The following is a 441,586-nucleotide window of genomic DNA, read 5'->3' as shown; positions in this document are numbered from 1 at the left end:
ATGAAATTGTACAAAAATCGTAGTTTTGGATAATTTCCAAGATTAATGAGCACAAAAAACACCAAAGTACGCCACACCAAGAAAATAAATTGCAAATGGTTGAATTCGGATATTGCTGCTGCACATGCGAGGTCATTCGACCTAAATATCTGTTTTCATTGGCTAGTCGTTGGAACGCTGGAACGTCGAACATAAAAATTGGGGCGAGCTTGGTGCGAACTTAAATGCGAGCGAGAGCGTTTGTGTTTATGTATTCAAAATGAACTAGTTACCAAAAAATTGCACTCGGGGCTACTAGTCAGGTGAGGAATTCTTGAATCATAAGACAAAATATTAGTAAGTGGATCAAGATGAACAAAAATCTTTTTCCAGTTGTTTCGTATCACTAATTCTTCCTTTTAAGTGAATGAGTCAGAAGTAGCTAGTGACTAATACGTGTTATTATAGAAAAAGCTACACAAGAAAATTTACTCAAGATATTTATACCCAAAAATGATTGGATTTGTGGTTATAACCAATATATTGTTTTCCTTGCTTACTTTTTGGTGGTAATAAAGCTTGGACGGTAATTAGAGTCACCGAGCTAGAGCACTTGAGGTGGAAGATAAAAAAAACAGAAGTTTCAGAAAACCATTTTCATAATTGCATAAGATATGCGTTATTAGAATCAATTAACATTAAGGCTCAATTAAATTCTTCTTTATGGTTACATATACAGATGGACAACTAAAATATGCCGAAAAATACGTTTATATTGTTAAAAATTATTATTTGTATTAAATTTAGTAAACAATTTCTCAACATAATTGAGTTACAGGACCTGTTAAGTCTGTTTCTAGTTCAGGACATTTTGAAAATCGAAATATTGGTAACAGATGTAAAGTGAAGTAAAGATCTTAATAAAAACGTGAAACCAATGCTTGGAGATTTATATTTTTCTTGCGTTGTAAACATTCCAACTATTCATAATTTTTGCATGGAATTTGACGAAGAAATTTCTACAAGGTACAATTTTTTTGGAGCATTTTAGATCACTTCAAATTGTTTCTAATTCGATTCTTTTTCGACCATGAACATGAACAAAATATCATTGTAGGGATTAAAACCTTTTACTCATATCAAAAATATTACCTTGCTCCTTCACAATTGCTTTATTAACAAAAAATTATTACAATTTGTAGACAAAAGCTTGTAAAAACTCAAAAACAAACATAATACTAACTAAATAAAGATACAAATAAAATAAAATTTCAATATACAAAAAAAACCACCATGAATAACAAAATTATAGGTGATTTAAATCCATAGCAAAATTAAACCATTATGCAACATGTTCGGAACTAAATGTTATTGTTAGAATAGAAGTTATTTACACAATAGAATGCACTTTCCAGTAAATATACCCTCAAATTATTGCGGAATGAGGGAAAAATGGTATCGATTTGATTTCAATTGGCAAGTGATTGTGCATTTTTTGCATTGTAAAATATTGAGCCCTTAACTAATTCAGAAAGTAGGTAAAGCGCGTTACCAAGTGTATAGCCGTGCAACGAAATTGGAGAAGCGTGCTAACGGATTCAAAGATAAATAAGGAAGGAAGAGTCAAAATTTTTAATCTTTTAAAGAAATCCCTGCAGTTTAGTCCAAGCAAATATCTAGCATCTCTCTTTTGTAGTTTGAAGATTCGCTCAAATCGAGTCGCACCACACGTACCCCAGAAGGGAAGGGCATATCGGAGATGCGACCCAATAAGGGCAAAGCAGGAGGCACTTAATTTTTCAGATAAGGCGGCAATATGTAACTCCAATTTGAAGGAATTGTCCACCACAAATTCGACTTAATTGTGGTGTTATTTAATAAAAAATGGAGTAATGTATTTTTATATGATAAAGCTTTGGTTTCAGAAACGTTGGGACTGGGATTATTCGAATCGCACCATGATTTAAGGGCGGTTAGGTCACTAGATATGGTTCTATGAAGTGCCGTGAGATCAGGGTTGCTCCAAGAGAAACTAGTCTCTTTTGCAAATAGACATATTTCTTTAGAAACATTACGAGAACTGACAAGTCTCCTATTCTAATAAATACTTTTGGTAGCTTTTATTTTCTTATGATAAATTTTTGACGTAATTTTTTAAAGACACTATCCGAGAATTTCCTTAAGTGAGACAAAGATCGCATGTTTTTTGCAGATATACGTAAAACTTTAGTGTACCAGGGTTTATTTTGCTTATTTTTAATACGCCTGAGAGGAAAATTGAATTGGTTGCCAGACCATTACTTTAAAACGTCTATAAATCAAAATTTCTTTTAATTTACTTGAAGTTTCGATATATATTTCACAGAAGTAGCATTTGCAATAACTATTAAAAATGTTATAATATAATATTCACAAAATAATACCAATGTTAAGAATTAATAGTTCAGTACACTATCATTATTTAGATATATTCTTCGAAGTTCAATACAAATTTTGCGGATATATTTAAAAGGTTTGAAAGTCTTAAAATTTTATTCAAAATAACCAAAAACTTATTTTAACATACTGTTACGTCCATAACATGGGACGTGAAGCCGGTCCTATCCGGTTATAATGGAATTTTAAAATTTGGCAAAGCAGCGGCGATTTATTTATTTTTTTTAGAACTAATTTGTCTATTTGTTTGTTTCTTTACTTTCTAGGATTCTGGAAATATCGTTTCTGATATAAAATAGAGCATGTTTAGGGTCATAATGAACGAAACGAAATAGAAAATTAATGGAGAATTTAAATAAATCGAAATAGTTAATTATTATGTACGTTAGTTGATTATGTGTTTAAATAAATTAAATAAGTAAAAGACAGTATTTATTAATTCACCCCACCGACAGAAATAGTATAAATACATAAGAAAAACATTACAATTTATACTTTCAATTTACTCTAAGATATAAAAACTCGCGAAAAAAAACGTTCTTTTTGATAGCATCAACGTCCCTCTGACAATATGACACTTTAATCGAAATGATGAAAGCTTCAGTTAAAAATAGGAGAAATTCGACACGAATGGACACTTATTTACACCATGTCATTTCCGTCGCTACAATTTTAGCATCGGTTTTCTCTTCACAAGCTGTCAATATCATGTTTCAGATATTTCATTCTGTAGTAAATTGCTTTTTGGTAGAAATGCGAAGAAAGAAATATTGTAGCGGTTAGCAATCAATTCCGATTGTCCGTATTGTACATTAAAAATTCAATGGGATGAAATTACACTAGTTGAAAAGGTGTTTTAATGGAAAACATCACAGTGGAAAGAAGAATCATTCAATAGAAAAGATGCGCTTAATGAAACCACTCCTGTTTCGATAAATTATTTCATCTTATAGTTGAAAAAGATACCCCCGTTTATCGCGAAAATTAATTACATTTTTTATAGAAAAAAGAAACGCTTAATTAATTGAAGCAAACTCCGGAAATCTACCAAAAGTTATTCAGGGATTTACTAAATTTGATATCGTTAGATTTGAAAAAAATTTGTCTTCAGACTTGGTTTCATATTATGTATTAATCAGTAGTTTACGATGAAGAGTATTAATCAAGTGTCTTAATATTGTTTTCTCACTAATTTCTTTACATTTTAGCGTTGAGGTTGTCATTAGAAATACGAGGATAGTACCAGACCTGACCTAGAGATAGTGGTGCTTGCTTGAAAAATAACACTGTATTAGAAAGCATATTTTTCAAGTTTGAAGTCGCTACGTTGTTCAGTGGCCATCAACAATAAACGTTTTTAGTGAATTTGTAAGGCATTAGTCCAACGTATATAGAAGCTGAACTGGATTCTACCCTGGGTGACACTGCTCCTTCGTTATCAATAGTAAAATATTGAGTAGCAGAATTTAAACGAGGCCGTACGATCTGCGAAAACCAGCATCTCAGTAGTCGACTCCAAAAATGTTGAAGAAAATCCACAAAACGGTACTGGACGATCGTCGATTGAAAATTAGCGAGCTAGCATACATAATTGGTATTCCAAAAAGTGCGGTATATCGCATATTAGCTGAAAATTTGGACATGAGACAGCTGTACGCAAGATGGCAATGTTTCACAGAAATAAAGCTGAATTAATGCGCCGTTTCATAACCATGGATGACACTTGTGACCATCACTTCACAACCGAAACAACCGAATAATCAAAACAATGGACTGAAGAGGAGAACCGGCTCCAGAGAAGTCAAAGACCGTTTCATTTGCAGGTAAGGTAATAGCGTCGATTTTTTGGGAAGCCCGGATAATTTTCATTGACTATCTTGAAAAGAAAAAATGGTATTATGCCAACTTATTATGTTTGAGCGAAGAAATCAAGCAAAAATGGTCGCATTTGGTTAAGAAGAAAGTGTAAGGTCGGAACAATACTTAAAAATGTCCCTAGTTTTCACATTCTTCTTCTGCTTCTATCTTTTCTATAGGCAATTCTGCCTGTTTCTTTCTTTTGTTGTGCTTTTAAATTATATTATCGCTCCATCTTTTCCGAGGTCGCCCGACTCTTCTCCTCCCGGCCGGCGATTTGTCTCTTGCGATCTTTACTACCCAATCATCTGTCATTCAACTTATATGGTTGTTCCATTCTCTTTTCTGTTCAATAACCACTCGTTAATCTTCTCCACATTACATATTGTTCTAATGTAGTCGCTACTTACTCGATCTCTCAGTGTGTTCCCCGTGATTCTCCTCAGCATTCTTATCTCAGCTGTTTCCAGCATTCTTTGTATTTTGGACGTGTCCGGTCGCGTTTCTGATGTGTATGTCATTATTGGTCTTATAACAAATTTATAAATTCTAGTCTTAGTTTCCCTTCGCAAGGAGACGCATAGGCTCGTCAGAATGACTAAAAATAAGCACTGGGAACGCTTCTCAAAAGATCTAGAACATGACTTCTACGGATTACAAAAGGAAATGTGGAGCTTTATAAGAGGATAGAGGCAAGAAATGAAAGAAATAGTAGAAGTAAAACATATAGGAATAAAAACCTGGATAGACTACCTAAAAAGATTGTACTCACAACAGAAGAACCGGAGACACCAGAAATCACAACTGATGAAGAGAACAAAATAAGTACAAAGGAAGTGGAGGAAGCTCGGAGAAAACTAAAAAGCCGAAAGGCTACGGGCAGTGATGGAATAGCAAATGAACTTTTAAAAAATTTTGGGAAAGCAATGACCGAGCAATTGGCACTGTTCATTAACAAAATCTTAAAATAAAAAAAAGTACCTGAAGAATGGAAAACAAGTTTAAAAAGGTGACAGAAATGAACCGGAAAACCATAAAGGAATCAATCTTTTAAGCACTACTCTAAAAATGACAAATTTTAACCCAACTAATAAATCAAAGAATATCTTTTGAGGACGAACAACAAAATTTTAGAAGTGGGAGATCATGTACAGACGCAGTATTTGTAACTAGACAAATCACAGAGAATGCTCTAGATTATAATCGACCGGCGTACATTTGCTTAATAGACTTGACAAAAGCTTTTGACAGAGCTAGATTAAAAAACGTAGTTCACCTTTTATACAATAGACAAATACCATTAGACATCATCAAAACAATCGAAGACCTATATAAGGACAACAAAATACATGCCAGAATAGAAGGTTAACATACAGAAGAAATAAACATAGGCACAGGTATAAGACAGAGAGATTCTTTAAGCCCCCTACTTTTTAATCTCATAATGGATGGAATAATAAAGGCAGTGAAAAGGGGGAAAGGTTATAAGATGGGAAATAGAGATATAAAAATTTTGTGCTATGTAGATGATGCTATCATCATAGCAGAAGGTGAAGACGACCTACAAAGATTGGTCCACAAGTTTAACATAGTAGCAAAGAAGCTAAACGTGGTAATTTCATTCCAAAAAACAAAAACACTGGTCGTTAGCAAAGAACCGATTAGATGTAAGATAGAAATTGACGGTACCAGCATTGAACAGATTATGGAAATTAACCACTTAGACATCACACTATCAAGCTATGGAGATGCAGAATCATAAGTTAAAAAAAACAAATACAGAAAGCCAATAGAGCAGCAGGTTGCCTCAATAATACAATTTTCACATTCTGTTGATTATTTATTACATATTAATTTAAATTTTGATGTATTCAAACCCTGAAACTTTTTGAAAATTGAGGTACTTTTTGTTTCTAATATCCTATTTTCAATAATCATATTTTCGGCACAAGTATATACTTTTTGAGAGTCGATTTCAAGACTGTTACATATTTGGCACTTAATAAATCATATGTTGAGAATCAATTTCACTTAGATACCTCTCTTTTCCAGTAAATTTAAGTAATTTTCTTTTGAACACGAAAAAAATATTTCACAATAAACAATAATAATAGCATACATTGAATCTTGTTTATGTCTGTCGAAAATACTGTCAGTTTTTGTTATAATTTCAAATATTTCCTGGTCGTTATTAATTTTAACTTTGGTTTTAAGTGAACAAAAATCAAGCCCATCGTTTTTGTTTCGTGCAAGCCCGGAACTCTTGTGCAACCAACATTGAAAACTAGATGCTTCGACAAGCGTCATAAACGAAACATACTGATTATTTTCATATAGAATGCGAAACTTAATTGTATGTAATCGCATACTTATCACCTGATATTAAAATAGTTTGTACGATCTCTATGTTTAATAATATATAATCATCAATAAATTTTCTAACAATGTAAAAGACAAATGTTATTTATTCAATTGTTGTATTAAAAGAAAAGAATGTTTTAAAATTTATTTCTTTCCTTTTTTTCTTATAGAAATAAAAAATACGGTATCTATGAATAACAGTAAAATTTTTTATTATATTCAACAGCTTCTACATACAGAGAATCATTAATTTAGTACGTAGTAGTAGGGCATTTCTATAAACATTATTAACTCATATAGGGTGTTCAAATCTATAGCTATGGCGTCAACTTCGATTTTTTTAGAAGACAACACTGTGTTAAGTTGTACATTTCTAAATTATATCATTTTTTCTATTCCTTATCAATTACGACAAAGTTATGGAAGTAATCCAATAATTTAATTGAATTATTTCAATTAAGAACATGCCCATGGGGTTACTCAACAGAAATCGACTGTTCTCAAAATCCGACGTATTTGAAACTGCAGCAAAATTGTTTAATGTACAGATTGTTAGTTTTTCATAAAATGATGATAAATATAAGTTCATTTATCAAGAAATAAAATTTTCATATTTACATACAACTTAAAAAAACCATTAATAAAAGATAACGATATCTCCAAATTGTAACACTAATATTTATTCGATCTCAATCAAAACCATTTAGTTTCTCCAATACATTTGTTTTTTGTCTTTTGTAAAAATAGTTTTTTAACATAACCTCAAAGATCAAAAGTTTATTCGAGCTATATTTCTAAAAGGTCAATGATTTTTGAATAGCTCACTATTATTGTAAATATTCATAAAAATTTGTGAACTGAAAGATGAATCTGCTTGATTAAATCACAAAAATATTAATTTCATACAAAATATTTTACATTTCATCTTCGTGCTTTTGATTTTCTATGTCTGCTATCTCCAGCTCTGTGTGAATTAATACATTTAGCGAAATATCGTGAGTGTAAGGTTGATAGCTTCTCGTATTTCACTATACAAATTATTTACAGAATAAGAAATAACTATAAACATTTATTTCGACAATAACTGCTACAAAACGTGTAGCATTATTGTAATAGTTAGAGCAGAACATCCGTTCATCATTTTGTACAGTCCTTTGTATTCTGCTTTACAAATTTGCTGTAAGTTTACTCCATCCTGGAAATTTAGTAATTACCAATTTAAATCAGTAACTAGTCACAGTCCAGAGGTATTTGCATCTGGTTCAACTCCCCTTTCAAAAGTTTAACCCTTCTCTCTTAACAGCGTCGGGGTATCAGCGAGAAACGAAAAGGATAATTAAAAATCATTCCTAGACTTTTTCAAATAAACATATGCTAGAATCTGTCAAAATATATTTAATTTTAATAAGAAATTTGACTTAGTAATTTCCTTTTTATTGTACATCTAGTATAAAAGAAGTTGTATGGCAATAACATATTAGTTAGGATTTGCACCTGCATAAATAATAGACAAACTTATGTCATGCCATCTACGTTTATTCCTGCGAAATTTCATATCTTTTTTCATCCTTATGGAGGATACTTTCCCCAAAAAATATACTTTTTTATCTTAAAAATTCTTAAACTAATGTTTGCAAAACCTATACCATTGGAATTATATCATCGAGTTCTTAATAATTTCATTTGGCGTTAAAAAGTACCTAATTTTTCTAGATGATTTATCAAAATTTTGACATTTAGTATAAAATTATCTCCCTAGTGTTCAAAGGACACACCACTGTCTCTTGATGGCTAATTTACATTGAGCAATGAACTTTTCTGATAAACTCTTCAGCGCAGTGCTTCTCCTTTGAATTTTGTGTAGTCAACTCCATTGAAGCTTAATTTTCTCCTTTGATAACTCGAGTGAAAAAGTGTCGCGTAAAAGAGATTGCGGCTAACATGCAGGTTGATGGAAAAAAATTTTAGATAACTTCGTCGACTTTTATCTACCTTGCTTAATAAAATGAGTCCTAATTTAGCTAATTATGATTACCTCAATTAAAATTAAACCAACAAACATTGTTAATGACATTTCAACAATACGAGGTGCAATCGCTAATAACATTCGCTTCTTTTGTTGAAATTCTGCTTGACTTTTGACGTTTTTTACAAACTAACTGACATTCAAAACTCCAAACTGTTCAGTTTATGCTAAACCCTAGAAAATGCCAGTTATTCCAAAACTGAAGGAGTGCTCTTACACATCCAAAGAGGACAAGAAAGAGGACTGGTTAGGTTAGTCAGTAAAGCTCTCTCGAAAGTTCCTTATTTGGACTGACCATACAGCACTTAAATGGTTAATGCAGTTCAGGAATCCTGAGGACCAGATCGTTAGATGGATCGAATATTTTCAAGAGTACAATTTTCATATCCAACATCGAGTCTGTATCAGCCACTGAAATGCTGACTCTCTGTCTAGACGACCGTACACAGCAGACTATTCCCATTGTAATGAAGCTGAATCTAAGGAAGCTGTAGTTTCAAGAACTATAGTGCTCAACGAAGAATGGTCACCCACAAGGATCAAAGAAGATCAAGATAATGAGATAATGGAATGGAAAAAAGAAAAACGGCGACCTATCTGGCAAGAAGTGTAAAGATTTTCACCGACACTGAAGTCATATTGGGCTCAGTGGAATTCCCTTATCCTGGAAAAGGGCATTTTAAAAAGAATCCTTGTGAACGATGACGATTCCGAGAAAAGAAGAAAGCTAGTCATTCCAAAAACAAGAGTGTTTGGGAATAATGTTCAGTAACATAATTTCTCACTGTTTTCTATAATAATTTTTATATGCATATACCTAAGTGCTAATAGATCTTAATATACAGTATAGTGCAAATTAAAGGAATAAATTCGTTACTTTTGAAACCGGCTACTTTAAGGAATTATCCTGAAACCCGTCGATTTTTAATTTTAAACAGGCTATTCGTGAGGATTTTTGTCATCATCTACTTGAGCGTGATGATGTCATCGCTAAAACTTTCAAGTTTAATATAAAGAAATCTAAGTTAAGTGGTCGAATTGTTTACATTTAGCTAAAACACAATGAGGAAGACTTGCAACGAACTCTTGTCCAACCTTCTCTATAACTTCCGGAGCTATTTGTGCAATCACAATACGTATTCTTTCTGTGGGGTCAAATCAGGTGACCTAGACGGAGATTCTATTGTTCATCGAACGGATTTGGAAAGACATTGTTCAAGAAGTAGCGTACCAATACACCATAGTGTGGAGGAACACCATCTTGCTGCAGCCATAAATCATTTCTCTTTGGAAACAGCAGGTTCAATTCGGGAAGCAAAATTTGAATGAATTCCAAATATCGAATGTTAACCTGCCAAAGGCTTCTTGTTTCTTGTGTTGTGTTCTGAGATCTAAACAACCTAAGCCTGTTTTGTGATTACACTAAACGCTTAGTTCAAGTTTCGTCCAGCTCTAAAATGAATTGTTGAATGTCTCACGCCGAAGGCTCGCTCAAGTTACCGAAATCGTCGCTTCGGGAAATAGAAACCCATCCTTGGCTGAAAGACTTCGTGACTTCTCACTTTGCTGAAGTTCTTCTCACAAAGGATGAGCTGAAGACTTTCAATGAAGCCACTCAGTCAGAATCTACCAAAAAGCTCTCACTGAAAATCCAGAATTTCAATTTCGTATCAAGCATATTCAGCGAAAGTATTTTTTAATTCGAGAACGAATCAAGATAGGAATTTTAGCCGTGAAATACATTGGGACCAAGTACCAACTTGCATACATTCTTACGAAGACCATACCTCGTCCGCGACTTCAAGTTCCTCAAGAAAGTTTGGGTCTACTTCGTGACAGCTTCGTCTATGCAAATAAGGGAAAGTGTTGAAGAATCTCCACTCCACAGTTATTTTTGTAGCAGCTGTCTGCGGAAACTGCGAAACTGAGTGGTTGGCAGCCCTGCTTGGGACATTTTAGTGCTGTCATCTTGACTTTTATTTTATTTCCTGTATTTCAGTTCGCTTGTATTCTAAATTTATTTTGTCGAGTAATTAAAAACTCTGTAAAACCGTATAGGTCTGAGTTTGTTCAGATTATAACATGAAAATCACATCAGTATAAGCACTGATAATTGCGAACATCGTATAATGCAGGCACGCATCATTCCGACTGTTTTTTAATAACTGCTACATATTTAACGTATATTTTGCAATTTTGCTTAATGCTCAATTCAAAAATATAATATTGGAGCATAAGACTGTTACTTATTGTGGTCTATTACTTATTTCGTGCGGTTTTTCTTTCAAAATTTGAACGTTTATTTAAGAAAAACATGTACAATAGTATTATTCAAAGTATTGCCCATCTGAAGCTATGACCTTTTCCCATCTTTCTCGCAATTTGTGGATCCCATCCCAAAAGAAATGCGTCGGCTTGGCAGCCAGGAATGATTCAAGTCAATTTTTGATATCTTGCTCTGATGAGAACCGTATGCCAGTGAGAGCGTTCTGCATCGACCGGAACAAATGGTAGTCAGAAACGGCAAGGTCTGGGCTATAAGGCGTATGAGGTAAAACATCCACTGTTTTCCAAATAGTTCTTATTCTGAATAGCAACGTGGGGCCGAGCATTGTCATGATGGAAAATTATTGCCTCATGTCCTGTCGCAAATTACGGGCATTTTTTGGCTACTGCTCTCTTCAAACGGATTAATTGTATTCGGTTATTGTGTTCTCCATTGATGGTTTCACCCGGATTTAACAGCTCATAAGACAGCACACACTTCTGATCCTACCAAATAGAAAGCATTACCACCGCGCCATGGATATTCGGCTATACCGTTGAATTGGCTGGTTGGCCGGATTTCACATATGATTTTTTGTGCTTGGGGTTGTCGCAATGGATCCATTTTCATCACCAGTAACAATCCGATGCAAAAATGACTTCCTTCCGTGGAGCAAAGCCGCCTTTCGACGTCTCTCGGCTTGAGTTCATGTGGAACCCAATTTTCCTGCTTTTGAATATATCCCGCTGCTTTTAAACGTTTTGAAATGGCTGCTTGAGTGACACCCAAAGATTCTGCGGGCTCTTCTTGTGTTTGGCAGCAATCTTCATCGAGTAATGCTTCCAGTTCTTCATCTTCAAATTTTTTTGACTGCCCAGGACGTTCATCGTCTTCCAAGCCAAAATCACCACTTTTAAATCGTGTAAATCACTTTTGGCGCATTCGCTCAGCTAGAGCATGTTCACCATAAACTTCGACCAAAATACGATTACTTTTGGCAGCATTTTTCTTCATATTTTCATATTAAAGTAATGATGAAGAACTCCCCACAAAAACACTTTTTCAGGAACAACAAAGTTCGACTTATTTGAGTGAAAAGAAATTATTGTTGTTAATGCTTCAAATGTTCAATTCAAATATACTGAAAAGACGTACAATAACAGTAGCTATTCAACGCAGATTCGGAATATTGGAACGTTACGCCATCTCTTATCAAACCGCACGAATTAAATTTTTTTGAAAATATAAGTGTGATTATTTTTACGTCAATCAATAGTTAATTTTCAAAAGCTTTTTATATTTTGTTACTTTCCTCTATTAATATGATATTACAATCTTCAAAATCATATTTCCACATGAAAACCATATGTTTCATATATACCCAGTATGAATATGCAATTTCCAAATATCTATGATATATCATCAATGTTATACCCCCATGGACAATACCCCTCAATAAATGAAAAACACCAACAAACGTAATAAAACAAAAATTCTTTAAGTAAATACGACAACTTTTATATAGTATGCACAGATGCTTCATAAAATCAAACTGGAACCGCCTTCTACTCCGAAAACCTATCGAAATCCTTTATCCTATTACATCTAATCACAGTGCTGAACTGTTTGCCATTCTAGAAGCACTCGAGGAATTTCAGAAAATTGGATCCAAGAATATTCTTACAATAACAGTTGAACTAACGGCAATCTGCCAACAATATCCCAACCATCCTATTGCCATGCATACTAAGGAGGTACTCACTTGCAGAAACAAAAAAATAAACGTTAATTTCATGTTGGTTCCATTCCCACCAGAATAGAGGGAAATGGGATCAACAAAGCATGCATACAACAACGAGCAATCAGATAAGAGTAACTATATAGTACATACCGATTTCAAAGCTTTTTGAAGAAAGAAATTCAAGAAAAATGGCAAGGAGAAGCAAATTAGAACCAACATGAAACCGTTAAAAATTATCTCGGCTGTAACTCTAACATCACAAGTAGAATGGAACAAGTGATCCTCTCCTTTCCAATTACACAATTTGAGCACCCAATCGAGCATTCCTCAAAAAGCAGATAAATGTGTAGGCCCCGTGAGCCTCAAAATTGTTCATTAAATACAAACTGTAGAATTCAAGTTCTGTGTGCATGTATTTCAAATTCATTTCAATTTGTTTAGGTTTACATTTTCGTTTGCTTAAAACAAACCTTTCTCATATTATTGGATTCAGAGGCTAAGTGATCTTTTTATTCCTTCTTCCTTCTTCCTTCTTCCTTCTTCCTTCTTCCTTCTTCCTTCTTCCTTCTTCCTTCTTCCTTCTTCCTTCTTCCTTCTTCCTTCTTCCTTCTTCCTTCTTCCTTCTTCCTTCTTCCTTCTTCCTTCTTCCTTCTTCCTTCTTCCTTCTTCCTTCTTCCTTCTTCCTTCTTCCTTCTTCCTTCTTCCTTCTTCCTTCTTCCTTCTTCCTTCTTCCTTCTTCCTTCTTCCTTCTTCCTTCTTCCTTCTTCTTCCTTCTTCCTTCTTCCTTCTTCCTTCTTCCTTCTTCCTTCTTCCTTCTTCCTTCTTCCTTCTTCCTTCTTCCTTCTTCCTTCTTCCTTCTTCCTTCTTCCTTCTTCCTTCTTCCTTCTTCCTTCTTCCTTCTTCCTTCTTCCTTCTTCCTTCTTCCTTCTTCCTTCTTCCTTCTTCCTTCTTCCTTCTTCCTTCTTCCTTCTTCCTTCTTCCTTCTTCCTTCTTCCTTCTTCCTTCTTCCTTCTTCCTTCTTCCTTCTTCCTTCTTCCTTCTTCCTTCTTCCTTCTTCCTTCTTCCTTCTTCCTTCTTCCTTCTTCCTTCTTCCTTCTTCCTTCTTCCTTCTTCCTTCTTGTATGATAGGTTTACAACCTGTTTCTTCTTAAGTTTCAGCCTCCTGGATTCAGATTGTCACACCATCTCTCTCTCGATCGACCAATACTTCCTCTGCTTGTTAGCGATTTATCCCTTGAGATACGCACTAGTCTTCTGCTCTTGTTTTCGTTTTAGTACCCAGTCAATTACATTTTCTACCTTGCACGTATTTCTTATGTTTTCACTTCTTTCTCCGTCTAAAAGTGTTTTCCCTGCTATTTTCTTGAGTATTTTAATTTCCGTTGTCTCTAGTAGTCTTTTGCCTTGTTGTATCGCGTCTTGTCTCTGCTGTGTGTGTCATTAGAGGTCTAATTGTTGTTTTATATATTTTGCTTTTGTTTTTGTGAGATATTTATTTTTCCAAATAGTAGTGCTATTTTGTTTGTTTTGACGACCTGCTGTCGCACCTCATTCTCGACATCTCCATAGCTCGTTATTTCTATTCCTAAATATCTAAACTTTAGTACGTTTACATGACTATCAATTTCTATTTTGCAGCGTATAGGCTCCTTAGACGTTGTTATGCATTTTGTTTTCTCAGCTGAAATTATAATATTGTATTGTTTACCTAATGCTTTGAAGATGTGTACTAGTCTTTGGAGATCGTCCTCGGGTTCAGCAAACAGTACGGCATCATCGGCGTAGCAAAGTATTTTAAGTTGTTTGTTACCCATCTGGTACCCTTTGCCCTGACGTACTTTTTTTATAACTTCGTCCATTTTACAGCTATTTGCAGGTACAGCATTTATCAACTTGTTATTAATTCTGGCTTGGACTTGGTTACGGGAATAGATGTGCTCGATGGTCTGAACTATATTTATCGGGATGTCTCTGTTATATAGCAGATTTATATAACATCTTCAAGTTGAATGCGACAAATTGATAATATACATTATTACTTAATGAAAAAAAAACAGCTCAAAAGGTATATATGGTAAAAAATATAGTTTCAAAGAAGTGCTTCCATATTATTCGTATTTTATGTTTAATTAATCAAGTATCTTGTATTTCGGATACACCAACAAATAAGTAATTAATTTGTGACATCTTTTCAAATTTGACACTTGACACAAAACTTACCGAAGTTTGTTCCAATTGATTCATGTGTGTTAAGGTCATGGGTTTCGTGCTCAAAGTGCTCAATCAATTGGAAAGAAACCAGTACCTATTAAAGGGAAATCACAATCGTGAATTAACAGTGAAACACCTATTAATTAACTGTTTAAAATACGACAATGAACGAAAAATGAATCAATTACCACATTCACTGGAAAAGCTACTTCAAGAAGACCCAAAGAAACTTATGAACTACCTGAAAATCTGCAAACTAAGTAGTAAAATCTAGATATATAACGATCGAATGTATCAAAACTCAATTACTCGCTAATAACTCTGCATGATTGATGCGTAAAAAATACAAAAGAATCATCTGCTTATAGTTTTTTACCTACTATACTTTAACTCTAATTATTTGTACTGAGGTTAAGATTTTTAATTTTAAAGTATCATTTAACATTCCTACATAGGTATTGTTTGTGTAAATTAATGTAAACAGTAATACGAAAGTTTTCAAACAACAATAATTTTACATACATATTATTTTAGTCCGGTACTGAATACTTAAATTGTAAATATGTATATTATATCACCCTTTATCGATCTGTTTCCAGCGGCAGTAGACATTGAATGGAAGTTTCTAGCACGTTTTGCAATTGTTAAATAGAAATATGTATCTCCATTGTTTCTATCCACGGATACCATTGTTTGCTAAATTCATATCTGGAGCTCGCTAAAATGAAATGTTATTTTCGAAATATCAATATCACATCACGTTGAAATTGTCAAATGCTCGTACCAAACAATCAACACCGTAATATTGTTAATAGGAAAATATAATTGAGTTGTTATCTGATTTAATTCAAATATGCAATACACGAAAACTAATACATGATGACAATCCCATTGAAAAATGATTATTATTATATTCGAATTCATTGAATTGAATTTATGTTTCACGCACGGATCTGTCTATAAATGGAACAAAAAACTCCCACAAAGTAAGAAGTGATCTTCGTATTTCCTGCAAGATGCATTACCGAAAACTGTTTTCACTAAAATACCATAAACCTCTCGATGGTGTCGTAAAACACCATACGCATAATAAACATTACACACAACTGTAAACTGTTTTAGTTTCGTGTGATGAATTACCTTCAATATTTATTTTAAAGAATAACAATAAATCTTAGACGAATCGAACTGAAGTATATTTTTAATTAATTCATGTGGTATTCGTAAAATTAACATATTCGATAGATTTGTAGTTTCTACTTTCATTGATTGAATTATAGCATGAAATTTTCGATTTACATATGGTAGTGTTATAGTTCTTCCAATATCAATTGCAGATTATAAAAATCCTTATAAATACTTTTAAAAATATGTTTATCTTATGCGAGAAAGTATTTGTTAAAAGATTATCGAATCATTAAAAATTGGACGGCATTAAATGCAGACAGATGCACTTGTAGTCCTACTTGGAACTTTGCAAAAAATCATTATTATACCTCGTTAACTTGCTACAACTGATTATTAAATTACAAAACGTAAATAGACGAGTAGAATGTACCTGCTTGTAAGGGAGTTTGGTTTAAACAGGGTTCCAGACGTGACTGGGCCCTTTTTGTACTTCATTCGTCGAAAAACGAAAGTTCAAAGCAAAAACCATAAAGGAAAATAAATTCTTTACAAATAAAACCTGTCATATCATTATGATAATTAGCTGCACAGTTTTTAATTTTTTGAGCAGATATTAATAAAGCATTAGGCACGGAATTGTCTTTGCTTCCAGCGTGTACTGTTATAATGCGTTTCCCTTTAGAAAATGGCCCATTCAAACAGCAATTTTTACTATTGTTAACCTAACCGAAATTTACAACATCGTGACTGTCAAAACATGTTTCATCTAGATAAATTATGTGTCTATTAAAACTTCGGTGGTATTGAACTATCCTTTACGATTCTGTTATTGCCATCCGTTTATTCAGTTTTTTGTGTTTAAAACCATGTTTTTTGGTTCTGTGGATGCTCCACAGCAACCCCTTTTGTGACTATTCGATAAATAGAAAATGTATTTACTCTAGTTAATTCAGCAATTCTTATTATGATTGCATTATCGAATTGGTGAATATTTTCCTTTTTTAAACATTCGAATATATTTAAAATAGTTTTCTGTGTTTGTACATCTAATGGTCTAAAGAACGCCATATTTCTATTTATTTAAAGAAATTAATGAATTAAATAAATCTCACCCCGCGACGCCACTGCAAGAATATTTCGAAAAATTTGTGTACATACGCCTTCCGACAGCTTCGTCCAATAGAAATGCATTTATGTTTACGATTTGATATTTTCATTGGTAAACAATGGAGATGATGAGTCCACGTGGACTGACGATTTGTTAGATGTTTATCGAATTTTATGCGGGGAGTAAACATTATTTTACAATTCTTAATTTGGTATGAGTACCGTGCTTATTCATGAAATATTGATTGTTCCTCGCATAACTGTCTTCTGATATTGATATTGGAAGAACAATACGAGGCAGAGAAATCACAATAACCTTAAAATATTTCTGACAGAAATTCTGAAAGAAATTTGCATACCGGTGTATGTGTATCGTGGTATAATTTTTATTGATAATTTAGATAAAGGGAAATGTCATTATTTTGCTGATTTGCTGACACGTTTTGTTGCTGAAGTTAATTAATAACAAACAAAAACAGCAAAAAATTTTGTTCCATTCCGATGATGCGCCAACCAGTTGTCTATGAATGTTGCAGAGAAATTAGACAATTTGCGTTATAATTTATTGCTTAATCCTCTATATTTATATAATATATTTTTATCAATATCGTTTTTAAATTATTACAAAATAAAAATTAATTCTATAGAAATTCAACTTTTGTATTTACCTATCATTTTATAACGACTTTTATAATAATCTACCTGAAAAAAAAATCTGTCGAAGTTATATAATAATAAACATAAGCTGTTCCATCCTTCTTACTTCATCATTGTGACTCATTCGTCGTTGTTGAAATACGATTTGGCAACGCGGTCTTTGCGAGGGCAGTAAACCTGAGGAATGCCGGTTTGAAGAAAATGAGACTTGTTTTGATTCAAACAGAACCAGCTAGTATAGCATCACAACTAAATTCACAAAACCAGTTGACGAATTATTTTGAACAATATTTTTCTGGCCAACTGAAATCTGTTGAGCAAAACAAATATTTTACCTTTACGATGTACCTGACCAGTGAGGTAAAGATTAAAATTGTAGCAGCCAGCATCCAAATCCATCATCTCAAATAGAAAAATAGACAGTTTTAAGTTATTGTGACAACAAGTAGCGTTTCAATTTAACGGATATACCTAATTGTTTGGAATGTGTGGTAATATCATGTGCTGAATGGTAAGTATTTTCATTATGTATTTAAAGCTTGTATTAACCTCTGCATACAAATTATAGTCAGAGATGTTATCTGTGTTTTTATGATAGATTATGACATGCACATTATTTGTAGTCACAATAAATACAATTAAAAAACATTACACTCAGAAAAATTCATATAGATTTATTTCAATTTTTCGTTTAAAAATTAATAGATCGACTATTTAATTTGACAGAATTTGTGTTTATATATTTTTAATATGAAATCAAAGAAAAAAAAACGTTAATTCAATGAGAGATATAGTAAAAATTTTTTGTAAGAACGACTAAAATAAATACTGTAACATCTCCATATTAAGAAGTAGCTGGCAACATTGGTAAAAAAGTACAGAAAGAAATTCGGAGAAAGGTAAGGACAATAAGATTTTGAATAGATCACTTCATATCGCAATATTTGTCTTTGAATAGTTTAGGAATCACAATTTTTCGAATTTTTCATTGAAAATCAACCTCTACGAGGTGTAGCTTTCAAATAACGAGACTGGTGATATATAAGTCAGGCAACGGTCTCGAATTGGACAGGTATCCATGGATAGGCAGACGAGGTTTCGTTGAATGATTTCTTTCTATGGGGCCTTCTCAAGGACCGCGTTTTTACAAGAGGACCAGGACCCTTCCCGACCTTCGAACTGCAATTGAAGAAGAATTTGAAACTCTTCGCCGACAGCTTGACATGCCTCGCATCAATTTGAACACTTACAGTACCCATATCGAATTTTACGACGGGCCCAGTATAGATCCAGACTTGGGCCAAGTATGTACAACTCCGGCCCTAGCTTGGAAACCATTATTAGCTCAGATTTGGTGGGACTCTGGGTCTGCAAGCCTGGACCAAGCCTTGTTGCCTAGATAAACCCAAGACTGGTCTGCAACCCTGGGCCAGGCTGGTTGCTTGTAAAAATAGATTTTTAATATATTGTTAATAAAATTTATACGCAGATGATGCAACGATCATAGCAAATGGACAGAGGGAATTAAAAAAATCGATCAACAAATTAGAAGAAGGAGCAAGGAATTACGGACTGGGAATAAATGCAGAAAAAACAAAATATATGAAAATAGGAGGAAAACCAGAACAGAGAGCAAATCAACTGAAAACTAGCAAATACAATTTTGAAACAGTATCGACCTTTAACTATCTAGGAATAACGTTGGGATAAGTAACCAGAGAGAGAGAGAGGATAAAAGATAGGATAGAAAAGGGCTATCACACCTATGGAAGAAACAAAAACGTACTAAAAGACAAAAACATAAGCAAACAATAAGACTATTAATCACATATGCGATGGAAATAACAGTAATAAACAAAAGAGAAGAAGAAGAACTTAAAAGAACCGAAAGAAAGATAATGAGAACTATAACAGGCCCAAACATAACACAGGAAAGAGAAAGAAGAGCAAAGAATAACGAAGAAATAGAGAGAGAACTGGAGAAGGAGAATATAGTGAGATACATAAAAGCACAAAGACTCAACTGGGCTGGGCATATAATGAGAAGAAAACCAACTGAAATGATCAAAAGAATAACACAATGGATCCCATTGTGGCCAAGGAGAAAGGGCAGGCCGAGAAAAACTTGGAGAAACGAAATAGAGGACATAAGAGCACTCGATATAGAAACCTGGAGAGCAAAATGCCGAAACCGAAAAGAATGGAAAATAATAACAAAAACAGCCAAAACAAACGACAAACTATAAAGAAAATAACAATTAGAAAACTAGGAGTAATCCACCTCAAAAAAAAAAGGTTTTAAAGCACCAAAAGCGATGATGATGATGATGATGTTAATAAAATTATAGTTTTATGACAAATTTCTATTAATGCACTCTACTTATTAATGTACATAGAAATATTGGTTAGATAATTAAACATAATAAGAAATGATACTATTTTTATTGTCTTTTATGCGTAAAAGAATTTTATTCATAGGAAATTATTACTTTTAATGTTAAGAAATATATTATGGATATTGGAACAAAACTTTATATTGTTATTCAGAGTTCTGCCTAGCTTGTCTGACTATAGGATGGCCGGAGCCTAAGTTACCCAGACTTCAACCAGGTTTGGGCCATTATTGGTTTGCCAAGGTCAATTTCCCAGCCTTGGCCCGAGCTAAGCCCCGTCGTTCAAGTCTGGGGGCTCCTACATGGGTAACCTTTTTTCAATCCCTTTTGTAATTTCTTTGAATAAATTCATTTCGACGGTGCATTTTCTTCTCTTAATACAAACTTGTTACCTGAAGTATGCCGACCTCTGTATATTTATTTACTATCACCTTCAATAAACTCCTCCTATCTAATCTTTTTCTATCAGTCCCTTCGAGACGAGCTCCGCTTTTTCGTTCATACCTTCAACAGACTCAAATCTTGTTCCTTTAAATGCAGATTTGATTCGTTGTACTTGTTGTTCAAATGTGAGGTTTTTATGTACAAGCTTTGCACACACTTTTCGCATATTAAAATTTTCATGTAAAATTTCCTGCATGCATTCTTTATCAATTCGGCAATGGCACTAATACTTAACCAGTGGTCATATTTTCATCCGTTTTTTATTTGGAAGGGCGACCTGCACGTGAATAATCTTCAACATCTTCTTGGCCATGTTGAAAACGCTTGAACCATTTAAAAACACGTGGACGCCACAATAATTGATTGCCATACACTTTCTTCGATAAATGATAAGCTTCATTTGCAGTTTTCCAGTTTTCCAGTAAAATTTCATAACAATCCGTTGCCTAATTTTCACCTCGACTATTTGTACGAACTCAAGCACTAGAAACCACTGTAATGACATAAAGTGTCAGTATGGGCAGCAATCTGAGGCAAAGGAATAATTGATCCTTATTTTTCTTTAAGAAGAGAGCAAAAAGTCATTGTTAATATCGAACGCCATATTGCGATGCTGGAAAGTTTCTTCGACTTGAAACTTCAAGAATAGTGAATTCTAGGACTTGGTTTCAACAAGGCGGAGCTACCAGTCAAACGTTAAATCATTTAATGATGTTTCCGAAACAGATATTCCCAGACAGACTGATTTCGAAAAGAAAAGATACCCGATGACCCCCTTGTAGTTCATTATTGACGCCTATTGACTTTTTTGGTTGGAATACCTCAAACACAAAGTCTACATTAATAACCCTAGAAACATCGATCAACTCAATAATTTCCGTTCACGGTTAGATGAGTTTCGTATTAGAAAGTATGATTATTAGAAACAAAAACAAATTTTTTAAATATGCACGTTCTATTAATGTTAATGTTAATGTTAATGTTTGTGTTAATGCAGTTTTCTTGTCGTATTGGTGGTTCTTTCATCTAGTTTATAAATAGTGAGATGTCTGTCCAACGTCACAATTGTTACAAGGAAGTTGTTGAGAATGTCTTTGTACATATAGTGAGGAAAAATCTTCTACATTTTGATGTATGATCTGTTTTGTTGTAAGGTTGAAGAGATTTTATTTTAACCTACATTAGTTCGAAAGTATTGTCTATTAAAAAATCAATTATGAATTAAAAGAGACCTTAAATATTATATCCTTATATTTAGTTTCAGATAGTGATCATTATAAATATAAAATGGGTTCAAGAATAGGTGGTTTAAGTACTGTGCTACCAGCAGACAAAGCACTTGCAGGAGTTCCTCGTCTTCTTGATGATCTCCGAAGATTATCGGAAGATACCGATTCCGCAGATATTGTTTTCATTCTTGGAAGGGAAGAAGAAAGGGTATTGGCTCATAGAGTTATATTGATGGCAAGGTATTAATCCTCACAACGTATTTAGAAAAAAGTTTTACTTATACTACCCTAATTTTCAAACTGAACATATTTTAGGGTTTGTTCGGTTACTAAATTTACATAGGGAGTAACAGAAAAATGAACTACACACATTGATATTCAAAAATATATTAAAACAATATAAATATTTTCTCCGCGAAATTAAAGTTCGATATTCAAAATTATCTTGTTGAATATGTTGCTATACAAACAATAATTTTTGATACTTTCAATGATACAATAAAATGTATCTAAATATCTGCAGATTCAGCGACTGAAATGTAGATTTCAGTGGAAATAAATTTCATTCCTCTGATATTGCTTCTGATTTGAAGCGCTCGTTTCCGGCCCGAATTGTTGAATCCCGCCATCATCAGGAAATGAATCTTTTCATTACTCGCAATTATTGACACTTCGAATATTCTCAGTTCTCTGTCTGTTTCATGATAAACTAGAATTTTGTAATAATGTTTATTGCCAAAATAAGTATACGTTTCACTGAAGCTTTTATTAAAATAAAAATAAACTAATACGTGACATATATAGCCTATGGATGGTAGCGAAAACAAAGTTGATAAAGTGTCCAGCTGTATATGATAAGTAACAGTTCAAAAACCTTCCAGAACGGCGCTAGTGTAGACAAAGAGTATGGTATGCAAAAACTTCAATATCATTTTTATCTCAAGTAATTCATTATTGAAATTTTCATTGACTTGCGTTATACGAAATATAACCTAAAATAAATTTACCCGGCTGCTAATGTGACGTCACTGATATTTAAGAAATTTTCACAGATTTTTCTCCCTCTCTCTCCCTTCCATACTATAAACGAATAACTGAAAAGTAAACTACAATAGACTATTTAAACTACGTTGATTACTTACTAGTATATAGTTCACGGTAACTATGAGGAAAAAGAAGATTTTTATAAATTTGACAATTGTCAAAATAAGCTTATGCTCATTGAAAAATGGCCGCTGTGGGGTAAACAAATGCTCTTGTCGTAAACTTCTGTGTACAAATTTATTTGTGATGTTATTTGTTGTATTTTAGACCTCATTATTTTCATTTAAACTGCGGAAGGTCTTCTTAAGTGGTTGCTACTTAAAGAAGTGCGAAACTTCCTCCCGAAAAAGTCGTTTGGTGATTGGTTATTTTTCGACTATGCAATGTTGTGATTAACCTAGAAAAGTGGTTCGTTCGATACAAATATTTGTGGTATAAAACACGTATAACTTCAAAAATTCAGAATGCACCTTCACGTTTCCACCTTCTTTGTCTTCTCTTTATAATGAAATACCTTTTTTTAGATATTTTGGGGAAAATATTTTCAGACGTCAAAAGATTTCTATCTTTTACTGTGTAGAAAACTATAGTTCTACTTGTAATCAAAAAGGTGAAGATGAAATTTTATTAGATTATATTGTTTACCCCACGGCCGCTATTTTGAAGTAGATAAGCTGTTTTCTTAAATTGCCTAATTGTTTCCAGTCTAGAGTATAGGCACAAAATGAATTTTCATGATGTAATATTTCACTAAAATATAAAAGAGCATAGACCGAGGACACTTCCACAAAGAATAGAACGGTCTCCCTAGCCAAATCTGTTCATGTTGAAATATTAACTGGACTCAATTATAGCGTTCTTTTTGCATGAAATCCCAGATAATTTGAACTCATTTAATTTTACATCCCATTCAAACTTACTCAAATCAAAATAATTGAGATAACCACCCCTTACCGATTCAGCATTAACCGTTGTTTTACGTAAATAACTCAAATCAGCATATTATTTTTTTTTTGTATTGACAAGTGAATTTTAGGTTAGAATACAATGAGCTGAATGAATGTCTCAGTTTGTCTTTCAAATCAGATAATTTGCAAAAGAAAAGTTGTTTTCTCGAACCCATTCGTACAACAGACACTTTAGCTTTACACCTACAAACACCATAAAAGTTGCAGTCAAGGAACAAACTCAGCAATGGTTTGCTTTTTAATCTGGTAAGTAGATAAAAAGTAATGCTGAGAGACAACATTCGTTTTTGGCTAAAGTATTTTTCGTTGTTGAAATAAGTCGATTCGACTGAGGCATTAAGTAATGGGGCTTGTTTCGTTGGATTAGTGACATTCTTAACTGCTAGATAGTCTTCAAAACGCTGAATATAACAAGAAATTTTCAAACGAGGTTTATAGCCTTACTTCCCCGGCAGGAGATTCTTCCTCAGAAAGTGGTATTAATAATGAATAATTAATATTAAATTGGACGCCACCAACTCTTTAACGAACGACGTTAGAAATTAATAAAAAAGGCGGAAAATCTGGAAACACCTTATGAATTGAATTAAAAATGAAAATTAAACAAACTATCCCCAGATACGATTATCCAAAATAATATTTATTGCTAAGAACAATAAAAAAGTTTCAGCAATAACTAGGTTTTATTGAAAAAAATAGTAAATTCGCATTAACTTCATAAAACACAACGAACAAAAGAAGATTTGTGTATATATTAGATAAGGCTGGGACTTATTTGGGATGGTGGCAGCCCTCAACTGTTTCCCAGATGTTGGAGTGACTTAAATTCATAGTCTGGCGGTTGGATCCTTGGTTAGGTTAGGAAAAATGAAATGAGGAAGGAAAAGGAAACACAGATGGAACTTATGGAAGAAGGAACAAGAAGAAAGAACAGATTTGAGCAAAAGGACCTTATACTCTAACATATAAAAAAAACCGAATTTATATTTTTTAAATTATAACCGAACAGGAATCTGTTCTATTCTATTCGTTCTATTTCCCAAATAAACAGAATTTATATGAAAACTATCATAAAAAATTGCTTGGAACAAAAGGAAATCCATAAGATAACTGAAAATTTAGTGGGCACAATAAAAGAACCAAAGAAAAATTTACCAGCGAATATAAAAAAAATCAGATAGTTGATAGATAAACAATTGAATTATTTAATTTTATTGAATTTCTTAAATAGAGTGGGAAGTTGATAACAAATTAATTTTTCAAAAACTCGAAAGTTAGAATAAATAAATCCGAAGTGACTACTGTACCGCAATACGTGAACAAAAGAATATTCAAAAATGTTTTAAGAAAAACGGAACAAGCCGAATGGCATGTTACAGTTTATTGAATATTGGGTTTATATGGTAACCATAAGACCTTTGAGAGAGCTCACGAATTCGAGAAACTGTTTCTAATTCATTGTGGTAGACATGCGATCAATAAAATGAAGTAAACTGGTTTGGTTAATAATGAAATGGCTCTGAAAACTTCACAAGACACACGAAAATGCTCAGTCGGTTTTTCTTGATCCTCGTCACCAATTTGTTATAGAAAAATAAGTTTGAAAAGGCGCTGGTTATGTGAACGGCTTGTATTTATTGAAAATAGATCGAATAATAATAATAATGTGACATAATTGATAAGCTTGATTAGAATCAGGAGATCCACAATAACTGTAGATACAACTGGATGGTTGTAAAGTTGGATTGTGTGAATTTAATGAAAATAGAGCTTCCTATTCCTTGTAGAAGAGTCCTTTAGTTAGTGCTCATCCTATTTTATTAAATATATCGTGAACAGTGCCACGGTACATTAAAAGTAGATATATTTATAGGTTTTTATATAAATATTTTTTTCATTATTCATAACCCACGGCCGGACCACCCTATATACCCTCTTGCATATGAGAACAGAAGATCAAAGTGTAATTGTCCAAAGAAGACATCTTCAAACATAATTCTAAACAAGAGCCATTAAAAAATAGAAGAGTCTTATCATTAGCGTCATTACCATGAATTTCTAAAGGTGCGTAATAGACTTAAAGACAATGTCTCATAAAACCCCAGTCATGAATTACTTTGATGTCGTAATCAAAGATGAGCTGCTAGGGAGAATTGAGTGAAATCTATTGTTTGTTACTTCTCTTGTATAAATCACTTTTTCAATTACTTGAAGAACGTCTCGTATGTGGAGGAGAAAGAACGGTTCGATAAAACCAGTAGAGGATGATACTTGTAACCGGTTAATTCAAAGGTATACAATGCGATGAAAAATACTCGTAGAACGTAATTAGTTACTTTTTTAAACAGCTTTTATTTAGCCCTTCTTGTCATATTCAATTTTGAATCAAAACAGATTAAAGCAAAGTTAATATTAAAAAAAAATAATAATAGAAAAACCCAAAAGCATGAAGAAAATCTAAAATTGCAGTAGAAGAATGTAAAAAATTTTAAAGATTCATCGACTTATCTTCTTATTTTTCCTCTTATAACCGTTAAGTTCAGTTATATCCTCAATCAAATTATTTACTTTTTTGTATCTTTGAATATTTAGTTGGAAATTAAAGGAACGACATACCAGGAAATGAAAATAATGCTTCAATTCCTTGGACCCTTAGTGTATGCAAACAAGATTTCAGAAATAATCTTGGCAGGTGTGGAAGCTTATACAAACTGCATTAGAGCGAACAAACAACAAAAATGCTGCTTATCGCATAGGGCGCTCAAATCCTACAGCCGAAAATCGTATAAACTTTGTTATTTCGAGAAATATCTGCAAGCAAACTTCTCAATTGCCCAAATGGATCAAAATCTTCCTGGAGATTATGGGTCAGTCGCAGTGACCACAAAAGAGAAAACGGACTTTTTGGAGCGCACGTTTGCTTCAAATTCAACTCTTGATTCGCGGGGAAAACTACAACCCAGCCCGTCTAGAGTTGGTACATCTATGCCAGAGATAGAATTTCAACACCGAGATGTGGCAAAACCTCTTAAAGACTAGAACATCAATAGAGGGACTGACCCAAATGTAATACCACCAAACGTATTGAAAAATTGCGCAGCTGAACAAACAAATCCGCTATACAAACTTTATTCTCAATTATATGAAAAAGGTCTTTTCCCTGCAGATTGAAAAGCTTCTCGGGTTGAACCAATACTAATAAAATGAAAAAAGACGGTTCCCAATAACTACCGTCCGATTGCTTTAGTCCCAACCATTGCCAAGGTCATGGAGAAAGTCGTTAACCAGCAAATCTTGATATATATTGAGTCTACTAACATCACCAGCGACCATCAATACGCCTTCCGACTAATAGGCGATCCAGAGTTGACCAGAAACTTGGATAGTTTAGAACATAGAAGAAAGGTCATCGTTCTGACTCTGTTTTACCGATACTACCACGGCAAATTCTCTTCCTGTCTAACATAATCCCGTCTAAAGCAGTTTTTGCAAGACCTACTCGGCAGGCAGACGAACACCAAGTTCGCCTGCAGACGCCCAGAACTTCAATTTATCGGAACTCATTTCTTTGGAGGAGTGCAAGTCTATAGAATCAGCTATCATGGTACGTCCTTTCCGATATATACTCAATCAAATTATTCACTTTAAATGGGAAGTTGATCAAACGACATACCAGAAAATGGAAATAATCAACCGGCATATATCTGCATACGTGTTTTTATAAATAAATCAAGTTTCAACATATTTATATTCCAATTACCAAGGTGACAATCCATTGTTTTCCATTTCATAAGTAAATGTCAAAGTTATGCATTTTGGATTGAGTTCCGAGATGAAATCATCTGCATTTGCTTTTTTTATATCAAAAATAACCGCAAATATGTACCGCACCCTGAAAAAATGCTAAAATTCTTTACTAATCTACTTTTAAAAGCGATTTTCTCCACTTTTATACATGAGTAATATAATTGGTAAGTTCCAATCTTCTAGTATGTTTTCCTGATTCATTCTCTCGTTTAATAATTCTTTTAGTACTTCATGTATTCCATAATTTCAGCATTTATATTGTCTCTTTCTAGTGCTTTTTATAGCTTTAATATTTTAATTGCTTCTACCATTTCTTCTTTCATTCTCGCAATCTGTAGTATTCCTTATTTCTGTCATCTTCTCCTCAACTTTTGAACTCATCAGCTCCTCATAGTATCCCCTTCATTACTTTAACTTTTTTCGTTCCCAATTGTTTTAATCTTCTATACAATAATTTTTTATTTTCTCTACAGTTTTCTAGCTTTCTATGTAGGAAATTTGTGACTTATTTTACACAACTTTTATCTTATTGTTTTATAGTTTTTATAATCGTCTTTAGATGTCTTATCATACTCATCCACACATAAGTATATAGATCAACGATGAACGTTGATGGACAATTTTGTCCAATGATTTTCCTTCATTTTGATTCTATTTTGTTTTGCTACCATAATTAGTTTTACTATCAGGAATTCTGTTAAAAAATTATTAGAGTTCAATCAGTTTTCGGGATATCCCAAGGTCTGCAGAAAAGGTACACTTGGAAATAATTAGCTGGTATTTCGGTATTGAACTTTCCTCATCTTTAATTTCTATTTTCTTTACTCTCATGATAAAGATAAAGAATTTTCAACTGAAAAACTACTTGGTTTGAAACCATTTCCAAATATTCTATCTACGTGTATCAATTGCTCAAACAGTAGGTCCCATTGTCTTCCCAAATTTGTAAGAACTATCAAAACACCTTTTTGTGAATTCAAACTTGTTAGCTTTAGAATGGGTAAGACCAAGAAACTAGTTGAAACTCGTGCCTTAATCTGCATAATCTAGGCAAATGCAATCGTACCATTGCAACCAACAGCAGCTTTAGCGATAGAAAACATTGAGAGCTGCCTCGAAAAAGTATAACCGCTAGAGATAAACGTTTTATATTGATCATTAAACGTGATTAACGTTTCCTGGCCCATAGATAGCAGCTCAGATCAATTAATTTAGAGAGAGTTTTGTTGAGTGATGAGTTAATGTTTGAAGTTGTTGTGAAGAGATTTTAGATCAATGTGTAATCCTGACTGTAAAACACGACGAAGGACGAATGCTTTGGAGGAAAGGCGAACGGAGAACTGGTCGAAATTGAAGGGATTTTGAAAAAACAAGGCTATAAAAAAATATAGGAGAATGTAGTATATTCTGGCCAAAACCTGATCGACACAAAATTTATTTTTCAGTATGACAACAATCCCAAATATTTTTCGAAGCTGTACAAAGTATTTGAAATAATTGGAAAGGAAGAATGTATTGAATGTAATGATTTTGCCGTCACAGTCTTCCGACTTCAACCCGATTGAGTCGTTATGGAACAACAAGTCGAAAACCAGTTTCTTACTACCACTTCACATCTTTGGAATATCCTGAAAAACAAATAGACGACGATTATTTTTCGAAATTGTTACGGAGAATGCCAAAATTGTGCACCGAAATAATAAAAGTAAAAGGTGCTTACATCGACAAACAAAAAATTTAAATATATAATTACAGACTGTAGTTTAATTATTACTATATTCGTATCTTTATATCCTCTTTAAAATATGTTCAGTATGAATTATTTCGACGATTCAAAAAATTCAATCTTCGAGAAAATGGTGAACCACTGCTGGAAACTAATTAACAAACTTAAAATAGAAATTTAAGTCTCCTAATTATGAATAAAATTACTTTAACAGAAATTATTTCCAAAATATCTTGAGAATAAGCGTTTTGTATCAAAACTTACTGAATGAATTATAAGACTGGTTTTTACTTAAAGTATTCAAAGGTTTCGAAATGCAGGATTTCTACTATTCACCTCTGAAATCATTTCGGAATTCAATATTTCGAAAATAAATTCTGCCGCTCTTCAAAGGAGAAAACAATTACTTTCCTGGCTAATGCCTCGACGAATATTGAATTACAACTCCTCCGAAGAGCGTGATGTCAATCGACCTTTTTTTCGATATAAACATCCCCAATGGCTAGCAATTACAAGGAGAGGTTATAACTACTGACTAGTTTCGACGTCATTACGTCTCATCAGAACAGTTTAACATCCGTCGTTCGGGCTTGAGACCCTGGTGATGGCAATCCCCAATAATCCGATGATAAATGAGGTGTGTAAAATGTATAAAAATAATTATTTACCATCGGAATCTATATTACCGACGACTACGCTACACTAGATTTCTACCTGACCAGTGGTTCGCAGTTGGAAGTGAGGATGGCGCCACTTAACGTTCGCTGGAGAATATTTAACTATATATTCCAAATAGCGACGCTCTTCCACGTTGTTTTCAGTTTGGGTTCCAATCCCGAACAATGATTGTTAAAATGCTATTATGAGACGTAATAACGTTGACTCTAGTCAGTAGTTACAACCTCTCCTTGCATTTGCTAGATTTTGGAGATGTTAATATCGACAACAGGGTTGATTGACATCACGGTCCTCGGAGGAGTTGTAAATCAATTTTCATCGAGGATTAAGCCAAGAAAGTAGTTTTTTTCTCTTTTGAAAAACGGTAGAATATATTTGTTTATTTTGATATATTTCAAAAGAAATGTAGTTATTGGATTTTAATCCCTCTTATATTCAAATTGACTATGAAACCTTGGACTATACAAAAAATGTATTATTAGGTTAGCCTATGTAATCAAACACTGTTATACGTATTTATTATTTGAGTGTTCCAAAATATTAATCTTTCTTTTGAGAAACACCTGATACATTCATGATATACACTTTTGTCCATATTCAAACTTTTTAATTTCAAAAACGCTGAAAGATTTCGTCTTTTTTGTTACATTCCAAGCAAAAACTTTGCCATCATATTCATAAGCATTAATTTAAAATGTATGTATCATTAGAAAAATTATTGATGGTTATTTAAGAGCAAATAAATTCCCAAACTTGTATAAATTATAGGACACTAAACAGTTGAATTATATATAATAATCATTTGATTAAAAAAATTTCATCTTATTTTCTCAACAAATCACTTTAATCTTATGTTTTAGATGTAGAAGTTTCCAAACTGCAAAAAGAGGTGAAATTTGCAGAATACCTGGGTGTACAGTATCACCTGCAGCTCCTGGTACCCCAACTCCTATTCGACTACCACAAACTGCTCCAGAAACATTTAAACAGTTCCTACTTTACATTTACACTGGAAAGGTAAATATTCTAAACATTAAACAGTGCTTTGAGAATATATAAATGTACAGAAACAGAAGAACTGAGGTTCCATTAAAATCGACAGGATGAATTCCAAAAGCAAAGTCATTTATAGAGTTATTTAAAGGAAAAGAATATCAAAAGAAAACTATTAACTTTGAAGTATAGTCCAATTATATCCCTCAATCCACGCAATAATAATATTTTTTACAGATACTCCTTCAAGATAATGGTATATTTGAAATGATGGCGTTAGCTCAAGAATTGGGAGTTGACGAACTCAGAAATGCTTGCGAAGATCATGTTACTTCTACACTCTCGGTGCCATCTGCTTGCACATTTTTATCTGCAGCTATGGATATTCATGATAAATCTCCTGGTATGTAATTTCATTTCATATTACTCATTTATATTCTATTTTCAGATCATATAGACACTAATAAATAAAATCTGCTTATTACCACGGGCTTTTATAATGATGATCTATATTTAAAATCACTAAATTGAAAAATGGAAAAATTAAAAACGCCATTCTAAATTTATTGTAAAGTATTAATAAAAATACACTAAAATGCAACCCTAATTGTCCTATACAAACCCTTTGTATACTTAATATTAGAATAATATCTCAACTATTTTCCTCTCTACGTAATATTTTGCAGTTATCCAAAAAGTATACATTTTATTTACTCTCCTTGTCATTACAATTGTTTTTATTTCCAAACGTCCTCTACCTATTAAGGTAAGGAGTATGGCTTGATATCCGATCAAGTAGAGGCCAAAATTGTTCGTCTTAGAAGAATGACTTGTTTAACCGTTGGTATTGAAATTGACAGTGACCAGTGACAAACGTTTTGTTAGCGCTTGTTTTATAAAGTAAGGTTATTCATAACTAAGAGATACTTATAGTACTTTTAAGTAAAAAAACAACTACAAAAATGTCTTTCAAGCCGCAAAAAATACAAAAAGTGATGGTTCAACCCATCAACTTGATATTCCGATTTCTGCAGAATCGTTCCCGAGTACAAGTTTGGTTATATGAAAATATAAACTTGCGTATTGAGGGTCACATCATTGGCTTCGACGAATATATGAATCTCGTATTAGATGACGCTGAAGAAGTTCATATGAAAACCAAAAACAGAAGACAACTTGGAAAATTAATGCTGAAAGGAGATAATATAACAGTGATCCAGGATACAGCACCACCGAGTTAAACGATAAAATAAACAGTTTTAAGTGTAATATAAGTTAACGTATTTTCAAATCGTAATATAAACTCTTTTGTAATTTGCCTATTATTGCCGAAACCCTTTCAAGTAGATTTAGTCATTTACCAATATGTTTACTTATAAATAAAAAAAATTTATATGTACAGAAAACTCAGCAGTTTGAAATTGAATGTTTTGTATTGATATATTATATAAATATAATTAAATTTTAGGTGGAAAAGCTGCATCTGGTTTTGTTGAAAGATGTGTTAGTTTTATTGGTGAAAATGCTACCGAATGTGTCCGAACTAATTCATTCTTGAATCTTCCGAAAGAAGCTGTGATTAAGATTATATCCTCTGATTATGTAAGTTCTGATTTTTAGGAATTAATTTGTATATCATCATAATTACTATTTTAATTTGTAGTTATGTTTAGAGGAAGAGGATGTTTGGAGAGCTGCTCTAGGATGGGCAAAATATCAAGCGGGAGTTACACAGCCTACACATCATTGGACTGAAGAGGAAAGAGCCAGAGTTTGTCAATATTTATCTTTAGTTATAAATCATGTTCGTCTGTTGCTCATAGGTAACTTATAATACAAATTGGTATACAGTAGTGACTTAATGTTTTCTTAAATATTTTTACAGATAGCAGAGTGTTTGCCGAAGAAGTTGAACCTACTGGTGCTGTACCAATGGAATTGAGCTTGGAGAGATACCGTCATGCAGCTTTACCAAGTAAATACCCAGAAGCCTCTGAAGATCAACGTCTCAAACCTAGAATATCTCCACATATGTTTCCAGGATCCTCAATTTTGGGTCAAGACAAAAGCCATTTCCAGAGAATATTGAATGCTTGGTACGGAAATAGCAAACAAAATTGGAGGCTGGTTTATAGGGCCAGTAGTCATGGATATGCCGCATCTTCTTTTCACAGGCATTGTGATGGAGTTTCACCAACATATGTCATAGTATTAGTAAGTGGTACATTTAAAAACATTTAATGACTAGTTCTGAGTTGTAAATAGTAATGTATAACTTTGAAACAATTTATTAATCTATTTTTTGATTGATCATTGCTTAAATAATTTTTTTGTACTATCATCATTAATATTAATTAGGTGTGTTGCTCAAGGCAAGGATGACCAAATCTCTCTGAAGCGAAGTGGAAGAAAACACCAGATATCTTCTATTTTCTCTTAGAATAATTCAACCACATACACATGTTTGTGTTTTTACCACAATTTGTACCAGTAGCATTGATGAATAAAATTTGAATATTTATATCGATATATGATTTTGATTCAGCATTTATCTACGTTTGAGAAATTACGTCTAAACCTATTTGTTATATTGATGTAATAATTACATTCAATTCAACCTTATTCAAGTCATTTGTTGAACTTTTGTTTGGTCGATTTCAGGGTAAAAGAGGAGAAATCTGCGGAGGATTTAGTGATGCTGCATGGGGAAGACCTCCAGGAAAAAGCCACTACGTCCATTCAGACAGAGCATTTATTTTCACTCTATACAATCATCAAGATGTCCCTCCTACTCAATTTCATCTTGTAAAGAAACCGTTTGCAATATGTTATCATCCTGAGTGAGTGAACAGATTAATTTTTATTTACAATTCACCTTAGAGTATAAATAAAATCAGAATTTTCGATAAATTTAATGTAAACTATTAAAAATAACTGGAAATCACTAGGGGGGGTGTATAATTTGCGATTTATTTCAGTTCTGGTCCGATATTTGGAGCTGGCGCTGATCTTCTAATTTCAAGCAATTGCAATACTAACATGGACAGCTATTCAAATTTGCCACATACTTATGATGGAGAAGGAGCTTCGCCATCTGTTTTAATGGGAGATTACAACTTTATGGTGGCCGATTATGAAGTATTCACACCTGTAATCTCAAATTCGAAAATAAATAAAACTGAAAGATACCAATAAGAACGTTAATAAAGAATATTTTAGTAAGTTTGTAATTGTGTAATTTTCATGAATATACACCAAGGGCGGCTAGTGTATAAATGTTTTCAAAAAATTTAAGAACTAATGAAATGATTATTACATAATTTAAATAATACCCATCTATATATTTTCTTTCACTTATCCAAAAGAAAAATTTTAATACTTATAAGTCGCCTTTAAATACCTTTATAAACAGATGAAATGATGGTGTCAGCTAAAGTGGACTGGTTATAGTATTATTATTCATCTGGAATACCCGAGCATGTTCTGCGCGCTCTTTTTATGACGTACATTATAGACCTGTCGTTCTACATCAGTGGGTGCTAAACTGGTGAAGTTCGCTGCTTTCAGTCCAGTGCGATACGGTAGGTTCATGTCGAGTAAATATTTTTTTTTTCGCGAATTTCCGAATTGTCTAGTTCTTTGGGAAGATTCGAACTGAATAACAACATACTATAATAGAGTGTGATCTTGTATAGTATTGAAGTTGTTATTGCTCGATAGATTCTGCTTATTACTTAAATCTATAGAGCCATAAATAAAAATGTGTCGGCACCTTTTAGTGAGTTTCGATGCATACATCAGTTAAATGAACAATCTCTCAACATAATCAAGTTACTGGAAGTGTTAAATCTCTTTTAAGTTGTTGATGGCATTTTTGATTATTGAATTTTCTTGAAGGATAATCAAAGTAAAGTGCTAGGTGATTCCAATAATAGGCAGCCGATAAATCAATGTAAATTTAACAAATAATCATTAGATATAAATTGATAAATATGATTTTTTTGTTTCTAATAAAAGCTTGTTCTTGACCCACTACGCTGTGATCATATATACAGACAATTTCTGTAAGTGGAAGCTGTTCTGACTAAGGAAGACAGAATGATAATGCTTTCTCTATCCTCCGAGGTTCCAGCTCGGTTCTGCGCATTCTCAATCATGTGCAGTATAGATAAAGTGTCTGGAACTAGAGAGAAAATAGTATATTGTCGGCACCTTAATAGTGGGACATTCCTTCCTGTTTAAACTGTCTATATAGAAGTATTGGCTGTGATAGATAACATTTAACCTCTTCGTTTATTATAATGATTTTAAATTTCCCATTTTTAATAATAAAAGAAATTGTCATATATTTTTGAAATAGTTGAAAAAGTTCGTACAAAAATTTTTATGATATTGTTCAATGAGAATAAAATATCGATGCAAAAATTTCGTATTTAGAGGTTATATTTTTGACGTTTGCATGTCAAGATTCTTTTGGTGAAAATCAGATAATGCCCATTTCTTGGACAATTTTATTATTCCCTTTTTTATTACCAAATGGCTTCTTAAAGAGTTACAACTTGAAGAAGTGCTGAATTTCTTGTCGGAAACGTGGCTTTGTTAGTTTTTTTTCGACTGTGCAGTGTTGAGTTTAGTGTAGGTAAGCGATAAATATAGTCAGAAGAAAGTATATTGGAAACTAACCAGGATCCTGACTAAAGCTCTTTTCATAAAGATGAAAAGGGGTCAACTTCATCTAAAACTTTAAGTTTGTCCTTGTACCTTCCAGTGACCAATGGGTTATCACTATATAGCCCTAAACAGTACTCACTCAAGTTTGAAAAACTTGAACGTAACAGTCGAAATTAATCTGTAAAAAAACTAAGTGTTCTAAATTTTGTGAATTGTTTGAAATTGCAAACTAACTAAAAAAATGTAGAAATACTCAGTTTCAGCCAAATTATTTTCACTGGAACAGATTTAAAAACTAGCTATGTCGAAGTCCGCTTAACATCATATATTAATAATACTAAATAACCTAACTTTTTTTATTTAGTTACTTAAGCTTGTTCGTTATATTATAAACTATGTTCAGAACAAAAGTAAAGGAAAACTTGAAAAATATGAAAACGCTGCCGAAATGCAATCATTTCCGTCTAACAGGAAGTTATCGGAAGTTAAAAAACTTGAATAAAATAAAACTCCTTCATTCAAATGAAATAGTCAACTGATTTTTTTATGCACATTTTTATACATTTTACTATCGTTTCACTAATTGTAATTTAGATAAACATATAAAATTCCAAAAACCATGTAATAGTTTATTCAAATACAAAAAACAAGGAGTGGTAATTACAAATAATTGAATCTTATCACTAGTAAAAGTTGTTAAATATAAACGTAATTAGGATACGCAGTGACGTCATGAACATAACCTATCATTGCAACATATTTCAGCATTAATTTAGAAGTCATGAATTAGTTGATTCTTATATTCCAGCATTTAACAAAATTTAGCCATAGCCAACTTCCTGTATTTTTTCTTCAGTTAACTTAACAATGATAAAGAATAGATAATTCAATAAGCATTAGCACTTTCATACTTCCGTTTGAAAGGCACCCATAGCAGAAAAAAATGACTGATGTAACATAGAACAAGGTAACAAAAAATTCCCGAAATTTTTTCATTATTCAAAAATGTTATTTAAGACTATTACTTTTATTTAGGAGTGTTCATTCTAAAGTTACATTAAAAATTATTTTCTTTGTGGTAGATAATTTTTTATCATATCATACCGGACATTAAATAGATACGCATACTGACTCTTCGATCCTTTATTATTATTGAACTCATCTATTATGATTTACATAATTGTTTAAAATATAGTAGTCCAGCTAAAGCTTCTCGTTCATATGAATAATATTCGATTCAATTATTGTTCTGACTAACTGTACGAATCGATACCGGACCGAACTGGTTCAAAAGAACCAAAATAGCTGTTTGTATTGTCATGAAAAACAAAATAAATAGGAAATCATTACCAGTTTGTTGTTTTAGGGTAATAAACACTATTTTTGGATTGAAAGTTAATTTTGTGAATAAATAATTGAAATGAAAATAAGGGAGGTGATAAAATCCTTTAAAATTAGAAGAAACCGTCAAATATCCTCTACAAACTTGGTTTCTTTTGAAGCATTTTACAACGATCGTAAAAATAAGTTTTCTAATATTAAGGAACCATGTACAAAGACTAATTCATTTCCGTCCCAGGTAAATAAAGTGTATATTGAATTGTAAATATTCATAAAAATCTATGATTTATCTCCAATACACACTTTGTATATATGTCGCATACACTTATTAATTAATTGGTTTGTTATAAAATCAACTTATCATAATCTTCGTAGTACTATTAATAGTATTCTATTAACGTCATATGTTTATAAATACTTTAGTATTTACTAATCATCTTTATTCAATAGAGAACAATGACTTTTTAAAGAATCTATACATTTTTTCAATTATTAGTATTCAGTTTTTTAAATTATCAAAGTTTACTTTAAAAATGAGTATTTTTAAATCGTGTTGTTTTCAGAATGAGGAATATGCTGGTGGATATATACGTTTTAAAGAAACAAGTGAAGAAAAACCAGTGATCCGTCCTAGTCTACCTATAGTTCTAGTAATTTTCATACTTACGTCTGTATTTATTGTACTTCCAATAATATACTTAATCAATTGTTTTAAATTTTCGTTCGATAATCAAGAATTCTATCATCGGATGACTCCAGCTGTAAGTACACTTTGTACTATCTTTCGTTGTTTGATTGTTTATGTAAAAATAAACTTATAGAGTGTAGGGAACGGGGAAACATATTAAAAAAATGAAAATAGTTCCAATATGAATTGAAAAAAATTTTTTGTCAAGAATTTAAACTATAACGTAAACTATTGGATTACCTGAAATTGTGCTTTATTTATATATTATTTTTATATTCTGAAATTTCATATCAACTAACCAATTTCTACTCTACATTTGGAAAATAAATAAGAATCAAATTGGAATTTCTGGAGCCATTGGTAATATTCATACTGTTTATTACCAATAGACCAACACTCACAATTACACTGCTTAATCTTTTGAGTCTTCCATAGTCTCTGATTCTAGGAACCAGAATTGTGTGTTAGTGTAGTTTTAGTAAACATTGTGTTAAGCATAAAATTACACTTGATCTAGTTTTTTAGCAATGCAACAAAAGAATACGACACTAAGAAACCCCAAAAATTTCATGATTTACCATTTCCTCCTAATCCAGATTACAATCAATGTAAACTCCTAAAAGACATTGATAAATATGACTGTTTCCCTGAAGATGATGTTGATGCTGAAAAATGTGAAGCAAGAGGCTGTTGTTGGATACCGAAACCAAAAAATAAACCTGATCAACCAATTGACGTGCCATACTGTTTCTACCCGCCAAATTACAATACTTATAAAATCATTAATATCACTGAAACTAGTTTTGGATTGATAGCATTTTGGAAGAGGCAATATAGAACAGCTTATCCTGATGATGTAGAAGTTTTGAAAATGATTGTTAAATATGAAACAGAGACCAGATTAAGAGTGAAGGTAACCTCAAGTCGATGGTTATTGAAAACCCAATTGATTTTGATAATTTTTTTTAGATTGTAGATCCAAATAATTTCAGATTTGAATCGCCATATCCAGAAGTTCCTATTGTTGATAAAGCTTCAATTTCCTTAACGTACATCTTCGAAATTAATATATTTAAGTCTGGTTTTAAAGTTATGAGAAAAAGTGACAATACTACTATGTAAGTCGTAAAGTTCTTAAAATGCTTATAAATATCTGTATTTTCTCACTTTTTAATTGTTGATCTTTAAATACTTCTTATAAACTCAGCTACTTGGTTGATTAAAATTCATACATCTCATGGTGATTTATTGTATAGTTAATTTTTTCTTATTTACTATAAGATCTTATGGAATTCTTTAAATTGTTAATTTTTACCAACTAGCTACTGTCGATTAATAGATAGTTGAAAAAAATACTAAAGAAACTGATTTAATCTTGACTTATTGTGTTATAGGAAGATCTATTATATAGAACTTTGATAGAGAAAAGATAATAATTACTGCAGTAATTATGTTTTCATATTTTTTGATAAAAATTGTTTTTTTTGTATCATGTAAACATTATATTTCAGATTTGATTCTAATAATTTCTTGAACTTAATCTATTCGAATCAGTTGCTACAAATTAGTTCAAAACTTCCCTCAAAATTCATTTATGGAATTGGAGAGCATAGATCTAATTTACTACTGTCTACAGAATGGTCCAGGTTCACTTTATTTAACCATGACGAAATTCCCACAAATAATGTAAGTTCATTGTATTTGGAATTTAAATTATACAATATTCTAGAAGGTTCTTAAATGTTCTAGAGCTATTTTGAACATCTTTTGAGACTATTCTAGTGCCTTAAAATTGCTATATTCACCCTATCCGATAACCAAGCAGTCTTCAGAGCTCTAAGCTCAAATATCATAAAATCCAAATTAGTTTAGTGAGTGTCTGGATAAGTTAAACAAGCTAGGCAAGGAAAATAAAATTACCCTGCAATGCATTCTGAGATACACCAAAATAGCTGACAAACATGCTAAAATAGGAGCAGACAAACCCCCTCTGAGGTATCAACTACAAAACTTAGAAAAATCATTTGAATAGAAAGTAGATAGGGGACAATCTACAGGGGATAAGACAGGCACAGACTTTCCTGGAAATCTATGACCAGAGAATGTATCAGCTCAAGTAAGAACCTGTTGAAGTTCCGTCGCTTCAATGGACACCTGAAGGTGCTAGACTTAGCAGATAATGCTGGAGAAACCTCTATACTGTTCTACGGTACTCCAGAGCACTACACCTGGAAGCATATGTAATAAAATACAAAGATATTTGCTACAGCCAATTTCCATTTTGAAATTTCTAAAAGGAGTGCTATTAACAGATCAGCTGTAAACAATGAGTTCCCCAGTATTGCAGCAAGAAAGGGGGACACAATAGTATACATAGATACAGATGGCTATATAACAAGAGAAATGTGGGACAAGGGTTTTAAAAAAATCAAAATATTTAATAGAAAGTTATACTTTTATTTTCTATATTAAATAGTTGAAACCTTGGTATGTTGTAGTATCTGTATAATATAGTAAAGGCTTTTGGCACAAAAAAATATTTTCAACTATCATAAATTTGTATATATGTAAACAAATGTAACTTTAAAGAACTAAAAATCATTCCCAAACTATTTAGTTTCTTAAGATCTGCATTTAATACTAAAAGCAATTTATTGCAATTTTCATTATTTACTTTTTAGAAAAATTTATATGGGAGCCACCCATTTTATTTAGTTATGGAAAACTCTACCAAAAGCCATGGAGTATTTTTATTAAATAGTAATGCAATGGGCAAGTATTTACATATTTTCCAATAATCATAGTTATTTAACATTTGATAATTAATATTAATATTTTTTATCATATAGATGTTATTTTACAACCCACACCAGCTATCACATTTAGAACCATTGGCGGAATTTTGGATTTCTATTTCTTTTTGGGACCATCACCGTCTGAAGTCATTAACCAATATACCGATCTGATTGGTAGACCTTATATGCCTCCATATTGGAGTCTGGGATTCCATTTATGCAGGTTTGGATATAAAACTTTAAATGAAACCAAAAAAGTGATGCAAAGGAATATTGATGCTGGAATTCCATTGGTGAGTAGATTTGAATATTCTACAAAACATCCACATTTTCAGATTACAATTTTATTTCTTAGGATACCCAATGGAATGACTTGGATTATATGAATGTTAGCAATGATTTCACATATGATCACAACAATTTTAAGGAATTACCAAGTTTTGTAAATGAATTGCATTTGAAGGGTATGCACTACATTCCCCTAATTGATCCGGGCATTAGTGCCAGTGAAACTCCGGGATCTTATCCACCATACGATGTAGGAATGGAAATGGATATATTTGTTAAAAATTCCACTGGATTACCTTTTATAGGAAAGGTGTGAAATATAAAATATCCCAAACTGAAAGAATTAATGTGCTCTTGCATGCTTACAGGTGTGGAATAGAGTGTCTACTGTATGGCCGGATTTTACTAATCCAAATGCTGTAGATTATTGGACGTTAATGTTAAAAAATATGCACAAAACAATCCAATTCGACGGAGCTTGGATCGATATGAATGAACCATCAAATTTTTATTCGGGTGCAAATAATGGCTGTTCAAATTCCACTTTTGACAATCCACCCTATCTTCCATATGTCGACGGAGGAATTATTTACTATAAGACGTTGTGTATGGCTGCTAAGCATTATGCGGGGCTGCATTACAACGTTCATAACTTGTATGGACTCACAGAGGCCATAGTTACCAGCTTGTATGTATTTTAAATATTCATGTCTTTAGTTCTAGTAATGCTTATAATATTAACTAATTAACCTTCAAAAAATTTATCCAGTTGAAAGTTATACATAATGTTTAGTTACATTGTATATTTATTTCAGTGCTCTTGCAGAAATAAGAGGTAAAAGACCGATGGTTATATCACGGTCGTCATTCTCTGGTTTGGGACATTATGCGGGGCACTGGAGTGGAGATGTTTGGTCTTCTTGGGATGATATGAAGTTTTCAATTCCAGGTAATTATTAAATGTGTAGAGGTGTTAATATAATCTCAATCTTATACTGTTATTTTATATTTATTTTGTTTTTCTTCATAGTATATGACATATATAACTTGTTCTCTTGAATTTATTGTTCCTTTTGATGGTTTTTCTTTCATTACTCTACTTGATTAGTCGTTTCTTGATAATTGTTTGGACCATTCTTGTTTCCAACTATTATTACTACTCAACAATTTTTGTCTTTTTCATTTAGTCACAGAATTTCTTTATAGAACTTGCTCCTGTAAGAAACTAAGTCAATTTAGTGATTTAATTTTCATTTTTATTAGTAGAATCCAATTTCTATTCTTTTATTTAATACTTATTTTAATTTTTTCAATCTTCGTAAAATTTTTACTAATTCAGTTGAGGTTATTGCTCCTTTTAATCATATTTTCATCATTTTTATTGTTAACTACTTCCACTATTCAATAATTTCCATTTAATCACAGACTTTTTTTATGGATTTTGGTTTTACTAGAAACTGAGTCAATTTAATAATTTAATTTTCATTTTTGTTGCTGTAATATCCAACCTGTATTCATTTATTCAATACTTATTTTGCTTATCTCAATCTTTGTAAAAGGAAAAACCTTCCGTACAACTTTTTACAATTCCTAAAATCCTACCTGCAAAACAGACACTTTCATGTCAAAATCCAAGATTACATCACCACTCTATACTACACCAATTATGTCAGGAGTTCCACAGGGAAGTGCACTTGGCCCGATCCTCTATTTTATGTACACAGCTGATATTCCCACACACAACAAATTAACTACCACAACATATGCAGACGCCATTTCCTTGTGACTAAAAACATAGAGAATAAAAGTTAATGAAAATAAATATGTTCATGTTACCTACTTATATATTTTGCTTTGAACCATTTGCTCATTGTAAATTTTACAGATTGAAAATAAAAAAAGGGGTTAAAAAATCTTTGTAACATTTTAGACTAATTCAGGCATAGATTTTTCTTATATATCATATTCTTGTTAGAATCTGAGTCACTTCCAATGATTTCTTTTTGATTTGTTTCATTTATTACCGTTAATTAATATATTTTTTAACTTAGTACTATCTTGAATAGAACATTTTTAATTCTTATCTTCTTTCAAATAAATTATAAATATATTTTTTAGGAATTCTATCATTCAGCCTATACGGTATTCCTTTAATGGGAGCTGATATATGTGGTTTCAACGGAAATACAACAGCTCCATTATGTAATAGATGGATGCAGCTAGGAGCATTTTATCCTTTTTCTAGAAACCATAACACCGATGATGGTATTGTAAGTACAACAAAATTCATTTAACAGAAATAAAGTATTTTGTGTTTTAATTGCATAGGATGTAAAAACTATTTTCACCTTTGTAAACTGTATTGGTTTATTTTATTTTAGGATCAAGACCCTGTAGCTCTAGGAAAGCAAGTGATCGCATCATCTGTAAAGGCTCTAACAGCTAGATATTATCTATTACCTTATCTGTATACATTATTTCACAAAGCGCATGTAAATGGTGAAACTGTAGCAAGGCCATTATTCTTTGAGTGAGTATTGGAATTTTAGAACAGAAATTGAGAAATATAAACAATTCATAGTATTAATTTTTATATTTTTGTTGTATTTTAGATTTCCGGAAGATGTGAATACGTATGGAATAGATACTCAATTTTTGTGGGGTTCTGCATTAATGATAATCCCTGTTTTACAGGTAAAAACAGTGGATATAATGAATTTTTTATTAGAGTGAAAAAACGTCATTTTCAGGATTCTGATGTTACAGTTACTGCTTATATACCAAAAGGTACTTGGTATGATTTTTACAACCTCGAAGGATCATATAGTAAAGGAGAAAAATTTACTCTGGATGCACCATTAGATACGATTCCATTATTAATTAGAGGTGGTTGTATAGTACCATTACAAGCACCAAAAAATACTACTACCGAATCCAGAAAATCGAAAATTGAACTTTTAGTAGCTAGTGATGAAAAGAAATATGCTATTGGTGATTTGTATTGGGATGACGGTGATTCACTCAGTAAGTATTTAGTAAAAATTGATTTATTTCAAGTTTTATTTATTTTAATGATGATTTTATCTATTTAAAGAAATTTTGTGCTTGAAACAAGTCACTTCAATCTAAGGATTCAGCTATACCAGAAAAAGACACAATTGATCGATTGACTAGTACATTTGAATGGAACAGGATGTGGAAAATTGTCCAAGAAAAACAACAAAAAGTGAGGGAATTGAAACAACACTGCACAACCAAATCACACATTACATACTAAAATATTAGATAATCTACTTGAGATAATAGAGCTTTTAAATCGAAAAGACAAACTAATGATAATAAATAAGAAACTTGGTAGAAAGAATAATAAAGAAACGCGAGGGATTTTCCTGAGTATTTATTGATTTGAAATCAGCCTTTGATGTGATACTTATGGAAGAAATAAGTATAATAATAGAGAAAATGAAAATACCTAGATAGCTATTACAACCTATGGAAGAATACGAATTGCAGAGCAAACATCAGAAGAGTTTATAAAATCAGAACATAAAAAGATAAAAAGCTAAAAAACTATGGATATTTATGTGAAAATTGAAATGTATAATGTGGTAGTAGCACCAATTGTAACATGTGCGACAAAAAATTAAACAACAAAGGGATAAAATTGAACACAATGGAAATAAAATACCTGAGAACAGAATATTGGGAAAATGTGTGGGATGAGAGAAAAAAAAACTTTGTTTGAGGTCAGTGAGGACATTAGTCTTTGTTAAATTAATATCTAATGGAATTTAAAAGCCAACGCACTTGAAATTAAAACAGAGACTTAACATTTTGCTGCTCAAATCTTCTTCAAGTGAGTTTTAACCAACTTTGAGGAAGATAGGGGCTAGTGAGGGCATTATTAGTCAATTCAAAACTTCTGTCTCGGTTAAATCGATATCTAATGAAATTTGAAAGCCAACGTAACTGAAATGCTTGATAGAAAAACAGAGACTGAACATTTTGTAGCTCAAATTTTCTCCAAGGGATCTTTAATCGACTTTGAAGAAGATAGGGATCAGTGAGTGCATTATTAGTTAATACAAAACATCTGTCTCGGTTAAATTGATATCAAATGACATTTAAAACCTAACACACGCGACATACTTGAAATAAGAATAAACACTGCACATTTTGCAGCTCAAATCTCCTATAAGTGACGTTTATTAACTTGGAGGGAAACAGAGGTCAGTGGGGGCGTTCTTGGTCAATACAGAACTTGTATGTCTCGCTTAAATCGACTTAAAATGAAACTTGGTGCACAACACTTGCAACATTATTGAAATAAAAACAAACGCTGCACATTATGCAGCACAAATCTCCTATAAGTGACGTAAATTCAACTTTTAGACAAACGAGTAAAATGGTGAACAGCCGAGGGGTTCCTAGTCGATACAAAACGTTTAAATAGACATCAAATGACCCTTTGAACGTAATCTCCTATAAGTCACGAATGTTTAACTTTTAGAGCAGGAAGCAGCGGGGACGTTCTTAATCAATACAAACGATACTAAAAACACTTCACACGTGACGTGCTTGAAATAAGATCAAATGCTGTATATTTTGCATTTTAAATCTACCAATAGTGAGTTATAGTTAATGTCTAGGCAATCTGTTGTCAATGGACCTTGATTTTTTATATTTTGATAAAATAATTTAATGACCTAGTTATAAATTTTATTTTGCATATAGAATAATATTATGTCAACTTTATTCTACTTTAATAACAGAATTGTTGTCTTTACCAATTAATAACTGGGACGATGACAAGGTGAAAATAACAACATATATTTTCGAAAAATTTATCGATTTTTTAGTGCTGCGCCACATTTTAATAAAAATCAATAATAGAAAAATAAAAAAAGAAAACAGCTGAATTGGTATTGACATATTATAAGATATATAAAAAGAAAAGATAAGGGGGAGACCAAGATAGAAATAGATAAACCAAGTAAAAAAAATTAGAGCCATTGAGGAATATGGCAATTAAAGACATTAGTTGAACAGGAATCAGAATCCTCATCTGATATTTGAAAAATAAGTGAGGTTAAAGGAAAATGAGAAAAAAATTACACTGAATTATATAGTTAAATCATTATCTTGGCTTCGTGTTGATGAATTTTAATTATATTCTTTGCATACATTCACCAATTTTTTCAATTCCATTTGTGTTATTACTTTTATAATATTTTTTATTTATTCATGAACAGACAAAACTCGATTATTTCCTTTAAAAATTCCATTTTAACAAAAGATGTAGTTTGATTTAAGAGTTTTTAAAGTGTGTTGAAAATATAATTCTTCTTTTAACACCTCTGTATATTTGAATTATATTTATAATTTTGATATCTTTTCCAAGTCCAGTTTAGATCATTTCACATGATACATAATACACATTGTGAGGTTGCAATATTTCGGTACTATTTACAATTTTGACAAGTGACTAAGTTGTATTGTGATATTTGTCTATTTTAGATTCGTTTGAAGAAAAACAATATTCCTCAATTACTTTCGAGTTGGAAGAAAACACATTAAGATCATACGCTACGTTTATAGGATCCGATATACCACCGAATTTAGACAGAGTTGCTGTTTTGGGTATCGATGATATCATTAAGGAAGTATCAGTTAATGGATTTATGCACAAGAATTTCGACTATAACTCCAAATTTAAGGTAAAATCATCTCTGTTCCAACATGATTCCATCAGATAACATCTCTTCGTCCTCCACTTCCATTAAATGATGCTTCCCTCGTTGGGGGTAAACTGCTTCTGGTGTACAGTTCACCCTGGGCCTCATGGGCATAGGCATAAATCCATCACAGTTTATGTTTCTATTAAAACTAATATAAAAAAATCTAGTAACACTCCCTGTATATATTCAATTTGATAAAATCTCGTTGAAAACGACAGAAACTTTCATTTTGTCAACAGATATCTCTCTAGACAAGAACTTTTATGTACAATATATATAAAGGACTGAAAATAAAAATACAAATGAAAATATAAAAAATCATTTGATTCATATATATTTTGATAATTTTACCTTGAAAATTTGAAATTTCGTATTTCCTTACTATTTCTACGGATTTTATTGCGTACACATGAAAAACTTTCTCGGTGTACTTTTCACTTAGCTTTAGTTAGTAGCTCTCTGCTGCTACATACTCCAATCTTTCATTTTGATTAGTGATAATCATTTACCATATTCATAAAAATTAGTCACATTCATAGCTTTCCTTTTGTAAATTACCTGTTTTTTTTTCCAAATTGAGCTGATAATATCATCTCACCTGTTCTTACTTTTATATGAGGGTCGAATAGAATGACAAACCTAGACCTTCATTCAGTTCATTGTATTCTAATCCAAAATTCACTTGTCAATACAAAAATGAAATAAAAATAAATATTCGCAAATCATCTGATTTAAGTAAAGTTAAATAGAATGTAGAATTGAAAGAGCTACACTTGAATGAGTTCAAATTATTTGAGATTTCATGCAAAAGGAACGTTACTATTAATAGTACCTATATCGATACTTTCATAATTAGTAATAAATGTTTCGTTAATATACTAATATGTTTAATTAATTTTTTTTTTCAGTATTTGAACATTGAAAAATTGGACATCTCTCTACAAGCACCTCTGGTTATTTCTTGGAAGTAAACCAAGTTTATTTATTAACACGCACACTTAATAATCAAACTTTTTTAAGTATTATTCTAAATGTCATTTAGACACTTCGCTTCTAAGCTCAACATTTATATTTGTATGGAATTATTAATATTTTAAAAAGCCATGTTTGAAAATTTTATATATAGAGAGCTAATATCTATGTTTAAACATTTATATGGTAATGGAATTCGAAAACCAATGAGAAGGATATTTTGGAGTTTAAAAAAAAATAGAGTATTATAGTGACATTTATGTATGATCAACTTCATCGCTTAATTTTTCAGACTAGACAATTGACAATTTTTTTAAGGTATATCGAAAATATTATTTCTGATGAGAAAAAAAATGTTAGATCCATCGAGGTAAATGAAATTCACTGGGTGGCATTTTTTCAAGAGAATTTAATGGTCTACAAAAAAAGAGTGATTGAATTTTTTTGTCAGATGAACCGTTTTCTCATAACCACGACTTAAAAATTGGTATGATTACAGAATTTGATTTTTTAACTTTGGAATATTGTAATTACTTAAAAATTAGTATCCTTATTAATTCAATGAAGATTCTTGAAGAGAATTTAATTTCCTAAAAACTTCTCTTGACATTTTTAGTTAAAGTCACTCCTTTGAAAGTTATTCAAAGTTCAAGTCAGAATGAAATTCTCGATTTTTTCGCTGTAGATTTAATTTTTTTGAGCCCATTGAAAACTTCATTCTTCGTTTATTCCACCAACAAAGGTGATTGATTGAAAATGTAATTTTCTGAAGAAGTTAACTTTTCTATAAATAAAAATTATTACCTATAAAAAGGTCAAATTTTTCAGTGTGCTCAAAAAAATTGAATTTATAGTGAAAAAAACAAGAAATTTATTTTGACTTCAACTTTGAATAACTTTCAAAGGAGTGAATTTAACTAAAAATCTTAAGAGAAGTTTTTTGTAGAAAATTAACTTCCCTTCTAGAATCTATTGAATTTTTTCCGGATACTAATTTTTAATTTAATTCCAAACTTTAAAAAAGTTCAAAAATCAACTAAGTCGAAAGTTCTGGAACCGTTGGTGTATTCATACTGAACACACTGTTTATACCACCACTACACCAACACTCTCAATTACACTGTCTGGCGCGCGTTTCGATAATCAAATTATAGTCTTCAGAGACTGAAGGTAAATGAAACGAAATGCGCGTCGGACAGTGCAATTGTTGGTGTAATGGTGGTGTAAACAGTGTATTCAATTTTAAAAAATCAAATTTTAAAATCATACCAATTTTCAAGCCGTGTCAGTTCAAGTTTCAAGTTTGTCAGTCTTTTTTTTGACCATTAAATTCTTTTAAAAAAGCACCTCCGAGTCAATTTCATTTACTTCGATGGTTGAGGAGTTATGAGACAAAAAAACCCTCTCAGGAAAAAATCAAAAGTTTCTATGATAGACCTCTTAATATCAATATTAATGGGTCAAATTCTAACATTTTTTTTGTCATATGAAATATTTTCGATATACTTCAAAAACAAATAGATGACTTTTTTTGACCCAAACTATTGTACACTATAACACGATATTTTAATGTGAATTATTTTTTATTTTGAGCCTCAGATATTTATAATGTTTATAAAACAATTGTGGAATGACTAATTTCTATTTCTATAGATTTTTACCCTTTTTTACCTTTTTTTAAGATCCTTATTGTTATTTTTATTGTCTTTAATTTGGGTTTTTAATATTTGATTTCATATTTCATCTTCACTTTTTTTATAGTATATATTTCTTTTCTCTTTACTTTATTTATCTAGATTATTGTTCTATTTGTTTATTTTTCTTGTGTTTTGTAGCTGACGTGCATATACTTTCTCTAACCATATTTTCTCATACATATGAAAGTCATTTTATCTTACCAATTTATTTTTTCATCACTATTTATGATTTTCAGCGTTTTACCTCAAAAATATTTCTACTAGCAAACCTTTACTTTTTATAGCAGCCGGTGTCAATCAAATTGAAATTATTTCCGTCCAAATTAAATTCATGTAGTCGAAGTATCTTTCAGTTAGATCAGTATGGCTCTCAAAATATCTATAATTTAAGAATTACTTTAGAGATTATTTGTTATTTGAAAATATTTTCAATTTATCGTCTATATTAGTTAATTTAGGATTTTTAGGTGATTTAGTTCAAGACTCTGTACACAATAGGTGTTGAGAGATTCGTTAAAACATTTTTTGGAAAGTAGAAAAATTTGAATGAATTCCGTTCCTAAATGAAGTCTGTGTAAATATTCCAAAATTTTAAATGGTACCGTAGATTTCTTCCTTATACCAGATTAAACCAGTGGTTCTTTTAAATCTCAGGTTCAGGCAATTTGTGGCAAAAACTACTCAATATTCGATAACTTAGCACTCTAGGTTGCTGAGCAACTAATTGGTAGACTTTCGTAGTACCTTTCAGCGGCTTAATTTCACTTGGAATTTCCATTAAAATGTGGACAATGTCATCTTTGCCAATAAGAAAAAGCTTCATCTTACTGCGGTCTTTAAGTGCTTCATGAAATTGTAAAGCCTTAATAATTTGTACACTGGTGACGATATGGTCTGCTAATGAAGTCGGTGTAAATATCACAAAATTTTGAATGGTACCGTAGATCTTTTCATTAAACCAATGAGAATATTCCAGAACCGATTTTTATCAATACTAAGAGTGATATAATCGAAATGTATATCATTCTGTATGATATTAACTCAAAACTGTTCACATGGACTACATTTAATGCTATATATGAATTTTTCCACGTAGTCAATTATTTAAAATTGATATATTTGTGGAAAGTCTCCGTTTCATAATCATATGTCTGTGTTATACCAAAGTTTAAGTAAGTTATTTACTATTAGATGTGTCAAATTTTACAGAAAACAAAAATCTTATTAAATGTTACCTGATAGATAGTAAATTAGATGTAGAATTAAAAATAAGAAGAATCTATTGTGATTTAATTGCTCAATGACTTGTTTAATTTGAACTATTTTAATTTCATATACTACTCAACAGCAAAAAAACAGATAGTTTTGTTCAAAATATTAATCTGTTGGTTAATTTATAAGTTATTGACACAAAATCTGTCACAAATCAATAATTCTAATTGATTATGAACATAAAAATTCAGAATAAAGAGAGAGAGAAAAACACATTTTATTAGAACCTTGAGATATGGAAGAAATTAAATTTTGGACGTAATCCACAAATTCTCTATGGACATCATATCGAGAGATTGTGCAGGCCAGTCTAGAATATAATCATTTCTTCCATGTACTGGGTAACGAATCTGGCGGTATGTGGACGAGCATTATCCTCCATCAAAATTAATTCATCACCAATAAATGGAGCAAATGGGATCACAACCTCTAGCAGCAGTCATAGCCTTATTATCGTTAAAAATCAGTGAAACGTTGAAATTAATTCCACCCCAAACTATAACTGATCTTTCAAAAGGTCATTATTTGTTCCCCTAAAAGTCTCTATCGTATAGACCAAATCGAGAGTGGTTAACAAACAATCACCTTTCTCTTTAATGCCTTTCCAGGAGTTGGAGTCCTGTCAAACTCCACTGTAATGTGTGTGAGCCACTTCAAGTCTGTCCCGAACCTTAGAAGCTATTAGATATTGAAATCTGAGTTTTATATAATGGTCTACTAATCCCTTCGGGATTAGTTCGATGGACTCTGACTCTACATTCTCTATTATAATCAGATTACCCACAAAAACAAATACATTAGCTTTTAGTTTGAAAAATATGAAGTGTCCGATTTTTTTGCTGTTGAGTTTATTTAGAACTGATATTCTAAATTCATCCTAAAACTTCAAACATAAGTACAGTAAAATCTTTCTTAACCGAAATGGGAGTTGAGGGTGGTTTCAGGTAACATAAATTAAAAAGGATTATTTTAAGTATATTGTTACACATATATGCAACTAGCAACGTTGTTTTTTTAAAATCTTTATTTGTTTTGGTATCGTTTTCTGGTAGCAATATCTCTCTAACTGTTACATCAATAATGATCTTTTCCAATCTTTCCCCAACATAAAAAGCAACCTAAACATAACAGTATAAGGAATCTAAAGTGAATGTGATTTAATACTTATATGAAGTCTTAATCATAGTTTGCATAAAAATTTACCTTCATGGGATTGAAGATCTCATCAACTCTGTCATCGCTACTATCTGTCTCAACTTCGTCATCTGATTCGTTGTGGCTATCTTCATTTGACAATATCTTGACCCATCTATTTATATCAGAGGTATATGGTTGTTGATTGCCTTCCAGTTTCACTCCCTTCTATGGCGTTTTGTCTCAATGACTGATTTATTGTGTTTTTATTTTATTTTTTCGACGTCGCTTCGGTTAAGAGAGCTTTTATTGTATAGTATTTTTAAAGTCAATGTGAAAAGAGATATTTTTAATTCCACTGAATTATAAAATCGAAAATTTTGCAATATAGGAGGACATTAAAAGCAGAATAAATACTTTAGGAAGGGAAGGCTACAGGAATAGACAATAGGGGTGCTACAAAGCTGCGCCAATTGGTCTACCAACACCAATGTCAGTAATATTTAGTGTCAAATCATTTGACTGCAGACAAATAAAAATATTTCAGTGATAGGTCAATCAGAATTAACTTTCAAATGTTATCCAAAAGGACATTTAATATTTGTACAACTTATTCGTCGTTTGGTGTAGATGGATTGTGATAATGTAAAATATTTAATTAGACCGCGTTGTTTTTTTTGCTGGTGAATTCCAACTTTTAGAATTGTTTTAACCCTCTACTGCATTAATTATGAAAAAAGTATTTGATGGTTGTTTAGGCTTTATTTAGGGATAAAATTTACTAAAAAAAAAAGAAAATTAAAAAAATTTGCTTACATAAATTGAGAAAAAAACAAAGGTCGTATATGGGTTCGTATGCATCCCAACAAATTTTAATAAAAAAATAGTACAGCCATATATGGGTTCGTATGAAGGATAAAGAAACAAATATAAATTTAAGTGTTTAGTATAAAATAAAAATTACAGTAATTTTAATAATAAAATGCCGAAAAACAGTTTCGTTTGTTGTAACATTTTCTGTAAGTTTTTTGTCCACAAAATTGACATTTTTCTCCGTTTTCATCCATTCATATATGGTCTATTCCATGAGTCCTCACGGAGTTTAAAGGTACATCTTGATGTCTGACAGGAACACTCCTCATTTTCTTCAGTATAGTTGGTGTGCCTGGATTGGATGGAGCAAGACTTCCTTGCCAAGAAATTGGTGTTCCATCTCTAATGTGATTTACAGGAAGCCCGAAGTGTTCTGAAACAGCGTGCTTAAAATCAAATAGAGACATGTAAACGTCTGAATTGTTCCTGTCTATCACATGAAAAAATATTCGTTTATACCATTTCTTGGATCTCAAATGAATTCTATACAACCAAGCATAAAGTCTCATTAATCAACACCCCCCATATGTCGGTTATATACTTCAACTGCTTGAGGACAATTAATGGTTTTGTACAGTGTTTCCTTTCTAAAGGACTTTCGTTTTGTAGTCATTGGTTCACTACCTACATAAATTGAAAGGATATTAACCAGTTTATTATTAAACCAAGTAACAGCATCAATAGTGAAAAATTCACGTTCTTGTTTCTTCAACTCTTTTTTTCTGGCGGTATATCTATATTAGGAATTCTGTTCAGGCACACTGTACCTAGAGGCAAAAGTCCAATCTTCGTAAAATGTACCTGAAGTCACGACATTGGCGCTAACACCCAAATCTTGTGTACCTTCAGGTCGTTTATTACTTTGATCACCAGCAAAAAAATCAAAACCATAACTAAATCCTAAGACTAAGTCCACAAGAACTTGATTCCTATATCCCCTATATCGCAGAATTGTATTGTTCCAGGTCATGATGAACTTTTGTAGGGATTATCCGTGCATCAACTGCCAGATATTCCTCTTTCGGTACTACTAAAAGTTGCTGCTTAGTATCATCTGAAAGTGGACGCACTTTTAATAACTTATAATTGCGTGGCTTCAATAATTTAAAAATTATTTTCATCATTTTTTGGATTCCCATTTTATTGTAGTGGGTTTATGATTTTGTCTGTGTGGCCGGTGGAGGTTATCATCAGAGCAATCACTACCTGCTTCAGTTATAACAAGAGATCGTCTATGACGTTGAAATTGTCTAGGGGTAACATATTCACTTTTAGAATCGGAGGCTAATTCATCATCACCAAGCGAGCTCCAGGTTAGAATGAATACGAAACCATTATGATTTCATCAACAAAGCACTCTAATATGATAGAAACATGCGTAAAATTAAAGGTTAAATAATATATTTATAAAATAGTACAATAACAGCACCATGTTTTCTTTTTTTACCACTTTTTTCATGTAGAAAATATCTTTTGAAAAACGTGTTTACAGATACTGAGTTGAACTTCACACAAGCGCTAGAAAAGTGAGGTTATAACCAAAATGACTTGACTATAGGTAACAAAAAATATTTTCGTATTGCCAACGTAACAATTAAAATGTCCACCATGCGTATAGTTATTGCTAGATTTTTAAGAATGTCAAGAATTAACAATTTACTGAAAAAAGGAGAACAATTTTATAAGAATATATCTGACAATCTCATTTTAATCAATGTCTTCACGTTGACTTTAGATATACTATACTTAATATTTTTACTCTATATAAATATTGTAATATTTATTGTAAGAGACAGGGATCGGTTTCAAAATTTATTGTGATAAATTGTGTCACTATATATTAAATCGTAAATTTTTTGGATAAAACGGCGAATCATTCCAATTGTGGTGTCCGTGTGCATCGTTTTTTGGGTTAGTTAGATCTTTGAGTGATTCTTTATATTATTTGAAACAATTAAGTCACAAAATTTGAAATAAGAACTAAAAAATATTGAGAAAGTTAATAAAACTCAAATTATAAATTTTTCACCCATAAAAAATTAGGAAAATTTCAATTTGACCAACATTTGAGGTCTCAATCTTGCTTCTGTGATCTTAACATCAAATTTTTTGCTTTTCTATTGTTCTTTCGTGGTCAGACTCTTTAGCTTGTTTCTTACGATGGGTTAAGATAGTGGTTGATTCATTGTTTGGTATATTTTATTATCTGATAATTCGCCATGCGAAAGATCATCTTCCAGCAGGAAAAAAGAAGATGGTTGATATGAACTACTATGTTTTCTTTCCGTCAAAGTTATTTTCCATGAATACAAAGCACATATTATATATATTTAACATTGAGTTCTTCTTCTTGTACAAAATTCTCTTTCTTCGGTGATCTTATCATCACATTTTTTGCTTTTTTATTGTTTTATCGTTGTCAGAATCTGTAGCTTGTTTCTTACGATGGGTTGAAGTAGTGGGGGATTCATTGTTTTGTATATTCCATATCTTATAATTCGCCATGTGGAAGATTATCTTTCAGCTGGAAAAAAAGATGGTCCACGTAAACTACCATTTTTTGCTTTTCATAAACACAACGCACATATTATATATATTTAAAAATAACCTCTATGACTATTGAATTCTTCTTCTTGTATTATCTAATAAGATATTAAGTATTGTTAACGTCATCTTTTGGCTCATTCTACTTTAGAGTCATCTGTGATTTATTATTGTGCTTTGAGCCAACACTATCAACAGTATGTCGGCTCCAAAAACAAATTCATAATTTTACTTTTCTTGAGTAGTTATGAAATCATTGTTGCATCTTTTGTGAAAACAAATATCGTAAATTTTACAGGTCTAGTGTTTATATTGAATTGTAGTGGTGTAAATCTGTTTTATTTTAGCAAACAGTGCCCAATAGCTGGTTTTTTATCAGCTAATCGGACATTAGTGAAATATATGTCATTTGTAATATTTCTTCTAGCTCTATGATGTTATTGAAAAAATTCTGAAACAACACGGTTGGTTTTCTTCTTATTTCGTACCAGAGACTTTTCTAGTATAAACTTTCATTATACAAATATGCCGTTTTCATATCTGCAACTTTCCAAATTTTCATACCTTATCAACAACCTTGATATTAACAAACCCAACAAATATTCTAGAAGATTGATACCTATATATTTTTGGATATTTTCAAAAATAGTTTAATCAAAATACTCTTCATATATGTCATCAGTTCTTTAAGTTTATAGAATGTAGAAACAATATTGTGGTACATTTCGTATAGGTTTAATGCACTATAAAAATTTTCTAATTCTGAAATTTGATTTGTAAAATATTAAATTCAAAATTGTAACTCAACTTTCAACTTGACTAATTATTTAAGTACCAAAAACCGCCATTCTTGTCTCTAACAAGGTTTTTAACATTCAATCTTACTTTACTTTTTGAAATAACTGTATACATATCATCTAAAGATGAAATAAATTCTGTTTTAATCTAAATTAACGTTTTTTCTTCTAATTTATCAAAAACCTTTGATTTTAAAAATCACTAGAAAAATTTCAAGCCGGATTTACGCAACACAGCACGTAGTTCTGTAATCTGCAGAATTGAACACATCAACGCAGCGCGACCTGATACGACACGCTCGACCTCACAGACGTGTACCTCCGTAGTTCAGACACAGTTTGCTGTGCCACACGTGTAGATGACTAGCAAGACTTTCCTTATTTTTTTTACGAAAAAATGACAGAAGAAAAGTTAATAGGGAACACAGAGAGCTTTACGATACAAAAAATGGTGATTATATATTTTGGCGATTCTTAGATTATCCGTGATTTAAGCATGTTGGGTTGCCTTTCATCGTTTTCTTTCGAAAATCTAGAAAATAAGGACCATCACTTTTTTTAACCTTATTCCAATTCCGTCATACAATAGCGAAGAGATTGAACGAGTAACAAATTTAACTATTTGGTAACTTGGTTACGTAAAGAATGGTCATTAGACGAAGAGATCAAGTGCTAATGTATGGTATGGAAAGCTGGACACTGAAAGTTAACACCATGAACTGATTGGAGGCATTTAAAATGTGGATTTCCATGGACAAGAAAAACCAACGAGGTAATTCTGAGGAGAAGAGGAAGACAACGATAAAACGTAAGGACATGTGATACGGAGCTGGAGGTACCATTTGCTTCAACTCTTGATAGAAAAAAAGATTGAGAGTAGAAGGGGATTGGGCAGAAAAAGGAAGTCGTGGCTCCACAATGTCAAAAATTGGACAGAGGAGAATTAATTCGTACCACCAGAGATTAGATAAAAATGGTCAAACGTGATCGTAAACATCCATTAATGAATAGCAGAAGAAGTTTAAAATCCTATACGTGGGTGTGAATTTGTCGATCCAATCGATTCTTCCCATATGAAATGGAGCAATTCGCATAGATTCTTTTTGAAATACCGATTCGCAGATTTTGGGAACCTAGTATACAATTTATTAAAACTGTAACAACATTATTTTCATTTTATCATATTCAATTTTCCATCAGAAATCTTTTGACATTTACGCCATACTTCTTAAGAAAATTAATGTTTATTTTACCTTAATTTCCCTATTTCTACAAAAGTTTATTTGAGTTATATCAAAAATATAATTTTTGTCATATATTTTTAGTTTTTCTTGAAAAAAAAAAGTAACAATTTCAGTTGCATCAAAATTTGAACATTTTTTCTAATTCCAGGTTTTAAAGATAACAAAAGAAATGTTGGAGCTACCTACCTCTTACTTGGTCGAGCACAAGACAACAACAATGGACTTACCGCTTGAATATTGATTTCACGGAAACGTTTCTGTGAGCATGAGCATGAGCACGTAAGGATCATTTGATTTCAAGGCTTCTATTGAGAAACTGGAGGAGTAAAGCAACTGGTAGCGTTGGAAAAGACTGAAGCATCAAAAGGTTTTGGATGTCGTAAATGATGAGTTGACATTGCCCTGCTGACGGTTCCAATAAGGATGAATTCGAAACCAAGGACTCGCTAGCTCAGCTCTTTTTGGTGAATACGCTGAATGCTACCAATGAGGAACTCTTGTAAAACGGCCAAGGATATTTGGGCCAATTTTCATATGGAATCATGAATGCTCATGATGGAATTGATCACATTGCGCGCCTTCAGCGTCATTTCAATGAGCTCAATTTTGAACTGAAGAGGCTGCAGCAGGCTGAGTTGTCTGAATTAATATTGATGGGGCGGATCATGTCAACTCTCCCTTCCTCTTACTTTGAATTTAACCGAAGAAGAAATTATTCATCGCGTTCCTTTTTCCGCAATGAAGTCGAGCAAGTTACTGGCAAACAAAGATTTACCCAAAACAAACTCCCTCTTCACTATGAGTCTTATGATATTATCAACTAAAATACATGTTCATTTTTTTACCTTCACTTATTTAGCATTAAAAGTTTCTCTAAAAACTGAAATTTTTTTATTCCTAGAAAATTCTGGATTGTCATGCAACCTTAGTTGCAGTTGGTCACTAATGGGTTAATCAACTGTTTACAGTAAGTAGAAAAAAGGTAAAAGTGGAATAAAAAAACAAAATTTAGATCGATAAAGTTTAATATCTAAAAAAAAACATAAACAATATTTTTAGAAATAAAAAAATGGCACTAAAAAAGTCAATGTAGCACTCTAAACAGTGTAAAAGCTTTCTATCCGCTGGAATATAAAATCTAAAATTGGGAATTCGACTGTATTAAATAAATTTATAGAGTAACCCCTTTTAAATATATTCAACTTAAGCTAATATTTTTTATTATTTGGTTTAATTTCTAAAACAGTCTATATTTTGTAACTTTCAATATATTTGTACAACCAGAGGTTATTTTATGCATTGAACTACTACTAAGACATACATTATCATACTTAAAAACATGGATACTATATTTGATTCAATATTTTAATAGGAAGACAAACTTAAAAGCTATCAAAAATGCATGGAATTGAACTAATATTTGAAGACTTGAAGAATTATAAACCAAAACCTAATCGAAAACTACATGCCATTTAATATAAACGGTAAATAAGTCGAACAAAAACTGCTGATTGGTTAACACAAAATTGAAGCAACTAATTTCCGTTTCTAGAATTGAATTATACGAGGCACTATCAGAATGTACTATCTGCTGAGAGATAAATGAGTTTGTTATAATTTCCATCACTTACAAAACCAATTTCTTTCATTTTACATGGTCCTGCGTTTGAAAAGTTTGCTCAGGTTTGACATAATAATTTTATTTTAAACATTGCATGAATCTAGGAAATATAAGATGATAATACTACATAAGGAGGCAAAACTATGGTTACCACAATTCTAGAGACTAATAATAGTTATTATTCACTCATATTTTTGGAAATGTGTCCACAATTCATAGTATGGTAATAAACTTATTATTTATTGAAACTCAAACCCAAACTAAACATAAATTTTGTCAAGAAAATTATATATTTCTAGAGTCTTCTTACATTAACCAATGACACATCCAAATTCTTCAAGTTTCCATGTAAAAACCCTACTTCCAAAGAATTTTGGAAATTAATGGTTCAATTTTGAGTCACTATTGTTGAAAATTTTTGTACAAAAATTTATATGATTAGTTTAGATGAAGTTGATGTTATTCTCATTACATGAATTATGTCGTTACCCAACATAGGATCCCATAAGAAAAAGCTGACGGGCACGCATCCCACAGACGATTTCCCTGAAGCAGCCAGCCTTTACAGAAACTCCAGCAATATTGCCGGTGTTCACAAGAGCAATAATATAATAATTTAATTGTAATTGTTTTCATATTTTTTACTAATTGAGCTACTTCGTGATATCAAATTTATTTTTGGCGCAGTCAGTAGGATATGCGGGTAATCGCGTATCGAACGTGGTAATTTCGTTTTAACGATTAACTGGATATATTTTCTATCTAAAAAATTTCAGTTAGTTTAATAATAATATACAATACTGTACCGACAGCCAGAAACATTTATCGTGAAATATGAAATATTCCTATTATAATTTTAATAAACATTCCATTAGTTGTTAATTTAAAAAAAATAAGACACTCTTTCAATAGAAATTCAAAAAAACTTTGAATGCCTGTCATATTATCTTTAATATATCTTTGGTAACGACTTTGTTTCAAATCTAAAAATTATAGTCACATATCTCTTATTTTTATGATTAGGTGATACGTTTATAAACAAATACTTTCACTGATAAGAAGATTAATAGATTTCAAACCCGCTCTTCCCAACTTCAAAGTACACAATATAAATCAATCAAAGATATTTGGGGAGAATAAGCTTAGACGAATGCGCATCCAAACTTCAAGAGACCGCCATTTTGATCTTTGCATTAGTTGAAACGTTGTAAACTGTCCGTTATATAGGTATAGCGCAGATTTATGAAAATTATCAAATTTTCATAAAAATTATGTTATAATAAGTATTTTGTTGTTGTTATCATAAAGTAATGCTAAAATAAATATTTAATGTTTATAAATTTAGGCTGAAATGGTGATTATGCGTCAACTGTGTTTGTTGTTACAGCTAATTCGGTACATTCGGCGTTGAAGATTATTTTCTGAAGCAACAACGTGCTCGTCTATCTATAATTTTGGTCACATATTAGTTTATAAGTATCAGTGAACACTATAGTTGTTATTTTCGTTTTTTATTGGGGACGATGTCTTGTGCGGTGAAAACGTCTTAAAATATTAAACGATTTTCTTCACATGTAAGTACATGTATGCAAATTCACTTATTTCCTCAATTTTAAAGTAATACTTATGTTTATAGTGATATTATGTGTTCCAAAATATCACAAGTTCAAAAGTAACGTCTAAAGTCTATAGATACCGTATTTTCAAATTTGCCGCCGAAGATAAGATCAAAATGGCAGCTTACGTCATTAGTACGTTCGCGCCTGTTGAGGCTTATTCTCCAATCCATATCTTTAATATATAAATTATATTCGTTTGCATTATACATCTATACATAAAAATCAAAACTCACAGAACTTTAATAACATAATATATGAATAGAATGAAGTTATATGCACTTTAAAAATAAAACTAAAGATTCAATGCACATTTCAGTCAGATTATTGAGCAATCTAACAAATGGTCGCAGTGGGAGTAACAAATTATAGTGAATTGTGAAATGGCTTCTTAAAAAAATTCAAACGATGAAAGGTTAGGTTAGGTTAAGTTCTATAATCTACAAAATCCTTCGTTGTCTATTACTTTTATCGTTTTTCAGTTTTATAATAGATTCTAGATGTTTGATAAATGTTATTGACTGAATTACCAACATTTTTCACTACAGTTTAATACCAATTTTGTTGAAATAATAAAAACTATAAAAACAGCAAGCCTCAAATATAAGGGTATAAGGGAAATTGATAATTTATAAAGTTGAGAAAAACATAAACAACCCGTGAGCTGATCGTATTTACCCGATTAACTCGAACAGTCAACCCGATCAGGGTTAGTTACCGAACATTAAGATCGTGATCGATCAACCCCATCATAGTTACCAACAAGTCCTTTTGGTTTATTGGAAACGCCTCTTTATTTTCACACCATTAATCGTTACAAAAGAAAAATGATGAGGATGTAACAACAATCATGTTAGTGAAGAAAAGCTGACACGTGAAGGTGCAATTTCATATTGACATTCGCAAGCTTAAAGCGTCAAATGAGGTCACGTGGTATAATTTCGACTAGAGCGCCATCTTAAATTAATACAGCATCTAAACACTATCTCTGTCAACAGATAATTTATTCAATAATTGCTTGATTAAATTCTTAACTTAACTGTTAAATCGTTAACGTTATCAATAAAATATTTACCTCGTAGTTCATTGCACTTTTCAGAACTCTAGTAAATAGCTGATACTATAGGTTAAGATTTTTTGCTATAATAACCTATTTAAAAGCTGATTCCCAGCCAAGGGGAAATCAAGAGGGAAAAAGTGTGGGATGGGATGTTTTTAGGGTTATTATATTTTTATAACTTCAAATATTTATGTTTTTAATTCGATTTAAGGAAAATAAAGGACCTTGAGAAATTATTTAATGTCAATATGTATGATTTAAAAAAACCGGAATCTGAAGAAAATGATTTGTTACTTGAAGTTTTCGATAATTTATGAGAAAAGAATTTTAAAAAATGTTGCTGAATGAAATTATTTATTAATTTTTCGAAATCGTTTAATGGTATTTTATTATTTTTAATGTAATATTTATTTAAAAATATTTAATTATTTATTTTACGAGCCATAACATTTTTTTAGGAGAAATCCCTAGTAATTATGGGAATTTTAGTGATTTTGGATTGCAGCTTTAACAAAATACATTTTTGACAGTTGGAACAATGTTTAGTTTTGACGCTGCATCAATGTAAGAAGAAGCTCCAGTCAAAATTGTGCCACGTGACCTCATTTGACGTTCTAAGCCAGCGTCGAGCGTCAACATGCACCTGCACCTGCACCTGAATAGTTTTAAGCATAGGGAACAGAATGTTGATTATATAAAAAATATATGAGGCAGCATAATTATATAGATATGTTTAGTACCTCTGTATGCTAAATATTGATTGTAAAAACAAAAAAAATTACTGATTAGGATTTTAAAAGTATGTACCACTTTATCATAAAGTAAATATTGAAGTAGTTTGGTATATTTAATGGCTATGTATATACATATTGCTCAACGTAGGTAAATGTAAAGCATTGTTGATCTTCAGGAAACTATATCAAAACAAAAATATATTTATGTTTCTAAATCGTCTTGATTTTAGGTCTGATCAGTTTTGAAATCAGTTATTTTTATAATTTTTGAAAAATAGATAAAACTTTTACGTTTCGACTACTTACAATTTGCGAATATTTTATCTGTCTTTCAAAAATTATAGAAAAAACTAATTTTAAAACAGAAGGGACCTAAAATCAAGTCGATTTAGAAACATAAACATATAAAAAAGGTATAAAAAATAAAAAATTGAACAAAAATATATTCTAATAATATAATTAAATGGAAAGAAGTTGTAGTTGAATCTTGAAAAAAATTATCTTCAACAATTACGCGAAAAAAAAAGAAGGTAATTTTATACTTTCGCGGTCCCCTCGTTTTTTGACTCTAGAAAATCGAAAAATCATCCTATTTCAATGTTTTTACAGCGGATTTACGAAAAATATTATGAGAATAAAAAAACAGAAAACTTATATTGGTTTCAGGGCTTGTTCATGAAAATGCACTCATTCACGTGTAATTGTTGATAAATTTTTTCCAAATAATCAAATGAAGTTGTTTTATTTTTTTTTCATAATCTACACAAAAAAACGAACAAATTGAAAAAAAATTTATATAAAAATATTAATTTATCATGTTTTAACAATTAAAAATATTAACAATTTCTCTTAAAATTGACCTTATTGCAATCAAGTGTACAATATTAAAAGTTAACTTTGAAAAATTGAAAATTTCCACCATTAAAAAATGGTATCTTACTAAAGTTGACTGTTAAAGAGAAAATGGGGGGTTGTTTGAAAAGCAGACCAAATTTGGACGTTCGTTCTGAATTTTTAGCCCACCCCCCCTAACCTTATTTTTTTATTCCCATAATTTTTTTCGTAAATCCGCCGTAAAAACTAAGATTTACAAAAAAAATTCATCACAATCGGATGATTTTTCGATTTTCTAGAACCAAAAAAACGAGGGGACTGCGAGTATAAAATTATAAAAAGAATAAAAAATAGTAAAAACAAATTAAAAACGACAACTTGCTGCATATAACAAGATAAAAAATTATGAACTCGGAAAGTTTCCTAAAAACCAACAAAAAATTAAGGCTATAAATAAAAACAATATTCTACTTGATGACGATGTAAATGTGTATAAATAAATTTTTTTCAGCCTCTAACACCAATAAAAAGTATGTTTTTTATAAAGTAAATAAAAATAAAATAATTCCAAAGACGGAAAACCTTCCAAATTTATTTAACTGTACTTTTGGATCATTATATAATCAATAATCGAAATAACTAAAAGAATTTTAGAGGTTATAAATTGCTGATGACAATATGGCGTATTATAAATCATAGTCCAAACCAGGGTTGCCAACTTCCGGCCAAATAATCCGGGACACGCAACATTTATCAAGCCCTTATCTTGTTTAAAATAAGACAAAAAATCAGTGCAATCATCTCTAAATTTTAAAGTTATGAGAACTTCGGTTCTTATCAAATCCATGCAGTGGTTTCTGGTACTTTGACACTAGCAAAAATCCGACCCCTTTTCTCCTGAACCGTCAAAGTTGAAGGCTTGCCAACAGAAAAAACTGGTATTACAATAGACCTCTAGGTTAGGCTACCGAGAAGAAAGACATTTCGATTGTTTTAGCAGCAAAACCTGTTACATTTTTACTGCTTAACTCTGAAAAATCCGTGTCCCGGGAGCAGACAACACGGGACTAGCGAATAGAAATCGGGACCGTCCCGAGAAATCCGGAACGGTTGGCAACCGTGGTCCAAACGTTTTGGTTTGATAAGTTTTTTGTATTTAATCAATTCAGTAATAGTAAAATATATTGTTTATATTATAAAAAATTAATTTTCACATCACTTACTGACATCGTGTTCGAAAATAATCCCAATTTGATCAAAATTTAAATAAACAAAACTTATAACCTCAAAATACCGATATAATTTATAAATAACTTTATGGAATATCTGTAAAAACCACATAGGTAGACCTACATGAATTATTTTCCGTTTTTGTAATTAAAAACATACTCTACAGCGAGTTTCAATCACATTTTGTAAAAATAAAATATAAATAAACAGTTTTTCTCTAAAATAAACAGGTACAGTCAGATTTATACCCCATAAAATTAAAATAGTATATGGCAAGATATTTCTATTGAAAAAAGTATTTGGTATTTGAAAATATATATATATAAAAAATAATAATAAAAAAAACAAGTAATTTATGTCGTTTGGTTGCAAAACCGGTCAACTCATCTACGTCTGACGACGGTGTTATTTAAATCTTTTATGGATAACAGAAAGTTCTGAATAAAGGACAAGCGCGATTAAACTCAGATACAGAAGTTAGATTCCACGGTCGAAGAGGACGACCCGCCAAAATCATGGGTAGAAATAGCAAGAAATACCTCACAAAGTGTTCAAGGATTCAAATCTAGAAATAAAAAACAAAAATGGATGACCGATGAAATTTTGCTGTTAATGGATGAGAGTAGAAAACTAAAGGACATAAATAAGTACAGAGACTCAAAAAGATCAAAAATTAAAGTTGCAAAAAATGAACGGCTTAAAAACGAGTGCAACGAAATAGAACAACTGCAACGAAGATACGCGATGATTTCAACCTCCATAAAAGATTAAAGGAAGCCGCTGGTATATTAAAAAAACGAAATCTAGGTATAATAACCAACCAGGACAACCAAATAGTTATGGAAGATCATGAGAAATGCAGGATATAAGAAGACTATGTAGAAAAACTTTTTGACGACAATAGACCAGACCAGAGAACTCGATGCAGAAGAATGTCTATCTGAACCTTCTATTACCAAAGAAGAGGTAGAAAAGGCTGTACTAGTCGCTAAAAACAATAAAGCAGCTGGTCCAGATGAAATACCATCAGAAATACTGAAACTACTGGACGAAAGGGGCATTAGAGTGCTTTTATTCCTATCCAAAAAAAATCGAACGCAAGAAAGTGTGAAGATCATAGGCTAATTAGCCTTATGAGCCACTCCCTAAAAATATTCCTAAGAATAATACATCAGTGATTATATAGGAAATGTGATAATCATATAAGCTTCTCGCAATTTGGATTTAGACAGGGGTTAGGTGCAAGAGAGGCAATAGTCGCAACACAGGTCCTTGTATAGAACTGCTAAGACCAAAGAAAAAATGTTTGTCAATGCTTCATAGACTACGAAAAGGCTTTCGATAAAGTTCAACATCACAAACTTATGCAGCTCCTTAAAAAATTGGATTTGGACGAAAAGGACATTCGATGTATCGAAAATCTGTACTGGCACCAAAAAGAGCAAGTCAAAGTAAATCATGATCTAACTGAGCAAGTTCGGATTCGCAGAGGAGTACGTCAAGGTTGTATATTGTCGCCGCTCCTGTTTAATATATACTCTGAAGCCATCTTTCGAGAGTCACTTGAAGATAGAGACATTGGGATCAAAGTCAATGGAGTCTGGGTCAATTAATATAGTAGGCGGACATAGCCAAAACGTGGGATTAAACATCAACATCAAAAAAACTAAATTCATGATTATCACTAGGGAAGCGAATACGTTTAGAAAATCTAGAGTAACATATAATGGAAAACCTATAGAACGGATAGAAAAATTTAAATATCTAGGAACATGGCTCTATGAAGAATGGTCGTCGGACGGTGAAATAAAATGCTGAATTGAACAAGCTCGAAGTTGTGCGGTGCTATATTTGGTCAGTACTTCTTTACGGGATGGAGAGTTGGACCCTTAAGGTGAAAAACATCAACAAATTAGAGGCATTCGAAATGTGGGTATATCGTAGAATTCTGAAGATACCATGGACTGCCAAAGTGAGGAATGAGGATATTCTCAGGCGTATCAATAAAGACCGTGAACTCTTTAACATCGTGAAGAAACGAAAGATTGCATACCTTGGTCATATAATGCGAGGCCATAAATATCAATTCTTTCAGCTGATAGTCGAGGGCAAGATTGAAGGTAAGAGAGGATTGGGACGGAAGAGGATGTCATGGTTACGGAACGTGAGGCAGTGGAGGGGTGTAAAAGATATTCAGACATTGATCCATACCGCTAGAGATAGAGAAGCCATGAAAAATGTGGTCGGTCGCGAACATCCATTAATGGATAAGCATTAAAAGAAGAAGAAGATGATTTTAGCTTAAAGAAATGAAGATATTCGTTGATATAATGCCAGCAAATCAAACCAAGAAGAAGCAGAGGAATCCAATCACAAGTAAAAGAAACCAGGAGAATGTTTTGTAAGTATGAACACTACTATATTCACTCGTATTGCCTTTTTGATCTCCATTTAAGTTCTGCTAGGTTACTATCATCTGATTATCATGATTTTCTACGGTTTTACAAGTTTATTGATACAAATATTATCACATTGGGAACCCGAAGCAGCCCTTATGGGAGCTATCATCTAAAGCTCTCTGAAGCGAAGTAAAAAAAAAATATTTTTCCATTCCTGGGCATTAATTTAACTCCTACTGATAGGGTTTTCGCTCAAATTGAAAAGAGGTTGAGGAGTATGGATACTTGCTGATCCTGCAGCTCATGAAAGCCTTCCAGTGGAAGTGATTACACCAACCGTAATTGGAAGAAGGTCATCAAACTACTTGGCCCTAAGTTGGAATTTCAGTCTTTGAAGATATCTTTGTTATCAAAATAGGCGTCAGATGGTGTAATTGTCAGTGTTGTGGTAGTGTAAACAGCCACGACGAAAAGACACCGATAGTGCAAGGGGAGGTCTTTTAGAATCAGAAAGTCGATATTGGAAATTAAAAGGGATATTAAGTTTGGTCTCAAAGCTATAAGTACTGAAAAGTCTCTAAAGCATCGTGATTTGAAGAAAATATTGACATAAAGGACTAGATTCTCTTATGGTGTTTCAAAAACCAATATTCTAAAGACACAGTAACAACGAGAGTTTCGGTACATATTAATTTCCCAAGCGCGGCTGAGAAACGGCTCTACTGGAAAAATTTCTGTTATGAAGATGACCGATTTTTTCCAACCAGACCAAAGCTTGTGGGAACTGTAGGTAATTATTATGATTCACTGGTAACTAAGAATTTTAATAAATGGTAATATTTTCTACTTCAACATATCTTACAAATTTCCAGAAATATTTCAATTGTAATCTCAATTTTTTAAAAATTTGTACACTGTAATTTAGGAAATTGTAATAACGATACAATGATGTATAAATGTTACCAAATTTTTATTGCAAGAAACACAAATATAAAGACAGACACAAAGACAAAAATTCAAATATAAATACGAATGTTCCCAGACTCAGGAACAACTATGATTGGTGTTTAAAATTTTATTTAATCTTATTTTAAGGACTTTATGTCTGACGCTTTGTACTTATTATCAAAGGTTTCATTTTATACCGATACCCAGTGTAAGCTAATAATTTCCAACTAAAAGATAAAATAATTGTCTACAGTTTTTATAAATATTGAAATTCTTTGGTATTTTAAAAGGAAATTAAATTTCTACAATACACAAAATTTAATTCTGTAGGAACTTTTGAGAAGAAATTAAATTTGTAATTATTGGATGCCTTATAACTTCTTTCATTATTTAAATGGCTAATAGTCCAGTCATTATCGACATACCCAGTATATTACCACGTGAAAACTTGACAACTATTCTCAAAATTAACATATAATTGGATGGTCGCAAGGTTTCCGGGCAAAAATTCGTAAGTAAGTAGTTGACGTGAAAATAATACTGTGAAATTTTTCACGACTTGTCGTTTCTGAGTTATAGGCCTTAAAATTTACGAAATCAAAACTTATTTTTAAGTATATTTTCTAAATTACACATTCGAACATTGTGAGTTTTTAATTGATGAATACGTATGTCCATGTACTGTGTTTGAGGGCATAAATAATTCTACACTACTATCTGAAGGCCAGAGGCGGCTCATGCCCAATGATTAACAAACCATAACTCTTACAGGATAACCTGGACAAACAAAAATCGATTTTTCAATCAATTTTTTAACAATTAACAGCAATTTGAAAACTTGCATCTGAATCCAAATATTGTTTTTTGAAATATATTTGGCTTCCGGTCTGTGTGAGCTTTGATGATTTTTTTGTGAAAGAAATTTATTCTAAAGAAATGGAAAATACTAATACCAAGCAACGAAGTAGCAATTTTACTCTCGAAGACAGATATTTACTGTTAAAACTTGCTAACAAACAGAATATCATTGAAAATAAAGGAACTGATAAATAAATAGAAATGAGTTGAGTGTTTGACTAAATAAGTAATTCTACACTACTATCTGAAGTTCAAGGAAGGCTCATGCCCAATAGTTAACAAAAAATAACTTTTACAGAAGCAATCTGTACAATTTTCAATTTTCAATCGATTTTTTAACAAAAACGTACTCTTTGTTTAATTAGATAAAATTTATGCTTTGGGAGATATGTAGATTTTTAGACCGTTGTACATGCCAACAAATCCGTTCGCCATAAAGAGACATTCTGAAGAAAATTACCATAAATTGTAATTATTTATTGAAAATACTCATAGGGAATATTAAAATACCATCAAACATTTCTACAAAATGATTTCCCACCCATGTTACGTGATGTTCCTTTAAAAATTCGCAGAGACATGTGATTCACGCGCGATGGAGCCCTTCCCCACTTCCTTAATGATGTAAAATATCATTTTTCTTAAAGGTGGAATAGTCGTGGAGGTCCTTTTGTATGGTCACCACGTTCCACTGAATTAAATACAATGGATTCATTTTTTTGGGGATATCTTAAAAGCTTGGTATATGTAACACCGATAAACACAAAGAACGAAATGATCGATAGAATAAACTTCCATTGTGACGCTATGAGACAGAATGCTTTTCCAAGTTCAAAGAAATATCCTCCGTAGACTCCGGAAGGTACCCACTTCGAACATTCATTCTAGTTTTTTTTTTTATTTTATTTAATAAATTGTAGGCTAACCAACTAAATTATTTGTGTAAGTAAAACGATGTTTTATTGTGTTTTAATACTTCCTGTAAGTATTTTTAATAAATAATTCCTTGGCATGAACAACGATCTAAAAATCCCTGTCCCTGTAATAGTTACGGATTGTTAACCATTGGGTATGAGCCGTCCCTGTCCCTCAGATACATACTACATGGACATACGTAATCATGCATTAAAAATTCATAATGTTCGAATGTACAAATTAGAAAATATACTTAAATATAAATTCTGATTTTGCAACTTCGAAGGCCTATAAATCAGAAACGAGGGGTCGTATCAGAATTTATTTTTATGTCAAGGCATTATTTTCATTTCAGAATTTTTTACATCAAGTTCCTGAACACCCTGTACATGATATAGAATTGAAAGCACAACTGGTTTGATCCCTGTGTCGTTTAGAGACTTCCCTGGCATCATTTATATTTGTGAGTTTGAGATTGAACAGTTTATATGTGGTATAAATTAAATAAAATTCAGATTTTTAAAAAAATTTCAAGAAATCTTGAACATTTTCACAAATTTTGAATATATTATGTATAAAATTTTTATTTTTTGTATTGAAATTAATAAAACTATATATAAAAAAGCGAATAGCAAAAATAGGAATTGTTTCTACAAGTACAACTTGGAATAAAAAAAATAAATGTTTTTGATTGTTGCTACAGAATTAAAAATGTATGGAAATAATCAATAATCGACAATGTTATTGCCAAAAAAGTCTTTATAAGCAACTATACTTAAAACTTTTGCTTTAATAAAAATATATAGTACAAAATTATATAAAAGATTTTCTTTAGATATATTTGTATCTTCGTTTTATATAAAATATATGTTTCAAATAGGATAAAATATGTTTATTTATTTAATTAGTTAAATAACTAGTACACTGCCCTCTTAAATATGAAAATGAGGTATTTTAGTAATCCTCCCTTATCAAAGAAATCTTTCAAAAAGAATTTTTTATGGAAATCAAACATCACTCGAATCACTTTTTTAAAAGTGTTCATATAAATTCTTCTCATCACCAATCTACTAATAATGAATAAACAAATGATTATCAAACAAAGAAGATAGAAAAAAACATTAAGAAAATAAGCACCCAAAGAAAGTTGGAGACGTCTGGAAATAACCAAACGATTTGTGAAGACCTGTAAAGCTTAGTTTATGCAGCCAAAATTGAAACTAATTTAAAATCAACATTAAACTAAACTTTCTAAATTTAGAAATTTTTTTGGTTTATAGAGTAACTTAAGAATAATTATAATTTACTGGTAAACCAATAGAAATTGTATGTATGGTTCCTTTTTGTCATACAAATGTGGAAAGCTTCTGACACTATCTATCAGTATTGCAAGACATTACTGACTTTCAGACATTGCTTCTTCTTATTATTTTTTGAAAAATAACCAAAGACAAGGATTTTGTGAACAAAACAATAGGCATTTTCAAACAGCTGTCACTTGAAAACAAATATGGCTGATGAACGACACACCTATCTAACTTTGTGTGGAAGTAGATCTGAAAGGTATGCTGTCAATTTTTAATAACCAGCTGACCAAGGAACGTAGAAAACGATGACTAGATGCTATAAAAAGAGTAGATTTAAAAGAAGAGCAACCTAGGAAAAGTATATTTCAGCCTATGCTTCTTTTATCTCATGAAAACCAGTACATCTGGAGGATACATTAAACCCTTGTTGTCGCTGTGTTGGTGTTGGTGCCGTGAGTGTTTTCAGAGGAGTAAAAGGCCAACCGGAAAGCGAGCTTTTCATAATTCTCTTGGCCCCACCAGACTTTTTTCTATTCCCGAGAATAAAATCGACGCTCAAGCGGAAACATTATGGCTCGATTGAGGCGGTCCAATAGGTCGTGATGCAGGAGCTGAACTGCTTTTCTAGAAGTCTACTAAAACAGTTTAAACATGGGCTATAAAACAGGTAAAACCTTCATCCATACAAAAAATACGAATCTTAGAGTATATCAGATTTGTAGTTCATAGAGTAAGAATCTTCGTACAATAATTAATTCTGTTATTGTGAAAGGTTGCCGGGGAAGATCCTTGATGAAGCCAACTTCTTATCTATCCGTAGTCTCAGCTCTAATTTGGCATATTTTTATTGAATATTATCTTTTTATAAAAGAATAACTTTAGTATTTACTAGAAGAGATTGAAACAAGTGCAGAAAATGTTCCAGGAGAATTTCCATACGAATGTACTCAAGAAGTGCAGACAGATTTATCATTTGAACATTTGAACCTTTTATTAAATTAGCTCGTAACAGTATATTACGACCCACCCTTTATAGCGAAACTTTAAGAAAAAAACTGAATATTATACAAGCTTAAATAACTACACAGTTTTTGAAATTACTGTACGTTTACTGGAGTCATACATAGTAATTCATTCTTAGAGGCAAAAAAACAATAATAAAGTAACGTTTAAATCTGGATTACCAGAATTGGGGATATAGATTTGGAATATAAGCACAACACGTTATAACGAATGTCTTTTGAAAATAAATCTTAGGCAATGCAAGGCAACAGAACGACCAATTACACTGAAGCGTTAAACATGTTGTATGTCGCCCAGCGACCATATTAATGTTGCGTAGGTCATGGTTCTGGATTGCCATATACCACCAATACAGACTGATCTGACGTATTCTACGATCATAACCTCACAAAATTAAGAAATTAAACTAAGAAGTTAAAAGTTGGCGAAATCTCAGTTTAATTTCAATTTAAATTTACTGTTAATTTTCTGCATGAACCACAAGTACCATTTCAGTGTTTTTCAATTAGTAATTTTAATTTGTTAATTTAATTTTGATTTTTTTAGGCAGCATAAACCAAGCTTAAAATAAGATTTAGTAAACTATAAGGCTCGGGCGTAGCCAAAGGGAGGGTTTTGGGGGTATAATATTACCTTATGTTAATATTACCACCTTTCGACGAGAGGCAGACGCAGTTGCAGCCGAACTAGTGGACGTTGCGCACAGTAACGCCGTCTCTAGTCGAGTAGCCGAACTATTTTGCATTGTATGGAAACTTTGCGTTGTTTCCCTAGATCGGGTATTTTTGAGTGGCATAAGCTATTCCGAAGAGGAAGGGAAAGAATAGAAGACGACGATTGCTCCAAACATCCTTCGACTTGTAGGACCAACGAAAATATATCGCGAGTAAAAATTTATTGATCAGAGATCGTAGGATTAATATCAGAATGATTGCTGATGAGTTGAGTATTCTTAAAACCGAAGTTTTTGATATCGTGACATAAAACTTAGCTATGAGGTGTCTACGGTGGTGCTGTCAAAGCTAGATCGGGTATTTTTGAGTGGCATAAGCTGTTCCGAGGAGGTAGGGAAAGAATAGAAGACGACGATTGCTCCAAACATCCTTCGACTTGTAGGACCAACGAAAATATATCGCGAGTAAAAATTTATTGATCAGAGATCGTAGGATTAATATCAGAATGATTGCTGATGAGTTGAACATTCCTAAAACCGAAGTTTTTGATATCGTGACATAAAACTTAGCTATGAGGTGTCTACGGTGGTGCTGTCAAAGCTAGATCGGGTATTTTTGAGTGGCATAAGCTGTTCCAAGAGGTGGGGAAAGCATAGAAGACGACGACTGCTCCGGACGTCCTTCGACCTGTAGGACCAACGAAAATATAAGTGTTGGTGGCGCGAGTGTTGTCAGAGGAGTAAAAGGCCAACCGTTATAATTCTCTTGGCCCCACCAAACTTTTTTCTATTCCCGAAAATAAAATCGACGCTCAAGAGGAAACATTATGGCTCGATCTAGCGGTCCAATAGGCCGTAATGCAGGAGTTGAACTGCTTTTCTAGAAGCCTACGAAAACTGGAAAACAGCAGATGTGAATGTGGAACGGTGCGATTTTGAAAAATTCCAATCGGTTTTATAATTTTTACAAATATTTTTTAGAACAAGAATCAGAAGACAAAATATATAAAAGTTAAGTTGATACAAATTGTTTAATTATCACTCAGAAAATAAAAATTGAAATCAAATATTCCTTTAAATAAAAAAGGACAGGTGGTACTTCAAATAATATAAAGATTCGATTGACTAAAACAATTTTATCCTTTTCAAAACAAAATTTCAATAAAACACAGCAAGTCTGGTAATTATGAAGTCAATTCTTTCAAAAGTTCCTCAGTGGATATCCGATCCTGTTTAAATTTGTCCATAAACGCTTTGGGAACAGTCCAGTCTAATAAAATTTGTACGTTTTGTTTCAACTTTTCAGCGGGAGGTAAGGTCATGTCTTTGCAAGGTTCGCGACCAGAATTTTCGATTGAATCTATAAGAATCTCGTCTATTAATCTTTTATTAAAACCCAAGGCTTTCAAACGATCCGGAGAAGATATTTTTTTTAGTAAAATGGCAAGTAAATACCTCATTTTTTCGAGAGGCATTATGGAATCAACGCTGATTTTTGCGGTTTTTGATTCTTGTAATTTGGGATTGTTTATTAATATCACGCATTTTAAATAGTGGTTCTCTAAATCGATTTTAGTTTTATGGAAGGTTTTACAATGGCAACAACCGTACGGTTTGTTAGTTTTATGAATAGTTGACATATGTTTCTTTAAATGAGGCAATTGACTGAAGGACGCGTTGCACAAGATACAACAAAACGGTTTCTCACCGGTATGCCGTCGTGTATGTAGTCGTAGAGCGGTAGAATGTGCAAAAGCTTTCCAACAAATTTGACATCTGTAAGGTCTCTCGCCGCTGTGGGTTCTTTGATGTACAGTTAATTGAGATCTTTGAGTAAACCGAGCTCCACAATGAGCACAACCGTGAGGTTTATCTTGTCGATGAATCCTCATATGTTGCGGCAAATGCCCTTTGAGATTCTTCTTACATATGTGACAATGGAAAGCTTTAACGTTATTATGGTAACAATTCACGTGTTTCTTCAAAGCGTCTCTTCTGAAAAAACTCTTTCCACAAATATCACATACAAAATTCCTAATTTCCATGTGTCTATTCATATGAAATTTGAGATTAGCTGAACACGTAAATGATGATTGACATATCAGGCACGTGTAAGGTTTATAACCTGTATGCGTTAACATGTGTTGACTAAGTTGACTTCCTCTCGCAAACCGCTTCTTGCATCTATCACATTCATAAGGTTTGTCACCAGTATGTGTTCTAAGATGTAATTTCAATCTATCTTTTAAAGGGAAAACTTTTTTACAAAAATGGCAGATGAATATTGTCTTGCTTTGCAATCCCGGCGAATGTTTACAAGCAATGTGATTTTTTAAAGAACCGGCTTGTCGAAATGCTTGTCCACATTCGTTGCAAGAATAAGGTCGTTCATCAGTATGAATTCGAATGTGTTTTCGCAAATCATTACAACTGAAAAATTTCTTATTGCAAATTCCGCATTCGAATCTGCGCGTCTGTTTTTGGGCGTTGGTCATTTTATGAAAGCTATATGACTAGAGTGGTTACAAACATGCAATACCTTAACCATGTGCTAGAAATATTATTTGTTTAAATTATAAATTAGCCCAACCACCATAGAAAGGTGTCAATTAGTTCATTAAAGTGATAAGTGAAGATCCATCGTAGTATGTGAGTGAGACTAGTAGCAGATATCTTTACCATCACCTCTCACCTGGAACAATGAATACCTCAACCTCTAAACTACATTTTACCAAAATATGGAGAGGAAAAATTAATTACATAATCATAACTGCAGTTAAAATTTCAAGAAAATGCAATACTTGAAATTCTTTAGAAATAATTCGACTGCATGGAAAAAAGTTTACCGTACAACATCGTAAATCCGAAATCGCTGGAAAAGGATTTAGATTTTTCCGTATTTTAGATCATACGAACATTTAAATGCATTTATGGTGCCGCCATCTATCGCGCTAAGGAGAAATCATATCGCATTACATAATAATGTAAACAGAGGGAGAGGTATGCATAAAATATAATAAAATCGCTTTTAATACTGTACAAAAACATATTTATAAAATAATAATAATAACAAAAAGATTACAAATAAATAAAATTAATAAAAATATGGTGCCAACATTTAGTGTCAAATACAGAAGAAGAAGAATACGATACGAACGAATCAGTCCGGATTTTAGATATTCCGCGTTTTAGAAGTCCGGATTTACGATGTTCAATTATATAATGATTGTATACTATGAATATTTCACAATGGAGCTTTCTGACTTTTATAAATAAGAACTTTTTGCTCAATAACCAAAAAAAAAAATATTTTTTAATCACAACCAACAACCTACTCTCAATAAATGCAATTCCTATTTGAACCTGAATAATTTTAACTATAAACGTGAGCAAAAAATCGACTCAGACGAAACCCCTGCAATCTCAAGTCACTGAACACGAAATTGTTTTTTTCTTAATAACATTTAAAAGCTAATGGCATTAGGTTAAAAATGATTTAAATTCTTCTAATGTTTCTTGCTCTCACAGTCCAACAATATGTAATGGTCAGTAACCACCCTTTTTATGCTTGTTTACAATAATGCTAATTATAATATAATACCCTTATAGAAGGTTATCTACCTGACCCACCACTATAGAATGGGATAGCATAGAACAAGTTCAAGAATCTTATTCGATCCATGAAAAAGCGAATTGAAACTGTTATTAGAGCCAGGGGAAGGAACACTAAATATTGACAAGTTTATTTCAAATAAATTATTATTTTGACGAATTTAAGCTTATATTTTCTTTAATAATTATAACCCTTTTTTATTGTTTAAGATGCCTTTTTGCTTGATATTGTTTCTTTACCAAAAGAAAAACTCAATAACAACATAGACCACTCATTATAAAGCTAAACTTATGGATTTGTGATGCTACAATTAGAAAGAAGATGGAAGCTACAGATTTTTTGCTAGTGACTTTTGATCATGCGATGTGAGTAGATTTTTTCACTCACGAGTGTATTATTTTATTTTATAATCTCCTTAATTTATTATTACCTTTTTTTTCAACTGCTTTATATCAAATATTTCCATTACATAAATGTAATTCTAACCACTTCCTGTATTACTAATAAACTGAAGAATCATTTTATATACTTTGATATATTATACTCCATGATCCAACACTCATAGGTATTGAATCTTAACAGTTGAAATTTATATTTTTCATAAAAAAATAAAACTGTAGGGGTATTAATTTAAGATATTTTACATTTGGCACAAAAATTTTTCAGATTAATTGAGTTATAAATGTAAAGCAATCAAATAGCTAATGATTTGTATAATATTTGAAATTTAAATTACTTGCTTCCAGAAAAAAATTATATATTACAGAATTATGAACATATATGAATGTGCAAGTGTAGTACGATGTTATTAAATAAAGAATGAATATTATATATGATAATCGATAGCTCGAGATGACACGAATAAGATACAACCTCATTATAAATACTCCTGATAATGTATTATAAATGGTAACTAATAGTACTACTAAAAATATGTATACTCAATATTCTCAATTAAATTGACTACTCCAATATACCTACTAAATTACAAATAAAATAAACATACCTTTCTACTTCTGACATTTGAAGTTATTTTCATAGTTGTGCGTAAGAACTAAATTTATTTACTAACTCAATATATAATTTTACTCACCTTCTTAAAAACGCAGTCATTTTATTTGAAAAACGTGTAGATATATTTATTTTGAAGGCAATCATTCAGCTGTATCAAATTGTTCCACTATGTATTTTGCCTTATTAGAAAATCAAATTTTAATAATCTAATATCACATATTAACTTTATTTATATTTCAGCTAGATTCTTCATTAGATGATTAAATCTGATCATCTCAGCGCTTAATATGACAATTGACAACAAATTGCGTGTGTTTTAATAAAGATCCAATTAGATGAATCCTTTGTCGGTGTAGAGAATTTATTATAAAAAATCTTAATTTGTATGCATCAATAATTGAGATATTTTTGTAAAATTTTAAATATATAAATAATGCCGTATATAATCGTATATCGTAAATTTAGGGGCGTGCAAAGATTAAAAATATATTTTCATTGCATTCCACTAAGCGTTTCCAGGGCTTAAAATACTCGTTTAGGCGTTCCACAATCGACTACAATCACCGCAGAAGATATTTTGATTTTACTTCATTGTAAATCAGTGGAGCATTCCACTAAAAAATTCAATAGCTTACAAATTACACTCCACTCTTACTTACTTACTCTTACACTTATAGCCACTCCACTTATGGAACGGGTCGTGGTCGTGAACGTGATTGTCGTGAATGCTTAGTGGAATGCACCCTTTGAAGTACAATGCATAAAAACGAAGTTGGTATTACTATTACTAACAAAAAAATTGAAATGTCAATTGTCAAATTTCCACATGCTTAGCATCATCAAGTCTATAATTGAGAAGCCAATTAAATTATTATATTAGTGAAGTAAGTTTTTAAAAATGTGAAGTTTTACCATTAAAGCTTTTATATGTTATATATAAGAACCCAAATGTCTAATGTACAAACAGAACAATTGAAAAAGTTTGTGTTTTCCTCTAAGTGTATCGTTAATGGTGAACCCTTTGAAGAAAAATTAGAAGTTATCATTCCAGAGGTATATCTTGTAAATTTGATACTGCTAAAAATTACATCGTTAATATCTCTGAAATGAAAATTTAATTGGTCACTAATTATTAAGTAGTTTATATTGTTTCAGTTACTACAAGGAAGTTATTCATTCTATACTTGGCCTTCAGCACCAGTGCTTGCCTGGTTTATTTGGGAAAATCGTCAAGAGTTTTATGGTAAAAAAGTGGTAGAATTGGGATCCGGTACTGCTCTTCCAGGAATAGTTGCTGCAAAGTGTGGTGCCAACGTAATATTGACTGAATCAGCTTCTTTGACTAAATCATTGTCACATACTAGAAGAAGCTGTCAAGTGAACAATCTAGTTATCAATAAACATATTCAAGTTATAGGGCTAACTTGGGGATTGTTTTTGAGTAATTTGGACTATCTTGGACCCCTCGATTATATTTTAGGATCTGATTGTTTTTTTGAACCTTCTACATTTGAAGATATATTAGTAACTGTTTCTTATTTGCTTGATATTAATACAAACGCAAAGTTTTTCTGTACTTATCAAGAAAGAAGTTCTGATTGGTCTATTGAACATTTGTTGTCAAAGTGGGAATTGGAGTGCATAGTACATAACACCAATAACTTGGGTAACAGTATAGGGCTGAATATACACGATTTAATTGGTGATCACAGCATTCATTTGCTTGAAATTTTTAGAAAAGCTTGAATTATGGCTTCAAATGGTGCTCGACAACTCTATAAGATATATGTGAGTAACATACCTTGGACTGTAAGTCACAGAGAATTGAAAACGTATTTTAGTAAATTTGGACACATACAACAAGCTTCAGTAGTATTTGATAAAAAAACAGGCTTATCAAAGAATTACGGGTTTGTAACTTTTAGTACTCGTGAAGGATTAGAAACTGCAACCAAAAGTAGTTTACACAAGTTAGAGGGAAATACAATAAAATTGCAACCATTGAATAGTTCAAACCAATAAAAATGGCAGAATCAGTAGATAACTTTAGTGATTTACAAGAATTAGGAATAGATATAAGTGATACTGATACCTTAACTCTTTCATTTAACAAGGCTGCCCGTCAAGTGCAAAAATTAGTAACTACTTTGGATAATCAAATATTGCTCACTCTTTACGGCTATTACAAACAAGGCACAGAAGGTACTTGTAAAATACCTAGACCTAGTTGGTATGATCTTCGTGCAAAGTCAAAATGGGAAGCTTGGAATAAATTGGGAAATCTCTCTCAAGAAGATGCTAAAAAGAAGTATATAGAAACTGTCAAAACTGTAGATCCTACTTTTGATGAAGATATTCAAGAAGCACCATCTCAACAGTGGATTAAAGTTTCTTCAATGATTGTTGACAATGATATACCACAATCAGACTTGACAATTATTGATCACATCAGAAAAAATGATATAAAACAAGTAAAAACTTATCTTGAAACAAACAATCCAGATTTTGTCAGTGAAGGGTTATACTTAATTCACTGGGCAGCTGATGCGGGTAGTATTGATATGCTGAAAACCATTATTGATGCAGGAGCTGATATAAACATCAAAGATAGTGATGGACAAACTGCTCTCCATTATGCTGCAAGCTGCGGTCACATTGAATGTGTAAAATATTTATTGCAGAGTGGGGCTAATAAAGAAGCGAAAGATCATGATAACAGTACTCCATCAGATGTTGCTTTTAATATTGCAATTAAAGAATTGTTGAGTTAAACAGTAACAATATTGTTCATATCTTGTTTATAAATTTTAATCAGTAGTACTGTGATTTATTTCCCCGTACCCTCATACTGATTAAAAAGAAAAGGTTCTCTGGAATTTAAAGCTTCTGAAAAAAATTACGATAGTAGGGGGTTAACACATCTTGGATGTTATTAGTCTTACTACTAATTAAAACTTATTTCAGGTTACTGTATTTTTTTGTTTAAAAAGTAGGCACAAGAGGGGAGATGCCCGTGGATATTGATAAGGGTCCAGAAAAGACCAAATTCTGAGCCTTCTTTATAAAAACTGGCCCAAATATTAACACAATATGCTGCAGTCTACTCTGAATACCATCATTTTCCCCTTTCCTGTTATGAGAAGGAAAAAATAAAAAATATCTAAATTGAAACACACTTTTAATGACATTCAATATTAAAATACATATAAAAAATCAATATAAAAGTTAGAGGACAGATTTGATAAAAACACAGGCAGGTATAAAAAGAATACTGAAAAAAAATGACAATTAATATTAAATACTTCTTCGTTTCGCTCGTCGCCCTTTCCTGTAACCCTTCCCAAACCATCCAGCTTGAGCCCTAATTTTAACGGTATCTTTCTCACTTGTTACATTATCTACTTCTTCCTCGTCTGTGGAATAGTCACAGCATAAACACACATTGGGTTTCTTCTTTTTCTCAAGTTTACTAAACCTGTTGATTACATTTAAAAATACTGGTTCTGTCTTTATGTAAAATAAACATGTTGTCGATGTGAAGTATTTGAAACAATAATTACAAGCAGGTTCAATTTTCCCTACTTCCGCTTCTTTTGAGTAAAAGTCTTCTTCAAACGTAGGAACGGGATTTATAATGCTATGTAATCCTGAATAAAGGAAACTCGTTTCGTAGGGATAGAGAAATAAATCTGAATAGTTATTTAAGTCTTTAAAAAAATTACTATTGAGAAAAGAGTCGTCTGAACTGAAAAAATATTTCGTATCTGTTTGTGGCAAAGATACAGTTTGAATATTTTTAGTCCCTATTATACTACAAATAGGAAAATTAATCGAAGAATCATTTTCCTGCTTAGGAAGAATGTCTGTCTTATTGCTACTATCACAGGTTATTGAAGTTTCATTTTCACTGAGATCAGGCATTTTATTGGCTACACAGTCTTTATTATACAACATATCTTTTTGTACTGATTCGTCTAATTTTAAAATAGTTTGAGTTGTTGTATGGAGTTCTAAGGGATGCATGTCAGTTGCATGACTATACATGGGATCCCTCAATTTTTCATATTTCGGTACTAAAATTCCTAATAAATTCATGATTTTTTTCATAACAATATCGCATTTTCCGTTTACTTTTACATTAGCAAATTCATCTTTGGGTGTCCACTGCAAATTTATTATGTATAAATTTGCTCTTTTTTTAACCGGTTTTTCCATCTGCCACAACCACGGATACTTTTTTAAAACCTTCAAACTAGAACCTAAACAAATTACAGTAGTCGCTTTACTAGCATTCTTACAAGCTCCTGCCCAGTTGAGGGGCCATTGCAAGTCTCCACGCTCTCCAAAATGTACTATGGTATCTGTTAAAGGACCGTTACAAACATAGCATCTTCTATACGTTTTATGGGAGAATCTCGCTGTGTTTTCCGTAACATCAAAATACCGCCAGTATTCTCTCACCGGTTTGCATTGTTTACAAACTTCAATATACATATTACCGTGCAATTCTGATAGAGCAGTCCTAGGTAGACCTGATCGCAAATGGAGACCATCACAATTTTGGGAAACTACATGTTTCAATATATTTTTGCGGTAGAGCTCAGCTAATGCCATGTGTGTGTACGTAGGCTCTGCTACAGAGAGATCATAATTCCTGAAAAATAAATAAATAATAATACTTCATTCAAAACTTAGGACCTAAAATATATTTATTCAACTCTTGTTCATGTATAAGCAGGTGGACAGTTTGTATGACAATGTATGTATGTGATTTATGTTTTAATATCCACATATTTATCTTTATTAGTATTATTTTTATAGTTGAGTTGTATTACCACTATTGAGAGAGAGAAATGCTTTTATTGTCAAAAAAAATTGTTACAATTTGTAGACAAAAGCTTGTAAAAACTTGAAAATAACTAAATAAAGATACAAATAAAATATTATTTCAATACACAAAAGAAAACCACAATGAATAACAAAATTATAGGTAATAATTAATATACGGAAGGAGCGCACCAAACTCTAGGAGTGTATTACACACGTAAAAATAATGTAAAAAAACTCACCTTATCCGATTTTCATTTGTTTTCAAGTTATAGCATATTAATAAATAAACAAATTATCACATAAAAATTTTCTTAATCATAGCGTTCTTTTAATAAATATTCAAAAATACCGCCATTGACTAAACTAAACATTTTCTGCTTCGTCTACGAAGAGCGTTTGTTGTTCTCTCAATTTATTAATTTCTTCTTTAATATGAGCTGCAGTATTCTCAATTCGTCTAACTAGTGTATCCAGTGTGTCCACTTTTATTTTGTAGACTTCATTTCTCATCCAGCTCCAAAAACAAAAATCTAGTGGTGTGGGGTCTGGAGAACTTGCAGGCCAATTAATGGGACACAGCATTTATTTCAATATAAAATAGAAATTGTTGTAAATACTATTTTACTAAATTTTGTTATTCATTCAAGTAGTTGAATTTTGTTAATTCAATAGTTGAAATTCATTGAGTTCATTCAAAATTTGTAAAACTATAACTTGTTTTTTTTTCTGGTGAATAAAGTTTCCAATTGAAATTTATAATTGGGAACAAATAAATATTTATTAATAGAAACCTTGAAAACTGTATAATAAATATGACCTTTTAGTTTCATGTTAACATATATATTGAGGCTAATGAGAGCTACTGTTTCTATGCTCACCAGTTAGCGCCCCCGACAAGTGAGATGTCGAAGAAAAATTTATTACTATACGTACAAAAAAGTCAAATTTGAATTATATTGAAAAGAAAGTAAGAAAATGAACTTCCTGAAGATAAATATTCCTTGAAGCAGTGGTTAATAAAGATTTACAAAACTACACCCCTTCTAAACATTAGCATGCTTGTAAGAAATATTTGCACCACAACAATGGGCATTGCAAAATATTCAGAATAATAGTTTTTCATTGAATAAACCCACCTTTCAACTTCTAAACAAAATATTTTTTTAAAATATTAATCTGAGTTAGGTTTTAGAAAAATTCAATCATCTCAGGAGCGCCATTTTAATTGTCGTATGGTTGGTATTGCTTTGCAAATATAATCTGGACATGTAGTATCACATACTGTGATGCTTCATGCTTCATTACGATAGGATCGTTTTTTCCAGTCCCATCAACATCAGCTTACTATTTAATATATTAAGTTGCTATACGTACTTTAAAAGGGCTTTTTGTTGAGTTCAGAACCAAGTAAATTCCTCTCTTCCATGTAATGTTAAAATTGTGCAGTGGAGTGGTGTTTAAGCTATTTACATATAAGTTTGTTTCCATTTACATAAAAACTCAAATTATTCTCACTTGCGATATCATGACTTAATTCAATGCACGTTCCTTTTCAGTCTCACAAGTGAGACCTAACTGAGTTTTTACCAGCAATTGGCACAAACTTGAGACACACGGTTTTGTGAACTCAGAATATAAGTGAGGTTGAGGACATCAAATTGTCAGGTTTTGTCATAAAAATGAGCAAATAAGTACATAATACTAAATTATTGATGTAAATAAATAGTATAATTTTAGTTATGTCGTTTCTTTCGCTGCGAGTAACAAATTGCTACATAACCAATGGTAAATTTTATATGGTTATTAAGAATATTAAGTCACTTCGCACTTTTATTTACTGTGCAGTGAAGTAATTATCTTAGTATAAGATACTCATATAACTTCTTCTAATGGTAAATTCAAAAGTAGTAGCCCTCATTATTGATACTTTGAGTCCTTTTTCAGAATAATACACTTTAGTCAAATTCACTTATATATTTCAAGGAAATTATATTTGTGAAGATATTAAAACTTAAAATTTTAGATCATTGAAAGTTTAGATTATATTGATAAAACTCATTATTTACCCAATATCTTTGCCTTGTTGTAGCCTCGTCCATATCCCATTTGTACCTCTGTAGTCTGGTATTTCAGCAGCAGTGCTTATACCTGCTCCTGTGTAAGCTACTAAATATTGTGATTGGGCAATGGCTTGAGCGAGAATATGACATTTATTGTTTAAAATATCCTCCGGGTCTTCCAATTCTTCCAATCTCCTTTTTGCCTCATTCCTTTTTTTCCATTTATTGTGAATTTCTTCAACTATATCTTGACTTTCAGCTAAAAGTTCCTTATCTTTAAGAGTTCTATCGCTTTCAATTTTTTGTAGTATATAAGAAACCTAAAAATACTTCTTTATAATCAAATCTTAAGATTTTTAATAAAAAATACTGAATACTTTTAATATCAGTTTATATTATACAACTAATTAATGACTAAATGGAATTTTATTATTAACATGACTCAGAGCATATTAATATTACACAAATTCGTCGTGAATCCAATGTTTTGTTACATTATTTACAAATTTTTGAAATCCAGCACTGTATACATGACCAACTTTCTAATATTATAAATGGTCATACTTTTTTGACGGTTGCGATTCTTTCTTCTTTGGCACACAGTTTTTTTGTGGATTCTATCGTAGATTTCCTTGGTAATCTAAATCTTTTAGGGCACGATTCTTTCGCTTCAACATCCGTTTCTGAAATTGCATTTTCAGTTATGTCCTCATCCATGATTTGAAAATATTGCTCTCAATTATCATTGTCATTATTTAATTAAAGAGAGAATAAACATCTTCATTTTAAATGTTTAAGAGACTGATTGTTTACTAATAATACTTTTATTGAACAATAATTCAAACATCCATCTTCAAACCCAAACAAAAATATGCGACACACACAACACCTCACGCCGTCGAACAGCTGCACCGCTATAGCTTATTAGTTATTGGCGACGCCGCTATTATGATATAAAAAAGTAGAGTTGCCAGTACGCCAACTAAATTTATTTTAATTTTTATACAATTAGCTCATACTAATTCGCATAATATTTGAAATATTTTATAATTATGAGTATTTTAGATAGGCAGTATTAGCAAATTCACCAATAATAGTTAAGGGTGGTTAATTTTAAAATTTCTTCTATACCATAAGTTTAATTTGGGTAATTTTAATTTTGCTAGGTTGGTAGCAGTTATTGTCACGATGACAATTTAAAAAATAAATATTCATTCTTTTCATAAAATAGTCATTTCAATTTGGTAACGATGGCCAATATTATTTTAGGAATTTGGGGAAGTCAAAATTCCCCTCAACGAATTAAAATAAATAATGTAGATCTAGAAAACAAAGTGCAAGTGTTCAAGAAACACGCTCTTAACGCGTTGAATAATGTTCCGCACAATTTAGGTAAATTTTTGTATTGAATAAAACAAAGAAAATTATTTTTTTTATTTTTAGAATTATCTTATTGTGGTTTGATATTGGAAGACGAGAACACACTTTCTTCTTATGGAATTACAGATGGAGTTACAATTCATGTAATAGATAAACCAACAATAAAACCTTCAGAAACCATACATACACAAATGGGGCCCAAAGATTTAATTAATGCGTTTAGTACTCTCGTTATTTTCCCAAATTATAGATTAGCGCTACAAGTAACAAAATATGTAATTTTCTCAAACAATTATTATTGAATACTATTTTTTTAGAGGTTAACCAGAACTGATGTTATAAATAAAATTATAGAAGCTTGTCCTAAACTTTTGGAAGATCCCGCAGCAGTAGCACTTATTCAAGATCCAGAATTAATATTTTATCTTTCAATTCCCGAAAATGGAGCGGAAATGATAGAGAAACATCCAGTATTATTAGAAGCGGGGAGTCACATTTTGGCTCATGTGCATGAAGAACAAGCTTCTCTAAATACCAACCAACCAAGTACTAGCACAGGATATTCTTATTCTTTGGAAGCTCTATCTGATGATGATGAAGAAATGGATTCCAGTTCTGACACTAGTTTTTCTCAGAACCCTTTAAGTAGAAACACATCTTTCAATGCAATTACTGCTGCACAACTTGCAGCTGCCATTGCAAATGCAACAAATACACAATTCAATACAAATAGTGCTGGCATACCTACCCAAAATTCTGGTTCATCAAATATTATCACTAACGAGATGTTTTCTAATGCCATCCAACAAGCTATCAATTTTGGAGGTTCCAATAGAGGTCCTAATACAACTAATAATAGTAACCAAGAAGAAGAACAAAGTTTTGAAAATTTGAACAAGCAGTGGGAAGCACAGTTGAAGCAAATGCATGAGATGGGTTTGCTTGATGATACAGTCAATATACGAGCTTTGAAAGCTGTAAATGGGGATGTTAATGCTGCTATTGAGTTAGTTCTAAGTTTAAACGAAATGGAATAATCTACATTCTTAGAATCTATAAACAAGTTTTTTTTATGCTATGTTAATAATTGTTTTCAAACACTAATCTGACATATGTATATTTTAATGATACAGAGAGCATTTGCCAAAAGTTGCGAAAATAAGACAACTACTACATTAACAGGTCTATATTTACTTAAATAAATGTCAAATAGTTAAATTATTTATTAAAAAAAGATGCAATAAAATTTTTAAAATATGTAACATTAATATTAATTACCTCCGCAGACTTCAAGTAATCCTAGAAAAAAAAGGTAATTATATATAGGGTGCGGATAGCAAACCTTCACATAGTTTTTCAACTTCTCAAGTTTCAGAAAAAGAAAAATATTCTATACATCATAGTTTAGCTTTGTATTTCTTCATTATTTAATGATGACATCATGTCACACCTCTTCGCAAAAAACAATCTATTGAGTAATAATAGTTGGAAATTATTCTAACGTAGATTTTTCACTTTTCAAATTATAAATCAAAAATTGACAATCGTGATCAATTAATAAATTATTTAATTAATTGCTAAGTGATAAGAAGTGAAATTATTGTGAACGTGGTTAGATGATTTTACTAAATAGTGAAACGTTTAAGTTTCACTGTACTTATATTATATGTAAATATTTCAGTGCTAAGCGAAAACAGAAGAAAAAAAAGTGTGGTGCAATTGGACAATAAGTGCATTAAATGGCACTTAGTTTAATCAAATTCGAATAGATATACAAACTGTATGTAGAATCATTACTCATTTTATTTATTGTCTACCACTCATCAAGAAAAACTCATGAAAGAGTTTTCTATAACAGCAACCACTGCTTGAGATTGGATTCCTTTTTGTATTTTTCTATTTTATACTTTTTTGGAAGTAAAGTATAATTTTCATTTCATTTGGGTAAATAATCATCCTCAACGCATTGGTAAACGCAATCATACAGTGCTTGGTATCGAGCCTGTTCCATCAAGATCTGCACATATTGTTGGCGAGGATATAATAATTCATGTCGAGAACAAAGGATTCGTTCAACTGTTATAATTTCGTAGATCCAGAAACCAAAGCACACATTCAAAGCATAGAGAGGCTCTTTAGAGATTTGTGTGATATTAACCTGCATTATGGCTGATCTCGTCATTATTATAAGCAATATATGGCTGAATTTTTATTTAAGAGAGATACTTTAGCTATACACAAAGAATTGATGAGTTTTTTCATCAAAGGTCTCGGATGTATCCTTTCGAAATTGATGATTATTTAAAATAATAAATCGATACCAAAGTTTTCACATATTATTCGAATCTTTTTACCCCTCCTTACTATCGATTTTTATGAAACCATAGACAAAATCATTGAATTGGACTATATGATTAATTAAAAATGGTTGAAAGAAGTGTAAGGGTTGTATTTCTTTTACGATTAATTCAAATATTACAATCACTGAAAAATTAATACGACTATTTGATTCTTCAAACAAAAAAAGTAAATGAAGGGATGGTACCCGCGCCCTATATATATTTTTGTTCAGCATGATTTTCTCTATAACATACAAAAGTTTTAACAAAATCAGAGGGATTTGATTATTTTCTTGCCAGCTTAACAACCAAAACAACAAATTCTAGTATTCAATATTATTCCAAGTAGGAGTACTTTTAAAACATTATTCAGTTAGTAGATTTCTTAGCCTTATTCAGAAGCACAAGTATTAATGTTCCTCAGTTTTCAAACAAGTTATATAAAAGAAAAAAAACTGTTAATGGTTAACAAAGCTGTATAAAAAAGAGCTCTCTGAAGTGTGAGTGATCTGCATAAAATTTGAGGTATTTTTTTATATTCATAGCTAATTTGGCATCTTATCAAGTAAAACCTGATTTCAAACATATTTTGGCTTAAGCTTAACTCTCCTCATAGGAACTATCTTACCAAAGATTCATATTACAGGATCATATACAATGTAGATTTGATGAATAAAGGGAAAACTATGGCAATTGAATAAAAAAAGCCTTGTTCATTACACCTTACTTTGAATCAATTATTAAATATCTTATAGTAATAATTAAACTGTTATTTTGGCAGTCTTAAACTTACGTTTAACTATATCATGAGAGGCTTTTAAAGCAGGTGAATCCGCTAGCTCTGTAACAAAATCTTTACCCTCATCACAACACCTTGCTATTCTAGGGTCTAAAGGCAAACTTCCAAGAAAAGGAACTTTCATTTCTTCACACATTTTCTTTGCACCTCCCGTTGAAGCAGGAAATATATCTGATGATTTCTACAGAAAATTATACGTACATCATTATGATAAAAATAAAATAGGAAACTTACTTCACATTTTGGACAAACAAAACTAGACATATTTTCTATAACCCCTAAAATATTTATGTTCACTTTGAAACAAAAATCAATCTCTTTTCTAACGTCTAATAATGCTACTTCTTGTGGTGTGGTAATTATAACTGCTCCAGATAAATCAGCTTTTGATAAATAAGTTACTGCAGATAAGTGTTCATCAGAGGTACCTAAAATGATCAATCATAGATCAGTTTGAATTTATTTATTAAAATTATATATTTTTATCTAACTATACTATCTTCAGTAATTCATGGGAAATATTTTAGTGCTTACCTGGGGGTGTATCTATAAATAAATAGTCCAGATTTCCCCAATCTACTTCGCTCAGAAACTGTCGAATCATACCATTTTTCTTTGGTCCTCTCCAAATAACAGCATCATCAGGTGATCCCAATAGAAAACCAATTGACATAACTGACAAGTTATCTTCAACATACTAAAAACATGCTTGCAATAAAAAGAGGAATAATTTTATTGTAGATTGACTTACAACAGGAGACCATCCTGAACCTGACTGATGAACTTGTTCATCTTGAACTCCCAACACTCTAGGTTGAGAAGGTCCACATATATCTATGTCCAAAACAGCAACCTGAATTCAAATATTGTACAGTACATCAATATAAATTGGACAAGTTGTACCTTAGAAAACTACAGATTGTATTTCTCTCATAAAGATTCAAATTGAAATTACTTGAATTTTTTTTTAGATATATTTAAAAATTTAGGAAAAATCTTACATATAATTTGATTTTGACCTATAAATTTTCATATTTATATATTTATTGACCAAAAATATCTATATAGGACAGTTTCTTCTTAAACAATATGAATTGGGTCATCGTATCTGGTACAGACTGTTACAGATCAATTACAATTTGCTATTTATTCCAAAAGATCATTGTTACTATCAATATAATACTAAAGTTCCAAGTATAATATAAAAAATATATAAATAGTACAAATGATGATTTTTGGACAGGAAAAGGAAAGAAGAAGTCGTTATAATAGGGTAAGTGAAATTATTTGTAACCATTACTTTCAATAAAATTCCCAATCAAAACAGAACTTGAAATGATTAAGGTAATTCGCGCTTCCTTTATGGTAGATACTTACATTTTTTTCATTATCCAGATTTGCTATAGTCCTACTCAATAAAGCCGTTACAGTACTTTTACCAACACCACCTTTTCCAGAAAGAATCAAAATTTTTTTTTGTACTTGAGATAATCTCTCCTTTACTAATTGAATACCTGGATCGGGCTTTTTTGTATCTGAGCTAGCACAAATTTTTTGATTTGGACAACCAGCGCATGCATCGACTTTTCCTGCATTTTCACTTTCAACACCAGGACAGTCTATAATGGAATGAATAAGAATAAAGTTCTAATTTACTTACATTATTTATTACGTTCTGGTACAGTAGAAGACATTTTGTAACGTATTTATGAATTTTGATTTTTCACTTAATTACTAATTAAAAGTAAAAACAACCGAGTAAAGTGTGTGAAGTTATATGTAGGTTTGATTTGCTGATAATTAAAATAATTTAGTTAATTCTAATTGTTATTAATGAAATTCACAATCTAACCTAAAAATAAAGAAACATCTTCTTTTCCATTGAACGTACTGGTTTATAAAACAATTTACTCTATGTATACTCTTCGTTTTTAAAGACCGTAGCGTTCAACTGAACTACTTACCGTATATATCTTCTTCGTTTTAATTAAGCACATTCCACTTTATTTTTTCAATTACTTAAAAACAGTGGCATTACAAATTATATTGTTGGAAGGGTCCAGAATTTTTTTAAATATATATTCACATATAGATTATTAAATTGTGTTGTATCCCATATCAATTTACTTTTTAACTACATCCACATAGACAACTCGTATTTGTGCATTTTCTGGCCAATCAAAAAATTAAAATTGATAAAGGAAAACAGTTAATCTATACTTCATATACATATATCTGTATCAGTTATGTTACATATTATGTTGAAATTTGAACGTTTCGAAATTGACATTTAGAATTTTTTCAATATCAAAATGCCAGATAACGAGACGGTATTATATACGGTAAATTTCAAGAAACACCGCGCAGATTTAAAAATACTACAGACTAATATTTTTTCAGCAACTGCAACCATGGAGTACAGTGGCTGCTACACCATGCATGGAACAAGTAGCTGGTACTCCAGTACCTACCAGAATAGGAAATTACTACCAGACGCCCCTACCTCATCCATGGAGACCCACCATCGGATATGAGCTCGTAGAAGCAATGCCCTTGTAAGTTTTAGTAAAATAATTGTTCAAATAATGTATTTAACGTATAATATCGAAGTTTTTCTTAATTTATATTCAGATTAAATTAATATTTAAACAACATATCTGAATATTACTTCGCAAAATTAAATCCGCAATCTCTTACATGTAATAATAATTTGTATGTTGAGTTGGTATTTCTGGAACCGTTGATGATGTTCATACTTAACACTGTTTACTGCTACCAACTTTTGGTCTCTGAAGACGACAACTCGGTTATCGAAACGCGCGCGTAATTTTGAGTGTTGGAGTAGTGATATCAGTAAACAATGTGTTCAGTAAAACTTTTATGAAATGAGAACACAAAACGTAAATCATTTTTTCTTTTTTTTTAATCATCTTCTGGATTTCATTATTCATCTAGGCCCCGCAGGTACGGTAACGTTTTTACTTTATTCCAATTAGTATAACTGAATCTACATTTTGATATAATTTGCTTTTGTTCCATATTCATTCAAATCATATAAATAACAGAATATTATGTGTTTTTAGACCCAATCAACATGCAACTAACGCTATAGTCGATCCTTGTTACACACCATATGGTATGGCAACTGAACCGTTAAAATTTCCGAATTTAGTCACTGGTTTCGAACGAAATCCAGCGCATGCTGCCAGAGCAGCTCTATATACTAGATATACTCCCCTAGAATGGACACAGAGTAACTTGAAACTTTTTAACGAAGCTGATACTAATAGAAACTATTCCGAAAGATTAAGAGGCGATTTTATTAGGGTCATGAGGTAACTATATAAGATTACAATGTATAGAAAATTATGAATGGAATTTTTTTAGAGAAACGGATGAGAAAACAGCCCAGGGTCAAAGAGAATCCGGCAGACGTTTGGGAGAACGGATTACAGACACTACCTTTTGGAGGAATGAAGTTAGAACTGAATTGGAACGGTTGATTTCTGAAGCAGATCAAATGCAAGGTGTGAAAAGAAAAGTACAAAAAGCTTTGGATGATATCGAGGGACCTTTACACATTGCACAAGAATGTTTATATCACAGAGAAACAAGAGAAGGTGAGCTTATTCTCTCCAGATGTTTTTCCTTAATTTTTGTCCTACCCTTTATGTTCATTAACTGAATCAGGTATTAACTGAAAATCATTCTAGTTGTTTTGAATATACTCTTGAAGAAGAAAATTATGAAAGCATCAAATAGTTGATGACTTTGGTTAAAAAAAATTCCTAATCAACGATTTAAGATTACAGAATTGCTCAACATAAAAGTTTACATTCAAGTTTTTATTTTCAAAAAAATAAAATAAAAACTTGATTGGTACAATATGTTCAAAAATATGGGTTTACAACTACTACAGTTATGTCCAAGTTTTAGCGCATTTGGCAACATTCTGGACCCGATGATTTGATCTAGCTTGTTGATTTTTCATCTTGTTAACTATCAAGCTACAAGAAATAAAAAATCTAAAAAGCTTCAAGAGCATTAAAAATTATTAAATTAGTTAAAATACTTTAACGTTGATAATGCCTCGCCAACCCACCAGCCAGGTCCTCAATTTTGTATTTAAACACTGTTAGAAAAAACTTACACAAAGTTTCATGTTGTCTTAAGAATCTACACAAATTTGTCTACCAGATCTTCGACTATAACTCGTATTTTCATAAATTTGATATGTGTTTATAACGGTTACAGTAGAGCCTCGGTCATCCGACCCACTGGGGCAATGTCATGTACAGTACAATAACATGAAGGAGCCCCTTCAATCACACCTGACTGTACGGGCGCAGCAGTGCCCCGAGCGACCCATCCCCTTTCCTTTTCCTTACTGTACGCATTGTATTCGCGTGCAAGGCGACAGATCGGAGACCGGACTTTATTTTTGTTTCTAAGCGCTGCATTCCACCCTGCCGTCAATCCCATCACATTCGCTAGCTACCTGACATTAGTTCTCACTCTCACTGCTTCTTTCACCAAGAAGTCGTGTTGTAGATTGTTTCTTTTGTGTTGTTTGTTAGACTGTTGGTTGTGTTTTAATTTTTTTGACTCTAAAAGTTGTGGTGATGGCTTCAAAACGTAAGAAGGTGGTTGTATCAATGGAAGAGAAACTTAAAATCTTGAAGAAATTGGACAATGGCGAAACTTTATTAAAAGTGGCGCAAGATTACAACGTAGGAAAGTCAACGGTGGGGGACTGGAAGAGGAATGTTTCCGAAAATGCTTTACCAATGAAATATTATAATAGAAAAAATTTTTCAAGAATTTGTGCCACAAACCGATCATTTTTTGAACCCCAAAACTTACCAAGGAAAGCAATACTGCTTCTTGACAATGCTACATGCCATCCTAATGAAGAACTTGAAGATTAGGATATAAAGGCAATCTATGAAATAGTGGACATTAGAGACAATGAAGAGGATTTATCGAAGGAACTTGCTTTCTTCTTTACATGACGCGATAGACCAGTGAGAAGATGTGGTGAACAAATTGCGTCATCTTAATTTCAAAGACGTTGCTTATACTACGTGGTTCAGTCATGGGAAAGTGTTGGAGCAGACACCATTTCTAAATCTTTGAAAGTTTTGCTCCAAGGACATCAAGAATCTTCAGGTGGAGAAAATTTGCAGAAGACTGAATCCGTCAACACCAGCCTACTTTCATTGTTACAACAAGTGTTGCGCGGACGTAACAGAAGATAATGTGAACGAGTGATTATTCCAAGATGAACAGTATGAAGTGAAAGATGAAGAAATTGTAAATATAGTAAACGGAAGAGGACGTTAAAGAGGATATGGTGTTAGAGGACAGTGCCCAGAAAGTTTCACACAGCGAAGGTCACAAAGCTCTACAAATAGCATTAAAGTATGCAGAGCAGCTGGATGAAACATTTTCTACGGAACTTTTACTTCTGAGGAGGTTGCGAGATTTGGCGGCCAGAAAACGACAAATAGCGGGCAAACAAAAGAATATAACGAACTTTTTTACCATGTTATTATTTTTCTGTTAGATCTTTTAGTTTGTTGAATGTTTTAGATCAGCTATATATTTGGAAAGTTCCCAATGTTTAAATGAAATTAACTAATTTTCAACGTCGTTTTTACCATTTTCCGTGTTATCCGACTTTGGTGCGGCAGGTTTAGATCGGATAATTGAGACTCTACATTACTTACAACTTTGTTGACTTATTTTTTTTGATAATTTCAATTTTCAGGTATCGATTTAGTCCACGATGTAGCTGAACAAGCCTTGCTTAAAGAAATTGAAACTTACAGGAATAAACAAGAGCAATTGAGAACGTTGTTTTCCAAAGTGTCCGATCAGATGCGAAATAACAGAGCTGCTCAAGCAGAATTAGAAAAAGACGTTCAAAGCAAAGACTCCGCGCTAGGAATCGATAATATGTGTCATCAATTAAATAATTTTTCAAAAGGAATCAACTACTATGGAGGAATAGAAAAATTCGATCCAACGTACGTTTAAACAATCTTATACAGGGTGTCCCTAAATTCGACTGCCAACGCTCTAGAAGAAATTCCTTGAGTCAAATTATGCCAATCGAAACACAGGGTGTTAAAGTTTTAAAGATAAAATGATTTTTTGTCGATAAATTTCAAATTGTGTGATCGATTGTTATTGAAACTTTTTGACGATTATTAGGTTGATAAACTAAAACACTTTTTCAAAGAAAACGTATAGTTTAACGAACAAATATCATTTTGTAGGTAGGACACTATTAACTTATCGATGTAAGTTGATTAGGAAAAAACTTGTATTTTTTTAAATAATCACAAGTGTAGGCAAATTTTTTTATTAAGGAATGATAAGAAAACTCAGAAATAAAAAAAAAATAAAATTTTATCCAGTGACGGAGAATTCAGGGTTGAAGAATGGATCCTTAACCCCAGCTGCACGCGTCTTGAACAAACTAGAAATCCTCTATCCATGTTAGAACAAGTAGTTTATCAACCTGATAATCATCAAAAGGTTTCAATAACATTCGATAACATCATTTGAAATTTATCGACAAAAAATTGTTTTATTTTTAAAACTTTAGCACCCCGTATCTTGGAAAGGATGCGTTTGCAGTCAGTTCCCTATCCCGATAGGCATAATTTGACCCGAGAAATTGCCCTTAAAGCGTTGGCTGTCGAATTTAGGGACATCCTGTATATTGTTCTGTGTAGTGAGAATGTTTGTTTCCAGTACGAGCAACACAGTTACTTGGGCAGAAAACAGTAATAGAATTGTACAGAGATCACAGTCTGAAAGAGGGAAATCAGCGCAAATGAGATCGGATATTGATAATCTTATAAATTCATGTGCTCAAGAAGTTTGGGATGCTTGGAGTAATACTAATAATGCTCTAGCTCGTAGAGCAGCAGAAACATTGGAAATTAAGAGTAAATTACAAATGCAATTGCACAAGGTCAGTAAAGATATAATCATTAAATCATCAATATGCCTTTCAATCTCTTCTGCGCCTAAAAATCCCTTTATTGGGTTGGTTTACTCCCCTTGTTCGTTTTGTTATAGTTTTTTGTCGCTCCTGGCCTCGTATGTCTGTTTTCTCCATTCTTTTCTGTTTCTGCATTTTGTTTTCCACTCTACTTTTTCTAGGATTCTGGTATCTTCTTCAATGTGGTTTCTCCTGGCATTTCTTGGTCTGCCTATTGGCCATCAAGGTATCCATAGTGTTATCATCTTCTTATAGGTTATATTCTCATGATGCGTCCTGCCCAATTTAGTCTTCGTGCTTTTGCATACCTTGTTAAATTTTCTCCTCCCAGTTCTTCTCTTATTTCGTTAATCTTCTATCTACATGTCCTATAATACTTGTTCCGATTTTAGTTCCTAGTATTTTTCTCTCGATTATCTTCTTCTTTTTTATTTATGACTATTGTTGCTTTTAAGTTACTTTTTATTTTCTCCAAATGTTCGATATCCTTTTTATAATCTCTCTCTTATTCCATATTTAGACGTACGTCCTAGATAATTGAACGAGGATACAGTTTCCATATTTGTGAAACTTCTATATGGACAAATAGTATACATAGAGATATTTCAGGTTGGTAATATTTCTATGATAGTATATCGTTCTATCTCTCCTCCAAGCGCTTCAGTTAGTTCTGCGCATCTTTTGCGCGCATGAAGCATGCGCAGTATAGTGTCTCGAACTAGACAAAATGAATATTGTCGGTGCTATAAAGTAGAAACGTTTTTTTCCCATACCAACTCTCCATATATGACAGTTTCAAATACGTATTTCTGTGTTCATTCCTCTTTAGTCTTGTCTTGCTATCTTCATGACGTCTTGGTATTTTCGCCAAATTCGGGAAGTTACGCGCATGCGTAGCAAACGTATGATTTTTCTTAGGCGTGTATATTATAAACATTTAAAAAAAGTTGTCGAATCGAACTGCTTATGAAGTTCTACTGGTCAAGTAAGTGCATAATTTTATTATTTTTCTTACCTAACCTAACCGCCTCTAAATGCAACAACAAAGACAGCCAAAAGACTCTAAAGAATGTAGTTGCATTAATTCAACACTTCACCTCGAAAGATGTTAAAAATGTAGTTCATGATAACAGTGTGGCAGTGCAAGACACTGACTTGAAGGGTCACTGTAACTCCCAGAATTTTGCGAAAATACCGGCTCTGATCTTCACCTTTTTCTTCTAGGTTTATTTCTAGACCTACTTCTCTTTCTTCTATTTCCAGTTTGTTGGTTGCCTTTACTAGTTCTTCTCTGCGTTTGCGTATGTTACAGCTTATATTTGATTTCTTATCATATTTTTCTTATTTAATTTGGCTCTTCTCATTACATTTTCTGAAATAGTATTATACAGGGTTGGTAGAGATCTCCTTGTTTGACTCCTTTGTTTATTTCTATTTTTTCCCAGATATCTGTCTTTGGCTTTTGGGTTTTGTAATATGATTTCTATTATCTTTAATTTTCTGGTCACCTTTAGTGTTTCTAAATTCCCTATTATTTTTGTCTATTTATTGAGTCAAACGCGCTTTTAAAATCTATAAAGATTATTGGAGCTCTCTATTTGCTCTATTATGTGGATTGTGTTGATTATGAATCAGTCTGGTCTTCCACTCCTCTGGAATCATGTTTTGTTTCCAAATTTAACATTTCATCTTCTCCAGGAGCTTTTTCATTAAGCAGTCTTTATTTATTCTTCTTACACCACAGTTTTCGTTGGGCATTTTACTTCTTCATTTCTGAATTATCCTCTGTTATGTTATTTCCATTTCCATATAATTTATTGTCATAGTACGCCTTCTATTTTCCCAATTATTTTAGGATATAATAATTTCAAAAATTCAATCAGGAATGGCTAATTAATTTTAGGTTCAACAAGAGCTTTTCGACTTGGAAAAAAATATCGAGCTATTGAAAAAGGCTATACTGGATAAGAGTAATCCTATGAAAGTAGCCCATACGAGATTAGAAGCAAGAACTCACAGAAAAGAGATAGAATTATGTAGAGATACTGCTCAGGATAGGTAAATTAATTACTAAAATTTATAACTATTCTTTAACAATACTGAAAGCATAAAATAATCTAAATATAACATGGATTTATTGTAGATTAGTGTATGAAGTAAAAGAGCTCCAAGACAACATTGAAGTATTACACAGAAAGCTGCAAGAAGCTGAAGCCCAGCATCAACAGTTACTTAAAACTAGATCAAATTTAGAAACTGATTTACACAATAAAGTGAATTCTCTTTTCATTGATCGTGAAAAGTGCATGGGTTTAAGAAGATCATTTCCGATAACAGCAACTATTAAGTATTAATACTGGTAGTGATTGAAATAAAAATTTGATTATGCAATATTTGGCCGGGTCTCGAGTACAAAATTGTTAATTAGATCAAATAAATGAATTTTCAAAATTATTTATATCAAGTTTTAATTCCTGAATGAAGTTTATGAGATAAATGGGAATAACCACAATTTCAATTTGAATTCAAAAATATTGTAATGCGTTTGAGTAAAAAAACGGCTTCACATAATTAAAATAATGAACCGAATCCAAAAAAATATTGAAAAAGTCCATTGTATGAACCCCAGACTTCAATTACAACTTGATATCACTCAGGAAGGTTCAAACAATTAATCTAAGAATGTGTTGAGGATTAAATAAACTCTTAACATTGTTGTAAAAAATGGTCTAGATTTGCGTTAACATCCAAGGCCATAACTTCTTTTATTTCTTCCTGTCTCTTGGAATCTTCTTGAAAGAAGACTTCTCCAATTAAAAGCTACAGTACACCCTTAAGGCTATATTGATTAATGTTGCCCAATATTTTTAAATTTATTCAAATGCAAACCCTTAAATATCTCAATATATGAATAAATAGACTTATACCACAGAAACTTATATCAAGAAACAAGCTCATATCAACCAGTACTTCGAAAAAAACTGCAATGAATAGCAGGTGTTTACTTTTACAAGAAATTTTGTCCACATTTAACAATGGTACTCTGACAATATTTCAAATATAATACTTACATAATAAAAAAATTCCATTGTAATTAAAGATTATTATTGTCCATTAACCTTCCTTGAAAACATTTCCAAAACTTCAAATAATCAAAAATGGGCTATAATTCAACAATTTTTTTATTGAATATAACATTATTTAACAAACGTTGGAAGTGGTAGTTGTAGGCCTTCTTTAGCTTCAAAGAAAGTGTATGAAAGAGTTATTTCATTAACAAATTCCATATATGGATCTTCAGTTATTTCTGGATCTATATAAAAGAATACAGGCATATCCACCTGCGAAAGATTCTATTTTCTTACAGTACTTTTCAAATAAAATTACGTACCTGTTCATGTGGGTTAAGCATTTGTTCTTCAAAACAAAAACATTGAATCTTATTAAAATACTGTCCTGCTTCAAATGGTACGACATTGTATGTACTTATACCTATAACTGGCTTATCTGTGGGATTCATTGCAGTATAAAAGGCTAAAGCTGTTTCCCCTGGAAATACCTAAAAACATTTTTGAAAATTCAACTCGAAGAGTATGTATTATAAGGTATACCATGATTTCTGTTTGTTGTGGTTTGAAGTTCCATCTCATACTAGCAGCAGTATCAGCATTAAATTTGATTTTTATAAGTTTGTTTTTCACTGCTGACATATTTTCAACTTTGTTAGCATCATGTCCTAAGGCTACAGTTCCTCCATAACTGTAGGCTTGACAAAACAATCTGTATAAAGGTACAGCGGCATAGCTTAATCCCACTGTTACAATACCAGCTGCTGTCACGTAATACAAGGTGGACCGAATACTTCGTTTTCTATTTTCATTGTTATTATGATTACTACAAAGTCTTTTGATCAAATTAGTATTAATTGTATTTTTAGATAACGCGTTAGTTCTACAAGTTAAGTTCCTTACTAAATTTGATAAAAGATTCATAGTACACTAAAGGCTTGATTTACAATTTAAATTATTAACCATCATCATTACTTCTAAACACGATAGTAAATGCAAATAATTTTATAATAAGCTAGGTTAGAATGTTCTTTTATTACGTAACCTCACTTTTCAATCTATCAAATTTAAATCAATGGAATGAAGCTAGCAACTAGTTGAATTGTTATTTCTAAAAACAAAGAAAAAATTTAAATTCTTATTAAAACAATAAAAAAACTGTGTAAGAACAAATAATTCATATTAATCTCGTTATTTTTACTAACTTCATAATAATATTTTTGTATTATTTTGTGAACTGAAAAAAGTATTCTAATTTAGGATTCACATAATTAAAAAGAAGAGTTGAGGTTATGTGTATATTCACATATTAAAATAATGTTTAACACAGCAATAAGAGTTTGTTGTACTCGTTTGGTAATAAGTAGAACCGTCTGTACACAACAAAGAATTGTGATTACAGATAATGGCAGTACTTTAATAGCATGGCATCCCAAAGAAGACTTTCCTTATGAATGTACAAGACCGTTGCCAGAAGAGGAACCCTGCGAAACTTCCACCGTATTGAAAACAACACTGACTCCTGAATTACTAAGCATATTTAATAAAAAGACTCCAGAACAAGCTAGACAGGAACTTATGAATATAACTTTTACAACAAAGCATAGATGGTTCCCTAGAAGTAGAGATAAACGAGCTAAGAAAACTCCTATGGACCGAGAGTATTTGTAAATTAAGTCATATTTTCAGTGTAGTGAAGATTATTAAATAAAGATTTTAATATTTATCCCTTTAACTGTTTTGTGGGGGTGCTGACTGTGCCCTGGCCTCTCCCACCTAAACTCACCTTTTGTGCTATTTCTATACGCCTCTATTTCGTCGGAACTGTTATGTTTAGGTTTTCATTCAACTACTGCTTCTACTAACATTTATTATGAATAATTATATTCAGCATAAATTCAATTAAATATGGATTGAATTAAATAGAGACGTCCAAAATCAGACAATAAAAATGTTAAAACTAAAGTGATTTGCGACTTAGGGAGGATTTCTAAAATTATTAAAGGGTTGACTCCCAAAAAAATCTATTATAATGCATTTATGGGCATATTTTAGTGAGTTAACAGCAGTTAAATTTTGAAAATATAGTTCATTAGGGGTGGTCCGTGCCACGGAACATCTATACTAAAGTGGGGTGCAGCACACCGGAAAAGCCTTACTAGTTCGACTATAGGAGGGCGTCTCAGTGAATAGGCTCAAATAGTGCATTTTATAACTATTATTTTTTTTAAATATCCTATCTATGTGGCTTAAAACACTGCAACTAATTATCTTGTCTGTGCTATCGCTAATTGTTAGCACTTGGTTCCGTCTTGGCAGACTTTTCTTACTAAACTTTCCTGTTGGAGGGAAGAGGAGGAAAGGCCTTGCCTTGTTATATTTTAATTTTTATCCTTCTTTATATTGTGATGTGTAAGCACACATATATATTTTTTGAGTCGCTTGAGAAATTTAATTATTTTAGTCATTTACCATATCTCGCAATAGCATTCCCATGACGGAATTTTTAGAGGTTTTCGCTTTCCTCTAACCTAGTTCTGCCAGGTGTATTACTAGTCTTGTGACATCCTTAAGTTGAAAACAAAATTTCGGAAGTGTGTCGACTATGGGAGGGCGTCTCAGTGAATAGGTTAAAATAGTGCATTTTCTAACTATTAAAGAAACATTTGAATCAAAGTTTTTTAAATGTTGGTACGTTTGGAACCTCTACAATAGGACATTTCTTGGACTATGAGTCTGAAGATCTACCTCGTTAACTTGACACAATTGAATATAAAATTATAAAATGTATAAAGACGAGTAAATGTACCTGCCTGTAAAGAAGTTTGGTTTAAACAGGGTACCAGGCGTGAACTGAGCCCTTTTTCTACCCTATTCGTCTTCGGTAGTCTTTTATCTGACGCAAGTAATCTTGTTGCCATCGAACTAACCTTAACGATTCGGTTATTGCCATCCATTTATTCAGTTTTTTGTCTTTAAAACCACATGCTGACAAAACTTGACGCAATGTTTCTAAACTTGTATAATTATATTCTAGATAATCTGCTACCTTTTCCTGTATTACTTCTAATGTCACAACTCTGTTCATAAACTATAAATAATTGTTCTACGTATAAAATTTTGAGTAGCTTCGTAAACTGATTTCAGTTTTTCTTTACATATTTTCCTTTTTTAACATTTGAATATATTTAAAATGATTTGCTGTGTTTGTATATCTAAATCTTTATTATTAAATTCATACCTGTCTTCATTCTAACTACACTGTGCAATTTTATTGTCTTTATTCGCCCATGGTCTAAAGAACGCCATATTTCTATTTATTTTAAGAAACTAAAAATTAAATAAATCTCACCTAACCACGCCACTGCTTATCGCAAACTGTCTAGCAGGAATATTTCAAAGAAATTTAGTACATACGCCTTCCGACAGCTTCGACCAATAGAAATGCATTTATGTATCTTTTTTTTTCACAACATCGACTCAAATAGAAACTTTCTTCACAAAATCTGTGATATTTCTTTTTCGTTTTTTTTCTGGCATAAACACCACAAATTTAACAAAAAAAATATTACAGTAATTATACTTACTTCGTGACGAACTTATGCTTTGAAATAGAAGATAAATGATAAATATAATAGACTGAAAATTTGGTAAATGTTCACCACTGACTGTAATATCTATCAAATTAAAGGGCGAGGCGAGGGCAGTTTTTTTTAACCTCCGATAGGATATAAATAATAAATAATTCCATGTTTCAAAGGAAACATCATCAGTTTTCCAAAAATTTTGTTCATAATTATATCAAATTAGCCTCAAAGTCATAAAAACCTAAATAGAAAGTATTATACCATTTTTAATAATAAAATGAAGAGTAAAAAAGAAACAAATTAGGAGTGGCATTGCAAAACTCATTATATTCATATTTTTTCAATATCAAGGTGGATTTTGAGTCTATGCAAGTTCCTCACAAAAACTGCAGTGTGTTAACGTTACAAAAATGATTTTATTCCTATTAAATTCACACGAGAAAAATTGGTGTCGCTCCAAAACTCATGATATTTTACTGCAGCGACGCTGGTACTAACTATATCCACTGAGCCAATGAGATCGCTCAAAAAGATTCCCGTGACGTATAATGGTATGTAGCGCCCTCTCTACCGCTATGGATAATGATAATTTTGTTGTTGATCTGTTCAAAAAGCTGAAAGGTAAGACAGACATTTGTCAAGTACTCCTCAAGGTTTGCAAACAGAAATCTAAACCTCCACGTCAGAATAGGATTCATGGAATGTGATGTATGGTCAGTACTGATATACGGAGTGGAAACTTGGACCTTGAACGATCAAATGATAAAAAAACTTGAGGCATTTGAGATGTGGCTCTATAGACGCATCTTGGAGATACCTTGGACTGACAGAATCACTAACGACGAAGTACTAAGACGCAAGAAAGCTGTTGACAATTATTAAGTTAAGAAAAACATCTTACGCAACGACAAACAGCTACTGCTACAGAACATAATGCAGGGCAGAGTAAAGCGAAAGAAAGGTATCGGCAGGAAAAAGAAATCCTGGCTCGGTAACATGAAAGAATGGACAAATCTCATCGTCGGAGAATTGTTTCATGTCGCGATGGGCAGTGACGCATTTAAAAACGTGGCCATTCAATGAAAAGATGGCATGAGAAGAAGAAGACAGTGGAAAACACAGTGTATAATATAATGATGATATTTCTTCACAGATATTCTCAAGATTTGTTATTTTCATTATTTTAGGCATACTCCAAAAAGTCTACCTGATTTTCCTACATGTGATCATCGTTTAACCAAAAAGAAAAACACGTCAACATTTATGTGTATGACTTTGACGATGAACAACATCAAAGAATTTCATAAACAGTTTTACTCCCATAGGGACAAAATCCATCAGGATAATTTTATTTTGAAATATATTTTTATCAAAAACGGCGAATACCCAATACTTTGTTAGAAAAGCTGGAACTCAAAAATTCCTGATTCGTTTTTGTCAATCTACGATTGTCAAGAGTCAAACTCTTTTCAAAAAAATTTTTGCTGTCTGGAACTTCACAGGTGGAGCGGAGAGGAGGACCTAGATTAAAAGAGGTCTATTTAATAAAAAGAGCATCAGTCGATCCAAAGACATTACGTCTCAGGTGACTTAAATCTGCTCAAGCTTTGGCGTATGTACAATAATAAGTAGCTTGTTAAAACTGAAAGCCAAGAGAACGTTTTTCAAAAATATTTTTGACCAGGAATACAACAAAGGGTTCAGTTCACCAATAACTGATACATGTTCCAAATGCATCGAGCTGAAAGGGAAAATAAAGAGGGAACCAGAAACAAATAAGTTGATTATCGATTAATCACAAAGCGAGGTATAGAGCTTTTCATTAGAAGCTAAAAGACGAACCAAGCAACCTACTTATTGTGTCATTTGACTGTCAAAAAAATTTGGTTTACCAAAGATTCAAGTGCATAGTACAGCAGACAATTGTATATTTACAATATCACCATTGTGATGGGATCTTCTAAAGGCCCCATGATGGTGGAACTGTGCTGAAGTGGAGGACAGAACCGAAATTCGATAATGACAGCTATGTTAACATATTTTTCTTGCAATGCGTCACCAATCAACATAAAGTCGATTGAACTGGTGTTCAGACTGGAAGAAATTGAAGTGTACGATTGGAGAAGTTTCAATGCAGGCTTGCTAGTTGGTATTTCCAATTTAACGAAGCAAAACGCTTTTTATTCAAGAAATCTTCTTCTTCTTATATAACTAATATATCGGTGTGATGGAGAGCCTTTCTTTAACTCAGATGTAGACCAAGTCAAGTTTGTTTCTAAGAAGGGTATCAACCTTTCAAAAGTTAAACTACCTGAAATAATCCCACAAGAAAATCCTGTGAAACCAGCAAAGATCGATGACATATTCGACGATTATTAATCAATGTGGAGGATAATGCAGTAAAAGTTTAAAACTTTCATCAATATTTAGATGTGATGGATGAGTTTGGAAAAGCTTATTTGTTGCCGATTAACAGTTTTTCTGAATTCTAAAAATTTTCGAAAGATGGATACAGTGAGTCTTGCAATTCGACGCCTAGCTCGAATATACTAACACCTAATTTTATTTGTGTATAATTTAACAAAGGTCTGAATGTATTGACAGCATGAAATTTGAACAAATCAAGACGTTGTTTATATTAACAAAAAAAATTTATATATGACACAATCATGTCTTCATAAATACAACTATTTAGTAACTATATGCTTCAATACAGGAATCATCTAAATATTTCCAGCGAAAGTTCCCTCTTCCCTTTGGTCATCCCATTTTTCTATCCAGCTGTTAGGACATACAGAATGGAAAACTTTGGAAAAATATTCGCATGGTTTATAGTCGGCTCCGCGGACTTTCTGGCACCTGTGGTAATCAATATAACTTTGGTAACAGTAACGAGTTTGATTGGTGTTTGGAAAACGAGGGTCGAATGGCGCGGTTTTAAAGATTTCTTCTTCGGCAATTTGAGCTGGCATGATTACTGAAATTAAAATATCAAAATTAGTTTCAACTGAACATCAGCGAAACTCGCCGATTTGTAAAATGAATTGGAGTATACAGTATGGGAGCATACAGAGTGAGCCCTTTAGAACCGTCCAACCGATCTGCCATTATATAGATGCTTGTTGGTTACTACAGGACTACTGAACAAAATGTTAGCCTTTACTTACTTAACCGTTTTTCAAAAATGTCACTAACCCTCCAAATATTGTTTATTATATTATTCCATATGGCATTCCACTCTCCACGAATTTTACACAGAAATGTTCTTTATACAGAGTGAGTTTTATGTATGGAACGCCTCAATTATCTCGGAAACGTTTAACGAAACTGGTTCAGTCATTATCTCGGAAACAGCCCGTACGATTTTTATGAATTTTTGTGCGCAAGGGTCTTGTGATACGCCCGGTATTATGGTGGTATCTACATTGTTTTCAGATCTTTCCTTTTTCCGGAAAAATAATGAACTTTGTTTTAATAATATAATATCTTTAATAATCTATATCCTAACTGAAAACCCATAACAATCTACTGTCAGTAAATTAGTAAAAAAGTTCAAACAGGTTCAGTGAAAGATGTTTGTGTCCTGTTTGAAGACGTTCCACACTTGAGTACTAGACAAATATCCAGGTAATATCAAACAAACATCCACAATGAAAATTTTACGTGATAATACATTCCATCCATACAAAGTAAGGTTAGTTCAAGGGTTCTCAGATGACGATTTTGATAGACGTGAAGAGTTTGCAGACCTAATGATGGAAAAATGGAGGCAATACCTAAATAATTTGTTTTCCAGAATATGGTTTGAAAGGCGGGGTTTTATCGAATGATTACAATTAAAAAACATCGTTTATAAAACAAAACCTACCAATATTCAGGAATCAAAAGATAGGATTACCACAGAGATAAGAAGAATTGAGCAGTCGAGGATGTTGCAAAGTTTTAAAAATCGCATGGCTTGTTGTATTGAAATGGACATTTTGAGCATCTGCGGTAATCGCCTTTAATGTAGAAGATTTGTCTTCAGTTGTTGTAGATTTTCTCCGCCATGATTTGGTTAAATATTTTATTTACTGCACCAGTTTCGTTAAACTACTAACTTACTGATAATAGACCTTGTTACGAGATTTTTATTAGCACATAAATTAGCCATTTAAATGTATAATAATTATTGTAACCTTGGTGGAGATTATGGCATTTATGTATAGGAAACATTAGATGAAAAATAATCAGTAATTCTTAAAGATTTCTAAAAACACAGAATATAGAGGGTAATCCATTTGAAAGAACAAAGTTCATTATCTTAAAGGAAAAAGGAAAGATCTGACAACAATGTAGATACCATCATAATACCGGCCGTATCACCAGACCCTTGTACACAAAAATTTATAAAAATCGTACGGGTTGTTTCCGAGATAATTGAAGAGTTTTTACATAAAACTCCCTCTGTATTTTGTGAAACATAGCTAATGTAAAAACAAACTTACTTACAATCTACCAGAGTAAATTTACGTGGTGATAAAATATATTTGAAGGGGTGAGAACCAAAAGAGTCTTAGTGACAATTTAATAAAAAACGAGTTAAATGCAAATTTCGACAGTCAAAACTTAAAATTGCTAGCAAAACGATCTAAGTAATTTTCTAACGTTTAACGCCATTTTTTGGAGTCTGAAAAAAATAGGTTAACGTATCCGCGTATTTAGTTAGTGACAAAACGATCCAAGAGCACTTAGATCAGTCATGTCAAAGATACGGCCCGCGGGCCGTATCAATAAGGCCCGCGATCGCATTGTGTCACAGAAAGAAGAATCATGTTTTTTAAAGCTTTTAGACTTCATTCAATTCCTCTACGGATGTTTTAAATACTTCTACTCTCAAGTCTACAGATGTACCTGTTAATGCTGTTAAATCCGACAATGATGGTGTACCTTCTACTAGTGGTATATTATTTGGATATTATAACAAAAAAAATATGGCAAATGTATCAATAGATAATATGGGTCGCTTTTTATTAGTTACCCCAAAAAGAACCAGAAAACGGAACAAAAACATAGATGGATGAAAGAGGCAAAAAAGAAAGTAGGCTAGGATAAGTGGTAATGAATATGAAACTGCTAAAGGAAAAAAGGGCAAAAAAGGGGAATTGAAACCGTATCGTTTCCGTTATGAGTGTAACAAAATATCTGAAGAACAAACAATGATCCTATTTACGAAGTTTTATGAAATAAAAACGTACCATTTGCAAACGACTTTTTTTGGCATCTTGTGTAAGCAAAATTAATGTAAAGCGAGATAATAAGCAGGCAGTTTCACAGAAACATTTTGCAACAGTATTACGTCTTAAGAATTCCAGAGTCTGTAAGGAGTATTTTCTTAAAACCTTACCAATAGAACGCTGCGAATTATTTGACAGAAAAAACCTTTTTAAGGTTTTACTGAGCCTGAAAAACGAGGATCACATACTCCTGCAATGATACAATAAGCCAGTCATGTCAAAGATACGGCCCGCATTCGGCCCCTGGGCCGTGTCAATAAGACCCGCAGAGTGTACAGAGTTTAATATAAAACTTCTCAAGCCCTACTCTGATAAATGCGACCATTTAAATACCTTAATAAAAAAATAACTGATGTGAAAATTAAAACTAAAAGCCAAAGTGAATTAGACCTCCACCAAATAAAACTCGAAAGTGTTCATAATGTCGAGAAATTAGACATAGAATATGGAAAACAGAATCCCGAAAAAGTTTTGACTTGCAAAAAACGCTTCCAACTCCTCTACTTACAACAAATAAAGTATAAGGCAGTTATGGACGTACAACTTCTGTGTCCATGACCTCATCAGTGGAAGATCTTTCGTGTATGTATGGAATGAAACCATAGGTCAGCGAGGATCACAGGAAATTGGTTTGTGTCTCATTAAGGTAGAGATACAACTTGATATCATTATCCTAGTACCAGTATCTAAATTTTTTTTTGTTTGTTCATAAAAAATTTGGTACCAACTGTCGAAGAACTAATTTGTTACAGTGACCAATGCGGTAGGCAAAACAAAAATAAAAACATTGCCAAATTGTTAATGTTTTTGGTTGAATCTACTATTTTTAAGTCACAGGCATTAAGCATTTTTATTCCAGAACGTTGGAAGGACTTGATAAAGAAAAGTTCCAAAAACTTTGAGGTATATAACATGGAACAAAATGACTTTGATTACCTTCGTGAGGTCATGTGTGATCTAAAAAAAGACAATGAAAAACAACGTTTAAAATGGCGAGACATTGTGTGGTTTGAGTACAAACGTGAACTTTTATTCTTCATTTTCCATATAACGAGAAATCCAAATTTTCCTGCTTTATATTCTGACTTCCGAGACGTGTTCTTCACTTATAGCAGGTAGACCAAATGAATCTCTGGATAATTTATAAACGAACGTCTTTATGCAGCCCCCTTGAAAATAGCATACGCAAATTGGAAGAATCTTATTCAGCTCTTGCCTTTTATTTCACGGAGACATCACACCTTTCATCAAAACCTTGCCCATCAAAAAATATGAACCATATAAACACGGGTGGAAGAAAATGTTCAAGATGAAGAATTTGAACTGTACTCCGACTATGAGGATTAAGAATGCCGTATAATTTGTTGTCTATTCAAATAAAGTTAATTTGATGATAGAAATTTGTATTTTTGTAAGACAAATTTTGAACCAAAGGGGTCCAAGTGACAATTTTTTGAAAAAATACAGAATTTAACAAAGAGTATCGAAAACTGTACGTGCCGTCAGATAAAAATACTATACGAAATGTTTGCACAGATTTTACAATAATCAAGTAGCTTTTGGTTCTTACCCCTTCAATTGCTCCACTAGATTCCCACTCCACTTTACGTGTGTAGTGAGATTTATTTTTAATTCTCTGTTGTTTCTCTATTAGCAGAGAGGGAAATAAACCGTATTGATGTAATTGCATCAAGAGGCTTCCGAATAATGTTTCATTTATGTTCATTTTATTTAATACTCTCTGCAAAGTATTGAAAACTAATTTATTAACTTTAAGCACATCTGAAATTATTATAATGTGAACAGCTTTTAAATAATTGTTTGGAACAGTTAATATTGCTTTAAGCGCTGTTTTTTAAGGAGATGCGGAACCCAAGTAACGGATTCCACCAGCTGATGGATATGTGGGAGACACCTGGTTGGTGGGTCTGTCCGTGTATGATGTCCCATTTGTTAAGTTTCTATGATATCGTCATACCAGGCAGCCGTCTACATTCTTTTGCCTAAGAATTTTCTCTGTATAGTTAGTCACCAGTTGACAACATTCTACCTTGTGCAGCATCACCAGAATTTATGCTGCCGACAGTTTCCTCTACTTCCTTTCTCAAACCCCTCCAGTTGTTACGCACGAAGAACGTGCGTTCTGCATGATTTGAGTCGTTTCCACAATACGTACACTCAGTTGTTTATACTTTCTTCATTTTCTGAAGATACTTTCAGAAGTAGCAGTGTCCCTCGAACTCCTCCAGTGGTTACACACGAAAAACGTATGTTCGGCATGATTTGAGTCGTTTCTACCATACGTACACGCAGGTGTTTGTACTTTCCTCATTTTGTGAAGATACTTTCGGAAGTAGCAGTGTCCTTCAAAATCCTCCAGTGGTTACACACGAAGAACGTGCTTTCGGCATCATCTGAGTCGTTTCCACAATACGTACACTCAGGAGTTTGTACTCTCTTCATTTTCTGAAGATACTTTCAGAAGTAACAGTTTCCCTCGAACTCCTTTAGTGGTTACACACGTAGAATCATCTGAGTCGTTTCCACAATACGTACACTCAGGAGTTTGTACTCTCTTCATTTTCTGAAGATACTTTCAGAAGTAACAGTTTCCCTCGAACTCCTTTAGTGGTTACACACGTAGAATCATCCGAGTCGTTTCTACCATACGTACACGCAGGTGTTTATACCTTCGGAAATAGCCGTGTCCTGTCGAAAGCTGGGTAATGTAGAAGTTCACATTTTCAAACTTCCTTTCAGTCCACCGTCTAAGGTCTTTTATTATTCGTCGCGTCCATTCGCCCGATTTCTCTTCTGTCCATCGTTGTTGCCATTTATAACTCTGTGTTGCCACAGTTAGCTCTATAATTGTGGTTTCAATATCTATGCAATTCTGTACTATTATTTTTTAAATAGTCTTAAAACAAATAATGTTTACAAATTCTTGGGTCATCATTGCTATTCGGTGAATTTTTATTTATTACCTTCCACACTTGGTCTAAAAACGTATATTTTCTGAATACTGAGGACTTACCTTCATTTCCGCTTTCTAAAGATTCCTTGATATAATTTTAAAGTTGGATAGTTGAGCTATGTACTTCGAGCAGCTCCTATATTGTTGGAAATGATCCAATCAAGTCATTAATGCTACAATGAACGAACAGACTTAACTTATTTAGTTACTTAGAGTCTTACTATAGACAATTATTGCAGGCTGAAAATAAATTACATTTATTCCAAAACAAATTAGATTTAGTAATTCATTTGGACGAAGATGTGTTTTACCTTGATTTAAACAGAACAGAGCAGCTCTCGTTAAAGTTATAATTTCATTTTATAATTTAGATAATTTCATCTAGACACGGTACATTCATTTTTTTTACTGAAACACCGAACAACCGATACATAAATATTTTGTTACTAATAAAATGCACTTACCTTGAAAATAATGTTGATAAAATAAAACAAATATTCATTTTACATTATTATAACCCATTTGTTCATTATTTTATGTTTCGGCATAATATTTACCAACCAAACGTGTCTTTATACATTATAATTCTGGTTTTGGAAAATATATTAAGGCATAATGCATTATAACGTGCAAGAAATTGCATGAAAGTCTCTAAGCAGTAAAAGTAAACAAATTCCTAACCTCAAATTTTTACTAATATTTTGTACAGTTTAACAATGAAAATAACGGAGCTAAGTTTTACGTCGGTCAGCTGATCTGGTTGCTTTTGATCAAGAAATATTGCGTCTTGCATTGCATTACACGTTGTACTGCATCATGTTAAGCGGCCTTTAAACTGATCTAAATTACTCATATTAAGAAAATCCAGCTCTGATATTTAGGGGAACAATTGTTTGATAGTGTGGAATATCCTGTAGGAAAGTGACTAAGAATATATTTGAACTAGTTCCGTTACTTAGAGGAAACAGGGAAAAAGTAGGACCCAGAAGAGCCTCCTTAGATGTGAAAGCTGTAAGAAGTAAGAGAAAACCGAAAAACAAACAACCCATATCTGTAAGGGTAGAGTAAGTAAACTTATTAAACTCAAAATAATTTTTCCTGCAGTAATTTAATAATAAATTACTTCCAGCAAAAACGTGATTTCCATTAAAAGTGAGAAAGTTAAGTTATAATTTCTTTTCTGCACTCATATAATGTTTTTTTATTTTATAATTTATTTTCAATAGTAAAATTTTTTGAAGGTAAGCATCATACCAGAAAAGCTGCCAGGACAGCTCATATTCCCAAGGATAGAAACGTCGCACTGGGATTTTTGAGGTCTCTGCTATACAAACACATTTTTTGGAATTTTTCTAATGAGTTTTGATTTTCAATTGAATATTTAGCTAAATTCAAGGCAGACGGTTAAATACTTTTGAAATCTAATATTCATGATGACATGCATATCTTGTATTCAAATGAGATTTATTTTCATAACACCATAAACAAATTTTAAAATAATTCATTTATCTCATATCTAAAGCTTTGGATTATTTGCATAGTAGATCCAATAGATATTGAATGTATACTCCCTCTTCAAGCCAAAAGTTCTAAAAAAATTGGACTTTCCACAAGAGAGAAGTATATTTTCATTTAATTGGTGTTTAAAATTTTCTGAGATATTCAAACCTCTAATTGTGTTTGTTTTTTGGTATGATGAAGATTAAAATAGAATAGTATTTACTAGTGTTGAAACTTGGAAGCATTCCACGATTAAAGAATAAAATCAAATTATTGATAAAACAAATTGTACAATTTACATTTGTTTAAACAAAAAGCAAAATGAAATCATAAATATTTTATAAGATTTAATAACATCTTTTTACTTGAAATTGTCATAAATGCTGAAACCCTTATTATTATAATGTAAATGGGGTTGCAGAAAAAATTTAGTGTTTCACTTTTTCCATACAGTTCTTTGGTTGCAAAAAATATTACTTTCGTCACTTGTAATAAAACATTATATGTAGAACATTAATTTGTTTAAATTTATAATTTATTTGTTATAATTCATTTCAAGTAGGTCTACTAAAAACCCAAATATTTAAACTTAATACTTTAATCCAAAATAGAATAATAGCACTTTACAAACATATAACCTCATGTGCTTTAAAGAAATCTACACAAACATGTATACCTACAAATCGAATTATTCTTTTATTAAAATAATCTTAACCCAAATTATTAATTATATTCTAATTTAAAGCAAGGTAGAAACGACAATATGAAAATTAGTAATTATTCATTTAACGAGAGGCCTAGTTTTTGAATCATCATCACAACAGGCTTCTTTATATTTTCTAACCTCTTTCATATACACTGACCAAGCATCTTGAGAAGTAGTTTCTTCTTCATTTTGAGGTTTTGCTTTTTGAACTAAACCAGTTTTTAAAACTTTACCACCACGTCTTTTACCGAAAACAGGTAGTACTTTCTTGGAAGTTTCCGGAACAGGAGCAGTTTCCTCTACTTTCTTTTGCTGTTCTTGCATTTTTTTAAACATCTCTAGAAAAGTTCCGTCATTTTTGAAAACATTATCTTTGGTCACCTCTTCTTCTTCTTCGTCAAGTTTCATATCAACTTCATTTGTATCTGCATCTGGTATAGGCTTTTCGTCTTCTTCTTCACTGTATGATTTTCTCAGTGGAGATTTTTTATCCTTACGACTTCTAGATCTATGAGACTTTGGTGGTGATTTTGACACACTTTTTGATCTACTTCGACTTATAGATCTTGACCTAGACCTTCTTCTTCTACTATATTTATAACGACGATATGATGGAGAAGGTGAACGGCTTCTGGATGAACTGTATCTCCTCCTCCTTCGTCGAGAACGGGACCTAGATCGACGATATCTATCTCTAGATCTTGACCTTGAGTACCTTCTTTTGTGACGTCTTTCTCTTGAGTAGCTCCGGGACCTATTTCTATACCTACGCTCTAAATGTTTCCTTTCATATTCAACATATTCAGGATTTTTTAAATATGGATTAATTCGGTCTATAGGACGTTCCTTTGGTTTATAAACGTCCATGTCTTTCTTAGTATCTGTATCTTTTTCAATAGCTTCCAATTTTACCTCCAATTTCTCTCCCTCTGGTGGTTTGGCAGGTTTGTCCAAAGGTCCTAACTCGATGTCTTCTGTTCCGGGAGGAGGAGGCAGATCCAATATTCTCGAAGTGGAATTCATCTATGAGGTGGGAAGTATGATGTCTGACCTACAAGAGAACTTGCAGGTATAGTTATATGCTAAATTAAAAAAATACTTCGTTCTTTCTGTCAATGTTTGTAAAGTGCTATTTTTTAGAAAATTATGTTGCATAAATTAATATCTAAACTTTGCAGAGAGGTATTAGATAATCAATGAACATCCTCCTTGTTGACATGCTTAGTTCAAAATCTATTAATAAGGAAAAGTGAGGGAATGAAAATAATAATAATAATAATAAAAATAACGTTCTTGTGATAATTTTACCCTAAAAATAGCAGTACCTGAATTAAATCTTGCTAAGTTATTTCCTCAAATTTGTTTCCAGAATATGTCTGCCACAAGTCGAACAAGACACTACGAGTTGCTACGATCAAAAACGAAATGATATCGACACAATTGACAGCTTCTGTTTTCAATCGAAGTACGTTCCCGATTTACTTATTTTTATAATAATAAATAGAGTTTTATTTAAATATTTATTCAATGATTCTATCTATAATACACTTGATAATCATTGAACATATGTTAAAGAACGATAAATATATAATTAAAGCAAATAATGTTTACATAGATATATTGATAATTTGAACGTCCTCGAAAACTGTCATTTGTCGTTTTGATAGTATGGTACCTAATAAAAATTTTTAATTAAAAATTACTATTTAGTTAAAAATTTAATAATGGCAGACGAACAATCAGTAAATGGTAATGCGGAAGAATTACCAGAAAAAAATCAAAAGAAAGTAGCCAAATATGACAGTGGTGCCGCTGATTTGGAGAAAGTTACAGATTATGCCGAAGAAAAAGAAATATCTACCCAAGATGTAGCTAATGCAATTTCAGCTATAGGTGATAGAAGAAATAAAGACGCTTTGGAAAAACAAGAAAGAGAAAAAGAATTGTTAAAAGTGTCTGTGAAAAAGGAAGATGTCGATTTGATTGTTCGGGAAATGGAAATATCTCGAAACCTAGCAGAAAAAACACTTAGAGAATATCATGGAAACGTTGTAAATGCCCTCATAGCTCTTACTAATTGAGTTAAAATAATTACATTCTCTTATCAGTGAAAACGTGTGTTCAGTAGGACATAAAATTGATCAATTATTGTCAAACATACAGGTTCATCAACAACTAATGATTAAACATCTATGTAAATTTATTTAATATGTAAAAAATCAATATAACAATTTCTTATATACATTTTTAATTATCCTGGAGGCCAACCTAATTGTCGTCCTCCTAAAATGTGAATGTGTAAATGATATACAGATTGACAACCATCTTTTCCATTATTTATAACTAATCTATAACCATTAGGAAGTTTCTTTTGAGCCAGTGTTTTTGCTATATGTATAATGTGACCTAGAATCTATAAAATTCAATTTACTAACTATATTGAACAGAAAAAATCAAAAGAATACCTCTTTATCATCTTCAGTCGAATCATCTAATTTTGGAATTCTTTTCTTGGGTATAACAAGGAAATGTACAGGAGCTTGTGGATTGATATCATTAAATGCTAAACAGTTCTCGTCTTCAAAAATAATATCTGCTGGAATTTTTTTGGATATTATTTTATCAAAAATTGTTCCTTTTGATTGATCATATTTTGCATTTAATGAGCGTTCGACCTCTGAACACATCTATAAAAATATGTCGTACTTTAATAAAATTCAATAAATTTAATTGATTTTATACCTACTTCTCTGATACCAAAAATGTGATGACGATTGACTAATTTATTATAAGTTGTTAGGTTTCTAAGTAATTTTTTTAAGATTATCATTATCAATATTTAGTATTTAAAAATTTTTAAGAAACAATATTCTTATATGTATTAAACACAAATTCACCTATCATAGTGGGAAATTTTATTGGTCGTAATAGTAGACGATATTGTTAATCCTGCCAATGAAATATTAGGTGATAAATTATACGTTCAGTGCGTCGAATTATGGAAACAGAGCTTTAACTAAAACGGAAAAGGAAGATCGAATCATTAATACCTTTCAATTGTCATTTTAAAAGTAGTCGTACCATACCGTAAACGTACGAGAACAAATCGATTAAGTTTTGGCATAAAATTCTCAAACTTGGCAGCATTTGTTAGCAGCCCTGTTTCTAGACGAAAATAAAGTGTTTCCCTAAACTATCTACAAAATTTGAAAGGTAAAATCTAAAATAACTAGCAGTTTAGTAATTTTAAAATGAAATATATAAATTGCGAGGTTGACGTGAGAGCTTTAGGTAGGACTATTTAATTACGTCAACGGCTTAAGCTTCTACAAATTATAATTTTAATATTTTCAGTTACAACTCCCGGATGATATATTTACATTAATAACTTCTACAATGTCTTCCAACGGCGAAGCTTGTATAATATGTAATGTAGCATGGGTTCCAGATACAGATTACATCGAAATATTCGGTGCTGATGTAAGTAAATACAGCTTTGATTTTTTTATATATTTGAATAATCGTGATTTTAGTCCAATAGAGAATCAGATCTTCACGTAGCATCACTAGTTTTCAAATTACTGGACAAAGAAATAAAAGAGGAACCAAACGGTCCACAACTAATATGTAAAAAATGTTTTTCACTTATTTCTGAACTTGATGAATTGCACACAAGGGTAACGGAAATCAAAAGTGAAATATTTGATAGCAACAAAATAAAAGAAGAAAATGATTCACAAGAAACTCAATCGGAATGCGGGACTGAAAATTTTCCCCAAAAAATGTTATTTATACCATCATCTGATGAAGATTCAACACAGGTAATTTAATTTTAAACAGGGTTGGAAAAGATCTGATTAAAAAAATATTTTTATATAAAAATCAAAAAACCATGATTTATTTTATTTATTCTCAAATTTATATTATTAAAATATAATGTTTTGTTATTTATTATTTCCGAGTTCATATAATTTGTTCAAACAAATTATTTGTTTTTTTAACTGTAAATTTTAAAATAGTGTAATATTACATTATTTCCCCCTTATTGAATATTTCCATTTTTGGCGTTTTATTCTCGCATATTGTACAATCCTGTTTTTTTGGGGCATGATGTAAGTTTTAACTCATTCGGGTATGAACAGTATTTGTGCTATATTTACCATAAAGTTGTTGAAATAGTTCTAAATTTGAATTTAAATCTGAAATAATGGCTGGAAGAAAAGAGGGTAACATTTGGAAATATTTTTGAAAAGAAAACATATCCAAATAAAACTGGCTGCAAGCAGTCTGTAAAAGTTGCAGTAAGAAAATCCAAGGATTAGTTGAAACATTAGAAATAGCATTATTTGAAGATCTACAGTTATCCTATGAAACAATACACATTTTTTGGCAGTGATATGAGTAAGCATATCATTTTGTTACTTAAATGAGAGTCATATATTTAGTAGAGAACCAGAGAAGCATGCCTCGAAACGATTGAGGAAATGTATGAACAAAGTGGGCTGCTAACTTTAACCATAAGGTTTAATTCCCAATTGGAGCCGTTTCTTAAAATAATGTTTACTCAGGAAATAACATCAGAACTCTCTGGCATTGACGGGCGGAAAGCACTGAAAGATAAACCTGAAATTGGAAAACATCTACATAGCATAAAACAGTTTTTAAGTCCAATCACATCTTCAGCTTCTGTTGATTGTGTTTTTTGCACATTTGGTCTTGAGCAATCAAAATTAAGGAACCAACTAGGAATATAAAATGCTTCAGAATTAGTATTTTTATAGTTCTTTAATGAAAATTGAAAATAATTTGTTGTTATAAAAAGGTAACTTTGATTTAAATCAACCCTACCCTGATTTCGAGTCAATTTTAAACTTGCACTGCTTTATTTAAAATTTATTATAAATTCATACTTTAGGTTTCCACAGAAAAAAATTGTTTTGAAAATATCCAATTGGAATTTGTTAAAATGCATGGTATTGATTTAGAAACAGGTATAGAACAACCAAGAGAAAATACTGATATGGAAATTGATACAAACATAGAATATCAACAATTTTCAGCAGACGAAGGCGAGATTTTAGATGCAGGGGCAATGGAGAATTCTTCAGATTCTGATTATGAACCATCAAATATCTCTTCCTCACTTATACAGTCTTCTCTGATGGGAGTTGATAAAGGTATTTTTGATATTTCAGAAATAAGTATAATTCAGTTCATGATTCCAAACATTGGTTCAATAAACCTTTAAATTAGACAACTTTAGGTTCCTCATTTGGGTCTCAACAAGATATTTTTCAACTTTTTGATTATTAAAAAAAAACAAAAGTTCATGTCAATACTATTTCAGAGATAACATTAAAGTTAGAGGATTCTGATGTAACAATGAAAACATCAGGCAATTCAGATAAGAAACCAATTATATTAAGAAAGAAAATGTCAACGATGCCTTTAGAAATAAAGCTCGAAGAAAAAAAATCAGAAACAACGATTGCTCTACCAGTAGTATCTAAAGATGGCGACTTATATACTTGTCTATTATGCCAAGGAGATCAGACAGTAGCTGGAGAATCCAAAGCCATTGTAATACACGTTAAAGAAGCACATGGTGTTCGTTTGTACATATGTGACGTTTGCGGTCAAGATTTTTCAAAAAGAAACGAACTCTCTGCACATTTCGACGAACATGTCGCTTCCGAAGAAGGAGATTTCCAATGTGAAATTTGTAACAGAATTTTCAGTAATTTGAGATTGTTTCGCATCCATAAAAGAATGCACTATCCGCAAACAAAAGCTTGGGTATGCGAGACATGTGGGAAAAAGTATAGCAGCAAAAATCTCCTAGAAGAACATGTCAATACACATTTAGGTACATATCTATATTCTAAATAAAAAATTTATTTATACTCTGTTTCCTCATTCATACACTGACTTCATCTTTTCGAGGTTTTACAGTGAAATAATTAATTTTTCTCTCACATTAGGAAACAGAGTAAAGAATTCTTGCAATTTTTCATGATTTAATATAAAAACAAAAAAATATATCAAAATATATCTTTAGGTGTCCGTCCTTACATATGCGAAGTATGCGGTAAGGATTTTGCTAGCAAATACACTTACAAAGCTCATGAAAAAACCCATGAATTTAGACCACGACCTTATAAATGTTCTCAGTGTGACAAATCCTTTCTTAGTCAACAAAATCTCACACAACATGAACGAACTCATCTTGGAATGAAGGAATATGCATGTCAATTATGTGGTAAACAATTTGGTTCATCCCATAATCTAGAAGTACATTCCATAGTTCATACAGGATATAAACCATTCGTTTGTGGTTTATGCGGAAAGGCGTTTGCAAGGAAAGCGGAAATAAGAGATCATGAAAGGACTCACACTGGTAAGCAATAGAATATTTATTTGCTGATGCAGTATATACACATATATTCAAGGTTCTCACTTTTCATTTTACCTTGACAAGTATCAAATGAGGGATCCAGTTCCTCTTATACCTATTTCTTCTACTACTTTCTCTTTTTTCTCCCCATTTTAACCCTAGTTCCTTTGTATGGATTTTGGGGTAATCTTATATACTGAAACCCCAAGGATCTATTGTGTCCCCCATCCCTAATTTCCTTATATGGTCTAGCCATTTCTTCTTAGTCTCCCCCTTTGGTTTTCAATGATCCCAACCTTCGCTATTCTTCTCCTAATCTATTTCTTATGCTATTTCTCCTTTTCAAATATTTCGTACATAATTTTTCCATATTTGTATATATTTTACAGGTGAAAGACCTTACCAATGTGAATTTTGTGGTGCGACTTTTAGTCAAAGATCAAATTTACAATCTCATAAAAGAGCAACTCATTACGATGATAAAAGATATCAATGTACAATTTGCAGTAAAGGATTTAAAAGGAGACGACTTTTAGATTACCATATCAAAGCAGCTCACACAGGTAAAGTATTTTCCCATTTAATAAATCGAGATCTTCACCTTTTGGTGTGTATTTACAGGAGAAAGACCATTTAAATGCGAAATTTGTGAAGCAACTTTTGTTTATCCAGAACATTTTAAAAAACATCGTAGAATTCATACAGGGGAAAAGCCTTTCCTTTGTGAAGTGTGCGGTAAAGCGTTCAATAGCAGAGACAATCGCAATGCTCACAGGTTCATTCATTCAGATAAAAAACCATATGAATGTTTGGTATGTGGTGCTGGATTTATGAGGAAACCGTTACTGTATCAGGTAAAGACAATTTCAGATAAAATAATTTCTTATTTTCTGTATTTGTATTTTTTTTACAGCATATGCAGAATCAAGGACACTTGAATGATACAATTGTAGTTAATCAACCTAGACTCACAACTGAAGATGATCAATTAGTAACTGTGAACTCAGCAGGAGAAATGGAAATTTTGGACACTGCTACCGATGGAAAATTGTACATCCAAGACCAAGACGGTACTGAGCATATAATAATAGACGGACAACAAATTAGTTTTGCTGAAGTTGGTAGTGAAGGAGATAACGAAGAAGCCATAGAGCAAATCGAACATGTAAGATAAAGTTATAGTTTTTATATTTGGAGTAATTTTTCTTTTCTAGGTAATTGCTGATCAAACTGATGATGATTGTGAAGAAATAATCTCAAGCGACGCATTAGCTAGTGGGGAAACCCAAATCATCGAGACTCCAGATGGTCCTATCCAATTAGTTAAAGTAAGAATTCCCAATGAAAATGGAGAAGAGGAAGAGGCATGGATTAAAATAGTTCCCGAATAGATAGTAGGCATTATGATATTAATTAATATTTTTTTTTTAGTTAATATTGAAAATGTTTGAATAAACATGTTGTACAGTAAATAAATTGATTTATTAAAAACCTAAATATAATTATTTACATATCTTCCGTACTCCACATCAAAGCTTCATCTTGCATCGCTTTTTTAGAGTTTTGTGTTTGGAACCACTTTGTTTCATAACCATTGGATCGATCTACTCCATCCCACCTATACCCAGGGGGAATTCCAAACCGATTTGGCATAAAGTCTCCCATATACATTGGTTTTTCTATAAAAAAATATATATAATTGAATAAATGTGTATTCTAAAATTCAGTAAATATATACCTGAAATACCTTGTTCGACAGCAACTTTCTTTTTCTTTTTTCTTATATATGCCAGCATTGGATCACCTTCTCTTTCTTGCTCCTTCAAATATCTTTCTAAATCTTCATCATCTGCATACCTAGCCAACGGTTTGTTCATTTCTTTTAACTGATCTTCATACTTTGCAGTTTCATCTTGAACTTGCTTCAAACCTTTACCCCACACTGAATATTTCTCTTTCATCTCTTTTTCTCTCGCTTCTTTTTCTGGATCTCTCACCTCTTCTTGTTTCTTTTTTCTTATGACAGTGGCTGCGTTAACTCCAGATACTTCTGCAGACATTGTTTTAAAAATTTCCTCTTCCTGTTTTTGTAACCTAGCCATGTCTTCTATTAAATTCTGCGCCCTTTGTAATCCCGATTTTTTACCACTCAAAGTAGTTTCAGGTTTAGAAAGATCATCTTTTTCCCATCTAGATGGTTTTTTGATTGGGGGATTGGGTAAATCATCTTTTCTTCTAAAGTGAAAACAAAATTAGATTATAAAACCACAAGAAATTGTAATTTGGACTGTTTTATGAACCAGATCGCTTTTGAATTGAAAACAATGATTTTATACGTTTAAGAACCAGAGGTGGATTTGAAGATTTGCCGCCCCTGGGCTATCCACAATTTGTCCCTCTCCCCAAGACAACCATGTAGGTTTACCTTAGTACCAAGGTGGGTCGATGGCAGCAAGGAGGCCACACAAAGTTTGTAATAGTAAAACTAAAATCAAATGGATTAAATTGTTAACCTCAAAGTTATAGTTTCAATTGAAGAATGAATAAAAAAAGTGATAAAATTCATGTTTCATTACGAATAATCAAATTCAAGAAGATATATTGAGGAATTACAATACAATAACTTGATTCTGATTTTAGTCATGATTAAGATTTAGGATTTGGGTCATTTTAAATTTATAATTTTGTAATTTGCACATATTTAAAAAAAATAAGCAATGACAGAATTTGATAATGAATATGCTAATTGTTGGAATAATTTGTTAATTTTTTTACCTTTTACCAAAATGTATGGCCCCTTGAATTCTGTCATCCTGAGCTATAGCCTATTCAGCCCATATGTAAATCCAGCCCTTTTAAGAACTATCCATATCAAGTACAAAATATAAATTACAACTTACTTGACTCCTGAAGTTTTTGTAGGAGGCGGTGAATCTTTTCTTAAAGAACACTCATCATCATTAGAATATTTTTCCTTCCTTAAGAGAGAATCTTTGCTTTTTTTCCTTTCAGGGGAGTGGCCCTTTTCTACAGCAGAAGAATTTTTTCTATCCTTCCTTCTCTTTGGAGAATAATCTCTATCTTTTCTTCTTTGTGGAGAATAATCTTTATCTTTTCTTCTAGATGGAGAGTAATCTTCATTTTTTCTTCTAGATTTAGAGTGATCTTTATCAGTTTTTTTGGGTGAAGAATAATCTTCATCTCTTCTCCTTGATGGAGAGTAATCTTTATATTTTTTTCTAAGTGGTGATTGATTTTTATCTGGTCTTCTTAATGGAGAATAATCTTCACCTGATCTCTTAGACGCGGAATCTTTATTTGTATCTTTTCTTCTAGGCGGAGAGTAATCTTCATCTTTTCTTCTAGGTGGAGAGTAATCTTCATCTTTTCTTCTAGGTGGAGAGTAATCTTCATTTTTTCTTCTAGGGGGAGAGTAATCTTCATCTTTTCTTCTAGATGGAGAATAATCTTCATCTTTTCTTCTAGGTGGAGAGTAATCTTCATCTTTTCTTCTTTGTGGAGAGTAATCTTCACCTTGCCTACTAGGTGGAAAGAAATTATTATCCCTAGGTGGAGATGTATTGTATTTTCTTCTAGAAGTTTGTTCATTTCTATTTTTTGAAGAGTAGTCATCTAGATTTTTAGATTTATTTTCTATCAGAGGCAAATTATTATGTAATTTACTTTTACTTGATTTTTTTGGTTCATCATTTTTATGTAAATTTATTTTGCCTATTTTGAAATTTTTAGACTCATTTGAAGTTATATTTGATTCTCCTATAGGTTGCCATAAATTATTTTTAGTTTTTTCATCTACTCGCATAGAAGGTGGTCTATCATCAATTACTGCCACAATCTGAGGAGCATCTTCATTTGCTGCATCTATGTCGTCTTGTATTTCTTGTGATAAGTTAGTGTATACATCATCATCAATAATTTTTAGTCTAAAAATGAAAATAAGAATAGAATAAGCTATGAAACAATTATTTTCTATCCTAACTTGTAAGAGATGAAATCCAATAATTTACCCTTTTCCAAGTAGTTTATTAGATTGCTTCTTTTTTTTCTTTTCCTTTGTTTGTTTCCCAATTTTTAAGTATTTTTTCAAATAATCCTTTTGATTAATTACACTCATTTTACTTATGTTTATAAAAACGTATTATCCATAACCTATTTCAACGTTTCGTCTTCTTTTTCGACTATGAAATTTGATCAATAAGGCCTTTCTACTTAAAATCTTTATCCTTGAATCAAACTCACTGTATAGATCAAAAAATGAGATAAAGTTGGTATTCTCTTAAGGGCTTTAGAGTAATCTAATTTTTATTGTAATTTTAAATGAAAAAATAACAAAGAATTAGGTAGTTGATAAGCTAAAATGTCTTAGACCATGCACTGTCATTGTTGAGTTGACATTGACAAAAAACACTATTGTTAGGAAAGGTAGATTTTTGTTAAGAATACAGAATTATGAGTTGAAGTTTATATTTTGAATATGTGTGAGGTGCAGTTTGATGTTCTGGCCGAATTTTCATTAAAAAATCAAGAGGATACATTTAATGTTAGTTTCATTAGCAGCAGAACATTTATACGGTAAGTCAATTAAATCTGTCATTTGTCATTATTAATAACAGGAATACGTTATTTTTTAAGTTTTAAAAAACATTTCTAACAAGTAAGTTTGTGAAATTGTTTATTTCATTTAATCGATAACATGAACAATCAAAATATCGAAGAAGCAGCTCCTGATATTAGTGAAGAAAATAAAGGTACCAAACCACCCGAAATTAATGATTTCGTTATTATAAAACCGATAAGTCGTGGAGCATTTGGAAAGGTTTTCTTAGGATATAAGAAAAACAATATAGATGTTATGTATGCAATTAAAGTGATGAAGAAAACAGAAATGGTCAACAAAAACATGGTAACTCAAGTCGTGAATGAAAGGAATGCGTTGGCTCTTACAAAAAGCCCATTTTGTGTGCAACTCTTCTATTCCCTACAAACAGCGTCCTCAATATATTTAGTGATGGAATATATGGTTGGAGGAGATTTGAAGTCACTTCTTAGTGTATATGGTTTTTTCGATGAATCAATGGCAATTTTCTATACAGCTGAAGTTTGCTTAGCACTACAATATTTACATAAACATAATATTATTCATAGGGATATTAAACCCGATAATATGCTGTTGTCTAAAGAAGGACATGTTAAGTTAACTGATTTCGGTTTATCCAAAGTTCATATTCACAGAGACTTGGAGATATCAGATTTTGAAAATTTTACACCAAATATATGTAAAAGAACTCCTGGGCAATTGTTAAGTTTGACTTCTCATCTAAGTTTTGGGTCAGGAAATTCTAAATATATAAATAGTAATGCTATTGACTCCATTTCAGAAATACATTGTGAAAGTGCTGTTAGTAGACATGACTCGTCAAATTTTAAAGAAAATATTTCAAATAATGCCATACATAATTCTTCAGTTTTATCTGGCATTACTTATCTTTCTACAGACTATAATACTCCTTCTCGATTATCAGATACTTCTTATGATACTTGTCGAAGTAGTCAAGAAGAAAATACAGGAAATTCATGTGATAGTTCTCCAATAAGTAGAAAAATATGTGGTTGCAGTAGTTACAAGATACGAGAAGTAAGGGAGAGAAAAAGGAAATATAGATCACCTTCACCAAAAACCACAAGAAAAACTTTTGTCAAAACTGGCTTAACAGGTGAAATGGAAATTATGAGAGTTGAATCTCCAAAAGGTGTTACTTTTTCAACACCTGTTTCTGCTCAGAAGAACAAACCAAAATCTACTAGATTTGAATTGCCTAAAAAATCTATTGATGAAAGTGTAAAACCTATAAATGGTAGTAGTCATATAATGAGTCCTATATCAAGTGAGGCGACTACCCCAAAAACTCCCAGAACTCCTTTTCGTACACCCAAATCTGTCAGAAGAGGCCAATGGAATTCAGATCAGAGAATATTAGGAACTCCTGATTACCTTGCTCCAGAATTGCTTTTAAGGAAAGGCCATAATCACGCTGTGGATTGGTGGGCTCTAGGATGTTGTTTATATGAATTTGTAACCGGCATTCCTCCATTCAGTGATGCTACACCTCAGTTGGTTTTTAAAAATATTCTTGAGCATAATATAGAGTGGCCTACTGATGATGAAGCTTTGTCACCTGTGGTTGTTCAAGGTATAGAGGCTCTTTTAAATGAAAATCCAGAAGTAAGGGCCAATGCAGATGATATCATGAAAATGGAAGCTTTTAGTCAGATTGATTGGACTAATCTATTATCAATTACACCTCCATTTGTACCTGAACCATATGATTTGACTGATACTGGATATTTTCAAGCAAGAAATGAGCTATTGAATTTTAATATATCAAATTTTGATTTATAGTGTATTAATATTTTATCATACAGAATATCTACGTGATTTTCTCGGTTTAATATATGTGATTTTACTAAAATATATTTTAAAGACAAATAAAATTGTGTGTAAAATACACTGCTGCTAAAAATATATATCTACAAAAGAAAAGGTTTCAGTTTGAATAAATAAAATACGTTTATCGTAGTTTAAACAATAGTATTATTCAATTTTTGAAGCTCGTGTATGTATTTGCATTAAACTTATTGAGAGCTTCCAAATAACCGATTTTTTCAAATTTATTAAAGTTTCCTAAGATGTTTATTAAGTTTCAGATCTGTAATGATGATGCATGATTTTTAATACTCGCTTGTATTCTCTTTAATTTTAAAAATTCTTTTAACTTTGATACGTGTTTAGAATCATTGCCTTGCTAAAATGTCTAAACAGTTGAATAAACTCCGTAAGGCACTACACTATTCCCCCATATGTTTTTATAATCTCTTTAAAATTCCTTCCACTCTCAACGGATACAAAGTACAACATATTTTTAAAGATGTCATGTTTGAAATAGAAAAAAAACATAACGTATGACAAAAATTATGAATCCTTTTGATATTTTCTTATAAAAAAGAAGATCCTAACCTCAATTTTATTGAAATAGCGCGAAAGAGTAAATCATTCTTTGTTATTGTAACAGTTTAGTTCAAATAGTAAATTTTGTTATAATAATGGATATAAAAACGATAACTCCATTTTATTGGCGTGAAAATGAAGAAAACTGTTCGAACTTGTTGAAAGATCAATCGTTAATAGACACAATTCCATTACTGAATGTTAATAAGTTGGAACAATTAGGCAACTCAAAACTGGTTAGATTCATTGGGATGATTCAAGATATGCATACTCCTGAGTATTATTTAGAAAAATTTGAGGTAGTAAATAAAATTACAAATGAAAACTCTTGGTTACATAGTAAATACGAAGAAAGCGTTGCAGTGAATGATAATGAATACATTAATTTTGATAATATTTCTAATGTTACTTCTGAGCGACAAACTTTTGTTGTTATATCAGTACCAGCAGTGAATACATGGGTTAATGTGTATGAAGAAAAATCGAAAGTTATTCCAGAAAATTGTGCACCGATGTTATCAAGTAAAAAAAGAGTTCTAGAGGAAACTATGGATGTAGAAGATCCTTGCTGTGCTTCAAATAGTAACATACAAAACAAGAAAATTTGCAACAATAATTTTAATCGAACAGAATCAAAATTTATACCTAACCGTCCAAATGATATTTTTCCACTTCCTACAGATACTAATCAAGTATATCATGTTAAGTTGTATGGCGACCAGGAGGTGTTGAAAATTAATGATGTGTGTGAATTTATTGGTTTTTTGGATATGGATCCATCAGTAAATGCTAATAGAGATGACAATGACATGGATACAGATGGAGCGACATGTTTCATACCCAAAATTCATTGTACATGCTTTCGAAAGATAGTACATGGTAATCCTTTGCTGAATAATGAAATTGATAAATATGATAAAGATAAATTCAGCTTGATTCGTAAAGATCTAATGATTTTGTTGACACAATTACTTTTAGGCGATACTTTGGCCGCTGAATATTTACTGCTGCATCTAATATCAAGAGTGTATTTACGTCGTGAAGGCCTAGCATTAGGCAAGTTATCATTAAATATCTCGAAAATTCCAGAACTTGCTAATTATCCAAATGAATTGTATAAATTCATTGAAAAAATTGTTCCAAAAAGTGTCTATTTGCCAATGACCTTAGAAAACCTAAATGATTTAACATTTATTCCAAAAAAAGATTATGAATTGAATTATTTATCATCTGGTGTACTTCAGTTAAGTGAAAATACCCACTTTGTCTTGGATGAAACCAAATTAACTCCTGGAAAATTAAATTCGGCAGGTATAAGCAACATTAAAGCTATATCTGATGTAATCAAAAACCAATCTATAGCTTACGACTTTAAATACTACCCACTGGAATTTAATTGTGACATTCCTTTTTTGATATTATCTGAAGGAAAATCGATGATCAACAGTGATGTTCATGTTACTTTAGAACCGGATCCAATGTGTACAAACACCTTTAAAGAAATAATTGAAGCAGCAGAACATTTCTTGAAACCAGATTTATTAAATGATGTAAGAAAATATTTGACAATCTCGAGAATGTCTGATTATTCAATCACTGAACAGAACGAAGAGTTCATCCAAAATGAATTTGTCAAGATGCGTCAAATCAGAAGTAATGTCACTGCAGATGATTTACATAGTATGCTTATTATATCCAGACTGGTATCAATCTCTGAAGGAAAAGGGTGTTTTGATAAAGAATCATGGGAAAAGGCTTTCAAAATGGAAGAAGAAAGAAATATTAGAATTAAGAATTTGAGAAAATAAAATCTAATAAATGTTTTTATATGTTTTTATGTGTTTCATTTATTTACATAAATGAAATATGCAGGGCATATCCCATAAGAATCAACACAGAGCAGAGGCGTGTAGGGAGCCCTGAATATAAACATTGGGGGCAATTTACCTCTTACACTAAGTTGCATCCATGAGGAGTTATGGAAGAAATTTTAAGATGAGGTCACTTCAAAATAGTACGATCGTTTTCTACTTATCATTACTTAATACGCTTAACAGTCTTGTGTACCAAACTTGGTATTTTTAAGTTGAAGAGGTTGAAAAAAAATCAATTTTTTCTAAATTTTGGGTCCTACTTTGATGCCCCATACCTCGTTAGGAATGCAATTTTGTATAGTGGTAAATTGCCCCAATAGTCATATTTAGGGCTCCCCTATACGTCTGTACTCTGTGTCGAAAAAACTTGAACGAAAAGTTTAAACGAAAGAAGTTTAAATGTTCATTATAATGAGAGGAGTGGAACTCTTTTTGGTCATCAAGTATTTTCTTGAAGTTTGGAGAATATGTTGTAGCCGTCAATCTGATGCAGTTGTTCAAATGTTCATCAGTGAGTCTGTTTCTATTTTTGTTTTTCATGAATTTCATGCTTGAAAAACATGCTTCACACAAGTATGTAGAACAGAACATAGCTTTCAATTTCAATGCAACTTGAACCACAATTGGATACTTTTCTTTGGGGACTAGAGGCCAGAAATTATCAGTGGTAGAGAGAGATTTTAGATACAGGTCATTCTGAAAATCAACAAATTCTATTGCTACGTCAGCCTGATCTCCACCAAAATGTTCTACAACACAAGCTGAAAAATCTTATGCATCGATCTCTCCAAAGGGAGAGTTGACGAAATGTGACACAATCAATATGCTTTTAAAATCTTGGAATTGTTGTCTTAAGTCTAAAAGAATTTCCACGTATTTTTGTTTATTGCTGGGGTGTTGTTGAGGATTTTGTTTGTCAACAATTAGCTTCAGATTAGGAAAGTGATTGTATTCAAACTGGGTTATATTCTTTTCTCACAGCTCGAGCTTTTTTGAAAATGATGTTAAATCTGAAATCATTCCACAGATGTTCCTATCTTTGCCTCTAAGCTGCAAGTTTAAGCTATTCAACTTTTCAGTTATATCAGTAAGAAAGGATAAATCTTGCAGGCATGTGAGATCTTCCAGTGCAGGTAGCATCTCTTTGAAATGTTGCATAACTCTGCCTCAACTAAGCCAAGTAAATTCTGAATGAAGCAACAGATCACCATACTGGAATTATAACTCTTGAATTAGTTCTCTGAACAGTCGTTTTTGAAGTGCATGTGCTCTAATTTTATTTACTATTTTGACAACTGTTTTCATGACATTGTTCATACTTAGGAACTTTCCACACAGTGACTGCTTGTGTATGATGCAATGATAAGATAAAAATTTTGGTACGTCATTGTCTTTACGACACAAGGCAATAAATCGCCTACCATTGCAGAAGCTTTATCTGTAGCTAGGTCCATCAACTTCTTCACAGGAATGTTTTCAGATTAAATGAGCTTTTCAAATGCTAAAAATATATCATTTCCAGTTGTATGCCCAGTAAGCGGCACGGCCTCTATCAGTTCTTCTTTTGTTTCAAAATCTTCAAATACCATCTTTACAAAAATTACCAAAGCTGTATCAACTACATCAGTTGATTCGTCAAATTGTAAGGAAAAATAACTACAACGATCAAAATCAATTTTAAGCTGTGAAACTAAATTAGAACTCATAGCCTCAACTCTTCGCATCACTGTATTAGCAGAAAGCTGATCAGATTTATTAACAGACGTGATCTCAGTTTAGTTTTTGAAGTTATCAAATAATGTATCTGCAGCCTGTAAAAATGCAGTTTTTATCAACTCACCATCTTCGTACAGTTTCATATATTGAGCGATGAACTTCGAAACCCGGAATGACGCCTCGGTAGCTGCCTTGCTCTTCTTTAGTGTCTTAAAAAAAGTTGACTGTTGTGCATTTAGCTGAGACAAAGCAGTAATGGTGAATCTGCGGTTTTCTTTAACCATTCTGTCAACTCGTTGAATCAGGTCATCTGAAACGACAGATTAGCGTCCTTGGCCCCTTCATCATGCACATCATTACTGCCATCTTTAAACTTTCGACACCATTCACACCCAACATCATCCCTCATGAAGTTTTCCTCATACACCCGACTCATTCTCCGATGGATTTCTGCAGCACTATGGCCTTCAGCCTGTAGAAAACGAATCACACTTGGCGGGAGTATCAATAATAACGGACATCTTTACGTGGCTGTAGTACAACGCCGACTGACTCCTGAATGGCGGAGTGTGTAGTGCAAGAGGTAGTAATATTTAATGTGTTGAAGTCTTAAGTCTAAACTGCATCTTAAAATTATAACTGGCGTTAATTACCTACTAGATACGTAGATCTAATGAAAGTATGCGAGAATAATTGGTGATTTCTTTTTCAAATACAAATATAAATCCTTTGATCTTAAAAAACAATATAGTTTTCACTATGGCCACGACCCGATACCGTTGTCCGTTGATAAAACATTTTTTTGAAGTAACTTTCTACAGCTGTTGTGTTTTTCCAATTCAGAAATATTTGTTATATAATCTAATTTTTTTGCACCACGGTTTTTTTAGAACAAAAATTTCTAAACAATTTGTATCGGCTGAACAGAGTGCTTCTGAAGAAGATAATCAATTAGATGAAGAGTTTTATAAAATATATGAAGATTTGTCCATACAAAACGTACAAACTAAATCAGAAGTAAGTAAAATTGACAATAATCAATTTAATTTGAAATATCTAGTAATGAATATATTTATTATGATTTATCATTAATCAGAGTTCAAGTATTTGTACAGTTTGTGGTATTTTGGCATGATGAGGATAATCTCAGACTCCACATCAAGTCAATTGGTCTTTTTCTTTATTCTCTTTCATCAGTAGGGATTGGTTTTTGTTGGTAGCTATTAACTGGTTTGTTAGTATTACCAGCAAGTTTAGAATTTGAGATGAGAAAACTTATTCATTATTTTTTCATTATAGACTGAACAAGAAGTCGTAAGTTGTTACTGTAGCGCGTCTCACACTGATAATCTTTCAACTGATGAACACGAAAGTTTAAGAGAGATACATACTGTTCCAAAAACTATTCAACAAAGTGATAGTGGTACAGATCTTAACGAACAGTTTATACATGATATCGAATCAGATTGGAACAAATTTTGGTCTCTAAACGGTGAAAAATTGATATGGGAATCTTGGATAGATAAATATAGTCAATACATCAATCCAGATTACATTTCACAGAAAAAATTGGGGGAAGAATATAATTTACTTGGTAAGATTTACCATAACGGTTTAGATCGCTTCGATTGAACAATTTTTTTGTATTTTCATGGGTTTAAAATATATTCTCAATAAATTTCAGCTGAAAGTTCTATAGAAGATAATTATACATCACACAATCCAAAGAAGTTTACTTTTAACGAAAAGGACGTTCATGCTTTCACTACAGATCTTCAACAGGCTTGTTTGAAACAAATCGATAAAAACCAAGGAATAAAAAAGGAGAGCAGTTCAAGAAATCAAATTCTTTTAAGAACTTTATCAGGTAGCGACGAAAAGATATCTACAGAAATCTCAGAAGGTATATAGTATTTTTTTTATATATATAACTTTAATTCTAATGGTATATCTTAGGTTGGAATCCTCTATCTCCTTCAAGCATAGACGAAGAAACGGAAGCTGAAAGATTACTAACTTCTAGGTGCTGCTCTCGCACAAGTAGTAGTTTGAAAACGATAGATTCCATTACAAATGTCACTCGAATGACAGTTTCTTCTATAGATTTAAGCAATAGCACAACCAGTTCGGATAGTTTTTCTTCTGTCAGTTCGGTACATAGTTCGGTCAGTTCGGAGGATTCTGAAGAAGATTATCAGCATCAGTGGAATGCTTTATGGAAAAAACATTACGAAGATCAATATTTAGAGCATTACAATAAGTTCATTCAATCTGTTAGTGGAATCGTGGCTTTAGGTAAAGTAACTGTGTGTCTTTGATGATTATTTCTCGACACTGTCATCTATTTTCAGATAAAAGTAAAGAAATGAGTGTCAGCGATCAATCAATAAAAACAGCTATCCACGATAACGAAGAATCTACATTATTAGAGAACGAATCTACACATCTTGAAACTGATGAACAAGTACCTAGTATTTCACACAGCAATAGCACAAGCGATGAAGAAAGCGAAGAAGAAAATACGATTTATAAAGAAATGATCGCTATGGGTCTACCTACTACATTCGGATCTAACAAAATATATAAATCACAAAATTTTGATAAAACCGAATGTATTAAAAGGTATTGGTACTTTATATAAAAAAATTAAACCTCATTAGATTTAATAGGGTTGGAATTATAGCATCTTACAAGCATTTTCGCCCCTTTCCCTTACTTCACAATTAATTTGACATATTCTTACCTTAAGGCTACTTGAAATGGTTACAAGGTCAGAATATTACATATTTTGATGAATATTACACGTTCAGACAAAAAAATGTGTACTGCTAAATGGATGAATAACATCAGATATGCAGATGACACCATTGTATTTGCTGATATAAAAGATTTACAAATTCTGAAGGATGGTATCACCCCTCACAGTCAGCAATGTCAAAAAGACAAAACCCTGGATACAGGAAAGAAGGGCATGCATCTAAAAAGCAAGATCCACCTTTAACCGAATAAGTACCATTATTCAAGAATCATAATCTCTCTTGAAATAAAAATAAGAATGCAGAGATGTCACGTTTTCTCCGTTCTGTTTTATGAGGTTGAGTCCTGGATCTTGAACGAAGATATGAGCAAAAAAATCGAAATTTGGCTTCATAGACTAATTCCCTTGATCCCCCGGGTAACAAACGAACAAATTACAGTATTTCGACTAAGTAACGCGAAACGAAACCAAATATGTATTGCTCCAAATCATTCTGCATCGCAAACTATTTGGAAAAATAGATCCGGAAAGAAGACGAACATCCTGGCTTGAAAATCTTAGAACATAATTCAATATGCTGCCGATAGGATAAAGATTGCCACCACAAGGAGATTACATGTGTAAAGTTCTTCTCATTGCATACTGGCTGTCACTTACCAAAACTATTTTTTTTCTACTGCAAGGATGCCAACCCTAAAATTATCATTTAAGAAATAACTAATCAACAAGGTTAGATTTACCAGAGAAGACAAAAAACTAGACATAGTAATACTAGACTGTAAATTCGAGGAAATTCATCTTATGGTATAGTTATTTCTTGTATCGTGCCTGTTTCCTTTCTTTTTATTTCTCTATTCCTTTGCCTAATTTCACCAATTACCTCTTAGTGGAACAAAGGTAGCTCTACCTGACGCTAGAGGAAGTTTATTTCTAAAGTTAACAAAACTGCTTAGTCTAGTGCTACTAAATCTATGGTTTTACGAAAGTGCTTCCATAGACATAGTAATACTAGACTGCGCATCCGATAAAATCATTTTATGGTATAGATATTTCTTGTATCTTACTCCTTCCTCCGTTTTATCTCTATTCCTTTGTCTCATTTCACCAATCACCGCATAGTGGAACAAAGATAGCTCTACCTGACGCTAGAGGATGTTATTTCTAAAGTTAACACAATTGCTCAGTCTAGTGTTACTAAATCTGTGGTTTTACAAAAGTGTTTAGACATAGACATAGTAATACTAGACTGCGCATTCGATTAAATTAGTTTTCCAATATTAGAACGAGATACAAAGTTACGGTATAATTGTCTCTGTCAAATATTAGAGGTGTTCGATCTAATTTCTTGTATAGGTACTCGTTTCACCATTCTATTTCTTTTATCCCTTATCTCGTTTCACCAATTACCGCACATTGTAACGAATATAGCTCTACCTAGCTACATTCCAATATAGAAAGTAAATGAATCGCGCAGTCTAGTTTTACGAAGTTTATGAGTGCTTCACTTGAACAGCTGATCTAACTTGACATTTGGCTGGTTGTTAATCGAAACGTAACTGGATACAAAGATGTAGGTGCTAAATCTTTACTGAATGAATGAGTTGAGTTTCATCTGCGCAAGCCTTCGATTGTCCACCATCAAGATGAATAGATTTATCACAGAAGAAGAAAAAATTAGTTTTTCAAAAGCGCTTCATTCGATCAGCTGACTTGACTGACATTTTGTCGGTTGTTAATTGAGAAGTAACTAGATTTCTCCCTGGAAATGTGATTTGTATGGAATAAAAAAGATGGAGGTATGAGTTGAGATTCGTCTGCGCATGCTTCTTATCATCCACCAACTTGATGAATAGATATATCACAGAAAAAGAAACAAGCGCAAAAGACAAAAGCGCTTCATTCGATCAGCTGATTTGACTGACATTTTGTCGGTTGTTAATCGAGAAGTAACTAGATTTCTCCCTAGAATTGCAACTTGTATGCAATACAAAGATGCAGGTGTGGAACCAGCTGAGATTGATTTGCGCATTACAAGCGATTTCTAACTACTGAACTACTTTTAAAATGTGTTGGATATCAAAAGATGTATCATAAAAATTAATTTTTTCTTGAAAGGTACTTTTTGGCTACCAAAGTTACTTTGTATTATAAAACAATTTATGCTGTGATAGTCTCACTATATGCCGAAGAAGATACAAAAAAAATTAGTTTTATAGACTTTCTAAAAAAGCGATTTTTTATAAAAAAATAATGCCGTGGATATTGACAATCATTTTTATCATCAAATAAACAAGAATTTGATACCATTTTTTTAATTAAAAACTCCAAAATGCTTCTCTTGATTTTTGAATTGATTTTTATACCTCTACTCCGGTATGTATTCTAAGCACTTTCTTTTTTTATGAAATAAAGTAACAGAGCAAACTTAGATGGCCAAAAATAACTAAGAAAACCTAAATTTTTTGGATACTTTTTTTAACAATTTTCCCTAACCTCACCTAACTTTTTTAACATTATTCTTCTTTTATATATTTTTAGGTTACGTACTTATATTTCTTCTTCACTACTAATAGTTGTCATTCTTAAATATTTTCAAATCTTGAAAGAAATTTTTGACTTTTTTATTTACCCAATCTGTTTTTTGCTTTATTATTCATCCTTCTATTGGATTTTTAATTTAACTTGAACTAGTTTAATCTTGTCCTTTTATCTATCTTAATATTAAACGGATTCAGGGTATTTCGAACAAATTTTCATTATTTCCTTTAAATGAGCTTTGAAATTCAATTTTCTTTTATTATTTTTTAGATTACATATATCTATTTCTTCTTATATATATTATTCATAAAATAGTCCTTCCTCTGTCTTCATCTTCTTCTAATGCTTCCTCTAAATACACAGTCTGTTCACAAATTCCAAGTTTCCTTATATTACATCTTGTTGATGATTGTTGTCGTGCTGAGATATTTTTTTACTTTCCAATATTTTTAAAAACGTGTTCTTAGACTACTCTTAGTTTGATTTATTTATATTTACATATTTTTTTGCCTTATTATTCATCACTATTTTTTAGCATTTTAATTTTAACTTGAACCAACTTTATCATTTCCTTTTACTTAATAATTTTAGCCCAAAAGGAAAGCGTGACTTCAACTCTAACAGGAGTAGAGTGAAAGCAGCATTCAATTTAATAGGAATAGAATTCCAGGAAACTTCAAAGGAATTATTATCAGGAGAAGTAAATTATAAGATGAAACATATCAGACAACAAAATAGACATCTCAAACTACGACCCGAGGCAAAAAAACCAAAACATTTTATATTCGATGACGAAGGAAACGCATTTCCAAAACAGGAAGTAAGTATAACTACTTTTTACATATAAAATCAGTATTAATTTTTATCGTATTTGCAGACAATCGATCACAATATATTTTCCGAAAGCTCTGACAATGAGCTTAGTTCTTGCGAAGAAGAAGCTATTACCGGTGATGCACCTGTATCACCGACTGTGGAAGAAAAAATTGAAGAGGTTCAAACAACAAAAAGGAAACGGAGGAAAAGAAAACAACCTCAATATCCACCAGAAATTAAAAATAATTCCAAGTTGAGGAAATATTGGCAGAAGAGGTTCAGTTTATTTAGCAAATTTGATATGGGAATTAAACTGGATGAAGGTAATATTATAATTGTATATTACATTCAAAGCGGATACTAAACTGCTTTGACATATTGCTGAAGTTAAAGGAGCATATTGGTTTTGGAGAGAGAGAGTTATCAAAGACATTTATTCTCAACTCAAGAAGCTATTGATAGCAGAACTCCTCTGACAACTATTGCCATAGATATGCAAGAAAAAGTAGAACTTTAGAATCTCAGGTCTTGACACTGGGAAGAATACTGTATAGGATAGCAAGACTTACCTAAACTGAAATTGGTGGATTCTTAAAAGTTCTTAAAGGATCAGGAATAAATGAAATATTAGTTTCTGTAATACCTTATTGAATATCATCATATTTTTTTAAATACCCCTGGGGGGATATTATTCCAAAAGGCATTCTGAAAAATTTGTATCTATATCTGTAGGTCAGAGATAAAACATCATAAATGCATTTTTTTCACTTTTGAGATTTTTGATGGATCTTTATTGAGGAAAACAATCCTACATGCAAAATAATATACGGCTATATTTCACCTACCATCTTTTTTTGCATGTAGGATAATTTTCCTCGATGAAAATCAATCAAAAATTAGACACTTGAGGTAAAAATCTCAAACGTGAAAAAAATGCACTTATGATGGTTTACCCTCACGCAAGTCTAATACAGTAAAATATTATATTGAACACACTGTTTATACTAACACTCATAATTACACTGTCTGACAGGCGTTTCGAGAACCAAGTTACCGTCTTCAGAGACTGTTTACTTCAGTCAGATAGTGTAATCGTGAGTGTTGGTGTAAACAGTGTGTTCAGTATGAATATCACTAACGGTACCAGAAATTCCAACTTAATAGTAAAATATTGTTAAGGCAGGCAAGTTTGTCGATATTTCTTTTACAGTTTCTATTAGAAATGTTCATTGACTCATATGAATGTTTGGGGTTTAAACAAGCAACAATGGTAACTGAGCCCTAGCAGGTGTCAGGATGTTAATTCGTAACTGTTTCAAAGCCCTTCGATTTTTATTTTGTTTTAAATAAATTAAAAAAAAAATATTTGTAGATAAAACTGGTAATATGGGATTGTATATATCAAATAATTTCTAACTTTCTCATATATCTCTTGATATTTTTATACATAATATAACGAAATTTCATCGTGTTTGATATTGTTCTTGGTTGTTTGTACTTAACGATTCAAAAGCGAACGTGAACCAAAAACAAATCGTGATTAAAACATTCCCACTACATTCTAGTGAACGGGAATCCAATGGAACAATTTCGAAATTCTATTGAAAATTAAAACTGGTCAGTTTTATACTGAATACATTGTTTACGCGCGTTTCGATAAACAAGTTATCGTCTTCAGAGACTGAAGGTTTAGTCAGACAGTGTAGTTGTGAATATCACCAACGGTTTCAGAAATTCCAACTTAACTGGTCAGATTCGATTATATTAGTTGGAGATTTTACATTGGATCTCTCTGAAATTTTTTCCAATACTGTAAATTGCAATGTATTAAATTTGTTTTAGAAAGTTGGTATTCTGTGACACCAGAGCAAGTAGCAAAACACACTGCAGAGAGGTGTAGGTGTGATGTTATCATAGATGCTTTTTGTGGAGCAGGTGGAAATTCAATTCAGTTTGCGCTTAATTGCAAAAAAGGTAAGACACAGCAGAAATTGAATAATTGACATTTTCTTAAGCACCTTCTATTTTTTTGGACACATTTTTTCTTTGAGGTAAATCGAAAGATATATCACCATTTAGATCTATTTTTTTTTGTAACCGAGTAATAAATATAATTGTCATTAATTACTTCCAACAATTAATGGTCACTTGCGCCGAAAGGTTAACAATTTAACACTGGTTTAATTCTGTGTTTCTGGATTGCACGGTGTGTTAAACAAAGTCTTTAAACTATCATTAAAATAAACCCCCGAAATCGGGGCTTAAACTGTTTTAATCTTTGGTTAAACAGTTTCCAACTTATAATTAAGGCAATTTTGTGTTGAAGAACACAGCCAAAATTATTATTGCTATAGGTATTACACAATATTATTGTCTCTGCTCTCCTAAGTAACATGATATTCTTTTGGTTGGGAGAATTCAAACAACGGCAACAGTAAAAGGTGCACAAGACATATATGAAGATGATCTTGTTTTTCTGGAGATTGTAGATATGGGATTTCTCAAGAGAGTGTATAACAGACAAATATAGATAATTTTATCTTTTTTATAAGGTTCAGGCCTTAAAATCCAACAGTTACTAACATATTGGAACAAACTGAGGAATAGTAACATATCAATGTCACTTCTTCTTCTTCAAGTAACCATAGATTAACTTTCTTATTATATTTTAATATAATCTTGCAGTAATATCCTATGATCCTTGGTGGAGTTCAAAATGGCAAGAAAATAACTTGTGCGTATTGGGATTTTATCGATTTTCCATTATTTAAGAGGTCTATTGTTCCTTGATTCAAAGTTCCCATATTCTTTACGATGAGATAATAGGAAACTGACGGGGTCAAAATACATACAAAAGAGCTGTATTTATGCCAAAACTTACTGGTCGTTGATCCGTACATAGATTTAGTATATAGAATAGGGACTCATTCCAAGAAAATAACTAGATAATTTCATCGAATTGTACAGAACTCCACTACAACTTTTTCATGTTAAATTTGAATTCATAACGTTATTCTGGCTTTATTCTATTAATTCTCATCGTTAAAGTTTAAAAAAAACTCTCCTATATGTCATGATTTTCGAGGAATTATCATTGCCTTGTTTACCATAATTGGATAACTTTCTATAGATATTACCCAAGAATGTCATTCCATTTTGCACTTTTTTGCTGATGTAACCATATACAATGACGGGACAAAAAAATTAAAAAAGTCTTAAGCAATTATTATATGAAATAACCATTGAAAAATGTATGAGTATTTCTGCAATTTTTGAGCAAATCAAATAATCTATCATTAAGTAGTTTCAATCATTTCCTTTTAATCTATACATTTATTAAAAACGAGGTCTGGCTATTAGATAACTAGAGTGGTTACGAAAAAGGGTTTTATTATAAAAATTATTCTACATTCGAATGCTCCCCTTCCCTCACCACAGACCTTTCCATAGTTTTTTTTCCATTGATCGAAGTAGTGCTGGAAGTCTTCTTTGGTGATGACCTTAGGAGCTCTGTCGTTTTTTGCTTTACCGCTTCCATCGACTCAAATCGGATCCCTTCCAAACCAGATCTTTTTCTAACCTTTCAAGGTAATATGAGCAGATCAGTGACGCAAGAGATTTTGGTCAGAGTCAGATTTTTTGGTACCAACTTTGCAAAGACTTTTGTCATGGGCGCCCTCTAGGCGCGCAGTCTCGTTATTTAATAGCCAAACCTCGTAGTCTACTTCTTCGTTTCTGGTTACTTGACTGTAAGATTGAATGGCTCATAAATGTGTATTGGATATATGTATAGTAAAAACATGTTTTAGGCTAGGCTAGACTAGACAACTTTCCATAGACTTAACTATTGCCTCGAAATCAATGGGTGGCAACGACCAAATTCATCAGGTCTTCTTTGGTTATAGTTTCCCGGAAGAGTCTTTGCCTATCTCAGCCCTTGTATATTGTCCCAATAATTGGTTTTGCTCCTATCTACCTTCTTTTCCAGTGCTTTTTCCACTGTTTTGTAGCTGATACTACAGAAGGGTTCGGGTCCTATAAATGGCTTGTCTGCACTCGCTTTAGCGAACTTATTATTTTCCTTCGCTCCAGTGTGTCCCGGAATCCATTGTAGGGTAATTTTATTTTTCTTGCCTTGCTTGTTTAATTTTTTTTAGGCAATCCCAAACGACTTTGGATTTTATGATATTGGAGCTTAGAGCTCTAATGGCTGCTGAAAAATGCTTGGTGCACTGATCAGTCTTTTAGAGTGTTTGGTCCTGAGCCCGTACACTCCTATTACAGTTCCATCTGCTGCTTTTGATCCATCCTTATATCATTTAATGGTATTTCTGTTCATTTCTTGTATGGTGTTTTCATCCCACTTGCTTTTGTCGTTTATTATTGAGGTGAAGTTTTCCTCAAAGTTAAACTTTTTCGATGTGACGTTCTGAGGCATGTCCAAGGGTTGGTCATTATTTAGGAACGGGTTTTCTTTGATGATTCCCTCCCTGAACATTCAAAGTGATGTTTTTTCTGTCACGCTTTCAAGAACTATGTGGAAAGGTGGAAGATTTAGAATCACTTCCAGTGCAGCTGTTCGACAAGATTTCATAGCCTCGGTTGCACATAAGCAAGCCAGTCTTTGTACCTTCGATAGATCGTTCCTTATGGTATTCATACTAGTTCTAGTACCCCAAACCACTGCCCCAAATGTGATGATTGGTCTCACAATTGCTGTGTACATCCACCGTAGGTTACAACCCCAATTCATCCCTGCAAAGTTTCTGCACACCATCAGGGCTTTTGTGGCTTTGGTGATTGTTTTTTTTTTCATGTTTGTTCCAGAGAAGTTTATTCAAGTGGGCATAAGCAGTTTAATTTATGAACTAGGACTTTCTACAATAAAATAAGTGGTTGTGGTAATATAGGAAAAAAAGTGTATTTAACTCATTAGGAATATAATTGTTTTAAGAGAATCGAGATTTTAGCAGTTTCACCTACTTAAACTCCATTTATAAAATTATTGTCGCAACTCACTGTATAATTTTTATTTAGTTATAGCGATTGATATAGATCCCAAGAAAATAGAGCTAGCACAAAATAACGCCAATGTTTATGGAGTATCGGACAAAATTGAGTTTATAATTGGAGATTTCATACAATTGGCTGGAGGTCTGAAAGCCGACGTAGTCTTTTTGAGTCCTCCTTGGGGTGGACCTTCGTATCTTTCCGAACCGTTATATGATCTTGAAACGATGTTATTGCCAGTTCCTTTCTCACAATTAATTGCAAGCGCAAGGAAGGTGACATCAAATGTGGTAGCTTTTTTACCTAGAAACTCTAATACATTTGTGGTAAGTATCATTTCAAATATTTTGACTTTGCACTGTTCAAAATCTGAGGTTCCATCACTATTAATATCTCATATACATTGCAAGATGGCTTAAATTACTGATACGGTTAGTAAGAAAAAAAATTATCATTTTATGTTAACAATTGAAAATACACTCCCCACATTTATCGTTTGAATATCTTTTATAAATAATTTTTTTCTTAGGAAGGAAGTGAAAGGTACAACTTGTGGTTATATGTCAAAATCCATAAGCATTAAGACGAATGCCGGTGTTCCCTTCCATAATGGCACTCCATACCATTTCTGATTCCCCACCTTATGAATACCTTGGTGGTATGGTCTTGTATATACTGGAAAACGTCGATCATGATCGAATAGGCAAAATCTGGAATCATTTCAGAACATTACATTCCACCGTTTGTGGTCTTCTCAGTCTCTAGTAAATTTAAGTCACGCTAGCCGATGTGCTGTTGTTAACTAGAGTTCGATTATATAAGTGACACGTCTACAGCTCTGATCTGCTCTTCTTTGATTACTTCTTGTCTGTTGCTACATTCTTAATATTCTATAAATTAAGGATAGTACCATTTGTACTTGTGAAAAGACTTTTACGATCAATGCAATAGCACTTTTTGGGGTTTTATGTTAATATTAGGGTTCATTTTAAAATATTAATTGAGTTACAGAGCTAGATTGTGTAATTGGATGTAAAAGATTTTGAAATAAACTATTTCTTGCAGAAACCTAAAGTGTTTTTTACTAAAAGTTTTAACTGAATGTCAAATTATGCTTCAATTTTGTAGGGGAGTGTATTTCTGTACTTTTTTACTTATCAATTAATGCCATAAACTTTTTTAATTTTATAGTTGGCCAAGGAGGCAGGGCTAGGTGGAAAAGTGGAAATAGAACAAAATTTTATCAATAAAAAATTAGTAGCAATTACTGTATATTATAATAACTTAATTAAGGAAAAATAACGATATTTGTTACTAGTTACAATAAGATCGTTTTTAAATTACGTAATCATAAAACTAAAATGTGTTGTTTGAGATTTGGAGTATCAGAAATGACGAAAGCTATTTTTTACGAAAAAAAAAAAAACTGAAACAGTAAAATGTTCCTTCTCTTCGTTTTAACCTTATTATTACTGTAATGTAGTTAATCTTTTATTTGGCTTTTTATAAACTATGTATATAGAAATAAATCGCACATGAAGTATAAGCCTATCTTAAAGCGTTAATAAACTAGAATAAAGCTCAATATGTCTCTCATTTGAAATATCATTATCCTACAAATATTCCCAATCCTTCTAAATTCCATCTACTTCCTTAATATTGTTACTAACATGTCTAAGTAAATATACAAAGTGTTATCACAGATAAAATCAGAGAAGCTTTAGTTAAATATGATGTTTATAAAGTTTCTAAGCAAAAAAATCTAGAAGATGTAATCTAATAGTTGAAATAAAGTGTTTCACTACTTGCTCTGATGCTTTGACAAACTTAACCGTTCTAAACTCATGTCTTTGAACGTTGTTTCACTTGGAATCCTTTGACTCGTACTAAAAATCGAAAATTATCAGAAGTTGAGCAAGGGGAGGCAAAATAGGATGAAGTGTCTTTACTCTTTTATTTGGTTAACTTCGATCGACTTTGGGGGTAGGGTAGTGGACTTACTAGTAATATGAATACAAGGAAAATAATATCTACTTACGCATTCCGGAACAGGGTCAGTCCTAGGGCTCCTTCCACCACTGGTCATACTTTATCAGATTTACATGTGGCTTGCCCCATATCTTGACTTAAAAGTTGAAAAAAACAAAACAATAATAGTTGTAGAAGAAGTTTATTTTTTTAACTCTTAGTTCGACATGTACATGTAATAATTAACCAACTAATATTAATACCAAGCGCTGGTGTTTCTGATACTTGTAACCCAATTTTGTTGTTATACCTGGATGCTAAATACAAGACCAAGGACACATCTTCATCTAGGTACATTGAAAGAGCGTTGATGTGTTTGTATTGTGTCTAATTATATGTATCTTAAAGTCGCGGGGCCCCCGTGAATCGGTGAGGCCCCAACTAATATTAATACAAAATGCTGATTTTGCTGATACTTGTAACCCAATTTTGTTGTTATACCCGATGCTAAATATAAGACCAAGCGTCCATCTTTATCTAGATACATTAAAACAGCGTTGAAGTGTTTGTATTGTGTCTAATAATTATATGTAGCAGGGGCCCCCGTGAATCTGTGTGCTACCTCAATATTATAAACCATTATTTCCTATTATAATATTGAATGAACATATTAATAAGGAATCTGATGACCCTAATCTTTGACTTTATAATAATATAAATTACACAATTTAATTGAAAGTGATTGTACAGTATCAAGGACCAGGGTTACACCCACGGTCTCTAACGGCGGGGACCCCGCTACTGGAAATAACATTCGGATTTAGACAAAACTTTCGTGTGGAATCTAACGACAAAAGCATTCAAGTAACAAAAATTGTTAAAAAAAAAATTTGTTTCCTCACGCAGGGGGACACAATAGATCCTTTGAGTTGTAGTGTACATGATACCATATTATACACATACATACAACACAAAGCTAAGTGTGTCTACACAATCTTACTTGATTAATTTTGATGTAATGTAGTGGATGCTTTAGTGTTTTAGTTGTAGATAAGAGCACAATGAAAAAAACGTCTACCAACAAAGTTTCTAGATACTAATACTTCATAAGATGAATTAAAAAATGAATAAACTAAAAAGAAAATATATTTTAACTATTAATACAAAACAAATTATCTTTGGAAAGGATAATAATCTAAGCCTGTGTTATATTTAAACCTAGGCTTATCTAATTTCCTTGCTTGTTTAATGAGATCTTGAACATCCTTTCTGTAAGGCGGTGGTTGTAATTCTTCATGTAATGTGCATTCAAATTGGGTTGGTTCATTTTTTTTGTAAATTGATCGTCTTATTATATCTACATCTCTTCCATATTCATCCAATAGTGAATTTATTGTGGTAGGTGGAACATTACATTCAATTAGAAAGTAACTAAAAAAACAGTGCGCTTAAGTAGAATGTGATTTAAAAAAAAAATTAAGACTGGTTACCTAGCTTTTTTATAAACGACTCCATGCACGCTAGTTTTATACGGCATGTCTCGGGTTCCCAAATTTTCCAGTTTTCTTATTATGCCACCTTTGTCAAATATTGTATTTGCTGTTCGTTTTAACACAGACGCTAATTCAATCTGAAACAAAATGTTATACCAGCTAGCTAATAACTTTGTGTTGCTCATTATATTTATGATAAATCTTGAAAACCTTACCTTGGGCATGACCCTATATAACATTAATACCTCGTATGTAATCATTGTATGATTTTTATTAAAAATGTAATTAATGAAAAACGTAAATAGCCCTTTAAAAAGGCTATAACTCTTCTTCTTTACCTTTTATTTACATTGACTAAAGTATCATCCATTTAATCCAGCCTTTACATACTGCATACCAATTTTAGCGTTTTTTAAATAGTTGTTTTTCAAATAATTATAATTGCATGTCAAATTTCCAAAAACCATTAGTCTTATATTAATCAAGTATTTTTGGGTAATCGAGATTAACAGTGTTTGTATGTAACAAGAGTAAAAAGTTAATTTTGAAGCGAAAAGAAGAACTAGTTAACCCAAAGATGTAATTAAATTACCGCCAAATACAATTTATTTTTATAATGGATGAAATAAGTAGGTTTTATGAACAATTATACATTTGTTATATGAATAAATGACTTAATAATATTATTACTCAGTATTCTTTATATTGTTTTATTTCCAGGGCTGCAAAAAAGAAAAATTAAAGCTCAAAATGAAGGCAACAATCGACTTTTGGTTGCTATTTACGCCGAACTTTCCGAATTATACATGAAAAGCGGGCAGTTTGAAAGAGCCGTCGAGGAATTCAAAGCTCTTGCTGAAATATATAAATTAGAACATAATCAAATTGAATATGCCAAAGCAAATCGAGGAATTGGGGAAGCTTATTTGGGACTTAACAATTATACAAAAGCACTGGAACATCAAAAGATTTATCTTAGTCAGTAAATTTAGAATATTTTTTATATGGCTACTATAAAAGCTTATAATTTTTATAGATATTGCAATCATGGAAAAAAATAATCCCGAAATTCAAAGAGCTTATGCTACTATTGGTCATATTTATTTAACAATACACTTAGAAACGCCGACTGATTCAAAAGAAAATTTAAATGCAGCTTTCAAATATTTTATGAAAAGTATGAGGGTATGTGAAAGGTAAGAATCCTTATCACTTTTTGAATATAATAATTTCAGTTGTTTGAAGTTGCTATTTAATTGAATATGTTAGAGAAGAAGATAGAATTTATATTTTTAGTTTAACTGGTATAAGTAAAGTTGAAAAAGCAGATATGCAAGCAAGGTTATTTTCAAATCTTGGATTAGTTAAAGATAGTCAGGGTGATTTTAATAAAGCCATAGAATTATTTACCACTTCAATAAACGTCTGCAAGAACAATGATATTTACGAACAAATGAGTCGGGGTTATATGTCTTTAGCGGCTTTATATGAAAAACAAAATGACAGTGGCAAATCGATGCATCACTATAATTTAGCAATAGAAGCTGCAAGTAAGTACTAATCAAAATTGAATATTTCTTTTTTCAATTTTCTTAGATCTTTTGTCCCATAAAATGAAATGTATATCAATGAAGGATGACGAAAACTCTTTTCTTAAAATGGTTTCATAAAACATTTGTTCCATCAGTAAAAAAGTTTTTGAAAATGTAGGAATTGCCTAAAAAAGCCCTTGGATTTCTTGACAATTGTCCTGGGTACCCCGATGAGGATGAATTAAAATATAAGGATGGTAAAATCATTGTTACAGTGTTTTTTAAAAAAAAATGAAAGTGTTACAGCTTTGAAGGAAACCAATCTGTAATATGTTCTTTTTAATCTTGCAAGAGCATGGGAAAAGCTTTCAACAAACACATTTGTTCGTTGACGAAGTTGTAGCATTCTCTGGCTTCATTACTGGAAAAAATCAGAACCTAAAACTGTCACAGATGTTGGGGTAAATGACTTAAGAGTAGCAATTGTCGAACAACTAGTAGATAGTCCTGGTCATCTGACATCTGCTGATGTTAACACCTGGTCAGAAGGAGCAGAAGATGAGCAGTGTCAAATCATGACAGACGATGAGATCGTGGAAGAAACTTTTGGAAAATATTTCAAAACTCTCTAAGAAAAAAAAACTTCGCTGTTATTTAAGTATATGTTCATTTTCATTTGTTATTTCATATAAGATCAACAACAATGTTTATAATCAAATTTTATAATTCACACTTTCCACACTTATTGAATACTATAATTTTTCAATGACCTCCCCTATAGACAAGATAAGGTATATATTTTCTATCTCACTTTTTTTTAAATTATTAATGTTTTATCAGAAAATTTGATATTTATTCGGTATTTAGTAAATAAAATATTTTCCCATAAATTTTAGAGAAAACAAAAGGTAATGTAGATTTAATGAGTGGTGTGCTCTTCGCAAAATCCGAAGCACTGATTAAACTAGGCGACTTTTATGGGGCAAAGAAAAGTTTATACAAAGCGTACAAGCTGAATACTCCTAACATTCAAGAGAGAAAACTCATTGAAAAATATTTAAGAGCAGGTGAATACTACTTTTATTTGGAATAGTTTACTCAAATTATTTTTGACATGAAAATATTTAAAATAAAAAATAGAATTTTTAAAAGGGTAGGTTAGGATATTTAAAATGAACATATTGTTTATTACCACTACAATAACATTCAAACTTACACTATCTGGATCTAGAGCAATCAGTGACATAGGGAAGGATCTTTAACGGATCAGATAGTGACCTTCAGAAGGACCTTTAACAGATTGGACAGTGATCTAGTGATGGATATTTAAAGGATTGAAAGTGTAATTTTTAGTGACCTAGAAATAGGCCTTTAAAGGATCATATACTGTAATTTTGATTGACTTAAGGAAGGACCTTTAAAGAATCAGACAGTGTTATAAGTATCAACTAGTGATGGACCTTTGAAGGATCAGAAAGTGTAATTTTGTTTGGCCTAGGGATGGGCTTTTAAAGGATCAGACAGAGTAATTTTAAACGCTCTAGTGATAAACCTTTAAAAGGATCAGAAAGTGTAATTTTGAGTGACCTACAGATGGACTTTTAAAAGATCAGACAATATTTTTGAGTGTTTCTGTAGTGATAATAAACAGTGTGTTCGATATATAAATTTTCAGTGGCAACAATGTGTAAAACGGAAGATAAACTGGCGGTGGAAAGTAATGATAATAGAGAATTGAAAAAACTTTATGAAAAAATGGGCGACTGTGCGTGCGACGTTAAAAATTATTCAAAAGCTTTAGAGTATTATAAATTGATGTTGATTTATGCCGAGAAATCTGGAATCAGCGGTAGGGAGCTGGCTACGTGTTATAATACTTTAGCACAAACATATGAAGATAATAAGATGTATGAAGAAGCCGTTCAACATTTTGAGAAAGAATACAATCTTCGGGATAATATAAAAGACTGTCTTGATGCTTTGAGTAAGATAGCCGATAATAAGGAATCTGCTAATCGATCTGCGAATGAAGTGCTATTAGTTTACAATAGGGCTATAGAACACTGTCAAGAAAATTGCAACTTGAAAGAAGAAAGACGGATGATCACGAGGTATATTTTCAATAAAATCCATTGTAAATTTATCTAATAATATTGTTTATTAGATGTATCCAGTATTTACAGCGTATTCATAATGAAACGGAAGCTTGCAAATACAAACAGAAATTGAAGGGTTTAAAAATTCCTGATAACGAAAGTGATTCATCATCGTCTGATAATGAAAGCGATATTTCAATTTCAAATACTTCTAAAGAAAATTATGTAGAACTTGATGATATTACAGGTAAATGTATATATCAATTTTTATTATAAATAATTCCCTAATCATTTTTTTTCTAGATTCAGATAAATCTGATTCGGATCTACAAACGACAATCAATCCAACTAACATACATATTGGTAAAAGGAGATCTAAAAACTTTGCGGTAAAAAAGAACGCGAAAGGAGAATCGCAATTACACGTTGCTTGTATTAATGGAAAAATTCCAGTAGTCAAGCATCTTCTGGAACAAGGTCATCCTGTGAATATACGTGACAATACCGGCTGGTTACCGATACACGAAGCTTGCAATCATGGTTATTATGAAATAGTTGAGCTGCTATTAGATAAGGGGGCCGCGATAAATGATAGAGGGGGCGTCAAATGTGAAGGTATCTACTATTTTCGTTAGTAAAAATAATGAGGATTATTGTCCTTCCTAATATGTAAATTGTGTGTCATTGAAACCGTGATGACAGCCTACAAGTTGAACATCCACAAAGAACTGCAGGTTGGGTCAACTGGCTATGCAAAAATTTGGACGCAGGCCACAGGTGAATGCCCAATTATTTCGATTGGTAGAGACCAAATGACGCCTGCGACCGTTGATAATAAGGGTTTGGAGGCACACATCACTGAACGGGAGCAGTGGAATGGTGACTCCAAGCTCGCTATATTGAATAATAAGGCCTGGTACACCGACGGCTCCAGAAGGAATGACTTGACTGGAGCAGTTTTTTAAAATGCCAACGTTTCGATACATTATTTGATATTTATCAAGGCTCTGTGCCATATGTGTTGTCGATAGATTTGGAAAACCCAGGTGAAGATGTCTTTCTTGATATTATTGTCTTTCTTAGTATGTAATTTCGAATGGCGCTGTGCGTTGAGGATGCAAAATAAAAACTGTCTAAGATTTTTTTAAAATGGCAACTTTTCGATCTTTTATTTGATCTTTATCGAGGCTAAAAATATATGGTACATTATTACTCGAACTTGTTTATCCTCATCAACGTTTGTGTTATAATGTACCATATATTTTTAACCTTTGGAGGAGGGTTTGGAGGCACACATCACTGAGCGGGAGCATTGGAATGGTGACTCCAAGCCCGCTATATTGAATAATGAGGCCACCTTGTACACCGAAGGCTCCAGGAGGAAAGGCTTGGCTGGAGCAGGCCTCTGCGGATGACACCCCTTCTTCAAAGCCGAGGTATTCGCTGTGTTGGAATACTGACACGCGATACTCAATCGACGCCACAGGAACACAGTAATCTCAATCTGCTTAGACAGTAGAGCGGTCATACAAGCCTTGACCAATGAAAATATGTACCTTAGACTAGTGCTGGGGTACAAGAGAGTCCTACAGAATCTGGTGAGTGATGGCTGTAAGATCCAGCTCGTTGAGACAAGCGAAGGCACATTTATATGGACCTCGTGCGTCTCACACCAAACAACTGCTTCTTGTGAATAGGCGCGAAGTTCGACTAGTAACCGGAGTTGTAACCGGACCCAGCCATCTAAGACACCATGGGCATCACGGACGATCCGTAGGTGGCGTTGGTGCATGGAGGATGACGAAACCTCAGACCACGTCATCTGTTAGTGCTCTGCACTCATACGAGCGCGGTTTAAACACTTGAGCAAGACTAACGGCTTGTCTAATGACATCAAAGGGTCAAAAACAAAGCGCCTGATCGGCTTCTCAAAGGACATCGGCCTTTGGTAACGTTAAATGTGGCATGAAGAGCCTATCTGCTCAACGGCCCTTTAACCGCCCACAATTAGCTATAAAGGTCTCTCTTGTGGAGCCGTTTAAGGATACATATTCCTGTATCATCCTCTTGAGCAGTAACTTTGCCTTTCTTTAGTTTTTTCTTTATCACTTCGTTAGGGTTTCCTTTGCGATTGCTGCGTATAGTTCCGAGGCAGTGAGTTTGATTGTCCAAAAGTATATGAGCATATTAGCGAGCTCTACCAATTATCAATAATTGATTTTTGTATTAGTTTTATATATAGAGTTTTTTGTAATTTGTGTATTCTGCTTTATATGGTATCAATGAAAACTGTTGTTGCTTCTTGCGTGCTTAATTCTCGGAGACTGTCCCATTCTATATTTTTCAGTTCCTCTTGAAATTTCTTGAAGTCTACATAAATTTTAAAAGTCTGGTGCTTTTTATTATTGAGACATAGTTATGTTCACTAAGGATGTTAATATAGTTATTGACATATCTTCTCCATTTTGTAATATGTTGATATTTATATCCCCATCTTGACCAAGAGGGAAATTCTGTTAAAAACTTTTTGGAGCTTAACCTGTTAAGACGCTGTTGATGCTTGAATGACATTATAGACGGCATCTCTTTCGGATCAAAATGTAAAATGTAGGCATCGTAAACTCTTCTTCTTCTGTAGCCAGCCTAAGTCAAATTTGCTAATTTATATTTCGCAATGTTTTAAAATCTGAAGTCAAAATTATCGTTACGTTAAATGTCTGTTAATACATTTTTTAATATTCTTTCCAAATGGTGTTTTGCTTGATAGCTACTCTATTATCTATAATACCAGAACCCCTCCCAAAAGTAGGATCTGTATCATTTCTTGGTGTGACTGTAGACAAAACAGATTTTAATTTTTTAACTACAGCATTTTTTTTTAATTATGAGAATAACTAATTTTTTTTATTATATAAAGGTATTACTCCAATTTTTGATGCTGCAAATAACGGTCACCTAAAAATTGTCGAATTGCTTTTGGACCGTGGTGCATCTGTTACCATCAAAGCTGATAACGGTGATACTACTTTGAATGTATTGAAACTCTATCACCAAAAATATCCCTTTACCGACGATGATTATGATCTTTACCAAAAGTTGGTGAAACGAATTTCAGAAGCTTTAAGAAAAGTAGGTCATAATGTTGAAGACAAGATTATTGTACATAAAACTATCGAAGATTCAGAAGAATATAATTTACCAGATGATATACTCTCAGATAAATCTGATGAAGAAAATGATTCCGATCATGATTCAAACAGTAGTTCAGGTAACATATAGTATAGTTCCAAGAAGCTTTTTATTTTTGTTTTTTTTTTGTATAGGTGATCGTTTCCAAAGAGAATCATCTCCGAATCTGTTGAATGAATATCAACAAGTTATAAAAAGTCTAGGTACAAAATCTACTAGCAAGAAATCCGTAGAAATAAAATCTAGTATGGAAAAAAAATCCGCTCTGATACGCGAACGTGATTTATTATACGACGATTGGTTGGAAGATGATTTACAACCTTCTAAGGCTATAAAAAAGAGAAAAACGACTTCAACAGAATCTATAATTACCTCTTCGGCTAAAAGGAATAATTATAGCCACGTATCACGTGAGTTTACTTAGTAAAAATGTCTTTCCATTTAAACGATATATGAATGTTTTAGCTGTGAAAAGATCGAGTGATGAAATTCGATCAAAGCCTACGAAAAGTCCAACAGCACCTAGTCCATCTAAAAGAAGATTTACAATTGATAATACACAGATGAGTGTAAAGAGAAAAGTCCAAGTTTCATTACTCGATACAGGAGTCAATAAGACTTCAATCGGTTCTAGAAATAAACCGAACACCACATTCCAAAGACACAGCAGCTTGGAACAATCTTCGAAACAGTCGAAAATAACCGCTTTCGGAAACAGTAAAAGTTTTGCTGAGATTGAATCTACTGTTAACGTCTCACCGAACGTTCAGAGTCTTTCAAACGTACCTGTTATTTCTACTGGGGATTTAATGGTATATGTCGATGTGAAAATAGAAGGAAAAGTTTTTAGGGTTCCCGTTTTACTCGGTCAGATTCAAGACAATACCATTGGCTGGTTAGCTGATCAGGCAGCTCAGAAATATGCAAGGTAAGATAATTTTACATTTAATTCGTTTATAGATTAATTAATTTAAATTTTACTGATACCTTGATGTGGATAATAAAGTTTTTGATATAATTAATAGTGAGTAAAATGTTATCTTTTGGTTCACTTCGGTCTCTTTTAATTACTATTTGGCGTTGGCGTCATGTACAATTTCTGTTACCCTCCAAGAAGTTGGAGGCGTTCGGGAAAAAGATTGTTTTCAAAATTGTCGTGAAAAATAATTTCACATTCGAGCTATCGCGATTATAATCGTTGTTTGGAGTTGTTTCTAGTTTGTTCTTAATTTTTTCATCATATTACTATCCAAAATAAATTGTTTTTTAGAAATTTATTATATCATCCAAGGACCCCTCAATTTTGAGAAATTGCTATTATATTAGTTGTTCTATGGCGATTGTTCAGGGTTGTTCTATATTTTTCTAAAGAATAGCATTTCATGAAAAAGATCTTATTCCACAAATTTTGCGAAAAATGATTTTATTTTCGAGTTATCGCTATTATAATAGTTGTTCTGAGTCGTTTTAAGTTTGTTCTCAATTGTTCTAGAATATTGCTTTCCAAAATAAATTATTTTTTTAGAAATTTCAAGAAAATAGTTCATATTATTTGAGTGATACTTCAATTCCGTTAAATCGCTATCATATGAGTTGTTCTGGTTGTTCCAGCTTTTGACTAGATATTGAAAGCTGGTGTAGGTTTGTTCTATATTGTTCCAAAATAGAATGATAAAGAAACTTCTAGATAGAATTGAAGGAAATCTTATTTTGAACGTGTATCGCGATTTTGGCGGTTGTTCTACTATTGTACTATATTGTTTCAAAGAATGGCGTTCGAAGAGAAAAAATTTTCTTCGAAATTTTCGCGGAAAATACTTTTACTTTCGAGTTATCGCGATTTTAATTGTTGTTTCTTGTTTGTTCTCAATTTTTTCAGAAATTAGTACTATCCAAAATAAATTATTTCGTAGACATTTCAAGAAAATTGATTTTATTATCCAATGGACCCCTCAATTTTGAGAAATCGCTATTATTAGTTTATTAATTATAAATTAATTAGTTGTTCTAGATTTTTTCCAGATTTTGAAAGTTGTTCTACTTTGTTCCAAAATAAAAATTGAAGAAAAACCGTATTTTTGAGCTGACACCAAGTTTCAAGTTTGTTCTCAATTGTTCTAGAATATTGCTTTCCAAAAAAAATATTTTTTCAGAAATTTCAAGAAAATTGTTTATATTATTTGACTGATACTTCAATTTCGATAAATCGCTATAAGTTGTTCTGATTAATCTAACTTGTTACTATATATCGAAAGTTCTTCTAGGTTTGTTCTTATTTATTCCAAAACAGGCTGATAGTGGACTTCTAGAGATAATTGAGAAAAAACCTATTTTTGAGCAGTCACCGTACTTTTAAATTGTTCTGAGTTGTTATTGGATTGTACTATATTGTTCCAAAGTATGGCGTTCGAGAAAAAAAGTTTTTTTTTCAAAATTATTTCACTTTCGAGCTATCGCGATTTGATTTGATTTCAAATTTGTTCTTTATTGTTCCAGAATGTTGTTTTTCAAAAAAGATTATGTTTTCAGAAATTTCAAGATATCCCGATTATTCTAGCTTTTTACTAGATAATGAAAATTGTTCTAGGATTGTTGTACTTTGTTCAACACCAACATAAGGTTAAGAATGAAACTTACATATAAGAAACATTCTGGAAAAATCAAGAACAAACTGGAAACAACTCGGAACAACGATTGTAATCTCGATAGCTCGAATGTGCGCTGCTAGATCAAAAATTATTCTTCACGGTACTTGTAAAAACATATATTTTTTTGAACGCTATATTTAGGAACAACATAGAACAACCTCCAGAGTCACAATACCTTCAAAATGTAGTGCCAGCTGAAAAAACTATTTTTTTCAATTTCCTCTTGGATTTTTTCATAATCCCTATGCAGTTTTGGAACAAACTTCAAAATGCGGTGCCAACTTCTTGGGGGTATTTGATGCAATTGATTTCACAATTTCACTTACATAAATGGGTATTAGTTTGTAATACTGACAATTTATTTTTATTTGAAGTCTTCTTTGTGTTAATGAATAGATGAGTACAGTTTTTAGTAAATTCTTCATCTTCATTGCCTTTTCATAATAACTCCTTATTGTTTTACTTTACTACCTACTACCCCAAAATATTATTAATGTGTCACTTATATGTTCAATTATATTTATTAATTTTTTATCAACATTTTATATTTATTTTCATTACATTCCTTTCTAGAGTTCTATTCCAATTCTCTATATATTATCTCTAGTCTTTTTTTGTAATTCCCCATTATTACAAAATCTTTAACAAGATTTTGTTACTATTTGTAGTGTTTTCTGTTTCCTTTATCTCTTGATTACCTTCCTGAATGTGTTTTAAAAGATAGGCTCCTTATTTTTATGAATCTTTGGTTTTGAGCACTTCTGATATCACTTTATTTTTGTTTATATTATTTTCTAGATTATATATTTTATTTTCATAAATTGAATGTTTGTCATTGATTCATCTTTCCTCCAATATATTCTAAATTTTTTTCAGTTATCCTATTGTTCTTAAAAATGATTTAATCACTACATTTATTTGGTAATATTTCAAAATAGGTACCGAGTAATAAATCACCAAAACTATAAACAAAAGGAAAATATAGGGGAGTGCAGAAGAAAAATTACCAAATAAAATCATAAACGCGATCAGCTTACTTCTGCCTTTCAATGACGTTCAATTTTTGTAGAAAGGAATGCTCAAAACCTTGTTTGGAATTAGAAACAGCAAGTGGAGCTTTGCTGTGTGATGAGGATCCTCTGAGTTTGCTGTTTCCATTAGGTACAACGCAAGCAGAACCGGTGGTTGGCAGGATCATAAAACTGTACGCAACTCCTTTGGTTGAAAGATATAAAGAAGTTTGTTCGCATATGAGAGAAGGTAAAAAAATATAGATTCTATGTTTATAAAGTGTGAAAAGAGTATTTAGTAATAAAAAAGAACTCCTAAGATATTGATTATAAAGTTTTCTCAAAAGAAATTAAATTAAAAAAATTTTCTATTTCTGATTTAACCATTTTATGTTTAATATATTGATTTTATATTTTAATAAAAAATGATAATGAATTTTGATACACCCATTATTTACTAATAGACAATTAAACATTTTTTGATTTAATTGAACGAAATATATTTTTTATATATTATTTTAACTGTCTCCTTTTTTTTATTTTTTATTATTTTTTTCCAATATTTAATGAAAGACATTTTGAATCATTGTTATTATAATCAATCGAGATAATCAGCTTGTTCTATTCCAATTGAATTGAAATTTTATATAAATGCCTCCAAAACTGAATCCGATGTCGATTGCGCAGTGACTACAACTCTTAAGTTCTTTCGACGTGTAGTGTTTACGCTGATGGATCTACATATTAGTTGGTTGTCAAATGTCAAATATTATGGTTGCGTTCAAAAATTTAATTTGTGACAAAACATCAAGAAAAAACAAAATTGTTGTTTTTATTCAATTTAATCACCTTTTAAACCTTCTCTGGACTCTGAACATAAATAATTCAAGACCAAAAGTAGCCAAATCGGTCCAGCCGTGCTCGAGTTTTAGCGAGATTTATGTCTTGTAATAGATATAGAGTCCTTTATTTAACTTATGAATTATATGATTCTTTTTGTGTGCCAATGATCAGTGCTGTCGAAGTACGTTAACCTGAAATAAAAAAATTATGTACGTTATAAGATTTATTTTCTTATCAAATTTATTTTTCAGATGTCAATGATAGCCTGGCTAAATTATTAGAAGAGGTTTCAGTGAAACTGAATATACAAAACCGAGGATTTTCTACAACTCTATCCCCCCTTTGTAAAGCCTTAAACCATCAAACGACTTTATTAGATTTAAATTTATCAGGAAATTTTCTCGACGTTAGTTGCATGGCCATTTTATGTGCAAGTCTTCCTTCTTTGGTAAACCTTACTTCGTTAAATCTTCGATGTACTGGTTTAACCAGTAATCACTTGAATGAAATCGTTAAAATGTTTTCGATGGCTTCGGGGAGGATTTTAGAAAAACTAAAGCACTTAGATCTTAGTAATAATTACTTGAGAAACAAAAGCTTCTATCATTTGAGTGAAATAACGAAACATTTAAAATTGGAACAATTAAATATTGGAAATGTGGAATTTACCAGCGGATTATTCAAAGAAATCGAAAATGCCAACTCAAATTTAAATCTGAGAGATATTCGTAATTTAAATATGTGTTATAATAAGTTGAGTTCGTCTGATATTGAAAAATTTCTTTCCTGGACTACATTTGGCAATATAGTCGAATTGAATTTATCTGGAAATTGTTTAAATAATATAAAAGTGGAACGATGGAATGATACATTTAATGAAAACAACCTTTTCATTTCATTGGAATGTTTAAATTTATCAAGAAGTAAATTGCAAGATAATGACTTATATGAACTACTTAGGTAAGGAATGATATTTTTTTAATTATTATGTTACAACTAAAGTAACTAATGATGTATAAACTTAGATTTAACAAAAATTTCCAATGCTTTATAGCTAAAACTTGAAATTACCTTACGCATCATCTTTTAACAGAACATCCACAAATCTGCCTACAAGTTTGTAAAAGGCCGATGAGATCAATAAGTACTTTCTGAGCGTTTTCAACAAGTCCCATGTACGTCAGGAGAACATAGCTTTCTACAAAAGCCATAAGCCAAAGTTAAGCTTTGTTATGGAGTCTCCTGAATCAATTCTTAACCATGTATTTATGATTAAATCAAACGCGGCTGGAAATTATGGTCTTACGTTGCAGATGCTCAAACGTTACTTGCCCACAGTGCTAAATCCCTTGACTCATATTATAAATTCTTATCTAGAGACTGGCTACTTTCCTAACGGCTGGAAAGAGGCGTTAGTCTGTCCGGTACCTAAAGTACATAATCCAACTGAATTGAAAGATTTGCGTCCTATAAGCTTGTTACCAGTACTTTCAAAAGTCCTTGGACGAGCAATGCAAACCCAGATGAACTCTTTTTTACAGGAAAATAATTTTCTTCCCATCCATCAGTCAGGGTTTCGTATGGGGCATAGCACAGCAACTGCAATGTTAAATATCACATAATAAGAGTATTGGATAAGGAGAAGGCTGTCATATCCGTCTCCTTGGATTACTCCAAGGCATTTGATGTATTGGATCATCATCTTCTTTGTGAAAAGCTGAAATATCTGGAATATGATGAAATATGTAAATTCTTCGAATCCTACTTAAAAGGAAGAAGTTCGCACGGATCAGAGTTCATAAGAGGCTGACGAAATATAATATGGTGTGCCGCAGGGTTCAATAATTAGCCCACTTTTGTTCCTCGTATATATCTTTGATATATATGACAATGTCTCACACTGTCATATTCAATCATATGCTGATAAAAATCAGGTTCTACATTACTTTGATCTTGCAGGTCCAAATGCATCAGCTACATACCTAAACAGAGAACTGTCAACTATTCTTGAATATTCCACTGAACAAAATCTAAATCCGAATGCAAATAAGACTGAAGTTTTGCTGTTTTGTTTTCAGAGACGAAAAGAAAATTTGCAAAAAAATTTAAAATTGGAATTGGGCAGTGAGACATTGGTGATAAAACAATTTGCTAAGAACTTAGAACTAATTCTAGATGTGGACTTGAGGTGTAAAGAACATTTAAAGCTATTTTTGCAGAAAAGCTATGCTAAGATGAAACTTGTATGTAAACAGGTCTATTCTCAATTTCAAGATGAGGAAAAATCTTTGTGAATCTTTAGAATTGTCTGTCTGGACCTACTGTAATGTTTACTAAAAACTATTTACCATCGACTTACGTCAATAAAATCTAAAGGCTTTAACTGTTTTATGCATAGAAATATACCTAATGAACACCATACGATGATATAATTATTTGCTCTTAAAATAATCAAGGATCTTACACAGAGACTTAGTTCTCAAATTATAAGGTTGAAATTTTATTGATATAAAATTAATTCAAATAATTGTGAACTAAGCTATAACATTTCAGTAGAGGCGGCAAAAGACGAATAGCCTACATACGGCGAATCTGTAAAACCGCCACTGATCAGATACTGAAGTTGATTATAGCATCGGAATTTGAAAGCGAGCTGTAAAGGATAGCAAAAACAGCTCCAATAGGGGGCTCAAGATTTCAGTACTAGGTAACCCCTGTTTACTATCTTAGTTATCTGGTAGTAATTGATATTGTGTTTATTTTTTACTTGAACTGTTCCAAAACCTGTACAAAGGGAGTCAGTTTCGCCATAAGTGTTTGAATTCGAAACAGTTTTGTATATTCTTCGCCCTTTTTAAATATTCCACTCATATTCATCATGTCTTCAATAGAACTGTAACTCAAAACAAGTTTATTATAGATCTTACTATTTATTAATATTAATTTGTAGGTTGTGTTCAGGAAAATCTTTAGTAAATATAAATCTTTCTTACAATACTGATCTTACTGGGATATCATTGAGACGGTTGATAGAAAATCCTACATTAGAAGAAATAAATCTTATCGGCTGTAATCGAATATTTGAATACTTTCCAGAGTCTTTGGATACAGAAGAAGCTATTGGGAAAAGAAACATTAAACTAACTGCCGATTTTGATAATGAGGAAAAACAAGTTGAAAAATTAATACAGTATTTTGAGAAAATTTATATCCAACCAATTGTCGAAAAAGGTAGAAATTTGTTGTCAATTTATTCAAAATCGAAGGAATTGTGATATTTTCAAGTTATTTTTAAAAATATATTTTCTTTACTTACACAGGTTTTTCAAACTCCTCATACCCTAATTCAAACAATAAATTTAAAATGCTTGTGTGTATCTTGTGCCTGAATTTAATAATATAAGATACGCTTATGTATTAGTAGTGGATGGTTGAACATTCATAAGAGTTCAATTTTTGGCCTTTTTTAATAAACAGCCATTAATACTCTCAAGTTTGCTTTACTCATAGATTAAACTCAACTTTTCATAGAGCAACCTAACTAAATGTTAAAATCCCGCCATTTGATAAACAAATGCTTTTGCTCTAGTTTTTGTGTGGTTTGTGAACTTCATTGTTCGATTTTAGAATTATTATTTATTTATTATTTCCAATTTTATTGCGACATTGCTTCTTAAAGATTTGGTTCGAAAATAACTATAACAATATTTTTTATAAAGTATATTGGAAATGAACAGGATTCTGACTAGTCTTGGTACCTTTCAACCTCCTCTAGGTTATCACTTTGCAACCTTAAAAAGTATTCACTCATGTTTTATAAACAAGAACGTAGCTGTTGAAACTAAAGTTGAAAAACTCCTGGAATATAAGCTAAAAACATACACAAATGTATTAAGATTCGTAAATTGCTTACTTGCAAACTGAGTAAAAGAAACTACAAAAATACTCAGTTTCAGCTGTATTAATTTCACTGAATGATATCTTAAAAGTATCTATGGAATCTTTTTAACACCATCAAACAAAAAAGCAATTCAAAACAACTCTCACTAGCCGAAAAAATCAAGAAAAGCTAACACAGGTACATAGGAGAAACTAAATTGTTTACCCCACGATCGGCAGTTTGACTACGGTCGTTGTGGTCGCAAGCGACCATGAAAATATTCATTTTTTGATGGCATTGGGATATTATAAGTACTTTTGAAGCATTCTTGTGGAGCACCACCAAATATTTTACTATCGCGTCCGAAGATATTTTGATTTTACTCCAATGTAAATTAGTTAACCACTCCACTAAAAAATTCAATGACTTACAAATGATAACATAACCTCTTAAGGCTTTTGTTTTATTTTTTCTGTTTTGTCAATAGTTAATACTTATCTCAAAGCTGCAGAAGCTGCATTTGCTTACCCCACGACGGCCATTTCGTAACCTCTTCATATACTCTGAAGTTTGCTCTAACCTTACAAAAAGTTCTTTACGAGCAGAAAAATTGTAAATAGATTTTCATGACTACATATATATTTTTACAATGAGTGAACCAAAAATGTATTCGAAAATTACTGATAAAACGAAAATGAAGCGTCGTAGAAGTAGCGCTAATATAGAACCTAGTCCAAAACGGGAGAGTATGTCCGCTTTGATAGTCGATAATGGAGCATATAATATTAAAATAGGATTTTCTAAAGATAAAGTTGATCTTATACCTAACTGCATCATGAAAGCAAAATCTGAGAGGAAACGATTATTTATAGGTATATAAAAAATGTTCCTTTTGTTTTGATTTGATTAATTTTTCTCGTAGGTAATCAAATTAATGAATGTAGAGATTGTTCAGGGTTGTATTTCCTTATGCCTTGTGAAAGAGGATATATTACAAAATGGGATGTACAGAAACCAGTGTGGGATCATATATTTAGTAAAAATTTATATCCAGTAGAAGACAAACCCGTAATAATGACACAACCATTATTTAACTTTAAATCTATTCAAGATTGTACTGATGAAATATTCTTTGAAGAATATGAAGTTCCTGCTATGTTTAGGCTAAATCCTAGTGATTTAGCTACCTTGAGATACACAGAAGAACATAATTTATCAGAAAATGCTTCTTGTATTATTGTTGACTCAGGGTTTAGTTTCACCCAAGTTGTCCCTTATATTAATGGAAAAAAATATTTGAGAGGAATCAAAAGACTGAATGTAGGTGGAAAATTATTAACAAATCACTTGAAAGATCTGATTTCCTATAGACAGTATAACGTAATGGAAGAAACATATGTCATAAATCAAGTAAAAGAAGATACTTGCTATGTTGCAGAAAATGTTATACAAGAATTGAAACTAGCTGCCAACAAACGAAATAATGAAATTGTGAAAAATTATGTTTTGCCCGATTTTAATAATATTCGTAGAGGTTACATACAAGATCCAAATAATGTAAACCAGAAGGAAATAGAGGAAAATTGCCAGATATTACGTTTAAATAACGAACGTTTTGTGGTACCTGAAATTCTTTTTCATCCTTCTGATATTGGAATGAAAAGTATGGGTATTGCAGAAGCTATTGTAAAATCAGTTTATTGTTGTCCAAAAAATCAACAAGAAGATTTAGTCAAACATGTAGTTCTAGTTGGTGGAAATTGTAAATTTCCAGGTAAATTTAATCAAAATACTCCATTTTTTTTCATTTATATAAAAAAATTCTTCAGGTTTTAATGAGCGAATGTATGCAGAACTACGATCACAGTTGCCTCAAGAATGGGAAATATCTGTGTATTTACCAGAGAATCCTATAACTTACAGTTGGGAGGGAGGAGGCGCCTTATTAAAATTCCCCAACTTTAAATCATTTTTAGGTAAATTGGTATTTTTTTATATATAAAAAAAAACAGCTCAACAGGCTTTATTGGTCCAAGGCTTGGAGTTGCTTTACTATTTTCCTCCTTTTATTTTTATTTATGGCTGCATAACACTAGTTCTCTATTCCTACTATTTCTAGATTTTCTCTACATGCTTCTATCCTTTTTTTCTCTGGAAGACCTCTTTTTCTTTTCACTCCTTCTCCTCTTAATAAAGATCTCTGCATTTATTCTGGATTGTTGACCTTTAAACGAGATTTTATTAAAAACTTGATTACCCCCTTTGCAAGCAACATTTGAAATATTTGAATATTTGAAATATGTATGTTGTTTGTTGTATTCTGGCCCTCAATTTCTGAATATTTTTTGTTTTTATACTAAGTTACAATGTCCGAAACAGTAAACAGTGTTTTCAGTAATCCTACTTTTAACACGTTGAATGCTAAGGAAATTTTCACAATTTTATTTAATCACATTGTATCATTAGAAATACTAATTTGAATATAAAGTTATCACTGAATATGAATGAATGAATAGAATATGAAGGCCTTTTCCAAAAAGTTCTAGTCCTTACTTAAATTATGTAAAAAAAACTCCTCGGGGAGGTTAATTATGAGTTATTTTGAAGTTGGCAGTCAAAGTGTTGAATAATATTTTATATATTTCCTTACATGAATGTATTTGAACCAATTCGAATTATTTTAGTACTTATTTTTTTGTATGTGAAATTTAATAACAAATTTGACAATGATACATTTTAGATATTTTCTTTTTTCTATTTACAACTTGCATGTTTTAGTAACAAAATCTGAATATGAAGAGCTTGGCTCTACTATCATACAACAGAGATTCAACAATTGGATGGTTGATAATTCTGAACACAAAGAAGAAACAAAAAACGTTGTTGAAAATTTCAGTTATTTGGATACAATTAAAGGGAAATCAATATTCGGTAAACAAGATGCAAGTAATAATGATTTAAATCCAGGGGACAACAAAATTGGTAACACCACAATAACAGATAAACATGAATCTATAAATTCTGATATATTACTTGACACTATGGAAGGATCTGAACATAACCAAGAAAATTTTATCGGTGAAAGTGATAGATTAAAAAGGGGCTCACAAAAAAATTTTGGTAACAAAGATTCTTTGGAAGAGGATGCCGAAGAGGATAAGTTATTTGATTCACTTGAACTCTTTCCGTTCGGTACTGATTCGTATTTGTAAATAATTTATATTGCATGGAAAGTACTTGGATAATTTGCTGGTGAAAATTTTTATAAAAAGTTTTTTTTAAATACTCTTGATTTTTATTAGTCATTAATATTTGAACAAATTCTTCTGTGGTTCATTGACCAGCGATTTTATTATGACCTAAAAACGATTTACTTTTTACTAACTGAGATGCAAATGTAAAATCTGGAGGAAACAAAATTTTCCTACTAGTAGAGAATCTCTCCCCGTTGTCTCCAATATAAAATGCATCAAACTTGTCTTTTTATCGCCCAATGTCACTTCTGTTTTAGAGCCATGGATCAATTGATAAGTTTTAAAATCACAGTACAGTAAACTTCCATGTACAAACAAATGCTTCACAATATTGAGAACAGAGAAGATACAAAAAAATTAGCATATATGCAATTCTAATGATATCAGAAGCTTGGGGAAACCTCAAACAGACGAGGTATTTGCTGTTATGAAAAGTAGACGTACGATACTCAATGGACGCCACAGGAATCTGTTCGGAAACTAGAGCTGCCATAACGGCCTAAATGGTATGCTTCAGACTAGTGCTAAAGTTAAAGAAAGTCTTATAAGAACTGATGAGCTACAAGCTAAACTGGGATCTGCAAATCCACCAAACAGCAGAGATGGAAAGATAACTGCATGAGACAAGCTAAGGCACAAATACACAAATATATAGCCCTTTTGCATTTCCTACCAAACAACTGCTCTAGACATGGTCTCTAAGACTCCATCTCCACAGTATGGGCATCATGGACGACCTAGAGTGCTGCAGGTAGATGGAGAAGGATTAAATTGCGAACCACATCATCTATGAGTGCCCAGCTCTCACATAGATGTGGTAGAAACACTTCTTACAGCTTGCCTAATGACCAAGCCGAAGCGACTGATTGGATTTTCAAAGGACAACATTCTATGACACAATAAAACATATGTATATATATTTTCTAATTTCAATTATATATATCACAAAATATTTGACTTCTTAAAAACTATTATGGTTCTCTTATTTAAACCTAATAATCACAAGAGCCATCTGCCCAACCATCTCTCCATCGCTCATTTACCTTTGAGCAGTCGAAAATTTCTTTACCTATTTTAACATTTATCTTGTTATGTAATTTACATAACCATTGACTCAATTCATCTTGAGATTTCGTTTGTGGAGGATCTATTTTTAATCTAAAATGTAATGAAACATTGTTAAGTTTTATATTTTAGTTTATGTTATCTTACTTACTCATCTCTTAAATCTTTAGCACAATGATCGCATGGGTAAAATCTAGCAAAATGTGCAAAAAATTCTTTCATTGAACATTCATCTTGAAGTGTGGGTTTCGTTGGATATTTAGCTGCCATTGTATGAAGTAATCCCCAAGATTTATTACCCAATCCATCTTTATCTAATGGACAATCTTCTCGTATTGGTTTTTCCTCATTTCCCTAAAATAGGTAGAAGCAATATTGATTAAATTGATTTTGAAAAGTTTTGATCATAACTTTTACTCACATTTTTTTGACTATTCTCTTTGGATTTCTTTGTGGCAGATTTCACATAATCCGAAAATCTAGAACATTGCCTACATTGCTCATTGTCTAATGGTGATGGATGACGAGACATATTATATGCTGTAACACATTACAATTGCCCAACCTTTTAATTTGTATTATTTAAAAAAAAAATTAAAAATTTATTGACTTCTTGAAATTTGAATAAAATGAAGTTAGGCTCAGATATGTCAAAATTTGCACGTGTTATTGACTTGTTATGTAGCACTATTTATTTTGAAAAATTGTTGCAAGTAACATTTGACTATATGTGTGATTATGAATTTTTAGTGTAGAGACAAAATTTTAAAAGGAGCTTTACGGAAATTCTGAACGTGTTAATTTGATCATAATCTAAAAATCAGTTTAAACCACAGATATCGACTTTTTTCATGTTTTATAGGTGGCGTTTACCGAAAAACTTCGGCTTAAACCATAGATGTCTATGGTCATACATACAAAGTAAGGGCTCAATCAGATGGCGTAGGTCATGACTATTGCGGAATGGCGAGAGCCAATCAGCTCCTTGACGCATGCGTCACGACATGAAAGTTCATGACGCATATTTTGCTCCGCATTTAATCCGCTCCATGTGAACATATTGAGCCAGACAATTCCGTAACAAGAGATGCGTCGAAGTGCTGATTGACTCTCTCCGTTCTGCAATAGTCGTGTTTAAACGTTATCCAACGAATTCTAACCAGAAGATACACCAAAAAGAAGGTCAACTTGTACGTAAATCTCGACAACACAAATTAAGTTCTGCCACCTACCAAGCATGAGGCTAGTGTAATAAAAATGTGTCATTACTGCCAATGTCATTTGTCAAACAATGTGGGTTCCTCTATGATCTGTTTCTTTTAAGCTAGATTATGATCGATAGTTAACTTAATCTCGAGTTGTAAAATTGTTCGAAAAGTAATCCCTTTCACTATTATTCGGAGTAAATAGCCATATGATATTATTCCTACTCTGATAAATCATGGATAAATGAGGGGTTGCTTCTTCTTTTTTACATTAAAATTTATTAATCTCTATGATCTAGATTAATAGACTATTGGTTTTGAAGTTTAACGCTGCAGCAATTTAAGATGGCGTTCTAGGCGAAATTTTGAGATTTGACGCTTTAAACTAGTGTCGGATATCAACATGAGAAGACACCTTAAAGTAAACCATATAAACTACTGGTTGATTAAACATAACGAGAAAGCCATTTGAGGGTGTTATTGTTGATATAGAAACCAGTACTTTCATTTAGTTTAGGTGAAATAAGGAATATAACTTTTCTAATTACTATAGTTTGTTACTTTCTCATAAAAATTTGTATTTTTTCTCTAATTTACGTACCAATCGTAATTTCAATATGATGAATATTCTGCTTCAACAACAACAGCAGCAGCAGCAACAACAACAGCAAAATCCTCAACAACCCCTTATGCAACAGCAAATTCAACAACCCCAACCACAGCAACAGCAGCCGCAACAACAACAGCAACCTCTAGATAATATTTCCAAAATAAAATCATTGATTGGACCATTACGTGAATCTCTTTCTGTAAGTCTCTAAGTAGCTTTACCATTGGAAGTTATGAGTGACAATAAATTTATATTTCATGTTGCGAATTCGTTTTTAGAACACAATAAAAACTTCTGCTCAAACTCTAAACCAGAATAGTCAAGTAGATGTAGGCTCACAGTGAGTATAAAATGAAGTAATTGAATTTTAACATATTAACAAAACTTTTTTTTGCTTTAAATTATTCCGCTGCTCATAACTTTTATAAAGGAACAAAATTATTATTTTAGGAAAGGTGTTGATGTTCAAATACCTCGTTTTGATAAAAACTTGGAAGAATTTTATTCCATTTGCGATCAAATTGAACTCCACTTGGTAAGATATTTTTATTTTATTGAATAAGATAGAGTTGATCCTTCTTGAGCTTAACAGATAATGATGAATCGAGTTTTAGTATGAATTGTTTATATTTCCAGAAAACTTCTTTAAAATGTTTGTCTCAACAAGAAAGCAGCAATAGGTTTCTAAATCTACCTGTAGCACCAACAAAAACTGAAAGTTTAGGTCTTAATGACAATACATTAACATATCCTCAATTTCTTGCAACAGCAACTGCGCAAGTTTCTTATACTAAAGAAATCCATGACACTTTGGTAGCGGCAGCTCAAAATATATCTCCATCGGATTGACCAATTCAAAATTATTGTAATTAAATTATTATATTGAAGTCTGAATTTATAGAATTTGTTTTATTGCAAGAAAACCGTCAAAATGCAGCAAAATGATAAATGTTATGTGTATAGTAATTTGTAAATTCCCTGTGAGGGATTATAAAAAAGTAGACATTATTAAAGTTATCATTATTAGTCATCTTAAATCACTGTAATTTATATCAAATTATAAATTATTGTAGAATTGGAATTTTTGTTTTTATTATACCTAACAGTACAAAAATTAAGTACTATTGCTAAGGGATTTTATATTTCACAATTTTTATGAAAATATTCTTTAGTAAATAAATTTGAGGATATTATATTAATCTTGATTAAGTGAAATATATAACAAAAGCATGATCTTTTCATTTATATAACATCATACACATCATCTCAGAAAAAAATTCAAAGGCTGATCTCTCTAGGTATTGCAGAGACAATGTGAACCTACCCCACCACAGCCTTAGAAGCGTTACTAAACCTGCTACAGGCTAATCCAGATAGTAAAATTACCTAAGAATCTTAGAACTGATAAAGGTAGAAAGCAGCGACAAACCAATGGATCAAATTCATAGCATGATGAACCAAGATCTCATTTGAAGTGGTAATTAACGACCGTCAATCACGGGTCAATAAAGCAAGCTCGAAATGTATCTCTCTGGTACACAGGCGGTTGGAAGTTAACGCAAGGAGCTGGATTTGGAAATTCTTTACCAAATTGCAAGCTCTTTATACTACTAGGAACAGTACTCACCATTTATCAGGTAGAGTCGCCAGCAATAAACAAATAAGGAGGGTTTGGATAGAAACCTCTTAAAAAGGACATTCACATTATCACAGATAGCCAAGTGGTCCTGAAAGCTATTGAGAGCACGTTCAAACTTGTGTGGGAGGGTGAACAAACTCTAAAAATATTAGCTAACAGAAACAAAGTAACCCTAGTGTTGCCACTAGGGTATACTAGGCAATGAAGAAGAAGATAGCCTTGCCAAAGTATGAAAGAAATACGCGGGAACTTATAATTTCCATATTTTGAAAGATACTACTGTGGCCTCATGAGGAACCACATCAATAACAAACTGAACGTATAGTTTAAGAATCAGCTTGAGTCTTACTGGGGAAACACTCCAGATCCAAGACAATTCAAAAGATTCATAATCCTATCAGCTAAGAAGTCTGAAGAACAGGCAATGGAAACATTAGAGTAATTACTCTGAGAATGTCCTGTACATTTCGCTAAAAGGCTTAAGTATTAAGAAAGTGGGACACAAAAACCGTGAAAATACCCTCCTTTGGGAGGAGTTTACTCATTTTGGAAGTAGAACAATGTATTGTGGAGTCTTGTAAAAAATATATTCTAGGTATAGCTACATAGAGCAACAATATTGCGATTCATTGTTAAGTGGGAATCGTTTTATAATTTGTTCTTTATTTCTCAACATTAAAAAAATGCGACATATTGTAAGTAGATCGAAAAAAATTGAAATTTTCGTATTTTTCCGAACGGTTCAGGTAAATGATGGTTGTGGACCTTTTTTATAAAAATATAATCTATTTTAGAAAAAGAAAATAAAACAGAAAACCGTATAAAGGTTATCTATGCAGAAAACGTTCTTTAGAACCACGCTAGTGCACGTTACCGACCTCTGTGTCACCTGTTATCCAATTTTTTTACTACCGCGTTCCCTATGTTGGGTATAAGAAATCATACCCGAACCTACCGGGTAGGCAACAAAAAACGCAGCCACGAACCACATAAAACAATCATCATTTCAGACATATCGGTTTCGGTATTATAAACCCTCTCTATACATAATCAAGGAAGTATCTATTGGAAACTAATCATTTGAAAAATAGCCCAGTCAATTCAATTACTTCATTAATTTTTATCACATTGTCTACTCGTATTGGGCCTGTCATATCCGCAACCCGTTATGCGACTCGCATAGATAAATTAGACCTATTATTTATCAGCCTCAATACTTTTACTTATTCTACGATTCACGATTTTATCGCCATCTACCAAGCGATGCTAGAAACTATAAATAGTCTTCTCCATGTAATTTGCTAGAGTGTATGATTGGTTACCTCTCCTTAAGGGTGAGACTAAAAATTTATAATCAATTATATTCAAATCTGATATTTATTAAAAGAGCTATCTAATCAAATCATAAAGTACCCTCCCCGTACGAAATTCGAGCGAAATAGGAGATAAAATATTTTTTTTGATAACAAAATTTGAAAAAATGGCATACTCTGAAAGTATAAAAAAACACGTGGTGTCATGTATTTTCTCATGGAGATTCCGAAAATCACATCAGTTTTTGAGTTTGAGTAATGGTCTCTTTTCATAGTAAATAATTAATAACAGTAGGTCAAAACGTCAAATTTTTACCTGTTATTTTAAACGGATTTTTATAGAAATAAAAAACTTATCTATATATAATACATATTAGGCCTTATGAGCTCATCACTTTAAGTCTTTCCACAGTTTTTCTCAAATTCCTTTTGGTCATTACTGCATTTCACCAATTCTCTATCCTTCTATCGTTTAGGGCTCTTTTCACCCACTTATTTTCTTCCATTCCGGCTATATGCCTGAACTAACGCAGTCTTTTTGCACTTATTATATAACCGATCTCTGCCTGTCCATATAAACTTACAATCTCTGCATTCGTTCTTTTAATAATAAAATTCCTTCATCCCATCCCAAAAAATAAATCCAACAAACGTCTCTTTCTCTCTCTGATCCATGTTCTGAATTTATTATTCAAGTTTTGCTCTTAATTGAAAATGGTCAATAGGAGATTGAATATATCATATCCGTAGATAAGCTAAATTTAAATAATTCCATTATCAAATTAATAGACTTTGACTAGCTCTAATCCTACAATGCTATGGCAATTAATAGATTAGAATAATGGTTTCCCTATCTTCTGTAAGACTTCTTTATATACATCTAACCATTTTCTAAGTGGACGCCCTCTTTTTGCGCTCGGTCCACTCATTAAGGGCTCGTTTCACCCAATTTTCGTCCATTCCGACTATATGCCTCAACCAACACAGTCTTGCCATTATTATATATTTGATCTCTGCCTGACCATATAAACTTTTAATTTCTGCATTCTTTCTTTTTCTCCAATCACTTTGCTCCACACATATCCTTCCAAAAATATTTCTCAACACTCTTCTCCATGTATTTAGCCTGTTTTCCTCTTTATATTTCCTAATGATATTAATTGGAGTTTAGCCCAAGAATTTTTTTAAGCAATGATAAATACACATAGTACAAAAACGTCTTTCTGAGTGTTAGATAGTGAAAATGTTAAGAAATTTTGAAGCAGTGTAAGGAAATTGGAGATAGAAATAAATACTAGTATTTCAAAAATTACATTATATTCAAAAAATAGATTCAGTTACATAAATGCAAATGATGACATTGGAATGGTAAAATGTTTAAAAAGTTTACAAAATTAAAGTTTCAAGTGCATATAACTGAATATTTGTAAAATCTAAAGACATTACAACAAATATATACACATACTTTTTTATAAAAAAAAACGGCATGGTAATAAGTTGAAAAAAAAATTATATTAAAGCCCCAATTAGATAATTTTATGATGAAATTGGTTAATATACACTTATTTTTAAGCCAAGCGAATAGATTGAATTATTTGAAAAACAGCTGATCCGCATACAACAAATACAAAGAGTGCCAGAAGCCATGGTCCCACAGTTGGCCCATCTTGGTTTGGTTTCTGCAAATAAATTTATATACCTAATTATAAATTTACAAGTACATCCAAAGACTGTTAATAAGAAATATGTATGCAAGATTGATTTGGATAAAAAAAATTTTTTTCAAAATCCTAAAATATGTACTCTCTAAAATCAAGTAATACTTTATGATCTTATCTTATTCAAACACGTCATTGAAGTGGTTTTTGTTTATACAATTAATTCCATATGGTTGATATAATATGTTATAAATCCAGAATAAATTCAACAAATTAAACTGTTATTTTAATGATGTGGTTTTAGTGTATTATGTTATAAGTTTTCTTGTATACAATATGGTAAGTTGTACTTACAGATGTTTTGGGCACATTTCCTCTTAAAGTGACATTCTTCATGGCTTTTTCGTTTGCAATACGCATTCTTTGTTTAGGTGCCATAATGTATAGTATATTTCTTCAAAATTTAAAGGAACAAAAAGAAAACGACGTTTTTAAACTTCACGTCTTTCTCTCTAAGAGTCCGATTCAAGAGTGAAAATAACATCAACATTTAGTGACAACGACACCAATTTTAAATGACAGAATTATGACAACACATCTTTCTAATAACGTTGACGTTTGACTTCTATTGTAAAGCGTGGCTTAATAGTAATTAATCGACCTCTTTTTGGTTATAAGTTTTCTTTTTCTAAGTATATGAGTAAAACAGCTATAGATACTCAATCGAGAAAAGCAATTCTTTCAAAAGAAAGCCACTAATCACCTGTCAAAAATGTGTGTGTTCCGAATTAACCCACATTACTTTTTAAAATCATGTCAAAACGACAATCAAGATCTCTCAGTAATTTTGACATTATTTGAAATATAATTATTTGATATATCTTCCAAATGTAAGTGTTAATTCTGCAAAAAAATTTTTTGTAACTTTTAAATTTTGTGCAACTAAATTAAATGAAATGGCTGAAGAGCCCGTTCCGGCGCTTATGGATCTTGATTGGTCCGATTTAACATATTACCAACATCCTCCATGTATGCATAGTTTGTGGTACGTCTTTACAATAGTTAATTTAGTTTGGGATCCCGTAAAAGACGCAATAAACCAATTATTGGAAATGCTTGGCCTTAGTGAAGGTGGTGGTGGTGGCGAAGGCGGCGGAGAAGGCGGCGGCGAAGGTGGTGAAGAAGGTGGCGAAGAAGGTGGCGAAGAAGGTGGCGAAGAAGGCGGAGAAGAAGGTGAAGGAGAAGGTGAAGGAGAAGGTGAAGAAGGCGAACAAGAAGAAGGTTAAAATTAATTGAATGTGAAACTATTTAACTCATAAATAAAAATGCTGTGATATTTGCGACTAATTTATTAAAAATTAAATAATTTTTAAAAAAATCATACAATTAAAAGGAAATTTTATATTAGCAAATAGTATACTATTTAGTAGGTAACCACAATTATTAAGGGTACATATTAAATAAAAAGAAGATTATGACGTTTATCATTAGGTTATGTGTACTTTGTGTTTTGAACACAAATTTTTTAAAATTTTGTATAAAAATGGAAGTGTCAAAAAAATTATCGTCACTACAAGAAATTTCAAAAGCTCAATTCTCTAGAATCTTAAACTTAGTCTCGAGCAAAAAATTTTTAATAATAGAATCATCTTTAATAAGACCATTAGAAAAAGTTTGTGGTGTGAAATGGTTAAAGTACGTACTGAATCGTTTTTTTTTTCATTATCCCGTAAACGTGTGATTTGTAGGGGAAATGGCGTAGAAAAAATATTCAAGTTGGAGTCAATAAGTCCAAGTTCTGAAGGAGCTTGTATGTTTTATATGATATATTCAGATATTAGACTCTTTAAACAAGTAGTGTGCCAAATACGATCTCAAGTTGACGATATTGAGAAAGCAGTAAAAAATAAATTTCATATTATTGTGATACCATCTTATAACTGTTCATATGAGAACGAATTAGAAGAATTAGGTTTACTCCACAGTGTTATAAGGATACATATGTTTCAGTGGATGCCTATTTATTTAGATGTAGGGTTGCTCAGTTTAGAGATTCCAAACATATATAGTTCATTATTCGTACATCAGAATTTAACATATCTACCTGTATTATCAAAATGTTTGTGGCAGCTGAGTTTTGTTATTGGAAAACCTAGATTTATTGTAACACTTGGTCAATATTCAAAATCATTGTTATCTCAGTTTGACCAGTACTGTGAAGATAAAGGGGAAAGTGATAGATTGGAATCTGATTTTGGGGCATTGATAATAATGGATAGAAACATTGATTATACTAGTGCATTACTCACACCAGGTACATACGCTGGATTACTAAGTGAAGTATATACAGTCAACTCTGGTATTTGTGAGAAAAAACAAGAGGATCTAAAGAAACTAGATGAAAAGTGCAATCCCTTACCAGAAATGCAACCGATAAAATTCTGTTTAGATAGTAAAAAAGACACAATTTACTGTGACATTAAAAATAGATTCTTCACAGAAGTTACTTCAGTTTTGAGTCATTTGACAAAAGAGTTAAGGACAGAAACAATGAATTCTAGGGAAATGGCATTAGATGAAATAAAACATTATGTACAAACTCAATTACAAGCAGCTAAGACTAAAAAAAAGGACATAACAAACCATTTACTTGCAGCTGAAAGTATAATTAATATACTAGGGCCCAGATATGAAGTTCAAAAGTTTATAGAACAAAATATTATACAGGATACTGAAAGAAGTTCTAATTTGAATTACCTTGAGAAACTTTTAAATACTGAAAATGATAAATTGTTAACTTTAAGGTTATTTTGTTTATTATGTCTTTTTCAACCATTAAGTGAAAGCGAAATTAAACAGTTTTGGTTAAAATTTCTCTATCAATTCGGATTCCATTATGGGTTTGCTTTTTACAATTTGATCAGTGCTGGTTTTGTTCCAGAACCTGTTAAAACTAGTTCTACATTAAATTTACATGGAAAATTAAAAATTCCAAAATTTACTTCAAGCAATTATCATTTAAATGCAAAAAATATGAAACAAATACCTGCCGACCCTTCAAAAGTCAATTTCAAGTTTCCCACATGTGCTAGTTATGTTTTCGCTGGTTGTTACATACCTTTGATAACCCAAATAGCTGGTATGATCTTGAATTCAGTCCCCAAGGATGAAATTAAAGCAAAACTGGAGGTTTTAGGACCATTGTTGATAGTCGATAAAGGATATCCTTTACAATCAAGGGTAGTTCTTATTTATATAATAGGAGGAGTTACATATGCAGAAATAGCTGCTTGTAATTTATTAGAGACTCTAACAGGAGCTCAGATATATATTTTGAGCGATAGAGTAATATCTGGTAATGATTTAATGCAGGCTATTTTGGATTATCCTAAATAAGCTCTCTGTTTATATATTCTCATTTTTTTAATTTAAAAGAACTAAAAGAGAAAATATATGACTATATTTTAATCTATATCTACTTTCATAACTATTTTGTCCATTATTTCTTTATTGATATACATACTTAAATTTAAATCATTTTGTTCATCCATGGCATATATGGTAAAATATTCTTTTATTAACATTTTTCTTTTTACATATGTTATAGCAACTTAGTACATATTTTTTTTAATAGAAAAAAATCTAATCAATTTTCAACTGACTTGCTTTTAGTTCTGATTGGGTGTTTCGATATCGGTGATTCATAGATTCGTTCGACATTATAATGAGACTGCACTGACGAGGACAGGGCACAAGTCGGACAATTAGTCTTAGATGACTGTTTTATAGTTATGCAGACTTTACAACCGTCGCCATATAGCTGTTCAAATCCGAAATAGTCCAGAAGTTTGTAACTTTAACGTAAGTTAAAAAGACGGTTGAATGAAGTGGGCTAATTTCTTAGGTGGCAACAAAGGTCCTAAAACTCTACATAGATCATGGTATAGCAAGATTAGCATTCGATCGGGAGCATCGAGTTTGAATAAATTTGTAGTCATGTTTTATTGAGTGAATGAGAGGGAAATAATGTGGAGACAGATATCAACAAGCAAATTTCACTGAAACTATCATTTAGTGAGAGACTACCTTAATTAACTAGTGACCACGACCGCTACATATGAATCTGATACAAAATGTCGGGGACTACCGGAGAAAAAGGCGTTTCGAAAAATAAATCCAGTTTCTAATAATATCGAAAAGTTTAAATTGGCGTTGGAGGACTGGGAGAATTTTCCCCAAGAACTTATCGACAATATAATTCAAAGCATGAGAAATCATGTATAAACTGTAATTAGAGCCCGCGGAGGTTTTTTTTCTAATTTAACAGATTGTAGTTTTAAAGAAAACAGTTCCTTTTCAATCTTTATAATATTGGTTCTAATTCTTCAAGAATTAGGATAAAGAAAAAATTGAATTTTTTTTATTCCAGTAATTGTGTTTGTATGTTTATAATCTAATTTAAATCTTTTTAAACTTTTTAATCACTTAGTTAAGAAGAGGGTTTATTAATTTTTTTTGACTGGGCAATGAAGTGACAAAATTATTTAATTATTTATAAAAAATATAAATATATTTTTACAATGTTGTTATTCAGTTTATATTCTAATTATAATATAAAACTGTTTCTCTCTAGTTTTTTATTTCTAATTTCTCAGTAATTTCTATAGGGAAATCGACAGAGTTGTGATTTTGACTATTCAGTGGAAATCCTCCTTAAGAAGAACGGTTCCGAAAGATTCAGAACTCCGTCTATTTTTTTTCGATTTAAATTCCAATAAAAGATTATCAATATACAGTATGTCTCATTTTTCTATAGATTTTCGAATATAGCCCCAATTGCAGAGCTTTATCAAATTTTTTTCTTTTACGGGCAGTAATAAATATGAATCTAAAGGTTGTCCCATTTTTTTTATTTACGAAATTTTATTTTTCTAATTACAAGTGAGTAAAAAATGATCATTGTTATCATTCGCAAGCTTCTCCATATTTAATTTGATCTACAATAGGACCGTCTCAAGTTTATTTGGTTAATAATAGTTCAATTTGATTGAGTTTGATTCTCACTCTACTTATTAAAATCGATCAGTATCAATACAAGTCGTACATCGAGAATGTTATAAATTGTTTGTTTAGTTTTCAAAATTACTAAATTCTAGATATCCAGAGCGTTGTAATATAAAGTTAGAGACCTCCAAAAAATAGTATTTTGTTTTTCGGTTATAACTTGTAAAGTAAAAACATTTTTACAAAAATATCGTTAAAGAGTATCGTACCATCATTATTTTAAATTTTTCCCATATTGTAACCATAAAATTTTTCTAAGTTTTTTTCTGTTCTACATAAGGAGTGTATAAAAAACAAAAAGTTTTTCAGAAAATATAACAACTTTATTTATCATAAAAAGTATATATATATATATATATCCTACTGTGATATTAACATAGTGTTATTATATTGTTACTTTCAATCAGGCAAGAACAATTACCATTCTTTTAGAAATAAATTAAATGATATAAATAATAGGTACCTAAAGAAATTATATACACAGCTATATAAATAAATACAAATAATACCATTTCGTAAATAAGGGAAAACCCTTTTTCAACGTATACAGGATGTCTACAACAATATAAAAATTTCACAGTAGTTATCTTGCAAACATAAATGCATTTTTCGTACAGTGTATCACAAGAAAAAATAAATTTCTTTACATATTGGGGGTAAAAACATAAATTTTCCATACTATAGGGATAATAACACTTTTCTTAAAAATTTTTCTAGTTTGATTTGGTTTGGATTAGAAGTACATTTGAAATTTTGTAATTTGGAATTGATCCAATGTTCCCGAAGTTAGAATCATATAGAAAATGTATATATAATGTGACGCTACCTATAATAAATTTCAATATCTATAATTTGTCTCATAAATTATTTTGTGGTAAAAACAAATTCATGAAACAGCACCCATCTAGGTAAAGAGTAAAATAGGGGTGAATTGTGACACTCAGTTTATGTTTAACTGTCCTATGACTTTCACCTTTTGAAAATTTTGCTATGTGGTTAAAAAACCAAGAGTAATAGCTTTGCTATATTCTTTTTTCAGCATTAAAAATTATTAATCATAGAAAAGATATTGAGGGGAAAATTAGAAGGAACTTAGTTTAGATTTAGACCCAATAGGGGCACGTAAAACGCAATATTCATACTGAGACAACAGTAGACAAAAGCAATAGACCAATATATGGTTCCGAAACATGGTCAATGACTGAAAGACACAGGAAAAAGATACAAACAACAGTAATAAGATTCCTCCGGAAAATTGAGATCAATACTTGATTAGATCACGTCAAAAACAAATACTACAGTCAAATATTGAATACAAAATCTGTAGAATAATACATAGAAGAAAATCAACTAAGATAATTCGGACATGTAAAAAGAACAAGTAAGGAACAGATAACAAGAAGAATACTAGAAGTCAGATTATAAGAACGAGAAACAGAAGAAGACTTGGATGGACAATTTGTCCAAAAAAAGTCTAAGTGCGCTATTATTCTTCCCCCCGAGAAGCCAGTGTTTGCGCGTTCGCTCACTATTATCCTTCCCTCCGCGAAGTCAGTGTAGGCACAACACGTGGTATGAGTCCCCACTCCAGTTCCGGCGCATTGCAGTCACGGCGCACCTGTCATTGTTTGTTTTGATTGTACATAGTCAGTGTGCTATTGACCTTGCTCGAGGACGTTACTCTTTCGCTACGGCTTACTTTTGTTTGTGCGTGTACAATATGTATGTACTGTATTGTTTTTTACCATGGCTTCGAAAAGAAAACGTGTTGTGCTATCGTTAGCGGACAAACTGAAAATTATAGAGCAACTCGATAAAGGTGTAACGGGTAAGAAGTTGTCTGAGATTTATGGTGTTGGACAAGCAACAATTTGTGACATTAAAAACAGTAAGTCAACACTTTTAAACTTTGTTTCGGTGCTTGAAAATGAAGATGAAAGTTCCTCCAGGAAAACAATGAAGACAGCAACCAACAAAAATTTGGAAGATGCCGTGTTTAAATGGTTTTTGCAGCAACGTTCTATGGGAAATCCTATTTCAGGTCCAATCCTTTGTGAAAAAGCCAAAATCTTAGCAGAAAAGCTTGGTTATTCATCTTTTAAGGCTAGTAACGGCTGGCTAAGGAACTTTAAATTCAGGCATGGTGTACGCGAGTTAGATTTGGCTGGTGAGAAGCTTTCAGCAGACTCTGCAGCTGCTGAAAATTTTATTGAAAAATTTAAAACTGCAGCAGAATCCTATGATCCGGCGTTTGTTTATAATGCTGATGAAACTGGCCTTGTTTGGAAAGCATTACCAAAAACCACTTTGGCTTCTAAAAGGGAATCTAGTGCCCCTGGACATAAGGTCAGTAAAGAACGTGTTACAGTGCTTAACTGTGCCAACTCCACTGGAAATCATAAACTACCACTTCTTTTGATAGGAAAATCAAAAAATCCAAGAGCATTTAAAAACGTAAAAAAACTTCCACTCTTCTACAAAAGTCAACCCAAGGCCTGGATGACTGCAGCTTTGTTTACCGAATGGGATGATGAAGTGTTTATTCCTGAAGTGAAAAAGCACCAAAAATCGGTGGGAAAAGAAGGCAGTAAGGTGCTTTTAATTGTTGATAACGCACCCACTCATCCTACAGCAGAACTGTTGGAAAAAGAGAATGGGCAGTTTAAAACGACGTTTTTGCCCCCCAATGTTACAAGTTTGCTGCAACCCATGGACCAGTCTGTTATTGAAACAATGAAGCGCCATTACAGAAGGCAACTGCTGAGAAAACTGCTGATCGAAGGTGCTGAAGATGAAGAATTAGTTTTGGCAAATCATAGCAAAATAAATTTAAAGGACTGCTGTTACATGGTAGCGGAAGCTTGGAGTTTGGTTACGGCAGTGACGCTAAGACGTGCGTGGAATAAACTGAAAGGCCTACCGTCTGAGAAGAACAAAAAAAAGAATCTGAAGAAAATGAGAAACAAGAAAATGGAGAGGATGAAGATGATGAAGATGCGTTGCCACTAGAGGAAATAAGAAAAATGATTGTAAAAATTCCTGGTTGTACAGAAGTAAGTGCTGAAGATGTAGGAGAGTGGATGGCTTGTGACACGTCTGACCCTGGTTTTCAAATTCTCAATGACGATGAAATTGTTGAAAGTGTGAGAGAAGATGTTGAAGTGGAAGAAGAACTTTCTGCTGATGTTGAAGTAGACGCTGGACCATCAGCTAGTGAAGCATTTGCCGGCCTCTAGACTGCTTTGAAGTGGATGGAGCGTCAGCCCGAGTGTGACCTCTTGCAACTGCTCACCGTCAAGCGAATGCGTGACCTGGCTGCCCTAAAACGGATGAAGAACGCAAAACAGCTTACATTGACGGAGATGTTTGAAAAACAATGATTTTTATTTCTAAACTTGTACATAAGTACATTTTATTTATATTTAAAACATGTGAAAATATCATGTTTCTTTCATTTAATTCAATAAAAAAATAGTGCAATATCAAAACGTACATTTTTCTCTCCAATGGCAATTTTTTTAAAAAAAACTCCGATTATCCGAATATTTGATTATCCGAATGGGTCCCGGGCCCCATTAATTCGGATAATTGGAGTTCTACTGTAATAACAACAATCAAGATTGGCAGGACATGTGGCACGTATTAACAACAGCGTGCCCACAAAAAAGAACTTTAAGGTTATACCAACGTTAAGTAGAGGAATAGAGAGACTAAGACTAAGATGGAGAGACGGGGTCTTTGAAGATACTACAAAGATTGGTGCAGCAAACTGGATGGTACTTGTAATAGACCGTAAAGATGATGATAAACCGTATATCTTTGATTTTTAATAATAAATAATAGTTTTGAATTGATCAGAACACTTTTAATCGATTAAATTGAGTAATAATGAAAAATTGGAACATTCTATGTAATCTTTCAAAGTTTGACACAAACTTTTCACGTTTTTGTGACCAGTTCTATTGGAATCATAAATTTTAATAGTTGTGTACGAATTAAAGTGATCACACTGTACAAAAAAATTAAAACTATAGTTTGAATTGATTTGAATATACAAAATGGTTGTATTGGGAATTTGTTTTGTCAAAAATATACCATTTACAGAAATAATTTTCAATCCACCGTGTATAGCAACAAATCTTAACAATAAAGTCGTGAAAAAGAAATAAATATAATTTTTACAAAAATTACAATTCCATGATAATCATTTATCAAAAATCACTTTTAATAAAATCCTATTTACAAAAAATTACAACAAATTTGTCAATAAAAAAATTAGTATAAAGTATGTCTATAAAGGCGATTCAATATAATAAAAAATTAGTATGCCATAAAAAATAGTAAATATAGGTCTTTTCAAATAATAAATTATTTCAGTCTAACTCAACGGCACTTGATAGGCTTTATAAGAAATGTTCAAATAATTTTTTATTACATCGGAAGGTGTCAACCTTTTACAGACCAAACCGTTCAAGTACGGGAGCTGTTGATAAGGGAAAACTGTTTAAGATGAAAAGACCTAAAGTATGCATAATAGTATGTTAGAGAATTTTATTGGGGTTTATACAGGATGAACCCTTCAATAGTTTCATAAATTTTTACGTAAATTCGTAAATTGCATTCATTAGAAATTTGAAGAAAATCTCTTTCACTGAACCATTGGTGCTAGAGAATTTTATCTTAATTAATGTCACATACATAATTACTATTGTGGTAACCTTATTAGTTTTTAATTCATCATCCGAAAAGTGAAAATCGAAATTAGAATTAATTTCAAACCCCTTATAACTCGATAGACTGTTTTTTGGCTTATGTCACTATTTGAGCGAAGGTGGTATAATTTTGGTAAAAAACTTCGTTATGTGATTTATGTGGTTTTTAGGGATAGAAGGTTGACTGCAATTAGTCTTCTGGAATATTTCCTCTATAATAGATGGTGTTAAAAAGGGTGGTCAAAATATCAAGAAACTGATTTTCTGTTTTGCACACTAATTTCAATATTCAGAAAGTTTCTGCATAAGTCTTCCACATCTTTATAAGCTTTGAGCTTTTGGATATTAGTTTTCCATCGGCATCCAACAAACCTGGATGTAGGCTATTTGGTTTCTTTTTAGTTGTCAATTCCCTAACCTTATACATATAATGGTAATCTTAACTTCTTTCGAACTGTTCGATTTTTTTCCATTTCATCGATTTCTTGGTATTTACCCATATACACTTCGGTAGTAGAAGGAATCGATCCATAGATTAATAAATAAAACAACTACCATGTTGGCAAACAGTAACACAGACAAAAATTATTATACGTGAAATTATTAAATACATTCAAACTTGTTATAAAATTATATTTGAACCTTTACTGTTACAAGCTTGAAAAAAATTTGTGTTAATGTTGAAAGTTCACCCTGTAAATAAACAATTACATACAAGTTATCTGTCGATAGACATCGCGTATATATAAAAAATGTAAATAGTTTGTACCTAATATAAGATGCAATTTCAACACGAAAATATAAGCAACAATTTTTTTTCTCTGTACAAATAAATAATATATGTGCTCATCAATAAAAAAACTTATTAACAATACTATGACTAGTTATTAAAATTACCAAGTGAGATAAAAAACAGAACAATGTACAAAGTGCACCAATAAGTGTTTCGAAACTTAATTATAAAAGAGAGGAAATTATAATATTTGATGTTGTTAGAATATCACCTATTCATGAAAACAATACGAGTTAATCCATAAAAAGTGATTCAAATAAAAAAATCAATCAAATTTAGAATATTTATATATCCGTAAATACTTCTTCAACTTTTTATTATTTATTTTGGAAAAAAATCTGATTTTGAAAAATGATAATTATTCCATGACAAAATTTCTATCTATAATGAGAAAATTCGATCAAGGGTTGAATGTTATTTTACAATTTCTCGTTGTGCTAGGACGCTTTCAATTTTTTCGTAATGAATTATTTTCATTCACATATTTTTGCTTTAAAAAAAAGTCAAATTCGCTTTAACTACAACTCCGTGATTTTAAACTGTCCTTTAACAACATTTCTTATGAATCAACAAATTAGAAAGTGAAAAATCTTTCTATGGATTAAACTCTCGTAAAATATTCAATAATATTTAAAACATCAATTGCAGATCTCTGCTTTAAACATAATTAAGACCAGTTGATACGAATTAAAATTATTAAATTCAAATATTATATATACATATACATATATAAAAAAAAATTAATCTTAGAATTGATTACTTTTTTCCTTATCATTCTAAAACAAATTTTAAGAAATTGAAAGTAAAAATTCGTTTTCAATCAACTGGTCTATAATAGAAAATATCTAAAAATATCACCCATTTTAATAACCGATGAAACATTATCTATTATTTACTAGTAGCATTATCGGTTTGTTTTTTCCTCCGACGTCCTCCTTCTAAAAGATACGAAACGTCGAGGACTTGCTTTGTAGGCATTTTGCTTAAGAGAGATAATAAAACTCGATTGAGACGTGCCTTTTGTTCAGCGAGAGTCTAAAAATAATAAACAACATGTAAACATTTCAAAAATACATTCACGATTATACTGGGGCCTCTGTAATCCGGAGAAGCAAAAACAAAACTCTTTCCGGATTATCGAGGCGTCCGGATTATAGTATGTCATAAATAAATGTAATAAAACATATGTTTAACCTTAGTTTCTTTGGTCAATCAAAGCATAAAGACAAAAATGTGATTGTACATTTCAAAAGCCTGGTCTCTAATTCAACGGAGTAACATAACTTCGTGGCTAACAAATTCGTTATTTTCAGTCCATTTCAAAGAAATGCTTAAAGCTCCTACTGCCTCTGAATTTCCAACATTTTTGGAGGCGAGAACTTCAACGCTATTGTCCTCATCGTCCTCAAACATTACCACTTGTACAATCTCCTCATCAGTCATCACTTCATATATTTGTAACTCGCTTTAGGCACCACCAGCAGCCCATTTTTGAGCTTCTGCCTCACTTCTTTGAGAATCATTGGGTCCCCTCAACCTATCAAAAAGCTGGGCTAAAAGCACATCATCCAGAGTGCACATTCTTCCATGATTTGTTAATTAGCGATGCCTTAACATTGGCCCATCAATCAGCCAAAAGTAAAACTGTGACCTTTGAAGTTATCGATTTTAATGAATAAATTGAGACTCACATATTTTTGATCTTTCTTTTGTTCTGGCAATTATATTCCCAAAATACAAGGAACCAAAATCAAAATATGTTATTGTTCTTAAGTCTACAATAGACTCAATCAGGTTTGTATTGACAATAGGACAATTCTTTGATGGTTGCTCTACTGGATTGAGGTTAGGATTTATTGATTGCTGTATAGTAATTTTTGATGTTTATAATTTTCTGGCAATTGTATTGGTTTTTGCCGGTTCTCAAAGGACGAGGGACCCATTCCAAAAACACCTTATTGTTCTTGAATCTACAATATATACAAATCAGTTTTCAATTGATAACATGACAATGCTTTGATAGTTGCTGGATCACATTTACTTCAAGTTCAATTCAACACCTCTTTCACATGACTAACTGCAGTGAGTATGATCAAAATACCCCAAGAGTTAGTTCCTGTTACGGTTTTCGAACCATTTGATGGTAGTTTTATTAAAAATCTGGGTGGTTTATATCCTTTTTATAAATGTTTATTAGTTTATCATATTTTAATGTAAAAATCTTTAATGGAGTAATTTAACAGTTGATTAATTACAAACATTTCGTTCGTCATCCTGAACCACCGAGACACTAAACATAAATTATACAGGGAAAAAACTGAAAGTAGATATAGAATTAACGATAGTTTGGATAATAAAAATTTACCTTAACGACAGTTTGTGGTACGACATTGGTACTCGGCGTTTCCTGTTTAACGCTTGTTCCTCCACTTGCCGATCCACTTTTACTAGTTGCCTCATCGTTTTTTTGTTTTCTCCCTGTAGATTTCATAAACGCCTCATCGACGTCGTGAGGACAATACGTCCTAGATATTTTTAAGCGCGTCTCAAAGTGCTCGAAAGCAAAGCTTTTCGTGCATATGGGAAACTTAGATTTTGATACCTGAAAAGAAATGATTTTTATTGTAAAATATTTTGAAGAATGATATAAATGAGGTATACTCACTTTGCTAAACATTTTAGCTCCTTTATCAACTCTATATTCGCATATGTATATATGATCCGGAGAGGAGCCTATAGGTCTACCTTTACAATAAGTATTTACATCCATAACCCAACAATGGGATATAATCAATTCAACAGGCACTGCTTCGTAGAGAGGTACTCTCATAACTTCATTCGGGAAAAATCTATAAACGATTAGAATAATTGAAAATAAAATTTCTGGATTGAATGATCGATTACTTACTTTCTAGTCGGTTCGTGGAAAGTTTCGTGGGGTCTTAGGTAATGGTGACCGTACGCTAAACGTTTACCGGTCTTTTCCTCTTTCCATAACCTTTCGATCCTAAATATGTCTAAATCGGTGTATTCTATCTTCCCTATCGTATCATAAGTATGCTTTTTATCGGTACCTTTTATAGGAATATCTCGTAGAACATACACGGTATCTCCTTGTCGCAATTGAAGATCGCCTCGCATTAAAGTCATGTAATATCTAAAAAAAATTGATTGTTAAGCAAATGAAATTAGATAAAAAAAATTATACTATCACGGTTCCCTCGTTTCTTGGATCTAGACAAACGAAAAATCGTCCTATTTCCATAAATTTTTTTGAATCTGTTTTTTTGGAAAAAATTATGGGAAATATCAGTTTTAGATATGTTCTTATGACTCATAAATTTTTGCAAAGCATCAAACAAAGTCTATAGGGACGATGTAGTACTTTTAACTAGACCAAAAATAAAAATTTTCAAAGGTTAAAAGTAAGAGCAAGAGACCTTGGACTTCATATATATGGTAATGGAAGGGAATTCATAATTATCCATAAAAATAAACAATGGAAAATAATACTGTAGGCCGATTTGAATTTCTAAGGGTAACAAATTCCAAACTATCTGGAAAGGGCAACAAGGCAGCAGGAACTGTAAAAGAAGTGAGAATTTCAAAATATTATCAAGATCAGGAAAAACTAGAGTTTATAAAACAGATATTCTTTCAACAGTGCTCTAATGCTCTAAACTATGGGTATTATCGAAAGAGGTTATATGAGAAAGGAAGGTAGTGAAAATTGTTAGGGAAATAAAAGCGTCTGGAGAAGAAGAACAAATAAAATATCGGTATTTAGTGTTTAATTTACATTACCGACCACTTTTGGTTGATTGGCGATCTATTATTTGAATTCCATTAAATAAGCTCTAGAGAAACAAGTGTGAAAGCAGATATTTTTTTAATCATTTTTATTAAAAGCACGTTAAACTAAATAAATTTTTCTTTACAAATATAACCAAAGGCGAATTACTATACACTACACCGTATTTACATAAATAAATGATGACCGTTTACAATCAACCTAAAATTACCCAGGAGTTAGCTGGCTGGGACACGTCTCCCAAGTATCGAGAAAGACAAAAAAGACCAAGGAAGAAATTTATAGAAGAGGTGAGGATAGATATAAAAAAATTGGTATAGAAAGATGGGAAGAAAAGTCCTAAGACAGAATCAAATGGAAAATTTTAGTTGAAAAGATCAATATAAAGAAAACTTTAAAAGCGTGTGCATTTTGAGCAATATATTATGTTGTTTCTACAAATAGGTGTTTTTTATAATTATTTTCAGTTTTTAAAACTTTGGCATATTCATAATCCATAGAACGACCTTCATAGAAAAGGTGTTCGGCCAGTGAACATTTGTCAGGATATAACTCATTATCACTTTTATGAGAGGTTATCCTATTGGTTAATAATCTCTTAGATCGTCCAATGTATTTTTCATCACAACTTGTTCAAGGAATTTCAAAATGATCATTGTATCAATGAACAAACTGATTTAAATAAACTTAGTATAATCTACGCATACCTTTTAGATTTTGAAAAAACAAATTCTATAAAAAATCAACGATATAACATTACAATCTTAAGTAACATAACTTTGTGGTAACATGTGAGAAAAAACTAATTTTGAGAGGAAGTATTATTTCAAATTGAAATAACATAAAAAATTAACTTTTTGGTATAACTTTGTTCTTAATTGGTTGTTATTTTGGTATGGATTAAGAATGAAAATAGGAAAACTTCATTCAATTCCTTATAAAAAAGTTATGAATAATTGTAAGTGAATGAATACATTTATGTGAACATTTTTTGAAACCCGAAAGAAAATTTTTTTTTTATATAAAAAAAATCATTGAAATGATTTTTCGATTTTCTAGAGCTAAACAAAGTAAGGAAACTATGATACTATAAGATTACAAAAAAAAAATTCTAACCTGTGTCCATGCTCGGTAAACTCGTTCAAAGGAATCTCATAGTCGACTTCTCTTGGTACGCAAATCTCGCAATGATAACTGGGAGCACTAGCATCAGCTTTCACGCATTCACAATGCTGCCAAACCATACAACGCTCGCATTGTATCATGAGTCCTTCGTCTCTCGGTATACCACAAATACACCTTATAATATCTTCTTCTTCATCTAGAATGGTAATTATTAGGAATAAAATATTTTTATAGATGGTACACTTACTCTTCTTCTTATTGGAGACAAACGTAGAGGGCGGTTTTTCTCCTAAAGTATCTTCGAATTTTGTTAAACTTTCCCTCTTGGAATCTGTGTAAATTTTTTTTAATTTAGCACTAGCGATACCCATCTCGCTAGTACGCCCATAGAAACGAATATAATTCCTAAATAACAGGTTAAAGTCTTCATCAAAACTTTCTGCTGTCTTGTACACTCCAGTAGCTATATTTTGTTCTATAATAGTTAGGTCTATGGGATTAGAAAGTCTGGTATAAAATTCGGGTACTTTACGTTTTGATGGCATTGTTAAGAACGGTATACTCAGAAGATCGCCTTTTGAATCTACAACAAAATAATTTTTTTTTAATATAAATAATACCAAAACTTCAACGGTAAGTGTGTTACCTTTAGCAGTTGTTACGGCAGTCCATATATCCTTAAGAAGCGTTGCCAGTTTAACGGTCTTGTTAAGTTCTGGATCGTCTTCGGCTTGTGCTAATCTTCTAGTTTTCATATTCCTGGGTTTTTGAAGGGCGTTCAATTGATTAATAAATGTGCTGGTATCGGTAGGCGTGGCGGTTTGTGGTCTGGATGTACCCGAAGCAGTGCTGAGTGATCTATCACGAACTTTCCTTACCTAAAAGAAAAGTAACCGATCAAATTATTAGATGTATTATACAGTGGAAATATTAAGAAGTCTTACCGCTCCCCCAAAGAAATCTCCGTTATTTTAGATAAAAGAATCAAAAATTTGTTTTAATTTAATCGAGGTGTTTTATAACATATAAAAAATTATAAAGCTACTTCCTTAAATTTTGAAAAGCAGAATTCAAAAATGTATCACGCTTTGCTTTAACCTCAAATATTTGTTTTTAATAAAGATTTATTGGTTTAAGATTCATATTTTCCGAATAACAAAACAAAAACAAGTTTTGCTTTAATTTTGGACAAAAATTATCTAATTTTTATTCTTGAAGGCTTATTTTTCAGAATAAATACTTTTGTATTTTTTTAAAAATCTAGTTGGTGAGTTTTGGGTTTTATAGATGCCAAAAAACCAAGCATTTATCAATAATTGTTTATAAATAAGATTGACAAAAACAAAGTGAAATTACCACTTGCAATTTGGCGACTTTTATCCACAACAATCAAAAATGTGCAGCCTCATGGTTTGACAGAAAAATGTGAAACAGTTCTAATATTTAATGAACGTTTTCCAGATCGTGCAATTAATCGACACCACTATAGACTACTTGTCACAATTTCCTTTCTAAATTGGTTCCGTTTCGACATCATAATTTCCTATTTAAAATTATTTAAATTTAGAAACATTGCACAAATGTAACCCAAACAGAGATACAACTTCTTGTGTGTAAATTGACTCACCTCCTGATGGGAACCAATAGCATCTGTTAATTATCTGGTTGACTGATACAAAGCGTTAGTTACCTAACTTTAGGATTAATGGATTCATTAAGATTTATGGTACGCGATCCTAATGGGGACCCACATCATAGTTAATTAGCTCCAAGTGTTCCTTAGACACTTGAAGTTACATTAACGTATGAACTTAACGTACTTTATTTTATATCGATGTGAATCTAACGACCGTACATATAATTATTTATAACCTTGTGTACAATAGGATTTTAGTAATTAAAAGCGGATACGAGGTCTTTAATAGTCTGGAATTCGTCGAGTATGGTCGTCGGATTATTGAAATAAAGTTTAATTAATAATTTTATCATTTAATAAATAGTTTTAATGTTTTAATACAAAGAATATGGTCAACCATCATTGATTAGTCCGAAGATACATTACAGGTTCCGCCAAAAACAAGAATGGTAAAAAAAGACTTCTGAGAAAAAACAAGTGAATATATTTTGTTTCAATTTCTAGTAAAACCATCCAGTTCGAGTAGAAATGTTGGTCACAGAACCATTTCAAGGATTTTAAAAAAGCAAAAAATTCATCGATATAAAATGAAAATGGCAGATGAACGACTGAAGTATTGCAAAACTATAGATAATAATATTTCACAAGATCCAAATGACTACTACATATTTGTTTTTACGATGAAGATCAGATATTGGTCTGACAAAAACCCTTTTCCGCATTAATTAAATGTTTGGGGATATATTATAGACCCTTCTTTTATCGACGGAAAATTAACGTGTGAAACCTGTTATAAATGGTCCCTGCAATTAGTGATGTAGTTAGAAACAATCCAGGTGAATTTACTCTGTGAATTTAGCAAGATAGAGCTCCATCTCATTACACCGCTTGAGTTCGAAATTTTTTAAATTATTTGTATCTGAGAAGATGGACTTGGCGTCGTAGGTTTATTGAATGGCCACCAAGATCACCAGATCTGACTCTTCTAGACTTTTACCGATGGGATTATCTTAACTCCAAAATGTATATGAGCTATTTGATATTTGCTGAACTCCTCCAAAGAATACAGGAAGACTATTGTAGGATTGATATTCGTATCATAAAAAAGGTTAGGGAGGTAACGAAACAAAAGATCTATTTATGTCAGGAAGTAAACGGAGAATATTTCGAGCATCTCCTGTAGTACATCAAATTTTCATTGTTGGAGCTACCTACCTCGGTCGTGGGTTTGGTAGCTCAACTGGTCTATTTCAGATTTATCCCCAACCAGAATTCCATCAATAACATAGATGGCAATCATTAGAATTCGGCCATTGGTACACTTGATGAAACGACAGGGATCTGTGGTAGCAGAGTGAGGTAGGTAGGTCGTACATTCTTTAGGATAATTGGTCTGGTCCCTTAAATTTCAAAGTAATGATGTTTTTTTATATATTTTATTAATTGTTTCAGTCAAAATTTAAAAATTATAATTGTTATTTACATATCCTTTCCAACGAAATATCGCACGAAACCCCTTGATATTTAAAAAATCTGAGCGGATTGAGGGTAAAAAGGATGACAAGTTTTTGTATGTTATAAAACACCTCGATCAGAATAAAAATTGAGGATTTTTCATTTTTTTCTAAAATAACGGGGATTCCTAAAAACGTAAATACCAAATTACCTTTGTCAAGTTTCTCAATAAAAAGCACTGGTGTTCTAAAATGAAGCATTTCTGTTGGTGACTGACAGGTTTAACTTGGATAATAGGCAACGTTTGAGGGGCCACGGGTGGTTTTTCGATTTCTTTGTTGTTGTTGTTGGTAGATTTCTTTTTCGCTTCGTTTTTCCGCGGTCTTCCTACTCGACCAGGATTCTTTTTATCGGCAGTCGATTGATCAGGTAATTGTCGAACTCGTTGTGTTTTACCACCGATTACTCCTCGACAAAGTTCACTGCCGCATTTGCACTCCTAACAAAAGTTAATATTAATAATTGAAGTAAATTTTGATGTATCAATACTCACTTGTCCCTCGGCTGGATTAAACAAAGAGAAATTGTAATCGTAAGTTAATTCTTCGCCGGCTTCAATATCTCTAAGGGAAAATAAGGCCATTCTAAATTGTCCGTTGACAGACCATTTTTGCATTTCACAATTCGGCGCGCAAGAATGATTAACGAATCTCCCATCACCGCCCATACGATGACCGTCTATTACCAACCCCCCATCGAGGTGTAGACAATAATGGTGGGTATCATTGGTGTAAATTGTACCCATGCGTTCTTTAAATTCTTGGTCAGATACTACTTCACCAACATATTCGAGAATAAATTCGCCTGTTTTTATTGGTAGTTTAGTTCTAACTCCCCAACCTAGAAACATATCAATCACATTTGTACCAAGGAGAAAAAAAAAATTTTTTCCCTTACCTTTAGATTCTGTCATGAATTTTTCTAATCCCGGTGCTCCATCATGCCTTTGTATCCTTTGATTGAGGCACCTATGGGAAGCTGGACATTCCGAATATACTAATCTGTTGATACAATCATCTCCACAGTTACTTGAAGGTTTACAATTGCATGATTGAGGTTCACAAGTACCTGTTGTTGTTTTGACATTGTAAATGTTGGTCCTAATTTTCCTAAAAAAAATTGAACTCATAAAATCGAATTGTACAGAGTTTGAAAAGTATGACAAACTTACTTGTAATTCCAAGACGGTACTATATCTCTACCTGGTAGCTGAGAATGTGTATGTTGCCACCAGATATCGTAAGGTAATTGAAAAGGAAGTTTTCTGCACCTAAGATACTTTCCACAATGATACGGGGGTGGTAAGAGACCGTATGGATGATCAGCTGCGTTGTAAGTTATATTCCGGGATGGTTTATTAGCATTCTCGGTACGTTTTTGACGAATAGTTTCGCTAAAAATTCATTTATATGATATATAGATATAAGAAGATATTTGAAAAAAAAAATCAACTTACTCGTCCTCTTTATAGTAATCCGAGAACAATCCGGCAACGAGATACTTTTTTCTCCATCTTAAACCTTTCCTCACTTTCTTTTCATCTCCCGAAGTCGACGCTCTGTCCTCCTTTAATCTTCTTTCGATCAATGGTTCGATACTACTAGCAGGTGACACGTCTCTCAATTTCCTCTTAGGGTAGTTGTTTTCAAACAGCTTTTCTTTACTCCTTTTGCGCTTCGCGCGTTCTTCTAGTCTGGATCGTAGACGCTCTATGCTTGATTCGAGAGATAATTCGAGATCGTTTTCCGGGTCGTCCGGTTTATATTTGCTGCGATCACTACTTCTAGTGTCAACTGATGAAGGAGAAAAGTCTCGTTGACGAAGTGTCATCCTGTAAATTGAGGTAGATATTGAAAATTATTTTCCAAATTATTCTACAGGATATTTTGCATGAATAGTGCAGTAAATATTCAATATATTAAGTTTTAATTCAATAAGTTGTGTTAAGATATTTAAAAGCCAAGTATAAAAGTGCAATGTGCTATTTAGTTAATGTTGTTGTCTGTCTTTTGCATTTTGGATTATCATCTAGTGAATACACTGTTTGTTCAGTATGAATATCACCAACAGTTCCAGAAATTCCAACTTAGATTATTATCTAGGACCCATTTTTCATCTCCATTGATCTGCTGCAAATGTTTTTGGATGATCGACAAAGTTAAGAGTATTGAAATCCTTGTATGCACTTAGAGATCCATTTTAAACAAAAAGTCTAATATTTAATTATTTGGAAGTGGACAAGTCACAACAACCTTGGGATGTCTTTGAAACGACTTCGAAATGAAGTATTAACCTACGCAGAAGAGAAATAATTTTCCATTCATCTTAATACAACTTAATATCAATATCAATATCAATATACTACATACTTCAAGAACACTTTTTGAGTAAAATCAGGTTCTATAGGTTTTGTTATACTACGTATATGCTTTTTCAACTGTTGTTAACACGAGATAGGAAAATTTGGACAAAATAAGTTGAAACATACTCTATGAGGTCATCAAAATGGAGATAATACACCACAATATCTATTTGGAATGCTTAAACTATTGGGTTGGGGACTAAGTAATTTGGACTTTGAAGTATAAAATCAAACACTTTTCATTTAAAAAAGAATAGTTTTTAATCAATTATATATTTTCAATTTTGCTCATTTATTTTTTGCCATCTTTCTTTCAGCTTCATGATTCAGCGCTCATAAAATTTCTGGTCCTTATCAGCAAAAAATGCACCAGCTGGGATTGAAGGTCACGTCATTTGTGATGGTAATCAGATGGTGCCAGATTAGGGATGTCTGGGGAATGTGGCTAAACTCCAATAGCTTCCCACAAGTTGACAAAGATGTGTGATGCCTTGCATTATTATGGTGGGACCCTAAACCTATCTGATTTGATCAGAATTGATCGTTTGGTTCCTTGGAAGCAGCTCAAAAAACACAACACCTTTGTAATCCCGCCAAACTGACAGCATGAGCTTTTCTTGTTGTTTTTCAGCATGGTGAGAGCTTTAAATCCAGATGATATAGTGGAAACCTTAGTTCATATTGACAATTTTCTTTTATTAACCAATCAATATTGTATCTAATAAAACTAGGTTTTTGCATATAACTAAGATATATAAATCAGATCAAAAGTAAAATATTCCTTTTTGACCACTAATATTGCATTAAGCACTTTCTCGAACCACTTGTAGGACCTTTCTAAATGTAAAAAATTACATTGTCCCTTACAATCACACTATTTCGTTAGGTTGACAATGTAATGTACCCTCTGAATGACAACTCTGACTGTAAGCTTGAGAACTTTGCCTTTGAGCTTGTCAAGACTGCCTGTAAGCTTGACAACTCTGACTGTGAGCTTAATAACTCTGACTGTAAGTTTGACAACTATGACTGTAAGCTGGGTAACTCTGACTGCAAGCTTGACAACGCTGTACTATTTTTGTCCTCATCAATTACAAACTACAAAGATATGTAATGTACCCTCTGACTGTAAGCTTGACAATTTTGCCTTTGAGCTTGTCAACTGTGATTATAAGTTTGACAATTCTGACTGAGGGCTTGATAACTATGACTGTAAGCTTGATAATTTTGACTGTGCACTTGTCCTCATCATTTACAAACTAAAATGATATGTAATTGTACCCTCTAAAAAAGATCAACAGATTGAGTTCCATCTCCACTATTCACTCAGTGGTCTATCTAGTGCATGTTCCTCTCAAGAGGCTTGTGATAATCACGGAGGGTCTAGGTAGGAGGACAAATATATTTTGATATAATATGATGATAAATCATGGAATCACCAAGAGATTTCCGATAAAACTATAGAGGGACAAGGACCTATTATAATATGACATTTGTTAAAAATACACAATGAAAAAGGAATTGAATGAAAATTTAAAAGTTGTAGTAAAAGTTGTTGTCCAATACTGTATAGACAGTTTTTGCTGCTGGAAGAAAATCATTTTGTTAATGAAAACTCACCTTTCGGATTTAACATCATCTTCGAATTCGGTCCTTTCATCCTGGGGTAAACTTTCGCATTCGCTCATCAATTCCCAACGGGAAGAATCGTCTATTTTATCTTGTTCCGGTGTGACTGGCGTGGATACTGAAATTTCGGATTTTTCCGTTCTCTGAACAAATTTTATGTATTCTTCACCTTCCTTGGGTACTCGATCGCAAGCGTTGGAAGGTAAAGATTGTATTGGTAATGGTATTGAGCATTCAACGATCGTTTTCTTTTTTTTCTTTTTTACAGTCGGAAATCCTGCGAATCGAATTGAATAAATAAAAATAATAATACGATGAAAAATAATCTTACCGGTTCTATTGATGGCTCTTCTTTTTCTTACTTTCTTCTTAGCAGATTCAGGAGATAATTTGGTACTTTGATCGTTGACTGGTTGTTCTTTTTTAACTTCTTCTATTTTTTCTATTAGTTTTTTGTTGTCAACGGTTGTCGAGGTTTTAGCGATGAGATTCCTTTTGGCTTTCAATTCGGTTATAAACGATTCGATATTTATTTTCGGTTTATCTTCTTCTTCTTCTTCGGTTGTTGAAACAGGCTCTACTTTTATTACGGCGTCTAATTGTTCTATAGAATTTACCATTTCTAATCTATGTCGTTTTTTAGGAGTTGTGGTAATTGAATTTGTTTTCTTTTCAATAGAATTAGGAGATGTTGGTAATTCATCGGAAAAACGATTTATGCAAGCTTCGATTGCTTCTTTAATATGGCTATCGCGTTTTGTTCCTGTATCTTTTTTAATTTCTTTACTTGTAGTTTTTGTTACATCTTTTCCTGCTGGTTTTGTTTCTTTTACGATTGGTTTTACTTGTTCTTTAGCAGACTGTTTTACTGTTTCTTTGACCGTTATTTTTGCAGATTCTTTATGAGATGATTTGGCGTTTTCTTTAATTACTTCTTTTGTTATAGTTTTCGCTTCTTTTATAATAGTTTTTGTATTTTCTTTCACTTCGTATTCGTTGTTATTATTATTTTGTACTTTAGGTGAAGAAGTAGCGTTTGTTTTAATAACTGGAACGTGCTTAGGAGAAACTGGTGCTCTCTGACTTTCACTTTTAGGAGTTGTATTACCTAATTTCGGTTTATCAATTTTGGACGACTGTATTGGTTGTTTTAATTTATTTTTTTCGGTTTTAATGTCTTCGGGTTCTATTTTAATTTCTTCCGCATCCGTTTTGTTATCGTTACTGTTTAATAGATGGTAATGCCTCTTTTTGAGAGGTAAACGTTGTTCGTTTGAATTATTTACTTTGTTATCTGCAGTACTGACGTTTTGTTTCTTTTTCTTCTTTTCTGAATGTTCGGTTGTTTTTCTTTTTTTAGTAACTTTCTTTAACGTTTTCATTATTTGTTCTGGTACATTTTCTTTAGGTTGTTTGGTTGCTATAGCACAGTACTTAATAAAATCTGCAATCAGTTTGTCGATATCTATATTTATCTTGGGATCTGATGTCGTAAGTGGTTTTAATACTTTGAATTTGTACTTTTTATGCTTTTTATGTTTATGTTTACTGTGCATCAATTTGGGAACTTTAAGGGTTTGGTAGCGATTTCTTTTATCTATTTTATTTTTCGTACTGAGTACCGGCCTATTGAGTACTCTTCCTTTCTTTACTTTTTGTTGATTTTCTTTAGATTTGTCTAAGGTTTTATTGTTTGCATCGGTATTGGAAGTTATTCTATGCTTCGGTGGTCTACCGGGTCCTTTTTTAACTGTAGGCGGTCTACCCGCTTTTCTCCTCGGTGGGTATAATACTCTATCGGCATTACCGTACATTACTCTATCAAATCTATTGGAAGTTACTGGAATTTTACTCATTTCTTTCGAATTAACAACACCGGGTACTTGTTTAAGATTATTATTAGTTCTAGTCACAGTTTTATCGTTTTTTAACATTTTCGGTGGGGATTTTTCCACCTTTTTAGGTTCCTCTTTTGGAATTGTTGGTTTCTGTTTTATACTAGGGGATAAACTTGGTTCTGGACTTGAAACGTGATCCGGGCTATTTTGTATACCGGAATCGGGGGAAACGTTAGGGTTGGTGCAATATTCTTGAGTTTTTTCCGTTTGATTAGTATCTTTTTCAGCTTTTTTCGGTCTACCTCGCCTTTTCTTAGCAATTTCCGCATCCGGTTTGCCATTTTGAGCATCCAAATTAGTTGTCGAAATAGTTGAAGGTTTAACTGCCTCACTTACAGTCGGTATTGGAGGACAAGGGGTATTTAACATCTGCGTCTGCGCCACGAACTGTTGTAATAAGCTATTTGCGTATAAACTGCCCGGATTTGGTGGCGCATGCGTTTCGCCTTCGCTGGAACTCTCAGTTGTCCTCTGTATTAGCGCGTTAACCGCTTGTTGAGGTAGTTCCATGTCCGAACCAGACATGTCTCCTGTAGCCGGCGAATTTTTATCGCTTCGATTACATTCGAAATCGAAAGCATCGATTTCTTGTTGATCGGGTAAAATAGCAGCTAGATCTTCTTGGCGGATTTCTTGGAGGCTACAGGAAGCCAACATCGCGCTATCTGCATCTGAATCATCCGAGTCTGAACTTGAATACGTGGAGCCTCGGGAAAGCGGAAGCGACGCCATCTGAAAAGAAATGAATAATGAGAGCGGTATTCATTTTGTATCTACTAATCTCATCCATAAGATGAATGCAAAATATAAATTTTATCTATTTCAGGTATAAGTAAATCTCGGGTTAAAAATCAATGTTTGTATTTTTTAATACTATATGAGAACAATTAAATCATAAGTAATATACTATAGGATTTTTGAGGTTAGAATAGGCAAGATAATGTGAGATTTCAAAGTTACAGTGTTGCCTATGTCCCAATAAGTCACATATTATAGGATGTTTGAGGTTAGAATAGGCAAGATAGTGTGAGATTTCAAAGTTACAATGTTGCCTATGTCCCAATAAGTCACATACTATAGGATGTTTGAGGTTAGAATAGGCAAGATAGTGTGAGATTTCAAAGTTACAATGTTGCCTATGTCCCAATAAGTCACATACTATAGGATGTTTGAGGTTAGAATAGGTAAGATAATGTGAGATTTCAAAGTTACAGTGTTGCCTATGTCCCAATAAGTCACATACTATAGGATGTTTGAGGTTAGAATAGGCAAGATAGTGTGAGATTTCAAAGTTACAATGTTGCCTATGTCCCAATAAGTCACATACTATAGAATGTTTGAGGTTAGAATAGGCAAGATAGTGTGAGATTTCAAAGTTACAATGTTGCCTATGTCCCAATAAGTCACATACTATAGGATGTTTGAGGTTAGAATAGGCAAGATAGTGTGAGATTTCAAAGTTACAATGTTGCCTATGTCCCAATAAGTCACATACTATAGGATGTTTGAGGTTAGAATAGGCAAGATAGTGTGAGATTTCAAAGTTACAATGTTGCCTATGTCCCAATAAGTCACATACTATAGGATGTTTGAGTTTAGAATAGGCAAGATAATGTGAGATTTCAAAGTTACAGTGTTGCCTATGTCCCAATAAGTCACATACTATAGGATGTTTGAGGTTAGAATAGGTAAGATAATGTGAGATTTCAAAGTTACAGTGTTGCCTATGTTCTATCATTGTAATTCAAACCCAATATTCTATAATCCACATCTTTCCAAGAAGAGAAAAAAAATTTCTTGAAATGCTTGTTTTTTTTGAAGTGGAAGGAGCCTGAAAATGTTGTCACTTTCAGGGTTTGTATGTCGTAGGTCAAAAATTCAAAAATTAAGCAAAAAAGTATGAGACAAATTGAATAAAGTGAAATTAAAGTACAAGAATATCAATAAAATTTTATTAACCGAATGTTTTTCTATACAAATTTGGACTTGTTACTATAATAGATTTTTTTAACACGTTGGCGGCCAACTACAAAATAATTAATACCCCTACCACCACCCGCCGTGGGGTGATGCTTACATTTTCTGTACCTTTCAGTGAAAACTTTGTATATAAATGTATTTTTAATGATTTAATACGATTAAATAAAATTGTGAAAATTGCCTTGACAGTCAGCGTTTTAATGACCATTATTGTATATTGTAAACGATATCTATTTTCCATAACATAGCAATAAAATGTTCAACACATTCAAAGTTGTAGTTTTTTTCTCTCCAATTGAATTGATGCTTATAACGAATTTGTTATGATGAAAAAGTTAGGTTAGAACAAGAGAAAATTGAATGAAATTAGTTTATTAACGAATACTTTATTCATTATTTATATGAATAACAAAATTTCCAAGACAAAATTTGAAATTAAATTTCAAATTTTGATATTGTAGTAGTGAAATAAGTTTTGACAGCTGACATACGTTGTGGGAAATATTTTAAAAACTGTACATATTTCTTAAGCTTTAAATCAAAAAATGAGCACCTTATGAATCATAATTTTCAAAATCCTCGAATCCATAATTTCCATAACAACAATTCCATTCAAAAATTATAAAAGCGTCATAAATTCACTTGTATTTATCATGAAACCGCACAGTCGCATATTTCAACACAGAAAGCTGTCTTTATAAACAACTCACCACTACCGGTACTTTATTTGAAGTTTTATTTATACACGAAATTTTACTAATAAAATTATATTAAAACAATCCAAAGCGTACGCGTCATGAACGTCGTGTTTGTTGCATCTAGTGCCCCATGGTTAAAATGTACCTAGTAATGCGAAGGGTTCGAAATTTGGTTACAAAACCGTCCCGCCAACGGTCGCGATTAATCGATGGTATACAGGACCGGATTCACGAATAAGTTCCGCGTTTTGAAAACCTAGCAGCAAATTGCTATTTGGGAATTTAATTTTGTTTCTAGATATAAATTTGTAGCTGACCGATTCTGTCCGGATAGTATATTTTTTGTTATTAAGGTATTAAGAAAATAATTGTTGAATAAATATATAATAAAAATAATATTGGAATATTTCAAATTAATAACTTTTTATCTAATTGCTGCTATTACTTGCTTACTTATGACTGAATGTAGGAAATATTTTATTTAAATATGTCATACGGTTTTGTGAGTTTATATTTATAATAAAAACACTTTTCTGAATATAATTATTCATAACTTTTTTGAAAAGAATCACACTAAGTTTATATATTAGTTTTTTCTGCACTAAAAACGAACATTTTTAAAATAAAACACCAAAATTATTGTTGATAAATTTTTTTATAAATGAAATGTTATTATTACTTCTTAGAATCAACTTTTTCTTTGATGATCGTACATAACACTTATATACGTAGTTATATGTAAGATTGGGTTAGGTTTGAAATACGACGATCGTCTTATAAATTAGACTTTGACAATAATAACAAAAAAAAAACCGGCAGTAGAATTGGTATTTGTCCGATGGAAGGTGAAATCTAATCTATAATTTATAACAGACCACATTAATAAAACGCCACGAGAGGAGTTTTAAGAAACCAGTCAAGAACGTTAAAAAACTGGAAGAGAGAAAAAAATATGTAAAATATTTTTTGTTCATTAATAATAAATTATATCTACATGTTTAAATAAAGCATTTTTTTCAGTGTATCGTTAATAATTAAAACGTAAATAATGTTACGATTCATTGCTCGGAATCATTTAAAATTCATTGAAACCGGATCTGAAACAGCGATTGTTGGGTATTGTGTGTCATACCCTGGGGTCAAAGTTATGCAACCGGCAAAACAGGTGGACGTCGTGGCGTGCACATGGTAAATTCGGGAAGTTGTTTGGTAGAAAAACGATGCTCTCACATTATTAACTCCAATCTACATGTTTTATTTATTACAAATCTAAAGATCATCTTGAAATAGTTTTAATCCCAAAAAATAATATACAGTAAATTAATTACTTTCTAATTAGTACATCGATTTAATTACTATTTTGATAGTAATTTTATTCAAATATATATATAATAGGCAAGGTATTAGATAACTGGTCTGGTAATTCACCATAGCCGTAGGTCGAACAGGGAGAATTAGTGAGATTGGATAATTATCAATTTAGTAATTTAACGCTTATTTTGATAAAATTTCAAGCAATAACTGAAAAAGGGATTGGAGTTAATCAAATAAGGGTAGAAAAATTTATTATATATTAGTGTCATTTTCCCAACCGTACACTTTTTCGAGTCTAATTTTTCACAAAATAAAATAAAAGAGAAAATAAAAAATCACGTGGATATTAATCATAAGATATGGGTGGTTACTAGTTAATACAACGTATCGAAGAAGTAAATATGTGATATTTTTGAAAAAACATTCTCCTTCGTTTTGATTTCAATAATAATGTCGAAAACTTTGATACACATGTGATAACCATTTCGTTTGAAAATAAGTCTTGATTCTTAATGTTTTTGTTTTGATACTGCTCGATTTCTATTCTAAAAAATTAATGATTTTTTATTGCTGTCTTAAAACTAAAGAGTCTCTGCTATTCTATTGATACTGATTGTTTTCGATTGTATTAAGGCATTAATTATTTATTGCTCTATTTTAAAGAGGTTTTCTCCCGTCTTGATAATAAATTTCGAATATAAAATTCACTGAATTTAGTTTGGTTCTTTTAAACAAAGAAGGTCCTGTCTCGTTTTGTTACTGATAGCGATTCTAAAAAGGCACTGATTTTCTATTAATGTATTAGCCTTTTCTCTTGATTTGATATTAACAGATTTCGATTCTAAAAAGACATTTAATTTCTATTTCTTTGTTTGAAGGAAGAAGTATCTTCTCTTGTTTTTAAACTGCTCGATTTAGATTCTAAAAGGGCATTGATTTTCTATCGCTTTTTTAAACGACAGAAGTTTCTGGTATTATTACATGATAGATTTTGATTTTAATAAGAAGCTGATTTTTTATAGCTTTCTTTAAAAGAGATTTTTTTGTTTTGATACTGATCAATTTACATTCTAGAAAAGCATTGAATTTCTATTGTTTTTTTTTTCAAAACAAAGAAGTCCCTCTCTCGTTTTGATACTGATAGATTTCCATTCTAAAAGGGCACTAAATTTCTATTGCTGTTTTTCAAACAAAGATGTCCCTCTCTCGTTTTGATACTGATAGATTTCGATTCTAAAAAGGCACTGAATTTCTATTGCTGTTTTTCAAACAAAGAAGTCCCTCTCTCGTTTTGATACTGATAGATTTCCATTCTAAAAAGGCACTGAATTTCTATTGCTGTTTTTCGAACAAAGAAGTCCCTCTCTCGTTTTGATACTGATAGATTTCGATTCTAAAAAGGCACTGAATTTCTATTGCTGTTTTTCGAACAAAGAAGTCCCTCTCTCGTTTTGATACTGATAGATTTCGATTCTAAAAAGGCACTGAATTTCTATTGCTGTTTTTCGAACAAAGAAGTCCCTCTCTCGTTTTGATACTGATAGATTTCGATTCTAAAAAGGCACTGAATTTCTATTGCTGTTTTTCGAACAAAGAAGTCCCTCTCTCGTTTTGATACTGATAGATTTCGATTCTAAAAAGGCACTGAATTTCTATTGCTGTTTTTCGAACAAAGAAGTCCCTCTCTCGTTTTGATACTGATAGATTTCGATTCTAAAAAGGCACTGAATTTCTATTGCTGTGGTTCAAACAAAGAAGTCCCTCTCTCGTTTTGATACTGATAGATTTCCATTCTAAAAAGGCACTGAATTTCTATTGCTGTTTTTCGAACAAAGAAGTCCCTCTCTCGTTTTGATACTGATAGATTTCGATTCTAAAAAGGCACTGAATTTCTATTGCTGTTTTTCGAACAAAGAAGTCCCTCTCTCGTTTTGATACTGATAGATTTCGATTCTAAAAAGGCACTGAATTTCTATTGCTGTTTTTCGAACAAAGAAGTCCCTCTCTCGTTTTGATACTGATAGATTTCGATTCTAAAAAGGCACTGAATTTCTATTGCTGTTTTTCGAACAAAGAAGTCCCTCTCTCGTTTTGATACTGATAGATTTCGATTCTAAAAAGGCACTGAATTTCTATTGCTGTTTTTCAAACAAAGAAGTCCCTCGCTCGTTTTGATACTGATAGATTTCCATTCTAAAAAGGCACTGAATTTCTACTGCTGTTTTTCAAACAAAGATGTCCCTCTCTCGTTTTGATACTGATAGATTTCCATTCTAAAAGGGCACTAAATTTCTATTGCTGTTTTTCAAACAAAGATGTCCCTCTCTCGTTTTGATACTGATAGATTTCGATTCTAAAAAGGCACTGAATTTCTATTGCTGTTTTTCAAACAAAGAAGTCCCTCTCTCGTTTTGATACTGATAGATTTCCATTCTAAAAAGGCACTGAATTTCTATTGCTGTTTTTCAAACAAAGAAGTCCCTCGCTCGTTTTGATACTGATAGATTTCCATTCTAAAAAGGCACTGAATTTCTATTGCTGTGGTTCAAACAAAGAAGTCCCTCTCTCGTTTTGATACTGATAGATTTCCATTCTAAAAAGGCACTGAATTTCTATTGCTGTTTTTCGAACAAAGAAGTCCCTCTCTCGTTTTGATACTGATAGATTTCGATTCTAAAAAGGCACTGAATTTCTATTGCTGTTTTTCGAACAAAGAAGTCCCTCTCTCGTTTTGATACTGATAGATTTCGATTCTAAAAAGGCACTGAATTTCTATTGCTGTTTTTCGAACAAAGAAGTCCCTCTCTCGTTTTGATACTGATAGATTTCGATTCTAAAAAGGCACTGAATTTCTATTGCTGTTTTTCGAACAAAGAAGTCCCTCTCTCGTTTTGATACTGATAGATTTCGATTCTAAAAAGGCACTGAATTTCTATTGCTGTTTTTCGAACAAAGAAGTCCCTCTCTCGTTTTGATACTGATAGATTTCGATTCTAAAAAGGCACTGAATTTCTATTGCTGTTTTTCGAACAAAGAAGTCCCTCTCTCGTTTTGATACTGATAGATTTCGATTCTAAAAAGGCACTGAATTTCTATTGCTGTTTTTCGAACAAAGAAGTCCCTCTCTCGTTTTGATACTGATAGATTTCGATTCTAAAAAGGCACTGAATTTCTATTGCTGTTTTTCGAACAAAGAAGTCCCTCTCTCGTTTTGATACTGATAGATTTCGATTCTAAAAAGGCACTGAATTTCTATTGCTGTGGTTCAAACAAAGAAGTCCCTCTCTCGTTTTGATACTGATAGATTTCCATTCTAAAAAGGCACTGAATTTCTATTGCTGTTTTTCGAACAAAGAAGTCCCTCTCTCGTTTTGATACTGATAGATTTCGATTCTAAAAAGGCACTGAATTTCTATTGCTGTTTTTCGAACAAAGAAGTCCCTCTCTCGTTTTGATACTGATAGATTTCGATTCTAAAAAGGCACTGAATTTCTATTGCTGTTTTTCGAACAAAGAAGTCCCTCTCTCGTTTTGATACTGATAGATTTCGATTCTAAAAAGGCACTGAATTTCTATTGCTGTTTTTCGAACAAAGAAGTCCCTCTCTCGTTTTGATACTGATAGATTTCGATTCTAAAAAGGCACTGAATTTCTATTGCTGTTTTTCAAACAAAGAAGTCCCTCGCTCGTTTTGATACTGATAGATTTCCATTCTAAAAAGGCACTGAATTTCTACTGCTGTTTTTCAAACAAAGATGTCCCTCTCTCGTTTTGATACTGATAGATTTCCATTCTAAAAGGGCACTAAATTTCTATTGCTGTTTTTCAAACAAAGATGTCCCTCTCTCGTTTTGATACTGATAGATTTCGATTCTAAAAAGGCACTGAATTTCTATTGCTGTTTTTCAAACAAAGAAGTCCCTCTCTCGTTTTGATACTGATAGATTTCCATTCTAAAAAGGCACTGAATTTCTATTGCTGTTTTTCAAACAAAGAAGTCCCTCGCTCGTTTTGATACTGATAGATTTCCATTCTAAAAAGGCACTGAATTTCTATTGCTGTGGTTCAAACAAAGAAGTCCCTCTCTCGTTTTGATACTGATAGATTTCCATTCTAAAAAGGCACTGAATTTCTATTGCTGTTTTTCGAACAAAGAAGTCCCTCTCTCGTTTTGATACTGATAGATTTCGATTCTAAAAAGGCACTGAATTTCTATTGCTGTTTTTCGAACAAAGAAGTCCCTCTCTCGTTTTGATACTGATAGATTTCGATTCTAAAAAGGCACTGAATTTCTATTGCTGTTTTTCGAACAAAGAAGTCCCTCTCTCGTTTTGATACTGATAGATTTCGATTCTAAAAAGGCACTGAATTTCTATTGCTGTTTTTCGAACAAAGAAGTCCCTCTCTCGTTTTGATACTGATAGATTTCGATTCTAAAAAGGCACTGAATTTCTATTGCTGTTTTTCAAACAAAGAAGTCCCTCGCTCGTTTTGATACTGATAGATTTCCATTCTAAAAAGGCACTGAATTTCTACTGCTGTTTTTCAAACAAAGATGTCCCTCTCTCGTTTTGATACTGATAGATTTCGATTCTAAAAAGGCACTGAATTTCTATTGCTGTGTTTCAAACAAAGAAGTCCCTCTCTCGTTTTGATACTGATAGATTTCGATTCTAAAAAGGCACTGAATTTCTATTGCTGTGGTTCAAACAAAGATGTCCCTCTCTCGTTTTGATACTGATAGATTTCGATTCTAAAAAGGCACTGAATTTCTATTGCTGTGTTTCAAACAAAGAAGTCCCTCTCTCGTTTTGATACTGATAGATTTCGATTCTAAATGGCACTGAATTTCTATTGCTGTGTTTCAAACAAAGAAGTCCCTCGCTCGTTTTGATACTGATAGATTTCCATTCTAAAAAGGCACTGAATTTCTACTGCTGTTTTTCAAACAAAGATGTCCCTCTCTCGTTTTGATACTGATAGATTTCCATTCTAAAAGGGCACTAAATTTCTATTGCTGTTTTTCAAACAAAGATGTCCCTCTCTCGTTTTGATACTGATAGATTTCGATTCTAAAAAGGCACTGAATTTCTATTGCTGTTTTTCAAACAAAGAAGTCCCTCTCTCGTTTTGATACTGATAGATTTCCATTCTAAAAAGGCACTGAATTTCTATTGCTGTTTTTCAAACAAAGAAGTCCCTCGCTCGTTTTGATACTGATAGATTTCCATTCTAAAAAGGCACTGAATTTCTATTGCTGTGGTTCAAACAAAGAAGTCCCTCTCTCGTTTTGATACTGATAGATTTCCATTCTAAAAAGGCACTGAATTTCTATTGCTGTTTTTCGAACAAAGAAGTCCCTCTCTCGTTTTGATACTGATAGATTTCGATTCTAAAAAGGCACTGAATTTCTATTGCTGTTTTTCGAACAAAGAAGTCCCTCTCTCGTTTTGATACTGATAGATTTCGATTCTAAAAAGGCACTGAATTTCTATTGCTGTTTTTCGAACAAAGAAGTCCCTCTCTCGTTTTGATACTGATAGATTTCGATTCTAAAAAGGCACTGAATTTCTATTGCTGTTTTTCAAACAAAGAAGTCCCTCGCTCGTTTTGATACTGATAGATTTCCATTCTAAAAAGGCACTGAATTTCTACTGCTGTTTTTCAAACAAAGATGTCCCTCTCTCGTTTTGATACTGATAGATTTCGATTCTAAAAAGGCACTGAATTTCTATTGCTGTGTTTCAAACAAAGAAGTCCCTCTCTCGTTTTGATACTGATAGATTTCGATTCTAAAAAGGCACTGAATTTCTATTGCTGTGGTTCAAACAAAGATGTCCCTCTCTCGTTTTGATACTGATAGATTTCGATTCTAAAAAGGCACTGAATTTCTATTGCTGTGTTTCAAACAAAGAAGTCCCTCTCTCGTTTTGATACTGATAGATTTCGATTCTAAATGGCACTGAATTTCTATTGCTGTGTTTCAAACAAAGAAGTCCCTCTCTCGTTTTGATACTGATAGATTTCGATTCTAAAAAGGCACTGAATTTCTATTGCTGTGGTTCAAACAAAGAAGTCCCTCTCTCGTTTTGATACTGATAGATTTCCATTCTAAAAAGGCACTGAATTTCTATTGCTGTTTTTCAAACAAAGAAGTCCCTCTCTCGTTTTGATACTGATAGATTTCTATTCTAAAAACGCACTGAATTTCTATTGCTGTTTTTCGAACAAAGAAGTCCCTCTCTCGTTTTGATACTGATAGATTTCGATTCTAAATGGCACTGAATTTCTATTGCTGTGTTTCAAACAAAGAAGTCCCTCTCTCGTTTTGATACTGATAGATTTCGATTCTAAGAAGGCACTGAATTTCTATTGCTGTGGTTCAAACAAAGAAGTCCCTCTCTCGTTTTGATACTGATAGATTTCCATTCTAAAAAGGCACTAAATTTCTATTGCTGTTTTTCAAACAAAGAAGTCCCTCTCTCGTTTTGATACTGATAGATTTCTATTCTAAAAACGCACTGAATTTCTATTGCTGTTTTTCGAACAAAGAAGTCCCTCTCTCGTTTTGATACTGATAGATTTCGATTCTAAATGGCACTGAATTTCTATTGCTGTGTTTCAAACAAAGAAGTCCCTCTCTCGTTTTGATACTGATAGATTTCGATTCTAAGAAGGCACTGAATTTCTATTGCTGTGTTTCAAACAAAGAAGTCCCTCTCTCGTTTTGATACTGATAGATTTCGATTCTAAATGGCACTGAATTTCTATTGCTGTGTTTCAAACAAAGAAGTCCCTCTCTCGTTTTGATACTGATAGATTTCGATTCTAAAAAGGCACTGAATTTCTATTGCTGTGGTTCAAACAAAGAAGTCCCTCTCTCGTTTTGATACTGATAGATTTCCATTCTAAAAAGGCACTGAATTTCTATTGCTGTTTTTCAAACAAAGAAGTCCCTCTCTCGTTTTGATACTGATAGATTTCGATTCTAAAAAGGCTCTGATTTCCTATTAATGTATTAAAAGCAGAAGTATTTTCTCTTGTTTTGATACTGCTCAATTTATATTTTTAAAAACTGATTTTCTACTGCTGTCTTTAAATGAAGGAGTCTCTGCTATATTGATACTAATCTTAGCATGATAATGGAGTTGAAGCCTTTCTGTTTTTTGGACCAAATTATAAATGTAGCAGAGGCGGAAACTAATAATGTTTGAACGGAGAAAAAGTTAATTTTCATCAATATGAAATACTGAAACGTTTGATCTAAAAAACATGGTAGCAATTTAGTATTAAAAGTAGGTCGCAGCATATCAAAATAATAAAATTACTTTTGTTTGTGTGGGAGATGAGAGGCGCCAGAATTAAAAATATTGGTAGTACGTTTGACGTTAATATCGTATTTTCCTCTGTATTAATTTTTGTAACAATAATTTAATTTTTATGATTTCTGTACGTCGTTTTTCACACATCATCATATTCGTAAATGGCAATTACAAATCGTATAATAAAATTTCAAGGTACCATTATCAATAAAGGTTTCTATTTATTATTTCGATATCACACCCATATTCTTTATTTACATCACAAAATATTTAAACTGTAAAGTAAACTGTATGCAACCACGCCATTTTATTATCAGTATTGAATATAAAAAAAAAACATATTCGAAAACATTTTACACCTTGCTCGGTAGGGTTGCACCTGGTGTCAACAGACATTCACTATTCCCGCCTTTTAAACGCGCAGTTGCCAATTGTAAAATTTTTCTTTCTAATTGAAGAATTTTTAGATTACCGATTGAAATGTGTAGAGTATGACACATGATTAGATTTTGACCAAGAAGTTTTTTTAATTTGTAGACTAATGAATTTGATTTACCAAAATTATGTAAAAAGTATTTATCATCATCAAGCCTTTCAATCCTTTGGTTTATGGCTATCGCTTTTAGAGCTTTAAAATACTTTTTTTTGAGGTGGATTACTCCTCGTTTTCTAATTTTTATTTTCTTTACAGTTTATCGTTTATCTTGGCTGCTTTTGTTATTATTTTCCATTCTTTTCGGTTCCCGCATTTTGCTCTCCAGGTTTCTATATCGAGTGCTCTTATGTCCTCCTCTATTTTGTTTCTCCAAGTTTTTCTCGGCCTGCTTCTTCTCCTTGGTCACAATGGGATCAATTGCGTTATTCTTTTGATCATTTCAGTTGATTTTCCTCTCATTATATAACCAGCTCAGTTGAGTGTTTGTACTTTTATATATCTCACTACATTTTCCTTCTTTAACTCTATTTCTACGTTTTTCTTTGCTCTCTTTTCTCCCTCCTTTATTATGTTTGGACCTGTTATAGTTCTCATCATATTTCTCTCTCTTCTTCTTCATTTTTGTTGATTACTATTGCTTCCATCGCATATGTGATTACTGGTCTCATTAGGGTTTTGTACATTTTTATTTTGTTTTGTTTGGTTATTTTTTTGCTAATAGGTTTTGTGTAAAAAAATTAATTTCACGAGTGAATTATAATAAGTTACAGTGAAAACTGAATATTTCTATTCAATTCAAGGAAAATTTAAATACATGTGTGGATTAAATGTTACAAAGAAAATTGAATATTTTGGAAAACCAATAGAAAATTAAGATGACGAAATCACATTTTTCGAATTACTTGAGCTACACAAAAAAACTGAAATAAATAATATACATAAAAAAGACGTGTTTTTATATTGGGAATTTTCATTATTAAAATATGATTGATTCAACGGCGACTGTTTGTATAACAATATTATTAATGTTTGAATTATTTAAAAACTTTAAAATTTTAATATAGCATCTTAAAATATTAAATCTGGCAACCACGTTTCCTTTTAAATTCCGAATTACTAATTCAAGATCTACACTCTCGACATTTCTCCCCTTCGTATGTAGCGTGATACATAATACGGGACGTCTCGTTTTTCTTATTAGTGAATGGAAGCGAGATATTCCGCCAGCGGTATGTCGACATGTTTGATATTGAAATATACAGGGTGTACTAATCGTGCGACAAACTTCGTTATATGGGTTATTTGTAGGGGTATCAAAAAATATTATCGATTGAAATAATGGATATAAAATAAGTATTTGGTGTGACTGTTCTAATAAACAGACGTTATTTTTGCTAAATATTCTGGTATTTTGGTACGAGTCCACTATTGACATGTTTCATCCAAAATATCGATTCATAAGACATTGAAGGCTTCTTATATCCAATAAATGACAATTTCTTCTAATTTTGTTGATGTTATTGTCGTTAACAGCGTTGGATGAGCGACTCTCACGAAGTAATATTTAGACGACTATAAAACCTTCACTAAATGCTTTGAGCCGTTCAAATACCGGCGTTCTCGATAAAGTGGACCCCTCAAAATACTTCTGCAACGTTTCGTATCCGTAATTCCATCGGAATAATGACAAAAAACTTATCGTAAACAAGCAGTTGACAAAAACACACTAATTGTGTTATGGAGTTCAAACTTCGTACGAACATAAAAAAGTATTTATCAATTTATATTCCAAGCTAAACAAACTCATTATAAATAATATAATTATTAAAAATTATGTGTGTTTCTCAAACGTCAATTAAAAAAACATGTAGTAGAAGATAAACGCTTTAACGTTTAAGAACAACTTGCTAATAAACGAAGCTCTTGATCAGATATATCTGGCGAAAAAAAGGAGAGAGAGAGAGAGAGAGACAAAATTTGTGGACAACAGCTTGTAAAAACTAAAAAACAAACATAAAAATAACTAAATAAAGATACGAAGACAATAAAATTTCAATATACAGAAGGAAAGAAAATTATAGGTAATAGTAATAGGTAATAATTAGTATATAAGTTCATAGCAAAATTAAACCAGTATGCGGCATGTCTAAAATAAATATTATTATGATAGAAATCGTTTACAGAGTAAAAGGCAGTTTCCAGTAAATTTGCCCTCAAATTATTGCTTAATGCGGGAAAAGATGATATCGATTTGATTTCAATTGGCAAGTGATTGTGCATTTTTTTGAATTGTAAAATATTGAGCCCTTAACTAATTCTGAACGTGGAGTAGGTAGATGAAGGTCGTACTCCGCATTCCTAAGGGGATAGCCGTGATGCGACCTCTCTGAAATTGGAGAATCGTGCTTACGAATTAGGCAAACGGATTCAAAATTGTATAAGGAAGGAAGAGTGAGAATTTTTAATGTTTCAAAGAAGTCCCTGCAGTTTAGTCCGAGTAAATATCTAACAGCTCGCTTTTGTAGTTTGAAGATTCGCTCCTATTGTAATAAATACTTTTGGCAGCTTTTATTCTCTTATGATGAATTTTTCGGTATAGTTTCACGTAATTTTTGAAGAAGACACTATCCCAGAATTTCCTTAGGTATACATAAACCTTTAGTGGACCAGGGTTTATTTTGTTTATTTTTAATACGCCTGAGGAGAAAAAATACTTGATCTTATAATAATTCAGTCGATTGTCAATTACATAATATATTTTATGTTGCTTCATGGGTTTTTTCTATGTCTAATTCTGCAATCTAGTGTGTCGTCCCCACAAGGGCACCGAGTAGATGCTCGATAGTATCTTCTTCTTCGTTACACTTTGCATTAGTTGTCTGTTGTCACTCTACATTTCTGGACTCTTGTATTAATAATACGATGTCCAGTGATCGTTTTAATGGTGTTCTGGATTGATTTCATCGTGAAACTCTTTTTCTTTTTTATTTTCTCGTCATTTATCCTTGCTCAAATTCCTCTGGATATCTGTTTGACCATATATCCTGATGTTGGACTCTGATTAGTGTGTTAACATTTTTTAACAATGACATCACTAGTAGTGTTGCTGTTTTTTCGGCATTTTCTTCTCTCGTTCCATCTATAGAAACTCCATCTGCATTGGAATTCCCTTCCACTTCATAATGTCCGGGTATCCAGCAGAGGTTAATGCAAAGTTACAGGAGAGGGCTTCGTTCCAGTGCTACTATTATCTGCACTTTCGTAAGATTCTTTTTGTTTGTTTCTTCGCTTATAGAGTACTCAGTACCAAACTACTGAGATATGGATTATTTTAGACCTTTAAGATCTACTACCTTTTTTGTAGTTCCTATTTTCTCCAAACATCTTCCACGAGATTATTCATTTTTCATCGTTTCCTCCACATCCTTTTCCCGTGAAAGTTTGGTTTATGTTGATGAAGTATCTAGCTTACTTTTACAAGCAAAGTTTTTGTACATTCATTGTTGGTATATTATATTTTCGTGTGAACAAAATTAGTTCGTTTTTAGGGTTAACTCCAATTCAGTTTTATATTCCACACAAGGTGATATCTTCTAATACCTTTTTCAGAATGTCGCTGATTGTTTGTGAACCTCTTCCGAAATGATTACATCGACAGTATACGCAATTTTTTGGTTGTTCTTTCTTCTAGACTTTCTAGAATCTTTTAAATCCCTATTATTATAATAATTGTGATATCAGTTCTCCTTGTAGCGTTCCTCTAATAGTTCTTTTCCTAGTATTGTGTGCTTTTATTATTATTTTGCTTTTTAGCATTGTTATAATCCAGTTTATTACTATACGGTTCACTTCTAGATCTTCATGTACATCCACTCTTAGTGAGAATTTTTGAGATGAATATTTTCGGTTCAGTTGAAACAAAACAGAAATAAATGAGAAAATTGCTGAACTATAAACTATTAAGAAAATATTAGAGAAGACACGCTTACTAAGATAGCATGAAGATCGTGGTTCTATTCAATTTACGAAAATAAAGGTTATAAACGACTTGAATAACTACAGTAAACCTTATCTGCGTGAGTTATTACCTACATTATCGTTCGTCTGATACAAACTCATGTATTGATATAAACCGTGAAGCCGGTCCTGTTCTAAAACGTTAATTGGAAGCGCCGAGTACTTTTAAACAAACTATCCTTCCTAACAAGATAACATTCTTTGAATATGAGGATATTATGTGTTGAAATATAAGGTTTGTTTTAATTTTTGAGAAAAAATTAAAATCTCCCCCCTTCTTATTTGAAGAGTTACTGATATTTGCTTTTGCTTGAGAGTAATAGACTTAAGTGGTGTTGACTCAAGTATTAATGCAAACGCCATCTATCGAAAATCTTTCAAATTTTCGTATACATAGAAAAATTATAAACTCTATGAATTAATAAGTATCTATGATCACATATTTAACAACGAGATAACATTCTTTGAATTTGTTTATTTATTTGTTGCCTACGTACATTTGTTTTAATAGAGAAAATTTTTAAGAAGACCTTTTTATTTGTTTACGGTAAAGTACAGATTTCCAGGAAATCGAAGATTCTGGAAAGTGAAGAAGTATATAAAGAGTCTCTAACAGTAGGAGTGAGTAAAGCAATTGTGAACATATTTCGATAGAGGAAAGTAAACGTACAGGTGTATTTAAATAAATTAGTGTTTAGTATAGTATAGTTTAGTAAAGAATAATTAAAAATTGTACAAATGAATAAGAAGAGCATTACATTCTTGTTCATGTTTTTCAATTAATAAAAGAGACGCCAATGCGAGATCGTTATAGTACTTTTCATTACTCGGTTAAATTCAATTACTGACGAGATCGTTATCAGTATGAGTTTAACATTATTTGCTGTACGTTTACATATACGAACACCTTCGAGCAGTAAACAAAAGTAGACAGTGGTTGACCTCTCAGGTGCAATTTATATTTCAATTAAATAATGGAATGCATTGTTTGGACGTGCGTCTCGCATTTCTGTATCACAAACAGGCGTTGTAAAAGTTGGCCATGACCTCGCGTTTCATAGATTACGTAGGGGGACAAGATTCAATTATTACATCAAGGGATGATTCCTCATATCCTGTATTTTTACTTTTAAATGCATCAGTATGGATATTAACTTAGGTTTAGAGGCTAATAGCACTGGTTAACGGAGTTTTGACTTTTTTATCACAAGAAAAAATTTATATCAGATTGTTAATATATTCACCAAATATGTGAATGAAAAAAATTGGCACGTCAGGTTTCCTACTTATGATTTTCGTGAATATTTGGCTTCTGGAAGATTCTTCAATAATAATCTGCTAACATCTGCATTTATCCATTAAGGAATTGTCTTGATGAAACCTCTCGCTTGTTTCGTCACTCACAGCATCGAAATTTGCCAGAAATAAATCCAATTGACAATCGAGCATAAATATTTTTTGGATCTACAAATATTCCTATGTTCATTTTTGTCTTGCTGAGTTTGGGGAATTTCTCTTTCAGATATACAAATCCACTGCCATTTTTAGACATAGCTTTCACCATAATTTTTAACAGTTCGAGCTTTATGTTCAACGGTGATAAAATAATGTCATCATCACTAATACAGGATCATTTTTAACCTCTTTATGGCCTGGAAAGAGTGATTTACGCTTGGGTACACTTTCTTTGTATCATTGGAGTACCCAACGAGGAACGAGGGGTGGCAGCTACCCCCTTGGAAATACAAACGATCGAGGCTAATATTTTTCCCCTGAAACTAGGCATGCACCCCTCATTTTAAGTGCTCTATCCACCACGGCTACTGTTGAACGAACTTTTAGTACCCTTCGAAGGGTAAAGACCTGGCTGAGTAGTACAATAGTAGAAGATAGATTGAATAGGTTGTGTTTGACGAGCGTTCATCGGAAATTTAGGACTGGACTGAAACGGGAATTATTTATACATCAAGTATTCTGTGATAAAATGTTACAACCTGTCCCCCCTAGTATAGATTCTGGTACGCCCTTGCTTTGTATTGTGATTTTTTCTGTCCCTACTTTCCTGTTCGCAAATGAATCAGCAAAATCTTGTGTGATCAAGCTGTAACCCAAGCAAAAAAAAATTTATACGTGTTTACTGTACCCAATTTTTAAAGAAATTTCCTTGTTTTCATATCAAAATCAAGAGCAGCCAGCACCGCAGGAAGTTTATTTTTGTTTTGATGCAACACTGCTTTCAAACCATTGTTGAGAAATGAATAAACAATCGTCAGTGATTTGGATTATGATCAAAATTTAATTTCAAATCGGATCGTTCAGAATTAACAAAATCACCTGCTTTAGAAAAGTCGAATATGGGAAAGTTTACACCCCAAAAGTACTAATTTTTAGACAGATTCAAATTACGTACTAAGTAAATCGTTTACATCACTTTGTGTCAATAAGTACGATTCTTTTAAAGTTATCGATTCACGACTCGGTTCACTATCTTTCAATACCTTATCGTGGTGACTTTGAACAAGTTCTGGAGTAGAGTCTTGACTTTCTGATTTGGAGGCTTTGGCACAAGCAAATCGGTACTATAAAGGATGGATCTGTTACCCGAAGATAAATTTGGATACTGGATAGTGTGTTGACATAAAATAATTGGTACAGCAAAAGACGTATGTTTCGATTCATGTTGAGCCAACCTAACAGCAGTCTCACACAAGTTACACAACGTTTATGTGGAGCCCAGGATTTATCTTGATTCCTCCCAGGATATATTCAATTAATAATGTGAAATTTCGACGTTGATATGTAGAAATTAATTCTCCACATATATAACAAAAACTGTTGGGGTTGTTGAACCCTTTCGTGGCATGTTTTAGATTAACAAACATATATAAATTAATGTAACTTAGTTGAATGCAAACGCCTAAATGAAATTATTAAAAAAAAATACACCAATATGAGGTCAGAAAAAAACTGGACGTTGATGAGGGTTCACAACAATCAATATTTCATAAATACGCACGGCATTCATACCAAATTAAGAAATGAAAAATAATGTTTGCTCCCCGTATAAAATTCGGTAAACATCTAACAAACCGTCAGTCCACGTGGACTCATCATCTATAATGTTTACAAATGGAAACATCGTAAACATAAATGTATTTCTATTGGCCGAAACTATCGGAAGGCGTATGTACACATTTTCTTCGAAATATTCCTGCCAGAGACAGAGACCAGGAGATTCGTTTGGTGAGATTTATTTAATTCATAAATTTCTTTAGTGTAGTGAGAATGAAGACTGGTATGAATTTAATAATAAATATTTAGATATAAACACGCAGCAAATCATTTTAAATATATTCGAATGTTTAAAAAAGGAGCTTTTAACTAACATTCAAATAAATGCTGATTCTAGATCTATAGATTCTAACTACCATGATTATTTATAAAGATAATTTGGAATTGAAATGTTTTTTTCTTTTGTTTTATTAGCAAAGAATTTATTTTTCTTTATGGTGTTTGCTTTGAAATTTCGTTTTCCAGAAAAAAACGAATGGGGTACAAAAAGGGCTCAGTTCACGTCTGGTACCCAGTTTAAGCCAAACGTACTTACAGGCAGGTACATTTTACTCGTCTATTTACGTTTTTTAATTTAATATTCAGTTGTAGCAAGTTAAGGAGGTATAATAATGATTTTTTTTCCAAATAGGACTGAAATTAAGTCCATCTGTCTAAATAACTGCGTATAAAGCCGTCCAATTTACATGGTAGATCAAACAAAATTGTCGGCAAGGGTTTTTATACAAGTTTTTATAATCTGCAATTGATATTGGAAGAACTATAGTAGTGATTGAAATATATGTGATAATTTGCTATTTATTCGCCATTGAAATAAATGAAATTGAAAAACTCACCTAATTTTATATAAAAATATTGGTAAATCCTTAATAATAGTAACAAAATAGTAATTTCCATATTGTTATAACGACGATTCTTATAGAAATTTTGAGTCAAAAACCCCATGCAAACACTCACAACCTCTCTCTAGTTACACACACAGATTTGGTAAGTTTCTCGAAGCGTCAAACAATTTTTTTGCAACGTTTTATAATGAACAGAAACACATATATGCTAAACACATGGCATCAAATTCAAGCATCAACTATATAGAACAACATTTTTAGGAGATACATGACGCAACCGAACAAAAAAAAATTCTCCACACGATGCCAGATGACCGAAGTCGTACTGAGGATGTGAATAGGTTCTTGGAACGAGACTTGTACAATACCGGCTTTTAGGGTTATAAAAGAATTGACGAATTTTTGGGAAAGTCGTAAATTTTAAGAACAAATGCCGATTTTAGAAAAAGTCGAAGGCATTTCTAAAAAGGTATAATGTGCGTAGTAGATGAAGTAGCGGTCAGTCGACAGAGACGGACTCGAGATTAGTATTTTGTGCAATAAACAGATTTAGGGACTAGTTCTTAGCTGGAGTTGATATAATTTCTAACAAAAATTCATAGTTTCATAATTAAAAATATTGATTGAACTCAATTAGTGCGTGTTTGTCAGATGTTTGCTTACGATGTGGGAACTTTAACTTGCAATTGCAATATTGATTACGAAAAAAAATTAGGCAAAATGTTGTTTAAAAGTTTGGTTTTCAATAGACGGGACTAACCTAACAGAATAGTTGGAAAGAAGTCTTTTGGTGGTACAAAGCTTTCAACGAAATCGTCAAAAACTTGCCTGATGCCAGTTCATCCACCTTGTTAACGTTTATATCGTCAAAAAAGTTGAGGGAATGGTGGTCGAAATTTGTTGCGTCGGCATCCAAAAGATAGCAGAGGTTCTCAACACCCCATATACAATGCATGTATGGAATAAATTCAATTTTAGCCTTATTATGTACTATTTGGGAAAAAACTGAAATAGGTCGATTTTTATTATTAATTTACAATTTTCTTTTAGGAAACCTTGAACATCCACTACTAAAATCATATCTAGAGGTTTCTTAACTTTTGTAAAACTACTCGCTTTATTTGGTAATGATTGATATCGGATTTAAATTGGGATAACTTTTTGTGATATTGCTTCAACAACATCAAGGGTAAAATTGATTTACCCGTAGTTCTAAAGAGAAATCGGGACATGCGCATTTCAACTGCTTAACAATTTTAAACATTGGATTATAATATTGAATTCTTTTTCATGTAATATTAAGTAATAAGCGGTTGTATCAGTATTTGTTTCAAATTCTTTTCTTAGAGAAATATTTCCTGATTGTATAACTTCTTTTTGTCGGGAGCAGTCAATATGAACTAGTGGTAACCAGTCTTTAAATTACTTTCGTGTAAAAATAGAAAAATCTAAAAATAAGTCACTATATACGAGGATATATTGAAAAATTATTAGCCTACTATAGAACCCAATCAAAATTTCAATGTAAAAATATTTTATTACTCAAAATTAGATACATTTATTACAGCGAACCTGCAACGTCTCTAGACCTTTAAAAAAAATGTTTCTTCTTGCTCTGCAAACCAGACCTCCACAACTTTTATTACCTCCTCGTTTGAAGAAAATTTATGACCTTTTAAACTTTTTTTCAGTTGAGGAAAGAGATGATAGTCGGATGGAGCCAAATCTGGTGAATAAGGGGGGTGTTCTAGTAATTCAAACCCTAAATCACGAATTTTTTACCTGGCAACATGAGATTTATGTGCAGGGGCGTTGTCCTGCAAAAACAAAACATCTTTGGATAGTTTTCCGCGTCTTTTCTCTTTAATTTTTTCCCGTAGAGTAGTCAGTAATATCGAATAGTAATCTCCAGTTATTGTTCTAACCTTATCCTAAAAATCAATTATGATTACTCCATGGCAATCCCAAAAAACTGAAGCATGAACTTTTCCAGCAGATTTATGTCTTGGAGAACCAGAGTGTCGCCATTCCATCGATTGTTGCTTTGTTTCTGGATCGTAGAAATCCATACAAGTCTCATCCATAGTAACAATTCGGTTTAAGAAATCTACATCGTTTTCAAATCGAGCACAGATCGAACGCGATGCTTCTACCCTTGCACGCTTTTGGTCAACATTCAAACATTTGGGGATCCATTTTGCAGCAATTTTTTTTAAGTCCAAATTGACATGAACTATATGATGAACGCGTTCATATGAAATATTCAGTGCTTCAGATATCCGTTTTAGCCCAATTCGACGGTCTTATAAAATCATGCCATCGATATTTTCGGGGACTGACACAGAAACTGGCCTTCCCGATCGGTCATCATCTTCAATGGAAAATTTACCTCTGCCTGCAATCCAATTTGTCACGGTCGCATACGAAGGATATTGATCACCAAGGGTATTAAGCATATCTTCGTAAATCTGCTTACCTCTTTAATCCTTTTAAATTCAGGTACTTGATGATGGCTCGATACTCCAATTTTTCGATTTTCACAATTTCGATGGACATCTTTTTTCTTTTAATTTATTGCGTAACTCTAGTTTACTTTTTTGACGTCAAACTTTACACTGACACTTCTTATAAGTTATTGTTCGTTGCTATGGTAACGCAATATTTAGTTTATGCATGTGACGTATGCAGGTATCGTTCAGAATTTAACAATTCATTATAACATGAATAGCTGTTTCTATTTTGGTACTAGTATCAAGACACCAAGTATGACGTTTAGAAGGAGGTGATGATAGGATTATTAGCCATGAACGGAATTTTATCGGTAGATCCTTAATATTATGAACAATCTTATGCATGCGTAATTCTTGTTCCATACTTGGTTTAATATAAGGTACGCACCAATGAATTTTCGTTATTTCAATTTTGGGTTGTTCAGTATCATCATCACTCTTTTCAGTATCAATATCATTCCCAGCGCAAATATCTTCCAATTCCTGCTTCATATTCATAATAATTTTCCCAAAATCTTCAAAGAAACCAGATACTGTGCGCAACGGTATGCAACATCCTTCGGAAACCAACCAGCATTTTGCAACAAAATACTCTCATTTTCACCGAACGACAAATAGTTTTTCATCGTAGAAAGAAGACCCACATCTCTTACGACAATGACGACTCCATTTAGCCCTTAACGTATCTCGCGGAACAGGAAAGCGGTGGCGTTATTAATAAGTTTCAATTTCTTTGGAGCCCTCGAAATCGTCACCACCAATTTTCCTTCAAGTTTTACAGGAATGTACGGTTGATATGTATGGAACTGTCAATGTCATTGAAATGTTCATCAGTAATATTTCCATTATACTAATACTTTGAATCCAAACGTTTTTACAAAGCGTATGTTTGCACTAACCTTTGCTTCTTTATTTACTAACCTTTTATAGTTTTTTGCAGAATACGAATGAAAAAATTGTAACACCATTATGCTTTCCGAATTTGTAACGTAATTGTTAGTTCTTTTTTTTGAAAATTCACCAAATCACCGTTCTGATCAATAATTTTGATTGTTATCTTCTTGATGGTCTTTATACTGACTGGATAATACAAGATATTTTGTGGTGATTCCACTATTTTGTACCCGCTGGGAACAGTATGAAAATATCATTCCCCTCTAGTACTCCCTCGAAAATTTGAAATAAAATCGGGGGTCGTGTGGCACCTTGATGGAAAGGGATTTTAGTCCTCTGTTCGGCAAAAATCCAAATACACATTTTCGTCGAAAACATGCTTAAACGTTGTCCTAATGGCAAATAGTTATGACTTACCATCAATTCCAGTAGCAATAATCTGTTGACACGGAGGAAACGTACGAAAATATCAGCCGAATTTTTGAAAAAATTAGTTATCCTGATTATAAATAGAAACTTTGCGATGACTTAGAAGTTCTTGATCTAGTCACAGACCTGCAATAATACACCATACGGAACTGACCTCTACGAGAGAAATTTTTGAAAACTGAAGTTTTTATGGGTCCCCAAATTAGACAACTTTTCCAAAACGTGTGTAAAAACTACAAAATTGATGATTATGTCGCTCATGGCGACTTACTACACTTCCTTCACTCGCACCTGGACTTCCTTCCTGCAGTCTCCGATGAGGAGAACGGTTCCATCAAGAAATCGTGAAGATAAAGCAGATATTTTCAAGGAAGTGGAATGCAAGTATGTTAGTGGAGTACTACTGATTTTTGGGAAAAGACAGCTTTATCTAAGGATATAAAAGGATGGCACAATATAACGGTACATGGGTGATTCCGTTCTAACTGTGATTTTTTGTATTCAAAATTTCAAGATTTTAAAATTTAACTTTTCTAACTTTTTTATGCATATTATTCATCTATTTTACTGTAAAAATAAAACTCTAAGAGGAATTTACTACAACTTCAAAGTATCACGAGCAAGACACAAATGTCGGATTTTGAGTTCCACGGTACTGACTCATTTATCCACGGTACTGACATGGTAACTTAAGATATTAAACAACAAGTGCATCAATTTTCCTCAGTTTGATCATAAACATTAGAATTTATAAGGTAATTAGTTTAAATCATTTGTTACGACAAAAAAAATTAATAATTTATCGGTAAATTCTAGGAATGGACATGACACGGTACTGACATTCAAGTGATGTAGTATAAGTTTTCTTTAAGTGGCAAGTTATATTGTATAAAAATAATGTTTAAATATCTTAAGAATTATTCAATTAACACAAAATTTTTATTAATTGATTATTAATTAATGACTAGTACAAAAAAACAATACAGGACATTGAATATCACAGTTATAATGGAATCACCCACATATCTTCATTGTTTATTATTGTTTCCAGTTGTTAAAATATTTGTGTACGTTTTTTCTGATGAAGGGACGTTTCATTTAAACGGAACGGTTAACAAACAGAATTGTAGATATTGGAGCAATATCTTAAAAAAGTGAGTGTTTGGGCTGGTATCATTAACAATAATTATTTTTTTGAGGGAATAGTTAATGGTGAGATTTCTTAATGCCTACATTACAAGACTTTTTCCTGATGTTAATCATCCAAATGAGATAGATCGATCTATTTACTACCATCAAGACGGAGCTCCATCGCATTTTGCACGCACAGTTAGACATTATTTGAACAAGATCTTGATATTTTATAAAAATAAGTAGTCGAAAGATACTTAACAACGTAACTAAGTGCCTTAAATTCATCATAACTGGTGGCAAGGCGTTGGTTTATGAATCTGAAGTCGAAATTGTCGCACAAATTAAGCGAATGTACTAACCATACGCCATTTAAAGGACACTTTAGTTAAATAATCTACAAATACAAAAGCTTACTTACTGTACATATTTACACAGACGCATCCAAATCTAAAGATGGTATCGTTATTATAACACCAATCTATTAATATCTGCTCAAAGGTCCTCCAACCCCATCTACTTTCTTTGCTGAATTATATGTAATATTTCACGCTACACACTCGCTGCTTCGTCAGACGCACCCAATCACCTCACATAGATTTCCTCAGCTCAATTCAAACAAAAATTCACACCACAACTTCCTTGGCAATGAAAACTAAACAATATATACAAGATGACAAACAAAAAAAAAAAAACCATAAAAGTTGTTGGTCTTCTTCAATTATTACCGATTTTTCATGTTTCTACGATGCGTCCGGGGTGTTCAACCACAATTTTTGACGTAACTGTTATTGATCATCCACTTTACTCCCCCGACCTGGCACTTTCGGACCTCATAAAGTTTCTTCGCACGAAGATCGTGTGACATCCGTTCTGTAATCGATTCCGAAGTACTATCTAATAGTTTTAGAAGTTTAATGAACGTTACCAAAAGTGTGTTGTATACAATAGCGATTATTTTGAAGGCTATTAACGATAATTTGTTTTTATCTTTTGTTTTGTTTTTCTTATAGTATTCACAACTTTTTAGACACATCTCGTATATATTCCGCATCTAAACAAATCAACGCTAGCGCCATTTAAAATAGTTATCGGGAAATGTTAAAATATTACGAAACTTGTATCGCATTTACTCGATCTTGAGTGACCGAGTTAAGTGTGTCTTGAATATTCCACCAAAAATTAAACTATACCGTAATATCTATTTTTAATATAATTTATGTTAAGCACAATCTCAGTTTATGAACACTATATTTAGTATATTATCAATTTACTTCGCGACCTTTTTACATATATCTAATTTTTAATAATTTTTTTGGAAAAATATCTTTGGACAAGTACAAATTTTAAAGAATATGCTACTATTCAACTTCTAACTACTGCTTTAGTATGCTGTCTTTATGTATTTTCGAATCCTCTTCTCACCTTCATTTAGATTGTCCTTAACTTAATTATGTCACATATACGAGGATGTATTGATATCTAGTTAGCTTAGCTATGCATAAACAAAATATTGCGTTGCCATAGCAACGAACAATAACTTATTAGAAGTGTCAGTGTAAAGTTTGACGTCAAATGGCGACAATCTGGTCCTTCAAGACCTACGAAGTTTCGTGTCCAAAAATCTACTGGAAAAGTTCTTGCTTCAGTTTTTTGGGATTGCCATGGAGTAATCATGATTGATTTTTTGCATATGGGTAGAACAATAATTGGAGATTACTATTCGATATTACTGACCATTCTACGGGAAAAAATTAAAGAGAAAAAACGCGGAAAGCTATCCAAAGGTGTTTTGTTTTTGCAATACAACGCCCCTGCACACAAATCTCAGGTTGCCATGCAATTCGTGATTTAGGGTTTGAATTACTAGAACACCTCCCTTATTCACCAGATTTGGCTCCGTCCGATTATCATCTTATTCATTTTTTTTGAAAAGTCTTGAGACGTTGCAGGTTCGCTGTAATGAATGTATCCAATTAAGAGGAGAATATGTTGAGTAATAAAATATTTTGACATTGAAATTTTGTTTGGTTCTATAGTAGGCTAAGAATTTTTCAATATATCCTCATATTTATGGTGATCCGCGCCACGGTAATTAAAAAAGACGAGCTTTAACGTTTTTTTTGTTTATTATCTTGTATATATTGTAGCTTCTGCTTAGTTTTGATTGCCGAGGAATTTGTGGTGTGAATTTTTTGTGGAGTTTGGATTGAGCTAAGGTGATTGGGTGCGTCTGAGGAAGCAGCGATGTGTGTGGCTCGATATATTGCATGCTAACTTTTACCCGCGGCTTCTCTGGCATTGAAGCCATTATAGTATCAGAGATCATTACAATAGAGATAAATCAATCAATATGATAACTATATATTATTGCTTAACTGGGATTATCAATTTTCAAAAATTACAACATACCATGAAGTTTCAAAAACTTAAAACTTTATTAAAATATATAACAACAAACGTTAAAACATATTTCTCTTTAACAAAAATAAATAATATTGAATTTTAACAATTTCAAAAGATATAAATGCATCCAAGACATTTTTGTAGACTATAAATTTTTCCATTAAGTGCAAATATGTGTAAATTCCGGATATTAGACACACAGGCAAACAGGCTACCTATAATTAACGATGAGAGACTCGGGGACGCATTCCCGATACCTGTAATATCTACCCTTGTGCTTTAATATATTTTGAATTGCAATGAAAGTTCAGTGGGAATAATTGGAATCATGATGAATAGCATCTAACCAAAAAATGACACCTAATCTCAAAAATTCAAATAGATTTATTCGCGACAATTACGAAGTGAGCGACATCTGTTAATTTTCTTTCAAACTTCAACAGATGTGAACAACAAAGCCAGAATACCAACAAATTTTGTTGTTTTTGTATAAACAATAGAAAGTGTTAGTCTAAATATTTTAGTCTAAATAGTAAAATAATATACCCGTTTAAAGAGCTTTTCTGATAGAAAAACAACCACACATCCATAAGATGCATTTCGAAAACAATAAAAACGTGGTAAAAAATAATAAAACTCTTGTGGCCCTTTTTGGTAGTTTCGTGTTGATATAGAAGTCTCTTCGACCCCTACTTACACGGACAAATACATTTCCAATATTTAACTTCACCATTCAAATTAATTGTCATCTCATGGGACTGGGAAGTTAGATCTGACTTCTGTAGACCATGATATATCTGTCCTTGAACAGTAAAAGTTGGTGAAAAACCCGGCATTTTTATCTCTTTATCAACTCCATTTGATGCCATTTGAAAGCAAGAGTTATACTTTCTTATTTTGCTTAAAATTTGCTTTTATTCATCTGTAACACTTAACAATAACGTTTTTAAAGGCTCTCCTGGTTCACCAAGTAATAGAAGTGAAACTTTATCCCTGGAACAGCACATTCAACAGTTTCATTTTTCCATTCGAGAGCATCGCAATACCCATGTAGGAGCCCCCAGACTTGAAAGACGGGGCTTAGCTTGGACCAATGCTGGGAAACCCGGCCTTGGCAATCCGATAATGGCCCAAGTCTGGGTAACTTAACCCCGACGATTCTATAGTTAGCCAAGCTTGGCCGAACTCTATGTAATCTTATCTCGGCCATTCCATATTCACCTAAGCTTGGCTGAACTCTGGGTAATCCGACCTCGGCCATCCTATAGTCAGCTAGGCTTGGCAGAACTCTGAATAAATAAAGTTTTGTTCTAATTTCTTATCCATAATAGATATCCTGACATTAAAAGTAATAATTTTTTACGAATAAAATTCTTTTAGGCATAAAATAAAATATAAAAATAAAAAATCATTTCTTTATATGTTTAATTATTTAACTAATATTTTTATGTACATTAATTAGTAGAGTCCATTAATAGAAATTTGTCATAAATCTATAATTTTATTAACAATATATTAAAAACCTATTTTTAAAAGCAGCCAGCCTGGCTCAGGGATGCAGATCAGTCTTGGGTTTATCTAGGTAACCAGGCCTTGTCTAGGCTTGCAAACCAAGCGAGGGACATTGTAATCATCCCAGAGTTATTGGTCCATCAAGTCTGGGCCAATAACGGCTTCGAAGCTAGTGCCAGAGTTGTACATACTTGGCCCAAGTGTGGGTCTAAGCTGGGCCCATCGTAAAATTCTAAATGGGTAGTGACATTTTTTATTCATTGGGCCAATGACAATCAAAGGATGATTATGATATTCAATTGAAGGATCATATTGAACCCCGCTTGGTCTTCATATCTGCATTATGAATTCTTCTCGCCTGCCATTATTCTGGCGTTTCTATCCCTCTTGTAGTTGCTTGCAGCCTAGCTTGTCTTTTTGAACGAACTCGTACCTGAAGAGGAGTTTCAGATAGTTTGCAGTCTTTATGTGTTTTCGGATCCTCTTCTCACTTCAATTTAGATTGTCCTCCAGTACAACTTAATTATGTCATATATTGTCACTTTATTTTTTTCCAGACTGTTTCACTTTGGGTGCTAGACAATCATCAATTTCTCACTTAAATTTAAGCTAGTTTCCTACGGTGCATTGAATCTACATTGTATAGTTTCATTTACGACGTTTTTTCTGAATCTTGAAAGTATTCAATACATTTTATTTTAAAAATTCTCTAGTTGGTGAGTAAATATATTATGATAGTGAGAAATTTACAAATTTAACATGGAGTGGAGCACTGAAAACATGTTTATACGTCTTTTCAATGAATATACAATAAAAAAACCTGTTTTAACCGGTAATTGCAGAAACTCATGACCTGAATTATAACGTTGAAAATCTGCATTAACTCAGATAATACCCCAACCTTTTTTTTAAACAAAAAAAAACACTAGAAGACAACGTTGACATAGCGGGATAAGAAATTGCTAAGATCAGATATTTGGGAGTTACCCTGGACCAAACCTAACCAAAGACCACTTCGACTACCTAGTAGACAAGATGAGGAAGTTAAGAGAACTCATCCAAAGACGATCTTTGAAAATAATTACTAGGCTTTACCTCAACAGGGCTATTTTTATCGTAATTACAATATAAATTGCCAAAAGTCCTCAAAACAAACTCAAAGTCCACCTGAATACTTGGTTGAAGTTAGTACATGGTGTCCGGTGGCAACACTAGGATTTAAAATCTATATAACAAAAAAAAACTACAGAACATATGAGAATCTAGTTTTAATCAATATGAGGTAGACGAATGCGGGTTTCATTTTTTAAAAATTACATCGTCCAAATGTTGGCCGCTACTTCTGACACATTCTTGGAACCTGGCTTCTGTATTTCTTGTCACTGTCCATGGGCGTAAGATCCGGGGACCTGAGTGGCCAAGGGATGTCACCAAAACGGTTTATCAATTTGCTAGGGAAGAAATCATGAAGCAGGTCGATGGTTTTCTAGCATTGTCTGGCGTGGCTTTATCTTGCTGAAATCATGTCTGTGAAGTGAAGGCAGAATGTTCTTTCAATGTTGGAAATAGATAGTTGTAAATCAATCGCCTATAAGCAACACCGTCTACGGGAATTGCTTGCACTTGACGATTTTCAAAAAAATAGGGTCCAATTATTATTCCCCTGCTTGACAACGCACACCAAACCGTCACTTTGGTACTATGAAGTGGCTGTTGATGTTTTAAGCGGGGGGTTTGTTTTTTATGGGATCAATAACGACTATTTTGCTTGTTTACACTTCCATTCAAATGTAAATGGGCTTCATCACACCAAAATATAGTGTTCACTGTGCGAAATCGCTCCAAGATTGTCTCACAGAATTTTTTACGCATATTCTGATCATTAGGCTTAAGCGCTTGCACAATTTCAATTTTAAATGGATGAAATTTAACATCCTCCTTCAATATTTTGTGCACTACAGTTTTGGGAAGTCCCAGGGTAGCCGCTCTCTTGCGAACAAACTGACGCGCAAACTCATTCGTTCTCGACGTCCTGCTGGGTACCGGTCGTGGGTTGTGTTCTGCTGAACTTGTTGCTCGGAACCCTCGCACCCATGATAGAATCAAATCTTCACTTTGGACATTACGTAACCGTCGAATATTGTAACGTGAATAAAATCATCGACGAGCAATCATTGGCTTTGAAATACGCTTCGATTGCAAACGCACGTTGTTCACCCGCCCACTGCGACATCGCAACTAAATATCAAGCACTAATGACGATACCAACGCTACCCCTTTTCCGCCCTTCCGTTTAATTCGAAATTCAAATCCTAATTCTGCCACCGGATACTCGTTATTGAAGAACCATTATGACTTATCAGATCTACACAGAGTTGGATCGGCAAAAGAATATTCGAAGAGTCGACGACCTATTTCAATATGCAATAGGGGAGGCTGACGGATTATGCATCCAAAGTCGAAGAAAAGACTGGACCAGCTCAAACAGTGAAGAGTCAACAAAGATAAGAAGAAATAATGAAGTACCTAATCACCTAGTAGAGGGTCTGCTGATTCATAGATAATTCAAATCTTGAATAAGGACAGATTTAGCGAGTTTTATTGTTTTAATCCTAATAAGCCGGCGGAGAAGCTGCCCGTTCCAAAGGCTGCAAAAGCCGCATTTAATGAAAACGTTAAAACGTCAAATAAAAAAGTGTGGAGTATATAAAGAAAAGTAGAGGATGACTGACAACCCCATCAGAGGAGCAGAAGTTCTTGCCTCAAAAATACATAATACATTCTGGAAGGACGAATTTTGTCAAGTGTGTAATATACAAATTATTAAGGATTACACCAGTCAGGCATCCAGAACCGAGAAAAAAACTGGACCAGGACCGATTATGAAGAGCAAAGAATATGAAGGTGAGAAAATCACCTATTCATTCGTCTTGCTTCAATCGTAATAATCCGATTAAGAATTTGCTCTATCTAAAGGCCTCATGACATAAGTTCAGCTGATTGTTTCATGGAAGATCTTGCACTTGCAACACCATCGGTTTGGTGCCATTTTTATTGCGTGCATGTTGCAATTCTAGGGAGAAATCGAGTTACTTTTAGCTTAACAACCAACCTATCCATCAGGCTCCAATACCAAGGCAACTGTAGATATTTATTGACAGTGACCACTTTTTCACAAGTCGTTATTTACTTAGTTTTATTATCATTGTTATACCGGGCACAAAATATTGAATCAAGTGGCCTTGAAGGCTGCAAAAAGCCACAACCCATGAGAACGTTAGAACACCAAATAAAAAGGAGTAAAATGGAGAAAGGGAAGTAGAGGATAACCACAAACTTCCAATAAGCCGATGGGAGTAGTAAGGAGGGCTAGAACAAACCACCTATCAGAGGAAAGGAAGTGGGTCTGTGCAGTATTAAAATAGAATTTGTTGATAGTGAAATTTTTACAGCATACAAATCGTTTCAGTACTGCAATTTTGAGTGGAAGTAAGTTTGTTCAAAATTCGTACCAGAACATGATTATCGTTATTACAATTTGAAACATATAAAGTTTTAATTCGATGTATTGTATATTTCAGTACTATCGAGTTGATGTGGAATATTTTAAATAGCCTGTTTAAATTGCAGCAACACGTTTAGTTCTAACCAATTATGTGAAATTATTGCATTGAGTTTATGTGACGGAAAATAATTGTTTTCGTAAATCATTTTACGTCCTTTTACGGATGTTAAAAACATTAATTCTCCTTATAGTATTTGTCTATTTTTAAATAATATACATTTGGTTTTATATTATGTTCTTTCAATTGAAATGAAGGGTGTGGCCGAAAAAGAATGTAACAGTAATAATAACAAATACCTGGAATATTATCAAAATATTTTAATAAAAACCGAATTAGGTGGAAACGTCAATTTTTACATGGTATTTTGAGCTGATTTTCATAAAAAGGAGATATAAAATCAAGACAATTTATCACGAAAAATATATAAAAAATCTTAATCTTTGGCTGTTATGACCCAAAATAGAAGTGAAAACATAAGAAATACGTGCAAGGTAGAAAATGTAATTGACTGGGTACTAAAACGAAAACGGATGAATCGTTAACAGGCAGGGAAGTATTGTTGTGACAATATGGATACAGGAGGCTGAAAATGAAGAAGAAAGAGGTTTTAAACCTACCATACAAGAAGTAAGAAGAAGAAGCCTTGGATTGGTGGATAAGGTGCAATTTTGTTTTAATAAGGATACCTTTTAATAGGGTGTTTGGGAAAAAGTTGTTGAATGGTTTTTATTGAGCTGATGGAGCCTGTAATTATGGCTGTTCTATAGTATCGATTTCTTCTAGCGATGATTAGTGCCTATAGATAGTTTAAATGTGTTTTTCGTTCTCTACTACTACTTCTCCAAGTACTTGAAGAAGACGTATTTGTTTGTCTTGCCACATTCTTGTTGTTCTTGGCCTACCAGTTTTTTTTTAGGTCTCACATTCCCAGTTTCTCGACAACGTCGTTCAATGGCTCTAAATGTATTTTTACTTGGTAAGTTTTCTTCACTAGAGTTTTATTTTTGATTAACAATATCTAATTTAACAAATAACAAGGTTTCAGAAATGTAATTATTATTGACTCAACGTCATAACTATTAATGAATGACAGTTATCCATGGTAAACTCAGATAAAATGCTATTGCCATGTAAAATTCAAAGTTAAATGTTTATGGGTACTACGCTATCAGGGGCATTGGTATGGAATAGTTTGAGTACCAGAATCGCAATACATGATCATCAAATTGATGTTTGTTTCATACTAAGGCCTCCAACTTCAGTGTTGCCAGAGCTAGTACAATTTTAGTACATTTTAGTGTATTTTATACGCTAGTGTATTTTTCCTTTTTTCTGATTCAATTTCCCTGCGTTCGCAAATATAAAGTTATTTTATATTTTCGTTTGATAAAATAAGCTAGAAATTGTACTAGATTGTAACAATAATTAGAAAACAGAGCCAAGTTGATTTACATTTAGATCGTGAGATTTTTGTACTGCATTGCTAATTTTATCGGAAAACTTTATATAAATTTTTCATCCTTAAAATAATAATTGACTCAGTCTATAACATTTTCGGAAAAAAAATTAATATAAACTTATGTTTATACATCTTTCTATAATTTTATTAAATTTGTTTGAAGTTGGAACAATCTAGTACATTTTCTAGTTCAATTTTTACATTCAGCTTTTAAATTGTGGCAACACTGTCCAACTTTATCAATACTTTATACCAGCATCGGTTATTACTTCATAATTTTCAAATCAAATTATTCCGAAAACAGTACACAGTATCGAGTACCTTTTTGGTGTAAAATTAAATGATGTTCACTTGATATTTTGCTTAATAAATCGAATATTGAACAAGTTATGTTCAATACTATTTGGTACGAACCATGTAACTAGCGCCCTCTACGAAAGTAAGTCATAAAAACAAATTCATTGGATGTATCAGCTTCTAAAACATAAAATTTAAATACAATATTGCCAGTAGCTCTGGCAAAATCCTGAAAAATGTGTATAATTTATTTTGAATACGGATGGCGTTTCGAAAATTTATTACTGAGCAGGCCCCAAATATTTTTCAGTTTTTTATCTATCCTAGAGACGGGATCACCTCTTTTTGAAATACTCTGTATTATAATTTTTTTTTAATATTTTTATCATTATTAAACAAGGAAATCTTGTAAGGATAACCGGAAGGATAAACAATTATTATTTGAGAAAAAGATTATTCGAAAATTTCAATACAAAAACTCATTAAACTTGGATTCATTTCTCGGTAGGTTAACGATCCCAAATTTATTATAAAATTATTTATATTACTAGCATTATCTATTACAATGTCATAATGTAGGTAAAAGTTTAATTTACTTTGATTTAGTTGATGATGGAATAATTTCAAATTGTCTTTAATTAGATTCTAATTTCTTGTTAAGTATACGGAATATTTCTAAAAGATCTGTACATGGTTTATAAGTTGATTTATAGCGTGTTCCATGACTCAAAATCCCGTTTTGAGATGTTACAGTACATCATTATCATTACAATTTTCGTGAACCGATTCGCGGCTCTCTTGGCGGGCAGGAATTTCATAAAATGATAAGTATGTTCCATCATTCTAAAAAGAATACGATGTCTATTATTATTTAACAGTTCTGATGTTTCTCACGCAATTGATTTAACTGTTGAAGTTTCCTCAATCGCTATGTAGGTGTATCTTGGATCTTCTTCGATCGGTCTGACTCGCTGAATGTTTCAAACAGTAAATGAAGAAGAATAAGGTCTACCACCATGGGCATCACTAAGCACGAGCACCAAGCACAGTTGCTCGTGTAGAAATTTTATTACGAAATACACTTTGTGTTAAATCGAATGTACTACTATTTACTAAGTGATAGAAGCAATTCAACTGCAGTCAGAGCTTACTACTCAAAGACAATGGCATTTAAAACTGCAGCTGTAACTTCTCTAGTTTCGTGGTATCTCAAAATATACAGAATGTCTTCGTATCTTATTTGGACTGGTCTAGGAGGGCCAAAGCACCTCCAGAATTACTAATTTTACCCTTTTATAATGTAATAGGAACATTGAAAAAACACCTGTGGTTCGTAATTTTGTGATTGTATGAAATTTGAACACTACGTTTCAATAACCAAGTTATCGTCTTCAGAGATTAAAGGTAAATTGTCAGTTTTCTGAAGATGATAACTTGGTTATTGAACAGTGAAATTGTTGGTGTTGGTTCAGTGCTAGTAGAAATTCCAACTTGATAGAAAAACTCCATTCTTCCTCCAAAAAAAGGTGGACAAAGAAAATTTTGTTATAATACAGATTCATCATTATGTCGAGGGGGCATTAACCTCCAGAATTTTGTCGCACTTTTATTTTAATAATACTTCAAATTTAATAATGGGTGTAAGTCGTATAGTCGACCCCACTATGTCTTATGTTGTTACCCTAAGTGGTGATGAATGACGTAGAACCCCTTTTTGAATTATTTATGAAGTATTCAGCGAGGACGGGCGCTTGCATGTGGCGCCTTAAGGGACATTATCGACGATTCCAGATCAGACAAAGCCGCAATAAAAAAGAAAAACCACCAGACATAATAGTGACACGAACAATTTCCCGCGAGTTTCTTATTTATAAGTTCTTATCCGTTTGCGGTATACATATAGAGTAATGAACATAAATAGTATTCTTAAATCGATTATAATATCACTGGAATCGAGGTAGTTTAGCCAAAGAACTGGCGAATTCGCCATTATTTTTAATGCCACAGTAAAATATGGTGTAATAAGTTTGCAGTTGCACACAACTTTATTGTGCAAAATTATTAGTGTGCTTCGTTATTGACGCCTGCCGAAAGTATTTTCAATGTTGCACTTGCACATTCAAATTTAAAAAAATGTTTTGATTATGTTTACGAGCTAAAGTTAATAACGACGCCAAGATTTGGATCGACAGCAATCTCGATATCAAAAAGCTTTATTATATGCTATCATTGTTTATTGTGAAATATTTGTTTTGTGTTCAATAGAAAATTAATCAAAGTAAGTAGAAAAGAAAGGTGTGTAACTAAATTTATTCCTGCACATATGACGTAGCAATCTTACGACAAACTTCGACACATGGGTTATATTATAGATTTATATAAAAAAAAATGTTTTTTTCATGAAAATTAGAATCGTCTACAGAAAGCACCAAATCAAAAAAGTCCCTTTGATGATTGATTTTAAATTGGGTCCTTTCACATAATGTACTCTCCTTTGAAAATCACGGTTTAAGTAACATTTGATTGAGGTGAATGAGATGATGAGAGGGATGAATTTAATGTTTTCCAAGAATTTTCTGTACAGTGGTGCCACGTTAAATATGTCTCACAGCGTTTATCCTCCGTACTTTCATTTTCATCAGTTAAGGCTGTTTTGCAATATATTTGTTTGGAAATATTTGACACATTCACCCATTACCAAAATCATGTCCACCATTTCTTGTAGTAGGAAAATTCACACTATAGATTGCAGGGTAGTAAGTGCAGCAATTTTTTCAAAATTTAGATTGTATGAACTCAAGGCAATTCTCAAGCTATTTATTTGATCAATAAAATAAAAATGTGAATAAACATGAATTTATTGATCAAATAAAGGCAATGCAATGTGAAACAATTGTGCAAATAGGTTTTTATCCATCTTTTCTAATCAGTTTCCGAAAATCACAATTTAATCCTTTCATTACCAATTTGTTTATTTGGTTTAAGTAACACTTTTTCTAGGCTATTCAGATGGACAAAAAAGAACTGGAAATATATTGGATAATTCAATTTTTTTTAATATATGGGGTATTTTTGGAACTTGAGACGTATTTGTTCCACTGGTACTTATTATTCTAATAACGCGAATAATTTTGCATAGTGGTTCATTATAAGCCGCACAAATTGTTTTAGTTTTTTTTCTCGCTTCTTCTTAGTACAACGAGCTTTTTCATAGGTGAATGATTCCCTATATTCATAAATCTGGATCTTGAAGATGATGGTCTACCATATACCATAATCCAAAAAACTTTTTCTATTAATTTACTTATCGTCCGTCCATATATACATATGATCCAAGAATTAACCACAGTTGTCACCACATGGTAGTAAATCTGTCCATATCAACTATCTTGAGGCAAGGAATATCTACTTGGTAACCATCTTTGACTTTTCTTTCCACTTCAGTCATTTCATTTTATGAAAATTAGAAAGTACTGTGACATCTTTTGTCATACTAAGATTGCATTATTCCTTTTAATTTTATTGATATATCAACTGTTGCAAAAGGTAATTCATTAATGAGACATCAATCTCCCGAATGGTGCCTGCTCACTTTAGGGCAACATCTTCTCTTAGAGTTGTACTTCGATTTCTACCTGCTTCTACTTCGAAATATGGGTTCAAGTCGTATGGGGAAGCCATTTTTGATGGTTACTTCTTCTTTTGAACCTAGAAATAGCTTCGTTGTTACTTTGAAAAGTACTTTCACTTCTTGCTGCAAGAAAAGTGTGCCGCAAACACTAAAGCACTTATTTTATATGATAAATTTTGTGAGAGCCATCTGGATTTTTGTTCTGGATCTGGATGATGTTGTGCAAGCACTTTATTTAATGACATAATGAAAAAAACACACTAGTATTATGATTATTTCGTACTGATAGGTTTTCTCGTTATATTTTTTCTCGGATTGTAAAATCTTCAAACTTTTGTTGGTTTTTTCAGCGATCGACAAAAAAAGCTTCTAGGTAACAATTAGAAGAAAAATTAATCACGAAAGTTGACTTATTAAGATTTGCCAGAACTATACTAAGTTCCTCGGATGGGATATGAAATCTAGAAAAAAATTGTTGTGTACAACTATCCATTGATTCAACTTTATCATAGTGATATTTGGAATTGATGTATTGTGATTTCCTTTGGATGACGACAAATTTTCATGGAGTTCAAATTTCTTTGGCACTTTTCACAAATCATTTGTGACGAAAAACAGGAGCAACGTATCAATCTCAAATTTCTCGTTAAATTGAAAAAAAAACTCCGACTGAGTGCTATAAATTGTTGCAAGAGGCCTATGGGGACAATTCTCTTTCTCGTACACGTGTTTTTGAGAGGTGTAATCGCTTTAGTGAGGGCCAAGAGAGCATTGAAGATGACCAGCGCCAAGGTCACGGAAAAAATAAACAAAATCAACCAAATTGTGCGTGTAGATCGTTGAATGAGAATCCGGATGATTGCCGAGGCTGTTAACGCCGATAAAGAAAAATTTTACACGAGGAATTACACATAACAAAAATCTGTGCGAAGTTGGTGCCAAAAAATCTGACTCCTGACCAAAAGCTCTCGCGTCAACGGGTCTGCTCAGATTCCCTTGAAAGGTTAGAAACAGATCTGCTTTGAAAGGGACCCGGTTTGAGTCGATGGAAGCGGTAAAGCAAAAAACGGCACTCACCAAAGAAGACTTCCAGCACTGCTTAGATCAATGGAAAAAATGTATGGAAAGATGTGTGGCGAGGGAAAGGGAGTATATATTGAATGAGAGCATTCGAATGTAGCATAATTTTTATAGTAAAACCCTTTTTCGTAACCAGTCTTGTTATTTAACAGCCAGACCTCGTACTTTCAGTCAACTCTATCAACTCCTTGTTGGAAAACGGCTCATTTTTAGAATGTTACCCGGCTGCGACATATATTACCCATTGGAACTGAAAAGGTTAAAGCCTAGGATTTATTGAAACCTAATTCAGTTAAAGAGTATTATTAAATTTTCAAATTCAGCTTTACAGGTTTTCTAGATTCTTGGTTTAACTTTCCTCCACTATTCTCGTCTTCTTTCAGTCCTGTTACTTCTCTCCACTCAATCCATCCTACCTCATCGATATCCTTCCACTTCTTGTAGTATTTTTTTCCTTGGCCGGCCTCTTAATCTTTTATCTTCTTCACCTCCCTCCAACACCATTTTGACAATTCTCTGCTGTAACAATCTGGCTCTTTGTGCTCGAAATATTTGTGTTATTTCACGTTTCTTTTACATCATCTATCTCTGTTTGAACGTCTTCTCCAGATACATCTGCCATTATTACATCGCTATATATTTCCCTCAGGATATTTCCAGTTTATTCTCATTATATTTTAAGTGCCCTTGAGAGGTTTTTTCAACTTAGTAGGTCTTTAGGAACTTAGTTCATGGGGATTTGCAATGTACTATGTAGTTTGTAAGCTATTTACTTTTATTACTATTTCTATTAAAATATCAGAAAGGTTTGTAGAGAGAAGACGCTTATTCTGTTTGCATTGGTCATTGTCATTTTAACGAGATTCCTCAATTTTTAAGTGAAAGAAAATTGTTTAATTTTAGCTTTTCAGGCTACTTTCAAAACCTTTGCGGTTTACGACCGCGGTCAAAATATATGCCAATCCTGTTGGGTAAAAATTAGGGCAATAATGACTTAGTATTTTCAATCCAGTCAGAATAATTTTGAAATCAAAAATATTATAATAATTAACACTTGCAGTATAGAATAGTTTTATAATAATGAACTATTCAATGAAAAATCAGATAAAGTAACAAAAAAAAGATCATATTGAAGGCATGTTCACACGTCAGTTCTATTTAACAATCGTTAAAAAAATTTCCAAGTATCCGACTGCTAAATGAGTAAAATCACAAATGACTGGAACGAGTTGCCGCCATTTTTCAATTCGTATGTGGTTTGTTTATGCGAAATTATATTATTATCCGCAATGTTTTACCGAGATCGTAGTGTGCTACGGTCGTTCTCGTTAAAGTCAAGGCCAACTACTTACATTGTTGTCTCAACCGAACGCGAATCTCGGGTACAGATATATCGGACGATGATCAATTGCACCCGTACAAATTTTTTTAAGTACAAACTTATTTTAGTTGAACGTAATTTTGTTTTTTGTAAATATCCATACTGGAACGAAAATCGATTAGTACCAATACATAAAAAAGGGGATGTAGCGAAAACTAGAGACTAATATGTCAGTTGGATTAAAGTAGGTACTTGATGCTAGTCATACTGGTGATCTGGGTCGGAAAGAAAATTGTTTTCGCTGTACTCAGTACTCAGTTACAGAGTTCAATCCAATGAAAAATGATCGCGTAAAAGCGTTTGGCAAATACAGGAGTGAATGTCGAGAAAAGTACTAAATTCTGTACCTCAGGATAAAATATATATTTTATTTCGGTATGCAGTAAAAACAATAAAAGTAGGTACCCGCGCAGTGGTCTTCACTATCTAACAGACACAATAGAACTGACAATAGTGTCAAGTATACCTGTGCTTGAAGGACCGTACTAATCCCTACTACCATTTCCTAGTAACGCGCATTGACGGGCGTGGTTATTTCACATTCATTCCTGTATTTGCCAAAGTGTGAATTATTAGAGAGATTGGGCAAACGTCACAGGAGAATCATTCTTCAACATGTCATTGCAAGCTGTCAAACAACTGAAGTTGAAGGGAATCGCGCAATCTTAGTTTGACACCCAATAACTTCTTGTTTCCGCATATAAAAACAACTTAAATCTTAGACAGTTTATATATTCGGTGATGTTTTTTCTTGATTTTAGGTCTTTTTTCATAGTGGTAAAGTAAAACTATGACGTTTCGACCTATTTTAGACTTTATCAAAATAATTTGAAAGAGATAATAATAATAATAAATATACGTTTTCTTCGAAAATTCTACAGAAATTTACAAATTGTTCAAAATTTGTAAACAACTGATATTTATTAAAATAAGTCTTTCCGTCCTTTCAGATTTTACTGTATTATGAAATGTTTACGAGTTGATGAAGTCAAATTAGTTAGTTAGTGATAAATAGTATTTATCATTCTAAACAATTTGTAAATCTCTGTAAAAATTTCAAAATCACATCAATCAAGTGCCCGATTGTACTTGTAGCGGCTGAAAAACGAGCACAGGAATTTGTTAGAAATTTGATTGAATATATTGACATATCTATTTAAGCACATTTTTATTTGTATTAAATATTTTAGAGAATGGTTACTGTGCTGAAAATATTCATATAAAAAGTATGTTTCGTTAAAAAAAAGGAGGAGGAAAATAAACTTTCTCAACACCATTCATTCGGACACCTCGATTAAAACTAAAAATACAGAATGTACCCGAGGAAACCAAAATGACAGCATCTTATAAAACATGTATGAACAAAGAAAGTGAATTAAACATGCGAAGCAATACTTTTAGATTGAAGTCAGCTTACAGTTTAAATAAAAGGAGGAACATTATGATTACACACATAGTGCATGTATTAATATGTATAATATGGTATCTGATGATTGTCATTCAATGATTTTGCTTTCATGGAGTAATAAATTATGCCTACATCGATACTGAATGCACTGATTACACCAACATTCACAATTACACTGTCTAACGCGCGTTTCAATAACCAAGTTATCATCTTCAGAGACTGAAGGTAAACTGAAATCTAATATCTTGACTTACCTGTTTTATACTAAATTTTTCCACCAATAAACCTTCTCCAGCGGGAAAACCTCTTCGGCGGGAATCTTCACATTTACTCCTTGCGAGAATTGGCCCTTTGTACTTATTTAAGCTACTCTTACATCTAGCAATTTCAATGATTTCAAATTTATTATTGGATACATTTTTCAACAATTGAAAATCATTAATTAAATTAACTGCTGTGATTGTGACGGGAAGTATATTGGGCAGACTAAGAGATCAGTTAATGTCCGGTTTAAAGAGCACAATCATGACATAAATATTAATAATATCAAATTGTTGAAAAATGTATCCAATGATAAATTGTTGGATGCATTTCAAAGCATTGAAATTGCTAAATATAAGAGTGGCTTAAATAGGGACAAAGGGCCAATCCGTTACAGCTCTCTCAAGGAATAAATGTGAAGGTTTTCCCGCTGGAGAAGGTTTATTGGTGGAAAAATTTAGTATAATACAAGTAAGTCAAGTTATTAGGTTTTAGTTTACCTTCAGTCTCCGAAGACGATAACTTGGTTACCGAAACGCGCGTTAGACCGTGTGATTGTGAGTCTTGGTATAAACAGTGTATTCAGTATGAATATCACCAACGGTTCCAGAAATTCCAATTTAGCCTACAGCGATAGCAAAACTTGGTGATAAAGCGTTATTTCAGCTGTTTACGGTATTATAAATAGAATATATTTAGCAATAAAATTTAGGTATTTCAATTTTTATTTATATTACTGTCAAAAACCAAAATAACGAACTGCAAAAGAAGAAAAATCTTTCTATTGGAAGTACCTCTTTATCGGTATTAATACATTTGGGATTTAAATATAAAAGGAAGATAAAAGAAGAATATTTATAGAACGAGTCAATATTGCTAGCTAAAGAGCATGTTTTCTTCGATAATATAGAAAAAACCGTGATAGTGTATTTTCAAGACAAGTTATATTTATAGTTGAAACGTGGAATAAGGTTCTTGGAAGGACAATCGTTTAATTTTGGATTTTCTAACTCATTCACCCGGTATATCGATATTTTTATCAAAAGATTTTTGCTAAATATGTCGATGTTAACCATATAAATAAAATATAAGCAATTAAAAAAGTTAGATTTGGTTCTTAAATTACAAATTCGAAAAAGACGAACCTTTGGAAAGTAGTCATAACGATTATTTTTACCGATTTTTTAGAAATTTTGATTTGATTAATATGAATATTGATACTGACGCTATGGAAACCTCTGCTGTTTCTACTACGTATGTTCAACATCTTCTTTTATATAAGTAATAAAAAATGTTGTATGAATTGAGATTAATATTATTTAAATGTATTTATTATTGAGGTCTTAATTTTTTGAAAGATCTGCAGCACTACAACTTTTATCCACTAGATTCTTCTGTGCGTGGACATCGATTTTCAACACCAGAAAAATTCATCTTTGCATTTTTCGAAGCGGAAAAAGTGCTTCAAAGTGGCATAACCTTTATATGAAAACGGTAAAACCTGTTTTGATCATAAATACTTGCTTCATAAATGATAAGAAAAAAATATATATAGCAATTTGCGTTATATAGTTATACAGTTTTGAGATAAATGTTTCTAGAAAAAGAAAAGTTTTAAGAAACTTACTTTTAAAGTGTAGTTATTTAAATAGTTTGTTTGTGAGAAGGTTTTAAGAAAAAATGTCTGGAATATGTTGAATGTGATTATTGATAATACACACAAACAAGTACTGAAGACTAAACCTAAGATGGTTGTTACTTAAGAATCTATTAAGTCAAAAAATAATACATCTATTGATTAAAAACATGTCAAAAAGCATAAATGTTTAATACTCACAACCTTCTTTAATAAATAACAGATATTAAACCATCAAAATTATGAAGATAATTAAATCAAACTTCTTCAAAGAAACAGATTATTTATTCTGAGTTAGGTGCAGTTTTCCGACACCGTTTAAAGTAGTCAAGTATTCGGACCATTGCTCTCGTATTATCCCGCCTTAATTAATTATTGCAAATCGGAGAGAACAATTTTTTAAAACTCATTCCACTCGTTCAGTCACTCAAGAAGTCAAACGGATGTGGGGTAATTTATCGATTTTTTTTCGCGGCGAAATTTTTTTACGGTCGCTCGGAATTCGCGAATCATACAGTAATTTATTCAAATTTATTCTATCGAACGTTCGTTATGTGTTTGTCTGTTCGTCTAATAATTATTAATTATATTATTCAAAAGACAAGACGGGAGCTTGGATTACATAGTTCAAGTGTCTTCATTATACGCGTTGCTCATTATTTAACGGATTGAAATCAAAATTTCAATGACAATAGTAGGGAGCTTCGGTAAAAACAGGGATGTTTTCGTTTAAAAAGCGAAAATTTACAAAATCGAGCGACTTTTAAAACCAAACAATCTTATATGCCGATCTATCTCGATCATTTCGGTGTAAACATCATCAAATTTTTGCCATAACGAACATTCATCATAAATAATTTATTTATACGGCAAGTTTCATCAAAATACCAAAATAAAATTAATAACATAGGGGAGACTATTGTACCTTCAAACATCTTTTTGAAATTTTCAAATAATTATTGCAAAAATTTCAATGGGTCATTTTAATTTGTGTCCTTTTACGTAATTTTAGAAAAAGTTATGCCTTAAGAGTGGGTCACACAATATTTGTATTGCGTTTCAAGGTACATGTGGCTATGTACCTTGGAACAACCCCCTTGAACCCTGAAATGGACAGTAAAAAATATAACAGATGTAAATGAGAAGTTTTTTCTTTCATAAAAATTCTGCATTTAAATAATAAAAATCTTTTTTTTAACCCGTAACGCGATATGTATTGGCAACACTGATCACTTCTAGCTGCCATGTAAATTCAATCTAGTAGTAACAGCCACAACCTAACCAAACTTTTCTTCTGATATACGAAGAGTGCTCGCACTGGAAAGTGAGAATGAAGAGGATCACGACCTTTGTGACTGTGGAGAAGAGAATTCTTCAGCCCGGTTGACACGTGAAGCTGCTAAGGTCACACAACGAGATTCTCCACGTCCAGGTACGAGTACTCAAACTGATCCAGATCTTTCTCATGAAGTCTGAAGATGACTCAGATTTCTCACCAAATATTAGCGAGTTAGAAGACGCGAGTGACTCTAGCTCAAGTGGTTCCTCCAGCATGTGGTCCCCCAGAGAAAATATACAACTCCAAGAGTGGAATTAAATAATATATTGAAACGTAAGCTACCAAGGGTTACCCAATATGCATCGAGAAAGTTGGGAAATTCTACATCAGAGCTCGATGTTTGGTGTCTGTTATTCGATTCAGACATGATGAAAGATATTGGAACGTTTTCAAATCTACAGCTTCAACAAACAAGAAACAGAATTGGTGCAGCAAATATTAGAAATTATTATGACATGAGTGGTGTGCATTTCTTGGGATTTTACATCAATTTACAAATCGAATAAAGAAGATACATAATCTTTATTTGGCACTGGATACAAAGGGAGTCCTATTTTTCGAACTGTCAGGTCCTACAAGAAATGAAGCGTTGCGTTTCGACGATCTCACCACTAGACAAGCAAGAAAAAAGTCTGACCCTGCCGCAGCTATTTCTGAAATAGTTCATAAATTTCTAAAAAACAGTCAACTTGTTTATAACATTACCGATCGATGTACCATAAAATTGATGGCGTTGGCAGACGCTCTTTGGACAAGGGTGGAGAAACCATGAGACATTAAAATTTTATAGAAATTTGGAAAAACAAGAAGAAGGTCACAACAATTAAGAAGATGAAAACATTATTGTTGATGAAGAAATTGGTACAGATATTGTGTGACCTAGTATAAATAATAAAGACTTTGTTTACTTTTTATAAAACATTACATTTTATTTTATGATACTTTGCAATTTTTCTAAAAATTACTTAGTATAGCTTTTATAGCTTAACCCCCTTTGCAGGATAAGCTTATTTCTGTTGCAAATCCCGCCAAATTTCAATCTTAGTATCAGAATACGAATATTAATTTTAAATTTTTCTAAATATTCATGAAACTATTTTGGGGATTTTGATCATACATTGTCTCTGTTATAAAGTAAAAATAATTGATTTTTTGGTAATAAAATTAATAACCCCTTATGTTTGGTCTATTTGTGACGGTTTTTTCCACTTTTCCGAATATTTCTTGAGATGGACTAGGCGGATTTTGATTATAGGCACCTCATATATTAGATTTCGTAAAAAATTGTGTTTTTTAAGAGATTTAAGTATTATCTAACTAAACACTCCTTGATTTAATCCAATAGCGTGATAGAATCAAATTTCTATAGAAACTTAATTACACATAAATATTCTTGTGGTTTGAGTTCTTAAAAAACTTTAATAGATTTGTTTCTTTTGTTAATAAAAACCGCCAAAAGGCGAGGAATACATTATTATTAACAAAAAATTAAAAGGTTATTGTACGAAAACAGACAAGTCCGTAAATAATTAAAATATTTACGACCGGTTTGTTAAAATTTGTGCTGCTTGATTTAAGGTTTATGTCCTCCTCTCACTCTCGAACAAACAATCAACTAACTTTCAAACTCGGCGATGTACAAGAAGTTGTTGACATTGGAAGAATATTTAAACGAGTTAATAACTATCCGGTATAATATTTGATTGATTTAATACATAAGCAATGTTTGAATTCAATTTTCTTTTAATATATCTATTAAAATTAGGAAAATAGCAGCGTTTTTAGATGTGAAAAGAAATTTTATTTTTAGATTGTACATCAGGAAAAGGATAGCACAATTATTTCGACATTACTACTAGTCTAGGAAAGTAAGGGCTTTATCACACTAGAGGATTGTGAGCATTTTCAAAGCGGAGTGGGCGCGCAACGATCAAGCCGCGCACTCGCAGCGAATTCGTTACGAACGCGCAACGAGATCGCAGCGAATTCGTTACGAACGCGCAACGAAATAGCTGAGAATAACGCCTCACTCCAGACATGAATGTGAGGAGACGCAGGTGCTCACTCGCATCATCATGGCATCATTGGGAGATTCCGATATTGATACAGAGTTATTTATAAGTGAAATTCAAAGTAGTTACCTAATACGGGAGCAAAAAAGCCGTTGTGATGAGAACACAATAAACAGAAGCGATGATTATACAACAGAGAAAAGAAAGAAAAAATGTTATGATGTTGAGGATAAAATAAGTACAAAGTTAATTGAAAGAAAGGACGAGAGAATGAATAATAACAGAAAAAGTGGTGAAAATAAATCCGAATATAACTTTGCGTTGTCTCTGGTTGAAGACTTAAAATCAATTCCTCCGGATGCCAAAATGAAGATTATGGGAGAAGAGTTTGACAGTGTTTATGACGAGAACATTAATGCTGAAGAGACAATTTATAACGATTTTTTTTCTGAATATTAATTTCCTAAATCCTGGTACTTACTTTGATACTTATAATTAACCGATTAATGATATTAACGAAGTTTAATTGCTTTGGGTATCACTGACAATCTTAAATGTGTGTCTTTATGTCTTAAGTCAGTTTTTATCAGATGCAACAACTCTTAAAATGTAGGTCTTAACATTCGTAGGTTAGTATGAAATTTCTTGGATTAATCTTTATCACAAAGTAGTCGTGTTTCCTTTTCGGAATCCATTTTGTTAATGCTACAAACACGCGACGAGAACGTTGTATTTCTGCCACGCGTCCACGACTTTCTCGCGACACGGCCGCGGCGTGTTCGCGACGCATTTGTAGCGCGCTCGCTCTGCTCCGCAGCCGCTCGCAAGCCGCTAGTATGATAAGACTGTAAAATCAATCTCCCTCTATCCCCGTACCATAGAGTCCTATACTTCTTTATCCCTTTTAAGCTAGATGCTTAGCATACTTCTATGATTGAACGAACTATTAAGTTATCTAATTGGAACCTTGTTGTCACTACCCCTAACAGAATTAACGGCATATAAAGTTATTTTATGACAATAAATTAGGTGTTCATTTGGACATATTTCTGAAGTTGGTTGATGTTATGGGTCATTATAAAGATATTTATATTCCATAGTAATGGCTTTCCGCTGATTCGAAGTCCTTATCCAAATAATAAAAAATTTGGTAACAGATTCGTTTGAGTAATTATTGATTGGTTTACTGAATTTTGTCTTGTTCATCTAATGCCTCGTAGTAGAACTGATAAGAATTTTATGGAAAACAAAGTTTTTCTTTTTTTTGGGGGGGAACGATCCCCAGAGTATCCGTAATTCAAGACGGCAAGTGACAATTTGGCTTGAAAAATTTGTAAAGGCGCCAAGTTTCATTTCGAAAATCAACTTTAAATTATTTCTGTGGCAATTATTTTCTTTTTCAGTTCTTCTAATGCATCTTAACTACATAATTTGAGGTTTTTTCTTCACTTGTTGCTTGTTATTGTTATTAGTTACTGTTTTTTGTTGTTTGGTAATTATTATTTATTCCTTGTTTATATTAATACCTTATTATGTGATATGTCTAAAAAGCCACAACTTTCTCGCATATGACGTTTCATTGGTTATTTATGTAGTTTGAAAATTCTTACTGCATTTATTCCTAATATGATTTTTCCAAAACCAGTCCTAGAATTTCCAAGTTGCCAAGTTAGCGAGTCAACTTATAAAAAAATTAGTTCTGACAAGCTCAAATTCAGCGGTTTTTATGCCGTTGTATTCGTATTTTTAAAAATTGAATATCAAAATAGCGGGCCACCCCTTCTTTTTACAAAAACTGAAACTAATTGCATAGATAATTGCCGCTTGGTTTGCCGTTCAAGAAAATATCAATTCCGACATCGGGGCACGTGGGCATCGGGGGTAAAACGGGAAAAAATCATTTCTACGTATGAAGTTCGGAATAAATAAATTGTAGTTTTTCCCAGTTTTACCCCAGATACCAACGAGCCCCGAGGTCGGCAATGACATTTTCGTGAACGGCAAATCAAGCGGCAATTATCTACGATTGTTGCAATTAATGTTTACAGGGAGCTAATATTCCAGGGAGTGGCTCGCTACATTGATAGTTATGTTAGCTACCCATTCACTGGAATATTAGTTCGCCCTAAACATTAATTGTAACAAATGTAGATAATTGCCGCTTGATTTGCCGTTCCCGAAAATGTCATTGCCGACATAGGGGCACATCGGCATCTGGGGTGCAACGGGGAGAAGGCATTAGAGTTATTTCGAGGACATTGGGCATGCTTATCAACTTGTGCCACTTCCTGCCGTGATTTTTTGTTTTTGTGCAGCCACTTATTTGAAATATCAAACCTTGCGAGCGTTCTCGGCGAAGGCTGTACCTCGCGACAGGTAAATTTTCAAATGCGCATCACCAGATGCGCAGATATTATGCGGCAAAGAAATTTCGAAATGTCATAAATCAAGCAGCTATTTACCAAAGAAACTCTCATCTAGATTCAAAATCTGGATCTTGCACATCCTCCAGCAACGATTATCTACGTGATAAAATGAAACTAGTGATGTCTAGTGGGTATTTCGTTCAAGATTATGAAGCAGTATTGAACCGCTTCACACCGTAATCCGATATTTTAAAAACTAGCCAATAGTATTTTCGTGTATTGTAAAAATATTTCAAATAAATGTCCGCACAACGAAAAGTAAATGCCTTCTCTCCGTTCCTTTTCATACACCAGTGTATCCCGACATCGGGGTTCGTATTTTTTTGAACGGCATTTATCTATGGTTTCAATTTGAATTTCCTTACATAAGTTAACTATTAATGTAGCGAACCACCTCCTAGAATAATAATAATAAGTACAACAAAGCACTTAGATAATTTTCGTTTGATTATAATTCTTCCAATATCAATTGGCACTCATACCAAACTAAGAAATGAAAAATAATGTTTACTCCCCGTATAAAATTCGTTAAACATTTAAAAAAAACCGTCAGTCCATGTGGATTCATCATCTGCAATGTTTACCAATAGAAACATCGAATCGTTTCTATTGGCTGATGCTGTATGTATACAATTTTTCGAAATATTCCTGGCGGACTATTGGAAGAGCTATACAATTCCGGACTTCATATATAGAGATGGTTTTTTTCCTGCTTTGCCCCGGATGCCGACGTGCTCCGATGTAGGTGCTGATATTTTTTTAACGGCAAACGAAGCGGCAATTGTCTATGAAATTAGTTTTAGTTATTGTAAAAAGAAGAGTTATATTCTTGATACACAAGTTAGCGGGTCACCCCATTATTTTTCAAAATAATTAACGCAAATTCTAGAAATTCGCGGCAAAAAACGGCATAGAAATGGCGGTTTTTGAAATTTTCAGAATTTATGTTTTTATACGTTGACTCGTTAACTTGAAAGACCCAGTAGTATAATGCATCGTGAAAAATTTTACAAATCATATGACATATGTCAAATAGAACCGGAAGTCGACTGTAATTTTATTAATTTAAATGGAACACCCTGTATATTAATACATTTTTGTATCTATCTACGTAAAATTTTTGTATACTTGTGTCTAGAAACTTTTTTTCGAAAAATGAGTTTGTGTTATTAATTTTTTTGTAAAAAATTTGCTCTACATCTCTAAAAATTTACCGGTAAGGTTTAGGTATAGGAAATTCTACATGAATTTGGCTTATTTTTTACCCCTGAATGCACTAAAATAGAAAAAACCGGTTGGTTCTATTAAAAAAAATGGAGAAATTTGATATTTATGAAGTTAAACTTTTTACACACCCTGTATAAAATGAAAAATTTTTCATCATAGATTCAAATACGTTTGACCTTGCTAAAAGCAACTGAACAGAAACGATTTTCATATCTTTAAGGGTGTCTTCGTAAAAAAATAATTTATAAGGGTCTGGAACGGTCAAATTTTTTACATAAAAATTAATAACTCAAAAAGTAGAAATTTTTCGAAAAACGTTTTCAGACTAAAATATACTAAATTTTTATGTAGATTTCAAAAATGCGTTAATATACAGGGTGTTCTATATAAAATAACAAAGTTACAGGCGACTTCAGGCAGATCTGGAAGTGGGCCAACTTTGAAAATATTTTAGTTGAAAAAATCGAAAATCCAAATCTAGAATCTAGAATTTTGCCGTATAGAGATAGTTTTAACTCGTCGTGGGACACCCTGTATAGCCAATTGAAATTTGCGGCCAATTTCACGAATCACCCTGTGGATTAATAAAGAAGACGAGCTGACAGTTTTTAGTAGTAGTAAAAGTATGTAAAGTTCCCTTGACTTAACCTGCATAATTTTTTATTTATATTAAATTAAAAAATTAAACATTTTCTATTTAGGAAAATAAAGATGTCATTTAAGGTTAATTGCTACACGCCGTATATAGTCGTTTTTCACGTATCGTATATCAATACGTAAATTATTCATAAGTTTTAATGCGGATAAAAAGCGATTAAAAGCAATTAATTGAACTTGTGTTCAATTATAGAAACTACTTGTTGGACCAGTCGAGTTTAATTAACGCAAATCCTCATGAAAAACTAACCAGATTTCAACTGAAACGATACCAACAATCTGAAAGTGACAAAAAACCCAACAAGGTAGGAATGGGAATTTAACAAGTTATCGATAAATTATACTATAATTGTAAAATAATGTATATTAACTTGTTTTATAAGTTAATTATCAGTTTATATCTTATATACTATGACAGCATTTAGACTAGTTTGCATTTATTTATTACAGCAATTATATGGTAGTAATTTTATATGGGGTATTGAGAATTTTCTTTAAAGAACAACCAACTTGACTTCCAATTTACCAGTGTAAATTCTAATAGAATTATTTAGTGCGATAAAATGATAATTCAAATTTCTATGCTATGAAGCTTAAACAGCCATCAATCAACTGCAACAACTTTTTGTGATTTTTCTAAGGATTTCGATTGTGTTAACCATGATATTTTAACTAACAAATTGCGGTCCTACCATTCCACGGGAACAGTTCTTGCATGGTTTAAGTCAAACCTTCCTAACAGAAGTCAACTTGTAAGGGTTGATACAATGATGTCATCTTGCAAACCAATAGAATGTGGAATGCCCAAAGGCTCAGTACTAGACCCCTAGACGACACTAGTTTCTCTTGGAGCAACCCTGATCACACGGCACTGCATAGGACCATATCTTGGGACTTAATCACCTTTAAATCATGGTGCGATTCTAATATTCTGTGTCTCAACGTTTCTAAAACCCAAGTTTTATCATATAAAAATAAATTGCAGCCTTTTCTATTGAGTGGCATCTCGTAAATTCCCTTCCCTTCTGGGATACGTGTGGTACAACTCAATTTGATCGAATTTTTAAGCTAAAAGAGCGAGTTGTTAGATATTTACTCGGACTAAACTGCAGGGCTCACTGCAAAGACTCTCTCTTTTTATTTTTGATAATCATTTCAATTTTTCAGCATAGTCTTTTTTTAGTTCTATACACTTCATCTAATGATGCTTTAACCTTTTCAACACTTTCTCCTCAAGCGACCACCGAAGTGTCAGAAGGTGTATTTTTTTTTTCTTCAAATGCGACGGTTGTTTGTAATTGCTTCTTTTAACTCATGAAGCAATAATGCGTGATACTCTTTGGTTTTTGTTTTATCCTCTTGAAGTCACTATCACTTTTTCAGCTGAAGAAACCATCTATGCCTTTTTCATAGCAGGTTCGCTCTTTGAAATCCATTGTCTTGACTGTTTTTTCGTTTCAGGAGTGTAGAGGTGGATCCAGATTTTATCTACAGTTCTGAATACAACAAAATTGCGTCAATAAGTCCCAGGAAATGTTTATAAGAATGCCATTTTGGTCCAAATTGAGCAAACGCGGGGATAGCGCAAAGTCCTCTGTAACTTTTCATTTGTGTAGGCGTATTGCCTTTCAAAAACAGAGCCTATAAGTTTGGTAATTTACCCATTCAGTCATTAACACCTTTTGCAGTTGTTAAAAATTACCTGGTATCAAATCTATGAATCTCATCCCTCTCAAAATATTGTCCTGCACAGTTTCCATGGGGTTTAAATCCAGGCTGCGTGTAATATTTAGCTCTTGAAGGTGTACTATGGGGCAGTGCGTCCACATGCATCAATATAAAGCGATTTCCTATTATAGGGATATAAGAAAAAACGTGTTGCAATGGAAATACCTCTTCTATAAACAGGTATTTTCCGATCTCAAGTACATAAACAGAAACTGGACTCGTATATAAAAAGTACTTTATCCCAATTTTGAATATTCCAGTTCGTGTGAATCTTAACCAACGTACCTGGTCAGTTTAGGAGTACTGTCATCTATTTTGGCTCTAATTCTAGGATTTCTTCAAACATTTCCCACAGTTTGTGAAGTTACTCTTACAATTCGATGTTCAGCTAACTTTTGTTGAAACTGTCATGCCGTTACATGTCTTTCTATCATATCCTCCAGTCTCTAATATCTTGCAACTACTCGGTTCTTGTCGAATGATTAATTTCATCTTCAATAAGAGCAATTTTCTCCTTTGTTGACTTAAATTTTTGTCTACACCCTCTTTCATCGGTATTAATTTCAAAATGTCTAATAAAACACAAACTGTGTTACTGTTTACTTTCGATCTGTGCCAATAATTTAAAAAGAAAGATCCAATTAGCATTTCCTTTAAATTTTTTTCCGAAAATTAAACTCTCTTGCCGGCATTTTTTTGGTTTCTAGTAAAGTAACAATAATAAAATTCGACTAACGCTGATTTTGTAAACGATGTTACCATTTTTATGGTTGAAACGATACTTTTTTGGAAGGGTGTATACGAGGATGTATTGATATCTAGTTAGTCCAAAGCGTGCTAGGGTAGAAGCATCGCGTTCCATTTTGAAAACGAAGTTACTATGGATGAGACTTGTTCTCTAAGACCTAAGAAGTTTCGTGCCTAAAAATCTGCTGAACAAGTTCTTGCTTCAATTTTTTGGAATTGCCATGGAGTAATCATGATTGATTTTTTGATAAGGGTAGAACAATAACTGGAGATTACTATTCGATATTACTGACCACTCTACGGGAAAAAATAAAGAGAAAAGACGCGGAAAGCTATCCAAAGGTGTTTTGTTTTTGCAGGACAACGCCCCTGCACACAAATCTTATGTTGCCATACAAAAAACATTTTTTTTGAGTAATAAAATATTTTGACATTGAAATTTTGTTTGTTTCTATAGTAGGCTAAGAATTTTTCAATATATCCTCGTATTTAACAAAACCGAAGAACGCGATGTTAATAAATGAATTATATTAGACCCGTTTTTCTCAACGCGGAGCCCACGCCTCACAAGGGGCAATTCGAAAATGAACTCGACTTAACCCTTTTGCTTTGGGCCGTTCAAATGCTAGATTTCGGTGCCCAATTGGAAGAAAAAGGCAAATTTTTAAAGAATTACAGCCAATCAATATCATAAATTCGTTTGACGAGACCAACACATCAACTGGATTTCTGGAGTCATCAAGTAAACCTCCCTGCGATAAACGGCAAGTTCCAGGTGGACCCCTGGACGCTAAATAACGCAAATATTTTCTGAATCGAAGATAGGTAAGCTGAGGCGACTCGTAAAGAATCTGTATTATGATGATGAATAGCAAAAAGAGTGGCTCGTAGAGGCACCACTCGACTCGGAAGATGAGTCAATCAAAGTATTGCTGTAAACCAAGATCAGACCCAAACTTCACCGGTTAGTTGACCGAGTCTTAAACGCATTTCTTTTCTTTATTGAACGATTTATTTTTTTTATATTAAAAATTATGTACTTGTTATATAAAAAATGTTGGGAAACCCTGTATTAGATAAACGAGAAATGTTCTTGTTGATTTTATATTGTAATTTACTTTAATTAAATATTCTTTAATATAAAATGGCTCGTATTCTGATTAACGTAATATCCGATAATATTCAGTAAATGAACTGAAGTGAGACAAGTCAATAGACGACGTATAAATAATTGGAAATATATTAATAAATTGCGTCAATTTTCTTTAAGCCTGTAGATAAGATCAGACGTATCCGTGAAAGAATCTACGACTCGACGGAATAGGAATGTCAATAAATATGCGAACAATGCCGTAAAACTTGGTCGTAAAGGCTGCTTCAGCTGTTCAGCATCATTACATTTATTTAATAATGTTTCAGAATTACATACATACACGAAGGATTTATTTATAAAATTTTTACGTTTTTATTAAACATCTATATATTACATTTTTTGTCAGAATTGAATTATTTATAATGTTTAGCTTCATAAACAGATAAAAGATAAGGGTACGATATAGGAAATGATTATTTTCTCAACAGTCACAGCGATGGAAAGAGACAAACAAAGACATACGAATATTGAGGAAAAACTTATAGAATAAAGACTATAAGAATTAACAAGCTAAGAAGAGAAGATACACAGTACATACACTCTCCATGGAGTCTCAGGGTCATGTTTACACTCCACATGGAGTCTACTTATATAAAAGCCGAATTGCTCGCTATAGTCTACGATAACGTCCGTAAGAGCTTGGAATTCTGGTAGGCCACTGGCCACTACCACGGTACCATCTGCGTAACGAAGATTGTTTATAATGTTTCCATTGATTTTTATGTCTACAGTTGTAATCTCGAGGGCTTCGCTGAATACTGCCTCAGAGTAGAGGATAAACAGTAGGAGAGACAAAACACATGTGGACCCTTTGATTTGAAGTGTCCAGAAATGAAGGATATAGAAAAAGTGAAAATAGGATACAAGAATCAATAAGCTGAGAAGAGCAGATATACAGAAACAATCCCGGGGGAGAAAAGTTGAAGAAATAATGAAATTAGAGAAGACAAGTTCCTTGAAATGAATCTCCAAGAACTTTCGAGGACGTTCAAAACTATACTTGGAAATATAAGCTATTGAGGTATGTAGAACAAGTTGAACAAGAAACCAAATGGAGATAAATGAAAGAACAAGATTATGGAAAAGATACCTCAGCAATAATAAAAAGGATGAAGATTATGAAATATGAAAAACCAAAGAGACAAAGTGAAAAACCTAGTGAAAGAAGCTAAGGCTGAGACTTGGGAAGAGTTGGGAGAAATGATGGAGATGCAAAAATGTTAAATCATATACTGAGACAAATCATAAAAGAGAAGAAAAATCCAATAAGCAATCTAAAACAACAAATTATGAAATTATAACTGAAGAAAACGAAATAATAGACAGACAGAAGAAACACTTCGAAGAGTTACTAACAGAGAAACACATGGAAGCATAAAAAGACAAAGAACAGTCAGAAATAGATAACGGAGACACAGCAGGAACAAGCGCAATACGTAAGGACCAGAAATAAAGGCGATAGAAAAAGTGAAAATAGGTAAAGCACCGGGAATAGATGAAATAAAGGCGGAAATGCTAAAGTATTAAGAAAATAATGGTATGGCATTACTACACATAATATTATTGGTAGCATGGAATACATAAACAATCACAGATGAGTAGAGAATACCAATAATAGTACCCATCCACAAAACAGGAAAGTATGTCGATTGCAAAAATTATATAAGGATATCGCTACTCAGTACTACTTCCAACCTCTTTGAACGTATAATTGAAGGTAGTCTAAGACACTAGGTGGACAATACAATAAATGACACACGGCCAGCATTTAGAACCAACAAATCAACGCAAGATGGGATATTCAGTTTGAAACAGAAAAACTAACAGATACAGACAGTGGGATTAATGTTGCAACAGTTGATTAGGTTGATTTAGAGAAATCCTTCTATAGTATTAACAGAGAAAATATATGGGAAATAATAAGGAATAGAAAAGTTAGTGAACAACTGATATACGTAGTTAAGAATATAGATAAGACAACAGAGAATGTTGTACGAGTTAACGGGAAGACGACAGGTAGTTATGTAACTTAAAGAGGAGTGAGGCAAGGAGGCGTTTTAAGCTTTGTTCAATTTTGATAATGAAACATTAAAAAACAATCCAACTTTGAAATAAATATCGGGAATATTTTCGTTATATTGAAAAATTCTTTATTCGTGGTCTAAGCTATAATTCAAACTTTTTATTTAATCTCCAATTTTACCGTAAGTTGTAAAATTGGTCCCTAGGCTCCGGTCTCCTATTAAATGCTATACGCGGCGTCTGACTTGAACGTAAACGTTTCGATCGACGTCTGAACGCCAGACACAGCGTCAGCGGACAATGCATCTCATACGCGAACGACGACGTTTCGTTCACAACAGTAGGTGACAGACTAGTGCTAGCGTGTAGTGGTGTGATATAAAATGGATATAATTCCACCCTTTTGGCGACGCTTTTGTTATTAGAAGAGGAGGTACAAGACGACCGCATACGAAGAAAAATCAGAGCAGTAAGGCACCGATTATTTATGATGAGGAAGGCAGAAGGATGTTCTAATAATAATTACGACAACAATATTGAATTTATTGAATATTTTCGTCATCCTAAGCCTGTATAATGCACAATAACGTTGGACTGATTCAATCAAAGATTCTTATTTTTCTTTATCGAATTTCGACATTTTGTGCTGACGCCAAATATCACGTTTACCATACGCTAATATGTGAAATAGACCACAACAGTACATTTCTATAGAGCATCGTGACGCGGCGTACGGCGTGACGCTGTACGCGGCCGACGGCGTTTATAGAAGACCATAGCCTTAGGCTGAGTAGGCTGTAGCTTAGGGTGGCAGATTTCGAGAGGCGGCAAATTTTGTTTACAAGGAGAAGACGAGTTTTGGTGAGATTATATCACCGTTGCTGATTCTCATGATTCACTTTGCAAGTTTTTCATCGATGTACAAGAGAATTTTAAGTATTTTGAAGAAACGACGTAAAGAGAGAATATACTAAAGAAATGGAAAAAAGACTGAATAAAGAAGATTTAATTGAACACCTGATGAAGATATTGGAATGGCTGCGTATAATTCAGACTTAACAAGTTTTTCGTTTTATAAATATCCGACAAAAGACCTATAACGAATTTAGCGAGAAATTTCTACCACGTTTACGCTGCAATGATTCAACGCGGCGCAAAGCGTTTGAATGACGCTTACGGTGTCCATACGCCAATATGTGAAATAGACCACAACAGTACATTTCTATAAAGCATCTTTACGCGGCGTACGACGTGACGCTGTACGCGGCCGACGGCGTTTATAGAAGACCATAGCCTTATCCAAACTTTGATATAGCACATGTACTGATCTGTGTACAAGAGCGACAAATTGTTCAAGTGAGAGAAGTTTACTTATCTTAGTTTAAGAAATAGTTTTTAGAATTATTATTTTTTCCATAAAAAATGTAATTTAAGTAATTGCGAACTAAGGTATTGTATTTCAGAAGTCAGTAGTCAGACACTATCTATTCACTGTATATTTGATCAAAATCAATGTTAATATTGATGATTTATTGAGAAAGAAAAAAATCTTTTTTTTACGGAAATTCCGTTTTCTTCTGGGTACAACATTATCGGAATACTTCACATTCAATTTCGCAGTGGTTTTAACGTTCAAATGTATCAAATATCCTTCTCGGCAGCAACGTCGGACCCTTATAAGGCGTTTCATCATCTCGTATTGTATATACATATTTATATTGACTACCATCTTCAGTTTCAAGATGCATATCTCGCTTGGTAATTGATTTGGTACGTTGTCGCTTGGGAACACATCTTTTTTATTTCAACTTTTATTGCCCATTGTGTGTTATTTCAACTCGAAATAAGAAACGTATGAAATTTTCTTCTTCAGTAATACGATATTAAGCGTTTAAAATGTTTCATACTATTTCGTTTAGCCTTTGAATAACCAGATGAATTGTAATAAATATTCCCGTATTGTAAATGTATACTACCAGTCAATAGTTTTAGCTCATTCCAACAACAAGTAACATGGATTCAAGTGAGAAAATAACTATATTTTACTCTGTCTATTAGCAGACTTCTCCACTTTCTGGTCTGTTTTTTTTTCAAAACTGTTTCTTTCCATCTTTTTCTCGATCTGCACTACTTCAAAATAATACGAGTATGGTCCCAGAAGTATCTGTCCTGACCTAGAGATGGCGGTAGTTGCTTGAAAAATACATAATCTATTCAGCGTATGTTTCAAGTTTGAAGACGCCACGTTGTTTAATGTTTGTTTGGTAGCCATCAATAGTGAACGTTTTCAGTGAAATACTCCAGAAATGTTGTAAAGTAAATCCACAAAGCGGTACTGGATGATCGTCGACTGAAAGTGCGCGACCAGTAGACTCAAAAACAGCGTCATGAAGATGTTTCCAGCGAGAAAGAACAATCAAAACAAAGGACTTGCAAGAGAGAACCGGCTCAGAAGAAGGCAAAGACGGTTTCATCTGTAGACAAGGTCATAGCGTCGGTTTCTTGGGTTGCGCGTGGGGTAAATTTCTTGAAGAAGAAAAAACTATCAACGGCGAGTATTATGCGTACTGATTGCAACGTTTGAGCGAAGAAATGAAGCAGAAAAGGCATCGTTTGGTTAAGAAAAAAGTGTTGTTTCATTAAGACAAGACACCAGCTCTCATATCCGTTAAGGCAATGGCCAAAATGAATAAATTAAAGTTTGAATTGCTACCTTTTGCAACCTATTCGCCTCGGATTATATATTGAACATCGCTGGTAAAAGTATAGGGCCAGGTACTCCTGGGACCATCGTCGTACACAAATTTCTCTTTCATATTGTCAATGGAAGGTCGAAACGGTGTTTTACAAACCGAAAATAATAGTGTCCGTTATGTTTTTACTTGAAACGAGCGCATGTTTTCGGTGAGTGTGACAAGTTAAAACTTGCAAATACCGGCTAATTTATTTATTGTTCTTTAACTGTGAATTATTTCTTTGTTGTCTATGATTGTAGTTTAGTCCCAGTTAACCTTGTGAGACGCAAAAACGTGCTGAGATTTATACTTTGTGGAGCAAGACATCTTTTTGTAAAGTTCGTATACGCATAGTTTTCGTTCTCGCAAATTCAGACTTGTAAGTTTTAAAATGAATAAAACCAAAGAACTATCGGTTGAAAGTCGTTCATTCATCGCAAGTCTTCATAGTCTAAGCAAAAGTAACCGTACCATTTCCGCCGAATGAAAAATACCTCGACTGCAACGTGTATTGGTCATTAAATATGATCGACGACTCACGGGCGCAAAGATAGATAGAGATTGTGACAAGTTGACCATTTTGGAAGGGTGGCAATGAACAAACTTTTTAAGACATCAAAATAAAATTAAAGGGTTGCAGGTACTAAATTGGGCGCATGAAGAGTGGGAGAGTTTTATGGAGTGATGACTCAAAGTTTGAGGTTTTGGGGTCTCAGAAAAGAGTGTTTGTGGTCAAAGGGAAAATTATGTTAGATCCATCTACAATCCCGAAAGAACAAGCACCTGAAGTATTAGTCTTGATCAAGTATTCGTACAGATGAAATTTTGTAAAAGACATTAAATGATAATGAAATTTGTGTTGTGGTTACGATTTTATATTTTTGTTAGTACGAATAGTAGGATGTCGCTGATACCCCTTACCAAATTCAGGCTTCACTCGCATGGGCCTACTAGCGACTTATACGCATGCTCTATCTTTTCTATTTCTATGTTCTATTCATTTATTGAAACGGTACGAATTTTTCAACCATACCTCGTACATATCCGTATTCAGAAATCTGTTTTATTAAAATGTTAAATTAACGTGGGAGAATTGAAATTTTGATGATGATTAGTATTGGCAATACGATTGAAAATGAAAAATGCATGAGAGATAAAAAATCAAAAATAACATTTCTTTTGATTTTTTTTTTGTCAATACAGATGAAATAAAACGATATTCTGAATAAATATCAAACTAACAAACCCCATTATTTATGATCTAATCCGAGTTTTAAATCCTTTCAAGTACTTAAATAGGTCAAGTAATTAACATACAAACAAAGAAAAAGACGAGAGGAAAAGGTTCTGGAAGGGCCGAACCCCTTCGAGAATACAACTACTTCCGTTTATTCACATTTGTTTTATATTCACATGGCTCACGGCCACGGTCTCGGGGTCCAATTCTTCTCGCTTTTTGATTTTCCTCCATCTTGATTAATTTCGGAATTCATAATTGGTTTATTACAACGGAGGGTACATATTATAATAGAACAGAGACGTAATTTCATCACAATTGTCCCTTATGGACTTTATCAAAGTATTTTATCGCATTTTTTAACCATAGATTATTTGAAAATGTGGCAAGACAAACAAATACGTCTTCTTCAAGTACTTGGAGGATACTTTAATAGCAACAGCTACATCCTTATCATTACAGACAAATCCAAGAGCTTTTGCCAGACGATCTAGGATTTTTCTCAAACATTGAAAGAAAGGACAGCTCTCAATTCACTTTTTCCATAATGCACACTACAGGTGTGATGAGAATCCACATGTCAAAAGGGTATCACATTACCAACACTCATTTAAAGATTACCAACACTCATTGAGTGTTAAAGTTTGGGCAGCAATTTTAGGTAACAAATTAATAAGTTATCACATTCTACTTGGAAATTTAAATGGTATATCTCTATTTTTTATGCACGATGGAGCTCCACAACACTTAGATAGAAGGCGTCGTAATTGGTTAAGTATTTCAGACGCCGTGAATGCTTAGTGGAATGCACCTTAAGTATACTAAAGTGCGTTTTCGATCGAGAAAATAACAACCACGTACTCAAAGGTTTGAAAGATATTCACAACGAAAATAAAATAGAAACAGAAATAGTTGGAATGTGATCTCAAATAAAAAGTATACCATATTAAGGAGCGTCCACATTATGTCGATCGGCACGATTCGGCACAGGCTGGATGGAAAAGCCGAATTAGTGTGGACTCGTCTTTCGGCCTGCCAGCTGTGCCGAAAGCAGAACCGAATGGTGCCGACTCCAAACCGAATTAGGTCGGTACGGATCAAAGAAAGCCGAACTGAATCAGCACAAATTTTGCAGTGTGCTGATCGGCTTCTGTTGACCAAAACTCAACGTTTCCTCATGGTATTGTCCATTCTTGAGTTTTTCAGAGTTTGGTTCGTGATCGCAGATCAATATTAAGTTTTGTCCGCCCGTCATTGTCGGACAGGTCTAATCCCAATTATAAAAATAAAAACAGGAGACATGATGGCCTCATTGAAATCGCCTTTTTATTTGGCGTGGAGAAGCAAGAAATTGAGCACAAAATAAAAAATTTGCAAAGTCATTTCTTGAGGGACAGGAAAAAAGAAACAGAAAGCAAGAAGACTGGAAATGGCACTGAGGGGCCCTACGTGAGCAAATGGTTTGCTTACCGAGCAATGATGTTTCTTGCGGACAAGAATAAACCACGAAGAATATAAGCAGCTGCATCCAGAATCGCATCATCATCGCTGATCATTGTTTTGCACGAATCACGCTCAACGCTCAAATGATTTTTCACAACTGCGCGGTTCGGCAACAATTCGGGACGTCTATACTGCACAGTCAATATGGATGTCGTGCCGACCCGAATGGGCCGAACCAAACATGCCGCTCGACTGGGTCGAACGGCCTGTTTCGGCATAATGTGGACGCTCCTTTATAGATTACGATTATATAGACAACCAGACAATGTTCTGACAAAAATAGTAATGACGATGAGAATAATTGTGTCATCGAAATAAATCTTCGGGAAACAAAAGTAGCAGTTAATATACTTATTCAATATTTAGAAGGACAGCCTTGAACTGATGACGTATGTTTCAAATTAGAAAACTGAAGAAAATTATGAAATATTTAAGGTACATAGCTCAAGAACATGGTTTTGTATGAATTATATTACTTAAAAAATAAAAATATAGTTTGGAAAAACTAAAAAACACGCTTTTAAAGCATTCAAAAATAAAAAGTTAAAAATAATGAATGAAAAATAATAGTAATATTGTGAAACAAGCGTAACTTATTCATTCTTCATTGTTTAAAGCTTATATATATATATATATATATATATATATATATATATATATATATATATATATTTAAAAATTATTTATTTAATTGATACCATCCTCGTATAATGGCTTCGCTGTTTATATACCTACATCTCGTTGAAACTTGTATCGAGCCATAACGGTGTAGTTGGTAAGGTTTTCGAAATGTTTAATTTTAACACGAAGATCGGAGGTTCGAATACTATATCGAACGAAATTTTCACTTGTTTTCATTCCAAAGGAGATTTTAAAACAAAAAGTTAACATAAGCGTTTTGTTTTAAATCTCAAACTTTAGTACAACAATTGGTCACCGAAGGATGAAAAATAATATTTTGGTGTTTATTTATAGTCGCGAATCTAACGAGATAAACTAATAACACTGGTCGACAAAAAATTTAATATTTATTAAAAAAAGAATTTCACGTTTTTTAAATCGTATATATTGACAATATTTATAGTTTACATCTGTTAAACAAACCTCACATCTATTAAAAACAAAAACTTTAAGAAAAAAATCATTTTAAATATGAATTAGCTCTACTTTTTCCTCTTATGAGTGGTTGCACTTTCTCTTTTTAAAAACCAACAGTAATCACCCATCATGGCCGTCCCATCGTCCTTGATACCGAATTTCCATTGTTCTAATATCTTGGTGGAATCTTTCACCCTGCTCATCACTGACAGTTCCCAAATTTTCGGGAAAAAATGTCAGAAGGGAATGGAGGAAATGAATTTTCAATGATATTCGAGCACCAAGGGATTTGTAGGTGTCTAGGTGTCTAGAAGTTCATCAACTAACTGTTGGTAGTTTGAATCCATATTGTTGTCCAAAAATCCACTCACTACACTAATAAATGGCTTCCATGCTCTAAGTTTCTGTTTTGTGAGCTATTTTGCAAAATTGTCAGCGTCCTTCAATTTGTGGCCCAATAAAAATACTTTCCTTTAATTCGACATCACTCAACTGGGGTATGACTTTTCTAAGGTATTTGAATCCATCTCCCTCTTTATCGATAGCCTTTACAAAGTTTTTTCTCAATCCAAGTTTAATGTGAAGTGGAGGCGGAAGGACATTTTTGGGATCTACAAGAGGTATAAACTTAACATTTTGAGATCTCGGTTGAAACTCACTTGATCTACTGCCCGACTGTCCTATAGACAAAGAAAACAGCAATGTTCCGTAAACCCTACCATTAAAATTCCAATCACCTTCAGGTCTCCACAAATCTGCCACTTATACTTGTAGTTAATTTTGTCTAAAAGCAACCGAATATTTTCATAAGTTTCTTTCATCTTTACAGAATGAACAACTTGTTTAGACGGTTTTAAATTTCCATTGTGTAATAACACTGCTTTCAAACTATATTTAGACGAGTCAATAAATAGACGCCACTCACTGGGATTATGCTCAATATCAAGTTCCTTTATTAGACCCTCAATATCCGTACACGCACACAACGAATTTTCCATACTGTAGAATTCAGAAAATGCAGCTTTTCTTTTTCTAGAGGTCGTAATTTTTATCTCTTTGGCTAACAAGTTCCATACCTTAAGACGGGCAATGAGCAAGAAGTTCAGAATGTTGCTTTGATAACCCCAAATCATTCAACTCACTTTGAACAATCAAATGTGGCTCGCCGGAACTGGTACTTGGAGTAAAAATAGGGTCCGTGGATTGTTCTTAGGAGCTTCCTGATGATACGTTGTCTCCAGTATCTTCTGAAACAATATTTTGCGGATCTAAAGGCGCAATCGGTACTGGTAAATCTTCGTTATGGGAAACAGGTATAGCAGACGGCAAATTTGGATACTCGATCTTGTGCTTTCCTTTCTTAGAATAACCTTCAGCCTTTGTTGTTAGACAAAAATAGCAGTCGTAAAAATGGTTAGTAGGCTCCCGCCATACCATTGCAATTGCAAAAAGCATGTTTTTTCGCTTCCCAATCATCGACTGCACCAAATGACACGCTACAACAAACACAGCACGCGTGAGGGGCCCACTGCTTGTCTTGGTCTTCATATAAAGTACCAAAATATTTGAAATAGGCTTTTTTCACATTTTCGGAAAATAGCCTGGCTTGCGATTTCACCATAAATTCTCCACAAATATAGCAAAATTTGTGAGGAGAAGTTTTGCAATTGCGGCGCGTTTGAGTCGACATTTTCGTCTTTATAATCACTTTTTGCACCTTGAACAGATAACTACTTAGTATGAAACTCAACAGAATACTAATTTTTGATGTTTATTATTCTGAATAATACAGTTCAGGTATTTTTTCGGCCATAAAATTTACCGATATTAACCGCCCCTTTATAAAATAACCTACCTGCTAATGTAAACAGGGATAATTAACCTATTGAAAAGTGGTACGTGTTAGGGCTTATTTAATATTTTTTCTATTATTGGACGGGTACATCCATTTTGAAAATAAAGGTCTCGAGTGTGTTACGAAAAATCTGTCGGCCAGTGTAATTATTGCAGCCAAACACATAAACAATATCGATAATAAAGCGGTCACGGTTTATATTTGTTGAATTTCTTGGAATGAAATGAGGGATACAGACGATTTACGCAGTAATTTGTCCCCTCGTATTACGTCACTTCGTAATTTCGCATCGGAATAAGTGAAATCTTTCGAGTAGAACTAATCGTGGTTAACAAAGTGAATTAACCTCAAAGGAGGTATCCAGCTATTGTTTATAAATGGCAATAAAACAAACGACATTAAAAAAGAACGGTGTTGTCATTGCTATAAACATTCGGATGATCCCATTATTTGAATTAGAAACGGATCGTAAAAGATTTATTTCACGACGTTAAAATTTTATGTATTTGTTTGTTTGTGATAAAAAAAATTATGTAACGTCTACTGATGGAAAACCGACCAAAGATATTAAAAGGTGGTCCAACTATAATGCACGATGTTAATTGTGAGTCGCACCTTAACGTCAAGTTTTTTGTCCAACTTAATTAAACATTTCTTTGTTTCAGTGTTTGACAAATTCAACCATGGAGAGGTACACAATTGAGCAGCGCGTTAAGATTGTTGAAGCCTTTTACGAAAATGGGCGTTCAAATCAAAATGCATTTCGTGCGCTTCGTGATTTTTTTGGTCAGCATAATCGACCAAATGTGTCCACAATCGGAAAAATTGTGCGCAAGTTTCAGCAAACCGGGTCTGTAGGAAATGTGAAAACACCTGTGCATGCTCGCCCCGTTCTTTCTGTGGGAAACATTGCTGTTGTTCGCGATAATGTGGCAGAAGAGCCGTCAACCTCGACTCGTCGTCGTGCCCAACAATTAAACATCTCACGAACATCACTGACGCGAATTTCGAATAAAGATTTGAATTAACACGCTTACAAGGTTCAATTGACTCAAAAGCTGAAGACTGCTGACCATTTCAAGCGTCGTCAATACGCTGAATGGTTGGTTGAACAGACATAAGTGAATGGTGACTTTACAAAGAAAATCATCTTCAGCGACGAGGTACACTTTCACCTCAGAGGACTCGTTAACAAGCAGAATTGCTGCATTTGGGAAAATGAGAATCCACGAGTGATTGTTTGGTGCGGTTTATGGGCTGGCGGCGTCACCGGGCTGTACTTCTTCGAAAATGAGGTCGGCCAAGCAGTTACCGTGAATGGTGTTCGCCATGGCAAGATAATAACCGACTTCTTGTGGCCAGAAACTAAGGATATGGACCTGGACGATATGTGGTTACAACAGGATGGTGCCACTTGCCACACAGCCAACGAAAGAATGGCTCTTTTGCGCGAGAAATTCAATGGTCGTGTGATCTCACGTCGTGGCGATGTTAATTGGCCGCCACGATTATGTGATTTGACACCGTTGGATTTATTTTTTTGGGGATATTTGAAAGAAAAAGTGTACGTCAATAAGCCAAGAACAATTCAAGAGATAAAGGATGAGATAATTCGGTGCATTAACGACATTGAACCTCAATTATGTCTTAGAGTCATTGTATGGACCATCGTATAGAAGTATGCCACTGAAATCGTGGCAAGCATTTGGCCGATATTTTGTTTCACACATAATTATCATAGATCCTTCTATCATTATAGAAAATATTAAGATAATTCTCTGAAAACTTTTTGTTTTATTCACAATTAACATCGTGTATTTTGGTTGGACCACCCTTTGTAAATTCCTTTGGGAACAATACGCCTAATCTGATGTAATATGGATTCATATTCCATTCAAAAGGAAAGTCTGCGTTAATTAATTCTAGCATACGTTTGAAAGATTTTTAGTTGAAAAGGTTGATTTTCATTTAATAGAAAGGAAATATTCAAAAACTATCACAAAAATCACTAGAATATGTATACAAAAAAGTGCTTTTTTTGATACAGAAGTCGTTATGAACCAGGCAACAAATTTGATTCAAGAGAAAAAATGCAGCGTTAAAATGAATTTATTTAAAGGGATTCGAAAAAGGGTAACTGTCAGTGTTTCAAATTCTGCTTCAATTGCAGTTCGGAGGTAGGGAAGGGTACGTGGTCCTAGTGCAAAAACGCGGTCTTTGAGAAAACCCCACAGGAAGAAATCAAATGATGTCAGATCACATGACCGTGCCACTCAACGAATCCTCGTCTGCCTTTCCATTGTCCTAAGTGAACATCTCCATATTGTATGAAATAACATTTCCAAATAACTTTGGCTCAACACGTGACCTTCAAAAAAGTACGGACTTACGAGACCTCCCGCCGATTTTTCGAGAGCGTTGCCTGACCTCTATATAAGCGACCGAAACGCCATCAAAGTTAATCGGAAGTAATTCTCATCTGCTCTTTTAACAGCCGCCAGGTGGTCTACAAACAATTCGTTCCAACTAAACAGATCGTGAATGAAATTCTAGCGTGATTTTTTTCGAAAATGGGTCAATGCATTTGGACATCGCGAACAATTTGGAGCCGCATCATAGACTTGGTACCTACACGTTGAATGCGGCGCATTGTGAAGATTACCATACATCCTATTCACCAGATCTATAGCCTTTTTCCTCAAATACGAGGGTTTTTTTAAGTTTCCGACCTCAATCTGAAGATGTCGAAACTTACCAATATAAGTTGGGAGATATATTTTCGCATGCTTTGAGAGATTCTCAGTAAAATTTCAAACGCTTAGTTTCTTCAGGAGTAGAGACGCTGACTCTAAAGGTTAGGACTATGAACGAACTGGTGGCTTCACAGACAAATTCTTCGTATTTAATGGACACAACATGTTACAAACGAAAATGTACTACGAAACGTCCAACGGTGAATTTTGAGGACCGTAAAATGCCGGAAGTAATATTTTGAAAGTTGGAATAAAGTAAGTTATTGATCAAAGATATACGAGGCTAGACCGGCTTAAAAAGGGCTGGTGAACTTTTTCGTTTGGCAAAGAAGCGTACAGTTTTTGCAAACGTCAGGGAGACACAGCAAGGTACATGGAAGAAGAGGTTTCAGTTTTATAATTGTATAAGCTGGAGTTTGCGAGAATTTTTCTGAAAATGGATAAAATTAGGTATACCGCTAGCATTAAAAATTTGTTTTTTAAAGGCAATACGCCTACGCGAATGAAAGATGAGTTCGACACTTTGTACCATCATTCACGACCGTAAAAGTTTGGGTAGCTGAATTCGAACGTGGTTGTATCAACTTGACTGACGACGATTGTTTAGGACAACCAAAAATTGCGACAACCAGCGATATCATCGAAAAGATACTAAAGAACCATCGTATTAAGATTAAAGAGGTTATCAGTACATTAAAAGAGCTCATTTGACATATACTAACTGAAAAATTGTCTTGGTTAATTGAATTTGCTCACTAAAAGCATCGAATGATCATTTCCCAGGCTTCACTGACACGATTTAAGTAAAATGAATCAACTTTTTGCGTCAATTCATAACTGTAGATGAAATGAAAATGATAGTGGACTGCAAAGGACGAACCTGATCCGAAAAGGGCAAAGACGGTTTAATCGGCCCCATATAGTGATGGCGACCATGTTTTGATATAATCATGGGATTTGTATTCATCCACTATCTCCAAAAATGTAAAACAATATCAGCATGGTTGCTTGATAAGGGACATCTCACCTTCTCATCTTTGACCATCGTCTTGTTTTTTTGTTAGTTCGGAAAATCTACATTAATTATTAACTTCTGAATGCTCATATTTCATACTTTGTTCTTGTCTTATTTTTCCTTGTATTTGTCTTTCGTTTTTGCTCTTATCATACGTGGAACGTCCCAGAAGTACCTGGCCTGACTTAGAGATAACGGTAGTTGCTTGCAAAATACCACTGTTTTAGAAAATATGCAATCTATTCAGCGTCACTTTTAAGTTTGATCAATAGTGAAGGTTTTCAGTGAATTTATCATCGTTATGTGATACAATTCTTTCATTTGAAAGGCGTTAGCCCAACTAATATAAACGCTGAACTAGATTCTACTCTGGGTGAGACTGTTCCTTCGTTGTCAACAGTAAAATATTGGGTAGCAGAGTTTAAACGAGGCCGTACGACCTGGGATGACAAGCATCGCAGAGGTCGACATAAAGAGGTGACGACGCCAGAAAATCCACAAATCAGTACTGATATTGTTCTTGAAGAAATGCCTCGGTAGTCAAAGATTTTCCAACATTGAAGAGGTGGTTTCATTTTGATTTTGCCCAGAAGCAAACTGTGGTCGCTTCCTGCATTCGCGGAGTTTAATGTCTTTACTTCTTGTATCTGTGCGGGGTGTATATGTCTATTGGTTACAATGTAGTCTATTGTTGATTGTTGTCCCCGGGAGTTACGGAAGGTGGATTTGTACTGTGGTTTGAGATCAAAGCTATGAGCTATATGAGCTATATTCGGTTTTACGGTGGATGGGCTGCTGACCCGTTTCACCAACCCGCCTCCTTTCCCCGGGCTTGGGTCCGGCAACACAATCGCTAAGCTACTCAATCCACCCAGCGATTAAGCAGGCGGACAAATCACCAGCAGGACAAAGAAGCCTTGGAAGACCTAGGAAAAGATGGAGTGACAACCTCCCAGGTGACTAAGCAGAGGGAAAGATGTTAAGAAAAACAGACAATGATGCCTGATGATACACAGCAGGAAGAAGAAGAAGGAGAAGGAGAAGAGGTGGTGTCGGCAGTTAATGATTATTCTGAGGAGCTCGACGATTCTTATTATAAAAAGGGTATCAAACTTATCGACATCGCTGGGAAAATTGTATGGAGCTAAAAGCAAATTACAAATCTTCAACGATACTTGATTCAACTATGGCGATATTGGTTCTATATGAATAAGAATTTTTGAAACTAAAATTTATCAGTTTATTTCCAATAAAAGGTGCAACAACATCCATTTACAGTGAAACAATCAACAACAGTTTCTTTATATTTGGTATTTCGTATTTCTTTGATAAAATCACTTGGTCGGATTTGATCAAGTCCAGAAACCGAGTGATCAATTAGTGGTGCAACTTCAACTTATTTTTAAAACGAAATATATTCTGACGTGAATGAATAAATACTTTTAATTAACACTTTCTATCTTTTTAATAATTTCATATTTGCTACATCCTCATAATGGAACTTTTTTCTTTCTTTTTTATAATAGTATAAGTGTTTGTATATTTCTAACATTTATGTTAGACCAGGTACTTCTGGGACCATCCTCGTAGTTTATGTAACTTTTTGTATTTCTTACTTGTTCATATGTTTCATCACATTTTTAATTATTAATAGTAGCGCACTATTTCATTCAAATTTCTTGTCCATGTTTATCTTTAATGCATTTTGTATAAAATATTTTTCTTTTTCCCTTTAATAGGTTTTAGTTATTTTTATCAAGTTCTTATCCTTGTACCACGACATTATATTCTTTCTTCTTTTCCTATATTACTCACTCTTGGTTTAGTTCCTTCTATTAACTGTTTTAATGCCACATTTCCTTGTCTTATCCGTTTATTACCTTCTTCAAGTTCTATTTATTTTCTATACTTTCAGAATTTGTTTTATTATTATTGATAATTTGTGTATCAATCGCTTTTTCATAATTTGTCTTCATTTACTATCTTTTTCAGTTTCGTGATTTCGCCAAAATTTCATTTTCAGATTCTCTTTTGTTTTAACTCTAGAGGTGTCGTCGTTGCCCAACATTTCAAGCGTTATTTGTTTGTTTGTAGTAAATAAAACGACCAATTCCAACCCCTACCCCTTGGAGTCAGTTAGTTCACTTTTATATTTGATGTGTCTTCTAAACTTGAGAACCGGCAACACTGCCAACACTGTTATTACTTAATCTCACCGATTCCTATAGTTTTTATCACTAATTTATTAGAATGCTGTTTTATTTCATATTTTTTTATCTTATTTTCACTTCAAATTTGCACTGTATAAACTCATCTTAAAGTTGTGTATTTAGTTTCACCGGACTCTTCGTTTTACGTGCTAAATAAGACGAATTGCTCATATCTAATTTTTTGGATTCTCAATTACAGATTAAAGAACACCCACCCCTGCGTATCGGGATGAAATTGACAAACTCTTGCACAATATTTCACGAAAATGAAATGTATAAACATTCTGTTTAAATGAAACAGACGGACATACTGTATATATATATATATATATTAACTATTCTCTCACATACAATTACACGCTAAGTGCACGTACGATTCTTTTCTTTTTTTCGTTATCTGATCGTATTATATCTTTTGTAACCTCTAAAGTATATCAAGGGATCAAGGGCGTCTCAAATATCGACGAAACCAGACGAGACGACGTCTCACCTTGTAAAAGAAAGAGATAAATATAAATTATTGCCAGATCAATAACATTAAATCGTGAGTCAGTTTTTTTTGTTGTTGAGTGCAATACAAACGATTTATATCTGAAATTTATTTAGTTGGGGTTTGGCTCTTAGTTCGCATTGGGTTTAATTGTTTCTCTTTTTTATAGGTTCTCGCATTTGTAGCGATTTTTCTTCATTATTTTACTTTCTTGACTCGCCTTATTCTTTCCACCTTAACTTTAGTCATCCCTTCGGTGTAGTATGAGGATGGTTCCAGAAGTATCTGGACCAACAAAGAAAACACAAAAATATATTTATTTTTCAACGTAATCTCCTTTTAGCTCCATACACTTTTCCCAGCGATGTTCAATAAGTCTTTATAATAAGAATCGCCAAGTTCTGCGGACATCACCTCTTGTGTTGGAAAATCTTTGAACATCGAGCCATTTTTTCAAGCCTGAGAATAGAAAATAATCCGAGGGAGCTAAATCTGGCGAATAGAATGCATGTGGTAGCAATTCAGACTTTAATTCATTAATTTTGGTCATTACAATAACGGATGTGTGAGCTGGTGCATTGTATTGATGAAACAACACTTTCTTCTTAACCAAATGCAGCAGTTTTAGCTTGATTTCTTCGCTGAGACGTTGCAATAAGTTCGCATAATACTTGCAGTTGATAGTTTTTCCTTCTTCAAGTTAGTCAATGGAAATTATCCCAAATAATCGACGCCTGCAGATGGAACGGTCTTTGCCTTATTCGGAGCCGGTTTTTCCTTTTCAGTCCATTGTTTTGATTGTTCTTTTGCCTCGGGTGTGAAGTTATAAACCCAAGTTTCATCCATGGTTATGAAATGGCGCAAAAATTCGGCTTTATTTAACTGAAACATTGCCAAAAACTTCAAGACGCTGTTTTGTTGGTTGGTGGGGCTAAGACCTTTCAAATAAAAGTATGAGCAATTTTTTCCTTGTTTACAAATTCACAGGCCAGGTACTTCTGGGACGATCCTCGTATTTAATCTGGTGTTCTTCATCTTTCTTTCTTTTCTTTATTTGCGTCCATACCATTTTTGTTCTCGTTTTCTTCGTATCTCGACAATTTTTTAGTCATCAATAATCTTTTTGATTACTTTTGGATTCTATACATCGTCCTTCGATGCCTCAATTGATTCTCTCTTTTTCATGTAATGAAAATGATGATAATAAAGGGACGAAAAGAAAGCTGAATATATCTTAGGAAAATATCAGTGTGGATTGCGAAAGTTTGGATCAAGACGGATCAAATTTACATGTTTAAAGAAATCATAAGACATTGCTGTGAATATGAACTATCCATATAATACTATTAACATGATCTAGAGATTCAAGTAATTCACAAATACCGCATAACTGGCCCTCAACCAAACAAATATTGTCAGTGAGAGTAGACGGACGAGTCTGAGGACTGCCACAAGGACATCTACTAACGACTAAAGATATCCAATATGACTTTGGAGAATATATTAACCAAGAGGGAAATAAATCAACATCTTAATGAAATAGAGAAAGAAAGAAAAGGAAAAATTGGTATCACCAAAATGAACTATAAGCTTGAACATAAATGAGGTGAAAAATCAGTATGTAACGTTATATGAATTAAGAAGATCGACTAAGACGTAGAACTTTTAGACTGACGAAACATTAGAGGAGTTACACCACATCCTGAATTCCAAAACGGTTTTAAGGAAAACTAATATAAGAAGGCACGCAATAGTTATATCGTAGGTCAATGGAAAAGTTGGGACTTTAGCTAATATCCCAGGACAATAGGCAGTTGGCTGATGGCGCGAAAAGCATGCCTGTTCTCGGACAATAGATTATTCGTCAAAAAATGACCAAGCGTTTGTCTATTCTCCTGTGACTTTAGCTAAAATTCGGATAATAGAATATCTATTGAAAAAGGCCAAATTGTTTAATAGTTAGAAAGGTAATCACGGAATATGGGATAAAGAACAGTTAGACGAAGTAAAGCTAATTTTATTCGCTGGTCCTACAGACAGAGAAGCTGGACCCAAAGCTTCCAATACTTGCTATCATTATGTGGATAGCTATGAACTATTGCAAATCGAAAATGAATGTCACGTAGTCGTAAAAAGAAAAAAACAGATGCTGTTATTTACTGTGTACCTGTAGAATATTATTATAAGAAAATTATAGAAGCTCATGCTCAGACTGGTTAGGTTAGGTTAGGTTAGGCAAGCAATGTTACCAAGCATCCACGTGTTGCAATAAATAATTGATTGATGTGCACAAAACAAATAAATAAGACTTATTTTAAACTATTTCTTTCTATCTTATTCTGTCAACCGAATTTTAGCTAAAGTCCCAGGACAATAGACAAACGGTTGGTCATTTTTCGACGAATAATCTATTATCCGAGAATAGGCATGCGTGCCGATTATCCTGGGATATTGGGTATAATCCCAACTTGTCTATTGACCTACGACAGTTATGAAGCTCAGTGAACTCTACGAAATCGAAATACGGGCTCCAATACCTCAAATTTGTGATATGGGAAAGAAAAAAGACACGTACTAGATTAGTGAGATGAAAACGTACTACGTTGTATATGAAAAAAATGATTGTAATTCGACACGAAAGACTACAAAAGTCAGAGTATCAGGAACAGATGGGAGATACCATGACATCTTGAAAAATACCAGAAGGAAATAATGAGAAAGTGACAATACAGGTCAAAAGTGTTTGCCCACCCTATAGTTACATTCTGTAATTTTAACATATTTGATTAATCAATGTAACCCCTTTTTAATTTTATTTTTTCAATGCTCAATTTTGACAAATTTGGACAAATAATCGTCGTTTATTTGGTTCCATTATTTTTTCAGGATATTCCAAAGATGTGAACTGGAAGTAGGACACTGCTTTCTGACTTTCATGTCCAATTTTCTCCACAACTCAATCGGGTTGAGGTCGGGCGACTATGACGGCCAAATCATTAATTTTAATTCTTCCTTGCCAATTCGTTCAAATACACTTTGCACAACTTTGAGGAATGCTTGCGATTGTTGTCATGCTGGAAGATAAACATTTTGCTGGCCAGAACGTACTACATTTTCCTTTAATATTTTTTATAACCTTCTTTATTCCAACCTCTTTAATTTTTACTCCAGTCGCTCTTCCACCAAAACATCCCCAAACCATCACCGAGCCTCCGCCGTGGTTTACAGTCAGGATTGTATATGGATTTAACCTGCGCAGAAACACTCTTTTTTTAGAGCCAAAAACTTCAAACTTTGAGTCATCACTGCATAAAACTCTCTCTCACCTTCTCTCAATCTTCTTTTAACTGTAGAAGTACTCAAAGACGGATCCCTAGATTCATTGTTCTGCTATCTCTGGATCACGTTTACTGATCAATACGATACGTTTATCTTTGGCGTGTTGTGGTTTTTCGAGGCCGCCGATGCCGATTTTTTCATTTTGTAGTCCACGATACGTCGAGATATTTTTAATTCGGAAGCAATGGTACGGTTACATTTGCGAAGACTATGAATATTTGCTATTAGACACGAGTTTGAACTGATAACTTCTTGGTCTCACCCGTTTTAAAACGTGTGAGTTTGCTAGAACGAAAACAATTCGTTTACGAACTTCACAAAAAGATTTCTTGATTGGTCCAAAAAGTATAAATGACAACACGTTTCAACTTGTCTCATCGACAAAATATGAACATGCTCTCATATGAAGTAAAGAAATAAGGGATACTATAGGTTCGTTCCAACCCATCAAAAAATGTTTTTAGAGTATTTTCTTATTCGAATCTATAGTCCTTGTTTTTTGTTTTCTCTAGATTCTTCAATTTCTTCTGTGTTTTTGGTATTCTAAACAATCTTTTCCAAACACACTTTCCTCCTTCTTACTTTTATGTGTTTTGTTTTTTATTTGTTTATTCCTAATATTTTCTTTGATTCTTTTGTGGTCTGTTTTATAATTATAAATATGTAATTCTATAATTAAACATAACCTCATCGTATTCCGTTTAATTAATTATAATACCTATCGATAAATTATCTTATTCTCATTCTAATAAAGTATATTTTGATCTTCAAGTTTTAGATTTTTCATTTCATTTTTCATCTAATTTGAATTTACATTATTATTATATGTATATATTATTATATACATTAACCTTAGGCTTATTATATACGGTAGCGAATATTTGATAATATATTAGAATTACTTACAAGTTGAAAATTTAAAAAAAATCATTTCCACGGCGACGAACTCATAAACTTAAAATAAGGTCTGCAAACATTTTTATCGCGCATTGTTTTTCTGATTTTACCGCAATCAATATCAGTTAGATAAACTAAGGAAACCGCAAATGTATATCAATTTGACGATTCCCGGAAATTTTATTGGTGACCTTGGATTTTGCGAGCAGATGCATTTTTTCTTCGAAATTCAACCGGTTTTGAAAACAGAATATGTTAAATCAGTTAAGTAAGTAACGGATTCGAGATTAGTCACAGTTTAATATGAATAATACACATAATTAATAAAAAAATACAATATTTGGAATAATTTATAATAAATAATAATACATTCCAATAATAAATACTTCGTGCGATCCATTTGTTCTTATCCTAACATAAAAAAAAAGATCATAATCTTTAGAGTCAAAATGTTGATACACGATCTGTTAAATTTCATTGCCGTTGTTAAATCTTTTGCCCCCTTAATGCCTTCAGCATTGCGAACAAAATATAGTCGAACAAGGCCAGACCAGGGCTGTAAAGCCAAATTTGTGCACAGAGAAATCGAGGCACTGTGACTGGAGCATTGAAAATTAAGCAAGCGCACACCTCCGCTGATTTCGATAATTTTTGGACGCAACTGTCTTAGTAAGTCAGAGTTCACGGTTGTATTGTATTCGATTCCTCAATCGACAGACCCCTGCAGTCCCAAAATATTGTAGTCATAACTTTTTTAGTGCTTTTCGTGAACTTTGCTTTGTTTGGAATGAGATCCCCTTTCCGAAGCCCCTCCATGGCATCTCTTATCGCACCATTAAGCATCCATGTTTACTGTTGATCGCATTACATATCATTGGACCTCCCTGTAAAGCTTTAAAAATCGCTCTCAACATTCTACTCGAAGCACCCATCTTGAACTAATTTTCTTCAAATTTAAATGCTCGGTTAGGATCGATCCATAGAACATTTGTTTTGGAAATGCCGATCTGTGCTGGAATTTCCTTTGTTTTTAGGCGCTGGTAACTTACAACAATTTCATCCACCAACTTTGATTTGTGTCTGTCCTTTTCCATAAAAGACATCATCTAACATGTTTTTCATATTGCTTTGAAGCTATCCCTATACCATTTAAATTGTCCAGACCTTCCCAAACCACTTTGAATTGAGCAAATGTATACTTAAGAAATTAGTAGCTGTCTATTTCCTTTTAAGACCTCATACAACACATCGTTCATATTGTCCAATTCAAAATTGGACTTATCTGCTGTTTTGGAGCTATCCTTGTACCACTCAAGTTGTCCAGGCAATCTCAAATCACTTTAGATCGAGAAAACGCATAGCTAGGGAACTGTGAAGCTGTCCTTTTCCGTTTAAGGCCTTATCTAACACATCTTTCATATTGTCCAATTCAAAATTGGACTTATCTGCTGGTTTGGAGCCATCCTTGTACCATCTAAGTTGTTCAGACAATCCTAAAATACTTTAGATCGAGAAAACGCATAGCTAAGGAACTGTGAAGCTGTCCTTTTCCGTTTAAGGCCTTATCTAACACATCTTTCATATTGTCCAATTCAAAATTGGACTTATCTCCTGTTTTGGAGTCATCCTTGTACCACCCAAGTTGTCCAGGTAATCTCAAATCACTTTAGATCGAGAAAACGCATAGCTAGGGAACTGAGAATCTGTCCTTTTCGGTTTAAGGCCTTATCTAACACATCTTTCATATTGTCCAATTCAAAATTGGACTTATCTGCTGTTTTGGAGCTATCCTTGTACCACCCAAGTTGTCCAGGTAATCTCAAATCACTTTAGATCGAGAAAACGCATAGCTAGGGAACTGAGAATCTGTCCTTTTCGGTTTAAGGCCTTATCTAACACATCTTTCATATTGTCCAATTCAAAATTGGACTTATCTGCTGTTTTGGAGCTATCCTTGTACCACTCAAGTTGTCCAGGCAATCTCAAATCACTTTAGATCGAGAAAACGCATAGCTAGGGAACTGAGAAGCTGTCCTTTTCCGTTTAAGGCTTTATCTAACACATCTTTTATATTGTCCAATTCAAAATTGGACTTATCTGCTGTTTTGGAGCAATCCTTGTACCATCTAAGTTGTCCAGACAATCCTAAAATACTTTAGATCGAGAAGACGCATAGCTAGGGAACTGTGAAGCTGTCCTTTTCCGTTTAAGGCCTTATCTAACACATCTTTCATATTGTCCAATTCAAAATTGGACTTATCTCCTGTTTTGGAGCCATCCTTGTACCATTCAAGTTGTCCAGGCAATCTCAAATCACTTTAAATCAAGAAAACGCATAGCTAGGGAACTTAGAAGCTGTTCTTTTCCGTTTAAAGCCTTATACAACTCGTCTTTCAAATTACCCAGTTCAAAATTGGGCGTTAGTTGTTACATAGTCGATGTATATTTGCCCGCTTTTGTTTTGATATGAATGGATCCCAATTCTAATAACTGTAGGTTATTCAAAGAGTGGACTTCGAATAAATTGTACCATAAATCATAGCAACGTTGAAACATTGAAATTAACATAGGAAAAATTTGGGAATTAAGCTGTCATTAAATATTCCATCTTGAAAGGAAATACGTTTATACAAATGGAAGAGAAGCTAGATAATGTATTCGGAGGCTTTGTATTATCATTTTGAGAAAAAAGACAATCGATAACAGTCGTGAGTGATAAAAAAAAATGTATTAAGGCATCATTTAGCATTTAACACACTAGGTAGACGTTGAAATGATTGGTTATAATGATAAAGAGGACCCTAATAATAATTTACGAATTAACGAGAGTGGCATACGAGTTTTTCCCTTCAATAATTATCTTCATCTTTTTTAAACGCTCATTCAATTCAAAGTGGCCTAACCAGACGCGTTACAAATAATATACAACTGAGTACCTAACCTCAAACACTCATTCAAACTTGCACAACGCAACCCAACAAAATAAACAATGTAACTAACTATATAATAAAAATTTAGGGTGCATACAAATCAGGTCAGCCGTGTGACGGATGATGCAACCAAGACCGTAGACAGGGACGCATATCGTAAAGGGTCACGCTTCGCAGAAATTAACGTTCATTTAAATATCTACAACAAATAATCGTGGTATAGTATAATTGTGTTTTTAGATTACTCACATTAGATATACGAAAGAATTTCATTTTTTTTTTGAGTTTTCACGCTATTAAACATTTTAGATATAAGGTAAAAACCAAGACGCGTTAAGAATTATTGAAGAATTTTTTTTTGATTCGTTCTTCACAAACAATTCGATGATTTTTTTGTTTCAAAGAGAAAATATCAACTCTGTGTTACTCTATTGCTTTAATAGCTCTTCATTTGAAGATATATATTCGCCCACAACACCATAAATAGTATTCATTGTTTTCTTCTACTGGTGCTTTGTTTTGCTAAATCACCATGGATCCATTTAGCATCAATAATATGATCAAATGATAAAATTAGAGGATTTACAATGTGCTGGATATATACGTAGTGCTGTGTATGAGCTCTTGGTCTCATATAGGTAGAATTGGTGACAAGTCTTAACAAGTTTCACACATAGTTTCAAATTCCTGCTTCGATCTATTATAGTAGAGCTCTCCAGTCGAATTGTTTTGGAAAATATCTCAAATTGAGTTTCGCGCTGCTATATTTTTTATTGAAGAAGGATTAACAGTTTACGGTGATTTGTGTCCATCATTTTGAACAATTAAGAATTGGTCCAAGTTGATTAGGACATGAATCACTAAAAAATCAACCATGTGGAGGTGTTACTGTCACGGTGACAACTCCAAAAAACGTCAAATTAATTGTGAACATAAGAAATTGCAGCACAGATCGGCATTTCTAAAGCAAGTTTTCTATAGATCCTACATGTGTATTTAAATATAACAGAAATTAGTGCCAAGTGGTTGCCTCGAATTCTCAGAGCACTGTAAAAGAGTAGAGTAGAATTTTATGACCGATGTTTAGAGCTTTGTCGCAAAGAAGAGCCCATGTCAAAAAGGTAAAGGTCATGATAAGCACCCGAAAAGTACTTGGGATTGCGACAGTATCCTTTTGATTGACTGTAAAGGATCGACTAGAGCCGTGAATGCGGCAGTTGCGTGAAAAAATTACTGAAAAAAGGCACGCCGAAATCAGTCGAGGAGTGCGTTTGCTTCATGACAAGGACCAGTCTACACTTCTTCGCTTTCCAAGGCTACTGTACTCGAATGTGGCTTTACAGAGATTTAACACCCACCATATAGCCCTGATCTGGTTTTATCCGATCGGTTTTTGTTCACAAAGTTGAAGGCCGAATTAAAGGGTGAAATATTAACAGCGACGATGAAATAAAAGAGGCGTAGTTGCATAGAAGCTTTAGTCAGATGTTTGGAAAAATGCGTGAGAGTATCAATTGAAAAATTATCAATTTTTTTAATCATAACCTTTTTTCTATGTTAGACTACGAGATTATGGAATGGTGCAGCGTATCTGTACGTTAACTATACCGAAAACATCGTTGTTGTCTTTCGAGTATTCAGGGAAAGTCTATTCGAGACATTCAACTGATGTAGGTACAGGGTACAGGCAGTTAAAAACTGACCTTAATTTTTGTTTAAAAGCATCTTAAGCGACGAGTCAAAATTATAGATTGATGAGTATTTTAAAAACAAAATTATCGAATTTCCGATGATAAAAGTTATTTTTTTGTGTGGATTTTGAACCAGTAACATTTCATATTTCACTCAGATTAAATCACAAACTCTAATGGAGAAATAGAAAGAAGCGGCATGTAACTCCGTAGAAACGAATATGAAATAAATATCGGTCGGTTTTTGATGTCTCATTACCAGCTGGAATCTCCTTTCATGATAATAACAAGACAAGACGCTATTATAAGAAAAACGGAGCTGACTTAATGACTAACTCCAACAACAAATAAGATGGCAGAGATTATAGCAAAAGACACAGAAAAAGAAAGACTGGAAACGGCTTAAGATAAATGGAACGCACGTAACGACTTACTCCAACAACAAATAAGATGACACGACAAAAATTAAGAAAAAAAAAAACAGGAAATGAAAGAATGGATACAGCTAAGAAAAACGGAGCTGACTTAATGACTAACTCCAACAACAAATAAGATGGCAGGGATTATAGCAAAAGACACAGAAAAAGAAAGACTGGAAACGGCTTAAGATAAATGGAACGCACGTAACGACTTACTCCAACAACAAATAAGATGACACGACAAAAATTAAGAAAAAAAAACAGGAAATGAAAGAATGGATACAGCTAAGAAAAACGGAGCTGACTTAATGACTAACTCCAACAACAAATACGATGGCAGGAAATGAAACCAAAGATAAAGGATATGAAATAATAGATATAGCTGTGGAAAATGGTGCTCACGTAATGACTAACTTCCATAAACTTTAAACGTGAAAATGTAGAAAGGCATTCCAATCACAATTAAGTAGGTTATTTTGAATTGACTAGAAATTGTAATGCGATCTATTTTTCTCGAGTAGTTTCATTAACTATATAATTAGGAAAGGAAACTACGGAGATCTATCCTATCATTTACTTATAAACAGAGTGTAAATTAATTTAAAAAATAATAATAAGTAGTTCAGAATAAAAAAGTTCGGTTAATTCTTACGCCGCCTCCTCGACATTAGATTAACCGAAAATAGTTTTATAAATAAAAGTGAAAATGAAGGGCTTTTGATTGTGGAAAACCTCATTCTGTCCAATTATATAATATATAAAATTTAATAAAAGTTTTTCAACGGTGAAGACTATGTTTTTGTTTTTCTTTTCAATTCTAACTGGGTCGAATAGTAAAAAGCGCTTGAAACATTCCTTAACGGATGTTTTTTTTCCGTCACATCGAGTTTTCCCTCAGGCGGGAGTCTCGGAAGAGTTGAACTTTTTTTATTGCTTTCGAAGTTTATCTCCACATCCAATATCCTTATTCCATGTAAACAATACTTTCTAAATTTGTGTTATAAGGAACGAATCGCCAGAGTTTAATTGGAAAATAACGAAAAACTCTTATAATTGAGTCACTAGGATTTATAATGATACTTAAATTAAAACGAATATTACGTATGATTATAGAATGTGTCTATAATGTATTATATTAGTGTATATATTATAATTTAATGTTAATTTTGATGACTAAATCATCCTCTCAAATTGAATATTTGAACGGAAAATTTTATCATGAAAAACCTATGATCTTCAAGGTCAAGAAAAAAAATTGTAAATACATATTTTGACGTAACATTTTCCGTTCTTCATAATCCGATATAGAAAATGAAATTCGTCCATAAATAAAATAATTGAATCCGACGAGATAAATTCAAAAGAACATTGGATTTGAATATAGACGGTTGAGAGATATGAAGATGTATATAAATAGATGTAAAAAATTATAAATCCGCTTAATTAAAATTACGAATATTAACAGTACAGATCAGAGAGCATTTTGACCTCCATATGACCTTGAGAGATCGAGGAAAAACATTTATAGATACATATTTCGACGTAGCATTTTCCGTTCTTTCCAAATCCAAGGTTAACAATAGAATTCATCCACATATAACATAATTAACCCCCATTTGACCTTGAACCCGACTAGATGAATTGAAGATTGTTGGAAGATTTGAAGATCCATTTGAAAAGATGTAAAAAATTATAAATCCGCTTAATTAAAATTACGAATATTGACAGTACAGATCAGAGAGCATTTTGACCTCCATATGACCTTGAGAGATCGAGGAAAAACATTTATAGATACATATTTCGACGTAGCATTTTCCGTTCTTTCCAAATCCAAGGTTAACAATAGAATTCATCCACATATAACATAATTAACCCCATTTGACCTTGAACCCGACGAGATGAATCGAAGAATGTTGGAAGATTTGAAGATCCATTTGATAAGATGTAAAAAATTATAAATCCGCTTAATAAAATTACGAATGTTTACAGTACAGATCATAAAGAACTTTGACCTCCGTATGACCTTGAGAGATCGAGGAAAAACATTTATAGATACATATTTCGACGTAGCATTTTCTGTTCTTTCCAAATCCAAGGTTAACAATGGAATTCATCCACAAATAACATAATTTACCCCCCATTTGACCTTGAACCCGACTAGATGAATTGAGGAAACATCGGATTTGGATATAGAATGTTGAGAAATTTGAAGATCCATATAAAAAGATGTGAAAAATTATAAATTCGCTTCATTAGAATCACGACTATTTACTGTACGGATCATAGAGCACTTTCATTGATCTTCATATGACCTCATGGTCACGAGATTTATTCAAATCTGATTTTGATCTAGAAGTTTCCGTTTTTTCCTAATTCGGGGTAAAAAATTGCATACATCCACAAATAACATTATTGACCTTGAACCTGAGAATATATAGTCACATGGACGTCGAATCAAACAATCTTAAACATATAAATATATATTCTAACAATTCAAAGCTTATTTTTTTCAATTTGATCTTCAACTGACTTTGACTTTATCGTTATGGAGATGAGCGATCGGCGGATTTGGATCCAGTAACCCAAAGAATAAATAATAAAAATTTCCTTGCTAATTTTCCAGTTTTTATAGTTAACTTTTGAGTTGTTTTAGCTAATTTTTAGATTTTCTAGCTACTTTTGCAGTCTTTCTAGCTAATTTTCGAATTTTATAGCTAGTTTTAGAGATAATCTAGCTAATTTTTGAAGATTTTAGCTAACTTTAGGGTTGTTCTAGCTGATTTTTGAGTTTTTGTAGCAGGCTTTTGAGTTGTTCTAGCTTATTTCCATTTTTTCTAGCTAATTTTTGAATTTTTTAAGGTGATATTTGACTTTTTAGTTGATTTGCTTTAAAATTTTCTTCGTTTTCAACAATTTTCACAGTAATCTCTGACTAAATAATTTTTTTTCCAATTTTTTTTTGTTACTGATTGATTCAATATTACTATCAACACGTTAAATCAGATTTTGCGTCAACCAGCCATGTACGAGGATGGTCCAAGAAGAACCTGGCCTGACCTAGAGATAGCGGTATTTGCTTGAATGATACCATTTAATTTGAACGTGGACAATCTATAGTTTTAAGTTTGAAGATACCACTATGTTTGGCAGTCAATTTGTAAGGCCTTAGTCCAACCAATATAAAAGCTGAACCAAATTCTACTCTGGGTGAGACTGTTCCTTCGTTGTCAACAGTAAAATATTGAGTAGCAGAGTTTAAATGAGGCCGTACGACCTGCGAAGACCAGCATCGCAGTGGTCGACCAAATGTTGAAGAAAATCTACAAAGTAGTACTGAATGATCGTCGATGAAAGCGACATATTAGGCATTTCAAAATTTGCCGTACATCGCATATTAACTGAAAATTTATACATGAGAAAGCTGCGCGCAAAATGAGAGACTGCGATTGCTCACAATGGACCAAAACAGCGTCGTGAAGATGTTTCCATCGAGTGTTTGGTAATCTTTCAGAAATTTTTGCGCTGTTTCAGAAACATGAAACGTGGATCCATCACCCGAAATAAAAAAACAAACAAAACAATGGACTGAAAAGGGAGAACCGGCTCCAAAGATAGCAAAGATCGTTCCATCTGCAGGCAAGGTCATGGCGTCGGTTTTTTGGGATCTGCGTGGCATAATTTTCATTGACTATCTTTAAAAAGGGGAAACTATCAAATGCAATTATTATGCAACGTTTGAGCGAAGAAATCAAGCTAAAAGGTCCACACCAATTATTTCAATGTGAAAAATTGATACCTCATACACCCTATTCACCAGATTCAGTCCTCTCGCATTATTTTCTGTTCTTACACCTGAAAAAAGGCTTCAGTGTGTTTTCTTTGTTGTCTAACCATCTTCGGAACTGAATTTCTTAGTGTGAATGTTGTTGTTAGTTATTTGTGGATACCCATTAGTTACATACATTTACATGTAAGAAATTTTTGAAAACCAAAAGCAATTTCATATTTCGAATAACTTTTTCAAAATAATATTTTTGATAAAATATAATAAAAAAAGAACGTAACAAATTCAAAAAATCTTTTAAAATAAAATTAATACCCTTTTATAAATAAACCTACCGGCGCCTATGCTAAATAAAAAAACAAGATACATTAAAATGACAGTAACCTTGTACGGTTCCAGATCCTGTGAGCCATCCTGACTCCTGTATGACTTGACCAGGTCGCTGACATATTCCCACACCCCTTCTGCTAGGGCTCCGTTATCCCAAGCAGCTGCTCCTAATTCCACATGACGTACCATGACGGGTTTTATAAACACTCCACGTTAATCACATTCAAACGATATGTTTATTTAATGAGTCATTTCAAATTAATGGATTTTCGAAAAGTTCGTCACTAGGTTTTAAACGAGAAGTTCGCATCTTTTCAATTAAACTTTTTTGAAAAATATTATTAATCATAACCATACGCGGATTCATTATTCATCTTAAATCAAGGACGTTCCAAAAAAAAAATAATTTTCCATGGAATCTTACTCAAATATACATTTTTAAAAGTGTCAATTGATGTATAGTTTTTTATTTTTTTTGTACCTTCGTCTTATTAGAAAAAAAAAGCAGTTTACAATCGATAGTTTTATGATAAATATTAGTTTTTTGAGTATACGAGGATGGTCTAATAAGTTCTTAGCCTACAAACGAAAATTTCGGAAATGTTCAGTTTGACACAATTAACCTAACAATGCTCCGACATCTTAAACCCTATTGAACAATTCGTTCTGCAAAATAGTCCTCCGCACAGTTGTTCAAAAGCATTGCCCGAAATTTCAAGCAGGTTATGACCTTCACGATCTTATAATTCTGATTCAAGAGACGTGCCTCCGCCTCCTAGAATCTCACGACAAAAGTCTTAACAAGCAGATACGACAAGAGTGCTAGCCATCCACACTCTCAATTTATCATATATTCACGTCCTTTGACACGTGCTGAAAAACTGCCACGTAGCCGTGGGACAGAAAGGCGAGAGGACACGAGCGCACTATTCCCTCGTGGAGAGCATGTATCTGGTAAGACTCGAGACTTTTGACAGCTATATACGACATTGTCGATTTTTGTCACGTTAACCTCATTTCGTAGCCGGATGTGGCTTATCAAAAACGTGCGACTAGATGGGAACTCGTTAAACCAAATTTGACGGTCGCTATCGATGGAGAGAAAGCAATCATACACACTATCCAAATGCTATCTGATTCCTCTGCACATTTGCTTTCCAAAAACAAGAATTGGATCAACGATTTTTGATCTTTTTCATTTTTCTAAGGTCCGCAGACACGTCTAAAATACGAGTTTACGAGAATGTGCTTATCATCATCATCAAGCCTTTCAACCCCATGTTGATTATGGATATCGCTTTTGGCGCTTTAAATCTCTTTTTTTGAGGTGGATTACTCTCGTTTTCTAATTTTTATTTTCTTTAAAGTTTGTCGTTTGTTTTGGCTGCTATTATTTTCCATTCTTTTCGGTTTCGGCATTTTGCTCTCCAGGTTTCTATATCGAGTGCTCTTATGTCCTCCTCTATTTCGTTTCTCCAAGTTTTTCTCGGCCTGCCCCTTCTCCTTGGCCACAATGGGATCCATTGCGTTATTCTTTTGATCATTTCAATTGGTTTTCTCCTCGGCCCGGCCTAGTTGAGCCTTTGTACTTTTATGTATCTCACTATATTCTCCTTTCCTAGTTTTCTCTCTATTTCTTCGTTTCTTCTGTCTCCTTCCTGTGTTATGTTTGGGCCTGTTATAGTTCTCATTATCTTTCTTTCGGTTCTTTGAAGTTCTTCTTCCTCTCTATTGTTTATTACTGTTGTTTCCATCGCATATGGTCTTATTAGGGTTTTGTACATTTTTATTTTGTTTTGTTTGGTTATGTTTTCGTTTTTTAGTAGGTTTTTGTTTCTTCCATAGGCTTGATAGCCCTTTTTTATCCTATACTTTATCCTCTCTCTGGTTGTTTGTCCCAGAGACTGTACGAGAATGTACTACACGATGAAAAATTGCTTTTTCGATTCTGGCGCCTTCGGGCGGTGATGCTAAATACTTATCTGACTGACCTCGTATATCATATTCATGAAACTATGGTAGTCGTTTAATTATAAAAAGGTGAATAAACGCCATTTATATTAATTGTAAAAAATAGTTTTTTATAGATTTCTACAAATATCAATTATTTCTTGTTTTTTTTTTTTCATTTATTTTGTTTGAATTTTTTGACGAATTTGCGGTTTTTTATTAAATCTTATACTGTCGTTATATTAGCTTCTCTTCATTTCCGTGCATGTCATTCTTTTTCAATTAGTTTTGTTTTTTACACAGAGATATGTTTTTAATAAATCGAGAAAAAATCACTCTTGGGAACGTTTTTGATTTAAGAGTAGATTTTGACAATCAGAGAATGAATAATTTGAAACAGAACGTTTATTGACTTTTCGATTTTTCATATTTACGGAATATGAAATAGTAAATCTTTACTTTTACAATGAAGATGTTAGATAACAAGAAATTCAGAGCTCACTATTTAACAAGCAAGTGAATGAAAGACAAAAAAAGTTGTGGCACAGGAGCCTGAAACCACTATCTCACAGAATGTGCGGTTATTGATGATGTCGTGCCGATTGGCAGAGGGGCAAAACAACTTACCAAAAATCTTAAGAAATGGCAAAAAAATTAACAAAAAGAAAATGAAAATTAAACGAAGCAACTTCAAACACTAGTAAAAACTAAAATACAGGGTTGAACAGATATATACCACAATATCAAAAATACATTTTTAGGGAAGAGGGGGTAAATATAAAAGTTTAAAAGCAAAATACACGCGGCGAAAATAAAGTAGCAAGAAAGGTCCTGGAAGTAATAAAAAAATACCAAATGCGTAATGAAGTTATAGAAATAATAGAAAGAAGAAAAACCACAAAACTGAAATGGTATATAACTGAACACAGTGACAGATATTATCTACGGTTCCAGAAATTTCAACTTTGGAATGATACGGGCAGCTAAGACAGATGAAAAATAATATAAGAGTGGTCAAACAAGTTTGTGAGATAAGAAGACAAGAGACAACCCTCAGAGAAAGAACAGCAACCACACATGGGTCTAAATGGAGAGAAAAGTGGCGACACTGGCAATGGATAAGAGAAAATAGGGAAAATAATCCACGAAACAAGCAAATATTTTGCTAGATAGTAGTTAAAAGCATCCTTCTTGTCAATGTGGGCAAAGGAAACTTATGAAAGATAAAAGGAAAAGAAAGGATCATTTAGTTCCAAAGGAAATTACCGATCGAATACCGTTAGATTTTTCTGAAGAAGTAAAGACTTCTGAGGTTTATACACAGAAATACCAAACGGCAAATACCAAGAGGATCTTCTTGTAACTGTGGACAAAGAAAATTAATGAGAGATGAAAGAGAAATGGAAGATGAAGGATCATTTAGTTCCAAAGGAAATTACCGATCGAATACCGTTAGATTTTTCTGAAGAAGTAAAGACTTCTGAGGTTTATACACAGAAATACCAAACGGCAAATACCAAGAGGATCTTCTTGTAACTGTGGGCAAAGAAAATTAATGAGAGATGAAAGAGAAATGGAAGATGAAGGATCATTTAGTTCCAAAGGAAATTACCGATCGAATACCGTTAGGTTTTTCTGAAGAAGTAAAGACTTCTGAGGTTTATACACAGAAATACCAAACGGCAAATACCAAGAGGATCTTCTTGTAACTGTGGGCAAAGGAAATTTATGAGAGATAAAAGAGAAAAGGAAGATGAAGGATCATTTAGTTCCAAAGGAAATTACCGATCGAATACCGTTAGATTTTTCTGAAGAAGTAAACACTTCTGAAGTTTATACACAGAAATACCAAACGGCAAATACCAAGAGGATCTTCTTGTAATTGTGGGCAAAGGAAATTTTATGAGAGATAAAAGAGAAAAGGAAGATGAAGGATCATTTAGTTCCAAAGGAAATTACCGATCGAATACCGTTAGATTTTTCTGAAGAAGTAAAGACTTCTGAGGTTTATACACAGAAATACCAAACGGCAAATACCAAGAGGATCTTCTTGTAACTGTGGGCAAAGGAAATTTATGAGAGATAAAAGAGAAAAGGAAGATGAAGGATCATTTAGTTCCAAAGGAAATTACCGATCGAATACCGTTAGGTTTTTCTGAAGAAGTAAAGACTTCTGAGGTTTATACACAGAAATACCAAACGGCAAATACCAAGAGGATCTTCTTGTAATTGTGGACAAAGGAAATTTTATGAGAGATAAAAGAGAAAAGGAAGATGAAGGATCATTTAGTTCCAAAGGAAATTACCGATCGAATACCGTTAGATTTTTCTGAAGAAGTAAAGACTTCTGAGGTTTATACACAGAAATACCAAACGGCAAATACCAAGAGGATCTTCTTGTAACTGTGGACAAAGAAAATTAATGAGAGATGAAAGAGAAATGGAAGATGAAGGATCATTTAGTTCCAAAGGAAATTACCGATCGAATACCGTTAGATTTTTCTGAAGAAGTAAAGACTTCTGAGGTTTATACACAGAAATACCAAACGGCAAATACCAAGAGGATCTTCTTGTAACTGTGGGCAAAGAAAATTAATGAGAGATGAAAGAGAAATGGAAGATGAAGGATCATTTAGTTCCAAAGGAAATTACCGATCGAATACCGTTAGGTTTTTCTGAAGAAGTAAAGACTTCTGAGGTTTATACACAGAAATACCAAACGGCAAATACCAAGAGGATCTTCTTGTAACTGTGGGCAAAGGAAATTTATGAGAGATAAAAGAGAAAAGGAAGATGAAGGATCATTTAGTTCCAAAGGAAATTACCGATCGAATACCGTTAGATTTTTCTGAAGAAGTAAACACTTCTGAAGTTTATACACAGAAATACCAAACGGCAAATACCAAGAGGATCTTCTTGTAATTGTGGGCAAAGGAAATTTTATGAGAGATAAAAGAGAAAAGGAAGATGAAGGATCATTTAGTTCCAAAGGAAATTACCGATCGAATACCGTTAGATTTTTCTGAAGAAGTAAAGACTTCTGAGGTTTATACACAGAAATACCAAACGGCAAATACCAAGAGGATCTTCTTGTAACTGTGGGCAAAGGAAATTTATGAGAGATAAAAGAGAAAAGGAAGATGAAGGATCATTTAGTTCCAAAGGAAATTACCGATCGAATACCGTTAGGTTTTTCTGAAGAAGTAAAGACTTCTGAGGTTTATACACAGAAATACCAAACGGCAAATACCAAGAGGATCTTCTTGTAATTGTGGACAAAGGAAATTTTATGAGAGATAAAAGAGAAAAGGAAGATGAAGGATCATTTAGTTCCAAAGGAAATTACCGATCGAATACCGTTAGATTTTTCTGAAGAAGTAAAGACTTCTGAGGTTTATACACAGAAATACCAAACGGCAAATACCAAGAGGATCTTCTTGTAACTGTGGACAAAGAAAATTAATGAGAGATGAAAGAGAAATGGAAGATGAAGGATCATTTAGTTCCAAAGGAAATTACCGATCGAATACCGTTAGATTTTTCTGAAGAAGTAAAGACTTCTGAGGTTTATACACAGAAATACCAAACGGCAAATACCAAGAGGATCTTCTTGTAACTGTGGACAAAGAAAATTAATGAGAGATGAAAGAGAAATGGAAGATGAAGGATCATTTAGTTCCAAAGGAAATTACCGATCGAATACCGTTAGATTTTTCTGAAGAAGTAAAGACTTCTGAGGTTTATACACAGAAATACCAAACGGCAAATACCAAGAGGATCTTCTTGTAACTGTGGACAAAGAAAATTAATGAGAGATGAAAGAGAAATGGAAGATGAAGGATCATTTAGTTCCAAAGGAAATTACCGATCGAATACCGTTAGATTTTTCTGAAGAAGTAAAGACTTCTGAGGTTTATACACAGAAATACCAAACGGCAAATACCAAGAGGATCTTCTTGTAACTGTGGACAAAGAAAATTAATGAGAGATGAAAGAGAAATGGAAGATGAAGGATCATTTAGTTCCAAAGGAAATTACCGATCGAATACCGTTAGATTTTTCTGAAGAAGTAAAGACTTCTGAGGTTTATACACAGAAATACCAAACGGCAAATACCAAGAGGATCTTCTTGTAACTGTGGGCAAAGAAAATTAATGAGAGATGAAAGAGAAATGGAAGATGAAGGATCAATTAGTTCCAAAGGAAATTACCGATCGAATACCGTTAGGTTTTTCTGAAGAAGTAAAGACTTCTGAGGTTTATACACAGAAATACCAAACGGCAAATACCAAGAGGATCTTCTTGTAACTGTGGGCAAAGGAAATTTATGAGAGATAAAAGAGAAAAGGAAGATGAAGGATCATTTAGTTCCAAAGGAAATTACCGATCGAATACCGTTAGATTTTTCTGAAGAAGTAAACACTTCTGAGGTTTATACACAGAAATACCGAACGGCAAATACCAAGAGGATCTTCTTGTAACTGTGGGCAAAGAAAATTAATGAGAGATGAAAGAGAAATGGAAGATGAAGGATCATTTAGTTCCAAAGGAAATTACCGATCGAATATCGTTAGATTTTTCTGAAGAAGTAAAGACTTCTGAGGTTTATACACAGAAATACCAAACGGCAAATACCAAGAGGATCTTCTTGTAACTGTGGGCAAAGAAAATTAATGAGAGATGAAAGAGAAATGGAAGATGAAGGATCATTTAGTTCCAAAGGAAATTACCGATCGAATACCGTTAGATTTTTCTGAAGAAGTAAAGACTTCTGAGGTTTATACACAGAAATACCAAACGGCAAATACCAAGAGGATCTTCTTGTAACTGTGGGCAAAGGAAATTTATGAGAGATAAAAGAGAAAAGGAAGATGAAGGATCATTTAGTTCCAAAGGAAATTACCGATCGAATACCGTTAGATTTTTCTGAAGAAGTAAACACTTCTGAAGTTTATACACAGAAATACCAAACGGCAAATACCAAGAGGATCTTCTTGTAATTGTGGGCAAAGGAAATTTTATGAGAGATAAAAGAGAAAAGGAAGATGAAGGATCATTTAGTTCCAAAGGAAATTACCGATCGAATACCGTTAGGTTTTTCTGAAGAAGTAAAGACTTCTGAGGTTTATACACAGAAATACCAAACGGCAAATACCAAGAGGATCTTCTTGTAATTGTGGGCAAAGGAAATTTTATGAGAGATAAAAGAGAAAAGGAAGATGAAGGATCATTTAGTTCCAAAGGAAATTACCGATCGAATACCGTTAGGTTTTTCTGAAGAAGTAAAGACTTCTGAGGTTTATACACAGAAATACCAAACGGCAAATACCAAGAGGATCTTCTTGTAACTGTGGGCAAAGGAAATTTATGAGAGATAAAAGAGAAAAGGAAGATGAAGGATCATTTAGTTCCAAAGGAAATTACCGATCGAATACCGTTAGATTTTTCTGAAGAAGTAAAGACTTCTGAGGTTTATACACAGAAATACCAAACGGCAAATACCAAGAGGATCTTCTTGTAACTGTGGGCAAAGGAAATTTATGAGAGATAAAAGAGAAAAGGAAGATGAAGGATCATTTAGTTCCAAAGGAAATTACCGATCGAATACCGTTAGATTTTTCTGAAGAAGTAAAGACTTCTGAGTTTTATACACAGAAATACCAAACGGCAAATACCAAGAGGATCTTCTTGTAACTGTGGGTAAAGGAATCAAAATTTAGGCTAAACAATATGTTTAAAAAGTAAAAATATGTTTCACTGTGTTTTTGTTTTAGATTTGCAGATGAGAAACAGTTTTTCAAAAGAAATAATATCGTAGCTTGGCGATCTAAATATCTGCGTGATATTAGGAACACAGGAATTAGCAACCAGAAGATTTATTATACATATGAGACCTTATGGGTACACAGAGACATTACAACTCCTAGAGCAGGCCGCCTCGAAGGATTTTCTATTGAATTCAAACATCCTTCCGGAGAAGGTAGACGCTTTATTATGTTACAAATAAGATCAAAAGACAGATTGTCGCTCTCCGAATCTAAACAGGTACGTGATTACCATCACGATATGAATGGAAAGGATAAGTTTGATGACAATGCAATAAACAACGAAGTAATTGTAGTTCAAGAATAGCTAACGTTGAAAAATATAAAATTTGATTTGGAAATATCGCAAGCAGTTCTAGTTTAGTTGTATCTAATAAGAAAAACACGTTTGTAGATGAATTCGGGAGCTCAAATTAAAGATGAAGTAGCAAGAAATGATACTACGTACTCTCGAAATTTTTGGAGGGAAATGGAACACGAACTTACCATACCATACCATACCATTCAGTTGTTCACACAACAGCAGATTCTTCGTGAGAAGAAACCTATTTTGTCGAGTATTTACATTGTTGTCATATCTTTTAAATGGATAATTGTTTACATATTTATGTCGTGTTGAAATGAGGTTCATATTTCAGTATTAGGAACTTCAGAAATTATAATTACAATAGATGTTCAAAATATTTTTTTAAATGAATAGAAGCCTTTCTAATACATTTTTTAACACCCTTGTAGATCAAGTCGTCTCATCTTCATCATCACGAATACGAAAGTTTTTGGGTCAATAAATGTAGTGACTAGAAAAAAGCGTATTATGTAATGTTTTTGGATTTCAATTTGCCAAGATAAATGGTCATAAGAATAAATATACTGGATGACGTACAGCAAAAGACAAACCATGCTAAAATAATTTAAATTCCGTCTTTCCAACACTGTCGAAAATACAAAAACTCATCGATATACTGGGTGTTTGAGAATGAATCATGATATTTAGTACACCAAACTTTGGTTAATTTCGGTAAAATTGACAACTTAAAAGGTTTTAAAAACCCGTATTTTGAAATTACACAAAATACATAGAAGCGTTGGGAATCTTTGAAAAGCTTCCGTTACACGGGGTGGTATATAACGAGGGTGCATCCACCACCTGCCGTTAAAAATACTCTCTAGAAAGAACACAATATAATCTGAGTCATTACCTGGTATTTACGGAGAGGCTTATTTAGAAAGGTCGCACTGATTGCGGTGAATCACGTTTAGTTTCTGTGACATTTCTGAGCCGATATTTTTGCCGTTGATACACATGATACAGTTGGTGGCGAAATTAATGACAGTAATTAAATTTTCGTAAGAGGAAATGCGACACAGAGGCAGTCTGAGTTAATTACTATTTGTAGCTTTTATGGATGAATTAATTAGAAACACAGAAAAGGACACTAAACCGCTCCATATTGGATATCGACAGTTATAGCGCGTTAATGATAATGACAAAGAAATTTAAGCCAAATATTAACAGAAAAGAATAAATTGAAATCATGGTTGAGGAGGAACTTATAGAAGAGGTTTAGTAGTGGCTTTCAATATCTAAAAATCATGCTGGAAGAAACAGGAAGACAAGATTTAGAATTAAACAATTCAATAGAGATCTAACAAGGTATAATATACATTGAGCAAGGGGCTCATAAACAAATAAGGAATCTCCAGAGAAACAAAAATGGAAGTGTACAAAGGAATTTACAGGCTAATTCTCACATGTGGTTGAGAATATTTTCAGAAAGAGACCAGAGTGAATTTGGAACAGCAGAGACGAAATACCATAAATGAGTGAAAGGGGTAACTTGAAATGATAGACTCAGTAATTCGCATATAAGAGAAGATTTAAAAGTGGAACCCATACTAGAATGCATAGAAAGGAAACAACTGGGATGGCGAGATTATCTACAAAGTATGGATAGCACAGTGAAGGTTAAGAAAATTTGAGAAAGTTAAATGGCGGGAAAAAAGAAAGATCACGAGTGAAATGACAACACGATGGGAAAAAACTTAAGAATTAAAGTTTATGAGTAATTATGTGCTAGATAAAAAGGACTGGAAACTTTTTGTTAAGAAATGAATAGTTAAATTAACACTCCTTAACCCTATAGGGCGAAAACGGAATAGATTATATATATATTTTGCAAATGAAATCATTTATTTGAGCAAATAGTCTTTCATGGTTTTTTTTATTCGGTATAGGTGTTGGTATTATAAGTTTTTATTTTGATAAGTTCATTGATAGTCTACACCAATTGAAAAATAAGATTTTTGTCTCGAGGTGAAGGCAGAAATTGCAAAAAACGTGAATCGGTTGACCCCCCACCATCGTATTCACCAGATATAGTCCCCAGCGATTTTTTTCTGTTTCAAACCTCACATGCAGTAGAGATTTTCACCAGTTGAGGATGTTATAGCATACGAAAACGCCTATTTTGAGAAGAGAGCAAAATAAAGGGTTGAGAATTTATTTCACAAATAATATTTTTTATTGAAATAATATCCAAATAGTATTTCAATGAACCCACGTTTCATTACTATTAAATATATTTGAATTAATTGTCAAAATCTACCGTGGAGATCTGTAATAAAATGTAAAAATAGTATTTTGGATACAAATAACACTCGTAAAGACCGATGGAGTTAAACATACAACAAAACCATTTTAACACGTTGACTGCCAAGGCAATTTTCAGAATTTGATTTAATCGTATTATATCATTAAAAACACTAATTTAAACACAAAGTTATCACCAAAAATTATATAAAATTAAATAATTCTTCGAAACAAGTACTACGAATTATTGCTTGGTTGATTTATGTAACAAAAATCTCTTCGAGGAAGTTAATTATATCGTAGTTGACGTTTAACGTGTTGAATTTATTAATAAAAACGGGAAAAAACTTGCTCCTGAAAGTTTTGAGGTTAGGTCGAAATTGTTCGGAATACATTCACGTATTTTTTACTTGTCTATACTTATTACGAAATTTTTATGTTTCAAATTGAATTTTTTCCACCCTTATACACCCAGAAAATGATTTTTTGTTGCAGTTTGAAAAATAGTTGGAAAATGACTAATATTTCGAAATAATGCACTCCAATTCGTATTTATTTGGAGAGTTATATCGACATCGAATATATTGTAAATAGATTAAATTGAATTTTTTTTCAATTTTGTATTTCATAGACCTTTTCACGAGTTTTTCTTAATGAATGGTCTTTTGACAGAAAATTGGGTTCAAAAAACTGGTAAAAAATGACGTGTGGATCAAAAAATTTTGACAAAATCCGAAAGAGGTCTACATTTCAATTATTACCTGTTCGTTAAAACAATTTTTTCCACCCCATATACACGCATCAAAATCATTTTTTAATCGCAATTTGAAACAAGTTGAAACCAGATGAATATTCCGAAAAAATAAACTCCACTTCGTATTTCACTGAAAAGTTATATCACCTCCAAAAATATTGGAAATAGATTAAATTAAATTTTCTCAATTATTTATTTTTAAGACCTTTTCATAAGTTTTTCTTGATAAATGGTCTTTTGATAGAAAATTGGGTTCAAAAAACTGGTAAAAAATGACGTGTGGATCAAAAAATTTTTACAAAAACCGAAAGAGGTCTACATTTCAATTACTACCTGTTCTTTGAAACAATTTTCTATCAATATCAAAATTATTTAGGCCACATTCAAATATTTTTCACTTATCTATAGTTATTACGAAATATCAGATCACATTATTACGTTTCAAATTTAATTTTTTCCACCCCATATACACGCATCAATATGATTTTTTAATCGCAATTTGAAAAAAAGTTGAAATATGATTAATATTTCGACAAAATAAACTCCAATTCGTATTTCATTTTAAAGTTATATCACCTCCAAAAATTTTGTATTTCATAGACCTTTTCACAAGTTTTTCTTGATGAATGGTCTTTTGATAGAAAATTGAGTTCAAAAAACAGGTAAAAAGTGACGTGCGGACCAAAATATTTTGATAAAGACCGAACGAGGTCTAAATTTCAATTTTTAAACTAATTTCCTACTAAAACACAACTAAAATCAAAACAAATCATCACGAAAAACAAATTCAGTAATAAACCTCATCATGTTCGTTGTATCCAAAATACTACGTATAAATTTTTTTACTGTTTACTTTTTACGTTAACCATAAGACACATTTCCGCAATTCCATTGAAAACTTCTAAATTATCAACGCACACTTTATATTCCAAAACATTAATGAATATTGACACGCAGTTAACAAACTAAACCGTAAATCAACGTAATTAACATTTTACACAAACCGACACGGCTTTCAAATATCGCACTTGAACGACGAGGCACTGAATAAACATTTTTCGATTTTCGCGCGCTGCGTATACACATATCACAATCTAGCCGGCACTGATTGAATGTGCCCATTCGCATGTCGATTAGCGTTTGTTATGAAAGCGCGTAGTAGTATAAACACACATAGCACACTAGATCTGGTGGAAGATCGGCTACCGCTGCTGGTTGTCGTTTCGCCTTCGCCCGGTTTTAGAGTGTAAATGAGGAATGAATGGGTAGCGCAAAACGCCAAAAATGAACTTGATAGTCCAGGAGCCGGTAATTCAAACAATAAAATAATTGACGGGAGTTTATTCTCAAACTTAGTATATTATTATTGATAATCGTCGAAATCAATTTCATCGATATCACAACGGTTTTCATTTTCCGAGTTTTCAGTTTCTTCTCCATTTAATTGGCCAAGAATTTCTTCAACTTTTGAAGGTGCTGTTGGGTCTTTATACCCAAATCTTGCAGTATCAACATTATTTTTGTCTATATTATACATTTCGTTGGTAAATCTTTGCATAAAATCTGTTTTCTCTTCGTCATTCATGTTTTTCGGATACGTAAAATGTTCAATTTCTGTATTAAAATGTTGACTGGTTTGATTTTTCCTTTGCGAACAAAATCTACTGTACGAGGTCTGGCTATTAAATAGCGAGGCTGCGCAACTAGAAGGCGCCGTACACGGGTGGGGTTAAAAACGAGTAGTGCTTTGGGTATCTAGATATCTTGTCTATGCACGTCTCAAAACACGTTTCCGTTACTATTATAGTATTTATGCAGTAGCGGTTTGGAACGAACGATTTTTTTCTCGTGCCGGAAAAACGTATCAATCTCAAATTTCTCGTTAAATTGAAAAAAAAAAACATCGACTGAGTGCTATAAATTGTTGCAAAAGACCTATGGGGACAATTCTCCAACTCGTCCGCGTGTTTTTGAGCGGTGTAAGCGCTTTAGTAAGTACCGATAGAGCACTGAAAATCACCAGGGCCCAGGTCACCCTGTGATTGTTTCAACTCCGGAAACAGTGACCAAAATCAATCAAATTTTGCGTGCAGATCGTCGAATGAGCATTCGGATGATGATAAAGAAACGGTTACAAAAATTTTACACGAGGAATTACACACGAAAAATGTCGTATGCGTCCACAGGTCTCCTCAGATTTCCTTGAAAAGATCTACTTCAAAAAGGGACCCGATTTGAGTCGATGGAAGCGGTAAAGCAAAAAACGGCAGTGCTTCTGAAGACCTTCACCAAAGAAGACTTCCTGCACTGCTTCGATCAATGAAAAAAAAAACGTAGGGAAAGGTGTGTGGCGAGGGGAGGACAGTATTCCAATGTAGAAGAATTTTTATAATAAAACCCTTTTTCGTAACCAGTCTCGTTATTTAATAGCCAGACCTCGTATAATCAGATCTTGTGAAGGCAGGGAAGCCCGGAAGAGTCCGACCTAATACTCGTGTAGATGTGTACAACTATCTATAGTATCTATAGATTTAATGGAAATTTTTTGGGGAGATGAACATTTTTTCAAGTGGAAGAAAATTCTCGTATCAGCCTCTTCGTGATAACATGTATAACAACGCGATAAAAACAATATGAGTTGATAATATTCAAAAATATAAAGATGCAACACTTTTTTCCAAAATAGAAAACGAAATGACCGAATATTCGACACTTGAAGATGAAGCAGACTGAAAGGACAGAATCAGAGAATTAGAGAAAAGTGATAAATATACAGACCAAAAAAATTATCGCATCACTGGTATTTTAGGATATTTTTAATACTTAATTTTAGTTTTTTTGGGACAATCTGTATATGTATTAACTTAATAGATATTTCTGTTTTCTTATCATGGGCAAACAATATCACAATTTCTTACAAATTTTTTTGGAAGCAAAGATGTTCGAGTAAATCAATTCTGTCTTGGAGAATGATTTGAGATCGAGAACTTTCTAAGCAAATTGTGTTATTGTGTAGTGAAAATTTGAATTTATTTTGTTAATAATGGATGTGCCTCGACGTTTAACAAGACATGTGACGAATGAAGAAGCCGCTAGAATCATCGCGCTCATACAAGATGGCCGCAGTCAAAGATACGTCGCCGGGGTAATTGGAGTTCAACGAAGCACCATATCCAGAGTTGTTATTCGCTACCAAAAATCAGAGCAGCTAACCAGAAGACCCGGACAATGCCGCGGAAGGGTAACTTCGGTAGTAGATGATCGTTATTTGAGGTTAACGGGGTTAAGAATTAGGCATACCACCTCTCCAAAGCTGCAAACAGATCTGTTGGCTAACATAAGCCTACAAACATTTCGAAATAAGCCGAGAGAAGCAGGTATAAGAGGAAGAGTGCCAGCTAGAGGTCCACGTCTTACTAGAGAACATCGAATAGCAAGATTGGAATTTGCTCGAGAACAGGCAAATTGGAATATTCAAGATTGGTCCAATATTTTATACACGGATGAATCAAGATTTCAAGATTCATCAGATAGGCGTGTATCAGTATATAGGCGACGTGGTGAACGGCACGATCAGGTTAATTTTTGTCAAAATTAAAGCTTTGGTGGTGGCTCTATCATGGTTTGGTGATGAATTTCTTTCGAGTGTCGCACGGAGTTAGTACCAGTGAATGATGGTAGACTAAATGCTGACTGGTACATAACCAATATCCTAGAGCCCCATGTAGTGCCCTATATGCCTCATATCGGTGACAACACGCTGCTAGAGTGATTCGGCAGTACTTAGAATAGGTCGAGATACCTACCCCGAATTGGCCTGCACGTAGCCCGGACCTTAACCCAATAGAGCATGTCTGGGACCATCTAGGATGGCAAATTCATCAACATCCGGCACCAATAAGAACACTAGATGATATTCTTTTTAACTTCTGGGAAAACATGCCGCAAGGATACGTCCAGAACCTGTTTAGAAGCCTTCCAAGGCGAATGGAAGCTGTAACTAGAGCGAGGGGCGGCAACACACGCTATTAGAAATTCATTGGCTGGTTTTAGTTTAAGCACCGTTCATTTTTTTGTATAGATGTTTTATAAAATTTTTTAAATATCTTCTATGTTTTGGTAAATCAAACTTTTTGTCCTCTTTAGATTAAACTGATATAAAATGAATGTTGCAAAAGGCGTATCTATTGGTGTTTTAATTCGTAATAATAATAAAATTCGAAAAACAGGCAACACATTTAAAATATTTAAAAAATAATGAGTGATGCGATAATTTTTGTGGGGTGTATATATACATAAAACCCATAGAGTCTATAATAATATATATAATAAATATAATATAATAAACTATACTTTATTTTCCATGATAGAAACTATTGCAATTATTGCAGCTCTTGCGATTCATCTTTAAAACATTACCTGTACTAAACCATATTATGTATGTAAGAAAACATTAATCAACGTGCGTAATTTTATAAGAAACATAATTATTATTGATTTAATATACGAGATCATAATAATTATTTAACAACGGTAATACGACAAAAAGCATTTATACTATAGTTTATGCACTTCAAGGTGGTATGCGGGATTTTTCCGGCAATTTTTGATCGCGCATACCAAGATATTTTTAAAAATTACATAATAATAAATAAAATAGAACAAAAAAAAGTTTCTGTTGGCATGATGAAGAAATATTAGCCATCACCACACACTTCAAATAGGTATGCCAGATCCTTCCGACAAAAAAGTGGTTTGCGTGATTTTTTCTAAAAGACAATAAAATTTACCGTCGAATACATTTAAAAAAATTAATATCCGCGAAGACGGTAAAACATTTTTTCAATAATTTTTTTTATATTGTTTCGGCCATAAGATACCGAGCTTAATTTATTCACATACTTATGTTCTATTGTAACCTAAAAGGTCACATTTTGGGCTCCGACTAAGCTCATCCTATTAATGTGTGTGTTGTCAGGGTTCGTTGCAAGATTTCGTTGTGTCTAAGATGTACAAAAATTTTTGTATGCTTTCAAATTCCCAAATGGGGCGCCACTCAATTTTTAAACCTAAACTGAGAAAGATAAAAGAAATAGATTAAAAAAAATTAGCCGCAAAACTTTTTGGTTTACAGAAAATAATGGAGTAAATTTTACGAAACGAAAAGAAACTAAAATGAGTTGATCTGACCTTTAACAACACATAAGGGCTCCCTACTTGTCAGGAGAATACAAATAGAAACTTATCCGTGGAATGTGTTTAAGAAATAAAGAGGTTCATTCAGATAATTGTACCCGACTAGGTAGTTCCACGAGTCGAGGTTTGACGTTAATTCCAAATTAAAATCGTCTAAGTTTTAAACCCCAATAAAGGTCCTACGTCCAAAACTAGGTCCCTTCTTTTCTATCTAATTCTTATTAGAAGTCAATTAACAATTTTATATTCCAAAATTTTTGAAATCGGCGGAAGGCTCCTTTAGGCCGGCAAAATCCCGCTTTTCAAAAATTTCTGCAGAAATTAATCTTCACGCTAGCTGGCCAAAAGAACAGAGAGGTAACTACCTCTCCAATCGTCAAATTCTTAGTCGGAAATATCACGACTTCCGCAAATATAAAATTGGAGCCAAATTTAAAAACTAAAGCAATAATGAAAAATTCCACATCAGTTGACAGTCGAAAGGAAAATACGAACGAAGTTAGCAGTACACTTCTTGAGCAAAATCGGGTCACACGTCGTGACGACAATTCAACCAGGTGTAACAATAGCTCAATTTTAAAAACATCAGCTAACAAATCACTCATCAAAACAACCTTTCAACGGACTGAACAACCAAAAATCAATATCCGCATAATTTACAAAAATACTGCACGAATAACTTAATTCGTGAACAGTTAACTAGATGTTGCTCGAACCTTCCAAGGGGAAACAACTTTGCTCTTACAAGCAACATAATTCTGCAACCAGTTATACCACGTCTAACCAAGACTTAACCTCAAAAGAAAATAAACCAAACATTCAATTTGTTTATATAAAAATTGTTTAACAAAAGAACAAATTGAACTGTGCTAAATAACTTAAATTCCAGTATGTCACCAACAAGTACATACAAAACTACAAAAGAGGTATGAAATATAATATGTAAATATTTCTACTCGAAAATAATGTGACAAAATATCGTATAATGTTTATAACAATAAAAGTAACGCAAGCTGTGAGCAGTGAAAACGTTACACTATTTATTTAAATAAAAAATTTTTGATTCCGCTTTGACGGGACTTTCAGTGTTACCGGCTCCTCGCCTAGAAGCTTCGAGATAAACAATTAAAGACAAATATTTATATAGGTTGGAGTCTCTATAACTCGAATGTCAAGGTAAACGCAAAAAAATTCGAGATAACGTGTTTTCGACTTAACGAGAACTTCGAGATACTTAAGATTTAACTGCTGAAATAGTGACTTACAAAGTATAAGATTCTAAGTACGAGGTCTGGTTATTAAAAAACGAGTATCTAGATATCTTGTATATGCACGTCCCAAAACACGTTTCCGTCACTATTATGGTATTTGTGCAGTAGCGGTTTGAAACGAACGCATTTTAAATATAGGGTGGGCCAGAAAGTTTTGCGAATTTAAAAAAATAATTATAAAAAAACTAAATATAATCCACATACAATTTTATTTGAAATATACATTTGGGAAATTCATTTTTTAAAAAGATCATCGCTCTGCAAACATTCCTCGAATCTAGATTTCAAATTTGGTAAAAACTTGCTGGCACATTGCGCGGGAAATAGCCGCTATTTCTTCTCGGATGTTAGTCTTCAACTGATTAAGCGTGGCTGGGTTATTTGAGTAAACTTTACTTTTCAGGTATCCAAACATAAACAAATCCGGTGGTTTTAGGTCCGGACTTCTAGGCGGCCATGGAATGTCACCTCGGCGAGATATCAGTTTCCCAGCAAACATCTGGTTTACGACCGCCAAAGAGGCATTAGAAGTATGACATGTCGCGCCACCTTGTTGAAAAAATATCGTACGATTATAGGCTTCAAAAAATCCCTTAACATTAACACAGATTGCCCCTGTTGATTTTGAAAGAAATAGGATCCGATAATTCCGTGCGCTGATTTGGCCGCCCAAACAGTTACTTCCGGTGAATGTAGAGGCTTTTGATGTTTTGCACGTGGGTTCTCTGCAACCCAGTGACGGCAATTCTGTCTATTGACATTTTTCGACAAAATGCGACGCAAAGATGTTTTGTATACCAAAAGTTCGGCTGATCGCTTGCGGGTCGATAGACCAGGATTACGTTGAACTGAAGCTCTAACTTGTTGAATTGTATCTTCTGTTCTTGTTGATCTTGGACGTCCCCTAGGCTTCTGATTGAGAGTCGAATCAGTAGCTTCGAACTTTCTGACCCACGATCGAATCACACTTTCCCTCGGACACTGATTTATGTAATCCAAACTCACGACGAAAAGAACGTCGAACAATAGGGCACGAATCACCATTTTTGTAATAATGTTTAATCTCGACTAAATTTCCGAAAACCGAGCTACTCATCCCCACCACCCGCACAGCTCCCTCTCATGACGTTCAAACCCAAGAGAGTTTGTAAAATCGTACGCCTTTCTGGCCCACCCTGTATATAATAGTCAAGTAAATAAACCAAAAAATTGTATACGTACGTCAGTACGTATTTTTTCCGAAATAAGGGATGATTTATAGGGGTTGAAAATTATAAATACACAATATTCCAAGTCAAAACAGATAAAAAGATGTCCGTTTAAATTAAATAGATCATCCAAAAGATTAAATACGTCTATGAATATTTTTTTCAATTTTTTTTCGAAATATGGTTGATTTCTAAGGGCCGAACACTTCGGATGCAAAATATTTGAGTTGAACACTAACAAAAAGAGTCAATTTAGTTAGCTACCACAAAGCGTTTTTATATTTATATTAACCGGGGGTGCTTTATAAGGGATGAAATACATCCAGCAGGGTTCAAAAATTATATATTAAAGCATTAAACGACATTTATTTAAACCTTAAAGGTATTTTTCTACTCATTAAATGCTTATACTTATAATTTTATTGATTTTTTGCAATAATGGGTAGTTTTCACCCCTAAAAGTGATAAGCACGTCATAGGGTAGATTTTAAAGATAGGGGTAAGTCAAGTTTAATTCCAAATTTTCACGCAAATCGATACAAGTTCATGGATATTGGAGGTAATACCTCATTTTTACCTTGGTAGCCAGGGCTATATCAGGGCGGCTTCGAAAAACCACAATCACTGAAGATAAACGTATCGTATAGATCAGTAAACGTGATCCAGAAATAGCAGCTCAGAACAATGAATGTAGTGATTTGCCTTTGAGTACTTCTACAGTGAAAAGAACATGGAAGAAGCCTGGCAGTGAAGAAACATCTTTTAATAGGTCAAAATAAAGTTAAGATGTTGCAGTGGACTAAAGAACAAAAAAATTGAATGCGTGAAGGCTTTATGGAGTGATGAGACAGAGTTTGAGGTATTTGGGTCAAAAATTAAGATATTTATCTGTTTACAGTTCTTAAATACTGAAAAATCCAATTGTATGAAGAGTTATAATTAATTAGAAGTATGGTCGTGATAATCACATCGATACAAAATAAAGTACGTAATTTGATATATCTCAAGTGTCCAAGGAAAACCCGGAATCAATCAATCTATGATGTGGGTCCCCATTAAGATCGCGTACCATAAATCTTAATGAATTTAAATAGCTAAATTTGTGAATCTTCACAGTCACAAAAATTTCGCAATCCGAGAGGATAGGTTAATGGAGGGTAAAAATTAGGAACGTTACACACAAGATATTGTGCAATAGAAATTATGTCAAAACAAGATCCATATAAAATCTCGACTATAAAAAACGGCGAAGGTTTGGGGATGTTTTGGTGGAAGGGCGATTGGAAAATTCGTACAAAGTAAAGGGATTTTGAAGAAATATGGGTATCAAAAAATTTTAGAGGTAAATTTAGTATATTCTGGTCAGTGTCTGATCGGCAGAAAATTCTCCCAGCATGACGACGATCGCAAGAATTCCTCGAAGCTGTGCGAAGAGTATTAGGACGAATTGGGAAAGAAGAATGTGCTGAGAGTAATGATTTGGTTGTCACAGTCCCCCCACCTCAACTCGATTGAGTTGCAATGGGACAAATTGGAAAAGGAAGTCAAAGAACACTTCAGATCTTTGAAAATCGAACGAAGGAAATAGACGACTGTTATTTGTCAAAATTGTTACAGAGATTGCCAAAATTGTGCACCGAAATAAAAGCAAGAGGGAGTAAAATCGACGAACTGTACTTTTTTCATTACTATTGTTACGAAGAAGCTCGTGAAATGGGTCCCTGTCCAGCTACAATGGAATTTTAAAATTTAGCGAATTCGCGCCTTTGATGTCTCCTTTTGGAACTTTTTTTTCTAGGAAAGTCTATTTTTTATTTCTTTGGTTAGTTTTAAATAAATAGTCGTAATGATAAGAACGAATTAGTAAAAGTAATCGCAGAAATTGTTAATAAGTAAATTATTATAAGTTAAGTGTATTATATGTGTGTGTAAGTGTAAGAGACAGTGTTTATTAATTTACCCCACGAATAAAAAGAGTGTAAATAAATACGAAAAACGTCACTCTATATTTTTATCTATATATTCTTTAGTAAATAAATTTCAAAATCGATCCTATTGGTGGGTAAAAACTTTTGACTGATACTGTATATCGTTTAAATAATTCTGAAAGACCAATTATACCAAAATTCACGACAAAATTTTTATCTTATAGTGTGTATTAAAGTGATTTAAAAACATTCTTTTTCAATTTTTTTATTTCGAACCTACGAGGGCGATTTGGAAGAAACTTAATTCCCGAGAGGGTGGACAAAACCATCCACGCTCATTATATCTATAGTTTTTGATGTAATATTTATAAATTTCACGCAAATCTAATGCATAGATAAAAATAATGTTCACACCCTTATTATTCAGTATCACCACCCCTGTATCTTTCTGACGTCGTCATTATGTCGTGCACATATATGTACATACATAACAAGCACACGCACGTTCTTATTATGCCAGTATATACCACGTTGTTTGTGTAGCTACCCTTTTTAGAGGTGGTATCATTTTACAAGAGAAAATATGAATCATACTTGATGTTGGATATAAACAAGGGGGCGATACTTTGATTAATGATATTACATATATGAGGAGAATTTTTTTCCGATGTTTGAATTATAAATTAATATTTAAAAGACGCGACGGCGAGTATACACACCCTTAAAAAAATAAGGTATGTACGAGGTGCGACCGAAAAATACAGTGAATCAATCTATAAAAAACAAAGTTACATGCTTAAATGGAATTTGATTCCTTTAAAGAGGTTATTGAATGAAAAAAAAAAGAATTTTATATACAATTATAATTTATCTTATGTACGAGGATGGTCCCAGAAGTACCTGGTCAAACCTAGTGGTGGCGTAGTTGTTTGAAAAATATTAGAAAGTACGACCTGCAAAATCCAGCATTACAGTGGTCGAACAAATGAGGTGAGTACTCCAAAAATGTTGAAGAAAATCGACGAAGTGGTACTGGATGATCGTCGACTGAAAGTGCGCGAGCTAGCAGACAAAGTAGGTATTTCGAAAAGTGCCGTACATCGCATATTAACTGAAATTTCGGACATGAGAAAGATGCGCGCAGCCAAGCCATGAATTGAAAAAGGAGAAGCGGTACCAAAGATGACAAAAACCGTTCCATCTGCAGGCGGCGGTTTTTGGGATGTGTATGGGATAATTTTGAGCGAAGAAATTGAGCAAAAACGGCCGCATTTGGCTAAGAAGAAAGTGTTGTTTCATCGAGACAAAGCACCAGCTCACACATCCTTTATTGCAGCCAAAATTAACAAATTAAAAGTTTGAATTGCACCCCTCGGATTATTTCCTGTTCCCAGACTTGAAAAATCGGTTCGGTGGTCAAAGATTTTTCAACAATGAAGAGGTGATGTAGCCAGTTATTGACGATTCTTATTATAAAAGGAGTATCGAACTTATTGAAAGTTATTTTTTAACAAAATTTTCGTGTTCTCTTTGTCGGGACATGTATTTCTGGGACCATCCTCGTAGATTCATATTTGGGAATAGATATAGAAGCGTATTATGACGGGTAGACAGCCGCACGCCATTTTCCGGCAACGGTCATAACTTAATATAGTGGAAACTATAGTTTGACAGGTACAACATTTATTTGCGCCGGTTATAATTGAATATATTTGGAACTATAAAAGATAACGAATCGCTCCATCTATTATTAGGTAACCACGAACTATGTACTAAAAATTTCCGAAGAAAAAGTTAACTGTTTAACTGGACATACATTTCTAGACAGAAATTGACTATTATAAGACAATTTAGAAAGTTTCTACAGTGTTCTAGAATTATTTCAAGAACATATATAAGGCAGTAGCTCACAATAGAGAGGTTAGTTAAAAGGTGAAGACAAGATCCAAGTAACTGAAGTGATATCGAAAGTTAAATGTTAGTTATAAAGTGTTTATAGTTTTTTAGGGGTATAATAAAGTTTTAATTATGAAATTATGACGACGCTAATTTTTATTGGAAGATACAGTAAATTTCACATTGATATCCCCATATTTCGAAAACTGTCTACATTATTGTAGGCGTAGAATCCCTTCCATATACAAAAAACCCTTAAACAAACATTTAATATTCCCTAATTAAACGACTATATCAAAACATCGAGTCACGTTACGTTCCCACCTTAATTTTAAGTAAAATCATCTATTCTACCCTTATACATCGTTTCGGGTAATAAGATAACCAAAAATTAGCGCCCCTCTTACTCAATTATCTACCCCGTATCTATATTCTAACTAATAATCAAATTAGGAACACCCCCGTCAAAGTTTTAATGCGTTAATACAAATACTAACATTTTACAATATTATATATACGAGGTTTGTTCCAAAATTAACTTATATTTTCAATTTGAAAATGATGATGATAAAAAGAAAAGATGCAGCAAAAGATAATAACGATGTAACAACAATAATAATGAGAGATTATGAAAGGAAAGTGATTCTCGATCAATATAGAAGCATGGAAGAGTAAGAAGAAGAAATTGTCAACAGGAAACAGATTAGATTAATAGATTTCTGTAAAAGAAATTATCTAATATTAGGAACTATGTTGTGGTATCAAAATATAGAGCCAAAATGTATGTATTGTCAGCGCATATCCAAAATTAGAATATACTGAACAATAATACGACCCACAGTTACATATGGAAGTGAAACATGGGTTTTAGCAGGCTGAAAAAACAAAACTGGTTATATGAGAAAGAAAGGCATTGAGGAAAATTGTTTTGGAGGAATAAATAATAATGAAAGACTTTGGAGAAGAAGAACTAACCAAGAACTGTATAAATATTCATCAATAACCAGCTCAAAGAGAAAGATGATTTGGGCATACTAAAAGGATACTTGCAAATAGATTTGCATAAAGGATCCTCAAAGAAGGGAAAGGAAATACAAGAAGAAGAGAGAGGCCAAAGAAAAAATGGCTGGATGCAGTGTTGGAAGATATTAGAAGAGTAGAACCAAATTGGAGTTCAAAAGTAGAGAATTGCAAGGGGAGAAATTGGTAAAATAGAATACATAGAGATTAAAACGAGAAAGGGCAGAAAATATGACAAAGAAAAATTTTGTGAATTCGATTACCCGGGACCAGCACTGTCAAATAAAAATGAAGAACAGACTGAAATCAATAAAATATCCAAATGAAGTATAGAGCCTTGGGATCCACAAGTAAGTTGATAAAACCAAAGTACTTATTTAAAGAAGCAAATTAGAATATACCAAACAATAATACTACCAATGGTTACATACAGAAGTTAAACATGGGTTTTAACGAATGCTAAAGAATCAAAACTGGTTATTTGAGAAAGATAAGCATTGAGGAAAATTTTTTTGAATAAAAAATAATGAAGGAGAAGAACTATTCAAGAACTATATCAATACTCATCTAAAACAATCTCAAAGAGAAAGATGGTCTGGGGACACTAAAAGGATGCTTGGAAATAGATTTGCATAAAGGGTCATCGAAGAAGGGAAAGGAAATACAAGAAGAAGACAGATGCCAAAGAAAAAATGGTTGGATGCAGTGTTGGAAGATATTAGAAAAGTAGAACCAAATTGGAGTTTGAAAGTACAGAATAACAAGTAGAAGAATTGTGAAATTAGTTAAAGACGAATGATGAAAAGAAAAATAAGTCAAGGGCATTGAATTCCTTTAGTTTTGAAGTACAAAAAATTATTCTACTTCTGAAAACATGTTTTATCTAATGGAAATTTTGTAGATTTAAATAAACATTATTCACATAAATGGAAAAAATTATTTATATATACATCTTGACATAAACTATAAATTATGTTCACTACTGTTACCTACAGTGTAAAACATTTGTCCAAGTATATTCCATTCCTAATAAATAAATAAAAAAAACACTTACCTTTCTTGTTCGTCTGGGCCGTTGCTTAGCTTTCGTACTACTGGTTTTAACCCCGCTGGATACTGAAATCTCCTTTTTAACCACCTTTGCTGACTCCTCTTTCTTTTTCTCTCCAACTTTTGATCTCGTTCTAAGCGGCAACCTTCTCAATTCCTTAACATTCTTAACACTGTCTTTGATAGGTGATGCAGCTTTCGTCTCAATCTTAGTTTCGATCTTTTTATGTTTATCACTTTTTTCAGATTCACTATCTGAATCGCTTGTTGGGCCACTATCCGAACTTGAAGAAGTAGATTTAGTTGGTTTTGATTGTTCAGTTTGCTTCGTCATATTTTTATCACTTGTATCGCTTTGTTTGCGAATAGTCAAACAAAGCCCAGTTTGCGAACTAGTAACTGAAAATTCTGGACTTGGACTACTTTGTCCGCTATGAGATGATGATTCTTGACTTGAAGTGGAACTGTCTTCGGAATCTGAAGAGTCTGACTGACTACCTGATTGAGAAGCATCAGTGGAATTCTGAAATTAAACAATACAGTACTGTGACATTTTTCACAAAACCTTCTTAATTACAATCTACCACCTTCAATAAAACTTTGGAACAAATCTTAATGAATTTAACTGTATCCTAGTATCCAGTATTTTAGAGACAAAGTAAAATTTTTGAGTATTCCGGCTACAAATGATTCTGGAGAAATAAAAAACGCAATGAACTACAACACTAGGAGGGAAAAACTAACTTTATGGTAGAATTACAGCTTATTACTAAAAAGTTTGTTTAATATTGTTTTTCATCTCTATTTTTATGATTCTATCATTGAATTATATTGAAAGATTAGTAAAAATGATTATTTTTATCAATGGACAAAAATATTTATTATTCTTCAATTTCACAATTAAATTCAGATAATTTTGTATTTTGATTTATTATACGTGTTGTTCACTTACACTAGAATCAGCTTCAGAATCACTATCCGAATCACTGTGATCATTATTCTGTACAGCAGTTGTTGTTGGTTTTGAAGGTTCTACACAAAGAGCAGCAATATCTACTGTACTTGGTAAATCTGTTTCTTCAGACTCTTCAGCTGGTTGGTGGACAACTGATGACCACCCAGGAAATAATTCTGTGCTGGTTCCATCATTCGTAGCCATTTTAAATCTTCTGTAGTATAAAAATGTATTGTTATTGGTACCATAAAAATAATTTGCAAAGGTGCAAAGTTAAATTGACTGAAACACTTTGAAATTGGATGGAAGCATTATTTGAAGGATTAGTGCGCTATTCTTGAATATTATTTCCAAAAATACAACATTAAAATTGATTATTACTTAAAATCATAGTGAATTAGAGCAATATCAGCAAGATTTCATTGTTTTTCACAAATAGAGTGTAAGCGAAGATGAAAAGCTATTCAGGTTAATGTTGCTTGATAAAAGAAACAGACAATTCAGTATCATTGTCATAGGGACATCAGTTTAATGTGCAATTAAATAATTTACATAGAGACCTATTAAGTACTGATAAAGTTTATTACAAATAGCAGTGAATAAGGATGGGATTTTATGAAATTCAGGTTGTCTAGATGACAAAAAAATATTTGTAATATGATATAATTTGAATATGAACGTCCTTATAAAAATGAGAATTGTTAAAATAGGTGAAAGGTTAACACAACTAAAGTTATACCATCCACCACAGTTTTAGAGGTCATGCACATACAACATATTGATATACCTAATAGGTGTATGGCCACTCATCCTGGATGGTCAGTAATAAAAACCTGCTAGTTAGAGCTCCCATTCGATGAAAAGGCACAAGTTTTAATACTAGTAACTCCTCCAGAAAATTGGATTCTTTCACTTTATATATATATATTTTTCTCTATGCTAGGAAATATACTTTAAATCTTCTATAATCTTGTATAGGTTTAAAACTAATAATTGCTCTTTGTTTAAGTTATTATGCAATATTGTATTTTAACACTATTTCAGTTACGAAATTTGAATCGTCAATAGTTGGCGCCAAAATAAAACAAAATACAACAAATGCTAGGCCATATCACTGTCCTCATTTTTAATAGATCCTCATTAAGCAAACTAACTTAAACTTAACTTACTTTCAGGTGAATAGACGCATTATTTATTAATTTTAAATCGAACATACGGCTATTTTTTTGTTAAAAAAGTCAGTTTCCATGTTTTCATTTCTAGTAATAAACAAGATGGCTACCAGCTGACTTTTAAAACACATTTTTAGCAATAATTAGATTATCAGGCAATTCAATAACAAACTTGACATCATCACACATTCTTGCACTTTTAAATATATATAAAAACCAAAAACAACACTGTTTTTTGAAATTTTTTTAACTTTTAATCTACTTGTCAAAGTTGCGCAACAGCGTCAAGATTTCTTAAAGAAATTCATGACAGTAATGCAGTTTGACCAACCTTACAAACAATATATATAACGGTACTTTCTCTAAATAGTGAAAGAAACATGTATAACTAGATAAACAACATTCAATAAACAAAATATATTATTGTTTTGAAGTCTCTCGTTATTTTTCGTTAGGAAATCAAAATAGATTTGCATATACTCATGTTGCGATCAAATAAATAAATACTGAAGTTCAAAATTTATATATTGAGGGCAGCATGTTATCGTCTTTTGAAATTTACAGTTAACTATATGCTAAGTCACATGTTTAATATTTACATAACTAGATGTCGCACAAGCAAAAGAGTGAAGAAACCTACAATATGTATTATAGTAGACTATAAGATTATAGTTAATATTGATCATTTTCAATCTCCTGCAGAAGATGGCAGGTGAAACTACATATTTTCCAAAATTTATAGTTCATTCCACAAATAAGGAATTATTCATAAGAAAAAAATTATGCTTTTCATTTGTGTTATTAAATTTTAATGAAGTATTATTCAAATTGAGCAAAAACAGCATTTCCGATTTAAAAGTTATAGCTACCTGTAAGGGTTATAATACAGCTAGAAGTCGCAGTAGCTCCGTAAATGAAGTATTCTGCATTAACGGTAAGTTGATATTAATTAAATCGATGATAGTTTCGAACTATTCCAAAAGATGACAGGCATTGTAATAAAATAAATATGTATATCAATTTAAAATAATTAATCATTTATTTTGAAAAATGACATTCAGGAACGTGTTGTTGACCTTAAATTTTTATAATTATATTATTTTCACGTTATCATCCGATATAGTATTAAATATAAGTGAAAATAATCATTTTTATCCATTTAAACATTTCTGGAAAAGTACAGGATTCTGGTGAGTTGATCTATGAATAAGACGAAAATTCAAACACATTCTTCAAGTGTACTTTGATCGAAAATCTAGCCTTATCGCGTCTTTAAATCGGAATTCTGGTTTGTGAATAAATAATATAAAATATATATTTGTATTGGTTATTATCTAACTGTTAGAAGTAGACGTTCAGTCCCGTTAAATAAAATTACATTTTATCGATAAAACTTAGTTTTTTAGTAATTCATATTCATAATGAATGCTTATAAAATTGATTATAAATGTAGAAGTTACTTATAAGCGTCAACTTTTATTTTGATTTAAACAATTTCACCACAAGGATTATTTATACGTTTTCAGCCCTCCCGATCCAAAAGAAAATGTGCCAGATTATCTACTCAGCAAAGAACAACGTACCCATTTGGCTCTTATTGGAGCGTTGCCTAATCAGGGTATACAATACGTTAGAATACATTGGTTACTGAATTTACTTGCTTTAGAAAGGTAACGCTGTACTTAAATTGAATAAAAACATATTTATATTAAGTTATAAAATAGCCCTTTCCTGTGATATCAAGTCCGTTATCAATGACACTCTTTAAAACAAAATGCATTTTTTTACTGCTCTTTTTTATTTTTCTACATGAATAATTGTATACAAATTGGCATGTAAACATTTCTCTTTTGAAAAATATCTGACATCGTTTTCTATATTGAATTTATTTCGAATTGATTTCAAATTAAAAATTTATAACTAGTTTTTATTGATTCATTACTATAATTAGTTATTGGGAAAAATGAAGTGTGGAAATTATTTTTATAAATTTTTAATTACAAGCGCAACTTACCGTACACTTGTGTAAATTTGGTTGCAGGCGTATCTACATAAAAATAATTTTTTTGTGATTTGTCTTGATTCTAGGTCTCTTATCTATTAAAATGACTTCAAAATTTAATTTTAAAACATATAAAAAAGAGTGAAAAGTAAAAAGTGAAAGAAATCGTGAAAGTAATATGAAATTCTACTTTAAAAAAAATTCACATTTTGATCTATGACAAGGACTCTTTCGTAAAGCAATAGGGGGCGGTCTACCTAACCAAATCTATCAGACTGTTTTCTGATGTTACAAATTACACCACATTATCTTACTTTAAAGTAAAATATGAATAAACAACATAATAATAAGTAATGTACTTACTTTCATGTAAACCTCACTTTATAAAATGAATAAAATGTGAGTAGCTTCTTATAGTCCGGTCAAATTAGACCAAAAAATAATATTTGATAATTATTTGAAGAGTAATTCTCATGAGAGCACAAAGCTTTTACTATAAATCCAATTTCAAAAACAAAAAAAATGTATTCAAACAAGTTTGTGTCGTATTTCAAAGTACCTATTGATAATGTAACTAGTGGTTAATTCTGTGTAACATGTGGCGATACTGTTCATTATAATAATTTTATTAGTAATCAATTGATACTGAATACACTGTTTAAACCAGCACTACACCAACAATCACAATTACACTGTCGGTAAGTTTATCCTCAGTGTCTGATGACGATAACTTGGTTATCGAAACGTGCGTTGGATAGTGTAATTGTGAGTGTTGGTGTGAATTCGGTATAAATATCGCCAACGGTTCCAGAAATTCCAACTTAGTAATCAATTAAATTAAATACTAATAATAGTTTCTATACTGAATAAATTGCAAACTCGGTAGTGTAGATATGGCTTTAAATCGATCTCAAAACAAAGTCTCCAGTCATCAAAGTCAATGGTATGACCAGTTTTGTTTTATGGCAGTTGAAAATTCAATACGTAATTGATTTTGCTACCAAACAGATGACGGAATTGACATGGTGCATATCAGCTTGCCAAATCAAGATAAATCTCATTTCAAACAATATTGATGTAGAATGCTGACATAAAATCAGTTAAAAAATAATAATAATAATTAAATAAATAACATAACGAGGAAGAAATCGATATATCAGTCCTAAAGAGCTGGAATCATGAATGTAGTAGTTTTTAGCTCCCCTGTAAAATCATACTTAGTCCAGTCTACCAAGGTAAAAATGAGGTATTACCTTCGATTTCCACGAACCTGCATCGCTTTGCATAAAACTTTGGAATTAAGCTTGACTTACCCTTATCTTCAAAATCTACCCTATTAATACGGACAAATTAGACCAAATATAAGAGTGAAGCTATATAAATTCCCACCAAGCTGAAAATAAGTGAAATTGTTTGAAATATAATTGAAAATGAAATTTTAAAGTTCCCAATCTTTCCCGTTTATGGAAAAAATTTTATTCAAGGTCAAATGTCAAAAAAATGAGTTTTTTGTAATTTTCAGCAAAACGGTGAGTTTTAGCATAAAAATATCTCAGACAAAAACTGTAGATCATAGAATTACCTACAAAAAACGTATTGATACTTTTTATCTTACGAGCCACCGTTTCTGAGATATAACGGTTCAAAATGTTGTAAACGTTGTAATTATCATAATATGTATGTGTTACTTTTGCAAAGTGTCAAATTTGAAAGTTCCCAATTTATGGAAAAAAATTTATTCAAGGTCAAAGGTCGAAAAAATGAGTTTTTTGTAATTTTCAGCAAAACGATGAGTTTTAGTATAAAAATATCTCAGACAAAAACTGTAGATCATAAAATTATCTACAAAAAACGTACTGATACTTTTTATCTTACGAGCCACCGTTTCTGAGATATAACGGTTCAAAATGTTGTAAACGTTGTAATTATCATAATATGTATGTGTTACTTTTGCAAAGTGTCAAATTTGAAAGTTCCCAATTTATGGAAAAAAATTTATTCAAGGTCAAAGGTCGAAAAAATGAGTTTTTTGTAATTTTCAGCAAAACGATGAGTTTTAGTATAAAAATATCTCAGACAAAAACTGTAGATCATAAAATTATCTACAAAAAACGTACTGATACTTTTTATCTTACGAGCCACCGTTTCTGAGATATAACGGTTCAAAATGTTGTAAACGTTGTAATTATCATAATATGTATGTGTTACTTTTGCAAAGTGTCAAATTTGAAAGTTCCCAATTTATGGAAAAAAATTTATTCAAGGTCAAAGGTCGAAAAAATGAGTTTTTTGTAATTTTCAGCAAAACGATGAGTTTTAGTATAAAAATATCTCAGACAAAAACTGTAGATCATAAAATTATCTACAAAAAACGTACTGATACTTTTTATCTTACGAGCCACCGTTTCTGAGATATAACGGTTCAAAATGTTGTAAACGTTGTAATTATCATAATATGTATGTGTTACTTTTGCAAAGTGTCAAATTTGAAAGTTCCCAATTTATGGAAAAAAATTTATTCAAGGTCAAAGGTCGAAAAAATGAGTTTTTTGTAATTTTCAGCAAAACGATGAGTTTTAGTATAAAAATATCTCAGACAAAAACTGTAGATCATAAAATTATCTACAAAAAACGTACTGATACTTTTTATCTTACGAGCCACCGTTTCTGAGATATAACGGTTCAAAATGTTGTAAACGTTGTAATTATCATAATATGTATGTAATACTTTTGCAAAGTGTCAAATTTGAAAGTTCCCAGTTTATGGAAAAAAATTTATTCAAGGTCAAAGGTAAAAAAATGAGTTTCTCGTAATTTTCAGCAAAACGGTGAGTTTTAGTATAAAAATATCTCAGACAAAAACTGTAGATCATAAAATTATCTACAAAAAACTTACTGATACTTTTTATATTACGAGCCACCGTTTCTGAGATATAACGGTTCAAAATGTTGTAAACGTTGTAATTATCATAATATGTATGTAATACTTTTGCAAAGTGTCAAATTTGAAAGTTCCCAGTTTATGGAAAAAAATTTATTCAAGGTCAAAGGTAAAAAAATGAGTTTCTCGTAATTTTCAGCAAAACGGTGAGTTTTAGTATAAAAATATCTCAGACAAAAACTGTAGATCATAAAATTATCTACAAAAAACTTACTGATACTTTTTATATTACGAGCCACCGTTTCTGAGATATAACGGTTCAAAATGTTGTAAACGTTGTAATTATCATAATATGTATGTGTTACTTTTGCAAAGTGTCAAATTTGAAAGTTCCCAGTTTATGGGAAAAAATTTATTCAAGGTCAAAGGTAAAAAAATGAGTTTCTCGTAATTTTCAGCAAAACGGTGAGTTTTAGTATAAAAATATCTCAGACAAAAACTGTAGATCATAAAATTACCTACAAAAAACATATTGATACTTTTTATATTACGAGCCACCGTTTCTGAGATATAACGGTTCAAAATGTTGTAAACGTTGTAATTATCATAATATGTATGTAATACTTTTGCAAAGTGTCAAATTTGAAAGTTCCCAGTTTATGGAAAAAAATTTATTCAAGGTCAAATGTCAAAAAAATGAGTTTCTTGTAATTTTCAGCAAAACGGTGAGTTTTAGTATAAAAATATCTCAGACAAAAACTGTAGATCATAAAATTATCTACAAAAAACGTACTGATACTTTTTATCTTACGAGCCACCGTTTCTGAGATATAACGGTTCAAAATGTTGTAAACGTTGTAATTATCATAATATGTATGTAATACTTTTGCAAAGTGTCAAATTTGAAAGTTCCCAGTTTATGGAAAAAAATTTATTCAAGGTCAAATGTCAAAAAAATGAGTTTCTCGTAATTTTCAGCAAAACGGTGAGTTTTAGTATAAAAATATCTCAGACAAAAACTGTAGATCATAAAATTATCTACAAAAAACGTACTGATACTTTTTATCTTACGAGCCACCGTTTCTGAGATATAACGGTTCAAAATGTTGTAAACGTTGTAATTATCATAATATGTATGTAATACTTTTGCAAAGTGTCAAATTTGAAAGTTCCCAGTTTATGGAAAAAAATTTATTCAAGGTCAAATGTCAAAAAAATGAGTTTCTCGTAATTTTCAGCAAAACGGTGAGTTTTAGTATAAAAATATCTCAGACAAAAACTGTAGATCATAAAATTATCTACAAAAAACGTACTGATACTTTTTATCTTACGAGCCACCGTTTCTGAGATATAACGGTTCAAAATGTTGTAAACGTTGTAATTATCATAATATGTATGTAATACTTTTGCAAAGTGTCAAATTTGAAAGTTCCCAGTTTATGGAAAAAAATTTATTCAAGGTCAAATGTCAAAAAAATGAGTTTCTTGTAATTTTCAGCAAAACGGTGAGTTTTAGTATAAAAATATCTCAGACAAAAACTGTAGATCATAAAATTATCTACAAAAAACGTACTGATACTTTTTATCTTACGAGCCACCGTTTCTGAGATATAACGGTTCAAAATGTTGTAAACGTTGTAATTATCATAATATGTATGTAATACTTTTGCAAAGTGTCAAATTTGAAAGTTCCCAGTTTATGGAAAAAAATTTATTCAAGGTCAAAGGTAAAAAAATGAGTTTCTCGTAATTTTCAGCAAAACGGTGAGTTTTAGTATAAAAATATCTCAGACAAAAACTGTAGATCATAAAATTATCTACAAAAAACTTACTGATACTTTTTATATTACGAGCCACCGTTTCTGAGATATAACGGTTCAAAGTGTTGTAAACGTTGTAATTATCATAATATGTATGAGTACACTTTGTATATACATCAGTTATGGTAGTTAAATATCAATAGGAAATCGATTCACAAAAAGTTTATCTACTTTTGCAAATTGTCAAAATCATGTACTGTTTTTACAAGCAATCACTGGCTGTGACACGACATCTGCATTTTACAGAAGGGGTGAAATAGCAGTTTGAAGTTTTTAAAAACAATAATTCAACTAGACAAGAAGTTATGGTCAACGGCATTCCCTTTCTTCTGTCTATGTACGGAACTCCTAAAAAACTACCTGTTTAGATAAGTATCGATATGTACGTTTCGTTAAAAATATTAAAAGTAAAAGTTCAATTGGCTTGTCTCCCTCCAACTTCAGTTGCTGGGGTTGGAGTTGGTCAACAATACATTAGAACCTGTTCAAACTTTACTGCATCCTGTGCCAGAAAAACCGCTGAACATAATTTTTTGCAACTGCTAAAATGGACTGTTTTGTTCTCTGGCATGTACACCTTGTCAAGGCTGGTCGAGCTCTAATATTGAATCACCAACAGTGATTCCAACGAGGCGACATGCGATACATCGCGATTTACATGCACTCAGAATGAAAATGAAAATGAAGAAAAATAAGAAAAAGAACAAGAAGAAGAAGAACAAGATGAAGAATTTGAAAGTTACGACTCGGACGATTAAATTTCATCTTTTATCTCTTCAATATCTGCTAATTTTCATTAATTTTGCAATAGTTTCAAATTAAACATGATCACAACAGACCCGTGGAAGTACACTACCTCATAGGTGGCGTGGAAACGTGTGCATATTATGACGATTGCAATTTTTACAACTTTTTGAATAAATATATCTCAGAAACGGTGGCTTGTAGGAAAAAAAGTATTGGTACGTTTTTTGTGGATAATTTAATGATCTAAAATTTTTGTCTGAGGTATGTTCATGATCAAACTTACCGTTTTGCTGAAAATCGCGAAAAGCTCATTTTTTTGACCTTTGACATCGAATAAAATTTTTTCCACAAACGGAACGCTTTTAAATTTCATTTTTAATTATATTTTAAATAATTTTACTGATTTTCATCTTGTGGTCATTTATGTAACTTCGAATGTCTAAATTGACCGGACTATTATGTTTGAAAAAAAAACATATAAATAAACATGATGAACAAGCCGAAAATATTGAAGCGGGACAATATATCAACTCAAAAATTTTAAGAAATATTAAATGGACTGGATTCAAGAAATCCCACAGGAATCTCTTATGCACAATTTTACCAAGGGAACTAGTCCGGGAGCCAGTTGCATATTTTGAATAGTCATTCCATTCCACCCAATTCTTCTTGTCCTGACAGGACAGTCGGTAAGGGAAACAACGTCCCTACGTTACGGTGCCGACAATATTCATTTTCTCTCTCGTTCGAGACACTTTATCTATACTGCGCAAGCTTTAGAATGCGCAGAACCGAGCTGGAATCTCGGATGATAGAGAACGCGTTATCTTTCTGTCTTCCTTAGTCGGAACAGCTTCCAATTAAAAAAACTGTCCGTGTAGAAGTATTACATGAAATTTTGAGTACAAATGCAACTTATCGGATAATTATATATAATTTGTTGCATATGTATTATCGTAGAATAATATTAGTCCAGGGAATAACGGTAAAAATTTGGTATCTGCTCAGAATTCCACCAAGACGCATGGATTTGCGTGGAATTTTGGAATCAAGTTTAATTTACCCTTCACTTCAAAATCGACCCTAAGTCAATATGTGAAAATTATTGTAAGGGATGAAAAATGAAAGTTAAAGCAATTAGAAAGTTAAAAAAAACATTTGTAGGATTAAAATAATGATCGCGTGATGTTTTAGGATACTATTTATTTATGTTTTTCATTATTTAATCAATGAATTTTAACTCATATTATATTCTTGTATATGTAGAAAGCAGATGTTGCCAGTGCCGTACCGATTTTTTTTCACCATGTGTATTTATTAATATGAGTCTTATTTATATTCCAAAATTTATATGCTCCGAAATAAAAAAAATGTGTTAGTTTGTTTTAGGTATAAATCTTCTAATTTTTGAACTACTTGGTCGATTAAAAAACCATTTAGTAAGAAAACTTATAATGTATAATACTAAAAAGGTTTTGAATACATTGAACCCTTTATTATTTGAAGGGAAACGTTCAAAGTGCTTCAAAATGGTACCAGTCACATGCTATAGTGAACTTTGACAGGTTATATCTCGTTAATTCTGCTAGAGCTAAGAGAAATTTTGATTGATAAAACTTTTGTTTTCTAACAGTTTCAACGTATCTTTCATAATTTTTAAGTTATTTACAAAAAATTAAATACGCTTTCTCCCTTGTAACCATTTTTTTTTCAGAATCAAGCTCTCTAAGCTATTCATCCTTTTATTTGTATTCAATTAAAGCGATTTGCGAATTTATAACATTCTATTTCAATTAGGGTGGCGATATCAAGGGTAGAAATGAGGTTTTTTCCCATGAAATGAAAGGATTCTATTTTATTTTCGACCCAACGCTCTTATTTTATGTATTACAAAGTCTTATAGTCTCATTTGAATGGTTTTTAACGAGATTCAATACATTTTTTTCGTAAAATTGACCGTTTCCCACTGATTCAATTTTCAAATTATCAAAATCTTCGGTTCTACATTTAACCTTCTTACGGTTCTATCGAGAAAATTTAAAGTATTCGAGTTATGTGTCAAAAATCGATTCAAAATATGCTTTTTTTGTAACAAAAATTCGAAATTTCAATAACGAATAAGTCAAAAAGCATTGATTTTTCGAAAAAACTCTATTGTTCAAAGAATTCCTTTATCTATAAATTTCTACGGTTAGTTTCAATAAAAAATTCACTCCGTAGTTGGAGTGGTATTCATATCGGCATAGACGGGTAGATTTTGTTTTTTGAGGTATTTACTATCTACAGTTAAATTTTCAAGCAAATCGATGCACCTTGATGGTAATTTGAGGTAAAACCATTGTTTTCTAGACTATTCTTCCAATATCAATTGTAGAAGACAGCTATGCGAGGAACAATCAATATTTCACGGCACTTATACCAAATTAAGAAATGAAAAACTATGATTATCATGAAGATAAATGCATTTGTATTGGCCGAAGCTGCCGGAAGGCGTATGTACACAATTTCTTCGAAATATTCCTGCTAGACAGTCTGTGATAAGCAGTGGCGTGGCTTGGTAAAATTAATTTAATTAATAAATATACAAACACAGCAAGTTCTCTTAAATAAATTCGAATGTTTAAGAAAGGAAAATATTCAGTAATCTGATAATGCAATCATAATAAGAATTGCTGAATGGACTAGAGTAAATAAATGTTCCTTTTATCGAGTGATCAAGAAAAAGGTTGCTGTGGATCATTCACAGAACTGAAAAGCAAAAAAGTGAAATCAGTTGACAAAGCTACTCAAGATTTTATACGTAGGACAATTTATAAAAGGAGAACAGGGCTGGACATTAGAAATAATACAGCAAAAGGTAGCAGATTATCCAGAATACAATTATACCAGCTTAGAAACATTGCGTCAAGTTTTGTCAGAATGTGGTTTTAAAGACAAAAAACTGAATAAACGGATGGCAATGACCGAATCGTCAAGGATCGTTCGAAGGCGACAAGATTATTTGCGTCAGATAAAAGTCTACCGAAGTTCTAATAGACACATAATTCATCTAGATGAAACATGGTTTGATGTAGTAAATAAAGATATGACAGCAGAATTATTTGAAAAGTGGTTTAGTGAATATCTTTTCAGTCTTCAGAACTGAGTGAAGAGGTTGTAGAGCTCGTAAAGAAAGCTCTAGCAGCAGACCGCCAAGAGCTTTGGAAAAACTGTGTTGAACATGTTATCAAAGAAGAAGATCGGTATGTAATCCTCTTTACAACCCGTCATAATTCAATAAAATGATGACTCTATTTCAGACGATTCTAACTACCAGTATTATTTATAAAGATACTTTGGAATTGAAATGTTTTTTGTCTTTTGTTTTATTTGCAACGCATTTATTTTCCTTTATGGTTTTTGCTTCGAAATTTTGTTTTCCAGAAAAAAAAACGAATGGGTTACAAAAAGGGTTCAGTTCACGTTTGGTACCCTGTTTAAACCAAACTCCCTTACAAGCAGATACATTTTACTGGTCTATTTACGTTTTTTAAATTAATATTCAGTTGTAGTAAGTTAACGAAGCGTAATAATATTTTTTTTTTCATATTTTTGAGAGTATTTATAAAAATAATGAATTTTTAAAATGAGCCTATGGTAGATCAAACAAAAAGGGTTTTTATAATCTGCAATTGATATTGGAGGAACTATAAGCACTTGTGTCTTTTTAAAAAGATAAATTATACTATATTTTCGATAAATTTGTAATTTGAAAATTCCTAGAACTCAAGTTTCTTTTACAGAAATAGTAAACATGGACGTGAATACAATTTTACTAATATGGATATATTTATGAATGTGTTGCAACAAAGTGGATTGCGTCCAGGATTTGAAATAATGGGATGTAAAAGTGATTTAGTCGATTTTGATAAAAATAAAATATTTTGGAAAAATTTAGTAAAGCAGATAGCTAGTAGATATATAGGTACGAGCTTTTATGAAATTTATTTTTGCCAGAATTATTGTCCATTGAATTAAGTCGAGACAAACCTAGAGAAGTTAATCTAACAATATAATACAAAATACAAATACCATTTTTTTCCAATTTATAAGTGTGATAATATTTTATTATGATTCTTTGGTTACATTTTACTACAATCATTTTTAGACATGTTTGGAAATGAAGTGGTAAATTGGAGATTTGAGTCTTGGAATGAACCAGATTTATTACATTACAACTGCCTCAATTTCACCAAATTAGGTAAATTTGATTTTAATTAGCTTTTTATTAATAAAACTGAGTTTTATTAGATATAATACTGAAATTTATATTTTTTTTCTTCTTATGTGCGTGAAGTACGTGGGTGATTCCGTTCTAACTGTGATATTCAATGTCCTGTATTGTTTTTTTGTACTAGTCATTAATTAATAATCAATTAATAAAAATTTTGTGTTAATTGAATAATTCTTAAGATATTTAAACATTATTTTTATACAATATAACTTGCCACTTAAAGAAAACTTATACTACATCACTTGAATGTCAGTACCGTGTCATGTCCATTCCTAGAATTTACCGATAAATTATTAATTTTTTTTGTCGTAATAAATGATTTAAACTAATCACCTTATAAATTCTAATGTTTATGATCAAACTGAGGAAAATTGATGCACTTGTTGTTTAATATCTTAAGTTACCATGTCAGTACCGTGGATAAATGAGTCAGTACCGTGGAACTCAAAATCCGACATTTGTGTCTTGCTCGTGATACTTTGAAGTTGTAGTAAATTCCTCTTAGAGTTTTATTTTTACAGTAAAATAGATGAATAATATGCATAAAAAAGTTAGAAAAGTTAAATTTTAAAATCTTGAAATTTTGAATACAAAAAATCACAGTTAGAACGGAATCACCCACGTACTTTAGACACACTTTCGAGTAAATAAAAATTTACTTTACGCACTAGTGTTTGAAGAATTAGTTATTCATGCAACAAGTGCAAAAAGTAAGAGTTTTAAGAGCAAAATATTCAATAATTAATGAACACTATCGGTTAACATTGAGAAAGTTAGGAGCCAGTGATTAGGAATGATTTAATATAAACCTTATTTGTACCATTATTATTAAAAGTAAATTCACAATTTTTGCAATTTTCAATATTAATATTTCTCAGTGAATTATTAGGACGTAATTTCGGGTATTTTCGGTATATATCGATCAAATTTAATCCTTCTTCAACTTCACTTCTAATAACAAAACGGAAAAATTAGACTATTACAGTAGGCATGACTAGAAGAGAAAAATGGGGGGCACATTGAGAACTCTTGAACACGATTATGATGGTTTTTCGAAAGTCTATAGTTTATATATATATATATATACATCTGTTTAAGCTCTTATTTTCGTCTCTCGAGCAATTGCTATGGGTCCGATTTGGTTCAAAATTAGCATACATGGCTTTTTTGGCGGCGGATTGATGTTATTAGAGTTTGGTTGAAAACAAATAAATATTTCGAGGGGTCGCAGTGCAAAAAAATGGTTTTTGACCTTTGCTCACCTCTGCAGGTCAAACGAAAAGCGACTGAAAAATGAAATTTCACATGTAGGTTCAATTAGTTGCGAGATGATTTCCTGTCTAAGGTCGAAACTTTCCATCTCCACCCCTCTCCATCTTATGGTCATTTTTGTTATATTTTCTCATTTTTTGGCCAAAAAAAGTTTAACTAGAGGGTTCGAATTTCGCATGCAAGTAGGGGTGATGTTGTAGAATTGTCTTTCTCAAGTTCAAAGTTTTCTTCTTCAGTTCTTCTAGCACAAAACGCCCGAAATCATTTTGATCGTTGTAATTGTTGAACTGGACCGCCTCCTATTTAATGAATAATACGAGTATGATCGTTGCTAGGGTGATTTTTTTTACTTCCCATTTTCGAAATTTCTTGTCATTATGACAATTTTTTCTTTGTTGTCAATTGGAATTGAACAAGAAGGTTCGAGACCACCGGGTTTATTGAAATTATGAATTTTCATTCGAGAGAGAGAGTTAACTTGTGAAATGAAAAGTTATTGAGGAATAGCAAATTTTCCATATAAATAAATAAGATTGAGAATTGATATCATTTCCAAGAAATTCATTTTATCGAAAGATTTGTTTGTGTATTAGTTAAATTCTTCATTCGACGAAAAATTCGACTTTCGTGATGGAGTTCTGCTGCTCACGGCTTTTTTTATTTTTTGAACGTGGCACTTTAATAATTAATATTGAACCTCCTTCTAAGTCTTCAATACTCAATTTTTGGATCTCATATCTACGACATGCCCTTGCGATGCCAAATATTGCAGCGACCAACAACAAATAATTTTAACATGTCTTACAAAAGCTAAAGAATAATTACTGACTTACTTTTTTTTATCAAATCCTGCAGAATTCTGTTTCATAAATGCCATTAGTTTTTTGTAATTTTTTAATAATAATGAGGGTTGAATATCTTTCGATCCTTTTGAAAAATATCTATAAAGCACATTTTCCATAAGATTTACAACTTTTTTATCTAAGCACCACTCTCTAAACCGATTATAACGAATTTCATGCGGTTTTTTTTATTCACTAGGTTATAAATTTAATGACGCTGTATTTGCTATTTCATTAACTTCTGGCGGAGTCCCGACAAATTCGTCTTCATCACTATCATCTATTTTTCCAATGATATTACTCATTTTTAAACTTTGTTTAATTGTCACAAAACAATTTTTGACCGAAATTTCTATCCAAATCATAGTAGTCGAGATCGCGAATGTTTGAGGCGTTTAGGTTTGTAAATTTTAGAAAAAAAATGTATTTTCTAGTAATTCCGTTATTCAGTAGATAATAAATATGATTGATGATAAAATAGATGATGTGTGCAATAAATATCCACTTTTTCCAGTAATTATAGTTCAGTGAAATTGTACTTATTGCATGAATGTAGAAAAAAATTTCATAATTTTTCGCCCCTCTCTCCGTTCTTGTCACAACTGGTCACACGTTGCAAATTACATTTAGAAATTATTGTATGAAAACGAAATCAGTTTTATTTCTATTCAAATTATTTTTTGATAAAATTAACATCAAATCAAAGAATTAACAACAAAAATAATTAATTATATTAATCGAATTATAGAAATTCAATAATCTCGAGTCCATGGACTACTCTAATGTGCTCCTCTATATTATCTAACGGGTGGCGCAAAAAGAACGTATGTATTTGAGTTATTTTGTAGGTTAGGGCGTCCAGTTTTAGTAGCAATGGCGCAGTGGACCGTGGCGCATCGCGTTTTCGCTGTTGATCATTTCCTCAAAAGTAATGAATCTGTTATACTGTTGAACGGATTTCCACGAAATGGTTCGATACCTGATCGCAACACAATACTTCGTTGGGTTGCCTCTTTACGCACAATTGGATCAGTTATGAAGTAGAAGTCGTTTGGTAGTCCTTGCACAGCGCGAAGTCCTCGCCGCTCCCCTTAACTTCTAATGTAATTTATGGATGACCCCTAGTGCGTTAAAAACCGTATTAAGGTCTCCGTAGTGTCGTGGCTAGGCTAGGAGGTCCCTGGTTCAGTCGCGCTGATGTTATTTTTTTACTTTTCTACTTATTTGGTAATAATTGTTATTTTAAGCTGGGATTTATACATACCGAAGAGAAGAATTGATAAATTCAATTACTGCACAAAATCTGTTGTTTTGTTAATTTGTTCTAATCCCGATTAAAAAGTTCAAAATATTAATAGATATACATTTTATAAGGAAAATTACCATCAAACTTCTGTATTTTGATAAAATTTTCGCTAGTAGAAAAAATATTGTATGCAATTCGTCTGTAAAGGCTTTTTTGGTTATGGTATCTGGTTTTCTATAAGTTCCCATATAATTTAAATGATCCCCATCCAGGGCTGTTTTCAAAATTTCAACTACATTTCTTTCAAGTGTACAGAGTTTGTTGAGTAGCAGGTTTTTTTGTTACAAATTGGGTTTTTCTACTTTGCTCAACTAATGTATAACAGGTGATTGATTAGTGTGATGGAATTCAGTGCCTTCTTTGTCCTTTCAGATATGAATTTCGAAAATTTGAGGGATTATATTCATCATTAGAATCCACATTTTGAAATTATTTATAATCACCGAATAGTGAGTCATATCAAAGTTACATTTTTTTAAACGAAGCACTCTATATATTATTACTTATTTGGTATCAGTTTGACTTTGAAATTACAAAAATATAGTGTAACGATGTGATCTATAGGGTATTCAAAAAGTTATAACCAATTTTCTATAAAAATCGTAACAAGTTTAATACCCTGTACAATGTATGGGAAAGATCTGATGAATGAAGATCTGTTGCGGTCAAAGGATTCTAATAGTAGTAAAAACTATGGAAAATTATCTATTTCGTTAATATTAATTGAATCTGATACAGGGTGAATCAAAATACTAATAGATTTTTTTCTCGGTTTTTACAAATGTATTTTATGTGAGTATCGAAAAGTACTACCAACATCTTCTTTTTTATCAAGTAGTACCTTCACCTAAAGTTATTAGTTTTTGAGACAGTTTGACTTTTCTGTGCGATTTGGCTGCGATTTATTTAACATTTTATCTTTGTTGTTTGGTACTGCAGAAGAGTATGTTACAATTTGTAATTTATTCTTAATGTAACCTCAGAAAAATGAGTTCATTTTATTAAAATCTGGTGACTTTGGTGCCCACTATACTGGATAATTTTTACCGCTCCATCTATCATCATTCAGTTCACCTTTAATTAATTGATTAGCGTGAGCAGGCGCACCATCATGCAAAAACTACTCAGAAAAATAAAGTCCAACTACATATTCACCGATATCCCACCATGCATTTCATGGTGTCGCATTATTTAGCTTATATACAAAATATTCTTCTGTCAATTACCTTGAGTGAAATAGTTTGGATGCTAGTGTCAATATAACCAACCCTGTAATTTTTAAAAATTTTTGTATGTATGTGTTTTATTTTTCATTTCAATGTTTGGTGTATCTCGTACAAAAACTCTTGTTAATCCAGTCAGTATTTAAATTCTATTTTCCTTTGAAATTTTTTCGCTTTCATATTTATTTTCCGGAATTCGTTCCACTTATTTTAATCACATTGTCTCAACGTTTCAGAATACTTCGACTACGTCGTAGGATGCAACGAAGGGTTAAAATCCGCTTTTTCTGCTTTGAATTTGTCTTATAATTTTGGTGGACCGGCGGGTCTATTTAGAGATAAAAACCATCCTCTCTGTTGGGGCATTTTGGAATTTTGCTCTTCTGCTTCGGTTGATTTGTGCCCTTTCAAATATATTTCTTTTCATAGAAAAGGCGGGGGAAGGGCTAGCGGGGTTTTAAACGGAAGTTTAGAGGCGATGGACCGCATTTTTGACGAGTTTCCAAAGTTGAAGACCTTTCCGGTGTCCAATGAGTAAGTAAAATTCATATATATTTTTTTCAAAATATCCGCTTTTAACAAACACGTGAAAAATTTGAATATTTAATGATTACACTGGCAATTTGTTTTCCTCACACGAACTTTGTGATGATTAATAACTAATTAATAATAATAATAATCAATAACTTTATCAATCAAGTTTAATTTCAGTTCGCTTGAAATTTTCCTTAATAAATCTAATATTGAAAAAGATATGTTCAATACAACTTGGTACGAACCGTGTAACTAGCGCCCTCTACGAGAGTCAGACATAAAAACTAATTCATTGGATGTATCAGTTTCCAAAACTTATTCATATAAAATTTTATTACAATGTTGCCCGTAGTTGCCTCAAAATCTTAAGAAATGTGTATTGTTTGCAAACCCCAAATATTTTGCCGTTTCCTATCTATCCTGGACACCCTATATATGTTGTGTAACGTGTCCTATTAGGTTGTTCTAGAGCATGTAAGTGATTATTAATTTTGTTTGATTCATCCCCACTAAATTCAAATACACTATCCAAACTTATCACCGCCCAACAGACCATTCCTACATAGTTCCGAACTGCCTGTGCCAAAGCCTCTAATAAACCAAAAGTCAGGATTCTATTTCTAGTCCGGAATTTCTTCTTAGTCAACCCGATAAGGTATCTCAAGAAAGTGACCCAAGCTATGAATCGTAAACTTCAAAGGAACCGCATTTATTGATACGAAGTGATTTGAATTTGTCTAAAAACGAAGCTGAGCTTTTGGGATCTGGCATAAACGACTGGAATTTACTTTCTCCTGGTACGAAGATTTCTTACTGTCGACATCGTGACGATGGAGTGAAACCTTATTTTTCCAAAGCAGATGATTTAGTTTATTGTAATAACATTCCTGTAGTGATGAATTTTGAATATGATCCAAGTCACTGACGATTGCTCATTGACTCATCAAAAACTAGCTTGAAAGCAGTGTCCGATTGCCCATGGTTCTGATATGAAAGAGACCTTCGGGAACATGAAGTTACTTGTTAAATACAGTACAATAAAACATGTTTGAAACATTTAGGTAGATTGTAAAGTCTTTTGTTTGGGCTACAGCTTGGTTACAAAAAATATTTGCGAATGGGACATCAGTGACAGAAAAAGTCACTACCCAAAGAAAGTATGCACCAAGCGTGGATCACTCACTCCAGGGCAGAAGAATGTTAAAAATGATCCTTTAGTGAACCCTGTCGACATACTGTTACCATCGCTGCATATTAAGCTCGGCCTGGTGAAAAAATTTTTAAAAGCTATTCCCAAAGATGGCAGTGGATTATTATATCTGAAAGAGAACTTTCCCAAACTCAGCGAGGTAAAAATTATAGAGGGAATATTTATTACTCCACAAATACAAGAATTTATGAAGGAAAGAAACTTTAAAGGAAACTTTTCTTAATAGAAAAGCGCTACCAAGGAAAAAAGGCCAGGAATGCTAGCATACTTAAAAGGGACCTACTAGAAGCCAAACATTCAAGAAAATCATAGCCATTTATTCTACACTAAGGAATATTTTTTCAAGTGATTTTTGTAGTTTTTATAAAAATATATATCTTGCTGTCACAAAGAAACCTGATGTATCAATTTTTCTTTGATATATTATAAGTTTTCGTGGGACAAAAAAAGCTTGAATTTTGTTGACCAATGTTATGCGGATATCTGGGTATATGCACCCAGATTTGGCAACAAAGCTGAAAGGAAATAAAGTGAATAAAGGACACGTTAGGGATTCAAACTCAAATTCTAACAAAAACTTAACAAAAAATGGAATTTCAACGATAACATCCTTTGAAAAAGTAATTTTTTATTAGTTTGCATTACTAAGATCTGCTGTATTTGTCCAGGTAATATTTCAAGAAATACTCTTCTTAATATGGAATTTAATGTACTCGTCGTTTCAGTGGATTGTTTAAAATTTCCTGGACTGGAAGAGTTAAGTCTAACCATCATACTATCATCATTATGCATGATGCAAGATTATAGTGATAGGAGATGTACAAGGAAAAAAGTAGAGGCCAATCGCCTTTGAGATGGTTTGATCAAAGCAAAGAAGTCTGAGATACTTATCGTTCAATAACAGAAATATTCTTGAAATCTGCAAGGTGGACGATCAAGTGTTTACCAGTTAATTTTCACTAGTATCTGCTACTTTGCAGCAGCTATATTTGGTCTGGTGTTAACGTGGAAGAGTAACACCTCTTGGAAGTGACAATCTTGTCTTTTGCGTCGATTTTGAATTTTAATTTGCTGCAAGTCACCATAGTAAAAGGTTGCGTTGATTGCTTAATATTCGTTTAAGAAATTACCTCTACAATCCCAAAAAAACCGTGGTCAACACTGTCTCTAGTGATGAGAAATGTACAGGGAATAAAAGTAGAGGCCGATCGCCTTTGAGACGGTCTGATCAAAGCAAACAAGTCTCAAACCACGTATCGTTACACCAGGCTGAAAATCGAGAAATATAGAAAAGGGAATAGAGACATTCCAAAAAGATCATAACCTTCATCTCAACTTGCTCCACGAGACCGCAGTAGAAGGTTGCGTTGATTGCCTAATATTCGTTTAAGAAATTACCTCTACAATCCCAAAAAACCGTGGTCAACACTGTCTCTAGTGATGAGAAATGTACAGGGAATAAAAGTAGAGGCCGATCGCCTTTGATATGGTCTGATCAAAGCAAACAAGTCACAGACCACGTATCGTTACACCAGGCTGAAAATCGAGAAATAAAGAAAAGGGAATAGAGACATTCCAAAAAGATCATAACCTTCATCTCAACTTGCTCCACGAGACCGCAGTAGAAGGTTGCGTTGATTGCCTAATATTCGTTTAAGAAATTACCTCTACAATCCCAAAAAACCGTGGTCAACACTGTCTCTAGTGATGAGAAATGTACAGGGAATAAAAGTAGAGGCCGATCGCCTTTGATATGGTCTGATCAAAGCAAACAAGTCACAGACCACGTATCGTTACACCAGGCTGAAAATCGAGAAATAAAGAAAAGGGAATAGAGACATTCCAAAAAGATCATAACCTTCATCTCAACTTGCTCCACGAGACGGCAGTAGAAGGTTGCGTTGATTGCCTAATATTCGTTTAAGAAATTACCTCTACAATCCCAAAAAACCGTGGTCAACACTGTCTCTAGTGATGAGAAATGTACAGGGAATAAAAGTAGAGGCCGATCGCCTTTGATATGGTCTGATCAAAGCAAACAAGTCACAGACCACGTATCGTTACACCAGGCTGAAAATCGAGAAATAAAGAAAAGGGAATAGAGACATTCCAAAAAGATCATAACCTTCATCTCAACTTGCTCCACGAGACCGCAGTAGAAGGTTGCGTTGATTGCCTAATATTCGTTTAAGAAATTACCTCTACAATCCCAAAAAACCGTGGTCAACACTGTCTCTAGTGATGAGAAATGTACAGGGAATAAAAGTAGAGGCCGATCGCCTTTGATATGGTCTGATCAAAGCAAACAAGTCACAGACCACGTATCGTTACACCAGGCTGAAAATCGAGAAATAAAGAAAAGGGAATAGAGACATTCCAAAAAGATCATAACCTTCATCTCAACTTGCTCCACGAGACCGCAGTAGAAGGTTGCGTTGATTGCCTAATATTCGTTTAAGAAATTACCTCTACAATCCCAAAAAACCGTGGTCAACACTGTCTCTAGTGATGAGAAATGTACAGGGAATAAAAGTAGAGGCCGATCGCCTTTGATATGGTCTGATCAAAGCAAACAAGTCACAGACCACGTATCGTTACACCAGGCTGAAAATCGAGAAATAAAGAAAAGGGAATAGAGACATTCCAAAAAGATCATAACCTTCATCTCAACTTGCTCCACGAGACCGCAGTAGAAGGTTGCGTTGATTGCCTAATATTCGTTTAAGAAATTACCTCTACAATCCCAAAAAACCGTGGTCAACACTGTCTCTAGTGATGAGAAATGTACAGGGAATAAAAGTAGAGGCCGATCGCCTTTGATATGGTCTGATCAAAGCAAACAAGTCACACACTACGTATTGTTATACTAGGCTGATCATCAAGAAATATGGAAGGAGACAAAAAAAGGGAATAGCGACATTCCAAAGAGATCACGATCCTCATGACTGAGAAAACGCCCCGAGTGAGAGAGATATTTGTCGTTCAATATCAGAAATATTATTGAAATCTGCAAGGTGGACGATCAAGTGTTTGCCAGTTAATTTTCACTAGTATCTGCTACTTTGCAGCAGCTATGTTTGGTCTGGTGTTAACGTGGAAGAGTAACACCTCTTGGAGGTGACAATCTTGTCTTTTGCGTCGATTTTGAATTTTAATTTGCTGCAAGTCACCATAGTAAAAGGTTGCGTTGATTGCCTTATATTCGTTTAAGAAATTACCTCTACAATCACAAAAAATCGTGGTCAACACTTTCTCAGCAAACAATTGTACATGATGCAAACTTATAGTGTTGGTGATGTACAGGGAAAAAAGTAGAGGCCCATCGCTATGGTAGATATTTAATTCGTAAAAAAAAGGCGATGAATGAATATATTACAGATAGGGAAGACATTCAGAAAGAGAAAGGATGATTAATGTATTGCTGCCTTAGTTTAGCGAAAATAAAGAGTGTAGGAATATTTAATAATATTCAAAACATCGTATTATTTACATACATGATTACTTACATACGTACAGGTTTGGTCCCACTTTTACCGTTGTCCGTTGAATCGGAGTCACGCATGTTTAGTACGCAACCAAAGAGAGATAAAAATATGATTCTCTTTTTACTCGCAACCGACCTCCACCTATAAACATTCCTATTCTATCTTTAATAATATTTCTATGGACACCTTGTTGGCGCGTGATTCTTTTTTCTGATTTCTTACCGACTATGACCATTCATCATTTTTTAGACAGAACAGTCATAAAAAGATAGAAAGTGGGAGGGAAATAGTAGAATGATACTTTAAATCACCTGAAATTACTCTATACTTTTTCACGAGTTTCATTTTTTACCGCCCTTTAAGAATTTGAATTTATGATACAATCAGAAAGGAAGATTCATAAATTGACTAAAAACTGTACCGATGTTATAACAATATTATCAACTTTTCAAACAAATAATACTTATAAATAATAAAATTGAAAATCCACCTGCTTAGATATTTTTTTGTTTTGGCTAGTAATGAATTCACGCGTCAATGTATAATAACCACAATATGCAAATTTCTGATCGTTACACATATAACTGTAGGTGTCGTATCGCTAATCACTATTCTTGGATATCGTCCCAATTATATCCGCTATAGGAATACAAATAGGATCATTTGTAGAAACAGCGACATCTGTAATTGCTTTCGACAGTTTCATGTTTTCTGGTTTCTGGAATAAGGCCAAATCGGTATGACATATTGCACTCAAGTCTTGAATTTCGCCGTTATGCGCGACTGGAATTACGTAGAAAATTCGGTTTATCTTCGCCAATTTGAGCATGTTAGTGACAACTTGAGAAATAACTTCAGCAAAGTGTTGAAATTAATCAAGAATTGGAATTTCGTTACGAAACTCTTATTTCAGGAGCAACTTAGTGACGTTGAGATTACGACTATCTGCATTTAATCGTATTAATCTCTATGCAACAAACTAACGAAATGTATATAAAAAAAATCGCTACTGTTACATGGCCGTGAGTTTAATTATTCAAATATGTATCTCCACAAAATAGCTTTTTGACCAGAATTCAATAGTACACATACATACTGCTGCTAATTAAAAAAAAAACATCTTCCTTCGTTAATATTTACCAAAAAAGTGAAAATATAGTTTCATATCTGTATAATATTCATATTAATAAATCCGTGAACATAATAAATCTATACAAAGATGGCTGAAAAAACTGACAGCTGACAGAAGTCAAAACGAATCTTTTGAAAAAGAATGTGATTAATGTTATACGGTCAATCGAATACAAATGAGCTTTTGTAGAAACAAAACCGTTACAAATTATTTTTTGTCTAATTCCTTTCTTTTATTACACATTTTCTTAACGTACGTTGTAGTAATTTACTCATTGATTGAATAAAGTTGGACGTGACAAGTCTGGACTGCTGAATTTTCACTAGTATCTGCTACTTTGCAGCAGCTATGTTTGGTCTGGTGTTAACGTGGAAGAGTAACACCTCGTGGAAGCGACAATCTCGTCTTTTGCGTCGATTTTGAAGCTTAACTTGCTCCAAAAGACCGCAGATGAAGGTTGCGTTGCCTAATTTTCGTGTAACAAATTTCTTTCTTTACTTTATACTTTTATTCAGGAGTATAAGGATAGACCCATGTCTATTAAGCCAGCAACCTTGGAGCCCAATTTACTAAGTTGTTTGAGCCCAGCTCCGTTCCGATTATATTTTGGACATAGCTGACTCCAAGCTCTTCCAAAATTTGAAGCCCTGTAAAACGTCGATCCCTCTACGGTTTTTGATCGTTAAGAAATCTAACTATGAATATATTGTTACTAAATCACAGAAGCCTCTAGTTTCTAATAGAACATTGTAGATTGTTTTGGGGAGTCGTTTTGGTTTTACATCCACTCTGCAGCTATACCTGGAAGATATTTTGTACAAAACTCTACAACTCATTGCTCTGCTTCCAAAATACATAGACACTTCTCAATGGAGGCTATTTATTTTGGGTTCTTGTGTTCCACATCCCTAGGTGTTAGTACCTCTCCTTCAAGGTACTTAAGCTTTCTAGAGATATAGGCAGATGTTCGCAGGATCTGCAGTTTTTGTTCTCTGCCCTGCCAATCGTCTTGAGGTCAGAGCAGTGACCTGTTAGAAGACCGATCACCATTTTCATGTCGTTTGTGGTCATCACGAGAAGTTATTAAGACTCCTTGGTTGATATGGTTATTAATATTTTGGATTGATTCAGTGTTTCTCCAGTAAGACTCCATCTGATTATTTAGCCATTCGTTCTGTTCGTTATTAATATGACATCTCGTGAGATCCCCTTAGGGTTCTGGTCCAAGATATGGAATCGTTGCCCCTTTTTGGTAAGTTTGCCTGCTTCCCCATTTCCTGGTATACCAGTAAGCCACATTAGGGTTACTTTGTTTTTGTTAGCTAGTGCTTTTTGAGCTAATTTGGATGTGTACTCAATAGCTTTCAGGCTCTTCAAGGCGGCTTGGATATCTGAGAGAATGTAGATGAGCTTTTTAGGGAGGTTTCCATCCAAACACTCCCGAGCACATTTTTTTATTGCTAGCAACTCTACCTGAAAAATGGTGAGTGATTTTCCTATAAGAGATTGCATTTTGGTCCAGAAATTTCCAGTGCAGCTCCTTGCGCTAGCTACTAGAACATGGTGAAATGTTCGAGATAAAACCTCATCATATAAATACAACCGACTGGAGAGTCGGATCAGTAATAGTATTTCAGTTCGCGTTAAAACTCAAATCGCGGATAGTGAATGATTTTAGTGAACAGTTCTTTCAAAATATAAATTGGTTATGTACAGCTAATCGCAATGAAAGATTGAAGCATTTTTTATTATTTAGGGTTTTTTCTATACCGATAAAAGTGTCAGAGCAATGCAATTGAGACTTTATATGTTTTCTAGTATGAACCAAACCAAAGTTATGACCTTTTTCGGTTAAAAAAAAAACAACAAAGCCTATCGCTTGGCTTGTCTTGCCCGTCAGATATTCTATTTTATTTATTTACTCGTTATATTATTCTCCTTCAATTTATTAATTATTGATTCTCTTCTATTTTGATCTGATGTTTCATTTTTTCATTTAGCGAAGCAGACATCGAGACAAATTGGTCGAAATCTTTGGAATGGAGAGGAGACGTCAGGTACGCGTAAATGGTGGCCAAGGTAATAGCGGATTACTATAAATCAGTAAAAAGAGAGAGAAAATTGAAGATCGAGCTTCTGGGCAATGATAATGGCTTTCTAAATTATCACCCGTTTTATTTTACACAAAGAACGTTGTTTGCAAGGTATGCATAGTTTTAAACAGGACCGAACTATGGATTAATTGTACCATAAAAATTCTTTAACGTTTCGTATAGTTGAAAATATTTTTAAATTCTGAAATAATTAAAAAAGTATCAAAAAATAATAATCGTTTTTGGGCAAATATTAAGAGTGGACTACAATATGTTAGTTTGAGTTATTGAATCCTTCAGTTAAAAACTGCGTTGCTTTGTGTCAAAACTTGATATATCTCGCTGTGTATTCGTCTTTGTACTTATTTGGTAATGATAACAAATGTTATTATTAAAACAAAAGAAAGCTGACCGATGTTATTATATAACGAAAATAGATTTGTCATACATAATAACTACTATCTAACCAATTTGATAACTGGGTCAATAATTAATTTAATGAAATATATAAGTATGATAGAAAAATGTAATAGTTAAAAAATGTTATAAATATTGCACTACACCTGTATGAAGATGATTTATGAAAACCTTTTACTTAATTTCCTCTAACCATATTTTTAAGACACTTTTTTACATTTCTTTTTATACTTCCGTGATGAAGAGACCCAAAATTTCCGTTCTAAATCTTACTACAAGTTCTAAACCTCATCTTTTGGCGACTTATGATAAAGAAAGTGGGAAAATTCGAATATTTCAATTTTATACATCATGAACGCTTATAAGCATTGACGATAATTATTAATAATATGTGAAAAAGCAATTAAAATTCTACTTTTCTATATAATCTCCAAAGAAATTGAGGCATTTTTTATAACGGTGGACAAGCTTCGAAATTTTCCTCCATAGTAATCCCTACCTTCGGAATTGGACGTTTTGGGACCAAAATACCATACCATTAGGAAAACCCCTCCCTATTTTTCACGTAGAGTTACTAGCAATGAACCTATGCGCTCAGAAAGGTTTGTATAGAAACCTCTTTAGAAAACACTTTTACGTTTAAAGGCTATTAAGTGACATTATGCTGGTGGTCAATCTTCTGACAGGACACTACTCCATCAAATACCATATCAAAGACGATAGGCATGGCACAACCACTACAGATTCTGCTAGCAAGCTTTGGAAGTAGCAGAGCATCTACTCATTCCATCAATAGGGTTGGGTACCTCGAGGAAAAAGAAATAAAACCTTGGGAAGTGAGACACAACGACCCCAGAATAGTAGCCTCCTTTAGGAGGAGTTTCCGTATATTCGGAGCAGAACAATAAGTTGCAGAGTCTTGTTGAAATTATCTTCTAGGTTTAGGTGCGGAGTGGCTGAAAACCTTCTGAATAGCCCTCATATTTGATTTAATTCTGTAGACACAGTATGTTTCACAAAGTATCATCTGATTTAGAGAAATCGTTGCGATTCATATAATAATTCGAACAATAGAAACAGAAAGCTCTGGAATTTTAAGTAGTTTTCGCTAGAGAACCAGCAATTGTCAATATCGCGCTTAGAAAACAGAAAGCGTTTTACTGATACATACTATGTCTATAAAGGCAAATCATCACCTCGTTCTCGAGTATCCAATGAAGGCATGAAGCACATCCGTCATAGATTCGCCTCTAGCTCAGAAAAATCCACTCGATGTGATAGTAGGGAACTAAACATTCCTTCGATATCAGTTTGGAGTGTTTTGCGTATGAGTTTGTACAGATTTTAATTACTATAAGCTTTGCATGAAGGTTACAAAGAAGAACGTTTTGAGTGTTGTGAATTTATCCAAAGCTAAATGGTAGACGTAATTGTGGAAAATGATAACGAAAAGCGTTTGGTGATGAGGCAACATTCCAGTTGAGTGAGAAAGTACCTGAACTGATCTAAAGATGGCTGTAGTTGCTTGAAGAATACCGCTGAATTAGAAAGTATTTAATCTCTACAGCTTCAAGTTTGAAGATGCCTCGTTGTTTAGTATTTGCTTGGCAGCCATCAATAGTGAACGTTTTCAGTGAATTGGTGAACGTGGAAAAAATTTGTCATCGTTTTGTGATACAATCATTTTATTTGAAAGGCGTTAGCCCAATCAATATAAAAGCTGAACCAGATTCTACACTGGATGAGTTTTCTCTCTCACCAGCTTTTCAGTGCTCGACTAAATGAGGTGACGACCCCAGAAATGCTGAAGAAAATTCAAAAATTGGTACTGGATGATCGTCAACTGAAAGTCCGAGAGCTAGTAGTTTTGTTTACAATTGAACAAAAACAGAGTTGTGAGGATGTTTCCATCGTAATTTTTATAGAAATAAAGCCAAATTTTTGCGCCGTTTCATAACCATCGATTAAACTTTACACTCGAAACAAAATAACGATCAAAAGAATGGACTGAAAGGGGAGAACCGGCTCCAAAAACGTGAAGAACGTTCCATCTTCAGGCACGGTCATGGTTTTCTGGGATGCGCTTGGAATCATTTTCATTGAATATCTTGAAAAAGGAAAAAACTATCAACGGCAAGTATTATGCGAATTTATTGCAACATTTGAGCGAAGAAATCAAGCAAAAATGGCATCAAATAGTGTATGGTGCTAAAAGGAGATTATGTTAAAAATTTTTTTTTTCTTTATTGGGCCAACCTCGTATTTTGATATTTTAGTAAACTATCTCTTCCCTTATTTAGAAACGGATTCAAATAACTCAGACTATCCGATTCAAAAACTGACATGTTTCGTAGAATCTTTGTAATCGAATAGATTATTTGTAACATACTCTTAATACAAACCCATATTTTCAAAATTTGGGCGCAAAACCGGAAAATTATCGAAATAATTTTGTCGTCCCTGTGTATCAAATTGCAGAAATCCGATACTATGAGATATATCCATGTTACTATGGCATCTATCGATTGACAAAACTCCAATTTAATCATAAGTCTCATTGCATTTCTTCATTTCCATACATACGCGTATTATACAGGGTGACAGCTGAGACAATTTTTTTTCTCAAAAAAATCCATATAAAAATTCATATTATCTACATATTCGAAAGGGAAACGTTGTATTATAGAAAAATCGAAAGAAGGACATAGGTAATATCATAAAACAATATACCCTCTTTTCTTTGATTATACAAGGCGAGTTATAAAGCTTTGAATTTGAGCTTTTGGAAGAGAATTTGATGACAGAAAACTTTTGTCTCCGATTTTCACCAAATTTTGTACTTGGGCGTTAAATGATAAGGGGATTCCTAAAAAGTTGTCAGTTTTCAGAAAAAAAATTGTGTTTGAAGAAGGGAAAATTCGGGAAAGTCCATGAAAATTGGATTTTCAGAAAAACCACATGTCCGATTCATAAACTGACATGTTTTTTAGAATCTCCGTCGACGAATACATGATATCTGATTATTTTCAACATACTCTTAATACAAACCCATATTTCAAATATTTTGGGAAATTCCGGAAAATTTTCGAAATATTTTTGTATAAAATTGAATAAATCCAATACTATGAGATATATCGATGTCTTTATGGCATCAATCGATTAAAAAAATATCTCACTTACTCAACGGTTTCATTGCATTTCTTCATTTCCATACATACGCGTATTATACAGGGTGAAAGTTGAGACAAATTTTTTTCTCAAAAAAATCCAAATAAAAATTCATATTATCTACATATTCGAAAGGGAAACGTTGTATTATAGAAAAATCGAAAGAAGGACATGGGTAATATCATAAAAACATATACCCTCTTTTCTTTGATTATACAAGGCGAGTTATAAAGCTTTGAATTTGAGCTTTTGGAAGAGAATTTGATGACAGAAAACTTTTGTCTCCGATTTTCACCAAATTTTGTACTTGGGCGTTAAATGATAAGGGGATTCCTAAAGAGTTGTCAGTTTTCAGAAAAAAAATTGTGTTTGAAGAAGGGAAAATTCGGGAAAGTCCATGAAAATTGGATTTTCAGAAAAACCACATGTTCGATTCATAAACTGACATGTTTTTTAGAATCTCCGTCGACGAATACATGATATCTGATTATTTTCAACATACTCTTAATACAAAACCCATATTTCAAATATTTTGGGAAATTCCGGAAAATTTTCGAAATATTTTTGTATAAAATTGAATAAATCCAATACTATGAGATATATCGATGTCTTTATGGCATCAATCGATTAAAAAAATATCCAACTTACTCAACGGTTTCATTGCATTTCTTCATTTCCATACATACGCGTATTATACAGGGTGAAAGTTGAGACAAATTTTTTTCTCAAAAAAATCCAAATAAAAATTCATATTATCTACATATTCGAAAGGGAAACGTTGTATTATAGAAAAATCGAAAGAAGGACATGGGTAATATCATAAAAACATATACCCTCTTTTCTTTGATTATACAAGGCGAGTTATAAAGTTTTGAATTTGAGCTTTTGGAAGAGAATTTGATGAAAAAAAACTTTTGTCTCCGATTTTCACCAAATTTTGCACATGGGCGTTGAATGATATGGGGAATTCCAAAAAAGTTGTCAGTTTTCAGAAAAAAAAATTGTGACGAGGGGAAAATTCATGAAAATTGGATTTTTGGGAAAACCACATGTCCGATTCAAAAAATTATAAGTAGAATGGTGTCTCACCATATAGGCATCTTCTTAGTTTTTAAATGTGCGGTTTTCTTAGAAAAGGACACACTGTTGGTGATTAGTGATTTTTTGTCCTTTCCTTTACTCAAGATAAGCTACCTTATGATAGAAATATGCAGTATATACATTAAAAGGGGGCTATATTAAGTAAAAACTTTCCCTTCTAATATAAAGACATCATATCCATTCGATCATTTTTTGATTTTAAAAATATGAACCTAATAAATACAAAATCAAATGAATCTATCTAACGCAATAAAGGATTCCCTCCGTCTTTAGAATCTAATCACTCCAAAGTCCAGAAATAATTTTTCAGGTATCTGTTCGTTGGATTCTTCTTGAAACTTTGAGAAGATAGTCGGTCCCTGGCGTAAAAACTTTACCGGGACGTTATTCACTTAAGTTTTTGTTACAGCTTTATGAGAAATAATAGTAGATCACGAATGTTTCCGTAGATGTATAAATCAGTGAAAATAACGTCGCATTTTATCACCCTAAAACTTCAGAACAGCATGCAGATGTGCTCTTATTATTTAGTGCGTCATAAAAGCGTAGGTATCAACGAATCTCAATTATTCAGAAACGTATTCGGATGGTCTCATTAGTTAAATAATTTTTATTTATTCCTATCGCCCTCAATTCTACCAGACACTTTTATTGATTTGTATTCAAGGATGAATTATTATTCAGAAACTGTCTTCGAAATGTTTTATCACCCACACATTCAAACTTTTTACAACTTAGAGTTGATGGTAAAATTGGACATTCATCAAAATGAGCATTTTTGTGGACATTACAGAAGAATAAACAAAAGCATTTTAGGGACCATTTTATCGAACGTTCTGGCGAGCATTCTAACTGCTTCGAACTTTTTGCATTTCTGTTCACATTGTAAATATAAACAGAGTGTACTATTAAAAAGTGTGAATTCTTAACGGCACAATAGATAACATTGCCAGGGCAGTTAACCTATTTTTTTCTAAGAGAAGTTTTTGTTTGTTTCCAGTCTGTATTATTAAGAGTACGTTTATATTAACAACTTTCGCTTTCAACTATAATCGTACTTGATAATTAATTATTTTCAAATATTGCTTGCTATTGTCAGTGAGTTTTACAACATTCGCGTTTTGATACCGATTATATATTCGAGATCAACGAGTGCACTGATTTCATGTGCACACGGACTAGTACAAACTTCGAACGTTGTTCTGGATTACAGCTGCAAAGGGTGCAGCAAATTAACCAATCAGTTCTAATGTTTTGATGTGCAGTGCACGAATATATCACGACAGGCGGCGAGAATAGCAGGATTTCTTACGTTACACGTAATCCTCGTAATGCGATTTGGAGTTATGTCTACGAAATTATCAATATAATGACAGTACATAATTTAAGAGAGAAAAATTAATTCTTTTCAAATATTAATCAATATTTTCAGTAAGTTTATCAACATTTGCATGTCGATACCGATTATATATTCGAGAGCTACGCGTGCACTGATTTCTCGTGCACGCGGATCAGTAGAAACTTCGAACGTCGACGTCGTTCTGAATTACAGCGGCATAGTTTAGTGATGTTAATGACAAAATATATTTTTGTTGAAAAGGCAATTTGGGGATACACGTGTACATATGTATATATTGAGGCACGGTTGATCGTTGCGGTTTTGCAATTTTTGTTAGAGACTCCTCTAGGCCGCTTCTGAAAGGTACATTGTTTCTTTTAGCCAATATATTACACTTATTTAGTATTGTTGATCTTCTTTTGAAGAAATTTCGCCTTTTTTAATAATTGGAGATGAATAAATGCATTTTTGCAAAAGCTCCTACAACGTCCTTTGCATAATGAGTGGTAGCCTGACCAAAATACAAAATTTCATTCGGGATTCTTTTTTCTTATGAATTGCGTTAATCTAGATCTGTGTATCCCAACCCTTTTTGTGCCATGCCCTACCCAAACCCAAGTACTTCTTAAATTGTTTAATAAGGAAAATTAAATGATAATTTTTATGAAAAAATCACTAGAAATTGATAACGAAACACAGTAAGTAAATTTTCAAAACGTATAATGATAAACTAACATTCAAATTCGAAATAATTCCAATGAGATTTTATGCTAGGTTCCAATTTGTTAAGTTTTAGTCTCAAGTCTCCCCATTCTGTCATATCCAGACGATTTTTTTTACCAGTGAATCATTTACAGCACCAAATAAACATTCAGCTAAATATCTGTTTCCTCACAAAGTCATGCTATCACTCCATTTATATTAAATAAAACTGACTCATAATTTTGCATTTCTGCGAGTATCTCTTGATACAGCATATTTGATGTATCAGACAAATCCACTGATATTGGTTGCAGTATTCCACGAGGTTCTTATTTATTAGGCATCATCGGATCACAGATTTATTACGAGTCGTCTCAGTTTACCTTTTTCATCAATTTAAGTTCTTTGTTTAACAAAATTTTAAAGCTTCTGGGATCCACTCGGAGCCTGCTGTCTGTTGCAAGGAAGTTAGTTTGATCACGCCAAAAACCCTTTTGGTTTCGTCAAGCGAATTTATAATGTTTATTGACCACAACTATTTGAGAATTTTCTTTCAATATTTGGCACCGTAATCTAGCATTGCATTCAAATGGCCTAGATCTAAAACACTCTTTTTCATATATTTTGGCGGTTAAGAATTTTCAGAAGGACAAATGTATCGTGAAGATTATCATCAACCATACCAACACTTTCGAGTTGAACTTTTTTTGTCTCTTGAAATTCATTTCCTCGCCTTTCTGACAATGGAAAGTCTTATAAGTTGTGTTATTAAAATATGATACGTCGATGATAATGATTTCCCAACCTTTAGCTCCTCAGAATCTTTGGGTGTCGATTTGCTTGATTTCTGAACTACATTTTATTCCTGTAGAATGTGAATCACTGATTTTGAATTTTCTGCCCAATTTTCACAAATCAAAGCTTCTCCTACTTTCTTTTCAGCAAAATATCTCTCTCAAAACATCGACAGATATCGTGAATTATTTGTCTAGATCTTCACATTCTTAAAAGTGAAAAAACGATTTCATACTTGGAACTAAGCTGCTAACAGAGAGGTTTATACTCGTTTTGTGATTTGGAGTTATGTCTACGAAATTATCAATATAATGACAGTACATAATTTAAGAGAGAAAAATGAATTTTTTTCAAATATTTCTTGCTATTGTCAGTGAGTTTATCAACATTCGCGTTTTGATACCGATTATATATTTGCGAGCCACGAGTGCACCGATTTCATGTGCACACTGACCAGTAGAAACTTCGAATGGCGTTCTGGATTACAGCAAGAATGGTTGCAGCAAATTAACCAATCAGAACTAATGTTTTGATGTGCAGTGAACTTAAATATCGCGACTGACGGTGGGAAAAGTTGGATTTCTCACATTTCACATAATCAGCGTCTTGCGATTTGGAGTTATGTTTACGCAATCTGTCTCGTTATTCACATTCTTATAAAGTGATAAATTGTAAACGATTTCTTCAGATCTTTATTTTGTTCGTTTTCTTTTAGATTTTCCATACTTGGAACTAAACTTCTAACCGAGACGTTTATACTTAGAAATTTGTCGACTATATGACCGATATATTAAGCGTATTTATTTTTGTTGATTTATTTTGAAGGACATTTCCTCTTTTTCCAATCATTAAAGACAATCTTGACAATCAATTCTTGTTACTGATAAAGGTATAGTGATGGGATGGAATATCGTTGTTTAACAATTATTTCTTTCCTTGTTGAAGGTTTCAGGTGAACACTACTACGCCTCCTCACAACCAATTTATAAAAAAACCCGTGTACTCGCTAATGGCCTTATTATCCTTTCTGGGGGAGTCTTGGATTCTGACACCGACACAGCCATCTCCTGATCCCTTATTAACGACCATAGCTACGCGGTCTGTTACGCAACATAAGCAGGCATTTGTTTCCGTCCTTGTGGCTTACGGTAATGAGAGCTATGACGACAATTCGCAAGGTGAGTTATCTAAATCTTTCAGCAAGACTATAAAAAATATAACAAGACATTATAATTAACAGGAATGAGTTTTATTATGGTTTCTAAAACGTTTTCGTTATTCTTTGTGAGAGTTTTCATGAAATATTTTTACCAAGAGCGTCTTTACTTTAAAGATTTTATTAGTTTAAAATTTTATATTGACGAATGTTCGAAATATTTCTCAAGATACATATTTCGTTATATTACAGAAAATAGACGAAACATATCTCTAAAGATAGAGGGATTCGAGGTAAGAGATTGGAAATTTATCGTTTATAAACTGGATAATATTGAAACCAATCCTTTTAAAGTTTGGAGAAAAATGGGGTCCCCGGTGTTTCCAGACCAACAACAAAGATACAAGATGCGGGAAGTCGAGGTTCGAATATATAAATTTTTAATTCGCTTTAAAAATGAACGGCCATATTGCTTTTCTATCGTAATTTTGATCTACTTGGTAAAAAACGGTAAATTTTTTCATATTTTTAGATAAAATCTATCGAAAAGTGCTTCTAGTTATTCATCCTTTGAAGGATATAAATTTAACTTTCCATTTCTGTCACACATATTACTCATTAAAATTTCTGTTCTATAATTTACTCATTATTCGTCTGCTTGCTCGACCTTACTAATACCCATTAATCACAACTGGCAGATGGTTTCTTGTTTTATCAATATTATATTTTTTTGTTATAAAAATTCGGTTTTTATGATATTATCATTTGAAAACAACACTAAATACTTCCAATTTAGTAAAAAACTCAAAAAAGTAAATTTTATTAGACCAGATTCGAACCCGAGACCTCAATTTTGGCGGCACGTAGCATTAACATCGAACTATATCCGTTTCTTAACGAATTAGGATTTTATGACCAATTTATAAACTGAAATACCTTTTTAGAAACAATTATTGACCGAAAAACATTATTATGTGTTTAGATTTCTCAGCGTTTCAATATTTTATGTTAAATTCTGTTAAAAAACCAACTAAAATTGTATAAATAAAATGGGAGTCACTTTTCTTTAACACCATTAGAGATTAGAGAAGCTGCTGGAGTTGCCTTATCAAATTTACTGCCGGAAAAGTCAGGAAAAGTATATAATATGGCGAATTTTGAACTAACAACACGGTTTATCAATAACTATAAATTAATACCATCCTTCCGCATTAGATATCCAATATTTGTAAAACTAATACACAGATTTTTGTTTTTATTATTATGGATAATAATCACCATTATACACTAGTGTATAATATACTATTAAACATTTTTTCATCAATATACGTAATGGGGTCGCCGCACATAGTAAGTAGAATGTCTTCGCAAAAATCTTAATCCAAGTGCTAATGACAAATCTCAACAAGCCTTAGGCCTGTTTTATACGTATGCGGTACCATTTGATCCATTTCTGTCACACATATTACTCATTAAAATTTTTCTAACCACGACTGTTGTCTCATTATTCGTCTGCTTGCTCGACCTTACTAATATCCACTAATCACTGCTATCAGATGGTTTCTTGTTTTACCTATATTATATTGGTTTGTTATAAAAAATCGATTTTTATGATTTTATCATTAGAAAACATTACTAAATATTTTAAATTTAGTTCTAGACTTATAAAAAACACAAAAAAGTAAATTCTATTAGACCAGATTCGAACCCGAGACCTCCATTTTGGAGGCACGTAGCATTAACATTGAGCTGCCAGCTACATTGAGTATGCTTGTTGTATATTATCTGTTTCTGAACGAATTATGGCTTTTTGAACAATTTATAATTAGAAATACCTTTTTGAAACAATTATTGACCGAAAAACATTATTGTGTGTTTAGATTTCTCAGCGTTCCAATATTTTATGTAACATTATGTTAAAAAACCAACTAAAATTGTATACAATAAATGGGAGTGATTTTTCTTTAACACCATTAGAGATTAGAGAAGCTGCTGGAGTTGCCTTATCAAATTTAGTACCGGAAAAGTCAGGAAAAGTATATTAAATGGCGAATTTTGAACTGGCAACAGGGTTTATTAATAACTATAAATAAATACCATCCTTCTGCATTAGATACCCAATATTTGTGATACAAATTTTATTATTATTGACATATTAATATCCATTATACACTTGTGTATAATATACTATTAAACGCTTTTTCATCAATTTACTTAGTGCGGTCGCTTCACATAGTGAGTAGTATGTAATCCCAAAAATCTTAATGCAAGAGCCAGTGACAAATCTCAACTATCCTTAGGCCTGTTTCATACGTATGCGGTTCCATTCGGTCCGGTTCGCTTTCGGTTGTTTTTCGGTCAAAACCGACAAGGCGTGCAACGATGCTTCAGTACCTAATAGAAACAGTACAACACCGAGTACCCCTCGACACGAAGAGGTTCTGTATCGGTTAAATACACTCCCTCATAAATGTATTTTTACGTTGAGGACGGTCCTTTAACTGCACAATGATTCAGTTGATATCCTAAAGTATTTGAAAAATTTGTCTTCGTTTTCTTGTAACTTTAGAGCATTTTGAAGTAATGGAGATAGTATATGCTGGAGAAAATGAAAAAAGGCAACAAAAAAGAAGATATTGGACTAAAGCTGGTGTTTTATCTCTTTTCTTATAGCAGATTCTCTGAAAGGTATAGGTTAGGTTAAGTTAGGTTAGGTTAGGTTAGGTTATATCTCAAAATTCGTATTTCGGGGTAGTTTTCAATTTCTTCACCTCTTTTTTGGAGGTTTCCTTTTAACTTTGTCCATAGTTCCATAATGAATCGACTTGAAAAGTGTCGATACGGATTTAAAAACTTATTAAATGATGTTTTGCTAAAGAAATCGTTTTATTTATCACTATCTATTTAATCACGTGATACCCTGTATATCAGGGTGATTATTTGAGTGTACAGTTTATCATTATTTCTAAAGGTTTAAGAGATATGAGTTTTCTAATCCACCATGAATATTCGAAATTTTCTCCTTATTGGAGTTCAATGCTATCAAACTTTTCGAGTGTTCTCTTCAAACTATTTTCATTTTCAGCACCCTTATACTGTAATACTGCATATTTAAGTACTTTTCGATATAAGTTTTTCAGCATGGATTGAAATACGTTGAACGGTGCTCATAAAAGATATTTTTCAGGATCCTAAAATACTGTTTACTCCTACAGACGTACTGAATTCGGAAATAATACTTAATTTGTCTTTAAGTATACCGAGTGTTCATTTGATTCATGTTTGTTCTAAAACGGAGAAGTTGCCTAGGAAGGTAACAGCTGTGCGCTTTTATAACGTTACTTGGAACGAAGTTTTAATCACATGGAAATATCCATATAACGACTCGAAGTAAGTTCAAAAATAACAGTTATAATTCACTTCCAGTTTATCCAATTCATAAAATTATTCGGAAAATTTCTTTTTATGTGAAAATATCCAGCGCACTTATTTGCAACTGATGTTTCATTAGGCCCTATTTTGCATTAACATTAATATTGTCTTTCACTTCCTTAATTTATTTAAACACTAACATTAGATTTAACTAATTAAATAACAATAATCAATTATTCACTAATACTTAACTAGCTAATATAATTTCGATCCCTTTACTATGACTATTCATTATACACTAACTAACTCTGCTAAACAAACTCTTTTATACATCCAAAACGAAATTCTCAAAAATTTTAGAAAAAAATAAATGAAAAGACCTGCTTAGAAATTAGTTCTAACAAATTGAAGTGAACAAATCGCCGATGTGATACAAATAAACATGAAAGCGCCGCGATTTCATCAAATTCTAGAATTCCATCATAAACGACAAGACCGGCTTCATGACACATGTCATAACATTAAGTTTGGTTTCAATTTGAAAATATATTACCTCAATTTTTACTTGAAAGAGCAAAACCACTTGTCGAAGTGAAAAATAACAAAGGATTATGCCGTCGTCAGCTTTGAATCTTGTATGCACTGTTAATAAAATAATTTCATAATAACCACTCTGTTATCAAGTTCTGAACATACGTACGCAGTTTTTTCTGATTAATGGTCAATTTTGGTACTGAATAAGATTTATAAAAATCAAACACAATTAGTCGAAAGCTATACCTGAATAACTCAATTCACAAACTTGTTTTTTAAAAACAATTTATTGAGCGCAAACTGAGGATTTAATAATCATTTAAAGTTACAAATGGTTACACTAAACTGACTAGCGTACCAGATGAATATCAAACTGAATACACTGTTTACACAACCACTACACCAACACTCACAATTACACTGTCTGACGCGCGTTTCGATAACCAAGTTATCGTCTTCAGACACTGAAGGTAAACGGCTTAAACGGAATATCACCAACGATTCCAGAAATTCCAACTTAGATGAATATCAAATTAAATGAACAAAGTATTAGTTTTACAGGCTTCTTTATATATTAGTCCTTATCTTATACAATAATAATAATAATTATAAAAGTAGTTAAAGATATTTATGGTTGATTTAAATCATATTAATAATTATATGAAAAATATTCGAAGATGACACCTTAATGAAGTTAAAGTTGACAATCTATGAATATAAAATACAAAAAATTTATAGTGATGATAAACTTAATGAGGTTAGAGTCCATAGCAGGCGTTCGGCGAAGATGTTGAAGAAGGTATAAAAATAAATGGGGTTACCGTAAACAACTTCCGGTGTACTGATGACTCTATCCTCGTAGCTGACTCAATGGAAGGTTTACAAACGTTATTAGATCAAATGGTTGAGAAATGTCAGAAGTATGAAATAAATCTTAATACCAAAAAGATTGAGTACACGATTAACGGAAAAGATTAACTATTAATGACAAATGGGATGCCTCAACAGAAATAAAATGTCACATTGAGAAAGCTAGAGCAGCGTTCATTAGACTGAAAAACATTTTGTGTAGTTACTATAAGCTTACAGCTTCGCGTCAGGGTATTAAGATGTTACGTGTTTTCTATTCTTTTGTATGGTGAAGCATGGACACTGACGGAAGCTTTTGAAATGTGGACATATAGGCGGATGCTCCAAATCAGCTGGCAGGATAGAGTGCGCAATGACGACGTTATGGTGCAAATTAGAAAGGAGAAAGATTGTAATATCTATTAAGACCAGAAAATTTCCTTACTTCGCATATGTAATACGCAATCCTGACACGAATAGTACATTGTATCTCATCATCCAGGGAAAGATAGAAGGAAATAGGAGTCCTGGAAGAAGAAGATTATCATGGCTGTAAAATTTACGTCAGTGTTTCGGTCACACAACTAGTTCACTCTTCCAAGCTGCAGTGACACCTCAATAAGGTTAAAGTGCAAACAATTTATAGTGATGATAAACTTAATGAGGCTAGAGTTCATAGTAATAAATAAGTAATTGATAATGATGCGCCGCCGCGATAAGGGCCGTTTTGGATCACTCAAATCTATCTTTGGTTGCATCGACAACTTTTATCAGTTTTCTGTTAGTTATCTTTCGTTTTTGTTTGTGATTTATCACATCTCCAACTTGTATCGAGTGGTCGGTCATATCTCAAAAAATTATCAAACAAGTGGACACAAGAAACACAGGCTTACCACTATGAGAAAATTTTAGAAATGTTATAGGGGAGAGTGGGAACCTTACATTGTGAATACACATCACATATTTCACTACTTGCAAATTAATTACCACTATGTTCAATTTGAATCTAGATATTATAAAAGGTTTTTGGATGTTGTACCGGATGACCAACAATTTTTCACTATTTTAACAAAGATTCTACAACACAATTCACACATTATTATGTTTAAGTGATCGATATTTTGAACTCCAATTTCCATTTTCAGATGCTTACAGAAATTCGAAGTGGAATTGAAACCTAGTAAATGTAGCAATAGGAAAAGCAGCAATAGCTCTCGACATCGACGTTTCGAGCGGATCAATCCTCTCGACACCATTTTCATGTCGTTTCATCAAGTAGGCAAAGGTAAATATCGCACAAACATCTCAAATAAATGGACTTGTATGAGAATTAGGACAAAATACATTAGTTATACGAAAACGTCTCGGTAGCAGTTTCCTGTGACAATTTTGAAGAGGGTTTGTTGTAATGGAGTGTTGTTGTTAAAAGACAGGGTCGACTCTCATAATTTTATATGAATTATACTATTAATCATATAACTTTATATCTTGATGTGTTGGGTATAAATTTAATTCTTATATACGAACTTTATCTATTTTTTGCTTACCGTTTTTCCTTTTTCCAGGATTCGTTTTTATCCATTATAATTTCCTTAATGATGTGTCCCTCGTTTGTCTTGGTCTCCCTCTTTTTTTTTATCTATTTTTGCTTCATATGAATCTTTAATTTGTTTATTATTTGGGTACGTCCACATCAGCTCAATAATCTATCGAGTTCGATACTCGTTGTGTCCTTTATTCTTCTCTTATTTCGGTTAATTTTTTTTTCTATTTTATCTTTTAGATTCACTCTTAATATTTCGCATTTCTTCCATACGATATACCTGGTCTTTTATCTTCGTTTTTTTTTCGCGATTCCTTTCTTGTTTATCAATTTTTTGGTCACAGTTCAATTATTTTTTCCTATTTCAACGTTGGTATATTTTAATTTCTGTATTGATTTTGGAGTTTCTAGTAGCTTATATTACCAATTAGCCTTGACTCCATCTACAGTTCGCGTTATATTTACAGAACGTGTACGTCTTCAACAGTCATTTTATAACAACCACTCTGGAGTACCACTTGCTTCACAGCTCCTCCCACTTCTAATGGCAGATCTACAGAAGTTAACATCTTCAAATTCGTCGTCGTTTGGTGGTGAATTATCTCACTCGATTTATATCAATCCCTTTTCAATTGAGAGAATAGCCAGAGCTCTTCTGAAGAAAAAGGAAGAAAGAGAGAATAAATAAATGAATAGATGTGGAATTGCCTTGACAATAAAAAGACTAAGGATATGAAAAAGACGATTACGTATGTGGAAATATTGATAATGATTGATTATTTTTCATGTAAAGTTCATGAGATTGATGAAGTAGAGACAGAAAGTGAAGATTAGAAAGCGTAAATGAATAGCAGCGAACAACTGTGAGAATCGAGGATTAGTTGCAAGAAAAATGGCTAAAAAGTTCAATTGGAACGTAGTGGAACATCGGGATTTGGCAATAAGCGTTGAACAATCATTCCACTGCTCCTACCACTTCGTATAGCAAGTCTACCGTCGTGGTCTACTATTGAATGATCTCAATCTATTCACACCAACTTCCTTTCATTTTAGAGGATATTCAAAATTCTGTTGAAGTCAGGATTGGATTGTACAGAGAGCTTGGAAGCGTTGCAAAGTGTCTACTGCGGGGTTCTTAAACTTTGAAGAAACAGAACATTTACCAAGAGATGGATTATGTATGGAAGGAGCGGTGGAATAAATGTGTGGTGCTGTAGATTAAGTATTATAGAAGAATGACTGTTTAAAATTAACAATTTCTGTAAATTCAACGTTTATAGTCAAATTCTGATGTACCACTACATTTCGATTGAATTTTTAGGCCATCTAATGATTAAATCCATATTTTTGGAAATTCTATACATAAACCTCTGATCCATCTCTTGGTAAGTGTCTCTGTCTCTGTCCAATCAAATCCTAACTTCAACAGAACTCTGGATATCCTCTTAATTAAAAATAAAGCAAATGACGACGAATCTGAAGACGTTAACATTAGACTTGCTCTAAGAAATGGAAGGACCAGTGGAGGAAGTATGTGCTACTCCAGAGTAATTACTATCAAAGGATGACTGTTTACAATGCACTAATTCAACGCTTATAACCAAATTCTGATGCTCCACTACATTTCAATTGAATTTTTTGGTCATTTTCCTAGCAACTAATTCTCGGTTCTCACAGTTGTTCGTTGCTATTTATTTACGCCTTCCAATCTTCACTCTTTCTGATTCTACATCACCAATCTGATGAGCTTCCTGGGAAGAATCATCAACATTATCAATATTTCCACATGTCTTTCTCTATTATTTTAATCCGTTCATTGAGAACTTTTATACGTAAGCTTCTAATCCATCTCTTGGATCTTTTTTTTGTCCAGACAATTCTACATCTAGAGGAGAAGATCCAATCGATTCAAATAAAGAAATTAATAAATGAGGAATTGTCTGAACAAAAGGAAAAAGAACCAAGAGATGAATTAGAAGTTTAGGTATAGAAGTTCTCAAAGTACGGATTTAATTAGTAGAGAATGACATGTGGAAATATTCATAATGATTGATGATTCTTCACGGAAAGCTCATGGGATTGATGATGTAGAGACAGAAATAGTGAATATGAATTAGAACTGTGATAATCGAGGATTAGTTGAAAAGAAATAAACAAAAAATTTAATTGATATGTAGAAGAACATCAGAATTTGGTTAGAAACGTTGAATTTACAGAAATTGTTAATTTTTAACAGTCATCCCTTCATAATAAATAATCTAGAGTACCACACACTTATCCCACTGCCCCTTCCTCTTCTTATAGCAAGTCTGTCGAAGTTGACGTCTTCAAACCCGTCGTCGTCTGCTGGTGAATGATCTCAATCGATTCAGACTAATTTGTTTCCAATTTAGTGGATATCCAGAATTGTGTTGAAGTCAGTTCTGGGTTGTTGCAAAGTGTCTATTGCAGGGCTCCTAAACTTTGAAGATAACAGAACACTTACCAGAAGTGAGAGGATCCAATCGAATCAATGAACAAAATAATAAAGAGTAAATGAAGAAATTAATAAATGAGGAATTGTCTGAACAAAAGGAAAAAGAACCAAGAGATGTATTAGAAGTTTACGTATAGAAGTTCTCAAAGTACGGACATCATGAGTAGAAAAAGACACGTGGAAACATTCATGCTGATTGATGATAATGCGTGGAAAGTTTTCAAGTTGGATATTGTGGAGAGAGGAAGATTGAAGATTAGAAAGCGTAAATAAATATCAAACTCAACAAAGAGAGCCGAGGAATAGTTGTGAGTCTACCGAAGTTGATGTCTTCAAATTCCTCGACGTCTACTGGTGAATGATCTCAATCGATTCAGACCCTTTCCTTTTCAATATAGAGAATAACTAGAAATGTGTTGAAGGTAAATCTGGGTTGTACGCAGGAAGTGGGACCGTTGTAATGTGGCAGAGCCCTATCCGCTCCTGCACAATTCTAGAACCCAACTCAACATACTTGTAAATGCTCCAAATTTCCTTCTATGTCTCTGTACTCGGTGCAAAAAGGATCTCGTCGTCTTTTACCGACTCACGATCTTCTATAAACCGCTTTGTGTATTCATACATACGACATTTCTTGCCGTACAGTTTTTTCAATGTTTCTGATGGCTTCTTCTCTAATTTTATCAAAAATTTATTCAAAAATATGTTCATTTTGCTGATATAAAATTTTTGTAGCACAAACAGCGTCAAACTTGTACTGCACGTCGTTCCTCGATCGTGTTGGTAACGCGTCAGTGCTGCCACTACACGCGAGGAAAAAATTTCTCATAATCTCATAGAGTTATGGTAGTAGTAGTTAAATTTGTGAACAGTGCAATGTAGAGGAAAATGTTGTTTCATTTCTGTATTTTAATGAAAGAAACAGAAAGTGAATTTAAATATGTTTTACCAGTGTAGAGTCTTGTGCGTTACTCTGTATGAAGCTTCTTGTCGGTATAGTCGTGTTTTGATGATGGGATGAGTTGATTCGAGAAACGCGTCGATGCTAGTCAACTGTGATGTACACAAATTTATTATAATACAGCAATTTCCTACAGGGTTTAACAGAAATTTACTAAAATAGACTATTATTATGATAGTAATCGGGTCGACGATGAGTAAGATACAATATAGAAACACGAAATCCTTAGAAAACAAAGATAAATGATTTGTAGGATCTAATAAACTACCGTATCGTATATTACGTAACCGCAATCTCGCTTTTAGTGTGCAAAATGATGAAATGTTACGTGTCAGTTCTATTATGGCTTTGGAACTGTAAGATATTCTCTTCTTTCTCCTTTAGCCATTATTATGTCGTTCTTGCGGAGAATATCAGCCATAAATAAAGTTAGAAATGATGACGTTATAAGAAAAATTGGAATAGAGAAAAAAAAAACAGAAAAGAAAACAATCGTTTTTAAGGTTTTATTCTTAGGTAAGGGAAAAAATATGGGTTCACATTACATGCCACATACGTAGAAATAAAGACTTAATGTTGAGGATAATTATCAATGCACTTCTTTGAAAAGAAGCGAATAAGTTTCGTTTACAGTCCTCTTCGCTGAAATGCCTGGTATAGAATTACTTTGGTTTTTAATTATTTTTTGTTTCTAGCGAAGTAACTTATTTTGGCTGACGGTTTTCTATCGATCAAAGCCCATAGTAAGGGTCACCAGAAGGGTTGATGTCTTCTAAATATCATGCTAAATGATTGTTTGATGGCTTTGATGCATAATCATCAAGATGGGAATGCTTTTTTACAAATTTTTCAGTATCTCAATAAATCGTGTGACTGACACACTGTGTATGCTCAGGAATTGTTTCAAAAGTGTTATCTGGACTCTGCTCCATCGAAAAAAAAACCTTTGTTATTAGTTTGCTGAATTTAAACGTGGTCGTACAGACATCGATGATGGTGAACGTTCTGGTCGTCTAATTGAGGTGGAAAATATCAAAAAAGTCCACAAATTGATTTGGTATCAGAAGGCAGTGTGTTTATAATTATGGATGAATATTTGACCATGAAAAAATGTTTACAGTGGGTGTCCCGTTTACAGATCAGAAACAACAACGTGTTGATAATTCAAAGTAGTGTTTGGCCATGTTTACACATAATAAATCCTATTTTTTGGGTTGATACGTGACAATGGTTGAAACATGAATCACTTCACTTTGTAATCAAAACGATCATCATCTAAGTGGACTGCACCGGGTGAACCACGTCCGATACGTCCAAAGGCACATGGGAAGTTGATGGCTTCAATATATTGGCTTGCACATGGAATATCGTTCATTGCCTATCTCCAAAAGGGACTGACAATCCAATATTGAAAACTACATAGAGCGGTTGGATCGTTTAAATGCAAAAATTGAGGAAAAACGTCTTCATATGTCGAAGAAAAACCAAGATAATGCACCTATTCATAAGTCTATGGTAACGATGGTTAAATTGAACGAATTACTGACCCGCAGTGACTACTGGCTATTTGCTGATCTCAAAAAAATGCTCGCCGGTAAGAAATTCAACTCAAATGATGAGCAATTGCTGAAATTGGAGCTTATTTTGGAGCAAACGACAAATCCTTCTACAAGCACGACATCGAGAAGTTAGAGAAGGGTTGGAATGATTATATTGCTCTTGTAGGTGATTACAATCATGAATAAAATCGATTTTTAGCAAAAAACTTGTTTTTCTTAGTTATTCTGACGACTTATTGAGTGATGTGTTATTGCTAAGCGCTATAGAATCGCCAACAACTTAAATTTCAATACAGTTTTGGTTTCCCCAAAAAATATCAGTTATTCAACACAAACTTTTATGACATTTATTTGACGGATTTTCCACATATGGTGAATGATAAATAATAAAATGTACGAGTATTACAAGTCATTTTTCTTTTAAGACTCCTGTAAATCCAATTATTGTTTCGTCTGGTTTATACGAAGGCATATTGGAACATAGATCAAAGCCCCCATAGTCTCCATTGGTTGTATTATGAAGAGGAAGAGAATTAATTAATACTTCATCTGTTACAATGAACTCGTTTGATTTGTTCGTACAAATATTAAGTTGGTTAATGCCGGACTTTCATTCAAGTAGATTGCATTAGAACAAAATATTTGAGTTTTTTAAAACGGTTTTGAGCAGTTTTTGGGATCCTCATTAATTAAAATAGGTTGTAATTGTTTATTAGAACACTCTGACTATTTTAAATTCGTTGATGAATTTTGTTGATTCATTAAATTTTCTTGTCACTTTGAGGGCGAGACCATTTCGAGTAATGTGACGGCCATATTGTCGTGGTACACAAACAAACACTTTGTTTCATTTGTATATATAGTTATTATAGTGTTTATTAATTAATAACTCGGTCTTATTTTCATCAAAATGAAATTAAATCTACAAAATTTGCTTCGTACACTATTTGTACAGATTTAAAATAAACAAATATACAATTTTTTGTGTATATCTCTAACCTGATAAAAGAAATTCTAATATTTCTATGATACGAATGTCTCAAGTCAACGCTTTTGGGAGACTTAGCCCATGGATTCGGTCTCTCTTGAATTAAAATATATGTAATTGGATAAAATCGTCCCATCTGCTACTGTACCGAACCTAACAAAATTCAAGAATTTTATATAAAAAAATTATCATCCCGAAATGATCATCACAATCAGTAAAATGTTTTCACATTATGACAATGTATTTGTTGTTAAAGTTTGTTCTTTTAACCGAAAGCGTTTCTTGACTTCCTTGGAAATAACTGCAAGTCTTGACGTCGTTTCATATTGTATTCTTTGTAAACAGATACAAAATACGGTTCATATGTATGGAATAAATTCAATTTTAGCATTAATATGTGAAAAAATCTGAAATAGTTCGAATTTTATTCTTAAATTGAAAATTTACAGTGCGAAAATATTATCCCTTTCCCCCTCGAGAATTTTAAATAAGAAAGGGGGTCGTATGGAACCTAGTTGAAAAGGGGGTTCACTCCTCTGATCAGCAATGTAAATTTATTTTTAAATCTGGTGCAATCATAACCGGAAAATTAATTTTTAAGATGTAAAAGTCTCTATCACAAAACTTTACGTAGAATGAAGATAATAATTTCGCAAAATATTTAGAATGTATTTGTCAATATACTTTACGATTAAATTAAATGTGCAAAATAACAAATATTCACTTCTTGACAATAACCAAGGTGATTTTGGAATTCTCGTACAACATTTTGTATGACATCAGATGTTATTTTGTTAATTATTCTAACTTTTAAATCAGCAATATTGTCTGGAGTATTAAAATATACTTTTATGTTAAATAACAAGAGGAGTCAAATCAGGGGATCTAGCCGGCGTGGCAATTCGATCGTTCCACGTCTTCCAATCCACTTATTGGGAAAAACCTAGAAATAATCAGGAATTTTCTTATCTGTTCTGCTAAACATCAGGAAAAAATCTTTGGAGATTCTAAAATATTAGTCAAAAACCAAATAAACAATTGATATGAATCTAGTAGGCTGCTGACATTTAGATATATTAAGTTTGTGAAATTTTTAATAATAAATACCCTCGTCAGCACGTTTCGCAGTATACAGTAGGCAAAATTGAAAAAAAGTTTCGTGAAACTGGACATGTAAAAAATCTTGAAAAACCAGGTAGAAACGTTCAATTTATTGATGAAAAAAAGTTAATTGACAACTTGAGAACTTGTTGCCGACAATGATGTAAGTAAATCATCAATTTTGAGAGTTCAGTTGGTGCAGGAATTGAATGTAAGTTGAAAGAATTCTGTGAATTGATGATGAACCGACTGAACGCAGATTTGCAATTCATGAACAAAATAGTTTTTTTTTGATGAAGCGACGTTTCACTTAAACGAAACGGTTAATGAACAGATATTGGAGCAGAGAAAAGCCTACGTTACAAAGACTTTTTCCTGATTTTAATCATTCAAATGAGATAAGATGGAGCTCCACCTCATTTTGCACGTACAGCTAGAGCTTATTTAAACAAGGTTTTTCTCAATAGGTGGACTGGAAGACGTGGAACGATCGATTATCCGGCTAGATCTCCCGATTTGACTCCTCTCGATTATTTCTTATGGGATTATTCGAAATCTAAGTATATTTCAGTAGACCAGGCAATATTGCTGATTTGAAAGTTAAAATAACTGAAGAAATTTACAATAAGAATTCAAAAATCGCCTTGGTTATTGTCAAGAAGTGAATGGTGGTCATTTTGAACATCTAATGTAACTTTCAAGTACATTTAATAATACATTCTAAATATTATGCGGCATTATTATCTTCATTTTAAGTTTTGTGTTAGAGACATTATCAAAATTTTACATTTTAAAAATTGATTCTCTCAGTTATGCTTGCACCAAATTAAAAAAAAAACTTTATATTGCTGAACAAAGGAATAAAATCCCTTTCCAACAAGTGCTACACGACCTCCTTTCTTATTTAAAATTTTCGAGGGGGTACTTATAATTCAAAGGGGGTACTGGAGGGGGATAATATTTTTATACTGTAAATTGTCAATTTTCACATAGTAATAACGCTAAAATTGAATCTATTCCATACATATGGTCAATGCCTTGAAGATTGATTGTGCAAGATCGTCCTTCGCTGTTACTTTCCATCATCCCATACACTATTCGTATTTTATCTATAATGTAACATTTTAATTGGTATTTAAGAGTTTATGTTGAAAGAAATTGATATTTTACACATTTTATTTCAAAATTTCAATATTCTCATCAAACAGATTACGAATAATTAACTAATTATAGTGTTTTATTCATAGAATTTGATTTATTTTTTGTATATTGCAAATATACTTTACTGGAATCAATCTTTGGTATGTCGCTCCGACTTCTGAGTTTCCTCAAATTATTTCCGCAATAAGCAACAGCTTTAACTTGATATTCTTGAGATTCGTCATCCCAATCTATGCCGTTTATTAAACTATCAAGATAAACCTTCGGTATACTTTCTTTGATAACTAATTGTATTAATGACAATTCTTTAGCTAGCGATTTATTGGTGTGTAGTAATGTACAAATTTCATTTTGGTATTCACTTTCTTTGGTTAGTAAAATCTCGGAAGCTTTCTTTACAAGTTTTTCGGTTTCTTCTATTTTAGCATCCAATTCTTTATCTTCTTCTTGAAGATCGGAATATTCTTTCTTCACTAGCGTTTTCTCTTTCTCTTTATAGTAAAGTATTTCTTTCAATAAAAGATGAGAATTATCTAAATGCTGCAATTCCTTAGCTGTATTTTCCAACATCTCCATTTGCTGTTGCGCCTTTTCAATTATATTCTCGCCCCCTATCAATATTTTTCTTTGAATCATATCTATTTTATTTTGTAAGTTATTTTTTTCTATCTCTATTTCATCTAATTCGTCTTGACTCAAGCTCGTTCTACTTCTTTTCCTCACTCTTCTTTCTAATCTTTGTTCCCTAGCTTCTACGATTGCTAATTGCTGTCTTAGCTCCGCTATTTTAGTTTCGAATCTTTCAATAACGCCCTTAGCTTCGACGTTGATGGTAACGTGATTTTGAATGTGTTTAACTCTGTCTGCATACATTAGTGTATACATGTTTTCTTCGCAATCTTGAACTCTGGGGCTGACCATCGCTATCATTGCTGTCAGCGAATTACCACCCAAGGAATCTTGGAGTAATCTGGTCAGTTTCGAATTTCTATAAGGGATATGGGTTGCTTTACCATCTACTAGAGCTGTAATGAAAAAAAAAAAACAGAACAAATATTAAAATTTATAGTAGATATAAAATGGTGGAAAAGGTATAAACCAAATGAATAGAAATACATTTAGTTGAAGATAACTATGAGAGAGTGGAAGAAATATAAAATGCACAGAAATATTTTTCAGTTTTTTATCTATTCTAGAGACGGGATCATCGTTTTTTGGAACGTTTAGAATCCTGGATTCAATATATTGGAGCTTCGCTTTTCTAAACATTGTTTTTTTGTAGTGGGACTGGATAACCTGACCTCTGGGTGATGACTTAGAAAATGGCCAGTTAATACATTCATGTTTTAATATTTTTTCACAACTTGAATCACTTTTTGTTTCTAATCGCCCATCTAAAACATATTATCTTCCTTTTACAACTTTTTTATCATGAGTTTCCTGCTATATTAAAATTTGTGTCTAATGGAGGATGAACATCTATCCAATTATGTACTGACCATCACTGGTGGGAAAACCAAAGCATTTTATATTTATCACTTATTGTACGTGTAAAATTCAATTCAAAAAAGTGACTTTTGTACACCATATTCCAAGGTGTAATAGAGAAAAACATAACCTTTTAAATATATTAATAAAACGAATAGAGTCATTATAACTTAAAACGAATTGCGTTGCCAGCATTTTGTTTTATGGGTAAATTTTTCTTCTTTTCCATCAACTTCTGTTATTCGAGTGGAACCAAATTCATCCCACAATTCGTGATGATGTCTACCAATTCTGCTACTCATTTTTAAAATACGTAGCGTATATTCAGTTACCAAAAACCTGCATATTGGAAAAAAAATTGTTATTTATTACTTGAAAGATAAACCTCTCTTATAAAACTTGATTTCTAATTTTACCCACTAATTCAAAACAATTCACAGTTTTGTTGTAGTCGTAGGTTATCTTATTATTGCGCCGGATCGCCGCATTTGCGAACTAGTTTGTGGAAAATATAACTTCAATCACTTTCTGTAATTTGATTCCTTTATTCTTAGTGTATCGAGAGTCCAAACACTCAATCCTTTCTACCTTTTCAGATATTAGACTTGTTGAACTCAATAATTGCGTGGACTTCTTTTTTCACAGCTATTCTAATTTTGTTTTATTTCCTCCCATCTCATTCCTCGTTTTTCCCTGCCATCTCTGCTCTTATTTTCTCATTCTTCTGTCATGACCATCTTCATTCTTCTTCCATTATGTTTTAAAATGATTTTAAGTTATTAACTTTTTGAGAGTTGACTGGCTTTAAGCTCTAAGATTGTGGGAGTTCGGTTGAAAATACCTGCAGCTTTCTTGTATATTGAACATTCTAAAGATTCAAATTTATTGCAATTAATTAGAACTACAATTGTTTGAATCACACTTATACATCCACACCCAACAGACACGAATATTTTCTCTTTCCCACACAATCCCACGGCTTAAAATCATTGAAAACTTTCTATTAGTATCAAGTATGATTAAGTAATTTAGACGGTTTGTGAATAACCATAAATTAATAATTAAGATCTAACTAACTAATTTTCTAAAAGTCTACTACTTTTACAGTATGGCAACGTTGTTAAAATGTGATTCATTTTATGTTGTGTATGTATATTACGAGGTATGGCTATTAAATAACGAGACTGCACGCCTAGAGGGCGCCCTAGACGGATCTAGATATCTTGTCTATGCACGTTCCCAAACACGTTTTAGTCACTATTATAGTATTTGTGCAGTAACGGTTTGGAACGAACGTGTTTTTTTCTAAGCGCTTTAGTGAGTACCGAGAGAGCACTGAAGATGACCAGCGCCCAGGTCACCCTGTGACTGCTTCAACTCCAGAAACAGTGACCAAAATCAACCAAATTGTGCATGCAGATCGTCGAATGAGCATCCGGATGATTGCCAAGGCTGTAAACGCCGATAAAGAAACGTCTGCTCAGATTTCCTTGAAAGGTTAAAAAAAGATCTGCTTTGAAAGAGACCCGATTTGAGTCGATGGAAGCGGTGAAACAAAAAACGTCAGAGCTCCTAAAGGCACTCACCAAAGAAGACTTCCAGCACTGCTTCGATTAATGGAAAAAAAGTATGGAAAGGTGTGTGGCGAGGGGAGGGGAATATATTGAAGGGGAGCATTCGAATGTAGAATAATTTTTAAAATGAAATCTTTTTTCGTAACCAGTCTGGTTATTCAATAGCCTCGTATATATGACTCAAGATCCATATGTGTATCCTTACCTGAAATTACATTCCCAAGAACAGATAGCGATAAATTAATTTTACCCGCTTCTCTCAACCGATCCCCTGTCGCTAAACTTTTGTGGACCCTTTCAGATCCAGCCAAATCGACCAAATTGAGTTTTCCAAATGTGGTTTTATTAGTTAAATTGTTCTTCGTTTCAATTAAGACCGTGAAAATCGCGTGGGATCTCGAACTGGTATCATTCAACTGCGTAAAACTCGTAGCTCTGTTTTTGTTACCCTTTTTAAGAATTTCGGTAACTCCTTCGAGAGAATTTACAGTGAAACCCAAAAGATCTTTGATATAAACCCCCAATCCGGGTTTTTCTCTTAATACTAGCTTTCTTTCCGGGTATTCTGACAGCAAATCTCTTATTTCTTCGTTATATATTTCCAAATAAGTAACAGTAACTGCGTAGGAGTATTCGTTGTTTGCTAAACTTATTTGGGCGAAAATGTGTGAAAATATATTAGGTATGATTCCTTTTCGATCGTTATTGGCTATTTCACCGATCATTGTGTACGTTTTTCCAGTACCGGATTGTCCATAAGCAAATATCGTTCCGTTGTAACCTTTGAGAACCTGCTCAACTATAGGAACTGATACGTGTCTATAAAGTTCTAATTGACTACTACTCGCATTGAAGACTTTGCAGAACGTGAACGTTTTTACGACTCCATGTTTATTTATAGTGATTGTATTGTTGTCTGCTATTACCGAATTTTTGTTCACTAGCGTTTTTTCTTCTTCTCTCGGCGGTCGGACTCTGATGAAAACACGAACATTTTCAACTATGTTTTCGGAAAAATTTTCACTTCCATCCATTTTTGTAACGTTTAATGAAATATAGAGATCAACCTGTCAAAGTCACGTCAACGCATTTGATTTAAAAAATTGTTACATGGAACATGCACTACGGTTGAGTTAACTGTCAAGTGTAAACTAAAGAACGCAGCTGGAGAAATGAACAGACCATTTGTTTAGATTTCAATCTGGATTAGTTATCAATCTGCGCTAAAAGTTGTACATGCTTTGGATGAAACAAATATGAAAAGTAGTAAACTCTTGTTTCTCCAGACCAATCTCCTAAATATTATAATCTCTCTTCCATTTGAAAAAATTGAGGAAGATATGGATAAGTTTAATTTGAGATCAGGTTTCTTAAAATTAGTTAGCTTCAGTTCAAGAGACTGCGTCTGTGGGAGGTATAAGCCTGAATGACGATGTAGCTTTCGCCAATATAAACACTACAATGGAGGCATACTACAGAAGATTAATCCGAAGAGTTTTTCATGTGGAGAGACGCTCTCTTTACAAGGATGCTAAGTTAGAATTGGTACGTGAAACATACACCAAGGTTGAGTTGTCTGGCGAATGAAGATTAATGATGATGATATTTTGCTAAAAAGTTAGCAGGGTGTCTGTTTCTCTGTTTCATCTTGTAGAATTTGGATGAAACAAATATGAAAAGTATTAAACACCTGTTTCTTCAGACCAATCTCCTAATTATTATAATCTCTCTCCCACTTAGAAAAATTAGAGAAGAGGTGGAAAGTATATGAACGTGTATGTAATCCTTTGGCACTGTTGTTCCATAGATCGTCCCAAGAATCTTGGATGAGTTGAGCTTGAGACCAATTGCAACTAAATTCAGATTTCTCGAAATTATCTAGAGGTTATTTTCGCTTTTTAATCTGCAGTTTTGGCCCAAGAGACTACGTTTATAGGAGGTATCAGCCTGAGTGGCGACTCAGCTATGGAGGCATTGGTATAGAAAATTACGTCGAGAGAGAGTTTTTTATGTAGAACGATGTTAAGTTAAGTTAAGTGAAACATGTACTAATATAAGTTTGATTTGACTGGCTAAAATAAAATGTAAACTAATGAATGGAGCTGAAGTATGGAACAAGTTAACAGGGTGTCCATTTCATCGTGTAGAATTGAATGAAACAAATTTTATAGGCAATATACACTATCTTCTCTAATATGAATATTCTTAATCTTCTTATTATCATGATCGCTCTTCTATTTAGAAGAAGTTGAATTGAGGTGGAAAGTAGATAGATGTTTATGTTATCCTGCCACGCTGTTGTTTTATTAATCGCCGCAAAAATCTTGATGGAGTTGAACTGAAGGCTAATTGTTAAGTGGACTCAGGTTTCTTAAAAATTGTTAGAGGTTTCAATTAACCGTTTGTGGGGGTATAAGCCTGGATAGCATTGTACGCTTTTATAGTTACTACATGTTGAAGATAGGAAGGAAGACTCCGTGATTTGAAATGGACGCGCAACCAACATAAGCCGAATAATTTTTTATGTAGAACTTCATGACACATCCTCTTTGTAAGGACTAGAAGAGATCTTAAGAAGATAGTAGAAAGGAAGCAATTCAAAACCCAATACATGCAATTTTTCCAACATTTCCATCGATTTGTGACACAATATATTGTATTGTCTTGATAAAACAGCACTTTCTTTTTCTTCAAATAGGGCCGTTTTTCCGCATGATTTCGTTCTTCAAACGCCTTAATTACGTTAAGAAATAGTCGCTGGTTTTTCTCATTTTAAGATAATCGATGTACATGCGCATCTTAAAAAGTTAATTCCATAACCTTTCTATCCGAATTTGGCGTCTTTTCACGCATCAAGTGCGATCAACTTAGCTCACTGAATCTTTAATTTGTTGTTGTTTTTATATCCATTCACGATACGTCCATTATATCTAGAGGGTCTCACCTATCTCAATTAGTTTTATTTAACGGTTATCCGAAATTATTTTGTGGATTTTTTCGATGTTTTCGTCGGTGATAGCCTATTTGGGGCGTCCTCCGCGTGCATCGTGCATGCTGATCTCGCCTTATCGAACCAAATCTTGTCTTGAACTGTTTTTCAAACTAAGAAAAGTTGTTTTAATCAATTTGCGATAACTCACAAGCTAGAAGAGAGAGTTGGTTTTTCTTTGTAGCTGTAATGAAGATATTATTCATGTGAGGGAAAAGATGATTCATAGGTTTGGTACTGATATGGCAAAAACTCCTCTGCAGGGCTGGAGTTGTGGTTAATTGTAGAGTAATGTGAACTGTGATAGGCTAAAAAAGAAAAAAAAAATAAATGAAAAAGTTGTGTGGAAAAAAAGGAACGCCCGAAACAAACGTAGAATGAGGCTGGGTGGGTGGCAATTACAGCTGAGACCATCAAGTCAGCTATAAAATTTATATACATATGGATTTAACACTAATAGTGCCATCCATGTGTCAACTTACGAAGTTTCCATTCTAACCAATATACTGAATTATTATATAATTGCACGTATAAATGAATATTGGATAACGTGGAGACGTAAAGTACGTTTGAAAATGTATATGTTTTGATAAAATAATCCTGCGTTGTCTTCCACAAATTACTTTATCCTATATGTATTTTCCTCCCAGTTTAATTTGAAATATAAAATAATTTCGAAAAGATTTATTATCAAGACGTAAAATTGAATTTCGCGGTTTGTAAACTCCTTTTGGAATCTTATCTCATCTGGAAGAATATTAATGAAGTAACTTTCTTAAAGTCATTCCTCACAAAGTTGTTTCAAGTAAGATATTTTACAAAACAAAGATATGCGGTAATGGATTGAATGAGTAGAAGTTCTACAAACGTTTTTTTTTGGAAATAAGTTTACAAATTAAATTTTTCTTGGTATTCGTGATTATAAAAACACAAAATCTTGGATACGGAGAAGACCAAATATAAATTCTATGAATTTTTCAACTTCTAGTACGGAAATTTTCATTCACGGAACGATATACTTAAACTGTCAACTGTAATAAGTTTTTTATTGATTGTAATACACGGTTGAATTCCCAACAATAAAATAAAGAATTCAATTTGGATTTACTCCATATATTAAGAACTTTCCGAAGGATTTTCCATTTTCTCTGTCTAGAATTTTTACCATTCGCGGCCTACATCTGAACGGATACGTCGTTTATCCACTTTGATCCTCGAAAACCTTCAAATAAAATTATTCCCATTCGAAATCAATTTTCTTTATTTGTATCGGATACACATCGGAAGAGCAAAAAATTCGCATAGTGCAAATGTTCTTTAAGCAGGCAATATTTCGCTGTAATACCCTCTATCAAGTATCAAATTTAGACAGGATCGTCTCCGAAAATACAAATCTCTTGAATACATTCGATTTGTAACATATAATTCGACCAAATTAGTGAGTATAAGTAGACCACTAAACGAGAAACTACGCGCAAAAACCATACTCGATTCTAAAATGGTACTGGAGCGAACAAAATAATAAAATGAAAATACACTGTTAGAAATTTCTTTGGTGATTTTTGTGGGAAGTTCTAAAAAAGATTTATCATCAATTTTTGAAAGTAAACATCTAAATTAATCGTTTGGTTCCTTGGCAGCAGCTCAAAAAACACAACATCTTTGTAATCACACCAAACTGACAGCATGAGTTTTTTTGTTGTTTTCCAGCTTTCCGTGTGGTTTATGCTGGTTCATCGTGTTTACTCTATGATCGTTTCCGAACGATGTTACCGTACAGGACCCATTCTTCATCAGCAGTGATGATTCTTTTCGTTTAAGGTGCATATCGCAAATGTGGAGGTGAGGTACCCAAATATCAAGCTTCTTAACTAGCACAAGACATTTCAGGTGTTTTTCAATTGATGTGTGTGATACATGTAGCCTCTTCGCAACCTGATCATTATCAACTATAGTAGGTCGACCAGAACGTTGTTCGACTTTGAGGGAAAAATCTCCAGAACGGAATTTTTTATACCAATTGTGACTCGTGCGCTAATCAGCACCATAAACTTTACATTTGTGAGCCGCAGCAGCTTTCTTTCCTTTATGGTAATAAAAAAGTACAATATGCCGAAAACGTTTGTTTCTGTACTCGATTTAAAATCAATCCTCAAATAAAATCACGCACTAACATAAGTTCTACAAAAAATAAAGAAAGTCTCTCGGTGAAAAGCAGAAGTACTTAGTTTGCAACCTTATATTTGACATTATTCATAGTTATTATTATGATAAACTCTTCATCTTTCTCAGTTGTAAATTGATACAATTTTCCATATCCTTCCGTTAAACCTTATTTATTTGTTATAGGTGGCAATGAATTGTGCGAAGGGACACGCGGTACTTATAGAGTAAGGGCAGTGGATTATTGGGATCGTGTTGGTAAATTCTCCGAAATTATGCCCTATCCCTAAATGGAACATAAAATAGAGGTAGCAACGTTTATGTGCAATTTTAAAGCAACGTTGATGCATCTTATTAAATGTCGTTTGGTTCAATATTGGTGTTTAGTGGCTATAAAAGAATGAGGATAATGAAAAAAATCGAATATATTGTTAACAACCTCATTCCTTCAATGAGTCAGAACTAGCTGTCGTCAAATAGTTATAAAAATATGTTTGTAGGAAATTTATATAACTAGGAATTAAAATTTTCTTATAAAGTATACATGGGTTAAAATTTTTCAAAGCATTCCTCAAATCGTGGATTTTCAATAATCAACACATGATTTTAATATATTTTGCGCGAGTTTGAGTGAAATTAGTGTGAGGTACTTAAATACTTCAATTCCTTCTCAAACTTAAAGCACCTACTTAAAATTGATGAATTATTTGTTCCTAATATGCTATTTTAATTGAAACAGCTCACTTTAGTCACATTCATTTATTGGAATAAGCATTATCCACTTGAAAATGGATACTTTTTGCAAATTGTAATAATTCACTTCTTTATTTATACGATTTTTATTTGTGAATTCAATTGATGAACACTGTACGTTCTTAATTAATCAAATACTTCACTCATAATACTCATAATATAATGCACTTATCACTAACACTTAACTAACTTATTTAAATTAATAGATTACATTTTATTTCGATCTGTTCACTACGACTACCTATTATAAACTAACTAACTGCGCTACAGAAAATCCTTATATAATATATATATATATATATATATATATATATATATATATATATCCAAAAAGAATTCTAAAACTTCTAGAAAATTAAGAAACAAAACAAATAAATAAATAGAACTTCCTAGAAATTATTCAAAAAAATATAAATATAAAAAATGAACATCAATGGAGTCGAATTTGAGAATTTCTCTAGATCAAGCCAGGGTCGCCTCTAGGGTGGAGACGCGTTCGTAACAATATTTTTGAGGTTAAATATTGAGCCTTTTGGAGTTTACAATTAATATATATGGTACGTTTAGGATTAGTTTTATTTTGAATCGAATCAAATTTATCTAGCATACTGAACAAGAAGAAAATTAATTTTTACTTGGTTTTTCCTTTCTTAACCTCTTTCTATCAACTTCTGAGCAAACTTCTTTTCTAGGAATTTCCAAAATGCAACAAATATTATGAACTTTTTGCCTCGTGCACGTCTTATCTCCATTTCATTATAGCTTTCTCGTCTATTGTATTTTGATCTTCCTTCGAATGTCCTTATTTCTAATCCTATCATATAAACATTTATATAAAGTATTATCATATCCATGATCTCCGGGCTATATGGAAGAAAATTTATATGTAATATTTTAATTACTGTAGATGAATTCCAATTTTGCAGAAACTAGGCTCATTTTAGTTCGGTAGATCGGTTTACGTACCCCGAGTCGATCTAGATTTATGTGGCATCCATCAATATCGTTTTTAACGCTACATTTATCTCTATTAGATATTCATTGTGGTCTTGACTTATTAGTAGCAGGTCGTCCGAGAATATAAAGCCATCCCAGACCAACTGATTGAATACTGCGATGAAAATTTTTGACGAGAATGTATCTACTTGGTTTATTTTCACTTTTTCAGGAACCCAATCATCGTTAACTCGTAACGTGTAAACCTGAATATCTACAGTCGATTTTTTCTTCGTCTACTAGTGCCCCATTTCAATATTATCAGGTTTTCAAATCACAAAATGAAGGTTATATAATGATCTCATTCTGATGATACTGAACATATTGTTTACACCAACACTCAAAATTACTCTGTCTGACGTGCCTTCAGTCTTTGAAGACGATAACTTTGTTATCGAAATACGCGTCAGACAGTGTAATTGTGAGTGTTGGTGTAGTGGTGGTTTAAACAGTGTATTCAGTACAAATATCACCAACGGTTCCAGAAATTCAAACGTAGTCTTGCTGATGATACTGAATCCTTTTGTAGACCTACCTTGTTTCACAGTTTGGTATTAGTGAATTCCTCTTTCAGAAATTTTGATTAGCAGACTTGAATAGTATTAAACCAATTTTTTCTGCCATTTATTAGGTATGAGTCATTCTTCGACATATAAAACACCGTCGTCTCAAAGTTTGACATCGTTTTAGCTGATGCAGTTGTATGTTGAAGCTTATTTCGCGTTGTTCACTTCCATAGTTCTCTTTAGAATTTCCATAGAATTTTTGTATGATATTTTGACGCAACCCCTTTCATGGTTTTTCAATCTTCTTGTTTAATTCTATAGTCATCTCGTTGTCAATTAAAAATAAGATAATATCAATTAACAAAAACGTTCAAAAGATATTTTCACCCTTTGAATGCAGAACATTCTTCAATTTTCTCTATCATTAATGACTTTAGAAATGTAAATTTCATAATTTTCTTTGTTTTCCAACAAGATAATTTATTGCAGGCATGAGCTTGCATAACCACATTATAATCCTTTATGTTAATAAGTGTTAAGTGGGATTTCGACGAAGCGTTTCATCCAAATATTTTATGGTATTGAGACACTGAAAATGTTGGAATATTTTGTAATTCACTCTAAAAATTGAAAATGTCTTTAGCAACAACAACACGACGTCTGCACGACGCTTATTTTTCTTACATTACAGTTTTCGAACATAGTTTTTACTGGCGAGTTTGACTAGTGTTAAAAATTCGGTTTTGGACATTGGAAATAGTTTTTAAGAACAATTTTACAAAATAATTTTTCGTATTGGCTGTCGTATTCATATCATTGGTGTAAAGGAGTTCTTTTATTCGGCTACACAAAGAAAAATCTAAGCAAGTCATGTCTGGAGATCTTAGTGGCCAAATAGATATACTTTCACGCCCTATACATCTACCAGAGTGTATTTGATCTAAAAAATGCTGAACATATATGGAATAATGTGTCCGTCTATCATGCTATTTTTGAATAATGAACAGATATAAAATATGTTAATGCTAATTTACTTCTAAAAGATCTACTACACTACAACACAATATCTATAATATATGAAACAACGCCCTCTAGCATTTACGTTGCTAATTAAATGTGCTGGAATTTATATATTTTGTATTGCTGGACAAAACCTCTTTCAAACAACATAAAGTTTCCCAGTCTCTCCCACCTCTTATTTGAAGATATAGAGTTGTAAAATGAAAATGCGCAGTGCCATACACACATACATAAGCTGGAAATGCTGAGAGATATCAAACTTGTAGCGTACGCTGACAATGTTGCTGTGGTAATCGTAGCAACACATCTAGAAGAACTTAACATTTGACATTACCTTCGAGAAGATCGTCATATGGATAGACACGGAAGGACTTGAAATTGGCCGAACAAAAAAACTGTGACAGTCGTCATTACTAGTAAAAAGCAGCTGGAAACGATTACACTAAAATAACATCTAAGTTTTATATTCGCTACCTAGGTGTAATGATTGACGCTCGACTTAGCTTCAAACAACAGGCACAACACTTGAGCGATAAAGCGGCGATGGTCAAAGCAGTCTTAACGCGGCTAATGTCCAATATAGGAAGTCCAAAACAGGAGAAGAAGGAACTACTATCATCTGTAGTGACCTCTGTACTCGCTTATGGCATTCCATTGTGGGCTGATGCATAAACAACATAGGAATTACCTCAAGGCGTTATAGCCAGACTGCTGCCTATAATTCCAACGAGAAGGTTCTACTGAATTAACTCAAACTCACGAATGAAGAACGGAAAAAAGGCTAAAATGATGACAAAACCAGTGAGATTCTTCGGAAAATGGCCCCCGGTTGAACCGTTAGTATGGAGAGGTTAATTATTACTTGATACAGATAATATCAGGGGATGGGTGCTTCCGAGAATAACTGTATCGTTATATACACGACACGTGTTCCGAGTGTCCGTTTTGCGTCGGTATAAATGAAGATGCTGTACATGAATATATTGCGTGCCATTGTTTCGAGTAATCCCGCAATACTTTAGACACTTTGTTAAGGCCGAAGCTTCGTCCAGACACCTTGGTGAGCACCATGCTCTCATTATAAACAGCTTGGGAAGAGATAAGTTATTTTGCGAAGGGGTTCTCAAAAAACTCTGTCTAGAAAGGGATCGAGCTGCTAGTAAGGCAGGTCGTTGAAGAAGAGGAAGCTGTGAACTTTAAGGACCTGAAGGTCTAAGGAGAAATAGCCGAAGAGAGAGGATTAGGTTTTTAGTTGGTAGGGGAAAGAAGTTCGACGTACCAGGCATTTACATCTTTTCCTGTTACCTGAAAAGTAATTTCCGCACCTCTAAAAAATACACACACTTCTCCTATACTCCTACTTACCTCTTCTCTACATGAATATAAAATAACCCTTCTTAATGTCCAAAGTTTCGACTGACTTTAACTTCGACACTGAATCATTCAAATTGTGGCCAAAAGCCATAACCTTTAATGAATTTTAAAATAAAGAATTACGCGCTAGAAAGTTAATCCGATGAAAAAAAGGTTTCTACACAATGTTTTTCAGGGTGACTTTGATCGGTATTCTTGACTTGAAAACTTGAAATAACTAAACTGAGAATTCGAAATAAAACCTCCAAACAAATATTGTCATCAAGAATGCAGTCAGTATTCCTGAATAAAATGTGGGGAAATGAATTCATGTCGATGGATGGATTCTTGTTAGTTAAGTTGAAATTAAATCAAATTTTGAAACCACAGACATGTCATTATCATTAACAGGCTTTACGAAAGATTGAGATCTTTGAGCTGAAGAACGTGCAGACTTTTCCTTTTATGAGGACATATTTTCCTTCTTCACTCAATCATCACCCGACGTATTGTTGTCGAAATAGTTTTCTATTCTTCACATCTCCGTCGCCTAGTGGTAACCCCAATCAGAGCACTTTTGAATGCCTTTCACAAATGCTTCCTCCTCTGCTGTACTGAAAACGTACCTCCCTTCAGGTTTGAGACAATGTCTTCTGCGAAATTTTTTGCTCAGGCTATTTTGAATTATCTGGAAGCTTCTTTTAGGCTTAACATTCTATCAGCAACTGCTGTCAGAGCTTGTTCAACTTTATCGTAATTAAATTTCCGATAATTCTGGCCTCTAGTTTGCGTTAGTTACCTCTATATATATGTAGAAATACATTTAAAGTTTATAAAGAATACTGAATACTAAAGATCCTGTTTGATCAATAACACCTCTTATGTTCAAAGTCACCCGGTTTACGGAACTAAGGATTTTTTATGAAAGTTATTTGATATTTCCCTCACCAACTGTACCATTTATCAACCAAAATTGAGATTAAACCTTGATCAAATCGAGATCTGGATAAATTAATTGTCTGAAAATGATTATCAAATCGTAAAATCAAAAACTTTGTACCAAATAACGTTCGAATTTAACGTTACCGCCTCGATATTGGGATTAGTCTGTATATTTATGGGCGATTGAAGTTATCTTTCAGAGTGGAAGTGCTAGAGCTACCGTGAAATAGTTTAGTATTCCTTTTTATGGTATAAAGTTGAAGGTGTTCGGAACTTTATAAAGTTTGAACAGAATTAAAACTTTTTTTTCTTCTATTTTTATAAGTTTCCGATGCTTTGAGAATATTGGATAAGTTGCAGTTTTTATTTTAATTTGAAATTCATGTTCTTTCCGAATTCTTGACATATAAAGTCGAACAAATTGATCTGTCATCGTAATATATGGAAACGTCCGTCGGTATTTTTTCGAAAATCACTTTATATACAACTGAAATTGCGGAAATCTTTAGCAATATTCATAACAGTCATTTCCCTTTTATTCTCCCTCTTATCGTTTTTTCGTGACAGCAGCAGCGTATCTCTTTGCATTTGAGCATCAACTTTCCGCAGAGGCATTCCAATAATATTTTTTAAACCAGAAGAATGTAAATAAAACTTGAAGAGATCTTTGTTTACAAAATAAATGATTTGAACAACAAATTTGAGAAACAAAAGTTTTGTTAAACATCTGAAAGTAAATTATCGCTTGATGTAGCAATAAAAAAACAAGAAAATGGGGATGTAATTATCATAATAATGTCTTTATAATGAAACTATGATAGAGTACAGACAAGGAAAACAAGCTTTGTATATGAAAAAGTGTCCATAGAAATATGTTAAAAAGTGGTGGTGCTGCATTGATCAAAAAAAGCTTCATCATTTCTGTTTAAATATAAAATATTAACTACCGTTCAATTTGGATTTTTAAGTAAAAAAAGGCATCAATAATGCTATATCTTTCCTTGTGAATAATGTTTCCTCCAGACTAAACAATCACCACTCCACTGCAATAACTTTCTGTGATTTTTGATTGCTCGCATCGTAAAGTCTGTGAAGTGGCTCAAAGATCAGTACTAGGCCCTATTTTGTCTTCATTTTTCATCAATGATATTGCCTATCTAGACAATCACCCTTAAATCATATTGTGATTCCAATCTTCTGTATCTCAGCATCACCAATGACGTCTTTAATCTGTAACATTCTTAGGGCCTGTTGTAGACAATTCTTTGAAATGGAAGTAAAATCCAAAGAATTAAACAATTCGATGCAAAATATTGACTCTTCCTTCTTTATTTATATTTGAATCCGTTTGCTTAATGCGTAATCCATTTAGGAACGCAAAGCACGATCTTTATCTACCTACTACACCTTCAAAGCTAGCTAACGGCTCAATACTGTACAATGCGAAAAAAATGCACGATCATTTACCAATTGTAATGTTAATATTGATTTTTGATACAATCTTTTGGATTGCCCTAAATGTAATTTTATTATCTGACCAAATACAGACTGCTTACTCCCGCCAAACCCATCGATTCAGTGCTTACAGTAGACTATTCAGCATACCGCAGGGCCGCTGGATTTAGCTAAATTTTACCGTAGATATTTCATAAGAGGATTTTAATGATAGAAAAGTCTTAAAATCACTTTTGGGTAAAGAAAATCGTCTCATTATTATACGAGTATATGATCTCACATGGATTTAAAAAGTAGTCTCTAAAATGAACCTCGAAGAATCAGGATTGTTTAGAAAAAATACCAACGATGGCAGATGTCACTGTCTGGGAAAAAAGAAGTATAACACTATCAACTCTTTAGTCTAATATTGGCACAAATTGAAAATGAGGTAGCTTAACCATAAAACTTAAAGCTTTGATTGGAGTTTACAAAAAATTTTTACATCGAAGTATGGAATATTTGATGTCATATTATTTCCCTTTCTGGAAAATGTATACGTCGCAAGAGGAGAGCACATCCTTTATTGGCGATATTTATAATTATTTATTAAAATGATTATTCCTTCCTGTCATTTCCCCAACGCGATAATTTTTCCTCTGCCTCTGAACTTTACCACTCCCACCAGCAACTTTCATCCCATTATTGTAGTTCCGTGAGGGAAATTTGAAAGAAAACTTCTATTTGAAATACTCGAAGTGGTTTACGAGGCTGTCACATAAACAACTGTTTCGTGGCTTCTGGAAATAATTCATTCCGAATTCAGTTCTATACATAACTTCCATCCATTTGTGAGCTGTCAGAATTTTATGTCGGCACAAAACGTTTAGAATACATGCTTCGCTCTATACGATGTATACGTACTTTATAGTTTGAGAAAGCATAATGTGCCTATAGCTGCGTTACTAAGTGTAGTTAGTTATATCTCCATATTAAACAAAATATTTATTGTTAGCCTGTATACGAAATACCAATTAGATTATAGCAAATATACAGCATTTTTCACAAAGAATGACTGATGTCTAGAAAATTGTACATACTATGACTACGATGCTACCAAATGTGTCATGCATAGGAAAATCAAAATCAAAATACAGATAACAGGAAAATCATTAATCAAATATCAATCCTAGAAGAAAAGTTTTGCAAATGGCGTAAATGCCTCGTTTATTCGGCTTTGACGCGTTTGGTTTTTGAAGTAATCCATAATACAAATAGACTATCCCCAATTCGTTTTACTTCCCAAGAGAGCGCAATAGTTCATTCCTTTTTTAGACGACGTCATTTGAAAATTGTTCGTTCTGTATTCATTTACATACCGAAAGGTACGTTTTAAGTGTTCCATGTAGTGGAAGTGACGGTTCCGTACTGCAAAACACTTTCGGGACGCTCTGAAGTAGACAACTGACAGTTGACAGTTCAATTCGTACCTTTAGTAAGATACTATGTAATATTGCTAAATATCTACATCTACAAAATCCAGAAGATTATACAGGCACCTCAGTGTCCCTTTTAGCTGATACTGGCGCAGACGTTGATGTTAAAAAGGCATGGTGGTTGGGCTTCTTCCACCGAAGCGGAAGTTATATAGATGACTCAATAACAAACCAGATTGAAATTGCTAACAGAATACTTCCTTCCACCACAAATACGAATCAATCGAAGACACAAACACATCTACAGAGATTCCATCAACATCTAGTAGAGATGTACATATTCCATCTGCATCCAATCCAATAAATATTAATTGTCCTGCAGGTACAATCAACACTACTTTTTACAAATAATCAATAAATTAATATTGACATTGCAAAAATCATTAAGTACATTATATTGTTCAATAAATAAAATATTTATAATTCTCTATTATTTATTTTCATTACTCAATGTAATTGAAAATGTTTTGGATTTTTTGCATCGTCTAAAAAATGTTGTGTACGCCGCGGCTGAAATACTACTTTGTTGGACTCGTAGTAGCACTTTCAGTCCTTGGCATTCGAATAATTATTTCATCCAACAATTCATCGACATCAACTTGACAAACACTACGGTTTTTGGCCGCTTTGAAAAGACTGGGATAACACAATATCCTTCCAGACTAGCCGGCCTCGCAATAGTCGTTTTGCTAATATCGCTGCTGCCCATGATGTCGAAAACAATCCCGGAACAGCCACCAGAACACATACAATTGGACTTTATTTAGCAGGCGGTTCCCACGCTTTAAGATGCTTTCGTGCAGACAGTGCATTAGCTGTTGTCCGCCAAATGTATGTAACCTACGGTCAAACCAACTTGAATCTTAGCGAAGAGGTGGATAATGTTTTATCGAAAATTATCATAAGTGATAAGACTCATCTCCATTTCAGAAGTTACGTGAATTGATAGAATAATAATCGTTTTGGGGCATAGAAAATCCGTGTATTAACCACAAAGAACCATTACCATAGAGTTAATATTGAAGATAGAGAGAGCAGTAATTGAGTGGAATTGTACTATTGGAAGAGAGAGAAAGAGTATCGGTTCACCATTTTCTATCTCTTTCTATTCGCCTGTTAATCTCCTCTTTTGCCGTTTCCACCACTCGAACCTTCGATATTATGGCAATCCAATCAGAAGAGCTCCGTGGACCAAACGACGACTTTAGACGGAGCGTGCTACAAAGTCATGAATACCGAATTCTGTTTTCCTCAATTGAATTAATTGGGACTGGACATGTGGTTCTAACAGGATAGTGCATTGCTCGAGTGACAATTGATATCCTGAAAAAAGTAAGAAGCCTTTCCGGGTTACTTAATCTCTCGTTTTGATGATTTGCATTGACCTGTCATATCTCCCGATTTAATCAATCCAGACTTCTTTTTATGATCTTTCAAAGTATCGGGTTAACGTCAATAAGCATCCACACCTTGAGTAGAATATGATAAGAATGAGAAAATCTGTCGCTCGAAGCTCTGGTAACATACCATTAATTCTGTCGGCGGCCACTTGATGGTATAATTTTCTCAATTTTTTGAATTAATCGATTGAATAAACAAATTTCACAAGAAGAATCAAAGTTTTCCATTGAAAAAATCGCTGCAAAAGAATTTTGAGTGATTTTTTTGGCCCCACCTTGTATTTATTCATCTTTTTTAATAACATTTCCGTATCTTACATAGAATTGTCAGCAATTGAGAATATTTTCAATTTTATGAAATCTTCTTAGGGAAATTAAAAGGTAAAATGTCCATAAAAAGTTTTCATTTGCAGTAGCAAACGACGAGATGGCTATGAAAAATTCAATTACGGAAACACTCATGATTTGAAGCAAAGAGAAAATATCCAAGAAAAATGAAATGAGAATTATTAAAGTGTAGATTTTGGTATTCTGGGAATAATAATGAGATTGAATTTAAGAAATGGTGTAAAATGTCAATGATGTACAGTTTCTGTAAATAACGTGAAAATTATAACTTTTGTTTTGAATTTTGAATGGATGAAATTCACATAAAGAGAATAAACAATCACTAGATGTCGTAGATTCTAATTAGTGGAAAAAACTTATTAATTTTGAGAATATTCGATCTTGAAGTACAAAATATAACCTCAAATTTCTACTTTCATCACCTTAACAAAAGAGAGGAATGTGCAAGAGCTTTCCGATTGGCTGATAAACAAAATAGCAGAAGAGAGATTACTCGAATGACAGAGGCATTGCGCTTCAGTACCCAGTATTCACTAAAATTCAAGAAATATAGTTTAAATAGATACCCTTTTATCGCTGTGAACTTAACCTTATTGAACCAATCTTGGCTAAAATAAAGTGATACTAGCTTTTACCCGCGGCTTCGCTCGCATCGAATCCATTAAATAAGTATCAGAAATCATTATAATAGAAAAGAACGGACTCTGTAGCTATATTAGAACCTGAGATATAGATCTTTGAATGTAGAAAATTGCCAAAAACCTACAAAAATCCATAACTCCACATTGAATGTCCGCGCCCAGCTCCTCTTCAACTCAACCTATTCAAGTGTTCAAAAACTCAAAAGAAAGAAGGTGTTTTAGCGAGTGTTCTTAAACCAAAACGAACTCTGTAGCTATATTAGAGCCTGAGATATAGATCTTTGAATGTAGAAATATTGCCAAAAATCTACAAAAATCCATAGCTCCACATTGTATGTCCGCGCCTAGCTCCTCTTCAACTCAACCGATTTAAGTGTTCAAAAACTCAAAAGAAAGAAGGTGTTTCAGCAAGTGTTCTCAAACCAAAACGAACTCTGTAGCTATATTAGAACCTGAGATATAGATCTTTGAATGTAGAAAATTGCCAAAAACCTACAAAAATCCATAACTCCACATTGAATGTCCGCGCCCAGCTCCTCTTCAACTCAACCTATTCAAGTGTTCAAAAACTCAAAAGAAAGAAGGTGTTTTAGCGAGTGTTCTTAAACCAAAACGAACTCTGTAGCTATATTAGAACCTGAGATATAGATCTTTGAATGTAGAAAATTGCCAAAAACCTACAAAAATCCATAACTCCACATTGAATGTCCGCGCCCAGCTCCTCTTCAACTCAACCTATTCAAGTGTTCAAAAACTCAAAAGAAAGAAGGTGTTTTAGCGAGTGTTCTTAAACCAAAACGAACTCTGTAGCTATATTAGAACCTGAGATATAGATCTTTGAATGTAGAAAATTGCCAAAAACCTACAAAAATCCATAACTCCACATTGAATGTCCGCGCCCAGCTCCTCTTCAACTCAACCTATTCAAGTGTTCAAAAACTCAAAAGAAAGAAGGTGTTTTAGCGAGTGTTCTTAAACCAAAACGAACTCTGTAGCTATATTAGAGCCTGAGATATAGATCTTTGAATGTAGAAATATTGCCAAAAATCTACAAAAATCCATAGCTCCACATTGTATGTCCGCGCCTAGCTCCTCTTCAACTCAACCGATTTAAGTGTTCAAAAACTCAAAAGAAAGAAGGTGTTTCAGCAAGTGTTCTCAAACCAAAACGAACTCTGTAGCTATATTAGAACCTGAGATATAGATCTTTGAATGTAGAAAAATTGCAAAAACCTACAAAAATCCATAACTCCACATTGAATGTCCGCGCCCAGCTCCTCTTCAACTCAACCTATTTAAGTGTTCAAAAACTCAAAAGAAAGAAGGTGTTTCAGCGAGTGTTCTTAAACCAAAAACCAAAACGAAATCTCTATCTTGAATAGAACCTGAGATATTGAGGATAGAACGTGTGTATGTGAAAAACTCCCATAAATAATGTACAGGGGGAAATCGCATTTGAGTATAACTTGAGACTGGTGAAAATTAGATGAAATCCGATGGTTGATGGCTGATCTGTGCATCAATACCTTTCATTGAAAAAAAAATTAAGCAAATCGGTTGGGTAGAACGCCCGAACGGACTCGGAATGGAAATCATCAATTTTTTTAATATATAAGATGTTACAGGATACAACATTAAACTTGAAGATGTCATACTTCTCAATTTATGCTTTGTATTTTTCACCGAATTAATAAAATTAAATAAATAAAAAAAATGAATTGTGCACTTGAGATTCTTAACGATATATTTTATCTATTCCTACTTGTAGGTTTATAAGAAGTATCTAAGAATTCTCTTCATAGTATCACCGAAGACGAAGTATCAACAACAATAAACGGAGAAGCTGGTGGAAGCTCAATTATTACAGAACTTGTTTAATAATATTTATGGAACTGCCACTCGTCCAATAGATTGGTTGAAGTCCAGTTTTACGGTCACTAAGAAAAAGCATAAGGCAACAAAATCAGAACCAACATGTTGTCATGCATTACCTACCTAAGTATTTCTTAAGCTAGAAATTACCTAAATCCAAAATCTAACAGAATCGAGTTGCACCAACCAAAGAAGTACTTAGCTAACAAATACTTAGATAAAAATTTCACTTGTCAAATTTCATATCTACAATTGGTATTACTTTGTAATTGGGATGATAACTGAATAAAGTAGACCTTAAAAAAAAGGACAAAAAGAAGATTGACATACCTTAGCTATCGAACAACTGTAATCTGGATGTTTATTAGTTAATTGTGGTTATCAAAAGTTTTAAGGTGTGGTTCTTTCTTGGTTTTGGTTTAGTTCCGTCTTGTGTAGTTTATTTAGTTTTTTTTAATATGGCAGAAAAGAGGAATAGAAGCGCTAATTTTACAGACAATGACAAAGTTAAGCTGCTTGCTTTATTGCAAAAGCACAATATCATCCTAAGCAAAAAATGATTAATAAAACAAAGTATCGGCTTAGTTATTGTTAAAACAACGGCGATACTCACATTGAATAAGTGTTACAAGCCACGTTTTAAAAACATTTTCCTGTAAAATCTACAACAGAGTGTATAAGAAACTTGAAGAAGGAATCAAAAACTGTCAATTTGGTTATAGAAATAGATTGAACGCATAGGTGCTAGGTTCAAAGATATTCTGAGTAAGATATGATAAGATGCTGGAAATTGAATGAAGAGGAGGTAAGACAAGTGTGTATTTCATCTCCATTGCTCTTCAATTTGTACTCTTAAGAAATACTCAATGAAGTTGTTGAGAATGGTGATGAAGGTGTCATGGATATTGACAAATCACAATGTAGGTGAAAAGGATGGAAAAATATATTTTTGCAGGTGTTACAACAATTTACTTCGATTTTTTTAGATTAAACGCAATTGTGAAAAAGTTATTTCGAGATAAAAGCCTCAGAACTGTCTCCAAGAAAGTTCAATGTTATATAACCGAAATAATCTCTTGTGTTCATGCTTCTAGTACATTCTATACCACGATTTGAAAACAAACCTACGTTAGTATTCAAAGCGGTTGTGAGGTCGAACCGATCGAGACTATTCTATGTCCCCCCTTGCTATGCTTATAAAATCTAAATTAATGCAAATTTCGCTTTGAAATTTTGGCAGCTTATTCTTGGATAGTTAAACTAACGATTTGTGTCCTTGGGTGGTTACCCTCTTAATCTCCCTGGGAATCGCGAAAAACAATAAATGAGATAGGATGGAGATGCGAGCAAGAATAGCCGAATAGATTGGTTGAAGCCCAGTTTTGCGGTCATTACGAAAAAGCATAAGGCAACAAAATGCAGTTTCTTTAGAACTATAACCGTTAGAATCCACGTATTAAAAGCATTTTCATTGAAAATCTATAACAGAGTATATAAGAAACTTAAAGAAGTGCTGGTTCAAAGAGATTTTGAGTAAGATATGATAAGACGATAAAAATTGGATTGTACTCTGAAGAAATACTCAATGAAGTTACTGAGAACGGTGATGAAGGTGTCATGGATAGTGACAAATCTCGATGTAGGTGAAAATGATGAAAAATGATTTTCATACTGTCTATTTCCATAATGGTCGTTTCTACTTTTTGATTTAGATTATACGCAATTGTGAAAAAGTTATTTCGAGATAAAAGCGACAGAACTGTCTCCAACTAAGTTAAAGCGACGCTCAATGTTATATAACCGAAATAATATCTCGAGTTGATGCTTCTAGTACATTCTATACCATGATTTGAAAACAAAGATACAATTCCCTTTCAAAGGGATGCTTTGATGCTTCTAGTATATTCTATACCATTATCTGAAAACAATGATACAATTCCATTTCAAAGGTACGATAGTATATAAAGCGACTGTGAGGTCGAACCGATCAAGACTACCTGAGGTTAGTGCTCCGTCCTATTTGTGCTCGAGCCTGTATCCGATGTGCCCTCGTTTTTATGATTATAAAATTTAAACGAATGCAAATTTTGCTTTGAAATTTTGTCGTATTCTTCTTTTAGTTAAGCTAACGATTTGTGTCTTTGAGTGGTTACCCTTTTAATCTCCCTGCGAACCATTAAATGAGATCCTAACTTGGAGATACGATCAAGAATAGCCGAGCTCCCAATATTCCACTAGATTGGTTGAACTTCAGTTTGGTGGTTATTACGAAGAAGCATAAGGCAACAAAATGCAGTGACTTTTGAACTACCAGCCTTATAAGTTACGTGTTAAGAACATTTTTAAGAATAATCTCTAACAACATGTATAAGAAAGTTGAAGAAGGAATCAACACAATTTGATTCTAGAAATGGATTGAACGCGTCAAGTTCTGGTTCAAAGATGTGGGAATATGAACCATGACGTTTATTTCTGTGCTGTCGACTCTGGAAAAATATTCAATGATCCTCAGAAAACGATGATGAAGGTTGTTTTGGATAGTGGAAAACCACTATGTACGTTGGAAAAGTTTACTTCGATTTCTACAACATTTTCTCTAATTATACAAATAAAAATACCCTCAACATCTTGTTATCATCACATATGTTGTTTATAAAACTCATAATTTTATTTAGAATCCTATCATCTATTTCTACAATGGTCGGTTCTATACTTTTTGAGTTAGATTATATGCAAATGTGAAAAAAATCATTTCGAGATATATCTCTCTATAATCTGTTGTGTTCATGCTTTTAGTACCTTCTATAACGTTATTTGAGATGCAAAGATGGGGTTTCGTTTCAAAGCTATGTTACTATGCGAAGCGACTGAGAGGTCCACCCGATCAAGACCACCTGAGGTAGTGCTCTGGCTCTATCTGCGCTCGAGCCTGTACCCTATGTGCCCTCGGTTCTATGCCCATAAAATCTAAGCGAAAACGACTTCAGTCATAGAGATTTCAATGGGCAAGCTTTGACATTGTGTGAACTAATAACTGGTGAAAAGAAACTCCGAAACTTCACTGGAATAAATAACTTTACAACTTTAACGCCATTATTGAGTGTTGTGAAGAATATATAAAAGATAAGAGAACAATAAATTGATATAAATTCGTTGTATGGTGAGATCATAACTCACCTGAAAATAAAAGATTTAGTACATAATGAGTAAAACCAAAAATCAAGTCCAATACACTGAAATCAACCACCGTGGCGCTGTCATCTTTTAATCCGAGTAAACAACGCCCATGTGTAAGAGAGAGTCCTTTTCCAGTCTCTCTTTTCAAGAAATTAATGGCGCACGCGATTTCTCTTGTGGTCTTACGAATGTAATGAAAACAGACAAGACATACATAAATGAATAATTTTTACAAGAAATAGATAAAAAAAATGGCAAAGAGCCTTTGCCCATTCTCTTATTCAATGAAAAGCATTTATATTATTCCTATTTTTGTTCGTTTGCCCAACAACTGTTAATTAACAATGACAATTTTGCAGTATTTCATTTATATACTTGTAAAATAAGAAACAACTTGCCGCCAAAATAGTAACAATATTCTTTTCCTTTCTCACACATGAATTCGTAACATAACAACATTATATTGATCTGAAACTTTATTTATAAATCAGAGGGTGTCAAAATTAATTTTGCAGAGGTCATATATTTAATTTTGAATTCGTAGGGGGGCCAGAATAAAAATTAATTGAATTATTATAACATTTTATTCATTAAATTATATAAGTATATAATATACGGTTGTTAAAAATCATATCAAAGTTATAAAAGATGGTAGGTAATTATGTTGAGCTCGAGGATCTAGATACCTGACTTATTAATGTCAGGTATTATAGTTCTTTGTAGTTATTTTAAGAATTGATTGGAGATGTTCATTCGTAAGTCTTGTGCGATGTTTGTTCTTATTTATTTTCATGACGGAAAACATCTGCTTACATAAATAGGCGCTACCAAACATGCAGAGAATGCGTGCTGCAATTTTTAGTAATTATACACTTTCACGGTCACCTGGTTTTTTGGCTCTAGAAAATCGAAAAATAGATGGATTTTAATGATCTTGGTCTCACAATATTCCATTTTACGGCGGATTTATAAAAAAAATTAGTAGAAATTGCTGGAATGAAAATTTCTCATAGTTTTACTGTTTTAAATCGTAATAAAAACGGTTTTGCAAAATAATCCTTTACAAAAAATTATGGTAATTATACACTTTCGCGGTCACCTGGTTTTTTGGTTAGGTTAGGTTAGTTTAGGTGAGGTTAGGTTAGGTTGGCTCTAGAAAATCGAAAAATGGATGGATTTTAATGATCTTGGTCTCAAAATGTTCCATTTTACGGCGGATTTATAAAAAAAATACGAAAATTGAAAAAAAAATAAATATTTTTTACAGTTTCATGACTTTAAATGCAAAAAAATGACTTTCTACATATAATCCTTCGTAACTGTTTCTGCGTCGTGGAATCAAGTTAGTATATTTTTTTCGCAATTTACATAAAAAAATTAATATTTTGAAAAAAAAAGTTTTTCTACTATTTAAGGTTAAAACTATTAAAAACCGCAAATTCAGCCACTACCCCAGTGTTTTTCATAAATTCGTCGTAAAATGGAACATTTTGAGACCAAAATTATAAAATTTATCTATTTTTCGTTTTTTAATGGTCCAAAAACTATTAACATTGAAGAATATAGTACGAAACTATTCACGAAAATTGATTGTTTTTCATTTTAAGCTATAAAAACTGAAAAAATCATTCTTTTTGGATTTTTTTTAAATTGTTTATTAATTTATGTAGAATACAAAAAAATATAAGAACTTTATCTGATAATGAGATAATTTTTTTTAAAGGATTATTTTGCAAAACCGTTTTTTTACGATTTAAAACAGTAAAACTATGAGAAATTTTCGTTCCAGCTATTTCTACTAATTTTTTTTATAAATCCTCCGTAAAATGGAACATTTTGAGACCAAGATCATTACAATCCATCCATTTTTCGATTTTCTAGTGCCAAATTTTGTTAATTCCTGGTAATTATCCAAACTCTTAAATATTGTGTATAAAATGTAAGAGCGTTAATCTCAATAAATTTTTCTTTCAAAATAGATACGGGCTAGAATAGCCGAGGCAAGTTTGATAAAACAAAAAATAAAGACATGATAGTCAATGTAATATGCGGGTCAACAATCGATCACGGTCGCGGCACGCAAAGAAAGAGGACATTGAAAGGAAAACACCTCAAATATAATCGTTTAGCTATTTAAAAAAAAATATTCTATCTTCCAATCTTTCCACCCAAAGTAACCAGTTTATCTAGATAAATTTGTCTATGTGCATCTTTGAATGAAACTCAATGAAACTGAATGAAATGGTTCTTGTTACGTTGAATGGTAATTTGCGTTCATTACAGTAGCTACTCCTCAAAAGTACTAGTACAAACAGAAAAGTGAACAAAAAGAACAGAAGATAACATTTTAATAAACCTGTATAAACATGTTATATAACCCGATATTTCCTGAAAAACGACTATATACGGTATTCTTTATTTCAAAAAAATTATGAGTGAATATAAAATTTTTAACCTTAACCCGTATTTCTTAGAGTAGGAAAAAGGCAGATCACAGGTAAATTAAAAAAGCTAGGACGGCCATTACTTATGCAAGACAGTTAAAAAGGATTGTAAAAAGTTATGTGGCTAAAAAGGAATGGGTTCAAGTTATGGGATTTCGGAATTTTTTTAATAAAACCTTTCTAGTTTCTTTTTTACACAGTTTAACCATTACCAGCTGCCAGGGTTGGTGCAAGTCATAAAGTTATATGTGGCATTTACGAAGGTGATTCGGATTAATTTTATTATTTTCGTAGCGGATTTAACAAATATATTGTTCAGATTAGTTCCTTAACAAACCCAGTGGTGTGTGAATTTGAATAATAAGTTTAGTTTCAAATAATTGATACAACATATTGATAGTAAAGTTCATAAAACTACAAGGCGTTACAAAAAAAAGAATCCCGTCTCTTGAATACATATAAAATTGAAAAATACTTGGGTCTTTTTCAGTTTTCAGTCTATCCTAGAGACCAAATGAAAATTAAAGGAAAAACCTGAGAGTAGAATAAACATCATGGAATTGAAGCTTCTATGGAGGAGAGTATGAATTTAAGTCGATAGATTTACATATGGAAATAACGAAAATATCGAAGAAATAACTGAATTAGTAAGGATATGTAGTAGTGGGAGTTAAATACTCAAAAAATAGGAGAAATGCGTTGGAATGTGAGTAATTCAAAAAAAGAAAAAGGCATTGGGCAAAATGAGAATAATGTCTAGGAATAGAGTGGGCTGAAAAGGAAGAACGAGATAAAGAAGAAGTGTATGATACAATACGAGCATATTATGAGTAATAGAAAATATTTTCTTGCAATTTGAGTGGACGTCATGGGCGTGCGAATTGGGTAGAATAAGTACCAACCGGATTCAATACGTGAACGTCTCCCGTTCTTATTTGGATAAAGAAATGTTTCCTTCTTATGAAGCAACGTTCATCCAACAACTATAGAAGTAAAATTATGAGGATGATCATACTTTGTATCAATTGAGGCGTTTCTTGCAAAAACCGCCAAAGTTCAGTTTATGTCGCCCAACGTTTTGCTTAATTTGGTTTTTTCTTATGTAAGACTTATTTTATTTTATAATTAGCGAATGTCGGCCAAAAAAAATTTATCAAAATTTTTGTAATATTCAATATACATAAGGTAAAAAAATGTTTATTTTTAAACTTTAAATGTTAAGTTCTAATACTACAAAGAAAATCGACATCATTGTTTAATCTTCTGCGCCACTGCTATTGTCTTCGTTGTCTATTTCAACTTCAGGTCCAGTACTAGTACTGGTGCTGGGCTGAGCAAGGTTTGATTGCAGATTGAGATAAAAGTGGACATTTTCGGGAACTTTCTAGCATTTAGCAAGATTTCGTAGAAAACCTAGCTTCTGGGGTTTGATTTCAATCTCACCTTGATATGTTAGTTCGGTATCAAGCTTCTTCCGGTTTCCCAGATGTATTGTTTCCCAGGCACCTGTGTAAAATTGTTTAGTCTGTACATAGTCTACTTCAGCAGCTATTTAAATCATTCTTACTGATTTTATTTTCATAGGAAGCTTTGCTTTTTGCTCTGCTTTCATAATCTTAAAAGAGGAAGGCTTCTCTCTTGCTGCTTATATTAATCTATCCCAGTCAGACTGTACTTCCGCAGAATTCTTGTGTTTTTTGCCTGAATTAAACTAAAATATTGATCGTTGTACAGTAGAGAATGTCCTCGAATAGGAAAATAATATTTAATGGTTTTGAAAATTTTAAAAATGTGAACAAAGGCGTAAAGGAATCTTACCATAGAATAATTTTTGTTTTGTCCCGGACATCCATCACTAAACAACACTAAGTCTTTGCTGCTTATATCTGCCCTGTTAAAATAATGCAACAACAAGGAAGTAAGATCATTTTGGCCTTTCTTGCCAACAGTACACGAACATAGTTGCATCATTGGTTGTCAAATCATGCACTCCAAAAACATAGTACCAGAGCTGGCTGTCAAAGAAAACATCACCAGTTTGAATGTGGGGCAATGGCAAATTTTGCATGTAATCAAACGATAAGCACATAATAAGGCCTTGCTTTGCTTTTAGTTTAGATGTTTTTCTCTGTTTCGATACTAACACGTTCTTCTAAGTCAGTGCATAAATTTAGTTTTGATATAAATCTATGACAAATGGTACACGTGTCAGATCTCGGCAGTTCAAACTTAATATTAAATGATGACCAATATGCTTTGTAGGATACATTAATATGAAACTTTTCTTAAAACATTGTATACATTGCTTTGTCAGAAAGTGTTTCTGGAAGGTATAATCTGGCTCCAGTATTTTCTTGTGCCTGTTATTATGCTTTCCTCTTCTATCGTGTGGTGATATACCTTGAAGCAAGAGATTATTTTGTAGTCGTCGTACTCTCCCTCTAGTAACACCAAATATGCTTACAAACACCTTAAAACATACTGGATATTCTTTGCCCTCCACTCTTATCTTTTAAGAAAACACTGCACTGTTACTAAATGATTTCATTCTAACGTTTCCTTCTTTCGCATTTGGTTCATCATCATTTGTATTACTAACTTTTCTGGATCTACGGCGAAGCGGATTATATTAAGCCAACTAAATAAGAATCTTGTTCATCCTTTGACGCCATGTTATTAAACAGAGTTATCCATGTCTGTCGATTATTCTCGTTAATATTTTGAAAGCACTTTAGACATACCTAAAATTAGCGCCAGTAACTCTAGCCGGAACTTGTTTTCCCACATGATTTATATGTGCTACACCATGTAATTTATTTTCCTTCATAACTGTTTCTTTCTTTACACATTTTTTCTTCCTTTTCTACCAATTTGTAACATTATTTTCATCATAAATATCGTTAACACTCGCCATGCTTACTAATCAAACAGACCGGGACACTGGTGCTTTTTGCAGGAATTCGGTTGGACTATGGCTGTTTTTGTACTACTTGATCTTTTGGTGGCTGTAAATTCATACTATGGTTCTTTTTGTGGAATCTGACTATCCCGGTCAAACAGGTGGCCTCTGATTTAAAAGTGTCAATTTTAACCGCGAAATCCGAATTTTAGGACTATGGTCGTTTTTGTAAGAAACGTCTCAATTGTTTCGACAGCTATGAAGGATAACAGAAATACTAGCTCCTCCAGTTTTTCACCCAATTGTATTATTACCTGATTGTTTCAATGTAACGAAGTGATACAATATCTTCTTCACTTTTCAGAAGAAAAAATTCACAACCTCCAGCCTTATTCATTTTTGTAGCGAAAACATTAGATGAAGTATGTGGAAATCTAACTGTTTCTCATATTTCTATTTATAAAAACTAATGGTTGACAATTTTTGTTGTTAAATAAAGAAAAAGTGTGACTTTGCCCTATATGTGAGATTACGAAATTAAAATTGAAAAAAATTCTTATTACGCTACTATATTAAGTGAAAAATATGTTTAACATAAAACTAGAAATTTCCAAAAATCAGAGATTCTAGAATATGACGAGTGTATAAAATAAAATTTTAGCAGTTGTAGTAGTTAGTAAACAATTTGAAGGCATCACGAATAAGTTGGAGCGGTGATAAGTGAATAGAAAAGTTGCATATGGTGCATTTTAAATAAATTAGACGTTAAGTGCTCCCATGAATATTAGTGAATAGTTTAGCGTGTAACTTTTACTAAAAAGTTAGAGTAGGTATAAATAAACTACGTAAGTAAGATACACCAATTAAGTGATTAAAAACTGTTGATATGAAAAAGAACAACATACAGTGTGTTTGTAATATTGTGCAGTTTAAAAAAACAGCTTTTGAAATTGAAAATGAATGGGGACTGGAATAGTTAATATGGGAAACTGAAGCAAACAAAAAGAAGAGAAAACGCAGACCCAGAAGTAAATTGAATACGGAAATAACCGACAATCTGGATAAAAAGGTGAACTCGAGACGGATAAAACAGAAAGCAAATAATAGAATAAAATATTAGCTAGACATGGCGCACGAGTGAGGATTATACCATCTGGATAATAACATAGATGAGGGCAGACAAGAAGAATTGAGTTGAATGATCATATTCTATATATAGAATTTTAACTAAAACGTATCTTCATTGATTATATAAGTTTCATCTGTTTTTGAGGTCTCAATCCTCTCTAGTCTTCAACTTTTGAAAACATTTCCTAAATTTTCATGATAGCCACATATTACCAGACGGCAGAGGCTCGAATTTATCACTGCTTACCTCAGAATCGAAAGTATGGAAATCACTTTCTAAAGAGATAAAGTGTGTTGGTCTGTTATTTGTAATAAATATTTGGGTACTGTTTAGAAACTAGTACCGGTATTAGATTTAGAAAGAGATCTAATTATAAGTATATCTCCTGTGGAGAATAAATGTACCTACTCTAGTAGAAGTGAAATAAGTGCTAACTATGGAAATACTTGTTTTTTGTTGGTTTTGGCTGGTGTTTACTGAGTGGATAACCTCGATATCTCTAAAATAAATAAAAGAAAGGAATCTCCAAAGAAACAAAAATGAAAATATACAAATTCTCACATATAGATGCGAATCTTGGGTATTGACAGAGAGAGACAAAAATGAAATTGAAGGAGCAAAGATGAAATACCTTAGAAGAATGGGAGGAGTAACTAAGAATGACTCAGACTCCCATATAAGATTCAAAATTAGAGCCCTTATAAGAATTAATTGAAAGGAAACAACCAGGATGGGGCCACTTACGAAGAATGGGCACAGTGCCAGTCAAGAAAATTTGGGAAAGAAAAATACCAAGCAAAAGGAACACCACGAACAACATGGAAGGTCATGAATCGAAGAGAAAAATTTGGCACAGGATGGTAAGAACTGGAAAAATTTTATAAGTAATTAGTTAACTAGTAAAATTAAGACCCTTACACCCTATAGGATGGAAAAGGAAAAGATTATATATATATATATATATATATATATATATATATATATATATATATATATATTCCAATCTATCCAGTAAATATTTTTTAACAAGATTTTGACATAAAAGATTAGAGTACTTCACAATTATAAAATGATAAATTCCCATTGAACTTATATTAATTCCAATTTATATTCACTTGATTGGTTTTTTTTCGAAACGTCTCGTGGTATTGGTCAGTTTAATTACTACGGTCTTTGTTTGGGATCGCTCAGACCGACCCTATCCAGTGCAAAAATTACCCGACTCTCTGATTAGATCAGAAAGGTCGGTCTCTATGGCCGTAGAATTTTTGTTTTCGTGAAATATTAATAAAAGATGGTTTGTGGAGGGTTTAAAATGAGAGTTTCGGGACGTATTAACAAAATGAAGGATTGCGAAAAAACGGAGGGACGGTTTTTAGGGCATTTGAATAATTTAAACGTCGTTTGTGTGGAAGAATACTAATGAAGCATACATATGATATTATTTACACGACATATTATGGTAAATATGATTGTTTAAATGGTAATAAACACAAGATCAAGTTAAATCACTTTTAGTTGTATTTTCTATGAATATATATGAATATGAATAAATGAATTGCTTGTTATGTTCTTTAACCACATTTTTGTCACCCGACCAGAAGTCTCATGGCACTAAATCGGATGATTAAGTGGGTGAACACTCGCTAATAAGAAGCGACATGCGACGCGACTTTTTGTTATGACAAAGGAAACTCAAGTCTCTTCCTTAGCTGAGTTTCCAATAGTAAATCGCATGTTTGTTCATTTTTCAAACATGTTTATCTTTTTTCGTAACAAGTTTCTTTTCTCTGTTTTTTTTTAATTTCAGATTTTTTTAGCCCTCCCTGCTAGAGAGGAGTAAACGTATGCAGAGATTCTGTTTGTCTACCCGTCAGTTTGACCGCATAAAAATCACAATTTGAACTACAGGATTTTAGAAACAAAATATTTACATATACAGGATGATCCATGAAGAATTTTACATACTTTTATCAAATATGTAGAGATAGAGAGAGATAAGCTTTATTGTCATAAGAAAATTTTACAATTTCATGGACAAAGCGACACAATTTTATATTAATAATAAAAATTAACAATTTGACTAAGGCTAGACCCTACAATAACATTGTATGATATATTTTCTTGTACAATAAGATTGAAAGGCGCTTAAAATCCAAACGATCAATTAATAAAATATATATATATATATATATATATATATATATATATATATATATATATATATATATAAAGTGCACAATAAACGAACTGCTGCGCAATGTTTAGTCGAAGAAAAGTGTTGATTCCGTGTGCACTGTGTGTAAAACAACATGTCGGAATAAGATTTAGCTGCTGCTTTAGTTGTGTTGATTGTGGCTAAACGTCAACGTAAAAGAACACGTCCGTGGTCGAAAGATTGGTAAAAAAAAAAGGCAGAAATAAACTCACCAGAATATTTTCATTGATTTAATGATATCCGATGAAGTAAGCTTAAAAAATTTTGTGCGACTGAACTTGGAGCAGTTTCAAAATCTACTAGAATTGGTCAAATACAATCATGAGGGAAGCAATACCACCTTTTCAACGGTTTTCAATAACATTACGGTGTCTAGCGACTGGAAGATCTCAAGTATCATAGTGCTTTTTCACCACAAAGTCTTTCTTTAATAATTATGGAAACCTGTGATGAAATAATACATGTTTTGAAGGAATTAATCGAGGTAAATAAATACTATAATCTTCTTATTTATTTATTAAACTGTATATGTTGAGATCCTTAAAATACCATGGACGGATCGGGTGACCAACGACGAGGTGCTAAGACGAATGAACAGAGAACGAGAACTATTAACCATTGTAAAGAGAAGGAAAAAATATGCCTTGTTACAGCTGATCATGGAAGGGAAGATGGACGGCAGGCGCGGCCTGGGTAGAAAAAGATTCTCATCGTTGAAAAACCTTCGAGATTGGTTCCATGTACGTGAAGCCGTAAATCTAATACGCATTACTGAAGATCGTGACGAATTCCAAAGGATGATTGCCAACCATTAGAATGAAGCAGGTACTGAAAGAAGAAGAAGATATGTTGAGATAATGAATGTTCGTTCAGTGATCAGCTTTATTTTCATGTTGAAAATTGTTCATGTTCGGATGATTATCTTGCTGGAAGTACATGTTCTGCTGGTTATTTGGCAGCTGCTCAGCTGGAAATTCAGAATTTTGCTCTTGAGACTAGTTTATAAAAAACCGAGGCGATGGTGTGCTGCTGTAATCTATTAGAGTTGGCGTGGGTCCGAGCTGGAGTTATCGTAACTGTTGGAGTATTTATTTTAACCGAATTACGGTGTAAAAGTCCTAATGGTCCTCCCATGATAATGGCAGCAATAGCAAAGATTTGTTGCATTGGTTCATTTTCTTTAAATCTGCAGAACAAGACAAATCCCAGGTTTGATATTCATCTGGTTTCCCTTTAACCTTTTCACTGCGACGCCCTCCTATAATCCAGCCAGTAAGGCTTTCTCAGAGATATACCACCCATTTTAGTAGATCTAGAAGTTCCGTGATGTCTAAAATCTACCGAGTTATAGACCCATAAAGTTTCTTAAGTCAGCTTTTCAGTAATTATAGAAATCCTCACTAAAAGTCGCAGTTGGTTTTATCACATTTTCTTTCATGAAATTTTCGAACTTTTATAATTAATTTGATTCATAATAGTTTCCAATCAAATTGACACTAAATGAAATTGTTTCCAATAAATGCGAAATATCAGTAGAAACAATGATTGTTTGAATGAAAACCTAACCTAACAGATGTAGAAATACTCAGCACAAAAAGTGGGAGAGGCCAGCACACAGGGCATAGAAAGCTCTCCATCATAAAGCAGTGAAAAGGTTAAGACGGTTAGCTGCCAATTGCAAAAGTTCATCATCAAGTTTTCTCTTTAAATTCTTGTGTTTAGTCTTCGGAACTGTGTAGAATGTAGATGATGTTTTATCCACTTCAACAGTTGTAGTATCCTCCTAAAAAAGATAAATAATTTGTTTTTATTTCAATTTCAATTACCGTAAATAGTTGATAAAGGGAACAAGTTACCAAGGATTTTGAGAGCCAGTGGAATGCCCTCATGTAATCGGTGCTATAGATGGCAAACACGTGGAAATAAAGAAACCTTCTGGTTCTGAATCATACTACTATAACTACAAAAAAAGTATTGAATCAGTATCTATTGAATTGATGACGGTTGTAGATGCAAACTACGAGTTCATTATGGTTTATGTTGGGACACTAATAGTCGTGTCTCAGATGGAGGTGTCCTACAGAATACAAAATTTGGACTGAAATTACAAAATAATGCTTCAAATATCCCACCACCTGCACTGTTGCCTGGACGTTCCCGAAAACTGCCATACTTTTTTGTTGGATATGATGCTTTTTCAATGTCTCAAAATTTAATGAAACTATATAGCCAAACTGGATTAACAAAAGAGAAAATAATATGCTATTATCGAATAGTGCGAGCTAGAAGGAGGGTTGAAGGTGTTTTCGGTATACTAGCTACTCGTTTTGGAGTATTTCAAAGAGCATTTCCTTTTGATCCTATAAAAGTAAGGAAAATTGTTTTGACTTGTTGTTATCTACACAATTTTTTGAGAAAATCCCGTTCATATTTATCTCCATCATTCATGTTTCGTGAAGATAACGAATCAGGAATAATACACCAACCACAAAGCTCGATGACTCTATGATAAACTTAAATATTAAGGTCGAAGAAATCCGTAAATTAGCCATCGTGATCGATTACAACAAAAGAAAAGGCATTTATAGATTTATCGGATCAAAAGGCCGCGTATATACCATATTTACGAAGAACTATAAAATGGTATAAACGACTGGTATTACTGTTACAACTGTAGTGAATGCTCATTATTTGTATAAAAAATTTGTGGTAAAAAGATGCAACTTACCAAATTCAAAGAACTTCTTGTCCCTGCAATGACAATTATAGACTCATCGCCAACAATTCCAACTCCCTCAACGTCACTGTAGACATCTTTAAAGAAGTTAAAGGGCAGAAAAGGCAAACAAGAGATCGATGCTGTCTTTGCTACAAGCAAATGTTAATTTCAAAAGGATATGCATATGCTCGCAAGAATGCCAAAAAAGTTAAGACAATTTGTGAAAAATGCAAAATACCAATTCGTATCGACTGTTTCCAAAAAAATCATAAAGATATTTAGTAAGTTGTAACACAAATATTGAATAAATATATATATTGAAAGTTGTGTTTTCCATTTTACTTTAAAAATTGTATAAGCCGATCAATTTTGTTTGAATTTAAAAAATTAACCAAGTCCCCTATATACAGAATGTCTTCGAGAGACCGGCGAATTGACTGCTGTACAAAAATTGTATTGAAGTGATACCCACCGGTGCACAAGCGGTCCCCAAGTGAAACATGTCGTGTGCCTACCCGTGGGTTGGTAATGTTGTTGAAGAGTGACCCGCCGGTGGGCATGCAGTCTTTAACTTGGTAGAGATGCAATACGTAGATTGGAATTTTGATTAACAATCATCGGAGACCGCTGTACAGGACACTATTTACAAATTAATCACAATTTACAAGAGACGGGATAAATAAGTCCCGTAATTCACATTTGTGGGCAAAAGAACATCCACATGCTATTCGAAAATGTCGTTCCCAGTTGAAGTTTTCTAAATTGAGTGTCATGAATGACCAATTAGTAAGTCCTCACTATTTTTTGAGGTCCGTAAAGAAGATTGGTTTTTTCCAGTTTCTAGGAAATATTTTGCCGAATTTGGATTTTGGTAACATCGAGAGATGTATTTTCGGCATGATAGGCCATCCTCTACTTTTTACTGGCAGTGAGACAACATCTAAATAAAGTTTATGGCAACAGGTGGATCGGAAGGGATAATCTTCAAGATCCCCTGTTTTTTGTTGTTTGTCATCAATATAATTCGATAGAATTTTCGCTTTTAGTTAAAATACTGGAAATTTTTGCTTAAATTAATACCTTATTATGTGATACTGCATCATGACTTAAATGCAATCTAAAAAATCAATTGAGCTGTGTAAGCACTATAGCCAATTGAAATTTATGATCAATTTCACAAATCACCTTGTAAATAAATAAAGAAGAGGAGTTCACGCATAGTAGAACTAAGTAAAGTTTCTCTGGCTCACCCTGTAAAAGTGAACGGCATGAAAAAATTGGTTGCGGAGAAAAAAATGAGTTTTGTTGTGATTTCGGTTTTTAAAACTTTGATCCTGATTAATTATAAACATTCTAAAATATGTATAATCTGTAAGTTGTAACCGATTTCGATTTTGTCCACAAATCATGTGCTTCCATGTTTATTTAACTATTGAAATGTTTTTAAAGTCAAAAAGTTCGACATTGAGAATGCCTTTATAACTTTCCTACTTCAGATTCTTTTTATTTGTTCAATTTATATTGAGTAATATTTATTGTTTACGGACCAGACGCGACCGTTTTAGGATCAAAGCAAAGACCATTTTCTTTTGCCTATTCCAGATACCTTAGTTGTGTGCACGGTACACACAGGTGTCTATATTCACAGCCATTCCACGTTAACTTTGAAAGCATTCATATGTTTTCCGACGTATTTTGTCGATACATAAACGGTTTATCAGATCAAGATGACGTACAGCAAACTAACAGTGCCTAAGACATTGAAGTTTTAAGATTAATAAGTACGATACTTGACAGCAATTATAATTCATTATAATTTTGGCGAAAGAAACAAATGTCGCATAATAGACTTGTTTCCACTAAGAATAAATCGGATGGCTTCGAGTTTTGAATGATTAACCATGATAATTGGTAAATAAAAAAACAACTTTTCTACAAAAATAATAATAAAGAGATTAATAATATTTTTCGAAAATAAAATCGACAAAATGAGGCGTTTATTCACGTGACATTAACCACCAATCAGAAACGCTATGTTGTATCTGTCATTTTCCTATAAAGAGACCAGATTATTTCGAGTTTTCAGCAATTATTGTTAAATTAATAAAGTTCGTTTTTAGTTTAATCTTGAAAGACAGTTAAAATTTGCCATGGAATCAGGATTTAACAAAGCAAACTGCGGTAATTTGCCCAAAATTGACGCCGTTATGCTTGACAAATTTTTTGCAATGAACACTTACTTTTGTTCATCGGAAATCCGCAGTGTTAAAACTTATATGTAAGTATTATGTGAAGAACAAACAAAGTTTTATTTAATTAGCAGTTACCAGTCAGAGAATCGCATTTACCCACCGTGGAATGAAAATACTTAACTGATTTTGAGGTTAGCGAATACAAAGTTTCAATAACTTTAACTTAAGTCACATTTTATATGTTATGTGTGATATATTATGGTAGATTTTGCAAAATTCATTCCTCTTACTATACATTCATGAATAGATACGAGGAGGTACCCAAAAATAACCGGAATTATTTTTTAAATGCTATATATTTACAAAACAACCTTCTCCCCTTCAAACTACTCTCCATTACAAGTAATACATTTGTCCCATTGGTGCTTCCACTGTTCTAAATATTGTTTGAACTCATCTTTAGAGATTACAGCAAGTTCCTCTCTCGTTCTTATCTTGTTGTCTTCAATGTTTTCAAATCGCCGTCCTTTCATGCTCCATTTCATTCGTGGAAACAAGAAAAAATCGTACGGAGCCAGGTCGGGCGAGTAAGGTGCGTGGGGCAGTGTAATCATGTTATTTTTGACCAAAAATTGGCTAACAGTGATGGCTGAGTGTGCAGGTGCGTTGTCATGGTGGAAGAACCAGTCACCTGTTTGCTTAACCGAGTTCCAAGACACAAGCTCTCGAATTCTTTCAACTTTTTCATCGATTCGGGCAATTGATGGACGTCCAGAGCGAGGTTTGTCATCAATCGATAAGTCGTCATTTTTAAATCGAGAAAACCACTCATACACATACGTAGAAAACAAGATTTCACAGCGGCACGTTGTTCACTTAAATTTGCCATCATAAAAAACGAAGCAGCAGTGAAACAGCAAAAACGGTCACTAGTGACAAACAGAACGTGGCAGGTCAATGGCCCGCGCGGCACTGAACTGGCGATAACTTTTGGGTACCCCCTCGTACAGAAATAATTTGTGGAATTAGTAAGAGCATCTTGCCTCCTTGCCATTTGTAACCACTTTCTTCGTATTTCTTTATTGTTTGGAACGTGTATGAATAATTTGTCTTGCGTTTTTATCGTCGTATTTTCACATTGGGGCATTATACAGTATATGTAATAAACAAACACAACTGTTTCGCGAGGTGTGACGTCATTCAAGACGCCATGACAGTCTTGGCATTTTTCGCGGTCAATTTCAAGTTAATTTCCAAAAACTCAAAATACTAACGTAAAAAATCTATTTTTCTTAAAATAATATATTTTTGGGGTGAAATAGATGCTAAGCTATAGTTTTAAACTAATTTCCAAATTTTGTCAACTAGCCTATTGAACTCATAGATGTGTGCATGTGCGGTAAGATGTATCAGTGCTTTCCTCTTATTAAAGTTAGTAATAGATTTACTGAAAATAAAAATGATATTGATCATTTAATACAGTTATTTTTTGGTTTTTTATTCATTAGACCCTTTTATATGTTTTTATTTGCTTGTTGTCTTGATTTTCCAATCAGAAGAGACAATTTAGCAGCAAAAATAATTATTTCATTATATAAATATTTTTTTATCCTTCGAAATTGGTTTGTTTTGCGACAAAATGGAATAGAATACCTATATACAGGATGTTTCCAAATTCATGAGACAACATTCAGGAGGTGATTGCTAATATGAAATTAAGAGGTTTTGTTTTTTTTTTTCTAAAATTTCAGTTATGCTAGAAACTTCAAATCTTGTAATCTTCGTGCGGTCGCAAAGGACTAACCAAGGATATTTTTTCAATATTCCTGTTACATTATACGGGTGTAGAATTAGCAACCCTAATTTTTAAGCATTTATTATGACACGTATTACATTTATAAGTAATCAGTGATTTTTTGAGAGGTATAGGATTTGATTTTGATAGAACGACCAGTATAATTCGATGTTCGAAGATGATTTCATGCAAATGTTGGCCGCGGCTCCGCTTTAGATAGCCCATGCGCAAATTCCAATTTTGGCACACTCTCTCGAACATACCAGCCCGTATTTCAGTAATAAATGCTTCAATATTGGCTTCCAGTGCGTCAATCGTTGCTGGTTTATCCCTGTAGACATTAGCCTCAGCATGGTCCCACAAGAAATAGTCCTAACGCGTTAAATCACACGATCTAAGCGGGCAATTGACGGGCCCTAAACGTGAAATAAACTGTTCACCGAAGGCGGCTCCCAATTTGGACATTGGTTCACGTCCCGTGTGGCATGTGGCACCGTCTTGTTGAAACCATATGTCAGGCATATCCAATTCTTCCATTTTGGGCAAAAAAATCGTCAATCATCACACGGTAGCGCTCGCCATTCACAGTAACGTTCCGGCCATTGTCGCTTTTGAAGAAGTACGTCCCGATGATGTCACCGGCCCATAATACACACCAAACAGTGACCTTTTCGGGATGCATTGGTTGCTCTTGCAATGCTTCTGGCTGGTCTTCACTCCAGATGCGGCAATTTTGCTTGTTGACTTATCCATTCAACCAGAAATGAGCTTCGTCGCTTAACACAATTTTTCGATAAAAAAATGGATCCCCTCCAGCTTTGCCAGCGCCCATTCACCAAATTTTAGACTTTGCGGGAGATCTTGTGGCTTCAATTCTTGCACAAGTCGTATCTTATAAAGTCTTACACCCAAATCCTTTCGAAAATTTTTGCGTGTTAGTGGTTTAATGTCCAATAACTGGGTTCGAAATTTAGTCACAAGCTTCCAAATAGCTTCCCCAGTAGACCGACCAAACTGCCCATAAATTGGAAGAAGTGCGCGATGCACTCTATTAACCGAGCGTGTATTTTGATAGTAAAATTCAATAATTTGCAAGCGTTGTTTTTCGTTAATCGATTTATGATTAAATTATAGACCAAACTGAACAAGTTTGACAATGACACAAAACACGATTCACGCGTGATTTGTCAAAAACAGTGTTGCCCAAAAGATACCAACAAAAAAATCACTCGTTATATAAAATAAATTATGGTGTTTATTTTTTCTCTGCAGCTATTAATTTTGGGAAAAAATTTTATAATAATAAATATTTTTAAAGAGAACAAGGTTTTTAAGTTATAGTTTTATTTCATAAAAGTTTTGATAGAAAATAAAGTACGGGCTGCTAATTTCACCCCCGTATAATGTAATAGGAATATTGAAAAAATATCCACGGTTAGTCCTTTACGAGTGTATGAAAATCACAGAGTTTCAAGTTTCTAGCTTCCCTAACATGGTAGAAAAAAATAAAAACTCAATTTTAGTCATTAAGGGTGATATCTCTGAAAGATGTGGGCTGGAGAAATTTTTCTGTTTCAAAGTTAGCTCTTATTAGTTCCGGTATGTGATTTCTATCAAGAAAATTATTATAATGAATGAATTCGTAAACTAGCTAAAATATCAAGACTCACAAAATTTTTAAAGTCTGATATACAATATTCGACTACCTATTTCTTATTATTTATTATTTTTTTCATTCTATGACTAGTCTCCATATGCCCTAAAATTCCAGAAACTAATTGAAACTTCATTCGTTAATTTTCACGAATATCCTTTATGCTCAGTGGATGTAGACAAAACAGAAAACCGTAGAATTACCATATATCAAAGAGGTTTCACTATTTACACTAAAAACATATTTTTTGTTCTATAATCATTATTCGAACTATCAACTCATAGCTCAAAATACAAATAATGTAAGAAATGAATTATTAGAATCTATAATTTAATTTATTTATGCTAAATCTAAACGTAGAAATGAGAGAAAATTAACAAAATATTATACAGCTACAGACGCATAAAGTAGAAACGGCGGATGTCTTCCAGTAGAAATGTCTTTCAATTCCAGTAGAAATAATCGTTATGACTAATATTCCAAAGGCTGGTCTTTTTACGAATGACGAAATAACGTACAACATGTTTCAAATATGTATCCATATTGGAAAACATTAAGAGGGATTAGACTATGGAATTGGTTATGACAAAGTACATTAGGCAATCTAAGAAAGTAGCTCATATATGTCAAAATGACGGTCGTGGGGTAAACAAACAATTTTCTGGTATGAACCCGTGTTAGTTTTTCTGTATTTCGATTGTTTTGCATTGTTTTTTTATGTTATCACGAGAAGAGGACTCAATAGATACTTTATAAATCTATTTCATACACTGAAAGTATTTTTACAATTTCTTGTTAGCTAATAAGCTTTCAAGCAATTCACAAAATTTAAAACACGTGGTTTTTGTTTCGAGATTAATTTTGTTTTTGATTAATGTTGTATTCAAGTTTATCAAACATTACTAAGTACCTTCAAAGTTTCAAGTGGAGTGCATCCCTTTTCTTTAGCCAGAATTTTGCTAATTTTCATCAGGTTTCCAATATACTTGCTTTTCAGACTATATTTAATGCTGAGAAATCCAGCAAAACCTCATTTCAGGAAAGAAATCTCGCATTTCTGTAGGTAGTAATTCTTAACAAGTCCTTTTGCGATAAAACTAGAAATAATAAGATCCAGACTCCAACAGATAACTTCCTAAGCCGCACAGAAACTTTCGGTAAAAGCATTTGTTCACCCCACGGCGGTCATTTTAAAATGGACCCCAAATGATTTTGATAATGTGGAATAGCAGAGGAAGAGAACATGTCACAGAAAAAAATAGATCATCGGATTGAACTTCAAATATTTTTTAAAAAATGCCTAGTAATATGTCCATTTTGTATAATATATGTTCATGATAAAACCAATATCCCGAACGGATTCTTATTCGACACAATTTATTTCGGGGTCAATTTGAAATTGACACAACTCCATTTTTATTTACTTCCTGAAAAACCCACTTCTGAAACGGACAATTTGCAAAATACTATAGTGTTGTAGATACCGCAACCCAGTCTATAAAATTTCACAAAACCGATCCACTCGTTTGGTCGGACGTCTCAGTAAATCTTTTGTTATTTATCTAAGCGTATCCTATCCACTCGGTTTGTTTTTTCTGTGTTGGCAAAGCTGACATCGCTCGAAACTTTATTATTGCGGAGTATATAGTTCTTTTCGATTAAAATCAAAGTTTTTCTTTACCGACGAATTAAATTGTAAAACATGGCGGAAGTTAAGTTGAATGCGATGTGTTCCAGTCCGGCTAAACACAATACAATAAACAAACAAGACATATCAGAACAAACATTAAAATACGAGAAATCAATAATATCTAGAGATGTACCGAGTGTTCCAATAAGACTAGGTATCAGGAAAATGTTTATAGTATAGATGCCAGAAACAATGTATAATCTGAATTATTATATAAACTCTATTTCGGGAAACAATTAATAACATTTTAGAGACAATTTGTGTTTGCCTCGAAATCATTCCTTGTGTATGGTATTGATTCAAATAACCTTATAAAAAAACGATATTGATATTCGCTTTTCAACATATCATGTATGAAACATTTATTGATTGGTTTGTTCGTCAGACGAATTGGTGTCACCAAAAAATATAAATATCTGCAAAGTAGCAGAAACAGTAAGTTGAGTAGGTGGAAGTTTATCAATTCAACAAGTTTAAAGTAGGAGTACCATAATAGGAACCATGGAAATTTGGAATCTTTCTAGAATTCATCAGTAACTACGAGGATGGTCTCAGAAGTACCTGGTTCAACAAAGAAAACCCAAAAAGTTTGGAAAAAAATATACTTATTTTTCAACGTAATCTCCTTTTAGCTCCATACACTTTTCCAAGCGATGTTCAATAAGTTCGATAGCTTTTATAATGAGAATCGTCAAGCTTCTCAAAATAGGCATTAACTGTGGTCATCACTTCTTCATTGTAGGCAAATCTTTGACCACCGAGCCATTTTTTGAAGTCTTGTAACAGAAAATAATCCGAGGGGACTGAAACTGGCGAATATGGTACATGAGGTAGCAATTCAAACTTTAATTAATTAATTTTGGCCATTACAATAAATAAAGTGAGAGCTGGTACATTGTCTTGATGAAATAACATTTTCTTTTAGCCAAATGCGATTGTTTGCGCTGGATTTCTTAGCTCAAACTTTGTAATAACTTCGTATTATACTCGCCGCTGATAGTTTTTCCTTTTTCAAGATAGTTAATGAAAATTATCCCACGCGTATCCCAAAAAACCGACGCTATGACCTTGCCTGCAGATACAACGGTCTTTGCCTTCTTTGGAGCCGGTTCTTCCTTTCCAGCCCACTGTTTTGGTTGCTCTCTTGTTTCGGGGGTGAAGTCATAATCCCACGTTTCATCCATGGTTATGAAACGGCACAAAAATTAGTTTAATTTTTTTGAAATATTGCCAAAAACTCGATAGTCATCAACACTCGTCATCTTCATGACGCAGTGGTATTTTTCAAACATTTAAGTATTTTTTGCATAGCCTTTTTTAAAATCGAAAATGTCGCATTATTTATCCCACTTCATCGGCTGATACTTTACTTTTTGAAAGCGGTTGAAGGACATTATGAAGACGTAGAATGATGACTGTAGAAACAAGAAAAAATTCTGGCAATTTACAGTGAAGAATTTTCACCTATGATCATATATTTCAAAGGTATGTGGAAAGTCACGAGTTTTGTTTATTGTAGATACCTTTGTCAAGACAATTTTGTTCTTGCTGATGTATTCATAGCTGGTTAATGCAGGGTTGGGCAGCAAGGCTTACAATGTTACAAACTCACTTGCGTTTGAACGTTATGAGAGGTAGCTGGGGACGAGTAGCTGGGTTCTCGGAAATTTAGTCGCGATGGATCACTTCACCGGAGCGCAACGTGCATTCTGAATTAAAGATTATTACAAAAATGGCGATTCGTGCGCTATTGTTCGGCGTTTGTTTCGACGTGAGTTTGGATTACATGACATAAATCAGTATCCGAGGGAAAGTGTGATTCGATCGTAGGTCGGAAAGTTCGAAGCTACTGGTTTGACTCTCAATCAGAGACCTACGAGACGCCCAAGATCAACAAGAACAGAAGATACAATTCTACAAGTTAGAGCTTCAGTTCAACGTAGTCCTGGTCTATCGACTCGCAAGCGATCAGCCGAGCTTTTGGTATACAGAACATCTTCGCGTCGCTATTTGTAGAAAGAACATGAAATTACATCAATATAAGATTCAACTTGTGCAGAAATTACAGCCAAATTATTTAATTTTAAGACGAACTTTTGTTGGAATAATGTTGGAACAGAATTGTCTTTACTGGGCTGCAGAGAACCCACGTACAAAACATCAAAAGCTTCTGCATATGTGGATTAGTTAGTGTTTTTATTAATATTTTTTAAAAATTTCTGGTCAATCCTGTAGAACGTTTATTTTAGTCGCTTTTAATTGTCTCAATTTTTCTCGTACCTCGGAAATCCGAAAGATACAACGAAGTATGATCCCATTCATCGAATTCAATCCTAAAAAAAATCTCTTATGGAATTTCTTACCCATGTATTCGCAAAAGTTCTAATTTGAAATTACTAATAATTGATAACAATGTTTACAAAGGAATATGGGTGATTCCATTATAACTGTGATATTCAATGTCCTGTATTGTTTTTTTGTACTAGTCATTAATTAATAATCAATTAATAAAAATTTTGTGTTAATTGAATAATTCTTAAGATATTTAAACATTATTTTTATACAATATAACTTGCCACTTAAAGAAAACTTATACTACATCACTTGAATGTCAGTACCGTGTCATGTCCATTCCTAGAATTTACCGATAAATTATTAATTTTTTTTGTCGTAACAAATGATTTAAACTAATTACCTTATAAATTCTAATGTTTATGATCAAACTGAGGAAAATTGATGCACTTGTTGTTTAATATCTTAAGTTACCATGTCAGTACCGTGGATAAATGAGTCAGTACCGTGGAACTCAAAATCCGACATTTGTGTCTTGCTCGTGATACTTTGAAGTTGTAGTAAATTCCTCTTAGAGTTTTATTTTTACAGTAAAATAGATGAATAATATGCATAAAAAAGTTAGAAAAGTTAAATTTTAAAATCTTGAAATTTTGAATACAAAAAATCACAGTTAGAACGGAATCACCCATATAACGTTTAACTAATTTCTATTTACGACGAAGGTGCTATGATCAAAAAGGAACCACTCGAATTTCCCTTTTCCAACAACTATATCAATAATCCAAAAGTATTTCAAGTTTTTCCCAAACTCATTTCATCTACCAACATTCCATTTAGATTATTGTTATAAATCCATTTCAAACTATTTATTTGGTATTCATTTAGTTGTCCATTCACCAAAAGTGATGCTTGTTTTACTACCGCAATTTGAGCTATAGTAGAGTAAGTTTGTTGTGGTTTAGGAGATTATAAGATATTCATCATCTTCAGCATGAAATTAGTACTTATTATAACATAAACTTATGAATTCTTCATATAAATATCAAAACACAGTTTTTGGGATAACTTTCTCAGCACCTTCGTTTCATAATATCTTCCATTAATCTATTATCACACCATCTTCATTTTCATCATCTGTATCAACTATTTATCTTCTTGGATGTTCTTATATGAAAGTAGGAGCTGTATTAATAGATTGATTGAGTATATCGTGTTCATACCATTTCTACAAGACAGGATTTTTTGGAATACTATGATTCGAACAGATTTAATTACCTCACAGATCTTCATACGGGTATTATTGTGGTTTTAATCAAATTATGAATAATTTTTGCTATTGTTGTTTCATGTTATGTCAAATACTTTCTTATATTTACAGATTAGGGAGGATTTTGTATTCCTTTATAACAATCCCTTCAATTCTTTCTTCTCTTCCTCTATAGATTTTTTTTGTTGCTCGTTCTTCATTCGTTTACTCCAAATGTTCAAGCTACTGTTTTAGTTCTTATAAAGTTTTTCTTTTTTAAGTTTATTTAACTATAAATTACTTCCAATTCTCTAGATATCCCCAAATTTCTTTGGCCAATATATTTTTCTTATATTGAGAATTTCTTTTGATTGTGAGTATTGGTTTAGGCTTAAGCTGCTTGAGTAGCAATTGGTCTAATTCTTTTTATGTAATTATAGTTTCAACTCAATCTATTTTTCATTCCATTAATCTATCAAAACCGCTGCTTCCTTTATGCATTACAATTAGTTTTATCCTGGTTAATTAAATTTATACAGCTTTCATTTTGGCACTTTTCTGTTTTTCCATATCATCAGTGAATGTAAAAATTTCGATTAGAATGAATTTGAGTACATCTAGATCCCGATCATTTTAATAAGTATCATTATTTCCCAGGTACTTATTATTTAAAATATAAAGCAACTTTTCTCTATTTAAATGCTTGCATGAAATTTATAAAGTTTGATATCTCTTTCCAAAACAAAAAATATTCATTTTTGATTTTAAAAATCCCTTCTCCCAGCTATTAGTCACTCTGGTAGTCGTCTATTGTTTTTGAGCGTAGGGTTGTTATGTATTCGATATAATCCTTGAGATTACTTTGTAAGTGGTACTCAAAAGTGAAATCGCTTGATAATATACAATATAAGGTATATAAGGGTATTTTGCAATTCATTTGGCATTGACCCTTGAATCCCCACAGTATTCAAAAGATCCTTGTCCTTTCATCTCAATATTTCAACCACGTTGTTGTTATTGAGTAATATTTTTTTATAGCTTGTTCCATTCCATCTGAAATTGGTATTTCGGAGTTCCCATCACAATTCACACTATTGATTTATCTCTATCTATAGGGTTTTTCGAAAACTGTGACCCCTGATTAGATAGATTAGTAACTCAGAAGATTTTGATCAAAGATTCTGAGCGCTTAATCTAAAGTGGAAATTTCAAATGTACCTGATACACAAAAACCTTTGATTTTTTTTGAAAGACTGATGTTGTACTGTAAGCGATATGGCCGAAGAATTAGGCATCAGCTTAGGTAATATTAAGTTAAAAGTAAAAAGGGATACAACAAAAGTGATAAAATTGATCCTTGCGGTACTACAGCATTGATGTGGTAAGGCCCTGCTATAACTTCGCTTATTTTAACCTAAAATTTTCTATTTATCAAATACGATTATAAGTTTACAAGTTAAACCTTCTATTCGAGCAAGAAGGAATCAAAGGCTTTTTGAATGTTGATTACGACCATAAATGATTTATTTTTGTTCTGGGAGCATACTGAAAGGATTAGTTGATTGAATTTAGACCCTGCATTCTTTTCTAATAACTATATAATTTTGTCACAAAATGGAGTTTTTCGGATAACATTCGTTCAAAAATTGGCATTTTAAGCTTCTATTTGATTAAAATCGGGGTTCTTTCAATTGAATTTTCACCAAAAATTGTCTTTTTAAGTCTACTTGTCCAAAAATTGGCATTTTATGTATCTATTTGTTCAAAATAGGAGTATTTTGAATTGAATTTTCACCAAAAATTGTCTTTTTAAGTCTATTTGTTCAAAAATTGGCTTTTTATGGATTTATTTCATCAAAATAGGGGTATTTTGAATTGAATTTTCACCAAAAATTGGCTTTTTAAGTCTATTTGTCCAAAAATTGGCATTTTATGTATCTATTTGTTCAAAATAGGGGTATTTTGAATTGAATTTTCACCAAAAATTGGCTTTTCAAATCTATTTGTTCAAAAATTGACATTTTATGGTTCTATTTGATCAAAATCGGGGTTCTTTGAATTGAATTTATTCAAATTAGGTTAAAAGTAAATATGGATTGAAGAAAGTAGAATGAAGCTTTGGTTAGAGCGTCTCAGCGAAAACTGAAAGTCAGTTTGCGAAAATTTGGCAGAAAATTCAAAAGCTATAAGAAATATGTAAGCAACATTCTAAACGAACAGAATATGGTTCAAAAACAACTCGCCCGCTAAATGCAAAGAATTAATTATCGACGACTAGTCATATTTCACTTTTATCAGCAGTGAAACGGCTAATGATACAACTTATTATTGTCAGAAATGCCAAGAAGTGAATTCAAAAGACACAAAAGTTTAAGAGAGAAGCTTTGGTTGAAGCGGCTTGCGGAAAACTGTGAGTCAGTTTGCGAAAATTGGTTAAAACATTCAATATCGATGAGAAATAAGTAAGCAACATTCTAAAGGCACAGTGTTTCAAAAATCAAATATTCTGAGAAACAGCAAATGGAACAAAATTCAAAACTTAGAAGTGACAGCTAGTTTTGTATAATTTTCTATAAATCGGCTTGAGGGCATACACAAGTATGTTATTTCAAAACATTATTTCCTTCTTAGGACAGTTGCGAGAACATTCAATCAATAAAATCAATACAAACAACTATATAAACCGTATAAAATAATATAATAACAAAACAAAAATATCTCAATTACATATATATTTATTTTGTTACTTTATGTCCAAATGTTGCACTATGTAAAACCAAGATGTGAGCATTATTGAATCCTTATACGCTCAGTTAAGAATATACCCGTCGTAAACTCAGCTCGGAAGCAGGAATATACCGGATGGTTTATGAATATTCAAAAAAAAAAACACGAAAACGCTCTAAAGCTCCAATATCCAAGGCAAACAAGATTCTTTTTACAAAAGTTTACGACTTGAAGGACGAACCACAGAATTATTTATAAGCATACTCACCCCAAGCAAAATTTTTATGCAAGTCCGCTGGAAGCAGGATAATGATCCACGTTCTAAAGTATGTGCTAGTTTTCATTCTCGATTGAAACTATTCAACGAACCTCTTGGGATGTATAAAAGCCCGTTTTCTTCATATTCGATTTATTTGTTTATGATGTGAGGCAGCTTTCCACTATTTTGAATAAATGATGGTATTCGTAACTTTTAGAATATATACTCAAATATTGAAAGGAAATTTTTCCTTTGGGAAAAGCTAAGTAAAACATCAGAACGATCGTGTCTATTTTTATTAGGTATAAACGTAGGAATGAAGGAGACAAATTACAAAGCGGTACAAATTTTAAAAAAACCACTAGAGAAACGAAATATAAGATAACGAAGTAGGCATTTTGACGAATCGCCAACTCTAAGTATAAATTAGTACATTTGGCAGCTTCTTCTATAATAGATTCTGTGTTTTTTTCACGAGCGAGAAAATAATGTCTATTTGAGAAGCAGTAAACGCCTCTTGGTGTAAGGAGGTAATATAAAAGAGATGACTACGTCAAGGAAATAAAGAGGTATTACAACAGAAAAAGGAAACAACTGGATCCCGACCAGCAGGAAGAAATATGAAGAGGGACTACTTAGAGGGTATCCGTGAATATTGGCAAGATCTTGAGTAGAAAAATCTTTAGCAAATGAATACAGAGATCTGCAGAAATGCTGTTGAGTACATATGATTGTATCTTCTTCGATGCATTTGTGTTTACATTATGGGAATGAATTTGGACTATGCGTTTTTCTATTTAGTCCACGTGTGTTGTTTTCGGCATCATAGGGCATGTAGTATTATCTATACAGTGTGATCTTCCATTAGTTTCTTATATTGTGCTATATGAAATTTTGAAAAAACTGTTAATTTAATTTAAGTTTGATCATAGAGGTTCTAAGTGATGAAAGTTTTAGAATAGAAAAACTAACTAATATCAATTGAATATTATGAAAAACCCTTCCCGACAATTTTGTTTTATCTACAATAGGCGTAGATACCTCATTTTATAAATCTATTATTTTTATAAATACTTTTCAAAATATGAAAAAAAAAATATCATTATACCTCGTTAACTTACTACAACTGAATATTAATTTAAAAAACGTAAATAGACGAGTGAAATGTATCTGCTTAGGAGGGAGTTTGGCTTAAACAGGGTACCAAACGTGAACTGAGCCCTTTTTGTACCTTTTTCGTTTTTTTTTTGGAAATGAAATTTCAACGGAAAAACCATGAAAGAAAATAAATTCTTTGCAAATAAAACAAAAGAAAAAAAACATTTCAATTCCAAAGTATCTTTACCTTCAATAACAGTAAGGAAATTCTTTGTTTGTCTATAACGATTAGTGATTGTGGTGGATTGTTAGGTAAAAGATGTTCATTAAAACACTTTTCAAATAATTCTGTCATATCTTCATGATAAACAGATGCACAGTTTATAATTTTCTTAGCAGATATTAATAAAGCTTTAGGCACGAAACCATCTTTGCTTCCAGCATGTACTATTATAATGCGTTTTCTTGTAGAAAATGGTCGTTTCAAACAGCAATTTTTACAATTGTCAACCCAACCAATTGTCACTAAATCGTGACAGTCAAACCATGTTTCATCTAGATAAATTATGTGTCTATTCGAACTTCGGTAGTCTTTTATGTGACGCAAATAATATTGTCGTCATCTATACCTAAATATTTCTTATTAAATTCATACCTGTCTTATTCTCACTACAGTGTGTGATTTCATTGACTTAATTCCCCTATGGTCTAAAGAGCGCCGCCACTGCTTATCGCAGACTGCCTGGCATGAATATATCGAAGAAATTGTGTACATACGCCTTCCGACAGCTTCTACCAACAGAAATGCATTTATGTTTACGATGATGTTTTCATTGGAGGAGATGAGGCCACGTAGATTGACGGTTTGTTATATTTTCAACGAATTGTATACGGGGGAGTAAAGATTATTTTTTATTTCTTAATTTGGTATGAATGCCGTGCGTATTTATGAAATATTGATTATACTTCGCATAACTATCTTCTGCAATTGATATTGGAAGAAGTATACTAAGAAGATCGGCGTTCAAAATTGATTCATCCAGAAAAATTGTCTCAATATTAGTAAGAAAACCTTCGTCTGGTTCTTCCAATCCATTATAATGATAAACTACGATCTTTGAAACAAGAACAAGCTACTGAAGATTCTTTAAACTTATAGTTCGTAAAATAGAATAATTTTGAATTCATTTTTTTATCATATTTCGATTATTTTGTGTTCCTACCACAACATATTGAAAATACAGCTACTCACGTTCCTCTTTCCAGAGTCTTTCTGCATATTTTCAATTTGAAAGTGATAAATTAAAGCTTCTAAGTGTGCTGATTTCTAAATTCGAATTAAAGTTTAGTAACATATGGTTGACTACTTATTTTTTAAAAAGTTGACAAAAATTGTATAAAAAGTTTTCCAAGAACCGTGAACTTTTCAAAAATCGATTTAATTTCACAAAGTAAGAGCAGAGAAAATCAATGTAAAGTACCAAGTACTACTTAGATATAAATGGCTTTGGGTTTCAGCTTGAATTTCTTGAAAATTCGTATATGTGAATTTGGTTTCTAGTATATATATAGATTCAAAATTTATTTCTGACATCTGTATAATTTTATTTGAGTTGCCCTGATGATAGTCCTATATTTACCGAAACGTCGCTTTTCAAGCTATTTAGGAATCTTCCGTTCAATACTTATAACCTATCCTAAAAAAACGTTCCAATACGAATCATAAAGGGTAATTTTAATTTAGTTAAGAGGACTCCCTAGCTGGGATTGGTACTTTTATGAACTACATCATCCTGCAAAAAATCAGCTCTTCAGTAATAAGCCAGTAAGGATAATATTAATCTTGGATGGACACCCAGTAAATCGATAGTTTTATCAAAAGAGTTTTGCTAAATATGTGATGTCAGAAATTTTGATTCATATGAATATTGTGCTGACTTATTAGTGACGTGATGGAAGACCTCCAACTTTTCTACTTTACACAAGATAGATATTTCAATATTTATCAACTTATCAATATGATGAAAAAGAAAAATTCATCAATCAAAGTAGTACGTAGATTCCTGTCAAGGATCTTTTAAACCGACTGTGATTAATATTTTAATTTCATTTGAAGAGGACTTTTCTATAGCACTGCGCTGATATTATTATTATAGTGTCTGTAAGATGATCAGTCAAAAGGCTGGGGTTATAATATGTGACTGTTGGCGTTATCAATCATCAGCCTATTAATTATTGGACCCATTTTGTAATTAATCAATCAGAATCTTTTACGCCACGTTTGGAAAGTTGGTAAACGAAAGGGATGGACAGTTTTGTTGAACGTTTTCGATGTTCAACCGCAAAAGGATTCAATTGTCGATTATTAATGAAAGCTATTCATATTTTCGATACCACACTGGTGGTATCGATGAAAATTATTACAGGAATTTTTGTATACAGTGCTGATATATAATGGGCATATATTTCATTTAGAATCACCATGCTTTCAATGTAATTAGTGATAAAATCTCCCAGCTGTTATAAAAAGGTTTCACGCTTTATAGTTCGTCGAAATTTCAATGTTTTTGTCTATCTGTTGTGTTACTAATTCACTTGTTCCTTTATTTGTTCTTTGAGTATATTTTCTTTATTGATTTCTGCGGCTCGACAATTTTATCCATATTTTTTATAAGTCTATTTTTGGAAGATGCCATGCCCCCCTTAGTTATATTAATTGATAGGTTTTAGGAAGAAATCACTGAATAGAATCGAATACTTACCAATCTTACCAATTATATCTACATAATGTATATATTTAATTAATCAACAAACAAACAGCAGTTGTTATGGACACTTATTTCAAATTAATACATACTGAATGCTGTGAAACACTACGGAACTTGCGAAGGGCCGTTCAGCTTGTTTAAAGACATTCTAAAACGTCCGGGGCTCAGCGCATAGTTTGCAGTCTGTCACAGGTAAGTTTGCTTGACGACGCCAATAACCCAATTGGTATTTTGGTCTCGTCAAATTATACCTTTTTACAAAAATCATTGAAACAATATTAAATGAACATGTGAACACATCGGAAGAACAACAAGGATTTAGGAGAAATCGATCAACTGCAGATGCCATCTTCACAATCAGGCAAGTCCGTGTATATGTGCTTTACAGATCTCACCAAAGCATTCGACAGGGTAAGGTTAAGCGACGTAGTAGAAATTCAAAAAAAGAAATACCTTTCGAAAGCCATAATAGATATATCATAAGATATTTAAACTATAACACTCCTTAAGCCCGCAACTGTTCAACCTGATAATGGACTAAATAATGAATCATGTCAAGAATACAGCAAGAGGACATTCACTTACAACGGGCGCAATAAAAATAATCTCTTATACCGATGACGCTGTACTATATTCATTCTACGTGGAAGGTAAAACCTTTAACGTGCAAGTATCCACTGCAAAAACTAAAACCCTTGTCATCTCTAAAGAACCAATGAGGTGCAAACTCGCCCTAGAAAATAAAACCATAGAACAGGTAATGTCAGTTGACTACACAAATCAGCGCAGACCAGAAAAGAGTAAATTAAGTAAAAGGACGAGCAAACAAAGCCAGCAGAATATCAGCCGCATTCCGGAACATTATCTGGAATAATACCAGTATGAACAAAAGGTTAAAATATACAAAACATGCGTTAGACCCATATTGACTTATGCTATAGGAACAAAAGAACTTAAAACAGAACAACAGAAATGAAATTACTCGGAAACATGCTAAAAGACAGAAAGAAAAAAAAATAAGACACGAATATGAATATGGAAGACATAGTCAGATGGAGACGTAAACGTAGAAGAGCTTGGAACGAACACGTGAACAGGATGACCAGAGAAAGATTAGCAAAGACATTTAGGAAAACCTCCAAGAAGATGGATGGATTCATTAACATCTCAAGAATGATAAGTTGAAAACTACAGGCCTAAGACCTACAATACGTTGAAGAAGAAGGAGAAGAAGAAGAAGAAATACCTAATTGGTATTTTGGTCTCGCCAAATTATACCTAATATTTGAATTTTGTACCGAAATTCATCGCATTTAAATGATTCGGATCGAAAGCGAATTAAACTCAATAAATCACCTCGGAAAACACTGATGTAGATTAAAACTGGATATAAACAGTAGTTGTTTTGAGATATTGAGGTAGTTTTTTGTTCCAAAGTTACCCAAATAATTTCGAAACGTCTGCAGTTACTTCGAGAGTTTTTCCAAATATAATTTGATCATGGTAAATTGGCATTCAATTTTAAGAAGTTTCAGATGGACTTTAACAGTTGTAGAAGTGAAATTCTGAATCTATTGACCCTTTAAAGAATGTACGTTTACCAGAAAATTATCTAAGAAAGGAATGAGAGAAATAAAATATTGATGATTATTAATAAGTGCGTGTATAATAATACATTGCGATCCAAAGAAACTATTATATCTACAACTCTTGCTATGGCACTGGGACATGCTCAGATTATTATTGGTATTGTCTGGATGCAGAGAATACAAGAAAAATACAGATTATTTCATGAAATGAACCCAGATCCTGAATAAATTTCATAATAGAGCACTAAGACATGCAGCAAAATACCAAAAATTAACGAAAACATTCAATAAGTCAATAGTAGAAAATACAATATGAGGATTATCTAGAATTATCCAATTTTCAACGTAAATGAATATTCGTCTTCACTATAAACATCCTAAATAAATCATTATTACGTTTAACAACGTAAATTATTATGATAGAGCACAAGAAATAAGAAATAGCATACGAGATGTTCAACTCATTTTACCAGGCAGTTAGAACCCTTCAATTTGCCCAACCAATTGTCATACACACAAATAATCAGTCAATAACATATTGAAATGAAGCTTAACTAAATAAAAAAAAGGGTTAATAGCTTCTGCGACTGTTGGAGGTGTTGATTTAGAACCGTCTAATCAATATTCCAATTTTGGATCAATAAAGCCGGTATCACACGATGCGTCCATGCCATCGACGAATATTTTGCTTCGAATGCTGGCATTGAAACGTTTGCCATGAAAATGCGGCTTTTTTGTTCCAACACTGGAACCAATACTTGTGGTACAACCAGACCCATTTCTTGTCCTCTTGCCCATGAATGTTTTGTATGAAAAACTAAAGGTGTTCATCACTTTTTTGCTTTGTTTTCATTTCTTTAGATAAGTTTAATAATACAATTTCATTGGCGTATAGCCTTCGTCAAATTTTCTGCCAATGTTGGATGGTGGTGCAAAGTTCGATGCATCGTGTAGCTGCAGGACCTCATCTAGTGTTCATTCCATGTTCATCTGTACGCTGGATCTGTCTGCTATTGTGTAGAATTTAATTGAATAAAATAGCAATAATAGCTAGTCATCACGGATGGATGAGCACAATATCTCAAAAGATAAGCTTCAATTAAATGTCGCTGGCTCTCCTACTAATTGATCTATTTGCGAAGACCTCTAATACTTTCAAAACTAAACTTTTTTGTTTTATAAGTGCTTGAATTTCAAAATGGATTCGACGAGAAAACTCCGGTAATTCCGGAACATGACCTTATTTTAATATAAATTACTTTGTTAACTTTATTAGGTTTAAAACATTCAAGTGTGAATTAATGAATGCTGATATTTAATTCAGAAGAATCAGGTTCGTTCCGAATTACGTTAGAACAATAATTAGAAACTTAAATCGTTGTAAAACGGGGAATTGAAATGAGGGAGATAAGAATATCCAACAACAATTCAGTCTAAGTGTACAATCAAATTAAGTGTTAAATTCAGATAGTCTTCAAAAGTTTTTTTATTTTTTTCTCGTTGAGTGCAATTTCACTAAGTATAAATATCTTTAGAATCTATGGAATCTAAGACAGTTTCATTAGTATTTAAGATCTACGAGGATTAATTGGAAACATTTCTGCTTGTAAAATTAACTTGAATAATGGAAACCTTTCTCGTACATAAAAATAATGTGATGAGTCGCTACTCCACATTATGAGTATGATAATTCATTACTACGAAACTATTCCACTATCAGCATCGACACATTCATTCATTCATCACAATAAATTTTTGGAAATGGTTCCGTGACTCTCAAAACTAAAAAATTGTGCGTCAAGATTCATTCACACTTCCAATTGAACGGCTATGTACGGGGACATAGCCGTTAAGGAAGCCATAAAAGGAAGCTTTTACTAAATTTTAGCCAATCATCCATTGAAAGGGATATTTTCTTGCTAGCAGTCAATTCTTAGATATTGCTGCTTCAGCTACATTTTCTATATAGATATTAATCCATCTCCAGCCCCAAATGGCATATAAATTCGGATATATCCTTGAAAACAAATATTTTGTTGATCCAGAACACGAATCCTTTCGTGAGGAATAGACTACGGGAGTGTTGACGTCACATACTGCAATTGTTAGCTTAAGTTAGGAATCACTTTCCAAACAAAGTTTTAACTGCGTTGTCGATCGTATATATGTCGTCTTTTGCAAAAAATAAACAGCAGTAAACTAATTAGACGCTCTTTAAATTATTTTAAAGAACATCCCGCTCCGGTAGTCTATTACCATAATCCCTACCAAGACCTTTACAACAATTACCTAGTCTTCGGCTTTCAGTATTATCACGAACTCTTTATTGGAGCTATGCAATCAACAAACTGAATCTAAAACAATTTCTCCCCATTTTCCTATGTTTTCCGTTCAACATCTCGCTACCGAGCCCTTTTCCAACTACAATTTCAAACAAAATTAAATAATAACTAGATTTTAATTTATGTTTATCAATATACTATGAATTCCTTTAGTATTTGAAGTCCGTTGGTGCTAAATAAACTACTACCAATCATGGCGACTTTGAACATAATGGGTAACATTGATCAAACAACATATTTCCCATTTCTCTGCGTTTATTTCTTGGTGGACGAATTCTCAATGTGGGTCAGTTCATGTCTAGCTCCATGGTGCCATTTCGCAAAACCCATACAGTTGCGCTCTTACATAATACGTGTATAAGTTCTATAAAGATTTGTCGAAAATAGCCGTGTTATTAGTGCAGTCACAAAAATATGAATACTAAGATGTCTACGACTATTTATAAAAAGCAGCGTTGGAAAAATGTTTTCCATCCCAACCAAGAAACGAAATCAAAAAAATACTACTGATATAGAACAGGGATTGAGCTTGATGCAATTGGTAATTATCCTCTGAATGTCCAGAACATTTTGCGAAAATTGACTAATGGCAATCCTGAAAATCTACAATAATGTGACAAATGTAAGCTGTCGTACCAAGACACAAAAGAAAGATTACAACTAGAACTAAGAAAAATTATCACTGCCCAAGGTTCAGAAGAGTCAACAAGAAATACAATCAGACTGTTCTTGTGAAAGGAAATGGATTTCTAAAAGGTCAAAAGTCAGTCAGTTTTTCATACATTTATGAATATCAGAAGATGAAATGGAGCTTCAAGGATTTCATTCTCTCGTGAAACAGACAGACAATAGCCTTGTTGTGAATTATATCACCATGATTTTAAAGTCGGCAGCATCTATCGACCTGGATCCATTTTTTTACATTCTAATCATGTTAAGGACTGTTTACAACCTAGATGATTTTATGTTGGTTTCTAAATAAAAATCTTGAGGAAACGAGTGTGATTCGAGTTTGGACATCTATATTAAATAGAATAGTTGATAGAAAACTGAAAAGTATTTGAGGTTGGTTCAGTAAAAAAAATTTGTAACGCCATCCGTATTCAAGCAAAAAATTATGCACATTTTTTACGATTTTGCTACAACTAATGGCAACATCCGATGAATTTGTTTTTATGTCTGAGTCTCGTAGAGGACGCTAGTTACACGGCTCGTACCAAGTGGTATTGAACATAACTTTTGCAATATTAGATTTATTAAGAAAAATTTCAAGTGAACTTGAGCATCATTCAATGTTACACCATAAAAGTACTCTTGATAAAACTCGATACTGTGTGATGTTTTCGGAATATTTTGATTTGAAAATTATGAAGTAATTGATAAAGTTATTGATTATTATTATTTTTATTAATTAGTATGCATTATGTGAAGAGATTCTTTCCATAAAACGGATACTTTTAAAAAAATTGGGACTGGGACTAATCTTGTTCTTCAAAGTTATAAAGTACTTGGACGATACTTAAAAAGAAACAGCTATATCCTTATCATTACAAGTCCAAGAGCTCTTGCTTTATGTCAAACATTACAAGAAAGGACAGCCCTCAATCCAAATTTTTTAAAATAGATTTAGTACTGGTGTGATGACAATTCACATGTCAAAAAAACTGAGAGTTAATTTTTGGGTAGCAACTTTAGGTAACAAATTAATAGGTTATCACATTTTACCTGGAAATTTAAATGGTGATATTTACCTCGATTTTTTAAACAAACACTTAATGTAGATATTGGAAGATTTATATTTTTTATGCACGATGGAGCTCCACCGCACTTTCATAGAAGGTATCGTAATTGATTGAGTAACCATTTTAAGAATCGATGGACTAGTAGAGGGACAGAAGCTCCGATTTATTGGCCTCCTCGGTCAAGCGATTTTAATCCTATGGAATACACAGTTTTATCATATCTTGAAGAAAAAGTTTATGCTATAGAGGTAAATTTACCTCAATAATTGAAAGAAATTCAACGTCACTTTAATGACCTCATAGCTGACTCCCTACCGATAAGAAGATTAATGGATTCTTTAGAAAAAAGGATAGACTTGTTTATTCGTGAGATCGGACGACATTTTGAAAAGTTATTCTAATTGAATTCTATTTTATGTTATTAGCCTTTTTTTAAATACTCATCTTATAATTTTTTGTTTAATTAATACATGTATCATTACTTCATACCAGCATCGGTTACTTTTCCATAATTTTCAAATCGAAATATTCCAAAAACGTTATACATTATCGAGTTTTATCAAGAGTATCTTTTTGGTGTAAAATTGGATGTTCAAGTTCACTTGAATATCGTAAAAAATGTGTATTTTTTCTTCAACCCCTTACGTTAAGAAATTTTTTACTGAACAAATTCCAAATATTTTGCAGTTTTCTATCTATCCTAAGGACGGGATCACCTTTTATTGAATATTTAAGGATAGTGATCAAAGTAACCCCGAAAAACGTGTTAAAACATGCTGGTCGATTTTTATCGCGTTGACTTTGATCTTAAGAATCTATATAGTTTCTAGCCCGTGATCGAAGGCACTCCAGTCAAGAAGGTGCCCTTAATCAGCCTTTTTTGTTACACATTGATGTATATTGAACGTTTTTACGTTATATTTTAGTAGAGGGAGAGGGAGAGGAAGATTCGTTGGTTGATGTTTGGTAGGATAAGGAGGATTTTTGTAAGGAGGTGGCCCTGATATAGGAATAGCTCCTCAGTAGAGCTGGGATTGTGGTTGTTGCGTTGAGATGTGTTTGTCTAACTATTCCTAAAGAGAGATTTTAGCCAGAAGAAAACGAAAATGAAACTTGTAAGCAAAAATGTTTTTTTTTATTTTTGAAGTATTTGAACGTGTTGGTACAGCTGCGTTATTCCCTATCGTCATTTGGCTGGAGAACCGGTTCACCAGGTTGCAAGGGAACCGCGGAAAACCTGCAAGACCTACGATATATTTTAGTATAAGAATTAATAAAAACAGCATAAAAATATAGACTAGAAAAATATGTTTTTTGTTTTAAAAATATCCTACAAAAATATTTTCAATTTTATCAAAGTCACCCCTGAGTTAACTGTATTACAAAAATGAGTTATATCCAATGTTTTTGCGTGAGAATGTTTTCATTGCTCCTGACCCACGAAACACCATAAACTAGGTTTGTAATAACAGAGAATGCCTTTTTTGTTGCTGCCCATTCGCCGCGTGTTGTGTATTGTTCGTGATAAGTTGATAACATATTTCGTGGTGTCATTCGTTATTGATATCGGCCGAGAGTTGGTCACAACGAGTCACCGAAGGATAGTGAAATAAATCACAGAAGGCGAGAAACTGTAGACAAACGGTCAGCCGTTGAAAGGCAAACGGATGTGATGTAGCGAGGTCGCCATTTCGACGCTTATCTGTGAAGACAATTATTTTACAACAGAAACTAAATCGAAATGACTTAATAAATTATAAACTGGTATATACAATGTGGTGGAAAAACCTTAATGTTTTCTTTATTTTGAGCAATTCAAATTGGAATTTTTGCTCTATGCATATTACTTTAAATACACACTGTAAAAAACAATCTATTTAGTTGTAATGTCTGCGGTTATCTTCTTGTTTTGGAGAATAGTTCATTTAGTTTTCATTCATTTAATTCATAGGGTGTTTCCATCTTTTCCACCTTCCACCATCCAATTTAATATCAATTGTTCACCCCATCTAAGTACCAGTTATTTATATACTCTAACTGATTGTGAGGCCGAATACCTTTTACTGAGGAAGAGTCTCCAGCCGGGGAAGTAAGATTGAGTAAGCGAGGATCGCTATTTAAGTTTTGAGATATGACAACACTGATATGATTAGGACAAATCTGACATTGCCGTAATAAAGTTCGACATTTTAATGGTGAATGTACTTAGAACGTGGAATTAAGTCGTGAAAATTTTCTATGACTTTCGACTCGGGTTAAGCCAGCATCTAATTAACAATCGACAGAATGGGTCTGTTTTTTTTTTCAGAATAACCGGACATGTCGCCACCGTTCCAGTAGAGATGTGTAGAACAGTCAACTATGAATGTTACCCCAGCATTTGTTTGCCAGAAGTAATCGAAAAATTCAGGGAAACCAACCGCAGAAGACGAGTAATTCTCTACCACGACAATGCAAGCTCTCACACATTATTTCAAACAAAATCGTTTTGGAATAGTCTTAATATCGAATTGATGAGTCATCCGCCGTATAGTTATAATTGGGCACCCAATAATTTCCTCTTCTTCTTATCAGATCAAGAATAAATGGCGAAGTTAATGTTTTTCTACACCCGAAGAAGCGGTTGATGCCTTCAAAGCACAAGTACCTCAATCGGTTTCGACAATTAGTTCAAACGCATGCAAAAGTGTTTTCAACAACAGTAAATGCATATCCAATTATAAATATTTGTTTTTATTTGTCTATTTCAAAATTTAAGTAGCAGCCCTCATAGTTGGAGCAAACATTTTACTGTTAACCCGTTGCTTAGGATTTTTCTTTAGTACTAAGTGTACTTTTGACACAGAGGTAGCAGCTCACTTTCAAGAGATAAGTGAGATGCAGAAAAATCCGAAGACTCTCGACTTGGGACCCCGTTCAGGCGTTCGTAAACCCCGGTGAAGCAAAGCGAATTTCGTAGAGTGTAATAGCCCCCTAACGATTCCCTTCCTATTCGGGCCGACGACCCATTCTTCATTAATTCTCTTACCCTTGTGCCATTTTGGTATTGGTAGCAGCGGCTGGGTCTCTACTTTAGGAAGGAATGGCATATCAATATTCATATATTACAAAATCACCAAGAGCTACTATATGTCTTTATTAAGTTTTTCCAATAACTTAACTATGTTCACTAAAGTATGCTTTCTGAGTTTTCGTGCCTTATTCTCTCTCTACATTATTGACGCATATTTCTGTTCAATTTTTATCGCCATCAAAAAGTAAACAGGAAAAATAATAAAAGGCATTTAGTAGTTTATTACTGCGAATAATCCTTTTTGTACAAATTTCTTGGGTGAACTTTTTTTGCTTTAGTTCAGAGCTTTAGTTGCTTTCCTCACTTACACTATTTTTGTCTATAACAATATTTGGTAAATGCTTACTTTCTCTTTTCAATTCTTTCTATTCTTTGACATATTTACAAATTATCTCGGTATTTATTAACCCTTAACTATAGTGGTGAAACATTCTTACGTTTCTATAGTCGTAGGCCCAATGGACCCATGTATTTTAAAATGACCACAAAATCAAATGATACATAGTTTTAAAAGTTATTTTAAATAAAACCGATATTTTGTTTTATAAGGAATCTATATTTATCAAAATCAACAATAGGAACTTTAATTTCTTACTTTGATGGCACTTACAAAATCAGTCGTTTTTTCTTACCATCAGAATAAGTTGGTTTACAAAAATCTAAATAAAAACAAAGTTTCACATTTTGTCTTTTTTTCTCTAAATAAAGTATCTTTTTTATACAACAAACAAAAAAATATTCAAACTTTTTTTTGGAAAATCTGACACTTACTCAATTACTTGCATGAATTACAGACGATAATTGCGCATGTTATGCATGTGGGCTGCGTGCATAGTGCACACTCTTAGATCTTTTCGCAGGCAAACAGAATGAGCATCGCTTTCTTTTCTTTCTATCCAATTTTATGGTCTTCCAGAAGGTCTCGCTTCTGTCAACTCAATTTTTAGAGCTGCTGCAATGCTCATTCGCGATTGTGTTGGCAGTCTTTGATTGCAATTTCATAAAAGGTTCACATAAAGACTGAGCAAGGCCTTTCAAGAACATCATACGTGTCATTTTAGGTTTTCTTTCATGACTCTGTTGAATGATGTAAGCGTTCAATGCACTCCTATCCAATAGTCTATACAGAACCGGTATAGGCCAACGACGTGTTCTGCGGCTGCTTGAGTATACTGCGCACATTTGGTCAACAGAATCGACACGACACCGCCTTCTGGGGTATTATAGAACAGTATGATTTCAGGTTTGTTTGAGGACTCTTCCATATTATTATCATGATGCATGGAAGACACGTAACTGACAATTGTTGCATCTTTTGTGAATCCGAACAATGGATTGGATATTTGTTTTTACTTATCGTTCCTACACCCGTGATGCCTTTAGTTAACATAGTATTGACAAGTTCCATAGAGGTGTACCAATTATCAGTCGTTATATATTACGATTGGTGTTCAAAATTGGCTGGCAAAGTCGTAGATATGCTTGCACTGGTACTTTTTTCTCTTTTTGTGTCAAAGCCAGCCCATCAGTATTTCTTCCACAGTACAAGTAAGTATTTAGAACATAATGCGTTTTAGAGTCTGCAAGGCACTGCATTTTCAAACCGTATTTATTTGGTTTGCTGGAAATGTACATTGTAGCTACAACGTCCGCGGAAGTCTACTACCATCTCATCGATTGTTGCATAAGCACCGATTGAGTAATTTGCTTGAGAATTCTTATTGAACAAAGTTATTATTTCTGTAGTAATGCACCTTGGGTCCGTTTTTTGCGTTCTTCTCTGTCTTCAGGATTATCAAAGCGAAGACATATCAAAAGTTTATAAAATGGAAGAGAAGACATGCTCAGCCGTAAAACTTCTCTACCAGTTCCATCTGTCGCAAACAACGATACAATGGCCTCGTCGTTGGATTTGAAGTCGGCAGTATCAAAAGACCTAAGAAACAATCAAGTTCTTCCTTTGAACATTATCTCATTTCAGTACGATCAGGAGATTTGTATTCCGTCTTCATACCTTCAAATATTTTCTTTGATAGCATTGTCAAATATTAAATGAAATGCTTCACGTGGATGATAGGGCTCATCAGGTCGTGAATGTGTTGTAGTGTATGGCAATCTGATAATATTTTGACTTCTAACTCGAGTGTTGCATGCTGGTGGTGTTTTGGCCCACTTATGCCGATGTTTCCCGTAATAATACTCGGAGGAATTCGGAAGTGCACTCACCTCATTTTCATCAGAGCTTTCTTCACTAGATATTTCAGAACTTGTGTGATGTTTACTCTCTATAACAAAGTCCTCGTCATTATCTGAGAAATCATTGTCAGACTGTGTTCCAGGATCACAAGCAAGCAAGGAATTGTGATCAATTTCTTCGACATTTTTGTCTAACTCTTCATTCAGCCATTGATATATTACAGATACAATCTTGCGATTTGCCATCATGATGAACTAAGCGAAGCGCGGCCGTCTCACGGCGTGCGCTCCGGCGTACTGGATGAAGGTACTCATAAACAGGAACGAGTATGTTGTTCGGAGCGGCGTATACTGGACTTAGAAACTTCAACCTGGGTCCATTGGACACACAACTTTAGTTAAGGGTTAAGATACAGCATACAAACTCTATTATATTGAATTTTATACACTTCGAATTTTTCTAAAGAAGTAGACAGTTCTGAAATTAGGAACCTAACTCACTGGAATGAAAGCAGCGAAATCTGTCTTATGTCGTAGGACATCGAAAGAGCGTTCAGAGCAATAGCTTGAATTGGAAGGTAAGTTGATTATTCAACTAGTCCGCTTTACTGAACGTTAGCAATTCCGTTTGCAGTTTTCTCTCAAGGTATTATGTGTTATCTGAAGCGCTTATACATTGGCCGCATTAAAATAATAAGCGTTGATTTTTTTCTAACGTAAAACGTTGGCCGACAGGTTTTACGTTAGAAAAATAAAGTTCATAAAATTTAATGTTACATCTTTTGCTAAACTGAATCTCTAAATTAATTTTCAACGGAACCCGAACGAAAATTTCGCGCTTAATCTTATTAAGCACAAGCGCCGCTTCAACCGTTCTCCTCTTGAAACCACAAATTCAAACATCATCATTTCTTGTACAGCCACGTCGTTAGTTGAATCTTATGCGGACCCTGTTAAAATATTTATCAGTTACTAGCTGGGGTGCAGAATAAATTACAAAGGGATTATTGGATTAAAGGGGGGTTTAACGATAACCGAATCGCCATTTTACTAAATATATGTCGTGAGTGCTTAAACCGGATATCGTCCAATTTTGAATTTCTGTCTTCGAAGTACTTTAACGGATTAATTATCGGCCCTAATGATTTAACGACTATTTAGTAAAACAGATGCGCGAGAAAACAAAAATCTTTTAATGTGTTAATGTCGATTGTGTCGCGGTTACAGCGTAACGTTCTCTTCAAATTCTTTAAATTATTTCATCCCCTCTTATTATTTTATACTCACTTAGGTGAAATTTCTGGGACCGTTGGTGATATTTACACTGATCACACTGTTTACACTTACACTACACTAACGGTTACATTATCTGACTCTGACCAAGTTATCGTCTTCAGAGACGATGGTAGATTAGCTTGACTTACTTATACTGAATTTTTTTATGGAAGAACCTCCTCCTGTAAAAAACAATTCCAGGAAAAGTTAGTTAATCATAAGATTAAAGAAAAATATGTGGAATTGGATTATATTGCTGATGACATGATCGATTTTATTTTCGCTTTATTTATACTGACGATTTTTTATATTGAAATTATTCTTTATGAACGTAACGTTGTTTAAAAGTAAAAATTTAAACCCATATAACCCTTATGACACAATGTTTAAAACAAACCATGGAAAGATAGAAAATTTCTCAAAAAGCTACACTTTAGGATATAGACTATAACTAATAAACTTTGGTGTGGTTTGTAGTGCCATTTGTACCTTTTTATACTTTTCTCACATTGAACAATTTCATTGTTTCCAAATGCATAAAACAATTATTTTATGATTATTATTGAATCGGCAAAATCTGATTTTTCTGACTGTCCATATTTTAAATCAACTATATGACGAAAAAGACGTCCATCAAGTAAACATTTAGCCAAAAAGACAACACGCCATAATAACTAATTGATTTCACCTTGAAAACTAGTCGACAGGTTTTAGAACGGAACATACCCCCATAGAGTTCATCTAAACAAAAAAGTCGACAAATCTATTGAAGGTGAAGAATACTGTTTGGTTACTTTCTTGAATATCGTCTTTCAAAATTAAAGATAACCATCCAACTTTGCATCAATACGTCCTTGTATAATTAAAATCTCTCTGCGAATGAAACTTTGAGGTTAGAAAACAGGAGGAAGTCGCTATTCACGAACTTTAGCCATGACGATTACCGAAGTATTGTCCTGATGGAACAGTATTTTTTTGCCTTTTTTGTCCAAGAGCATTTGGTGAATTTTTACGATAATAACGCTGATTGTCGCAGTTTTGGGCCGCTCCAAAAGCTTGTCATTAGTCAAACAGACACGGTCACTTTTGAATTCAGCTGCGCAAAATATTACGGTCGTAAATGATGGTGCAGATTCTCCGTACATCTTCTTTTCATTTATCGATTGATTGTCTTTTGAAACCACAAATATTTACTGTTAGTTGGACACAAATTTTTAAGAAAAATCTTCACAATGACTCACTCGATTTTTAAATAGGAACTAATGGTTCCAAACCGTTTCCGGGCATTGGTTCATATGAAGCTTATTACACGACTGCTGACTGGTTGCTCAAGCCGGCAACCGCTTCAGCAACCACTGGTTGTGCTAATGTGTAGCATAGGGATCGATCGTTACTACTCAGGAATTCTTTGTAACATCATAACTAATATAGAGAGTTTTAGATCATATGTATAAGTGTTCAAAAATATGTTTGAATACCTAGTATACGGTACTAAAATATATTTACTTTATTACTTCGTTAATCAGGGCTTGAATTACTTTCAAATTAAATATTTAATTACCCTAAAGCAGTGGTTGCCAAACTGTGCGCCAGGGGTGCCACCATTGCCAAACAAAAATTTTTGCGACTGTACGGTTTTGTCGTTGTAATCATTTGCATTTGTGGAGAGCGCGACGCGGGGCAGTGACGGAGCGTGCTCGTTTCTTTACGCTCGGTGCTCGCACGGCGAGGAGACTACTGTTCAGCATTGGCAATTTTAACAACTTATCAAAATAAAATTACCCGTCATTGTGAAACTTATTGGAAGAGGAAGTCAAATATTTTGGACTAGAAATAAATCAAGAGAAGACAAAATATATGATCATGGCAGATACACAGAAAGAAACAGCAGATTACTTGTTCTTTAGGACAACCAGACACAAAGAGTACAGTTTCGAAAGAGTTTCCAACTTTGTGTATCTAGGAGTAGTAATAGAAGACAAGGGAGTAGAAGAATTGGAACTGAAAGCCAGAATAACTGAAGGAACGCAAAAATTCGGAAGTATTAGAGACCCACCGCAACATATGTATGTGAGACATGAAGATTAAAAAATGCAGATGAAGCCATGATGGAAAGATGGGAAAGGAGATACTAAGAGGAATCTACGGAGGAGTACACACAGAAGAGGGCTGGAGGAGAAGGAATAATAAAGAATAGGATGATCTTTATGAAGTAGCTACAATAAGCTCGTTTATTAAGGTACAGAGAGTGATATGGTTGGGATATGTTGAGAGATTACATAGAGAAAATAATACTGCAAAGAAGACTAATAGGGGAAAAGAGAAAGGGGCGACCAAGGAAGAGATTGTATGACTGTGTAATGGAAGACCTAAGAAATAATAATGTTACAGAATTGAAGAGAAAAAGCTGTGGATAGGAAAGAATGGAAAAATAAAGAGTGGAGAATGCAAAATAGAGGACTTTGATATATAATATATAAAACTATGTAATATTACCATTCTTGCCCTAAAATTTATTACATTATCTATGTTTTATGTTTTTCAATTTATATTTCTATTTAAGATTTTATCACAATTTTAAAATTACAGTTAGAGCAAAAGTTAACATTGAAAAAGAAATTCGAGTGGCTCTATCAAAATTTACTCCCAGATACAATGAACTTATAAAAGACAAACAAGTGCATCCTTCACATTGAAACAAAAACATATGGACTCTGTTAATTTTTGTATAATTTTTGCAATTTTCATTTATATTCAGTTATGTCTTAGAATTTTTTTAAAAGGGAGTTGTGTTTTCCTAATGTTTGTTTCAATGTAGATTTTTGGCAGTGAATCATTACAGTATTATTACAACTCTTCTAAGTTGTTAAATGTCATTTCTTAACCTCTGTAAGAACAAGGTAAACCTGGTAAACTTTGTCAACTACTAAACAATTTGTGAGAAAAGTTTTAAATGCAATGTAATGCAATGCTAAATACGTTAATTATTTATTTGTAGTGGAAGGGAGCCGATGGTTAAAAAAGTCTGGGAATCTCTGCCCTAAATTAACTAAAAGTTTCTTCTCTGATGAAATACAATTTCTAATTTAAGTAACTACCTCAATTATGTCATCTCTTATTAGATCTAACAGCCCTAAAGAACTTGGTTTCCACATGGGAAACTGATAAAAAGAAAATATTATCATCTTCACATAGTCGTCAAAAAGGAATAATCCTTTTGATGTTCTTAACGGAAGAATTGAATGTATATGCATTGTCTCTCTTTCAAAGTTGGTGGTCTCCTGGTTACTTTACTGGTTGCTCTGTTCGATAGCTAGATTGACGACTGGTAGTTCATCGAGCATAATCTCTGCTTCAACCTCAATAATTACTTTGTGAATATAGCCAGAGCTTCACGTTAAAAATTACTTAAGTGCTCAATATTTTACAATGCTAAAAAATGCACAATCACTTGCCAGATGAAATCAAATCGATATCATCTTTTCCCACATTCCGCAATAATTTGAGTTCATATTTACCAGAAAGTGCCTTCTACTCTGTAGCCGATTTGATGAATTACAAACTACTTTTGTGTGAATTATGAACTATAAAACCGTTCATTAAATAATAAACTATTATATTATTTATTGTCCTTTCTAATCAAAACTAAAAATTCACTTTTTCATCTTCTCAAAGCTATGATTGATAAAAAGAGATATAATTATTATTAATTAATGCAAAAGGGAAGTGGTGAAATTACAAAGTTCGCGCTTGTGTGATTGAATTCTAAAATCAATCAAACACGCGTTCCCTCATGTATTTCACCAACCTCCCGTATACGCAATAATACCGTTAATATTTGTACGAAAGTTTATTAAGACTGTGTCGGTGTCATGTAACGTTAAATAGTAATAGGCGAGTGGATACGATTTATCTTAATCATACTTATCATCGAGCATTGTTGCCGGTATGCAAAAATAATCCCAGATACACAAATAATGTTACTTATATCAAGATAAATTATTTTTCGTATAGCCTTTGTTATTCAAAATTTATTTGTATTTGATATTGTAAGTTCCCTGTACGTTAGTATAAGGGTGAAAGCCAATTATTGTAGTTTCAAATTAAGCCCACTCAGAACTGAGAATGAAATGCATGGTTTCTCGGAGATAATACAATGAAAGCTGCAAGTCAGCAAACTTGATGGATAACTGAAGCCAAGAGGAGTGTACATAGTTCGACTATATAGCCAAGTATAATGTTAAAGCTTTTCATTTAGTAAGTTAAGATAAATATGAGGATTTAGTCGAGTATACAGGGTACGCTAAATAATTTTCCTATTCTATTTTACGTGAAATTCAAAACATTAGTACCTAAAAAGCTATTTGCCACTATAGTTACTTGTGTTCAGGTATAATGCAAATAAATTTCTTTTCACAATATTTCGCTATTCAAAATTCGTATTTTTATTAGGTAAATGTGATGATGAAAGTTGAATCGGTCATAGCAAAAAAGTCCACATACTTTTTCGATTTTTAAATATGTTTCTACAAGGATTTGATAAGCTAATTCTACAAAAATAAAATTCTATTATTTTTATTTTGATATTTAAAACAATTATAAATATTTTTAGAGATGTGTTGTTTCTCAATTGAAAATGTTATCAGGTATGAGAAATAAAAGGTAAATCAATTGAAAATTATAAATAAAAATGAGTGTTTTAATGGTGTATATTGACGTTTTTCAAGTATTTTTTGTCAAAACAATTTTAAATGAAATTTCCAATAGTTATTTGTATGCCAAGGACTGAAAGTGCTACTACGAGTCCAACAAAGTAGTATATACACAACATTTTTTAGACGACGCATAAGAATGTAACAAGAATTCTATTATATTTTCTCTGGTTAAAGTTTTCGATTTTTTTGCAGTGTACCCTTTGTTTTGTTTCTTCAGGAAATTGATGAGTTTTGGATATTTGTTAATGTGAACATCTTGTGAGTACTTTTAATCGTCGAGAATGTAAAGTACCTGGCCAAAATATATTGATAGTGATATTGTACCGTTTTATTGTTTTAAATTGATACGTTTTGTAATTTTTATATCTTTGAATCAATTACTGATTAATTTAACAGAAATAAAACAGGAAAAATTGAAGCTTCAATTCGGCGCGGATGCTATCAATGCAAGATTATACTGTCTCCTGCACAGGAAATTGGTGATCACCTCTTCAGCTACGTTCCTTATCATCAGCTCCCATACATTTTGAATTGGGTTCATCATCAGAACTATTATTACCTGGTAAATTCAACATAGGGATATTTTCTTTTGCCAAAAAAGCTTTATCCGATCAGTGTGGCACGAAAGTGAATGGTTCCCCATTTGGAAACCATTCTCTGAATCATGGAATCAACCGATTTTGTAACACTTCTTTGTACTGATCTTGTCTCAATATTTCTCTTATGATCCAAAGATGTCCAGTGCTTTTGCCGCTGATGACTGACCAAATCATCACTTTGTTGCGATGTTAACCGTTGGGACAGCACAGTCAGTATGATACTTTTCTCCATGATGACACACATACCGAGCTTTATTCTACAAAATTTTCAATGTACTTACGTCACTGAACCAAAGCTGTCTCAAATAGAAAAATATATAAATGTCCATCTTTCTTTTCTTTATTTAACTGAAAATGATAATGATATATCAATTTTTTATTAAATTACAATATCTTACCGATCCTCACTCACACTTTAGGCGCTTCGTTTTCATTGCATCTGTAACCTTGAGCTTCCTGCTCAAATGAATTTATGCTAGCTTCCTAGAGTTGTCATTTTATCACCTTTGTGGTAGTAAATCTATTTTCTAGACAAATTGGAGTGAAAATTGGTTTTCTACCGCATCTTTTCTTTGTTTTCGGGCTTATTTCTTCCTCTGACTCAATTTTCTCTTTATGCGTCGTGCACTACTTTAATAAATTTTTAATCTTAGTTTGTAAATGTTTTTGCATTCACAAGCGCCTTCACTTCAGCTTTTTTACTAGACGATAGATTGCCTATTCTACCCATAGTCCAAAGTTTTGAAAACACTGCGTAAAAAATAAATTAATAACTGGGCAGTATAACACTGCCAAACAACAATCACAGTCCATAAAGCCACAGAAACACGTCCGTATCTGACGCGGTTCTGATACAGGTTTGTACTTGCTTACGTTCATGTATTACTTCCTTAACACAGTGTTGCCATATTTTAAAAATAAATAGAAATAGGTAGTATATAACAAATCTATTGAATAAAAATCAATAATGAAATTTTTAATATACAATTAAGGACTTTTGAAACATAAAATTATTGAAAAAATACAGTGCGTCTAATAATTTGGCCTGGGACTGTAGACCATAAAGTAGAACTGTTCCAGATTTTAGATTATTTTGAAAAATGAGCGAGCACCTCGTTTTCCGTTGGGTTTTCGCCTTTTTCTGGTGACACCACTTCATAAAGAGCTCGTACTGTTTTTCGTACCTTCACGAGATTTTTCCGGCTACGAATTAAGAACGGCCGCGTTGCTTTCTTCGGCGAGATCAGGTGGTGTGGATTCGAGTAACTCTTCATCGCTGATGTTGATTCTTTTTCATCATCATTCATTGTAATTCATTAATTTAAATAAAACTTCGGATAAAACAAATGATTTCAGAAATTAAAAAATTTAAGGTTATGCAAAATCATCGAAGTGAAACTGTCAACTGTCAACATTAAAGTGGTCAAAGTCACATTCAAGGAAGTTGATGTTTTCTACTCTAGAGCGCCCCGAAAGTGTAAAGTACGGAACAGTCACTTTCACTACATGGAACATCCAAAACGCAAATTTCGGTATGTAAATAAATACAGAACGAACAACTTTCATATGACGTCTTCTAAAAAAATATTAGCAGGTATATAGCCTTCGACTTTTTTAAGGTCATTGATTTTGTTGGGATACATATTTTTTCGAATAGACACTGATTTTTTATAGCTCTAACAAACCAGTTTCCAGTTTCCCAGTGGTGGATTTACAAGCAGTCTGTACCCTAAGGCGGCAAATTTCGAGTAGCGTCAAAAATCTCTTATTGTTTACACAAAATTTGGAATTTTTACAGAACTAGAAGTTAATGAAAATCGCACTAAAACATTATGTGAGGCATAGTCAATAATTAAACGTGAACAATTGCTAAACGTTTCGTAAAATATAGGTACTATTCCGATAAAGTCCAAAACGATAAACTTATGGAGAATTTAACAACTATTAACTTATATCCAAACGATAAACGATTAATCAAAAATATCTATTATTGAGGACATGGAGACAGACGAAATTGAATTTCAAAAAGAAGTTCTCCAAGGCTGTGTTCTTTCTCCACAACTATTCAATCTCTATTTGTAGTTTGTATTTCAGAAAGTGCTGGAGGAGAGACATGAGGGGGTAAACATCGGAGGAACATTAATCAACAACTTAAGATTCGCTGATGATACTGCTATAATGGCTGAGAGCGAAGAAAATATTCAAATCGTATTAGAGAGAATCAACCGAAAATGTGAAAAAGTAGGACTCGCTATAAATATTGAAAAAACTAAACTCATGGTTATAAGTGGAAACCAAAATATTAATATTAACTCTATTCTCACACTGAATGGAAAACTAATGGAGTTAGTGCAAAAATACTCAAACGATCAAATGGATACAGACGAAGAAGTCGAGATTAGAATTGAAATGGCTCGAAACGCATTTATCAAGTACTCCTCAATGTTGTCAAACCTCCACGTCAGCATAGCATAGGCCAGTACTGCTGTACGACGTGGAAATTTGGACCTCGAGAGCTCAAACGATCAAAAAATTGAGTTCAGGCTCTATAGATGCATCTTGCAGATACCCTGATCTGACAGAATCACCAGCGACGAAGTACTAAGACGCCTCCTACAGAATATAATGCAGGGCACCGTAACATGAGGGAATGGACAAATCTCAGCGTTTGAGAATTGTTTCATGTTGCGAGGGACAGAGACGCCAACCTTAAACGAGAAGATTATGAATATTTGTAACAGCGATCTGAAATTATAATTGAAATATAATATTCACAACTTGTTTATAATTTTCCACTGATGAATAATTGATATAATTTTTTTTCTATATTCCCAAATACCATTAAATCGATGCAATCTAATTCAATCAATGTTTTTCAAAATATTCTCGCTTCTTCTTCAGTCCTGTGGGAATAAGAAAAAATCATCGAGTGCTAAACAAGGACTGTACTACGGATGACTTATCAATTTGATGTTTCGACTGTTCGAAAGAGTTTTTGTTTGAACTGATGTGTGAGAGCTCGCATTGTCGGGGTGAAGAATGATTCGTCTTCTGCGATTGATTTCGCTGATCTAATTTTTTCGATTACCAGCATACAAATACTGTTGTACCATTCAGAATTGATCGTTCTACGTTGTTCTAATGGAACGGTCGCAGTATATCCAGTTAATCTGAGAAAACAGGCGACCAATTGCTTGAATTTGGCTCATAATGAACGACGCATACAGTCGATTATTATTTAGTGTGTTATAGGACTTTTGAAGCATTTATTTGCACCACCGCAACGACCTTTTTTGAGCGATTGTCAAATTATGCGGTATCCACCGCGAACAATTCTTTTCGAGAGCCAAATGTTCTTACAATATTGAATGTTAGCGAGTGGAACTAATGACCGAGTATGCCTCAATGTCATAGTATCTCACATGACGATTTTGCAATATCAGTTTACGCACAGCATCAATGTTTTTTGGCTCAACCACCGGTTTTGAACTCGTATGATAATATGTTCTGAGTACGTTTACTATTGAATATATCAGACTTTTTGATGGCAATGTCAGAATTCACACCATCACATCAGTGTTGCCATATTTCAAAACTTGAGTAGCAAGCCTCGTAAACACCGATTCAAATTTTTCTATTTTAAATATAAAACTGGAAAATAATCAAGTATTTTACACAAACCCTCAAGTTCTCAAATTATGAAGTTGAAAGTTTATTGATATAAAATGATATTTAAATAATTGATAACCAAGATACTGAATTTCAGAGGTCGGTAGAAGCGACAAAATATGAATAGCCTACAGACGGTAATCTGTAAATCCTCCACATTTAAGTCCACTAATAAAGTTTTCCACTTTAACTTGTTGATTATAGTAATGAAACTCTATAAAAGTTGAAATGTTGGCCGTCACCAACAATACAAAATATCTAGCTACAAATTGTCTCGTACTATATTTCTGTCGGCAGTTCCATTCTTTGTTAATAAATGAGAAAACAGACGCATGCAGATAGTTTCCAAGCGCATTTCGCACAATCTATTATTCATTTCTTTTGAAAGCGATGTAAAAATGAGGTTTTTAATTGAAAGTTCATTGTTCTCCATTTAATTGAGCTGCTGAGGAATGAAACATGAACATAAACGTAGGTACGCCAGAAAAAGTGTTTCAACTAAAAATAAACTACACAAAACATATTTAAGAGAAATAATTTCTAAAAGTAATTATGTTTGTTTTTCTATTTTACATCTACAACATAGACAGTACAATACACAAACGGATGTCGTAGTGGTACGATACGAAAATCTGTTTTAATGTTGGCAATAATGACTGTTGGACGACCACCTATAAGGTGGTATGAAAGCTGGTCCTCAGCATCCCAACTACTCCTGGCAAACCCTTGATGAAAATACAGGACCTAGTCCTAACGTAAGAAGAAGAAGTGTCAAACAATAACAGTGAGAAAATTTTTTTTGAGATCTTGTCAATAATCACCTAATTCTTCCAAGTTATTTCGTCAGAAATGGGTACTTTGTAGATAGTAGAGGCGACTTAGAGTTAGCGACATAACCTCAAAATTTTATCTGCAATTGTGTATTTCTCTTGCGTGTATGATCAATTATTGTAAATTTGGAACGAGTATTTTAATTTAATCTTATTTTACTGAATGAAAGAGATATATGGTGTCCAATTAAATGAATAATTCAACGAAAACAACATGAAAAAATGAATCTCCGTCTAATAATGTGAATCATACAGTTAGTGAATCCTTTGATGGTAGATAACATTTGCTGTGTGGTTTAACAGTTATGTTTGGTCGATTTTTAGTTGACAGGAAATCTTTTGTTCAACGTTTCGGTCACCAGTAACTTGAATTCTGTACGATGACGATTTTTTGGTAATATGTAAACATTCATACATTCATACATCGTGTATTTTTAAGAAAAATTTTGAATTATTTTATAATTGACGAATCAATTAATAAGAATTTAGAGCTTTCGATTGTTCATCTAGTTTTTTTATCAGTGTTATCACCCAATATGGTCCTTGCATACTTTTTTTATACCTTGACTACGTTTAGTATATCGTTCTTAATCACACACCATTTTTTAATTTTTTTAAACAGTATATTAGTTCATAAATTTAAATACTTCAATGACGCGCCAAAACGCTTTTTTTATCACATGAGTGAGTGTAACGTTGTGTGACGTAGAAAGTAAGTAAACAGACTTAAGTGAGGTTAGAAGTGAATACAGTTTAAACAGAGTTGTTGGGATTCTTTTGAAAAAACACTCGCACGTCTGTGAGTATTCAATTTTGTAGAATACAAGATGACGTATCGTTGGTGCATTGTACCAGAATGTACAGTCACTAGTATAAAACACCAAATAAAGTTTTCGTGCAAGTTCCTCGAGAGGAAAAGCGACGAAAACAATGGCTTCAAGTTATAAGAAGGGATTTTTGGGAGCCTCAAACTTGGCAGCCCAGTATATGGTTGTGAAGACCATTTCAATGTAAGTTTTATCTATTGGTATTAAAAAAATGTTAACTTATTGTTATTTTTCAATGTAGCTTGAAACAGATTTGGAAAATGCAAACACAATGCAAAAAAATTATAAAAAAACTTCTGTTTCAACCAAATTTGATTGCCAGAAAGACCGAAGAAGGGCATTTCGTGAAAAACCTCCTACGTTGGCATTAAAACGACAACAAACCTTCAAAGCTATCATCTTTATAACTACATTTTAAGTTCAAGTAAAAATGTGATAATGACATTACTATAAGAAAGTCTAATTAGTAGTACTTACTTACGTATCTGCTTTTACTCCACGTATTTCAGACGAAGTGAATAATTGATTATTAGCAAAGGACATAGTAACAATGAATGCATCTACCTTGGGTAGATTGTCCGATCTTGCTTCGATAAATCCTGTTTCGGCCATTATTTCAATTAGAATAGTCTTTGAAACCCTTACAAAAACACAAATCGCCCTAAACAACCAATTACCTCTACTCACAACAACTGAATGGCGTTTGAAAGGCGACACGCGTTTACCACATTTCAGTATTTACTTACTTTCTACGTCACAACCGCAATAACCAATAGAAACATGTTTTCTGTCACGTGTTACATTTCGTATTATAATGAATTTATATTTTAAGTTATAATATGATACAATTTAACCTAAATTAATAAATAAGAAGCAGAGATATATAAATTTTTATGTATGTTGAATGCCCAAATTACCGACCATTGAAAGTACCTTATTATAGTTATTAGTATAATGTTCAAACAACTTTTTAATTCAAAATAGAAAATAGGAGCAAAATAGAGAAACAATTTGTTTTACTTAATTGTGTTTTATACGACAATTTAGCCGTATTCGTTGTGAGCGTGCACGTCTTATACAGAGCCGTCTCTCAAAACCAGAGGACCCTATGCCTATAGAGTGGGGCCCTTTTCTAAAAAGACGGGTTCTCAGTTCACAAAATTACATAATCTTCTGAAAGAAACAAATAAGTTCGTGCAGCTTCATTAAGTTCTTTATAAAGTTTCAACAATTTATTCACTGCTTCTTTATCAAAAGAATTGAGCCTCATACTCTAGACAAAATTTGTTTCAATGATGTTATAATTGATAACGCCTAATCCAGAATATATTTTAAAAAGAAATTCATTTCATAAATTATTTTTTTTCCCCATTATTTGGTCTTCTAGTGGCTTCCCAAGAGCCTGGAGCCCCAGGCCTGGGCTTCAATAAAGACGGCACCGGTCTTATAAAATTTGTACAATAAATAACTATTTCATCATTTAGTTTTCTATTTTAAAGATACAAAGAGCAATAATACTATGAATAAAAATTTATTATGAAATATCTTGAGTATCTTATCATACAGTATATAAATATTATTTTTATGAGCAGAGTGGCGCAGTGGAAGCGTGCTGGGCCCATAACCCAGAGGTCCGTGGATCGAAACCACGCTCTGCTAAGTTTTTTGAACATAATTTTTAATTGATTATTGTATGGATAATGAATACAGTATGGAAAATGAAAAAAAAGTGAATATATTTTGACGAAAATGTTCAATTGTCTTTATTTTATAAAAAACAACGATCAAACTTTGGCAGAATTTGAAGTGTAATTATAAACATCATTCTGTTCGTTATACGGAACTTGGTAACAAACGTAGGAAAATCACCATAAAAAAATTATCGAAAAAATAAAGGAAATAATCATATGCGACCAGTTAGAAAATCACTACTTAGTTCTCTGATATAGAACAGTGAGAAGACTGTATCTAATTATTTATGTAAAAAAGGAAAAAACAATATAAATATCCAACTTGGAATGGAAGAAAAGAGAAAAGATACAGAGATACATGAAGCAAGTGAATTTGAAGTATGAAGAATTGAAAGACGAGATAAATTCAATGTTATAGAGAAATGTACGAAGAAAACCAAGATATAAATGAAAATTATAAATGGGTGAACTTCTAGTTCGTATAACAATAATAATGAGTAGATATGTTTTAAAAGATGATATTAATAATAATAAGACGAATATTACACATCAGTCAATTATACTAATTTGTTTAAAGTCGATAAAAGGAAATACATCACAATCATTATGGGTAAAATGGGTAAAGTAGAATGTCATATGTACGAGGATATATTGAAAAATTCTTAGCCTACTGTAGAACCAAACAAAATTTCAATATATTATTCTTGCTTTGCAAACCAGACATCCACAGCTTTTATTACCTCCTCGTTGGAAGAAAATTTACGACCTTTTAAACTTTTTTCAATTTAGGAAAGAGATTATAGTCGGATGGAGCCAAATCTGGTGTTTCAAACCCTAAATCACAAATTTTTTACATGGCAACATGAGATTTGTGTGCAGGGGCGTTGTCCTGCAAAAACAAAACATCTTTGGATAGTTTTCCGCGTCTTTTCTCTTTAATTTTTTCCCGTAGAATGGTCAGTAATGTCGAATAGTAATCTCTCCAGTTATTGTTCTACCCTTACCCAAAAAACCAATCATGATTACTCCATGGTAATTTCAAAAAACTGAAGCAAGAACTTTTCCAGCATATTTTTGGACACGAAATTTCTTAGGTCTTGCAGAACCAGAGTGTCGCCATTCCATCGATTGTTGCTTTGTTTCTGGATCGTAGAAATGTACTTAAGTCTCATCCATAGTAACAATTTGGTTTAAGAAGCTTACATCGTTTTCAAATTGAGCACAGATCGAACGCGATGCTTCTACCCTTGCAAGGCTCTTGGTCAACATTCAAAAATTTGGGGATCCATTATGCAGCAATTTCTTTCACGTCCAAATTGACGTGAACTATATGATGAACGTGTTCGTATGAAATATTCAGTGCTTCAGATATCCGTTTTAGCCCAATTCGACGGTCTGATGAAATCATGTAATGAACTGCATCGAAATTTTCAGGGAGTGACACAAAAACTGGCCTTCCCGATCGGTCATCATCTTCAATGGAAAATTTACTTCTTTTGAAGCCTACAATCCATTTTTCACGGTCGCATACGAAGGACATTGATCCCCAAGGGTCTTAATCATATCTTCGTAAATCTGCTTACCTTTTAACCCTTTTAAATACAGGTACTTGATGATGGCTCGATACTCCAATTTTTCGATTTTATTTTTATTGAAATTACCATAAAATCTAAATTATAAATATGAAATATTAAATAATGAAGTAATACATAAACTCTTGGCCATAAATAACGCACCACCCTTTATTTCAATATCAAAACCTAAAATGTCAATCTTTTGGGTTCCTTTTTTTTCTATCACAAAAAGTTGAAGTATCTTAAATGTTAGTGATAAAATGTAGCAAAATTTCTTATCAGCAAATAACCGTTTTTGTGGTTTTTTGAAATTTTGAGCATATTTCAATGTTTCTTTCTTTCTATTGTTGTACCAACTTGGGAACAGCAGTAATTTAAGTCAATCAAGGTGTGTTAAAGTCGAGATTAGTTAAACAAAAAATGAATAGAATTAGATTGTTAAGTGAACGCGAAGCTGAAAGAATAGCCGAGTTATTTGGACAGGGACAAAGTTATCGTGAAGTGGCAAATCTGTTTGGCGTACAGCACACAACCATTGGCAGATTGATGCCAATGCCAATCTATGAGGCCTGGATAAGGACGTCCTTCAGTTTTGACTCTTCGAGATGACTGTGTTTTGCAATTAAATTCATTAAGAAATCGGTCAATCACAAGTGTCGAGCTCAACAGAGTTTTACGAGAAGTCCGAAATGTAAATATCTCCGATAGATCGATAAGATGACACCTTCAGAATACTGGTCTACACAGCAGAAGAGTTCTCCAGGCACCTTTGCTAACGAAGCAACATCGTGTTGCTAGACTAAGATTTGCAAGGCAGCATTTAGATTATAATTTAGAAAATTGGTGTTTTATTTACTGATGAGACAAAAATCAGTCTAAGAGCTCCAGATGGACGTAATCAAATTCGAAGACGGCGAGGAGAAAGATTTGCGCAGTCTTGTATCATTCCCAGAGATCAGTTCCAAGGAAGGTCTATCATGTTTTGGGGAGGAATTTATTTTGATGCCGGCACAGAATTAGTTTCTCTTCTTAGACCTACCCTTGATGCAGCAAGATACATAACTGATATTCTTGAAATTCACGTCGTTTCGTTTGGGCCATTTATTGGTGATGATTTTCATTCAATGCATGATAATGCTAGATTACACGTTCCGGCAGTTGTTCTGAATTACCTAAACGGAGTAGGAATTCATACCCTTGACTAGCCACCAAGAAGTCCAGATATGAATCCTATCGAGCATTTCTGGGATATTGTAAAACGTCGCATTCGTCGTCGAAATCCATCTCCTCAAAATTTAAATGAGCTTGAGCAAGCGGCATTAGAGGAATGGGAGAACATACCTCAAGAAGTGGTACAGCACCTAATTGAAAACATGCCCAGGAGAATGTCAGCAACAATTATATCCAGATGCGGAAATACAAGCTACTAGCGTTTTAAAAAAAGTTTTATTTTCAAGAAAATTTGGTTTTATTGCAATGTTTTTATTTTTATTTTTTTTTTCTTATTAAATATAACTCAAAATTACTACACATTTCTTATTATTGCGTCAAAATGATTGAAAAGAAGTTGAACAATATTAATATTAATTTAAATTTATTAAACAAAAAAATATGTTCAGAAATCGGTGAGGTGCGTTATTTTTGACCACGAGCGTAGTTATAATAAATATAAAACGAGATTAACATTTGATTTTCCAAATTTTAAATCATGTCATCAGGTAGAAATATCAGAGTTTTTAGTTTTTCTATTTTTAAGAAAGAGAGAAAGATTTTTAATAGATGGCGGTAGCTACGCCGTTTGTATTAATGCTTCACTCAACACCACTTAATCCTCCTATTTTCCAACAAACATCAGCAACATGTCGATATTAGTGAGGGGAGATTTTAATGTTTTTTTTTTCAAAATTTAAAACTGATATATTAATCATAACTCATCATTCCTATATCTTCAAACTCAAAGCATATCTTGTTAGGTAAGGATAGTTTATAAGTAAAAATTTTGTGATGGTTTACAGTGACAGTATTTTTAGAAAAGATAACGATAAATTCTGGAGAAAATAGGGTACGTTTAAATAATTACATTCTAATATCTTAACGAACAGCAGTTCGTTGAATATTAATTCCACAAATAGAAATTTTGCTAATACGCCGACTGATTTTCGCGTTGAGATTGTAATATATTGGCGGGTCATTTTGAAGTACTATTCCACCAACGATCGATTCAATAATACTTTCCGAGAAGCACGTTTAGAAATTTTAATAACCTCAAACAAACATAATCTCGTTTTTTCACAATTTCTCAATCTTTATACTCTTTTTATGAATGGCAACGGTGTTCCTATGTGACGTGCATCAATCTTCTTAGCGTCTTAGCGTCATTGAAAGTATATATAATTTTAAAGGTGATTTAATCTACCACCAGATGGGTATATAATTTATTGCTCTCATCTTAGTTACGAAAAACATGTGGAATACAAAAAATCATCGCCAGATAACAAAACTTGGCTCAAAAGTTATGAGTGGACAGTCAGTCCGAAAGCACGTTTAGAAATTTTAATAATCTGAAACAAATTATCGTTTTTCCACAATTTCGTAATCTTTATACTATGTTTAGAAATGGCAACGTTGTTCCTATGTGACTTCATATTATTTATGACGTGCATCAATTTTTTTAGCGTAAAAACTGAATTAATCAAACTAAATATGTAGGGTGTCGATTTCCTATTTGTCGAACTACATTTTCAACATCTCCATTAAACTAGAATTTTTCCCACGCTTTGAATCTGACTAAATAGTCCCTTGTAGCAAAAGATCAGGACTAAATGCTGGATCTAGTAGAAGTTCAATACCACCAGATTCTTGGATCTTTTTCGTATGGTATTATTCGACAACTTTTATAGATCTCACCTAATGATTTTAAACGGCGATGTATGGTGTCTTTAGAAGGTTCAAAGACGCCTGATTATGAGATAATGCTGGTACCTTGTAACCCAATATCCCATGCAGAAGGACGACTTTAGCTAGAACCATTTTCAAGTTTCAAATCTCTACTAACTACTATAACCATTAAACCAACGCTGTGCGTTCGCTGAATAACTAATTAAATATAGTTAACAATTATATTCTTCGAAGAATTAGAGACTAATCTTAAAAAGCTACGACAGAGGCATAGGAATTTGCACAAATGAAAACCGACATTACTTATGTATACCTCTGTAGACTTTTTGTGAGCACCAAACGAAAACACAAAGGCTGTTTCTCAGGTTTTGAATTTGTGTGGAAGCTGTGCCAACGTCAGTATCCTGTGCCATCCAACGAGCATCATTTTCACCTCTTCAGTAGTCTACTGCTCTTTTCTTAGCTATGGGAAACATATTGACCGCAGACAATAATCGCCAGATAACACAACTTGGCTCAGAACTTATGAGTGGACAGTGTGAAAATGAGTCGGGGTGTTGGAAGATATGCCTACGAATATCCAAGACGAAGAATAAGATCTTCTCGAATCATTGAAGATTTGATATCTTACTTAGAAGTGCTAAAGTAACACCAAAGAAGAACAAACAGAATCGAACTCTTGGCTGTTCGAGTAGGCAGTAAACTTCTTTGAAAGGAATTTCCAAAATTTTGTTGAATGTTATGAAAAAAACATGTGAACATCAGTAACTATGTGGGCGAATGAATAAGTACAATCCTAAAATAAAGTTTTTTAATAAAAAATAGTCTTTGTATTCGTTTACAAAAAGGAACATCAAAGATATAGATTGCTTGTATTGCAGCTGCCAATCTGAGAATCGATTTATGTTTGTCAAATAGTCAAAAGTCTTAATTAGACCGAATTAAATAAGTACAAAAGGCTAATGCACTACGAATAGTATGTACCGAGGCAGCTTCAAGGGTCATCACCATCCATCTGTTGGGATTCGAAAGAAGGCGTGCTGGGATGCTTGACAAGTTGACATGGGTCCAATTGAGAATTATAGAAAATGTTAACGCGGGGTTATATACACCCTCCGGGAGGAAACCTGGGGCGTATATGACACATGTCTTCTGAGAACATTCTTACACAATATTATACTGGACACGGACAATACTTCAGTATCTATTTATACTATATGGGGATCCGAAATACTTTTAATTGTATCTTTGGCTCGAAATACGCTACAAAATAAGAGTACCTGCAAGATTGGATCAAATCATTCCATGGATCATTGATAATTGGACGGAAAAATTAAAGTTTATGAGAGAAATATTGACAAAAATGGGATATAACGTGAAAGTTTAGCCGAAGTATCACGAAGGAGTCGCAATACAGAGAAATGATGCTAACGCGGAACCGTGGTATTAGTAACTGAAGATTTAAAGGGTCAAACTTTCTACTACTTGGCAATCACTGGTTGCTCGTTGTCTTTTTGAATATTTTCCTCTCCTTTTAAGCAAAACAATACAAAATACTAAACAAATATTCATGTAAATACTACAATTGAAGCTCTGCAATTAATAACTATCTGTCAAGGACAGAAGACTTCCTATTATAGTGGAGCTTCTTAATAGATATGGCAGAAACGCACCCGAGATCAGCAAACAGGCAGTTTTTCAACGAAATACACATTGTTGAATACAAATTTATTAATCAATAAATTTGACTTATCTTTGTATGGCATCTGATAGGAAATTTTTAACATGTTCTCAATTCTTTTACTGTCCGCTGGCGCAATGGTCTCCATCGACCTATTTAGGCAAAATCATTCAGAATGGGAGCATATACTTCAATGTCGTAGAGTCGTTCATGGAAATTGAAATTGAAAATTGTATGGAAACACTGGGAAAAGTTTGATTTATTCTTGCACTTATTGTAGTCGCTCTATTATCAATTCCTTTGTCCTCTGTCACAGCTATTTTTCATTACGGAGGAAAAAGAGGTAGAGCGCTCAAAGCAATTTTGGAAAATAGATTGAGGTTATATTTATATGAAAGGGAGAGATATCGATTGTTAATTGTATATTGTCACTGCTGTGATTTTTTAAATTCGCTGGATACACATAGAAGGGGTGGAATTTACAAATCTCTAAACAAAAATGGACGCTTCGATCCTTTATTGGACTCTGTTGGAAAACTTCACGTCTACAGGTAAATAGTGTGTGCTAATTCCTTTATATTTCATTTCGATTATTTCACTTTTTATATCTAAATTGAGGCTCAGGTATGTTATAGTCAATTATTTTTTCTTACCACCACTCAACTAATAAAAGTTCGTCCTTTCTATGGAGGATGGAGTGAAGGGTGGCGCCGTATCAGGGTAAATTTAGAAGTGTCAAATATTACTGATGAGAAACATACGAAATAAAATCATTTTTTCTTATAATAATTCTTATAGGTTATATTTGTTAACTTGGCATATTTTAATTCATCTTGATTTGTTACTTTCATACCACACCAGCGTTATTATGGAAGGTTATTGAACTGTTTTTTTATTGTATACAGCTGTATACTTTTGAAGCTTAAGAGATAATACGTCTTATATATCCTCCGTATTTATTTCCTTGTCTTCTAGTAAAGTCTACAATATTCAGTATCAAAAATAGTGAAAATGCACTTGGTGCTCAGAAAAAATGAGCCAGCGATCAAAATTAGTTATAGAAGAATAATCTCATAAACTCTCGACTTTGCGGACTTAACTTTCACAATACTTCACTTATAGTTTAACCAGCGAATTACCAATTTTTGAATCTATAGAGATCTCGTTATGGAAGAAAACTTTTTTCAACAATATTCACAAGTTTGGCGTTAAAACGTGGCTACAGTGACTTTAGAATTCCAAATCACCCTGGTTACGGCATCATTGGTCGAAAACACCGTTTTTGCTTTCTTGGGAGCACGTTTCTTGAACGAATTCCATTGTTTCGACCGTATTTTTGTTTCAAGGGCCATGGTGGTTATGTAAGCTTCAACTACTACGAAAAAATTCAAGATTCGTATGCGATTTAGTTCTTGATCATATGTAACCCTCCATATTGCTTATTTCTCTGATTGAAATAGTCTCTTCATTAGCTACAAATACAATAGCATGGATTTTATAAACCATTTTTGCAGTTGATACAGTGAATTAGGGTTCCGAAGGTACATTACCATCTGTGTTCATTAGAACACCGTTAAAAACTGAGAATCATTCACAAATCCTTCTATCCTTCTTGTGATTACATTTACTAACTTTTTTTTAATTATATTTTCACGTAAAATATTCTTTTTACTCCTTATTTATTTAATAATGAAAACAGTTTTCTCCATATGATCATTATAAGAAATCTATCTGTCAGATTTATGTGGAATATTGATAGATAATACCAGGAACATGCTGAAAACTAACAATATAATCACCTTAAAAAATCTGTATGTATCTCATGAATTGTTACCGAAGCAAATAATTTTGAGATTGAGGAGGATCTAATATGTTTAAAATAAAAAGAAAAATTGTGCCATGATCTGACATGATCGATTGCTAGTTGCCTGTATGACTTATATGTTTTCAGAAATGAAGAAGTTTTTAAAACCTTATCAAATTTCCGGTGTTTGCTGCATAGTTTTATAATACGCTTATATTAGCTTCACCTGTTTGTGAGTTTTTTTGTTTGTGAGTGGCGAGTGGCTTATTCATTAAAAATTTCGTACGACAGAGGATTCGAACCTCCGATCTCCATGTTGGAAATCAAGCATATACAAGTTTCGAGGCATATGCAGCAAATTCATTATACGAGGGTAGCATTCAAAAAATTAAAAAGCAACGTTTCGAAGCACATCAAACTAAAAAGTTGGATTTCATTTTTCAAATAAGCTTAAAACAATAATAAATGTGAAACACTAGTATTATTATGAGAAAAGCGTCGGGTGGAATATGGCAGGAAGCGCCCGTCGCTTTTTAACACGCTTATTATAGCTTCACCCGTATGTGGACTTGTTTGTTTGTTTGTAACTCTCTTCTAGACCAACAGCAAATGATTACTTTAATAAACATTTCTTTCCACAGAAGATTCGAACCTCTGATCTCTTTGTTGGGGATCGACAATCTTCCCACCTATACCGTTATGGCTCGATACAAGTTTCGACAAGATTTAAGTTTATAAGCAGCGAAGCCATTATTTGAGAGAGTTATTAATTAAATATTGTTTAAAAAAAAACAAACAACACGCTTGCATAGCATATGACACTAAAAAGTGGAAAATAGATCTAGTTATGGGGATCTTTGTTCTATATTTCTCGTACATTGAGCTTGTGTCCAAATCCAAAAGATTTCACCCTTATAACTACCACCACTTTATAAAAATAATAAAATTTCCGGTTATAGTTTATTTCAGAAAGGTATAGAGTAAGAAAACCTCATTAGGTGTGCAAAAGGTACACAGAGTGACCCAACGAATATTTAAGTCACTTTCATAGTTTGGAATTGATTTCATTGTAACATTCTTTATTTTTATCAAATGCAGGTAGTTGGTACCACCCGGGTTTGGGTCAGTATATGGGTTTAGCCTATTGTTATCAAACATTTAAAATAGTGCGCCAAAGGCGTGCCGATAGGATACTCGTAAAAAGGAAAGAATTTTATTTTAACAGAATAAAAATTAGGCATTATGTACATAGTATTACTTACACTTATTTTTTATTGAAGATTATACAAAAAATTCATTATACAGAAATTAAATTATAAAAAAACATAACTTGCGTTATCCATAACTACTACTGAATCAGCCGGAAGACATTTTATCATTTCACCAAAATAGTCTTGAAAAGCATCCGAATCCATGTCCTCGTGGTACTACTGAAAGGTTAGCAAGCCTTCTTTTAAAAATCCCTCTTCGCTTCCAATGTGGTCGATTGATT

At 32.8% G+C, this 441,586-nt stretch overlaps 32 protein-coding genes and 1 non-coding gene across 43 annotated transcripts; 21 read left to right on the top strand and 12 right to left on the bottom strand.

Annotated features, from left to right (window-relative positions):
* The first annotated feature begins 21,893 nt into the window (after nt 1–21,893).
* LOC130897837 (uncharacterized) lies at nt 21,894–34,558 on the top strand. The gene is made up of 9 exons (XM_057806761.1): nt 21,894–22,075; nt 30,919–31,075; nt 31,289–31,454; nt 32,520–32,653; nt 32,715–32,874; nt 32,937–33,265; nt 33,713–33,891; nt 34,030–34,269; nt 34,464–34,558. The coding sequence occupies exons 1-8, from the start codon at nt 21,894–21,896 to the stop codon at nt 34,244–34,246; spliced, it is 1,524 nt and encodes a 507-aa protein (XP_057662744.1). The 3' UTR covers nt 34,247–34,269; nt 34,464–34,558.
* Nucleotides 31,915–32,365, top strand: LOC130897838 (probable small nuclear ribonucleoprotein E). Its single transcript, XM_057806762.1, has one exon. The coding sequence runs from the start codon at nt 32,014–32,016 to the stop codon at nt 32,290–32,292; it is 279 nt and encodes a 92-aa protein (XP_057662745.1). The 5' UTR covers nt 31,915–32,013; the 3' UTR covers nt 32,293–32,365.
* A 1,796-nt stretch (nt 34,559–36,354) lies between the features above and the next one.
* On the top strand, nt 36,355–56,014 carry LOC130897947 (lysosomal alpha-glucosidase-like). 2 transcript variants are annotated; one of them, XM_057806937.1, is made up of 17 exons: nt 36,355–36,689; nt 37,089–37,301; nt 37,627–37,824; nt 38,269–38,664; nt 38,721–38,869; nt 39,263–39,437; nt 40,433–40,523; nt 40,601–40,839; nt 40,902–41,144; nt 41,203–41,522; nt 41,650–41,783; nt 42,953–43,104; nt 43,216–43,364; nt 43,447–43,528; nt 43,585–43,858; nt 46,352–46,551; nt 47,481–56,014. In XM_057806937.1, exons 2-17 carry the CDS (start codon nt 37,143–37,145, stop codon nt 47,541–47,543), a joined length of 3,024 nt encoding a protein of 1,007 aa, XP_057662920.1. In that variant the 5' UTR covers nt 36,355–36,689; nt 37,089–37,142; the 3' UTR covers nt 47,544–56,014. The 2 variants fall into 2 exon arrangements, with proteins under 2 accessions (XP_057662920.1, XP_057662919.1); XM_057806936.1 differs by lacking the exon at nt 36,355–36,689 and having other exon boundaries at nt 37,004–37,301.
* A 2,098-nt stretch (nt 56,015–58,112) lies between these two features.
* On the bottom strand, nt 58,113–77,255 carry LOC130897938 (zinc finger protein OZF-like). The gene is made up of 2 exons (XM_057806927.1): nt 77,030–77,255; nt 58,113–75,015 (listed from the first exon to the last, which is right to left on the bottom strand). The coding sequence occupies exon 2, from the start codon at nt 74,816–74,818 to the stop codon at nt 73,508–73,510; it is 1,311 nt and encodes a 436-aa protein (XP_057662910.1). The 5' UTR covers nt 74,819–75,015; nt 77,030–77,255; the 3' UTR covers nt 58,113–73,507.
* Nucleotides 77,256–77,898: 643 nt separating this feature from the next.
* LOC130898070 (histone-arginine methyltransferase METTL23) lies at nt 77,899–78,696 on the top strand. The gene is made up of 2 exons (XM_057807113.1): nt 77,899–78,003; nt 78,106–78,696. The coding sequence occupies exons 1-2, from the start codon at nt 77,899–77,901 to the stop codon at nt 78,694–78,696; spliced, it is 696 nt and encodes a 231-aa protein (XP_057663096.1).
* A 3-nt stretch (nt 78,697–78,699) lies between these two features.
* On the top strand, nt 78,700–79,767 carry LOC130897733 (SRA stem-loop-interacting RNA-binding protein, mitochondrial-like). The gene has a single exon (XM_057806603.1). The coding sequence runs from the start codon at nt 78,700–78,702 to the stop codon at nt 78,970–78,972; it is 273 nt and encodes a 90-aa protein (XP_057662586.1). The 3' UTR covers nt 78,973–79,767.
* Nucleotides 78,975–79,767, top strand: LOC130897732 (acyl-CoA-binding domain-containing protein 6-like). Its single transcript, XM_057806601.1, has one exon. The coding sequence runs from the start codon at nt 78,975–78,977 to the stop codon at nt 79,719–79,721; it is 747 nt and encodes a 248-aa protein (XP_057662584.1). The 3' UTR covers nt 79,722–79,767.
* Nucleotides 79,768–80,111: 344 nt separating this feature from the next.
* LOC130897731 (NAD-dependent protein deacetylase sirtuin-7) lies at nt 80,112–84,776 on the bottom strand. The gene is made up of 3 exons (XM_057806600.1): nt 84,405–84,776; nt 83,847–84,160; nt 80,112–81,604 (listed from the first exon to the last, which is right to left on the bottom strand). The coding sequence occupies exons 1-3, from the start codon at nt 84,555–84,557 to the stop codon at nt 80,245–80,247; spliced, it is 1,827 nt and encodes a 608-aa protein (XP_057662583.1). The 5' UTR covers nt 84,558–84,776; the 3' UTR covers nt 80,112–80,244.
* A 243-nt stretch (nt 84,777–85,019) lies between these two features.
* On the top strand, nt 85,020–86,477 carry LOC130897727 (ubiquitin-like protein 7). The gene is made up of 3 exons (XM_057806595.1): nt 85,020–85,232; nt 85,284–85,483; nt 85,538–86,477. Exons 1-3 carry the CDS (start codon nt 85,091–85,093, stop codon nt 86,255–86,257), a joined length of 1,062 nt encoding a protein of 353 aa, XP_057662578.1. The 5' UTR covers nt 85,020–85,090; the 3' UTR covers nt 86,258–86,477.
* Nucleotides 86,392–90,262, bottom strand: LOC130897728 (cytosolic Fe-S cluster assembly factor NUBP1 homolog). 2 transcript variants are annotated; one of them, XM_057806597.1, is made up of 7 exons: nt 90,031–90,262; nt 89,736–89,977; nt 89,110–89,211; nt 88,893–89,055; nt 88,593–88,786; nt 88,353–88,539; nt 86,392–86,519 (listed from the first exon to the last, which is right to left on the bottom strand). In XM_057806597.1, the coding sequence occupies exons 1-7, from the start codon at nt 90,050–90,052 to the stop codon at nt 86,491–86,493; spliced, it is 939 nt and encodes a 312-aa protein (XP_057662580.1). In that variant the 5' UTR covers nt 90,053–90,262; the 3' UTR covers nt 86,392–86,490. The 2 variants fall into 2 exon arrangements, with proteins under 2 accessions (XP_057662580.1, XP_057662579.1); XM_057806596.1 differs by having other exon boundaries at nt 86,392–88,539.
* Nucleotides 90,263–90,439: 177 nt separating this feature from the next.
* On the top strand, nt 90,440–97,827 carry LOC130897726 (tektin-3-like). The gene is made up of 8 exons (XM_057806593.1): nt 90,440–90,700; nt 90,759–90,913; nt 91,442–91,693; nt 91,746–91,978; nt 94,129–94,387; nt 95,121–95,343; nt 97,277–97,431; nt 97,517–97,827. The coding sequence occupies exons 1-8, from the start codon at nt 90,671–90,673 to the stop codon at nt 97,725–97,727; spliced, it is 1,518 nt and encodes a 505-aa protein (XP_057662576.1). The 5' UTR covers nt 90,440–90,670; the 3' UTR covers nt 97,728–97,827.
* Nucleotides 97,828–98,537: 710 nt separating this feature from the next.
* On the bottom strand, nt 98,538–99,496 carry LOC130897729 (cytochrome c oxidase assembly protein COX11, mitochondrial). Its single transcript, XM_057806598.1, has 3 exons — nt 98,985–99,496; nt 98,765–98,932; nt 98,538–98,714 (listed from the first exon to the last, which is right to left on the bottom strand). Exons 1-3 carry the CDS (start codon nt 99,363–99,365, stop codon nt 98,571–98,573), a joined length of 693 nt encoding a protein of 230 aa, XP_057662581.1. The 5' UTR covers nt 99,366–99,496; the 3' UTR covers nt 98,538–98,570.
* A 130-nt stretch (nt 99,497–99,626) lies between these two features.
* Nucleotides 99,627–100,167, top strand: LOC130897730 (39S ribosomal protein L42, mitochondrial). Its single transcript, XM_057806599.1, has one exon. It carries the CDS (start codon nt 99,759–99,761, stop codon nt 100,110–100,112), a length of 354 nt encoding a protein of 117 aa, XP_057662582.1. The 5' UTR covers nt 99,627–99,758; the 3' UTR covers nt 100,113–100,167.
* Nucleotides 100,168–104,573: 4,406 nt separating this feature from the next.
* Nucleotides 104,574–113,996, bottom strand: LOC130897759 (CLK4-associating serine/arginine rich protein). Of its 2 annotated transcripts, XM_057806646.1 has the most exons (4): nt 113,810–113,996; nt 110,590–113,535; nt 110,339–110,518; nt 104,574–105,005 (listed from the first exon to the last, which is right to left on the bottom strand). In XM_057806646.1, exon 2 carries the CDS (start codon nt 113,505–113,507, stop codon nt 112,560–112,562), a length of 948 nt encoding a protein of 315 aa, XP_057662629.1. In that variant the 5' UTR covers nt 113,508–113,535; nt 113,810–113,996; the 3' UTR covers nt 104,574–105,005; nt 110,339–110,518; nt 110,590–112,559. The 2 variants fall into 2 exon arrangements, with proteins under 2 accessions (XP_057662629.1, XP_057662630.1); XM_057806647.1 differs by having other exon boundaries at nt 110,339–113,535.
* Nucleotides 113,997–114,112: 116 nt separating this feature from the next.
* LOC130897761 (huntingtin-interacting protein K) lies at nt 114,113–114,726 on the top strand. The gene has a single exon (XM_057806650.1). It carries the CDS (start codon nt 114,209–114,211, stop codon nt 114,563–114,565), a length of 357 nt encoding a protein of 118 aa, XP_057662633.1. The 5' UTR covers nt 114,113–114,208; the 3' UTR covers nt 114,566–114,726.
* On the bottom strand, nt 114,667–115,383 carry LOC130897760 (uncharacterized HIT-like protein Synpcc7942_1390). The gene is made up of 3 exons (XM_057806648.1): nt 115,231–115,383; nt 114,950–115,171; nt 114,667–114,897 (listed from the first exon to the last, which is right to left on the bottom strand). The coding sequence occupies exons 1-3, from the start codon at nt 115,312–115,314 to the stop codon at nt 114,736–114,738; spliced, it is 468 nt and encodes a 155-aa protein (XP_057662631.1). The 5' UTR covers nt 115,315–115,383; the 3' UTR covers nt 114,667–114,735.
* Nucleotides 115,384–115,539: 156 nt separating this feature from the next.
* LOC130897757 (zinc finger protein 260-like) lies at nt 115,540–120,369 on the top strand. 2 transcript variants are annotated; one of them, XM_057806643.1, is made up of 10 exons: nt 115,540–115,697; nt 115,839–115,964; nt 116,018–116,305; nt 117,400–117,661; nt 117,832–118,350; nt 118,543–118,881; nt 119,268–119,441; nt 119,500–119,732; nt 119,792–120,043; nt 120,093–120,369. In XM_057806643.1, the coding sequence occupies exons 2-10, from the start codon at nt 115,881–115,883 to the stop codon at nt 120,267–120,269; spliced, it is 2,328 nt and encodes a 775-aa protein (XP_057662626.1). In that variant the 5' UTR covers nt 115,540–115,697; nt 115,839–115,880; the 3' UTR covers nt 120,270–120,369. The 2 variants fall into 2 exon arrangements, with proteins under 2 accessions (XP_057662626.1, XP_057662627.1); XM_057806644.1 differs by having other exon boundaries at nt 115,547–115,775.
* Nucleotides 120,339–123,069, bottom strand: LOC130897758 (BUD13 homolog). The gene is made up of 4 exons (XM_057806645.1): nt 122,907–123,069; nt 121,779–122,822; nt 120,617–121,113; nt 120,339–120,557 (listed from the first exon to the last, which is right to left on the bottom strand). The coding sequence occupies exons 1-4, from the start codon at nt 123,011–123,013 to the stop codon at nt 120,385–120,387; spliced, it is 1,821 nt and encodes a 606-aa protein (XP_057662628.1). The 5' UTR covers nt 123,014–123,069; the 3' UTR covers nt 120,339–120,384.
* Nucleotides 123,070–123,263: 194 nt separating this feature from the next.
* On the top strand, nt 123,264–142,212 carry LOC130897830 (trimethylguanosine synthase). 2 transcript variants are annotated; one of them, XM_057806750.1, is made up of 11 exons: nt 123,264–123,471; nt 130,386–130,512; nt 130,795–131,089; nt 131,180–131,398; nt 131,452–131,790; nt 131,847–132,117; nt 135,383–135,611; nt 135,669–135,930; nt 137,450–137,581; nt 140,645–140,943; nt 141,809–142,212. In XM_057806750.1, the coding sequence occupies exons 1-11, from the start codon at nt 123,374–123,376 to the stop codon at nt 141,917–141,919; spliced, it is 2,382 nt and encodes a 793-aa protein (XP_057662733.1). In that variant the 5' UTR covers nt 123,264–123,373; the 3' UTR covers nt 141,920–142,212. The 2 variants fall into 2 exon arrangements, with proteins under 2 accessions (XP_057662733.1, XP_057662735.1); XM_057806752.1 differs by having other exon boundaries at nt 141,147–142,195.
* Nucleotides 123,493–125,299, top strand: LOC130897832 (serine/threonine-protein kinase greatwall). Its single transcript, XM_057806754.1, has one exon. The coding sequence runs from the start codon at nt 123,593–123,595 to the stop codon at nt 125,297–125,299; it is 1,707 nt and encodes a 568-aa protein (XP_057662737.1). The 5' UTR covers nt 123,493–123,592.
* On the top strand, nt 125,937–127,738 carry LOC130897831 (mini-chromosome maintenance complex-binding protein). Its single transcript, XM_057806753.1, has 2 exons — nt 125,937–126,784; nt 126,884–127,738. The coding sequence occupies exons 1-2, from the start codon at nt 126,001–126,003 to the stop codon at nt 127,711–127,713; spliced, it is 1,614 nt and encodes a 537-aa protein (XP_057662736.1). The 5' UTR covers nt 125,937–126,000; the 3' UTR covers nt 127,714–127,738.
* Nucleotides 142,213–142,768: 556 nt separating the features above from the next.
* Nucleotides 142,769–144,408, bottom strand: LOC130897818 (probable 28S ribosomal protein S6, mitochondrial). The gene is made up of 3 exons (XM_057806736.1): nt 144,294–144,408; nt 144,076–144,215; nt 142,769–144,016 (listed from the first exon to the last, which is right to left on the bottom strand). Exons 1-3 carry the CDS (start codon nt 144,336–144,338, stop codon nt 143,758–143,760), a joined length of 444 nt encoding a protein of 147 aa, XP_057662719.1. The 5' UTR covers nt 144,339–144,408; the 3' UTR covers nt 142,769–143,757.
* A 210-nt stretch (nt 144,409–144,618) lies between these two features.
* Nucleotides 144,619–158,711, top strand: LOC130898003 (tonsoku-like protein). 2 transcript variants are annotated; one of them, XM_057807021.1, is made up of 14 exons: nt 144,619–144,707; nt 144,799–145,056; nt 145,115–145,274; nt 145,375–145,628; nt 146,507–146,677; nt 147,286–147,721; nt 147,775–147,953; nt 148,010–148,321; nt 150,624–150,974; nt 151,030–151,305; nt 151,361–151,823; nt 154,613–154,803; nt 155,648–156,356; nt 158,347–158,711. In XM_057807021.1, exons 1-14 carry the CDS (start codon nt 144,695–144,697, stop codon nt 158,669–158,671), a joined length of 4,098 nt encoding a protein of 1,365 aa, XP_057663004.1. In that variant the 5' UTR covers nt 144,619–144,694; the 3' UTR covers nt 158,672–158,711. The 2 variants fall into 2 exon arrangements, with proteins under 2 accessions (XP_057663004.1, XP_057663005.1); XM_057807022.1 differs by lacking the exon at nt 158,347–158,711 and adding an exon at nt 157,356–157,488.
* A 1,025-nt stretch (nt 158,712–159,736) lies between these two features.
* LOC130897940 (actin-related protein 6) lies at nt 159,737–162,561 on the top strand. The gene is made up of 4 exons (XM_057806929.1): nt 159,737–160,148; nt 160,199–161,050; nt 161,106–161,252; nt 162,055–162,561. Exons 1-4 carry the CDS (start codon nt 159,926–159,928, stop codon nt 162,486–162,488), a joined length of 1,656 nt encoding a protein of 551 aa, XP_057662912.1. The 5' UTR covers nt 159,737–159,925; the 3' UTR covers nt 162,489–162,561.
* An 856-nt stretch (nt 162,562–163,417) lies between these two features.
* On the bottom strand, nt 163,418–164,230 carry LOC130897942 (FAD-linked sulfhydryl oxidase ALR). Its single transcript, XM_057806931.1, has 3 exons — nt 164,017–164,230; nt 163,747–163,949; nt 163,418–163,688 (listed from the first exon to the last, which is right to left on the bottom strand). The coding sequence occupies exons 1-3, from the start codon at nt 164,125–164,127 to the stop codon at nt 163,523–163,525; spliced, it is 480 nt and encodes a 159-aa protein (XP_057662914.1). The 5' UTR covers nt 164,128–164,230; the 3' UTR covers nt 163,418–163,522.
* An 889-nt stretch (nt 164,231–165,119) lies between these two features.
* On the top strand, nt 165,120–166,313 carry LOC130897941 (mediator of RNA polymerase II transcription subunit 29-like). Its single transcript, XM_057806930.1, has 4 exons — nt 165,120–165,609; nt 165,689–165,750; nt 165,861–165,945; nt 166,047–166,313. Exons 1-4 carry the CDS (start codon nt 165,418–165,420, stop codon nt 166,257–166,259), a joined length of 552 nt encoding a protein of 183 aa, XP_057662913.1. The 5' UTR covers nt 165,120–165,417; the 3' UTR covers nt 166,260–166,313.
* Nucleotides 166,314–169,662: 3,349 nt separating this feature from the next.
* On the bottom strand, nt 169,663–170,607 carry LOC130897943 (stress-associated endoplasmic reticulum protein 2). The gene is made up of 2 exons (XM_057806932.1): nt 170,375–170,607; nt 169,663–170,041 (listed from the first exon to the last, which is right to left on the bottom strand). Exons 1-2 carry the CDS (start codon nt 170,456–170,458, stop codon nt 169,931–169,933), a joined length of 195 nt encoding a protein of 64 aa, XP_057662915.1. The 5' UTR covers nt 170,459–170,607; the 3' UTR covers nt 169,663–169,930.
* Nucleotides 170,608–171,509: 902 nt separating this feature from the next.
* On the top strand, nt 171,510–174,652 carry LOC130897939 (vacuolar protein sorting-associated protein 33B). The gene is made up of 2 exons (XM_057806928.1): nt 171,510–171,715; nt 171,769–174,652. Exons 1-2 carry the CDS (start codon nt 171,564–171,566, stop codon nt 173,414–173,416), a joined length of 1,800 nt encoding a protein of 599 aa, XP_057662911.1. The 5' UTR covers nt 171,510–171,563; the 3' UTR covers nt 173,417–174,652.
* A 733-nt stretch (nt 174,653–175,385) lies between these two features.
* Nucleotides 175,386–306,581, bottom strand: LOC130898317 (histone-lysine N-methyltransferase ash1). Of its 5 annotated transcripts, none has more exons than XM_057807530.1 (17): nt 305,878–306,581; nt 305,088–305,304; nt 304,140–304,658; nt 192,999–195,297; nt 192,659–192,944; nt 190,133–190,507; nt 189,848–190,069; nt 189,574–189,785; nt 189,170–189,516; nt 188,828–189,115; nt 186,172–186,403; nt 185,773–186,108; nt 185,517–185,721; nt 183,498–183,746; nt 183,255–183,438; nt 182,955–183,191; nt 175,386–181,624 (listed from the first exon to the last, which is right to left on the bottom strand). In XM_057807530.1, exons 1-17 carry the CDS (start codon nt 305,898–305,900, stop codon nt 181,478–181,480), a joined length of 6,378 nt encoding a protein of 2,125 aa, XP_057663513.1. In that variant the 5' UTR covers nt 305,901–306,581; the 3' UTR covers nt 175,386–181,477. The 5 variants fall into 5 exon arrangements, with proteins under 5 accessions (XP_057663513.1, XP_057663514.1, XP_057663516.1 ...); XM_057807531.1 differs by having other exon boundaries at nt 306,260–306,556; XM_057807533.1 differs by lacking the exons at nt 304,140–304,658; nt 305,088–305,304; nt 305,878–306,581 and adding exons at nt 279,502–279,821; nt 291,420–294,442.
* Nucleotides 175,392–178,340, top strand: LOC130898318 (jerky protein homolog-like). The gene has a single exon (XM_057807535.1). The coding sequence runs from the start codon at nt 176,831–176,833 to the stop codon at nt 178,091–178,093; it is 1,263 nt and encodes a 420-aa protein (XP_057663518.1). The 5' UTR covers nt 175,392–176,830; the 3' UTR covers nt 178,094–178,340.
* A 688-nt stretch (nt 306,582–307,269) lies between the features above and the next one.
* On the top strand, nt 307,270–363,057 carry LOC130897792 (alpha-L-iduronidase). The gene is given in 11 exon segments (XM_057806696.1): nt 307,270–307,452; nt 307,789–307,932; nt 317,495–317,676; nt 317,860–317,952; nt 322,865–323,162; nt 330,990–331,193; nt 339,550–339,782; nt 340,013–340,182; nt 342,948–343,150; nt 345,661–345,800; nt 362,705–363,057. Coding segments are annotated over 11 exon segments (1,911 nt in total). The 5' UTR covers nt 307,270–307,312; the 3' UTR covers nt 362,809–363,057.
* On the bottom strand, nt 354,316–358,449 carry LOC130897793 (kinesin-like protein KIF3A). Its single transcript, XM_057806697.1, has 2 exons — nt 357,572–358,449; nt 354,316–355,329 (listed from the first exon to the last, which is right to left on the bottom strand). Exons 1-2 carry the CDS (start codon nt 358,398–358,400, stop codon nt 354,371–354,373), a joined length of 1,788 nt encoding a protein of 595 aa, XP_057662680.1. The 5' UTR covers nt 358,401–358,449; the 3' UTR covers nt 354,316–354,370.
* Nucleotides 363,058–432,033: 68,976 nt separating the features above from the next.
* On the top strand, nt 432,034–432,105 carry Trnam-cau (transfer RNA methionine (anticodon CAU)). Its single transcript has one exon. It is a non-coding gene; the product is annotated as a tRNA-Met (tRNA).
* The last annotated feature ends 9,481 nt before the right edge of the window (nt 432,106–441,586 follow it).

Source organism: Diorhabda carinulata, chromosome 9 (genome assembly GCF_026250575.1).
Source record: "Diorhabda carinulata isolate Delta chromosome 9, icDioCari1.1, whole genome shotgun sequence".
NCBI classification, from domain to species: domain Eukaryota; kingdom Metazoa; phylum Arthropoda; class Insecta; order Coleoptera; family Chrysomelidae; genus Diorhabda; species Diorhabda carinulata.
The sequence above is the reverse complement of the archived record's forward strand: the minus strand, read 5'-3'. Positions and strand labels throughout refer to the sequence as shown.

What these genes read in the sequence shown, in the direction of transcription:
- LOC130897837 (XM_057806761.1), top strand. Translation starts at nt 21,894, where the DNA reads ATGGGTTCAAGAATAGGTGGTTTAAGTACTGTGCTACCAGCAGACAAA. An exon ending in CAACATATGTCATAGTATTA is followed by an intron (nt 33,266 to 33,712) that starts GTAAGTGGTACA and finishes GGTCGATTTCAG; the next exon opens with GGTAAAAGAGGAGAAATCTG. An exon ending in GCAATATGTTATCATCCTGA is followed by an intron (nt 33,892 to 34,029) that starts GTGAGTGAACAG and finishes GATTTATTTCAG; the next exon opens with TTCTGGTCCGATATTTGGAG.
- LOC130897838 (XM_057806762.1), top strand. Translation starts at nt 32,014, where the DNA reads ATGTCTTTCAAGCCGCAAAAAATACAAAAAGTGATGGTTCAACCCATC.
- LOC130897947 (XM_057806937.1), top strand. Translation starts at nt 37,143, where the DNA reads ATGAAAATAAGGGAGGTGATAAAATCCTTTAAAATTAGAAGAAACCGT. An exon ending in ATTAAATAGTAATGCAATGG is followed by an intron (nt 40,524 to 40,600) that starts GCAAGTATTTAC and finishes TTTATCATATAG; the next exon opens with ATGTTATTTTACAACCCACA. An exon ending in GAGGCCATAGTTACCAGCTT is followed by an intron (nt 41,523 to 41,649) that starts GTATGTATTTTA and finishes TATTTATTTCAG; the next exon opens with TGCTCTTGCAGAAATAAGAG.
- LOC130897938 (XM_057806927.1), bottom strand. Translation starts at nt 74,818, where the DNA reads ATGACCAACGCCCAAAAACAGACGCGCAGATTCGAATGCGGAATTTGC.
- LOC130898070 (XM_057807113.1), top strand. Translation starts at nt 77,899, where the DNA reads ATGTCTAATGTACAAACAGAACAATTGAAAAAGTTTGTGTTTTCCTCT. An exon ending in TAGAAGTTATCATTCCAGAG is followed by an intron (nt 78,004 to 78,105) that starts GTATATCTTGTA and finishes ATATTGTTTCAG; the next exon opens with TTACTACAAGGAAGTTATTC.
- LOC130897733 (XM_057806603.1), top strand. Translation starts at nt 78,700, where the DNA reads ATGGCTTCAAATGGTGCTCGACAACTCTATAAGATATATGTGAGTAAC.
- LOC130897732 (XM_057806601.1), top strand. Translation starts at nt 78,975, where the DNA reads ATGGCAGAATCAGTAGATAACTTTAGTGATTTACAAGAATTAGGAATA.
- LOC130897731 (XM_057806600.1), bottom strand. Translation starts at nt 84,557, where the DNA reads ATGGATGAGGACATAACTGAAAATGCAATTTCAGAAACGGATGTTGAA. An exon ending in GAATCGCAACCGTCAAAAAA is followed by an intron (nt 84,161 to 84,404) that starts GTATGACCATTT and finishes AAGTATTTTTAG; the next exon opens with GTTTCTTATATACTACAAAA. An exon ending in CAACAAGGCAAAGATATTGG is followed by an intron (nt 81,605 to 83,846) that starts GTAAATAATGAG and finishes TTTATTTTTCAG; the next exon opens with GAATTATGATCTCTCTGTAG.
- LOC130897727 (XM_057806595.1), top strand. Translation starts at nt 85,091, where the DNA reads ATGGCCAATATTATTTTAGGAATTTGGGGAAGTCAAAATTCCCCTCAA. An exon ending in TAATGTTCCGCACAATTTAG is followed by an intron (nt 85,233 to 85,283) that starts GTAAATTTTTGT and finishes TTTTATTTTTAG; the next exon opens with AATTATCTTATTGTGGTTTG. An exon ending in ATTATAGATTAGCGCTACAA is followed by an intron (nt 85,484 to 85,537) that starts GTAACAAAATAT and finishes CTATTTTTTTAG; the next exon opens with AGGTTAACCAGAACTGATGT.
- LOC130897728 (XM_057806596.1), bottom strand. Translation starts at nt 90,052, where the DNA reads ATGTCTTCTACTGTACCAGAAC. An exon ending in GTTCAGGATGGTCTCCTGTT is followed by an intron (nt 89,056 to 89,109) that starts GTAAGTCAATCT and finishes GCATGTTTTTAG; the next exon opens with TATGTTGAAGATAACTTGTC. An exon ending in TTGTTTGTCCAAAATGTGAA is followed by an intron (nt 88,540 to 88,592) that starts GTAAGTTTCCTA and finishes AATTTTCTGTAG; the next exon opens with AAATCATCAGATATATTTCC.
- LOC130897726 (XM_057806593.1), top strand. Translation starts at nt 90,671, where the DNA reads ATGCCAGATAACGAGACGGTATTATATACG. An exon ending in ATAGAAAAATTCGATCCAAC is followed by an intron (nt 94,388 to 95,120) that starts GTACGTTTAAAC and finishes GTTTGTTTCCAG; the next exon opens with TACGAGCAACACAGTTACTT. An exon ending in TACAAATGCAATTGCACAAG is followed by an intron (nt 95,344 to 97,276) that starts GTCAGTAAAGAT and finishes AATTAATTTTAG; the next exon opens with GTTCAACAAGAGCTTTTCGA.
- LOC130897729 (XM_057806598.1), bottom strand. Translation starts at nt 99,365, where the DNA reads ATGAATCTTTTATCAAATTTAGTAAGGAACTTAACTTGTAGAACTAAC. An exon ending in CACAACAAACAGAAATCATG is followed by an intron (nt 98,933 to 98,984) that starts GTATACCTTATA and finishes AAATGTTTTTAG; the next exon opens with GTATTTCCAGGGGAAACAGC. An exon ending in TGCTTAACCCACATGAACAG is followed by an intron (nt 98,715 to 98,764) that starts GTACGTAATTTT and finishes AATCTTTCGCAG; the next exon opens with GTGGATATGCCTGTATTCTT.
- LOC130897730 (XM_057806599.1), top strand. Translation starts at nt 99,759, where the DNA reads ATGTTTAACACAGCAATAAGAGTTTGTTGTACTCGTTTGGTAATAAGT.
- LOC130897759 (XM_057806647.1), bottom strand. Translation starts at nt 113,507, where the DNA reads ATGAATTCCACTTCGAGAATATTGGATCTGCCTCCTCCTCCCGGAACA.
- LOC130897761 (XM_057806650.1), top strand. Translation starts at nt 114,209, where the DNA reads ATGGCAGACGAACAATCAGTAAATGGTAATGCGGAAGAATTACCAGAA.
- LOC130897760 (XM_057806648.1), bottom strand. Translation starts at nt 115,314, where the DNA reads ATGATAATCTTAAAAAAATTACTTAGAAACCTAACAACTTATAATAAA. An exon ending in ACATTTTTGGTATCAGAGAA is followed by an intron (nt 115,172 to 115,230) that starts GTAGGTATAAAA and finishes ATATTTTTATAG; the next exon opens with ATGTGTTCAGAGGTCGAACG. An exon ending in CGACTGAAGATGATAAAGAG is followed by an intron (nt 114,898 to 114,949) that starts GTATTCTTTTGA and finishes TGAATTTTATAG; the next exon opens with ATTCTAGGTCACATTATACA.
- LOC130897757 (XM_057806643.1), top strand. Translation starts at nt 115,881, where the DNA reads ATGTCTTCCAACGGCGAAGCTTGTATAATATGTAATGTAGCATGGGTT. An exon ending in TCGAAATATTCGGTGCTGAT is followed by an intron (nt 115,965 to 116,017) that starts GTAAGTAAATAC and finishes TCGTGATTTTAG; the next exon opens with TCCAATAGAGAATCAGATCT. An exon ending in ACATGTCAATACACATTTAG is followed by an intron (nt 118,351 to 118,542) that starts GTACATATCTAT and finishes ATATATCTTTAG; the next exon opens with GTGTCCGTCCTTACATATGC.
- LOC130897758 (XM_057806645.1), bottom strand. Translation starts at nt 123,013, where the DNA reads ATGAGTGTAATTAATCAAAAGGATTATTTGAAAAAATACTTAAAAATT. An exon ending in AATAAACTACTTGGAAAAGG is followed by an intron (nt 122,823 to 122,906) that starts GTAAATTATTGG and finishes TTTCATTTTTAG; the next exon opens with ACTAAAAATTATTGATGATG. An exon ending in TGTCGAACAAGGTATTTCAG is followed by an intron (nt 120,558 to 120,616) that starts GTATATATTTAC and finishes ATTTTTTTATAG; the next exon opens with AAAAACCAATGTATATGGGA.
- LOC130897830 (XM_057806750.1), top strand. Translation starts at nt 123,374, where the DNA reads ATGTGTGAGGTGCAGTTTGATGTTCTGGCCGAATTTTCATTAAAAAAT. An exon ending in ACGTACAAACTAAATCAGAA is followed by an intron (nt 130,513 to 130,794) that starts GTAAGTAAAATT and finishes TTTTCATTATAG; the next exon opens with ACTGAACAAGAAGTCGTAAG. An exon ending in GGGAATTAAACTGGATGAAG is followed by an intron (nt 135,931 to 137,449) that starts GTAATATTATAA and finishes AATTTGTTTTAG; the next exon opens with AAAGTTGGTATTCTGTGACA.
- LOC130897832 (XM_057806754.1), top strand. Translation starts at nt 123,593, where the DNA reads ATGAACAATCAAAATATCGAAGAAGCAGCTCCTGATATTAGTGAAGAA.
- LOC130897831 (XM_057806753.1), top strand. Translation starts at nt 126,001, where the DNA reads ATGGATATAAAAACGATAACTCCATTTTATTGGCGTGAAAATGAAGAA. An exon ending in CTTTCGAAAGATAGTACATG is followed by an intron (nt 126,785 to 126,883) that starts GTAATCCTTTGC and finishes AATTACTTTTAG; the next exon opens with GCGATACTTTGGCCGCTGAA.
- LOC130897818 (XM_057806736.1), bottom strand. Translation starts at nt 144,338, where the DNA reads ATGATTACATACGAGGTATTAATGTTATATAGGGTCATGCCCAAG. An exon ending in TATATAGGGTCATGCCCAAG is followed by an intron (nt 144,216 to 144,293) that starts GTAAGGTTTTCA and finishes ATTTTGTTTCAG; the next exon opens with ATTGAATTAGCGTCTGTGTT. An exon ending in GTCGTTTATAAAAAAGCTAG is followed by an intron (nt 144,017 to 144,075) that starts GTAACCAGTCTT and finishes CTGTTTTTTTAG; the next exon opens with TTACTTTCTAATTGAATGTA.
- LOC130898003 (XM_057807021.1), top strand. An exon ending in TTTAGCAATAGAAGCTGCAA is followed by an intron (nt 145,629 to 146,506) that starts GTAAGTACTAAT and finishes CATAAATTTTAG; the next exon opens with AGAAAACAAAAGGTAATGTA. An exon ending in TGATTCAAACAGTAGTTCAG is followed by an intron (nt 150,975 to 151,029) that starts GTAACATATAGT and finishes TTTTTTGTATAG; the next exon opens with GTGATCGTTTCCAAAGAGAA.
- LOC130897940 (XM_057806929.1), top strand. Translation starts at nt 159,926, where the DNA reads ATGAGTGAACCAAAAATGTATTCGAAAATTACTGATAAAACGAAAATG. An exon ending in GAGGAAACGATTATTTATAG is followed by an intron (nt 160,149 to 160,198) that starts GTATATAAAAAA and finishes TTTTTCTCGTAG; the next exon opens with GTAATCAAATTAATGAATGT. An exon ending in CAACTTTAAATCATTTTTAG is followed by an intron (nt 161,253 to 162,054) that starts GTAAATTGGTAT and finishes TGCATGTTTTAG; the next exon opens with TAACAAAATCTGAATATGAA.
- LOC130897942 (XM_057806931.1), bottom strand. Translation starts at nt 164,127, where the DNA reads ATGTCTCGTCATCCATCACCATTAGACAATGAGCAATGTAGGCAATGT. An exon ending in AAGAGAATAGTCAAAAAAAT is followed by an intron (nt 163,950 to 164,016) that starts GTGAGTAAAAGT and finishes TACCTATTTTAG; the next exon opens with GGAAATGAGGAAAAACCAAT. An exon ending in GCTAAAGATTTAAGAGATGA is followed by an intron (nt 163,689 to 163,746) that starts GTAAGTAAGATA and finishes ATTACATTTTAG; the next exon opens with ATTAAAAATAGATCCTCCAC.
- LOC130897941 (XM_057806930.1), top strand. Translation starts at nt 165,418, where the DNA reads ATGATGAATATTCTGCTTCAACAACAACAGCAGCAGCAGCAACAACAA. An exon ending in CATTACGTGAATCTCTTTCT is followed by an intron (nt 165,610 to 165,688) that starts GTAAGTCTCTAA and finishes ATTCGTTTTTAG; the next exon opens with AACACAATAAAAACTTCTGC. An exon ending in ATCAAATTGAACTCCACTTG is followed by an intron (nt 165,946 to 166,046) that starts GTAAGATATTTT and finishes TTATATTTCCAG; the next exon opens with AAAACTTCTTTAAAATGTTT.
- LOC130897943 (XM_057806932.1), bottom strand. Translation starts at nt 170,458, where the DNA reads ATGGCACCTAAACAAAGAATGCGTATTGCAAACGAAAAAGCCATGAAG. An exon ending in GAAATGTGCCCAAAACATCT is followed by an intron (nt 170,042 to 170,374) that starts GTAAGTACAACT and finishes ATTTATTTGCAG; the next exon opens with AAACCAAACCAAGATGGGCC.
- LOC130897939 (XM_057806928.1), top strand. Translation starts at nt 171,564, where the DNA reads ATGGAAGTGTCAAAAAAATTATCGTCACTACAAGAAATTTCAAAAGCT. An exon ending in TGTGGTGTGAAATGGTTAAA is followed by an intron (nt 171,716 to 171,768) that starts GTACGTACTGAA and finishes TGTGATTTGTAG; the next exon opens with GGGAAATGGCGTAGAAAAAA.
- LOC130898318 (XM_057807535.1), top strand. Translation starts at nt 176,831, where the DNA reads ATGGCTTCGAAAAGAAAACGTGTTGTGCTATCGTTAGCGGACAAACTG.
- LOC130898317 (XM_057807530.1), bottom strand. Translation starts at nt 305,900, where the DNA reads ATGAGTGGCCATACACCTATTAG. An exon ending in AGTGGCCATACACCTATTAG is followed by an intron (nt 305,305 to 305,877) that starts GTATATCAATAT and finishes TTTATACTACAG; the next exon opens with AAGATTTAAAATGGCTACGA. An exon ending in GATTACTATAAAGAGGACGA is followed by an intron (nt 190,070 to 190,132) that starts GTAAGTTGATTT and finishes ATGAATTTTTAG; the next exon opens with CGAAACTATTCGTCAAAAAC.
- LOC130897793 (XM_057806697.1), bottom strand. Translation starts at nt 358,400, where the DNA reads ATGGATGGAAGTGAAAATTTTTCCGAAAACATAGTTGAAAATGTTCGT. An exon ending in TCTTGGGAATGTAATTTCAG is followed by an intron (nt 355,330 to 357,571) that starts GTAAGGATACAC and finishes TTTTCATTACAG; the next exon opens with CTCTAGTAGATGGTAAAGCA.